The sequence below is a fragment of the Netta rufina genome (genome assembly GCF_964035555.1).
Source record: "Netta rufina genome assembly, chromosome: 4".
NCBI lineage: Eukaryota > Metazoa > Chordata > Aves > Anseriformes > Anatidae > Netta > Netta rufina.
This window is the reverse complement of record NC_140127.1, coordinates 13,310,706-13,887,421: the sequence shown is the minus strand read 5'-3', so window position 1 is coordinate 13,887,421 and position 576,716 is coordinate 13,310,706. Positions and strand designations below refer to the sequence as shown.

Below are 576,716 nucleotides of genomic sequence, written 5' to 3'. Positions count from 1 at the left end.
CAAGGCCGACCACTTCTGAAAAGCCTGCCTGGTTCAAGTATGTACAAAATTGTTCATCGTGATTTAGGTTAAGTCTGCACCTTTCCTATTGCCTTCCACTCTTAGACGTGGTCCCTGTGGCTCAGAATTTTAGGACAGCCTGGAAAGTTTTTCCTCCTCCATTCATATATGACACCGACTTCAGCTTAAGCTAGAATTACTACAACAGATTTAGGCTAAAATGTTAAATTTTGATGCTTCCTTGTGAAAACATCAATTGGATGATGCCAAAATGGTTAGAAGCATGTACGCATAATATGAATATTAAAGACTTTTAAAGAATTTAAAAAAAAAAAAAAAAAGTAGATTTCAAAGGTTTTTCGTTTCAAATGCCCTGTTGGTGTTTGGTTTTTGGGTTTTTCTCCCCATCAACAGCAACAATAGTAGCAGAGAATGATACCGAGGCCATCTGAGCTTTCTGAAGTAAACACCAGCTATGTAAAACATATTCACAACATGTAAGATTTTTAAATTTGCAATACATAAAGAACTTTTAATCAGACTTCCAGAGAAAAATGTAGAGCTGAGGCCCAGATCAAAAGGGTAGATACCACGGGAAAACGTAACCCAAAAAAAGAATTAGCAATCTCTCCTTCCACAAACTACTGATTTTAGATCACTTTCAGCCATGTAGCCTCCAGGTGATTATCGCTGGATTCACAGCAAATGAACCCCTCACAGCTCTCTTCAATTTCCAATCCTATTTTCTACCTGTAGGCTTTACCCCAGTGATTGCTGGGCTCTAAACACCACAGCGCTTCAGTTTAATGGCACTCTAGCTTAGCAAAACTCTTCATGGTCATTAAGAGAAAATGATTGAATTAATTCAGGAACTCAAGAGCATTCAGCTGAACTGATATTAAACCTCAAGAATACATGAGCCAAAGTCCATTTAGGAAAAGAGAAGGTAAAAATGGATAATAAGAAATAGGCACAATTCAGTTTTAATCGAACCAAAGCATCTTAAGATGAAAACACTCTAATGAAGCACTTAATGACTACTTAAAATTATTTTAACAACTGATGACTTCAGAGAGTTTAAGAGATAATTTTCCCATCAAAAAGCTTTATGCAAAGTCACACCACAGATCCATTAAGTCTAGGAATTTAGGTTGAGTAAGCCTACATAGCTACTTCACAGAGAAGGGACATGCATGTCTTCTAAAGGAGATGGTGGTCTGTGTTTTATTTATTTACATACACACAATAAATTAATGCGATTACTTTCACAGGGACATAAATTCATCAGATATAAGAAATCAAGCCCAGTTCTTTACAACCTGCATAATACTTACCAAGTCTAATAGAGCCCACAGTAGCAATATGTCCAGACTCCCCCTCATTTTTGTCTAAATTTCACAAGCAAGAAACTTCTCTCAATGTGATATATAAGAATTTTAAGTCCTTCAGTAGCAAACAGATCAAGACTTAAAAAATCAGAATGTGATATAAAAAGAAGGATCATGAATGCCTAAAATCCTTGAAATGCCATGGACGTTGTCGCATAGAAATACTAAGCTAGTTCTAGTGGTGAACCAGGCTCTATGGTATAGAGAAATCTGTCAACTGGTTTAAAACAGAGCTTGTAGCACCCTGGGGGTTCTGAGTATGGTAGGTGTCCATCCTGTCTGTCCCTACGCCCCATTTTTCCAGGTCGTGTCAATATCCAGTTCTTACCAGGAAGGTGGAATAAAATAGGAAAGGAAATAATAGGAAGGAAAAAATAAAACAAACCACCACCACCAGCAACAAAACTTTAATGATACCTTCATATTGGAGGGTGCAGTATGCTCAAAATAATTAGTCCATTTGCTCAAATAAAGTCACGTCCTTTCATTCTGGCCTGAGCTGTAGGCAGCAAAATCCTATTTATTACCTCCTCCTAAATACGTTTTATTCCCTCCCATTCCTCCAGTAGCTTAAAAAGGTAGAATGAGGAGAGGTCAAAGGTATACCCACACCTACGTGGTCCACTGGGTTAGCTAAATTATTTGTTTCCATAGCAATGGCACAAACAGGCAAAATCTGGCCAGCATGACAGTTCATCTTTGATCCCCTAGCCCAAATGTTCTTCTACTCAATTTACAGCTACACCAACTGCACTCAGTTTTCATCAGGAGCAAAGGTGAAGGTCATGCAAGCTCCTCAGCAGAAAACATCGCCCCACCAGACCCCATGAGACTGCAAGTCCCAGACAACTGTTCCAGATCTCTCCCTGTCAGCCTAAAGTAAGGAAAACTTGTTCCTCAGCTGGTCCAATCTTTGCATTTTTCTCCACCGCAACGTATTCTCTTTTTGTTCCTCCTAGAAGTCAGACAATCCCACCAACCTTCAAATATAAATGCCCTCGCTCTTCTCTGTGACCCGTCTGACGTTACAAGGGCTGTAACTGTTATTAAGACTGTAGGAAGATGGCTGGAAGTCATCTTCTTAACCACAGGGCTTGGAATTTTGCAATATGTGGTAAGCCTTGCTCTACTCAGGAAAGCATCCAAGAATCTGGACTCTAGGCTTCATAAAGCTGGCCCTCAGCTAATGTGTCTGCATGAGAATTATGTTATATTACCTCACAGTATGAGGAGCGCTGCTCAGCAATTCAGCTTTTCATCTAAGCTAGTCATGTACTAAAGTGGCAATTCTCATACCTGATTCTCAGCAAGACAATTCCTTTACAGATGTTTTCACGGCAAACTGATTTCCCTTGTGTTTCACTGTAGTTACAGTCAGCACTGTTAATTTATTTTTCCTTCTACAAGGCAATAAACTGTTGCACATTTTCCCTGGAAGGGAGAGATATTACTGATTTATGTTGCATAACAGGAAAGTCTGATACCAACCATTGATACAGATGAGCAAAGGCCACAGCAGAATCTTGATGGAGTCAACACAACCTACTGAAAAATATCACTAGCTTAGCAGGTGACAATGACATCTTCTGCCTTAACGTTTATCTTCACTATCTTCAGAGCAATTTATTCGCAGTATATTACTACTTAAGCCGTATCTTTAGGGAAGTTATGATGCTTAATGTTTCATGCTTGCCAACTGTCTGGAATTCAGCTCAAAAATTTCCAGGTTATAGCAGCCATTCGCAGTACAGCTCCATGAGAAGTGGGATTTGTCGTGGTTGCAGATGTCACGGACACGTACAGCAATTGCAAAGAAGAACCCCTCTCCCAGGTATCAATACAGAAAGGCAAGGCTTCCCACGGTCTTGAAAGTGAACAGGAAGAGATGATCCTCCAGGACTTTTCACTTCAGACACGTCAGACTGCTCAGAGAAGATGCACTCTTCACCGACTGTCTTGAAAAGCCTAGAGGAGGTTCTGTTTGAAGTTTGGACATCTCTCAAGATCTCACTGTCCAGGAGATAGGAAGCCTTAGAACAGATGGAAGTACACATGTAGTCTGGTTTTTTTATTTTTATTTTTTATTTTGCAGGTTCCTCTCTGTCAGTCTCACCTGTTTCCCTTGTTATGAAGATTTCACAATGCTTTGGTTCGGTTATGTTGCCGTATTGCACAATCGATAGCCATTGCATCTCTCTTGAAAAAGCCTGTGTGTTGCCTGCTGAGAAGTCATTGCCGATCCACACAACACACTTCTCTAGGAAAGAATCCACCACAGGGCTTTATCCTTGGGTAGGGGAGAGCAAAAGGCTACCCTACCGTATGCCTGTGCCCAGATGGAAGTCAAGGTCACCGCTGCACCTTGCTTGGCTGATTAACAAAAACACATGGGATGGAGAGGATATAAGCTATGCTTCATTATTAGACCAGTTACAAATGTTTAAAACTTTATTCTTTGAAAATAAGTCAGACATTTCTTTTTGACAACATAAATAAATAAATAAATAAATAAATAAAAATGTTTTGGAATATAATACAACAAAGACTATTTCTTCCAGACTTCCCTCTTTTGATTATTTTCAGTAAGAAATGAAAGTAACAACAGCAAGAAAAAAGGAGAGATGACTGAAGCCAAAATATTAATCTGCCAACTTTTACAGCTTTGTCAAATTATTTGTTAAAAAATCTTACAGAAAAGTCCATTGCCTCACAAATTTAACTACCTACAGGAATAATTTTTCAGATAAAGAGAGCCTCACCACTAAAGGAAGATGTATTCTGCATAAGATGGTAACAATTAAATTACTTAGATGTGGGCACAGAGATTGTACAGTTACAGTGAAGAATTCAGTGTCTGAAGGACAGTAAGCAAGCAGAGGCCTTCAGGCTGATTCTATCTCAACTGAAACTGGCAAACTCAACTCAAAGGCAACTTCAATTTGTGAAGAAGTCAGCTATGCTTTGTCTGTGCGTTCATCCAAAATGCTCAGTCTGCTTCTTGTCAAAGTAATACCAGAGTCATAGCCTCACACATGCCCTGAGACTTTAGTAGAATTAGAAAAAAAAAAAAAAATCATAAACATTTGTACCCCTTAGGAATTAGAGTCACTAAAACCAGCACATCATAAAAGAAGTACGCGAGAAACAAAGTCTTTTGTTCTTCTAGTTTTATAACAATAATGCTTCAAAACTGTTTTTGTAAATTTACCATTTGCATGCTATAAGCCAAAGAAGTTGACTGATCTCGTGATAATGTATTATTTTCTTGCTCTGTGTCTTAAGGAGCAGAAAAGTATACAATCACCGTGTGTGTCCCTATTACGCCAAATAATGTCTCAGACCATAAGACACATTAAACAAGATCTGAGAAAGGTTTCAGAGATGGATTTTCAAGGCCTGTTAGGGAAATGGCATGTCTATAGAGACAAACAGGACCAGTGGTTCCATGAAGAGCAAGGCTAGTCATTCGTGCCAGGGAATCCACAAAGGTGAGAGCAATGAGGAAGTAGGTTCCATTCATTCTGCTGCTCAGAGCAACTGGCTGGTCCTGCAGTAGTTTTTACACTTGAACTTGCTGAGGTGAGGTCCTCTGTTAGCAGAAATAAGGCACTGCCTTCAGAAGAGCTTGGTGATTATTTCTTCGGGGGTGTATTTGGATTTGCATTTTTGAGTTATTTTAAAAATCTGGGTGCACCTCTCAAATAAGCACTTCCTCTTAGATACCTAAAAGACAGATGAACTAAGAACATAAATATGTGTCTCACAGTGTCCCCATACAGATCAAGGATTTTGTTTTATCAGCATTTCACAAAACAGTGAGAGGGGGAAGCAATGTCTAGTGCTATAAATTTCTCCTCTTAAAGAGGGAAATTAAAGAAGAAAAGAACAAGGTAAGCGAGCAAGATCAGAGACTTAGCAGCGGAAGAAGGCAGAAGTTCAATGTTTCCTACCAGGAACATGTTGGGATATCTCCAGACTCTGCTATGAAGTAGGGACATGGTCATCGTGTATCAGGTATATACCAGATTCATCAGTGGATGTTATCATCTCTACGAAAATTGTTAAGGGCAATGACTTGGCCACAGAACATCCTTAGAGAGGTAAAATTTTGTGCAAAACAAGTAGGTAAGATCTTCCAGATGCCTGCACATTGCATTTAATGTGGCTTTTCATTGCAATTAACAATTTACCCAGGTAATTTCTTTTCTCTGTGGAAAACAGGATAACTCAGAGTTCACTGAATTGACTCAGCCCGTAGCTGAGCCAAGAGGTGAAATTTTACAAAGCAGTGAGAACGCATTCAGGCAGTTAGCAACAGCCTGGGGAAAAATAAAAATAATAATAAAAAAGCCTTAATCAATAAGAAGTTAGGAGATTGGGAGGATTTCCTCATTTCTGTTTCAGCGTTTGTTATTCACCACATCCACCACCATTTTACACTGCCATTTCCCCAGCAGTGCTATTTTCTACTTGTTCAATATGCTGATTAAGCCTCCCACAGTGCTTGCAAAGGTCTAACTGCTATACCTATTTTCTAAGAATGCTCAGTAAAAATTAACAGAAAACTGTTAATTTTTTGGTTAATAATCTGCTATCATAGACTGTGGTGAAACTAGAATCAGCTTTAGTAAACTGTGTGTGAGGCAACCCGTAGGCTTAATAATTCAAAATCAGGTTAACAGAAAAAGGACCAAATAACTTCCACCAAGTAACGCAGTACTCCATCTAATAATTTGTTGTTGGTGTTTTTCCTGGAAAAAAAAAAAAGGGGGGGGGGAAGCTTGAGAACATGAAATCCTCTGGCTGCTTTAATTTATGAATGCTAGTCTGATAGTGGTTTTTTCCCCTGACTAGAGGTGAAAAGAAAGAAAAAAAAAAAAAAAAAAAAAAGGAAAAAAAAGTTTTATCTTTTGTGTCTTGCACACTTTTACTTGCACAACGGGGTGCCTGACAGCACGGTGCTGAGCCAAGAAAAATAAACTCTGTCTTCTGGCTAGGCTAATTACAACAGGTTTAGTTCTGTGTTGACGTGGTTATACTGCCTCCAGACTTGGTGATAGGTCTGTCAAATGTACGTTGTTATTTCTGCTTCACTGCATGTGCACAGAGAAGACATGTCCAGTGTCTTCCTACACACACTCAGTTGCACCAGTTTAATTTTACTTCTGATGAAAATGGGTGCAAAAAAAGCGGGTGTCCAGGCACAAGTAAGAAATCAGCTCTAAACATGTGTCTTTTAAACTGAAACAAACTGCCTTCGACCAAAATGCATGTAATCACAGAATCATTTAAGTAAGGAAAAGACCCTGAAGATCAAAGTCCAACCATCAACCTGACCTACTGAGTCCCATCACTAAGCCATGTCCCTTAGTGCCACACGGGCAAATTCCTCTAAGCTGACTTAAGTGGCTGAATTAACAGATTTGTGTAGATCTCAGGGCTACTGCATGTAAGCTCCTTCAAGAAAGAGATAAGAAAAATATCATATAAGAAAAATATGATTTTACTGAGAATTCATTCTGTCCCAAGCAACTTTGTTCTTGAAGAGGTCTGGGTTTTGATACAGAACTATTTTTTTGATCTAAAACCAGCTCACCAGCACTCAGTGCTTCCACATATCCATCAGTTTGCATCAAAGAAACTGAGAATTATACTCGGAATGGACCAGGAAGAGTTAAAAATATGTACCATTTTCCGAGGAAAAAGCATAAAATTTCTTTAGAGAAACAAGCATAATTGCCAGGCATTGATAAATTGTGTAAGGAACACTATCGATGATTCATACCAGTAGAACTTGCTGCTAAATAAACTCTGACCTTGATACTCAAGAGACCCACTTAGAACATCCTGCAAGACAATGATATATTTCTCCCCACTAACCTTTGCGAGCAGTCTGCCTCTTCAGCTCCTTGAAACAAGCTAGTTCCAATTAAAGAGGAGAAGTGGAACTGTTTCATACATTTGTTTCAGTGACAGGATACGTAGGGGTTATGATGTCATAGTGCCAAGAATATCGGGCAGGAAAAGCTGGGTATGGGCTTTTTTTTTTTCAAATTTCAGATATGTATTGTTGCAACATGGCAGAAAATATTTCCTTGTCAGAAGGAAGGTGAGGGAGAGAAAATGATTCAGAAGATAAAGCCTCGAGCTGAAGGGAGGTAGTTGTGTCCACCTTCCTGCCCCATGCTCACTGTGCAGAAACAGGCGAGTTATTTCACCTTCCTGCCATTCAGGTTCTCAGCTGCAGTGTGCAGAGAATAATACAAACTTTCTCCAACTTCTACAGTGCTAGGCCCTGCAGGGTGCACTTACAAACATCACAGTTTGGTTTTATGTTACCAAAGGGGTCACTCCCAGTAAAGGAATGCTCAACAGAGAAGACAACCACGAGATGGCACAGTCTTCAAGGACAAATATCTCTATGAGAAAAATGAAGTACTTCCCACTAGAGGCAAGAAAGACACTGGGGAGAACAAGAACAGAAGGAGATGAGTAAGCTTTGGATGTCAAACCCCTTGGTCTCAGTGTCTGAACCTGAGTGAATCAAAATTTTGGAAGGGAGCCTGCAGCAGCCTGGAGTGAAGGACCCCACACTGCTACTCTGTTGGCCATGCTCTTCTGTCCCAGCTGCATTATTTATGCCAAAATACCGAAACCATGTCCAAACAGCAGAACAAGTAGAAATCACTACCTGTGAATCTAGTTACTGAACAAGTGGTTTGAATTTCTGTCAAATGGATAAGGAAAGGTTCAGGGTGGCATCTGCATCCAGAGTCACTTTTCCTTCACAACTGGAAAATTAGCCTGTAAAAGTCTTACCAGGTGTATTTAAGGCTTTCAGTAAGAAGCCGCTGAGCATCCAAGCCACGAAACATGGCCCTGATCCTAGACCTTCAGGCAGTCTAGGCTTAGGATTCAAAGAGCAGCTGGGATGGACTTGCTCAGTGTTGAGCAGCAAGTTCACACAGCAAGTGGAAGACAGGTGCAAACGTGCTCCTGGAAAAGAGCAGCCAAGAAATTGGCACAGTTTGTTTAAGGGGTTGAAGCACGGAAAGAGGCAGGAACATGAGAAAAGGTGACAGTGATGGAAGTGAATGGGACGTAGGGGATGTTTCATAATGTAACGTTAGAGAGGCATTAGCATGTTTGAAAGCAAAAAGACAGTGACTGATGCAGAGCAGCAGTGGAAGGATGTAGGAAACAGCACGGCTGGTGAGGACAGGGAACAAGCAGAGTCAAGGGATTTGTTTTCATCCTGATGTATGCTGAAAGGAAGTCTCAAAACATTTATTTTCTCCTGTGAAGGAAACTCTATTCTCCAATCGCATTCAAAAGGAAAAACAAGGCTGGTGAGGACTCAGTTCTGAACTTCCCCAGGATGGAAGGTGATTGATTCAGGCTTGCTTGTCTTTGTTTTTCAAGTGTGAGTGGCATCCAGCTATGCCTATTACTACCAGTTAATGATAACAGAAATCAAACCATAAGTTAAAGACAGAAGAATCCTTTGCATCACAGCATTTGCTTTATGAGTCATTGTTGCCTGCAGATGAGGACTTCTTGCCATACTCCCAATATACATCAAGTCATTAACATTTCTGCTTTTGCCTCAGTTGTAGACAAATAGAAACAGGATAATTTCAGATCCTTCTCAGAGTTTCAGAAGTATATTTTAAGAGATGAAGTTAACTGAAACTTTCTTTTCCAATTACCATGCTATTTTCTTCTAAGATCAGTCTTGTTGTGCCATTAAAAACAAACAGCAATTTCAGGTATTTGTGGTGGATCCCACTGTTACTGTACTTGTTCAAGTTAAATGACATTCTCTTTCTCCTGCAAGCGATGACAAGGACCATTTAAAAACACTGATTGCTAATCTTACAAGTAGAAATGCAGTATACGCAAGCAATAACAAGCAGTAAATAAAATTTTCTTCCTGTCTCCATCCTTACTTGTACAGAAAAAGTAACTTCAGCTGGTTGAATGCTGGATCCCTGTCCTCCATCTCAGAAGTTTTGTGTTTGTTAAAGACACTGCAGGAAGTTTCATTATTAAATTAAATTGGTAAATGAAAGTCCAAGCTATTAGTTTCACTAGAAGAAGAATGGTCCTACTGATCTGTTCCAACCTACAGGCTGTTACTACAGACACTAATTGTTGTAGGCTGTTTCCTCATGCCTTCCAGGTCTACTGCTACTATTCTCAGAAGATTCAAATTAATTCACTTGATTTGTTGCTAGCCCTTACCAGAACAGACTTTAATACATTGCTGGTGCTTTAAAAACTCACATAGTGGGTTTCCACAGTAAATTTTATATCCTAAAAAAATAATAATAAAAATTAAAAAATAATTGGAAAGTAGTACATATAAGCATAGAAACTTAGTATTTAACACAGGCTTTTGGGTAATCATCTGTTTCCTTGAAGGGATTGTGCATTTTCCATTTCTCTATGCAGAGGCTTCATTTCCTACATGCTGAAGGTTTTTGCACTCATACGCATAGATATTTCAGATCTAGAACCAAGCCAAGACCAAAGACATGTCTCTGGCTCATAGCAGTCCTGTAAAAACTCCATTTTCAGTTTAATATGCAATGTTAAAAGTGTCCTTTTTTAATAGGTCATACATTATATTTCTGTTTTCATAATAATGATAGTCTCCACTTTACTACCTACAGCATATATCATCTCATATAATATTAGCAACATAAACAATCTGGGCCTGATCTATGGAAGTTAATGGGAGTTCTTCCCACTTTGCAAAAGATGCAGTGAAATCTATCAAAATAGAAAATGACCTACTTTTAAATTAAAGATGTGATGGCAAATGTTTATGTGCAGCATAAACATTTTAATATGAAAATAAAGAAAGACCAAATTTACTATTGTAAAACTCTTTGTGGCATAGGAAAGGGTATGTACAAAGAACAAAAAAAAGTGGTAGTAAAGTAAAAACAAAACCAAAAAACCCACAGAATTCTCATTGTCTCTAAAGCAAAATCTTTGTTACAGCAGATCTGATTACAAAATAGAAGCCCTTCAAACTTGAAGATGCAGGTCCTTTAGAAGAGTTTCAACTACATTTCAGGTGGGCTTTCAAAACCATTGGCCTGACCTGGATTAAAACCAAAATGTCTCACCAACCGTGGCAGCTTGGTATGGAGATTGAGCCATCCACCACACACATACATAAACATTTAGAATTAAATGCTAAAAAAGCATGTTTTGCTCTGAACTTCAGCCTTGACACTACTTCCAAAGTGAAGGTATCTGTAGGCCAGAACCTTTGAGGCACTGACTATATCTGTATTTTCAAAAAGGTGTGGCAGACCAGCAGTGACTGTATCCAGACCAGCTGGTGACAGAGATTCCCAAGTACCTGCCTTGTATTGCTTCTGCTGAAGAAGAAATATCTGCAGTGCATCTGGCTGAGGAGCAAATGCCTCGATGGCAATTTTAAAAATATGACTGCAATACTCACCTCAGCTTCCTAGTATAAGCAATGAGTATTAAATAAAGTTTAAATACATATAAAGTGGGTAAAAGACGATCATACAAATGCCTAAAAGTGGAGCTGAAATATCTCTGTCCTTTCTTTGTAGTAAGCAAGTTCACTAACACAGACCCAGCAGGCTGCAGAAGTATAAATGACTTCAGATAATTGGTAAGATACAAAGAAACCTCTGCTTGGACAAAAGCATAATTAGAGTGTCCTATCCAAAAGGAGCAGCACAAAGCAGGAGATCTCAGAGCCACTGTGGTACCATGGAAATATTATAAAGGGGAGATTTTTGTCATATCCTTCCATATAACAGGAAGCATTCCAGTATATATAGCATCATTTCACAATAAAAACGTAACACCTTTGAAGCAGTGAGTATCTTAGTATCCTTTGGAGGGTGTGGGGGGGAATGTAACAGTACCAGACCTCTTTGAGGGTTAATTTAACACAGGGTAAAAATGATTACACTCACAACAGCAAGAATCCAGAGATGAAACAATGACGCATGATACAGTGAATTGCAGAGATTATATTAAGTGTTGACATTATCGGTGGTAATACTGCAACATGCAATTTGCAACACCATGCCCTAGTTTATTTCAACGCGGAAGGGAGTCTAATAAAAGCAAATCAACTCTCACTGGACCTGCAAGTATTTCTCATTTCCCAAAGCAATACTTCAATCCTTCAAATCCTCTCTCCAAGAGAGGATCAAAATTGTGACTAGGAAAGCTGGCCAAAACAGCACTGACAGCCTAGGAAGTGTTAGAGGGCTAGGGCTGGTGGGTTTATGTTTATTGTTGGTTTTTTTTTTTTTTTTTTTTTTTTTTTTTTAATTTTTGATTCAGCTTGAATGAAACTCAAACTTCTTCCTTCCTTTCCTCTCAGAAAACCAAGATGCCCACGCTGACTCCAGTTCCATGCGAGGACATGGGCTGGATTCAAGCCTTGCCCCACCTGTACCAACTCCCCAGGGGTCTGACTCCATCTCTCAGAGCTGCCTCCCCTTCACTCAGAGAACTTCGAGGCCTTGGTACAGAACTAAACAGCTCAAATGAAGCAAGCTCTGTTTTTCTTACACGTTTACTTTCAGCCCAAGCCATAATATGTGGAGAAAGCCATATGGCCAGCAATGACAAACACCAACATTTGTCTGCAATCTCGGTTTTGCTGCGAAGAAAAAGGTCAGCCCCTCCTGACACTGGTTTTACATCCCCACTAATGAGGCCATACATACACATTTGGTGGTTTTCTGCTCTAGAAGGTTGGCAGCCTTATGGAGAAGAGTCTTCACTGCAGCCAGAGATTTACAGTCTCTGGGAGTGTTCAGCTGGACATATACCTTCCTTTATAAAGCTCTTTCCTTCTGGGACATGGTCAGAAAAACAGCGACATGAAGGACATGTAGCTATGGGAGCACGGAGTTTATCGGTAGTCTCCGTATCAGGAGACAGAACAAGTTCAGAGAGGAGCACAGTAACTTGGTCACGAGAAACATGAAGCTTCATTCAGGCACCTCAACGGTAGCAGGAAAGGAATTTTCCAATCGATACACAAGCAAAAATCCTCACTGATAAATCAGGTAATACAAGGGATAGCCACAAGAGTCTTAAATACGCCCAACCATCGTGGATAATCACTGATCTCACTGAGATGAGAGGCAATTTTCTGGCCCTCAGGCTCAGGATCTTCCACCTTCAGCTCTGGAGGCACAGCTACTCCACACCTCATCCCCCGTGGAAACTCTTTTCCTAAACAGAAAGCCAACCCTGCGGGGTCAGGGATGCCAGTAGGAAAGCACTGATAGGATTCTCAGTGGATGTCCCATAAAAAGCCCCCCACCTCAAAAACAGTTCTACTCTTGTATCACACCACAACAGTATCAATGCTAAAACAGGTAATTAAGTTAATTGAGAAGAACCAATCTTCTGACCACTAAGCTCCTTAGGGAGCAAGCTCTAAATTCAAATAGTTATCCCTCAGGCAGCAGGAAGAATTACAATAATCCTCGTGTTAAAAAAGAAAAGTCATTTCTTTTTTTCACAAAGCTGGTGGATGGGAATAAATGGTTGTAGGGACTAGAACGCCGATAGAGGGGGAAAAAAGGAGGGGAAAGGATGAAGGAACAAAAAAAGTGCATCTGGAAAAAGACTAGAAAGATGCTGATGTTGCATGGTCTTGTGGACATCCTTTGTCAGGCACGTTCCCTGTCTTTCCTGACTAAAAACATTTATTTTTTCTCATTAGAGAAAGAACAGAGAAGACTCTGTAATTATTCATTAGATACAAACATAGAATAAATTGATCTTTGCACATCATATCACTTCAAACTTTAAATACACAGAGACATGTGGTTAAATCAATATTCTCAAAGGAGACAACACTCTCTAATAGCTGGCTTTAATAACCATAATTTTGCAACCCACAGTGCTTTGAACACGGGAACGAATTAACCATGGCAAAGCCGAGTCCCCCCAGAAAGGAGGTCAGCATTACTGTGTCAGAGCCTTCTTTCAGCTGTGGAAACTGAGGCCAAGGGATTACTGGCAGCATTTACAAAAGGAGGAGGCATTAAATACCACGATCCCACTGGCTTTCTGTCTACACTTACAGGCCTAAGTGCCTATTTCACTTCTGAAACATCATTTAGAGAATGAATTATTTTAATGGCCAAATTTCTGTAAGGACGTTTGAAGTCCCTCAAGACACGGGTAGTGATCCAGAAGGTAAGTAACTGCAGTCACCAGGAGAAGAGTTGCCATGCACCTGTCTCAATTAAACCACAAATTCCCTCTTGGAGTCCTATAACGGAGAAGCACTAACTCTAAATCAAAACTGAATTTATCTCCTGAATTTATTTATTTTTTTTTGGTCACATCTCCACTTGAGTTATGCATTGAGGTGTGGAACTGCACTCACAGAGGCTAACCTCCTTTTGGTTTCCTTGCTAGGCAGCACAGCCCCTATCTCCAAGCTTAATAACTACCAGCACGTGACATTCGTGGATCAGGATGTGAACAGATTTAATGATAATGACATGGGAGCAAACAGATCCGAACAACCCCAGCACAGACACAGCACTACCAGAAGATGGAACAGAACCACCACGTTTCTTGAAGAAGACAAAAAGAAGAACGATGAAGGCCACAGCAGGCTGAGAAGATTGTCAAACTAAGCATCTTTACTACAAAACACAGTGGAAAAAAATTCCACACCATTTTCCACAGCGACACCTATTAGCAGGCAGAACAGAGCCCAAGAAACAGGTACATCTGGGAAGATTTTTCCTGTAATACAGAAAATCAGGCTGTATTCTTCTTGCAGATAAGTGTCCTTTAACCCTGTGGTCTGTCAGACACCAGGACTGTATTTCTGTGATGTACTTTACTCAGGAGAACATTGCGTTAGGTACACAGGACCCCATCTCCCTTCCCAACATCACATTTGTCCTGGGGTTGCTGGCTTCCTTTGTCTCCTGTTTCTTCGTTGTGACCCTTTGTACCGTTCAGAGACAACCAGGGGAATCCCAGACGGCACTGCACTCAAACGCAGCAGCAGGTTGCCACAGACAAAGATTTCTAGGTATCAGAAACACAACACCAGCAAAGTAAGAGGAGTCACTCGTGGCAGCACCCACAGAGAAAGCACCTGGCTCCATAGGGCTTGTTCCTGTGCTGGACCAGCTGAGCATAGCCAGGTACAGTGGGAGAGACACATGAGTAAATGTCTGCCCTAAATGCCACTTTCTGAAGTACCTGCACCACAACTGAAGTTTTCTATGACCCTTCTGAGACTCAGACATGCTGAAATCACAACACAAGGAGGAAATGCCAGTTAGTTCAAAATTCATCCATGAATACCACTGCCATTACTACAAGCTAACCCTTTAGATGTATTGCTCAATACTTAACTCCAGATTTCTGAGCTCACGGGTTCTTGGAGAGAAGGCCTTTCTCTATATGTATGAGCATTTGAAGAATTAGATGCAAGGCAGGGGGCAGCAGTGCCAGAAAGTAGAGGAACTACGAATAGGATGAGTATCTTAGGGGAATATCTGCCCTGTAAAATTGAAGCCAAACAGTTTAGCTGCACGAGGAGAGGTTTGTGTTTGCAGCAAGCAGCAGAAGCTGAGAAGAAAGCCACAGCACCACTTTTTCAAGACCGGTTTATCAGTCATAAAACATATCCCCTAAAATATCTATCTTGCAGGTATGGTTTGATCCTGCATACATTTATTTTGTGACGCTTAATAGTGCAGATAAAGTTTCCAATATGTTCTAAATCTGTATGTGCATTCCCTTGCTTTACAGCCGAAATTGCTGAAGATATTCTGGCGCCTGATAGCAAATGAAAGCAGCAAAAGCTCTGTAATCTCTGTGGTAGTGAAAGGCCTCACCGAAGGAATCCGATGCTATGTCAGGGACATTTGCAATAATCACATTTAGGAAGGGAATGTGACACCACTTGTTCGATGTGATTGAGTCTATTGCAGAGACTCATACGAGCTAATTAATCACCAGGATTGCTGAAGGGGAAGAATCCTTTCCAGGCAGATTTATAGGCATAGCAGGAATCTGCCTGAAAACTTTGTGCTCTCCTTCTGCGTGTGCAGAAAGGAGTCAATTGTGAGGCTGGCACTCGCATCGCTGATCAGCAAGCGTGCTAACAGTAAAACACAGTTCTGCTGGAGCTGGGGAGCTTACCCCAGCCTTAAATAGATAAAGCCCTTCGACGAATTTCCTCTGCAAAAGCGGAGATCAAAGTTGAAAAATTGTATCACATATCAGGCTCTGAGCTGTGGTGACAGCTGGAATAATCTGTTCAGTATTTAAAATGTTTAAAAATTCACTTCTATTTTTAGAGATCCTGATTTTTGTCCTCCTTAAGCAATACGAAAAAATATGCAGATTGTCAACTTCCTACCATTAATGCAGATGAGATCTACTTTTATTATCAATAAAAATTAGCTGTGTACCTTGCAAAATCTTCCAAATCGCCCTTTTCAATTTTAAGGCCCTATAAAATTACATTCACATACGAAATGGCAAGCTTACAAACAGCATTGCTGCATGCAGCAGGAACACCGGTGACCCAATCAATTCCCAGGGGAAAATGCACCCTTCTTTCTCCAATGACTCAAATTCCAGTAGGAATGGGATTTACCTTGCAAAAGCCAAGTGCATCTTCATCAGTGCAGTAAGAAAAGCACAGGAAAATACTGTATCAAAAGAGAAAGAATGCTCTATAGAAAGATAAACACCAAAACAACGAGCCCAGAGGCAGGCTGACTCGGATGTTTGTTCAGCAAGTTGTGTAGACACCTACAGCCTTCAAGCAGGCTGGACTGGTTAGAACTTGTTCCAAACTGAGTCTTTTAATTGAATTCAGTGAATAATATATTAGACTAAAAAGTTAGCTGGCTAATTATTCCATACTCAGGGAGATGCACAGTACAACTGCGTTAAGACATCAAAACAACCCACTACAACTACTAAGAGTTGATACAGATGCAAAGAGTAGACAGAATAGCAAGTCCTTCTGATTGGGTTTCTGACAGAAATATCTTTATCTTGATCCTAACAAGACAATTCTGCTTAATTCTGCTAAACACACAAGTTTTCAGTATCTCAGTCATCCTCCTTGGCTGTTGCTGCACATGTGGACTTCCTCTGAGCTTCCCTTCTGGTAGTTCTGCTTTCAGGCCACAGAATTAATGTTTATTTCTAATTTATAAATTTCCCATAGCATCCCAAACAGAGACATCTCTTTTTTCCAAATGCTTACTGCTACCCTAAAAAAAAAGCTGTACAGGTTTTGTTCAAGCGAAAAAGATGAGTGATTTTCAAGAAACATGACAGCATTTTCTGAAAGAGTCTATGCCTTGAGGCACAGCAATTGTGATTGCCTGATTGCGTAGCAGCACAAGTATCTCAGGGCTTATATTCTTTTGTTGTTAAATACACCATCAAATTGGATTTTAAATACACCATCAAATTGGAAATGGAGGAGGGGGGCAATCCTTATTGTGTTGCTTCTTCCTCCTCCCTCCCTTCCCCTGCCCCCTCACCTTCTAACAAAAAAGTATTCCGCAGCATTTCTCAGATGACAACATTGAATATAGGCTTGCCCGTGATGGTTCCAAGTGAAACGAACATGACTAAAGTGTATTTACCTGAAGACCAATTCCAGGAGACCCTGTGCTTCAGAGAAGCAGTGAAGCATATGACTATCACAGAAGAGATCCATATACGCTTCAGTAACTTCTCTATGCTGAGGTTTTAAGGATATAATCCAGAAAAATTCTCTTGCCCAAGTCCAAGTACCTTTCCTAGCTGACAAAAGATATTTTCTATTTTGGTATGTATTCCAGTCCATAGCAGGTTGAGCACGATCTTTTTGAAGATATTTTCCTTTATTTTTCCTCCAGAGAAACACAGCCTTCTTATACACAGGCAAACTCACACACTGGCATGGCCATTCAAGTGGAAAGATGTTGTTTGAAATATTCACTTAACTCAGATGAAGCAGGATCTCCTAATCCCACAAGAATCACCTCACCAGCTACCAGAAATTGGGGAGTGGGTGTCCCCTCCTTGATTTCAATCCCAGACTCCTCACAGGGCACATGGGGATTATTTTGCACAAATTGCAAAATGTGGTGCAGCAGATGCCACAAAAGATTGAACCCCTGAACTGCCTATATGTGAATACACAGGAATGGTCTGTGTTTGCTGGAGTAGGGTCTTCTTAAACCCTGCTCCAAGCACCTGGTGCTTAGGGACACGGCTTAGTGGGTGATATTGGTCATAAGGTGATGGCTGGACCAGATGATCTTGGAGGTCTCTTCCAACCTTAATGACTCTTTGATTCTATGATTCTGCTTTAAGGATCACTCCCTTCTGGTGGGGAAGAGGAGTACTATCTGTGTTGCGATGCACAACTGAGAATGATTTAATGGAGTATTCCATTTGGTTCCCATCTGAAAAATTTTAAGGTAAGAATTTGCATCTCCCCAAGAATAAACTGTGAAATTTATTTAAAATGTATTTGAGAATGTTTACAGTCACGTTTCTGAGCCTCCTGCTGGTGGCAGTGATCAGGATGAAATAGTATCAGTGACATGAACAGCGTGACAGCATTATGTAAGAGATTATGAAGCAGTTTCAAACCTGCTTTGATACAGCATTAACAATCAGCAGGAAAAAAACTTTGTTTAATATTTCAACAACACGTTTAAAAAGTTAAACACTTTCATTCCTCTGATGGTGTAAAATCCTGAGCGGTACCGAGATGGAAAAAGAAGAGGGAGACATGTTGAGTCTTTTGTCTCCAGTGTAGGACTGTCACAGAGATATTCTCAGAAAACATCCTTGCGTTTTCACAAGATGGCCAACATCAGCAGAAAACCTGACTAGCAGCTGTTTCCACTGCATTTCCTTACGGGTATGACATTGCTTTCTTTGTCATTCTTTGCCACGAAAACACTATATGCAAGTTAAAGCAATTTTATAGAGCCTGAACGGAGACCTCCCTCTTCACTTCCCTCCTCAGTCAGCTGCAGAGAACAGTAAGGTCTTCTCGTAGCCTCCTTGTCACCAGGCTAGTTAAACCAAGTGCCTTCTGACTCCCCTCACAGAACATGCTCTCCAGCCTTTTCACCAGCTTTGTGTCCCTCATTTGGATGCATTCAAGCGCCTCAATATCCTTTTTACGTTGTGGAGCCCACAACTCCACACAATATTCAAGGCGAGGCCACACCAGTGGTAAATGTGAGAGAATCACCTCTTTTGACCAGCTGTGTTTAATGCACACCTCTTTATCTCACAGTTGGACAACTTGTCCAAGAAGGGTGCTTTGAGGGGCTGTGTTAAAAGCCTTACTAAAATCCAGAAAAATGTTCACAGCTTTCCTTTCATCGACCAAGTGGGTGTCCTTATCATAGAACGAGATCAAGTTACTTAGGCTGGACTTTCCCCCGATGAACACATGTCGACTATGCCTGATAATAGCTTTGTTCTTTAAACGGATTTCAGTGGCACCCAGGATAACTTTCTCCATATTTTTTCCAGGTACTGAAGTTTCAACTAATAGATCTTTAGTTTCCTGGGTCTTCTCTCCCACTCTTCTTGTAGATTGGTATGACATTGACTCGCTTCCAGTCAGCACGGACCTCACCAGATGCCCAGGACTGATCTCCTCATTCTGGAGGCTGGGTGCATGTTCTCTCACTATTTTAGCCATATGGAAGACAGCATCTATCTCAAAATGGGGTCAGACATTTTAAAGCCTCTTTAAAAAATGTATCTCACTCTGAATCATTGCAACTGGCATCCCATCAGACATTTCGTAACAAAATGAGAATAACATACTGATTAACAATTAGTATTTTTCATTACCATGTGTGAATAACAATCAAGCAATGAGCCTACTCCATTAATAAAGGAATTGCACCACTGCTGGGACACACATTGCCATTTGGGGACTCCAGGGATCTTTCAGATCCCTTCAAAAAATTTAAAACACCGGAAAAATTGTTTCTTTCCTTGGCATAAATCTGGCAAAGTAAATTAGCTCTGTTATTGTGAAGCACATGGAATTTCTTTTGTTGAAGTCACCATGGAATTGTTAATGCTGGAGCTGAGACCTGCCTACAGTAGAAAAGGTCACAGGTCTCAAAGTCTAGATCCTGGCAGGGATTAGGGAACACCACTGCAAACATTTTCTTGCCGTGTGCCCATGAAAACCCCGCCCCATCTTTTCAAATGTCTTTGTCAAACTTTCCTCTTGTGCTCTATGAATCAAATTATCACTCACAAAATCATCACTGCATTGTTTTGCAATTAACTAAGTTTAGATAATTTTAGGTAACGACTGCTATATTATTTAAGTATTCTTACTACGAGGAAATATGTGAACAGTCCATTTCCCGCTGAAAGTTTAATACATTTCTAATAGGCAGTTTATACAGTTTTTGATGGCACACTAAATCATCTAGTATTTAACTGTGGCACTAAGATTGATTCAGCTTTGCAGTGGGAATAGAACAACTGCATGCAGACAAGAGTGTCACCTAAAGCTGAAACATGCATAAGTTAAGAAATAATGCTACAGTACTAGATCATAAAAGAATATGGAAACTTACTCCTGTGAAACTGAGCTCAAGTAGGATAAACAGCGCTTCCTGGATCAAGATGCAGAAACCTGACCAGGGTTCTGATTTATTTTTTTTTTCTCCTTCTGGCTGTCCACTTCAGGTCAGTGAAGAAGGAAGGGGAGGAGGTGCTCCAAGCACCAGAACAGAAGTTCCCTTGCAGCCTGTGGAGAGGCCCATGGTAGCACATGCTGTCCCCCTGCAGAAACTGGTGTACCACTGCAGAGTAAATAGCCATGCTCCAGCCATGGAGGAGCCCACGGTGGAGCAGGTGGATCTGACCTGAAGAAGGCTGCAGCCCATGGAGAGCCCCCGCAGGAGCAGACTCTGGGTGGACCTGCAGCGCGTGGGAAGGAGTGGAGCAGGCGATCTGGTGGGAGCTATCACCAGTGCAGGGGACCCAGGTTGGAGCAGTGTGCTCCTGGTGGATGCACCCTGTGATATGGACCCGTACTGGAACAGACAGGAACTTCCACCACCAGAGGGTCTTTCTCCAACCTGGCTTGGTCCTCATGCAATAATCCAAGCAGACAAAAAGCCCAGCACACCTGCAACTTGCACTTCCCTGGTCTTTCCCTCCTGATAACATTATTAGGTCCATGATCAGTTACTTGCCTAGAACCACTTTTCCTTGCTCCTAATCCTCTCCACATCCTGTAAGAGTCCAAGCCCTCACTCAGAATTAAGAATTTCCTTACACTGCACAGCCCTATGCATTAAATATCACAATGTTTAAACATAATCATCCGCATGTGCAAGGGCTACAAACAGGGAGATAATCAGATGCCAAACGGTTGCTTATTTATTAGGTGCCTGAAGATACAAAAAAAAAAAAAAAAACAAAAAAAAACAACTTTGGGTGCGTGGTGGTTTTACTCAGCTGGACAACTGAGCACCATCCCTGCAGCCCCCTGCTACCCAAACCTTGCCACATAAACCCCATACAGGCGCCACAATATGAGAAAGACATAAAACAGGGTGTCGAAGGAGGGCTAACAAAGATGGTGAAGGCCTAGAGGGGAAGATGTACGAGGAGCAGATGAGGCCCCTTGGTTTGTTCAGCCCAGAGCAGAGCAGGCTGAGGGGAGGCCTCATGGCGGCCTGCAGCTCCCTCACGAGGGGAGCGGAGGGGCAGGCGCTGAGCTCTGCTCTCTGGGGACAGCGACAGGACCCAAGGGAATGGCATGGAGCTGGGACAGGGGAGGGTCAGGCTGGGGGTTAGGGAAAGGGTCTGCACCCAGAGGGTGGTCGGGCACTGGGACAGGCTCCCCAGGGCTGTGGTCATGGCACTGAGCCTGCCGGAGTTCAAGAAGCATTTGGACAATGCTCTCAGACATGTGGTTTCATTTTGGGGTGGTCCTGTGCAAAGCCAGGAGTTGAACTCGATCATACTTGTGGGTCCCTCCCAACTCAGGATATTCCCTGATTCTCTGACTAACTACCGGGGCCACACAGCTAAGAACTCCTGCGGATTTCTCTAGGAGCTCTGTACAATAAAGCCTTCCCTTCTCTGCTGGCACACTTTGTATTTCCCTCCTAGGGAGCTCAGTTGAAAACGTCAGTCATCCCCCACTAGAGAAAAACTTTGACACTCTTAAGTTCAGAGAATGCACTGAGAGAATCTGCAATTATTTATTTATTTATATTTCTTTTGTTTCTAAACCTTTGAGTTGCGAGAATCACTGCCTAAATTTCCTGGCACAATAATTATAAATACTTCATGATAGTATATGAATGTAAAAAAATTCTATTTGAAGTTTTGATGAGTCCGTGATGAAACATTTGCGCATTGTGTTTTCACTCATCTGGGGACTTCGATGCCACAGTCATTTACAGAGGATAAAACTTCTACGTTACTTCCCCCATTTCCTCATTATTTATCATTCCCTTTTCTCAGCTCAGAGTGCCATTTCCCAGAAGAAAATTCTGTTGATTTTAGTGTGAGTTACACACTCAAAAACTAGAAGGAACTGAGGTAGCTTCAGCCAGACAAAGGATATACTTGGCAAGAAAGCACACATATGAAAGCTTATTTCAGCGCCAGTAACATCAAGCAAATGACGAGCTGGGAGCTACCTGTACCCCTGACAAGTGGAGACGGTTTTAAAGCACAAGAATACAACGTAGCACACTCTGTACACGATTCTGTTGGTAAAAAGAGAAATAATTTCCAAGACCAAACCACTGCTTAGCCCCGAACAAATCATCACAGAGGTGTATACTATTTCCTCAATTTTCTCTGCTGGTCTCTAGAGACTAAGTGACAGGATTCTTCAATACGTGTCACATAAAACCTAAAACAAAGTACTCGTGTTAGTTGCAGCCTCTGAAAATAAAACTGGAAAGCTACCAACAAGGCAAGGTTGGTTTCCAGTTCTGAATTGTGAGATGAAGCTACACCTGGAAGCACAGTGTATCGTTTCCTTTGCGGAGCTCCTGCAAAGGGCGTGTGGTGATACTGAGAAGAAAACTCATCCCAAAGGGACACCTTGGACTAGACACAAAGCATAATAGTGCAAAAGCAACATCCAGGCAAATGCAATATGGAACAAGTAACTTAGAGAGTGAGAGGGAAAACAATACATAGAATGTAAATTCCTACCTGTTTATCACTTAAAACGTATACAGCAATTAACTCTACACAATAAAGTCTGTAACTCAAGGATACTAGCAACTCACAGTCATGAGCCCACTCGCACAAATGAGAAGTCACCTAACACAAAGCAAGATCTTCCTTAGCAGATAGACGATAGGAAGAAAGCAGATGCCTTTCTTTATCAGAGATCAGACGGGCAAGGGAAGCATGGTCAGAACAGAAATTCGAGTCTGCATGTAGAGCTTAAGTGGAACCACATAGGTGACTTCCCTATGAGCAAGGAATTTAATGATTTGCACATATAGTCACCCATTCCACTTTAGCAGCAGCCTTCTGATAGGATATTGACAGAGTTTTGAGATTAACTGAGAAGTTGCAATGTGGCCCCTGTGTGCTTTTTCTTTCCCTTACCACACTAACACCCAGGACACTACGCAACCTTTGCAGTTCATACAACAAATGGCTTGAAGGAGGCAATATGGAAGCATCAAAAATCAGGAAAATGGGCTTCTGAAGTAGCAGTATCAAAAGCATTGGCAGCAATGATAAAAAAAAGGAAATGTTATCTTAAATAATCTCAATGATGACAGCGGGTTCAGGAAAAGAAAATAAATCCTCAGTTTTATTTCAGCTCCTCAAACATCACATCGATAATTCTGAGGCAGAGACTAAAGCGTATCTGTAACTAGCTTTATCTTTATTACAAAGTTAGAGCTTTTATTGCAATTGTCACCTAAGCTTAGAAGTTCATATTTACATTTTACACGGTGCTTATGATTTGTTTACAACGCTGACATTTTCAATCCAAGCTCCATAAAATATGAAGACAGAAAGAGATAGTGTACAACCAGCTACAGAAACTTTCAAGCAGTCCACTGAAGCTCCACAAAAAGGCCACTAAAGTTACCAGAGTTTAAATGTTCCAAACTAATAAATAAAATAAAATAAAAATAAAATAAATTTAAGATGACAAGGAACAGCCTTGTGAAATAATATCTCCTTTTGCTTCTTCCCTGAAATGATCCATCTCAAATTTGCTTTTCAGGTTAACCCAGGAAAACAGATCTGTCATTTTTAAACTAAAATAATAAAAATAGTTTCTCCTTTGAAATCTTCATTAGCATGCATTATATCCATTTCTAGCATGGTAGCAGTACTGACATTTTTAGATTTTCATGATTCTGAATGTCAAGCTCAGAAAGAAGTAAAAACCACAATGAGATTATTCCTTTTGAAAACATTCTTTAAAAATAAAAGACAGAAATTCTGATGAGAATGGTGATAAAGCAGCCAAATCTTGATATGAATAACTATCATTATGCTGAATAGTGAAAGGAAAGACATATAAAAAGACCTTTAAAATCACACAGCCAGTTGCGAACCAGACTGTGACTACTGGATTTCTTACGTGATGATTGCTCTCTGAGTCAGGAAAACCACACGTGCAATCCCATACGCATAAAAGGATGGAAAATCAGAGGCACTTTTCCTTACAAAGAACTTGATTCATTGGGCCTTTACATAATTCACAGCACAAAAAGTGCAGAGGATATCCAGAGAAGTGTCATTCATGACATTTTTCCATTGCCCCAGTTTAAAAAAAAAGCTTCTAAAAGGGATTATGTAAATTATGTGAATACGCACACATTTATGTATGGACACAAACCTCTACCATTTCTGAGGCACACGTGGCCTTTCACATTTTTTATTTCACAAAGAACATAAAAACGCTACTGCCAAGTTTTCAAGTCATCACCACGGCAAATGAGCTTTTTCCATTTGATCATTAATTTTAAAAAAATAGAAATAGTAATGGAGTACATGCTACTTTTATCCCTTTTAAAAATACCTTCTACTTGATGCATTATGTTTTGCTATGTACCAGTCAAATTAAGCAGAGGCTGGCAACTACATATGGCAACCTGATTAATGGCTTTTAATATGATTTATGGGCTTCACTTTAGTACATTGGGTCATTCTGATTTTTAATATATTCCTACAGATGTGAATGAGCACCACATTAAGTTCTGCCTGAGTAAAAAATTTCCCATTGAGATTGAAATGACTGAACATTTTCATTTAATGAGGATTGTCTAAGGGTTTGGGATGAGATTTTTTTTTTTTTTTTAAGGCAGCTCAAGTGCCATCTAACAGAATCTTCAGAAAAGCTGATACCAGCAAATACCAGGCATTTTAAAGACACTAATAACTACTGAAGTGCACACGTAGGTACCTGAAGCCTAGAGAAGATTCATGCCTTTTCAGATTTGGTGGTTCTCTGGGGCTCTATCGGTCTGCAAAGTCCACTGACACCACTTTACTACAGCTGAGGTTTCTGCCCAGCCCCTGTATATTTTCACATTTGCATTGTGCAACAGAATGCATATGTCCCAGCAGTAAATGGTTCCAAATCATTCTGCATCAAGATCAGCTATCAAAGACATGGAGGCAGAAGAGACAACACCAGTCTCTGTGTTTTTTTCTCCTTACAGCAGGTAATAATAGCAAAAGAAGAAACAACGGGATCCAACATCCCTCTCCATCTCTCACCCACTTTCAGCAAATGCTTATATTACACACAGAAGAATCTGTCTGGATTGAATGAAATGCTTCGTTACACCACTGGTCATCTGGAATGATGATTTATTTTTTTTTTTTGGCCACAAGATCCTGCACAGACTTTTTGTTTTGCTTTGTTTTACAGTTCTGCAAAACTGAATGAGAAGAAACTAGTTTTCTTGTCTTTAAAACAGCTAAAAATGCAGCATTACTTTGGAGCTTTCTCCTGGCCCTAATGCTGCTTCTTTTCATGTCAAAGGATGAAAAGAACTAGGCCATTACTAAGAACTCTGAAAATCGAGCTCACTATTGAATACTTGAATTATCCAGCTTCTTTCTTTTGACAACAGTTTCAGAAATAATATAAAAAAGTAAGCTAAAAAGAGGGTATAAACACGGCAGCAAAATATTTGTTGGAATTCTGAAAATTTATAAACATGCTTTGGTCATTTACAGGTATTTTTATTTTAAAGAAACACAATTTTGCATTACCCTTGCCTTATGTCTGCAAAAGCTTTTTATTATATCTCTTTCCCTTACAGTTTTAGGCAATGTTTGGGCCTATCTGGCAGTAAAGACAATTCAATTCATTAAGCTTAATTATATGGGATTGGAGTCAGGGATTAGTTTATTGCTTAAGTGTACACAGTAATTATTACTGATGTTCAGAAGGATATTTAATCACTAAGAGGATCTTACTGTGTTACTGTTGGTGACACTGGCACCAGATTACCAAAATTGTGTCTTGGGAGTTCATCAGCGTCACAGGACGTTTCTCATTTTGCTCCTTTCAACATTTTTTACTTCCCTTTGTTTTGTGGACCAACACAGGAAATACAGGAGCAGGCCTGTTCAACTCATTCAATTGGTGAAAATTAGCAAGCGCTAAGACTCAAGAAAATCTTATAGATACAACAGGTTTTGGGCCCAGGACTTCAAAGTCCAACAAGTCAAAAGAGGCAACACACAAAGATGCTGAACGTTGAAGTCAAAACCGATGCAAGTTTCTTCATCCTTCATTCACAAACCAATGCAGAGTTTGCAGGTTACAGCCTTAGGTAAAGCCTTGTGGGGCAGTTTCCTATCCACCACACACTTAAGGCTGTTTAGTCAAGAACCAGGCTGTGCTTTATGTTTTTGCGGCAATTTTGGATGCTTCTGCCTAGTTCTACTGTAGTTGGTCAGCGTGGTGTAGGAAATAGTGTCAGGAGAGTCTCCAGACTAGGGATTAGGAAATCAGTCTTCTATCAATGGTCTCTTGTCATCCTCCAAAAATGGGCAAGCTAACACCAAAGCAATAATCTGTCATAACAGGAAGCAGCAACTCAAACCTCTCCATGAAGCCTTTGACCTTCTGGAATGTTTCCAGTCTTCACAAAATCATTGTGATCTTGCCTGTGTTTGTTCCAGAACAGCTACGTAACCTACGTCCACTTTAAAGGGCATGCCAGAACAAAGTTGATGTGCCCTATTCTACCTTGTCTAATTTTAAGCAAAGTTGCTAGACTCTGCCCTTCTTTATACCTGAGATATATGAACCTGTCAAGTAAGTAGGAGTGTTTTTTTATGAACTCTCTAAAAAGAAACCCCCATCAATCCTGAAAACAGTAATATATGTTAATATTCTAACACAAAACTGAAAGCCCATCATTGTTATATAATCACGAGGGAACAGAAACAGAGAATTAAGTGTGAGGTTATTTGCTGTGTGTGTGCTCACAGCAGGTAACGCTGCAGCTCACTGTTCTGTAATATACTGCAGGAACAGTTCAAAGCCAAGAATGATACTTTAACTCAACTGCTCATCACAAACTCATTTGGCTGGCAATAAACTATTTGTCTGGAATGCATTACACCAAATGATGGTAAGCTACTTGATGGGCAAAAGTATTATGGAGCTCTTACAAATAGCTTTCTTCATGAATAACTGAGAGGTTGCTTATTAAAGATTTCCAAATACGGAGAAGGAAAAGAACTTTCAACCAAATCTTTTTTTTTATTTATGATACATTAAAAGAGTATTTTTTGTTTAGATCTACTAAAAGAGTTTAATGCTAAACTAAATCTTGTTTTCTGTAAGATTCTTTAACTGCTTCTAGAAGTTCTGTTCTGTCTAGACCATTTGTTAAACAACAATATCCTGTTCAACACAAGCAACTGAGACATTTTATTTCTAAAGTCTTTCCTCCTTTTTACTGCTATCAGCTGGTCTCAAGCTCAAAATACATTCTACTCCCACTCCCCTCACTGAGGGAGAAGAAAAACTACTGAACACTGCATTCAGAAGCAGAAGGTCTAAGAGAAAAGGCCTAAGTATCAGTAGCCTTGGTCTCATTTCCCATCCCCTGGGGCTGAGCTCATGGGAATATTAAGTGGCTTTCACTGCAGATTCATTTTGCAGCTTATCAGCCTTTGAAATGACATAAACCATGCCTCTGCCAGCCACAGGAGGGGTCTGGTCTATGCTTCCCACTTAGAGCAGAAATGGAAACTCAAACCAGCTATCGGACATTGGCCGTAGAGACAGTAACTGCTGAGGATGCTACTGTTAGCCTAAGTTTCTATTTATTTATTTGGTCTAATTAAAGATACGTGAAATCAGCAACAACAATATCACTCTGGGACAAAGAAAACAAACTGATCATAAAAGGGCTTCTTGTGAGAGAGAAGAAAAGATTATTTTGGAGAGCAGATTCCTTCTGTATTTTATGGAAGACTATGCAAGTGAGTAAAGCTCAAAAGGAAGCAGGAATTCTTTCAGCTGGAGCAAGGAATTTTCTCTTGCAGTTTTTCACAAACCCATCCAAGCTCTGGAACCCACATGCTTACAAAGGACGGCTTCTCATCTTGTGCTGTTCTAATACTTGCTGGCAGGCCTCAAAGACTGCAGAGATATATTACCAAACTATTGCTCTCTACATCTGTTTTCTACCACAAGCACTATTAATAAAAGAACTATTAATAGACAATAACGATCTGTGAAAATATTAACATCATCCTATTGCTAGTCTATGATTCAAGCACAGCCAAGTAATCTGAAGGACTCGGGTGTGATCAGGGTATGTATTTCCTCCTGTGGACTACACAGCTAGCCTGCAACTTTTAACAAATATTGTTTTGGGCACTTGCACAACACAACATGGCAAGGTAGTCCTATCTCCTCCCAGAGTGCCCTTGTCTTCAAGCCCATCTATTTTCACTGTTTTCACTGTATCTCAAGGCTTTGGTGTGTGCTAACTTGTTTAATATGGTAAGTGCCATTTATTTTATTTATTTATTTTTTTTAAGAACTTACTCACTGGATATGAACTCTATCTGTAACAAAATTCAGAAGGGAAACACAAAGATGCTTCCCACATAAAACACAAAAACACATAAAGCTTCCTAATTGCACTCTGTGGGCCCTACATTTCCAGGGTTACAGAGAAAAATGAAGCTGCATCCTAGTATACAAGATGAGTTGTTCCACTACGCATTAACAGCAAAGCTACATGACTTTCTACTAGCTACATGTTATCCTCAAATGCTAAAAATCAGGAAACACACAGTGCCTGAGACCAGGAAGCCAGGAGGGATGATGACCGTTTCCTTCATCTGATCTTTTTCGTGTCATCATCCATGACTCCCAATAACCATGACAAGCTTATGATGTCTGTCAAATCCTTAGCAGCTACTTTACAAACTTAAAGAGTTTGTCCACATGATAGTGAAGTTGTACCAGCACTTAATTACCTTCCCTGACAAAACAAGATGTGCCTTATTTCTAGCTTCTTTCTGGTTTTTATTCAGCAGGAATAACTGTAATTTTGAATTAAGAGTTTTCTGCTGTTGCTAAGCTTTCACTCCTGCTGGTGGATGAATAAAATGGATCCACTTAATTAGCCAATTAAGTTCTACAGGGACAGCAGAGTCACCAAGACAGTCAATACTGAAATTCCAGTGCAGAGCTGGACAACCCATCTGAGGGCACACTCAAAGAAAAGAAGAACCCTAAGGTGTGGAGAGGGCAAAACTTGGAGGAGGGAGGGGATGAAATTTCAAGCCATTTGATTGCTACTTCCATACGGGCAAGTTTTCCCACATGCCCTAGCAACTTGCACTTGGAAATATACCTGACTAATTACCTTCACTTGCCAATATTCAGAGAGAAAGAGAGAAGTATGTGCACAGAGTGTGCAGCTTTTAAACAAACGCACATACTTTGCTGTAAAAATGCTCTCTTTGTTCCTTACTTAAGTATAAAGGTGATAGCATCATCCAATCAAAGGAAGAAGCAAGAGCAGTTCAAGGAGAGAATTATTTTTATTGTAAATTTCCAGAGGGAATTAACCAATTTTCTGTATTATGATAGAATCAGCATATTGTAGATTGAACCTGTTGATAATGTCAAAGCAGAAGAGGCGCTCTCAGATTTGTGTGTCTGCTGAATCTCAAACACAAAAGGCTGCCTTACTTTTGTTTGCTCGGCAGTTTTTTCATCACCGTGCACATTATTGGACCCTACCATGGCTGCGGCGAGCACTTGAGCCTGGCTGATGAGAGAAGTGAAAATACTCCTTGAACCTCATATGATTCAGTACTTGGCAACAACCACCCGTCCCAGCAACGCATGGGTGATGGAGAAAGAACAGGGAGGAAATGAGATCATGGCCATAGCCAAAGAATTTTTTTGAGCGTGACTACATACCACATTGTTTAAAATAAAAATACTTATTATTGCTATCCTACAACCTAATCCTGAATATAATTACTTTATACAGAAAAGAAGTTGGCAGGCTACCAACATGAAAATAAGGGCAAACACAGAATACCTAGGAAAAGCAAGGGAGCTCATAACCTTCAAATCCCACTTTTCTACATTCACTTAGCATATATATTTTAATGGCTGCTGCAACGTTCAGGAAAATGACATAGTACCCTTCTGAATATATTTTATTGAAACCGGTGGATTTGGTGGTAGATTTAATGAAATAAGCATTAAAGATGATATTTTACTTTTAGTTTGAATTAATTTTCAGAAGAACAGGTATGAGTGAATAGGAAAGAGAATGGGACTGAGCTACTCCAGTAGCAAGCTGTCATTTTAATCTAATAGATAAGTAAATTAAGTAATATTGCAGAAATGGGATGCAGACTAACTTCCTGCCAGAGTTCCTGTATTTCTTACTGTTCTCCTTTCTTAGAGAACAGATGCAGCAGAGCACTGCAGCTTCTAATCTTAAGAGCAGTAAATAGGACAGATCCAGTTTCATAGAAATGGAAACAGGAAAAAAAAAAATCAAGTAGCCACAAACTCAGGGTTAAGTACTGCACCAAAACACAGGTGGTACAGCCATTTAAGGACCACTTTGACCTTCTATCCTTAAATCTGGTATGAAACAACCTCTAGGACTGCTTTGTTATTTAATCTTCACTGTGGCATAGAAACACAATAACCCCTGAAAACTTGTTTCAGACATTAATTACTCTGATCATTCAAACCAAAGCTGCACTTTAAATTTATAGTCACTGTATATTGCAGTACCTTCATATGGTAAAAGGTATCTGACTACCCAATTTTTCAGACTTCCAAATTAATATTGCTAGACTGTGATCAAATTATTCCACTTTTCCTTTGAAGAAATAAAATACATCAAAAAGTGTGCTTATAACAAATAGCTCAATTCTCAGGATCTCAATTAGCCTCCTTGCACTTCTCAAATTTCTCACTCCTGCTTACACTACGGACATGAAAATTAAAGATGCATTCCATTAATGGTCACACCAGCACCAAAGCACAAGTAATATAAATGCTGCTCTCCTATTGTGAAGCACCGTTTATGTATTCAGAATTCATACAAGTCTCTTGACTCATAATCACGGTAGGACATCCATCATTCGGTATTGCATCCATCACCCATCGTAAGGGCCAACCCATCTAGGTTCCCGATAGACACACGTGTACTTCTACAGCAATTCTAGATTCACTATTCAGGATGATAGAGCGATCAGATGCAGCCTGCACGGGTTTATGAAAGGCACGTTCTTGCCTGACTAACCTGATTTCCTTCTACGACAAGATGACCCACGAAAGACGAAGGAAAGGCTGTTGATGTTGTCTACCTGGGTTTTTGTAAAGCATTTGACAGTGTTTCCCCACAGCACTCTCCCAGAGAAATCGTCTGCTCGTGCTTTGACCAGGTGTATAACTCGCTGGGGGAGGAACTGGCCGGGTGGCCAGGCTCAAAGAGTTGTCAGGAATGGAGGTGGATCTAGTTGGCAACAGAAGTACTCCTGGCACTCCCCAGAGCTGAGTATTAGGGCCAGCTTTGTTTAACATTTTTGTCAGCAGTCTGGATAAGGAGATCTAGTACACCTTCATTAAATTTGAGGGTGCTAACAAATTAAGCAGGACTGCATCTCAAGTACTGTGTTCAGTTCTGGACCCTTCACAAAACAGATGGTGGTTTTCTTAGAAAAACAATGAAACTGGTGAAGGGAATAGAAAACAAGACATATGAAGAGCAGCTGAGGGAATTTGAGTTGTCTAATCCAGACAATAGGAGGCTGAGGAGAAACCCCATCGTTCTCTAAAACTACCTGAAAGGATGTTGCAGGAAGGAGGGTGTCATTCTCTTGTTTCTGGTGATGATAGGACACAAGGAACCAGTCTCAAGTTGTGCCGAGGGAAGTGTAGGCTGGATATTAGGAAGACTTTCTTCATGGAGACAGTGGTCACACATTGGAACGGACAGCCCAGGGCAGTGAAGTTGTCACCCCCTGGAGATACTGAAGAGATAGGTGGGCACAGCCCTAAGGGACATGATTTAGTGATGGGACTTAATAGGTCAGATTGCTGGCTGGGCTTGATGATCTTGAAGGTTTTTTTTTTTTCCAACTTAAGTGATTCTACAATTCTATTGTAGTTTCATAGGGACCACATTGATTTTGTACATTTCTGTTTAAGTAAAATGTCACGCAATACCATCTCTGCACTAAATCTCTTCTGCAAAATGGATAATAAAAGTACTTTTCTGCTTCACAGAGATATGAGAGCCTGTACTGAAACACTTTCATACTGTGGCATTAACAGGCAGCAAAGCGATGCAAATATCTGTTTTAAATTAAGAACCATTCAATTTTTTCACACAAAAAAAAGTTCTGAAAAGCACTTCCTGCTTTAGAACAAGACCTTACTGGTGGGAAAGCAGTGTGAAGAGGTTTGTGTTTCTGAAAAGCCAGGCCCAGAGACTCTGTGAACAATCCTGGGGAAAGAGAGACCAAGTACAAGAGATAGTACTCAGTCAAAAAAGCGGGCAAAGACCTGGTGTCATCAGAGGGAAATGAATGCGAATGCTAAGGGAGAAATCCTAAGCAGGGGCAGTGCTGAGGCAGCAGACCTGCACCAATCTAAATCCCTTGGTGCTATTGCCTGTTGAAACCACATCTTCCTACTGGAACCTTCAGAAAGGATCCCTAATAAAATCCCCAGTCTATGGGTGTACAGATGAAGTTTCAAACATGCTCATCACCTCGCAGCTCCCTTTGTTCTCAACAGGGAAGCTCTTCCCCATTGTTCTCAGAGAGAGCAGCTATGAACACTTCCAGAAGTCTAGCCCATGATCTCAGAACCCCTCCAATTTGCAGGATCAAAAATAACTTTCACAGTGCATAGCTTTACAGCCAAGAGGAACGTAATTCACACTGATGCTGAGTAAATAATTTATTCATGTATTTGTTTTAAGTCTTAATGCCTCTTTTAAGCAAAGCAATAAAGATCTCTCTAGCAATGTTAGTGTGCAGTTTTAGTACCCAGAAATAAATTAAAGGAAGAGTACATACTCTAACAAAAAGAAAAGGGAAAGCATTTTTTCTTCAATGCAGTACATAAACTGGAGAATTGCATTAAGGACACCAAAAGCTCATATGAAAAAGGAGGTGCATTTTTAACATTTGAGGGAGCTGTGCAATGCCCTATCCCTGTAACGAAGACACACCAGAAGGTTCTTGCAGTCTCTCTGATCAGCATGTTTAAGTAACAGATCACAAAGTCACGCAGAAGGTTAGTAGTAAAAACGTGAAGAAAATGCAACTCCTTCTGCGCTCCCTTTAGTGTTCTGCCCACTAACAGTTAAGAAATCAATAGTGAACAATAATAATGAAAATAATTTAATTCTCAGAAGGCATCTTCTCTTTCAAGGGCCAAGAAAGGTAATTAATATGTGCACCCTCCATAAGACAGGCAGATTAATCTTAAGTTTGAACAATTTTTACATGCTTTTGTCATTGTCCCTGCCTTCCCACCCCCTTTTTAAAGTATCTATCCATCAATGTTCAGATACTCCACTCAACTTCAAAAGGAAAGTAGCATCCTTCTGCACACAGAATGTTACAGGACATCACCATCTTCCTATCTCCCAGTACAGGTGCATCTTCCAGAGCCAAAGTGCTGTGACAAAGCTCTTTAGACTGAGCATCTTGGGAGCTACATCACTCCCCACCTGGAGTACTGCATCATCTTGGAAGATTGCCTAAGCCATCCCCTTCCTCTGCAGAAGTATGTCCAGGCTTTTCCTATAAAATCTCTGCTACCTGAGACTCAGCATCATACCCAGGCAGTCCAAGGCCCTTATCTACTCCCACTGTTACAAAATTTCACATAACTCTTATCCAAACCTTCCTTTCTGAAGGTTAGGCCTACCACTACCAGTCCTATCAGTAGAGCAGCCTTGTATATAGCCACAAAAAGTCAGAGCTCTCCTCTGAGTCTTCCTTTGTAGGAAAACCCTTTCCCTTTACCAACAGCAGAATATTACTTCTTCACAGTGAGACACAGACAAAAAAACTACTAAATGGAACAGCAGAAGCTCCACTCGTTTGGATGTGCCAAGACAAACAGACCAGATAAAAACCAGTTGCACTGGGAACAATTTGACATTTGAAGGAAGGTATTTGAACTGAATAACCCGCAAGGAATATTCCAGTTCTTTGAGTCAGAGAATGGCTCTCAGAACACTTTCTTCATTTTCTTTTTTTTTTTTTTTTTTTTAAAGGGTCTTGTCCATACAGATCTTCTGTCGAATATGCTTCGCCTGTGTACAGAATCTAACACTCGGAGGCCCAATCTCTGCTGAGATTTTTAATTGTCTTTTTAGCAACAATGCAAACTAAGCTGATATTTGATTCCAGTTAGTGTCAACAGCTCATCTTTTGAGCGTCCTGACTGTCCTCGACCACCTAGAAATACCATCCGAGTTATGATCCATGTATGTCTCACATCTCCAGAGCACTTTAGAAATTCTGAGCTAATATTTACTTTATAAAGCGATTTTGATTCTACTTGTTTCCTTCTACTAATTGCAATATAGTTAATTTGTAAACAAGGTTGTGTTTAAATCTTTCAAGCTAGGAAATTATTATACAGCAATGAAGGGGGGGGCAACAGAGAATTATTTCAAGAATCCAGCGTATAACATGCTGTGCCTGTGTATAAGCATGCTAATCCTTTCCTGCTTTTATTTTACAAGGACTCAGCACCAGTCTATGCAAATGGACTGTAATTATTCTTGTAACCTACAAAGACCTCAGATGTCAGTATCTGGTGGAAAATTCACAGAGCAGGTAGCTGTGATTTTTCTAATTTGACATATTCCTGTTTGCTAAGGATTTTTTTTTTTGGTTTTAATTGGAAACTTCTCTGGTGTTGGAGAGATGTTTTAATCAGGCATCAATCTCCAACTTAAAGATGTAAAGCAGGAAAAAATGAATTGTGAAACTAAAACGCTTCTACGTGATAAATGCCCAACTAGGTCCATTCAGGAAGATTTATGAGGAAAGATTTATACATTTAACTACCTTTTAAAAATTAAGTAGTATGTCTTCTGAACATCTTGCTTTTCGTTATCACCTACCAAAATAATCTATGGCATATCATCTGCACATTGTCTCTTATCATGTAATCTGAATAGGGAGGGCTATGGTTTTAAAAGAGATTTTAGGACAGTTTCCAAAGAGATGTTAAATAAAATAATTATCCTCATAGTTAGTTCTGTAAAAGACAGGTACATAGATTTTTTGCCGTATTGCATAAGACAATCCTGCTTTGGGCAAGAAATCAATGCGTGACATTCACAGCTCTTCTTCTGTATCAAGCATGTTTAAAACCGTTTGGCAAACTGGGTCTTTCCAGGGTGATTTATGGCAAGAGGGGCACAGTCAGCCCTGGATGCTTTGGGAAATTCCACCAGGAGCACCCATGCCTTCATCAATCATGAGGTAGTGCTCGGGATCTGCCACTCTTCTTACTTGTTCTACAGTATCTGTGCTGTCAATAGCAAAGTTTGATTTCTCTGTGGCTGGTGAGCCATAACTTCTCCTTTCCCCATTATATTTGGGCTCAAGACGACCCTTCCACCCAGATGGCAGAAGACAGACGTCCATGAGGAGGAACAAGACAATTCCTGCAATTTTGTTTCCCAGAGCCTGAATGCTTGTTTGAAAAGTGGAAGGGCTAGAGGAGTAAATACGCTCCAACAACATTTTAGATTCTGTGATGAAACAATCTGATTGCTGTAAAAACAAAAGGGCTATAGAGCTTCTTATGCTGTCATCCTGGTAAGACAGCTGCTGCTGCTCTAAGGAAGCCAGGCTTCTGTCATAAATTAGATTCCTCCTCTTTTTTTTTTTTTTTTAATTGATTTGATTTTTCTCTCTCATGCAAGATGAGATCATGGGAGCAACCTGAAACTGACCAACAATTAGCACAACGACAAAACTTGTCAGTTATTTTTCAACAGAAGCCCAAAGAAAAGCTGAGCAAGATGCAGACATGTCAGATACTAGGCCTTTTATTCCCCTCTCATGCTCTTCCAGTGCCTTTCCACATTTCCCACAGCAGATGACAAAAGCTGGACCTTATCCAAAGAAGAAACCACCCTAGCTAATGAAGGCATGATCTTTCCATCCCTGCTTAAGCTAAAACAAAGACGACTAAAGGCGATGTGACCATATTTCTCCGTGCATCCTTCCAAACCCTCCCGACTCTCTCCCCCTACCTTTTATCCCTTTTAGTCCGCTTGTGTGGCATCAAGCTCGATGAGAGATAGAAGCATGGCTGAAGCATGCAAGCACCAGACCGATAGAAGGAGATAACATGAACACAGATGGCTACAAGGAGCAAGAGAAGCATAACAGAAGAAGCAGTGCAGCAAGTTAAGAATTACACTGGGTTTACAGCCACTGCAGATCACCAGAGCAGCACCAGTCAATTAGAGATTTCACACAGCTCAGGAATACCAGCGATCCTTATAGGAGACTTTTTGATCTAGCACACAACACAACATTATCTTAGCTAGTACATCCATTTTTAAAACATAAAGCTTGAGATAAAGTACTGAAATATACCTGTCTTCAAAGTGTACTTTCATAGTCCGTGTACTTTTCACAGCCTTTGAAGTTCTAGAGCCAAACTTCAAAGATAAATGAATAAACACATCCCATCTCTGCTTGGATAATTTTTCCAAACTTCACCTATGCAAAAATTAAACGAAGTCTAGGTTTTATGACTCTTTCAGTCCCCCTTTTAGGGGAAGTATTTCCGAAACATTTTGGTCATTTAGGTACTAGGGCAACTAGTACCTAGGTACCACACACGTCGGTCATTTCAAATTGCTGCGCTAATGTTTCCATTCCATATGTATAACTAATCTCAGCAACAAAGTCTCTGTTAGTACAGACAGGGTAACCAGTGCCATGTAATCATAAATCTGTGTGAAGGAAGTTAGACAGATACCCACGGACTGATGTTAATCCTGATACGATTGACAAATTGACACAGCAGCGAGCTGAGAATATTTTTCCTGCCATTTGTCTATTTGTTCATAAGAAACACAGCAGCAACTCTGTTTGCAGATGTGCTTGATATATTTAGATTTCTTCACCTGTGATACAGACTTACAGAAAGTTCTTATTTGGAATAACAAGCAGACGAAATAATTCAGTAAGGAATAAACTGTAAATAGTGCTGGATTCTCAGGGCGACATAGAAAAGCAAAAAGAAAAGGTGAACAATTTCTCGTGAAACTAAGCAGATGCATTATTCAGTTACCTGCTATTTAATTCACCCGCTGGCATTCTCTGCCTTGACCCAGCAACTGCCAGGACAAACATTTCCCTCTGACACACTTACACACCTGCTTCAGCCAAAGGACTTCGACCACCTGACTGCATTTTATTCCTGCAATCTCTCCTGCATTGTACAGAAGAGCTAAATATTTCCGAAGTTCATGAACTGCTAAGGAACCCCAGTTTCCAGATCAAAGTCACTGGGAGGTAGGGACCCAAATGCCTTGAAAGATTCAGGTTGTTAGGCCCCTCTCTGCCACTCAGATGAACTTTGGTTTATACTCACTTAAAAGCCTTTGAAAATGGGTTTAAGTGCTTAACTCCCATTGACACTTAAAAACTAGATCCATGCTCAGAGCAAAAGACCAAGCAATAAATTCTCAATATTATCCTTGTTCTTCCTAGGTTGGATATTCACTGGGGACCTCAACCACTCATTATAGCTCTCCAAATCAGGAGTTGCCAGAGGGTAGATCTTCCAAAATAATCACAGCACAACAAAGGATCTTCTTGTTATTCTCTGCAATGGGCATACCTCCTAAAATTACCTGGAAAGCATATGACCACAGCACCACTTGCTAATTTTACTTGGTGCTGAATTTAAGGGACAAATTGCTCAGTTCCAAATGAGCTAGTTTAATTCAGTTATTACGGGAGATGAAAAAGCAGAAAGCTTCTCTCAAGCATTACATCTACTGTAACTCTTTTGATTCCTACTTTTGGACACTCATGTTGTGTTTTGATGCAGTGCATGAAACAAACCAGCACAGCCTATGCCAAAAGTAACAACATACCAGCCATTCTGTCAGACCACACAAAGAATCACGCTGCAGTTTGGGTCATCAAGAAAGAATTTCTACCAGTGGTAACATTTTACATTTCAGGTAAGTTTGCCTCCAGCTCCAGCTACACTTGTATTCGGTGATGCTGTTACAAGGTTGAACCAGCCTGATCAAGATCCTCTCCAGGCCTTTCTCTTCCTCCTCCCTTTATAGACCCCTCTTTTCTCATTTCAGCACAGAGGCTACAGGAGCTGTGGTCTCACTGAGCAAGAAAAGCGCAGATCTACTTTGCAAGAACACGATACCTGGATGTATGACACTAGAGAGTAGACTGGGAGCAAATACCCTCTGAAGTGTTCCTCTTATCTTGAAAGCTGTTTAAACTCCCCACTTTTAACTGTGCCTGAAATCAGTGGTACCACTTCCATTAATCATATTTTGTCTTATGTTTTCATGCATAGTAGCAGAGTCATCTCAACGGGACCATGGCACAAGTAAGACTTATCCCCTTCTCATCACCAGGTTCCCAGTGCATCAGAATATTATTGTCACACCCAATAACCTATTCCTACTTAACTCTAAAACATGCTGCACTTAGCTCTTTCCTTCTACTCTTTCCTTGTGCCACAAGTCTGGGATGCATCCCTGCAAGGCGGAGGAAGTGAAAGCCTCCAACCACCCACGCCAATTTCTTATCTCACCCATTCAAACCAAAGAAAGAATTTTGGCAGAAGATCTCCTGAAAAAAATGAAGACATACTTCAGTATGTCTGTGACAAATTAAGTTTTTAAGAACTCCATGTCCAATTAAAACTTCTTTGATTTAAAGAAGAAATGTAAGAAAGGGAACATACATGACAAATTATAGAAGCCAGATTGTAGATACAGGTTGCCATGTATCTGAGCAATTACTACCTGTTGACTATTTATTACCTGTTGCAATGGATTACTTGCATTGCAATCATTTTTTCCTATAAAAATCTGTGGTAGGAGCAATCACCAGGTTCCACCACCACCAATTCTGTTGCATTTTAGAGAAAGCCATGTAATAACACGAAAGGGCATCACAGACTCTGACCTTGTGGAAAGGTTGTTGTAAAATTAATTGCAGGAGCAGGCCTTGCATGCAAGGCCAAACGTGCATCACTGACAGACACACAAATATTTTCCCTAAATCGTACCCAGAGACTTTCAAGACCAAATCTCTTCCCTTCACACTTTGAATGTGACAGTAGAATCAAGCACTAGTTTTGGTCTCTTCTTCCATTATTTCCATGCAGATAATCACAGAAATAAAGCATTAACTACTTTACAGAGGTATATGTTGCCAGTATGCACACAGATGAAGGGCAGGAAAAGCTGGCTTCAGGAGGAAAGCCAAGTATTTGCATGAGTTTCAGCTGGGCCAAGAGTTTGATGAAATAGAGAACAAGCTGCACCTCGGAATTCAAACCTTGCCACAAACACCTTCCACTCATGGCTGGGTACTAGAGAAACACTCCTCTCTACCAAGAGTATCTGAAATGATAAATAAATACAGAATAGCTATACAGCTATACATAACACAAGAATATAAACCAAGCGTGCTGCTTAAAAGACAGTTCAGAAAAGCTCAGCTTGCTTTCCATTGCTTTAGAGTGAGGAAACATGCTTCAACCACATGAGCCAACAGAGCTCCAAATTGCGTGGTATTCGAACACAGCTATTGTGCAGAGACCTGCAAAAAGAATCTCATTGAACCATGAAGACAATGAAAGTAATTCTTTTTGGACCCTAAAGAAAAAAAAATGGTTTTATAAAGACACCGCACTTGGACTTGGCCAGCCTCTTGTGTCCCAGGTGCGTGTCCTAATTTACAAGCCCAGAACCTCAATCACTTTAACCTCTCTCTGGGTCAGCAGCATTTACAGAAAGTATAGTAATTTCTTATAGGGCAGGCAGCTCAGAAACTCACACTAGATTATCTTGTAGACTGATTTTCAATAGAAAGAAGAATAAAAAAATCCTAGCCCTGGCTCTGAATCATGTAAACCAGAGCCCTAAACCCTACCTCCAACAGGGGTCAAAGTATCCCAACTCATAAGCTATTCAATGTTCAACCAGAGAAGAGAATTTCCACCATGTTTTAGGGATGGTGCCAAATCCCTAATATGAATTTCAGCATTTTGGAATGAACAAACTTTGTCAATACTTTCAGCAACCACAAAAAAATTAGATGGAAAATTAATCATTAAAGAGCAGTTTGTAATTCTGCATTAAGTTATCTTCTCTTCTGAGTATTTTCACCAATTCTGAAAGGGGTTAATTCTGCTGCCAGTGGCAAGATGCTCTCTTCTTTCTTGTTTAGTAACCCACCAATCAGGCCAGAAAACAAAACAAAACAAAAAAAAAAAACAACACATGCCTATGAAAGGAATTCAGTAACTGGGCCTGTTCAGCCTGGAGAAGAGGAGGCTGAGGAGAGACCTCATCACAGCCTACAGCTTCTTCACAAGGGGCAGTGGAGGGGCATGCGTCTATCTGTTCTCTGTAGTCACTAGTGATAGCACCCAAGGGAGTGGCTGGAAGCTGCAACAGGGGGTGTTTAGGCTGTTATACCTGGATTTTTTTTTAATTTATATTTTTTTTTTAACCAAGAGGGTGGTTGGGCATCGAAACAGGATCCCCAGGGAGGTCACAGCACCTAGCCTGCCAGAGTTCAAGAGAAGCATTTGGACAACTCTCTGACACACGGTCAGATTTTTTTTTTTGGGTGGTTCTTTAGGGACCCAGGAATTGGACTTGATCCTTGTGGATCCCTTCCAACTTGGATAGTCTGTGATTCTCTGAATTCTCACCCCTATGCATCTCCAAATCCTTAAGATAAAGTTTAGAGAAAACTCATTTTTTTCTATGAATCTAGAGCTTTGTACCTAGTCAGCAGAGCTGCCCAAAGCCAAGAGAAACTTATGATGCTTGTGTATGCCCTTCAAAAAGCATGATGATGGGCTTTTAAAACACAGCAGGGGGAGCCACCAGAAATGATGAAGCAGTTAAACGTTAAGTATCTGCTGTTGAAATGATTAAGATGCCCTTGCTGATATTGGCAGTAGGGTTTTTGGGCTGTGTCAGAAAGCCACAACTTCATTAGGAGTAAGCTTGAAAGAAAAATTAAGCTTTTTCTCTTCTTCATTGACATAATGAAAGCTTTTTACCTCCCTGTTCCCATCGATGTAGGTACAGTTACAGGTGGTTTTCTTTCCTAATCATCCTTGTAAAACACTTTTGCAGGATGATTTCCTTGGTATTGTCTGGCATTTGAATAGCACTTTTTCAGTTCCTTTTCATCTGTTCAGTCTGTATTATTAGATTAGATGAGCATCTTTATGGAGTATTCTCTGAAGCTATTTTTTCATCCCTGGCTTTCCTCAGCACTTACAGGCACAATCCGTAACAAGGTAAAGGGTAAGGGAGCTATTGATTATAGCGTTATCACCACCAATATCATCTCCATAAATAAGGGATTTTAACACAAACTGGCCATAGGACGGAACTGACAGGATTGGTTCTGCTTTGCCTAAAGAATATATATGCATGCAAGGGCTGTTGAGCAACTAACGTTCATCTGCAGACCTACCAGTTATGCTACCTTGAAAATTAATATAAAATGCTGAGCAACAGCCTAAAAATGGACAAAGGAATCAAGACAGAACCAAGAAACAAACCTCCAAAGAAGCGGTATTAGGTACCTGCCTCACTTCGGCCTTTTGTTCTTAGATTCTTTTGGTGAAAGCTGTGCGTGCTGCCATTATCCACCTGGAAATATTCCTAAAATCTGAAGGAACACGGATATCTTGGAAGAAGGAAATTTGGAAAGGACAAGCTCCCTAACACATTGAATTTGTTTGACCTTTTCTGCAAGCTTCCATGGGTTTTGTAAGCTATAATATACATACCAGATGCACCTGATGAGATTGTTTGAAACAATCAATTGTCACATGACTTGCGATCATCGCATCTTCTTGCACCGCTCATAAGGAATTGTTTTTTTCCACACACACACAAAAAACCAACCACACCAACCATAAAGCTTTGGGTTAAAAGCCATAGTATTGTATTTCACATTGTGTTTTCTTTAAGATGGCAGGATGATTCAGCACATGGGTATTTAAGCACAGGCTGAGGGAGTTGGGGTTGTTCAGCCTGGAGAAGAAAAGGCTCCAGGGAGACCTTACTGTGGCCTTCCAGCATCCTAAAGGAGGCCTACAGGAAATCTAGGGAAGAACTCTTTGTCTGGGGTGCAGTGATAAGACAAGGAGTAATGACTTTAAACTAAAAAAGGGTAGAATTAGATTAGATATAAGGAAGAAATTCTTTCCTAAGAGAGTGGTGAGGCACTTGAGCAGGCTGCCCAGAGAAGCTGTGGCTGCCCCATCCCTGGAGGTGCTCAAGGCCAGACTGGATGGGGCTTTGGGCAACCTGGTCTGGTGGGATGTTTCCCTGCCCATGGCAGGGAGGTTGGAATTAGATGACCTTCAAGGTCCCTTCCAACCCAAACCATTCTATGATTCTTCACTGAACACTCTTCAACCCCATTCAAGGGAGCATTTCTTTCTTCAGGGGCCTGTCACAACTGCGAAGGATTGTGGTACGATGCTGACCAGTAAACAGAAAATTGGTATTATCACCATTACTCAGGTAAGGACCAGAGGAAGGCAAACTAATGTGTGAGGAGCATTGTAATTGCAACCACCCAAAATGAAACAACATGAAGGATTTTTGATTTTACTCTTCAGGGCACGTCAGATAACACAACTCTTTATATAACCAGATATGTTCACATCTGTAAAACTAAAAATGACTGACCACTCAACACTATAAGCCAAGTTACTAGGCACACTATATTAGAAAAATCTGATGGATAACATTACACTACAGCTTTTTATCTACCGAGATGAATCTAAACATGTGGAAACTTTTGTCACAACATGACTAAACCCAGCAGTGGTGGGTGCAACAGCTGAGCTCTGCTCTGAATAAGGCCTACTACCTTATTTTCAACAAATACATGTGGAGTCCAGTTTTTCCACATATCCACTGATACCAGACAAGGTTAATGCTTGCTCAGCAGGCAGCTAATGGGTATGAAGGCTGTTTCTTTTTTAAGGGTCAGCCAGATCATCCAGAAACATTTGCTACGCTCACCTCTCCAACTCATGAAACTCCGCAGCTATGTCAGTGAGTGAGCCTATCAAGAGGTGGCACTGGAAGGACAGCATTTGGAAGGAGGCAGGGAAACTTCTGCCCCAGTCAAGGCTGGTGAGAGCTTGCACATAGAAATCCCCAGGAAACCCATGGATCATCTGTTTCAACATGTTCAGTGAACACTTCCACCTAGTTCTGCAAGCACATCACAGTAAAACTCATCGCACAAAAGAAAACATGCATACTCCAAAGAATGAAGGGTTCATGAAAGGTCTTCTCATTATGTTTTTAAAAACACAAACACTAGGCACTAAGAAAAGCTAGCTTCAATTATTTTCTTTTCACCAAAAGAAAAGTTGTCAGAAGAATTATTTTGCTATTTTCTGAACAATGCTGATAATGAATTGGAAAGAAAAAGGCCAACAGCAAGGCATTCAAACTTAGTTTAAAGCTCTATTTAACCTTACAACTCCGTACAAGTGTACGACAATTTCTAAGGTTACCAGTTTGCTATTAGTGAGTTTAAACCTAATACACAGGAATGCATATTTACATGGGAAAATTTCAGCTACCTACAAATAGGAGAAAATTCACAAATCATGGTGTTACAAGAGTTCCTATAATATTATATATGGCAGGGCACCCCTACTTGTAGTAAGCACAAATTATCATAACAGTATCTAAATTAAATTTTAGACACTTTGCTAATGAAGCATTTCAGTAGTATCCATTACAATACGGATCGATGATCCTGAATCAACTTACTGGAAATTCATATTCTGTGGGAAGTTTCAGAGGCAAGTTTTTCTTTCTGGCTGGTGAAGAACAGCTCTCATTTCATCAACCCTCCCTTGATCTTCCCTGGCTTCTCCACTAAAACAAAGCAACAGTTTCTGGTCAGGCTGTTTTTGTTTATAGCCATTCCGACAAAACAATTTACCGCAATATATTTAAGTCCCAATCCCAAGGGAATTTATACACACGCTTTAGTTCATCGTAAATGAACAAGCTGCTGCAGTTAATCTGCTCGTAAGTAAACCTAAGTGTGTATATTTGCATGACATGGACTCTAAAATCAGACAAAAACTTGGCCATGTTAAATTTAATCACATATAATAGCATCTATGTATGCATTTGATGCATTTTGTTTATAGTTTAATTTGAATAATACAGTTCTGAATTAAGGTTGTGTGCTGATTTGTATGCAGTGGCCCAATTGGCTTTTTCCCCAGACATATTACAAGATGGAAATAAAAACACCTGGTTTAACTGACGTTTCAGGTTAGGTTGGTCACTCGGTTTCATCACAAGCAAAAAGTTGTAATATAGCCTTTATAAATGTTTACTAAATATTGAGCAGGTCTTTATGAAGTGACTGGATAATTTTGCAATTCATCATAATCAAGAAGTAATTCATTTACAACATAAGGTAGTTCTTACAACTAGCAGATGATAACTGCAGTGGCAGAGTTTGTACTTAAATTCCTTAAATACACGTACATAAATTCCTTACAATCCACACCTAAATTACACCTCTGTATGCGCACACTTAAAATTTGTTTTATTGTCATTGGGCAGTAATACATTTGTTGGTGGGTTAATTGGTTATTTTTGGTTGGTTGTTATTTGGTTTATTTGTTTGATTTTTTTTGCTTCCAGTGGACGTAACAATGGAAAGAAACAAGTAAGACAGTGAAAAAATATTAAATGCTTCATAACCATCTGTACAGCAAGCAGATGGAAACTCATTTCTTTTGCCTGTGTGAAGGCAAAAAGAAAATATCTGAGAAACAAGTCGAACTCACCAATTTGTTCCAACAAAGTGTTATCAGAGTCTGTCACATTTCAATTACCTATGTAATCAAATCATAAATGAAAATCATACAGCATGCAGAATACCTCTAATGTTCCAAGTCAAAATATATTTTTTATAGAGAGGGGTAACTCACATCGTTATGCTTCAAACTGATTAACACAAACTGTACCTATAATTAGATGTAACTAATGTAATTTAAAGAGAAAACTAATATTTGAAACTAAGCACTGTAAGTAATCTTGTTGCCTTCCAGTCAGTTACCATGTAGAAAATGTGCTGTCTCACTGATTTATTATTAAAAACATCAGACTCTTAATCAATTCTGAGGACATAACTATGTTCCTAAGGTAGTATCTCACAGATGTATTTCAAAGGAACAAACTTCTCTTTTTGTTTGCCTGTTTGTTTTCTGAAGTAAAAAGCACACAGTTCCTCCATTAGTACTGTACAAGGATGAACCAGAAGAAGCAAACTAGGAGCTGCTGCACTATAACTAAGATTATAGAAATCTGAACTTAAAAAAAGGAAAATTTCTATGAAGGTTAAATGACAGCTACTGTTATATATCCAAAGCAACATCTGGAGTCATTACAGCTAATACCTTTCTTAGAAACCTCAACAATTCCTGCAAGATTCAGGTGACAGGACACAACCTGTTGGGCAATATTTTCTAAGTACGACCTCCCCCAAGTCTGTGAGATGTTTCTCTCCTCAGACTATCATTAACATGATTAGGACTTTACGTACAAACAGTTTTTCCTTCCTACAGCAGGTATAATGGGTTCCACTACCTTCACACTAACCTCATTGTGTGGTTTCATCCACCCAACAGTTTCAGATAAGCAGTGCTACCACGTGCTAACTGTTGAGGTTTTTGCACAGCAGCCTCCTTTGCTCCATCCATCATAGCTGAAGGAAGAGCATCACATGCCTGTTAGTCCCCAAATCTGAAGTTATCAGACATCAGTATTTTTCACCAACTACCCAAGTAGGAGGGCTGAAAGAAGGGACCTTCCATTAGGATTATAGGAAGTCTCAGGGCCCTCTCACGTATTAAATGACAAGGTTTCTTCTTCCTCTTTTCCACACACGAGAAATTATGATAATCTCTGTCTAGTTGCCCACAGACAGAGAAGAAACAAAGATAATGTACCACTTGTTACCAGGGCAAGAACAGCATGGCAGAAACAGGTAAGGCCCATACTGTACACCCACCCTGAAGAACCCTAAGCAGGACCAGAACTTGGTACTTCTCGATTCAGAAGACATAAAACCACAGTAATATGTTATTACAGGATGAGAAAGTCTTAGTGCGCTAGCACAGGAAAAGCTCTGTTCTCTAAAGATAAGCTTATGAAGCTCAGGACTACTGCAAGCCCCCATTACAGTCTCCCAGATGATTTGCCATGCTGTTATATGCCCTGCTGGCCAGTGAGCTCAAGGTACTGTGGTTTCCAAATGGGACTCATTGCCTGAAGGCTTCACGTGATCAAGGAGACATGCCAGCCATTGGAATTTACCTTATTTAATCTCACTTTTTAAGCCCAGCAACACTTTGTATTGAGCGTGACTCACCCACCTGTCAGGAAATGGTCTGAGACCACCCACTTCTACGAAGGCCACCAAACACTACCTCCTAGCAAATAACTTCCCAGCTAGATTCAAACCCTCGGCATCACATTGAAGTACCATCGTGCCTGCATTCATCACTACTTACAACAGCAGCAGCATCCTGAGGAGTACATTCACAATTTTCACTTCAGGGTAAGTGCTGAACGCAGACCCTTTCTCCCACACAGAGAGAAATGGAAGAGGAAATCTTGTTACAAAGATGACCGTCATACAAAGAATTCTGAGCTTTTGTGAGGTACGGTGCTCGCTTTAAAAGCCAGTTATACGACATCCAGAGAAAAAAGTTATGTTTTTCTACACAGCTGTAGTCATTCTATAAAATTGAACAAGAAAGAGTAGCACCAACTGGATTTCTAATTTCCTCCTTAATGCCAAGTGCCCAGAAGCCAACTGCTTTAAAGATCTCAGGTTGTTAGCGGGGCCAACCATAAAATTACACTTCTTACCCTTGCATCCATATGATCCCATCTAACATTCAGGCAAGGCATTTTCTGACAGACCCTAGTGTTCCCTTCTTTACCTTGCAAGAGCAAACAGCTGACTATTCAAAAAATTAAAACAACAGAGGTGGGCAGCAGCAATACCGTAACGCTTGATGCCAGTTGGGCTTCAGCAGGTTCCCTCAACTGACCCACAATTTCCCATATTGCAGGCTCTGAGCAAGCACCAATGTCTGCCGTCAGGCCCAAATCTAAAGCCTTCCCATCCAAATGTGAGCCTCTGTGGTGGAGAAGGTAAGATAACACATTTCTGACTAAGAACCAGTACCCACAAGGATGAAGGCATACCATTAAGCACCTCAGAACAAGAGGTAAGACCACTGCTCCCCAGCACCCCCGTGGCAGGATGCCATAGGGTGAGGTAGCTGCTAGGGAAGTGACCAATACCTCAATCAAGACAAGATCGTGTTGCTGAGTATCTGTCAAAAGTTTTTCTGTTGGACTGAGTTTAATTCCATGGACAATAAGGGAAGGAATATAAGAACCTGGTACCGTATAAGCACACACCCAGCATATTAAATGAACACAGAAAATCGGTTGTCTTCTGCCATAGAAGAAATAAAATACATAAGCACAGAGCAACACTGAGCATGTACATGTAATTAAAGAAATAACCAGAGATATTCAAAAGTCCAACACTAACATATTACAGGTGCTGTTTAGCAAGTTAATCCACACAACAAGGATGGTTGCTCACACTTGATATTATGCACACAGGAACCATGCTCTTGCAAGAATTTTACCTCCGTTTCAACTGCTTTGGTTTGGGGGGTGGTCTTCCACCTTCTAAAAATCTCTTGCTCTACTACAAGAGCAAGTTGGCACCACACACTGATATGTGGAATATGACCATAACTGTGAAATAAGGAAATATAACTGGAGTGGGGCAGGGAAGAGGAGCAGAGCTGTCCTCCAGGAGAAAGAAAGTAAAGTGGCATCAAAGGAAAAACTACTTTCTGTAGACTGAGAACTGTTATTGCTCCAATATTTCATTTGGGGATGTTATCATTGAAATTCTCAGGAACTGCAACTTGTCAACCTTCAATGAGCTTTGCCAGTAGTGTGATCACATTAACCTTAACCTGACTGAAGGTCACCACACACACACACGGAGAGTGAGAGAGAGAACCGGATATTGCAATTGGGGATTATATGCAAGGAAAAAAAGACAGACGTAGAGAAATTAGTATTATGCTCTTATAGCTCCCGTGTTGATATTCAATGGCTGATGTTGAGTTTTAGTGGACACATCATTGGTTTGTTAATAGCAGAAGCCATAAAAGCCTTAATGAAGCCCCCATATGTCCCCTGGCCACATAAGCTAAAATCCTGTATTCTTGTTTCAGCACCTTAAAAAAAAAGACAGATCTTTCCTATGCATTCTTATTTTTAATTATTATCTTGGAGCATTAGGTTCATATTTTGTTTGCCTCTTCCTGTCACTAGCTTTCACTTCCAGTATTCTGACATCCTGAACTGTTAAGAGTCAATGTGTAACAGCTCTCAAACTTGGCTGTCAAAATACTGGAACAATTTTCTTGTGTTTATCTTCTTTGCTTTCTAAGCGTTTGCAATAAAACCTGCTTCCAAATTCAATGTTTGTGTTTAAGAGGCTGTAGTATTAGCTAGAGAGTCTCAGAGTGCAATCCTGGTGATATTACATACCATGAAACTAGCGCAAAAGAAATCCAGAGCTTTCTACAGCCAACTTCTTACTATGTAATGCAAGAACAGACTTTTTTCCCCCCTCTCACTCCCTCTCTGAGAGACAGTTCATTAAAGAAGCATCAGAAATTGCTTTCTCTTTTTTTTTTTGTGATGGATTTTGCGCTCGTAAGAAGTGACAGATAATGTTGGTAGCTGCTGTTCAGTCTTTGGGATGTTCATCTGCCCAAGAAGCCATCCCAATTCCCAGTTCACCAGTCAGGTTTATAAATCGTGCAGCAGCAAGTTGTGTTAAATGGAAGCGCGATGATGTTCATGGCCACAAAACACCATCTCTGTGCCTTTGACACCAGTGATTTAATAAGTTCCTCTCCATGCTGTTGCCACAGGGTTTTAAGTAGGTCTTCCTTACAAATTATCAAACAAGACAAGGGGCACTAAATTGCCTGCCATATAAGAACTGCCAGCATTCAAGGCACTTGTCATGATGCCATCCAGCAGTGACCTGCCAACATAGGGCTGTTAAGGAGAACACAATGCCTTTATCTCCTCCCTCTGGAAGCCCTGGCCGTTCTGCTCTGCTACCTCCCGTGGCGACACTAACTTCAGAAAACACACATCACAGCTGAATTTCACAAGACAAATGATGGACAGTGGCTTGGCCAGCTCCTCTGCCAGTTCTCTCAGTACCCTCAGGTGGATCCCATCCGGTCCCATCGACTTGTGCACATCCAAGTGCCGTAGCAGGTCACCAACCAGTTCTTCATGGATAGTGAGGGCCACATCCTGCTCCCCATCCCCTTCCACCAACTCAGGGTACCGGGTATCCAGAGAACAACCGGTATTGCCGCTAAAGACTGAGGCAAAGAAGGCATTGAGCACCTCCGCCTTTTCCTCATCTCTTGTAACTAAGTTTCCCCCCACATCCAGTAAAGGATGGAGATTCTCCTTAGTCCTCCTTTTTGTGTTGATGTATTTATAGAAACGTTTTTTGTTATCTTTAACGGCAGTAGCCAGATTGAGCTCCAGATGAGCTTTGGCCTTCCTAATTTTGTCCCTGCACAGCCTCGCAACATCCTTAAAGTCCTCCCTAGTGGCCTGCCCACTTTTCCAAAGATTATAAACCCTCTTTTTTCTCCTAAGATCAAGACACAATTCTCTGTTCAGCCAGGCTGGTCTTCTTCCCCGCCAGCTCATCTTTGGGCACGTGGGGACAGACCGTTCCTGCACCATTAAGATTTCCCTCTTGAAGAGCGCCCAGCCTTCCTGGACCCCTCTGCCCTTCAGAACCGCCTCCCAAGGGACTCCACCAACTAGTGTCCTGAGCAGCTCAAAGTCAGCCCTCCAAAAGTCCAATACAGCGGTTTTACTGGTCCCCTTCCTGGCCTCGCCAAGAATAGTGAACTCCACCATTTCGTGGTCACTCTGCCCAAGGCAGCTCCCGACAATCACATCCTCCACCAGTCCTTCTCTGTTTGTGAAGAGAAGGTCTAGCGGGGCACCACCCCTGGTAGGCTCACTAACCAGCTGCATCAGGAAGCTATCTTCCACGCTCTCCAGAAACCTCCTAGACTGCTTTCTCAGGGCTGTGTTGTGCTTCCAGGATATGTCAGGGAAGTTGAAGTCCCCCACGAGTACAAGAGCTGACGATTTTGTGACTTCTGTCAGCTGCCTGTAGAACTCCTCATCCGTCTCCTCATCCTGGTTCGGCGGTCTATAGCAGACCCCAACCAGGACACTAGCCTTGTTGTCCCTGCCGATCCTAACCCAAAGGGACTCGACCTTGTCATTCCCAACCTCGAGTTCTACAACCTCGAAAGACTCTCTAATATAGAGAGCCACACCACCACCCCTTCTATGCTGCCTGTCCCTTCTATAGAGCTTATAGCCAGGCATTGTAGCACTCCAGTCATGAGACTGGTCCCACCACGTCTCCGTGATGGCAACCAAGTCGTAGCCTGCCTGCTGCACGATGGCTTCCAGCTCCTCCTGTTTGTTACCCATGCTGCGTGCATTGGTATAGATGCACTTCAGCTGGGCCATTGCCTTATCCTCCGGCCTTGCCATCGTTCCCTCTGGCACAGCCCCAACAATTCTAGCTTCAGCCCCATCCCCCTTCCTACCTAGTTTAAAACCCTCTCAATGAGCCCTGCCAGCTCCTGGCCCAGGATCCTTTTTCCCCTAAAAGATAGGGACCCGTCTGCGGCCATCAGGCCAGGTGCCGAGTAAAGTGCCCCATGGTCGAAAAACCCAAGATTTCTGCGTTGGCACCAGCCCCGGAGCCACGTGTTTAACAGGTGGGCTTTCCGTGTCCTCTCTGTACCCCTCCCTGCCACCGTAGGGATGGACGAAAACACCACCTGCACTCCCGCTCCATCCACTAACCGACCCAGCCCCCTAAAGTCTCGTTTGATAGCCTTCAGGCTTCTCTCTTCAATGTTGTCACTGCCCGCCTGGACTATCAAAAGAGGATAATAGTCAGAGGGGCGTACCAGGTTAGGAAGCTTCCTGGCAACGTCCCTGACCCTGGCCCCAGGGAGGCAGCAGACTTCCCTATGGGTAGGGTCAGGCCGACAAATAGGGCCCTCTGTTCCCCTAAGAATAGAGTCTCCCACAACAATTACCCTTCTGTCTTTCTTGATGGAGGCAGTCCTGAGGCGTGGAGTCGACCTCCTCACCCTAGGCATCCTCCTGGGAACACTTGCTACCTTTTCCTCAGCTACCGGTCTCTCGAGCTCCAGGGCCTCAAACCTGTTGTATAAGGGCACCTGGAAAGGTGGGGCTGGTGGGGGGGGGCATCGCCTGCGATGCTCGAGCAGGGACCTGTTTCCATTCCTCCTCAACTCCCAGATCCCCTCCCTCTGCCCGACGGCGACAGGGCAGGGGGCCCACCCCCATTTGGGGTGTCTCACCTTGGTACCTCTCCTTGAGGCCATGCAGGGTGTTGCTCCACCAGTTTATCTCCTGCTCTCACTCCCTGATATCCCTCAACCTCTCCACCTCCTCCTTGAGCTCTGCCACCATGCGGACCAGGTCATCCACCTGCTCGCACCTCACGCACACAGTCTCTCTGCCTCCCGCCATTGGCAGCAACAGGCTCAGGCACTCCCCGCATCCAGTGACTGCTGCATTTTTTAAAGGGCAGTCAGTCTGGGTGTGTACCGACTTCCTGGAGAGAGCACAGTGCCTGGTGGAGACCATTATCACCTAGCTAACAGCTGTTGTTAAGGAGGTGTTCGTGTGGGCGGGGGGAGCGCCCTGCCCTACCTGCTGGAACTGCCTGCGCTACGCCCTGTTCGCCGCGCTCCTTAGGGGCAGCTTTTGAAGGGCTGTGGAGGGGGCGCTGCTGGCTCTGCCTGCGCCTCCTTCTCGCCTCGTTCCCCTCCCTCACGAGGGCTGCCGGGTCCTGGCGGCTCCCTCAAGTGGGCTCGATGCCGGAAAGATTAGCCCTGCCTGGCCCGATCCCCCGCTCCGCTGCACAACGCGTCTGCCCCGGAGCCGATCGCCTCGGCAAATGGCGATCGGCTCCTCTCGGCAAATTGAGAGGGCTTTAAACGAGGAGAATACCCTTAGGAACGCTGAGGTTCGGCAAAGAAATGGTACAGCACTGCCTGAGAGTGGCAAAGCTAACAAAAGCATCTGTGCCCGCTTCAGGGAGCACTGTTTTTTCAGGAGCACATCTGAAATGTTTGTAGATCTCAACACATGCAGTACGAGGAACAAACGGGGTGAACTGGAAGCTTTGGCCCTTTCCCATAGCTACGGTATCATTGGTATTAGAGAAATAGGGTGGGACACGTCTCATGACAGGAGTGCTATCACAGGTGGGTCCTGTCTTGGCCATGGTGATCATGAAATAGTTGAGTTCAAAAATTTTGGTGTAAGGAGACAAGGTCTGAGTTGCCACTCAGTTGCTGGATTTTAAAAGAGCAAACTAAGTTTCACAGGGAAGTATTTTAGCAGTGTCCCCGGGGAACTGGCTTTAGAAAAAAAAATATATATACACATATATATGACCACTGGAAGCAAGGTCTGGCTTCATGAGGAGATTAGAGCTGCAGTTTACATCTGCATGGAGAACACAGGAAAAGTCAAAACCCAGCTGGAGTTGACAGTGGCCACTGTAGTGTCAGAAAAAGTTTTTTTCAAGTATGTCAACAGCACGAGGAGGTTAAAACAAAACACTGGAAAGACACTTGATGCAGACGGTCAGCTAACAAGTAAGGACAAGGAAAAGGCAGAGGCATTTAATGCTCTTTGTCTCAGTCTTTAATAGTAATGATTGTCCTTGCCCAGACCTCAGAGTTGGTAGCCCACAGATGGGGAAACAGTGACTTTACATCTGTGGTCATGAGAATTGTAAGGGACCAGTTGTGTCAGCTGAACATTTATAAGTGCGCAGGGCCTGACAGAGTTCAACCCAGAGTACTGAAGGAGCTGGCAGATGTTATAGCTGGAGCCCTCTCAACAATTTACTGGAAGCTAGCTGAAGTTATACCAATCTACAGGAAGAGTGTGAGAGAAGACCCTGGAAACGGCAGACCTGCTAGTCTGAACTTTAGTACCTGGAAAAATTACAGAGAAGGTTTCTACTAAGGTGGGCAGCCAAGCTCCACCACAACCACTCCCACTCCCTGTCCTCAAAGGGAAAGGGGGAGAAAATACAAAGAAAAAGGCTCAAGGGTTGAGATACGGACAGGGAGATCACTCAACTATTATTGTCATAGGCAAAACAGACTTGGTACAGGGAGTAGAAAAAAAAAAAAAAAAAAGCCTATTACTAACAAGCTAGACCAGTGAGAATAAAATAAAATAAAATAAAATAAAATAAAATAAAATAAAATAAAATAAAATAAAATAAAATAAAATAAAATAAAATAAAATAAAATAAAATAAAATAAAATAAAATAAAATAAAAACACTTCCCTTCCCTCACATCCATCCTTTTCTACCTTCTTCCCCTGAGTGGCTTGCGGGAACAGGGCAATGAGGGTTGTGGTCAGTCTATAGCACTTTGTCTCTGCCGCTCCCTCAGGGTCCCTCTCTGCCCCTGCTCCCTGTGGGGTCCCTCCCATGGATGCCGTCCTTCCCGAACTGAGCCTGTGGGGGCTGCCCACAGGCAGCAGCTCTTCAGGAACTGCTCCCACACGGCTCTGTACCACGGGGTCCATCCCCCAGGAGCCATCTCAGGATGGAAAAAACAATCTTTTTGAAAAAAACAAAACAAAACAAAACACGTTCCTTGCTGCTTCCACCTCGAGCTGTGCACTTGCTAGGCATCTGTTAGTGAATATGGCAGGTAAGCCTCTACAGTGAAACCAAGCTGCTGGACCAACCCAGCCGTCAACTGGGTGAGCCAGCTGGGGGAAAAACTTGGCTTATTATCAACCTACCTAGATCTGTTGCATGTAACTGAGCCTATGACATGGTGTCCAGCCACTGGGACAAATAATTCGCTTAAAAACTGTCCAAACCACTTGAAAACAAACAGGAGCTTAGAGACACGCTATGAATGATGCCTCAGCCAGGTAACATTCTGCATGATTTATGTTAATTGCAGCGATTTACACTGCATGATTTACATTAATTGCAGCAGAGCTTCAGTTGTATCAGGCCCTAAACTACAGCCTGGGCTGTAAGTGTTGTTGCAAAATGCACTTAACATGTTCATAACTCCTGAAGAGATTTAATAATTAATTTCATTAATGCCCATGTGGTAATCTGGAGGTAGAAGAGCATATGGACATCCTCTCCTGACTCATAAAATCCCAACTTCTACCACCATAAACACAGTTACACCCATTAAGTGATCTAACTCCATTTAAATGCGGTTGGGTGACCCCAGTGCCCCCCTTCCAACACACACACACTCACTGGGAGCCTGTTCTAGAAGTTCACCCCTCTTCTATACAGCAAAATCTCTTCCAGTTTCTGGTCTAAACTAAACCTGCAGTCAAGTTTTGGCTATTCCCACCCCACACCGGGTGTTGTCAAGGAACTCAAGTAGCTCATTTCTTTCCCCAGCTTTTAACTCCATCTATTTAGAGAAAGCTTACTTTGTCTCTGGGCACAACGTGCCTCATTAAAAAGGCACCTTCTCCTAGTTCTCTAAAACGAAACAGGCTTGCCCTTCAACACTGTTGCTCCCACAAGCAGACCCACCTTCCTTGATCAATAAACCCAGTTTGCACACATAATTCTCCGTCCTCACTTCTAATAATTAAATCACTTATTTAAGAACAAAATGGTACACTGGGAAGAAAAAGTCTTCAACTGTGGAACACCTTGCACAGTTCCTAGTGATCACTGACCACCTTTCTCTCCATCCTCCCACATACTCCTCCACTAGCACAAAGGGCCTAGTAAAGAGAACCCGTATCACCTTGAGCACTTCATTTTGGGACACTTTGGAACAACTTAGTTAAGGCTTTTGGACTGGAAGGGAGGAAAGGGCTGGTAGTGTTTTTCTGAAAGGGAACAACCTTTCTACAGAAGCATTTTGAAGAGTCTCCTCTGAAACCACCTACACATGGAAGGTTCTGCTCAGACTTGATCCAGAGCTCGGTCTCTGCACAAACAAGACAGTGTTCACATGGACGCAAGAAGACACCTATCACGCACTTAATTGCACACCAAAATTAAAGTCTAGCAACAGATAAGCAAGTATGGGATGAGTAGTGTAATACACAATAAATGTTTGTTCATTGTCTTTTGTATTATAAAAACAAGGAGTTCTGTTTGAGGAGCGGGAGTTGCGAAAGCTCCCTGCTGAAGTAAGGAGCTGTATAATGCTTGGCTAGACAGTATGAAAACTCTTTTGCTTAATGTAACAAAAAAGAGAACCCCCTCCCCTTCTCTCCTGCATCTCAGTTGCCTCTTTTTGTTCAAAGACCCTGCTGCAAAGCTCATGGAACCATCTCCTGATAAGTTGCTAACCTAGTGTCTCCACATCCTGCCTTCCTGTCTCACGCTGGGCCAACATGACCAAACAAAAAAAGAAGTTGAACCACAACGCTGAGGAAGACAACAGCCTTCATCTTCACGACCACCAGAGGGACAGAGACGACCCCCTGGCAACAGTGCGCGCAGTCGCAGAATATACCAGGATGTGCTGCGTAATCCCGGAATTACCAAGATATAAAAAGGGACCTGGCGGGGGTGAGGTGCGCGCCGTTGGCGGAGCCGAGACTCCCCAGCCACCTAGCGCTGTTTTGCTTGCTGTTGCTTACTCAATAAATTCCTTTCTATTATTAATGCAATGCTCTCTGAAAATTAATTAAGGGGGCAACTTATAACAGGAAGTGACAGAGATGTTTTGTGGTTGAGTTTTTGGAAAGCAAAGAATTTAGGGGAAAACATGCATTGTCCATCTCCTACTTGTTTTGTTATAAAATTCCTCAAGAAATGATGTGGAATCACAGGAAAATTATTTAAGGATGAATCTCAAAGGCCAGGTACTCCATTCCCATGACCTGGGAAAGATACCCTTGTGTATTTCTTTGCTGCACGTTTGTTTGGAAAATTCCAAAAAGAAAACAAAAAAAAACCTCTGGTAACAAAGATTCCACATCACCCTAAACAATCTCTTTCAAGGTGTGAAGCCTTGAAGTTTCTGTTGCGATTGAGAAAAATGGTCTAGAGGTTAGAAAGATGCCTTTATTTATTTTTTGGTGCAGATGTGTAAAGCTTTATAATTTACAGAATAAACACCAGGCATTTATGCTGTAAAGGATGGCAGGAAGTGTTTTACTGGTGTGAAGAGATCACTGAATATAATATGGATGAAGATTGTCTCATTCTTCTGAATGCATCTCAGCACTTGGAGGATTAAAGCCCTGCTTTTTGTTTTGTTTTTAGATATTTTTAACGTATTCTTCTTGCATTTATCCACACCTTAGCACATGTCCCAGGTTCCCATGTTGCCTGTTGAGAAGGCGGGTTATGGATATGGAGACCTTCGTGCTTTGCAGGGGAATAGTTCCCTCGTTTTAGACAGCAGTGAAGTCTCGCTTGTCTCAGTCTAGAATGGTCTGGTAGAGGTTGGCCTGTAACTAGTAGAAATGTAAGAGGTGACTTGAATTCTTTAAGAAGTATAATATGAGAGCTGTGCCAGACAAAATAACAGTTTCCTGCTCTAGACTTGGCATCTGATCATCAGCCCTTACAAGAAAACAATCCAGTGTGCCTAAATCTTTATGGCACCTGGGTTCTATCCAATTAGGTTTCATTGCCTTTGTCGGTCACACCTTTTCAGTCTGCTTAGCTGGGTCGGTATGCTTTCCATCACGGAGAGGCAAATTGGGCTGGCTAGGGATATGTTAATGAGTGACGTAATTACAGAGGTCACCAGGCAGTTTGGCTGTGCATCGGGACACTTGTGACTCCTTGGTAATTCCCAAGTTACTAATGTTTTAGGTCTGTTTATTTTCAGCAAAATATTATTGGTGCATGAAATTACTGCTAGGATCTCAAGAGGTTCCAGAGGAGAATGTTAATATTGTTAGGATCTAGCACTCTGAAAAAGGAGCTGGGAAAAGGTATGTGAAGGCAGGGAGGTGGAGACTAATTATGGACCCAATTAAAATTTCTTCAGGGATGAAAAGTGTAGTCTAAGAGCTAACATAGACACAACAGAAAGCAAATCCTTCACTGGACTGTGGCTTCTGTGACAGAAACCAGGTTTTGCTCTGGTTTTACAAGGGGATTGAGACTGCTTAATAAGAATACTTGAGAAAAGTTAACCCATTGTAGATTTATATAAGGTTTTTGTTTAAAAAAGTTTATATATATTTCTGTGGATGTCATGGAGAATCATCTATTTGTGGGGATCCTTGTCTTTTCAGGAGGCTCAATTTTTAAACATATTGATCAAAATATTAGTGTAAAGGTGGTGTTGCATTCACCTGTGTTTCATTCATTCAAATGCACAGTATAATGCAATACAAACTGATTTATTTTTATTATTTTTTAGCTATCCTTGCAGCTCTGTGGAGGAGGAGACTTTTGAACCTCAATGGAAGTCACTCATAGCCTGCTTTCATTGGAGAAATTTATTTTCTCTTTTTTGTTGTTCTTGTCCCTAATGTAAGCTACTTTCTAGTATGTTGAATGAAGGAATAAGTTGTGGAACACAAATTGCTTGCACAAAAAGTAAGATTAGAGAATGAGCAGGTTAATTTCAAGGCAAAGGAAATAACAAAAAGGCAAAATGAGGGGTAGTGTGCACGAAAAAGATGATAGAGGTGTTTATTCAGGAAGGAAAGGTGGTAAATGAGGCTGTGCTACTAGACCAGCAGTCTGTGACCAAGTTTTGTCTTCTGAATTGCCAGCTGTATTTGTGATGTAGTATGTTCTCTTTAAGAGGCTTGCTGTCCTTGTGGACATGCATTTTTTGGAGTGTCCATATATTTTTCCTTGGCCTTGGCTGGACACAACAAGTTAACATTCAGTTCCTCTGGGGATCATGGGGGAAAAGTAGTGCCCACGGCACAGACAACCTAAGCTCTTTCGCAACATCCCTGCGAGGGAAAACTACTTTGCTGACATGCAATAAATCTCTGGATCAGCTGAGTAGAGGTTTTATCTATTAGGCTTTTGGAGTCACGTGATTGCAACAGCATCATTTACAATAACTAATAACTCTTGAGCTCTCCGGAAACAACTGTGGCGTGCTACTGTGCATGTGTGTATAGTACTGTTCCTCTGAGAGTAAGTTCTGGGGAAAATGAAGTGCCTGTACTCAGATGTATTGTTTGATGTATGAAAATCCTGCCTTTGTCTACCAGACCAGAGCAGCGTTCCCTCCAGATTTTGTGAAGTGACCATGTAATCTCTTGGTAGGAGCAAATTACCACACAGGTAAAAGAGGTCCTCCCTGGTTGATAGTGGATGGAATCTGTTACAGCCCCAGCTAAAAGATTATCTTCATGCTTTTCGTAGGCATCCCAACCTCTGGTCTCTACTGGTCAAGATAGCAGTGACTCCATGCAGTCAAGCCTTGGAAACAAGTGTCTATTGAAGGCTCAGTATGCTGTTCAGTGCTTTGCTGAATTAGAGCCAGCTTGGGTCAGCACACGGTCATATTCCAAGCTGTACAGACTCGCTGTGGCAGACTGGAATGAAAGTACCAAGCACTGACACTGTCTGTAGGGCTGAGAGGACTTTCAAGTAGTGAAACAGAATGAGAACCCTACTATGGGGTAATGAGCCGCAGCACAATTTATCAAAGGCTGTGGTTGTCTCTGACTGTGGACATTTTTTAATCCCTACTGGATGTTTTCCTACAAGGTCTGCTCATTCAAATAGGTTTTAATTTAGGCGAATCCTTTGCCAGAGGTCAGGCACAGTAATTATTGAAGTATTTCATGGCTTCGTTTACATTTCTCCGGCACTTAAGCAGTTTCAGGGCATGTCAAATACAAGAAGACATAAAGACAAGATGCTTTGCACTAAATAAAGTTCAGACTGAAAGCTACAAAAGCAGGGTTCTCCCATAGTAATTAATAGTTGTATGTACCTGACACTGTGAAGTGTTTATGTAACAACCATATGGCCTTAGGTTTTCAACTTGGAAAGAAAATGTACATTTTTCAGGAGTAAATCTTAGTTATCAAATCAATAGGCAAGGGATGGTTTCCATCCCTAAACTCTAGTAAAATATCCTAACATCTACAATATGTGCAAACTGATGACCTTGGCAAAAAGCCCACAACCATAACAACCCCTTGAATAGGTGGGAGGAAAGTGATTCAGGATTTACAAGTGATTTGGAAGTTATGTGAGTGCATCTTTTGTTTTTCAAGGAAAGTCAAAGCTTCATGGTTACCACTGAGTATGTAGAACGACTCGGTTTAAAAACAATCTGGGGTAATGTTTGGACCTTTTAAAGTTAATGGCTTATCTCTCTTGATTTAGCAGACTTTTCAAAAACAAAACTTAAAAGAAGCTTAAGCAGTCAGCTGCCATCTACTGCCCTCTTAAAATCCAAGCAGAACAACCACCAATCCCTCTCTTACTGTGGTCCCCTTATGCTGACTGGGTAGTGCTAGATTTGTGAAAAAAAAATCTTTTTCAGGGTTTTTAAACCCTGAATTTACAATTACACATGGGTATTGATAAAGCTTGACAAAAAGCTTTATAAAATAGTTGTTTCAGGTTTTACCAACAGGGATTTGATTGGAGTCTCAGTACAGATAATAGTTTGTCATGATGCATTTGCCGGTGCTGCAGATCATTATATTCCCATATAAATGCCAATACTTCAAATGTGTAAGGTGTTTCGGCGTTACTCCCAAATGCTCAGCTTTCTGGCAGTGGCTGATTGCTTGCTGTGAAGTCTTTGTAGTTGAGGGAAAGTTGAGGGAATGTGAATCTGGTGCTAGCTGATGCTGCTTAATTATTTGATTATCCTACTCCTGGCATTTTGTTTGATTCTTTTCTTCAGTTATGATTGACTTGAGGCTTCTTTTGAGAACTCGTGGGTGCAAAAAACTGTTATTGTATCCTGTGTTTATGACAACAGGATCCTCATTTGCTTCTGTTTTGCCATGACACCACCTCAGTGGAAATGATGGTAGAATCTAACTTAAAGTGGATGTTACCGAAGATCAGGAGCCTTGATTCCATGCAGGTACCTAGCTGACTTGTCAGGGTGATGTGCAGGTGACGGTGTATGGCAAATGTTATCTGGGTGAAATCGTGAACCCTAGCTTTTAAAATACAGGTAAGAGAGATCCTTCCCTTTTTGGCTTCCCTCACAGAACTCATGGCTTTGGCTTGGGACTTGAGATGTTTATTTTCTGAAACAATTCCCTAGTGAATATAAAGTACATTGCATTTGCATTTCACATGCAAATGGGTGCAGGCAGCATATCTTAAAGAGAAAATAAATTGCCGTGTTGAAAATGAATGTTCTGACAAGCCACGCATTGACAATTTATCACACTATCCCTGCTAATTTGAGCCCTAGTTTTGTGTCTAGACTACATGCTGTCCATCTGCATAGCGGGGTGTTGCGCTGTCTGAACTCACAGACCTGCTCAGGAACTGATATTTGGAACAACCAGTGAGCAAATGATAAAAGCAGGGGCAGAGAATACTGTGCTGTGGTGAGTGGGAGGCCCGGGAAGCTTTACGGTCGTCTTTCTCAGTTTGTCCACTAGCTGCCCTTACTACTAGTGTGTCTTGGATAGTGACTGATATTCTTTAAGTTAAAAAGAAACTCAGCCTCATAACTATTTGGCAGAATGTGTACATTTAAAGGGGGGTCTATTTATGCTGAGATGCAGAATGGATAATAACTATTATCATTGTTTTTTTTTTTTAATCTGAACTGCAGCTTTTTATAGTAATGAGAAGAACTGCTTGGCCCAGCAGCGTACAGTGTTGCTGATGAATGAAGGTCTATTTATTGACTTGATTGACATAGGAGATGCCTAAAGGGTAGACTTAGAGATTTCTGTGCTGAAATGATATTTGGGAATGAATTTAATCTAAGTTTCTGAACAGTGAGCCCGAATGTTCATAAGAGATGGCCCATATGAGAATCTTTAGCTTTTATGAAAACAGTAGCTTAAAATGCCTTCCCTGGATTCACAGGGAAGAGGCTGAGTCAACTCTACTGGTTGCACATGGAGGCAGCAAATAACCCCAGTAGCTGTATCTACTTGATAGAGATGGTGAGATCAAGGGATTTATCTTAGAAGTGAAGACATGTAAGCAACTGAGAAGAAAAGACTTGAAAATGTGTCTAATCCAAACTAAAGTACGTATATTGGATAGTCAGAAGTAAGTACAGATGTGTTGTTTCTTGGGATTCAGGTCTGTCAACGGTGACACAAACTCACATATGGTATTAAGGCATTCCTGGGCGTGTTGGTATTGGTTTTGTGTTTTTAACTATGAAGTTACCATCAAAGAACTGAGGCTGCCTCTGCCACCTTTCTCCTTCCAGTTCTTCCTATGCTGAGTTCTTGCAGCAGTCCCTGTTGCATTCCTCAGCATAGGAGTGTTGTTTGGGTCCCCAAGGCTTGGATTGTCTCCTGTGAGAAATGTATATCCTTCAAATTTCTCTGAAATTGGAATAAGAGTGCAGTGTCCGGACATGAACCAAAAAAAAATAGCATCTTTGACTCCTGTTAGGAGACAACATTGCATAGAGCTTTGCACTATGACTTGTTTCAAACAACATGACTTGTTTCCCAGGCTAGAAATCAACTCTCTTCTCTGCAGTGGCCGAAGGATAGCGATGTCATGGGTGTTGTGGGGTGCGTGTTTTTTCCTTTTTTGTGAGATTTTGAGTACTGTCTTCTGTTCCTTGTGTAAGCTGAGTATCATAGCTGTATTTTTCAATATGTAACTTTACTAGCCTGTTACAGCAGTGTATGTGTATTTTACTATTATTATTTTTAAAATAAGCTAAGTGCCTGGCAGAATAGTTTCAGGGCCTGTCAAAACTTAGGCAAGGAGGCTTCATTTTTAAGGATATAAATGTATTTTCTAGACTAAATGTACTATATGCTGCTTTAGTGACAGCTTTCTTCTTCTGGCAAGGAGACGAAGGGAGATAATTTGTTATCAAGTGCACTGTATGCCATGTAACTCCAGGAGCAAAGAATGATCAGGAATGGCTGGAGTTATAAATGAGTAGTCTTGAGGATTTCTTGATATTGAAGATAGCATTCATACAGGTAGGGTGTTCACCCCCCCAGTTATGTTGGGTTTCTAACCTGTATGTAAGTCAGCATTTGTTTCCCTATGAGATCAGGTGGAAAACAATGGTTATGCTTTGTTTGGTTTTGTTTTTCTGTTACGAGACTTCTGAAAGCTTAGAGCTTGGAGAAAACATGCTTATCAGGGCTGAGACTGGTTAGATACAAATGTGTGCTACGTTCTTATCTGGGAGACAGCCACATATATTAATAAATTAATAAAACCTCTTCTGTTAAAACAATATGAACAGAATGATGATCAATATTCTGCACCTGCTGTAACCTAGAGAATTCATACACCTTAGCATGAAGCAATGTTGAAATGTCTTAATTTGTCCATGTGGTCGTGTCCTGTCAACAGCAGTGATCTGATGGTGCTGGTTAGTCCAAAGCACGCTTCTGTTTTGGAGTTGTCTGTTAGCTGTAATTATCACCGTTACTGATCATAACCTTCTTACCCCGTGGTAATGCCTCAGGAAATTTTGTGCAGGATTTGCTGCAATGATAATTATGCTTCCCTAGGATAAGCTTATCTTCTGCATGGCGGTGGTATTGGGCATTGTGTTCTTGTATGTGAAAGTGTTGCAAATAGTGACTTGTCTCTTATTAGATTCCATAGTAAGAACAGGATCTGATCCATGTGGAGATGGATCTGCTTGCTGTCCATCCAGGACTGTCCAGGACCTCCTGCAGCAGGCTGTCTCGTGTGTTTAGGCACAACCTGACACAGTTCAGGAACACAGAAATGGACTAGCAACAGAAGCAGACCTGTGAGGACTTGAGACTTGTGTCCACCCTTCTAAGCCTTGCTACCAGTACTAGTCATTAACAAATTATAAACTGTGATACGCTGGAGCCTGAATGTTGATCTTGTGCACCTCTTTGTATAGTAGAAGGCCCAAGTCCACGGTACGCTCCCCTGAGGTATAGTCTGATGGGTAATATGCTGTTTGCCATTTTTCTGCCTTGGAGCGGAGCGGGTCAGACGACTGCTTCCCATCTCAATTTTCCATGCTGTGGGGTTGATGAGACCTTACCTTTGTGAGACAATTTAGACTTTAAATGCTCTGCATTATAATAATAAGGAGCCAAAGTGCATTATAGAGCTTCTTGTCTGCCTTTGTTATTAAATCAGTTGCTGGGAGGCCAAAGTGAGCTTCTGATTTTAATGTTGTGCTGCTAAACTTTGACATTACCTCCTCCTTCCTTTTTTTTTTTTCCTGGTTAAGAGTGGAAATGTGTCCAAATCCACTCCAAAAATAGCACCTTGAATTTAAAACTTGATTTACCTTTCCATTTTGAAGAGTACGCGCAGCACTTGCAGCCTGATCTTTCTATTCCTTTCAATCTAACCACAAGCCTTTTATCTGTGAATGCATTTTAATTACAGGGGAAATAAGAGGCTTTAGGGGGTGAAACTGCTGTCACTTCAGCCACATTCACCTGCCCAGTGCAGCACGCAGAGAATATCCTTGTCAAGAGGAAGCTTTGCTCTTGGAATTGATTTATAAATAGACTTCCAGGATGTGAACCTCCCGTATACTTTGTGAGGAAATTGGCATACACCTGAGCTGCATTGAAAGATGGCCTTGCCATGAATTCCTTATGACTCTGTAGACATGTTTTTTGGACTTTGAATAGAAAACTCCATGAGTAATGGGTGCGTAGCTGAATAATGAACAACTGTGTTAATTTTCTTGTAGGAAAGCTACAGCATATGAAGACCTTGGCTCTTTATGTGAGCTGCCATTCCACATAAACTTTTACAGGTATTGGTCGCACTGTTAAGTTTTCATACATGCTTGAACACATAATTTTTTCCTTGTGGAGGAATCCTTGGTCTTTTTAGTTCATCACCCCTGTATAAAAAGTGCTAATAGCACTCAGTCATTTCACAGGTGTGTCACAAGGACATATATCAGAGGCATTTGGTTATAGGGCTGGGAGTGCATGCATTCCTTGGTACAGCAGGGTGACAGTGTATTTGGATGGAAGACGCTGATCATCCTCAGGATCTGGGCCAAGGCTTGGCATAGAGGTGGACTCCAGCTCTCTGTAGTGATCCTGCTGTGGGATGAACACTTGAGAAAGTTGTAACTGGGAGAAGGTGGCATTTTTGTCCTTTAACAGCTTCTCCTTCCAAAAGTATCCTGCCTTTTCAGCTGTAGTGAAACTGGGAGTCTGGGAGCACTGGAAGCCCTGTGGTCCCTGCTCCGAGGAGGCTTCAGTTGCTGAATTCTCAGTGGAGTAGTGGAAGTTTGGGCTGGATTTGGAGTAGAGCTGTTTTCCAGTCGTTCATCTATCTCTGAAGGGTGACAGGGCAGAGACTTCAGGATTAACGAATCCAGTTTGGAACTTAAAGTTGATACCATTTTGTTCAAATACTTGGATTATGTGTTTTTTTCTCTAAATAAAGTATATGTTTCTTGTTGATACTTTGAAAAATCTCATTGGCTTAAAAACCTAGATCAAATGAGTAATGCATTCTTCAAAATAAGGAGAAACTGTTGTGGACAATTTTTCAACACTTGACAGCTTCCCAACCAATTTACTAGCTCTCAGCAGAATAAATGAAGCTGGCCTGTCTCTAGCCTGACTGCTGGCTATTTCACACAGCTACCCTGACTGTTCTCTAAATTGAGCCCACGGAGAAGTTGCTGCAACGTGGAAGAACGGACTGAAGGTGCGGGGAGCTAATTAAATTGCAGACATGGGAGGCTGTGAAGCCATGGTTTCATCGCAGAGAAGTCAACTGTATTTAGGGAACAGATGTCCACATTAGCGAGCACATGTTTCCTGAGATCTGCTTCCATGCATTGTGTGGACATACGGCAGATGTAAGCAGCAGACAGCTGAACTTGCCTGGTAGCCCTGGATTCTGTCTGACAGGGACTGGAGCTGACAAGTATGAAGAGGTGGTCAGCTACGAATGACACCGCACTAATCATTAGTTATGGGACTTCATGCTAGATGTTGCCTCCAGCTGCTGTGTGTAAACATTATTAATTTGTCATGAACTTCTCTAGTTCTCTTTGGAGTGTTCTGGTTTAGCTTTTTGCCTTCCAAGTGATGAGTGGTAAAACAATTACCCGAGGCCACAGAGAAGGTCTGAGCCTGAAGGCACGCAGCCATTTGGTTTCAGTTTGGACACGTACAATCTCTTGGAATCTCAGGCAGCTGTAAAACAGGTTGGGAAACAGCAAGAACAATCTTTGGTGTACTGGAGCAAATAGTAAAGGCTACAAGGTAATGCAGTTGCAGAAAATGTAGCTCTTAATATGCTGAGATGCATTGATAAGAATGTATACATCAGGAGAGGTACTTACTCTACTGTTTGATAGAAGAACCCAGTTAGATTACTGGTTTAGGCATTCCTGCAAGTGTTGCAAGAACATCTAGATTAATCTCAGAGTCCTACGGTAACCACTGTCCCTTTCTACTACGAACGGTAAGCTGTAAATATTACTAAATTTTACCTTTAAGAAAAGCAACTGCTTGCTCAATCTAAAAATGAGATCTCTTTTAGTGTATAAAGCACTCACAAAAGGAAGGCAATGAGCAAGTTTTCTGCGTCTTTTTTTCTGTCTCTGCCTCTTTTGAGGTTAAGCCAGGAAGTATTTAACCTAATTAGAAGCAATATAAATATACGGTTAATACTAGGAAAAGCTTCTTAACAGTAAACACTGAAACTATGTGGCCCACGTGGCAGTGGAACCTTGATAGGGTTGAGTTCACTACAGAAAAATGGGGACAGTACCGTGTTTTTCCCTTCTCCAGGTTGGCCAGTCTGCTCTTTTTTATTATTTTTTTATTTTTATTTTTTATAAGGGCAAATTAAGAATAAGTGAAGAGTTTAGTTATTTGTTTGGTTTGAAGGACAAAACAGTGCACTGAGGCAAGGTAAGCTTCTAAAGAAGGAATGTTCAGATCTGCTGAGTGAAGCAGCCTTTTAATGGGAATCCTAAAAAAGTCCCACGCTGCTCAGCAAGTTTCTTTGTCCCACTTTAATTTCACAGATTTCAGTCACTTAGGGTTGCGCACAGTCCAAGGATCCATCCCTCCATCCCCCACCCATTTTGTTTTAACTGACTACCACACGGCTGCTCTCATTCTACTTCCTCAGCAGGATGGGGGGGGAAGAGATGGAAGAAAAAAAAAAAGTGGGTTTGAGATAGGAGTAATTTGATGAAAAGGGGAAAAATAAAACAACTGTCTGGAAGAAAAAGAGTGAAGATATTCTCTGCTTCCCATAAGCAGGCAATGTTAGGCCAATTCTTGGGAAGCAGGGCCTCAAAGTTGCTCAAGAAGACAAACACTTTCATAACCAGTCTGTTCCACCCTCCTGCTTGGGCTCAAATGAAATTCTGCTAGTCACTCACGCTGTGTTCATCAAAATGATCCTAGCTGAGAAAACGCAGCAGTGCACTGCAAAGTGTAGCCTATAGACTGGCTGATAGATGTGTGAAGTTGCACACTCCCATAGTTCGGGATAAATGGATGTCGTGGTTTAACCCGGCCTAAACACCACGCAGACGTTCGCTCACCCTCCCCCCTCCCTCTCTGGGACAGGGGAGAGAAATGGAAAGTGAAGCCCGTGAGTTCAGATAAAGACAGTTTAATAAGACAGGATAATAATAATAATAATAATAATAATAATAATAATAATAATAATAATAATATAATGATGATAATAGTACTACTACTAATAATAATATGTACAAACAAGTGATGCACAATGCAATTGCTCACCACCCGCTGACCGATGCCCAGCTTAACCCCGAGCAGTCCGGCCCCCTCCCCCCGGCTAGCCACCCCTATATATTGTTTAGCATGACGTCAGATGGTATGGAATACCCCTTTGGCTAGTTTGGGTCACCTGTCCTGGGTCTGTCCCCTCCCAGCTCTTACTGCACCCCCAGCCTGCCTGTTGGCAGGACAGAGCAAAAGGCTGAGATGTCCTTGGCTTAGTATAAGCACTGCTCTGCAACAATTAAAACATCGGGGTGTTATCAGCACTCTTCTCATCCTAAGCCAAAACACAGCATTCCACCAGCCACTAGGAAGAAAATCAACTCTGTTCTAACTGAAACCAGGACAATGGAGTACTTGCTTTGAAGATATAACTTTCAGGCTTTATGGAGTAGAGGAAATTCAGCTTCTACTCTCTGAGGCACCAGCTTAAAATTTTGCTGTGTTGTCAACAGATAAACGAAGAGTACCTTCTGCATTCTAGTGTTAGAGGCGTAATGGAGAATAAAATAGCATTTCACTATTACTCTTTGACAGATGCAAAAATCAGATCTTATGTGTCATAATGTTCAGGGATGGATTGAAGAGAGTAGCTAGCATTTATATTTTGTGGTGGGAGCCTAGGTTCGTGAGGGATCAAATGCAGGTCGCAATGGTTTCCTAAAAGAGACCACAAACTGCTCCTGCAAGGAACTAACTTACAGCTACCCATGATCAGATCTATCTTTCTACTGCTACCTGTCATAAGTTGCCCCCTTAATTTTTCAGAGAGCATTGTATTAACCATAGAAAGGAATTTATTGAGTAAACCAACAGCAAGCAAGACAGCGCTAGGTGGCTGGGGAGTCTCGGCTCCGCCAACAGCGCGCACCTCACCCCCGCCAGGGTCCCTTTTTATACCTTGGTAATTCTGGGATTACGCAGCACATCCTGGTATATTCTGCGACTGCGTGCACTGTTGCTAGGGGGTCGTCTCTGTCCCTCTGGTGGTCGTGAAGATGAAGGCCGTAGTCTTCTTCCGCGTTGTGGTTCAACTTCTTTTTTTGTTTGGTCATGTTGGCCTAGTGTGAGACAGGAAGGCAGGATGTGGAGACACTAGGTTAGCAACTTATCAGGAGATGGTTCCATGAGCTTTGCAGCAGGGTCTTTGAACAAAAAGAGGCAACTGAGATGCAGGAGAGAAGGGGAGGGGGTTCTCTTTTTTGTTACATTAAGCAAAAGAATTTTCATAGTGTCTAGCCAAGCATTATACAGCTCCTTACTTCAGCAGGGAGCTTTCGCAACTCCCGCTCCTCAAACAGAACTCCTTGTTTTTATAATACAGAAGACAATGAACAAACATTTATTGTGTATTACACGGATCAGGCCCAGTCAGCATGGGTTTATGAAAGGCAGGTCCTGCTTGACGAACCTGATCTCCTGCTATGACAAAGTGACGCGCTTAGTGGATGAGGGAAAGGCTGTGGCTGTGGTCTACCTTGACTTGAGTAAGGCTTTTGACACCATTTCCCACAGTATTCTCCTCAAGAAACTGGCTGCTCATGGCTTGGACTGGTGTACGCTTCGTTGGGCTAAAATCTAGCTGAATAGCCCAGACCAAAGAGTCGTGGTGAATTAAGTGAATCCAGTTGGAGGCCGGTCACTAGGGGCGACCCCAGGGCTCAGTGGCTGAGTCACCATCCCTGGAGGTCTTTAAAAGATGTTTAGATGTAGAGCTATGTGATATGGTTTAGTGCAGGACTGGTCAGTGTTAGGTCAGAGGTTGGACTAGGTGCTCTTGGAGCTCTCTTCCAACCCGGATGATTCTGTGAGCATGTGATTAAACTTTACTTGCCTTGACAAGCCAACGGAAGGAACTGCTGAGCCACCTGTGCTAAGTGTCACGGGGCTGGCAGCCCTCAGACCACAGGGAACCTCAGCCTTGGGTGTCAGACTCCTTTCTTCTGGTGAAGAATGGAAAAGCTGAGGCAGAAGCGGCCATCTCACAGCCGTTAACGCCCACATAACAACTGTAACCGCCACCTAACGGCCATGTAACGGTCTCCTCAGGAAGGACGCTGAGGGGCTGCCTCACACCCGCCAGGCGAAGCCATGCAGGTGGCAGCTGCGCAGCGAGGCCCGGCCCCTGTTCCTGATCCCGGCCCCCTCTGTCATGACGCTCGGTCTTCATCTTGGTGCTGTGCTCGCACGTGGTGTGAACGCTGACCGGCTGCGTTGTGCGTGGCATTAGCTGCCTACAGGGAATTACAGCTGGGGCTTGTCCAAACAGCCTGGGCAACTCGATGGCTGTCAGAGATGAAATGTGAATGTCGGCTGCCCCAGCTGTGCCCTGTAAACATACTAACACACACCGTCCGGCCTGGCCGAGGGCTTGGCCCCAAAGCGGCCGCTGGGTTGGGTTTCTGAGCCCGAGTACACTGGCACTGGGCTCGATTCCCAGCCCCCAAAACGTGCTGCTTACTCTCCGTGTGCGAGCGCCCAAAGTGGACAAATGAGCCTGGCTGAGCCCACAAAACACAGCAGGTGGTCTCCCTTTTCAAGCCGCCACAGCTGCCCAACGAGCCTCCTCTAAAGGCTGAAAACCACAGGACTCTGCCTGCATTGCTGAGCCTGAAAAGCAGCCAAACAAGGCTCACTTTGAGCCCCCCAGAGACAGCTGATGGCTTCATCTCCACATTGGGCCCCCAAACCAGTGCACAGAGACTGGTGTTGAGCTACAGCGTGCAACATTTCACCTCTGTTTTCCTGCCCCTGCCCAGTTTCCCCAGGTACCTTCCCAGCCGCCTTCAGCTGCCCCCGTTTTGCTTTACTTTCTGCCCCAGGCCGTGTTTGTGTAGTCCGTAGGTTCGTGCCCGCACCAATAGGCACACAGAGTCAGAATCCACACGAAGGTCGTTTAATTAAATAAGTAATCATATAACTCTGCAGAGTCAGGTGCTTGGCGATCTTCGTCAAAGCAAGCACGCCTCTGACTCAAATCACCATAATTTATACGCAGCAAACTTGTGAAAACTCTCTCTTTGGTTACTTTTGATTGGCTATCTTAGCTCACCTAACCTATCTCCACTGAGTTTGCTCATTACAAAGGAGCAGTGGTGGAGGGAGGGACACCAAATCCCACATTAACATATGTTAATGCTCCTTTACGAGCAAAAGGTAACTATAGTCAGAAAACCAGTCTGGATCTGGCTTTCTCCTTCTTTTTACCCTTTTATCCCTTTCCTTCCTTGCTTCTGCTAGCTCAAGGCTACCTGTCTCTTTCTTTCGGCTGAAAGACTACACAAGCTACAGGCCTCCCAATTTTCTTCAAGGTTTCCTTGTTTTTCCCAGCCTTGTGACTACATTTGGACATGGATGGGGGGATCAGAGTACTGGTGCTTTGGCCATGACCCTCCCCATCCCACCAGTGCTGAGGCTCGCAGGCAGAGCTGCCCAGCCCCAGCTCCCACCAACACCACCCTGGGAAGGACCCAGGCCACACCCGCTGTGCTCTCTGGATTTTTATTCTGTGGGTGTTTAGACCTCTACAAGCTCGGGGACGTCTTCTGTGTCCCCCGAGAGGTCTTCTGCATGCTCTGGGATGTCTTCAGCATGCGTTGTGCTCTCCGTGTGCTCCAGGCTGGCTTCTGTAGGGTGGGGAAGAAGAGGCAGTGTCAAAATATGGCCCCTGGCCGTGCCCTCCTGGGCACCGTAGGGAAGGCGGCTGGGGCAGCGCTTGGCCGCCCCGGTGGGAGCGGAGCAGAGAGCTCCGTCCCGGCTCTCACCAAGGACGTGGAGAGCGGCATCTGCGAAGGGCGTCTCCTGTGGTGGCGTCTCCTGTGGTGACTCCTGCTGGTGCTTCAGTTTCTCCAGCAGCTCGGGAGCACGTGTCTCCTGGGGGAGAGCAGGGAGGTGTGAATTCTGCTTGGGCCAGAGAGGCCTCATTGCCGAGCCCTCTGACTCCCATGGCCCCAGCATCTCCCCGGGACAGGGCTCACTCACCAGGTAAGAGTAGACATCGTGCTGCAGCTCTGCCCCACTGCACCTGATGGACTTCATGACGACCACCTGCAGCCCCTTTGGCTCGACTAAAGGAGCGCAGCTGTAGAGGGCTGTCCTGCAAGCCTGGAAAAGAGCATTGTGCTTGGTCATTCCTTCTCCTGTGTCAGGGAGGCAGCTCCTCAGGGAGCCTTTCTGTGGGATTGCAAATAAGCTCAGGGGGTCCTTACGTTGGATACCACACAGCTGGGGTCCTGGAGGTGCACGAAGAGTCTGCCCAATGTCTGCTCCACTTCTGCTCTGAAGAACGTGGTGAGATTGCCTGTGGCGCAAGCAGCCAGGGCCGTGTAGAGATGGAAGGCCGCAAAACGAAGGTCCTCTTGCTCCTGCAACCCAGAAAGCCATCTGTGAGCTGGGTCACGAAGGCATCTCCTCCCAGCCTCTCTCCAACAACGAAGCATCAGGGACTGACAACGGAGGGCGTGTGAGCAGTGCTGGTGGCAGTGGTGCTTTGGGAACGAGGTCACCTCATCACGGCCCCTTCCCTCCATGTGGAAGGTCCCTTCCTCGTCCCATCCCTAAGAAATGGCACCTGAGCGCCGGGGCCCTCGCTGCGTCCCACCCGCAGCAGAGAGAGAGGGGCCGCAGCAGCTGGTGGCCTGCAGGAGCACCTCCACGCAGCACAGGCAGGCCCCTGCCCACCCCACACCCCTCGGACAAGTGGCAGAAAAGTAGGTTCACTCACGGCATCGAAGAACTTCCTGGTGGAGCGGGCGATGCTTTTGAAGGCCTCACCCAAGCCCTTCGCCGTCTGCTTTCCAAGTATTTCTGCCAGGGCCAGCATGCTCTCCGCAGCCACCCCAGGACAGTCCGCCTTCTCCATTTCACGCCCCAGTGCTTCCACGGCGTTCCTCTTGTACCTCCGAAACTGCAAAGGCAAAGATGTGCACAAGCTGCTCGCGGCTGCTGCCCGCAATGCCCACCCTTTCTCCCCACTGCTGTTTCGCAAGGGGGTGCAGCTGCGGCACAACCCCGTGACGAACGGCACTGGCACGTTTGGCAGGAGGTTTCCCCGCTGCCACCGTGCTGAGCTTGGAGAGCAGCCTGGCTGTTGGGAAGCCCCCATCTGCCTGTGCTGCTCTGCCCCAGGCTCCCCAACTGCCCTGCAGCCCTGCCTGGCTCTCTGCTGGGGGGCTGCAGCCAGAGCAGAGGGAAGTGCACCTCACCTTCTTGGGCAAGCCACTGGCAGCACTGCCCAGGCCTCTCGCTGCTATCTGCTTCACAGCATGGCTCGGACTCTTCAGCTTCTCCAGGAAGACCCACACCAGGGGCTTCAGGAGACGCTTCCCCTCAGCTGGCGGGTCCTTCACCACCTACAAGACAGCCAAAGCTCTGTTAGTGCCGGGAAGGGACCTGGGCCGGTCTCTTCCATGAAGAGACACCCCAAGCAGCAGTTTCTTTGGAAAAGCCCTCCGAGCCCGCCCTTCCCCACGCGCCGCCTCACCTCAGCGAAGAAAGCCAGTGCCGTGAGTTGCAGGTTTCGCGAGGAGGAGTGCAGCCACGGCATGAAGCTCCTTATCAGCAAACGTGAGACGAGCTGGACACGGAGCAGCACTCTGCACACAGAGCACAAGCAGGTGACGTGGTCAGGTGGGAAGGCCCCGGGCCGCGGCCCGAAACGTCCCCTGCTGCGGAACAGGCGCTGCCCTGCCTCCCCGGAGAGCTCCCCAGGCGCATGGGAAGGGTTCTGCGGCTGCTTCCCGGGGGGAGGTGAGATGCAGCCCTGGGCTCTCACCTGGTCAGGAGCTGCACGGCATTGCAGTGCCACTTAGGCACGTCCAGGAACGGCCACATTCGATGGTTCCAGAGCACCTGCCGCCACCTCTCATCCAGGATTCTTCTCAGCACTTGTTCCAGAACAGCGCTGTAGCGTCTGGCGAACGAAAACCCACAGAAAACCCTCAGAAATTTCCACGTCTGGGAAACAGGGCAGCCCTTTGGCTCCCTCAGCATCACAAACAAATGTGCCTGGCTGGGGAACTGAAGCCCCCCGTTCCCTGCCCCTGCTGCTCCTTACCCGCACACCAGATCCTCTTCTTCCGTTTCCCTGAAGGATTCTTCCGGAAGACTCAGGGGGGGAAACAGCACCAGTGTCCCCAGTTCAATGCTGACCCCCTTCAGGAGGACGGGAAGGAGGCAGAAAAACATGTCCTGGGTTTCCTTCGTGGTCAGCAGAGCAGACATCACCTCAGAGATGGCATAGAGGAGCTGCAGGAAAATGTGACCCAAAACAACCTGTTAAACACCGCCTTTCCCACCAGCCCGGTGGTGCCCCTGTCCCCCGGGGGACTCTTCCTGCCTGCAAGTCTCACACCTTGTGGTGACCCCCAACTCCCTCACCCTGCTGAGCTAAGTGAGAAAGCAGGCAGGAAGCTGTAGAGATGCTCCTGCTGACGAGCATACCTTGAGAGGATCCAGCAGTTGACCAGCAACCGTGAGCCGATGCCTCGCTTCAGCTGCCTTGTCCAGCGTCAGAATTAAGTGATACAGCACCTTAGGCCCAAGGTCGCTGCTGCCCAGCCTCCTCCAGAGCCTCACCACGTCTCTGCAAGCAAACAGACGTTCACCTGTGAGCCCTGTCCTCTGGGACCCCTGGTGCCCTTCCTTCCCAGAGGCCAAACGCTCTCCTTGCCAGCAGCAGGGCGCACGCTGCCTGCTTCCCCAGAGACACGAGCACCCGGTCTCGCAGAGCTCAAGCTTCTGGGGGAAGAATGGGACCTGCTGCTTCCCTGGATCCCCCCACTGCAGGCAAGCCGTGGGGTTGCTGTTTGGTGGCCATGGAGGGGCAAGGGGGAGCGCACATACCTATCCGAGGCCAATTCTGTCTGGAGGAGGGTGTCCACCACAGGCTGGATTTGTAAGCTGGCCAGGAGACAGATTGTCTTGAAGAGGAGGCCCTCAAGGCTCTGCTCCATAGTGTGCCTGGCCTCCCACAGGATCTTCACGTATTTAGACACCTGCAAGGAAAGGAGTGAGAGGGAACACTTCAGCATATCCTTCGCCTGTGCGGTCCCCTCAGCCCCGCCCGCGCTCGGGCTGCGTTTCTTCAGTCCACACGAGGTGCAGCACGACAGCCAGCAGGGAAAAGTCAAGGCCGAGGGGAACAAGTGTCTCCCGTACCTCAAGGTATATTTCGTTTCCATGTGTCTCCAGGAACACGATCAGCCAGTCGCCAGCTGCTTGTGCATGCTCCTGGTTAGTGCACACGAAGGTCTTCACGACGGAGTCCATGAAGTTCCTGGCCTGTCCCAGGGGGAGGTACTGGAAAACATCCTGAAGAGGAGAGGAGAGACTGTCACGGCTCTGCTCCAGCTCTTTTGGACAGAAAGGAGACGCGAGGGGCCTCTGAGCTCAGCAGCTCACTGGTCATTGAGAGGGCACTCGGGGCACACTCTTCTGTGCACACGCTGTTTTTCGTACTTCCTGCAGTGGAGAGGCTTAGAACCGTCTCCTCTCATCTTGTTTGCCTGGGTGCAAAACGCACCTCCTGACAAAGGCACTGGGGCCCCCACCCCACTCTCTGGAGCCAGTTACCTTCGCTATTTCGGCACGGTCCTCACGCAGTGGCCTGTCCTCCATGGTGTCCAGCCTCTCACACAGCTCCCTGATGTCGGGCACTCGGAACATCACTCTCCGAGCCCTCCCCAGGCCACAAGCTGTGAGAGAAGAGAGTCCTGGTTAGGGGAACTGAATCTCTGGGCCCAGACATGCACAGAGGGGGATGGGGAGCAATGGCCTCGCTGGGCAGGGAAGGAAGAGAAGATGGGGCCGCTGGGGGCCAGGAAGAACCCGCTTTCCTCACCTTGGATCCGGAGAAGGCAGCTGAGGCAGGCCCCTGCCCTCTGCCGGAATGTGGCCTGGGAGTCGCTCAGCAGAGGCCCCAGCGCACCGAGCAAGGAGCCGAAGCCCGAGCAGCTGAGTTCCTTCTGTGGGGGAGAGAGGCAGGAGGAAGGTCACAGGCAGCCCAGTGCCTGCTCGCCTCCCCGGGCCGTGGCCAGCAGGGAGAGGGAATGGGGCACGCGGGGCTCATACTCACCGAGCACTTGAAGAGCTCTTCGTAAATGCCCAGCAGCTGGGCGCAGAGCTGCAGGGCCCTCTCTTGCTGCCACGCGTTCCCTGAGGTGAGTTGGTACAGCAAGACCTGGGGTGGAGCAGACGTGTCTTGTGACGGGCGGGCATCCTTCTTTCTCCCCCCGCCACCCCTCTCTGCCTCCCTCCCTCCTCTCCTGGCCCCTGCCCTGGGGCTCCGCGTGGCCCCAGCCCCGCCAAGCACCGGCACTGCCATCCCCCTGCCCTCCCCCGGGAGCCGTTTCCCCACCGGCATCTCCCTGTGCCAGCCTGGCTCTTGGCTCTGCCTCCCGCGGGGCCCGTTCCTTTGCCTGCCCTGGCATCGCAGCAGGGAACGGATCCCCCTCGGAGCATCCCCAAAAGCCCCAGCTCTGCCCCACGGGTACTCACCAAGACCATGTTCGCGAAGGTGCAGCGGGTGCCCTCCGCTCGGAGGAAGGCTGACATCAGCTGGCCCAGAGCTTCCTCACACGACGTTTGCAGAGGCTGAAAGTGGGAAAGGAGGACTGAGGTTCAGCACCACGGCAGCTGCCAGAGCACAGGGAGCGCCGAGGTGCGATCCCGACAGAGAGGTGTGCAGGGAAGGGCTGGCAGGTACCTGCAGCTCTGTGTCCGCAGGAGGGCACGACAGGACTCTCCAGCAACACACGGCCACCTGGGCGTGCCTCCTCTCCCACTCCATGCGAGGCTTCAGCTTGCTGGATGCAGAAAAAGGGGGAGAAAACAGTAAAACAGTGAGGGGGCTTTACCAGCCGTCTCCAGAGTGGCCCAAACGCCAGCTGGGTTTGAGCCCCAGAGCCGGCCTCCCCAGCCTGGGGCACAGAGCTTACCTCAACTGCTCCAGCAGCCGAAGCACCTTGAGATGCACTTGGGACACGGGTCTGTTGCAGCCATCCTCCCTCATCAGGTCCTGCAAGGCCCAGAGAGACGCACTCAGGGTGGGCAGGGGCACGGAGGGGCCTGCACCAGCCCCTTCATCCCCACGGCCACCGCAGAGCCACCGAGTGCCAGCGCCCCAGGGCCCAGCAGCTGGGGACAAGGAGCTGGGGGGTGGCCGCTGGAGACCTCCGGGAAAAGCTGCCTCCCCTGCGGGCAGCCCCAGCTCCAGGCACTCACCAGCAGGACCTTCAGCACCTCCACCTTCTTGCCGAGCACGAATCTCTGCTTGGTGTCTGCAGCCTGGATGGCACGGATGATCTCCTGGATACTGTGCACCAGGGCGAGCTTGTGCTGTAGTTCCTGAGACCAGAGAGAGAAAAACACCAGTTGAACTGCTTGGAGAGCTGGGAGAGGAGCACGAGCGAGGGCTTCTTTGGGGCTGGACATTGAGGACAAAGCACGCAGGGGACGCTCAGAAAGAGGCCGTCCATCTCGGCACGTGGGGACACCCAGCCCTCCCTGCTCCTTCCTCTGTGCCCCACGCCCCTACCTTTGTTTTGCAGGCATCGAAGAGCTCCAGGATGCTGGCCAGGATGCGTTTCTCCACGCAGGCCAGCAGTTCTGCCTTGGGCGCATGCAGTGCAATCTTGCCATAGGTAAGCAAGACTGCAGCCCACGTGGCCTGATTTCTCCGCTCCCTGTACAGCGCCTGTGTTGACAAAGATGCCCCGAGATGTCAGTCCGATGCCTGGGCCGCCGTGAATTTGTGGGGCTGGGGAACAGGGCTGTGAGGGGGCTGTCCTGCTCGGCTATGCAGGGCCATGGAAAAGCATCTGAAGGAGTTTGTCCCATTCCTGCCCTGAGGCGAGCAGCCCGTGCCCGTCAGGGGTGTGCTGGCCATGGAAGGCTTGCCCATGGCCCCCAGACTAGGGGCAGAGCCAGCCACAGCTCACAGGGCTCCTGGCCCTCGGCTTTCTGCAGGGGGCAGGCGTCTTAGGTAGCTCTACCGGGAGGGACAAGTGCAACGTGGGTGCCATGACTCGGCCACCACCGTTCGGGAAGTGAAAACAGGGCAAGAGAAGGCCGAACACTCAAAGCCTGCAGCCATTACCCTTCGCCGTCTGCTGAATTTGATGAGCGCCTTGCTGAACATGCGCACTGCATCCAGGGCCAGGCGGAAGTGGCGCTCAGCAGCGTAGGAGACCACGGAAGCTATTCCCTGCAATGACGGAGAAATGGGAGTGAGCTCTGGCACACGTACGACGGCAAGGCAGGACATTGCCCGAGGGAAACAGCAGCTCCCAGGAAATGGAAAAGGTCCGGAGCAGGGACAAGGGGACACTGGGCAGAGCGGGGGCAGGAGAGAGAGAGGAACCTTCACCTGTTTGTCACACGGCCTGGTGGCATCCGTTTCTTTCAAGTATTTCAGCAGCTGCCCTTGGACGTGGGTGAGCTGCCGACAAGAGGCCAGCACCGTGCCGAGAGCCTGGTACAGGAACTTCTGCAAGAGAAGAGACCGAGCCGTGGTAGCGGAGGGAAGCACCTTTGGGGCGAGGGCAGGGGGAGCGGTGCCGACAGCCCGCAGGGGAACGCGCTCCTTCAGCCCCAGCCCCGGAGCCGGGTGCCCCGGGCTGTGCTGCCAGGAGGGTGCAGGCAGGGAACAAACCTTGTCCTCCTCGCTGCTGGAGGAGCTGCTCAGCTGCTGGCTCAGCTCCCGGCTCAGGCACACGATCCATGGCTGGTCCTCATGCATCTCGTCCGCTGACTCCATCAGGAACTGGGGGGGGAAAAACACGACAGGAGGCCAATGTTGTCTCGCCCTTTGCCCGGGCCTTGCACAGGAGCTGCCGGGGCACAACTGCCCGCAGCCTCACCCCCGGGGATGCTGTACCTTAAGTAGATAGCACTGCCACTCTTCGGAGTCCAGGGAGCCCTCTGGATGCTCTGCAAAGCAAGAGGAAGCAAAATCCCTCGCTGTCACTTGAGCCAGCACCAGGGAAGAGTTCCGCGCTCTCCTTCCCTGGGAGCCCAAACCCCCAGAAGTCCCAGGCTTGAAAGGGCCTCAGATTGCCTGCACCACAGCTCTTGCCAGGCTGCAGACCCCAGGGGCAAGCCCATCCCAGCAGATCCCAGCCTCCACGCTGGCTGCCCGGAAGGGGGACGGCAGCGGTTCCCCTCCGCCATGCTGGGAGGCAGGAAAAGAGCCTCCCCCCTCCAGCTCTCCTGAGCCCGGTGCTCCACACTAGCACCTTACCTTCCAGGTACTGCAGCATGCAGGGGATGCGCGTGGGCCACAGGTCCTTCAGGGATCCGTGGATCCTGCTCTGCAGGGCCTGCAGCAGCTGTAGGACAGCGGCCCCACACTCTCTGCGCCCAGCAGAAGCCGCCACCACCTAAGTGAGGACAGAGAGAGACGGGCTCACTCCTTCCGCCGGGGACGCGGCTTCTCCCACCAGGGAGCTCGACCCCAAAAAGCAAAAGCAGCCCTGCCCCAGCACCTCCCCCTGCCCCTGGCCAGAAAAGCTCTTTCCCCGCGGCCCCGCTACTCACCAGCAGCTTTACCAGGAGCGCCTGTGGCGTGGGTGTCTTGTCTGCAAGGAAGAAGAAAGGCAGGGTGAGCCCCTGAGCACCTCGCCCCCAGCCCCTCCTACCTTCGATGCCCCCATGCAGCTGGGAGGGAGGAATGCCCCAGGAGGGCCCCTGGCCGAGCCCAGCACACGTTGCTGGGGCACTTTCTGCTCTTACCTTGCCCCTGGGCAGCATCAGGCATCTCGGTGTCCTCTTGCCCTTCCGTTTGCTTCTGTCTCTCGATCACGGCTTGGAGACAGTGGGACAGCGCGAGCAGCAGGCCGCGGTCCTGGGCCGGCACCATGTACCGCAGGAGCCGTGGCCACAAGAGCTGCAGAGGAAGAGGAGGCAGTTTGGCACGTTAGCATGCCCATCGCGGCTCGGAGAGGGAAAGGACGGCTTTCCCCAAAAGGGGCAGGCGAGGGCTGGCAAAAACACCCTGCAGGTGCAAAGTGGCTGCAGCAGCGGGGAGCAAAACCACTTACTTGGGTCATGCCTCCAACGGAGACATCCAGAGACTCCAGGACATCTATGCACTGGGCCTGAAGGTCTCTTTCTTCTTGGAGGTCTTCTACTGCCTGCAAGACAGCATTGGGAAACCCACCGTTACTCCCAGCTCCTGCCTCAGGAGGCTCTGTGGAGGAGGAGGATGGCCAGGCCCCACGTCCCAGCCCCAGCTCGGGAGCAGCGAGCGCTGCACAGGGCTGTCGAGCACACGAGGTTCTGCGGGGCCCAGGCGATGCTGCAAGTGCCACTGAGGGAGCTTTCAGCACAGCCTGGGCACGGGACCGAGCCGCGGGTGTCCCGCTCTGTCCTTACCAGTCTGTCCGAGGCCCGCCTGAACTCCACGAAGATGTGCGCCACCGCTTCCCACGCCAAGCAGCTCGGGATGCTGACGCTGAGCAGGTCCTTGATGAAACCCAGGAGCGCGCTCCTCACCTGTCAAGGGGACGCTGCGGTTACGGTCTGCCCCGCCAGCAGCCACAGGGAAGCCACCTTCACCTAGGGCAGCCCCCGCAGCCCATGGAGAGGCACCGAGCATGCAGGAGAAGGCTTCGCTGCCTGGGCTCGGCTTTGTACAGCTCCACAACCTGCCGGCTCAGGGGGCTTCCCCTGCCCTACTCACCTGGGTGCTGGCCTCAATGAACAAGGGCTGCACGGCCTCTACAATTAGGGGCAGCTTCTCTCTCACTGCAGGTTCTACAAGAGACACAGAGAGGTCCACGTTCAGGCAGGGCTCAGATGGCAGAAGGGATCCCTCGAAGCTCCCAGGCTTCTCATGCACAAGTGGGACAGCACGGCAGGGCTGGGCTCTGACTGCAGGGGAAGCACTGGCGTCCCAGAAGGACTTTGTTTCTGCAGCTCCTGCAGCCTTGCAGGGCCTGAAAGCTCCGACAGCAGATAGCTTCAGCCCCCCGACTGCCCCAGGCCTGGCCTGTGGTACTGACCGTCACTGCGTGCCACGGCTCCCAGCAGAGTCAGCGCTGTCCCGCGGATGCTCTTGTCCTCACTGCTCAGCTGGGACAGCAGGAACATGATTGTCTCCTCCGGGCAGATTCGAGCTGCGGGCAGGACACCACATTTTGCGTGAATAGTCAGAAAAACCCCACGGCTGAGGTTCACAAGGAAGTTGCGAGCACACGACGGGCATCGTCCCGTTCCCTCCCTTACCTTGAAGCACAATGCACTGCCTCAGTTCTTCTTTGTGGCCTGCACTGTGCTGCCTGGCCTCATCCACCATCTGTGGGGAAAAAGGTCCATTTTAGAGAACGATCGCAGGCAGAGCAGCCATCAGAGGCTGCCTTTTGGGTCCTGGCACTCCAGAGGCCTCCTGCCAGGTGGAGGAGGGGGAAAGGGCTGAAGGAACTGAGCTGCCCCTCGGGCCTGCACAAAATAGCCAGGATCGGGGTGCTCACAGCCTCGAGGCACCTCCAGGAAGGTCCTGGTGGAAGGACACCCTGCCCTGCCCCTCTGTGGCAATCCGGCCTGCAGGACGTGGGCCAGCGGCACACGCACGGGCTCCCTTTACCTGGTGGTGCACAGCAGCAGTGATGGCACGGAGCTGGTCCTGGGGGGCGACACCGTGAAGTTCCTTCAAGGTTGTCAGGAAATAACGGAGGTTCTACAAGAGAAGGGAGAGGACGAGCGGGTTAAAGGCACGTGGGAAGGAAGAAACCCAGCACGCCTGCGGCATGGGGAAGCCCTGCCCACAGCTGCACCAGACCCCGCGCAACGCCTCACCTCTGTCACCCGGCAAGTCTCCTGGAGCTCCTGGTACTGCTGCAGGAGCCAGAAGACCTGCTTCCACACGTTGTCCTGGTGCTGTGCATCACGGAGGATGACGGCCATCATAGCAGCCACTGCTCCCAAGACGGCCTGCTTGTCCTGCAGAGGGAAGAGAGGCGAGATGCTCTGAGGGCTGTCCAGCACTCAGAATCCCCCAGCACCTGCCTGCCTTGCCCACAGGGGGCTTCCCCTTTCCCTTCTCTCCAGAGGAGAGCCATCTCTGGCTCTCTCCAGAGGACAGCAAGTGTTCCCCTGCCAAAGGGCCAGCAGCTCTCACCTCCTCCTCTTCCTCACGGCCCAGCCAGTTTCCCACGGCGTGGCAGAACAGGCCGTACACCTGCTCGCAGAGCTGCGCCTCCCCGATGCGAGGGAAGGGGCACTGCTCCCAGGCGTTGAAGTAAGCGTTGATCGCCCTCGACCACTGCTCCAGCACTGCACCACAAGAAAGGAGCTCGTCAAAGCTTGCAACAGGCAGCGTGCCCGGCTCCCTCACCCATGCCCGCGTGGAGCAGTCCCTGGCTCGCCAGGCTTCGGCTCGGGACCAGCAAGTGCTGTGCTCCAGGCATCTGGACTAAACTACGGTGCCCCTTCTCCCCTCCTGCCCACTGCACCTCAGCCTCCTTCTCTACCTCCTCCTCCTCCTCCTGTTCCTCTTCCCCTCCAGCACTTACCATTGCAGCCCCCACCCTGCCCTTCCCAAATTTGCCCCCCAGCACAGGACCACGCCGCCATCGGATCGGAGCGAGGCAGCGAGAGCCCGCCCGGCCCCTTCCCCTCTACTCACCACTGCAGATGGTGCGCAGGATCCGGCTGCTCTCCACGTGGCTCAGCACGGCGTGCAGAGCAGCGAACGTCATTTGGGTGAAGGGGATGCACCGCAGGGCTGCAAGAGAGGACGGGCAGAGGGACAGAGGGAGCCACGGTCAGCCAGAGCCAGAGCAGCACCGCGGGCAGGAGGGCTGGGGAGAAATCCCAGCTCCGGGCGAGGAGGTGCCACAAGCCCACAGCCCGCCGGCCCAAAATAGCCTTCAGGGAGGGGCAGGGGCCCTGCTCCTGGCCATCATGGACCATATCCCAGAGCACAAGGCCAAAGGGGTCATACCATAGCTGCTGGCCAGTTTGCTCAAGGTGTTGAGCACAAACTCCTGGCATGCTCCTCCCTTCATGCTCTTCAGGTGGCCCTGGAGCTCGGACATCACAAACTCGAAGTGGGAACGAGCCAGAGCCACCAGGACGTCACCAGCAGCTGCTGTCACTTCGGTCATCGCGCCCTGAAAAAGAGCCACAGGTGAAATGCTGCCCAGGAGAGAGCTGGGGAGAGGCGGGCTGCTCCATTCGTCCTCCTAGAGAACAAGCTCACCTGGGCTGCCTTCATGTCTCCGGACACCTCTGCGAGCACTCGGTTGACAACGCCGCTCGGCAGATGGGTGTCATCTCCTTGCAAGACGTGCTCGAGGCGGCGGTAAGTCTCCACTCGCTCACCCTAGGGAGAGACCAGGACACCTCTTGCTTTGCCCTTATTCCTGGGCAGCTGTGAGCTGCTGCCCCTCACTCTGGAGAGCCCACAGGCAGCACCAGCTCTGTCAGCTCACCTCTCTGTCTTGCAGCTTCTCCAACAAGGAAGTCACGACGGTGGCAGAGGTGGCAAGAGTCTCAGACCCCGTCTCTCTGCCACCATTCCTGTGACGTCTTCGTCTAATCCTGATCCCTACGCAAGCAAAGGAAGATGGAAGGAAATGACCAGTTTGCATCAGCTTGGCTGGCTGTGGGGATTCGCACCAGGTGGGGCAGGCATCCTCCCAGCACCGAGAGCACAGGCCGGGGACCCATCTCTGGTGGTGCTGGGAACTCATGGGGATGCGGCCCCCGGCCTCCCACTGATCCTTACCAAAAAATCTCCTCAGCCTCTCCATCGCAGCAGGATCACCCCAGAATCTCTCTCTAGGTCCTACTCCTGCGGCTGCCGAGAGGCAATGGGCCACCTGCCCTCACGGTGGCACTTATAAAGCACCCAGCCATTGTGACCTCATCAAGGGGCCTCGCGCATCACAGAGGGTTGCCATGGATACGGGGACACGTCACAGGGCAGGGCCGGAAGTGGCAGCACTGCTCCCCTCCGTGCCTTTGCCTGATTGTCTCCAAAGAAAGAAGGTTCTGTGCACGATGAGATGGTGTTTGTCTGGAAAAAGGTCCGGAGCAGGGCTGGGACAAGCCCCTGCCCCAAGGGCACAGAGGGTCTCTCACATGGAGACCCATCCTCCATGGTCTCCAGCCTCGCACACAGCTCCGTGAAGTCAGGCACTTGGAGCACCACTCTTCTCCCAGTCCTCGTCAGGCCACAAGCTGTGAGAGAAGGGAGTCCTGGTTAGGGGAACTGAACCTCTGGCCCCAGACACGGATAGAGGGGGATGGGGAGCAAAGGCCAGGGCCCTCCCAACCCTCCCATGGCATGATGCCACCAGCCCGGCTCTGTGGCTGACACATCCCAGGCCGCACAGAGCCCTCCTTCCCCTGGAGCTGTTTTGGGGCAGCGGGGCCACAGGCAGCAGCCACAGGCCTCTGCTCCCAGCTGCTGCATCCCCAGGTCCTCCCCACAAACTCCTCAGCGCAGACAGCACAGATGCTGCTCACTGAGGAGGAGGCAGGAGCTCACTTCCAGTTGATTTCTGAGTGGGAACGGTGATTGTGTAGGGCCGCAGAGCGCCCCGTCCACTCCCTTCGATGCGACAGTGTTTCTCGACTGGCTGGCCAGGGATTTAAACCAAAGGCCTCGCTGGGCAGGGAAGGAAGAGAAGATGGGGCTAATGGGAGCCAGGAAGAACCCATTTTCCTCACCTTGGATCACGGTATCAAAGAACTTCCTGGAGAAGCAGGCTACACTTCTGAAGGCCTCACCCAAGCCCTTCGCCGTCTGCTTTCCAAGTACTTCTGCCAGGGCCAGCATGCTCTCCGCAGCCACCCCAGGACAGTCCGCCTTCCCCATTTCACGCCCCAGTGCTTCCACGGCGTTCCTCTTGTACCTCCGAAACTGCAAAGGTAAAGATGTGCACAAGCTGCTCGCAGCTGCTGCCCGCAATGCCCACCCTTTCTCCCCACTGCTGTTTCGCAAGGGGGTGCAGCTGCGGCACAACCCCGTGACGAACGGCACTGGCACGTTTGGCAGGAGATTTCCCCGCTGCCACCGTGCTGAGCTTGGAGAGCAGCCTGGCTGTTGGGAAGCCCCCACTGAGGAAAAGGCTGAGGTGCTTAATGCCTTCTTTGCCTCAGTCTTTAGCGACAAGACCAGTTGTTCTCTTGGGTACCCAGCCCTCTGACTTGGTGGCAGGGGATGGGGAGCAGGATGTGGCCCTCATAATCCACAAGGAAATGGTTGGCGACCTGCTACGGCACTTGGATGCGTGGAAGTCAATGGGGCCAGATAGGATCCACCTGAGGGTACCGAGAGAACTGGCAGAGGAGCTGGCCAAGTCGCTTCCCATCATTTATCAGCAGTCCTGGCTATTGGGGTAGGTCCCAGTTGACTGGCGGCTAGCAAACGTGACGCCCATCTACAAGAAGGGCCGGAGGGCAGACCCGGGGAACTACAGGTCTGTCAGTTTGACCTCAGTGCTGGGGAAGCTCATGGAGCAGATCCTCCTGAGAGTCATCACGCAGCACTTGCAGGGCAAGCAGGCCCAGATTGTTATAAGTTGCCCCCTTAATTTTTCAGAGAGCGTTGTATTAACCATAGAAAGGAATTTATTGAGTAAGCCAACAGCAAGCAAGACAGCGCTGGGTGGCCGGTGATTAAGGAGGTATTGGGGAGGCATTGGGGAGGCAAGGACAATCCCCAGACATGGACTGTATATCTCGAAACAAGACACTGGAACTCATGATAAGGAAGCGGCAGACGGACAGAGAAACAAATGTAAGGACTATAAATCTCAAAACTGGACATTGGAATTCATTATAAAGATACAACAAAGAGAAGAATTAGCAACAACCAGCTCTTGCAATTAAGAAACCTGCCAATTCAGCAGATTCCTGACCAAAGGTGAAAAGTACACTGTGAGGAAGACTCGGGGTCTTCCTCCCAAAGACCCCTGCCCACGTCTCAAAGACCCCTGCCCACAATTCTTGGAAGGCTCTACGCAGGCGCAAGGTGCCAAAAGGCTAATTAGCATAAGAAGCGAGGGAAGGCAGGGATAGGTAATGCATATGTATAGGTGCTTGTAGAATATTGATAGATCGATTGTATAAATTCAAGACTGCTTTCCGCTTTAGGTATGCACGATAGGTGGAGAGATCCCCCGTGCATCCAGCGCTGCAATAAAGAATATACCACTTAAAGGAATTTCGGCTTCGATCTTTGAATCAATCTGGCACCCCAGATGGGACGACCTCTCTGCCGGACCGCAGGACCCGCTGGGGACAGGACTCCCTAGGGTACCCCCGGGATTTCCCGGAGGGACTCCTCAACTTACCGGATCACTGCGGAGGCAGACAAGGACCCCATCATTGTAAGTGAGTATATTCTTTATTCTGGTTTGGTTTTCTGGTAGACCGGTCATCTGGGACTGTCCAGTAAGTCGGAAGGTGACTTCTGCAGGACAGTATTTGGTATATACTTTGTGGTTAGTACCACAAGTATATCTGGGGACCTTGGGGTCCATCTGTATCTGGAACTGTCTGTAAGTCAGAAGGTGATCTTCTGCGAGGCAGTGTTTGGTATATACTTTGTGGTAAGCACCATAAGTATATTTGGGGACCTTAAGGAAGGAGCTCGCTTTAAGGTCCATCTGGAATTGTGTTGTCTATTTCGGTTTTCTGACTCATGGAGTATTGGTATTTAACTCTGGTTATTGTTACTGCGATGTTGGCTATTTTCCTGGTGGTAATAGTAGGTTCGTGGCATTGTTATAAGAAAGATATCGTTACGGTGTTACACAGTTCGGTTTTCTGACTTATCGCATGTGGAATTTGACTCTATTGTTATTGTGATTTTGGCAATATTGCTGGTAATAGTAGTTTTGTGACATCACTACTGAAAAATAATGCGTGCCCGTATTTTTGTGAGTGATACGTTTTGTGATACGCTTTTGCAAGTAACATGTGTATTCTGAAAGTGTAAACTGGAAAATGGGGGGGCAAACAAGCAGTGAAATTTTAAAGAAAAGTGTGTTAGGTTGTGTTTTAAGTCACTGGAAGGATATTGGAGGATCTGCCGGTGGAAGTGTGAACAGGAAAACATTGATAAAATATCGTAATCAGTGGTGGCCGCTTTATAAGCTGGAATGTGGAGAAAAGTGGCCCCTAAATGGAACTTTAAACTATAATATTTTGCTACTGTTAATGTTGTTTTTTGAGAAGCAGAACAGGATGAAATGTTGTATACTGATGTTTCAGCATCTTGGTGGGAAAAGGTACGGAATTAAGTTGGCCCCTGACTGAGCCTTTGATGATGGCATTAGAGAAGTACAGGCTGGAGAAAGATAAAGGAAGTGTTAAAAGGGTTGTTGAAAGTGTTAAAGGTGTTTGAAGTTGAATGAGCAGGGAAAGAGGATGTAGGAATGTTAATAGTTCTGCCTCTGCCCGAGGCAGAGATCTTAAAATCACGGGTGTTAGCCCTTTAGGGCAAAGGGACCACGATGGGTCCGATGGGTCCGAGAGAGTTGTCACAGAAACAGAAAAGCAGTTAACTCTTAAAACAACGTGAGTTCATGTGCGAGCTCAGATTGCCGATGGGACCGCTCAGGGAACTGTGGACAATTGCATTCCCCTGACCGACCCCCACTAAGACCCGAATCATCCTGAAAATTATGAACGGTTAAGTAAATACTAAAACCTGGATGAATTGGGAATTGAGAATATGCTTCCAACAAGGTCTACAAGAAACCCCTATGGAATTTTTGGACCAACTCTGAAATGTAATGAAAATAAATAAATAAATAAATAAATAAATAAATAAAACAAAACGGTTTGGACCTGGCTTCGGAGGACAAATTGACTAGCCTTTTCCTAGGGTAATCGACCCCTGATTTCAACAGGAATAACGGGGACCTGGGGAATCTACCCTAGCGGATCCTCCACTGGTTATAATGAAGCTAGGGGAGGAATGGAAGTGAAATTTCTTATTGATATGGGGCAACGTATTCAGTTCTAAATCAAGCATTAATGCCTTCACAGAATTATTATGTTAGGGTAAAAGGTGTGTTGTGGTTTAACCCGGCCGGCAGCTAAACACCATGCAGCTGTTCGCTCACCCTCCCCCTCCCTCTCTGGGACGGGGGAGAGAAATGGAAAGTCAAGCCCGTGAGTTGAGATAAAGACAGTTTAATAAGACAAAATAATAATAATAATAATAATACAATGATGATAATAGTACCACTACTAATAATGTGTACAAACAAGTGATGCACAATGCAATTGCTCACCACCCGCTGACCGATGCCCAGCCTAACCCTGAGCAGTCCGGCCCCCTCCCCCTGGCTAGCCACCCCTATGTACTGTTTAGCCTGACATCAGATGGTATTAGCCTGACATCAGATGGTATGGAATACCCCTTTGGCTAGTTCGGGTCACCTGTCCTGGGTCTGTCCCCTCCCAGCTCTTACTGCACCCCCAGCCTGCCTGTTGGCAGGACAGAGCAAGAAGCTGAGATGTCCTTGGCTTGGTATAAGCACTGCTCTGCAACAATTAAAACATCAGGGTGTTATCAGCACTCTTCTCATCCTAAGCCAAAACATAGCATTCTACCAGCTACTAGGAAGAAAATTAACTCTGTTCTAACTGAAACCAGGACAAGGTGTAACCGAAAAGGCTTATTTTTGTGAACCTTTGAAGTACAAGTTAGGGAAACAATGGGGCATACACAGATTTTTATATATGCCTAGCTCCTCATGGGCACTCTTAGGTAGAGATTTATTAGAGCAAGTAGGAGCAGAAATTGTCTTTGAAAAAGGGAAAATGGAATTAAGAATAGGAGAAAAACAACTAATAAATGTGTTAAGCTTGGCACTAATACAAACTGACCCTAAAAGTGAAATACCTTTAGAGATCACAGATCAAGTATGTCCAGGAGTTTGGGCTACCGAAGTCCCTGGAAGAGCTAAAAATGTGACCTTAATAATTATTAAATTAAAGCCAGGAGAGAAACCCGTTAAGGTTAAGTAATATCCTTTGAGGATAGAAGATAGGAAAGGAATTAAAGAGATAATTAATAATTTTTTTACAGTATGGATTATTGATTGAATGCAAATCAGAATACAATGCACCCATATTGCCAATTAAAAAGGCAGATGAAAAAGCTATAGGCTAGTTCAGGATTTGAGGGCCATAAATAAAATCACTGAGGATATACATCCAGTAGTGGCAAACCCTTATACTTTGCTGACTAAATTAAAGAATAGTCAAGTCTGGTTTACCGTACTGGATTTAAAAGATGCCTTCTTCTGCCTAGGCTTAGCCACAGAAAGCCAAAACCTATTCGCCTTTGAATGGGAAAATCCCGATTCAGGCAGAAAGACGCAGCTTACGTGGACATTACTACCTCAAGGATTCAAGAATAGCCCCACTATTTTTGGAAACCAATTAGCAAGGGAACTCGAAACATGGATGCCTCCGGACACTGAAGGTGCTTTGTTACAATATGTAGATGATCTCTTAATAGCTACCGAGACTAAAGGGAGTTGTATTCAATGAACTATAAATCGTCTTAATTTTCTGGGTTTAAATGGATATCAAGTCTCTTGACAGAAAGTCCAGCTGGCTCAACGAAGCGTGACCTATCTAGGATTTGAAATTTCGGAAGGACAACGAGAACTAGGAACTGAACATAAGGAAGTCATTTGCCAGACTCCAGAACCTCAAATGGTAAAGGAGCTACAAACCTTTTTAGGAATGACAGGTTGGTGTCGCCTTTGGATTTATAATTATGGACTATTGGTAAAGCCTCTATGTGAATTGATGAAGATTAACCAGTCAAAGTTAGTCTGGACTGGAGAAGCACAAAAAGTCTTTAAACAACTTAAACAAGAATTGATGATTTTGAAATATCAAGCAATATTGGTAGAACAGGACAACATGGAAATTGTGATAACTAATATTGTGAATCTAGCCTCTTTTCTTAGTGATGCTCCGGCACAACCTGTGATTCACGATTATTTAGAAACTATAGAGACTGTGTATTCCAGCCGACCAGACCTTAAGGAGGAGCCCATGGAAGATGCGGAAGAAACTTGGTTCACGGATGGGAGCAGTTTTGTTATGCAAAGACAACGTAAAGCTGGATATGCTATAACAACTACTCAGCAGGTAATCGAGTCTAAGCCTTTACCCCCTGGAACATCAGCTCAAAAGGCGGAGATAGTTGCTCTCACGAGAGCATTGGAACTGGCAGCGGGAAAAAGGGTAAATATTTGGACAGATTCTAAATATACATTCGGCGTGGTACATGCTCATGGAGCAATTTGGAAAGAACATGGATTGCTGACCGCTCAGTGAAAACACAAAGTATGCTGAAGAAATTTTAAAATTGTTAGAGGCTGTAAAACAACCAGAAAAGGTAGCTATCGTGCATTGTCAGGGACACCAAAAGGGGAACACCGATTTTGAAATTGGAAATCGATTGGCAGAGGCTAAGCAGGCAGCTGAAATAACTGAGGTGAAGGCATTGTCTTTGATACCAGACGGTAAAATCCAAACTATATCCAAATTATACAAAAGAAGACTTAAAATTAATTGAAGATTTGAAAGGTAAAATGAAACCAGATGGATGAGTATATTTAAAAGATAACCACATAGTAATACCCTCTAGTTTGACATGGCCCATAGTTCTTACAGAACACAATAAAACGCATTGGGGAGCTGGCACACTGCATAAGAGCCTGAGTCAGACATTAGTGGGACGATATGATAAAACAAATAACTCAACAATGTAGCATTTGCTTACACAATAACCCCAATACCAAGGATAGAATAAAATTTGGAATAATCGGTAAAGGAAATTATTCGGGGCAACAGTGGCAAATTGATTTTTCAGAACTCCCTAGAAAAGGGGGGTATCATTATTTACTGGTTCTGACTGACACGTTTTCAGGAAGGCCTGAAGCCTTTCCCTGTCGAACAAACAAAGCAAGAGAAGTGGTTAAAGTCTTGTTAAATGAAATAATACCATGCTTTGGGATTCTAGTAGCAATGTCTTCTGATAGAGGTTCACATTTTTGTGCACAAGTGGTACAACAGATAAGTAAGATTCTAAAGATAGATTGGCAACTGCATACTCCTTATAGACCACAGGCAAGTGGACAGGTAGAAAAAATGAACCATTTAATTAAACAATAAATAGCTAAAATTGGATAAGAAGCTAATTTGTCATGGCCTCAATCCCTCCCTTTAGCATTACTTGGAATTAGAGTTAAACCTAGAATAAAAGGAAATTTGAGTCCCTTCAAAATCTTATATGGAAGGCCATAGCAATTTCTATTTAGTGGAGAGGACCTAACGCAGTTAGGATCAGAATATTTATATGCTTATATAACTGAACTTCAGAAACAATTAAATAAAGTACATACATTTGTTTTAGGGACCAGGGCTAGAGGGTTGGATCAACCAATCCACCCCTTTAAGCTCGGGAATTATATATATATATATATAAAGACTTTTTCAGGACAACCCCTACAGGAAAAATGGAAGGAAAGTGGATGGGACCATACCAAGTATTACTGACAACACACACCGCCATTAAGATTAAGAAGCAAGCAGCTTGGATCCACAATTCAAGGGTGAAGAAGGTCCCGGCGAGGATATAGACCACCACTCCAATTGGACCAACAAAATTATGGTTTTCCAGACCCTAATGATTGCAGGGGTGCGGTTCTCGGATTCGGGGTGGGCAACTTGGGATGAGAACTTACACCTGACCTTAATACAAACAATTTCTCAAGTAACTAATAAGACGAACTGTTGGGTATGCACCCATCTGCCACAGCATGGGAATAAGGGTGTATCGTTAATCGGGATTCCGTTGCCTGCAAACTTATCTTGGACTAATTTGTGGGAAAACACATCTTGGGGTCGAAAATATTAAGAAGTTTTGGAACTAGAAGTGAGTAGCTTCATGCCGTTAGAATCCTATTATGTATGTGTACAAAGGTGTAACCCGCCTAAGGGTATAGGAAAACAGCATTGTATAAATACGGATACTACTTATGTGGGAAATCAGACAGCTTGTAATTGAACAATTGATATTAGTACAACTAGCAGTTGGGCAAATTCAACCAGCTGGCCAGTACCAGAAGGAAAAGGGTGGTATTGGCTATGCAATGATACAGCCTGTAAGGTCTTGCCCGAGAATTGGAAGGGAACTTGCACTCTTGGAGCGGTAGTCCCCAATATGACAGTACACGATGTAGTGCCTCGAGCCTACTTGAGAAATCATATCCAGAGAATCAGACGAAAAATTAACAATCCATTGATAGAGAGACACACTGCTTTTCATAGTTTTGTTCGATGGTTTATCCCATGGTTAGGAGTGAGTGAATTGGAAAAGGCGATAGTTAATATTTCTGCAATTACAGAGAAGTTAGAAAACAAGACTCTGGATGCTGTAAAGGCTCAACAAGAAGAGATATCTAGTTTATCACAGGTAGTATTACAAAATTGGATGGCCCTAGACTTGTTACTGGCCGCTCAAGGGGGAGTCTGTACAGTAATAAACACAAGTTGTTGTGTGTATGTAGATCAGAGTGGAAGGATCTCTACCGACCTGGAAGAAATATGGAAGCAGACAAGGGTCCTACATGATATCAGTAAAGATGATCTTTCGTGGAGTTTTAGTGAAATATGGAATAAGTTAACCTCCTGGTTGCCCAATTTCCAATGGTTGAAACAAGTATTCATTGCTCTAATCGTATTAGTAGTGTTAGGAATATTTGTGTGCATGTTGTTTAGATGCCTGCTTTGTTGTGTTACTGTAAATAATGAAAGTATCTGATGCAAAAGAATTTGCATGGGAAAAGAAAAGGGAGGATTGATTAAGGAGGTATTGGGGAGGCATTGGGGAGGCAAGGACAATCCCCAGTCATGGACTGTATATCTCGAAACAAGACACTGGAACTCATGATAAGGAAGCGGCAGACGGACAGAGAAACAAACGTAAGGACTATAAATCTCAAAACTGGACATTGGAATTCATTATAAAGATACAACAAAGAGAAGAATTAGCAACAACCAGCTCTTGCAATTAAGAAACCTGCCAATTCAGCAGATTCCTGACCAAAGGTGAAAAGTACACTGTGAGGAAGACTCGGGGTCTTCCTCCCAAAGACCCCTGCCCACGTCTCAAAGACCCCTGCCCACAATTCTTGGAAGGCTCTACGCAGGCGCAAGGTGCCAAAAGGCTAATTAGCATAAGAAGCGAGGGAAGGCGGGGATAGGTAATGCATATGTATAGGTGCTTGTAGAATATTGATAGATTGATTGTATAAATTCAAGACTGCTTTCCGCTTTAGGTATGCACGATAGGTGGAGAGATCCCCCGTGCATCCAGCGCTGCAATAAAGAATATACCACTTAAAGGAATTTCGGCTTCGATCTTTGAATCACCGGGGAGTCCCTTTTTATACCTTGGTAATTCCGGGATTACGCAGCACATCCTGGTATATTCTGCGACTGCGTGCACTGTTGCCAGGGGGTCGTCTCTGTCCCTCTGGTGGTCGTGAAGATGAAGGCCGTAGTCTTCCTCGGCATTGTGGTTCAACTTCTTTTTTTGTTTGGTCATGTTGGCCCAGCGTGAGACAGGAAGGCAGGATGTGGAGACACTAGGTTAGCAACTTATCAGGAGATGGTTCCATGAGCTTTGCAGCAGGGTCTTTGAACAAAAGAGGCAACTGAGATGCAGAAGGAGAGAAGGGGAGGGGGTTCTCTTTTTTGTTACATTAAGCAAAAGAATTTTCATAGTGTCTAGCCAAGCATTATACAGCTCCTTACTTCAGCAGGGAGCTTTCGCAACTCCCACTCCTCAGACAGAACTCCTTGTTTTTATAATACAAAAGACAATGAACAAACATTTGTATATTACATTTCCCAAGGATCAACTTTCTCATCTAAGGTATTCCAATGCAGAAAGAGAGGTACTCCAAAGTTCTGTTCAGATATTGCCTTCTAGATCAGGCAGGTTAAATCAGCCTCTGACACGTTGTCTGCCCAAAGACTACTGGCAGAGTCCGATTTACTGCTTTAGACCCAAATCCAGCTACAAAGGAAGATAAATCCTTCCCTTAGTCTGGCTCAATCAACAGGCAACTGGAAACAGTTTTTAACACTAACAGGCAGAAAACAGTACAATATTCTAGATCTTCAAGCAAATTACTATATCCTTAAAATATTTTAATTCAATTCCTACTTCTTTGGTCTTGAATACAACTGACCTCACTTGTCTCCACTTTAAAAAACAGACATTTTTCTGAATTTGCCATTAAACCAAAATGTGGAGAATGATTTTGTGGTTTTCATCCATTTTCTTTTGGTTTTAGTGGCACGTTGAAATCTACGGAAGAACAATCACTTGCTCTCATTATATTCCAATCTTCGATTACAGCACTACAGAGAAGATCTTATTCTGAAATTACTTTTTTAATGGGAATAAGTCAATCACAATTTATTGAGTTCTCAAACTGCAACTACGATGGCAAACACCGTGCATAAACTACATCAAGATAACAAATTACAGTAAGTAATATCCAACCACAGAAATGTAATTATACAGTTTCAGCATTTCTTATCAGGGCAGTTGAAAGAACTGAAATGAATCTGAAATCTACAATGTGTTACATCCAACCTGAGATCCACCCGATGTGCCGAGCCCGCTGCATCCAGGCTTCAGGATCAAGCTCTGCGAGACTATAAGTGCTTCAGGAAAAAGGTGATGAAATATTCTCACATCCTAGCCTTTACAAATTCACATTCATTTCTGTTGGCAAGAAACTGGATTCCACTTCTCTTTCTATGCTTATCAGTATCATTAAATACTACAATTCTGAGTATTACAGGCAAATCTCTAGTCCATCACTCCAGCACTAAGGACTGGGATACATCTGAGCTGCCTTTCTTTGCTTGGCAACAGGTATGGATGAAGCGAAAGTGAAGAAATACCTGACAACCTGTCACGTCGTGTATGAAAAGAGTACGAGTGCACATATCAACAGTTAGATAAATTATGGCCTGACAGACAATGGGTTGCAGTAAGACTCCTAAATGATGCTAACTCTCTCCATCAGAGACTTTGCTATGACCCTGAGCCAACTGTTTATCTTCTTTCCCCTCTCTATCATAACAGCTCAGATTGCAGCTTCTTTAGGAAAGAAATGCATCTATTTACTTAGCATAAAGAGTAAGAGACCCTTATCTTAATTTGATCCTCTAGGCACCACGGTAATTACAAACAACAACAATCAGTGGAAATGATCAAATAATTAATGTGAAAAAACACTGAGATGCATCTTATAAATTATTCAAGCAGCCACGGTTATTAATAACTTCCTAGATTATTGAAACTAAGCCAACAATAAAAATTAATTTATTTATTTTTCCTTAACCACTTCCTTCTGCTACCATCATTCTGTAAGACAGAAAACTACAATGGCGCGTTTAGCAGCAGTGGTATCCTCACTGAAATTAAGTGTTGCCTTTGGATAAAAAGGTTTGCAAGAGAATTTTTCCATTGCAATGATTTGCAAAGTCGTAACATTCGTGTCCATATTAAATTTTACAGATGCTTTTTTATTATTTTTAATTACCAAATGTAAATCCAGGTCCTATATTACCTGCCACACCATCTTAAAATAATTCATAGAAACATTAAGGTTGGAAAAGACTTTCAAGATCATCTGGTCAAGGTTACGCTGTCATCCCATAACTCTGGAAATTTGTAATCCTAATTCAAGCACTAGAAATATAACATGTAATGTACATCAAAAGAAACAACATAATGCCAAGCACAATTTTCTACTACAATAAGCTGGGGATTGGCTGAGCAGAAAATTCATCTTTTGTGCTGCATGCATCAGTAGGCTACAAGTGAAAATCAGACCTCTATCAAATGCTTGAATGATAATGACTCTTGTGAAGCTATTTCACAAGTGTCAGAAGACAACAGAAATGGTTTTCTGAAGTCCTGGAGTCAATTGTTAGCTCTCTAGAAGTCAAGGTAACAGAAATCTGGTTTTGCTCACTTTTACATTGTTCTCAATATACCCAGCTTTGGCTCCAGGTCCTCTGCATTCCAAACTGTTGATCAGAACAAAGCGTTCCTAGAAGATGCAACTTTTGCACTGATCCGGAATAACAGGGAAAAGCAGCAAGAAAATGAATTAGCTGCCAGAAACTAAGAGAAGGGAACTTACTCGTATTTTACATAACCGAGATGGTTAAAAGGCCAGGAACTCCATGCAAATTAGTTCACAGTGACACTGTTTGTAAAACCTCAGTTTTGCCACTCTATGCTTTATGGTTTAACCCAACAGGTAGCTGAGAGACACTTCCCACCCACACCCACCCAGCAGGATAGGGAAGAGAACTGGAACAAGGTAAAACTCATGGTTGAGATAAAGACAGTTTAGTATGACAGAAAAAGGAAAATAATAAATAATAAAAAGAATATACAAAAAAGTGATTTACAATGCAGTTTCTCACCACCTGCTATCCAATACCCAGCTAGTCCCTAACCAGCAGCATCCCTGCCAGCCAGCTCCCTCCAGTTTCATTGTTCAATGTGACCCCATATGGCAGGGAATATCCCTTTGGCCTGTTTGGGTCTGCTGTCCTGGTTCTGTCCCATCCCAGCTCCTGCTGCACCCCCAGCCTCCTCGCCGGCAGGGAAGTATGAGAAGATGGATAGTTCTCAACTTAGTTGTTGAGCGATGCTTACACAACTAAAATAGCGTGTTACCAACATTATCTTTGTCCTAAATCCAAAATACAGCACAGTACCAGACACTATGAAGAAAACTAACCCTATCTCAGCCACAACCTGGACAGCATAACACACCCGACGTACTAAGGATTACACAGCCCCATGATTCAACTTTACATGCAACAGATTGGACCAAAGATGCAGACTTCTTTTAAAGCAGCCCAGAATATACTGATGAGAACACCATCCGTTGATGCAGTATAGTCCGGGACTGCAAGTGTAAAGCAATAAAAAAAAAAAAAAAAGCAAAAAAATAAAGCAATAGCTTCACTGAATGCACCGATGTATGAATGTTCCACATTTGGCTCTATGAAACAGTATGATCTGCAGCATCTTCACAGCTGTCTCTGTGCACACATGTAAAGAGATGGCTCATTTATATAGCTTCCTCCAAGGCAGAAACAGTTTAAAAAGTAGAAAAAGTCTGCAGACACGCAGTTCTACAAAATTTGCCAAGTCAAAGTTGTTAGTTGCTACGCTGAGGACACCTCCACTGTTCTCAGCAGCCCACGTTTCATAGTTTTCCACAAAACATTATTGAACAGGACCTCAGAAAAAAGTGTGTCTGCCTCCATCCCAATAAAGGAAAAGTGCAGTTATGTTGTTTTTCATTATCGTGCAAGAACTCGAACTGCGGGAGCACCAAACCCTGATGACACATGAAAGTGCAAGGAAATCAACAGACAACACAAGACATGAAGCATGGGTCAATGGCTTGTGGAAAAAGTTCTGCTCAAAGAAATAACTGAGCAGAGACTAGGCATAGTAGGAAGGGAAACTGCAGTCTTGCATCAGAAAAGGCACCATTTCATGAATTACACAGAACACTGTGCTAATACCATTTCTTCCTGTATAGTCAAACACCTGGCAGAGTGTAGCTAACAGCAGAAAAAAAAAAAAAAAATGTAGTGAACCCTTGGCAGAGACTTGTTAGCAAGTCTAGTATTACTGGTACTGAAAATTACTAACACCAAGAAACATTTCAAATGTATTCCTCACACTTTGAGTCAGAGCCCATGACTTTGCTGTACTGACATGTGGGCTATGAATATCCACCCAAGAAATAGCACACGACAATACTACCCTTTCCCACTCAATAACCAAGACACATTTCAGACCTATAAGGAAAATGAAGCACAGCAGAATCACAGGTCTTTTTTTTTTTTTTGGCCTTAAGACAATTACCACTTTGTGACATGAAAAGACTAGCACCAAGTTAATAACTCCAGACACTAAGTTTTCACCTGTTTATCATGTTTAGCAACCATGAAGTTTTGCATTATCTTTAATGATATGTCTCTGACTGTCCAGGTTGGACACCTGGTCAAGGAACAGGAAGCACAACTGCTGCTGCTGTTGTCTAGAGAATGGAGCTTGACACCACACCTCACGCTCCCCAGGGCCCGGCAGGGGGGCGCTGCCGGCCCCGCTGGCGCCTCCTCAGCCGCCCTGACGAGGCGGCCTTCAGCAGTCACGCAGCCAGCTCCGGCATCGCGGTGGTTTTGCCAGGGTCGTAACTGATCAATATTTGCCTGACCTGCTATTAAAGACCAGCCGCGGAGACTCAGATCCTGACCAGAAAGTCTAATCCACTGTATTTTTGTGTTGGAGAACGTTTTCCTAATACCTACCTTTTTCTTCCAGAAATTTAGGTCCATTAAGTCCTGTGCCACTCACAACATCTCCCTCCTCTTTTTAAAAGGAAGCTTCTTCCGGAGATGCTGATATTCTCTAAGTCACCACTACTCATAAGATAGGGAAATACACCCAAAATCTGACAATGCATCTCCCAATTATTTTAGGGAGCAATTAGACACTGAAACTCTTCCCTCAAAACAATAACATTTCAAAACCAATAACATTTTCCCTATTGTTAACAAAGACGTTTGTACAACAGAGTTTTGCCTCTTGCAGTTATTGCTACTTACTGTCTGGTCAGCATAAGCTCACTTACAAAGTCTACTTCTACAGAACATAAATTTATACTAGGAATAAAATGGAGTCATTTTTCTGTTATAAACATACCACAGAGGAAAGTTTTTTGTCCTGTTTTTAGGGACAAACACCCCAAAAAGACATCATTAAATTCCAAAAGGTGAGTTTTCATCAGAAATAAATGAAGCCAGTCACCTTTTTTATTTGAAGGAATAATAAAAAAAAAAAAATCCCTCAAAAATACCAAGGAGAAACATACCACTATAAACAATCCCCCTGCCTACTTTGCCCTCACTGCATGTCTTCTAGGCAAGGCTTCAGCCACACCTCCAAAGCTCTCTGGGTCATTGCAAGCTCTGCAGGAGCCCTGAGATCCCTATGGTGTGCCTATCTGTCACAGCATAGGCCGAACTGTGCATTCACTTTCTGCTCTTTGCAGAGCCCTATGGTGACCTTCCATCTTCCCAACAAGCCTAAGTCTTCCAGCCTTCTCACAAAGGCACATATCAACTCTCTTAAGAGATAAATTCACGCATGCAAAGAGTAAATCCACGCAGGCATTTTTATAAGCAAGCTCTGACTCAAGGTAAAGTGGAGAGTGGGACTTTCTGGCAGGTTTACCATAGATCTGAACAGAAGCAGTTAAACCAGTGCTCTCTACATGAAATTCACCAATGGTAACTGTAAAATGTATAAAGCCAAAAGAAGTTTGGAAAAGATTAAAGAAACAATTTGAAGAGAAAAATGATAAAAAAAAAAAAAAGCAGCTATTCTTGCTGTCAATTCTTCAAACAGTCTGATAAACCTGAAGGCAAACAGGCAATCTGAAGACTGCTCCTCAGGAAAAGTTATAGTAACAGATTCTGGGAATTTCTCACATATGTGTTATCAAATGGCTAGCAGTATGTCTCAGAGTTGACTTATGTCTACCCAGAGATGGCAGCAAGCCTTGCAGAGCATAGTTTTTGCTCTTGAATTGTCATCACATCTCTCCTGGTCCAACTTAGTAGTCTGAACCCAGGAGCATTCATCATTCACATAAGGTCCTTCCTCCAAAAAGTAAATGCCTGGCTTGTTCAGCACAATCTCATTCTGGGGGGTGAGGGATGGAGCCCCTTGTGCAGAAGGGATAGCAAAAAGCAAGCATTTTATTTTCAAAGTAAGTCTGCTTGGAAATGCATTTGCATGTGTAGGATGAGCTTTAGCACATACATCCTTATATTTGATAAGCATAAAGCTAAGAAGTTTGTTTTTCCTGATATGAACACTTGGGCAAAGATAATCTCACATCAAGGGCAGCTCTGCTACTGCTGGCCCAAGGGGCAGTCACTAAGAACCAGCTCTTCATCTTTACCATGTACAGTGGTGCAAGTCTGTGACCACACTGCCCATTACACCTACTTGAAACCTAGTTGTGAACAAGAGCACTTACCACTAGAACAAGCAGGCCCCCAGCTTTCTTTCCTAACGTGACTTCAGACAAATCTCCCACCTGCATTTTAAATCTATCAAGCTTTTCTTTCACAATGACACTAAAATGAGGCTTGTGGGTATTCAAGATTAGCTTACAGTAAATGGAAATTAAAGATTAGCTCTCAGTCAAAAATAGTGGTTCACAGTTCTACACGCAGCTTGCAAACAGACTCTGGAAATATAAGACCCTAAATAACAGATGATATTGCAAAGTGAGTGGATGCCACATGGTGAGATACAAAACCGTCAAGGAAAGAAGACATTTTGTAAAAAGTAAATAAAAATGTAGTACCAAAAAGTGCCTATATTTATTTCATACCCCCATAGGATTTGGTTTCATTCCCAAATGTTGCTATACCAATAAATCCTCCTTCCCTAGGAAGCTACAGCAGCACAAAGGATAGAGGAAATGACACATAAACAATCTGTGTGTTGACAAGAAGGCAATTTTGTAATATGTTGTTATTTATGGGCGATGCTTAAGCAGATGGAAGATGCATCAAAATGAGAGTTTCATTTAGAACATGCAGGCCACGGACAAGTCTGTGCCGAAGCAGTGCACCACGGGGAAAATACAAGGAACTGCATTACAACATTTAAAAGACTGCATTACAACATTTAAAAGATACACCTTGTATGTAAGGAAGAGTGTGTAGTGAGGCCTGAGGTGCACCTAGCTGTGAAGAGCCCTCTTGCTTCCAGAAGATGCAATGGGCAGATCACGCGATTGATCATGCTGGAAGTCTTCACCAGCACTGAGCCCACAGCCCAGATTTTGCGGATGGACCTCCCTGCCATTTTACTGCTCCTTCCAGGTAGAAGTCTTTCTTTTTACAAAAGAAAGTCCTGAACTGCAGTCACAACGGTGAAAGCAGCTGCAGGATTTGGCCTCCATTCTGCGCGCTAGCAGACAGGAATTGCATTCATTACTCCACTTTGTTCATGAGATCCCAGAGACTACAGCAGGGGGAAGGAACAGGCTGGCCTAAAAGGCCAATGAGCAATTTCCACCCAAACTCTGAGTAACACAGCACGCAGCTCCCCATGAATGCACTCATTTTAGCTGCATTGCTTTCCATCGCATTAGCTCATGCATGAAAGGGGGAAATAAATTAGCAAGGGAAAAATATTTATGCCTCCTCCTCTCCCTCCCCACTATTTCATTTGATTCTAAATCAATTTGGAAGCCCTGCTGGCTTCAGGGCCCTGAAGTGCTGACAGCCTCAGGGAGCTTTTAATATCTGCAAGTCCAACTCTCTATTTTCCTCTCAATTGGCAAGGCCCCTTAGTCATACCATGGGACACAAGAGGGAGGAAAGCAGTTTTAAAATAGAAGCCTTTTTCTAATAACCAATTTCATTTCCTGATCAAAGCTGAATTTTAAGAGTTTCCCACCCACCATTGAAGCATCCGCACACAATGCTAGGATAATAGCCATCTCACCCCCCTCCCACACCCTCTGGCAGTCTAGCTCCTCACGTCAGATGAGTGTGTTTACCAAGGGTTAGGTTTGTAGCTTGGTTTCCCAAACAGTTATGTGGTCTGAATGTGCCTTTCTGTCTCCCTCTGCTAATTCCGAGCTCATTAGCCTATTTCAACTGCTTTTGGCAGGAAGGAAGAGGCCTCAGAAACGTTTATGCTTTTTGCAGGAATCAGCTGCAAAGGGAGTGAACAGGCCACTCAGGACCTGGCTGAGGAAAAGGCTGTGCTGTGAGTGCCCCCCGATCAGGCCCCAGAAAACCTACATAGGAGATGCACCTCAAGGAACAAACTCACAGGAAACTAAGGTTCATTAGCTGTGCTCCTCCTCAAGCTATTCTTTCTCTTCCTTCAGCTCCGTCCAAGCTTCACAATGCTAAATACCAATCCAGCCTGCAATATTTAACAATATTCCATGTCCAGCAAAGTACTGTATGCAATGTGGAAGGATGTGGGGAAGTGATGAGCAGGGAGCCAAGAGCCAATGCCAGCAACAAGCAGTATCACACAAGGACTCAGTGCAATTCAGGTTCCTTCCACCTTGTGCAGCAAATATCAAACCACATAATAAAGCAGTGCCACTACCAAAGGAGCCTGAGGTGCCCTCCCTACCCAGCAACTCATTCTTATCCCTGAAACATGTCAATATAAGCACCTGATTTCCTTCACAAATTCATGGGACAGGGAAACAATTACACACCAAAAAAAACCATCTGCCCATTGTGTTGATATCAGCCACATTGTGCTCATGCCAGGACAGAAACATTCATGGTAAAAAGGGTGGAAAAGAAGACAGGGCTAGGGCCTCCTTTTCTTTTGGTGTTGTAGATGGCTCAAATGCACAGTAAATTTCAGAGTCTATTTCTGGAGGTGATACATGAGGTCTGTTATGTTGATAACTGCTAGACAACACTCTCCATGTGAATATAAAATCAGCTACCAAGAAATACAAGTTTAAAACACAGTTTCAGTTTGTCTGGAAGTACTTGAGGTACTTGCAAGCTCAAGTTAAATTTAGCTGATAGATACAGCAGGGAGTAAAAGACAGTAGAAATGAAAGTGGTCAAACGAACTACTTAAAAGTGCAGTATTTTGACACTTCTCTTCAAAGTGTTTTTCTCTCCTCCAAAAAGTTGTGGATTTTTTGTTTGTTTAAGCAGTATTGTCTCGCTCTCCACCATTGAAACAGTGTTTTACCTAATGCTTTTTACAATTTTTGGTAGACTTTGAAAGGCTGAAGTTTCTGCTTTACCAAAAAAATACAGGAACAAAAATTCTCACTTTCAGATCAACAGAGGAAAAAAAAAGGTTTTGTTTTTAGTTTTTGTTTTTTAAGAGAAAAGAAATCTGAAACTCCCTGAGAGTTTCTCTTCTACAGCTTTTCACAACTTTGCATCGTTAAACTAAAGAACAGGCTTGAAAGAGTTATGACTTCTGCTTTGTAAAAATGCAAGTAGCACACTTTCTGTCTGAAGCCTAAGAGGGCTTAGGATGACTTAAGAGAGCTAGCTCACAGTCAGTACTGAGACTACAGGCATACATAGCATTAGCTTAAATACACGGGTTAGAATAAGCCCAAACATTAAAAGCTAGAGCGGAGAACACACATAATACAGCCTGTTAAAATGGGGTGGTGAAATGGTTTTCTAGATTTGTTTTGGCACTGGTAAACACCCACAAGGTGATTTAGCAGTAACACAGCCATAGCAATACCGTGACTGCATTGCAATTCGGATGTCAGGGAAATATTTCACACAATAGCCTCCTAGGAGGAGCTGCCCGGTGGGGTAGCAGGGCACATCACCCACTATTGTTTATGAGCTCGGCAGCAACCCAAATATGCAAAAAGAAGTTAATGTAGAATATATAAAGAAACAAGATCAAGGTTTTTTTTTTTCAAGAGTCCCTTTTCTCAGGGGTAATGATTATTAAAAACCTTGATTTGCTAATCATAAAGGTTAAACTAATTTTAAAAGCATGAAAATGAATATGGATTAGATACTGTAAACTACCTTGTCTCATTATTCTACGTCTTGATAGAGATGACTGCTTTGGCTTTACAGGAAAAAAAGAAAAATGAGGGAAAGAAAAAAATACTAATTCATTTCTTCCATGGTTTTGCTCAATACCTCCAGAGGTGCACTTCAGCAAAAAGCAAGCCCCACATCACAGCGGTCCCTTCACCCACGCAGGGGTCCCCACGGAGCAGAATGCAGAAAAGAGAAACAAAATCCAGGTTTTCTGATCAAAAGACAGGAGTAAGCACAAAAGCACAATGCAGACACGCTAGATGTGACCTCCCCTCTCTACTTACTTCAGGGCCAGACCAGGCTAGGCTAAAGGCAGAGGCACAGAGTGTTGTTTCAGGATCCACTCCACTGGCCTCTGGAAAAGTGATTAAGGCCTCCAGAAGGGTGATTAAGGCCTCCAGACATTATGAGCTCAGGTGCTGACCATTAATTAGGGTTGTGTGAGCCCCCACCCTTCCCTACCAGCTGACATCAATTGCCAGTAGCTGCTGTGGCTACAGAGGCCATGGGAAGCTTCTAGAAGCAACAGGGAATGACAAGTTCCCTGTTCCTCCTCCTCCACCCCAATTAATAAATGTAACAAATTTATTAACTAGTAAATTACTGAAACACCAGCTTAGTTTCACGTTGAACCTGTATGAATGCCAAGCTGTCATTTGTGTAGAGCAATGCAAGGGGATCCCTGGGCTGCACCTCGCATCAGGGGAGATGTAAAGAAACAGACTTCTGAACAGCAAGCAGCCTGACATCCAAATAAAAGGCATGAAATGCCTAATCGTGGTGCTGGCAGAGAAGAAAAAAAACAACACCTTTTTTGATGCAAACAGGATATTTTACGTTCTATTCACCTCAAAGCTTCCAAAATATGCCCTTCCTCTCCATCTATTTCATTCTTACAATGTAAGCAGTAGTCAGGGTATTATGAAAATGTTTACATGAGCTTTTCAGATGCAAAATAAGAGAAAAACAAACAAGGAGTGGAGAGGGCAGGAAGAGGAGAGGAAAGGCCAAGGAGAAGAATGATCATCCACCAGACCACAAGCCTGGTTGCTTCCTTCCCATCCCCTCTTTGTTGCTCATCTCACCTCCAGTCCCAATCTTTCATGTATAAAATGCATGTGGCAACCTCAACTGGCAGAAAACAAGGGTCAGGATGCATCAAATTCACTGATTTACACTTGCTTTACCAATGGTCCTCTCTTCCTCCTCTGTAGTGCAGTACAACTCGCGTGGTGATAAAACAATGAATAACAATAATAAAAGTGCTCTGCACACATTCTAACTCAAATAATTGCTTTCTGTCTCTCTATGTTCCCCCCAAAGTGTCAGCAGGACGCAGCGACTCCCATTACCTGCTTTGCTAACATAAAAAAAAAAAACAAGCTCTTAAAGCAACGCATCCCCAGGGACCTTAGGAATGTATTTACACAGCAGAGACACCTTGGCAGCAAACGCCAGCATCCCTGTGGCTGCCTTCAGAGATATGGCAAGGAAACAATAGCAGCATGGAAGGCTTCAGCACATTTGCCAGGTATGGACTGAGTAGGAAAACCAGGAAGGCTTTCAGCTTTTGCTGTGAACATCCAGGTCTGGTTCCTGCACTGTGGTGCTGCAAACTTGTGCACTCCCAAAGTAGAACCAGTTAGTTGGCTCAGGCACCACCAGTACGGGCTTTGCTGGCTAGAAACACCAGGACAGCTGCCTTAGTCACCTAAATATCCACCTAGCTCACTGAAAGCATTCGTACCCTTTCTGCAAGTATATATTTAGTCCTTGGCGGTACGTTATTACTGCCTTCCTTTCCCATGTCAACACAGAGCAGTACTCGTTTCCTAGGCTCTGCTACAGCCACGCTCATTTTACTACAGGGCACCAAAACAAAATGCCAGAAGGGTCCAGAAAGAGACGATGTTGGCAGCCCTGTTACACACCAAGTGCCTCGCTGTACAGTTCCAGCCATTTACAGAGAAGTCAGATTTACAGAGAGGTGAGCTGGTTCACTGACCTTCAGCTGTTTGCTCAAGACCCTCGAAGATCACAAAGACAGGAGAGGTATCTGCAGCTCTAAAGGTCTAGGTTCATCCTTGGTCCTTCGCAGTTAGTCATCCTCTTATCCTTTCTCTTCTTACACAGACCTACCCTGTGCTTCCTGGCCTGATCACCCCATAGAAGCACACATGAATGCAATAAAAGCAAGAAAAAAGTAAAAGAGCCCTGGGAAACAGTAGAGAAGAGAAAGAGGTAAAGGGTTAGAGATTTGAGGAGATAACGATGGAGAAGAAAAAGAGATTGGTAAGAAATGGTGCAAGGTAGACAAACCTGGGAAGGCCATGCATGGTTTTATACTGAAATGGAACAGGGACATAAGAGGTGGGTTGCCAAAAGCTCTGTGTACTGGTCTGCCTCTTCTGTTTATCTTAGTGATAACACTCGTACCAATATCAATGCTCAGGTCAGTGCTAAACAGTTGAGGAGCTCCCCACAGGGAGTGTGCAACATAGATTAAAGTTAGCATGCCGAACTGGAGGAAAAGGGGCTCAGGAAGAGAAAAGAAAAGAGGGAGAATAGGATCCTGCTGTGCTGGAAGACGTGCTCCTTTGTGATTATACACGCTCAGCAAAGTGCTGTTAGCTTTTCTCTCGGTCTTTGAGAGAGGGAAAGTCCATACCTATGCAACCATGACAACAGCACACAAATACAGATTATCTGCACAGTAAAATATGCACTTTAAGAGACCAACAGAAGGCTAAAAAATAAAAAAAAATAAAACCCAAAGCCCAATCTACAAGGCTTACACCATGAAACTCTTCAGTCACTGGACCACTAGTATGAAGCTGGCCACCACTATAGTCCCAGAAAAACTTCAGAGGTTGGTTCACATTTATTGGGTACATCTAACCACTTCTGGTATGTCTAAAAAAAGCAAGCAAACAACAACAGTAACACTAAGCTGTAATTTCTCTCTAAACTTTAAAACTACTGATGTTTTTAGCATTGTCATTATACCTTCAGTCTGGTGTAACCCTTAACATCCGAAATGACTGCATTTATCCATTCATCACCATCTGCTGCCAGAAGAAGAGTGACAAATAACCAGTAATGTCACTCAGCTTCGTCCGAGTGCTGCTGGAAAAACAAGAGCCACTTTTCCCAAGGTAGCCACACCACACCAGCCGTGTCCCTCCGGCTACAGAAGAACATCTGTGAAGCCTCAGCACAGCCTCCCAGCCCCAGCCCTGGCTTTTCCCCTGGTGATTCACTGACCAGCAGAGCCCAGTGCATCGGGCTATTAAAAGGTTAGCTTTGCGTTAGGGAGAGGTCTGTAATATGGCCAAAGATGCCTCAAAAAGAATTTCATCTCGGGCCCTGTGGGAACAGCTTTGATACTCTGTCTGTAATGAGTTATTATTGCGAATCTTAATATTGGTTTATCATCTAGAAGCTCCAGGCAAGATCAGGCCCCCATAAATTTTTGTGTAGCACGCTGAGAGAAAATCTCTGCTGCAGACCTCTCTGGTCGAAAGCCTGGCTCGTTTCAGTGGAGCCAGGATATAATCTCGAGCCAAGAAGAGGGCAGAGAGCCACACAACACAGCAAGTCTCCAGGGGAGCTCAGTGGAGAGTGCTGGACTCCAGGTTCGCACTGTGATGCGCCACGTGGCAGAGCACTTTTCCTCTCCAAGATGTAGCTGGTATGTCAATAGGCTGCTCCCTGCAATAGCAGCTTTGCAGAAGGGCAGCACTGGGCCGTACAGGTAATTCTCCTGGGCAAAGAAACACGCAGGCAGGTAGCTGATGCCACCTGCCCCTGACAGCCTTTCACATCACAAGTGCTTCTCAGCAGGGCAGCTCCACTATGACTGCACACATTCCCCGCTATATGGGTCTGTGTGAAAGCTGGCTGATCACACAACCTATTCAAAGCCTCAAGTGAGGGCTCTCGGGGCTTGGTGGCGAGGAAAAGAAACTTAATGCAATTTGCCTGCCATCAGCCACAGCTCAGCAGCAAGAGATACACCAAAGCTACTGATCCAGCCGTCTTAGGAGGGGAACGATCGATGGCCACTTCGCAAGCACAATGTCCTGCTTCAGTGCAACGTGGAGCCTGCATTTCCTAGGCCATACAGAGAGGCTGATGCATTGGCTTGTGTAACAGGATGAGTATTTTAGCTACTGAACCTGTAACTTTTACAGCCAAAGACTCCACGTTCAAGCCCTGTTGTCAACAATCCACCACAGGGTGCCTTACATTATAGTATCTCCGTACAGTAGGGGTTACCATGGCTTCCAGCATCGTATATTGCTACTTTTAAATATCACCATGTCAACTAAAACTCTACAAGGAGTTGCTGTGTTTCTCAAGGGATTGGAAGTTCATGCTTTATGGCAGTAATTACGTCTTTTTTTTTTTTTTTTTTTCTTTTTCTTCCTGCCACTGGCACACAGTGAAATGCAAACCAGAAGCGGTGCCATGCACAAAACGGCGCTTGGGGTTTTTCAAGTCACCGTGATTCACTCTTGTGCCTTGTCATCCTTCCAGATGGAAAAAAAGAAAAAAAAAAAAGAAAAAAAAAGTGACATACTTCTCTGTAAAGTATAGCCAGCACACAGTGATCATTTCTGACTATACTAAGGGCGGATTGTCGTTGCTATGACAATACAGTAAAAAAAAAAAAAAAAAGGAAGGGTGACTCCTGAGTCCATGTAAGCCATCCTCATTCATCCCCACATCACTTCACATTTGATGCAGAAGCTTACTCAAAAGGATCACTTCTTTTAAAGAAAGAGAAGGGCTGGAGGGATATACAGTGCATTACTTGCAAGACCGGGAGATTAAAGTTTGGGAGCTCAAGGAGGGATTTTCAAAACAGCTCAGCTTTGGTGTAACTCTGCTTTTAACACAGCAGCGATAAGACTCCCATTGTCTACAAAGTGCAAAATGCTACTATTTTCCTTGGTGAAAGAGGATCAGCAGCACGTGGTTTCAAAAACACCCAGCAGTTCTGAAGTTGTTTGGTACCACAGAAACATGTTTTATCACTTCATACATGTGTTTTAATCACAAAAGCTTGGAGTCTGACAGAATTGCCTGTCTTAAGAAGACGGGACACTGGCTGCTATATACGTATAATAAATAGCCTTTGGCTGAGACCTAGCGACCCTGAGTGGGGACTGTGGCTGTTTGCAGAAGCTCGTCCTCGTTTTTCCTCAGCCATCTCCTGGCTAATGCCTGTTGCTGTGCTCCAGAAAAAAAAATAAAAAAATAAATTAAAAAAAAAACAACACTGTATGGGAACAGATGTGATGTACCTAAGGAGATGGCAAAGGACAAAACAGAGATGGCAAAGGACAAAACAGAGACAGGTTAAGTGAAAAGACTTGGAAACAAATGTCCCTATCCACTGTATCTCTATAAAATCTTTCCTCTTGCTTTCCAACTTCGTGGGCTGAACAAACTCTACCCCATGTTGAGCGTCTGGAAAAATACACGTCTACAAAATGAAGGGGAAAAAAATTGGGAAAGGACAGCAGAGCACTGTGAACAGCAAGTGATGTTGTGCTGTACCCAGCAGAAGGGATGGTGAAAGTCTTTAACAGCAATGTGGCAAAGAGAAGACAGAAAGAGGCTGGTGGACAAGAAAGCTCATCAGAACAGAGGCAGTACAAGAGAGAGGCAATTCTTTTAAGCTGGTAATTTGGGGAGGGACTCCAGGCAATAAGACCAGTTTGCATCTGGTGAAGGTACTCTCTTTGCTTACCACCACAGGCCCAACCATACCACCTACATTTGTTTTCGATTGCAAGCAAGCTGAAAGGAGAAATAGATTAAAATATCAAGGAATCACAGAAGCCCTCTAAGGGCACACCCTTCCCTTCCAAACTCAAAAATGCTGGCAGAGACAGTGCCCACCTTGAAGCACAGCAGATCCTGGCACGGCGGCGGTGCTGGATATCAGTTCACAGTCACCTGTTCTTTACAGGCACCCAGGCCCACCCACACAGCCAGATTTGAAAGACCATCGCCTAAGCAGACAGCTCGGAGGCTCTACAGCCACAAAAACACAGAGGCCTTTATAGAGGGTGGTCCGTAACCTCGGGTCAAGCGGTATCCACAAGCTGTTGTTGCCCCAGAATTCACTTCCACGTACCACAAGATCCTAAAGCTAAGGTTTCCTTTTTTCTCTCTCCTGTTTTCCTCGTGCCATTTCTAACTGCATGATCAGCCCTTACTGTTTTTTATTTGTTTAAAATGAAATGAGCCTAAGGCTGTGCTTGGTTTCTGCATATTTTATTTGATCATGCTGTACTTCAAGTATTACATTCCTTCAGTGATGTCAGGTCTCAGCAGCTCTGCTGGAGCTCTAACACACAGAGAGGACAGATTCACTGCCTCATGTATTTTCAAAGGCTTTTTTCTCTTCGTTCACTGAGAATTATGCAGGAAGCTCAGGCAGAGCCTTCATATATTCTGCAGAGACCTTTAATTATAAGTTTCTAGGATGTATCCAGCTACTAGATTGTACCATTTGAGGATAAAGTAAGAGAACTTGGTGCCCCTTTGCCCTCCCACTTATACATCACTTTGAGTCCTTAAATTAACATTGTGTGCCTGCTCTAAAGGAACACACCATCCTTAACCGTGAGGCATGCATGCCCCCAGTCTCATCCATGCAGGTCTCTTGTTTGCACCCTACACACAGCCCTGCTCAGCTTTTCGCATCAAATTAATTTGGCCTCCTACTCATGTGATGTGGGATCCTTTTAGCTTGTCCCCAGTGGGAAGAAAGAAGCTAACCTCATCCTGCACAAACTCGGTGAACAAATTTGAGAAATACGCTAGCCTGGCTTTGTCACTAAAAGTCAGGAATCCTCATGAGGGTGTAGCTGCACTGATAAAGACATTTATACCATTAGTGTTCCCCTAAGATATACCATAGTATGCATATTGCAAGTGTAGCTAAATTAGCTAGGCTGGTTTAGGTAATAGCTGGGATATTGCCAAAATATCCTATGACAAAACCGAGAGCTAGGAACACAAAAGAGGCAAAGTGACATGCCCAAGGTTTTAGAGCAGTTCAGTGGTAAAAGACACATTAGACACATTTATCTCCTTTCGAGCCCAACAGCCCTTACCTCTCACTCCGTAAAACAGACAGAGCTAAAGCCTATGGCAGTTGCCTTCACTTAATCACTAGATCATACAGCTTGTGGGGAGGAATGAGTCAACAAATCACAGGCATGGCCAGGGCCAAGAAACAAAAGTAGTTTTAAATGTCAAAGCAGACGTCTGATAAGCTCCTGGTGGCTGGGGTGAAGAAAGCTGCAGTTCAGGGAGGAGGGACACACACTACGCACAGTTTTTTGGCAAGGCAACGGGACATTCGAAATACAGTTGAGCTTGAGCAAGGATGCGAAGAGCATTTGGGGGGGCAAAAAAAGGTCGGGGGACAAAGCCACACAAACAGAATAAGCAAGTCTCTCCCTCACCTTTTCTACATTCCAGTCACAGACAGAAGCGGCTTCAGCCTTGGAGACAGCAGCAGCCACTTCAGCAAGCCATGGGAGGGCTAATATTAAAGGTTAAGCCAAACTTTCAGGATCTCTTTGCAAAAGTGTGCAAACACAGTTAGAACTGATACCCACGCGCTCTAAGTAACCAAAAGTCTTCAAATAATTCTGCAGCTCAAAGAGATGAGCTGAGGAAAGGCAAAACAGCAAGGAACTGTGGAAGGGACTTAAAGAAACCAACCAAACAACAAAACAACAGAAGAAAATCCCCAAGCACTGCAGGATGCAGAAATGACATTATAATCCAATGTATTGCAATTACCAATTAACAGCTAAGAGCACCAGCATCTAACTTCCTTCTGGAATAAACTCAATGCACATGCGAGATGCAGATGTACTGAGTTCATTCAAGCATACCTTCCTTCACATCAAACCCAAATCTATACCTGCACTTCAGTTTACCTGGTGGCATCAGTCGAAGAGCAAAGAGCTTTGTTTACTCAAATCATCTGAAACTCCGCGGGAGCCTAGAGCTGCCTAGTAAGCTGAGTCTCATACTTTAGAGACTGCGGAGCTTTTTCCTTATGAAAATTTTGGCTGTGGAATTAGTACAACTCTTACACTTTGCACACAGCGGGACTGGGGACAGTCAGTATTTTCTCCAACCACCAGGATAACTACAAATTCCTCGTAATGCTTGCAAACTAGTAGCACTACTGAAACCATCCCATCCACTGCTATTGATTAATTTCCAGCCTAATAAAGGGAGAGAAGGTCTAACACTAGCCCAGGGCTCCCAGATTTTGCTAGAAATAGCAGCTATATGGTGTTCTCTCTAACGTAAAGGAGAGGAGCACTCAGCTGTTTCATGTCATGCTTGACAGTAGCTGTCAAACAGCACGATCGGGTGAAGCAATCAGAGGCAGCGCTCTAGCTACATCATAGCCTCTGCTGTTTCTAACATCACCTGGTATTAAAAAGGGGTCTGGAAGCAAGCTTAACTTGTTTATATTGCAAGATAACCTGAGAGAAGGTAAAAAGTCATAGAAAATAAAGTTTGGTTAGTTCTGCTACATACTGAACTGTTTATTCCAAGTGGCATATCCATAGATTTGATTTCAGTGGAAGGTTTGATGAGCTGTGTTATTTAGGTAACTCTGGGCAAATAGAGAACTGCTAGAAGCACCCGCTTCCTTAAGGTCTGCATTCATTTGTGTTTATTTTGTGCGTGTGTTTGAGTTTTGTTTGTTGAGTTGGAATGACCTGAAATTAATTTCTGTTTTACATTGTTGGGAAACTTGGAATATTCTTTATTCCAAGAGGAAGTACTGCTGCTTTGGGGATGAGACTCTGCAACTTCAAGGCATAATAAAATGATGTCCTGTAGCCTTTGGGAACAGAGCACACCTACAGAAGTAGAATTCACCGTGTCCCCCTGCACACTCACATACACACTTAGCTAACAGCTCTGCCAAGAAGCTTCCTACATGCTCACAACCACATAAAATAAGTGCTTTTCTTCCATGAAACACTTCTAATTCATTAATTTGACCAATGTTGTTTCATGTGGTTTATTCATTTCACTCCTACCACTTCATTTTTCGGGTGAGTTTCCCCCAAAAGTAAAGCATTAGCAGCATTTTCCCAGGAATGGGAAATTCCATCTGCTGTTGCACAGGTTCCCAGACCCTACTGCTCAAAACCTAGCAGTGGTATTTTTATTAAGAAAAACAAAACTCAATTGGAAAGTTAGCCATTTCATTAACAGAAATTAGAACACCATGATTTTGGCAGCATTAGAAGAGAGCTGGGGCTAAAAAGCTTATCTCTATAAAGAAGTGCGGGAATGTTATGGAATTACATCGTTGCCATTACAGAGTTGAATTTCACACTATGTTGGCTGCAGCATCAAGAGATTAACTATTTTCTCATTTTATGCATTTTATGGAGACTCAAGCTGCACCTCTTAGGGGTTTTACAAGGAAATACAAGAAACATTTATTTCCAGTTTATTAGAAAATGTGAATAAATTTCATTGTAACAACAATAACTGGAAATAATAGTTAGTAAGAGCTGGACATGACTGAAATTCTGGATGAGAAGTAAAATTTAAATTCTTCCTGATACCTGAGCTAGAACTACATTGCAGCGTGTGATATGCAGCATGAGAACGGAAAACAATACCTGGAAGAATATACTGAACATACATGTACATTATCCTAAATATACAATACTGAAAACTACGTGGAAGAAAATAAAGGGAGCATGACCGTAAGAACAGAGGGAGGATAAAAACAACTTTCCAGGAGGCAGATGACGTTCACATGCAGTGTACCACTCATTATTTTTCTTCATGCTGTCCCACGCATATGTGAATAATGCACCCAAAAATGACTACAACAGAAACTCAAGATTAGAAACACGTCCTGACACCTTCCTCTGTTTGAGCACCATAATGTCCAGAAATCATGGCACAGTTTTTTTTGTTTTTTGTTTTTTTTTTCCCCCTGCCATCTTGTTATAGTCTGCATTTGAGACATCAAAGGGCCATCTCGTCATATCTCAAGTTGGGTTGCTCCACTAGTGGATGAACAACATAAAACCCTGAGCTCCTTCTGAACTTAGCCTCATCTCTTGAAATTCTTTTGGGCATCCAAAATTACCTGATGGATTTAGATCTCTAACTTTCCCTTGGCTTCAGTTGTAGCCATTCAGAGATACTGAAATCCAATTTTAATGCAAATCTACTTTATCTGAGTGCAGTTAAATCAACTCGTTTCTTTGATTGTAGCTTTTAACACTCTAGAGATGTCATGCTTGTATGCACTCGCAAGGTGCACTTTAGCGTACCTAGCTCAGGGATGATGTGTAAAAACATCATCAGTATGGAAATAATTATTACTTATGAACTAAGATTAAATGATTTTGACTTCAGGTAAAAAATAATGACCATAATAGAAAACCTGGTTACAAATGCTGTGATGTAACTATGATCTCTGAAGGACAACGTCCCTTCCTAGAGTAATTACTCCCCACTCTCATCTGGAGGGAAAAATAATTGATTTACGGTACCTGATCAATAGGGTTCTGCTATATATGTTATTTCATATTGTGAGTATTTAGCAAACCTTTATGGTGACTTTGTGCTCAGCAGGGAAATTCTCTTTGCACATCCATGCAAAAACAGTCCCCTTAGCTTATGAGACAAAGGCAATGTGTCAGGTAAAGCAAAGGAGATACTAGTAGTTTTTATGTTAGAAAAACAGTTCTCTCTGCTATTATATTTGATTTTTTTTTTAATTAATATTTGAAATTCCTTATTGGAAACCACTGCTACCAGTAATTCTTTTTATTAACCAGTATCCAGAATCCCATAATTTCTGTGTTCTGCACATTAAACCAACTGAGCACTTATGTATTGTGTTTCTTTAACATTTTCACTTTCTGGGCTGGTGCTTCAAAAGAATTAACACATGAGGAGCGTTAACCTAAGGAAGGACAGACAATGCTTTAAGGTCAGTCTTCAAGCCAGAGCACAGAATGAATTTGGCATCCACTGTGTCAACGGAGGTCTGCGTTTATCTGTATGTAGGAGATGGATGTATGCTATTTTATTACAATATCTCATTACTGATTTTATTAGGATCATTTTGCAGGTTTTCAGAGGGGATGCTTTTTTTTTTTTTTTTTTTTTCTTATTACTATTCAGTGCCTTCTGGAAGCTGATAGGGGGAGCTATTATCACAAAATGTCAAATGCCAGTAATGCAGAGACAGATCTTTCACTGCAGTACAGTGGAAGTAGATTTCAACAAATTTGGTGCCCAGTCAGGACTGGGAAATGCTGAAAGCAGTTGCAGAGAAGGCAATTGTGAGACTGGTGTGATGAGAGAGACATTTTTCAGTGAAGTGGAACAGGCTGAAGTGATGCTCAGAAACCCTGAGAACTATTACATCTAATTAGTGTGGCTGTGCAAATGATGTAACAAGGCATTTGAGAATGAAACTGAATAGTGGTTGGATAAAAGATTAATAATCAGTATGTCTGACATCTATCAGATGCCCAAGAGAGGACTGCATCAGAAAGGTCCAGATATAGTAATCCACACTGAAATAAGATGGTGCAGCTAGATACTGGAATAGTCAGTCAGAGGGAGTAGATGAGCAGCTGCAGAGTGGAAAGCTGAGAACAGATGAAGTCCTTACATGTGCATTTCGCTTTGGACCACACTTCTGGTGGCTTGGAAAGCCAGCTGCCACTTTGGTATCAGCTTTATTTCCACTGCCTTCAGTATGTTCTCTTACTTGCCCAGAGGAGTATTTCCATCTTGAGTGCTAAATATAGGAAACTCCCTTTTCTCCTCATCTTCCTCCAATATATTGAAATTATTGTGCTGAGATGGTATTAGAAACACAGAGGGAATTTTCCACTTTCAGAATTATGGTTTCAGATTGTCTGCAATCTTGGGAGGAAATAATGGTCATATTTGCATGTTGATTATTACTTTTTTTTTTTTTAAGTGAAAGAGAAACATAATATAAGAGAAATAGATAATCCCATAACTCATATAAGTCACATATAAACTGTGACTACATGCACCAAACTTGGGCCTGACCACTGGGACGTAAGCATGTCTCAGGATTCAAGTTTAATGTGTTATTTTATGGCTATTATCTTTACAGATAAGGAAAGTAAGGGATAAAAGATGAACTTTGCATATAGGTAAACTGCTGCTTTGCCAAAAACTTCAAAGCGGCAAGGGCATCAGCGTTCACTCACTAGCCACAGGAAATGGCCAAAAACTCAAACAAAATCATCCCATTGCTCTGCCAAGACCATGAGTCCAAACAGATCATAAGTTATTTGGTGAGGGAGGGAATACCTCTATTAATATTAAAGAAATTACACTAACAACTCAGTTAGAATTTGCCCAATGGGCAATGACCAGACCTAGCTACAGTGATTAAAGGACCTCATTCATATCTAATGATCACAGAGAGTAATAATCTCGTTGTAAGAGGCAATCAGACACTTGTTCGCTCTTATCTTTTCTCCACATTTGTAGTTACTAAGAAAGGATCTGCCTTTGATCATTTTTCCTGCGTTGCCCTTTAAGTCATTTCATTAAAGGGCCAGAGTTTCCTGGATTAATGGTCATTTGTCATTTCCCCAAACCAATTTTGCCTCTAGTCCGTTGAGACTTCACAAACATTTCCGCAAATGTTTTTCAGAACTTCGGTAGTTACAATGGTTTCTTTCTGAAAGAGCACTGTATTTCAATAAAATATGTGCCAGACTGAAAACACTTCCTTCATGGGGAAGACTTGCATTGTCTCAGGGTAGCACAGCTGTTCTGATTGTTAATAAAAGAAATTCACTCCTTCATATCAGTGAAGGGCTGAAGTTCAGAGGCTGTGCTTTTCTTCAGCATTCGGAGTTACCTGGGAGACTGTATTAATGCCATCTTAATAATTGGACCCGACTTTCTTCAGCAGGGATATATTTTTTTTTTCCTCTTTTTCTCAGACAGAAGCAACTTTTCATTTTTTCTATGGCACAAGATCGGGGCGGGGGAGTTCAACTGCTCCATTCCCATCCTATGCCAAGACCGCTCCCCTTTCAACTCCAGCATGTTTACTAAGAGGTACAACAAATTTAACATAACTTCAGAGAGATCTCATACCACTTTAAACCAAACAATACATCTTCATCCACCAAATGTAATTTATCCCACTTTTACAGTGGTGGTATAGCGATAAAGAGACACTAAAGCATTCACTAATTGTGTTTTACTTGTTGGGCACCTACCACAAGACACATGTGGCCAGATTTTCAGAGTGCTTTTGAGGCAGGTAACTCCCCTTGCATGTTTGCAAAGCTGTTAGCGTGTTAGTCATTAGGGTAACACCAGAGACCCCTCTGAGGCTCTCTAAATACCAATGCCAGAGTTGTTAGATCATTGAGTGATACCAGCTAAGAACCTGAGCAGGCCTTTTTACCTTAGCAAGTGAAGTCCAAGCCTAAATATGTGACCAGCTGGGCCTTCCCCCAGATGAAGCTTGGGCAGGTGCCATATTTCTCATCTCTGTTGATCAAGTGGCTGCGCTGTAGTTTGGTTTGGGCAGGTGAGATGACACGTGAGCTTGGCTATCAGGACAGACAGTTCCTGTTAACAGCAGGGCAAGAGCACGCATGCAGCTGCTAGCAAGCAGTAGTAGGACATGAGAAGTTGCCCACCCCTAACATCCCTCTTCAGTTAAGTCCATGCTGGAGCTGAACCTGTATACTCATCACATTCATGGGGATTGACCACAGTGAAAACTGGAGCTGTCAGGGTTTGCTCGTGGTCAATCACAGCACTGTGCAAGCCACAATACCACATTCTGGTCCTCTCATTAGATACCTTCATCAATTACAACGGCAATTTGTAAATGTGATTGTGTTTCTTTTATTTTTATTTTTTATTTTTTTTTTAATAGTAATTCACCTAAGTGACTCCCATCCAATTGACAGGCATATACAGGTCACGCTTCATTCAATTCAGGCGGTTCAGTTCAATCAGCATTCAATTCTTTTCAGTGAAACCTTCCAGAAGTAGGCTGGCCAGGACCCATGAGATGCAATTGTAATAATAAATGCCAGTCTTTTTGAAATACATGTAGGTCTGAAATGCCTGACTGGCAAGACAGAAGGCAGCAGAGAGCTGAAGAATTGAATCTCATAAGAGTGCTTCTTAAACCCAAAGTGATGTGGCTACCCTACCAAGCATCTCAGTGAAACAATAAATACTATTTTACGCAGATCCAAAGAAACAAGGGATCCAAGGAAATGTTTCTCCAAGCTGAATGGGCATTTCCCAGGACTTGTTGATTTTATGACCTCATCTGTGCCCTTAGCTGTCAGCAAAACAGTGCTGAAAGCTCCCCATTTAAAGCAGGCCATAGCAAACAGAGATTTACCATCTATCCAAAGCTTGTATAAATTTACTGTGGGCAAATGCTCAACAAAAGCTTATAAAAGAGGTACCTGTGGCTTCCAAATTAAGCTCATTTTCTCTAATTAGCCTCCTTTTTCACAGCTTTCCTTTTTCCTCCACTCTTAAAAAAAAAAAAAAAAAGGCAGCAATACTATGAATGCCATAAAATTCATCTGCTTTGACTGAACAGAGACTTAACACTTCAAAATTTTGCTGGAAGAGAAGTACAAACTTTTAGCTCTATTGCAAAGCAGACAAGGGAAAACAGGCACTCTGGTTGAATTGGATGTAGTGGTCAGAAATCTTACACGTTTGCCTGATATTAATTTCCATCTGGTTATATTCCAGAAGAATCTGTCCCCTCCTTGGACATTAACTCCTGGCATAGTTGTTCATTGTTTATAGGCCAGTTTCTCTGTTACCCCTTGCCACTGACAGAGCAAAAATTCATTTAATCTAATAGAAGTCTTACTGAAAGCAACCAGTACAGAACATCTTCATGGCAAATGCTGTCCTTGTCATTAGATTATCATTGCAAGGAGGAGGAGGCAGGCGATTTGTTCATTAACTTGAAGCAACTGCAAATAAAAGACTGGTTTCCTAGGACCAGTCTATAACAGAGGAGCTCTAAGCTCCTAAAATAATTCTTTTAGTAAGTAGCTTAAGAGGAGTTAATGACTCTAGGAACTAAAATGGGCTACAAAGCAAAGAATAAGGTGCTCAAGTTCCCTGTGTTGGGCTCCGCCTGAATTCTTGGCTGTCTGAAAGCCCAGTTCATCTAGCCTGGCTTTAACCTCTCTCTGCAGCACTGGGAGAGGCAGGTATAGAGTGCAAAAAAAAATAATAATAAATCCACAGTTAAGTTTGGTGCTCCAATTGGATTCATCTGGTCCCAAGAGCATCTTAGCTTTCCAGCTGCCCATGACACAAGGCAAAGGATACCTTCTGCAGCTTCCCATGGGAGCAGAAGTATAAATTGGCCAGAAAACCAGAGCCCATATCAAGCAGCTGAGCTATCGCTTCCTCATTCTCAGCAGTTTCACATTTCAACCAGTTCTGCCTTGCATTGGGCACGTGCTATTGTTTGCCTCAAAAGAAAGGTGAGTGCGGCCCATGGCACTGGGGTTTATTTGCACATCCCTTCCCAGCAGCAGCTCTGCTATCTGAAGAGCTGACTGACTTCCACCTACCCTCTTGCTCCCCACCGAGGCGGCCACAGCTGCTCCCTGCTGTGGGTTACTCATCTCCAGATCTACCACTCATGAAAGTACTCCTGACATTACTCAGCCAAAGTCAGAACTGTAGATAAGTGTGCTTTGAATAACTGCTCTTGGTTAACATTGGTTCTCTAGGCTGACGCAGGTCTGAGGAGACGGGGACTTCTGGATGGGAGAAGGCAGGGAGCAAGATAGACGGTGATCTCTGTGCAGCATCTGCAGTCCGAGGATGCTACCCAAACGTACCTTCATTTAACTTAAACTCATCTGTCTCCACAAAGCAGTGAAAAATTACTGTGCTTTCAAACAGTCCTGTACCCTGACTTAATTGCAAGAGAAGAAAAATAAGTCCAGCCACCAGGACTGTTAGCTGAATCACTCACAACTTAGCCTGCAGGAATGAGACTGGATAAGCAGGGAGGCTCTTTCTGCTCCTAATACACATTGATCTATTCACTGCACGCTGAAAACCTTCAAGCTTTTATTCTGTACCAACAAACAGTGCAGTCATTTAGGTTGTACCAGATATTTACCCCCTCCCTATCTCTCCTCGCAGACATGAATACCATTATGAATGCAAATAAAGTACCTGTGAAAAACAAAGGGTCTCACAATCAGTGAAATGCAAACTGAGTTTAATAGAGCAGGCCTGGAAAATCTTCAGTAACGAGTTCTCCATAAATGTATCATACGGAGGCAACGTGCATGTAATACAAGATTTTGAGTCAGCTTGTTTGTTTGTTTTAGCAAAGAGAGTTATTATCAAACTACTTTGAAATGTTTACACTGAAGATGAGGTTTTCTCTCTGTTTATTTGTTGTCTGCAAAATATGTTCATCTTTTCACACAAGGATCTTGATTTGTACCTGAATCCAAAGCTAATGATGCTGACCAAAAATAATTCAGTAAACCTCTTTAAAAGGACAGTAATAAATTCCTTCAAAATAAGGGGAGAAATTTAGGACTAATAAGCCAAAGAAATGATAGATCAGAGAGGGTTTAAAAATCACCTAGTTGTTGCTCAGCCTAATTTAAATACAGGAAGAATATCACGTTTCATCAGCTTCCATCTTCAAATTTAAGAGCTCCTTAAGTCCTCCTTTATACCTGAAGTGTCACTAGCACATACATTAATGCTGGCAAAATCCATTTACTGCAGGCAAGGTGTTCAAGTTCATCTCCTTGTTTTCCCCAGTTGTGTTAATTTCTCTCAATGTTCTTTGTTTGTAGTAAAGAAACAAACAAGCACTTTGTGTTCATTAATCTGAAGTTCTTCCCCAATCATTTATGTGCATTTTGGGACTGTGCTTATGAGCATTGCCAGCATTCTGCCTGTGCTTTGAAATCCCCAGCTTATTTCGCCCTTTGGACACGGCTCCTCCATATCTCACTAAAATAAAATGTAAAATAACCTGGCGTACCTAAACATGTTTCCTAAAAGTACTCAAGTCTTCTGAAAAAATGAAGCCATCCAAATTTTAAATAGTAATTAAAATTAAAAATAAATGAGAACTTTGTCAGAGACTCCAAGGCATTACTGTTCAAGGAAAGCCACACATCCTTTCCCATCCTCCCTCAGCCATGGAAAGAAACCCTGGGGATGTGACTCACCCTTTTGCAGCATCCTGATTTGTATCCTGATCTCTTCCCTAGGAAAAGAGCATCTTCTGTTTGTATCTGAGGAGGATATACAGCAGGAATTTACCTTACAACTTGATTCTTTGGTATCTGACGGGGCACATGCTGTAAAGACGTGGGCCTCCTCCATCTGCTTGGGCACAAAGTCTCACGAAACCAAGATCTTAAGGCATCTGCCACCTCACTCAACTGCACCTAAAATTGGCCCATTCAGTCAGATGTTCCTGAAGAAGAACAGGAGGGAGTCAATCGTTTCATACCAGCCTCATATCCTTATTGATATAGAAACAAACAAAAAAAAAGTATTTCTCAGACTCCCGTTCTTTACATTTCCTTTTTTCTTTTATTTCCTCCCCCCATATAGGCATAGCCCTGTGACAAGCAGCCATTCACATTCACATTCAGCCATTCCCTTTACAGAGGGGCCAGACAAGTCCATCCCAGCAGACATCCTAAGAAAAGCAGAGAACCCTTTAAAATTGTGTCAGTGTCAGTTCATCACCAAATCTCAACCTCCCCGACAAGAACAACTTTAGCACCTTACAACAGCTGAAATACCAGAGTGAGTCCCTTACTGGTGTTAATTAGTTGCTCGCAATTGATTTATACTTGCTGTCATCTGCTCTAGCCGTATTTTCAGTACTGCTTAGAACATACCACTGGTAAAAAGCATTGGATATTTCCTGCAGTAGCACAACCCTTCGTCATCCAGCTATCGTATCTACAGGTACAAACCCCAGTGTTTCTGCACCAACACTCATAAGCACCCCATGGCCATCTCTGGCATGAAGTGGTGCATTCCAGCACCACTTCGGTCCCATTTCAGGAGGTAAAGGGAGGGTGCTCAGGTCCTTCTGCTCACTTCTCCCTGGTACCCCCTCATCTTTGCCCAAACTGACCTGGATCCTCCAGGGAGCTCTGCTCAGCTTTCTTTGGCTTTTCTTTCTTCAGATGGGCAGCGGTTGGGAGGCCAGCAATCAGATGCACTTGAAAATGGGTCGTTGCTTTAAAGACCTGTAATGTGGGTTAAACCAGTTCTTAAAGCTCATGGTGGTTGTACTTCTGTGTGGGTCAAAACCTACTTCAAGATGACTTCAGGAGTGGACAGCTGTTTCACCCATACCTCAAACCATGCATCACTTTGAGGACAGGCCTTACGCTACAATCCCCATCCTGTTACCCATGCCTGTAAGTCCCTATGGTTCAAAGCATTGGTGCACTTCCATCTATCTCCTCTTCCCCTCACCTCCTCTTCCATCGTAGACCACAGTTCTCTAAAATATTAATTTCTTGCTCAAGCCAGAGCCTAAGTTTCCCCTTTCCTCTGAGATGACCTCTGACGATCATCTAGTCCAAACCCCCTGCCGAGCAGGATCACCTAGAGCACATTGCACAGGATGGCATCCAGGTGGGTTTTGGATATCTCCAGAGAAGGAGACTCCACAACTTCTCTGGGCAGCCTGTCCCAGTGCTGTGTCACCTTCACAGTAAAGAAGTGCCCCCTGTGCTTCAGTTTGTGCCCATTGCCTCCCACTGGGCACAACTGAAAAGAGACTGGTTTCTTGTGCCTTCTGCACAAGCCCCAAGCAGGTGGGAGAGCACAGAGGAGACACAGCTTGTTTGCAAAACAGTGACAGTAGAGGCCAGTAAATTTAGTTCACCAGAGGAAAAAAAATAAATGACAAAAAGATCTTTTCCCACTTAATTACTCTTTTCTTTCTTTCTTTTTTAACTGCCAATTTCCTGCTTCCTTCTCTCTTTTTTTTTTTTTTCCTTTTATCCAGGGCTGTTTTCTTCCTGCTGTCTAAGAAACCGAAGCGAATTGTTTTCAGTGGATCTATCTACATGTGTGAAGATAGGCATGAACAGAGCTGCTCATAAAATCAGCACCCTGAAGAGATGAGATCATTTCACACGTGCTGTTTGTTTCCCGTTATACTGGGGAATTTACAGTGGCTGCTGGCCACTATAAATACTGGGCTGGTATGAGGTATTTCTCATATATTTTACCGCAGTGTTCGCTGCTGCATTTTTGTCCTAAGAGTCATTTGATTTGTTGTAATTGATTTGGGTGGGTTTTCTTTCCTAATTAACTGTTGTTATGATGGAATGATGCAATCCTTTTCACAAACCAGAGCTTAGAAATGAAATTTGGAATAGGGTAATAGCAGGAGAATGGAGGAGCGCCTTACCTACCAGGAAGGCTTAGTGATGGACTGTGAATCCAATTAGCCATGGCAATTTTTGGTGCTCCTCTCATTAGTGGTGTGAGTGGACATGCTCCGTTTTTCCATGCTTGTGGTCAGCACCCTGCAAAATGCATTTCTTTTTAAGACTTATTAAAAAGGACATACATCAAGAAGAGCTCCTGAGCTAACATTGTGGCAGAACTTGCCTTTTGCTGGTGGCTGCACACATCTGCCCATCACTTGCTCTACTAGTAGGAGGGTGAGGCCATGCGACTTTGCAAACCTGCTGCCGTCTCTGCAGAAGACTCCATCTGCATAAGGGCACACACACAACAGAAGGAAAGATCAGACGAGGCTTGTGGAGAGAAACAACACCCCAGTTCCACTGCCAACCAGTCTTGATTTACTTCTGGATGCTTAAGTCCAGGATCAAATGCTGAAAGGCAGGCTAGAAGTGAAAGCATATCTCACCATTTATCCATCTGTCAGGCCAATGCATTTACCTTTGTTTAACTGGAATGCATGCTGTTATTTCTCTGCTTGCTTATTTTCAACAGAGGGTTGAGAGTGCTAGAAAACTCTATGTTGAAATCCTTTTCAGTTGTTAACCATGATTTTGGGGGGGGACTGAAACCAGGACTTGCAGGAATTCTTTGAGAAAACCTGAATTTTGGAGACACCTCTTGAGAAAATTGTCATACAAGCCAGAAGGTCTCTATCAGCCTAGGCTTGAGATGGAAAGACTGTAATCACAGCACTCAAACTCTCCTCTGCTTTTCCAATACCATTGCAGCTGTTACAGTACTGGTATCCACCTTGATCAGATAATAAAAATTGCAAAAGCACCTATGTGTATCACTTGAATAACGAAAGTAAATATTATTGCTCACAAATATTAGCTAGTTTCTCCTGAATTTGTCTCTTCCGTTTCCTTCCCTGAGATGTCAGGCAGTGAAAACTAGGGTTTGGTTTTGTTTTGTTTTAAATCAAACAATAAATTATGTATATTTGAGAATATATATATATTTTTTTTTTAATTGACATATTTTAATATGTCAATATTTTAATTACATTTTTTTTTTTAAATTGACACTCCAGGGTTCAGATGCTGCAGGGTGTCATTCTCTTCTGCAGAAAAGGCTCTTGACTTGGTTTTATGATGCACCAAGGTCAGGACTCATTGTCCTGATGTCATTGCCCTCTCAGGAGTCATTAAGGGTAGCCTAAGTGGATCAAGCCAGGGTACTTTGGGCACCTGCTTTTTCTGCCCAGGCCAGGACTGCAACTTCCATAAGGCAAAATAGAAGCATTTCTGAATTAAAGTCTTTTTGGATATAAACAAAAAACAAACAAACAAATAAATCCATTTTCCAGTAGAAGATTCTAATACTGAAATTTCCACAGGGGAGAGAATCTCTGCCAAAAACAAAAAAAAAAACAAACAAATGAAAAACACTCCCCCCCACACACACGTACTTCTCTTACCTAGAATGAAAGATATTACAGGTCTTTTTCATTTAGTTTCAGGCAGACAAGCAAAGATAAGATAATGGCAAGCTTTCGTCAAGTCACAGCCTCTATGTCATTATCCATTTTTTCCTTTTATGGAGATGTCCATGCTGGGAGAAAAAAATGGCTGTCTTTATCTGAAACAAAAATGAAGTTACAAGGAAGAAGTAACATTAGCAAGCTGTTCAATGTTTAGTAAGGAGCAGAAATTATGTTTTCTTATTGGCAAAATATCTCTTCTGATCCTGGGTTTCAATAAATGGTGGGCTTTTGGAGGATGCATATAGTAAGCACATGCAGATACACTTGTTTTTTATTTTTTATTTTTTTTTTTAAGGCTATGAAAAACATTGCTTAATGAAATAACCAGAAACAATTTTATTCAGCAAGAGTTGATCCTCCCTCTGTTTTGCTCTTTCTCTTTTCCTTTTGCTTCTCCAGTCCCTTAATAACAGATGGGCACAATGGTGTTAAAAATATTCCCAGCATTCCCAATGGCAATACTGAGGAGAGCTATATGCTGCTATTAACATTAATTGGCAACATTGCCCTTGATGGACAAGCTATTATCTTCCTAAGCTTTAGTTGTCCCATTCTGAATACTTATCTTTATCCAACTGGTAAAGTCAAGGTCCCACTCTATTGTTTTCTCCCACAGAGGGTGATTTATTTGATAATACGGTTTCAAACACAATTTCTTCCTAAATTGTCCTATCCATTCCATTATTTCTTTTCTATTATCTCCAAACTCCAAAACACTAGGTAAAAAAATTAGGTGCCAAATTCACTGGAAGTTTAGAAACTCAGACTGACATCTCTAAATCCCTTTGATGAGATTCTGTGATGTCCTTCTGTCTTTCCAATTAACTTGGAGTGGTGCAGTTGTGATAAAAAGATCTGGTCAGTATTTGTCTTCCAGACGTTGTGTAAATAAAAGTATCTGTATTTCATCTACACTTAGTCATTGTCACAGTTGCAATGCACATTTTTTTTATTTGATAAGGGTCATGCTTACTTCCTTTCCATGCCACAGACACATTCTGCATGTGTAGAGAGTGTCATGATTAAATAAAATTTAAAATAGACTGGAACAGGTACTAGTCAAAATGCTCTTGGGGAAAGCGGTGATGTTTATATTATCAGGACAGCCGAATCTTTAATGCTGTGATACTGTCATAGCAGTTCACAGCTAAGCCACTTTATAAACGTTAAATTCCTAAGGAAATGGAAATTCGCATTGTACTAGTTTCAGAACGTTACTTCCACATGTCACTTAGATCCTGAGCGTGCAGTCACTGTACAGCAAAGAACTTTGCCAATATGAAGATGTAGGTGTCGGGATTTTCCTTCTATGTTTGTATGAAAAGCTCAATTTTTGCTGCCCTGTTTTTTTTTTTTTTTTTTTTTTTCCCCCCCCCCCTGGAAGTTATGTAAAAGTCTTTCTTCTCAGCATGGTCTTCTGTTCACAGGAAGATATCTGGGGCCCGGTTCTGCCAGTGCACAGACAAAAAACAGCAAAAAAAAACCATTTCCCTATTTCCCAAGGAACAGCTATTTGAGGCCAACACTGTCTGTTGACCAAAACTCATCATCTGACAACAAGACCAAAAGGCAAATTGATTTTGTCTGGCTGGCAGGCAGGCAGGAGCACAGATTCTGCAGCTCTGCCTCCTTGGCCCCATTCACTAGACTTTGCTCAAGACAGACAATTACAGAACAGGCACAAAAGCTGGCAAATTGACATGATTTTTTTTTCCACCCCCCACTAACACAACCCCTGGGTGTAGCTAGTTTGCTCGTTTTCCATATACCCACTCTAAAGCACTGAGTCTATTTAGCTAGGTAGGACTGGGTGAAATCTGTTGCTTTGTTACTGCCTTGAAAGCTCTGTAATAATGCCTTACCATTCCTTCTTCCGCCAGGTGAAAACCCTTCTTGACTTTCAGGCAACATCTTGCAGACAGCCAAGAAGAGACCCGTGTGTTCAGCATCTTGTAATAACTTGAATTCTTTGCTTTGCTTCAAACTCGTGGCTTTCTCAAGAGCAGGGTCATTGTACTGAAACAGAAGAGAGCAAAGCTCCAAGCTATCAAGCAGAGTACAAGCAGATTAGGAAGAAATGAAATTCATCAATACAGTGCCCTCTTGGTCAAAAGTTCACTACGAGAGAAGGGAGCTATACGATGCCCCCATCTCCTTTTAATTGGCTTGGAGCTGTTTCCTACCATGCTCAAGCAGATGTGGTGTCAATAGAAGTCATGCAAAAGCAGAAACTTTTAATTATTTTAAAATCGCCTGCGTCATCCTGGGGAGCTGTGCTTAGAACTTGACAGGGAGAGAGAGGAAAAAAATAGAGAGAGAATGAGCTAATATTTACTAGACTAAATCTCTGAATTTGCTTCCAAAATATTTGTGCCCGCTGTTTATTAATGTAAGAGTTAAGTTGTTCAGCAGCACATAAGGAAAAATAAAATGCTGTAAGCATTTTTGCAAACATGAGTATTTGTGGCAGAAGCCTTGTGCGATTACATGGGATTTATTTAAATCCTTCTCTTACCTCAAAAAATTGCATCTGTCTGGGAAGGGAAGAAACAGGTCACCGTGCAACCTACTGCAAAGAAAAAAACAACTAGCTGTATATTGGGTATCTGAAACTTTGGCTATAGGGCAGAAGTTAGACTGAAATACCTTTGCCACAGCGTAGGCAAACCCATATTTGAAATATGGCCACCATGGGACAGATCACAAGCTCACGATAATATTTAGCAAGAGTGAAACTTAGCTACAGCAGGCTCATCTGAAAATAAACATTTCATCTTAGCATAATGTGCAACAAATACATAACTACATGTTGTGAAAAGCTGAAAACTTCCCTCTACCATCATGGCAAAAGTGCTTTATAACACTGATTTGGCATTTCTCACAAACATTTTATTGACCTATCTTTCTTAGCGCTGTGAAATTAAGCCACAACTGAAACCCTCAGGTTAAACCTAGCTCCATTATCCAAGTACCTCCAACCAATGTGAGTTTTAAAAGTGCTTACTGTTCACTCATTTCCCACTAGGTGTTACGAGGCACTTTACCACTGAGTCCAAAAAGAGATAAATGAGACTACTACAGCAAGCTTTGAAATACCCCAACCTACCTTTGTTTTCTGCCTTATGAAGCAAAAGAAAGATCAGAGGAAATATTTGTTGCTGATCAAATATTGATTTATTACAATAAAAATTCTGGCCAGTTATGATTATCTGCAAGCTGTATTTTTGCAGGGCTGCTCTTGGTACCTGCGCCTCCTGGGACTTAGTTTAGCACATCAAAGTGTCTGTCAGCACCAGTTGTTCTTTGTAGCACTAACAGGATCAGTTCAACAGGAACTCCCCTTGAGGACAAATGTGTAGAGCTGCTGAAAAGCATCCTAGAAAACAAAACAAAACAAAAAATCTTACCAAAAAAAGAAGGGGAAAAAAAAAAAAAGACAAGTTTGTGCAGGATGGGGCAACAACAAAGTAGAGGAGGAGAAAAAAAAAGTAAGCACTTGCAGTGAAGTCTCTAGATTTCTTCTTATGACAAATACCCGCTTTTCCAATTTCAGAAGTGACATGTAATTTTTTACTTTTTGGCAACACCACATAGCCACAGCTAAATCTGATTTCTGCAAATGCCTCCACGCAGACACCTTTAGCCAACATGGACAGTCCTTCTGCAGTCTGTGGACAGTCTTGTCTATCCAGACAGTGTAGATGGTGCTCTCCCCTCCCCATGGGCTCTCCAGCTTGGCACCACACAGAGTCACCAGCTGTGCTGGGACACCCAGATGCATCTGGAGGTACATCCAGTGATGCCCAAGCCCAGGCTTCCAGGTAACATCTGTTTTGAGCACAAATACACTTTCAATGGTGACTTTGATAGCATGTTTGAAACCATGCACCCCATACTTAATGTATCAGGTGTAGGATGCACTTAAATACCTGCAGAATTAGGGCGCTGCTCGATACAAAACATACAAATAACCATCCTGAAAGCTTAACTGCTTCCTGCTATAAATAACTGATTTTCTTTCTCCCCTGTGACTGTTTGTGTATTTCTTTAAGATTCTCAGTTTAAAATAAACACAGACAAAAACAATACATTAGAAGGTGCCAAACTGTACATAATGGAAAGGCATGTGGAAGAGCGCACGCTATTTTTGAAAGGCTGACAGACTCAGGCAATGTTTTTCTTAGTTTAATAATAAATAATCATAACACTCAAAGCACACATATTGCATTAACAAGCACGGGATGACACGGAAAAATGCTCAGGCTTTTGGCTGGTGGAACTTACTTGCACAAACTGTTTGCCAGAAGTGACAGTTCGAAGGAAGATGGGAACGCTTCTCCTTGGATCAGAGGGGCCTTTCATCTAATTCCTAATTACTGTAGGTGCCCCTCATTTGTCTGTTGTTTTGCGTTGACCTATTTTAGTCAATATGACTTCTGGTGTTTTGCAGCAAGGATCGTTGTCAGGGAGTCACAGTGGAAAAAGGCCAGGGACTACAGCTAAGTGAGAACTTCCTAAACCAGAGGGGAGCGCAATACCTTCACCTAGGTGGAACTGAGCCTAAGAGTCTGAGCAACAAGGATGGCACAAAGATAGCCCAATGATCAGGGACATTCAAAGTCCATCAGGCAAGGAGCAAGGGAAAAAACACACACAGAGGCAAGTCTACATGAAAAGAAATTGCAGAGAAAACACTATAACTCAGTCCAAAATAGCAGACAGGTAACTCAATCATGAGAGGCAATAAGACTTCAGCAATAGAAAGCAAGAATATGGAGGGATCTACAAGAAATGCAGCCATAACCAAGCAGCAGGCTGAGCAGCAGAGAGATTGCTCTTTGACTCCTGAGAGGAAAAATTGCTTGAGATTTCCAGCTGATGAGGAAGACTGCACTCTAGGCTCCCGGTTTCCTTGTTTTCTGAAGTGATGGAGGTTGATAGATCATGGTATGAGTGGATGGATATCTTCTGGTCACTTTGGACAGAACATTTGTTACCCATGAGAGCAAAGGAATGGATGCAGCAGGGCCAGACTGTGTTGCTCTGGTTGAATTTTGATCCATAGAATTACGTTGCTGTTCCTCTCGGTTTTAACCAGAAGAAAACACATCACAATACACTCTTATTACAGTCTCACATCTTCCCACAGCCTTCCTCATCTGGAAGAATATGACAGAATCCAGCAGCTGCTGCTCCCAGCTCACCTTCCTTCCCTTCTCCTGTTGGCTTCTCTTTCAGCTCTCAAAATCAGAGAGGCTCTTTGCTTCACTCCACACAATGTGGCTTTGCATTTTGTTGGGCAGCAAACCATGCTGGCTTTCATGCTGACTTTGTTTTATTCAGCTCTTTCCCAGCCACACATGTACAAAAGCTGTTTTTATCTTTCACCTCTCATTCAGATGTCATATACACCTCTACTTTTCTGAGCTCTGCTCGCTTTATGACCCACTCACTCAGAAAGCTGGCAGGTGTCTGCTGCATTCACGTTGAGAATTTGTCTCTTATCTTCAGCAAAACTGTCCTGGAGGTTTTGGTCTAAATGACACCTTTCATATGTTTTCAGATATCATCTGGGTCTAGCCAGGAAACCTGGATGGATAGGACAGCCCACACTACACAAAGGTAGAGCCAAACAATGCTACAGCTACATGGGATACCTGTGGATGCCTCTCATCCCCGTGAAGGCAAAAGGAAGATTTTCTCCAGAGTACTGGCCTGCATTCGGAGTTTGGATTTCTCAGCGAGTTTGAGTAACTAACAGGTAATGGTGGTACTTAACTCAAACAGCAGAGCCCGTCAGGTGCAGAAGCTTTGTAGAAGGAGCGAGGGGGGCAGCAAAATTCTGTCTCCAGAAATAAATGCTCAGAGTGATGTCATACTCTGCCAGCGCGGTGGCCGCAGCTGGAAAGCGTCCTGTTGCTTTCTAAATGTGAAAGTCATTGTATAGTTATATTTCATAATCATGTACACCTTACGTTTTTAACATTGCCGGGAAGACTGTTTAAATATCGTAGCACAAACGGAGTGTTTGCAATAATCCTGTCTCCTGAAGAGACACAGCCCGTAGAGCTCAGGATGGTCTCTGCTGCCAACTCTCCTTTTAGCAAATGAATTCCCATCTGCAGGGGGGCGGGGGCTGCGCTGGAGAAATTTCAGAGAGAGATAATAAGACATTTATCCACCAGAATTACGGCTAAATAAAATTTGGCATAAATTCAGCCTTGTCTAGCCTAACAAATACCCGCTCCTCAGTTTTGTTAACTGGTTTGTCATAGTTACACATACAGGCACACCTGTACACACACACGGTGCTTTTTTTTTTTTTTTTTTGACATTTCAAAGTACTGAGTACAGAAATAGTACATTAATGCCCAGCCTGTGCAATCAGTACCCTTCCCACTAATGTTTCCCTCCTTGATTACCCTTACTGATTTCATACAGCTGGTACTCAGTTGTACCTTTCATCTATTTATGAAAAAATGTACATGCACGATTGTACACTAGGTTTTAGACAATGTTTTGAATGTAAAGCTGATCAGACAATAAGCCTGCTTCTATTTCATGGTAACTATGGAAGTTTTGAACTCCAGTGTGGAGCATAACCAAACCTCACCAGATGCTTTTTGCAAAAACCCAGTCCCACATCTTCCTCTCTCCCCTGCCGCCCATAGATCAAAAGTTAAGATTTTCCTGCATGTAGCCTTATGGCTACTGCATTTATATAAGCTCTTTCCAGTCCTTAGTCTGAATTAAGGCATGATTTTTCATCCTGGATGTCTGGAGCTGAGAGCGCAAAGGAACCTTTTTTTCACATCCAAAGCTAGTGTGCTAAACCCCAGGAGTTTAAGAAAACAGAAAGATGTGGAAACATCACTAAAAGGAATGCATAGCCCAGAAGTGCTATGGTGTGACATGACATCATATACTGGCTGAGACTGGCTTAAACAGCAATGTTCTTACTGGTTCCTGTACAGTTTAGCTGAAGGCACCTCCTGTAAGCATCAAGAATGGTTACTGAATTGCAGACCATATTTTGTCTAGGGATCTACTAATGAAATGAAATAATTTCTGGGACAGATTGCAGGCGCCAGGTTTTCAGCTGCCGTAAATCAGCATAGCTCCGTACATTTATACCATCTGAGCGTCCAAGCCAAGGTGTCCACCTGTATGCCTAGTTCATTAAGCTGGAGGAGGAAAGGCGTTTTGAGGATGGGGTGTACACCCTGTATGAAGTGTCAGTACCCCACATATGCTTCCTTGTGTCCCTTGCATATTCATTTGGTGGCAGATCTGTAGGGTGTATTCAGGACTGCACCCAACATTAAGAAATTCGCCTGGCCTCTGGTTCAGCATTTCAGTCAAAAGCAACCAGACTCCAAAAGCTACCACGACTTGTTGGAGGAAAGCACTCCACATACTGCCTTAAAATAAGTTATACAGAAGGAAAAATACAGCTTGGGGCTTTCAAAACGTGTTCACGTTATACAGACGGGAGTCCTTAGCATGCTGGAACAGGGAGCAGAGCTTGGAGGAACATGGTTTTACAAAGTCAGAGTAAATTAGAAAGAAAATAGATAAAATCCCCTCACAGTTCACAGTTAAAGAATAATCATACAGCATCTGCCTTCATGTCTGAGGCTGCATTACAATGAAGGACACACTCAGTCTCGCAAACACACATTGCCGGCATGGCTTATCATCTCCTACCTCTCAAGCTGATCCTTCTGCCTCAGTTAAGTAGTTTTCCATTGACTTTTTCTGTTCCTCTTCAATGCAGTGTGAGCTTTTGATGACATTGGCAGTTATGAAACTTCTAAAACTCAGATCTTGTTTAATATGAGGACAATCTGATTTTTCTGGTACCTTTTCTTTTGTACATACCCTGAAATGGTTCAGCCTTTTTGAAAGGACTCTGACTCCCGAAACAGAGATGGATTTCTGTAGAGTTCAGCTCTGCTCCTGTAAAAGTCAGAAAGAATGAGCAAAGGGGAAGAGAAATGCATTACTGAATACATACCACTTCTGATATTCAGCCCCTCATTTACTTACGTAGAGATGAGGGAATATTGCTAAAATCTCTTTAAAAACTCACTGATTCAAAACTTTACACTTCAATATCAATTTAATGGGCCCTTGTGCCTTTGAAGAAACAGTAACCTTTCCTCCTAATTTAACCCTCATTTATTTATCTTTACCTTTTTCCACTCTCACACCCCTGCCCCCTTATATCTAGCTGGTAGCCAGTTTCTTTTAAATGTCACCTGCTATGAGGAAGGTTGTTAACCTGTTACAGATCTCAGCTGGATCGTTACGTACCCCCACCTGCTCTTGGTAATATTGCAACTCTGGAATTGTTAGTAAGTCATTACAAACTTCCTTTCCCAGATACTTGCATCTTTCATGGTTCTGTCACAGTGCTGCCTTAAAGATTTTGGGCACTCCTGATTTATATAGGTGTGTCAGGCCACAAAAAAAAAGGCAGAGTTTCCATAGGAATGTCCTGCAGCTCCTCAATGTGCCCTGCACAGTGCAGAGGAGATGTGACTCTTCCATGGTCATGCATATGCATATATATAGATATAGATATACGTATATATCTATCAAGAGCCACCTCATTCTCTCTTTATTTCATGATGGCATCAAAAGAAAAATACTCAGGGACTCTGCGAGGCTGCACCTCCTCGTCCCCATGTCCACTGCTCACAAGTGCAGAGGCTCACGCTCTTGCAGAGCAGAGGTGACACTGACAGAGAAGGATAGCTGGTGCTCAGGGAGGGCAAGCACAGCTCAGTGCTTGCATGCCACACTGTGCTGCTCTGAAGGGCTGCAGCGTTAAAACCCCTAGGTCAAAGCATTTGCTGCAATCTGAAATGCTTTCCCCCATGCTGCTTTAGGGTCACCATCAGCAGATGGCAGGAATCACAGCTCCTTTAAGCCCAGCAATGATTCCTCCCTGTGCTCTGGCTGGCTTTGCTAGTAAGTCTCTGTGCTGGATCTTGATGCAAATCTGTAGTTTAAAGCCACTCGCTGCCTCTTTACTAACTGTCAGCACTTGGTAATTGTCTTAAATTTTGCTTTATGTCACCATCGGTGCAGAATACTATGGCAAACAAATAACAATGGAGAAAAACATGGTAAATTAATCTTCAAAGACCTATTTCATTGACAAGCAGAAATCAGAAGACTGATTCAGACATGTGGGGCAACCACAAAGAACATGCTTAAATGGATATATAGGTTTAAATGCCCTCCTGAACCTGGGACTAAATATTTGCAGATTGAATCTGCGCTGATTAGCGCCAATAGCCATGTTAAATTTCCACTGAGCTCATGATACGCTCCTCCTTAATAGAGCGGTGAGGGAGTAGTGTACCCTCACTTCTTATTCAAACAATTATGAAATTATTTTGATTCCAGAACTAATTAACTGGACTGTATCTTAATCATTCGTCCTAGTATCATACAGACTGTAAGCAAGCTATCATATGATTCCCTACCAGCCTGATATATTTCAATTTAAACGTAACTTAATAATTGCAGCACCAATTAGTTAAAATGTAAGTAGGAAAAAACATTGGATGGAGACATCTTAATTTAAATATAATCCATTAAGTAAAAACTGCTATTCTAATTAGTGATAATGTAGCACAATTAGGAAATAAAATTTGATTGGTACATTGGAATTTAAACTTAATTAGTAACTGCTATTCTAATTAGTAAATGCAATACGTTTGGTTCAGGGTTTTGTCAGGAAGAAGTGCACATACAGTAGAGATGACAGCGGGGAAAGAGGCATGAAGAGATTTGAGGCAGGTAGTGCAGAGCAGAGAAGTTAACCAAAGTCAAGCTCAACATCCTGTGTCTGAGCCAGCACTGACCTTGCAGCAGGAGAGGTTTGATATCACTCAAAATCCTTGACGTGGAAGAGAATTTGCCATCACCTTCAGGTGGTCTGCTCCCGCGGTTACATACTTCCAGTGCCCTGATTGAGAGCTTCACTTTGACTTTTACAGTTTTGTTTCCAGGTATGGATCAGCAGGGCAAATTTTGATAAACTAGGGAAAATAACTGCGGAAGTCAGCTGTATCAGAGAACTCAAGGTTTTGAATTAGGAAGTGTCTAGGACAGCTTTATATCAACGGTACTAAAACTAAGACAGATCTGCACTCTTATGAAGGGGAAAAAATTGGAGAAAGGAGCTTGAGACCTAGCTCAATCAATATCCTTCTTGGGAAAGATATTACAAATTTTTGTTTGAAAATGAGAGGGGAGGAACAGTAACAAGAAAAAAGGCATTAGCTTTTTTTTTTTTTTTTTTTCTTCACAGACTAACCACAATAATTACAGCATCTATTTCCTGGAAAACAGTTCATTTAAACTTCTTGCCAGGGATGCATATTTAGCACTGCTTTCCATTGTATTACTTTGCATTTATTGACACTGAATTCTGTTTTATCAAGCAGCCACTTCCTGTCTTCAACTCCTCAGTGGAAATTTTAATTTTGTTTTTCTGGGATAGCACACTACTGTTGGGGAGTTCTGCTGTTTCCCAATCACCTTTGTTCCAGTCACCTCCAACCTTGCAGAACACACGAAGTCCTAGTACTGATCACTAAAGGATGTCAGTTTTTTCTTCCCTTCATTGCTTACCTTTTAACAGAGAAAACATTGTATAGGAACAAATCAATGACAAAGAACTAATATATAGGAATTCTACGCATACATCAATGAACATTTTCACTTATTCCATGGCTTTGGTGAAAGAGTCTTTGTCAAATGACTTTCAATATCCAATGTTTTATATTGATTGGATTCTCCTTATTAATATATTTGTTGCTACAGAGAGCTTTAATAGATTTGCATGGTAATAACTTCCCCTTATAAAACTACATAGACTTTTTTTTCGCACTGTATCATATTTATCCAAATGTCTACTTATTCCATTTTTAATTACAGTTTACACCAGATGCTCCCAGACTTCACTTCGAAAACATATGTTATATTTTTCATTCTCCTGGTAGAATGGGCTATTTAAGGAGCACATGAAAGACACAGCTGGTAGGTCAGCACTTTCATACTTGAGTTCCTTTACACCCCTTGTGAGAATTAGTTAGTCCTCACAATTGGTTACTGTTCATCTTGTTAATTTATTTGGAAACCTTTCGTATCAGTAATTTAATTTCTGATTGCTTGTCACAAAAGCGTCCCAGAAAGATGTTGCAATGTGGGAAAACCCCCTCGGTTCCAAAAATAATTAATTTTTTATCACTTTTTATTACATAGTCTCAACTTTCTGATTGTCCCCTATTGTGCCTCAATCATTTATTACCCTTATAGACTAGATGGCAAATCCTTATTTCTGATGTGTTTGGGAAGCAGAAAGTATCCTTTTGTATTTAGCAAGAAACATCTTCTTGGGCTCTTATTAGAGTTTAGCATTTAGCTTTCCAGAATTTGGGATTTCTTTGGTTTTGGGGTGTGGTTTTCTTTTTTTTTGTTTGTTAGTTTGTGTGTGTGTTGAAACAGAATTCCTATGCTTCCTTAGTGTCTTCTTTTAGTATCCTGTTTAACAATAATACCTTTATTTATTTATTTGTTTATTTTTATTTTATTTTTCTGGTGGATAACACATTTACCCTGAAATTCTGCTCTGCCATACATAAATGTATAGATTACAGAATAAATGAATGCTGGTTAAATCCAATAATTTGACCCTTTCAGCTGCTCCTTTTATGTATTTATTCCTGCTTGGTTTAGCTAGATGACTAGAGAGTAAGCCTTTTCCTCCTTATTCATTCTTTTTCAAATTTCCCCTTGTGAAGTTAAAAACCTGGAAACACATTTTCTGTTTCTGCATGTAAAGGTGGAAGCAAAACACCAGCATGCATCCCCTGTGAGCAGCATGTAGTTTCCACTGCCTTCATGAACAGGTTACAAAAATATCAATTAGAAGCTTTATCGGGATAACTGGGTTGGCTTTGAGGCAAGTATGGGGACTAGTTAACCATAAATAGTTGCTTGCAATGTTGGTTTTTCTGCCACTTTACAAAATATATGAGGGTTATAAACACCAGACAGAAAAAGAAATAGTTGTTTTTTAAGCTGAGGGCTCGAGCTGGTACAAGAATAAATGTATTTAACAAAGTCATGAATAAATTAAGGCTACCAATTAGAAGGCAGTTCATGCCTATCAATGACAGACTTCCAGACAGAATAGCAGTTTAGGAAAATGCTAGTTTCAATATGGGGATTCCTTAATCTATGGGAAAGATCATGGGATTTGCTTTCTATTGTGGAAGAACTCAACGTGCTAACTGAAAGAGATCCAGGTCCCCAGGATATTTGTGTGTTATTCTGCTGGATTAGAGAATCCTACCCTATGAAAAAACTTTTGTGCTTGAAAAGTGATTCAAGATGCTATTCCCCACAAGATCACCCAGCCAGGAGCTGAAATTCCTCCTCTAACATTTGTCCAATGCCCCTCCTGCACAGATTGCTTGTCTGCTTTTCCAGTGCATATTGTAAATAGGAGAATACATGAGCCTTTCCGTCTCATAGAAAGATGCCAACCCAGCCAGCAAAATCTGCTGGTATTTTGGCCCTGCAGCGTCATATAGCTGCACTGTCAGAGGTGTTCTGTTAAAAACAACGCTCCACAGATTTGAGTGCACAGTGATTATAGTCCACAGTAAATATACACACAGATACACAGAATTTCTAGGTTGGAAGAGACCTCAAGATCATCGAGTCCAACCTCTGACCTAACGCTAGCAGTCCCCACTAAACCATATCCCTAAGCTCTACATCTAAACGTCTTTTAAAGACCTCCAGGGATGGTGACTCCACCACTTCCCTGGGCAGCCTGTTCCAATGCCTCACAACCCTTTCAGTAAAGAAGTTCTTCCTAACATCTAACCTAAAACTCCCCTGGCGATGTAAAGACACTTGTCTGGTCTCAGAGACTCCTTGAGGCAGAGAGGATATAATCACACCAAACCAACCTTGATGGGTTTTTCCCTTCCGTGAACTTATCTAATCTCTTTGAACCCAGGTATGTTTCTAGGCTAGCCCATAGTATTGGCAATGACTTTGATGGTGTAATTCTCCCCTCTGACTGGGGGAGAAAGAAAAAAAAATAAATAAAAGGCTGCTTTTGTTTGTATTGGATCTGTCACTTGGCAATTTAATGTTCCTAGCTCCTGAATTATAAATACAATTGACTTTCCCCTCTCTACCACACTAACATTTCTATAGGTTTCCCTCGTACATATGAAGTAAGGAAGTTATTTTCCAAACCAAAAGAACATTAGGCCGTTTAGTCACCCCTTATATAAAGCTATTTCATATTTCTGATAATCCTTATTGCCTTGTTTTGGACTTTGCCCAGCTCTGCTAGATCATTTTTGAGCTAGACAAACTGGAATTGCACACAGTGCTCAAGATGTAAAAACACCACACATTTAAACAGCAGCCTGAGGGTATTTTCTGTTCTCTTTCCCTAATAATTTTTAGCATAACTACTAATGAGGACTGAGCAGATGTTGGAACTCCAAGACCTCTTTCCTTACTGGCAGCAGTCACTTCAGAGCCCATAACTATATGTGGAAAGGTTTGAAGATTTTTTACCCCATGCAGAGCTGTTGTTTCTAATGAGTTTTTTACATCCTGAAGAAAAAAAGGCTTTGAGTCACCCCAACTGGCAAAATGTCATCTCCAGCATATAATTCCCTAACTGATATGTACCAGAAACCACTCACAAACAGACAGCTACATCCACCCAGTGCTCCAGACGCCTTGTAAACCTGAATTCTGGATACTTCTCTCTTGCAATGCTCTCTCCACTAAAGAAACACACATAAGCATCTGCTTAATACCACTGCTGTTAGCTAAATATTTAAGCACGTGGTTACCATTACACTCCTAGCAAATCTTCTCATCTCCAGCAATGTTTCAGCATTTGCTTGAATTTAAGTGTAAACTTACGTACTTTCTTAAGTGGAGTTGCCTTCCTGAAAAAAGATCTTACTGAATGAATTAACTAAACAAACCCACACTTCCTAAATCCTAGGCTTTCTCCTTCTGGGAATGCATCGAGTGTGCATAGCTTAAGAAATGAACCCGGTGCTGAAATCACCCATCAGAATTATTTCACGCCAGCAAGTGCAAATGTGTGCCTTCTCAAGAAATGAGAGCTGCATCCAAGCCAAACTTTGCTAAAAAAAGGAGCTGCAGACTGAGGGGAAGTCTTGAAACAACCACAGCGGGCTACCAGGTGCACACATAGAACAGAATCACGGAATGGTTTAGGTTGGATAGGACCTTAAAGACCATCTAGTTCCAACCCCTCTGCCACGGGCAGGGACACCTCACCCCAGACCAGGTTGCCCAAGGCCCCATCCAGCCTGGCCCTTCTCTGGGCAGCCTGTGCTGGTGCCTCACCACTCTCATAGGAAATAATTTCTTCCTAATGTCTCATCTAAACCTACATTCTTTTAGTTTAAAGCCATTACTCCTTGTCCTATCACTACACCCCCTGACAAAGAGTCCCTCCCCAGCTCTCCTGTAGGCCCCCTTTAGCTACTGGTAGGCCACAATAAGGTCTCCCCAGAGCCTTCTCTTCTCCAGGCTGAACAACCCCAACTCCCTCAGCCTGTCTTCATAGGACAGGTGCTCCAATCCCTTGATCATCTTTGTGGCCCTACTCTGACTTTGTTCTAATAGGTTCATGTCTTTTTTTTTTTTTTTTATGCTGGACGCCCAGAGCTGAACGCAGCACTCCAGGTGAGGCCTCATGAGAGCAGAGAGAACCACATCCCTCAGTCTGCTGGCCACACTTCTTTTGGTGCAGCCCAGGAAATGGTTGGCTTTCAGGACTGCAAGCCCACACTGATTGCTCGTGTTGAGCTTCTCATCAACCACCATCCCCAGGTCCTTCTCCTCAGAGCTGCTCTCAGTCCATTCTTGGCCCAGCCTGTGTTTGTGCTTGGGATTGCCCCAGCCCAGATGCAGGACGTTGCACTTGGCATCGTTGAACGTCTTGGGGATTACACACGCCCACCTCTCGCGCTTGTCCCAATCCCTCTAGATGGATCCTTTCCTCCAGTGTGTCAATCACACCACACAGCTTGGTGTCATAGGCAAACTTTCTGAGGGTGCACTCAATCCCACTGTCTGTGTCACCAACAAAGATGTTAAACAACACCAGTCCCCGTACTGACCCCTGAGGAACACCAACCTCCACTTGGACATTGAGCCATTGACTGCAACTCTTTGAGTACAACCATCCAGCCAATTCCTTACCCATCACATCACCATTGCCAAATCTGAATCAAGATAAAACATTAGCCTCTCTCTTGAAAAGCTTCTCTGACCTTGGTTTAATGCCACAGGAGCCCCTTGAGGTGTGTGCACATCAGATTAAACGCACTCATGGTTTTAAAAAAGTCATTATTGAGCTTTAGATTTCCTCTGATAAGTTAGTATTCAAATCAGATCACTGCCCTGACGTTCTGCCTGCTTTTCATTTGGGAAGCAAGAGCCACTTAATCTGCCCTTATGTGTTTTACTGGGGAAGTATTCCTTCCTAGTCTTCTTTCGCTGCCCAGGACACGGAAAGCCACACTGCACAGAGGTGCAGAGCTGGGAAAAGTCTTCCCCCCAGGAGCTCCCAGCATGGCAGTGGGTGTGGAAAACACAAAAACCTCTCCAAGGAGAGAGATGTTGCTGTGACTGCCAGCTTGCATTAAGCTACACAAGCATTTATTAACCTGCATTGCCAGTTTAGCACACTGCCTTCATGTCCAAAGCTTTAAAAGCCTACCTCAGCTTTTTAGAGCAAGCTCTACCATTTTACTGCACGTTTTTACGGCCTCTAGCACAACAGCATGGTCCGCGACCTGAACTCTTTGGGTAAAATGTGATCCCAAGACCTGATCGGTAATCAACAGGTCCCTGTCAAGCTGGTAAATGTTTTTCTGCAAACTGCCACAGGAAGTAAAGTAAATGGAGATAAGGGACTTGCTCTGAGTCACATCATGAAATAGTGTTTGAGGGAAGAACATTACCTGCCTGTTCTGTACAAATTGCATTTCTCCTCCATCTGCATGGACTGAAATTACAGTTTGGCTCATACAATGGACCTGAAATAAGCACAGCATTCACATTGAAGGACTTGTACCATTAGGCCTTAGTGGATAAGTAGTGTTTGTTCCCAGAAAATGATGGTCATGTCCTCTAAATGCCCTTTTGCAGTGATGTATTTTGATTAAGGATCCTGAAGAGCCCCTGATAAAGAGCCAGCGTGCCCTCACACCAAGCACTAAGCACTGCAAGAACATCTCAGCTAATTTCTGCTGTCAAAAGATTAACGGCCTTGTCACAGCAGTCACCTGGGTACACTGCACTCAAGGGAGGTTTGCCACTCTGGCAGGCTTCACCGTCCCCCAGAGATACCTGCCTCTCTGCAGGAGAGGGTGATTCATGCTATCCTCAAATAGGCATGTAAACTAGGGATTTGCATCACATTTTGGTAATGTTTCGCTCTCCCCCCCAGCCCCTGATGGCTCTCAAGGGAGCCCAGATACCCAGGTCTGACCCCAGGGCCAGGTAGTTAAAATAATTTAAAGATAAAACCCTTGCAATGAGCTTTTTCCAGCCCCAAGCAGCCAGCCACCTAAATCGGGTAGATCTTCAGCAGAAAGCTCTACGGCTGTCAAGCCTGCTCCTCTGTGCAAGACAAATGCCATCCTCACTTACAGACATGGATTGCAAGTAATTGCATTTCAGACAAGATTTTCTATCCTTGTCTCCGCCGAGCCACGTGGGGATGTTCTCTTTTCAACATACAACTGAGCATGGCTTTGGCATGTTCTGTGCAGAGTATATTTGACATTTTAATTGATGCCATTTGTTAATTAAGAAGGATAAATGATGACAGGGAGAGGGGAGGAGATCTTATAAAGAATGAATAATAACCTCATTCAAAAGCAGGTAATGAGTACCAAGCTAAAAATATGTAAGAGCTTGCAGAACTGTCTAAATGTTTTTCAGAAATCCAGTGCTGCCTGTCTCGTTTTTTCCTTATCGCAGAAATGTCAGGGAGCCAAATTCATCAGCGACTCCTGACACAGGCTCTTTGCTGAAGGATTTGCTCTCGGGAAAGGCATACAGACCTTAGTTTTGCCAGCAGTGGCCATGGTGTAGATTGCCATTTGCCCTTACCTTTCTCCCTGCTGGCTATCACCACGGTGTCCACCAAGCAGAGGATGGGGCCACCATGCCGGGGCTGGATGAGGAAGCACCAACTGGCATCAAGGAGGAAGGAAGTGGAGTCAGTGGCATGGTACTGAACACTGATTCCCTTTCAGAGGCACCGGCTGCGTTTGGGGATTGTTTTCCTTGAATACTGTCTGTGTGCTGCGCAAAACCCCTTAACAGAGATGAACAGAGCAGCATCTGTTAGCCAAGATGGTTGCTCTACAGAAAAGCAGACCCAGAAATGCCTCAGGTCTTGCCCCTTTTCATGCAGACACACAGCCAAGAGAAATTGGAGGAAAGGCCAGGCAGAGGCTGGAGAGGAGAGAAAGGCAACTGGTGCCACCTGACACGGGGAGAAAGGATGTCACACCCAAATTGTCCATAAACTCCTCAGATATGGTGGTTAGCACAAAGCAGGGCGCTTATCACCATCAAGAGGCAGACTGTCTTTCCCCTCTAGCTTCAACAACCCTTTCCCACCCAGCCTGACATGGCATTTCTGCCTCTCCTTCTTCCCTTCACAGGGCCAGGCTTGGCTCCCTACTGCCCTGAGCATGGCCCAGGCTCAACCCTGTCATCCTCATCTTGCTCTCTCTCCTCTCTGCTCTTTGCATTTATCTGGAGAAGCACTGGTACCTATTTCCGTCTCCGCACGAGGTATAGCACAGTAAATTCTTGCATCTAATAACGGGCTAGAAAGGCTTCACACATGGAAGCTTTTTACCACGGCCTATAATGAACATACAACGTACACCTCCTAGGACAAAAGGTGGGACAGTTTACAGGAGGTCTCCACATCAAGGGGCACAGCAGTGAAGCTGTGTTGTTGGAGGAACCAGCAATGCACCAACAGATCCCACACCTCCATTCTGGCTTTTCTTGGGAGCCTGCGTTACTGCCAGCAAGCCTCCCACTTGCACCAGGCCTCTGCTCCCCCCAGCACAAGGGGGAAAAGCAAGGATGAGCATAACCCTATCCAGAGCTGGGAGATGATCCCAGCACTACGGCAGTGGCAGGGGTTTCCACGTGGAGATATACTGCAGAACTGCCAGAAAAGTTCATCTAAACTTCAGAAAAAAAAAGAAAAAATATGAAAAGTTTGCAGAGGTGATTAATCCCAGCTCCAGATTGGTGCAGGCTGATTGTTTGTAATTTTTATATTTTTTTTTCAGTATTTGTTTTAGGTTGTTTACTCAAAGTATTCATTTGTTTACCTTGTTGTTTTTCCACTCCCTACATCTGTTCATTTGTTTAAGTATGAGTCTCCTCATTTTCCACTTCTGTTTCCTCTCATTACAGTGGAGCATCTGCTTAGCACTTAAAAAAATCAATCAAAAATAATCTTATACCACGGAGCAGAAAGTTTTCATGAAGTACAATTGAAGAATGATTATTGTCTGCATAATCCCTTTTATTATTACTATTTGTTTAGAATCCAGCTTGACAAAAACTCTGGATAACCTTGGCAAACCTTTTTTGTGGAAAAAAAAAAATGTGTGGGGAGAAGATGCTCTAAGAGTACACCAGTGGGAAAAAAAATCAAAAAAAAATCAAAGAAACAAGACCATTGCCTTTCCCTTCCTTCCATAAATCCTTTCAGCATCCAGTTTGAGAGAGGAATAATCTACAGAAGTCTAGGATGTTTCCTGCTAGCTGGAAATCCCAAGTTAGGATGAGGCTAGCTGTGACCTGACTGCAAAACCTCAAATGGGAAGCTCAGATGGGTACATTAGCGCAGGGCTCCTGGGAAACACAATATGACCATTGCCTCCAACAGCTCCACTTCCCTGCTGTGCCCTCCTCTCCTTCCCCCCATCCTTGCCCAGCAGTTGCTGCGGACACTCACAGTCCTCGTCACCTTCCACTCACAGTCCTCGTCACCTTCCCTGCTGCCTGGAGGGGAGCCAGGAGAGCACTCCTTCATTCTTCTGCCTCCTTTCTGGTGCGGAGCCAAAGCTCCCACTGCGTACTTGCACTGAGGAATCTCACCTGACCTGGAGAGGATTAGAGGGAATTGTTTTGTTGATTAAAAGGAAGGCATGGGGTCTGAGATTAAAAGATATTGGGAGCACGTAACGTGACATGACACCAGGTGTCTTCTTGCTGACTTCTGGCTGCAACGTTGGGCGTTTGGCCTGGGTGATTAAACAGGTAGATGAACCTCTTTCAGGGAGGGCTTGTGCTTTTCCAGCAGGCTCCCAGCCTATCTCCAGGTCCTGCTTACATCTAGGAGCTCATCCTGCTGCCAGCACTCAGTCCCCGTGATTCGTGATTGCACACGCCACATCCCTAGCTCAGTCCAACCTTCCAGATTGTTTATTTCATTCTGCAGCCACTGCTTTCAAAGAATTGTGAGCAGTGACTCATTACAGATTCCCCCAAGCAGGAGTGCAATGGGTTAGTTATAGTCATTTTAAGGTAATAAAAACATAATTCTCTATTTTCTCCCTAGGATGTGATCACAGACTGCACTAAAATCTTACTTCCTAATGTCATAGACTGGTCTTCTTCACCAATCACTTGCACTTTTCTGGGTCTCAGTGCCCTGTTTTAGGACTTGGATTGCACTGGAGAGCCCAAATGTTCAGAGGAGAGCCAGCATCACCCTCAGGGCTGCTTTCCTCCAGCATGTGCCAAAATGGGAAATGCAAGGAAGACCTCTAGAGCCGTGTTCAGCCATGGATTGGCCTCCCCTCTGCAGGATGAACCTACTCCCTGTGAATAAAGAGAAACTGCAGCAGATCTGTACTCATTCTGGGCTGTTTACTCAGACACTTCTTTCACCTCTCACCAAACACAAAAAAAAAAAAAGGGAAAGAGCTTCTACAACACAAGATATACTTACTATATAAAAGTACTGTTCCTCTAATTAGCAGAGATATTCAAGGTAGTGAGTAGAGGAGAGCTTTTTTCTGCCTTATTCTACTGTAAAGATATGCTATCATTGAGAACATCACTTAATTAAATATTAGAAACGAGGACACTGAAATTAAATAATTCTATTCTCTAACAATTCTTTCTAATGTTCAAATATTGGTCAGGAAAAAAAAAATAGCCCTGCCACAGTCATCTGGTACTAATTGTTTTTTTTATTTAGTTCAGTATTAAAGCACAAACTTTGAGGAAAAAATTAATTCATTGCTCTCCAGTGCGGACAGCTCACAATGAGTAATTGTGCAGAAAGAAAGAAAACAACCCAAAGTCTTTGTAAAGCCCAACATCTGATCTCAGTATCATCCATCATCCTTTACAAAACTCTAGCTGACGCAGGACATACATCTTTCCTATGCTTCCCTAGCATTAAAAAGCAAACCGAAGGTAGGATTTTCAAAGGTACTTACTTCCTTCTCTTCTCTCTTGATTCTCATTGAAGCCACTGCTCCCTTCCTAGAGACCAGGACAAGCCAAGCACATCCAAGCACCCCGCACATATAAAAATCAATAAATGCTTGTGTGTATCATCTTGATTGCATTGGGTTCATGGTATGGAGGCCCAAAGGTCATTTGGACCAACCCAATCCACTGAGGCTACTCCTCCCTTCAAGGTGTCTCTTTAGCCCATGACAAAGCTTTTCTCATGGCCCTGGTTGCTCAGGAAGCAGAGGAGACCCTGCAGGTGCCTTTTTCTCCTTTTGGCTTTGTCCAAAGATACAGAGAAAAGCAGCTAGAATCCCCAGGGGCAGGAGAAAAGAGTGGTGGGACTGCTTTGGGGTGCAGCGCCAACTTCCACAACGGGGGCTTGGCAGCCCACGTGGCCATCCCTGTGCTTCCTCAGGCAGCATGTACAACCATGAGCCAAATTTTCTGAAAAGCAATACCAAGATTTGTGTCGACACCCGCAGGAGCTGGAGGAGGGCTTTATACATGCCTGCCACATCAGGGAAACATGCAGTCGAGGATAAAGGACAAAGACTTGCTCAGGCCTGCCAGAAAGCTGAGAGCCTGGACGCAGAGAGCAACTGGTGTCCTTGTCCTCCCCTTGTGACAGTCTTGCATGGATCTGGCATGGGGTTGCTGGTCCCCACCCCAGCTCCTGCATCAGCAATATTCTGTGAGTGAGGATGATCGCAGGGAAATTGCATGTGTGAGGCTCTTAGCTGGAGAAAACCCTTACATCAGACACTGTACAGGTGTTCTTTTAGGAGAAACGAATGGGTTTGACCACGTAAAAAAGCAGATGAGTAAAGACAAGGCAGGTCCTAATTTCTGCTCATCAGCCAATCATTTCCTCTAACAAGCTATATTAAAAGTTATACACTATCCTGTTTTGCATGGCTGGTTTTCAAACATATCATGCTCTGGGGACAGCACACTTCCTGGGAAGACAAAGGAAAGGGGAGAGGGGGGAGCAGAACACAAAGGAAGCTACAAAATCTGTGGAGAGTTAACACACAAGGAGATGGCAGTCTCTTCATTAGCGCTGAATAGGAGCGGTTTCAAAACATGTGAAACACTTGCAGATCCTTTTGTTGCACCATCTGTTTTGTCCAGCTATATTCTCATACTAATCATCTTTACTCCTTGTGTGTAAATCCCTTAGGAAAAAGCTACAGAGCATGTTTAAATTTATTAAAACTATCACAGTTTATTAAGAGTCCATACCCAGTATCTTCTCCCTTTTGCACCTGCTGGTGCAGAGAGAAAAATGGTGGTGATTGCAAAAAGGCTTCTCTCATCTCTATACCTCCCACTGCTATCAGTGGCAGTCACAAGCATTGGATTTGCTGCTACGTCGTGTGCACATCCACTGCAACGTGTAAAATACTGCACCAACATGCCATGTCTTTCCAAAGACCTTTTGTCAGAAGATTAAGAAAAGGTGCAGATACAGTTTACAGCCAGTCTAAGGAGAACACGGATATAAATGAGAAAAGAACAGCATCCATGAAAACTCTCAGCTGCTCTCCCATTACCTAGAGCAACGTGTTGACACTGCCAGACTTACCAGTCAGCATTGGCAGGCATCAACCGCTTGGAGGTCCAGAGCTGACATATCCCAAGACAGCAGAAGTAGTTTTCTGCCTTCACCGTCCTTTGCCAACAGAGGAAAGCAGAAAACCAGGCTGGTCCCACAAGGAGCCAGGGAGCATGATACACCACATGGCTGAAGGACTTCATACTCAGGATTTTTCAAGACATCTCTGAAAGCAGCAAGAGGAAATACTGAAACCGTTTTGATTGGGCTCTTCAGCTACACTGAGAGAGTGAATTTTTCAGTGATAGAAAAACAACTTTTTTTTTTTTCTGGTCTGAATTATCACACTGTGCCTCATTTCCCCCCCTATGTAAGGAATGCCAAAATATTTTCTTGCTTTATCAGTAGTGGAGGTCGATTTTGGTGCTTGCAGGGCTGCCAAGCCATGACCAAAGAAAGAACAGGACTGCAAAGTACAAGACTGAGCTTAGACTCAGGTTCACTGAGCAGTTTCTTCACAGAGGTTAACCCTATTGCCACTGCTTTGGTTTCAACCCCCTGCCTAAGCCTATCTAACCCACATGATGTGTCAGAAGAGCAGCTTTCCTAGCCCATCAGCCACACCATTAACACAAATCCAGCTTACTGGGCTACTAAGATGGTGAAGGGCCTAGAGAGGAAGTCATATGAGGAGCGGCTGAGGGCACTGGGCCTGCTCAGCCTGGAAAGAGGAGGCTGAGGGGAGGCCTCATGGCGGCCTACAGCTTCCTCACGAGGGGCAGTGGAGGGGCAGGCGCCGATCTGTTCTCTGTAGTGCTATCCAGTGACAGGACCCGAGGGAATGGGGTCAGGCTGTGACAGGGGAGGGTCAGGCTGGACAGCAGGAAGAGGTTATCCCAGCTCCTGTCAAGCACAGAGGGGCTGCACCTCCTGCAAGGAGCTACCCTGTGAGGGGTCTGTGACCCCCAACCCTCCCAAAACATTGTGCCACCCTCCAGTGGTGCAGGGACCCCAGGAATGAGATGAGGAGGGGGCTGCAGGCCAGGGCACAGGAGGGGAGGCGGAGGGCAGTCCCTGTGCCCAAGGGACAGCCTATCTCTCTGCCAAGCAAAGCAGCCCAAGAGAGCCACTCCCAGGGAAGGGGCCCTCAGCCCCCCTGACCCTCCTCCTCCTTCCACACCAGGGCCTCTTTCAGGCTGCACGAGCCCCTCCCAACACGGCCATTTTGGGCCTGGGGCATGGCACGCCATCACAGCGGCCATCACAGAGGCCTCCTGATGTCCCTGTGGCATCTGCCCCCCTGTGTTGTCCTGGCACCTATAAAAGCCCCTGCGCCTGGCCCCCCACTCGCTGATCTCCCAGGCCCTCTGGCGACTACCAACGATGGTTGGGATGAAGAGGACCTGGGCTGACGGCTGCCCACCCCTGAGTGGGACACGGTGGTTCCTGGAACCAGAGAAGAAGTGGAGGCGGAGGAGCGCTGGCCAAGATGGAGCAGCCGCGGCGGATGGTGTGGAGCCCATGGAGGTGGATCCACCTCCATCCTATCTGACATGGCACAGCATCATCGTGCCAGGGCTCCCACCAGCGAGACCATACCACCGTCTTCACAGAACCACCCAGACGGCTCCATATGCCCAGCCCTGCCTCCACAAGTAGGGGGGAGAGGCCATCCGATTACCATCACAGGCTTGCCTGCACCATGGCCTCTTCCCCCCATCCCCGTCCCCTATCCCCACCTCTCCTGCAGAGGTGTCATCTCTTCTGCACGGAGTCCCAAGCACTGGGCAAGAGTGCACTCGGCTTCCTCTGGGCTGCTGCACCGGGGCGACAGGAGAACCCTTCCCAAGGCCACGTTGGGCATGGGGTGTCTCGGCCTGAGGACGAGAAGGCTGCCCAACGGGTGCCTGAAGATGAAGCCCTGCCCTGCATGGCAGTGCCCAAAGAGCAGCAGATCCCTCAGAACGGTGACGCAGACAGCTGCTCCTCTGAAGAAGCAGAAGTCTTCAGGTCTGCCTGGAAGAAGTGCAGGAGTGTAGCGTAAAGGCCCTTCAAGGTGCTTGGTTACCACTTCTTCCCAAGCTGGGGCAACAAACTGATAGAATAATCATCAGAAAAATAATAAATAAATACATTGCAACAAGACCAATAATAATAAACAATCAGTAAAACCGCTTTCCTCTCTTTGGTGTCATTGGTCCCAGCCAACAGGGCTTCACGAGGGGTAGGCCCTGTTAAATAAATTTGATTTCTTTTTATAAGATCACCCGTCCAGTCCATCAAGGGAAACCAGCTGATGTCATCTTCTTGGATTTCAGTAAAGGTTTTGACACAGTTAGGTATGTTCTATGATTCTCACTGAGGTGTCAGCTACTGCACCAGGCCCTGGGCTGAAGCAAGGTCAGTGCAGGCACATGGTCCTTTCTGCCCACTTCACTGAGGGTGGTAACTTCTGGAGCCTGCAATGTGCCAAAGCCACCAGGCCTTGTACACCATAGACCACACCTGAGAAGGAGAGTTTCACCTCATGTTTTCTTGGTTAGAGCTGTGCCAGGCTTGGTTTGTATGGAACAGTCACGTGGTAGTTGAGCACATCTGAGTTTTCCAGCCAAAACCAAACAGATACAATTACTCCTGTAAAACTTCCCCCCCCCCCCCCCCCCCCCTTCTTTTCCAAGCTTAACTTGCTCCATCCAGGCAACTGCTTTAATCTGTACTGGCCAGTGACTCTCCGATAAATAAACTTGCTTCTCCTTGAGGAGGGTGCCAACTTAACTGGACTCATGTGCAAAACCCACTGAAGCATGAACAGGCCATCTAGGGTGCTCAGAAACCCGTTCCTGTGTAGTTGGCTTCCTTAATGACTCACGTACACATTCACAGAGTATAGGAAGGCTTCCCCCTCAGATTTGTTCACAGTACATACAGCTTTTCACCTGTAATGTAAGAGTCTCTCCCCCCACCCCACCCTTCATTTTTTCCTTTCTTGAATTAACCAGGCATGGAAAAAGGGGGATCTGGCTGAGTACCACAGCTAAAGGATGAAAATCACACACACACGGAGAGTGAGCAGGGACATGCCAAAATGCCATATGGAGGGTAAACAAGCTGTAGTGACCTTCTCAGGCTCCATCAAATATTCATGGGAAGCAGGCTTGTGGGGATACAAAACTAATAATAATGAACCCACCCAGCATCCTGGCACTCTGGTTCCCTATTTTGCAGTGCTACCTCCTCCCTTGCACACCAGATGCCTGCCAGCCCACCAGCTCAGGCCAGACCCAAACCAAGCCACCTGGTGGGCTCCAGCCCATCGGTAATACTTGAAGCTAAAAGCAAAGAAAGGGTTCAGTGTTGTAGGGGATTTATTTGCATCCAGGCCTTTTTAAAATGAGAGAAGAGGTTGTCTCCAGGAATGATGCCAAATATGGTGGGAGAGAGAAAATTGTGAGGCTTTCAGGGAGACCTGGCAACCTGTGGACTCCATCAGATTAGAAGATCAAGATGGCTGTTTTGCAACACCAGTGTCAACTTTTTTACATTTATACCTTAAACAAAGACCTAGGGGGTTTTAGCCTTGTGGAACATGTTCATTGGGTGCTTTCTGGACATAGGCAAAGGCACGTATTGCCAAATCACCATCCTCTAACATGAAGAAAGTCATTTTATTAAAAGCCAGCCATTCAACCATAGCAAGTTATAGTTCTTGAAAGATGTCAACCTTGAGTTTTCATTCTACAGTGCATTTCAAAGGAAAAAATGGAACCCCCTATACAGACAGCTGGAAGAATGAACTACACAAGATGAGATAATTTTACCAAAGGACAATGATCTATTTGAAAGCAACAAGGATATACTGAATGGAAATGATTCAAATTACACTGATGTGAATACTTAGGAAAACTACACATGCATAAGTCTTAGCATCAGTGTTTTCAGCTTTTATCTCCTAAAAAGGAAGGGAAAAATGGCAATGTTGTCATTGCTCGAAAGACAGCAGCAGTATCTTGATTTCAGTATTCTCTACCTTTCTTTGAACTGTTTTCCTTTCTCCTACATGCTTCAAAGCTAACAAAAGGTATTTTAAAGTAGATGCTACTGCCCAGAGGTGAAATGGAAAAGAAAAGCAAAAGAAGAGTTGTATGAAGACAGAGGGCAAAAATAACTAGGTATGTATAAAAACAGCCTGGTCCCCAATAAAAACAGAGTTGGAAGCTTTAAGAAAGAGCTTAAATGTTGCAGAAAGCAGCTTAGATCTCTTGCAGTAACTACCTGAAGGTGAACATTAAGGAGCCATTTGCAATATATACTTATATATGTCTTTAAAATTATAGCCATACTACTATGTAATCACCTAGCTTATGCTTAGCCCATTAATTCAGTATATGTGGACTAACATCTAATAGTCCAGACCTTTGAACAGGTCCAACTGATTAAAAAAAGCCATCATGCATATAGGGGGAAAAAAAAAAAATCACAAACAAACCAAAAAGCAGCAAACAAAAAGAAACAAAAAGCAACAGGGAAAGAGAGTAAAGCAGAAAATAAATAAAAATAAAATAATTTTTCTTTGTTGTCCTGTGAAGTTGCTGCAACAAAATCACGTTCATTTGTGGTTTATTGGTGGAAAAATTTGTATTAAAGTATTGGGAGATGTTAAGCAAGGAAGGTCAAAGTGAAGGCAAAACAAGATTCCATCCTGCAAATACCTGGGAAGAAAAGCTTGAAGGGAGGAGAGAAAAGGTGCTGAGAAGATGATAGGAGCAGATGGGTATCAGTGAGGTAGCAGGGATGAATAGAAAGATGAGAGCAAGCAGGTAGCTGTACAACAGGGCACTGCAATAATAGCTTATTGTTGATCATGATGCTATTTTAACTCTTGGGGTGTTTTGCTCTCTCTCATAACCCATGCAAATGTTTTCCTTTCAGAAGAAAGCACATGCACTCGGATATGCATACACATACCCCTCTCACACATCCTGGATCACGAGCAGCATCCACCACATTATCAGAAATGGTCTTTCTTTTTGGCCCAGCACATCAGCAGTTCTGGAGGGGAAGTCCTGTTATAATTCCTTACTTTGTCCAAGGAAACTCTCCTTTCCCCCCACACCAAAGGATCTCGAGCACAGCATTATGTACCAAATGACCTCTAGAAATATGGCTTGCTTTGTTTTTTTTTTTTTCTTAATTCAATCCACCCTTCTGTTCACTTCGGTATTCTTTGTTCAATGTCACAGCAAGAACAGCTTTGTGATTACCTTGCTACATGTTTATAATTAATTTCTCTCAGGAGGATTACAGCCAATATTATTACCAAATGCATTTCCTAAGTATTGAATCCGCATTGGTTCCAAAAAATACATACGATTTATTTTCCCCTTAGGGAGTAGGTATTTGTAAGCAGCAGATTACTGACATGCTGCAACCAGAAAGCAAAACATATTAGCAATTAATACAGCATTGTGAATAAAAGCCTGCTCACTTCAGAAATCTCTCAATGGCAGCAACTCAGCAGTGCCTGTGTCACGAAAACTGCCTCAGGACTCAAAATACCAACCAAGGTTAAGAGTAAGAGCAGGGGGTTTAAACACACTGTAGCAGTGTGTTTTTTTTCTGTCTCTGAACAGCACTTACCAGACAGGGATCCTGCCCTCCACCTGGTGCTCTGAGTGCTGCCACAAGGGATGTAGGGTAACGCGTGCCCATGAGAAAGCTTCGTGTGTGTTGGAGGAGAGCTGAGGTCTTCCAGTGGGATAACTACCAGAATAAGTTCTCTTCTTAAAACCACCATTATTTCAGAAGGAAACGAGAGATTTCTTCTTCCCCAAATCATGAGCTTCTCCCTGCCCTCCCCTCATCAGTTTTCCGTATTATTTTCCTTAAAAGTCCCCTAAATCTGTGAAAAAGTCACTTCTGTTGATATCATTCTTAAGCAAAAGCAACTTTTCCCAGGAACACTAGCTTCTGAAGAAGGTATCTTTAACCAGCTCTGAAGTAATAAAGCAAATAGCCATGGCATGATCTACTATGCCTTGTAAATCAGTAACCCCTTAATACAAAGGAGCACAAGAAGTATCCCAGTCCTCGTTCAGTTCAATACATATAGAATCTTATCCTTCCTTGCTTAGCCATTCATTGAAAGGAGCAAAAGAGTAGTATTTAATTAAAAAACACGCACTGGGTCATGAACCGAAGCCATGGATGCTTGCTAGAAGTACCTTCATGAGCCTGGAGCAAGCTGTAAAGTCACAGCCCATGCCCCTGCATGCGTGCATGCTCTCTATAAAGCTACTTGCACTATGCAAGGTTGTTTCTTTTTCCTTTAGTTCAGCCCTAGGTCACGTACCAGAACCTCTTCCAGGGGTCTTGAAGGAAACAGCCTGTGCTCAACGCACATTCTTCCGTAGGTTTATCTTTATGCACAGACAACACAGGGAGGAAAGTGTGTAGCAAGAGGCCTGCCAGCTGTCTCTGTGGGCCTGAGCCTATAACCCTTACGCCCTCTCCTTTGTTAGCTCCAAAGAGGTTGCAGGCTGTGGGAGCACAAAGATGAACAAGCCATCCAGGAGCTCCATAGCACGGGAGGAGGTTGCATTAAAGAGGGTTGGCAAGCCCCTGCTTACAGACGGGTTGAAAATCAATTCCTAATTGCCAGTGTAGGTGCGACCTCAATTGCTTCTCACACAAACACTCGAGATATTGTACAAGAAAAACTGCTGAGAAACCACCAGTGAGGGCTTTTAGCCCTTTCCAATAGCACTTGGTCAGTAGGGCTGAAATGGTGCAAAGTGGATCTGCAAGAGTCCACCCCTCCTCACCTCCCCTTTATTTGCCCATCTGTACAACCAGTATGTAAACCTTTACTGGATGAATAAGGTAATTTGCAAATGTTAGTAAAACATTTTGCAAACCAAAGGGAGAGAGGAGGAAGGTTTCAGCAGTGTGATTTTCCTTAGCCAGTGGTAGCTTTTACAGTAGTCTTAAAGCGTGTGCCCAGGGCTAGTGGTAATTGGTGCATGGGGGAAGCCCGAACATCGCCAAGATCTCCCCACGGATATCCTAATTGTTACAGCATCCAAGCTCTCACCTAAGGAAAATGGTCTGCAAGGTTTTTAAGATGTAATTAATAACATTCAAATGTCAACAGCCTTAACCTTTTCAGTACCGTTTGCTGAAGCAGAACATCTGACTCCCAGCGCTCACGGTCTGCGGTTGCCCCAGTACCCTTTGACGCACTGCGCATTCGAGAGGATGGCATGTTACAATTAAGTCTGCAAGTCTGGATTATGGAAAAAAAGGGCTTGGATGACAGGAATAAGTGAGCTTATTCACCTCCAAATTACACCAGCAGGACTGATGACGGTAATGCCAATTAAAAAAAATACAACACGAAACTTGTTTTCCCCTTCCCTGACCCCAAAGCTCACACTGCTTCATGCTGTCTTTCTTTTGATAGCTATGAACTTGGAGTCTGGCTCTCAGCCAGCTTTGTGAGTTTTTCAACTTTTTTTTTTTTTTTTTTTTTTAAAGATAACTTTGTGTGGTAATGGAAGCTCCTTGAAAAACGTGTATAACAACATCAGCTTTTGTCATATGGTATTGACTACCATAAAGTTGAGGCTATTAAATGACAAGATCTTGACAAAACTTCTGGCTTTTGGTCTTGTTTGTGAGTGTACTTGCTGGGAGATATTACTATATGCAAGCCATCTTCTCCTTCCTCTTTGCTCATCTTGCTTGAAAAAGGGATACTGGGCCACATGAACCTAAGGTCTGTCCCAGCGGGACCATTCTTACAATATTTAAGACATACAAGACAAAAATCACTAGACTGCTGATCTGTCTTAAAGCATTTTGATAAAATGCTTCAAAATGTATTTCCCCCCCTTATTTTAACTAACAGAACAGATTTTCCAGCTGATGATGTCTTGAGTTATGGCACATGCATTCACTTGGTAAGAAATGGTAACGCCTGCAGCTTAGCAGGAGTGTACAAATGTGTTTCTCATAGTATAACCTCCAAAGTAGGGGGAAGTCAGTATTCTGAAGAACAATTTAAACAGAAACAGATTTGTTAACATACAATTTGGCTGCTTGCTTGAAAGTCATAGCAAGATGAATTTCTGGGTTGTTTGTTAAGGCAGAGCAAGAGTATTTTGTTTGCTTCCCCAGGACGTCAGCTCTGAATACATCCCTGCAGCACAGCACATTTTAAACCTGGATTCGATGCTGCAAACTGCTACTGTTTGAAACAGTGAGCTGGTCCACAGGGAATTGGGATAATAGGGCAAGAATGACAAAACTTCAAAAATAACATGTTTTGGGTTCTCTGCATTTTTATTCTTTGATGTCTACAGTTTGGAGTGATATATTTTACGTCCCTTCCTGCACCGTAAAAGCAACCTCCTGGCTGGGAGGACCCCAAAGCTAAATGAATGAAGCAGTATGTAGGGATCCCTGTGAGGGGTGTAGGTTTCCAAATGTTAACTCTGGTGAATAAAAGTATAGGTCTCTGCATTTTTATTTATCTGTTTTGTTTCCCACCTCTCTCCAGCAAACAGTTATGAGGACAGAAGAATGACTCACACATTTCAGATATCTCAGGTAAAAGGAACATCTTAATTCTCATTGTGACACATCCTGACCTCAACCTCTTCAGGATGTTTCACAGAATCACAGAATCACAGAATTTCACTCAGTTTATTCACAACCCCACAAGTGAAAACACATTTCTCCATACATTCACTGGGAATTGCGTACTACTGTATAAATTTTTATGTAATCTTATGTACCAGTGCCTAAAACTTGTTCTAATTACTCTCAACTTCGACAAGAACATGAGTAAAAATTCAGCATACTAAAACCAAAAGGGACCTGGATCAAATGCAATCCATGTGTTGAGTATGCAAATTGCCCCATGTCATAATCATAACTGTATAATCTGATTGTCTGAGTCCAATTATTTTAGATACTCCTAACAATCAATAGAGATTCATCCCTATAAACCTATTTGACTCCTTTTCTCAATGAGGCATGATTACACACATAACAGTCCTCCATTAACCTTTGCTTAGGTTGGAATTAGTGATCAAATCTGACATACCAATGATGGAAAGTTGCCAGGCAGCCTCAAAAATCCATCATCAGAACGAACCCAACACTGTGGCCCTTTCAGGGAACAGAATTTCACCTGACAAGGTGGATATTAAAAGATAAGAGAGGATTTATTGATCTTTCATTTCTCTCTACTGCTCTGTTGTTAATTGCAAATGTTACAAGGAAAAGTATTCAGAGTAAGCGAAGCTTTCCAATATTAACCTCAATAAGTGAATTAAGCAGCAATACTCCACATAAAATTGGAGATCACTAATGGGTCAAAAAACGCAATTCATTCTTGCTCTGGGCAATCAAGACTCTCAGATATAGACCTCTGCAACTTACTGCAAGCCTAGTAATTGCTACCCATTACTGCAATAATCAGAGTCTGACCCCAGGGATGAGCAATACCAAAATCCTGTTGGATTTCGGTGGCAGTGGGGCAGCAGCCCCCACCAAGGGGCCTGTCCTTTGAAAAGCCCAGCCAACAAGTCACCTTACACACTTGAAAAAGACTAAGTAATTTAAACTGCTTCCAGAAGAGCAAGGGGTTAAAATCATCCTGAGGCTATTCTGCTCATATCATGGTAAATCTGGAGCACTGTTAATTAACAACCACAAGAGATTCTTTTCCAATTAGCACTAAAAAAAAAATCAAAAAAAAAAAATCCACACACGTGACCATTCACAGGCAGCTGTATTTCAGAAGTAAAGGCATAACTAATATTGAAAGCTTCCAGGTTAGCCTCCAAATTATTCCTTAGCATCGCTAAGCTCAGATGAAATATAGAATAATTCTTCTACAGCAGCAGGCACCAAGAGCAGCTGTGCAGGGATCAATAAAGTAAAACCAGGGGGCGGGAAAAAAAATGTGAAGCCTGGAATAGCAAATACAGTATTGTTGCTTTACCCCAGTCCAATTTGCTTTTACAACATGCAGAATTTGTCATACCTGATTTAAAGGTCCGAGGATGCCAGTAGCCTTCCTTTAACAAAAACAGCACCTGATGCTTTGGAAGAAGGCAGAAACACTCCGAACTTGTGAAAGCACATGCAAATAATAATAATAACTTTAAAAAATATATATTGCAATGTAGGAAGGTTCCTACACATCATCCTACTAGCTCCTGGGTTAACAGTACTAAACACCAGCTTGGCCTTGCTCTCTCAAGGGTATTCCAAAGTCTAAGGGTAGCTGCAGTGCAAAGAAATAGGTAAGCTACTGATCTCAGCAAAAGAGAAGACTAATCAAAGGTTATTGAAAGCACCTAAAATTGCTAAAGTAGCACACTTGTGATGGTTGAAGTCCTCTGCCAGTATCTTTTTCTTTGTATGGCCCTGAGTGAAGTGAAGGAAAACCAGGAGGCTTTTGGCATTTACTTAGTAATGGCACCTGGAGAAAGACTTCAGAGACACACATGGGATTGATTTTGTGTTTGGCTTGTCTGTTAGAGATAGATGGAAAACAGTGGCAATATGCATTTTAATGAGTTTTAAATTTTGAGGATACCAATGAACCATGACATATTATGGCATGGAGTTAATAAGGTCAGCTGTATGAAGATAAACCATATGAGAAATTATAACCTCTAAATTATGAAAAAATTAACAGCAACTACCTTATATTTGAGCATATACATCCAATTTTGGTTTGAGCCACAAACAGCAGATAAACATGTAGTAACTCAATCTAAATTGTTTTCTTCATCTTGCACATGGACTAGGTCCTTAAACTTCTGCCCTAAAATCAGAATGAGAGCTCACCCACTTTTTGATATGCAATACACTTGCTCTATCCTTTTCTCAGCACTCTACCTGAGCCTCACACCTCTGTGAGGCAATGAAGAGGTATTATTCCCTCTTTGCACAGGTGAGAAATTAATATAATAAATAATAATTTAAAAAAGAAAAAAAAACAGCAAGCCAAGTCCTTTTAAATTAATAGAGTTAGGCATCTAAATAACTGGGTGAATATGGACATTAAAGAGTCGTCTGCTTTCAGGCAGCAATTTCTCCTGCTGTGCTTCACTTCTAGTTTACAGATTCAAAGGCCTACCTTCCCTCTAACTTTATTTTATTTATTTTTTTTTGCAACATGTGAGCTTGGAGCTGACTTGCACTTTGTGTCCTAAGAGATGTCTCATGGATCCTTCAGCCCAGAGCCAGCATCTCCCCTTTTCCACCTGCCACTTACAGCAATGAGCCTATGAAGAGCACACTGCTGTGTTTTACCCCATGATTTAGAACTCCCAGAGCAATGGTCTGAGCCATGGACTTCCCCATGGAAAGCCTTGGACATCCTGGAATAGCTCAAACCATCTCTTAATGGACAAAAAAGAAAAACAACAGAACTCTGGCAGATCTAGGATGTGATAGACTTTCCCTCTGTGCAAACACAAGTGATTCAGAAGTCCTCTCTCTCTCCTTCAAATTCAGCAGATATTTTGCTTCCTTGAAGCTCTGGTTTCAAACATGTAACACTGTGCTGAAAATACACACACCCATGTTGTACTTGCAGCCCCTTTTAATGAAACCGATGATGCCAGTGACCTCAAAGACCACATCTAAAAGTTCCTTGCCAGCAGTATTTTCCAGAGAAGATAGCAGGGTGACAACACTGCAGTTCTGCTGTGAAATAATTGTACATTTTATGTCCTTTATCTTCCTCTGGCACTGATCTTGTGGGCTTCAATGTACTGGAGTTCTCTATAATTCAGTGATGTGAATATAAGCGCCTTTTCTAGCCAGCTACAGCCAGCTAGTTCATATAGCCTGGGAGCCAACAGCAACCTACATTTGTGACAGTCATCGGTAGACTTTGGTCACAGAGCTATTCTTGCTGATGTTCAGAAAAGGCTTTGTTCGTTACAGACATTCCAGAAAGCCATCCAGGATATCAAAGAGCTGTTTTACATCTGCCTATCTCAGTGCTGTTTTGTGTATGTGACTAACTCCCCTATTAATTTCTTATCTCCAGTGTCCCAGTTTCATCTCCCACTACTAAGTTGTCTCCCTGTCAGTCACTAATGATTTAAAAAAAAAAAAAAAAAACTTTCAAAGTGGTATTTGCTCTTTTGAGATCAACCCTTTTACAATGGAACGAGTGAGGAAAGCAGGCACAGGATGATGCAAAGTATCAGGGGAAGAAGAGCCAAAAGAGCCCGTTAAAAAAAAAGTTGCTGGTGTCGTTCATCCATTTCATACATAACTGCTTCTTTTCCAAGAAGTAATCACGCCATGCTGAAGATGGGAAAAGTTCCCATTAGATAGCATAGCTCTTCAAAACAAACCCTGTGCAGTGCGGGCATGATTCATAAAGGGCTGTAAGGCAGCACAAAACATGTTGGCACAACAGGATGCTCAGCAGCACGGGTAAAAGCACATGCAGAAATTATGACAACAGTGCCTACTGAAACCCTCACGGAGTTTCTTCGCCCCCAAATTGCTAGGAAGTGTGATAAATCCCTTCTGCAAGATCGGTGTCCCTTTCTCTCTCCCCTCCCGCAGTTTCTGTAACGGTCTCTCTCATGCTCCTACTTCCTTGCTGCTTCTCTTAGAAAGGACAGCAATTCATTGTGTGCGGGCAAGAACAAAGGTGCTTTAGAAAACCGTTCTTTCACACATTTGTGATATTTTATTTCTCCCAGTTCTGCATGTTTGTTTGCATTTTGCAGCTTCCAACAGTTTCAGAGGCCCGCGTTCATAGTTTATTTTTATCTTGTCTCCATGGCTTGTAAAGAAAGACATAGTACCTCATCTTGCCAGGTAACACAGCAACATTTTTTAAGGCATTTTGCTTAAAGTATTCTTTGTTATTTCCATGCCCTTCATCCTTCACAGCCCTACAGCAGTGTGTAGATAGTCAGGCATGCGAATGGGGCAGCAATGTCCAAGATTTACACTCCTCATCCTGAGCTTTCTGCAGCCTGTGATGCTATGCAACAGCAGTAGGCAAACTGAACATAACTATTGGTCACTTCACAAACAATTTGGCTTTGTACCCACATCCAGTGACTTACCTCCTCCTTGTCTCCATGTGCGTGGCTATACATGGGCACTGACTGAAGGGGGTCATTCCTGACTTGCATCAGTGCAAAGGAAAAGAGGATCAGGCTCAAACCCAAATGGTGCTCCAGGATCTTCCACAATGTGTTAAGTGCACCTCAATTTTATCAGCAAGTCAGTCACACAACTCTAACCAGTTTCCTTTTTAAGTGTTTGTTTCAGTATGTTTTGGCCCACCTAAATATGTCACATAATTAGGAGAGTGATCAGCTGAAGTGCAGGCACAGGTGTCTCTGCTTGTTATTTATCTGTGCTGCCTGACATTTAGATGGGAAACAGCAAATACCTGTGTAGTGCATCTTGTGACAGCCCTAGCCTCACCATGGAGGAAAATAGTCATCTCAAAAGCAACACAAAGGAGTGGGTGCCACCCTCTGCAGAGCCTTTTCTTTTACCTTAGAGATCTAGTGCCCCGAGGAAGGCATCTCCACTTGTCTCACTGCTTAGCCACCATGGAGACAAAGCAGATGTAGCTATTCTTTCCTGTGTATTGAAAATCAGTTTCTTGTGTTCTTTTCAGTACCTGACTGTAAAACTTCAGGGGTATTAATATTGAACTTGGGAATGGGGCTACGGCATGCTTACGTAGTCCTGCCCATGCCAAAATCCATCTAGCAGCTACAGTGTGACTGCCACCTGGATCACCTCATTTGATCTGGCTGCACTGTGCTTACAGGGCTGGAGAAATGCTACTGTACTCACCGCTTCCAGCAGGATGTATCCTCAGGGCTAGGAGCAATTCCCTATGATGATTAGCAGAACAAGAAGCCAAACTAGTTTTAATCTAACTAATACACCTACAAATCTAACTAACTACACCTACTAACTACACCTACAAAAGAGAGCTGCTGGGGGTAGGTGACTGCTAGACCACATAGCCCCACCAGTCCCTTCTTGCTTTCTTCTCAGCCTCTTACACCACACACACAAAAAAATATTAATTTATTTGAAAGCAGGGACAGTTTTACTCTTTATACTGCATTTTCAAAGTGATCGTGAGATTAAAAAGTGGGATCTATTTGCATTCAAATCCCAACACAGTAGGAAGACATGCACTTGTGACTTGTCCTTATTTAAGTCCACAAAGAAATTCTATTTAATCCTGCAAAGTAATACTAAGTAATGGGTCATAACCTCTGATCCAAGGGTATAAACTGAGGTCCCTTCTTCAACTGTCTGGTTGCTAATAGGGAAAAAGCATGTGCAAGAAGCAAGACTTCAGCTGGAGATATTTTCCCATAGTTACATTTCCTTGTTTACTCAATGACTCCCATTCATACCCATGGACTAATTCCCATTTGCCCTTTTTGGAGTGGAAAAACTCCAGTTCCAAAATCTTTTTTAATTTTAATGCATAGGGCATTCAGAGTAAGAGCTGAGATCTCCAGAAACTGTATGTAACCCTTTTAATGTGGATTGCATTGGTTCCACACAGGTTACACTACACCATGGTATTTAGTAGCTCAAACCACATCTGTGAAAAAGATCGCAATCTCAAAAGCAAGCTGTTGAGTGGATTGCAGGAGAAAACTTGTTCAGAAAAGAATAGATCAAATCCTTGAAAACCGGGCCCTGATGTTTTCTATTGGCATTGCAAATGTGACTGTAATTGGGAGCTGTCAGATCTCAGGTAGCAGTTGCAAATTAAGGTGATGAACCAAGGTAAGAAAGGGAGGCGATAAACAGAGACACTTTACTGTCTGCAGACACACACTGTCATATGTGAAGGCTGTAACACAGAGCACTATTTATAACAACACTCCTTTGGAAACAGCTCCTAGTACCGTGCCAAGTAGCTACAGGTTTTAAAAGAAAAAGGGGCAGGGGGTGGTGCAGATTTTCACGCTGAGTTTTCTTCCAGTTGCTTTCCCCCCGCTCTGTCCCTGCTGAATTCTCCCTGCAGCTCTGCAGTGGGTTGCTCTGTGATGGTGGGCCAGTGCCTTCACATCCAATACCACTCTTTGTCCTTCATCCCCTGATTGTGCAGTGCATCATGCAGGCCTTACATTTTCTCTTTGCAAAGTTAACAAGAACTGCAAATGAAATTATGGCTCATTTTCCTCCCTAATCTGTTTTAACTACAGTCTCACATATGTATAATAGCATGTGGCTTAGGCTAGTGTATATCTCACCAGGATCCTTGTCTTCTGAAGCGGATTTTGATGAGCCACATCTCTGCAGGAATAAAACAAGAATGTATTCTCATGACGCTTCGAACATTTTCTCTCAGAACTTGGATCAAAAGCAATGTGTCCATTGTACTGCTAACTCTGCTATGGATGGATCTTCTCTGATTCCTGCTGCAAGGGCAAAATGAGTTAGCAACCTGAATGGGCAAGTCATGCTCCATGTATTACCACCCAAACAAAGCCATGTATTTCCAAATCCAAATTGTGCCCTCATTTACATACAATTGGGTACATTGGGCTGCATACCAACTAGTCTGTGGAGGTGCCTTGCACTTCACTTTAACTGTGGAGGGAGCCTGGATACCCAGGGGCTTGCCTGCTGTTGATGGCTAACATTAGGGTAGATGGCTCCAGCTATTTTGGCCAGGTCTGAGGACTCATGAAGCCAAATGCAGTCTTTTCTCTGGCAGCTTGGGCTCACACACCAGTAGTAAAGTGCAATCAACGTTAGTTCAGCATCCATTTTGCATTGTGGCATGTGCTTATACCACAATAAAGCACCAATTTCGGGGTTTATTTTATTAGCTACATTAATTACTAATCACCTGATTTCATGTTACAAAACCTACTTTCACCAGCCTGTCGACTCCTCCCTAAGGCCGGCATAGGTCAAGGATGCAACTCTCATTTTTCATGTTGGTGCTCAGACACACTTCTCCCCACTTAAGTTGATTATGGCTAATTAAAAGTTTATATTATAGAAAGACCAGATAAAATGCACTTTAAAGTCATTCCAGAGATTTTGCCAACAATAAAATGAAAGCCTTTCTTCCAGGCCATGTTTTAAATTCAGACTGAAGAGTATTTTCTGCAGTGTTTTATACCACTGCATGTATATTTCAGGCTTCCTTGTTTTAAAGGAATTTATTAAGCTCAGGAAGATGTCCAGCATTGTGTCAGTTTTGTATCAGGTTAGTTACATACAGTTAATGGTGCAGTCAAAGTGGTTTGCAGATGCACATCCCATGAAGTGGCTATGCTTTCTCTCCAGCTCTGTTGTAATGCTTAAGCCAAAGATTTGTATCAACCAGGACTGGGAGTGCTCCATGGTTTTGCCTGCTCCTGCTTTGAGGAAGCAGACCTCCTCCTTCCTGATTTGGTGACTTCTCATTTCTTGCCCTATAGGCTAGATGTACTGCATGAAAGTTTCAACAAGATGTTTTGCCTGTGTGCTATACATGCATAAGCCCACAGGCTGAAGGGAACTCATCATAAACACCCTCTGTTACTGCTTTTTATCACTATATGCCAATATCCTGTTTAATATATATCCCTTAGCATGTTTTACTTTAAAGATGACAGAAACTTCCCATTATAGAGCATGCTGACAGTGAAATAAATCAATAAATAAATTAAAATAAAGGAAAAACATCCTTTCAAATGCATAAAACTGCAGTAACTTCCACCATTACTGTTTTAAACATCAAAAGTTACACCAGTTTCCGACAGCTTTCCTTGATTTACTGACAGTATTTAAGAAGTGCATATTTTATAGCACGTGCTGCTACCAAGCTGTATTTCAAAGCATTCAGCCCACATCGCATCTGCCTGCTTGAGTGTGGTGTAATAGGAGAGGACAGCCTATGCAAGCTGGGTTTGATAGTTCCAGGCATATTTTTCACCAGGAACCTCATCAAGTTCAAAGCCCATGATCTAGCTGAGGTCAAGCACAGGATAAAAAAATACACCGACCTATCTTTGACTAGGACCATGTCTAGATGTCCCACTTTTCCTTGCTGGATTGACACACAAAGAAGGAGGATATTCTCCCTTTATACCTCTGCTTTAGAGGTTCCAGAGGGAAAGCAGTGCATGGGATTTTCCTGCTACCCACCCACAGAGACAGCAAAACCCTCCAGACTTACCTAAGATGGAATTGGGATGTCCATTTTATGGGCATTTTGGTAGCTACTGACCTGATCTCAGGATCACTGAAGTCACTACGAAGTTTCATGGCATCTTCAGCGATGGCTCCAGGAAAGAATAATACAGAAGAGGGGCACTTATTAAGGGAAGGTATTAAAACCAGCAATTCAAGCAGCATCAATCTCCACAACTTCCACATCCCATGCCCAGGAGATCTGTCATGAAGATATCTGTGGGTGGGAATAATCTGCTTTGTTTTCCTGCTTCTATTTCTGTCCAGGAAAGTTTTCAAGCATCTCTTTCTCGAAAGCCTTAGAAGGTTTCAGGGTGTGTATGTTGGGGTGTGTGTGGAAAGGCTGGCAATCCTGCCACAATACCACCTAGGAGAGGTACTTCACAATCATATTCCCCCATGTGGACAGTCCATACCACCAGCAAAGACATCACCTGGAGTTACACCCAGAAAAAAGAGGGATTTTTCTGCCTTGCACCATCATCACAATACTGATAATTGTGGCCCTGAGACAGCGTGGTCTTGAAGGCTGTTTAGTTATCAGACTTTATACACTTGCTAGTTGGAATTACCAGTTGTTGTCAGATGACACTTGGAAACCATGAATGGCCATGTAACACTGTTAAAAAATAAATGAAAAGGAACTTCGTATTTTCCCTGTGCTTCAATCCTTTAGTGGAGGACAGCTCAGACATATCCATTCTCCAAAGCCTTGCAAAGCAACTCATGTACCCAAGGGAGCTACCACTGATGATTCACAGCAGAGGTGGTCAGGTTGGTGGGAGTTACACAAAGCAGGCAGAAACAGGGGCAAGGCTGTATATAAATATACAGCCCTGTGTATATTTATAATGAAGAGGAAATAGCTAGAAATGGGTGGAGTCACCATCCCTGGAAGTCTTCAAAAGATGTTTAGATGTAGAGCTTAGGGATATGGTTTAGTGGGGACTGCTAGCGTTAGGTCAGAGGTTGGACTCGATGATCTTGAGGTCTCTTCCAACCTAGAAATTCTGTGATTCTGTGAAATAGCTTTTACAATGCCTTAAATGCCATCTTCTAACTGCAACGTGTGCCAGTGGCTGCCCAGCTTGATACAAGTGAATATAACTTTGCAAGAGCAACCAGGAGTATGCCAGCTCTCCGGTGTTTCTCACGATAAAAAAGCTCTCTCTGGCAGGGGCAGTTATGTGATCTTGCTGTCTGCACTCTTGCCTTTCCACTCCGAAGTTGTTTTTTAACCTCTGGCCATTTGTTCCTAAACACAGCAGATGGATCTCTCACAGGCATTTAGATCCTACACGTGTGTGGTGGAGCTGGGTTGTAGGTAGGGAAAAATTCTTCCCTCTCCTTAGCCCCCAGGGAAATGTCTAATTAGCTTTCTTAAGCACTGGCATACCTGCACAGGAGAGAGGTGGTAGAAAACGTGCTACCTCCAGTGTCTGCAAAGAAGCCTGGTTTAAAGTACTTACTGCAATAGCCCTAATGCAACACGCAACTTGTGTTTATTTGTCCTGAGGCAGCAAAGGGCTTTACCTGGATAAAAGACTGATTGGGACTGATAGACCAGCTGTGCATAACTAAATACGAGTGGGAGTCCAAGGTGGTTGGTTCTGCACGCAAGAAATTTCTGTGCACGTTAGAAATTCCCATGCTGCCTGCATCGGTAACATGCCTGTGACTCCAGAAGATAAGACATACGCAAGATATCCAAACACTGGAACATGGAGATGACTGGAGTGCAAGGCTGGGTTTATCAAAAGTCTATCACAGGCAGATGCTCTGCAGACTTCAGTGAATACTTTGCATTTCAGTTCTTTTCAAATGCAGCTCTGTAAACAGTGAATAGTCCCACTGTTAATGACTAGCTTGCTGTATTTATAGAAAGCCAGATGTTATTTAGCTATAGTGGGATTTAACAAGCAGTCTAAGAACTGAGGGGTTTTATTTATTTATTTATTTATTTTTATTTTTTACATATTTTACCTTTAAAAAACATAAAAATTTCCAGCAACTGATTCATTAAAGTTTTGTTGCAACAACAGCCCCTAATAAAAGAGCATCTACGATGCTTAGCAGCACCAGCACAACACAGGACAAGGGAGTGATGTTTTTGCAGAAAAAGTTACACAAGTTGGAAAGGAGACGGGGGTTCGAATAGAAACAAATGCTCTAGCACTGCAGTGATCCTTCATAAGTCAGTCTCTCTCCTCCTCCTCTCCCACTCTTTCCTGCTTTGAGCACAAACTCTTTGCAGAGAGGGAGTGCTTCTACAACACATGTGTAACAATACTGGGAATCTTGGGGCTCTCTTGTTGGCAAGGGCATTTTTTTGGCATTACTAAAATACTGATAATAATCATAAACCTCTTCCTACCGATTCCAAGTGTAATTTTTTTGGTAAAAATAATATTTTGGTCCCCATCAGCTTTGGGTGCCTGCTGTTCATGTCAGACTGCTCTTCATCCAAGCAGCTAGGGCCAATACTTGAAGAAGAGGTAGGGAACAGCCAAGACAAAAAGGAAGTTCAATAAAACAGAATTGCTAAGCATAACTGAAGGTCTGCTGATTCTACCATGCACTAGATGTTGCTTTGATAATGCTGCTGGTCAACTTATGAATATCAGCTATTCAAACTCAAAATCATGGTATTCAAACTTCTCTTTTAAACTAAGCAAAGGCCTGGGACCTACAGAACAGCAGTCTTTGCGACCTGCAGAAGGTGTCAAGACTACTGCTAGAGCTACAGCTACCCAGGGAGCCCAAGCGGCATTTTCTTCCTGATGTGACAGTCTTCCTAGCACAGCACTATGTAACCAGCTGTTAAGGCTGGGGCTAACTCAGGCAGATCTCCAAAAAGCCAGTTCACCCTGCAGGTCTCTTATTTGGAAAGAGGCATCCCTCCTTTTCATTGCAGCAAACCCAGTAACTCTCCACATCCTTCTCCCACCCACAGGGAGCCAGAGACTGGGGTCATGCCACTTTTTGACAGCACATTGCCAGAGTGCTTCCTTTGCCTTCTGAGACTGAAGGAAATTTGTTTGTTTGTTTGCTTTTTCATGCACAAAATTGAGTCTCTTAATTCCAATGAGGACCCTTGCTCTGGTTGAGAATGGTCTTTCATTGAGTTTTATATGGAGAAGAGCTATCTTACCTTACTGGCGTTTATTATTATTATTTTTATTTTATTTTATTATTTTATTTTATTTATTATTTTTTTTATAGCAGGTCAGGCTACTTTCTTGGTATTTCTTCTGCAATGCGCCCCTCCAGGTCCTGCACAAGTACATTCACGGCTTTTTGTCCCTGCCCTGAGCCTCATATACAGAACTGAAAAGCAAGCTGCTTTGTCTCAGCCAGCATCTGGCTGTGTATGTGCAGAAATACAGACCCTTTTCACAAACCCAAACTGATTTCTTTCCTCCACCCAAGAAACATTCCAGCAGATATTACTGCGAGGCTGACAAGGCCGTCTTTCTTTTGGGGTTTAAGGCAGAAATCCATACCTCGCTTCTGTGATATACGTGACTCACACTATCAACATGTCAGCCTGGATTTAAAGAAAATACATGATCACATCTCCTAGGGGATCTGAAAGCACATACTAGGAATGGTAGGCCATCTGTCCCCAGACCAGGGAAAAAGTTGATGACAGGTGCAGTGTTTGCCCTGCTACCTTCAACGTCTCATTCTGCAGCTTGTCTTTTCTTACACTCTTTTCCTCTGTTCATTCAGGCTGAGGCAAGGAGCCTTTGTTATTCAATACGTGGAATACCTTGCTGCCTCCTAATGCAATACCTCTGCCCCATGGGAGAAGGAGGGAGTCACACAGTGGCCAGCCTCTTTGGGTTCAAAAGGTGCCACACTCTGTTAAACAACGTGATTGATCTGCAGGTGAAGGCACCGGAAAATAGTTCAGAAATCAAAAGGAAGCAAAGCAGGGAAATGCCATAAATTGGGAGCTGAAGAGCCTGCTGCCCCGTTTAGCAGAACAGTATTTTCCTTGTCAGGCAGCAAGTCATCGTCTGACAGATTCATAACAGCAACTATTAGCCGGTTCGTGCTCCTTATTCCTCGCCTCCACGTTTATGCTCAGCTGATTTTACTGTGCAGTGCAGAGGAGGCACAGGCAGATGAACCTGTTGTTGTTAAAAGCCTGGTTTCCAATCTTGAAACCCTCTGTGCATGCACCTACATCTGCACTTAGACCTAAAATTGGCACTTGACACCCACTGAAAAAGGTAAGCGCCGACAGGCTCTCTGAATCACTAATCAGTGTGCAGGTGTTTAATTGCTGAATTAAGAACCTGATTTTGAAAACTGAACTCTAAATGTCTGCATTTCTGTACCAGTGTTAATACTGCCTTTGGAGTTTTTCTAGGGGAACAATAGTGTGTCTGGTTACACAGGGCAGTTCCCATGTTTTTTTTTTTACACACTGATCCTCGTTGCTGTGCCTCTGCCTAGCATCAAGTTTCCACCCTGTTTTCCTCAGGCAAAGGGGATAACAAAGGGCAAATTATTTCTCTTGTAACTTCTGCTGCTGAAAGCCTTCCTCCGTGTTCCTGGTCCTCCCAGCCTACATGAAAGTCAGAGAAGATGAGACTGGTGGAGCTGCAGAAGACTTGGGGCGTACCTGTGTTACTATTTCGGGGTGGCTCTGAGGGTTTGTTTTTTTTGTTAAGAGACTGGAGACTGAGCAATCAACTTTTTTTTTTTTTTTTTTTTTAAATCAATGCCTTGTCTTTAGAAATAATTATGGTTGAAATAAAAGTTGGGAGAGATCAACTGGGAAATAAAGTGCAAGACTGTTAATAGCAAGATCCCGTGAGATCTGATGCATCAGAAAATGTTGTGATTTCTCTCCTTTTAAGGTCATATAACTAAAATTCCATATTTTTTTCATGAAGATCAGGTTATAAGTACAGAAAGGTTGCCAGGTTCCCTGTAAGAGCAGCTGGATGACATGTTTTGCCCCCTGTTCCTGAGGCTTAATGTAGGATATCAGCTCCGTTCTTGCTTTCAGATCCATCAGTTTATCATTCCTTTATAAGGGACGAGCAAGTCAGGCCCAGAAATAGTTAACAAAGAGCAAAGCCCATTTCACTGTCTAACAGCACAAGACTTCTGACTCCACGCTGGAATAAAACTTGGTGATCCACCTAGGGATGCTGGTTTGTCCAAAGATAAACTGTCTGGAGAAACATTGTCAACAGGAAGCTTTGAGAGACATGTTCTTTTGATTCAGGTGACCCCAAAAGCCAATACAAATAAAGCAGGAGAAGACAAGGAAGATTTTTTTATAGAGGAAGATGATGTTGTAGGTATACATTAGCATGCTACAACAAAAATGTAAAAGCAGCTGTACAGTTAAACATAATCTCAGGCTACAAAGAGAAAGATTTTATATAATTATATAAAATATCCTGGAAAAGGAACCAAAACAGTTCTGCTGGCACAGAATAATCACGTTCTATGGGGAAACTAAAATCTGAATGCCAGAGAAGAGAATTCAAAAATCATTTGCCTTTCCGCTCAGGTTTTAACACACCGATGTCAGTAAATGGTCAGACTTCAAAGGTATGTAATTACATCTACACTTAAACATACCTGAGTGAAGCAAGGCTGCAGGCTACAGAATACAAGACCTCTACAGATGGCTCAGTCCGGGGCACTTCTAGACAGCAGTTAAAAACATTTTCTTTGTGCCTAACCTGAATTCTTCTCATGGTAATTTAAGACCACCAGTCCTTGTCCTATCCACCAGACAGAGGCAGCTGATCTCCAGACTCTGGTATCACTCACATTGTTATGCAACATAACTAACACCTCCAGAGATTTATTTCAGATTACCTGCAAGTTGTAGTAGTTGGTCTCTGCTCCAGCTTCTTGTAATAAGTGTGATACTCCCAATAGCAGAGGGACTTTTTCTATGAGACCATTGCTGTGAGTGATCACCTTTGGCTCTGTATATTTAATATTCTCTTCTGATTTTTTCTGCCCTTTACAAAACAAGTCCTTAAAAAAAAAAAAAAAGTCCTTGTCCTTTCAATGGCACTGTATCGTGCTTTAATATTTAAACAATTGCCTTTTTAAGGAAAGGTCAATAAGTATACACTGTTGTTACAGATAATTTGATGGGTTGATGGGAAGAGGCCAAGGGGATGGGGTTCAACAAGGCCAAGTGCTGGGTCCTGCACTTTGGCCACAGCAACCCCATGCAGCACTACAGGCTCGGGGCAGAGTGGCTGGAAGACTGTGCAGAGAAAAGGATCTGGGGGTGCTGATTGATGCTCGCCTGAACACGAGCCAGCAGTGTGCCCAGGTGGCCAAGAAGGCCAGCGGCATCCTGGCTTGTGTCAGGAATGGTGCAGCCAGCAGGAGCAGGGAGGTGATCGTCCCCCTGTGCTCTGCTCTGGTGAGGCCGCACCTCGAGCACTGTGTTCAGCTTTGGGCCCCTCACTACCAGAAGGACATCGAGGCCCTGGAGCGTGTCCAGAGCAGGGCTACGAAGCTGGTGAAGGGCCTGGAGCACAAGGCCTGTGAGGAGCGACTGAGGGAGCTGGGGGTGTTTGGTCTGGAGAAGAGGAGGCTCAGGGGAGACCTCATTGCTCTCTGCAGCTACCTGAAAGGAAGGTGTGGGGAGCTGGGGGTCGGTTTCTTCTCACAGGTAGCTGTGAGAAGATCTAGTGATATCTAGTGATAGGCTTACCTATCACAGATAACCAGTGATAAGAATAGAGGGAATGGCCTCAAGTTGCACCAGGGGAGGTTCAGGTTGGAAATGAGGAGACATTTCTTCTCAGAAGGAGCAGTCAGGCATTGGGACGGGTTGCCCAGGGAGGTGGTGGAGTCACCTTCCCTGGGGGTGTTCAAGGAAAGGTTGGACGTGGTGCTTGGGGACATGGGTTAGTGGGTGACAGTGGTGGTAGGGGGATGGTTGGATCAGATGACCTTGGAATTCTTTTCCAACCTTTATGAATCTATGATTCCCGTCCTCTGTAGCTCCTCCACAAGGTCCCAAATAAATTGCTCACCTCTATAGCTCAGCTTATGCTTTCAGCATACCACAGTTCCCTCTTTTCTTCTCACATTGAGCCTGTATTTCATTTCTGAAATGACATCCTGGGATCACCCAAATGGAACAATCAGGAACTGGTTCACCAGAAAGTGGCATCACATTTGAAGGAGAAAATACAATAAAACTTCCAGCTGTGTGTGGCACAGGTTCAAAGATTTATACCAGTCTTCCCTGACTTCTGATCAACTTTTGGTCTGTAACCCTAATTTCAATTGTTAGACCCAAGTTTTTGTACCAAATCACCCTCTATCATATAAAATAGACTAGATGAAATTATACAAACATCAGAACATCTGATAGCGCCTGTGTCTTTGCAGAGGACATGTAGATTATTACCCCAGACAATGACAGCAAAGCCTTGCCAGATGAAGCTTTTAAATGTCAGTTACCAAGAGCTAAATGTCCCCACCTCATTTCTATGTATCCTGTTCCCTTTTTCCCTACACATATTGGTTGCATTTTTTCCACACTGCTGCATGCTCTTGGCAGTAGCTTAACTCCCCAGGACAGCCTCAAAAAAATGCTTGCCCTTTTGTTTTAAAGGTAACTGATGATCATGAAAGCAATGAAAATAGTGTGGTCTTACCTTCTAGGCTCCTCCCTACTTCACTAATGTTATTTTAATACAAATAGCAAATATATTACCTTTAGTAATGTAACATATTCCTGTTTGCTGAAATATATGCTGAAATTATTCCAAGTTATTCTAGATCTTTATTGCTACTTATTTTCTGTATTTTTTCTATAAACTATACAACACCTTGTTATTGTACCTACTTGCTTTCTGCACAGTACTTCTTGTTTAAATTTAGCTCAGTCTTACCATTTAACTTTTCTGAAAGTTTCAGAGCAGAGATATCATCTATTCCCTTTATTCCTTACACAGATACATCTCTCTCAGAGCAGCTCAGAGAAGATTCAGACAGTGGCTAATTCAACCTTCTGGGTCCTCTGTAGCTTTGATGTGCTGTCAGAGCAATGGGAAAGCCATGGCTAATCTGAATTTGGTAAGAGATTTAATATCAAGCTCAGATGGAATAAATGAAATGGAAAAAAGATGGCATCAAACACACATGGTGGAGAGATCATGGGGGGTTAATTGGCAACCTTTCCCTTTGATCATGATCCAAACATCACTGAGCCTAAAAGCCAGATGTTTGGTTTGCTACCTCGAGGAACCAAGGGCTATGCGTATAACTTATTAAAAATAAATAAGCTATGTTGTTTTTTTAAAAATGCTACCTCTGTGCATGAACTTTTAAAACTTTCTTTGTAAAAGTCTACTCAAAGGCCTTTGAAATCAAGCAGGCCACAGATGAGGTCAATTTAATAGCTGATTTGTGTTGTATGCAACTTTTCTACATCAAAGTTCTCTTTAGATAATAAAACGTTGACCTCTTTCATTCTCTTTGGTTCATACTTTTTATTTTTAAACTTAGCTGCTTCAATATTGTTGTCAAGAAGAAATTCTAAGCATGCATGGGATAGCACACACTTAATTATATTCTGAGTACATTCTGAGTATTCTGAGTTCTAGACTTCCAGAAAGAAAGTCTACATTGTGGCCAATCAGCAGCATTTCTGTGCTGCACTCCACACATTGCAACACACGTTGCTTTAAATGACTCTCACACTATTCAGTTCTGTCTTTCACTGCTTTTTGCACCTGACAAACAGTTCAATCATTAGCACAGTGACTTGCATTCCTCTATAGGAAAAATAGATGTTTATGATGGTAGGACAGGACCTGAGACACTGCTGCGTGTATAATCAGATTTAGTCCAATAAATGAGATGCAAAGGACCAGTGCATGGTGGAGTGGAGATCCAGGCCAGACTTGCAAATTAAGCTGCTTTTTTTTTTTTTCTTTCCTCTTTTCTTTTCTTTTCTTTTTTTTTTTTTTAATTTTATTTTATTTTATTTCATTTTTTTTTCTGGACATTTTACTTGCGGGTGTTTCTCTGATCCATCAGAAGAAATGCAATTACCCACTGAGCAATAACTGCAATAAATATATGAGCTAATTCTGTACTCTAAGTATGAAATAGGGGAATTGAAGCGCTGCCTTAGATGGCAACTTCAACCCAGCTCTAGTTTGGCATTCCTACCAACCTCCTCCACTGTATATTTGCTTGCTCCAGAGATCACTTCAAAAAAAGTTAAATCACTACCTTGGAAATTAGAACAAGCTTGTGACTTTGATAACCTTCTGTAAATCAACTTGTGCAGTGCATTTCCGAAATTGAAAAATTCTAAATCTTTTCATCAAATATTTACAAAACAGCTCATATTAGACTGAACGCAAATGCTCATTTTCGTGTTGAAACCTCTCCCGGAGCTTCCTAGAGCTCTGAACACATCTAAGTCAGAATGGAAGTGCCAGCCTTTTTGTGGTTTGCAGCACCAAGAAGCTAGTTATAAGGTATTTTCAGACAACTAGACAAGCCTGGATAACAAACTGAGCTTCTGGTGCTCATTTGAACTGAAGCACCCAAACCCTTTGATGTTTTCTCATCATTAATTATTTTAGCATCAATGTTAATTGCCTACACAATGCATGGAATTGACAGTACATCGAGGACTCAGCCTGCCTACTTTGTAGCCAGCTAGCTGGGGATGCAACTGCTTTGCTGTTCTCATTACTATTCTCATCAGGCCAGACATGAAATAAAAGCAGTGACTATTTTTTCCCCCCAACAGTCTGTTGTGGGTGCGAGTCAGATCAGATAGTTACCAACAAGAGAGAAAATGGACTCAACTGGCATCGCTATAGAAGTCCACAGACAGTGTTTTTCCCCTTTTAATTATTAGCTTCAAAAGATAAATGCAGGGACATTAAGGCAGGCTTAGAAAAGGCTGCCTAAAACTGTTACACATGCTCTTACCGCAGGGACCAATTTGCAAAATTAATACAAAATGGAAACAAAGCATTCAACGGATATAAAGCAAAAATATACTGAAACAAAGAAGAAAGGACAATAGGATTCTTCCTCCTCTGCTGTAAAAATGCATCATTAACATCATGAATCATACCAAAGTTAGTCCAGGCTCAAACAGCTAGGGCTGCTCAGCAGCCTGTGCAGTAGCCCAGTGTGCCACAGTCCCATAATTAGAGCCGCAGCAGCTCGCACACGTTCCAGATGTACACACTTTACATGCTCTGCTCAAAGAGATGATAGCATTTTAACCCACAGCATGCAGAGGTAATCTCACTGTTTATGTCCCTCGTGCGTCTTCCTTCCCCTTGCCTCCTGGAGGATGCAAATCTGTTCCCAGTTTGAAACTTCTCCTCTTCTGCAGTTCAGCGTGGAGGAGCTTGGGAGGCTCTGCTCACATCCACACCTGGCAGGCAGTGGATGCAGTGGGGTTATCCACACATGTGGCATGTCTCCAGGCTCAAATCATCCTTCTACAACATGGTTCAGTCCCAATGGTCTGGATCAGCAAAGACAGATCACATAAATGGGTTAATCTTGGCCTGTTTTTGTTTTGCTAAGCTGGACTGGGGGCAATTACACTGCAATTATGTTGTATGAACTATGTGAAAATGAAGATGACTGGCAGCAAGAGGTGAAGAGAGGGGAGGGAGCCCAGCATGGGGGTGAAAGGCTTCCTCCATGAAGCTGCAGCTGGAGCAGGATACATAAGCACAGCCTGGGCCTTGCTGGAAAACCCCGTGCTCTGCCCTTTCTAACACAGCACAGTGGATGAATAAAGAAAGCAATACTGAAGCTATTTCCTTCTGCGGGGACTGCAGGAGCCTGACAGTGTAGTGCTGTTTAAATAACCAAGTCAATCTTCTGCACAGAAAAGCAAGGTTTCACCCAACTCCCTGGGATTTAGAGGAGTCCAAAATCCCACTAATCTGCATGTGTCCCAGATGCAGGGGAAATGCAAACCCCAGTGGCGATTTTTACATGCAGACTCAAAAGAGGACTGCAGAGATGCTCTATGGTGTTATCAGCTTCCCGCTCCTAGAAGCAGGGCATGGAGGGGCTGGTCCAAGATGCCCAGAAGTCATCAGAAAAAGTAGCTTCAGCAGCCAGACAAAAGCCAGCAAACTGTACTTCTGGGCTCTGATTAAATATAGCCTGATAAGCTACAGCAGCTGGTGCAGGAACCCCTCAAAAGCCCCATTTTCCTGCAGAAAGGCAATGTTTCATTTAATCAGCTAGCAAGCCAGCAATATTGATCCCATGTTCCACAGCACTTGAAGAAAATGTTTCAGTCTGTACCCGCAGCACATACCAGATCCACACAACCACATCTCACCAGCCCTTTCCCAGTTCGAGTTTGGGTTTATTTCTGTCTTCATGGCAGCGTCCCCTGTTTCTGCCCCCATGTCCTCCTTAACACAGCTAAGAAAAAGCAAATGCAAGTGGATTGCCATAATAGCCATCTTCCACTGCACAGGGCTTTCATGAGCAGGTTTTTTTTGCAGGTTGGCAAAACAGATACCGGCTGGCTGCTCCTCATACCATCCCAGAGGCATGGGGTTATAACTGAGGGACAACAAGGATCCAGGATGTGCATAGCCTGAACACACCAACACAGAAATCTTGTAGCAGAACAAAATATCCCTGTAATGTTGGGCTGGATGTTCTGAGCTCCACGTGCATGTCACTTTTCTCTATACCTCTCCTCTTGTTATTAAATCAAGTTTCTTGTTTATACATCATGGTCATGGTGGCAGCTTCTACTTAGATGCTCAAGTCTTTGAAAGTATTATCATTATTATTATTATCTCCAGTTTTTCATGGTTCATGTCACTTACTGCAATTTAAGAGCAAGCTGGCAACTGTCATAGACCTGTAATTGGAGTTACTTCGATGACCCACCTTAGGAGCCAGTGGTAATCCAACAAGAAACCATCTAACTCTGTTTTACCCAGACTGGGACAACTCTCCACTCCCACTTACTGTACATTATCAGCCAAGGTTTTAGGCATGCCTTTTGTCTCACTGTGGTTTGGGGTGTTTAGCACCACAGTGTCACTTAGTTCCCCTGCCAACTAACTTGCATCTTCTTGACAGCAAACAAAGAAGGTGATAATTTGAAATTTTTGCACCTAATTCGGCACCTGTAACAGTGTTTATGTCACCCAGAGCCTGCGCCACTGTGGTTCCAGTTTCTTCCTCTGCAATTTACAAAGACCCCTTTGTTACCCGCACACCTTTCCTAGCAGCCTGCTCACTGCGAATCTGAGCCACATGTACGCTGGAATATTGGTGTGTTTTAGCAGAAAATGGTATCTTAGTGCTTTTTCAGTCTTTACTATTTCTCTCAGCATCTTCCAACCTAACACAAGCCAAGGCAGACAAGAGACCTGCCCCAGCAGCACAACAGTCTGGGCCAGTCTCATGTGCAAAGCTGGGAACTTCGAGGCCCACCTCTCCCTCCTCCCACCACACGCACATCTAGGGAGCAGTCCCAGCACCCTCACAACCCTCTGGTCCCTTATTCCAGGATCATATCAGTGTCACACACTGTCATAATCTAGTTTATTTGGAATAAATTGGCAGCCAGATTTGTACTACTAGTTGACCATCCCTAGAAGCTTTGGCTCTAGAAATGGAGTTGCAGCATACCCACGACAGGCAACCTGCAAAGCCGACCCCGGATAGTGTGCCTGGCTTAAGGAGCAGGGCACAGAGAAAGTGATGTCTTCTTCTGGCAGGTGGGCTGAAGGGACGCTGGAAACTGACCTCCAAGTAGAGTACATGCAAGAAGAAAGGACGAGGAAGTGTCTGAGGTCCCAGGTCAGAGGAAAGCTTGAAGTATAAAATGTACAATTTTAGAGTCTGAACAGAGGACCAAGCCACCCACCCACTCTGGTTAGGAGAAGGAAGCCCATATCAGCACCTGCTCAGAAATGTGCCCATGTCAGGCATCATAGACTGGGGCTCACTCCACAAACTTTGTTTACTACACAGCCAAAAATGACACTAAGCCCTGAGTTGCCTACTTGTTTGCCCATGAGTTCAAAAATAAAAGCAAACTTTCCTTCCTCCTCCTCCCGCAACAAACAAGCAGAAAAACAATCCACAAAAAGATCACATGCAGCTAGATCTGACTCAATTAGACCCGATGCAATTATTTCCTGCATCAGGTACTGGCTGCCCTTGTAAAACCAGCATAAAGCATGGTCTCATGTTCCCCAGCTGATTTAAGGAAAATGAGATCCTGCAGCGCACAGATTTGGTGGGAATGACCATTACACTTTCCTGCTCACTATAGTCAGCAAAGAGAGATGGACAATTTGTGTCTCCAGGAGGATGAACCCACCTCCCTCCTTTGACGAAATACCTCAACTCAAATTCCATATGGCTAAATTCTGTGTGCTGTGATTGTCCCCTTTTGGGAGAGAGATGCAGTCCCTGGCAAGTAGAGATATTCCTGTCTGAAAAAAAGCTATAGGTAGGTGGAGAGGGTGGGACAGAAAGGTAAGACGGCCTCTCCGAGGCAGCCAAGAAACTGGTCACTGTGCCAAGTCATTGCCTGTCTTCTCTAGTCCCTCACGCTGCCTTTCAGCATGAATCAGCCATCTGGCTTTCCCTTTGCTTGTGCTTTGCTATGCCAACAGAGCTCAGCTCCGCCACGCGCACAGAGCTATATTTAGGGGAAAAGGACTTCAGCTCCATCCAGCCAAACAGGTGGTGGAAGGGCTTTTGGAGGCATCGCTCCTGCACAAGGGGATAGGGGAGGCAAAGCTAACCCCAGCGCCAGACATGCTACAGCTGTGACCTCTAGCTACGCCAGAGCTGCTCCTGTGCAGTCATGGCATTGAAAGCAACATGGTACCTGATGCAAAAGCAAACCACACTGTGAAGAACATGGGTAAAAAAAATTGCAAGGAAGGACATCTGCCATGATATGCTTTTCCAGAGTGCCTGAGGAAGGAGCAGCTGGTCACACTCTTGCTGCAGCCCTTGGTGTCTTACAACCAGACCATCTTGCTTGCTCTCTTCAGCTCAGTACATTCAAAGTCTTTTCTTAACAGTGGCTACATGCTGGGTCTGTCTTGCATTGTCATTACACACGTGCCCTCTCTGCTGTCCAACAGAGGTTTCCCCTTTCCCACAGATGCTCTAGGGCCTCACTTCTCCGCTCTTTGGCCCCGTCACTCTCCACCTCCATCAGTCCATGCATCAGTACGCATCACTGCAGCTCCTCTCAGCTTGCTTTCCCTCATCTGTCTGAGTATGCAAAGACTGAGGCTCTGTGCACCTGCATCCCTTGCACCTTGAAGGGGTTACAGCATTACCTTGCAGCAGAAGAGGAGAGAGGGATGGAAAAGGTTAATGAGGCAGGTTCCTGCCAAGCCAAGCACAATGCAAACAAAAGGCCTGTAAGTGGTAGAGTGCATTTGCAAGCCTGAGAGTCTTCACAATGAAATGCCTTTTCTTCTTTCTTGTTGTCTTCTTGTTACGGGGAAATAGCAACTGGAGAGGATTCTCCTGCAAGTTTCACACTGTCTTCACTGACAGCTAAATGATGTCTTGATTTTGAAACCCAGAGACTGCATCAAAGAGGATCTGAAAGGCTTTCTCTCCCACTATATGCAGCAATCTCTTTGAAAATGATACGCAATCAGAAAGGCAATTGTCAGCAGGCACCAGTTCAGATGATGAATTAGGGTCAGCAGTCTGCCTCCTTGCAGGTATCTGCTCTGTCCACTTGTGGAGGGGACACGGGGCAGGACCACTGCTCGCCCTCACTGCTTTGCCAAGACCCTGAGACAAGGTCTTACTTGTGTCTGTACAGAGTGATTGCTAAATTTACAGGCACTAGACTTGAAACAGGAGAAAATTCAGGAACAGGTAAAAGAGAAGTGTTACGTTACAGGTGAAGCAAGGACCAGATCCAACTGAGGTTCAGGGAACTCCCTCCTTTGGTCATGGCACCAGCAGGGATTGCTAGCACCACCTGTTCCCCACGCTGTACTTCTGCCACCCTGTTCCTCCTGAGTCCAATGTAGCTTTCACCTGTCTGCCTGGACTATAAATGCTCTGGAACAGGCTAACCTCTGTATCCTCTCTTTGCCCAAGGATGCTGACAGAGGACTGTTACCATGGTGCAAGCAGTACACAGGCAGCCAGACCCTGCCTTGCTGGAAGCAGGAGAGGCCATGCCTCAATGCAAGTAGCAACAAAATAAAACAATCTCCCTCATTCTCATTATTATTATTATTATTATTATTTTTCTTTGTGCAGGCTCTGGCCATCAAAACCTATTAATGTAAAGTGCATTAGCTTCAAAAGTCACAGCAGCCCAAACTACGCAGATGGCCAGCGGTCTCTCCACACTAATTCAGCCTAGTCTAATACTTGCTAAAGAATTGTCAAGTCCCCTTTTCCTTAATGCTTTAAAAAAGAAAAAAAAGAAAAATGCAAACACATACCAAAATAATGAGTACAAAGGGTTATTTATCTTTTTTAAGCATGCAAATCATCCTTTTCTCTCTCCTTTTAATCTCTCAGACTCATCTGACTGCAAAATTCAAAAGGCTATATTAGCCTCAACTGAGTAACTTTTATTATCATTTCCCTTCCTCCCCTCAATCAGCAGATGTAACTTTCCTCTGGAGCAGTGAAGCTTTACAAGCCTTCAGAAATGATTCCAAATAAGGACAAATTAACAGGCTGCCTTTTCTTTTCCATTAAGAGGCTGCCAGGGCATCTCCCAAGGAGCTCCTGTGGGTCTGACCTCAGACAACACCATGCCCTCTGCAGTAACTCTTCACATATTTCATCCCTCATCCGTAAGGACTCACCCCAAACCACTCGTCTCTGCAAGCCCTGCCTGATGAGTTCATCTCCTGCAAAGGGCACTTGGTTCCTGGGGACTTGTCCCCTGGGAATGCATCCCAGGAGGCACCAAGCCCTCTGGGCTGGCGTTAATGCCTCTCCTCAAACACCCCTTGAGTTTCTGCTCCGGGAGTGACAGGATGGTGGTCACACACAGCTCTCCAGATGCTCTCCCTGCTTTCCGGTGACAACATGAAGACTGCCTCCTAACTAAGACATTATACCCAAAGCATGATGTGGGCAACCTGCTTCATGTCTCCTCTCGGCTTTCTCAGCATCCCAAAGCTCACCTGGGAAGATGGGTTGCAAATGAACAGTCAAGATTCAGGCTGTTGCGAAAAACCACCTGGGAGAAGCTTGGGACTAAAAGACTAAAACTCTTATTAGTCTAATTGCTTAATAAACTGAAGGCACTTTACAATCTTTTTCTGCTTAAAAATAAGAGGAAGCTTTTTTACAAAAAGATAGATGACAAAAGGATTATTATTTTAAAAAAAAAACACGTCTACCTGTTATCACAAAATGCCGTTACAGAAAGCAAGTCTGTGAGGTCAAATGGTATTTTACATCTAACTAACAAAACTTCACCTTGACAGTCGTTTTCATTGCGCTCCAAACTGACTGACAAATTGATCATTGCACACTCAGGCACGTCTTCCTTTCAGAAAAGAGAAGCAAGTGCAAAGCAGCCTTTGCTGGGTTTTCTCCCCAGACTATTTTCCTCCCCAGAAGTGCATTGCATTCAAAGAATCCCACACAAAAGAGAAGTAAAATACTACTTCTGCTGACTTGTATAAAAAAGAACCTTCTAAAAGGTTCAGATTGTGATCATAGAGCTGAAATATTGCTAGCCCACAAGTGGTTGGGAAAAATATATATAAATTGCAGTTCGGTGTTTTACAACAATTATATTTTACCTCTTAAACTGACTTGAAATCCTGACAGATTTACTGCAGATTCAAATTAACATACCATAGCTGAATCTTACCGTTGCCTTAAGTTTTATTCTAACAGTTATATTCCCAACAGCAGCAACTAGACTTTTATTGTTGAATAATTTTCACTAAGTAATATAAACACCCTTTAGATTTCGGCTTTTGCCTGTAATTCAGCTGAGGACGTTACCACTCAGCACCAAACTGCACCCACCGCTCTTACTACAGGGGACATCACACATCCACGTATTTTTGCTCTTTGGTGGCTGGAGGTAGCAGGAACTTATGGGTGGAAAGAGGTCTGGAAGAGTAAATAATACTCTTATGGGCTGGGTGCTGTTGTCCGCTGATGTTGCAATGAGAGAGGTTTTTAGGCCCACTGGAAGACACCACGGACTTTGAAATAATTCCCATGATAAATACTGGCTCTAAGAGGTATTGAGATGTGACTGTAGGACAAGGCCTATTTATTTTTAAAAGGAAGCAAAACCAAAACTTGCTAACCAGAATTTGAAAGGCTACCTGGGGGTATTCAGCAACAGGAGAAACTGGGAAGATCTGAAGCTGGGTTATTTGGGGAAAATTATCTTTAATAGGTATTGAGACAGGCAGCTGGATTCATACACCCAGGAGCTCTGCAGTACTTTGTTCATGTGAAATCTGGAGAGGCAGGGACGTGCTGCTCCTCCCAGGCAGTGAGCTGAAGTGCTAGTGAGTAACACTGTCCCTCGACCTGGGGCCAGCAGCACGGACTGCAGGCACACGTCTGGTCTTACAGCAGCTACTGTCACCCGCTGAGATAACATTGCAGGATAACATCTTTCACAAGGGCTCGCTCTTGTAAAATATCCTCTACATAATTGATCACAGCTTCTTTTAAAGACCGTCAGGAAGACTTAAGGTGAGGTATAAGGCACATTCATGGCTGCAGTTAATGCCACCACCAGGAACCCGAGCCTGCTGTAGCCAGAGCCGTAGTCTAACAATACGCATTACACAAAGGCTAGCAGTGTGACATAAGGCAGACTGAAGTCATGGTTTACCCAGGAAATCCGCTCTCCTTTCAGTGAAACAGCTCATTCATGCCTTGCAATGCTTATGCTCCTACCAACCAAGCCTGGAAAAGGCAATTTTCAGGTGACTTTCAAGTCTCACTCTGTGGACTCAAACCCAAATACTCAAAATCATCTGTTATTCACCATGATCAATTTGCTATGAATGCAGAGAGACTGCTTGCTTATTTATTTATTTATTTATTGGGGGATGTCAAGTTCAAATGCATTTGGTTTCTCAATAAAAATAAAATAATGCTATGGTACTTTGACAGACAGTATTTCAAGCCTGCAATTAAAATGAGCATTTCCTCAGCTACGAAGTCTTCTTCTGCCTTCACTGTTAAGAAGCTGCACATCATTACCTTGGACCACTGCTGACAAAGTGAAATTTATTATTAAATTCAAAAGATGACTTCATTATAACCTTGTTGGTCTGCTGATAGTTCATACAGAAGTTGCTATACACATACATCAGCCAATCGTTACCATTTGTCAATTGGTATGTCCCATATATCAGTACAGATGGGAGAAAAAAGTTAATATGTCCAATGTCCCTTGCTTACACAAAAAGTTCATACCGAATTTGATGTTTCAAATCACACACTTGACAATTTTATTGTTGTCAGTGATAAGGGAAAAAGCCCAAATGAAACCAACGTCCTTTGCTGTCAAAGACAAGGGTATCTCGTGTCTTGAATACCGTCACAGACAGGAAATTGCCTGCACTGGTTTCAAAGAGATTTCTGGAAGAAGAAGGGAACAACTTCTTGACAAACCACACTCTTTTTGAAAATTGTCTGTCAATCAAGGAAACCAAATCTGCGATTAGATGTTAACTCTTTCAAGGAACACTGTAACCTAGTGTTGTCCAAATGGCGTATTTAGGCACATACTTCAGTACAGCATTATTTGGCAGAGAATAGCTTTGTCTGATTACTGAAGTTATTGGTCCTATGCTACCAATTTGACAAAAAAATCATTGATTGTTTTAGTCACCACCTATTTATCATTTCTATCTGCAGGTGTTTATTGCCCTGAGCAGTGGCTCTGGAAATGCTCAAACAACCATTGTTTGATTCATAAGCCTGGAAAGAGACAACCATGGTGTTCACTGCTCACAGAAGACGTATAGAAACAGGGGGTGCAGAAGCAAACTGGTGAGAGCTAAATAGCACAGGCCTGGACAACAGGAATCCTCACTTGGGAGGGCTGAGTACTGCTATCTTCTAATAAAGAAGAAAAAAAAAAAAGAAAAAAGAAAAAAGATAACAACAACAAAAAATCCAATCCCAGCACAGGAAAAATAGAGGATATGTGCTTGGTTTGTGATTTGCAGGAGTACATATCTCCCACCAAGACCATCAGGAGCTGTTTCAGCACAGCCCCTCCATGAAAATCTGCCCAGTCTGTTTAGGAATCCCATAGCTCTCATTCCCATAGACATAGGGTTTACTATTTTATGCATATACAGCACCTAGAGCAATAATGCTAAGACTTTGATAGGGGATTCCTCTCGGCATGACTGCAAAATGAAATTAAACACTAAAGCTGGAAGTTTGGGCGTTACAGAAAAGAGGGCAGTAAGTTCACAGCAGCCTTTCCCTCTCTTCCACTGATGAGCAATTCAAACAGCCCAAATGTACCAGGGCTGTACCTGGGTACAGCCAGGGAAGTTTGTACCAGGGAAGTTTGGAACAAGATTTTTATCTAAAACTGCATAGAAAGAGATCAGAAAATGCTAAAATGAAAGGCAGCACAAGAAAGCAGCATGTTGTACATCACAAAATATTAGGATGCTGGCCACAGTAAGATGTTAACAAAGTCCAAATCAGTAAGTTCTGGCATCAGACATTTATGCAGCCCTTTAGAGCAGCCATGGAAAATACTACAGGGTTATACAATCTCCTGCTACAGGATTTAAAGTAATCTAACTATGAGATAAAATTAATATAAAGATCAGATTATTCACTTTCTGCCCACTCCTCTTTCTCCCAGGGCAGCTGGGTAAATTGTTCAGGAGACTTTCAAATTGCTGGGAGGAAGCCCACTAAATCTTTTTACAGCATTCTCTGGGTCTGATTGGAAATGGGATTTCAGCCCATGCATCATTTATCTGCTTTTGCAATTTTTATCTCAGTTGCTCTCCACTCTGAGACCACATCTGGCAATATCTACAACCGTTCTCTACTCATGAAAATGTGATGAATACCAGGGATTGCCCAGGAGATTCATATTAAATCTAACAGCTTTATAATAGTCAATAACTTACCTGTCAGGTCAGGGTATTTTATTAAAGACCATACTAAAGGCTTTTCTGTATTATTACGTTATTGAATATTATAGGTGGTCTTCACCACAGAAGAAGAGAATGTCACCTCGTCTGGTTTAGTAGCTAAATAAATACATATATATGTGGGGGAAATCTACATTAGCTAGCGGCACATTTTTGAAACACCAAGGCCCCACTGACATGCACATATGTATTTGCTCTGCTCCATGCATTTTTGTTTCTGTGTTGGCCTACTACTTTTTCCTCTGTGCCAAACTAGCATCCCCTCAGAGGTCCAGGACTGCCTCCTGCAGAAGTTGTTCTATTTCACCCTCTGAAGTGTTTTGATTATTCCTCTCTTTCCCTTAGGGTAGGATTACTCTTGGCTAACATCAGCTGCTGACCATTGGCTGCTCTGAATTACCTCAGACTGGTTCCAGTGTGAGGGATGGGGGATCTGATTCAGCCCAGTAGCCTCCAACCCCATGAGTATCGGTATTGAGTGCTGCTCAGGGCTCACAGCAAGAGATTCAGGTCAACAGCATAGGCTTGGGAAACTAACCTCGTTTTTCTACCTGTTGGGAATATGTCTGGTTCAGTCCCAGCTATTCATTACAGGACAAAAATTCAACAATTACTTTAAATGCTGCATTTTGGACAGGATGCACCCTCTGCCTCCTAACCTGGTCTCCCATCACAGCACCTGATCTTATAACATTGTCCAGCAGGCAGTTAACCCATCCCATCTCCTAGGTCAGACTCTGCACGTTAAAAACAGTTTTGTCCTCACTTGAAATTGCATTATAGGCTTGAACAATGCAAGGTATGATTAACCCAAGGCACTCCAGCAGCCAGTCACTGCAGTTGCAGACCAATGAGCCCCTCTGCTCCCCCACTGTGGGAATCACCCAAGATGTTTCCCTCCAAGTGTTTTTTGGGGGGGAACAGAGACGACCTGTTGTGTGGGAGAAGGATGAGAGGAAAGAGGAGCTGCTCTGAGGGGCTCAGCTTTTCTCCCAACAAACATACCAAAGCAATAAGCAAACACTTACAAATGATTGATGGGTTGCATAAACAATGTGATACAGCACATCATGTTCATAAACAGAACAACTGCTCACTACAAACCCGGGATGAAGAAGCTGTGTTTTAAATCTCTGCTCATTTTGCAAGCAGCACTGAGCTCAGACACCAGGCTACCATGACTGACATGCGTGCTCTGGCTCCACCTCAAATGGGAACAAATGCTGCTGCTCTTGAAGTCCATTCAGCAGTTCAAGCTAGTTTAACTATAGTGGGTTTACGTGGCAAGGTTTGGTAGCAGGGGGCTGCAGGGGTGGCCTCTGCGAGAAGAATCCAGAAGCTGCTCCATGTTTGATAAGGGCCAGTTTCATCTGGCTCCAAAGGGACCTGCCACTGCCCAGAGCCAAGTCAATAAGCGATGTTGTTTGCAGCTCTGTGAGACCATATTTAAACAGGAAAAACTGCTGTGCAACAGCAGCTGGGAGAGTGAGGAGAACCAGCCCTGCAGCCCCCACGTGAATGCAGCAGGAGGAGGGCAGGAGGTGCTGCAGGCAGGCAGCAGCAGCTCCCCTGTGGCCTGTGCAGGGAGAGGCCCCTGGTGGAGCAGGCTGTCCCCCTGCAGCCCATGTGTCCCACATGGAGCAGATCTCCATGCTGCAGCCCGTGGAGAGGAGCCCCCGGTGGAGCAGGGGGTCTGGGGGGAGCTGCTCCCTACCCGTGGAGAGGAGCTCCAGCTCCCCCTTTACTTTTGAGGAGGGGTAGTGAGAGAGCGGTTTTGGTGGAGCTCAGCAGCCCACCTGGGTGAAACCACCACATCAACCCATGTAATATTTGTGTGAGACAAGAACTACCCCACAGACACCTTTGCTACTGGGGCTCAGTCAGCACCATAAGCCTCCCCTCAGCACCTCCCAGCTTCCCTGCATGCACAAAGCCCATATCGCTACCCAGGCCTAGGGCTTATGTGGGTGAGGTGAGGCATAGAAGGGCAATTAGAGGCTATTGATGCCACGGGTCCCTAGCAGCTTTCTGTGCGTGATGCAGGGTCTTGGCACACCTTGTCCATGTGGTTTCAAAGCCAAAATGTGCCAGGAGAGCCTGCGGAAGTCAAAATTTTAGGATGAAGTAGCAAAGTCATGATTGAGGTCTGAACAAGTGACTACCTTTGCACTGGGGATGAGTGAGCTCTACTGGTGTACAAACCTTGCTGAAAGCTGGCATCTGTGATAACATGGGTGGCTCTTCCTGTCAACAACCATATAGTTTCTATTTAACAAAATCATCGCTTCTGATTTTTATTTATGTATTTCTTTTTGGTGGCTGAAGACAATTGGTCCATTTCCCACAGTTGGACATGGAGAACACATAGTAAAGTACTGCAACAAATATACATGCAAAAATTAGAGACAAACGTGGAATGGGAATGCTAAAGAGACCAAAAAATTCTGAAGATATTTTCAATGCCACAAAACTGTGACTCCCAACACCCACTCCTTGTTAGCTCCCTGTGGAGCTTTCCTGTGCGCTTTGCTGAAATGCCATGATTTGAGGGCGAATGCTGTGAGGAAGGGATGTCTCACATTGCAAGCTGCAGCTGGGCTCTGTTAAATATTGCAGGTGATGGCACCGAATTGTCTCCCTGACTGTGACTCCAAAGTGATAGTTCACCCAGCCCAAGTAACACTGGGCACAAAACAGCACAGGGCTCATTTGGAAATGCAGGTGTTGAAACCAGGCAGTAATGCAAAAGGCAATGGTACCCAAGCCAACGAATAAAAGAGAAGGTGCCACCTGACACAACCCCTCAGGATGCTACCGAAAAGCTTGTGCTTTGTGGCATGACGACTGAGAAGGAAAGTCAGGTTGCAAGCATTCCCAGAGTTCTGGTAGCAGAAAAACTGCATTTGCTTCCTAGCCCCAGAAAGCAGCTGGACCCCACATCTCCTGTCTCCACTTGAACACCCCCTTACATGGGTGCATACACACCCTTTCCCTCCCTCACCACTATGAAATTGCCCAATGTGAGATTTCTCACTGATCAGCAAAAAGGCATCTGAAACTGCTAATGTTGTATAAACATTAGCATCTGAAACTGCTAATGAGTGTAAACCCTTAGAAGCACTTTTAAGCAATTTTTTCCGCCCCCCCATCTCAGATGAGACCAGAACAGCCTGGTTATGTTACTTTGAAGGACTTGCTGGGTGTTACGCTGCATATATGTGCTACAGAGGATGGAGTCATAGCTGAGGAGACAGTCTGGGGAGATACAGAGGTCTGTATGTACTTGCTGCAGTCACCTAAAGACTCTCTGAAGAGGACAGATCTTGCCTTCCCTTCCTTTTGAAAGGTGAGTCTAGAGCAGAAATGTAGAAGAGAGTTCAATGCATGGCTATGGGCAGCAAGCCTGGCTGCTGTGCTGGGCATGCCCTGCTTTTGGTGGAGCAGCACGCTGGGTCCTGCTTCAGTCTTTAGGAGGGAGAAGCAGTAGGAGTTGATTTCCTCATTTGTATTCCTGCTCAGAAGCAAGAAGCAAATCTGTTCTTCTGAATTCACATCATGTATCCAGCCAAGCCACTGTATGCCCTTTGGATGGATTAATCTACCTGCTCATAGCTTCACTCTCCAATTCCTTCTCTGCCTGAGCTGCTATACAGTATTCTTCATCATGCCACAGGAGCTCTTGTCCAAACCCTTTCCTGGCACTGCTAGACACAAGACAATGAATGCAAGGAGCTGTGCTGATGCCAGATGCCTCTTCCCCAATTTAAGCAGCAAGGTGTGCTGACAGAATGCTCCTGGGCCACCCACCCCTGAGCTGATCAGCGTGGCCTGCTCATTTCTCCTCCAGTCTCAAGCATCCAGCCAGTAATGCCAAATGAGCCATGAAAACTTATGGGAAAATGGTGACTTCAGTTTGCCAGTGACTTAATTTTTTCTCGTTACAACAGTGTATAGGGAGAGTAATTATTTCCGGAAAGCCTTTTCATACTCTATGGAGTATTAAATAGGCAACATTGGATTCCCTTCATTTAAATTGTTTCCTCTGTCAAGGTAAATCCTGTGCTCAGATTCCCTCCATCTCTTGCTCATTTTCCTGGCTTTAGCAGGCTGAGTCTCCCTAATTGACCAATTATGACCACTAACTAAATCAATCATCCAACTAGAGGTAGATGCCTGCATTTATTTATCTGGATCAGGAATGCTGTAGATCACTGAAATTGCAGGTCATTGAAAACTACACTTTCCATGCAACAGATATCATGAGCCTGACTGGCAAAGAATGTGCTTTCAGATAAGAAAGAAGGAATAAGAGGGTCAATTAGGTTATAATTGGCTTGGATCCCTGCCCTCTCATATACCAGCTTTATTAAAACCCTATAGTTGAAAACAATAGCTTATCTTTGCTTCAGCAGAATTATTTTTTAAAATGGGGCTTCACAATATGTGGATTGCCAGCATAAGGTATCTGTTACCAACAAATCTGAGATTATAAAACCCTAAGGGCAATCAGATTGTAAAGCCAAAGGTCATCGTGGAGAGGAGATAGAGAGGACAAAAGTGCTCTTCTTCTGCCAAGCTAAGCTCAAGCTTTTGGAAAGTGTGATTGACTTCTGAAATAAAACACTACTGGTCTAAAAGGAGCCAGCCTGCCTGAAGTTACTTGAGCCCTGCAGCTGAGCCATTCCTCTTTGCACTACTATGGGGTTTCCATAGCCTGGAAGTAGCTCGGTGGCTCCAGGGATATCACAAAGCAATCTCTCGTTATGAGCATTTGCTCTGGGGAAGGAGAGAGAAACTCCTCTTAAGTCTTTCTCAAACTGACTTTTCAAGCTCTCACTCTAGATATCTATTTTCAAGCTAGCTGCATGTGATGAAACTGGCCAGTAAGCCCCAAGCCAGGGAGCTAGTAATAAAGCACTGTCTGCCAGCTCAGATCCAATGTCATTTCTCTGACCAGGCCTCCAGGAGCAGGGCTCCCACTTGTTTTCCTGCTACCCACTGTCTGGTTTTGCAGACTACCTTTCCCCCCCAGTACTGAACCAAGCATCCTTGCTCTGTGGGGTCTGGCGAAAGTGTTGCTGTTGATTTGCTCCACAGCTTGGTTGGGAAATGTTGAGAAGGCATCTCATGGCTCCCCTGGGGGAAGCAGAGTTACGTGAGGTCAATCCTGAGGTATTTCAGGTAACAGGGAAGCCAGATTGCTTGGAGGGAAACAACCAGAAGAGCATCAGAATGAGTACATGGCACCTGGTGATCATCAACAGCTTTTTTTTTCTTGTTGCACTACTGCTCTCACACCTCATCTTTGCATGACAGGGCTTTGTATGAAAGGCATGGGAACTGAGAACTCGAATCCCAGCCTCTTTTCTGCTCCTCACTTGCCATTTGGCTTGAAGCAAGATATTCATAATCTTATATATCCACTTTTGAAGGTATCATGAGGACTAATCAGGCCCAGGTTTATAAATAACACCTTCTACATGCAGCATTGCGCAGCTTACAGTCAGCATAATGCTGGGCCTGGGGGAAAATAGCAATGCAGCCCTTCTGATAGATCCAAAGTGTCCTGAGGACTGTTACAGTGAGGGCTTCTGAGATGGCTAACAATCATGACACCTTCCAAATAAATCTTCCGATTAGAAAGTCTAAGGGTGGATTTGTAGAGTTGCCCACAGTGTTTTTACTCATATAATTCCTTCATCTTCCTCATTTCTTACAAGCTATAATCTTCCTCAAACACTGTGGAAAGGAAAAAAAAAATATTGCAAAAATTTGCAACATTTTAATCCCTAGAAAGTATAAAAATTCATTCAAATCTTGTCTCCATTTCATTCACTCTGAATATACATGCATGTCTTAACACTCAGAGTGGTGACAAAAGAAATTCCTCCTCTACAGGGCAAGCAGCAAATTTTGATTAAGCATGTATTTATAGAAATTTCTGTAATAACTGTCTGCCTTTTTAACCATATATTATAGAAACTGTCAGCTACATCTTACATGTATGTGCAATCGCCACATATTTAAAAAGAGAGAAAATGAATGCATTTTTTACCCACATTTAGCCTGGAGAGGCTACATAATTTATTACCTCAGTTTGCTGTTGCTATGATTGAGCGATGGAGAAAGGGAAGCCTCCAAGCAGGGATCATGGGAATATAAAGGGAATTGGCACACGCAAGGAGCTGAGAAAGTCTTGGGCTTGTGGCCTCATTTTGACTCCTATCAATGCCAAGTGTAAAATAATAGTCTGATTCAGAGCTAAATGCCATCTAGATTTCCCACTGAGTCCATTAATTCTCTTCTTTTATTGTGGCAGAAAGTATTAAATACCTCATGCTAGAATTAGGGTTTCATGCAGGATCTGTATTCCAATTAAGCAGCATCCTTTTCCAATTCAAGACATTGTATTGATTTGTTTGGGGGTAGGGGGCATTCTTTTTTTCCTTCCCCCCCCCCCCCCCCTTTTTTTTCCAAGTTAAAATGAGCAATTTATTCGTTCTTTATCCAGTAGTTCAAATTGCAGATTTTTTGTCAAGCTGCTTCCCATCAGAGCTGGTGCATTAGTGAGGAGAGTGGTTGCTCTCAGAGTAATATGTGGATATTAGCCTTGCTTTGTCCAGTCAGATCCCCTCTCTGCAATCTTTGAGGATTATCATCAACTATGAATTCCAAAGTGACACCTGCTAGAGGCAGTCCAGCTAATTATTTGCAAGCTTCTCTGCTTCTGCTGAAGTTTTGGCAACTGGCCTGTAAAGAATGACTCTGAGCTGTGTTTCCACAATAAAGTGCCTCTAGGAATGACACAAACTGCTTTTCCCAGCCAATGCAAAAGGCATTTGCTTCCCTATCACCACAAAAACAATATTAAGCAGCTGCTCAGCACTCTTTCTGAAGGCACTTCTGTCACTGATCAGAAGAATTTAATAATGTCCAGATTTAATCCTGCAGAACAGAGCTGGGCTCCCAGCAGAGACAGGGTGTGTGGAAGCTGGTTTTGAAATTCAAGTTCTCTTATAGGCAGGGGAACAGCTGGAGGTGTTCTGTTTTGAAACATTTAGCGAAGGCCAAACGAGCAGATTGGAAAGGACAGTGGCAAATTATACTTTAAAGTTTATTTTTCATTCCGCGCTGGAATCACTCTCCTAAGAACCACCAAAAAGGAGTTCCCTATCAACTTATACATATATAAATATGATATAAATATATATAATTTGGAAAATGCAATTTACAGAAATGCAATGAAAAGGTCTCATTTAGCTGGAATGAAAAGCAGCCTACCCAACATCCTGGAATTTAATCAGAAGCATCTTTGGGGTACACAGATCCTATCAGGGTGGGTGAGGCGACATCAGTGTGGAATATCAGTGAATTTCCCAACAGACTGTGTTGTAAAACAGAAGCCTTACCATGTCAGGCTTTTCCTACACAGAAGTGAGGACCCTCTGCAGGTGGTCAGTATACCCAGCGTCATCCAAGATGCCTGAGTCGGTTTCTTCCAGTGGTTGGGAGTTAGGCTGTAGGAACCCTCCACAGCTTTTCTGTTTTACCTCACCCTTCTCTGTCCACCTACAGAAAGGTCATTTTGACACCAAGGTATTTCAACTATTCTTCATAAAATGTTCTTTGTCTGGTAACGGAGGGTGTTTGGTGAGGTAAGCAGAAGCAAGTGGTTAGAAACAAGTATTTACAGAGGTTTGCGTAAAGCCCATTTAGATAATACCTGCCATTTATCCCATAGGACAGATGTTCTCCCTGTTCTTAATTTATTGTTTTGCTCTGTAAGAGTGGGGCAAAGATTAAGTTAAAAATCACAAAATCTGCATGGAAAAGAAGTCCCAAATGTTCAATTAGAGGGCTAAGCGTAGGAAAACATGGAATACTCAGCTCCAGAAAAGTCACCCTAAAAACAAACCTCATATCAGGTACCTCTTTCTTCTGCATTCACACCTGCCTTGCAATTACCACCTTCAAGCCTTCCTGCTCCCTTGTGCTGCCGGAGCCTCCTGCCTCCCTGCAGGAGGCAAAGGGTGAAGAGCTGATGTTGCTCGGCCATCTCCATCCCTTACTCTGATTTTCTTGCCGTCACAGACAGTAAGGACACTGGTTATTTTCAGATGTGAGATGTCTGGTGTTTTTATAAAGCCGAGCAGTCAGCCAGGTTATTCCATGGTTATTCCAGGTTATTCCTGTCAAATACTAATCACTCCCCAGTATTCGCCGTCAGTTCCCAGACAACCCTCCTCACTGAAACCACTTACTGTCTCTCCAGCCTTTCTGGTGACCCTGTTTTGGGTCACAGTTTTATACCTGCAGTCATCTTACTGCAAGATCCAGCTTGCCTCCTCCTGCCTAAACAAGAAGCACCTGCCAGTTTCGGAGGGACTTCACCTAACCTGGAGCATGCTGTGAAGACAACACTGGAGAAACATCTCTCTTTGCTTAACTGAATATATAAATGTGAATTCTGGAGTGCTTCTATTTCAGAGTTTAATAAAAACAGTTTGCAAAATTCACATTCTCAGCCAAAAAAATGTTTGCTCCCTTCTACCCCTTATCCTTTAATAAATCCTTGGCTGGAAGCAACCCCAAACCTCAGACAGCGCAGCACAGCATTTTACACCCATCCTCCTTGCAGCTGAAGCCAGGCTGTACTTCCCAGAGTGGAGCCAAATGTCCCTTTTGGCTCAGAAATGGGCATCCTAGGGAGGGAGCCTAGCCCACGGGCTATTTTTATGGAAGGAGATGTGCTCTGGGGAAGGACAAGGCACAAACCCTCACAAGGTACCACCTGAAGTACATTTAACCACCACAAAATTGCAGATTGTTTCAAAAACTCTACAATTTTATAATTTTTCCTTATTTTGAGGATCTTAAAGCCTATCCTTAGTACCTTACCTTGTCAGCAGTAGCCTTGCAAAGCCAAACCAGAATCCCATCACTCCTTACACTTGCACCAGAGATACTGAGATCCTGCCTCAGCTGTTCTTCATATCCTTCATTAACCAAACTACTTCACACATTCTCAGGAGAGGGGGATAGCCTCCCTATCACTAAGAAATAAGCAAGACTTCGGGTTTTCTTGCCAAAAGTCACCTTTTTTTTTTTTTTTTGTCTCCAAAATAAAAAAAAAAAGTAATTCTGCATATTTTTCTCTTGACAATTCTGATCCAGAAATTGAGCTCACAAGGGCTGGTGTAACTTCCTGCTATTCACTGGAGCTGGGACAATTCCCACCAGCAAAGAAATAAATTGTCATAAATGAGGAGTGATAACACTTGGTTTCAGTAATGTGAGATTACAAACGAGAGATTTCTATTTTTATTTTTTACTTCTGGTCTCAGCCACGTATAGGTAGGGAGATTTTTTTTTTTCCCTGTGAGTTTTTATTCCAGCCCACCTGCAGATGATGGTCTCTGAAAAATTTCCCCCTGTGGAAATAATAAATTCCATTTTCAAAGTTATCTCAGCAGTAGGTGGCACTGCTGGGACTGAAACCTCTGAAAGGGAAAAGCAAAAATGCAAATTTCATTCGCAGAAAAGACTGTTGGGATTATAATTGCTATAAAATATCCCATACGTGCAGGTTACCCTAATAACCACATATTGATTATAAATTGTTTCCATAATTGCATTTTTAATGCATGAAGTTTCTGAAAGCTTTGCACATGCTCTGTAGTACGAGACAGGGACGTTGCATGGCCGCAAGCAGACAGGCGGGCTGGTAGCAATTAAATTTTGATTTGTGTATCACAACATATACCTTCGAGTTAAGCTTTTTTGGAGTGTGGCTGATTGTTTATCTGTCTTACAGGGTAATGAAGAAGCTTCCTATTGTGGGGAGCATTTGATTTATAGTCTGCAAGATATCCTTGCTCTTATTTAACAGGATTAAGCTGAGTTCTTTTCTAGGCCTAATCTCTATTAGATATTGTTATAAAATGCGGTTACACATTATTTAAAGCATGAACATTTATAATACTCAGGTGGACTGAAGCTGTTAAGCAAGTGTGCCGTTATTTCTTTGAGAAAACCTGTGGGAAAGTAGGAGTACCGTGACCAGCAGCAGAAATTGAGGTGACTTCTTGATACAGAGCTGGACTTATCCCCACCAACACAGGTGCCCTGCATTTCACCTTGTGTTCAATTGTTTCTTCATCTCTCAGTCCTTAAAAAGAGCCTTTTTAGGGGCTCAGCTCCTGCAAGGTCCATTTTCATCAGCATGGGTTACTTTGGGGTGATCACGTTTGTACTGGTGTGCTAGCACGCCAGGTTCTACATCAGATGAGAGCATCTCCTGTGTTGCTACTTCAGCATGGCAACCCAGCTGTAAAGAGGAGAGCAAAGAGATCTTTTTTTTTGGGGGGACGGGCTGTCTGCTGGCATTTCCCTTGTGGGTGGGCAAGAATGGAGATTGGGATATTGGTCAGAGATTTGGATTTGGTCTATTCTCCCCTGTTCCCCATGATAGGATGAGGGGGAATGGGCTAAAGTTGTGCCAGGGGAGGTTTGGGTTGGATATTAGGAAAAGCTTCTTTACCGAAAAGGTTTTGAGGCATTGGAACAGGCTGCCCAGGGAAGTGGTGGAGTCACCATCCCTGGAGGTCTTTAAAAGATGTTTAGGTGTAGAGCTCAGTGACATGGTTTAGTGGAGGACTGATTAGAGTTAGGCCAGAGGTTGGACTCGGTGATCTTGGAGGTCTCTTCCAACCTAGATGATTCTGTGATTCTGTGATATTTCACGCCATCAAACCCGTGGAACCCCAAGGGTAAATTTATGCAAACTTATAGCTGAGGAAGTTTGGAAATTGCAGCTGTTGTTAAGGAAATCACTCTAGCGCATCTCACTTAAAGGACGCTCTTCTGTTCTTTTGATTTCTGTGGGATCTTAGGCTTCGGAGCAGTCAACCAAGACCTCTATTTGCACATAAAAACCTCGAGCCCGTGGAGGAGCATGTGCCTGCTTTGAAAAAATGTATGACAAAGCAGAAGAAAGTACAATTGTATTTCTCAGTGGCACAGATGTCTATATGAGTATCAGGATGTGCTAGTTCTTAGTAAACAACCATTTGCTTAGAAGAGATGGAGGGGGGGAGAGAATTAAAAAGCTGGGAGAAAGTATTTCCTCATATGTAAAAAAATAAAAGAAGAAAAAAGGAAAATTGTGCAAAAATATTTCTTCCACAGCACGGCTCTGCCTGCCTTCACAGCTGCAATGCAACATGCGAAAACAAAAAGCACCATTTAGGGCAAACTTCTCCAAAAATAAGATACGCTTATAAATTATGCACTGGAACAAAAGGGAATAAAACCAGCGTGCCAGCAAATGATGCGTGTGCCAGCAGCTAGCTCTTTTAGGTGCTACTTGCAAAACTCACTGGACAAGAAACTGAAAAGTGCTGTTACATGGCTTAATCCTGAACTGAGTGGGGTTTTAGCTGGGTAACCCCATATTCGCCTCTGACTCACTTGCAAGTGAAGGTAGGCTGAGCAGCTCTCAATTTTGGGGTTGCAGGTCTTAATACATGTAGCAGTGCTGTGGCATCACTTCCACTGCTTCTTCTGTTTACGGGTTGTGCAGGGCAGCTTGAGTGGGCTGGACATCCAAAACAGACCTTTTTTCTTTTTCTTTCCCAGTCTATGACCTCCTGAAATTAGGAAACAGGCATTCTTGCGTTCCAAACATTGATCTTATTTTCAATAATAGTAATAATAATAACAAATCACCAGATATAACTTTGGACATACGCTGGTAGCTTTTGTTACCATGCCAGAAAATGATTAAAAACAAACAAACAAACAAACAGAAATTACCTTTGAAATAACTTACTATTTCCTTTTTTTTTTTTTTTTTTTTTTTTTTTTTTAAATCTCTTTTCACTTTGTTTTGGTTGAAAAGCAACAATAAAAAGTCAAATGTGGGAGGAAAGACTTTTTTTTGACAGGATTTTGGAATATGCAACTGTTTGGGGAGAAACACTTCTTTTTGTCATTCTCATTTGTATTCAATAATGCAGGTTTTACTTATTTTTTATGTACACATATACATGTACAAACAAACAGACACTGCCTGGATATTTTTTTCCTGCATTTACAGTGCCTTTTCTACTTTGCCTTAGTTGTCATTGTCGTTTTTAAATAATAATCATTATCCTAGCATTTCATTTGAGAATCAGATCATGCCAGGAATGTAAAGATGGTGGCACCTCGTTTCCTATGATCTGAAAATCAAAATGTAAGTGTTCTGCTCTTGAGTTGTGTTGTATGTAAGCAAACAAAGAAACAGCACAGCTTTGTTGCCTTCTTTGGGTTTTGGATTCCTCCCACCCCCCCCCCATAGGAATAAAGGAACCAAAGCATTAAACGGGGCTGAGTATCACGGAAAGGGTTGTTGTTAAAGAACAAAGCTTTTCTTTTAAAAGATTTAAATGTATTTTACCCACTTCTTTCAATCTCCCACTCTCCTGTTCCTCTGGCTCTCCTATAACTCCAGTGATATTTTAGTCAGAAAGAGATTTACTAAATATTATTTTGTTCAGCGGGGATAAACTGAAACAAGTTCTGGAGCAATTTTGGGGGGTTGCTACATGTGGAAATTCAACCGTGTCTTCTGTCGCCATTTATCATGCTAAAACCAAACTCGGGACTGGTTTCATTCAAGTCATGTTTCTCCAGACAGATGACTCCAGGTTGCTCTCTGCGTGTTTCAGAAGGCAAGACAGAAATATGACCCTACGTTAATGTCTGGGCCCAGGGCCCCTAGACATCAATGGAACTATTTCCACTGGTTTCACTGGGGTTTAGATTAGAAGTCCAAGGCAAGTTGCATTTTTTTAAACAAAATTCTCAGCACTCGACAGCTCCTACTGCAACTTGATAGATACCTCTGGAGACCCCAGCTGGCTCAGTCATTTGTAAATCAAGCCACTTAACTGGCTGCCAAAACATGAACTTGGGAGTGTGTGTGTGTGTATGTGTGTGTGTATATATATATATAAAATATTGGACACAGTTTTAAGGTTAGCAGCATTGTAAATTCCAAATGTTCATTTCATGGTGCCTTGGACAAGAGAAGATGTGAATGGGACTTGTCCTCTTTTAATTTACAAAGTTTTATCCTGGTGTCACTCTCTTCGCTTTAGTAGTGTTATTCCTGATTTATAGAAGAGGAAAGTGCTGTTTTGTTGTCTTTGCTGATATTTTCCTTACTGTCTGTAGCACGTCCCTGTAGAGCAGTGGAAGAAAGGGAGGGAACTATTGAATATTTGGGAAAGAAATGTAGCTATTGACTTCCAGTTTGATGGCACATATTGTGGTGATCTCATCTGGACTTCTGATGATCCCCTTTACGCACCTCCTTCTCATCCACAGCTGTGATTCAGGATGGCTCCAGCAGAAATGAACCTCACTCCTGCAGCGTGGCTGGGGAGCCTAGCCGTGATGTTTCTGTAGGTCTGAGACTAATAGCTATGACATCTCTGAATCTACCTGTGAATTTGCACAAGAGCACCAGGAAAATGTATTGCATGCTTCCCAGGAGTGCTAGGAAACACAAGCCAAAAGACACTATTCACCATTGCTTTATCCCTAGGACTCATCATTTTTCCCCCCCAAGTTAACCATTCAAAAGGAGCCAAGACACATGAAGAGGAAGCTACCTGGGAAAACCTTAGGGAGTTATGCACAGCTTCAGGAAAAAGCATCATTTCAAGGATGTTTCCAGAGAAGACCCAAGCAGAGCGGACGGTCAGCTTGTGCTCTCCTTGGCTAATGATCTCGTCCCATAGCCTGGGTTATAAAATCAGAGAGGGACCTGCTGTATCTATTCCCAGAAAATTGAAGATCCAGTTTTGAGTAAGAGGAAATAGCAAAATATTGAGCCCTTGGCTTATCAATTTGCCTTGTTTCCTCATGTCCCCACATCTCTAACAGCCGGGGATGATACACCTTCCTGCATCCATCACCTGCTGGCTCCTGTGGCTCCTGCCTAACCTATGTAACGATCCTGGCACCCAGCCTCCCTTTCACTGCAGTGGCCTCTTTTGTCTCTTGTCAACTAATTAGACCTCGCAGGCACATCACCAGCATGTGCAGACAACAAGGCCTAAAACAATTATAGTTTTTATTTAAAAAAAGGTACCAGATGTTTACTGCATCTTATCCAAAGGGGTTTTATGACAGGCTCGGCACACTCCCAATAGAAGAGCATCTGCGAGTCTCCAAACTGAGAGATTTCATTAATTCCTCAATAGTCTCACTTCTATAGGGGCCTAAATCTTTCTTGTTTTCCTCCAAACAGTGCAGCGGATCTCAATGGTGAGGGATTGCTACTTGTGCCACGCAGCAGCATTTCTTGGCAGACGGGGCGTTTTGCGAAGTTTTGGCGTGTCACCAGTCCTCAGCATCAGAACGTAAGTGAAGGATGCAGCTGAGTTTTAGGACTGGCAGGGTGCCTAACTTTCTATGAAGGCTGAATTGCACCTGCAGGATGGGAGACTAATTTCAATTCTCCATGAAAAAAATAAAAATAAACAACTAAAGGCCAGAAACTAATATGAAAAAGCTCATCATCAACAAAGGAATTCATAGTAAAGGAGGAAGGAGACAGTAGGTCTGCAGTGTGTACATACTCCTCAGGCCCATTCGTTAGGGATATATCTCCACTAAAAGTGTATTATTACCTGTTAGTGTGGAGCAAGACCAGTCAGCAGATGATCAAAACTCATAAGGTATTGTCACTGCACAGGAGGATGTGCCGAGGCTCTCGTCCTCCCAGTGCTGGGCAGGGAGCTGACCCTTCCTCAGCAGCCTTCATGCTCCGGGCACCTGCAGCTTGGGCGGACTGGTGCTGGCTGCTGAGTCCCACTTTGGATGATTTATGAAGGCAAACAGTCTTGGGAGGCCCCTTTTTGTCCACAAGCAACACTGACACCATCATTTCAGCCTGTGGGAGACCGAGAACAGGCTCTTTCCTGGGAAACCTGCTGCAGCAGGGCCTGGAAAGCTACGGCTGCTCATAAATCACTGCAGCGCGGGAGAGGAAGAGACCCTTATGTCTTTATCAACACGACCCTTGCGTCTGTTCTTTGTCTGACAGTCATGGTTCTGCAATAAAGGCAGAAATATTGTTGGCTTCCACAGCAATTTACTACAGGGGAAAAATCAGGTAGTGGCTTCAGTGAAAGCTTGACAAGCACAACTAGCACTCAGCTGTGTGCTGAGGAAGCACGAGCCTTTACCCTACAGGGAAGGAAGGTGGGACTGCTTCAGGTGTTTTCCCTTTATTTTTCACCCTTTACCCTCTTCCCACCAGCCTCAGACCCAACACTGAATTCTGTTTTCAAAGAAGGAAGCCTGGGAGATGTGCATCCTCACTGCCTCCTTTTCCCCTCAAACTTCCCTTGGATTTAACTTATGCAGCTTCTCTGGAGTTTTGTCCAAGAGAAGGAAAGAAAAAATGAAACCAGAGGACAAACACCTCCTGAAGGAAGGATTGCCACAGGCCAGACAGCAACCAGAGCTAGGGATCTGTGTTTTCTAGGCAGAAAAAGGAGCAGCGGTGCGTTCAGAACAGTAATTTAGGTGGCCAAGAGGACACACAGCTAAGTTCCTGCACACCTTCCCAGTGGAGGACTAGTTAACTGATAATTTTAATTAACCTGTTTCAAGCTCAGAGTGATTAAAAAAATAAATTGGTGGCTGGATGAATTAGAGCCAAGCCTCCTGCCCCCATCTTTCTCCTGGTGGAATCTGATAACCAGTGGAATTCCTACAACAGAGGGATAGTTTGCTCCTGTAAAAGCTTACGTGTTGTTCAGGGGCTAATTTTCAGCATCTTATTTCATTTAGAAGTAAAGACATATTGAAACACCACAAGCTCACCTCCTTTCCTTCTGAAAAGTTTGCAAAAGGAACAGCAGGGAGGCATCTTCCAGCATCCAAATCATCTAGCAAACGAAATGCAAAGCAATAGTTTTTTCTTAGTCCCTGTCTCCATGTCTTCACCTTCCATTTTCTTTTTCTACAGTGACCTAGCCCTGCACTCATTTGCCAGAGCTTAAGAAAAATAAAAAATAAGGATCTTCAGAACATCACCACAATCCTTACAACCACCTCTCCTCAGCTATCAGCTTCTTCATCTTGAGAGCACACTGCAAGCAGTGTTTTAATGGATGGTAACAGCACACCTGTCCCCTCACAGGTGCTGAGATATTTAGGGAGCCCTCTTCATCTCTTCCACTACTAAGAAGAGCTCAATTCTGATCTGTGGGATGGGGGACCAGCTGGTTAACCCCAGCAGATAGTATTCATCACATGAGCTTCACAGTGAGAAGTTAGTGGTGGGAAGGCAGAGAACTGAAAACACTCCTTGAAAGCTAAATTCCCCCTCATCTCAACCCTACAGATGTCAGTTTTTCTCCTGCTTTTTTTTATTTTCACTGGTCTAGCTGAGAAGGTGCCTTCTGTCCTCAGCTGAGTGCAGGTCCCATTGCATGGACTAGTGCTGGTGAAGACCACATCAGTGCAGCCATATCCACACTGCTGGACGTGCCTGTAAAAAGCCTAAGAACAACCTGTCCTTCTGCTGCTGCATACCACAACCCCTGGAAGGGTGTGTGGGGTGGCATTTGGGCTGGTCTAGCTTCAAATGCTAAAGAGCGCACATTCCCAAGGATAAATGATGAGTGCTGTTATCAGGGGAACTTTCAAAGGGCTGGTTTTGAGCCCGTCTCTGGACAGCACTGATATCCCTCACAGGAGCACGTCTCACCACTGTGAATAGGAGTGGGGACATGGTAGCCCCTCCTTACATGCTGACAGCTGTGGCAGGAGCTGTGGGGTGCTGCACCTGTGGAAAGGTCTTCCCACTTCACCCACCTGCAGGAGCAAGCAGGCTGCAAGCTTCACTCGTCAGGGTAAATCAAGAAAACTGGAAGTAAAACTGACAGCAATAGTAATTTCAGTGGAATGGTGTATTACCAGCAGTGTTATTGCATCCACCGCCTTTATTAGTGTGTACGCGGTGTGTAATAATGTAATTAGATTTCACAATGTGTAATAATGATTTTTATGCAACTCAACAACTGCACATTAGGGGAGGGAATTGGTTCCCATTATGGAGCCAGAACAGCTCTTGAGCTGATGCTGCATACCTGATAGTGCATCCAACAGGCCTCAGGCCCAGGCCGTACTCCAATGGAAGATGGAGAATAGCCCAGAGTGGGGATTTTATCCTCTGCAGCTCCCCAGGTGCCTGCACTGCCTTCTGCCCCACACCTTCCTGCACTGGCAGCATCACTGGGTTCCTTATCACATCCCAAGGGACCCTGATACACAGCTCCTCCTCACAAACAAACAGCCTGAACTGTGTGGAGGAGGAGAAGAGACTTTTGCTGAGAAGGGAACGTGTTTAGCTTCCTTGGGGAAGGCCATTTAGGAGCCAGGCTGTGCCCACAACAACTGAACTTGACCTGCTGGGAAGCAAATGAGGGGCACAGCATTAGATTGGGGAGGGAAAATAAGCCACCATGTAGGTGGGGGCTTAACAGGGGCCAAGCAGTGCTGGAAGCTGAAAATAGCAGAAATCCCACTCCATCAACCTCTTGGGCACGTCTTTAAATACATTTCCAAGCCTGGCCTAGCTTGAGGCAGGAGAGGAAGCCAGCAAGGAGCAAGCCACTGACTACCTGAGGCCACTGGGAAGGTCAGGAAGAGCTGGGACTGCAGCGGGCCTGGAGCTAACAAAGGAAAAGGGAATCTTAAAAGCAGTGTTTGACCACTCAAATATGTGGATGAGAATGAGAAGACATTTCTTCTCACAAAGAGCAGTCAGGCATCAGGATGGGTTGCCCAGGGAGGTGGTGGAGTCACCGTCCCTGGGGGTGTTCAAGGAAAGGTTGGACGTGGTGCTTGGGGACATGGTTTAGTGGGTGACAGTGGTGGTAGGGGGATGGTTGGAACAGATGATCTTGGAGGGCTTTTCCAAACCTTATGAGCAGCATCCACCAGCTCGCGCCTCCAATGATGCAGCGCAGCCCTGCAGCAGGAGGGCAGTGCTCAGCTCCATGGCAAAAGCCTCATCCCTGATCCCTGCCCGGCCAGCGGCACCGCATGGCGCTGTGCTGTGCCCTCGGAGAAGCTAATTGTGACAACAAACATTTTACTATTTCAGAATAAATTATTTGGCTTTCCCTCCAAGCAGGCTTGTTTCAAATGCCACTTGCTCTGCCACCACTGCTAATGAGCACGAGTTGACCCATTTATTCTCTGCTGCACTTTCCACAGTAAATCACAGTTTTCCTGCGAAGGTACAGAATACTAGAGCCACAATTTCATTGGCAAGATTTTTTTATTTTTTTTGCTTGTGAACCCATTAGTATTTTTCCCTGAACAGTTTTCCTCCCTCGTCTTGCTAGACTGGAGAATTGCTCTTTTGCAGGTCTGTTCTTTCTGCTATTCCCTTGGCTTTGGTGAAATATATATGAGATGACTCAGAGTTTGAACTCTCAGTACATGTTTCTAATACAAAGTCTGTGTGTGTCTAGGGACTTAAGACAGATATTTAATTTTAGATGAGAAATGCTGATGACATCATGCCTTTGATTTCCTTGCTGGATGCGTGTGCAGCAAGCACATGGTGAAGCTGTTCAGCCATGAGAGCCTCACAGCACTTAGGAAACCGCTTAATATTCAGGAGAGCCACGGGCAGCTCCTGGGTGGTGCTTAACAGGAGCATGCACCGCAGCATTTAACCCAGGTGAATCCACGATAACAGGCATGTAAGGGTAAAAGATCTCGCAAGGAAAAAAAAAAAATAAAAAAATATATATATATATATAAAAAATATATATATATTTTCCTTCTAAAGACTGCTTGATGCAGCTGCTGCACGCCCAGGACACCAAAGCTCCAAGCAGAGGATGTCAGCATGGAGATCACCCACCACAACCCCACGCACCATGATACATGATTTACACACACACCCCGTGCTGCAGGGGTTGGCTTCAACCTCGCCATTGATGCCTTCAGCTTCCCACAGCAGCAGACGCCAGCAAGTGCAGCCAAGCAGAAGGGAGCACGCACACAACAGACTTACTTTTAGCTTTCAAGCTAAAAAAAGAGGCATGCCTCGATTTTATTTTGAAACATGACTAACTAAAAGCTCATCCGCGTGGAGGGAAGCTGGTGAAGAATCAGACTCCTGCAGCACCACCTTTTAGTCAAGGCCATTTTGGTGACATTACAGTGACGAATCTTCAGCCTTTCCTACAATTATATACCTCCCCTACACAGCAGGCATCATCCAAAAAGATCTAGGAGAGATATTAGCATGGATAAACAGGGCATAAGACAGGAAATAAAATCTAATTGTTCAGACAAGAGGCAAACTACAGTGCTTGTACATCAGCAGGAGTAGTTAGCACGTAGCGTGACTTACCAAGGGGTCCAACGTCTTCCTCATTCCTTCAAGAGCTGCAAGCACTTAAAGCACCTTCCTAAAGGATAGTCTCTGGCTCAGCCAGGAGTTACAGACATGATGCCAGCACCATTGCTTGGGTCTGCACAGGGCATCAGTGTCCTTTTTGGCATGCTGGGGGGCCTTTAAGCAAGACCCAAGCCTGCTGCTGTTACTCTTATAGTTAAGGACCACAGCTGGCATCCAGGTGGGCACAGAGCTGATTAAAACAGCTGCTGGCTTTCACCTGTTCCTGCAGCTTTAAGCAAACATTGCCATTTGGCAAAAGCCATCTTTATACAGAAGAATCACAGTGCTTGCTGTTGTGTTTTTTTGTTTGTTTTGCTTCGTTTTTAAGACCTGGTCAGGTGCATCTCCTAATTGCCTTAAATTAAGGTGTAACCAACCTGGAGATTGTGGACATCGCAGGTAGAATAGTAGCTAAGTGAGAAGGAACAGTGAGAACCCACTTGCAAAGGTGCCCAAGAGACATCCCAAACAGCAGCAAAGGTCCTCTTCCAAAGGGGCAGAGCCTCTCACATCCAGCAGTGCGGTTTGGTGTGTCCCCATGGCTCCAGGGCAAAATCAGCCCATGGTGCCCTTGAGAACAGCGGGGTGTCATGTCTATCCTTGAGCCTGAAAACCTCACAATTAATACATTTCCTATTCCTGGTGCTAAGAGGCCAAGAGCTGCCTCCTGTGCGAACAGCTCATGAAGCATGACTGACTTCTTAGCTTGTACTGGTGTTTTTGATTAATTTTGCATCGCTCACATTTACAGGCTGTCCAAGAAAAGCAACTATAAACTTCATTTTATGCCCATATGAGTGTGTGCACTAGTCCTTGGTGAACCGAGTTTCCCGAGGCTCAGCTGCTCCCACCAGATTTGCCCACTGGGGCAATTTCCAGACACTATAAGCTCTGCTGGCTTTGCGGGCTAAGGAGTGTGAGGAAGCAGAAGTGTCCCAACATTTGCATGGAATATAAAACGTGCTGATTACACGCAGCCTCTGCTAAGCTCAACACTTCCAAATATTGCTATTTGTGCTGACAAATTGACTATTTGGCTGTGGGCAGTGTCAGCAAGGTCCACAGGACTTGTGTGGCTAGATGGCAGGCTGTATGGTGGCAGGCAACCTTCCCAAACATTCACAAGCCATGCACTGGCCACGGCAACAAAGCATCTCTGGACGACGATGCTCCCCGGGTGCTCTGCTCTAACTCCTAATAGCTCTGCAGGGAGGGGGTGCAAGGTGTGTGTAAGAAGGTATAACATTTTGCTGAAGCTCATTGTCCAGCATCTTACCGCTGTATTGGGTCACGGAGTCCGTGGGGTAATTGTGTGCTGGGTAATGAGGCAGTGCCTTTAACTACATTTAAGCCTTCACCTCTTCGTTTCCCCACACAGAGCCACTTGCTGTATTACCTAAGGTGTACTGGCACGCTCAATTCACCTTCTCTGGACACTACTTACTATTTTATATCCCTCTAACATGTCACTTCTTATGTGCCCTGCACTAAAAATATTTCCAAATGGCTCCTGAAAGGGAAGTCTCCTCCTTGGTTTAATAAATCCTCTTTACTCAGGATCCCTGGGAGGAGCAGCACGGTCAGAGGGCACCCCAGCTCAAAGCAAACACGTGCCATCGATCGGCCTCCTGGGATTAAGCCTCCTCGGAGAATTATTCCAGAAAAAGCCCATTGTTGCCTGGCCACTTTCCCGGCTGGGGTGCTCGGTGGGCAGATGTCTTCCTTCCCCCCTTTGGCCGGGTTCTCCTCAAGCTGTCGCAGCAGAGAGCTGAGCAGCTCAAGTGATTTCTTCCAGTGTGCACTGAAGCTTTTCACTTCATTTTATCTGGAATTGGGGTTTTCTCACAATCTCTTGACCCAGCACAGAGCAGAGCCCTGGGTGGGGATGTAGCCGGGGCGATCCTCCACCTCCACGGAGGTTTTGGAGGCCGTCTTTTACAAACGCTGGCTGTGTTTTTCACATCACGCTGTGTTCACATACATATAACTACTGCTGAATGCTCAGAGGCCAGCCAAGCAGGTAGCTTGGCACCTACAGCAATGCTTCTACGTATTTGGGGTACTGATGGTGACTTTGACACACTACCACTCAGATCTCCTTTATTAGGGTCTTTTTTTTTTTTTTTTTTTTTTTATATATGTGAAGGCCTGCGGTAGCTAATTGCAATTACCAAAAAGCATATACAAGAGCGCTTGTTGATTGCCAGGAGACAAAGACACTTTGGAAATCTTGGATTTTCGCTATAGATGAAAGCCTATAAATTTAAAAATAGACACCATGTTATCATTTACAATTTCCGTTTGCTAACAAATTCCGCTAAACAAAATTGGTGGCTGATTAAGTAAACATTTATACATAAATAAAACAGTGAAGATCTCTTCAGTTATTGAGATGCAGCCAGTTCAGTCTCTCGTAAATAATACAGTGATGAATTCTGTCGTTACAGTGCATGATAAACCTACCTAGCCTCAAAGTCTTAGGCAAACTAATCCATACGCATGAATCAATCAGTTCATTTTAGTCATACCAGCATTATATAAATGTCACTAAAATCAATGCCTGAAAGACGTAACAGATTAATAAATCCTCGTGCGGTACATCTACCCGGGATGCAGCCCTACAGCACATAACTTGCACCCACTACAACTATGTGTGTGGTTTAAACAAGGCATTTTAACAAAAAAAAACCTCAAGGGCAGGCCTGCAACGAGCAGGCGTGGATGAGAAAAGTCTGGCGTATTATTAATTTCAGACAATACCGAATTCTTTTTCATAATGTACATTTTATTAATGCTCTCCGTGATAGCTTTTCATATGGTTTCATCGACAGGAGTACAGTAATTACAATGTATTAAGATTCATTCCATGCCTGAGGAGTAAGGAAGTTCAGTTAAGATATGTAAAGCAAGTGAAACATAAATCACTGTTGACTTGGGGCTGGATTAAATCAAAACTCTGCCCCGGGGAACCACAGGGCCGAGGGGTTTGCTAATGGGAATTATTGGCTTTGCCAATTAAGTTCCTGGATCCCTTCGGTGGCAGCTGATTGTCTGCATTATCCCAGGGCCCTGGAGAAGGCCACGCAAAACGCGCTGGTGCTCTTCCAGCGATTTCACAGTGGCCGAGATCTGCAAGAGGTAACCTGTGTGCCATCGGCCTGGAGGCAGTAGGCAGGATTCATCATTTTTATTGGGACTCGGGCTGGTCTCTACAGCCCTCGCCATCAGTTACCGGGTGTCAGCCTCGTTGGGGCTGAAGAAAGAGACAGCGACCGCTGTTGCAACTGGCTCCGAGAATAACTCTTCTAGACATCGTGTCAAAGGCTTAAGGTGCAGGATGATAGGATTGTCTGGAGAGAGAAACTCATAGTGAGGGCTTGAATGAAAAAAAAAAAAAGAGGAAAAAAAAGCAATCCAGAGGATTGCTGCTTTCCAATAATCTGTTGGAAAAAAAAAAAAAAAAAAAAAAAAAAAAAAACAAACAAACCAAAAAAACAGAGGATTTCTGCTTTCCTGCAACTGCAGCCTCCCTTTCACCCGAAGCAGCACCCCAGAGCTCCCAAAGGTTGGGCAGCCTCAGGCCAGGATTTAGCACTGCCCTTCTAGGCTCTAGAAACCGAAAGGACCATCCCCTTGCGACTGAAAAAATCATGAGCTTTCAAACTTGTTGGAGCTTTTTATTTTCTTCCAAATTCCCTGTCTAGTTCCCAGAACCTTTCCAGCATAAAGCAGGGGAGGTTGTTCAGGTTTTGTCCCTTGTTGTAGCCCAGGAAGGAAAAAAAAATAAAAATCTGACAGCCTCCATTAGGGGTGCAACCTGAGTCTCCTCCTTGAGATGACGGCCACCTTGCCCAAGGGACACCGTGCAGGGCTGGAGGAGATGTGGGCAAAGGAAGAGGTGAACAAAAGCATGGTATCTCCTGCGTGCCACAGCGATAAATCATTCAATCGCTCGTTGCTGGGCAGCTGTGAAGTGCTGATGGTAACAACAGTCCCACAGAGACAGGTGACAGCGGAGGTATTCAAGTATGCAAGAGGAAAACAACAGCCCCGCAGCTGCAGGAGCCTTACTGGTGTGGGTGCCTAACCCCCTTGGCACTACCAGGCAGCTTCTGGTAAGCTCCTGGCCTTTCCCTGCCAGGAATGAGGGCTCTACCCCAAATACCATGCTGGATTTGTGCAATAGGTGTTTCTATAGCTACCAGCAAGCTACCAGATAGCCGTGCTATCAGGCTTTTCATAGGGAGGGGACGCTTCCACATTGGCACTGCTTCACTGAAAAATGCCAGGCGAAATAGAGGCTTTTATGTCTAGGGAAAGTTATTCTGGGCCACCTTTTTCCATCTGCTATGTAATTTTCTTCTGCTGCTGTTGGATTCAGGGTCAGTAAGGACTAAGTAAGCTCTGAGTTGTGCAGGGTGATGGGGAAACTCCAGAGCTCCCCTGCGGTTTCCACCAGTGCAGAGGAGCTGGCCCAACACCACTAACAAGTCTTCAGGATTTGGTGTACGTTTTCCTTTATTTTTTTTTTCTTTTTTTTCTGTTTCTTTTTGTAATTAATATTAAAAGCCTCGGGGGAACCACGCTGACGGGATCTGTGTCCCTTACTGGTGATTTCTGCCCATCCCACCTGCCATGCCTGCACCGAGAAGCCCAGGCCATAGCTCCCTGGGGAGGACACGGGCCAGAGAGTTCACCCCGCTGACAGGACCGAGGGAGAAATGCCTGCTGAGCCCCCTGCCCACCGTCCTTCAGGTGCCTCCTGCACCGGCTGCAGCGGCACACCTGGGCTGCCAGACCCCTGCCGCAATGCCAGGCAGACGCCGTGGCGTTGCATATATCCATTCACAGCCGAGCTGATGGAGAATCGTTATCTTCGAGAAACTAAGGCTTATTTTTTTTCCAAAAAAAAAAAAAAAAAAAAAAAAATCTCTATTTACAAATGACAGCGAAATCCAAGCAGCATTCCCTGTAAGCTTTTGCTGAGCAGAGCTGCTGCTAGACGTACGTGCCGGTCCCTATGTACAAGTGACAGCTTGAGAGCACTCTGCTGGCAAGTTCACCTTCCTCTGGTGTGAGGGCTGTTTCTTCATCCCTTTTTTTTCTTTTTTTCCTTCCCTTTTTGACCCTCCCTGTATTTACAATAGGGCCCTAGCTGCAGCAGGTCGCCTTTATACAGCCCAGCAGGTGAGCACGTAGCGGGGTTCACCAGGGGGGGCAAGCACGCTCAGCTGTCTGTAAGCATTTTCAAGTCAAGAAGCCAACATCTGGAGCAGAAAGGCCTCCTTTGTTACTACAAAAGATTATTATTATTATTTTTTTGCTCGTTCTGCTTAAAAGAAGTGGCCAACCAACAAGCGTGCTTCCCGGGGCACTGCCAGGCACAGGGCAGCAGCGATCTCAGCCGGGCTGGTTTCTCCGTGGGGACGAGGGTGTTTGCCGAGGGGTTTGTGGAGACTGGTTCGTGGGCCTCTCCCGTCTGCGTGATCCCCGTTGAGGGATGGGTAAACCGAGGCACAGAGGAGCTGAGGCAGCACAGCAGCACGGGCTCGCTGGGGCAGGCTTGCGGGTGCCCCGGGCGCTAGATGACACTGTCCTCCATGGTCACTCTTCTGAAGACCGGCTCCTGCTTGGGCGTCCTGCTGCTTTCTGTGGAGAACAAGGAGAGAGCTGGTAAAGCCCCCGAGCAGCACCCAGCCACGCTCCCCAGCCAGCCAGGTGGCCAGCTGGATGCAGACCTCCCCGATGCAGCCACCTGCTACTTTTGAAGAGCACTTTGACCCAACCAAAAGGCGGCGAGGCTTCCCTCAATATTTACGCGACACTGCTCAGTGCAGGAAGGGCCACAACAAGGTGCCCGCTGCTCCCTGGGGGTGGACCTGCTCCAGCAAGGGGAACCCGGAGCTGAGCTGCAACCCTGAGCTTGCACCAACCCAGCGGGGCTTGCCTGAACAAACAGCATTTCTCATGGGTTCCCCGTCCACACCCTTTTTAATCGGTAGGGATAACTGCAGAGTAAACGTTTTTGTTTTAATATCAGATACATCTGTGCTATTTGAGGTGGAGTGGACACACGCAGACACTCTCATAATAACATTCAGGGAGTGGTTAATAAAGACCAGACACATCCAAGAAGGATTAATGCTGTCCCTGAGCTGTTTCTTAAGCACAAATCATTTCACCCCATCTCCCACCCACCCGAGGGCCAGAACATCCCCGTTGCAGCAGATCTGCACAGTGCCATTGGAAATACCACCAGAAACTGCTCAGGCTTATCCCTCAATGTGACTATTTTTACTGCTCTTTCGGGGTTTTTGGAAGAGAAGGGAATTTCTTCATTTCTCGTTGCTCATCTCTTTTTTTTTTCCCTAGCAGTGGGATGCCCTTTCTCCTCTCGTTTACGCTGCTGCTAGCTCGGTGGGCTGCTTTGCATCGTGGCGCTAACTGCCAGCAGCTAAAAATGCCTGCGTGCGTATTGTAACCGTGGGGAGAAACTAGAAAATCCCACCTATTGAATATGAAGCACTCTGTAATGCCATGCTATCCTTTTATCCGTATGTACGAATGGCAGCAACACAAGCAAGAAGGAGGAACCTGCTCAGGTGGAGGCTGTCGAAAGGCAGAGCACAGGCACCTGCAAGGCCATGAAGGCACCTGCACCAAAGCAGCAAGGTTCACAAGTCTGTGAACCATAAAACTTTCATTTTTAAAGAGAAGAGGCTAGGGGCGAGCTGGTGCAGGTGCCCGACAGCTGCAAGACATAAGCCTGCTGTTCCCAGCCATGCTGTGCTGGAAATGCTGCAGCTCCACCTGGCCACCCGGTGTACCTGGGTGGTGCTGCTCCCTGAGTGCCATGCCCTCAATCCCCCTTTTATCTCCCATAAAATCAGCCCGGCTAACGACTCTGTTGACCACTCACCCCCCTCGAGAACATTTATCAGCAGAGGTTACTGGAGGCTCGTGCCTCCAAGGTGGGACACCAAACCTTTGAAGCACAGGAGCTTGGTTGTGCTTCGAGCACGGAGCTTTCCTGCCACAAGGACCTGAACTAAGCTCTGCGTGAGCTGCCTGAGAGGGAAGTGGGAGAAGACAGGTTGCAAACAGCTTTATTATAGCCATAATTTACCCACGGAGCATCCTGCTGCTGGAAATAACCTTTTTAAAGCCGTAAGGGTACATGCAGCTGATTACAAGCGGCAGCCAAAGACACCGGGTCATCCGTGTGCGTGGAGTTCAGAGCAAAGCACCACTGCTTTGCTGCACCACAGAGGTGCGTGTGCTGCCCCTCCGGTCACGGGGAGCCAGTGTGAGTGATGGCACGCATGGCACCAAGGGGAAGCCATAAATATTCAACACATTGAGGCCAAAAATAAAATAAAATAAAGGAAATAAAAAATAAATAAAGGAAAAGACACCTGTAGGTTCTCGCTATATTCACTCTTGTCACCAGAATGGGACTTTTTGCCTATTAAAATGCGGATGCTTCTTGTCTTTGGGCATAATATCCCTTTTAAAGGTCTGGGATTAGGGCCCCAGTCAACGTGAGGCCGTGAGCTGCTGGCAGCACTCCCCTCACACCAGCTGAGTCGGTCGTGCAGCTCGGCTTGTGCACTGGAGTTGTTGTTTGGGGGTTTAAGCAGCACTGTGAGAATATCAAGCATTTGCTTCCAGCACATAATAACTGCTCTGGGTTTACCAATATATATATTTTTTTATTATTGAGGTTTTAGTTTGGGTTTTTACATGTGTACAGAGTATTTAAGGAGTAGAAACATAAGAAAAGAAGCGAGGGAGGAGGAAATAAAAAAGACAGCAATTAGTTAGAAGCTGAGTTTTTTTTGTTGGCATTGTGTGGGAGAAGACTATCACCACCTGGAGAACCAGACACGACGAGCAGTAACCACCTGTAGCAAGCTATTCTGGTGTGCAAAAGTAAGATTTCCAAGCTGTGGCTGTCCTGACTAGTCTCAACATCTCAGCATTGCACAGATCACCTCTCCTGAACTGGGAAGACGCCCACGTGTCCCCAGGGCTTGCTGCCCTCCTGCGGGTACCCCTTCGGGTGCTCCTCCAGCTCCCCTCCAAGCCAGCAGTGAGCCCCCTGCTGCTGTCCTGCCAACACCCAGCAGCAGAAGTCAGCAATAGCTGATGTAGAAATAGCCTCTGCTATTTCTACAGCCTCTGCTATTTCCTCATCTGTAGCCTCTGCTCGTGTCCCTGCCAAGGATGCCCACGGATAATGCGGCCACTGCTGCCTTCCCCGGCAGCATTAATCGCTGATTTTATCTGGTTTCAGCTTCATTCCTTCGGATGTTCCCGGCTGCGTTACCAGAGAACCTGCGACGACATGACACTTCTGTGGTAGTGTTCATGAGCACAGACTATTTAAACCCTGAAATATTCATTAAATAAAATTTGCATAGAGTCTAGCTGCATGCAGCAGGTAGCTAAAAATAAAGAACTTCTCTTTTTAAGTGTAAGGAGGAGATCAGGGTGTGACAGATGACCAAGCTAGTGCTCTTCGGCTTTCCTGAGAGAGCTTTTTATAAGATGAGCTACCCTTTTATTCCTGTTATCCAGGCAAGTCTGCAGGGTACTGTACTCTTTATAACCTCGTAAGATCAAGAGCATGTGGGGTTGTATGGCAGAGAGGCTGGCCAGCCAGAGAAGAGCCCCAGTGAGGAAGCAGGATGGAAGCAACAGGGACACGGGTAGCCAAACACAAAGACCTCCCATGGCTCAGCACCTCCCTCTGCCCCATCCCTTGGGAGCACCTTGCTGCTCGTCGTCTGGGGGCAAGGAGGAAGGGAGCAGGCTGGTTAGCAAACACAGATTTCAGGGAGCTAAATGCAATCAACAGGAGGAAAGGAGCAGCGCTGTGGTAAACAGCATTGCCTACACGGTGTCGCCAAAGCTGTGATGATCCCCCCCTACTTCCAGCCTACATGGTCTTGTAGTCTGTCTTGGTGTGTGTTTCCTGTTGCATCTCTTCTTCGCATGTTTTAGGGAGATCTTTACAGTCTTATGCAGCTCGTCTCCTGTGGTTCCTGCAGCAGACTGACAAGCAGTGCCCATCAGAGCCAAAGTGTCCTTGAGCGGTGGGAAACGTCGCGATAGTCCAGCAAGCTTGTGCACCAGGTAGCTACGGGGCGCTCTGTGATGGGAACGCACTGGGAAAGTAACCCTGGGCTTGTGCAGATTAGAAAAAGCAGGGGGAAAAGGGATTCACCACCTGCAAAACATCCCAAGAGGCTTTCCAGGAGCATGCGATGCATAAAGCGTGGCTCAGTCCTCACCTCACAGCCTTGAGCTTCTCCCTTCCCCTTTCCCACTGGCATGCAAGGCTTTATGAAGGAAGGATGCCACAAGCTACAGACTGACACTGGAAAGTCTCCCTCCGTACATGCCCAGCAGCCAGCATCTCCAAAAGGTGGTCCCATGTTTCCAAAAAGTGCAGTCTATGTACCAGGTGGATGGCTTTGTAGGACCAAGCACTGCCTTTTTGCCTTTACTCTGTTTTTCATTGAAAATGGAATGCTTACCACAGCTGAATGATGAAGTTTTAATATTCTAGCTATCTCTACATGCATTTTTTTTCCCTCCCTTTCTCTTAACGAAGCTCTAAAAAGCAGATCACTCGAGTACAGGGCTGGCTAAACACTTCAACCCAGCTTGCCAAGTTGCATGCCCCAAGCATAGGTACGGCTATAATACCGTAACAGCTACTTCAGCAGGCTGTCGTGTGTGCCACGTGCTGTTCTCAGGTGTCTCTCCACCTTTGCCCACCATGAAGAAATGCCTTAGAAGCATTTCTTAGAATAAATGCCTCCCTCACACTCTGAGTTTAGGCTCCAAGGGCTTGAACTGAGCTTCATGTGCTGCAGTCTGCACGGACGACACTGCTATGTCACATAACGCCTGCATCCACTGAGCCATTGACCAAAGAGCAGAAACCTTCACCATGCCCATAATCAACTATCTAACATGACAAGAGACTGCTTTGACAGGGAAAAAAAATGATGAAAATACCCCCCATCCTGCTCCCTGCCCTCCCCGAACCAAACAACAGTTTTAAAACATTTTTGGCTTAATGTAATTAATGATGTCTATTTCCCCTGTTTTGCGATTCAGCTGTTACCAAATCTATAAGAAGCACCAACAGTGAACCCTGTGGTGCCAGATCAGCCTGGGGACGGAAATAATCAGCTTGAAAATAAGCAGCAGTTTTTGCAATCAAAGCGCTAATAGGCAAGGAGGCCGGAGGGGAGACGCTGAAGAGAGAAGGGATGGAAAAGGGGGGGAAAAAAGCCTGTTCAGCGATAAATCAAAAACACGGGGGAGGAGAACCAAAGAACCACAAAGATATTCAGCAGGACACGAGTCACCCCATAGCAAATCCATCACTGGTTTGTTCGTGCACAGCTTCAGGCACGCTGCACCCATCACCCCCCTCCCATTTTATCGCGGCAGTATTTGCTACAGTGGAGCTCACCCTCTGCGTGACGTGAATCCCACCTGGAAACCTATTTTTTGGAGACTCGTACTAGCGGGTAAAAGAGACTGATACAAACGGGCCCTTTTAACTTTTTCTGAAATACAGGTGTGTCAAGTGTTTCGAGGCTTTGCAGCCTCAGATGGGCACGGCCACAGGGTCTGCACCGCCCGCTTCACATGGCACGCACGGCTCTGCCACATGCCTCCCAGCTCAGTCCCTGCTGGCACGAAAAGTAAAACCGAACAGGGAGGCACAACCTGGCTGTCCATCAACTCTTATGCTACGACACCAGGGGATTCCCAAGGTCAGGATGGGAAATGCCGAAATCTAGACCCCATTGGGAGGCAGAGCTTGGTCAGGAATAGACCTCATTGCCTCCCCGTGGCATTTTGGCGTGAGCAGCTGGCTGCAGGAACATCTCAGGTGGCCCCAAACAGACCCTTGCACAGACCTGATTGCTCCTGGGGTATACGAAGGCAGGCTGGGCCCTTGGCCGTGGGATGGGAAGGCTGACGGGGTCTCTAGGGCAACGTGGCTGGCGGTGCCGATGGCGCCTTCTGTGGGGAACGCCCGGAGCAAGAAAATAAAGAGACAGCAAACAAAGACTGAGGAGGCCTAACGGGGACTTGTTTTTACTCTTTGACATGCTACCAGCAGTTTTTAATCTCAGAAGAATCAAAATTAAAAAATAAAAAATTAAAAAAAAAAAAAAAAAGGAAATTACAATGATTAAAAAAGTACGACACATGAAATACTATACTCGAATCATCTGCACGTCACCGTCTGGTATATACAGTAGGCACAAAACAGACCTGGAGTAACCTGCGAGAAACGTGGGCCAGCTTTGTTCTCGCCCCTAAACAAGTCTGGCTAGCCTGATGTCTCTCGTCAGCCGCAGCCGCGTAATGCTTGTGCTTAAATTGCTCAGCTCGGCTTCCCTTCTTTGGCATTGCTCACCCATGCCTTACAGGAGAGGAAGCGTACTGGAGGCAGCAGTGGAGGGAGGAACAGCAGAGAGGAGCGATTAACCGTACAGTACATACATACAGTGTCTTCTAAATTGTGATCAGTTGTTTATTGGTTGGCAAACAAGCTTCACTTTTACAACAAATATTAGTAATGAGGTCATTCAACTGCTGAGACCATACAAAATGATCATAAATTAAAAAAAAAAAAAAAAGCGGAAAGAAAAAAAAAAAAAAAAAAGAAATTATTCTCCGTGCTGCTAATTTACCTCTGGAAAGCCTATGTTACTTAAAATCCTGTCAAATAAATAACTTTCCTGTTAGGCGAAATAACGAACAGAAGACTTCTTTTTCTTTAAAAATCACTGCAAAAAGTACTTTTTAGATCACTACGCATCCATCAGTTTTCTTCGTAACCACTGCAGTACAAGTGCCTAAACTGGGGGCCGGGCAGAGCCGTGAAGGCCCTTCAGCTCCTACAGGGAAGTCGCCGTCTCATGCAGAAGCCCCGCTACGACTACAAAAACCTCTTGGCTTCTCGATGCGAGCCTATGGCCTGGGTGAGGGGCTGCTTGCCAAAGATGCTTCGCAGGATTATTGTTACGATCGGTTGTGCACTGTAAACATCAAGTTTGCCCTGCTCTATTCTGCAAAAGGTCTGCCGGCAATACGCTGGCCGAAGAGAGAGACACAGCAAGGAAATAAAAGGCTCCCTTGGCTGGAAAGAAACTGTTATCGCGTTACTAAAAATGGTCCTTAGAAAGTGGTGTTTGTATTTTTTTATTTTTTATTTTTTTGCCCAGTGAGACTTTTTACCGGGATGGGAGGGGCAGGGGAAGAGGCAAAAGGAAAGAAAAGAAAAATAGGAGTTATGAAAAACCTTGCTCCTACTGGTAGACAAACTTACAAGACCAGCACAACAGAAAAGTTCTTATTTTTTTTTTCCACTACATTAACAGGGACGCAAGTTCTGGAGGAACAGAAAGCAGACTATATGTGCAATGCTAGTATCTGTACATTACATAGAAATTGTTCGATTCTCTTTTTTTTTCTGCCATTAGTTTTTTATCATCAGTTAATACAGCAAAACGTAAAATATGCGTTTAGCATATAATTCTAGGATTCCCTTCCGTCTCATTTAATTTTTGTTTGGTTTGCTCCGGCAGCAAAGGGTGCTGCGGTCAAACCCAGCTGTGAGTGACCAAAACCCATTACGTGATCTGGATTTGTAATAAACAGCTTGGCTAGCTCGTTTGTTTTGTGCAGCACTCCCACCTAGATGCGTCATCTCTACTAGTTTCAAATGCACATTTTTGGCCTTTTTTTTTTTTTTTCTTTGCCTTTTTTTTTTTTTTTTTTCTTAAACCGGGTCTTCGGTATTAAGAGCAACACAGCATCAAGGATTGTTTAAACAAACACAGCATAACTTGAGAAGGCCACGAAGTGTGCCGTTATCTGTCCTATCTCTTTCATTAACATAATGAAGTCTGTCTGAAGGGAGGAAGGATGGGGAGGAAGAGGGGGGGCAGCAGTTCCTGTTTGTTTTTTTGTTTTTGTTTTTGTTTTTTTTTTTTGTTTTTTCCGGGCTGGCCTAAAAATTCCAGTAAAAAAAGTCCAAGAGTTTCATTTTGTTTAGAACAGCATGAAGATTTAGGAGTACACACAATATTACCACTGCTTGTATTAACTCAGAACAGTAAACCGAGTGTTACGGAGGGGCTGTTTGTTGTCTGTTTGCTTAATTTTTGCTTAATCTTCTATAGACTAGTGACCAAGTGAGCGGGTCCTTTTGCATTGCCGTCCGGGGGAGTTCCCTCTTTGTTTGGCGGGACTATAAAACCGTCGCTGCTGCCTCGACCTAGCTGGTAGTACGTGTGTAGCTGATGGACGTGGTTTCTGGAGCCTAGGTTGGGCATGCTTTTGTAGTAAACATCGTCGGCATCACCGCTTTTGGCTGGCGGGGGGTCGGTCTGGGTGCTGGCGGTGACGCTCTCTGTCATGGGCATGCCAGCCAGTGTGGGCATGCTGGTGTAGAGAGAATCCCTGTTGGGCGACTGGAGGTCGTCCGTGTGCTCGTTGGTCAGCAAAGGGAAAAAGCTCTCGCTGTTGTCTTGCGGGATGCGCCGCCGGCTGTAGAGGTGGGGCTGGTGGTTGTCTGCCGAGTACACCCGGGGGGGCAGCAGCGGGGCGTCCGACTCCTCGTGGATGAGCTCCAGGCCCAGGCTCTCCTCGTGGGTGAAGGAGGTGGCGTCGTCCAGCACGATGGCGTCGTCCTCGCTCCCGCCGCCCACGCTGTTGACGAGTTTGTTCATCAGGTTGCGGCTCTGCTCGCTGGAGCGCTCGTGGTTGTTCAGGTAGGAAGGGATGTAGTTGGAGGTGAGTTCCTTCAGGATCTTTTTCTCGAGGGCGTTCTCGGTGTGGTTGTACCCGCGGTCAAGGATTTGCACGCAGTTGCTGAGGTACTCGCCGCTGGCGATGCTGTAGCTGTTGCCGTGATTACCATTCAGTGGTAGAGTATCCGTGACACTTGTATCCCTGGCATTGTTCAGAAGCCCCTCTGAAAAACATTACACAAGAGAGGGTGACTTGTACAAACAGGAGGACACTCACGCGGGATGTGCACACTCAAAACCCCCTTTCCTAGGCTGCCACGCTGCTGGGGGAAGGCAACTGGCGGGCCAGGCTCAGCAGCGAGAAGCGCCTTGGCCAAAACGAGAGGGCACGGCTCCGCCTCGCCGACTTAAGGTCTGGCCACCGAAAATTGGGAAAGTGCTGCCAAGAGTTTTAACTTGATGCAGCAAGAGCTGGTGGGAAGGAATAACCTCTCCTCACCAGCATCTCCTACGTGGCTACGGTGCATGGCTGCTGCCAGAGGCTCGGGGCTTTGCTCTGAATGTCTCGGGGGGGCTGAGGGATACGTGAGCCTGAGCTGGTCCAAACAGCCCTTGCTCCACGCTCTGTGGCAATTCACCCTAGCTGAGGAAATGTATTCACAGCACAAGGCTAATCATTACCCAGGCTTCACTTAGGACTGCATCCTTACTTGCTTTGAAGGTGAAAAATAAATCCTCTCTCCACGTCAGAGGAAAGGCATAGGCCCTAAAGGCAAGATTTGGTGATTAGCTTGTGCTGACATGCAAGACAGGGGCGCGGAGCGCTTCCTGTCTGAAGCTTTTTGGGAATAAGGCTAAATGCCCTACCTCTCTCCTGCTCCAAGGCTGTGGCCAAAATAACTTAGTTGATACTGGGCAGGTGGCATTGCTAATGTAATCAGCGCTGCAGACAGCTGCTGCCGGGTCTCGCAGAGCCTTTAGAAGTAGCTTCTATTTTACTTTCCCAGTGAAAGCAGAGGGCTTAATGAAGATAAACTACCGTCACTGCCATGGTACGGCAGGCTCGGGGGGACCTGCACAGAGTGACAGGGTCTTGGGGATGCCCCTGGGCCTGGCTCGCTACCTTCCTGCCTTGCCTGCTGTGTGGGACAATGCAGCCCAGTGAAATTCAGCTGCCTGGCTTGCATGAGGAGCATTTAATGCACAGACAGCCACAGATGAGCCCTTTGGATTTTAGCAACAAATGGGCCTGGTCGCTTCTGTCCCACTAATTGCCTGCGTCAACGCTGCCAGCAGAAGTCTGGGGTTGACTCCTGCCTCCCTCACGCTGCAGGGGATGGCGGAGAAATGCTTTGAAAGCAACGTGGGACGAGTGGGCAAGGGAGGAGAAACTCGGGCCACTGGCAGTTTAAGCTGCCCTGTTTTCTTTTTTTGGATTATTGGCATTCCCAGAGCGAGGAGTGCATGAAATCGTGTATCTACCTTTCAGCTAAGGGTTTCGGGCGTTGCCAAGAAAATCACAAGCAACTCCCAGCAAGCAGCGGCTGATTAGAGGAGCCTTTAGCCAACAATTTAGGGTTAACGGTTGCTCACACCATGCTTGGTACATGGCATGGGTACCTTCTGAAAATACAGGGTTTAGTCTATATCTGCGATGCAGTAGTTGTGTATATCAACGGCTGGAAAATGCTACTGCAGGATTTTGTTCTCTTTTGAGTGAAATGCCCCAAATGTGTCCGAGTTTGGGTTTCTGAAGCTTAGAGCGTGCTGCTGTGTCCCGTGTTTCCAGAAAACAAGGGAACTATGCAAAAAAAAAAGTTAGCTAGCCATCACAGACATAGAGCAAAGCCACTTATTTTCACGTTGGAAGCTCCCCCAGCAAGCCATGATGTTTAGGGAGAGATGAGGGGTGAGCGTTTTAGGGGAGGACTGTATGCGATGGGAACAGTGATCGTCTGATGGCTGGGCACTGTATGCATTGAGGCACCGAGTGCCGCTTCTGCTGCCAATGCATAGAGCTGGAGGCCGGGGGGGTCAGCGGGGAAATAAAACGGAGGCATTGCACGTGAAAACAGAGCGGGGTCGGGGATGAAACACGCCGTATAAAAATGCCACGACCTTGCAAATTAAAAGGTGAAGTTCAAAGGAATTGTACGCACGGCTAAATGAAAAACTAGGCTGGGTAAATGATACCACAAAAACGGGAAATAAACAAAGAAGGCACCATCTAATCTTATCTCTCTCTATATATATGTATGTACACATACATATATATACCCACACACATACACACGCACACACGTACATATACATATGTATATTCATAAGCTCTAGATTCTTCCGATTTCAAAACTGTGAGATGAATTTCCTTTATTAACTACATCATCTATATGTGATGCAATAAAAGTGAACTAAAAAAAATTACATTTGATATGCAATGTTTAGCTTTACTCCCATACTTGTCTCTCTGTAGGGCTCTAAACGACAGCATGAAGAAAAGGAAAGAAAAAACAACAAGTAAGCTTACAGCGACAGTAGGAGAAACATGAGTAAAAAGCAAGTTGATGATATGCAGAAGAGAGTTAACGGAAATAATTTTCACTGCCCAGAATACATGAATTTGTTACATGGTTTATTTCAGGTTAAAAATATTGACATTTTAGACAGAAAATTATTTTACGCGCAATATCAATAGGCTACATTTCATTAAAAAAAATAATCACATTTAAAACTTTTTTTCCAATGCCATTATAAATGTCCAGCGTGCAACACAAATCAAGAAATAATCCCTGGAAATTTTAAGAAAAGTCTAAAGCTCGCAACAGTCATGCTTGAAAAGACAGGCACTGTCAGTGTCATTTCCAAAGTCTTAAAACGAATGGCTTTACTTACTGTTAGTTATAATAACCCCTGGCAGTTGAAACTGAAATCCATTTCCTTGCTAAAATGTTTTGCTGTCCATCCTTTGCAACAGTGCTTTGTAAGAGTACGACTTTGCTCATCATGGGGCTGCTGGCACGTTACAAACTTTTGCAAGGAAGCTTTTTTTTTTTTTTTTTTTCGGTTCTTTTATAACCAAAACGCATGGAAAGCTACATGGACTTTGCAAACAAAGGTGAGAGAAATAGTAGATCGAATAATGGCATCTGTAAATGAAGCTATCGAGAAGGAAGGATTAAAAAAAAAAAAAAGAGAGAGAGCCAGAGATGAAGATGAAGAGCCATTGTTTAACTGTCAGCTTCCCACTTTGCTCTGGTCTGTGGCACGCTGTGATTTAAGCAGAGCTCGTTACGTGATTTCCTTCTTCTCTTAAAATTATCACTCCTGGAAGTGGTTAGGCCATTCGGAGACACTTAGGCATCCAAGAGACCAAGCGAGCGTACATCCATCAGCTGCAAATGGCAGCAGGCGCTGTGCACGTGCTGCGGGGTGCCAGGCTCCTCACCTACCACCTCCTCCTTCTTCTACGCTCTGTCCCACTGAAGGAATTGCTTTTGCCACCAGTAAGCAGGCTTTGGCCTTTTGGGTTCTCATCCCCAGCCTCTTTTCAATGCTCCTGCTGAGACTCTAACACAGATGTGGCAGCTTCGGCTTGAACAGAGAGGGTATTTTAACGCCTGTAACTGGGGAGGGGGTGGCATGGACAGAAGAGGTAAGACCCCAGGTTTACCCTCTCTACAGTGTCCTGCCTCTGTCCATGGGCAGCACCAGAAGTGGCAGATGAAGGTGCACAAAAATCATAGCCTTGGTGACATGGGATGAGTTAGTAGAGTGACGTGAGCTAGCGAGCCCTCACTGCACACCAGTCCTAGCCAAGGCTGCAGGGTTTTTAATCCCAAAGAGCCCAAACTGCTTTTGCTAACCTTCTTTTCCCCTGTGGGATCTGCTAATATTCACACTTTCTAATGGCATGCTTGGTCCCAGGACAACAACCAGTTTGCAAAGCAATAGCTGTACCGCTTTCTTTGACCATTAATTAACTTGCAGCTTCCTGAACACAATGGGTTGCATTCTGCTGCCTGGTAAAGTCAATGGGAAAGCTCCTGCGGCTTAAATGGGATCAGTAGTGGTCCCACTTTCTTTAATCTCCTACGGATGTAGCCTAGGCAGGTTTCTCTCTTTTCCATCTGCTTGTGTTGCACCAAATAGCACTTCTGAATCAATAACACTATTTGTGGAACAATACGTTGTTAACTCAGGCAATTGTATCAGAATCCAGTCTCACCAGCTAGAAGAACACAAGATTATTAAAATGTACGTAAAACCCTTTTGTCACATTTCTGCTCAAAACACTTTTGTTCGCTCAAGGCACCCAGACTTGCACATTAGGCCTTGTCTTAAGCCAGACGTTGACCCACCATTACCTGCTGCAACCTGTTTTTAAAGTCCCTCAAACCTCAGCATTACCATGCAAGGAAACATACAGAATATCAAGGCTTGTTCTGACATTGGTGATACACAGAAGTTCCTATAACGCAGAGCATTTCAAGCTTAACAGTAGTCTCTTTTAGAAAAAGCATTAGTGAAAGCAAATTGATTGCACAAAGTTAGCATGGCTTAGGAAATTTAGGAACAGCAAAAAGGGCAAACACACGTGCTTCCTTGTGGTCTGAATGAAAATACCCTAGTGATACAGTTTGATATCTATTCCTGTTGTGAACAGTACTCTGCTATACAGCATAACGGGGATTTTACTCTTTGCAGGATAACCATCGTCATTCTCCCTTCCTTAGGGATCCTTTACTGGGAAGGGACACCTTCACAGGGAGGGGACACCTGACATGCTTGGAAGCAGCGTTACTCTGTGAGGATCTGGCCACCTCTCAAGCAAGCCCCCCTGCATGAAATGGAGGTGGCAGAGCCGGACAGAGCTGTCACTGAGAGGAGCTGGCAGAGCTCCTTCCTCCCCAGCTGCCCCTCGGGTCCTGGTTAAGCACATCTGCCTGTCCCTACAGCAGCACCAGGACATCTGCCTACAAACCCCAGCGGTCCCCACGGCTGGAGGAGTCTCTCCACGTAGGTGACAAGAGGCTGATCTCCCAGCAGAAGCCTCAGCTAGGTACCACTGACTCTACCTGTTCCCCTGTTATCGCTGCAAGGAGGGTATGCCAAGAGCACCTCGTCTCTCCTACACCTTTTTCTATTCTTTCTTTCTTCTTACTTCCTAATAGCATATAGAAAACGTATTAATGCAAACGGCAAAACGTTTCCTACAATGTCTAAGCTCTGCTTGTTAGAGCCGACCTCCACTCCTCGCTTCAGCTGTCATTTTTTTTTTTTCCTACAGATCAAGGGCGGTTTTGCTTTGTTTTGCATTTTTACTTGTGTAACCTCTGGCAGACGCTGGTGCGCTGCTGACCGCATTTCTCTCTGCCATTTCGAACGAGCAGCTTTGGTGTCAAAGGCCATTTTAGCTTCACTTACCTTCAAAGGTGTTCCTGTTTCTGAAATGAATGGTTTAACGAGGAAATGTGCTGACAACAAAGAGAAGAATGGATACGTCTGACAAAACACAGACACAAGACCAAAACAATACAAAAGCACGGGGATTGAAAAAAAAAATCAAAATAAAAACTACTATGAATGTTTTGAGTGGGACTGATGAGTGTCTCTCAAAGTGAACTTGATCGCTCATGGAAAAAAAGCCTAAGGAAAATGGAAAAATGCACTGAAATGAAAGGAAAGGGGGGGGATCATTTTTGTGCCCAGTTCCAAAAAAACAAAGCGTGTGTGTGGGGAGAAAAAAAAAAAAAAAGGAAGAAAAAAAAAAAAAAGAAAGAAATGGGCCAAAAGAAGCCACAGAAAATGGAATTCTCACTAGAAAAATTAGAGAGAAACTCCAGCACACCTTGTGCGTTGTACATGCTGACAGAAGGGTTGTTATAGACCGCCGATTCCCCGAGCAATGTATTATAAGGGTTGTTAGTGCCATGAGGACGAAGCAGAGCATTGGTTATAAGATGATTAGCCATGGCTCCTGGAGCAGCCCGATAGAAAGACAGAGAAAAAAAACAACAACAAAAAAAAGGTCAATCAGGCAAATGTGGCATAAAAAAAAGGGAAAAAAGAACATTCAGAATGACAACAGTTGAAATAGTCCTGATTACAAGCAGCCAGCTAATTAGACTCAAAAACTGTAGGCCACTAAAGCAGCACAGATGTTACTGACGATGCACAAATCCAAACTGATGCAAAAGAAAATGGATCAGAAAGCAGATAAGCTACATTTATGGTGGTTCCCCAGTTGCTCCGAGTGTAAGCAAGGCTATGCCCACATGCTTGCTACAAATAAACACAGGAAGATGGCAGCCTACACAATGGGGGGGGGGGGGGGGGGGGAACTCTCCAAAAAGTACCAAATGAAGAAGGAAAAAAGAAAAAAAAAAGAAAGATTAACATAAAACAGCACATTTAATTCCCACTGTGTGTTAGGATCCCTTTCGCTTGTCCTTTGAAACACGTCTTAAATTGAAAAAAGCGTAATTAAAGAGAAAGGATGGAAAGTGCATCCTCTCCAGAAGGCTCCTGGCACTCATCGGAGAGCTCTGCTCCACGAACCGGTTTCTCACTGCTAAGAGGGCAAGTTTCACTTCAGCTCCTGGTCCCGAAAGCTTCCCTGTACCTCCTGGCAGGTGGGGAGCAAGAGCACCGCAGCCCCAGCCGGTGTTTCTCTCAGGAGCGAGAGTGGACCATGGAGATGTGCCTTCTCCTCTTGCTCTCCTTTTTCCAAGCAAACACCTTTTTTTAATTTTATTTTTCAGCACTCCCTGCCCTCCTTGCAGCCATTTCTGACCACACAGCCAGCAGCCAGCCTCCCGCTGAGGTCTGTCCCTTGCGGTTGCAGCCCCTGGACTTGTGCTTTTTAGGGTCATCACGGTTCGGCAGGTGGCTGCTGAGACCCAGCGTGTTTCCCACCATGGGCATCAGCCCACGAAGCAAAGCCTCCCCCCTCCTTTTAGCTGACCACAAATCTAGTAAGCCCTTGCCCCATTAAGACTCCTCTGGGATCCAGAGAGGCAGCTGACACAAAACCTCACCCCAGGGCAATTCCCAGGAATACTCAAGGACATTTATTTTTTACCTCTTGGGCTAAACCATTAGAGCAAAACCTTCCCAAGAACAAGCAAGTTTTTGATGGGGTGACTCCAGCTAGCCAGGACAGGGCTATCAGAGGGCAAAGAGGAGGGGAAGGAGCACAGAAAACAGACCAGCACCTTTTCCCCAGCCTGCTGCCACACCAGGGCTGTCTCAAGCCTTCCAAATATTCCTTCCCAGCTTCCCGCATCCTGGCTCGGCCGCTAGTCAAACTGATAGCCTTACCTGGCTGTCACCAGTATCTGCTGGCCCAAACCCAAACAAGCCATCGAAAAGCCAATTCCTCAAACCAGCCGCTCTCACAGCAATGCCTTTGTCACTTTTGGGGCAGAGGAGACCACCACCTGCTTCCTCTGGTGGCGGAGGTGGCCCTGTGGAGGCAGCCTTTGCAAGGCAGGCGAGGTTCAGGGCACAACCTCTTCTCTGCAAATAATTACCTGGCTTCTGCTCTGCCTTGCCTTGCCTTATCAGCAAGCCCTCTGAAAGCTCATACCAACAGAGTATCTAAAGAAAGCAAAAGCCGGCCAAACCCAAGGACCTCCAGAGCTCCAGAGTTGCCTCCTGCGGTGCTCGTACACTGGCTCCATGTCCCAGGATGGCGCTGCTCTACGATTGCAGAGGGTCAGGAGAAAGCAGCCTGCTGTCCTGCCCCTCTTTTCTGCTCCCCCCCAGCCCTCCCGCCCCGAGGCGCATGGCATTAGCAGGCCCCTTGGCCTTTTGAGTGCAGGACATGGTAAGGAGGCAGCACTGCATGAGGGCTGCATGCCAGGGAGGCTCCTCAACACATGCAGCTGGAAAAAATACTGTTGTCTCTCACCTGATGGTTTTGGCTACACTGATGAACTGTTGGGATTGGAAATAAGGAAACAAAGCTGTCTCCTGTAAAAAAACATTATATGAACACTTAACTAAGCAACCTTGAATATAACTCATAGTCAGATGAGTCAATCCTTTCTTTCAGGTAACGCATTTATCCATTAATCTCCTGTACATGTGGGGCGAGGGACTGTAGGCACAGCTTGTCTTCTTGCACTAGCTTTACTCCAGTGTGCCTACCAGCTGCACTGAAGTGTTTCTGCTTTTATGCCACTTCTAAACAAGCTGGGCCATAAAGGATTCGAAACGGGACTCGCTTTTGTTCAGGTAATGGGAATGTCCAGAGCTAATGCCAGTCATACATCCAGAAGTGATATAACCCTCCCATCTGAGATTTAACCAATCCCCAAGGTGGCCACTGTGAGATTCAATAAGGAAGAGGAGGATACACCTGCCATGTGATTTCGGATGCTTTTGCTCGAGGCGTCTTTAAATGGCAGCTGCCAGAAAGAGCAGCTCACTCGATATATTCCTGGTCTGATCTCACCGAGAACACGGCTCCTGCAACAAAGGCAGGGATGCTCGTGGGGTCTGCCCCCTGTGTCAGCTGGGCAGGTCAGAGCATTTAGCACCAGGGCTGCTTGTGCCGCATGACGAGAGATGAGAAGGGACAGATCTGTGTCAGCACACAGTGCTTGGCTTGCCTGGAGGCACCAGGGGGGTTCTTTGCTGCCCAGTGGGCTCTGAAACGAGCTGAATTCACACAAACCTGGCTCTTCTGGACTAGGTCATTTCTGGCAACATTTAATGCAGATCCGCAGTCCCAACTATAAATACCACCAAAGGCTGAAAACTCAGAATAAGTCATTCTCTCTCTCTCAGGTGTGTAAAAGAGGATGCTTGGTATAACACAACAGCCCGTATGCAGATACTAAAGCAAAAGTATTGTATCTTCTGCCTTCCTCTCCCTTTACTCCTGAGGGCGAAGATTTTTTAATTTACTGATCTAAATGCCATTTGTGATGGCAGTGCTGAGTAATTCTCCTGATGCAAAGCCAAAACAAACCCACCCGTAGCACTTTCCGATTGCTTTCAATACTTTTAGGCACTGGGCTGGGCCCTAAGGACTCAGCAGCAGGTTCCTGTCTGGGTGAGCTTGCCACCGCAAACTTCACCTTCTGTGAAAATTTAACCTCTGGCATCTTAAAAAGAAACTGGCATACAGCTCGTATTCATTAATCTGGGCTCTTGTTTCTCCTTAGCTGCTTTAAAGCTGCAACAGTCCCTGCCTCAAAGGACTTTGAGAGAGAACTGCATTCAGGCTCCAGAGAGCCTGTAGTTAAAGCTTTAGATAAAACAATAATACAACAACCAAATCCCCATTATTGGGTTTCTCCTTCCCAGGAGGGAGAAAGGAAAAGGTAACACCAGCCATACTTTTAAGTATCATCCTGCCTTTTTCATAACACTTTATCATTGCTATAGCAACCAGCGGGGCTATTAGAAAGGATGGATTAAGTCTGCAGATGAGGCACGAGCACAAGAAGCAGGTGGGCTACCAGACTATGACCCCGTTTGCATGAAAATGGCCTTGGTAATCAACAGCCAGCAAAGCTCGATAAAGAAAGCCTGGGATCAAAGCAGCACTCTCTCCCTAAATAGGAGAAAAAGTAAATAGGCTGATTTGACCCTACGTGCCACGGTCTCACGTGTGGGTGCGCAGCAAAGATGGGCCACTGGTGCTGCGATAGCTGCTGCTGGCAATGGCCAAAGCATGTCTGGGGACTGAAAGGCAGAAGGATCAGGGCTGCTTGCACCTACTGAGTGCCCCGAATCTCCTCCTTTGCGATGTGAGCCTTGGTGTGAGGCTGGCAGTGTGCCTAACACCCTCAGCAAGCAGCGTTTGGCCATCGCTTGTTTTTCTTTACTCACTTATGGCCGGGTCCTCAGCTCTTGTCCTCTTCTGTGGCATGACACCGACTTCTCCCAGCAAATCACACAGTCCTTGCTTTGCAGCCTTTCGGCGGTAACATGCCCTACACAAACGATCCCTCTGCCATCTCCTGCAGCACCTGAGCCCAGCACGCAATTACCAAACGTGCTCTTTATTTGCTTAGTTACGCTGGTTGGCTTCGGCTCAGCTCCCTTGAAACACCTTCACTTCTGCTAGCCAAAAATGCCCTGCTGAAAGGAAATCCACTCCATTTGCAAACCTGTCTTGTGCTGTGTGCATGTGTCCCTTAAGGGTGGGAAAAAGATGAGGCTTCAAACTCAAAGGCTCACCTGGGCATCTGCTTGTTCAGTGGGATGAGAGGACCACAACCAGAGCCTGTATTTAACATCAGTAGAGCAAGAATTTGGTGTTATGACCATAAGAGAAAGCTGCACCCTGTTAAACATAGGTAAAATTTAGACGCTAGCTAAAAGCAAAGGATGAAAAGAAAGATGACAAGCGTGTGTCACCAGGCTCTAGATTGTATCATTCGGAAACAAAATTCAAACCATTTCTCGTGGGCAGCTGGCTGACAAAGCCACACAAAGGCATTTAAGCTAACTTGAATCATCTGCGTGGTCTGCTCAGCAGGAAGGGAAATGTATCCCAGTGCTCTTCCAGACCTTCTGAAAAATAACGTCATCCAGCATGGCCCAACCAGGCTGCAAATGGCTTCAGCTTGCCTGCTTTAGTCTGGGTCATCTGTCCACAAAGATAACAACGCCCTCACATATCACTCTTGGCTTTCTATCTCTTCAATCCCATGCCAAAATTGGCTCTAGCCTTGCTGTGAGTATTTCAGCAGGGTGGGAGCACGCTGGGGAAGGGAAGATTTCCCCAACACCCAGCAGACATGCCTGCAGTGCAGTTTTGCAGAGAAAAGAGACCAAAGCGTTTAACAAATCGAATCTGACAAAGTAGTGAATCAACTGAGCATTTCAAGAATGTCCAAAGAAAAACCCATGTTTTCCAAATGAAAATTATTTTTTGGTTGTTTCCAAAGAGTGGCTTGTATGAAAGCTGACTTGGACTTTTTCTTATGATGTCATCTTTTCATTAGAGCAGAAACAGAAATAAATAGCTTTGAAAAAGCACATCGGAGTTGTAACAAAATGTTTCATTGCCTCTGACCCGGGAGTCCCCAAATGTAATTTTTCTTGGTCTTTTTTCATTGTTTCCCGAAGAAGGAAACAACAACGAAAACATGTACTGCTGTGTTTTTGGCCAACCTTAATCTTTCATCTGACTTCACATTTTCCCATCCATGCAGCTCTTGCTACTTCCATCCCACAGGGCTAGGCTAGGGCGCTGTGCTCCTGCCCGCTCTGCCTCCCGAAGCAGCCAACTTATCTTTCTGTCCACAGCCACCATAAATCAAGCACCTCGGTTTCTCACACTTCATATATTTGACTTCAGACCACCCTGCAGAGAGAGAACGGACCAGTCCCCGGGAGGTACTGCAGTGCCTGAGCTGCCAGCGAGCACGGGGGACTGCTGCATCCTGGACACCAACTGGGTGGTTAGAGATGACTCCTTGACTCAGTGCTCATTTAAAAACTAAACCAACCAACCAAAAATAAATAATAATAATAATAATAATAATAATAATAATAATAATAATAATAAAACACAAACAAAAACAATAAAACAAGCAAACAAACAGATCTGCCATACCCTAACCATAGTAAATAATTCATTTCCTTAACCTGAACGTTGCTGAACCAATCTTGCTGTGCAGATCTCAGTTTGTAAGTTCTGGCTGGCTCTGTACATCACTTAGCATTAACTTTTTTATTCCACTTTACTTCCAGGGAGAGAAAATATATTCAAAGCAGGTTTGTATGAGTCAAAGCTCCAGTTATCATCGTGACTGTCCTTATCAGCATTCAGTAGTGTCCTTTACTGTATTACACACAGATTTTTCCTGTATTTAAAGAATCCTGGTCTTCCACATGTTCTCTTGCAGTTTATTCAAACGATTAATGCAATTATGAAAAGTGAAATCACACATTTGCTGAAGGACCAGAGGCATATTCAGCATTTTTCCTGGTTCCCTTCAACGAATGCTCTGATGTTTAGATTTATCGAACTCTGTTCTTATAATAGCCAACAGGATTCAGTTAATAAACTTCAATAAACCTCCCTATTAAATTTCTCTCAAATAGGTTTGTTGTCACTTGCAGCATCTAATCTATTCATTGAGAAGCTATTAATACTGACTGCAGTGAAATGGAATTTCAGCAAATGAGGTTGTTAAGCTCTGGGCTATCCAGAGCTTAACAAAATGAAACATCCCATGCTTTTATGCAGAGACAGGGCAGGGAAAGTATTTCTTTTTCCCTATTTTCTTCCTTTCTTACATAAAATTTCAGATGATAAAGCTCTGCTGGATTATAATCTGCAGGCCACGTTCCAAACACATTGCTAGTCTACAGGGATTTATAAATATTTGCCCCAGGATAGAGGCCATCACTTCACCGATTCCTTCTCAACTGCTCAAACACATTCCCAGAATGGGACATTTCTTTTTACCATTGCTGCCCCTTCAAAGGGTTTATAATTCTCTATACCATGACTATACAAAGGTGCATTATCCCTCATTGTTCCTCTTTATACTTATTTCTCACTAGTCCTAAGCTCTTACTTGCAGGGAGCCTTGCCTATGGCAGAAATTGGTCTGTACTTACAGGAATCTGTATAAGCAGCCATGCTTTCTTCCTCCCTCTTTCACAGTCATCATATTAAGATTGCTCTGCAGCAATACTCTGCTGGATCTAATACTCCCCAAAGCCCGCTCTGATTTCAGAAATTGCCTTGCCCTTACTTTTCCTCTTTAAATCTGATCCATCTAATGACTGAACTTCCAATTATATGGCTGTCAATCCTAAAATCAAAGCCAGTTCATAATATCTCCCAAAGGAAGAATGCCACGTCACTCACTGAAATCACTGCAACAAATCTCAGCTAACTCAGTCCCAGGCAGCAGAAAGGCAAAACAGACGAGAAGACAATCGGCACTGGGATTCATTTTGCACGTAAGCAGAAATATGAGCTAAATTCCTTAAGTTTTGATCCTTGAAGCAGAAAATCATAATTTTTCCTGGCACAAAATGTATGGCTGACTGGGAAAAAAAAAAAGTAAAACAGAACAATAAAAAGAGAGAGCATGGCAATCACTAGTCCAAAAGGATACTGCTTTTACGTTACAAAACAGAAAATATTAATTTGCTTACAACTACCTCAGCTCCCTGGAATTCATTTCCAGTTCATATCTAATTATCAGGATGGTTCATTCTGATGCCAGATACTGACATTTAGCCAAAACAACAGCCACTTAATGGGGTTGCAGAGATTTGTGTCTCCAAACAGCAATCCCTCTCGGCTGATTCAGTGCAACTGCACGTGGACTGCTTCACCCAAATACGCCACCTGTTTGGGTGTGGGACCCAGGTGGGGGTATCCATAGGGCCAGGGAGGGTAAGGGGAGGATGTACGCGCTCTGTAATGGTTACAGAGAGGTAACAAAATGCAGGGGCACAGGGTGTGAAATCAAAGAGTTAAATCTTGGGCAGTTTCATCAGAAAAATGCCAGGGGCAGTGGGATGGTGAGGTAACAAAACGGCCTCCCACGCCGGGCAAAATGGAAAATTCAGAGTCTTGACACAAATCAAGCTTCTGAAATCCCCGGGCTATTTCTTCTGGAGGATCTCCTCGCTGTTGTGACCATTGGCACAGGAGTTTCTGGTGCTGGGACAGCGTGTGCTCTTGAGCACCGCTCTCCCCAGAGAGGGAGCAGAAGCCACAGCACTCATGAAACCGTAGTTAGACGAGACGCTGGAAAAGAGCCCTTGGGCTTGCTCTGGATTAGCACAGAGATGCCTCTGGGGACTCTCACCCTGCTTTTTGCCCTGTGACTTTCACCAAACATCCAGGGGACACATAAACACCTCAGAAAAGCGCTACTCCACTCTCAAGAGGCAGTCTTGACCATAAAGGAACAGAAATTGAACAGCTAATCATACTCCTGAGGCAGGCGGAAAGTGGGTTTTCATTGCTGTTGCTGTTTGTGGATAAATCAGACGCCTCCAGGCTCCAGGACTGTTGAAACCCTTGAAAACAGGGACTAAAGGACTAGATTTCCCAGGGCTGGGGCTAAAAAGTGGGAAGGGAAATGCTCGAGGGCAAGGAGCGCTGTGTCCTCTGGGTCTGTGCAGCACTGTGCACCTGCTGACTCAGGGGAGCATCGAGCACAGACACCTCTCAGCACCCTGCAAAAAGGACAGGCTCTGGAAAAAAGTGCCCTGCCTTTGACTGAAAGCAATGTTGATGATGAAACGAGATTTGCACATTGGCAGATGATGGTCTCCAAATGGCCACACAGGCTTCATCCCCTACCAGGGCCACCCCAGGCTCAACTTCAAGAATCACAAGAAGTACTCTGTATTTACTGCTCCCCTCCAGAAAACCCCGAGAATCACTAAAAAACTGAGCACAAAGCATCTAAAGCATCTCCAGGGCAAAGCTCAGCTTTAAACAGATGCACCTCTTGCTCTGCACCACGTCCCCAGTTGCGCAGTGATGGTACTGCCAAGGGCAAACTGTCTGCGGGAGACAGACACTTTCCTTTAGTCAAATTATTCTTGAACCGTTTGGTGCTTAGAAAGAAAGAATGCAAAGTAGTTTTACACCCAGGAATATTGTGATGAGTTCCCTCTAGGCATCTGCAGATTCATTCATGAACCAGGAAGGCAACCACAGGCGCCCTGGACGTACTTGGCGGTCTGCTGTGCTGAACCTGCCGACAACAGTGCCACAATAGGAGTGAGGATAAAAGAAAACGAGCAACCCAGCACATTTGAAAATGTGCTTATACGTTGTACTGCTCACCATTAACTCTGCCTGCCAACTTGTGTGCTCATATAGCCACATCCTGCTCATTAATAATGAAAACAAAACAAAAGACAAAAAAACAGACGAACTATCTTTGTGAAAGACACGATATGAAAACTGACTGACTTCACAGGAGAAACGGGAGCACTGCTTGCTGCTAACTGTAAAAAGAAAACAAATGGAGAGAAAGCAGAGAAAGTATTTCTTCTCTAATATCTTCCAGCCAGGAGAAGAGTGATTGGTGTTACTCAGAGCAGGTAAGAACCGTTTAGCCTTACTGTGATACATCAATTCATGGCGCCCTCCGAAATATCCTATCGAGATGAGCAGAGGCATTCCCACCTCTCCCAGAGCACAACTGCTCGCTATTTGTCTTATATGCAACATAAATTCAGCAGAAATCTGACTGTCACACTGGTCACATAAATCCATCAGGGAGCGAATGAGCCACTTGAGAAAAGACTGACACCTGACAGCGGTAACGCTTCCACCATCCACATTTCCACCTGCCCTCCACTTTCTCTAGGCACTGCCAGCAAAGGGTCAGCTTTTCGATGGGCCCAGATGAGCAGCAATCACTCTTGGAAGTGTATGGGGATGGCTCACCACGGAGAAATTATTTAAGCTCACGAACAGGGGCTGACACGGCTTGCATGGCAGCTCGGATCCCTGCTCTGAAGCCAGCAACTGGAAAAAATGCTGAACCAGGTTAAGCCGTTCCTGGGCAGCTTAGGTGAATTTGTGGGATAGGAACTGTTTTGTTGGTTTTTTTTTGCTGGGCACAGGCACTGGCAGGTTTTTTGGGGTATCATTTGGTGAGAGGGGCAGTGGGATCCGCAGGAGCTGCTGTTAGCATGGCTTGCTGGAGCCCCTCTTCCAGAGAGGTTTGTGGTTTGAGATTCCCAGGGAATGTTGATTTTTTATTTTACTCTTTGTTTTTCTTTCCCTTTTTTCTTTTTCTTTTTTTCTTTTTTTTTTTTTTTACCTCTTCTGTCTCTCCTTCTAACCACACCAAAAGCCACCCTGTTTTCACTGCTGGTATTGCCAAGTCATGTCCAGACTGTGACACCTCCTACCACCAACCCTATGCAGACAGCTTAACCCAAGCATCTTCATCTCACCCTACAGAAGAGGAAAATCTGGGGAAAGCAACCCCAAACTGGTTCACTTTAGTATTTCTGTGCTGCCCTGGTGCTAACCTGCAGCTACTATCTTTTTGGAGTGACAGCCCCCTGCCAAAGGCAGGATTTCACCTTCTGATGCATTTCCTAAAGAAATGTCTCCTAAAAATGCAGGCTGATATGGCCATCTAAAGGTAATTTAAAACTTCACCCACCCTCCCTAAAACACACACAGCCGTCCCTGCTGAGTTAACGGCACAGATAGGGTTTCAGCATGGAAATCGCAGCTAATTATATTTTTGGGTGGGTGGGAGGAATTTGATGGGAGATTTCATTTAGGAAACAATCAGGTCTCAGTTGGGTTAGAAATCAGGATATTAATGTTCTTCATTTTAATTTTCCTCTCTGACTCAGATTCCCACTGTTTGAATTTGAGCTCAATTTGTTCTGTTCATTATGAAGAAATCCACATGAATTTGACATTAAACTGATTATCTCTGAAAACAGTAGCAATAATTTCCCTTTTTCCTGTGTACGTTTCAGATTATGTCTTTGTGGTTGATATGAAAATGCAGGGGAGAAATAATAAAGCCAAGGGAAATCGAGTATTTATTCTGAAGCACTACTTAGAAGCTGAGACGTGCAATGACACTTGGGCGTTAGGAAAGAAAAAGCAAGGGACAGGGACAAAGAACGCCCCCATTTCCATTTTGGTTCGTCTTCATGGGAACAAACATGAAGCGAATATTTTGATGGTGTTTCTGGCCTTCATACCCCCACCCAGCATCTAGTATTTTCTAGCAAGTCTACGTATGCATTCACCCTTGTGAGCAGACTCTTGGGGCCACAAAGAACAATTCGTATTTAGGACTTGCCACCTTGCAGAAGGAGTTGCCAGAGGTCCCAGACTCCGATCCTGCACCAGCTTTCAGGGTTTTTCTGATGTTTCTGCCTTGAAGGACATGTGGAGCAATGCAGACTACCAAGAAATCTCTCTGGGAGACCTCTGTGGATGAGGGTAGAGGAGATTGTGAGCACTGCTTTGGGTGTGAAGAGCCACAAGTCAAGGAGTGCACATAACTCGTGTTTCTCTAGGAAGACTGGGGCTGGACTATTAAACTTGCTGTCTAGTTTGTAAGCCAAGACACACAGCACTGCAGTGGGAGTACAGCACTTGACCAAGCACAACAGACTTCTGGAGTAGTTTCTATTTTCTAAGAAATTTGGTAGCTCTATCCCTAGCTCATTGATTTTCCCAAAGAGGAAAAATCCACTGCTAATACACCGGGTATTACGAATACACCAAGTGCTCGCCACGAGTCAAGATACAGTTCCCCTTACCTGCTAACTTCAATGGGCATACATAGCTCTATCAGCACATTTTCCTGGAACAAAATATGAACAACAAACTCTTCCTTCTTCTCTACTGCTCTCAAGCCTCACCAAAACAAGGAGCACTCCTTCCTTTAACAGGTAACTCCCACTTTTCCTCTAGAAAAATACATCAAATCCCTAACTTGAAAAACTGAAAGGCAACAAAGTACCATAGGGTTCCTGATGACTTTTTCTCTCTCGGTTGTTTCATACCCTGAGAGAGAGAGAGTAATTACTGTATTACCTCTCACCTAAGACATGGATAAAAATAGGCTGGAGTCACATCGCTGTCTTGTGCTGACTGCTTGTTTGCCAGGTTGTCTAAGCTATCAGAGTGGTTTCTGACAGTAACGCTCCCGAGGTGTAAACAGACCTGTCCCTCACGCTCAGGATGTAGACACTCGGCTGTACCCGAGGCTAAGGTCCATGCCACACCGTCAGAGCCCAGCATCCACATTTGCAGCGGTCCCCTGCAATCTGCTCCTCCTGCCATCAGCCCAGTGCTGAGCAACAACTCCATCCCAACCCCATCCCTGTGTGCTGTGCAAGCCCGTGACTAGATTTCACAAGCAGAAGTGCAATAGGATTGGAAAGACAGTAATGATGTTAATTGCTTTTAATCTCCTGCTCTTTTTAAAAACTGTCTTAACCCCAGGTACCAAAGGATCTGCTGTTGCAACCACACAGTTATCTGCTCTGTCTTCTGATGAACCCAAGATAAAGTGCAGTCCTGCCTGTTGCTTTCTATTTATGCCTTCTACTTTTCAGCCTTCATTGAAACAAGTTCTAGCCAACAGCCCATCCTTCAGGGATCCCAGCATGTTTTTATAGTCCATTTTTTCAGCATTTCTTCCAAGTGCCTGCATCAAGACCTCTTAAGCCTCCCAAATGTCCTATAGGCAAAGGAAGACTTCTTTTTTTCCACTCACAAGGTGATCCTAGCACTGCTGGGACGCTGCTTGGGCAGGCTGTTCCTCGGATGTTAAACAACCTCATCTGGGCCGCTAATTCAACACTGGCAATTACTTTGCCATGTGGCACTTGTCCGAGCTCAGCACGGCCCCACAGCCTTGGCTGAGGTGTAGCAAAGTCTAAATAACTCTGCACCAGAGGAAGCAACCTGGGAGACTGAAGTCAGCTGCAAGTCATGGCATTCATATCCCAGCTGCATCAATTCCTAGTCAGGCAAGAAGGATGACAAAATGCAGGCTTGGGGACTTTGCAAGCAGGCTGTTCCACAGTGAATTACAGTCTAGTCATGCCTAACATAAATAAAGGGCAGTCCTTGCTGTGTCACACATGAGATATAACAGGACAGGAACGCAGAGAAAAACAGAAACATTAAAAGGATCATGAGCACAGGGAGATGAGGAAAGTCCCCAAAGTAATGTCTGTGCTTTTTATCTAGCAGGGATTGGAGTTACGGACAAGCTGGAGGACCACTGAGACTAAGTCCTTGAAGCAGCAGATCCATCTCAAATCTTCAGTGCTGGGAGGAGCACAAGGTGATGTGAAATAGATGGCAGAAACACCCAGCCAGACCCAAGTGGGAAAAATGAGTGTGAGGAGCAGGAAGGCTCCTGGATCCTGAAATGGAGTACGTGTCTACGGGATGGACTGGCATGGTCTTCTTTTGACAGCAGAGGGGGAAATCCACAGCCAGTTTCTGTTCCCTTCCTCCTGGTTTCAGTGGTATAACTATCCCAAACCCACACACTAAGCTACGACAAGAGGCAAGGAGGAACAAAGCCTGAAACACTTCAGACTAACCTTTAACTAGAAGCTGCCTTCAGAAAAATATCTGAAATGGTCATGTACGTCTTGGGAGCTGAGAGTGAATACAGGTTTTACTACAGAACATGCTACATCAGGCAAGTCTGGGTTTATGTCTGAAATTCCTGGTAGGATAAATGAGTATAACATCAGGCAAGAGGTGAAAAACCAACGTTACAGCCAATGATTTTGTGGGGAGGTAGCGGGTGAAAGAGGGGCTGGAGCTGGAAAAAGCTGTAAGCAATGTGACTTCTGCTAAATCAGAAAAAGGTACGTTTACATGTCCAAAGAAGGGATGCGCCAATACAGGTATGACATTCCAGACATGCCTATGAGATTCACTGAAGAAGGAGAAAAAGGGATAGGGTGATATAGGTGATGTTAATCTTAAAACAGGAAAACAGGTAGCAAGAGCAGACTTGCCTGGGATGTTAGCAAGCAGCAGGGGGCTGCAAGTGCTGCGAATGCGATCAAGGGAAAAAGGCTTAAATGAGAAAGTACCCGGTTAGAGGAAGTTTTCACTGCTTTCCATTTCCATGACAGGAGCATGAAAAGCCAGCGACAGCTTAGGAAATGTGGAGTCAGACCAGGAGCTGAAGGATGGGATGATTCTGCAGAGAAAGGATCTTTCTTTTTCTTTTTTTTTCCTACTTTAGAAATTGGGTTGCTGTCTGAAGGTTCTGGGAGAAATACCAGTGCCCAAAGAATGTTTAATTTGGGATTACACAGACAGTTTCATGTAGAAGGTATCCAGCCTGGGAGGCCTAGAGAGAGACTTCTGACAGGGTACACAAGTCTGCTGTATCAACCCCAGGCAGGGAATGATCCCAACCAGACAATTCAAGGTTTGTACTTGACTCCTCTGAGCTTTAATTGCACACTTGTAAATAAAACATTAATGAAATGGCTCCTTTAAAGCTTGATATATATTAAAATATAAAGAGGAAGACAAGAACTGTGAAAACCACATTGCCCCACTGGTCCGTTCAGGCTTCAGCTCCCTCTGGAGAGACTGAAGAAACAACTTATGCTTTATGCAAAGCCCTAAGACCATGAACATTTCTTTCCAGCTGGAATAAACAAGATAAAGTGTGAAATATCTGGGGCCCTGTGCAGCTGGGTTCCTGTTGATGTCAGGTGTATTTTCCTAGCACAACTGACCACCTGCTGCTTCAGAGACACTAACTCCCAAGGAAATGTTTTAACCTCCACTTTGCAGATCCGTCTACCAAAAAAGAAAGAAAACAAACAAAACCAAAATAAATAGTTTGCCTGCCTGCGTGAAAAAGAGAGAGGGGTGCCCGTGCGTAATAGTACAATTTATTCAAGTCCCTTAAGTTTCCCACCTAAAAGGCATCCCTTTGAAGACAGTTACCAAGCTGTTTATGCAGTCTGTGGAGAAATTCAGGCCCTTTGGGTGATTCATCTCATCCGATGGCACACCAACAGAAATAGCTGGATGAAATCCACTTTGAAGATGCCTCCCCCAGCAGCTCATTTCCCAACTGACCTTCCAACAACAGGTACGTCTAGCAACGGGCTCTTGCCACACTGGGATGAACATTACCCACTTAAAACCTCTTGACAGCTTTCCCAATTTATGGTCATACTCCCATATTTGCATGAAAAAAGTCAAAACTGAAGAAGGAGGGATGCCTTTCTTCTCCCAACAAACCCAAGATGATCCTGTTTGCCAGAGCACTTCCCTTTTTAGCCTCAGCTGCATCAGGGAACAAGGAGAAATCTGTGCTAACTAGAGGAGTGAACATTTCATGCATAACACATTTTGGTTTGCCACTGAGACTGAGTGATGGATGGCAGAGGGGAGCTGTGGTTCTTGCTGTAACCTTTTTACAACAACTGATCCCCCTTTAAATTAGCCCCAGAGAAGCCTGGTTGTAGCTCTCCAGTCTTTGATGCAAAGATGTAGAGAAATGCAAGGGCAACACACATGGATAAATCAATAGGAAAAGAGGCATTTGCAGGAACGGCATCTTATAGCCATCTTTATCAACAAATCTCCAGTGCAAAATGAAAATATACCGGCACAAAATCCTTCAGAGTGGTTTGAGGGATAAAATAACCTCCGTGTTAACCACACTGCCTTCCCCTTTGCACTGATTTGGGCAATATATGTAATGTTCAGAGAAATTAATCATATATCCTTCGTTCCCCAGCACTCAGTTGTCAACGCTACTAACAGCACAGTCAAAATCCTTCAAGCCTATCCTTATATTATTACACAGGCCAACCTTGCCCTAAAATCAGTGGGAATAATGGGTGAATAAAGCTTGAAATAGAACCAAAGTCCCAGTTCAATTTTCAGCTGAGCTTTTCAGTCTGACCATCAGCACTGGAAATATTTTTGATTTTCACCATCATGAGAGAACAGGTAGGCCCAGTGACTCAAATTCTGCCCCCTCTTAATTCCAACAAAATGTGGGTGGGCACTAAAAGCAGAATTTGGCATCTAGTTTCTCAAAGTTGAGCATGAAAGTAATTGCACTGGAGGTGAAACAAACCCATCTCTGAGGCTTTTTTTTTTTTCTGCTATTCCCATACTGTTGTTTTCCCATAACTCACTGAAAAGACTTTTTTCTTAAAAAAAAAGCTGTTCAGACTTCCTCTGGTGCCAGGCACCACATTTTGTTTGTCATGCCTCTATTTCTGTACTTCTCTGATAGCCTTTCCTCCACAGATGTCTGTAAAGTTCACGTTAGTCAGTTCTTCAGACTAGGTATTAACATCGACGCAGACCATTTTGTTCCAAGCACACAGTTTTTCTTACGTATGTGCTCTGCTGTTCATTTTTGCTTCCACAGAGATGACAGAACTGCTATGTACCCAAGGCAATCACAATGTCTATGATGCTTAACACAGGCTGTACAGTACTGTGACGGCCCATTTTCACCGCCAGCAATGAGGCCTAACACCTCAGCAACTTATGGCGCTCAGAGTTTGTCTGGGGGAAGGTGGAGGGTTTTTTTCCACTTTTTTTTTTTTTTTTTTTTAATCTTTTCCTAACTCCCTTCCAGAAATGACAGTTCTTAAAAATGCATATGTAAAAATAGAGAAAGAAAAGAAAACAGGAAACAACCACCACAAAACCTCCTCCCACTTAATAACGCAACATTTCTTGTGTGAGTGAATAGGGTTTGATGCCATCTGAGGTAAGGAGGAGAGGGGAAAAAAGGGGCAATATATTTTAGACTCATTACAGCCATCACAAGAGTTAGAGATAAGAAAAATAGTTTATAATTACCTCTGTTGAGTGAAGCTGAACTGTTTATATCTCCAGTAATAAAGGAAGACTCGGACTGCTTTCGAACTGTGTCATTCCACATCCTACGAATCCGGCTCTGAAGAGGGATTGAACCACAGCAGGTAATGAATTTTTAGCAGCTGCAGATAGGTTTCTTTCTGCCTCACTAAAGATGGCTATTGGCATGTCTAGCTCAGGATGAGACTTGTTTCTATCCAGCTGTAAGCAAGCAGTTGCTGTTTCATTATAACCCGCCTCGTGTATACCAGACACTGCCTGCCTGACTTCATAACACAAATGCCTACCTCATATAAGATGTGCATAATAGGATTGCTCGGATTGCTTACATCTTAATTAAAAAAAGCAATAGAAATCTCATATGAGATGAACCCAGAGCAACACAAGCTACAGATTTACCAATATAGCACCCAATAACTGAAAAATAACTTAGACACGGAAGCAAGCACGCCTCCTGTATTACCTCGCATAGCCTGTGCCTAGTTTTTGCAAAGTGTAACAGAACAGTTGATGTGTGTCTTGGTGTTTCTGAATGAATGGAAGTTTTCTATAGGTATGATCCATCTTGGGGAATACAGGTTAAAAAAAAAAATCCACCACAAATGAGTAACTTCTGTTCCCCTACTGAAAACTGTGCGATGATTTTGCCATCTGTGGTAGAGCTTCTGCTGCTGGGGAAACAGTGTCCTGAATGTCCTGGCCTTCTGTTTTGTTTCTCAGATACACCGTGAAGCATCTACCTCCGTGGCTTTTACACCACTCTCCTGCTCTTTCCCATGTAGACCTTGCAAAAACTCAAAAAGTCAACTACAGTCCCCTTGCTAAGGGGGCTCACCTCACCTCAGAGAGTATGATGGATGCAGCCCATGGCTGTGTGACAGTGCTGCTAGGTTGTCTTGGGGATCCCAAATGCAGTCTCCTGCTGTGACAGACCATGCTTTTTTGTAATAGCTAACGAGACAGTGCTCCCTGTAGTGGAACTGTAGCCATGCAAGATCATCCAGGCCTTACTCATGTGGTCACAGCTGGGAAGTCTGTCCTGCTCTGCTCGTTAACTACGTATTAATGGCATCTCCTAATCACGCATTAGCCCTCTAGAAATGGAACCACAATGTAACATGCTGCCCATACACTTTTATAGCAATTATTTTTCACCTGGACATTTAATCTATTGTATTCCTCTGACATGATACATGTGGATTAATTATTCTGTATCCTAAGTGCTTTTCAGAGGTAAAAAAGGATCTAATGAGTTTTGCTCCTCTTAGACTTTTCTGGTCATTAGTTAGGGGTCAGATATACTCAACAATACTCAAGATCTCCATCCACCCTCTGAGGTTTCTCCTGCCTGTGGTAGGACTCTCCTTTGCAAGGACAAGCCTCTAAATGAAAAATAATCTGCCTCTGTACCTCAAAACTCCCTTGAAACAAGGGGGTTGCTGCCAGTGGCTTTGAAATCACCCACCTAAATGTTACTGGACACAGTATTTTTGTACATTATTGATTACTATAGGATTAGATGGCCTACTGGGGAGAAGCCCCTTATTCTGTTGCTGTTATTTTCCCTGCATAACATCCAAACCTAAGTAAATGTCAAAGTGGAGCTCTTGGATGACATCTTGGAAGCCACAGAAAATAAATAACAATTTGCTCCAAGACATAAATCGCACATTATGTTTTCCTGGGAGGTTATAGACTGTTATTCACTGCATGTCTTTCATAATTTAATAGTTGAACTGTCATGTATAATTACTTCCATTAGTAATACTGAATAAATTTGTGTTTGGTTCCTATTGATTAAGAAGTAAGCTTCTTCATTTTATATTAACTGTTCTTCCATAAATCTGTATCTGTATGTACAAGTTAGCTTGAAAATTACTAAGTGTACAGTTTACACAAACCCTGAAATTTAGATGACCAAAGCATAAAAAATCCAGTGACTTAGTAAGATAATCTGGCCCCGATGGATTCTCTTTACGGATCTATAAACTGAGGAATATTGAGTGAGGCAATGGAATTGATCAAACCACTGAATGCCATAAAGTCTTTCACTGTGAAGGGCTCCAAGACTCTTGTAGTCCTTTTCTAGCAAGAAAAGTATGTGCTTGTTATTGTATCATTCAATAGCAGTGACAAGAACCTTCAGATTTGCAGTTAAAGGACATGCCAGGATGTAGAACAAAGCTGACAAAATGCCCACAGCTCCTGATCTCCATGGAAAACAGGCAGTGTGGCTCAGGTTATGAGCACTCACCTGCCTCTGGGAGGCAAATTTGGACTTTTTGTTCTCCTTGAGATTATTTAGAAAGTTCTTGGAGAGGCACTAATTGCCATCACATCCCAAGAGAAGCAATCATACTGAATTAAGGTCTGTGATGGAGGGAAATCTCAGCAATGTGCTGGGGAGAGCTCTAAGGCAGCTTCTTGCTGTAATCTGGGAGGGTGAGGCATGGAGCAGAGCTTCCCACCCGACACGAACGATACTGGCATAGAAATGCCAAGCATTGGGTTGTGCACAAGAAGTGTGGGTTACCTGTGAGCCTGTGGAATATCTTCCAGGTGTCCGTGACCCCGAGGTTTTTCCTGAGCCAATAGAGCTCTCTGTACTTTTCCCACTACAGCAATGCGTACGCAGGCATTTTCCATACTCTTTACGTACCTAGCCAAAGAAACAGTAATGGTGGTTAGCAGGCAGCTCCTCCTCCGACCCACAGCCTTCAGATTTTCAACACAGCCCCTGATTTTTCCTTGGTGGTTCATTAAAACGATAGCTGTTGCAGGGAAGAAGCCCATCACACCTCGCAGCTGAACGCTCCCGACATGTTAGCTCACCATTTACGACTGCATAAGGAACTGCTTTTATGCAGCAAAGCTGCTTGTTGACACCAGTTGGTTGTAGCTACCTCTGAGGCACATCAAAGGAGCACTGGAGAAACTACAGATACACTATTTCTGACTGAAAATTAATATCCTCATAGATTTGATGTAAACTGGCATATTGGCTCATCAAGCTACTAGAATTTATTGCTTCTGGCAAGGGACTAAGAAGAAAAAAAAAATCCAAAAGAAACATATAAGAGCTATTGATTTTTATTTTTTTTTTAATTTTGTTTCTTTCAGTCAAATTGAAATTTGAGGCAACTGTACAGCCAGCATCCCTAGTGATTATATTCACAGGCTATAGGGATGGCTGGAGCCGCAGCACAGCACAAGCCAGTCGTGTTTTAAACGGGCACTGCAGTCAAACCTGGGCAGCTCCTCACCTGGAGTAAAGCCTTGCCACCTTTTGGGGAGCTACACTGAGCTGCAGGTCTGAGGATGTGTGATCTTAATGGGCAACGATACCCAGAAAGCAGATGGGATTTGGCTGAAAATGAGCAGACTGTACTGAAAAGTCAAAAGCCGGTCGTGCTACCCATTGATGGGGAAAAAATATACAAATACATGCCTGCCCAAAACACCAGTTGAGGTTACTTGGAGCACGCAGTTAGCTGTGAAATTTCCCCAGACCGTCTATGAGCATTTGAAAACTCTGTGAAACAACTGTTTAAATAGCAAATTACAGCTTTTTCATTAGGCTTTTCCTTAAGCGCTTGAGACAAACACAATACCATGAGTGCCCAATATGCTCGAGTGCCTAATCAATCCTTTGCTGAGGGAAAATAATTCAATTGCTTTAATTAGCCACCCACTGCTCGCCTCTCTGCAGCTTTTTTGCTGATTTTCTAGTCCATGATAGATAGGAAAGGAAGGGATATTTTTTTTCCTCCTCAAATAATTCCTCCCTCAGCTCCTGGATCAGAGAGATGCATCCCCCCACAGCCAGGTACTGGCTGCATTCTCCTCCCCTCCGTGTAGCCATAAATCAGGAGCAATCCCACGGTCATCGGGGATGGTTTAAGAGTGTAGACTGGCTTGAGGGAGAAGGGAGCATGGGTTTTGAGTGTCAAACGAGCACCCCGAGAGGCAAGGAGTACAGTGCCGTGCTGGGATGCCACGCTAGGGACTGAGCCTTTGCGAGGCAGGTTGGAGGTGAGAGGATGGGACAGTGAGAATGGTGCAGGAATTCAAACCCCTTGTCAGAGGGGCACCTGCAGTTTTAATTAGCACTGGTGAAGCTTCCTACATTCTTATCATCATCTTGCCTGGAAACGTTCTTGTCAAACGCTTTAGGATCATCAGCATCGCATTTGCATCTAGCTAAAGCTTTACACTGCACACATCTGGGATGAAACGGCATGCAACAAAACTCTGAACCACAAAACTCTCTTCCGAGTCCAAAATGATGTTTTCATATGGCTCTGCTGATCCTCCCAGAAGCACCACTTGCAGAGTGCACTTGCTCTGAGGGATTTTGTTTCTGTTCTCGTAGGCCAGTTCTCACTTCCCATTCAAGGCTATAGGAAAACGTGTGAGGCAGGACAAAGCCTGAGGCTCTTGGGTGAAGAACAGACCTCAACCTGGCCCTGACCTTTCCCAGTAAGCCATTCCAGCAAAAGCCACTGGTCACACTGGGAAATTGGGGCCCGGATGTACCCAAATCTCTTCCCTATGTTTATCTTGGATGAAGAAACTGGCCTTTGAAACCACGATGTTCATCAAAAGTTATCAGCAGACATGCGCAGATCGGGAGGGCTCCGCACTACTGAATTTCAGTGGAGAATAAAATGGTTCTTAAAAATATTTACTGCTGGCTGCCAGAGGCTGTAAGTTTGATCTATATATACACAAAGATTTTTTATTTTTATTTTTTTTTTAATCAGAGCTTACCTAAGTCATTCCACTGTTAACTTGCAAATGTTAATTGGGGCATACTTCAAGCTCCACCAAGAAGCACTTACCGTGCTTGTTTCAAGGAAGATTTTAAAAATCCCCCATTAGGACCACGCAATGCGAAGTGGCATGAACTGTCGCAGAGTGTAGGTACTTCAGTCCTTAAAAGAGCAGGGGAAGCAGTCCCTATTACCTGCTTCCCCCAGTATATAAGGCTGCAGAAAGGGGTGATTTCCTGCAGGGCCCAAATGAAGACGGAAAGCCTCATTTTGCTGTGAGAGCGCTCAGCCACACGAGGACCCTCTGGGTGCCTGTGGAGTCGCTCACACTGGCACAAGGGAAAGGAGAAGCTGCCCAAGGGCAGGCAAAGCCCTTCTACAAGTTTGTAACCGTAAAGCCCTGCAGACCATGAGCTGCCTTGTGTGTTGCCTCCACCACGCTCATCGCCACCACCATGCACCTTCCTTATCGCCTCATCCCCCTGCACCTGCAGCTTTCCAGCCTCAATCCCACCCTGCTTAGGTGCAGAGAGACAAATCTGCTGGATAGGAATTGAGGGCACACAGGTAACGTTACGCTGCAGTTGTTAGGCAACAAAACACACCATTAGCACCGCTTTTGCCACTGGGAACCGTCTGTCTTACCTTTTTCTGGAGGACACAATGGAAAATGAATATAAACATTCCCTGCAGAGAATTGAATATGGTGAAGAGATACGCCATGATGACTGTGCTTTCATTAATATACATGAGTCCAAACGCCCAGGTCAGTCCTAATAGGCAGAGTAGAGCTATTGCACCTATAACCCAGGACCTAGTAGGAGAAACAAAACAAAACAAAAAAAAACAAAAAAACAAAAAAAAAAGGAAAGAAAGGGATTGGTTTTTCGTCTACAAAAGAAGGCACATGTCTGCAAACAGGGAAGGCTTTGGCTGTGGTTTTAGCAAAAAGAAAATAGCATATCAATATGAGTTGTAGGGATTTTTGTCTTCAGTTGGATGCAGTTTACAAGTCTTCAAGCTTGAGGAAATATACAGAAATGGAAATGTTATGAGCATGGAAATTTATCATAACCAAAGCATATTTGTATCTGCAATGTTTCTGGATTTTTGTTGTTGATTTTTTTTTTTTTTAATGTAAAAGCAGTGCTTATGTAAATGATATGTAGATGCTGGTTCTGTACATGGCAGGAAAAAAAGAAAACAAACCAACCAAAACGACAGCTCTAAATGTCACTTTTTTTAGTGTCCACTGGTTTCACTGGGGCAGGACTGCCAGCTGGACTAGCTGCTTTACCATTAGCACCAAGACACATTTATTGCTCTTTTTTAGCTAGTCCCATATGCCTGTGAGCCAGACAAATGACAACAAGCAGGTGGGCAAGCCCTCACCTCCTGCCAGATCAGCTCCTCGAAAGGAGGCTCTCTGTGACCCTGCTTCGCACTTCTCCCACCGTGTGATGAGGGAAATACATAAACATAAACACCTGAGCACTCACACACCACGTTTGCTCCAACAGCAGCTGCTGCCCTGAGAAAAGGAGTGCCAATCCTACCTCACATCAGCTGCAAAACTGAAATTACTGCTTGCTCCACCCCGGGACGGATCTGTGAGCAGGGGGGCAGCCACTACCTGGCCCAAAATATTCCTCAAGCAAACACAGCAGGTTGTAATTTTGACTCACTTTGTCCCGGCAACCTTCAGCTAGCACAGACAGTGTCCCACCGTCCTTCTGCTGTGCCTCTGGGAAACGGTGCCTGGCTCCCCCTCGGAGATGCCAAGGGCAGTCAGAGGAGCCAGGGATGAGGGATGGCTGCTGCATGTCATGTTTTTTGCTTTGTTTTGTTTTTTTTTCAGGTGGATTTTAGGCAAGCTTTAAGCCCATCTGAGATGGCAGGAGAAGCATTCCATGCCACCGTACTAAATAACAGCTAGCCATGTGCTAAATTAACTTCTCAGAGGCTAATCTTCCAATTCCAGGACATGAGGTAAAGTGTGACGAGCAGGATAGGGACAGAGGGGGGACTGGGTCCTGCTCCTAACCATCCACCTAATTTCCACTTGCTAAATTACCTACAGCTATGAGGGAATAGCTGCTGCATAGAGGACAGAGTCAACTTCCAACTGGGAAGCCCAGCTGCATAGCAAGCAGCGTGGTGAGCATCCCTTTGCCCTTTCCCTCATGACCTTGATTTTCTCCTCTCTACCCCTGGCATAAACAGGTATAAAATCATAAAATCATAAAAAGGAAAGCCGTGATACCCATCAGTCATCCCCACTCTTTGCTCCCTTTCCTCACCATTTAACCCTTCGGTTCCCCAGAGCAGAAAGCCTGCAGCCAACTGGTAACTGCTTCCTTGCCTGCCCCAAAGCAGCCCAGGGTGCTACAAAAGGGCTCAAATGACCTGCCTAAATTTTAACTCACTAAGACACTTCAGCCTCGTAGAAACGCATCTGGAGTTTGGGCGTATTTGGTTTTTTGTCTGCTAGCAGGGCATGGGGCAGGGAAGAGAAAGATAAGGCAGCAGCAGCTCAGGGGAAAAAGAAGTCGTGCGCAGGGCAGGCTGACAGGCTCTACGGCAGCTGCAGCTTCGAATCCTCTTGCTTTTAGCAGGGCTTGTCACAAACAGAATCACACTGATGTCGTATTAATGTTCCCTGTTGTTTTTCTTTAGGTATCAGAACGAAAATACAGCATTATGTCTTCCGCTGAAGTTTATAAAATATGTATTATTTAACCACATGACCAGCAGAGCTCCCTGAGGTAACTGCTTCCTTAGACTGTTCTTTAAAAATCACTATTATGTATCTATCAGACCAGAACAGCTCCTTTGAAGCATTTCCAGTCAATCCTGCTAATAAATATTTACCGTGATGCAAATTGAAAATGCACTCTCAAAACACTTTGGGAAGGTAGCCACTAGATTAAGTGTACAGATTTAGCCACTTGGTTTATTATTCTCCCTGAGACTCCACCATCAGTGAGAGCACATTATCATCTTAATTGCGGGCCAATTTTTTAAATTCAATTTATTTATTTTTCCTTAAAAAACAACTGACAAACAAAAATAAATGAAGTGGAAAACACCGTGTTTTTTTTTTCTTCCCCCTTCTCACCGTGATTAAAAGGTTCCTACATTGACAGTGCCTTTCAAAGCTGATCCACAGGACATCACAAAACTATGCTGCCCTAAAGTCTAGCCAGCTCTTGAACCCGATCAAAGAGCCTTTGGCTGCAGCGGTGCGCAGGAGTGAAACAGTTATTTAGCAACGAGAGTGGAAATATGCTACCTTCAGTGATGGAAAGGAAGCTTTGGGTTAGAAGACCCTCAACAGGGCAAACTGTACGAGATACAGGGTTGTGCTTCAGAAAACAGACCTGGAGATAAAGAGGGCATGGAGATTACTTTGAATGGGTCCGTCCCGCACCCGCAGAAAAAAGAACCAAGCAATGAAAGAGAATGTGCGAATGATGCTGCAGGAATGGACACAAAGGACTCTTCACCAGAAGAACAAACTGAAAGTCTACTGCAAAGCCGATCTGCTTCTAGTTTGTGCTACTGTGCTTTACGTTTTGTTCGCAGGAGAAAAAGCACGGATGCCCTAAGGCACATAATTTCTAGGCATTTTTGGCTTGCTTGGCGTTTTTGTTTTTGTTTTGGTGTGGCTTGTGGTTTTTGCTTTTTCCTTTGTACAGACTTGCTGTTGGTTTTTCATGTTTTTTTTCTTTTCTATAGTGTTATTTTGGAGCAATAAAGAAATAAAACCATCATGTTCAGGTATAATTGAAAATTCGAGGCGTACAATTAGGGACAATTGGGTACTCCAAGGTGTAAGGAGACCGTGCACTGAATACAGATTAGCATGCACTGCGCCCCTTAACCAGAATGTGACTCGTGTGGAGGACCACCCGTGTACCTCTGTAAAAATTTACTTCTGTATTTATATCGTCATAAAGCACTCTCAGGGATAGAGCACAGTGGACTGGAAGGTTGCTGCTGGTATAACAAGTCTGTACAACACAAAATTAATCGGGAATGTTCACCTTGAATTCGAGTTATGCCCAATCAAAGAATATAAAGCCAATACAGCGACAAGTGGCTGGCAATACGTATGCAGCACATTTACTCTGCACGTTAGCTGTATGCCTGGCCGTTTTCCTGCACAGTTTGCTCTTCTGCCTCAAATGTGAATGACAGAAGCTTTAATGATTTTTCAATATTGATCTGACAGCTGGTTCATGGGACCACACTGATAAATGAAATTTATCAGCCATTCAGGTCATTCTTACTTGATGAAGGGTCTGTTATCCTCATAGCTAAAGAATGCGTAGACATAAAGACAAGAACACCAACATTAGAAATATAACGACGTATAGAGAATACAGCTTGCTGCTAGTCTCCCCCACCCTTCTCCCACCAGCCAGCACCAAAACCGAAGGCAGAACCATATCAGGTGTGCTTGGTACACACAAAACGTATCTCTCTGGAGAAAACTAGCTTTGAAAGTCCTGCACAGCCACCATGGAAAGCTTGCACACATTCAGGTGGCAAAACTTCACTGCACCTCCAGCGCTCTCCATCTGATGCACTGCAGTGTATTACAGGAACCTCCTTATTGCTTTTTATTTTTTCATAAGCGTAACTCCCAAGTTGCTGACTTATGAGCCAGACTACAGCGTTATCTTCTTTTTGAGATAATGGCATTAGGATCTTCTAAAAGCCTAAAGACAGAAACCAATGACCTATTTACTCCCTTTTCACAGGGAAGGACAAAGAGAGGACTCAGCAGAGCAAAGAAGCCTGCTGCCACTGCTGAAGGAGCAGCTTGTGTCCCACTCCAAAAAACTTTCTGCCACCATGGGGACAACAAAATTAGCTGCACTCATAACTCCGTGCCTCTCCCTGCCTGCATGATATACAAAGGGTGTAGAGGGCAGGCCACCTCCCAGGCCCTCTCTCCCCTCATTGCCCAGTGCTTTTGACCCGGTGATCTGTGGCAGCAGTGCCACAGGTGCCAGAGGTAGAGGCTGGTTCAATATGTTCATTTCATACTAGGTTTAGAAAGAAGCTGGATGAAGCTGAATGATCTTCAGCAGTAACTTTTGACCAAGAGGGACACTAGGTATCTCCAGAACGAGGCTTTGTTTTTTTCTCCTTGCAATGGCTAAAGCCATGGAGGGACACCTTCTGCATCATCCTTGGCTGAGACAGAAGAGGCAGTGATGCTGCTCCCAGCTGCACCCTAGCAAGGTCACTCAGGGGCTTTGGGAAAGAACAGGAAAAATCATTGAATTGGCTTACCTGGCCACACTTTACATTTACCCTACCCCCTTCTGAGCAGTAAGAAACAAGTAGATGGGCAATAGCCTTGCAGACTAAAAAGGCATACAGGCTGTGAGGAGACCATAAGCATCTTTCAGAGCTTCATGGAAAATAGTTAGTTGTATTAGTACGTGAACATACGAACTGGTTTGCTCAAGTTGGTACCTGAACCTATGCCTGGCTTCAACAGGGCTCATCTGCAGGAGGAAAAACCATGGGGGACGACTACTCAAGCAACTGCTGTTGTAGCCTCCTGGGACTGAACTTGCCTTCATCCTCGCCAGTCACTGACAGATCCCCAAAGCTCTGCTCCGGCATCCAACCACCCTTTCATCTTCCCAGGCTGCCGTCCCTGCAGGCTTTCCTCCACTCATCTGCTGCCATGCCGAAAGCTGCCTGCCTTAGATCTCGTGTCACATCTGCCAGCCCTGTGAGGACATCCAAGCTACCCCATGGCAGTCGATGCCTCATCCCACACAACTGAATTGTACCACTTCTGTCTGGGTACAAAGACAATACATCCACTGTTCCTGTGCCCTGCACTCATCTCTGTGCTCAGAAAATGGGAAATTGGGCACGCCAATGGAAAGAACGAGAGCTGAGCCTCAATAACAGTGTCTAATGACACATGAGGAAAGCACAAAGCATACCTTGATAGTCTTGTTGCACCGGGGAAGTATTAATTCAGTGATAAATTCCCTTCAAATGCTTCAGCCTGTGCTGATCAGGAGGGATAAATGAGTGCAGAGGAGGTGGCTCGGTGCAGGAAACTGAGTCCAACTTCCAACTCCTTTCTGGGTTCAGCTGCAGACATGCTGCATAACCCTAATGAAGTGCCCTCAACGGATAGGAACTTGTGATAGGTACCCACGCATGTCCCATGCCATTTCTGTGCACAGCCACCAAATCGGTGGACCTGCAGAGGAGTGACTTTTTTTTTTGGAGGACTGACAGAGGATTTTTTTCTCTGTTGCTGCTGCCCAGACCCTCACAAACGTAATTTGGTGAACTGCAATAGCCTTTCTTCAAGGCAACTGGAGGCTCTGTTTCATCTTTGTACAGACAAAACATGAAATCACTAAACTCGGATTGCTTTTTAGCTTGAGGATAACACTTCAAAGCAGCTCTAGAGAGAACTGTCAAGAACACCCAAGCAGTTTGTACCCCATTTCCACCCCATTTGGATATTGATGTGCCTAGGACCCACTGCCCAAAGCATGCAGGTGCCTAAAGAAGTGAGACATTCAAGCATTTCACATCTCTACACATACAGCCTGTAGGACTTAGTCTCTGATTTTCCTCATGAAATACAGATCCTTCCTTTGCATTTCACCAACTTAAATATTGTAAGAAGCCTAACTCTTGTGTTAGTAACAATTCCTGTCTGACAAAAATTACTCCAGAATCTATTTTTTTTCCAGGTAAAATCTGTGAAACCTATCAGCGCTGCATTAATACAGTGTTATTATCTGCAACACATTTAAAAACATCGCTTAGATGAGAGAAAAGCCTTGGAACAGTCTTAGCTCAGGGGAAAATGTAGCTGTTAACTGGAAAACTGAGATTATGTTTACTAACAGGGCAAGCAAATAATAGCCGAAGCATAAATCCTTGGAAAACCTAGCCTAACACAGCCTGAGGGGCTGGAGATAAAATGGTTTCTCCAGAACTGATTGGGATAAATCCTTCCTGGTTCCTGGTGGTAGTCATGGGATTCAGTGTGTTCAATTGTAACTACATAGCTCTGATCTCTTCACAGTTAGCAGGAGATTGGCACCCCCAAATTGCAACTTATCCCATATAAGACTAGGTATTTAAGGCAGGTGAGACTTGGCCACTCCTTGAAGAAATGCCCCTCTAAAATGACTAGGGAGGAAATCTGAATAATGTCTTAGTTAGGGGCTTTACTTGCAAATACCTGAAGTTAAAAAGCTGATCTTCAGCAGCTGTATTATCCCTGTAACTCTGCAAATCTTACCTTCCTTCCTCTGTGTTTCTTCACAACCCAGATGATGGATAGTGGATGGCCTCCCAATCCACAGAAATACCTAATCCATTTTCTAATCTTAAAAAAGCCCTGACATTACCTTGGGGCAAAGACTTCTTAAGGTTAATTACACATCATGTAAAACTCTTTCAAAATCTTATTTAAGTTAGATGTCTTTCATTTTCCCTAAGCACTTTCGTTGTAAATTATGAGAAAGGATTGTTCTTATTACTTCTTACATTCCTGTGATATTTCCAGATCAATACTGATTTTTAAAGTTGCTAATATTAGCTACTTAAGTCCTTGTCTGGATGCTTGAGAAATTTCAAAACTAATGCATCCTGGGCTGTTTTCAACAAACAGAAAAGACAGAAGCTTGGAAGTCTCCTTCGAGCTGCCTGTCTTTTTAAAACGCCAGCATGTACCTTTTTGACACAAGGTGACCCAATTGCCAGAATATACACAGACAGCTCAATACAGGGGCACAGATAATCTGGAAGTTATATACTACAGTGCAAACCACTTCCACATAGGTAGTTTAGCATCACTCTGGATTATTAAAACCTTCATTTTTTGAAAGCTGGAACAGTAAGCCAAGAATTTACCTTTGCATTCATCTTAAAAAGCTGATGAACTCACAATGCCTGTCATCAAAAAGCAGCTATGCAACTCTCATTTAGAAAGAATAATGTCTGTTGTTCCTACATTTTGAAGAGCTGTGTTTTTTCTATTTTAAAAAATGTAGTTTTTAGCCACATTTACTGTAAACCTACCCCTCTAATAAAACCGACGTAACCAATCGACTTCACGTGTTACCATTTTACTCAGCCCTTTATGGTTTAACTTCATCTAATGCTATCTTAGCACTCTTTTCACAAGTTGAAGTATTTCCCCATATCTCTAACATCAGGAAAAGGCCTGAATGGAGCAAGCATGTGGACTCAGAGCTCAGGCCCCAAAACACATGGTTTGGCTCGCAAGCAAAAAATGCCAAAGTGAATGCACAGTGAGCAGGACCTTTAGTGGCTGTTATGAGTGATGAAACCCAAATAAAAATAGATGGATGATGTGCACCCTCTAGCACATTCAGAAAGACCCAGGGAATTCATTTTAATATGGCACAAATAGAGTCCAGAGACAGATGTTTCCTGCAGAAAAGCACGAGAGACACAAAATAACGCGTGCTATTGTGCCTCCCTGCTGTCTGCCAATATGAAGCAAAAGGGAGGTTTGTTTGCTTTTTTTTTTTTTTTTTTTTAATTTCAAGGATTACAAACGATTGATTTATCGAACTTCTGAAAATCTACAGGAAGTAGCTGGAAAGTCCAGAAGTGCCCTCATAAAGCAAACGAGTTCATCGCTAATTAGTGGAGGAGCATCTTCACGTTGAGAAAAATCAATAGCAAGCAATAAAGGAGTGCTTAAAGGATTTGTCTTCACATTTGGTGACAAAGTTACCACGTAAGTGGCATGAAGTCAAATCTTTTCCTAAGCACCTGCCTTAGGCTGCTGATGTAGGCTTCCCTGACACCACAAAGGCTTCCAAAAAATAATCCCTGGGTCTCATCTTTTGGCTGCTTCCCCGTCTTTGACAACAAGTCTCCATCCTCCATTTCCCCCCAGCCCACTGGTGCTCGTTTGTGGGTCTTGCTTTGAAGGCAGACTGGCTTGTTTGTGAAAGGAGCCGTGTGCCTTTCAGCTTCACTTGCAGAAGAAACCCCTGGCTTTAAACTCCTTGGAGATCTGTGAAGGTCGGGGTGCTACCTCCTGGCAGAAGGGAGATGCCAGGCAGCTCCTGCAGGCCACAAATCCTTTGACCCTTCCTAGGGAAGTGATGATGAGCACACAAGGGCTGTGTGATCAGAGATGGACCCTCCACGGCATGTGTGGTCACCAGACATCCCATCTGCACTGGGGTTGTGCCGCCAGTAGCTCTGAAGATTTTATCCGGACAAATGAACCCAAATTTCCCTTGGCCCTGCATGATTTGGGGTGGCCTATGTCTGCTTTTCTCTGTCAAAGGCAGAAGTATCACCCTTTTCCCACTCAACTTGCCTGGGGAAGTCATGGCCTGCTTTCTGAGATTTGTTCTTAATTATTGCAATTGGAAAGAGCAATTCTGTTAAGCTCGCCTAATTTTCTGTAAGTAATTAATTACCCTCTGAATTGCCTTCCCTGTTTATTTCCTTCCTCCTAGCTTTGCAAAGGCATGCCATGATTATTCAAAACACGCTAATGTGTAACCACATATCTGATTGTTTCCACACGATCCAGATTCCGCACAGCCTTCAGACACATTTGTATTTCACAAACAGCACCAGCAGGGCTTGCTGACAAAATACTTAAAATGTATGGCCTTTTAAAACAATAATCATGATTTATGGGTTCACAGAAAGACCTTAGGTATTTAATATCTTCCAGAACACTCTCTCAGATCAATAACCGCTGATTGATTTTTTTTTTTTTTCAAATGCTGGGAGGATGACACGTGTCAGTGGAAAGATTAGTGCTTTCCAATCGCCGTGCAACATTAACACAGCCATCACAAAAGCCACAGATAAAGAAGCAAAACCCAAAGCCCAAACGGTCAGGTATTAACCAAGCCATGCTGTAAAAAACGGAGACAGCAACAAACAAAATCCGATGCTTCAATCAACATCAGCGGGCAAGAAAGGCACACGGAAATACAATCTCGGATGGTTTTTCAGCATAAGCAGGGTTTCTGTCTCCAGGGTGCTCACACACTCCACGCCCTGACAAAATATAAATGTGTTATATCTTCTCTTGGTAGGAAGCTCGTAAATACTTCATTCTGTGATTCTCTAAGTGATTCTTCTGGGTTTGTTTTAGGCTGCCTGCTCAAAGTTTGCTATGCAGACGAAAGCTATACAGAAATACCACCGAGGTAACCAGCATGGTGTTTTCTTGCCCGAGAGCCAGGAAGACAAGAAGCCAACCATTGAGCTGATGAAGGCATGGTGTTAATGGGTAAGGGCTCTCAAAGACATATTGGAAACGAAGATCATAGCCTGAGCTCCTAAACTTTGTGTGGTGGTAGGTTTTCTAAGGGAGATAAAAAGCTATGCCTTGTTTTCAGAAGCACACAGGTCATTTGACTATCCTTACAAAAGATAAAAAATAATAATAATACTAAGTAAAAAAGTAACAAAAAAGAGATGATCCTTCCCTGAAAGGCATCCCTGGAGCTGCAGTGCTCCCAGCCCGCTGTCCCCAGAAGTTAAAGAGTCCAAATCTGCAGCACACAGCACAGCTGGCAGGGAAGCAGAGATTTTCAACGCACCCTTCCTGAACAGCTCACTCAGGTTGTCTTGTTACTTTGTTAGTAGGGCCGTACAAAAATTTGAACAGAAAGCCTGTTTTTACAGGCACTGCTATATTATTTAACACTCTAGGTTATAGTAAGTGGTAAGGCACCAGTCAGGGTTTCGGGTCATGTTTAACAGAGGTTCACTGTGGCTCCTGTAACTGTTTGCATTCTGTAGCTTGTGTTTCAAACCCTTTGCACCTTGTCCTTTCCACCACTCCAGCCAACACACACACCTCCTGGCATCTGCACGGGGTTCAGTGTGGGTGCACATAACCCCCTCTTCTCCCTGCTCACTGCCTGGCTGCTGCTCTTCACCACCTCCCTTCTGTCACCTGCCACGTACCCTCAGCTCTTTCTTGGATGGGGATCGAGATGCTGAACGCCCAGGATTGAACACCCAGGTGCTGTGCTGGGCCTGCTCCCAAGGGCTGGAGCCTTACGCCGTGCTGCATCCTCGCTGCGCACTCCCAGGCAGCTGCAAACCCAGACATAATGACAGATTAAAGTGCTCTGCAAGTCCAGCCCCCCGCATGAATCCAATGGGATATTCAGTTCCAGAGCCTTTGGCATCACAAACTACATCCAAGTTACGGTGTCTTAAAAATAAAATAAAAAATCCAGGAACTGATTGGTGAATCGACTAAATCTCAATGGAAAAAATATGAAATAATCCTTGCTGTCTCCCTAGCTTCACTTGTTTTTAAAATGGCTGAAAGCACCAATTAATCTTTCTTTAGTAAAAGGATACCCTCCATGAATGGCTTGTCTGCACCAGTAATGCAGGCTCTTCCTACCCCAGGATAAGGAATCCTGCCTGTTCAGAAATCTAACTCGTTCCTCACTGCAGCAAACCCAGGATGTTTACTTTTTCTGCATTTCAATCAGCTGAGTAAATAAAATGAGATTGGTAAACCTCTGTTCCTGCCAGCACAATACTGCTGCGTTAAATCAAAGATTGCATTTAAACAGTTCTGCAGATGTTTTTTGGAAGTTCTATTTAACCTTTAGTTTAAATTTTATACCTAACTCTCGAGGAGATTTTTACGACTTCAGAAAAACTGCAGGACTGTAACAACAAGCTAATCTGGGGGACGGAATTAGTCATGTCTCTTTAAATAAAATACATATGTTGAGAAGCAAGAAAATGAGCAGATAATCACTTACACCCATACAACATATGGGGAGAGCAGGATATGGAAATGGTTTGTAAAGTTGAAAAGGAGGCGCATTTTGGAAAAGGGGCTTCTCGTTTTTGTGTCTGATGCTGTAGTACACCTGACCATAATTCCCAGCATGACAGACTTTGTCTACAGCATGTAACTTCCCTCACCCCTCGCCTCCCCGTGCTTGGGCCAAGCTCCCTAAAAGAGCCCAGATTTGGCTATGTGAGGTTTTACATAGCGATATTAAATGTTGAGTCTTTGCATTTGGCTCCTGATTTTTGCTTTTAGGTCGCACATTCTCGGATTTATTTTTATTTCTGTAAGCCTGTGAGCAAGAAACTCCTATGGAAAGAAAAAAAAAAAAAAAAAAAGATTAGGGGAGCATGGAATGAATCTTGTTTAATTTGGGAGCTGAGGCTCTAAGGAAAAAGAAAAAAAAAAAAAAGAAAGGTCTACCAACTCAAGGCTTGCTGGAAACCCCAAATGGTGTTGACAGTGAAGTTGTGTACCCTCCTCACTGTCGTTAGCTCTTACTAGAGCTCTGTGCTTCTGAAAATCAGGCCTGAATATGCTGCAGAGGGGTGCCCTGTGAGTCACGGAGGCCAAATGCCTGCTTTAGACACTCGGCATCGGTGTCTTCCTCTCTGAATAACACACATCCTCAAGCAGGATGGTGTAGCAAGTTAACCTGCTTTTCTCTGTGCTTGTGGACACAGACAAATGGGTATTTCCCTTCTCCCAGCACCTCCTCCTGAGCTTGGTTTTCAATGACAGCCCGCGGGGCTACTGGCTGTATTTCCTCGGAGGACAATTAGCAGATGAGAAACGTGGCCTTTCACTGTGGAATAAATTCAAGAGAGAAAATAATTACTGAAGTTAGCTGAGACCATTCAGCTTTCTTCGAGTCAGAAACCGAGGAGAGCATACACTTTTTCATTTATCCATTAAATCAGGGCCATGTGTCTTGAGCCTCAGACCATTTGAGGCTCCCATGGCAGCTGGTGAGCCTGGGGAGGCTCATTTTGGTTACCTGCAGGCTAGGGAGGTGGGATTGATTTCTGAAGTGCTGGACATTTCTGCATCATCCACGTTAATAGGATTTCAGCATGTGTTCTTGTGAATCCAGCCACAATAGCGGAAAACACTCTTTCCTGCGTGTGCAGAATAAATACATTTGGAAGGAAATTTCGTGGTTTTGATGGAGTGCTTATCCTATTGTTGAAGGAGAAGAGATGGGAGCATGTTTACAAAGAGGGAAGAAAACTGCAAGAAGAGCACAGCGACTAATGCCAGGATTATACTATCACAAGGCCCCTAATTAATACTGACTCTTCCGAAACAAAAGGAGCTACCAGCTAAGAGTCTGGATATCCCTGTCTGAAAGAAAGAAAGAAAATTGCATTTCCTGGATGATTTTGGGGCAGGTTTCTATTGCGCTGGACAAGCTTTTCCTACAAGCCCAGGACTACAGCCCAACACACTCCTCTTTGAAAGGGTCCCCACAAGTTTTCCTTTCTAAAGAGCATCCTGGTGGCCTCAGCACAAGCCAAGCTACATCCTGGCTAAAACAACAATGCACCCACCTAAATAAGAGAAAAGAGGAGGGAGCTGGCAAAGCCCTCTGCTGCCTGCCTTCTTTTTAGTGGGTTTGTAACTGCGCTCAGCAGCTCAAGCCTACGTGTCACCCTTCCAAAGTAAATAAAGTAAAATCTCACTGCCACAGACTGCAGTGCAGGAGGACGTCAGGAAGGCTCGTGTAGCTGCGGGAAACACTGACAAACCTCAAGGGGGAAGAGGGAAAAGCGTCTGCGGGAGCTTCAAAGGGAAGGTTGCATCTGTAAGGAACAGCAAGAGTGGCTTCTGGTCTCTGCTAGGAGAAAGCAGGTTTCACTCTCTCCCCTCTGGGCATCTGGAGATCAGCTGGGATTCCTGCGTAACTCCAGGCATGGCAGTGTCCCAGCCACACTGATGAATTCTTCTAAGCTGCCTACAGGACCTGCCTTTTATTAACTAAATAACTGCTCTCCCTACCCGATTTTCTACCAGTTTGCCATTTCGTTAATTAACAAGCTCTATGCTGTGCACCACAGAGCAGAGAGAGGACCTCAGATTTCAACAGACATGGTGAAGAACATGTCTGGATCAGTGTAGCCCATCTTCTTTTTTTGTTCCTTTACTAAAACCCTAATGATGACTCTAATGAGGAGTATTTAAACAGCTGCAGAACAAGGCTTTCACGTAAGTGCTGTACTGATCCTGCATTTTGCACAGAGAATGGGGTTAAGACTTAGGAGACATACGGATGCTTTGTCTTGTTGCAGCATCTGCTCCAGGTCAGATGAAGACCTGTGTGAGGACCTAGTCCAGCAAGCTACGTGCCTTTGCACCCAGAAAGCATTTGATGGATGGAAAGCTTAAGAACCGTGCTGGACTAATTCACATACAGATGCATTCTCCTTTGTCACATAAGGCTTCTTAGAGGAATGCGAATATAAAAAAGAGGCAGTGTACTCCCATCCCCGACAGTCTGAGACATTTCACACATCTAACATCTACCCGGCACAATGGCAAAGTGTGAAGGGAAGGCTTAGAGCTACTCGACTCCAAAAATCACTCCACACAGCAGCAACCTCCGGTGAAACAGCCTCACAGCTGGTCTAAAGCAATCCAGCTGGTAACATGCCTTCACGAGGAGCCATCTGCTAGCAAGGGTGCATCAACACCGTACCGACATGCCCACAGCCTCCACCTCGCAGGCTACAGATGCAAGTGGCACAGCAGGCTCTCCCCATCCAGAAAGCTGGCATGTCCCTGGCTTGGAAGAGCTGCCTTCCTATCAGCAACACGCTTCCCTTGTAGGTTCGGAAGAGCTGCAGGAACTAAAACCCCAAAACAACACGTTGCCAGATACTTTTCTTGATGGTGGATCAGTCTGTGTTTGTGAGCAACCTCATGGAGCATTCACATCCCAGTCACACCCTCAGATGGGCCACAAGTGAGACACAAACCATGCCGACAGAGCTACCAAAGCCTAGAGGATCCTCCCTGCTATCCATTTCAGCTAACCTGTGTTTGCTGACAAGCCACAAAGAGAAGAAAGAGCGATGGCCACAGTGGGCCTCGACCTCAGCACACAGGGTGAATAAATAACTCCAACCTAGAAATGGCCATTGGAAAAGGCTGGGAGGAAATCTTCCCTCCCGCTCAACATCTGAGGAGGCAGGGGCAAAAGCTACGTGCACCACCCATGCATGCAGCCTTTTCGGCGTCCTCTGCACTGCTTCATATAGAAGTGATCTTTAAAAGGCAGAAGAGATCCCTACTCAGGGCAAGCTCTTAACATTTCTGTTTAAATGCACTGAAGGCAGAAACCAAACCCTTCTGTTTCAAAAGCTCCTGTTGACAGTAGCTGTCGTGAAATGGCGTCTAGTCTGCCCTCCTGGTGTCAGCAGCCGGCACAGAAACCCTTGCAAAGCTGAAGAGCACATACACAAGCTCACATCTCCCCACCACACGGGAATGTTTGATGTGGAAATGCAAACAAAGTAAAGCCTCTCCCTCCGAAAATGCAACCCTGCCGTGAGAAACCACATGGCTGCAAAGCAGGACAGGAGCAGGGACCTCACTCTTTTAGGGGTACAACCGCCTGAACTGGCTCAATACCCACCTGACACACGCAGGATGCTCTCCGAGTGGAGAAGTACCCATGTACCTCCCCGACAACAGATTTGTCCTTCCCCAAAGTGCTGGGCTAAGCTGGAAAAGTTAATGTGGCTAAAAAGTAAGCCAGCTATTTATGCGTTGAATCTCTTGCTGGGTAACCCCTAGGTACCCAGCGCTCCACTGCAGGAATGTCAGGTTCTCCCATGCTGGCACAATAATACAGAGCCTGTTCCTGAAGGTTAGGGAAGTTTATTTTTACAACTTTGCACAGTGCCTACAAATCTTTCAGCTGCACAGCATCTGGTTCAGGCACTGCCCTTTGAATGGCTTTTCTGTTGGTGCAGTAATTAAAGGTATCCCAGGTGACACCTGATCCCTTATCAAGTTCATTAATTTAAGTGGAGTTATTTGGCTCTCTATTTTCTATACTTCATAATGTATTTCTAACCTTTAAAGTGACATAGGCAAGCACCAGATTGCAGGAGCTCTTATTAACAGCCTATTAAAATATTTTATGGCCTTTATTTTTACATTGCCACAGGGAATCAAGTATTTTGCTGTTGTTGAACTGGCTCAGGATTTATGTTGCGAGAGCTTCGCCACAGCCCAACACAGAGCAGTGCTAGGAAATGAACTGGGAGAACAAACTCCCATTCAGCTCCCCGCGTGCCGTAAAGCTGTCAAATGCAGATCACAGCAAGGGGCCCTCCAATCCAGGCCCTTGGTTTGGTTTGTGTTGTGTTTTTTTATAATACAAACTGATAAGACAAGATCCAATGCTCTGGAACCACAGTGAGAGCCACTGAAGTCAACGTGCATATAGAGAAAGAGATTTGGGAATATTTGGACCAACCCTGTAAAGCCACAGAGGTAAGCTCAGAAAGGCTCTTTCTGGTCACCTCAAAAAGATTGAGGAAGATCTTGTTCTTGCCTAGAACAAGACTGTGATCCTACCTACAGGATTTCTGGAGATGGTGAGCCCCTCACATCTCCAGGAAAGCTATCTCAAAAAGGTAAATTCCCCTCTCTGTTAAAAATCTGCACCTTCCCCTAACTCAAGTATAGATAACACACAAGATACTGCGATAACACATAACTTTGATTTAGAAACTTACACATCTGATTTCTGCTTAGGTTTTCATAAATTGCAATCAAGTCACTTCTGAAAATCTTGTTTTGATAAACTTCAGGCTCGGGGTCCTCCTGAGTTTACTTTATGTTCTCTCTCTTTTTTTTTTTTTTTTTAAAACATAAAAAATCATTTGTAATGAAGCAAAATGTTTGGAAGGGTATCAGCAGCATACTTTAAAGAGTTTTAATTGCTTGTGTTTTCAAAATGTTTTAATGAAGTCAAATCACGAATAGACACTCATCTGCCAAAGAACCTATAAAATATTTTACAATGACATGGTAATTGACATAACTGGTTGTATAAATTCCTGGCATTTTAAACAAAGATACTACAGATTAGCACAAGCAAGATTATTCAGTAGGCAATTATTATCTCTGCTTTAATTACAAAGGCTTTGGTGTTTTTTTTTAGTTGATTTTTTTTCCCCGATTTTTAATTTAAATGTCATCCTGAATGGCTTTCTAGACAGATTTTGTGTGGGTAACCTTAGAAAGGCTGTTTCAGCACACAACCCCATAGCACTAATGCATGACGAGTAGTCATGTTGCAAGTCCCAAGCGTTATTAAATGGACCATTCCTTTAGCGCCTCATCCAAGCCTGTCTGAAACGAATGAAAAACTGTCATGCTGGGCTCAGTCCTGGACATCCAGGAGGGACTGCTCCTCCAGTTTTGTCTTCCAGCTGAGTGACGGCAGGAGAAACAGCGACACGCCACAGAGCAGCCTGCCCACGAGCCGGGCAGGGACAGATGTGGCAGATGAACACCCTGCGGGTCCCTGAGCTCACAAAATCACAGACTCACTTAGCTGTGCCTGCATGCTTGCAGGACCGGGTCTCCTGCACTTGGAAGGGAGCTGGCCCCATTTCCTTCCAGCCCTCCAGCAAGAAGCTGAGCCTAAGATATAAAAACTTCACCCCAAAGACCACGCCACGGCATGGTATGCCAGTGGCACAGCGAGCCTTGCCTGCTGGGGAGTTTTTCAAGGGGAAACTGATCTACTTGGAATTAAAGCAACAATAAATAAAGCTGCAAGAGCAGCTCAGCATTAACAACAATAACTCGCTGAGAACTGTCTTGCAACTGTGCTATTCAGTCGTTTCCTATCGAGCTCCCCTCTCGCCTCTTCTCCTGCTCCTGTCGTGGAAGAGAAGGGACCACCAACTTCCAGCAGCATTACTGCACAACACGCTTCTTTCCTGGATGTGCACTAAAGCACTGACACCAACAATTTCCTCCTGAAGTTCATTAGATGGTTTTCTTAATTAGCCGGCTCCCCATCTTATCACACGCTGCACCTGAAATCCCAGTCATATTTTTGAAGCGAGTAATTAAAGCCAGAAGTACTTGGATAAACAGGCACTGGCAGAAACTAATATTCTATCAATCTAATGAGGCAGCTTGCTAGACAGTAAGATGCCCTGGCTCAGACATCATCCAAGGCAAGGGCAAAACATGCCTAGGATGGCAAGTGCTTCCTCTGCTGTGGGCACCCCCAGGTAAACCCCGGCAGCTTTGCTGAAACTAATCAGACTGTGCAGGGAATTTGGGTCATTAAATCTGTCAGTGGCCAAAATAAACAGAAAAGAAGCAAGGCTGTGCTCCCAGCGCAGAGAAATAGCAATGATCAATAGTTTCAACACCTTCCCTGTAGAAACTGCAATAATTACCTGGTAATTATTAGGCACAATTTCCTCTTATGTAAAGGGAATAGGAGGTTACCTGCTTCAAGGACAGCAAATGCAACTTTGCTTCCTTCATGCAAAATTGAATGGAAAATGCCACCACAAGCACTGCCTGAACACTAATGCAAGCTGAGTCACTTCAAAGACAGTCCTTCATCATCAGCCACTTGTTGGTATCCATTAGAAACCACTCTGCAGCGCTGTAATCCAGTCTATTGCCCCTTATTATCATTGCTGTCAGCAGAGTTGATTCCCCTGTATGCCTTCAGAGAAGAACAGGGGTATAAACAGCAAAAGAAAGAAAGAGGCAGAGAGAAAGAAAAAAAGACAACCACTTACTTGATATTGTCAAGACATCCAGATTCGGGTTTCAGTATGGCAGTATGATGAAACATTTTATAGAGAGCAATCCCAAGGAAGATTACATTAAGCTGCAAAAGAGAGAAGGGAAAAAAAAAAATGGTTACATGACACGACAGAACGTGATGGGGAGAAAGTCAGTCTCTCCTCTGTAACAGATGAGTTGCTTTAGAAAATTAGCTCTCACTACAGTTTTATACAGAGCGAATCACAGAAAATTGCCAAGCGTTTTATAAGGTGACCTGGCCTGTGGAGTGCGGAGCAGCGATGCCACAGCTTTACCAAAGCTGTGGTGCCGGGTGTGTTACTGATATAGGGCTGGTTCCAACATCAACTGTAGTGCTTCAAATGACGTTATAGAAAATGAAAAGCAATTGCTCTAACGGCTCGTCTGTGTCTGGGAGGTGTACTGTTGCAAAAAGTCACTCAAAGCTTCTTGCTTAGCTAGCCCCATAGAAATCAAACCCATAAAAGCATCTTTTTCTGTGAATTTCTGTGACTTTGTTTTTTAAATATGTTCTCATAGGGGAGATGGGCAGGGAAATTGCTATTGTTGATGATGCTTAGCACAATGCAATGTTGAAAAAAAAAAAAAAGAGTTTGATTTGTTCAGTAAAAGACATGATGCTATTGCAATGCTTTAGTGCTAATATAGGGCCACCAGTTCCTGGAAAAACATTTCCAAAAGCTCAGTGGTTTAGACATTATCAGAAAGGGAAGATATCTTTTCATTAATGCATTGCTTACGGGGGAAAAAAAAAAAAACAAAACATAACGGTTTTGGCTAGTGGTTCAGCCCCCTCCCTGATGCGGAGGGCTGCTGAACTGGCCCCCAGTTGCTGGAGAAGCAGGGACAATGTCTGCATTGACGTGAGAGTGCCTGGTTTGCTGCATTAGCCAAACCCTCGCCCATTCAAAACAAGGGATGGTTTATTTAAGCCATATTGTAGCGATTAAAGTTTGAGAAAACTCCAGCTGTCTCTAAAGTTGTGTGCTCTACCTCGCCGCGGCGTTAGCTGATACGCTGGCAGCGTGCTAACTGTGAAGTCACAGGAGCTCCAACTTCTGCAGGGGAGGAAAAAACCCCCATAAAACCTCTCTTCCAGTCCGGGCTTTATTTCATCCCCCACATCTCAGATCTCCCTTTCTGCAGGATCCATACGCAGGTTTATTCGAGTTCAAAAGGGGGGACAGCAAGTGGCACCCAAGCAGTTTGGCGCTGCTGCGCACCCAGCAGCACAAACCAAACCTCTGAGCACCCGCTCTGAGGCAGTGTCCACAGCACACACCACATGCCCTCCCCTCCCTGTTTTGATCAAGTGTTTCACAATGCAAAGAGCCTCCTGTAACGAGCATCTAATTGCTTGTGCCAGGTGGGGTCACGGAAGAACATGCCTTTCTCAAATTAATCTGTGTAAATTAAAGATACGGAGTAAAGGGACAGCAAAAGTTTTATTTCTTGACCTGAGAGATGGAGTAGTTAATTAGGAGTTCTTACCATAATTATCAAGGTCGCTGGTCCTATAAAGCTCCAAATGAAGTAGGTGTCAAGACGGAGCCAACATCTGTAATGAAACACAGGGGAGAGAAGGCATTCAAGGACTGCACCCAGGACATACATCAAGAGTGAGCGAGTGACAGAGAAGAATGTGAACTGCAAAACACGCCGGTGGGAGACAGGAAATATTACATTGCTTGTTCATTTAAATGCTGAATTATGTGCCCAATTTCTGACAGTGCTATTGATGGAGTAAGATAATTACCTCTGGAGGAAGGAGGGGGAAAATGGCACAAGGCCTAGTTGCTACGGCTTTCTGTGTTGGTTGGGAAAAAAACTTAAAATGTTTTTTTTTTTCTTTAAGGAAGGAGTCCGACGAGCAGCCGTGGAGCTTCTTCACTTTAAACTCAGCTTTCCTCTCCAGCCCTGATGCAACGCAAGCTGTCTGTCAGCTGTCAGGCGAGATGACATTTCTCCATCAAGCAGATCCGAGCAAATTTGGTGCAAACAGGAAGCATGATTTTGCTAACAGAAGGCTGAGGTTTAATTAGGTTCAGCAACTTCCCCTTTAGAGCATTTTATTTCCCTGAACCTCCAGAGTGTTTTGTTTCCACTGATGTTTCGAGCATTGCATATGGTCTGTGCTATTCCATGAAGTTGATTCATGGCCTAAAACTAAATTATTAATCGCTTAATTTCAGCTGCATTTAATACTCCCCCCATTTTTTAGGCCCCTGGGAAATTACATTTCCATTCCTAGTTCATTCCGGGCGACAGGAAGATAAAATGGAAGTGACTGGTTACAAGACAGATGAATGTAAATCCTAAGAAAGTTTCACATGATGTTTAAAATAATAATATCTTGTCGTGTTTGCGACGCTGCAAATCACAGCTCCATTTATACGCCAAGGACTAAGAAAGCGTAAAAACACTCTTACACTAAACGTCCAACGAAATTTCGTAATTAGATAAGCGACAGGAACTGTGTATGGGAATTTATCATGGTGGAAGAGACAGCGATTCTCACAAATGACAGCTCCAGTGCATGTGCTGCATTTTTTTCCCTTCCAATGGACTTTGAAACAAGCAGAAAGGTTTGTGCCAGCAGCCCCACAGCAGAGATCAACACGAGTCTTCTGCTGAGAGAATAAAACATGCCCTGAGCCTCAATGGCTGCGAAAAGTCAAGATATGAATAAATTCAAGGATGTAGATAAAGGCTCCCATTTCCCTCCCTGACTATACACACTTTGGGTCTCCGCAGCCTTAAAGAAGTATCAATGTTTACAATCATGCCCGTATTTATCACAAATTAAAATACAGTCACTTCCACGACACCACTCCCGAACCGACTCCGCAGCTGTTCATCAAAAATCCTAATGTGGCTGCATCCAAATCGTGATGCGAGCGGCAAGCAGAGGGGCCTTCAGAGCGACTGCACGGAAATCTTGTTTCCTCCACGGCTGCTGAAGTTCAAGGTGATTTAGATGCAGCTGGTGATGGAGCAACACGAGTGACTCTGAAGTATTTCAGCCTGATTTCCTATAGGAAAGGGTTTATGTGATCATGACATCTGTGCATCACCCATAACAACGCCTGAAATGTCAGCCAATTGCAACTAGATTTGACAGAGGAATAGAGGTTTCAGGGATAATGAAGTACCTGTAAAGAGTCCCCCTGCCACGAAAAAAGATGTTTGCATAGCAGCAGCTCACGCATTATGGGACATTTAAGTCTTAATACCTACCCCATCCCACAGGGAAACAAAAATTACCTAGTGCTTATAGTGCTTATGCCTTGGCTGCCAAACATGAACTGGGAAATAGGCAGCCCCACAACTTCTTCCCACTGATACGAGTGCTGGGTCAAAGAGGACCCAGTGATGTTTCTTTTTTTTTTTTTTCTTTTTAATGCCAATATTTTGAACCTTTTTGCAAATTTATCATGCACAAAATCCTTGGTTGGAAGCACGATGCATTGCAATTGCCCAACCACTCAGTTTTCCTTCAGCATGAAGTGCAAGACACTTCTCAGAAAGCCAACAGAGGACGAAAGGCATAAAACCTCTCTCCATCCCTTAAAACACATTGGCTAGCCACGAGGTCACAGCTGATCCAGCTGGGTTTGCTCACAAATAGATTGGGACACGGGGAAAACCTGCACCTATTTGCCTACACCCAAGTCCTGCCTCGCCTCTGGGAGGGATCCCAGATCCCAGCTCCTGGATTCTCCATGGATCCCAGGACTGAAATACAACAAGATGAGGGAAAAGCTGTGCCAGGCGGAGCACAGAAGTGTGAGGCAACTGGTTCCTTCCCTGCTAGCCAAATTAAATTTCTTGTTTTCCCCTAAAAAGTGGTCCCTGTGGTTACTCAGCGCAATGCAGTGACGATGGAGGGGTCCCAGGGATGGCAAGCAGCCGAGAAGGCAGGTCAGGGATCCATTATGCTGGCATGCCAAGGTCCTGCTCTCCAGCCACGTGGGGCAGACACCGAGCAGAATGGTCCCCATCCCCTGAGAGGCAGATTCATCTGAGCAAGGATGAGAACACAGCTTGCAAAAAAGAAAAAAAAGCAGAAAGGGCTTTCTCGCCTCTCTGCACGCTTTAAGGAAGGCGATGCGATTTTTTTTTATTTGTCTGAATAGAAAAATTGACTTTCTATGAAACCTTGTGTGACAGGCAGTGCTGGGCGACTGAACTGAAAGCTGCAGAGTTGCATCTAATCCACACGGGGATTTTGAAAAGCCAGGCTTTCCGTGGTCATCGGCGAGCGGTGCAACTCTGAACCCATTTAAGTCCCACCTCATTAAAAATGCAAATTAAGAACAAAACATCAAAACACAGGCGTCCTGCCAATTCTGTTGCAGAGATGTAAATTGCTAATCAGACAAGTACCACACTGAGCTTTTCTTCCCTTAAAGACAAAACCACGCGCACAATGAGCTGCATAAATGAGCTCCTTGAAACAAGGAAGCAATCAGGCAACTCACTTCCAAAAAGTTGCTAATCTTGGGCTGCCGAAGTTACTTCTGACCCCCATGCACAGCTGCACTGTGAGCACGGACTTGCTTATTACAAGTTTGTGCTCCGCTGCCATTAAGCAAACGAGCTGCTTCAGGGCTCAGCACAATGCAGAGCAGATTATCTGCACATCCGCGGATGGGGAGCGCTGCTCCAGAGCCCATTACCGTTAGGAAGAGGCACACCAGCATAGGCAGCGCTGTGCCTGTAATGGGTTCAGTGGAGCTGCTCTCCTTTCCTTTTTAATTTCCTCCTTTTCCACAATGACAAGTCGCTCTACTCACCTCCAGCTTTTTCGAAGCAATAAAGACTACAAAGAGTTTGCTCGATTTTCTGCATGAAGAGAAATCAAACACTAAACTATCCCCGGTGTGTATTAAATATAACCAATAAACAATCATTAGCTGCCATCGGACCATAAAACGCGGAGAGCCCTAACATATCATGTTGTTCATGGGAGTTCAGCAGTTCGTTTCACACGGCCATACAGCCTCCGTGGCTGTGTGTGGTAATGGGATCTGTATGAACAAGCCGTGCCTTTCAGGGGTGCAATATTTGTTCTCCAGCATCCCCATTGCTCACGCTTCCTCCGCCAAATACCCAGCACAAGCGCTGAAAATAAAACAAGTTCATGGGGCCATCCAAGAAGCACCGCGTTGGTAGGAGCTCTTTCCCAGCAGCATTAACATGCAAGTGATGTCGGCAGCTGGCTGATGGAGTTGGAGGCTGTGTGTGTACACCAGGCTTTCATTTTGCTTTATGACAGCTGGATTTCTTGCCACGTATATCCTGCTTTATAGCATACCAAGGAGGGGAGGGAGAGAAACAATAGAGAGATTCCTGGCACGATGAATTTGATCACCAGTAGATGAATATACCTACAAGTACGTTTCGTAAAATATATTGAGCCATTCAAAGCATAGCTGCTCTCCTCTGAGATTTGTAATAGGCATTGATATAAAACCCAGGGCAGTATGTGATATGGAGTCGCTTCTGACTGTCAGTTTTGGACGGCCTGCTTCTTGAGCAGGTCTTCTCACAGGGAGAGGCTGCCAAAGTCTTAATCCAGGTTTTTACTGAATTTTAAACACAAGTTATTTTCACAAAACAACAACAACTGCAAATAGGATTTTCCCTCTGCATTTTGCAGCACTGCCCACTACATCAGATGTGGACAGGAGATAAATGGATTCGGTTAACACACAGGACAAAGCAAGTGCAGTTTTTAAAACTGCAATCCTGATGTCATATTTTTTTTTGCAGCAAAACTTGAGATGTGGCCATTTAAGACTCTGCAGCTGATTTGTTACAGCCTTCAGATCATGATGCTTGCTTCCAGTTATTTTTGAGCCCTCAGGTTTTCTCATGCTGCTGAAAAGACCTGGTCTGTAAGAAATGTCCACTTGGAGGTTCATGTGAGCACTGCCAGAATCACCTGCGGTCTCCTGACCTCAGTGTCTGCAGTGGGGCTTACCTGCTTTTCACATTTACTTTAGAAATGACAGCCAGAACGAGGTGAGATGCAACATTTCTGATGAATTTGGGCGAAAGGGCAAGCACGGCTCTGCTTGCTCACATGAATATTCCCAACTGACCTGAATGGGATGGTCTTTTAATGTAATCGCTGTGCTACTGCCTGGTTATAGCATCGAACTAATTAGCCCTAAATCTTCTGCTCTGGGTGATTTGAACTGCTCTTAAACAAACAATAACAAAAGGGAAAGAATCAATGCCAATTTTTGGAATAATTAACCATAAGACAGTATCTTTACTAGGCAGCTACTCCAAAATATCAATATGAACACCGCGGTGGAAAATCACAAGCACTAACAGATGAGCAAAGAAACAGAAAGAGGAACTGTTTTTGACTGTATTTGTCTGTTTTTGACTACATAATGTGGGCACGAGGGTTGGATTTAGAAAGGAAAATGAAATCAAGAAACCCTACATGGGGTGTCTAAGCAAATCCTTCTGATATGTATGAAGGGTGGCACCAAATGCCAGGCAAGAAACAAATAACACTAACAGCTCTGTAAGTCCTGCTTAAACAAATGCAATAAATAATGGAGGGAGGCAAGTAATATATTCCAGAGGATGTTTTACAAAACCCGGCAAAACCAAGCAACTTCTTGCAATCAAATTATGTATGCCTGGCATATAGTTCACTACAAATTCTAATCAGTTCTACCCTTCTAATAACATTACACAGAAAAATACATCATCATCCATCAACCAGATGGAGCATGATAGTTATACAAAACATATTGTATGTTTTTTAGTTTTCCAGTATGAGAACGTGATAAAATTGTGCGCTCTCGAATTAGAGATTATAAATAAATATTTTAGGCTCTACAAATCTCTGTAAATATTTATTTGCAAAATATTGTATATACATGTTTAGTCATTAAAAATACTACTTTATGCTGTGGGGAGGGAGAGAGCTTTTACTGACAGAGGCATATGACTGCTGCCTCATCAACACAAAGACAGCAAAGTTTTGTCGTTCACCTCCAGTGAATTTCAGCTCAACTTTCTGCTTGTACCACCTACGTATGGAAATATTTGGGCTGGGAAAAGGCAGCATCTTCCACGGAACATGTTTATTTTGCTGTGCTTCAGAAAGGAACTTATACACACTTATAGGAGTGGAAATGTTGCAGCAGTGCAAAGCTGCCATGGTGCTTTATGGGTGCCATGGTTAGGTGCCATGTGTTACCTGCATGCAGGTACCTGTCCCACCTTACATTTGTATGTGGTTTGTCCCTGCCAAACACCCAGACAGACTTTGAGAAGATGGGAGAGATGCAAATCAACCAAACTCTGATGCAGCACTGTTGTCTCATGTCCAAAGTGATACCCTGGGCTTGGGGAATTCCTCTACCTGCAAGAAATTTTCAATACCCAACAGTGACAGAGCACTGTAAAACAATGTGTTCAGTGCAACTTTTTATCAAAAACCAGCTGCTGTGATGGGTTTTCTTGGTGCACAGCACAAAGCATTGGGGAAGTATGCAAAAGGATTGCTGTGGTGCTTAACTCCTGCAACAGAAATCACGGGGTGAACAGCGTGGGAGGCAGCCAGGAAAGTAAGCCTGTGCCTCGTCATCCAAGTTACTCCCTGAGGGCACTAAACAACCAGGCTGCCAAAAAGACTGGTGGAGATGCAGCTCCAGCAATGGCAGATGCAAAAGAGCATCTCAGCTGGCCTTCCAGGGGTCCGGACTCATGGCCTTCAGCCCTAATGTGTCCCCAGTAGAAACACCACAGCAGGAACAAATTTGCCTGAAGGGACAAACAGACTATTGAGGCAGAACGTTTCAATACCTGACCTATTGCCCGATTATATATCCCTCGCAACAGGATGGGAACAGAAGAGGCAAAAAAGCAGGAATCAACTGATGGAAACACTCTCACCCACTGCACGAATTCCAGAAACTGCAATTGGATGTTCTGCTGTTTTTTCTCTAACCCATAGGCCTGTCAAAATAGGATATGCTACCTGAGATAAATTGGTAGAGCTCCATGAAAACTTACTCCCTCTTGCCCTCATCCTGTGTGGGCCATTTCCTTTCCACCAAGTATGACATACACAAACTTAGGTTGCTATTCTCCCACTCATGGGAGAAACACGATGCAAATATCCAGCTGGGATCGCCCCTACCTGTTGGCACAGTACTGGATTGTGAGCAGCTCCACTGCACTACAGGTTTGCTTCTGCAAGGAATTGGGTTCATATATGGCAATAAGGTTTGCAGGCAAAAATTCTGCAGTTAGATTTAACAAAATATCAACTACTGCCATGGCCTGACCCAACCTATGCTAAAAAAGAGCTTTCAAAAACGCCACTGGCTCATTGCTACTTGTGCCTTCAGACCGAGCTTTTAACTGAGTTAAAATGACAAAGGAAAGGCAGCTTGACAAGGGAAAGCAACAAATAAAATAAAATAACATCAATAAAAATACATTGTTAGCGCTATTGTAACAAAGCTGGCAAAGAAATCAAAGGCTCAATTTTTCTTTTGTTTTCTATTAGACGGTGTTGCTGAGCATCTAAATTGTGCTTTGATACCAGCTTCAGCAATACTGAAGACATTTAAGAATATTCATAATGGTAAGTGATGTAGCTGTTCCGATTTGCAAAGAGGGTAATGTACCCTACAGTCACCACCTAGCTGAGCCTCCAAGCAAAATAATTTGATAGAACACTGAAAAAGAAGAAGAAAGCAACATCTCATCATCTAAGTGAGAAATACTCTTTGGTTAGAGAAAAAGGATGACCTTGCTGATACAGGACCAAACTGAGACTTGGGTTGTCTGGGCAGAGACTTGGGACAGCCACCTCTGCTGATATTATGAAATGACGTGGCAAAATTTTCCCCATCAGACTTTCCCAGAAAACACCTTTGTGAATCTCTTCATGGTGGGGAACAGTCCATGATCATGGACTACACTGGGAGGCACAGAGCTATGCCTCCCAGCTGAGCGCTGCCTGCACAAGCAGCTTTCACCTGCTGGGTCTCCAGCCTTTTGGCTTCCCTTTGCCCTCCCCTCTCCCATCCTCCGGCCCAAATCCAAGCAATGCCATGCCCCACTCACACTTTGTCCGTGCCATAGCTCCGGTAGTCCACTGCTGCTGACACAGCCACGATCAGTGCAGGCATGCCGTAGCCGACCAAATAGAAGTACTTCCTCCGGGAGTGTTCACTCTCAAAAACCTCCACCAGCATGATGTAGAGCTGCACCCCCTCCAGGAACATCCAGGTGAAAGCCGCCAGGAAGAAGAAGTGCAGGAGGGCAGCAAAGACAGCACAGGCAATCTGCAGACGAGTTTAAAAGAGCAAGAGAAGGTGTTTGTGCTATGCTAACTTAAGGCAACAGTCAAGATTACATGCAGACAGGCTGGGAAGTTTCATAAGAATGAGGGAGTTCATCTCCAAAGTAAGAACTTTTTTTTTTTCACTTGGGAAATGTATAAGAACTATTTCCAGAGTGACACATCTGTGCATACAAACCATATTCAAATACACAAAAGGAGGTATGTACGTAATCTGGCATATAAACATATAAAGATGTGTGTAGCATAAGCACATTTTTATAACCTGTTGATTAAACACATACACACACATTATGTACAAAGTGCATACAGCCTCTGAAATGAGTGCAGACCTTTTCCATCGTTCCTGTGATCTCTGAGTCAGACCCTCAGCTTCCAGTGTGTCTCCAGGGAGCGTGCATGTGTGTATACATATATTTACCTTTCAGACTGGTGTGTGTGTTGACAGACAGAGTCATGAATGCATGCATACATGTGCAGAAGCATGCAGACTAGATCATAACCGCCCCAACACACTGGGGTTTTGTCTGTAAATTCACAAAGGCTGTGTTTCTGCTTCCAAATTCTCCCCATCGACTATTTTTGCCTGGGTGACTTTCCGAATGTCAACATGCCTTGTGAATATCCTTGGGTGCTGAGGACACAGTCGGATGTGCACCAGGGGCTTCCCAAAAAAGCAGTTATAGTGAGAGGAAGGGAGCTAGGCAAAGGGATTTGAAAAGCTGGAAAGACTGTGAAAAATCCATTCCAGTTCTACGAAGAAGGCCTTTTCTTTTCAAAAACTGAACAGCAACATGCTTTCTAGAATTAAACAGATGCAGAAAGGCATCATTTAGGGAATAACTTTTCCCACTCATCCAGGAAGAAATCTCAAGACAGCTAATACTAGCAAGCATCTTGGTCTTCTTTTGGTAATTAAGATCTGATTTCCAATTAACAACCTCACCCTGCAAGGACTCATGCATGAGATTAAGGCAGCACTGGAATATATCCCACTCCATGACCAAACATCCTATATGCAGAGGTGAGAGAGCACTTTCTGCTCCCTCCTGCAGTGGGAGCACAACGTGCTTGGCCTCTTACCGGCTGGTCAGTCCGGTTGATGCCAATGAGGAAGAGGAGTTCTGCTACAAAGAGGCTGATGCACAAGTTCTTGTGAATCGTGTTGCGGTCACTCTGCAGCCCACGGAAGAAGCAGAAGGTGAAGATGCAGATCAGGAGGCAGACGAGTGACAGCAGGATGCCAACCCACGTGATAAAGTCCAGGAGCAGGTCATGTACTGCATCGCTGTGCTGGAGATAAAACAAACAACAGCAAAAAAAGATCAGTCACATGCTGTATGATTTCTAATTCATCCCAGGCAAAGAGTGAGGTTGTCTGAGACACTGCCCCAAATATTTTTATCCAGTCACCAAGCTGTGGCACAAGGGACTAGTTTTGGCTAGGATAGAGTTAATTGCCTTCCTATCAGCTGGTATGGTGCTGTGTTTTGGATTTAGGACGAGCTCCATTTTTCATAAAAACATGGCAAACAAGAGGACACAGTGTCTAAAGAACCATCACACACTTTGATTAGGTGTAAAAATGTTTCATATGAATGACATTGTGGAGATGAAAACCACGAGTCGGTTACAGCCATTTACCAACAGTGAAAAAAGACTCTCTTTAAACATCCACAGAGGTATAGGAGCTTGAAGGGTTTGGACAGAAAAAGATCGCTTAAATGTCTTGTCTTTCTTTTCACTTGGGAAAGAGAAGGGAATTTTGAAACCCTGTATTTTAAAACTCCTGGGAAGTCCGACTGAACCCTGGAACACTACCCAGAAGAAAAGACATCACTTTTAATTTTCACTTTTTTCATTTTTTTTTAATTAATTTTAATTTTCATCACATTAATTTTGTTTTAAATTGAAACAGAACAGCAATTTGAAGATGGTCTGGAAAGTTCCCTGCGCTGAAACTGTAACACGGATTTATCCCAAACCATGCAAACGTGTCCATGCAGTGGACGAGTTGGGCAACCCAGCAGCAAAGTTTTGCAAAGAGCTGCAGGTTCTGCTGATAAACCTCTGGACTCTCTGCTGATTATCTCTGCCAAAAAATCTCTGGATTGCTCCTGGGCTTGCGCTGCATTTACTTCCCAAAAAAAGGAAGGGTTGCTGAGACCCTAACACCAAGGGTATTCCACCACCTTACTAAGGCCATAAAAGTCACCAGTGACTCCACAGGTTTCCACCAGATGCGGTGAAATTAGAGATATCGTTACTTAGTAAAATGTAAATAAGAAATGAGAAATATATGGTGAGTTCCAAGGAGGCTGCTCGGGGCTAAGTGGTTAGAGTCAATGAGCTGAGGGAAAGATTGCCTGGAAATCTCCAGGGCCTTTTCAACAAGACCTGAGAGCCTCGAAACCCAGCTTTGTGGTCCACCAGCTTGTGTTGTAAATGCTATTCACATTCTCCCCACTTCTGGCATTTTGATGACTTCGGCATTATATAGGCTGGCAAATACAATAGTGTCACACTTCAAAAAAGCCAGGACAAACTGGAAACATTTTCCTCCCTGTAGGATAAAAGCCTATGACAGATGGAGGGAAAAGGTGATTAATTTATCCATTTTCTTTGCCTGCCTGCCAATGATAAAGCCACATCAAATGTCAGGCCTTTCCTGATATACACTCTGCTATGTCAGCACCCGTGAGCAGCAACTCAAACCTTTCAGCTCTTTGGCTTTATCAGCGTGAGTGATAGGCATCAAATGATAATGAAAGGAGGGGAGCGACTTTCCCCTCCGTCTCTTCCATGATGGAAGTTTTCTTTCCAGGAAGACTCCCCGAAGGGGTTGTCTCGAGTACAATAGAGAGGCAAGAAATTCTCACGTGCTTCTTGCAGACCATGATAGCAATGCCTATTACATCCAGCTACTTCAGCAGCACCCAGAAAAACAAGGAGATGAAGTGCACATCATTTTCCTGGTGGCTGCGCGTTGCTTTACCTCGGTGCTGTTCCAGCTCATCCAGCCCTCTTAACTCAGAGCAAAAAAATGTGAATGCAAACATCGTGTCTCGTGAATCACTCTTTCTTTCATCGGAGGCTGCCGGGGAATAGCAAGATAACATCTCCCTGAGCAATCGTGCCAGCTCACCTGGTTGGATGGACCTGCTAGGCAGAAGTGACAGAAGGCTCTGGGACTGGTAGGTGGGTGGATATAAGGAAAAGGCAACCACACGGATCTGGAAGACTGAGTGACACAAGGCCAACAGCACAGCCTCGCATATTCCAAGACAAAACTAGCCTGGCACAAGGAGCACTCTCAGAGCATCTTCCTCTGCATGAAGCAAACCTCACAAGGTCTCAGCTCCTGCACTTCTATCAAGAAATCACTGCTCTACTGACACAAAAACACAATGCAGGATTACGAGTGGATTTGCTTCTGGAAAGGAATCCTGCTACCCATACAGAGCATGAACCCCAGGGAGGGGCTGCTTGCCCACGATGCTCGCCCTACTTAGCAAGGAAGGCCAACTTCATTCCTGTGTTACTGCTATCACTCTTACTGCTCTTCTTTTTAATATTAATCGCTACGTTAATACTGTTTCTATGTACATCACACCCATCCCTGGAGTACTGCGAAACGACCATGAAAACAACTTCTCCATAATTACAACCTCCTCCCCAACCTCCACAAACTCGCAGAAGAACAAACAAGGAGGAATAATAACAATAAACTGGGAACAAGAGCAATTTAAAAACTCCTCAGGGCAAAAATAAATAAATAAATAAATAAATAAAAAGATTTTGCAGCTATTCTTGTAAAGTCCAAGAGAAGAAGTGGGACAGATTTCAAAGGCTAGGTGTGCTCCATCTCGTTTGGGATGACCAATTTTGGGTGCCACGGCAGAATCCCTAGGGCAATGAGGACTGGAGAAGCACCGGTTTTGTACCTGCATCATGTCTGAGCCCATTACCCTGACCACAGAGACCCACCCAACAACAAATTCTTCTCTTTCCCCTGCTCCTGCCCAGCACTGTTCAAGCATTCCCTGACCAAGGACAGAATAGCTTTGATATAGGCACTAATAACATCCTTCCACAACTCTGCAAGCCCTGAGGTCCCTAAAGCACGTGAAATGCACCTGGAAACATTGGTGTGCTGGTAACAGTCAACTTGTGCTTCTCAATAACCTCCTGAGGACCTCGGCAACCAGAAGAGCCCATGGGATATGACAGATGTCAGGACGAGGGACAATTCTCTGATAGTTATCAATCAAACACCAACTTGCCTGAACACGTCATGACTTTCAAGACTGGTGCTACACGACCCACCATGCAAGCCACTGAGTTTTGTTACTGCTAAAAGGATGCTAACTTTAAAGATAAGTTGACACACGGATTATTTTCAGCCTAGGAGCAGCTTTGTAAGTAAACTGTGAGAAACCTCCCAGGTGGATTTATTCCTTTGAATTCCGTAACTGCAGGGCAGGCTTAAAAGCCAGCAGCAAAGTTTGCAGGAGCATTGTAAAAACAGAAATAAAATAATCCACTTCAGTCAAAGGGTTTCTCAATTAATTAAGTTTTACATCTGCAATTTGGGCATGAGCCTGACCCAAAATCTCAGCGTAGGAAGAGCTCCCTGGCTTTGGAAGAAAGCCCTGCTTTTGCTCCAGAGGAGCCGAGAGCGCTGGAAGAAGGGAGCTGTGATGGGAAGCTTTGCAGGAGGAGTTGCAGGAGCGCTGTGGTAGCCACCGCAACAGGGTGAGCAGGCAGCCGAGATATTATCCGGGCTGCGAAATCAATGAGCAGCTCTGGCAGTGCCTGCACACCAGAGCTGAGCTAATAAAAACAAATCCCAGGGAACGTCGGCTTATGACAGACTGGCTCTCCCCGAGATGAACAGCCATTTCCTCCCTTATTAAAAACATCAGTAGAAGAAAACAGCAGCCAAACTGAGCTGCCAGCAGCAAAGGACACATTCCTTTGCCTAATCTGTCCCTTCAGGAAAGGAAAGAGTAATATGTTTGGGGGTGGAGGAATAAGCAAGCGGTAAATAAAAACACAGTGTCACTGACTTGCTCAGATACGACTCCTTGGTGCCCAGCAGGAGCTGGCAGAGCAGGGCTGGGCAGAGGCCCAAGTGGGACAGATCTGAACTCCTGCACGTTGCTAATGCTGCTCCTCAGATTTGTAGCTCTCCAGAGCCGCGTGGGCTCCCTCTGCCCTTTTTCCCCATCGCTGGTGTCAAGAGAGGATTACTGCTACAGCTTCGCTGTAATGCTTCGTGGCTAAGCACGAAGGACTGACTTTACAAGCAAATGGTTTTGTAGATACGCCAGAAGTGTCAGCTGGGCTACACAGACCGGGAGGAAACCCCAAGGGTTCCTGGGGCACGTCTGTGCTGCCTGATGGCACCACTTGCCATGGGTATGCAGGCACAAGAGGTTTCAAGGGGGCTTTCCCCTCTCCATGGCTATGCAGGACACGAGCTGGAGGGATCCCACTGCTCCAGCACCCATCCTGCCCCTCCTTTCTGTCCCTCTGCTCCACAGGGACACAGCACCCGCTCCGTACTCTGCAGAGGCAGCACGTCTCTGTCCTGCTGTCACAGGCACTGCCAGGACCTAACCCAGGAACAGAAGAACTTCATGGCCACCTGAAGCCCCTGTGCAGTGTCACTGACTCCTGACTGCGGCCGTTTGAAATAAGGCTTGAAATACAGACAGCTAAATGGGTGCAGACCTCACCTCACCATGCATTACAGACCACGCTGTGGATGTAGGGTGTGGAAAGAGCTGGGGGTTTCCGTCTCATTTGCTGGCACTGCTGCACCTTCCCTGTGGCAAGGAGACTCCGTTGTGTGATGCAGCGAAGCATGGGCTGTGTGAAGTGGCTCGGGCCGGTGATCGCAATGTCCTGGCCCTCTCCCATGCTGGCTGGAGTTAGTAAAGCAGCACAGCTTTGCTTACTCATAAGGCAGCTCTAGCCCAAGAAATGAGCTACGGCAGCGGTGCCAAGCTCACACTGCAGATGTCTAGCCAGCCAAGCTGCTGGCTCGTTAGCTTGAATTCCCAGCAAAATCTGGTCACAGCACCGGCAGCTTCTGCTGTCACACACTGATGGCCTTACCCAGCCCGGCTCCAGGAGACAGCTGGGATGTGGCTGTGCCACACCATGACCTTCCCTTCAGTCCTCAGGCACTCAGCTACACTTTCTAAGCTAACGAACAGCACAAGCTGTGTGTCCTCTCATCCACCACCTCATCCGGCTTATTCTTGTAAGAGCCAAAGCATAATCTTTCCCTGTCTTTATTCACCTCATTCACCTCTTTCAAAAATGTGACTCGAACTGGTTGCCAAAGAGCAATCCAAGTGGTTAAGACACAGCGAGCCTGAAAAATTCAGCCTAAATATGATCAAGGCGCAACAATCTCCCTAACTTAAGGACTTTATTTAGGGGATGGTAGGATGAATTGGACTGGAGGGATAAAGATCAAAGAGAAAGAAAGACAGGCACATTTAGCCTGTCTTTCACAGCCTAAAATCTGACCAAGGGGGAGCTTGCCCTGAACCTTACACTTAGTGAGAAAGGAAGGTGGAGGCAATAAATAGGGCAAGGCTTAGTGCTCGTGAACAGGAGCTATTTCAATGGTGAATTTTACAACAGAGGGGTGATGCAGCCCCCACTCTGCGACACAGTTCCTTACCGAGGGTCTAGCCACAGCTCACACGTCAGAGAGCCAAGAAGGACGATCCTAAGTAAATAAATACTCACTGGACTGGTGGGAAAGGAAGCCACGGCTGATAAGCTTCTGTGTGCTCAAATTTCTGGCACCTGAAAGTGCAGAGCTCAGAAACTGCAAATTCAGTACGAAGCAGATTCCACGGTTCAGCCAAGATCTTTTTGAAGCCAGACTCTACTTTTTTTTTTTCAGGCTAGACACCCCAAAGTTACCTGAGCAGATCTGTGTCAGTACCTCAGGGAATGCCCAGATGCTGACCAGCAAGCAAGTCCAACTGGCAGAACTGGGACTAGCAAGACAGAGCTGCAGCTCAGTTCAAGAAGTGCGTGTTAAACTGAGGGTGGGGAACTCAAGGAACTCCCTGCAGTGATTTACTCGCCTACCTAGACAAAAAGCTCAAGGGTTGCCACTGGTTACCACTCTGAATCGACCCTGTAGGCATAGATTACTTGACCTGATAGGTTCACCACAGATAATTTCTGTGATTCATGGCAGGGCAGTCAGAGAGCACGCTAGATATTCTTAACAGCAAGGTTTGGGTAGTTTTCCAAGAGAGGCTAAGCAAATGCTAACATCATTTTGTAGGTAAAACATTCATAGCAACAGCAGTACGCAATATATAACTGACTGTGCCTTTTACATCTTATTCTTGGAGTTCATCGGTGTCACCGATTTCTATTCCTAACGCAAACTCAAATACTGCTGTACCTGGAATTTTAAAATCTCATTCAAGACGAGCAGATTTAATAACTTCTCTGCTTAATTAAAAGAGTTCTTATTTAATAACCTTACAATAAGTTACGTATTGCAACGTGTAATATACCTTTTTTTTTGAGAAATAACACTTTTGATGGTACAAAATGATTTGTCTTGCAAAATTCATCATATAACGGTTTCAGTAATTTAATTCTGCAGTTAGTGTTTTTGCAATCCTTCACCCACTTCTGCTTTCATTCACTGCTGTTTAATCCCACAAGTGCTAATATATGGATAAGACAGCACTGCAATAACTTTAGCTTGCTCTTTTTATCTGAAATGGCTGTATTGCTTTAGGCAATGGACCACTGCATTCCATTTAGACTTCATATATTTTTATTCCTTTCTCTCCCCAGCTTGCCTTATGCTTCCATTCCCCAAATAATTAGCATGATGTAATGTGTGTGTGGTATTGAATAACATTTGAAAGCTCCAGATTAATTGCTAGAGTTAAAACACCTTTCTTTTTTTTTTCCCCCTTTCCCTTTTTGTTTTATTTATTTTTATATATATATTTTTAAAGAAAAGTAAGCTCTGGCATTCACTACACACTGATAAGCAACATTTATCAACCCTAAGGTACCTTTGTTTATTCTGTTTTGGGTGATTTTTAATTGCATTTTCCCACTAGCTCTGAACTTGTTTTCTGGCTGCATATTTTTCCCATGGTACATTTAAGATGCATCTGCTATAATTATTATGATGCAAAGCGCAAGCTTATATGAAAAACAGCTTGTAAATTCTGAGAAGTAACTCTGCAGCAATTACATAGGAAGAATGGCTTATTTAACTATGGGCTTTCTCCCATGGCATGGGAACCTCTGTGTTTTTATAGCATTTAAAAATCGTAATGATCATCTCACTGATACAAACAATTGATAGATATTTCACATAGACCTCACCCATGTTGAATGCATCTCATAATTTAGCAAAATCTCCATGAGACTGCAATAATCTTCCTATAAAACGAGCCAAATGCACTTCCCAGCTGATGAAAAGAGGGATTTGCTTCCAAGTCTTACATTCTCACCAAGAGGTTCCCATTTTCTCAGGAAAATTGTCCAAAAGGGCAAGGACCACTATGGGCCCATAAGGTCAACCCTTGCTGGGAGGAAGCATGGCAAAGTTGTGCTCACAGGTCACTACATGCATGCTGTTCTCTTCCCATGCTATACAGGACCCTGACCTGTGGTGTGTTGCTCTTCCCCACAGCTATACACCCTGACTGTGTGCACAACAGGCCCTTGGGTTGGGGCACTTTTGCTTACCCTGCTGAAATATATTTGTCCTGGTCCTGGAGAAGAATATCTAAGGTAGGATTTTTCTAGGCGTGCCTGTTTTCCATGGCCACGCTTTCCAAAACAAAGTCACTTCCAGGGGGGCTTCTAGGTGCCTCCAAGTCACTGTGCATGTAAATCAAGTCTGCAGGGAGGCTTTCTGTTGGGGTGCATAAGCAAATCCGAGCCCAACTTATTTTAACAGGCAGAAAGCACCTTCAAAAGTAAGATCTCCTCCCCTTGATGGAAGCCCTATTAAGACTGGAATTGATACCAGCAACTTGGTCTCTTGATGCATACCAATAAATCCCTGCCACCCATGGTCAGCCAATGTCATTTTCTGCCCCTCTGGACAAAGACATATTGCTGTGTCACGCTGGGAGCCAGATGGCCATCAATCACCTGCTCAACGGTGCTACCTTCCCACTCCGCCTCGCCACATACGCACTGCTAATAATTAAACCCCAGCCCGCAGCTCCCAGAGCAGCCACCGAGGTCTCCTCAGGAGAACACGCTCTTTTGCCATGCTATCAGGGAGGGAGATCATTCATGACCAGAAATGACACTTGTCAGATTGGTACTGCCTTTTGATTAAGGAGCAGGACTCAGATGTCCACTTGCCATGCCGTGTGGTGCTCAGTCCTGGTAGGTAAGGTTTTGAGAATACTCATTACAGTGAAGAAACTATGGTTCCAAAAACCCATCAAACTCAAGTCAGTAAATTACAGACCTTGATTACAGAAGAAAATTGGTTTTGTGGCAAAATTTCCAGAACACTATTATTTGTGTATATGCCAGTCACATTTAGGGACCCTAGCCACTGACCAGAACGCCACTGTGTGAGGTCCTGCACTAGCACGCAGCATCCTTTCCCCAAGGACTGTCCTATCTCACAGATGACTAAAAAGTCTCTGAGGCAAGGAATGCCTTTTTGTACAAAACACAAGGCAACAAAAAGACAGTAAAGTATGCATGCAAGATATGAGTGTGAGTCAATGGATGACAACAATCCCCATTTATTTTTAAACCACCACCTGGGGTGGTTTTACTCAGCCAGACAGCTAAGCTCCACCACAACCACTCTCTCACTCCCTCTCCTAAAAGGGAAAGGGGGGGGGAAATATGAAGAAAAGGCCTCAAGGATTGAGATAAGGACAGGGAGGTCACTCAACAGTTATGGTCATGGGCAAAACAGACTCAGCACAGGGAGATTAATGTAATTTTTCACCTATTACTAACAAGCTAGAGAAGTGAGGAACTGAAAGCAAACTAAAAACACCTTCCCCCCATCCACCCTCATCCACCTCAGAGTCAACTCACCGCAACAGAATAAGAAATGTGATACATGCTACTTCCATTATTTGCCTCAAGTTAGCTGTAAGGCCATTGCCACCAGCAGACCGGAGGAAGATGGTACAATGAGGAAGAGCAAGGTGCAGAGTAGCTGGATGGAAGAGCTACGGACCTTTGCAGGGCAAACACTTGCCCTCACCCCGAGGCTGGCATGATCAGTAAGACAGACATGCCAGGAAGCTGTCCGGTTGTATCAGAGTCAAGAAAGTGGGGCAAATTAGGCTGTTAAGTCAACGATATTTCGGCTTCAGCAAGATGACAAAACATGACCTGAAAATCTGGAGAGCACTCACTAACACCCAAAACATCCTTGGGCAGGTAGCACAGTGGTTTGGCACTCAGGAAGCTTCCAGTTGCAGGTCTTTCCAACCTGCTGGATGAGTGTGGGCAAGCAAGGGTCTTGCTTTCTCTTTCTGCAAGATGAGATAACACCAGCACTACTAGTCTAGTGTGCTTCAGGTGAAATGCCATGCAGACAAGGCCGACCTACTTGAAGTTTGGGAAGGGACCTGTTCAGTGCTAGCCCGTATCTGCACCGTGCAGTACAGCTCACGTTCATTCACACCAGTGGAGTGGAAAGCTATCTGCATTTCCCAGGTGCAACCTCTGACTTCAGTGACTCAGGTATATCTGTTCAATCCAGGCAGGCGATAACCAGACAAACATACATTGCTTGTGAAAATTCAAGCAGTAGTGGGAAACTGGCAAAAACGGATTCAGACTGCTCAATACCATTATCCTGTAAGCATGTGCTCTGAATAGGGCATTTCTTCAGACAACCCCCAGGATAATGCCACAGCCATTTGATGACACATCTCCTGGACTGGTAGTGAATCCTGCAGAATACAATGAATATGTCATTCTGCAGCAGCAGATCCATCCTGTCCTTCTCAGCTGGACCCAGCTGTTGTGGCAAATGAGCCGCCAGGCTCTCATTTCTTTTTTTGCAGAGCTTTGGTCATGCATGACAGTGCTTTAATATATATTTTATTGCAGCTCTTCACATTCCTCTTCAGATTATTAAGTGAAACAAAAATATACAAAGGAATGACACTGGAAGACTATTTAAGAAAAGGTCTTTTAAAATTATAATAGCTTTTGTGGTTATGCAGCCATGGAAGTGGCTCTGAAATATTCTGCCTGCACAGAAGCTCCTACAGGATCTATCTCAAAACAGTGAATTCTGCAGTGGTGCCAGGCACACAAAATGGAGACACTACAATACAGAAAATCGTGAAGACAAAGTCCTTCAGGAATCAGGGCTTTCTCTTCTTTCTACATCAGGTGAGATTGTTTTCAGTCTCACTCAAGAGTGCCAAGACAGCTCAGGACATGGAGGACTGACTCAACCATTATCCTGTTCTTGAAAATAATCCCAACTGAAAATCCCATATTTTCAGGAGTAACTTCATTAGCCCCAGTGGGAGTAGTCATGTGAGAAACCAGCATTACACCACAGACCTAAATTCAGGCAAAGGAACTAACTGCTCATGTACCAGCCTTGGGTGGATGGACAATCCAGACAGGATGGTATAATAGCTTCCTTTTTGTGTGTAGCTTGCTGCCACATAGTGAGACACAGAGAACGTATCTTTAGCTGGTGGCTGGAAAAAACGTCTCCACACATGCACCTCACAAATAATTGCAGCATTGTATTTGCCCTGCAAGCAGGGCACCCGACTCACACCCCACAAGGCAGGCTCTGTCTGATCCTGTCCCACTACCAGGAGATGTTCTGGACCAGTAAAGCAAAGGATGTGGTACTAATGGCCAATTCTGCTCACTTGTCTTCTGCAGCTCTGAACTTCCCATGCCAGGAGCTCAGGGCAGCCTTCGCATAGGTGTGACTGTCTCCTTTTTCACTATGTTGCAGAAAGAAGGTTTACATGAGGTATTTCCCACCATTTGTTGGTGTGAGTTGCCATCACACAGCAATTTCCCTGAGCAGCTGCCCTTTATGGGGGTCACACACAAATTGTGTTACATTAGCCACTTTTTCTGACCAGTCCATTGGCAGCCTGTGAATTTGCAACGCCTACCTTAACCTCCACGTGTGCCATCAGGACTGCGAAGTTGGTTAGGTGGTTACACGAGCACGTGGTGTGTGTCTTGTTAGTTGTCAGGAGGCGACATCCTTGGGTGGACCAATACCCTGTCATTGTACGCTTGGTATAGCTCCAGAATGAACAGTTTGGATTGAAATTTTCTTCTGACTGCTGCAAGGAAGCAATGAGTAAATGCAGTAAAATGATAGGGTTTCAGAGATTTCTAAATGCTTTCTTTCTTTCTTTATTTTTTCCCAGAGGCATTTTGTAACTCTTACCCTTTAATTTCAGATAAATAATCAGCAATGACTTAGATGTCAAGTATTACTTGTCGACACCAGAGAAAGTTAGGTTGTTGCTGCTCTGTTTGCTAATGCAAACTTAGTTCTTTGTTCTTGATTAATTTCAGACATAGACTAAATTCAGCTCTAAAAACCAGATTGCTTCATTTGCATTGCAGAGCAGAGAAATTAATTGCTTTAAGCAATCAACTTTTGCAATGACTGTGCTTGGCTAATAGGACTAGCTGTCCTCTTTCACTGTAATTCCACTTTCCTCTAATATCCCCTGCCACCATGATAAAATAACATTATGGCCCATTCTAATATATTGTTAGTTTTTAATTACAGAATGACGTGTGTCAGCAACTGAGCAATGGACATCAGCTCAAAGTAGACTTTCGTTACTTTTATTAATGCAATGTAAAAGAGACATTCACCATAAATAACACAAAGTGCAGAGGAAAAAAAGTATAATTCTAAATCTAATCAAGGTCTGCTGGGGGCCTCAGATCAGCCAACTTTTGTGGCACTTTGTTTTAGAAATTGAAAAGAAAAAAGAAAAAGCTTTTCAAACTCACTCACCTTGATATGCTTGACAGTAAACACCACGGGATCAGCTAGGTAAACCTTATTGCTGAACTCTTTGTTTATTGCTGCCGTGATGACAGGTGAGTTGACAATGACGGAGTGATTAGTCGACATTGCTTCTGTTCCTAATTTCATGCTGGCATTCTCCGTGGAGAGATAGGTGCCCAGGTTGTTGTACAGCACAAAGGCCACCCTGATTTCACCTAGAAGGGGAGGGAGAAGTTCGATATCCAGGTCATCGCACTAGGTTTTGTTTTAGACAACAAACTTCTTCTCTGAACCAACTTTAAAACTTTTTTTGAGAAAACGTTGAAAGGACCAAGATGTGGCATATGAAAATTCACCTTCTCATGCCTATTCCAATGAGCACCATGAGGTGCGAGAGGAGGTCCAAGGATGAGAAGAGCAGAAGCAAAGGTGGGCTTATTTTTGGCATAAGTGGGAGTAATGGGCTCCAGGGAAAGAGGCCAGGTGGCCCATTTCCCATCTGACATAACACTATTCTCTGGCAATGTTTGGGAAACATATTTCATTCCGGTCTGCCATGGAGATGCCATATAATATAATATATAATATATGCATAATATAATTTAGTCTAGTGCAAAGTCCTTTAATACATTAAGACAACCTCAGAAAGTGTGGGGTCAAATCTGGGAAAAGAAATCCAAAACTTTCCAACACACTTCCAATCTCACATGAAGGATAAAACAGAAATTGCAGAAATTTGACAATCTGATAGCTCCTCTTTCCACAAAAATCCACCTGCAGGGAGCCTGCAGAAAAAACCCCACAACATACAACCAACCGTTTTTTTTAAGCTGAGACCATCCAGTTTGCCTTCAGTTTTGCACATTATTTCACAGACTACAAATAAGAACCAAATGTGATTAGTTTGCCTTATAAATATTAGTTGTGGGGAAGCATCTTTTGTTTCACCCCAGCTTCTGCAGAAGGTGAAGCACTGATGACGCTGGGCCCTTCCCAACCTAAATCCTATGACAATTTTATTCCCAGGTCTTTGGCAATCTCTGCGTGGGTGTAAAGCTGGTACAAATTGATGTGAGTCTCCTGATTTGACCAGAACTCCACTGATATCATGCTCAGAAATACAGACTCTCCCTTCCCTGCTGCCAACAAAACTTCTCTTTCTCTGTTTTTTTTTTTTTTTCATTATTATTATTTTATTTTTTTATTTTTTATTTAATCTACTCCGAAGTCCACTAGTGGAGTGAAATACACATCCCACTGCAATTTTGCTACTCATCTTGGGTTTTACGCCAACTCTAAATGAAACTTTCCTCTTTAAATCATACATACAAAAGTACCAAATCCCATCAAGGAATTCTATGGCAAAGCTCTCTTTCTGAACCCCCAGACCAAATTATTCTCTCAAAAATTGTCAGAAATTTTGGCAGTTTTAATGCAACTGGTCTGGCTGTAATAATGTCCTATCATTCTATGCTTTGCCTACAGTGATCAAAGTCTGTAGTAGAGTGCTTTCCCCCTATGCACAGGTTAATGTTGAAAAGACAGCCCCCATAGAATGCACACTCCTTGCAGAGTGGTAAAGCACCCAAACGAAGTACAGGCTTTAAAGGAACGCATAAATAGGAGCATGTCAGGCCCATTAGTAGAAAGCCTGGCACTCTGAAGTTGGTCTACAGTGGGGCTGGAGAAATCAACAAATGTGTCTGTTCAAATTCCTGATCTGGAAATAAATGACTTGGCAGCTTGAAGACAGCTCACGTACAACATCATCTTTAATTTATGGTATATCAAGAGCTTCATAAGCTACAGAGAGAGAGGCACTGAAGATTTAGACTCTTAACAGTTAATCAACCTTTCCTGCTACACTGGCTCATTACTAATATTTGGTACTATTATTTCTTCCCTCTTTTTTCAGATACTTGCAGAGTGCCCCACTGTACTCAAAAAAGCCTCTTATCCTGTACAAAGGCTCCCACTGCAGACAATAGTAGTTAAAAGGACTTTTCTGGACTCAGCACACTGCCCCAACAGAAACATCATTTAGGGATCTGGTGCATTTTTACCAGCACATAATGCTTTTGAAGGGTGTCAGTCACTCGGCAAAACAATACATTCCTTGTCAGCCAGCTTAGCATGCAGTTAAGGGCTTGGGAAGCTGGCATTAACATTAATGTAAATATTAACACAGTGATTAATGCTATGCTCACAATTGGTTAAACACAAAACAATGTTTACAAGCTGTTCATAAACAATGCCTTAAGCATGACTGATTCGGAAAGCCAGCATGGCCAGAGGTTCTGGACCTACCATTTCGACCATTTTGTTTCAAGGTATTTGCTGACAGCTGAATGGCGCTACCATGGCCCAGGTTCTGGGGAAACTTCAGATCTTCCAGATTTCCATCTGTGCTCAGCCTCGCAACCTCCAGCTCTGTATGCAAAAGAGACCAACAGTAAGAAAAATCACTACTGAAACAATCCTCTGCGCAATACTTTGAAGTTACAAAATGGTGCTCCAGACCACCTGAAAGCAGAGGAATCAAGTTACAGTGTTTCACACTAGACTCTGTTTGGACTCCTATTTCTTTTTAAATCTCTGCCCTGAAGAAGTTTTAAATTTAATTAAAAAAAAAAACAAATAAATTCTACTCTCTGTGGAACACAAAAGACAACCAGTTCTTGTAAACAAGAACCTCAGGATATTAAGGACAATGGTTAAAATGAAAATCTGAAAATGTTACTTCTTTGCCACTGGCGATTGCTACTTTCTGTAAATGTTATCAGTGCTCAGGATCTGTATTCATAGAAAAAGAAAGAAGAGTTGTTCTCATTTTACATATGCACAGTGGGAGTGCTGGTGCTTTCCATCATGCTTGTTTTTTAATTAAAATCAACAATCAGCCAAATAAAGACACAAATTTGTATGAAATGAAACACAATTGCATTACAGTGAACCATCTCCCTGTGAAGCGATGCTCTCATCGCCCTAGTAGATATTTTGCACTTAAAGCCAGGAGTAATAAAGGCAGCTTAGGTGTTCATTTTCCATGGGATTTCAAGGGTAGAGAGTTGCCTTATTCCTTTAGGCTCTTCTGGAAAGATTTCTAAGTCTTCCAGACAAAATGCCAAGCCACATCTAACAGATTGCTCTCCAGTTAATGTATGGCCAAGACAGAAACCAGGCTCCCCAGCCCTTTCTCTCCTTCTGGCTGCTCTCAGTATTTATGGGCTCTGCTTCTTACGGATATTGTCGGTGTTTTCCCGGACGATGTCCGTCTTCAGCAGGTTATCGGCCAGCACGAAGGCACTGTCCTCCACGGTGTCGAGTAACTTGGTGGCTGCTCGCTGCTGTTCACTTGCGTTGAGGTCCCTCCATGCATTCAGAGCCTGTGGCTGCAGGAGGTTGTTCACCGTCTCCACCATGGCCTGCAAGGGAGAGGAGCTGAGTAAGAAAGGACTTTAGCAAACCTAAAGTCGAGACCTCTGACATGCACTCATTTCCCTCCTCCACACACATTAGTTTATAGGGACAGGGCAACATTTTCTCTCCCTGACCATCAGGGCAGCCTAAAATGGAGTTAGTTATCATTTATTGCATTAGACACGAGAAGGAGAGGTCTTGATTTTATTCTAACGCAGACTGCTCAGATTAAGAAGGAATTAAGAACTAGGGGTGGCAGAGTAGGGGTGGAGAAATCCCTAAGGAAACGTGCATGAAAATATATTTCAAAACCCATTTGTGAAGCAGGTTGCTGCTATCGCCTGCACCAGAATTCGGAAGCAGGGCTGGGGCACTCATGGAAGCTATTCAGGAACTATCTGCATGGGTTAGGCTCGATAGAGAACACTTCCCATCACATAACCTCTGTCAGGCTGTCACGGCGATGCAGAGAGAGTTGAGTTACGCCGCTTCATCCAGAGAACCAGCAGGTGCCCCCACAGAGACTTTGATAAGCCGTGACATTTCAAATTGCTCCGTTCAGGAAGGAGCCGGCCCCACAGTAACAACCTCAGGACCTCCTGTGGTGCACCTTGCGCCCCGGGCTGCCCTGCACAAAGAGCTTTCCCATGGAGAGCTTCCCACAGGTTAATCTAGGAGCACATCCAGGGTCACACGGAACCACGCCGGCCTTGTGATCGCTAAATTACAGCGCTAGAGGCCTACCCAACCTGAAGGTTTTGCTCAGCCTTAGACCTCTGCTTAGTAACTAAGCAGAACCGACTCAGCTGTCTTCCAGGCAAGGATTTTCGGTGAGACCAGCCACACCAGCTGGTGAAACTGATAGTGCGGAGATAAATAATATACTTTGACAGTGTTTTCTTCTGCTGGTTAGTGTCTAGCTATGAGGCAGGCCTGCCCCACAAAGAAACACCTCCATTACCATCCATCGCTGACTACAGAATCCAACCTGCCCTTTGAGATGAAGGCGCCATTCTCAACAATTTTCTGCGTGTTGAAAGCGCAGTCATCAAACCCATACCTCTGATCTTCAAAGCAAAGACATTCCCATGGGATTTCTACATGTTGCAAGCCTAAAGTACCCTCCATGGCTCACTTTAATGAAAATACTTCAGTATTTACTCCTGACTGTTCTCCAGCAGAATTCTAAGGAAGAGCATTACAATAGTAACACATGGCACAAATGCCTCATTACTCTCTCCATCTACCTGAAAGGAAGGTGTAGGGAGCTGGGGGTTAGCCCCTTCTCACAGATAACTAGTAACAGGATTAGAGGGAATGGCCTCAAGTTGCCCCAGGGGAGGTTCAGGTTGGAAATGAGGAGACATTTCTTCTCAGAAAGAGCAGTCAGGCATTGGGACGAGTTGCCCAGGGAGGTGGTGGAGTCACCGTCCCTGGGGGTGTTCAAGGAAAAGTGGGACATGGTGCTTGGGGACATGGCTTAGTGGGTGACAGTGATGGTAGGGGGATGGTTGGACCAAATGATCTTGGAGATCTTTTCCAACCTTAGTGATTCTATGATTCCCAGTGCAAGGCATGCTGATGTCAACTCTGGGTCACACTGAACCAGAATTGGATTTTATTGTTATCTCCATGTGACCTTCAAGAATTTTCAATTACAACAAGGTTCAAGGAGAAGCAAGGACATCTAGACCTGCCACTGCTAGTGCTTTTAATCCCAGCAAAGACGTTTCACTTAGATAATGCCATGTGCATCCTAATCTTAAATGTCCTTCAGGTTGGATGTTTCTCATATCACCACAGCTCCTGTTGGAAGACAGAGGCAGAATCAGGCACCCTGACAGTAAAAAGCCCCTACTCTCCAACCTAATTAATGACAACTTAACTCAGTTGCTTTTCTGACAAATCTCTCCTTTACCTTCAGCAGATCTTTCCCTCCCTGGAAGCTATTGCCCTGGTCCTGTGATTAATAGACAACATTTCTCCTGAGCCTCACAGCTTGGTTTCCAAAGTATAAAGTAGTCAATGCTTTCATCACTGAAGCAAACTGAAATGGCAGAAAATCTCTTCCTTTATTGCCACTGCAAAAATCTTTTTCTTGTAAAGCTTTTACATTCCAGAGCTGGGATCCTGTTCTCATTTGCTGTTAAGCAGAAATTACTAACCATACATCAATTTCTTAAACTAATTATTAAACTAATTTTCCTAAGTAGTCTAAAAATTATCTTAACAAATGTGGTGTGTGCACAGAAAAAACAGGTTAGCAACTTCAACAGCCAAAAAGAAATACTAAAAAAACATTGCGTTTAAGTGTGGGGTTTTTTTTCAGCATTTTAAAATCTTGAAGCCTAATCGCTGTAGCTCTTAATAAAATTCAGTAGTTTACTTTGGTAGCTTATCTCCTTTCAGGCAAAAAGGAGGTGTTATTCTTTCACAGTCACCAAAAAAATCAACTATTTTGCTGTGCTGGCTCTACACAACATGGAGTTTTCTCACAAAGATCTTATATTCCTTGAAAGCAGAAAACAAGGATTTTTCTCACCTTTCAATATTACTGTGCAGACTACAATTTGCCTTACTTCTATTTAGCTCAGTTGTTAATAGTGTTTTTAAATCTCTGCTAAAACAATACGCTTTCATCAATATCTGAGTGGTGGAAATAGTCTTTGCAGCAGATCTAGCTCCTGGCTGTGGATGGAAAGGCAATGCTTATTTGTCTAAATATGAAACAGATGATGACATATTTGTGTTATGGTTAAACTTATGCTGCAAAGATATTTCCCCAGGAAAAAAAAAAATAAATTAGCACTTATTTATTTATTTATTAACAAAGCATCGTGCATGTATGCATACAAAGCTTGACAGAGAACCTCGGTTAGATTCCTCCTGCAAAATGTGTGCTCTCCATCCAATGGGCATCGTGATGCTGAGCATCCTCTAGAAATGACTAAACTTGAAATCAGCTACATCATATCACTTTGGATCCTGGGTCTGACACTAAAACTCTGGAAAGATTTCCAAGGACTTTGGTTCGGGTCCTTAGCAGAGATCTGAGTGAAGTTGGTAGACTGTCATCACTGGCATTACAACCAAGATGAATTTAGTCCATAGCTTTTCCCAGAGGGTCAATCCCCTCACCTGCCTCAGTGCATTAATCAAGTGTTCCCCGCATTATATTTCTGAGTGCAGCACTTCATTATGGCTGAGTGCTGCAGGCTGAAGCCAAGGAGATGAGGTGCTAATGAAATGTTTGCATTTTGGACATGAGCTGAGGTAGGTGTTTAAATGAAACCAAACAGCTGTTAAAGCAACAGTGTCTCTTGAGACAGAGATGCCAACTGGGAAAAGTTGGGCAGGGAACCAGGAACTGAGGAAAGTCAGGCACATGGGACAAGTACTTGCCTGTGTCTTTGCATTTAAGCTGAGGCTTTGTGGTTTAGGTGGGTTTGGCACCAACTGCAATGACTTTGTGGTCTGATGAAGCTCCAGCATAGGAGCAGCAGTGCCAATCTTCCAGCAAAGCCTCTCAGTGACCAGCAGAAGGGTTAGCCCTGACAGATGACCTTTGAAATGAAGAAAGCATGAGACAGGTCTGCTAGGGAGCTGATGACTTGTTGGGTTTTATCTGAGACCCTTGGTGATGGTGATAAAGGTGGGTATTTTCAGAGGGAGCTAAGGAAGTTTTGACTCGGCTCCATCCCACCTTGCTTCAAGAATTTAACATGCAGCACAGTCAGGAGCCCAGAAGCTCTCTAGTGTCTCTTCCCAGTCAAAGTAGAAGGAAGGATCATCTTCATATAGGTACCCAAAGACACGTGAGTTTAATCCTGTCCCTGAAGGACACAAAACCTATTTAAGGGTTCTGCATGAACCCTTACTGAAGACCTTGTCCCTGCTTCCCAAGCTGAAGGTATTCCACTGTTGTATTTTTCTTCTCTCCCCTGTCTTATTCCTCTTCCAAAAGCAGCTCAACTAGATGAACAACTTCCAAGTGAGCCAAAGCACTCTTGTGAGCCTCATGGACTCCAACATAACTCTATGTCCCCTACAGCACAGCACAAAACCAATGCCAAGGTTGCAGAGGCTTTAAGAATGAACAGCATACGCACATATATGCCCAGGGAGAAGGACAAAAGTAACTTAAATGACATCAAGGGAGTGCTTTCAAAAGGCATAGCTTGCTTGTTTGCAGCCTTAAAGTACGGATAAATGAGGGAAAAAGAGCACCAAGAAAGAAGACGTCCCATCTGTTTTTTTATCCTGAGATCTGTAGGTGTAGCTGTATGCTGACTACGGTATCAGGGTACCTATACAATCACTGAATGCTAAACCCCCTTAATGCAAGCCCATACAGAACAACCATTCTGGGTCTGATGACAGGTCCAATGAGTCTAATATTCTGTCTCCAACAGTGGCTTCAACTGGACATTAAGAAAAGAGTAATGCCAAGAGTGGAAGATAAATCCCAGGATGGCAATTCCTTTCATTAGGTGGCTATACAGCCTCACAGAGTATACATTCAATGTAAATAAATGTTAATAAATTGCACAGGGAGATTTTTTTTTTTCCCAGATAAGGGCATATGCTCATGGTTTCTTGATTTTGTCCCGAGGTTACAATACAGAAACAACATGTAAGACTTCCTTCTCAAACACTTATAAATTGGTATTAAAAGCTGCGTTGTCAAAAGGGCAACTAATTAGGAGTCTCACAGTAATTACACATCACTAAAAGGCTGATCATATATGTCCCATTGATTTCCTCTGTGACAGCTGCTTCATTCCATAAAACTGAATTTTGCATGTTGATTTATTTTTATCTTCTCCCCCTCTAGAAATGCCTGGCAAGAATATCTGTCTATATGACACATGGTTTAAACCTACAGGATAGTACATACCCAGCGACACCACATCCCTTTGTTTGTCTCTCACCATAACAACACCTAAAGCATTGCTGTTTGACAAAAGTAGGCTCTGTAATGTAAAATCTGTCTTCAGCTGGGAATTGAACCTCAAAATTACCAAGAGATGTCAGGCCTGCTAATCTCATTGCCGATTTTGGACCAGAGCTCGTTGTGCTGTGCTTAACCAACTCTCCTGGTGCTAGGTCCTAAAGGCGTTAGATCCTAAATGTTTATAGTTCATTTTAGCCTTTCACTAAGCAGCTGATGGAAGAACGCAAACCCCAATGAATTTAGGACTGGAGTACATTTTCAAGGGTGTGTGAGAAAATATTGCTTCGTGCCAAGTGAATACCAGCAAGCCCTACAGGGAACGCTGGTTGAGCGCCTCTGCTCAGTAATTTTCAAATTCACGGGTTGTCCTTCCTTACAAAACAGCACCTCCTTAAGATGAGACTGGAAACAGTATAAATTATTTTGCATGCATCTTATATCAAAGTCTAAGCTCCTGTAGCGGCACTGGGTGAAAAGGACAGTGGCATATGGCATTAAAGCACCACTTTTGCAATGACATTTCTACTAAAACTATGTGCTTTTTATAACTTATAAAACCCTATCTCACACTGCTAACACTCGTCTTCCTTGACCTAACAGGAATACTTGATGCAATGCACTTTGAAAAATTAGTACAGAAGGAGCTCCGTCAACAAAGCTGTGCTTTGCATTGATAGACTGAAATCATGGCTGGTGCATAAAAAAAAAAAAAAAAAAAAAAAAGCAGTGCTTGTACAGCTGCCCCTGCACAAAAGGTGTTTGTTGGTACAGCTTCGCTAAGAAAGGTTTGCTCACTCTTTCCTAGAACAGTGGTGCTAAGACCATAGAGGGCAATCACATAGATGCAGCTTTTGGCTGTGCTTACAGGTTGAGGTTCTGGTCCTGCTTGAGGCCTCTGGGTACTACTCCAAAACAAGTGCATCGTCATCTTTATTCAAAGCATGCAAAAAATGTTATTAGCCCACTTTTTAATAGCAGCTTGAGATTTTATGGTAAATTGGTGGAGAAAAAAAAGCACGAAAACCCTTTCAGGTCTAAAGTGCACAGTGAAAATGAAAAACACTTCAGAGAGTAGACGCACTGAAATGCGGATATGGTTCAATGATTGCAATATTGTGCTCTTTTTTCCCTTCTTTCTACTAGAAACTAGTAGTACTTTAAAAGAGCTTACCTGCCTCCTTGCTCAAGAATAGCTCATTTTTGTCTGTATTCATATGAAACACCCAGTGCCAAAATAACCCCTTTTTTAAAGCTATCAATATTTGCAAGACTCCAAACTAATTGAGTTAAAGGCACAATCAATGATATTGAAGACAAGTTCCGCTGGAAGCTGTGCAATTGTTGCCTCTGGCCCTAAAAAGTACCAGTACCAGAGAAGCTCCCATTAACTCTGAATATACCTGGTATAGCCAAAACGGGCACTCCAGATAAGAAGATGGGGATGAAAGCCTGGATTTGGGCATGTGAGGAGATCTGGTTCTGGCAAGGTAATTGCACTGAAAGGGACCAGCTCATGAAATGATGGACTTCAGAAGAGCACCCCAAACCCTCTACAACAGGGTCACCAATCATACTGAAACAGTCGTCTGCTATGTAGGACTTAGGTCAAAAATAGAAGCACACGTTATTTCCTCAGTTCCCTAAACAAGAAAAGGGTCTTTTTGGCTAAACGATTGCATTACATCCTGTTTCTTAGCTGAGATGGGCATTCAAATATGTCTGACAAGGCTCTTCACCTTTGCATGTTTTTTTCTTCTTGTCATTTATTATTCCAAATTAAAATTAGTCTCTGGTCAAAGCATAAATAAGCACACTGGAGACAATTCCTTACAGGGAAGCCCAGCCAATGTCTAAGGCTTTTTGCAAAGCAATTTGGTCAGAAGAAAACAACAGCAATAATCACTGAAATGGATAGACACATATTTAGATTGAATCTATCTGAACCATGGTTAAAAATTAAAATCATTAGAATACCTACTGCTAATCTCCACATCTGCCTTCAAGACTCACCCAGAAACACCAGTCCATGTCTAATACCAGAGCAGGTGACTGGCAACTGATGGCATCAGTTTTGGCGAACTGAACCAAAACCCACGATTACTACTCACGGTGAAGGCAGGTAGAGATCTTCAACTGGCCTTGCAGAGGAATTTCCAAAATGACTCCATAGATTCAGGGTATAGGTTTTCAAGAAAGAGCATGCAATCTCCTCTTTTAAATGCTACAGAAAATGTGTCTGCTCCAGGCACAGGAACTGTACCGAATCAGAAAGAGCCTGAATTTCAGCGGCGCTGAGAACTCACTGCAGTGGGAATAAAGGCACTGACCTTTATTACAATTAGGCCATCTACAAAAGCTTTCTTATGGAATTAACGGTCTTGCACTAGGCATGCAAGGTTTGCAATCTTGGCCTTGAACTACCAGTAATCTCCTAGTGGGAGCACAAAAAAAAATAATAAAAAATAGGAGATCTAAGAAATAAAAGGTGGTTACAAATTACAGGGTATGGTTTTTTACTTTGCTTAGTATATGAGGAAGAATATTTTAAGGTCAGAAGGCATCTGTAGGACTGAAATAAAAGCAATTGATTGGGAAGAAGGAAATAACATATGATCTGTTTCATCTAATGAGATCTTCCCTGCAGAATAAGCTGAAAACTGCATTTATGAATCATCTGTATTTGCTGCCCTACTGTTTGGGATTTGAGACTATACAAGCAACTGCTAGAATAATTACACAGGGGAAGTGAGTAAAGATGTAGAAAAAAAAAAAAATGGCTTGCAAACAATAAGAGCTTCTTTGATGGAATATCCATAGCCTTCAAGGGAACTCCTAGGGTGGCCATGAGATTCTTCTTTTCTCCCAGTGGTCCAAATTAAAGGGACATCCCCCACTGGCCTCTACGGTAACTCGTATTGAGACTTTTTCCTGTGCCACCAGGTTTAAGGGCTGAGTCAGCCTAAAGCAGAAAGTAAGCACACAGTAACACAGAAAACATTTTTTTTTCAGTTTTGCTGTGTTACATGTGACAGTATCATCATATATGTAGCTTAGCTGTAGGTAAAGGAACTCGTGGTCATATTCCTTTTTAATATTTACGTGAAGAATTTGGGATTCCAGCCACAAACCCAAGGCTGCGGCTTTGATCCTCCTCTCCCCTAACAACAGGCTCAGTGCAGCAGAAACATGCGGGGTGGGGATTTATATTTTTGCTCTTACTGACACAAATCAAGTGCAGGTTTATCAAGCTGTGAAGTATATTAAGTTCACAGAGTTTTAACAAAAGGGCTACCAACCCACAGAACCCTGCTGTGAGTCACACTTCTTTCAGATGTCCTTTTAATTATATTAAATGAAAGTTTGGGGCACTTTGATGCTTAGGGGCAAACATCTAGCTATCTTGAAAAAGCTGCTGAAAGTACTCCCCATAGCTATAGCTAATATCCTACATTGTATGCACACTGCTAACCAATTTATTCCAGCCACTTTAACAACGATACCTCTCCTGACAGGCCACGCAGAATAGCATCAGGAGTTGAGCAAGGCACAAATCATTAGAGGACTCTGAAAGTTGTCTGACACGCACCGCGGAGCTCTTTGTCATACAGCCAATTAAGTGACCAAACAAGGAACTCGAAAATCCTCATTAATTTGCCCCTTTCTCTATAAATGGAGGTTAGAGTCTTTCTTGTTGCAGGCACAACAAGAACACAGCTAAACGTGGCGTAATTCAATTTACTCTCCGTCTCAAGAGCTACAAGTTTCTTTCGTTTCATCCTCACAGAAGTTTGAGCCAACTGAGCAAGCAAGCAAGAAGGAGAAAAAACAGAATTAATCCACTTTAAATATTACTGGCAAAGTCCCAGACATACCTTTTATCTACCGAGAGCTGCTGGGTTTGAAAAAAGAATAGAAAAAAAGTCTCTTCTTTTACTCAGTCCTAAACTTAATGGCTTGAATCCCCTGGGGGAAAGCCTTTCATTTTTGCTTAGTACAGCAATTCCAACAGCCTGTGTTACAAGGGTGAGGTGTTCAGAAAACTTCCAGGAGAACTGGAAGGCTGAGGCTGACTGCAGCCACCGGCTGCCATCTGCTACCTGGACCCTGCCAGGCTCTCAGCACTGGCCTCGCTGGTGGCTGCAATGCCACCTGCACCCAGATGCTCTTGGGGTCCTCATGGGGTGGGTGGCACCTCCATAATCTCCATGTAGTGTACAGACAAGCCCTGAATTACAAAACAGAGCCAACTGGTTTACAGGACAGCCCAGAGGATAGCAGGAACCAGAGCAGAAAATGCTGTTAAGCCAGGAAAATGCTGCAAAAGCAACGCTCTGCTGCTTCCTTCCACACCTCCCACAGAACAGCCACTCAGTCTATCTATTGTATTCACCATCCTCCAGCTTTGAAGAAACTGAGGCTGGCTTAAAAAAAATAAAATAATTATAATAATGGGACCCCCCCGGGAAGTTTTTGCCCTCTGAGATCTGCATCTCAAATGCAGCACGCAGTTTCACGTGGGAAGGGGCTGCTGCCTGGCTTCATGATGCCTCTCAGCTGCAGACCACAAAATCCAAGCAGAGCAAGGAGGTGAGCTCAGACGCTCTAATCAAGAGCACACACGTGCTCAAGAGGGCTCTGCATGTCTGGACTGTGTGGTGTGAGCTTTTATTAAAAGCTTGTGTTTCCCATGTTTAAGAATTCCATGTTAATAGGGCCTCCCTTATTACAATATCTGAATGTTTTGGTTTGGTTTTGTGTGTATTTATTTATTTATTTATTTTTAACTTTATTACCCTTCTCGTATTCCCAGAGGTCAGGGGGATTGTATGCACAGTATTATGAGATGAGGAGCTGGGAAACAGTGAGCATGCGTCACTTGCTGAAGGGCATGGAAGAAATCTGTGACACCAAACCAAGTTTCACAGCTCTCAGCAGACAAATGTTTAGTGTTTCCTTCCACTCCAGAGCTTCACTATAAGGAGAAACACCTTCAGAAAATGAGTAAGTTCTGGAAAAAAAAATTAAAAAATCCAGAAAATTCTGACCAGCTTATGTCACACATCAGTCACCAAATGAGGCTACACTCACCCCATGTGTCACCCATTGTGACTCACTCTCCTGCACAAAGACTTCTTCCTTCCATTCCCAAAATAGACTGCCCGGAACTGCGGAAAGGTGGGCCTGAGTAATGCGGGGAGATGCAGCTCCAAGGGGAATTGGTGCAGAGATCTTCAGCCACTAAAATGCCAGTCACCTGCTCCAAGCTCTCCTTAGCCGATGGAGAACCCTTCCAAGTCCACTCACCCCACCCCTGTTGGACATCCACCTCTGTAAGCTCAGCCCATCTAGGCGACTCCTACTATCACAAATTAAAATTGATGCTGCAGTTTCTTAAACATCACGGCGATTGGCAAACCCCCAAGCTGTTGTCTGGTCGTTATATTAACACGTATTTATCGTACCACCCGTCAGATTGGCTCATGTTGGATTTTTGAGAGAAAAGAGATCATCTACCACATTTGCAACTAAAAGAGGAGCATCCATAATCTCTGTCTTCACTAAATAAAATCCCCGAGTTTATAACTCAATAAATATTGTGGCATTTTACAGACATATCTAATCAATACTTGTTTTAACTATGACATTACCCAGAAAAATAAGATGGTAAGCTGATACTGCGTCCCCACTGTTTCATCTTTGAATAACTCAGAACATTTCCAGTTCCATTTTACACATTTATTTATATTATTAATTTATTTTGGACTTTATAGGACTTTACACCTCAGCTGGCACAGGGGCTCTGTCCTAACCACTTAGGTTTTGTCAGCCCAAAGAAACCACTAAGACTGATATCAGTAATTATCATCTTCTCAAGTTACCCTCCCCTTCCCACAAATTCACCTGTTTTCAATTGCACATTTGATTTTTATAGTTACTGAGCATCTCTCACATAAACTGTACGGTGTTTTCCCTTGCCTAGGGAGCACAGCTGTGGATGCGCTTCATGACAAAGGGACCAGCAAAAGGAGATCATGTCAGCAATGCTGAAAACTCAATTTCTCTGCCATCGGTGGCATAGTTCCACGGAGCATTCACCTCCCAGCGACTTCACAAGATCTGGGCCTTCCCCATTTAAAATCTGTTGAAAAATTATTGCTAAGTTGTCTTTGCCAGCCCAGACATTTCACTGCCTGGTAAAGCAGAAGTGGCCTGTAACAGGAATACCTGCAGTCACGTTTAATTGCTATCACAGACAAACACTCCCCCCACAAGATTTTTTGCTGACTTCAGCAACACGATTTTCCAAATGGAAACATACTGTATGAAAATATGTCTAGATACATTATTTTACCTCCATATATTACAAGGCTGAGCTGGAAAGGTTCAATTAGGTCATCTAATTCCTTCTTCAAGCCCTCCATTACAGGACTGTCCTCTTCAATAGATTTACCAGCTTTGTTCATATTTACACTAAACAGCTTAGGCAATGAGCTTTCATCAGCTTTGGTCTACTACAGAGGTAGGCAAATGATTAATGTTTAAACATAGAAGTAGCCTTTCCAAGTGAAAGGCAAGGAGTCCTTGAAATTAATGGTAAGCTTAAGTCTATGCAGAATTCAAGATTTTATTCTATCAATGCCAAGATTTCTGTAGAGTATATTAAATCCACTATTCAGTACTGTTCGAAAGAAGACAAAAAGACCAGGAGCCTGCAATGAGTCTGCAGAGTGCACCTGTGCAGCTAAGGAAAGGACAAGGTTGAGTAGCATCCAATATCCCCAACAGGAGCGTGCAGTCCATGGTCAAACCAGCTTCACCATGTTTCAACCGTAGACAAGATAGCCAAACTGGGAGTAAGCACTGAAGGGTAAAATTTCCTTAAAATGATAAATGATCCTAAGGGAGGTCAGTCCAGATATGATACGTGTAAGTCCATAACTCATCTTTATCCATTAACGTTTATGTTAGGGAACAGATGAGGGATGGCTTGCTGTCATGGCCAAAGGGAAGACAGACACGCTACCAGCACAGAGGTGAACTGTTTTATATTTAATGCCCTAGAAATCTAAGCCATCTAATCTTCCAGATTAAATGAAGTATGCACTCACAAAATAAAGTCAGTATGAGCTGTAGGAACTTCCACTATGCAGAAAAAAAATCAGGTATTGACAGCCCCCTCCGCAAACGTGGGTTTCATTTTCACACCTCTGTTATATATACACACATAAATAATGACCAACCATCCGTAAGTTTAACATCGAAGTTCATAAGCACAAGACAGAAATTAGGAGGTAAAACACTCACATTTCTTAAAGCAGCATTAACTCACCCATAGTATACAAACAGCTTTATACAAAAGTCACTGGAGCAAGTGCTACAAACCTAGGTGACAGGATAAATAACGTCATGACCCAAGGCCCCGCTCTTGAAAAGACTACAGGCAGGTCTTTCCAAAACACTGGGACTTGACTTTGTTCATGTAAACACAATGTGAGCCTGCAAATTCAGGCCGCAGCTGGGTGAACTTTATGGGATGTTATGTTCCTAATCCTATATTTAGTTTGCAGCACTCTCCTCCTTCTTATATCCCTCTGCGAGGACACTCTGCATTTCATTATGATTCTACCTCCTTCCTCATGCCAAGTGCTGCAATTTTGAATTGTTTCTAAATTTGCAAGAGAAGAAGGAAAAGCAAGAAATTGCATGCAGCAGCTATTTGAGTGACACGTTGCTAGCAAAACCCAGGTGGTCTGGAGACACCTCTGCGAGCAGGGGGTTTTGCATTCTGGAATTGCATGCATCCAGACTGTTCTGCTTATTCCAGTGTCTGAATGGGTCTTGTCAGATCTCTCCTTTTTTTCCCCCCCACTTCCTTGTTCGGAGTTTTTGTCCCACATTTTTGTCAAGGCTGTGAACAACCTGGCAAGTGTGGAAGGGAAATGAATAATGAAATGATCACATTATCCTGTAACCTTAACCTTAGGACTTGCTGCCACACAGGTGGTAAAATCAGATTGACAGACAAGAACCACTTCACAGTCACTCAGTCAAACAACAACTGGACATGTGGATTAAAAACACAAGAAATACCTGGACATAGGCCCTGCAAGAGCGCTCCCTTTTCTGAAGCTGAGTCCATAAAGACAGCAGATTAAAGACGGAATAGAAAAAACAAGTTAGTGACAGAACAAGGGAAAAAATTTTGAAGAAAATGCCTATGTGAAAACCTCATTTCTCTTTTAAACAGCTCTCGAGAACGAACCAAACCAAAGGAAGCATGTGAGTTAGGCAGCAGTGGAAAGCTGGAAGGACGGGCTCCAGAAATAAAGGTTAGTCCTTTTTCAGTTAAGCACACACTGGGAACTTTGCAAGAGCAGCTGTTAGATGGTAGAAACACTTAGGTAAAGTGGAGGTGGTCAGGAGAGACAACCTTCTCCTTACAGCCTGGAGTTTTCATGTCAAACAAGGCTGGGATGGATGGGGATAATGGTTATTTTTGTGAAAGGAGAGTGGGCTCTGCAGCTGGAGAGTGCTGATGGCATAGTGAGCTATAACCCAGCTTTGGACAAGCAGGGAGCAAGCTGTACGCAGGATATATCTAGGTCTAGACTCATCCTGAGACACCTGCTCAAGGCAGAGCCTCTCAACCAGCTTTATCTCACCTTAATGCCAGCTCTGGAGCACGTCAAGTGTGATCACACCTGAAGCTGTGGGAGAGAGCGTTGCCCAGAGCTCCTGAATGCATGAATGGCCATTGAAAAGCTTATAACAAGGAAATGGGAATCAGATTTGGTATTTCCAGTTGAGGCCATTTTCTCCTCTTTGGATTAAGCTGCTTGTTTAGGACTGAGTTTTCCAATTTTCTCTTATACTGCATTGTGCTTTCCTTTGTAATTACTGGGTCTAAATACTTTATATGCTGAATAGCCTTTCCATAAAGAATCCCACCTTCTTAATAGGAGCCACATTTAAGACTGTACTTTGATATGCACTTGCATGCCTCCTGCCTGATAACTGCACTTCAGTGTGTCATGAAATTCAAACAGGCACTTATTTACCTCCCTGGGACTTTGCAGGCTGTCTGCAGCAGTGAGCTAGAAATGAGACCGCTCTGCAGCAGCGCAACTAAAGTCAGGCTGCTCGGAGCCACTGGTTTTGCTGGGTTGCTTCTTGCTGATGTACCTGAGTTGGAAATGCCTGTCCACGGAGATTCGGGGTAACATACTCTCAGCTCCCAGCAGTGCCATCCCATGAGGACAGCTGAGAGCCAGATCTGTCCCCTAGAGTTCTGAGACTCCGAAACAAACAAAGTACACTCAGGTACCAGGCAGTGTCTAATTTCAATTTCTAAATCATCAATTTCTAACAGTAGAAACCTTCTCTGGGTAAACTTGGCCAGTATGAAGACTTTTCAGACACAAATGGAGATCAAAGAAAGCCTTGCTGGAAATTACAGAGCTATCTACTTGGGGGTCTCACCAGTCCACTATAGAACGATTATTACCTTAATTAAGCCTGATCCAGTGGAAAGCACAACGCTTTTAGTGACAGGAAAGTGGCTCCTGAAAGATGATGGCTTTTAAAAACTCTGATTATGCCAGTTTACCTTAATTCATTGTACATCAGCTTGTAAAAAATAATAAAAAAAATAAGAGCACAGGTGAATGCTTTCAGATGGAGCATGAAGGCAAGTCCCCAGCACATTTCCTTTAATGATTAAAAGAATATTTAATGGCTAGTGCTTACTTTATTTCTCCTTTCTGACTAAACAACACTAACTAAAACTCTTTGTAAATTACTTTTTCCTTTTTTTTTTCTTTCTTTTTTTTTTTTTTCTTTTCTTTTTTTTCTGGAAATACTCTTGATCAGTGAAGGGGAAAATGGAGCAGTAACTCTGCTGCCTTTTGTTTGCCCGATACTACTTCCAAGTCGAATTCATGCATTCTTAAATGAACACAGAGCAGTTGCTCTTCTAAAGAATTAAGTGGGGAATGAGAGCAAGTAAATTACCGAGCCTGTCATTTGGATCACTGACTCGCATCGTTGTTTTGCAGGACTCCACACGGTCCAGAATTTTAATGTGGAGTGCAATTGATTTGTATGAGCTGCTTGTGCAAAGCTGATGGTGGTGGTGGTGGGGGAATCTGCACGGGGAGCCACAGGAGGGACAGCAGAGCTGAGCAGCTCTGCCTTTCCAAACCTTCCCGTGACAGCGGTAACTCCCACCTTTCCCCAAGATACAACCCCATTTCGTGTAATAAGAACAAATATTGGAAGGTAGGATATAAAAAGATGAAAAATATGTGATTGCAAAGCTGAAGTGACAAAATGTTGGGTATGGCTAGGACATATTCAGAAGAGCAAGCAGACTAGAATCATGAAACCCGTTAGTAGGTGACATTAATTGCTGGTTTTACCTCATATTGTCAGATATCGCCATAATTTCAAATAAAACCATGGTTGGATTATAACAAAAATGTTATGCTGATGTAACAGTTAATACAAGTATTACCTACTTTGTTATAAAATAGCTGGAAGCAGCACTAATTAAAAGCATCAGGACAACCCCATTCCTTGCACATGCAAAGCACATGATATGCAGGACTTCAGTTCCCATGTGGCTGTAATTTTAAACAATCCTGAAGCCCTTCTCATTTAAAACAGAATAAGTCCACAATAATATTTTACAACAGAGAGACGTTACTTCCCTGAAAAATATGTTTCTTCAGAAGACATGGAAGAAATTTTAGGCTTAGCTGGGATCATTTATTCCCCGTATAACCTTGTGACCAAATTCTGTTCTCACTTACATGGATGCCCGAACTGTCCGAGCCAACTACACAGTTGAGAACAATATCTGGTGTCTTATTTTAAGTAGGTGGCCAATATAACCATGTGCTGGTAGCCACAGGATTCAGCTTCACTTTGTTCTGATGACCAGGCCTGCACAATGCACTGCCTGAGTCCCAGATAATTCTCATCCTGTGCATTTACATGAGATTCAGTGATGAAGAAGGCTCTGGACCCAGGAAAACCTCAGCTTTAAATATATTCTTACAGACTCCACAGCCAATATTTTCTCCCATAATTGGCAACGTCTAGCATCTTTAGTATGTAGCAGGTGCACTTAAATATAGAAATGACAAAATGACTCGTAATTCTTTTTCTTCAGAGGGCAGATAAACCACAGAGTCACTGTGCAGAAATGTGCTTCTGGACTGTCACAGGTAATTATTACAAAGGCCCTCTAATACTAAAACATCTTAAGCACCTTAAATGTAAATAAGCTGCCATCTAATGTGACTTTGATAAATGTATCTCAAGTGTAAATAAACGTGTATCTGCTTTTGTTTATATTTATGCATAAAAGTGCCCATTTGACCTTCACATCCAGCGTCTTTTAATGTTACAAGATGAAAAATCAAAACTCAGACTGTCTCTGCATCTCAGGGTTTTAAAAATTCAAATTTTCTGGATTATATTACATGTCGTTTCACAGACAATTCAGCACTGGAAACGCTGGGCAAAAGTCTAGTCTCAGTCATGTTGGCACAAATCCACAATAATTGCCATGGTATCACTTGAGTTATTCTCATACTGAGCCACGAGTGCTGAGACCACAATGAAGTACCAGGAGTACATATATCTACACATCTAAGGGTATACATTTCCCAGCACCAACAGTACACTTGGCATTTACAACTGTTTTGTTTCTCAGCAGAATAAAATGCACTGTAAACGAAAAACTGCCAGGTACTCTTGTCTACTAAGAAAGAATGGCTGCCCTAAAATGGCACTCGTTCAGAATGAGATTTCTAATAGCTCTCCAGGGACAGCCAAACCTTTCTTCAGCCTCCTGTCCTTTCCCTAGGCCCTTTGTTTTTACCTTATTTAAGCTGCGTGCAGCGCTGTCCTTCCCGCCTGGAGTCAGGTTTCGGAGCTGCACATCAAGCAAGTTGACCAGCTGGACCATGGCAGACACGGAGTACGTGATATCACCAGCGTACAAGTGGTTTTTCGTGTGCTCCGCAAGTTCTCGGGCGATATTGGCAGCCATCTCCCCCGACTTCATCTGCAATTGAGAAAGCAGGGGAAAAGGTTGTCCCTAACTGTTAGTATGACATTACTCCAGGCCCCCAGCCCCACAGAAGAAACAAAAAAGAAACACAAATAGATGACATAGCTCAGACAAACAAGAGGAAAAAAGCTGACAAATTCCATTGCATGGATTTAGCAATCAGGTGTTAATTTAACGCTTAGCGCTTGCACACAAGAGATGTGCTCCTTACCTCAGTGGGCACTACTTCTGTGATAAGTCTAGTGATTCTTAGCTTAAAAACATACTAACTCAGGAGCAAAAGGTTTAAGCCTTCAAATAAAGGCTTGCTGGAAGGGAAAACCAAGTAGGCTGTTTGGTTGTATCTGCTATTAAAAGACTCTTATTGTCTAATTGAGTCATAAAATTCATGACTCACCTACAGAGAAATTCACTGTGTAATTATTTGAGAAGCTCTCTCTTTCCATAATGTTTTTTTCCTTCTTTCTTGCTCTCCTCACCTGTTGTCCCTTTCCTCTCCCATGCCACGAGGATTGGGGTCAGGGCAGCTAGTCCCATCTCCTTTCTGTGAGCAGCCCAGTACAAGAATACTATTGCTGCTTTCTAATCTTCCTTCATTATATGCCACTCCAATCTGGAACGCATATGCATAGGGAATATGCCAGGCATAAGGAGAAATTACACAGGATGACATTTAAATGAAGGTCCCACTTCTCCTTCAGGCTTAATGACCAACTCTGCTGGGTTCTTCATATGAAATTTCCAATTGTCTTATCTTCCAACAGCTAGGAATCAGATATTTCTCTTCCTCCCTCAATTTCTGGTGCTTATTGTAAAAGCAAGATTCCAGAGAAAGATTGCAGACAGAGCTTCTACCTCTCAGTAAATCAATTAGCTCAGTTATAAATGAATAACTTACTTCCATCAATTTGACAGCAACAGCCCATCTGATTTAATGAGATCTAACTGAAGACGTTCATATGCTCATCTTCAGAGAATTAAGGCGTATGATGATATAGATAAGACAAATAAAGGAGATAATGTGTTGTTCTTCCCATTAGAGCAATGATAACATATATTCAAAAATTGAATGATTTCTCCTTGTAACACACAAGGCTAATGCCATAGAAACCAGATCCTATTCTTACAGCTGCCTGATCTCCTAAGCAGCTGAAGAATGCCACATGTCAGCACAGGGGCTGAATTTTAACCTCCTCCATTGGCACCCAGGCCTTTAAAGAATGGCTGCATCAAATCCCTTTACATATAGAAATCAATGACAGGATTTTCCTGCAGTTTGTCCCTGGAGCTTAACATGTATCATGACAGACAATGTTTGTGTGTGCCCTACAGAAAACTGCAAAATTCCAAGAATTGCAATTTTTACTCGTGTCAGAAGAAAAAAACCCTGCTACTCAGCATTTGATGCATCCATTTTCCCTTGGGCCATGCACCTTCGCAGACTGGCCTACTCATAGCAAACCTCCCTAATTCTTTCAAGCATTTGAAGCTGCAGTTTAGGTGTCCTCCACGCAGTCCTGTCAAAACCAACTTCTGCTATCAGTCCCTAAACGCTGACTAAAATGCATGCCTGGTGTTGTGTAAAAACATGACTGAACTTTTTGCATTAATTATATGTAACACAGCAAAGCTCACTGCTGCCCAAAAGGATGCATTTAAGTAACGTTCCTTGGGAACTTCCCTTCTGTAAAGCACCTCTCCACAGCTTCCCCTTCATTACTGCTGCATGGAAGACAAGCTTCTTATTAGTTATTTCTTCCCAAAAGTGCAGTAGTCTTTAAGTCAAACACTAACACAGTCACCACCATCCGCAGAAAACAGGAACAATCTTACAAAGTTCTTTGAGGGTCAGGCTGTTGCTGCAAGGCAGGCACGAAGTAGAGGAAAAAGGTACAAATAACTGAGTTTTCTGCTGGTAGGCTGAAGAAAAATAAATGAAGTAAAAATAATACATCTCTTTTTGACTTGAGACTAAAGTGTTGTTTTTTTTTTTTTCATTTTCTGTCTTGATTGTGAAAAAAATTAAGATTAAAAATAAAAAGGATTGTGGGATAAAAGAAAACATTCTGTTCAAACTAAATTTAATTTCTGGTTGTTTTGGGTGGTTTTTAGCCTTTTGCAAATTGGTTAAATCTGGTCTTAGAATGCTAATTTGAAGGAGAGAGAATGTGTTTCCTGCCAAAAATCTAAGCACACAAACCCATACTTTCCTAGCTCTGTCAAAAAAATGCTCCCCTCTTCATTTGAGCATGCTGGCAGCATTCAGTCCAGATTTACAAATGAGCACTGGCACACCTGAAACCATGCTGTGCAACCCTCGCTAACATTTTTCTAGTTTAGACCACCGTCTCTTGTATTCTTACAACTGAAACGACTGTGAAGTAATGGCTGTTGGGTAGGGCGTGTTTTCCTGCCTGCTTCATATACTCCAAGGAAGAGAAACAGGGAGTTTTGTCTGGAAGGACTAACAACAACCCTTCTGCGGCGTGCTTGCTGTTTCATCCCTACCTTTCTCACAGGGAAATGACTGAAGAAGAGGATGGTAGAATAAAAAATGAGGGAAATTGCAGAGAAGATGACTTTAGGGAAGAAAAATCACAGGAAATAAGAAAGATGCTGGGTACGGGAGCAAATGTGCTGAAACATCAGCAGGCATAATGGCAAAAATATTTTCCTGTAGCCTGGGGCCGACAGCAATATAAAGAAACAAGAAAACATGGTATGAAAGATTGAACTAGGGTTTTTAAAAATAGTAGCATGCAGATGGACCAGCCAGCTTTAAAGGCCATGGAGCTGAGGTCATTTTCTGGAGGGACAAACATCTGACAGGTTTCATCAGGGCCAAAACAGGGGCTGTGGGACAACTTCTGATATTGCAAAGACTTCGTGGCCGTTTTGTTTCCTTGGCAGAGGTTTCATTATGCACATGCGTTCACACAACAGGGTCAGAGCATATCTACCATCCTTCTCTTTTTTTCTGAAGAAAGTGTGACTCCAGCTGACATCCAAATCCAATTAATGTCCAATTAATATCTGAGAGCTGTAGCACCTGCTGCACCAAGTACCTTGCAGTGCTCCCAACACAGTCAAAAGCACCCTGGATGTAGGATTTCACGGGGGTGTCACCAAGGCTGTGACTTCACCCTCAGGCCTGGACACAATGAGGTGGTGATATCCTCCACAAAACCCCACTCTTTCTGTCATACACGGCCAAGCAGATCCTTCTTATTATCCTACAAAACAAAATATCTTCTCTTTCAGAGCCTCGAAGCTGGGCTTAGTGCGAGGACCCTCCACTGAAAGTCACAGTGAGGAAAAGACATTTTCAGGCATCTTGCAGAGTATGCAAAGGCCAGTACTGATGGAAGTAAGAGATAAAACAAACAGGCTGAGGCTGAACGTATGACCTCATGATTAGGGCGATGCAATGTATCCAAGCTGACCTTTTTGCTTCCTTTTACTGCTTGACTCTGGAAGTAACCCACACAGCAGTGCATAATTCAATAGCACTGGCAAGTTTATTCTCCTGCTACAGTACGAGGGCATGGTAGGCACCAACAATAAAGTTAAAGTAAATGTCAGGGGGCCAATGAATTGCTGAAGCAGACATTTGTTCTGATCTTCCATCAAGCACAATAACTCTAATGGAAGCTAATAGAGGGTTGTAAAACCTAATACCGTGATGCAAGCAGGCAAACACCCAGTGTACAGTTTGAGCAGAGCAGGAGAAAGAACAGAAGTAATAATCCTTTGCTATAGAGATGTGAATGCAAGCACGGCATTCCCCTACCATCCCTGCCAAGGGAATTGTCCTGTCCAGACTGGGGATGTGTAAATCCAGTGCCCAATTTATGAACAAGTCAGTCTCCAACTCTAAGGCCAGTGATGATTTCCAATCTCCTTACTCAGGCAGGGGCACCAAGTGGTTATTGGTTATTTCCGAAGCGATTTAAAATTCTGTTTGCTGTAAGAATTACTGAACGAAAACCCCAACACAAGCCTCTAGGTAAGCCTGGCATGGCTTTCCTCTCAGAAGGCACTCCTAGAAAGGCTGGAGGCAGACCTCCATAGTGGTTGGGCCACAGGGTCCCAAGTTCCCAGAAAATTCCCACACATGCACCAAAACATTAGATCCAGAGCTGTTTAGCAGATCCCCCTAGTCTTTTCATTGACTGATGAAACATCCCCAAAGCTGAACGTAGCTAAATTTCTCCAGAAAAACAATATCCTCCTACCCTTCCCCCTCCAAAAAAAAAACTCCTTCCCTGTTGTGGCCTGCTCAGCATTTCTGAAAACCTGGCTCTTCAATTTTAGCCTCTTTTGAAAGCACGTAACAAATTAAATGTGCCTCATTTGTTAGGCAAATGATAGCTGTGGTTTCAAATAAAATAAGCCTAACCTTGATGGAAATTTCATCAGTGCAGGCTATTATTTCCCTCTGCTAATGGCTAACGGCCTAGCCATCTTCACCGAGCAGCAAGAGGTCTCCCAGCTGCCTGGGTGAATTATGGCTAGAGTAAGTAATATTAACCCCTCCAGGATAAGTACGTGGGTCATAAAACAAGAGTTGCACAGCTGCTAATGGCAGCAAAGGCAGTCTTTATTAATCAGCTAGCCTTAGCTTATGGCAGGAGAGCTGCCCAACCTCCTGTGTGCGACAAAAGCACCGGGAAGGACCAGGGGCTTCCTAATGGCTGTGCTGTCCCACAGCAGCCCCACATTAACCAATGTCTTCCCCTATTTTGGGGGAGGTATGGGTATAAATACAGCTGAAGTTGAGCGGGGGCAGTCGGTCACAGATTGCTGAGCCTCAACTAAGATGGGGGACGGGGAGGAGAAAGACAGACAGCCCCATCTGTAGGGTCATCCCATCCCGTTCACCAGCGAGCACGAGCTCTCCCAGAGCGCAGCACGGCTAGCCTGCAGTACTGGGAATCTCTTGCTCCGGCTAAAGGAGTGAATAAATCCACCCAAATTGCTATAATAAGGATTCAGCCCACAGACTCTATGGCGTAAACACACATCTGGTCTCTGTTTGTAATGAAATCAGCTGAAAGCACCACTGTGCATTAATAACAAAAATGTTCAACATATTGCTACCAAATAAGCTCTGCTTGTCTTGAACTTCCATTGTCACATGTTAATGCACTTTTAACACTGATAAATGACGAAGTGCTACAAAACATTCATCAAGGGACTTAGAAGTCAAAAGATATGCATTACTGCAGCATTGTTTTCTATTCCACCACTCCTTTCACAATTTGGGAAGAAGTTAAAAACAGAAAGTCAGTAGTGCGGCACAAACATTTCATACTGAGCCTGCCTTTCTTTGGTAAAGATTTCTCAGCTACGGGGTTTATCCTGTGCTTGCATGGCGGGAGAAAATCCTTGGGGATGCATGAAAGGGAAAGTTTCCTTTTGCACTGTCAGCACTTTCCACATGTCCATCTGCCTCCTCCTCTCCCTCCTTTTCTTGCCACAAACAAGAACTATCATTCATTCCAGTTTAATTCCACTCTCCAGCCCCTTTCCTTTTCCTTCCCTCACCCTCTTTACCTTAATTTCCATCACATTTTTACGGTCTTTTTTTTGTTTTCTCCTTGCAATACTTAGCTACTACACACGGCTCATGCTGTAAGCGTGATTGCTGGTGACTTCGGGGCCTCTGGAAGGTCACTGCACACACTTGGCGTGGTCAACATGTGGAGAAGGTTTTACCTTCTGAGTGATGTGGTTGATCCAGGGAGAAGAGCAGTTGCTGAGGTCTGGTCCTTGGGGCTCCCAGATCCCATCTGGTGCAAGACACCGGAAAGTCGCAACACCTGGAACAGGAAAGGCACCGTGTTCAGAATTACCACCTGAATTTCCCCCACAGGACTCCATCTCACAGGCTTCACGTCACACCGACTGAAACATCACGCGAAGCCTGGGAGCTTACTTGTGCTTGGGACCAAAGCAGGATGCCTCTGACTCGTCTCAGTGCTCTAATCTCCCATCACCTTGTTGCTTAGGGCTCTCAGGCATAGAAGACTAATGAAGTAGGGCAGGGATAGCATTTCCATTTCACCTAAGAGACGATGGACAGACGTCTTTGCCTCAGGCCAGATAGGAAAGCTCCCAGGGAGTAAGGAACTGAAGCTGGATCTCAACCACTGAGCCAGCACCCCAAGTGCTGGGCTGGCCGTTCTGCCTGCTCTGCCCCGCTGGTGGTGCCTCAGTATCAGACCCTGAGCTTTGACTTCCTTGCCCCCCGCTGCTTTATGAAGGTTTTACTGCTCTGAATCATCATTAAACCGTTTGGGTGGAACCATGCAAAAGTTTAAATGCTAAAAATGCTAAGATGTAATGCTGGGCTTTCCCATCCACCCCTGACCATTAAGAAGGACTCTAGAGGAAAGTTTTGTTTGGCAAATACCTCCCAGATCCCTGCTGCAAAAGACAGTAAAGAGTCTCTGGCCCTTCCAGACGAAGAAAAACATGTCCAAAATGATGCAGTTTAAAGAACTTTAAAAAGCAAGAAAGCCAGTACATAGATTAAAGACTCTGCATCCTATAAAGTGCTCTACCCTGCAGAGCTAAACTTTTCAACGGGGGAGTGAATTACATACTAGGTCTGATAGTAGCGCCGATTAAAAACAGTGAGGGTTTGCTGATGCCTTCAAAGGGAGTGGGAAGAGGCCCACTGCTAATATACCGTGGCTTTTAACAAATCACATGAATCACTGAAATTAGAGACTGGAAAGGCTTATTGCCTACACCAGACCATCCCCTGTCAACATGTTGGGTTTGTTCTTTTTTTTTTTTTTTTTTTCTTAGCTATTTCCATCCAATCCTTTGCTCTTGTGCTTAGAAAATAGCTCCCTGCATCCAGCCTTCATTTTCCCTTTTTATCATTCCTTTCCCTTTTCACAACTTCAGTTCCGACTACCCTTTCCTCTCTCTGGGAACCACATGATACCTTTCGCACACCTAATTTTACCAAGCGGGGCTGAGAAAGACAGTAAAAATGTTTTTTTTACCTACTCTCACCATTGATGTCTTTCCATGCCTCTCATCCTTGACGTACATTTTATCAGCCTGACTTCACTGAATTCAAGAGAGAGTCAGAATTTGTATACACAGGTGTGAATGGCTCTCCAGGGCAATAGAGAGGAGAATTAATAGAGCCTCCTCTGCAAGCCAGATCCCTCCAGCCCTTATTTTCAGGCAATTTCCTCCACCTTCCGATTTCTTCTTGGCAAGCTGGTTCTCAGGTCTGGACACCAAGACTAGCTTGAATAATAAACTCTTTCCCAAAAACTGCATTTGTTAAAATACAGTAAACTAAACCATATGTCAGAGCCCATTATTCAGTCCATTGTGTTTTAATTTGGAGAGAAAATCTCCAAAAGCAACCTTTCGGAAGAAAACAACTGAGGGAAGAGTAGAAGAAAAGGAACAAAACCCAGTAAACCATAAACCATTTTGAAAGAGTTGGCTTGGTTTTCTCCCTGCTTTCCCTGCTGATTGCACCGGATGCTGGCTGCAGCTTGAAAAATCACTCGTGGTGGTTCAGGAGTACGATCTGGGAATACCTGTGCTAGGAAAGGCCAGCCACGGCCTTTGAAATGCAAACAGTGAAGCAGAGAGCTTCGTCAAAATGTGTGTGTTGTTGTGGATTATTTTTTTTTAGCCAAACAAGCGAAGTGTCAGCCATCAACACCCCAGTCAGTGAGCCCAGAGGCTACAAATACAGCCAGAGCAGGGATAACAGGCGTACTGTATACAGCTTGTGGAGGCAGGATTTCTTACAGCACATCAAGCTCAATCCCGAAAGGTTATTAGCTTCTCCTTTCCTTCAGCCAGAGCTTGGGATGCCAAAGCTCCTGCACAACGTGCTCAGCACATCGAGGCTTCAGCCAGGCCAGCTGTCTGCCATACTTCTCCAAGGCAGCATAGACCTGACAAAGGGCTGTGGCATAATCCACTGATGAAAATGTGTCTGCCACAGGGGCCTGTGGTCAGGCCACCTCTCGACTTACCTATGGAGCCCATGGGACACGGCTGCTTTGCCACCTGCCCCTGCCGGGTACGAGACCACATAATATCACGGGCTTCCATGGGGTCGCAGCTCTCTGCGCCCGCCGGGGGCAGCTGGGAGGAGGCAGGAGGCAGGTGTGTGGTCATTTCGTCGGGGACATCAGCCATGGGCGACGGCGTGCTGGTGCTCCTGTTCCTCCTGCCCAAGGCGGAGGTGGTGGTGGGGCGGCCGGTGCTGCTGGTGGCCATCCGCGGCGTGGTGCTGGCAGTGGTGCTCCCCGGGCCCAGCGCCCCTGAGGTGGATATTCCTGAAACAAAGCCAAAGCTGGTTAAAGAGAGGGAGGGAAAAAAGGCAGGTGGAGTGGATTCAGTCCTGAGGCTGTCCCTGCCACGCAAAGCAGCCTGCAGGGTGTAGCAGGAGCTGCAGCGAGTGCGGTGCTTGCTGCCTTTAAGAGATGCTCAAACTCACAGTGAGGGAAGCACACAGGGGGGTAATGACCACTGGAGCACATCTGATTTTCCAAAAGCACTAGCATCTGATGAAAATAAAGCAGCATTTTATGCCCTCCCCGTTTTTCTTTCTGGCATTTTAATGTACAATCTTATTTTCCATCTTTTAGGGAGCACCTAGCACAGAAGTGCTTTTAATTTTTTAGTGTTTCTGAAGACCCAGCAGGTTTGGACAGGAAAACATTTTCCATGGTATAATAATAATAAAAAAAACAACCTGCACCACAAACCCATCCCCCCAAAACGAAGCAGATGGAGGGATGAGTACACGGGTGCTCTCTGAAACAAGTCCCTCATTTTCTCTCTTGTACCTTGCTGCCTCATCCCCACAGCAGTGCTCAGCTCGAGCTGCTGGCCATGCAGCAGGCACAAAAGCATACATCAGCCCAGCCAAATCCTCAAGAGTTTAATCATCAAAAGGCTATTTCATTTACAACTAATGGTGGGCAGTCAAGCAGCAAGAGGTGGCGAACTTGTTTTAGAAATGCATTAACCCGTCCTCCATCCTGCCAGAGCTGTGCTAAGTGTGGTAAATATTGAATGATGTCCACCTTCTAATTACCTTGTTTTGCCTCCTGTTTAGATCCAAGTTTTTTGCACTGAATGCAGCCTCACGTGGCCTTCTTTGTGGCTTGACCTGAAATCTCAGGTCTGGAAGCCGAGGCCGGCTACCTCCACCACCCCCGCCGTGCCCCGAAGTGCAGAGGCTTGTGCAGAAGTCTGCTTTCCCCCCGTCCCAAAGATAAGCACCCTCCTGCTTCTCTCAACCTAACACTTCTACTCTAGTCAGTAACAGATGTTCATGACTGTCCCATCAATCCCCCAGCAGCACAGCCACAACGAGCCAAGGAGGACTTGTCTGCTTTCAGTCCCCCTCAAATTCCCATGCCACACCTCCCTGGTGTCTCTGCCAGCATCCAGAAATCTTTCAGTGCGATGCTTGTACCACGTCCAGCAACAGGAATTGGAGTTTCTACATTAAAGACAGCCACACGTGAACGCCAGCCTAGCCAGAAATTAAAATTAAATGCAGAAATCACCCTTTCGCCCCGAGGAACAGCCTCGTATGAATTCAGCTGTGCGAGCAGGCTCAGACTGCAAGCTCCTGAGAGCCAAGACTTTCCTTTCTTCGAGGACTGGTGAAGCAGACCGCTTTCGCTATTAACGCAATACTCATTATTAATGGACAATGATATTGCTGTCACTGGAGTTCAGGTAAACGCTCATTCAAGTCAACCTATTTAAAGCACAGAGATGACTGCCTTTAGTGTGGAACAGGAGATCTTCCATCCTGAAAGCTTTTTTTTTCTTTTTTTGTAATTTAAGTAATTACCTCGTGCCGAAGCCAGGTGCTGCGAGCAGTTCCCGTGCCCCAGCATAATCAATAATGTGGCAGCTGAAGCACACGCTTGCTCTGGGTTTAGATAATTTCAATCCAAGCCTGAGAAACCCTCTCCGCAAAATTTAAAACTAAGTCAGAAGCACCATAAACACAATTTTCCGAGGCATCGGAGCTTTTGTTCCAGAAAATGTTCCACTTACAAGTACCAGCTCCGTCATTTCCAGGAAAACTGGATTATCTTCTCCCCTGGTCTCCAAAAAGGTAAGCAACAGTGCTCACCTTTATACTGCGATAAGCAGCCTGATCCAAAATCTGGTCTCCCACCTGAGCCAAGAGGCTGGTGGACAGCAGGACTTCAGGAATTTCCTTTCCTTTCCTTTCCTCTCCTCTCCTTTCCTTTCCTCTCCTCTCCTTTCCTTTTGCTATTATAGCATATCAGATGCTTTTGCACCAGTTCCTTGCTCTCTGTATTTCTCCCCCTGTTAACATCGGTCACCTGTGGCTCAGCACCCAGCCTTTTGCACAAGTTTCCCTGTTTTTAACCTTGCAGGGAGGCACTTCACTCAGATGCAGGTCAGCAACGCTCACAGGGACTTGGACTGATTTGGGTTAAGGGCTTTGACTGGAGACTCTCCAGCAGGGCTTGTCAGCACGGGAGGCTGTGGTTTCTGCATGTGCATTTGCACACACACACATGGGATGCTCAAAGGTTTGGGAAATGTCGGCATTTCAGCAATCACAGAGCTCACTGATTAGACTTTCCAGCCTTCTCGTGCCACCTCCCCTCCACTAAGAGCCTTGGGTTTGAACGGATTCCAACAAACACAAAGCCAAATTCTGCAGACATTGACAGATATCTTCTAGGTCCTGCTCGAAGCTGTGCTACAGCACGAAGCGGCGCATGATTTCCATCTGACATCGCAGGGAGGACAGAAATTTGTAGAGAACTTCAGCAAAAATCGTCTGCTTTTACTACGGCAGGTCTTGCCATGAGTACATATTTCATGTCTTCATAATAACAATCGGTCTGATAAATAACTACCTGCAGCTCTTCTCCCCTTTAGTCACGCAGTACCAAGTTACTTTCCATTTGCAAAGTGAGCCACGCCATACGCCACAGGCACAGACGTACCAAGGAGAAAGAGCAGATGCAGTTTTAAGGGCAAAACTGGTAAAACACCCTTAAAATCAGTCTTAGAGCCATTTGCAAGCACAGGGAAACAAATTTCCAGCACCCAACAGAGAAGAGTAACTACGAGCTGAAACTTAAAAGATTTTTTTTTTTCTTCTGCAAGAGTTCCTGAAAATGAGTTGTATTAAGCCCTAATTGGGCCATGGAAGAGGCAGTAAAATGCCCAGGCACCCAGGAGCCTGCTCGCAGGGGTACTGCATTTCTGAGCCTCGTTTTCACTGACCATTATTGAATGCCTTGTGGCATGTTGCTTCTGGAATAGCCCTGGCAAGTTTACTGTGTCAGCTATGCACAAGGGACTCACTGGTATTTTCCTTCAGTCATAAAAAAAAAAGAAAAAAAAAAAGTTTTATCTTTCAACCCCCCTTGGTATTGGTACCAAAATCTCTTCGAGGGCCTGCTCTTTCTATTTTTTTCTTCTTCATCTGGGCTTTCTCTCTGTAAAAATACACATCTGTGCCATTTACATAGCATAAATTATAAGAAGATCCAAAAGAGCTGACCTGAAGCGGTCTCGTGGAGCGAGATGGATGGGATGGCACTGGGTTCAGCTCAGAGGGCTGGTTACTCAGTGCCTCAACTCAGTAACGAGCTCCAGTGAGCACGACGAACGCACCAACACCACCCAGCTTCAGAGGCCCCGCCACTTACTGATGTTGCTCACACAACTGTGTGCTTGCAAACCAAGTTAATTGGTTAGAAGGGAAGGAAGGAGAGATCAGCATCATTTGCATGTAAATGATTCTCAAATCCAAGCAAAACCACGCCAAGACTGCAACCTGTGCACAATTACCTAAGCGCAGGCCAGAGATCAAACCTCCAGATTATCTCAGGCTGCCAGCAAACTGTGATTTTTTAACTTGGAGAAAACCAGCACTGCCTGAGGTCATTTTAATAGAAGGACTCTTCCGAAAATACTTGGTAGTAAAATCCTTGCCCAGAGACGAGTGGTGACCTTTAAAAACCATCCACGCTGTTACAAACAGGAATGTATTTCACCGTGTTTTGCCATATCAAGAGTTTAAAAACATGTTTTAGGCAAGACTCAGTTTTTACTCCTACACTCAAGCCCCAAACATTCATGAGACTTTACAAAACTTGATCCCACGAAGCACCGTCCCCAGCACAGTGCTGGGACAGGTATTTTCCCAGTGCTCCTAAGAAAGCAAAGTGTGGTTGTTGTGGTTGTGGAAACATCTCTTTCCCACAGACACCCCGAAGCGATACTTGGCTTTTTTCTCCCCTGCGCTATGCAGAGAGCTGGCGCTAAGAGCAGAAGACTAAGCTTTGCCATCAGTCAGACCAGAGTGGCAGCTATACAAAAAAAAAAAAAAAAAAAAAAAAAAAAAAGCATTTCCAGGTCCACAGGGGAGTAATTGCAACTCCCAGAGGAACCTCTCTCCATTCCCTGCACATTTACTGGCGAGAAAAAGCAATGGCCAATCTTTTCCCCTCTTTCCTTTTTCCCTTGCACAGAGCTCAGTCTCCTGGTGGAGGAATTTTGCATGGCCAGGGGAAAGTCATGGGAGGAATTTACTCACAGGAAAAAAAAAAATCTCTCTATGTAAATGAGGTTCTCTTTCTTTTCTCTCCCCGTTTCCTTCTTTTCTTCTTTCCTGGCCTAAAGTGACAAGCACACAACCAACCAGCACTTCATATTGGCCACCAGGAAAATCCAGCAGAGATGTCTTGCTTTCTCCTCTGTTCACATCTTCCTGGTGCTCCCAGCCACGGATGGCTGCTTTTTGAACAGTGTTTTCCTATCACAAAGACTGTGCAAAGCGGTCTCGATTGCAGGCAAGCGTATTTGCCATCACTCCCAAGCTTCCTTTTCTCTGATTTTTTTTTTTTTTTCTCTTTTTGCACTGAAGTATCCAGCCTATAACCAGCCCACGTAGTTGGAAGGAGAGACCACGCTTGACGTTTCGTGAGCAAGGTCCAAGCAAGCCCCGATGACTTCACTCTCCTGCGGGTTTTGCCTTCCCCAGCCTGACGCTGGAGCAGATGTGTTGGGGCACCGGTGGCCAAAAGTCCCCTCTTGCTCCTTGCGCTGCTCGTGGTGCACGCCGAGCCACTCGCTGGCAGCTCTCAAGCGACGGAGGTACAACTAATCCAAGGGGCTCAACTTTTGGGGGAGGATAAAGCAATCCAACCACCCTCTTGAGCACGTCCAGGCTGTGTGCGCAATTATTTACGCACATTAATTGCTGCAGAAAGACAAACGTAGCGCTGCTCCTTTCTGAAAGGCTGCACAAACCACAAAACCTGAACATCTCCCCTCTCCTGTAACTGGTGTTGTCCTTCTTGTATTTGGCAAATGCATCATTTGCTTACATCAGCCCACTTCTTTTTTTTCATTTCTTCTTCTGAACAATGGTGCAAGTTGTATTTAAATAGCAATAAGAAGACTTAGGCATGTCTTGAAAGAAGAAGCCCAAACCGAATGCAGTTGGAGGATTATATCACAGCTGTTTTTCCCTTCCCTGGCACATAAACGCATCTCCTGGGAATTAGTTTTCTACAGGCATTTTCAAACGCACTTCAGAATATTTTCTGAAAGTCACTAGAAAAAAATATCATTTGAAAATAAATATAGTCCCTTTTTTTTTTCCCCACATACTGCAATGTTACAGCAAGCCCATGCCTCAGAAGACATCACCCTGCAAAAGCATCTCAGGCTGGATGTCCAGAGGAAGACCAAGGGCCACACATCAGTGCCACCCCGGAGCTGCAGCATGAAGAATCAACAACGCCAGATTAGCCCGAAATTATGTACAGCTCCTTTCACGTGTTTGAGAGAAAATATGATTTATTTTTTTATTGCAAGTGAAGGCCAAGCAGGCTTCACATCAAACGTCTGAACAGCTCTCGCCTGTACTCACACACACAGCGAGCAGCTTGTGTAAGCTAGGCCAGAATCATATGTGAACATAAAAGTTCACACACTGTTGTGTGTGAACAACTTCGGAGGGTTGTTTTTTTTCTGATTGTTGGAACTTTATTGACTGAGACTGACAAAAAGCTCACAAAAAACTATTTGTAGGAAGAAAGATTAGATATATGAAGATCCCAAAGTGTTCAGCATATCACGTCGTCTTGAACAACATGACTGCAGGTAGTCCTGGACCCTGGAAAAGTTGTATAAAGTATGAGTGCATACTTACAGATTAATGTAGTTCTTTTTTTCCTCATCCTTACCTACCATCTGAGATAGCAGAAAGGAGAGCAGAAAGGTCCATTTCTGCATCTGAGAGCAGAAAGGTCCATCCAGCTGTGGACTGCTGCCAATCCTCTCCGGATTTTTTTTCTCCTACCTCGCCTAGCAGGGGATCGTGATTTGTGCCCAAGGCTACTCTGCCCGCATGTAACAGCTCTGCTGAGCCTGGATGGATGCTGCAATGGATATGGGCCAGATGTTGAGTGAGTTCCCAGCACTAGGGAGAAACTTTCTGCTCTGGTCCAAGATCTGGTGCAAACTCAGCTGTTTCTCTGCACTCCAAGCTGGAATCACTTAGCACACTTTTTTTTTTTTTTTTTCTTCCTCTGGATCTCCATTTGAGAGCTTAAAATTAACCCAAAAGACAAAGAATGAGAACTCGAGTGTGCAAAATTTTCACAACAGGTTCAAATCCAGTCAATCTGCCCAAACTCATCCCTTCTCACTGCACCACAAATACCAGCAAGGAGAATTAAAAGCAACCGCCACGTGGGACCAATTTCCAACAGGCAAAAACCCATCTCTGTCCAAGCCCTTTCGAATCAAACCTTCACACTTCTGACAGTGATCAACTGCTCGCTACGTACACCGAATTGGTATGGAAAGGTCAAATTGTGTGGAAAGCGGTCTAGTTATTATTGTAAAAATTTCACATTTTGCCTGAAAAAAAATGAGTCCGAACAACTGACTTTTTTTTTTCTCATTTTTTTTCATTTCAACATTTTCCCTGTCGCTGGCAGGGGCTAGAGCACAGCAGCATACCTAGTCAGGACAGGAAATTCAGTCCTACGGCACACGAGCATCAGCTGCTGCCTCCACCATGGTCCCCTTCTATCAGTCTCAGTGGCCAAAGCCAGTATTTAAAGTCTTAGCCCTGTTTTTCTACCCAGGATCTCTGCCAAATCCACCTCTGTGGACCTCTCGTACGCTGATGCCGTATTGCTATTTCCAGACTTTGCAACTGATTCTGATTCAGCCAGGAAGAAATGTAACTGGACCGTCATGTATAAGACATAAAAAAAAAACTTACATTTTTTTTAACATAGTCCTGTAATGCTTTTAGAAACGCTGATGAACTATGCCCATAGGATGCCTGGTAAACAGGAAAAGATTACAGAAGAGCAGATCTAATAGTCAGTACATCAGGATTTATTACAAATGGACTAATCAAATAGGTTTGAGAGTTCAGTTCAAGAGCTATTTTTAGGCAATCTAGCTGTATATCGCTCTCCTTCTCAAAACCACTGTCAGATATGGTTGCTTTTATTTTGAATTCATGGATTTTAACATCTAAAATCTGACTACTATTTTTTATAATTCACATGCTATTTCATACAGGGGAAAAAAAAAAAAGCAGACAATCCCTTTTTAAGGGCACACCAGCTGCATATCATTACTGAATGCACGGAGTGAACTTCTAACCTCCACAACAATCTCTGTCCCCTGGCATGATTTACATCCATCAGAGCCAGTGGTGCAGATCTTATGTACTGTCTTTCAACTTGAATCCTTCAAACTCTATTAAAGAGAAACCCAGTAGGAATTCCTCCGTATCCCATTGTTAGAGGAACCGCTTTTGATTTCAGTAGCAGGTGCTGTCAGTTTTTCATTCAGACCACGCTAGAGCACAGACACGTGAGCGCTGTGCTTACAGCTTCGGGAGTTTCACTGGAGGCTGAGATTTTAAGGTTTTCATTTTGTTTTTTTGCTTTTTAATTAAGCCACGTATGTTTTATCCGTGAGAGCTGAAACTTAAAGGTAAGTTTCTATGCAAAACAAGCACGTGTGTAGCTGCTAAGGGGGAAAATAATTTTTCCCATCCATTTGGCGACGGATGTAACTTTATCCTTTGTGTGTTTCCTGCTTGTTACCTACACTTCTGCGTCTTTAATCAAAGAACTTGCAAGCCTTCTGCAGAGGCAGTGCCAGATGGAGCCAGTCCTTCTCCAGCAGCTCTCCACCTCTGCACTTGGGATGAATGGAAGCAAGTGCAGGAGCCCTAAAATGACTATTCATGCCCCGGCATTTTCTGACCTACCCAATCAACACGTTGAGTGCTTCCAGGTGCCAACAGCGCTCAGCTTATATTGCTGTCTGAAATGTTTCTTCAGTGCAAGCTCAGGCACAACTTTAATATGAGCAAACTATCATCTTCAAGTAGTCTCTGCTCATCTGTGTGTGTAATATCTCCAATCTCGGTGCTGGGCCGCAAGATGGCCAATTGCATTCAGATAAATGCCTTGGACTCCTTTAAACATATCATAATCTGCCTGTGAAATGGCTGGATAGTTACTTTCCAATTTGTGAAATGGTTCAAAGACTGTAAATAAAAAAGAAATTGGACAGCTTTCAAAAGTACAGATTAGAGTTTTCAATTCTCGGTGATACAGTGCTTCCCAGCTACACTCCTGTGATCTCCGTATTAATATTTAAAACCTGATTGTGTTGTGCTCTTATCTTGAACAAGAGAGCAGAGTACGACCAAACCCAGGCAGACAATGTGCTGGAACAACAAGATGGCAACTCCCCAGCCCTGCAGCACGCACTTGTGCGAGAGGCATGGGTGGGGAGGTGGGTGGGAGCCTTCTGGCCTCCCTTCCTCCCATCTGATTTGGCATATTGAAGTTACAAAGGCTGCTTTTGGCATTTACTGGGCACCTCCCCTTACACTATGTGCACCATCCCTCAATCCCAGCTGCTCTGAGGCTCGGGGTTTGAGTTCTCTCTCAGGTTTGCACGCGATTGCTGAGCATCCAAATGAGCCCCGATGCCCAGCGGTTTAAGCGCAAACATCTCCATGGGTGGGCTGGTCAACCGAAATAAATAAATAAAAATAAAAAAGGAAATAAAATCCCCAGAAAACAAAAGGTGGATTTCAGGCTGCTTATATCCTTCATCTAGCCAATTTTAGGACTGACAAAGTCAGTCCTAAATGAATGGGAAGGCTGAAAGCTGGGACTGCCATCAGTCCCATAAATGCCAAACCCATACCACACTTCCAGCATCCTCTGGAGCACGGGGATGATAAACCTGCCAGCAAAAGCTCACCTTTTGTCTTTCACCAAAACTGTCTATTTTCTCCTCCTGCTACAACCCACTGTTTATTTCAAACCTTATTCAGAAAAACCAAATCCTTCTCCAAAGCTGCCAAGTGATTTTTCTCTACAGGGGAATTGCTCCGCTCAGTCTCTGACTGCATTGGCTTCTATGTTATTTATTTATTCCATTTATTCTTGCTCCTGCAAGAAAAACAGCCTGAGCTCTGAGGAGAGCTGATTATTCAAACTAGCAGGAATAGGGAAATGCTGAGAAAGGCTGTCTTGTCTTGTCCTTCAACTATGCTCTCATGCACCTCAGTGTGGATGTGGGGTGAAGACCTCTCCTGTAAATGACTGCTCCTGAAGAGAGGGTAGAGATGGCCTCGGCCTCCCAGCCACATCTCGTTTTGCATTTTATAGTGCAGATTAGGTCAATCCTTTCACCAGACTTGCCAGCTTACCTTACAGCCCTGGCAGGACAGACAGAAGAAAGGGAGGGAACAAACTGGTGCTAAACAGAAAAAAAAAAAAAAAAATCTTCCATAAAAGCAAATTCTAAGAAGCTGACAAAACTCCATTGTGAGAATATCAATATTCAGCTGCTTTAAGAAATAAAGCAGTTTCCCTGACAAACCGTAATACTGTTTAGCTCCTTTCCAAAACTCTTTATTGCTTATGTAGAAACGTCAATATTTTGTAAAGCTCGCTTCTAATAGCTGTATTCATGTTGGCTCAGGGATCTGCCTAAACAATGCTTAACTAGAGGACTGGTATCTAAATTTGTTTTATAGATATCTGGTGTTCTGCGGAGGGCTTTAACAATGAAAGAGCCATTAATATTATGAAAAACACATTTGCTTTAGCAAAACAGATTTATAACAAATAAACAAACTGCAATACGGGGAGTTTTAAGTTGAAGCAAACTGGGTAACATTTCCATACAAGCATTTGGCACTTAAAGACGCAGGCAAAAAAAAGTACACTATGCAAACCACAGCCATGTCCTACCAAGGCTGACACAAGCATCCCTTACCTGTATTGTGGGAGTATTTTTGTAAAGAGAGGGCATTGGGGTGCAGGTAGTGATGCTGAATATGCAGCAATTTGCCTCAGCATCATTTTAAGGAGATGCAAAGATCTCCAGGCTGAAGGCTCTGGTGCTGAAGTCATCGTCATGGCTGGTCATCCCTGTTGAGAAGTCACACTGCAAAGCTGAGAGGCCGTAAGGACCAGCATCCAGCTTCAAAGAAGGAGGTTTAGCCCTACTTGTTTGACTCAGCACCACCGAGGGCTGCCAAGTCTCATCACGTCAGCTCTGGCCAAGGTGCCGTTTCAAACTCTAACTAGAGGGGCTTGATAACAAGGTGACAATACGTAAGAACAAGGTGGAAAAACCTTCAACGCTGCTTTCTCGCTTCACACCTGTCAGCTTTCGGATTATTCTTGCTAATGGCTAGTTCAGACCAGCACACTGCAATGTAAGGTTAATATTGGCTCTTGGGAAGAGAATGAATATACCCACTGGCCTTGTGGGGCTTTGAATGAGTCCCACAGAAAAAACAGACATCAAAAACCTACAGGAAAGTGCATAGTGGTGCTGAAGTGCACTATATTTTAGCACAAAGCCATATTCCTGCCTCCCCGGGTTTGGCACCTGGTTTGGCACACAAAGGGCAAAGAAAAGAGGAAAATGCTAAAGATTAGGCACCCAGAGGGATTACTGGTCCAAACCAGAGCACAAAAGACACAGAGGAACATTAATTAAGATGCTGCTGTGTTAGAGAAGAGATTTTCCATCATGTACTCTTGACCTGGAAGCCTGAACTGCATCTGATCTACCTGGATTACCAACAAAGGTGTTGTGGATTCCTGCAAGCAGCAGCAGAATAAAAAGTTGGAACTGGTAAAGAAAAGCAGGTAGGGCGACACAGAAATGAACAAAGTAAATATTAGATTTTAGAGATTTTTAAAACGTATAAACTCATTGCCATTGTGTAAAATATATGCCAGTAGGATTAAGCGCCTGATGCCACTGCAAAGCAGAAATGTGATACTTTGAGCAAAAGAATCGTGTCTCTTGTAGGGGGAAAAAACAGATTCATATATTCAACGTGTGAAAAAAGAGGAGATGGGAGAGAAAGAGAGAGAAAAGGAAGCCTGACTTGGTCTAATGCACGTATCTTAAAAAAGTACCTACTGTCTAGTTAAATGTGAACGCATTCTTATGTGATTAAAAGACTCAAAAGTGTAACAGAAAACCAGGAAAAGAAGGGAAAAAAAAAAAAGTAGCCAAGCAATTTGTATCAGATTCTGAAATACAGCAGAGACTCTTTGTTCAGATATTACTGTAAGTATAGGATATAACTACTGATACAATACAGAGCTAGAGAGCTGCTGTATTCCTCTAGCACAAAGGCTAAAGCTCATTTTATAGCTCTCCCAGGCAACATAAAATAAATACACCAATCTAGAGTGTGATTATTATCCCCCTCCACCTTCAGCATCAAACACCGAAATATTTTTGTTTTGTAAATATTTCACATCAAACCATTCAGTGCATGTGTTGGGACCTGTAACGCTATTAGCCTTGAGCCTTTCACATTCCATGCATGCATCGAGACGTCTTGTCAATTCACGGGGAAGAAGTATATTAGTTTTTCGAGTCATTGCAGTGCTTTACAGGTACTAAAACCTCAAAATCCCTAATATTTTACATTATCCAGGCAGAACTCTCATTTTATAATAATGCTAACCCAAAATCTAGCTCACTTATGTCATCAAAAGCAACTCTTCTTCCATTATCTTAAATGTAAATGAGAAAAAGCATGCAGCTGAAGCAGACAGAATAATTTATAACAAGAGGAAATCTGTCAGGCCAGGAATGCTAAAAACAGAGCATAATACTGAACTCATTTGGAAATAAATGAAATAACTGAATTTCGAATATGCTGGTCAGGCTTGAGATGGCAAGGGAGCAAGAAGGTCACCTGTGGTAGACCCTCATGGTCAGCACCAAGCAAGACAACAAATGTTTTAATCTTCTAAATTAAAAAAAATAATAATAAAATAAGAGTAGAGCCTGGCTGACCATTGATCTGAAACACCGAGATTCTTGGCATGCCAACCTGGAGCCACTCAGCAAAATGGAAATGACAAGTGTAAGTAGTGCAGCAGCAACTGGCTTGCCCATTCTGTTCAGCTACCACAGGGACTGATTCAGTGCAGAAAAAACACACGGCTTTGCTTGAAGAGAGAGAAAGAGACCGAGAGGTTTTGATTTAAGGATCTGAATCAGCCAGTCAATGGACAGGAAAAAGTAGCAACCAAAAGCCCAGGACCTGAGGTGTTCTTTGGAGGTGCCTCACTACACTGATGACAACAGGAGCTTACAACATCCAGGCTCCTGCAGTGCCATCACCTTCACCATACTAAAATCTCCATGCCTGAGACTGCAAGTGCCTCAACTGTTCGCTCACCTTTTTTTAAGGTGGTGCTGGGGCGGGCATGAACCTTTCCACAGATGACTGGAAAATCCCGAATTTCATCCAGGGTGGATGATGATCACAGACTGGTGGGCAGAGGCAGGACAAAGCTCAACCCAAACTAGAAAACTGACCATCCTTACTTCCTTCTCCTCCTGCAGAGGACATCACCCGCCTCAGTCCACAACCTGCTCTTGGGAGGCACTGGGATGTACCAATTTAGGTCAGAGGTTGGACTCGATGATCTTGAGGTCTCTTCCAACCTAGAAATTCTGTGTGATTCTGTGATAAAGCCAGGAGGGCAAGGAGCGCTTGGCCCCCCCGTTATAGGATGAGGAAATTGCTAGCTAATGCAATAGCAAAACCCCTTCTTTTGCTCCAGACTATTCCCCAAGGACCCTCCCTGTGAAAAGTCCAAGGCTCAGACAAGGTATGGGAGCAAATGGCCCGCTTTTCCCATCTGTGCCAAGCCTGGCATGTCCGCAGTACGTTTCTGAGTACAACATACAACTCCCTAATCCTCTTGGCAGCAGTCACTTGTACAAGGTCAGTCCCCCTGGCCCACAAGATGTTTTTCCAAATTAAACTCTTATTTTCCCTTATTAAACTTCATCTTTGAGCTAAAACAGCGACACTGATTCAGTTAAACCACCGCTGTCTCCAGCTTTCGTCGAGAGCAGAGTGCACAGAAGTCTCACAGACTCTGACGCCTGGGCGAACAGGCTCCGACGAAGCAACGGGTTTGTTTTGCATCCTAACTGAGATATTTCGCATTCAGTAACAGCAAAGGGCTGCATCCCGTGCTGAAGAGATCCAAGAGGATGTCTAAGAGCAGCCTGCCCGAGCCACCCGTACCTCTCAGGGCACGGTGACCCAACATTTATTTGTCACGCGGGGTTTTCAGCCCAGTGCCAGCTGCTGCTCTCAGTGGAGACGGGGGTGTGTGTCCCTGAGGGGAGCTGGACATAAGGAAAAAACTCACCTCCTGGTCCAGCCAGCTTTTAGAGATGAGCAAGCACTCACCGGATGACGAATCTGATTAATCAGCTCTGGTTGAGTATGCTCTAACAGAAAGGAAATGTTAAGTGTGCGCAAAGAGAACCAAACAAAGCACATCAGGAAGGAGCCGGGTCTAAAAGCAGATATTAGATTTCTTTTCTCTGTTGCACTCCGAGCAAATATTGTTCAAGGATGTTTGACAATCTGTTTGCCAGCTGAAGCGTGCAGCATTCCGATAACAATATAACAGAAAATTATGTGTCCATTCCTGTCAAGCCGAGGCAGGTCCAAGCTGTGCTGTTTGCCTACACGAAAAACAAAACCGAGGAAGAACCGAGCTGGGACAGTGTGAGGGTATTGAGGGAGAAGGGACAGTGCTGGGGAGCTGATGGTGTAAAATGCAAACCAAGTGCCAGGGCCAGCTCAGCTTAACGATCCCTTCCTTGGACAATTATAATATGAAGTTGACCCTTTCCAGGTTGCTTGTTTTCCTTTTTATAGTGTCGAAATCCTAAAGCCCAGCGCCTGGCTGGATGAAAGCGGTACGAGCTAGCCGGTGTCGCTGAACATTTTTTTTCTTTGGAGACGATTTCTCTGCAGGGATCCTCCAAGTGGGAAATGCGGTGTTAGATTGCCTTCATCAGCCAAGAGAAACACTGTGCCGGCGAGGCTGAGCCCTCGCAGATGATAGGATTCCTGCTGAAACTTCAGGCTGACATTCAGAAATCCCCCAATCTCCCTCTTACCCAGATTTCTCTCCCTGCATGCTGAATAAAATTTCATTCATGTGAAACCTGCATTACAGCTCTCCGGGCACGGCGCTGGCTTGCCTCCACCGAAGGGGAACTTAAATCACTATTTTTAGCTCTTTTCCTTATCCCAGGTCAGTTCCAAAACTTACCCCTGCACGCCTCACCTGTCATTGCCTACGCACCACTTCTCCATCTGCCCCCTGGGTAACAAGTTGCACCTTCCAGCTTTATTTCTCCATTGTTTGCCATCTGCTTTTAAAAATTGCCTTGCTTTCCCTTAGGCGCAGAAGGGTTCCTGTGCAGAGGAGGAACATATATGGCCTTTCTGCCCAGGGCTGCAGATCCCCAGAGCACGCCTCAAATTCTCCCCACAAACCTTTCCATCTTCCAGGTAGGGGTCTAACGAACCGAGGGAAGCCCACCTGAGTACCAAGGGCAAATGAAGCTTGTAACATCCCGGGCATTTCGCTAACATTTATCATCAGCTTTCCTTCTGCAAAACCCAACACAGCAGGACACAGGGAGGGGAGGAAAAAAAGCCTGCTTTCTGGCTACATCCCAGTGGTAATATTTGCTGAATTACCACTTTGGAGAGCCACCACCAGTAGGGCAGTGCTGAAGTCTGATTGCACGGTGGAAACAACATTCATTTTCCCACCCTCAGAACCACCAGATGAGCTACCTGCGTTGCTGTGTGTTTATATTTCTGTATATACTCTTTTTTTTTCCTCCACAAAACAAATTGCAATTAGAGTTAACTGCATCTGATCAAACAGCGCATGAAAAAGGATGTGACAGGAGATTTTCACTCAAAACACCTGTCTGTGTAACTGGTATCCTTTAAAAGTTGTTTTTTTTTTTTTTTTTTTTTATTTTAAAGACAAACTGAACCATAACTGATATTCATAAAAAACCTTTGTTATTCAAGCTTCCTTAAGGTAGGTGTGTATGGTAGGCAAAGACATATTTTTGCCCATAATAGCTGAGCTCCCAGAAAAAAGTAAATTACAAGATACTTAATCCTCGAACAACCAAGCCTGAAGCCAAAGGCATCCTTCGTAGGCCAGAATACATTTTGTGGAACAAAACTCCCCAACATACCACACGTGTCGGTGCGATCTCCCTTGCAGCATGCCTCCCCGGCCACACTGCCATGCAGCACAACGGGCCCACAATGAAGCTCTGCTTCCTCCTAAAGCTTCCTCCTGGCAGGGCGTCCTCAGTTTTGTCTTTGAAATATGGGCTCGCTTCACGCTGTCCTTGGTGGCCAAGGTGAGGTGAGCTGCAGCAGATGCGCAGCTGGCAAGAGTGATGTGAGGCAATGATTTCAGGAGCACGGCCCGTCATTTGGGCCCTCAGAGGGAGGCAGAGAGAAGGATTTGTCTTAATGCCTGCCTGAGGAGAAGGTTTGGGTTGCAGTTAGAGCAGCTGGAAATTTATTCCAGCCTGGCGATGCTGGAGGTGGAAGAAGGTGCCAGGGAGGAGGAAGGCATCGCCCCCCAGAGCGGGTCACGGCAGCCTCTCTCGGGTAAAGCAAAGCCTGTATTTCCCCAAGCCAGGAGGCCAAGGATGAAAATAGCTACAGAGAGTGAAAAAGCACTTCAGACCTTGAAAAGCAGGGCAGCTAGCCAGATGCTGTCCCGAGAACACCAACAAGTTGTGACAGGGATGTGCCGGCAGTGAGAGAAAGAGTCGGGCATACTCTCCTCGGGGAGCTCCTGCTCCGCGGGTCAGTGACAAAGCTTGGAACGGAGGCATGATCTGGGGCTCCTTGGTTTGAAATCATTGCCTCGGAGATGTTACAGTCCTATGCAAATAAAGAAAACTCTTCGGTCACGAGATACGTACAAACTCGTTGTCTTACTGAGAGCAGGAAGAGGACTGTGCTGTGCCCAGGGCCGCACGCAGCCCGCGCCCTTCCACAGGGGTCAGGCAGGACTCTGCAGGCTTCCCTTACCCCTAATTCTTGTTCTCGTTATTTTTGCCATAGGAAAAAAAAAATGCAGACACAATGAATAAGACATTTAGGTCAGGACTTTCATAAACAGTACCCGAATGTTAGTCTCTGAAAAAGTGGCCTGATTTTAAAAGCACTAAGAAAGCAGCATCTCCCACTGACTTCAAAAAGCACTGCCTTGTGCTCAGCCCTTTCATGTCTCGGGTTATTTAGGCGTCTCGGCCTTACTTTCCCCTTTGAATTTCATCTTTGCATAGCACAGGTTCAGCTTGGGAGCCCAATCCAATCAACTTGCACATGTGAGGCCAGACCTAACCAAGCCCTAAAAGATGAAGGCACCCGTTTCACTCCGCCTAGCCGGGAAATCCTGACTGCACCTTGCAAAGCCTTGACTGCAGTATTTCTATCACTCCTAAAACACCTGCAATTACTGGAAAACCACAAACTTCATGCACTTCATGCATCTCCGCACGTGCTTTTGGATCTAAATCTGGAGGTCCTCCCTCAACGGGAGAGGGAACCCGATGAACAGCTCAGTCCATCTCACGGTGGCTGAAACACCTCTCATGGTTTGCTGTGGCAGCACACCTCACATCTTTGCATTTGCTGGACAAAATTAGCAGCAAGGCCAACGCTTATTACGGTCAGGCTGGATTAGGGCTGGTAGCTAGAGAGCAGTGTCTCAGTGCTGGCGAGCTAAGATTTGCTCTGAAAAACCTGCAGAGAGCCTGTGTTACCCTATTTCTCTCCACTCACTGGCAAAGAGTCCTGTGACAGCCTACGTGTGCGTTCTGCCTCCCACATCACTGTTAGAGCATCAAATAGAGTGCTTTTGGTGTCTGAAAAAATCTTTGCAGCTTTTTACCAAGTTTCGCTGCTGGAAACAGCATTTCTACCCCTGTATTCTGGGATTGCACCGTACAACATACTCCACAAGTCTTCAGAAAACACCACGTGAAATAAAGCACTGGTGAGTTTCGTGGTGTCATCTTACTGATATGGTTTAGGAGAGGACGTGTTAGTGTTAGGTCAGAGGTTGGACTAGGTGATTGATCTGGGAGGTCTCTTCCAACTTAGATGACTCTGTGATTTGCAGCAGAGCTGAAAGAGACTGAGAGTTTTGAAGTATTTTGATTTGCTTTTCAAAAAAAAAAAACAAAAAAAAAAACAAAAAAAAACAAACAACCCACAACCGTGTAATTACTAATAATTATATGTGACTTAACTTAAAAGAAAAACAAAAAACCAACAGCTGATGGCATGTTAACCTTGTTAACATGGGAGCGCCCAATGTGGCAGCATGCAGTCTCCAATTTAGTAGTTTTTAAGCCTAGGCTTAAGGTTATTGGAGCCAACGCTTCAGAACACAGCATGGGCTGAACTCCTTTCCTAGCCATAGACCCAAACTTCTGAACTCTCGTTCACTCCTGTTCTCCCTGGGAGATGAAAAAAAAAAAAATCCAGATAAGGCAGAATTAACAGAGGCATCCAGCATCTCCCCCAGGCAGCACCTACCTATCGGCTGGGATCTGCCGGGTCCAGGTCAGATTACAGAGGAGAAGAGCATATGAAATGCATTTTGCTATGAACCACAGAACAAATGAAATCATATATGAGGGATCAAATGCTTCAACAGCACAAGCCAGGCACTGTTCTGTGTGCTCTGCCCATCAGCTCAGTCCCAACAAGGGGTGAATCTGACTTAATCTTTTGCACAAACTCCACCAAATGCTGTTTCAATTGAAAAAGGCTTAAGGTGAGATTTACTTTTTTCCACACAAACTCCTGCCACAAGCGCTGTCGAGATACTTGCATGCATTAAAACATGACAGACACTAAATCACAGAGTGTGTTATATTTATTTTTAAGCACAAGCAGGCATCTCTCTGAAAAGGACTTGTACCATCCTCGATTTTAATTCAGCTCCCGTTTGTCTAAAAGAGGCATCCTCAGCCTCTGCAGCCTCGCCCGGCTTCTGTGCTGCAGTCAGCGAGGCTATCAAAACACCACGCACCCACGTGGAGGTAAGCACTTTTTTTTTTTTGTCATTCCTCTGGATATACTTATAAAAAATGGATCAAGGTTTCTCCAACCTTGTTTGCTACTCGTGTTTGTCTTCTCCTTGTACCAGGAGCACGTTCTAGTAAAAAAATAATAAAAAAAAAGCTAGTTGATGCTAAAGTTACAATGCCACAGGCAGGGTTTGATAGGAAGGGAATACATAACAGAAATAAATTAGTCTCTTACCGAACAAGGACCCTGTTTCTGAATAAATGTCCTCAAGAGGAGGGAAAAGCTGTAATGAAAACCTAAGATTTATAAAACATAACTAATTTGTTAAATTGCCTTGGAACAGATTTTTTTTTTTTTTTCAAGATTTCCATGGAGATAGCAGTGTTCCTTCCATAAAGCACTCTGCAAGCCAATAATATAAAGTCTGCTGCTTTGACACCTCACAAGACACCCGACACTCCTCGAACTGTGCCGGTGCTCCAGGTGCTGGAGGTGGCGGTCCAACATTTTGGCTGTTTGATTAGAAGGGATCTGCGTCCAGTTATTGCTATTTCCAGGTTTTCGATTTTTCTTTCGGCTGCCAACAAATTTTCAAACACATTACACGCCGCAGATCTTGTGGTTTGGAGCTCCTCCAGCACTTCGCTAACATCTGCCAAATTCCTGTTAAATCCAACACTGGCTGATGAGCGCTTTCCGATGGTGTGAAACTTAATGCAAGTAACTAGTGGAAGCTTGGGAGCAATTAAATTTTAATCAGAGATAAGTTTAGTTTTCAGCATTGTGAGTTATCTCCAGTGTCTAAATAGCTAATATATATTATAATCCTCTGCTCCCCTTGTAATCGGCAGCGTTGAGCCACAAAAAGGGGAGAAAAGCAACAGCTAAAGAAGCCCCGTTCCCAAGAAAGCCACCTACCATATTACTAACCCATACAGCCTTCCTCTCTGACGTGCCATCTGTAGCCCAAAGTGCTCAGGTGTGTTACCCAGGCAGATTCTGGGTTCATTCTGGGTTCAGATTCAGATTCATCTGCCCCTCTCTCCTCACGCTCCTGCCCACGATCACCCCTTGTCCCTCCCTGCCTGGCTCTGCTGGCAGAGCTCTTTATCTCGCTGCTCTCTGGGGCAAGAAGCAGGACTAATGCTTCTTTTTGAAACCACGTTTTGCTGCCATCCAGCCTCCTTCAAGCATGCAGCAGGTCCTCGAACACAGGTTTGCTTATTCCTGAGGTCTTGGCTTGCTTTTACCTGGGATCTGGCTCCAGGTGCACCCGCTGCAGCAGGACACCTCCAGCCTGACTCCGAACCCCTTCTTCCCCCAGGCCATGAGTTTATGTTGGCCTGTGAAAACCCAGTCAAATGCTGCTGAATCCTCAACCTTCACATCCTTGAGGATGCACACAATGAAAGAGATGGCTTCTGATAAAATAAATCAAGCCTTTCTGTCTCTCGGTGAGTGACGGATGCGAGTCAGAGTCCCTTTACTACGCTGCTACAGTGGGCTCAAAGCTTTCCCACTGCTCTTCTGAGTTCAAAAATCTCCCGTTGTCAATCCAGAGACTATTTTTGTGTGTGCTCTGGCAGGACCGATGTAGCAAGTGGAGCTCAGCAACTCCCAGGCTGTTTTTAATGGAAAATGTACCCCCAAACACAATAGTTGGCAGCCGAGGGCTGGGAACCATTTGGAGATGAAGTGGAAGGATCCCTGCGAAAGCCACTCTTTGGTATGAAATCTTTGTTCAAAGGCAGCCCCACAATCAGAGCCAGGCTTCAGGAAAGTACAAAACACAGCAGTGGGCTCCCTTGCCTCAGAAGACTACACAGGAAAGGGGGAGAGATAACAGAAGCTGGCTATTTTTTATTTCTTTGCAAGTGAAAATATCCTAAACACCCGCAGCATGTGCAGCGCGGGGAAGTTAGCTGAACAGCTGCCTGGAACCAAGCACTAATTCATCCATTTTCCTCTCCGGCAATGAATATGGACAATGGGAAATCAGTAGATGCAGAAAACCCACGATTTTTATGGATTTACAGACTGATTTTCCTTACCTCATCTAGTCATTTTCCGCCTGTGCGAAGTGACAGCACAGTTGGTGTAAAATACTACACAATCATCACAGGGATATTTTTACCCTCAGTTTCCTTCCACGGGTGCAGAAAGCGGCTACAGGTGTCAAAGGCATAGAAAACCTGTCTTTTAGGAGGGAGGAGATCCCATTCAGCAGAACTGAAAATGAAATTAGTTTTGTTATCCCCACCGTGCTCCCTAGTCCAGATAATGTGCATGGATGTGTCAGGCATTGACTCCTGGAAGCCACGCTTCCCTCTCTACCCCTGCCCCAAATTTTTGCCAGGGCAAGTGGTGTGTGCCACCTGGGATCTCTTTAGAGAAGAGCAGGAGGAACATCAGTCCCAGCTACACTTCTGGGCTAGAAACAGCCAGTTTCTCTCACGTTTTTCACCCCATCAGAATCACACCCCACTACACATTTCTCTTGCTACATCACAGCCTTCAGCTCAAATCCGGCTGGATTAGTGATGGACTGAGCTGGGCTCAAGGGGAGATTGAATATGGAGCGAACAAACCGTGCTCTGACTCGCACAGCCCCTCCTGGATCCCAGTTAGAAGTTGTTTTTTTTTTCCTAAACACTGTGTAGGGTGAGAGAAACATCTTCGTAAAACGTGAGTGCAGCTATGAGACAACCTTCTTTTTTTAGTTAATGGCAAGCTTTAAGGTCACGTTCATTACGACAAGACAGCTATTCCCATGCGCAAACACAAAATGCCTTTGATGTTGAATGTATCAGCGGTTTAAAAATGCACCAAATCCCACAGAAGGCTGCAAGGAGAAAAGGGGAACTTCCATTTCCCACCAAACCTGAAAGGATAACGCAGAAGGCCATTAGAGGATGCACATTCGAAGAAACCACTGCTCTTCTAAAACACAAATGGACACTTGAAGAAGGCACAGCCTCAGCATCAGCTCTGACCTCTGGGGAACACAGCCAGTTCTGCCCCAGCCTGGGTACCTCTGTCCCAGCCAGGCTCTGGGGTTTGGGCTATATCAGTCTTGCTGAGTAACTGGCACAGAAAGCAGGGACTGTTAGCCCAAAATCTGCTTGCCAGCCTTTATCTTTGATACAGGCATTGACTGCAGCGAGTTACTCACAGAGCTACTCGAGCATCATCAAGCAGAGCCCAAATGACTCACCATTGGCTTCGCTCAGTGTCATTTTTGTGCACACACACACACAAATACCCCACAAGCAGACAAGCGACCCTCCCCAAAACTGCAGGTTTTAAATCCCCAACTTTAAAAACAAAACAAAAAAAAAAACAGAGAAAATCCCGTCACTTTTTTTTTTTTCCTCCAGGTGAAATTAGCTACGTCTATATTTGGTATCTGGAATGCAGCGAATACTACAGTCCCCAAAAACCATGGCAACCAGAAAATGTGAGCAACACCATTATTATGATGATTATTATTTTTAAATAGTTCTTCTCACGGCTGAGACTCCTGCTTTGGTTTTTCAGATAAAGGCGAGGCGGCTGGGAGCCTCCAGCCTGGAGCGTGTCTGCTGGCTGAGCCGCGCATCATTTCAGGGCTCTGGGAGGTTTTGCACTGCCTTTCTTCAGCTTTTCCCTCAACCACTTTCAATCAAAACCTTCAGCTATCCCTCACTCACAGCCAGTATCTTCATCCGTGCATCTCCACCCTAGGAAGGAGGTTTTTTTTTTTTCTGTCATACCCAACAATACGAGGTATTTGGACACAGACCCTTTTTTTTTTTTTTTTTCCAGGTCTATATTACATTCTTTTCCCTATAATCTTTTTTTCCCTTTGTCCACTTAAAAAAAAGGTGAAATGCCATCAAACAAAAGCGGAGCAACAGCTTGCTTTAAGGCTTCCTCCCAGCTGAAGGAGAGTAGCAATTTGCAGCTCTCTCCCTGCATCAAGGGTAGAGATTACTGCCATTTAAACCCACTTCCACCTTGCAATTTCCACCATTTCCTACTACTTTGCAGCCTGGACTATTAAAAACCAAGACACCAGAGCTGAGGTCTGACTTGAAGAGAAGCCCATCTCCTTCTGCTCAGGAATTACATCATATTTCAAGGCACTGCACATCTTTCTGTGGACAAAATTAAGTCCAATAAAACCAATTTCCGCTCTGACATTATTCAAACATGGCCACAATCAAATAGAGTAGAAAGCCAAATGAAAATCCCAAGCACTAAAGTGATTTCATAGATGAAGGCTGGAAAGCCTGACAGATTTGAGCCCTCCCTACCAGTGAAGGATGTCCTGCAGTACGTTATCATCCGCACACCACAAAACTCTGAAGTCTGGGGAGTTTTTAGCTGTACTCATCATTTTAAGTGGACTCCCTTCTTCAATGGCTTAAATCCCACTACGTGATTATCTTCTCCTTTAATACATCACTTTTCAGAATAGCAGTCCATCAACATTGGGAACAAACCCTGGCAAAAGAAATGTAAGGATGGAACAAGCACATGAGGGGTACAGCCCAAAGGCAGCCTCAGTATCTACGCCGGGGGTGGCTGCAGCTCACCTTTGCTCGGGGCTGTTGCTGGAGCTAGAAGTACCTTTGCCTTCTGAAAGCTGCTGTACAGAAAGCTCTCAGCTACCCAATCCACACTGTTAGCTTCTGCAAAGATTTCTGATAAGCTGTCTTTAAGTGGAAAGAGAGAGAAAAAAAATCTTCATATATTTGGATCCAATAAAAGTTCCCTGCGTTTTCTTTTTCCTTTAGCTCATTTCTTCACCTGTGCATCTTTTGGCCAGCTGCCTGCTGCTCTGCCCTGTCTCCTGAGGCTGCAAGAGAGTGGCAGAAGAGATTTTCTCTGAATCCTTGCTCATCTGACAGTGACTTGCAGTCCTCAAATCCAAACCCTCTCACCTAGCATGCTGTCACAAAAACACCCGGTTGCAGCTTGCCCCTGCAGCCCTGACACAGCTTCAGGAAACGAAGCAGACGAGCACAGGCATTTGTGCCATTTCAGTACGGGGATGCACGTTCACAACAAACACCCGAGCAGCAAATTAAACACACAACCTGCCTCCCTGCTGCCCGCCAGCCTGCGAGGCACCGAGAAGCAGTAGCTGCACTACCACCCTGAGGACACAAAGAGCAGAGCCAAGGCTGCCTCTCAGCCCTGCCTGCAAACCGCAGCGAGCGTTTCCACTCCTCTTCCTTTTGTTTCTTACCTCTTCCTTATTTTTTTTTTATTTAATTTGTTTATTTATTTATGTATTTGGTTTTGGCATGTGAACAAATGATAACTGAGAAAACCAGAGAACAAAGGGAAGATCAAGGACTGCAGGTAGCTAGATCATTATGTATCCCAGCGAGGGCAAGAGTTTAAGCCTCCAGAGCTTACTTGCCAAGTTATTTTAGAGTTATGCCAAGCGAGCTGTGCCCTCCGAAGCTGCCTGGCATAGGAACTGTTGCGAGGCGAAGCGATGAGGTTCCCAGTGCTGCAGGAGTGATGTCAGGCTGCAGGAGCCACCACGCACACAGGCAGCTACTTAATTCAAGCGCAATTACAGTCAGTAAAAGCTGCTCGTTACTTAACATCTCCTCAGCATCGGAGCTGGAGAGGTGCTGGGGCCCTCTCTGGGGGCAAAAGATTTTGGAGAAGAGGCTGGTGTTGCCACACAACCAAATGCTAACCTCATGCTGGTATTTCTAGTGAGGTGGTGGTTGGTCTTACCTCATTTTGGTGTCCTTGAAACAGGGAGGTCCCAGGTGGAGAGACCCCTCAGGAAAGCAACCTCTATACGCAAAAAACGCTCAAAGACCCAATTTTGGTGGGTGGCAGCTCCCACCTTGCTCAGCACGCACCTCTGTTCCTCCACCTTTACTGCCCCTATAACCCGCCCAGGATCTTCCCAGCACCTCCTGCACGGCTGAACGCAATTCATCCTAATTAGCTATTCACACAGCTCTTTCTTTGCTCCTATTTTGCCTTTCCTCCCCCATTTTTCTTCCTTTCCATTTCTATTGGATTTGTGCAAGACTTGTAGCTTGCAGCCAGCAGTACGAGCTACAAACGGGGCTAAAACGCTTTGTACTAATACATTTTCCTCTTCCCATGCCAATGTTCTCTTATAAAGCACAAACACACCTCTGGGAGTATACCTTCTTGATCTAATTTGTAATTGTCTGTGCAAACAAAGCAGAAGGAATATGCTAATTTCACCAGCTACTGATTGCAAGAGCCGATGCTCCTTGAGCTGTTTGTGCCGTTTCTCATCACGCCATTTCTTCCGAAGAAATAAATTGTCAGAAAGTGCAAAATGTTTTACCCATGTGTGCAGTTTACCACCAGCATTGTCTAGAGAGCACAACAAAGAAAAATGTATCTAAAAGTACTTTTTTTTTTTTTTTTCCCTTTTTACGTGTGTATAGGACAGGGCATAGATTTCTGTCAATACCTGCTCATTTCAGAAATATTTAATTAATTTAAACCTTAATTAAGCTGTGTCAGCAGTAAGCGGCCAGCTCCACGATTGCCTTTTCTATTTTCCCCCAAAGCTGGAGCTTCTAAAGAACCAAAAAGAGTACACAAAATAAACATCCACAGGGCGCCACAGTTAAAAACCACTTACTAGAGAAGCTGGATGTATTTGTGGAAGCATGAAATGCCTAATCCCACAACCAGGAGAAGAAAACGTAACAATAAAACCTGCTCTCTCTACGACAAGCGATGGCTTCTTGTTCATGCCCAGCCTTTCCTGCGATTCGGAAGGAGCCACCCTTCATGAGTGATATACCACAGGGTAGGGAACGAGGGGATGGGCAAGGTTTTCTCCTTCTCAACGCTGCTTTAGCTCTTGCTCTCAAGTTCACTTCCATTTGGCCAAAAAGGCGAAGCACATCTTGCAGGAGGGACGGGCTGAAAAACCCTCTGCAGAATTGGTCTCTGCTCCACCAACGCTGCCCGGTCCCCAGCTCGGCAGCCAAATTCAGCATCAGTACCGCGCTTCCCAGTGCTTGTTTGAGTCTCTGCTGCAAGCGAAGGGCTCTCGATGTATTCAGCGAGCAGGCAGAGCAGCGCTGCCACGGCACTTTGGCAGAAAATTAAGCTCCTCACCAAGGATCCATTTTACTGAAAGCAGAGAGCCGCAGAGGTGCTGTCTGCGTGACCACACACAAGCCCTGCATCTGGGAGCTGGGCCGCGAGGCCACGCCGGGAGCAGAAATCCCCTCCTGCTCAAGGAGGCTCGGCACCTGCTGTTCTCCTGTCTTAGGCCTTGGTTTGCTCCAGTAATGAACACCTTTTCAAAAATAGCTGCAGATTAGAGAAGGAATTAACCTCCAAACAAAGGAGAAGCTTAATTAAGCATTGCGCTAAATGAAAACAGAGGGGAAGTACAGGTAAAAAAAAAAAAAAAAAAAAAAAAAAAGACATGACAGCTGCGTGGACTTAATTCCAATTTCCCCTCCTGTAGGTCATTTTACTCAGTGTAATTTCCTTTCTGTATTTGGACAAGTTTGTTACTGAGGCACTGCCCGTTAACAGAAGGGGTTTTGTCGCTTTCCATTCACTCGTACGTTTTTTAATGCTTTGCATTATGAGCCCTCCATCAAAAAAGCAAAACAGATTTAAATTAGACTTTGGGAGTATGCCATTTCATAAACTTCTCCCCAAAGAGCTTCAGCTAATTAAACAAATGATTGCAAAATACTCACAGTGTCAACCCTGTCAGCTTATATGCGAAGTATCTACTCCGAGCTGCGGTTATTTAACCAAACACAATGTGGAAGAGCAATGTGCTTTAAAGATAAGCACAAACCATTGGCAATGAGGGGGCGCCCACTTTTTAAAACCATGGGTGGATTACTGGGGGACAAAGACTCCGGACATCCCTGTCCACAGCCCTTGGAGCCAGCAGGTACAGATATTCTGGTCTGAAAAGGACAGGAACTGAAGATTTGGGTGGTCCATTTGACAGACTCGAAAAACGTGAGCGATCTGTGCCACTCTCACTTTTGGGGCTGAGCTCTGTATTGCTGCAGGTTAGGAGCGGTTAATGATGCTGGAGGAGAACTCAGGATCTTTGCTGTTAGCTTGCAGAGACCTGGTGCAAAGCTGGGAAGAGGAGAGCTGGCAGGAATGGGTGGCTGGGCTGGGTAATCAGGAGAGCAAGCGTTATTTTATTACTGTGTGTACAGTTGCTGGAGGTGGTAGCTCATTTACTCCAGCAGCCAAAATTTCCACCTGTCCCAAACTAAAGCATTGGAGGAGGGATATTTTAAACCTCTGTACACGTTGTGTATAACATAACACAGGCATTCTGTCCTTCCCTTTCCAGTTCATCTTGCTTTCCTCCACTCTGAACTGTCTCCTCTCCTCTCCTCTCCTCTCCTCTCCTCTCCTCTCCTCTCCTCTCCTCTCCTCTCCTCTCCTCTCCTCTCCTCTCCTCTCCTCTCCTCTCCTCTCCTCTCCTCTCCTCTCCTCTCCTCTCCTCTCCTCTCCTCTCCTCTCCTCTCCTCTCCTCTCCTCTCCTCTCCTCTCCTCTCCTCTCCTCTCCTCTCCTCTCCTCTCCTCTCCTCTCCTCTCCTCTCCTCTCCTCTCCCCTCTCCTCTCCTCTCCTCTCCTCGGCCACTGTCCTGCTGAAATCAGCCATGTGCAGGGCTCGCCCTGCAGGGTACGCGAGCATTCGGATGAGCTCCTACCCATTCAGTCCTCCCTTTGTGGCTGCTTCATGCCTTGGCAGCACTATTAATGAGGAAACAGTTTTGAAAGGGGAAAGTCAGTTCAGAACATTCCTTTAGGAGGAATGCCAAGATCCTTCCTTGTTTATTTTCCTTGTTTTGTAAACATTTTTGTAATACTTGTCAATACAGTCTGTATAGCATATTTTTTTTTTTAAAATACCCAGCATGGACATCGTTATCTTGCTCGTGACTTTGTCCTTTTCTTTGACTCCATACACCAAAAGCGATGCATTACGTCGCCATTCTGCTTTGTGCGTTGTGCTACTTGATTGTGGGCTCTTAGTGAATCAACCTAACATTAAATGAATCAGAAGGTACCTAAATCACGTAACAACAGCACTGGAAATGGTCAGGAAACAGGAATTAAGGATGAATGTTCTGTTTACATGATCAAAACACATTAAGGCATGAGAAATGCTGAGAAATTCTTCACTGAAATGTCTGGTAAAAGCATTTAGTTTGCTTCTGCCAAGTTTTCTTTTAGCAGAGCTGGTTCCAGATCCCTACTGCTAAGCAAATTAAAAGTTCACTAAATAAATTCTGCCAATTGTTTGGTTTTCTCACATTTTTCTCTTTGAATTCTTCTCGAATTCTAGCTTGCTTTTTGTCTTTAAACGTGACCTACAATCTACGGAGTACTAAATCAAAATGGTGCACTAACTTCACTTTTCCCCCCGTAACTTTATTAATGTACAAAACCCAGCCTGCATAGTTATTATCACGAAATATTAACATAATGTACCTTTTCCTTAGCAACAGCTATAGTATCTGGGGAAATGCAGCCCATAATAATGCAGCTTGATCTAGAAGCACAATAAAATATAAATAAGCTTGTTACACTTCAGTGGCACACAGGATTCCATCGCAAAAGGCCTTCATGAATTTAGAAACCTTGTCTTCTTCTTACTCTCGAGCCCAGATTTTGTAAAGGAAGATTTATGGACACCCATTCCTTTTTTATTCCAGAAAATGAAATGTAATTGTTTACTCAGTATTATTTTGCTGCATGTCTACTATTAAATTTGTGGGCATAACACACACACCTGTGCAAAGCAGCAGTCTAAAAGAAATAAAGATGAAAACAGGGCTTAGAGAAAAACAGCAAATCTAAAGGGGAGACTGCCAGCATAGCACCCATAATTGCGGTAATTTTTTTAAGAAGAAACACAACTAATTTTTTATTTTTTTTTCCAGGAAAAATACAGCTGCAATGAAGCAAGGGATATACTTGCTACAAATTAATATGCTTCATCTGAAGCTGTCCATTCATAAGACTCCCAGTGCACCAGATCTGTCAAAGGAAAAAAGGAAGAGGTGAGAGCCTGCTTAGCCCTCACACACATAGGGGAAGAGGCTTTCGGGAAACTCATTTCCTTAGCTGAAGGTTGGTGTATTTGGCTGCACTAAAAATATATCCAAAACACACATGTAAAGGTGTCTTCAGCTGGGTGAGAGCAACATCTTCTCTTTGCCCCATAACCAGCTCGTTCTCCCCAACCCTGAAAACTTGGCCAACAGCCCCATGGCCTGGATCGTGCCCTCATGTCCTTCTAACTCCTGTAATTACATTTGCAAACCATAATCTCCCTTCTCAAAGGCAATCAAGATCTTTTAAATACTGCTTCCCATCAATTTTCCAGGAGAATGAAAAACATTGAACTAATTTGAAGGCAATAACAAACCATTTGGATCTAGAGGATAGCGGCCCTTGTCTTCTGAGCAAATACTGCCGTTATCAAGCCAAACTGACTTGGCTGAGAGTCTGAAATAACCAGACCTCTTAAGAGAGAGCCAAGTTACAATCTTAACAACAGGTCTACGTAATGTTTATCTGTTAATCAGTATGTAGCATGCATTTATTAAAACTGGGATTTCCAAGAGCACACTTGAAGAGCTGGGTACCCAATTCATGGAAATAAATTTCCCTCTGAATGGATTGTAACACATCACCACAATTCCCCTGTACAGAGCAATATAAAAAGTGAAGATTCAAATTGCTTTAAGGAAATTCAAGGGCCAAAATGTTAGAAGGAATCAGACCATTGATTCTGTGGTGGAAACATCTCTTTTTTTTTTTTTCTCAACAATTTTGGGTTCAACCCAAAATGATTACAAGTGTCAAATAGCATAAAAAAAATAAAAATAAAAGGGAACAAAAAACCCCACAACTGTTTACCTGAAGAAAATCCTACTGCCAAGCTTTCTGAAGATCCATAAAATGAACATGAAAACTCCTTCCCCTTTTGACTCTGTGCTGTCAACAGCAAGCATGAACCAAACATGATTTGCTCGTATGACGAATTGGTTGCCTTTCTAGAGAGGCACGAGTCTGATGAACTTCAATGAGATTACATCAAACGTACTGACTGACTACTAAAATACTTCTGTGCTTTATTGGAAGGCAGCCAGATACCACCAGTGAATAGCCCAGGTCTTTATCAGCTGCTTTTCCTAACTTGTCTCATATTCAAACCTAGACTTGACCACAGGGTCATTTTGGATCGTTTTTGTCAAGTGAATGTAGTTGGACATCATTTATGAGAGGGACTGAACCTGTTTTATTCCCAATCTAACTCCATACCATAGATTTTACTGGAGTTAAAGTAAATATTACATTGCTTACATTTCTTTCGTAAGGGGAAAAGACCTTCCAAGGGAGTGATTTTCTTTAAATACATACAGTGAATTTTCTAGCAGCTTTTGTTGATGACATAAAAACTCTAAAATAACAATCACAGAAAAAGAAAAATATAAAGAAAAATTTTTGCCAGTAGAAGATGCTATAGATGTAATGCAATATTCCACCGCTGCAAATATTTTATCATACATGCCACTCACAAATCCAAGTTATAAGTCTGGGAAGCATTAATTTTTTGTTAGGTAAACATACCATTCATTATCTAGTCTAAAAATCATTTTGTGCTGTCAATGGAAACCTCTATCAGACATGAAGAAGTCATCTGCTATTATAAATGGTGTTAACTGGATCATTTTTCATCCAAAGTTATACCTGATGAAGAATAAAACAAACACTACCTCTGTAGCTGCAATAGAATAAAACCCATTTTCTCATTAAGTAACTACATCAACATTGCTACGAGAGGTGGCTTCCTACCTCGACTGCTAACTAACTGTCCTCCTAGATTTAGAGTATCAATTTGTTCTCCACCAGAGTTCTCCACCACCCAAACCAAGCCATATATTAAAAAAAAAAAAAAAAAACATAAAAACGCATAAAAGTAATTCTGCAATGGGACCTGTGTCTACCTGACCCTTTGAATTTGTACCTATTTGTGAACATCCACAGGTCTTGCCCCAAACAACAGCTGGGATCTTATGTCCCACTCTAATGCAGACCCATGTTTCTGAAGGACTCCTTTAAAATAAAACATCATCCTCATATGCCCCACCTTAGTTTTTCAAGTTATGATGAAATATTTCATTGTATAAGCCATGAAGCACTTCTGCAAATAGGCAGCACATGACGCAAGAAGCAAGATATTGAAAACGATGCCAACAGTGTGGTTGCCCTGCTTTCCAGGGGTTATGTCCTTTGTGTTGGAGAGTTCCCCTAAGAAGTGCTATCTCACATCGTATGCCTCTTAAACTTCTCTGAATGGGCAACGTGAAGGCCAGTTACGCCTCTCAATCAAACTGCTACAGACCGATACCGCTCCCTTTTAAACATCCGTATGGCTTCGGTAATCAGTGGACCTGAAATTTGATCTCTTGTATGATTTATTTGCCCTCCTCTCCCATTACACAAATATAAATATAACAGGCATTTTTCTACAGGCCTGAAATGATCCAGAATTAATACCAGATGACAAAACGGACCATGTACCAGGAGGGGAAAAGTTACGGTAAAAGCTCCTTCCCATTAATGGGGCCATTCATTCATATGGCCACTATTCCACAGGGGAGCTGGACATAAATTATGTATTTGACATCTAGTTATAGACGATTATATCTGACATAATGAAGTTATAATGGAAGGAGTTTGCACATTGTTTGGTTATTAAGTGCCCATTTCTTGTCCCTGCACCAGGTGCAATGGTGATAGGCCATACAAATCATCCAGAAGAAATGCCAAAATGGGCTCCCTTACTGATAAAGCACCACACATGTTTATTAATTTAACAGCTTGTCTTATGTCTCCCCCATCTGCTCATTTAAAACAGTTATTTGCCCTATAAATATTTCAGAAAGAGAAGTGTAGCCAAAAATTAGTCTGGCAGAAAAGGGAAAAAAAAAAAAAAAAGAAGAAGTTTGAGAAGAGTCTCATGCTGTACGCAGCGCTGTGTTCGTTTCCACATCGAATTAGTTCCACGGCTTTTTTTCAAGCTGGTAATAGGACATTCACTTTGGATTAGTGATGCTTGAGGGTGTGCTGCCGTAGCTGTCTCTGCTTTCCAGCTGTTGCCACTGTCGGATGGGGGAAAACTTCCCCTGCTGATGGCAACTGGCACAACTCAGTACAAGGGAAAATGAAGCCCTCTGTCAAAAGAATCTCCCGGGTGGACATCTCTGTCCACTTTGAACACATCAGAGTGTACCGTAGCTTAAAACAGCCTAAAAAAATAACAAAATTTCAAGGCATCTTTAAATGACTGCCTGTGCTGATTTCCATAGAAAAACACTTTAAAGAAAAAAAAGGTAAAAAAGCAAGTTATAATGCTTTTTTTTTTTTTTTTCTTTCTTTCTTAAGATTTGTAGGAATAATGGAAAAGGTGTTAAACATCAGTCAGACTCTTTCTTCCCCTCGATTCCTTAAATATTTTCAAGTGGTAAACACTTTGAACAGTTCCCACCAGCATACAGGATTTAGCACTCCTCCTTGAGAGACTTTGTTTGCTCCGGTTTACTGCTAGAGAAAATGCTGTTATCTTATAAATAAACAGCAATGCCCTGAGGTGCCCCTCTGCAATGAAAACACACATTCCAAAGAAGTAAGAGCAACAGTTCAACACCACAGTAAAAAAAAGGAATCGGCGAAAGGCATTCAATTAACTCTTTCTGACTATGGATAGCTACAGGACGTACAGCGGACCTTGCTGATCATAGCAAGCGGACAGGAGGATTGCAGGCTTGCTGCAAGGTTTCCAGGAGCTCTGGCTACCCTGGTTAGGATGCTAGCTATCCTCGTTCATGCTATCTAAATGAGGAATTAATAAATGCTGAGCATGGCCCGTGTTCAAAGCAGCTGGCTGCTTCAGGGAAATCAGTGTGTTCCACAAAGATGAACATTTCAGCGCAGATCTGAACCGTGAGGACAGATTTTTGAAGAGCTGTGGCTGAGACTGGGAAAAACATCACAAACTTCTATCAGAGCTCACAGTCCATCACATTCACAACTCAAACAGGCTCCATACCTGGCAGCCGCATCCCTGTGGCTGCACCTACCACACTACCCCCCCCAAAAAAAACCCCTCAGTCTCCACACTAAGTTGTTTGAAGACTCATCTCCAGCGTGGAGGCTTTGAATGAGCAGCCCATCATGACAAAAAGCCAAGTTCAAATGAAAAAGAAACAGCAGAGGAGTCAACAAGTGGATCTGTACAGATGCGTTCAAGGTAAGGCAACTGAAAACTGACTGCACATCTGGTTGTTGCAAAACCTTTCCACTGACAGTAGGTTTACAGTGAGCTTACTGTGAACGGCTGCCTCTCATTCAGTTGGTGAAACACCAGTTACCTCTATGCCTCATACACCCTACTTGCCTAAAAAGCCACGTGGGACAGCGTCGATGAAAAAACACCGTGTTTTCCTTGCTAGCTGCTTGCTGCAGTTTGGGGGGAATGAGATTCTCCAGTGGGCACAACGCAGCTGTGAAGGAGAAGTCCTAAGAGCAGCCATGGCTGGAGAAAAGGCTGAGCAAAAGCAAAGAGAAGGAGCAAGGTAAGCAGAAGTGAGACCTCATGGAAAACCAGAGAGGCACTGTAAAGGATTCCCAAGCTACGTAAATCAGGGGGACTCAAGCCAACGATGAAAAAGCCTGGAATTGGGAGGTATCTGGCCACCATTAGCTCAGAGCAGGGCCACCAAACAACACAACTCTCTCACAGCTCTGTCACCAGGGAAGGAAGGCAGAGGGATGGGTGTTTCAGGGCCGTGCAAGCATGGGATGCGTGACTCCGTGTGTCAGCTCGAATTCATCCAGGAAGCACCATTGGGCCTCACTGCCCTGATCCCCCTTTCCCTGGGTCTGGGAAGGAAGACCAGGCTGCGCAGTAAGCCCTGCTGGGAACCGGCTGTCAGATCCTCCCAGATCATCTGCAAAGCCATCGACCCTCCATGGGACCTCTGGGAGGAAGAAGAAAGAAGAAGAAAAAGACCCAGAATGCGTGCATTCAAAAACCTCATCTAGTTTTTGTAATAAGATTTTGCAATGCTTCTGATGTTCAGGAACAGTTGATAATTCTTCAGACTTTGCAAACGCAAAGATAAATGACAGGGTGGGCCCAGTTTTTGAAGGAAAAATGCATGAAGGGGCACACCACTGAGTTGGAGAGGAAAGACAGAAGAAGTAGCAAAACTTCTGTTTGTCTCCCTGACTCCATGCCCTATAGGATTCCCTAAAGGAAGCGATTCTGCATCTAAGGAGGCTGAACCACACAACCGAAGTTTAGAGGAGAAAAAACCAAGCCTGTACTGGGGCCAGAACAACTTCTTCACTTGAGAAATATTCACGGAAAGGTGAGAACCTCTCTCCCGAATTTGCTATGTATTTGTAGAACTGGGGACCAATAAATGGTTTTGCTTATAATTTCATATTTTGGACAGACACTGACTTCAAGTATATCAATCTCCAAGACAACTCTGTCTCCTGAGATTCGACTTTGAAGGAAACCATTACAAAATGCTAGCTCAACAGGGTAGGAGAGCTTCCTGGACTGCCTAGCTGTAAAAGCCAGGCACATATTTCATGTTTAATATGATTCCACACGTACACTAAAATCTGCTTCTATAAAGCTTTATAAATAGTTTTAGTGTGTAGATTCAGTAAGTTTAATTCACTCTATTCGCTGTATTTTAGTACCTGGCAGAAATTGAGTCCAAACTCTAAATATAATTTATTGCTGTGTATGATAATTCCATAAAATTCCTTTCTAAGCCAGAGTGTCAGAATTAGCATTTATCTCTGAAATTCCTTGCTATTGTCAGCAACCAGCGATCCATAGTTAAATGCAGGTTCAATCCTCAGCCTAGGAGAACACAACTGGTGGGTACAAGAAAAGTTTGACTGGTTTGCCACGACAGACCAGTGATTCACTTCTATGGCTCAGTACAACAGGGCTGCCCGAGTGAAAGCAAGAGGCTCCTGAAATACTGACAGCTAATAACTACTCGTGGAGGACACGAAATAGAGCTTAAGGTAAATAGATTTCTCCTCTTTCTGCATTAGCCTCAGCATCCAGCCAACAGTCCCGGCTTGCAGTATCTTCAGGACCACACGTGATGAAGCTGAAGACACAACGGTAGCCTCAGCAATGTCACAGCATTTTACCTATTTCCAGTGGCCCAAGGTCTTGGCTACCCCTGCAATCATTCTGCATGCAGATGGTGTAAACAGTTGTGCAAAAATAACGGCACCGCATCTGGATCATCAGAAGGAGAGGAGCCGTAAAAATAATGGCGAACAGTGCTTCGCATAATAGAATTAATTTTAAAACACCCTCAAATTAAAAAGGGGGTGGGGAGAAGTCAGTGTCTTGCTTCAAGCGCTGATTCAGCACCTTATTTCTATTAAGTGATTTACGGTGTCATTACTGCAGTACTATACAGAGCAGTGGCTCAGAGTAATTACCCTGTAATGTATGATGACACTAATGTACTAGTAAACTACTGGAGTTTATACTCTATTCAGAACTAGCATCAGGACTCTGAAAGGCAGGTAAAAATGCACTGCATGCATAAACAATGTGGGTAAATGTCACCAGTGATAAAATTTTTAAAAAGGAGAAGGAAGAAGCAGTTACAAATAAATCTGCCAGCTGAGAATTGCAGCTGCACAGACCCACGGCAGCACTAAATCTGTATCATTTTTAATACAGGAAGGAAAGATGTTTTTATAACCCTACCCTGGCTTCATTTCCATTTATTACAATTAAAACTTTAAGGTGGCTACCACCTTTCTTCTTTCTGCCACTGTAAGTGCAACACTGACCTGTACACGGTGTTCAGTCAGTGCTAGGGGGCACATGGAAGGGAAATGAAGGGCATGAGAATGATTATTGGCATAAACTCACTTTTTTTTTTTTTTTTTTTAAAGTACCAGCTACTGGAACTGTGGTGAATCAACAATAGCTTCAGAATAGAGGTGTTTTTTGCCCTCTCTGTTTAAAATAGCCCTCGTGGTTATGAGATAAGGCCTAGAACATAACCTGAGTGTGTGTTCCATGGTGTCAGGAAATGTAGCCAAACAAGCAAACAAAAAATCTTATAACCTTCATAACCTTCATACACTTAGAAAAAAAAATAATCATGATTTTTAGTACACCCTAGTAGATTTGGGGTGCTGAGGCTGGAAATGAGTCAGCAGATGCATAAAGAGATGCACATGCCCCTGGGCCAAAAGAAAGCCTTGCTCTTCCCTGGGAGACAGTACCAATTACCACATTTTTAAGACTCCCCACAGTCACCAGCTAATGGATTGATGTCTTCAGAGCCGGCTGCCTCCCTGGCCTTCTCCTGTTAAACTATACAAGGGATTCAAGTCCTTCTTCCAGTATGTGGCAGCAGTAATACCACTCCTTCCACTCTAAGCAGTCCTTTCTTTAAGATGTCTCAGCTGGAGTGGGGGATGCCCCACTGAAAGCAGCTAATGCAGCCATTTATGTTGAATAAACTCTATTTCACCTTCTCTTCAAGTGCTGCAACTGTTCTGCCTGACACACTTTGCCCTGTTCCTGGTGGCAGGAGCATCCATCTCACAGAGGTAGCTATGCCCTTGTGAACGGCAGGCTACTAAAAATTTTTGTTAGTCTTTAGCTCTTTTACCTTGGAGAAAGCAAGGCACGGCATCATCTTTGCTGCTGTTTCATCGTCCTTGAGTCTTTCACAGACTGCTTCAGACCCCGCGGCAAAGATTTACATTGACCTATTCTAAGTAAGCTCTGAATCATCACATTCGACCTCAAAAAAGTTTTTAGTGAGAAGGTGCTGGATGTCCCACCTGTCTCTGCGTCACTGAAGTGCTCTGCTAAAAAATTTAAAGCAAATTTTTTAAAGCAAATTTTATCACAAACCCGGAGGTTTTCCAAGTGGCTTGGAAGTTGACAATCTCAAGTGCACATGTTGAATCTCAGGGTAACTCACCCCAAGTTGAATGGAGGTGGTGGACTGCCAGGAGATTGTGTATGACCAGCCTCAATCGTGACAAGCCCAGCTTTGGAGAGAGGACTGTGAATCTGGCAACCTCATGCCCAAGCTCTGCCACCCAGCACATGGTTCTACCCAGATTAATCTTGCATTCATGTATTTTTCATCCACAAGCACTTAGAGAAACATATATGCACACAAACTTACTCTCAGCTTTACAGCGCAGGAGCATGATAGCAACACCACTACAAAATCTGTACCCCTCCTGCCACTGCAGCACCATACATTCATACACACTTGTGGAGCTGATGAAGAAATCTCACCACGTGCATCTTCACGTGGCAGTATGAATGCATACTCTGGGTCCAAGCCCGTTTTCCCCAGGCCACGGGGCAAACATTGAGGGTTCATCACTCCACAGACAGCTGAAGATCCTTCAGATCAGACTGGGAGATCAAAGGCTCACATTCACACCACTTGATTTTCACCACTTAGCAGAGGCACCTATGCAGGGCTTCTGTGGATTCAATGCACATATATTAGCTGCTAGCGTTGCTCCCAAGGGCAATCAAGTGACTTAGAACTGGAGTCAACCTCTGCAGTGGACACGTCTCTACGAACTCAAGAAAAAACCTTAAGCAATGTCAATGTGGATTGAATCCAGACCCAAACCGCTGCACAACTCCTTTTGTGCCTTCAGTCGCTGAAATCTGCTTTTCTACATCCTGCCACCAGCCCCCTTTCCCTGTGCAATACCATTAGGAAGGAAATGAGAAAGGCAGAGGGCAGGAGCTAAAGTACACATCTCCCTGCAGAAGTGAAGTAAAGGAGAGCAATGTGGCTTGTGAAACAGATGGCATATTTAAAGCTACATAATGCGGCACATGGGACATGGTCTTCTCTCATACAACTGTCCCAGAGGAATTAATTTGTTCCCGAGAGTGTCCTTGGATGGAGCATGGTAACTTTGCCGTGGAGGCTCTATGAACAAATGAATGAAATACGCTCGTGTCTATGGCTCTTTGGCAATGCATGTGCATGGAGACTGCTTCACTGACTCACCCTTGGATGGCGGTCGCTCCAGATCCGAATCGAGGTGGATCGGTGGGGCAATATAGGAAACTTGCCCGTGGTGAGCCTGCCCTGTGGACAAATAAGTGTTTTAGTGGCACTGTTTCCTGCAGAGGTCTACCAGGGCTATAATTCAACAGACAATATTTTTATGGCATGGGACTCAGAATAGGTTTGCAAGTAGTTTTTCCAATGCATGGTTTTCATGTTCGTTGACATTCAAAACAAAGATGAACTTCCATTTTGTGGAAAACGATCATTTTTTGTGATCAAAAGTTGAAAACACTCCCATTTCTTTTGCTTTTTCCTTGCAGATACGGGTAGCTATTCAGAACTGAAGTTATACCTGCTTCACCGCTACCATGTACATTTTGCACAGCGTTCTCTTAAGAGGCCATATGCCACAGAAGACAAGCAAATTCACTCAAGCCCATTCAATCTGTTAATCTTACTCTAAGAGGGAAGCAAATACTTCTGTATCGCAACAATTCGTGAAGGACGTATGGCATGAAGTATAACTGCATCTGTTTGTCCCACCTGCAGGTACGGGTTTGTGGAGCTTGGCATTGCTTTCATCTGAGTGGAAGTTTTTCAGTTCCCAACACTGCTGTGCAGTTTCCCAGTTGCTAAAGACCCAATTCTTCTCCAGTAATTTGGAGGTGACTATATCAAGAAACTTTTATTTATAATAAAAACATGTTGTTGTAATTCATCTATTTACTGTAACGATTTACAGGGTTATTAATCTCTTTTTCTAAACACGGAAAGTTAATGACACATAGATTACGATAACAGCTAGAGTAACCTTCCTGTTTCAAGTAATATTCGTGCTGCAATAAAAGCAGTTGATTCCTCTTATGAGGCACATTCCAAATAATTAATACGGCTCCCTGTTGACACTTGCTGTTGTTGCTCCAAGCCATTTCCAAGCTAGCGTCACAGGCAGTGGAGCAGTGGTACAGTCTTCAGGCTTCTTTGTAATGACATCCAGGAATACCACGAGCACAGTATGCTGGTGCACATAATATGTTGAAAGCATCTCCTCAAGGGGATAAAATATTAATGGCAAAGGGGAGAAAAAAAAAAACACAACAGAAGTGTGTCTGAATGGAGGGGATATATTTACTGCTTTACACTGAGCCTGACTTAGATAATTTGCATTATTAGTAGCCATTACAACAACTGGACGCTATTCAGGTTTAAAATCTACTGACACATCATAAATTCTGTCTTTGCTTTTAAGTGCTTTAACATGGGAAACCTGCTTCAGGCAAACCCATATCTAATAACGAGTTACTCTGGTTTCCCCTTCTTGTTTACATGTTAAAAATCCATTTGATGTCATTACTGAATGCAAGTTATCATCTAATAGCTGCTCAGTTCTGCAGTGGAAATAGGTAGATGGTCTCCTCTCACGCCAAGCTGCTCAATGAGCAGAACTGGTGCCCTTCTAACTATGGGACAGGCTCCCCATTTGCTGCATCACAGATACCACCGAAATGCAAAACAGCTGAGGTTGGAAGGGACTTCTGGAAATTACAGTTTGTGCCCATTGTTTCTTCTCCTGTCACTGGATGCCTCTGAGAAGAATATGGTTTTGTATTCTTTATTCCCTATCACCCCACTCCCATCATGTACTTATGTACATCGATAACATTCCCCTGGACCATGTCTTCTCCAGGCAGAACAGCTCCAGCTCTCTCAGCTTCTCCCCACAGATCTTCAGTCATCTCTGTGGCCCTTTGCTGGACTGGCTCCAGTAAGTCATAGAATCACAGAATCATTATGGTTGGAAAAGCCCTCCAAGATCATCTGGTCCAACCATCGCTCTACTATCGCCCAATGTCACCCACTAAACCATATCGCTAAGCACCACGGCCAACTTCTTTAATACCCCCAGGGATAGTGACTCCACCACCTCCCTGGGCAACCCATCCCAGTGCCTGACTGCTCTTTCTGAGCAGAAATGTCTCCTCATTTCCAACCTAAACCTCCCCTGGCACAACTTGAGGTCATTCCCTCTAGTCCTATCACTGGTTACCTGTGAGAAGAGGCTGACACCCAGCTCCCCACACCTTCCTTTCAGGTAGTTGCAGAGAGCAATAAGGTCTCCCCTGAGCCTCCTTTTCTCCAGACTAAACAACCTCAGTTCCCTCAGCTGCTCCTCCCTGTCTCTCTTCTGCTGCTAAACCCAGAAAGAGACTCAGCACCCAGGTGTAGCCTCACCAATACTGAGCAGAGGGACAGGATCATCACCCTTAATCTGCAGGCAATGCTCTGCCTAATGCAGCCCAGGACACTGGTACCCTTTTTTGCCCCTTGGGCACATCTCTAGCACATTGCTAGTGATCCAAAACAGAAAGAAAGAAAAAAAAGAAAAAAAAAAAAAGAATAAATCTGCAAGTTTGGAGGGCTAGGCTGGAGTAAAGATACACACACAGTATAAAAGACTACAGAACATCTGTAAGTTTAGACATTCATTATGATTCAGTAATAACTAAGGAAGTTTATGAATGTTTTATAAAAGCTTTTACCTAATATGGAGGAAGCAGTAGCATCAAATGATTACATGTGATAAATGAAACAAGTTGCAGAAAGCTTTTATCTACTTGCTGCTCATAAAAAACACTCTGATCCCAAAAATATCAAACTTGACTCCTGTTAGACTGTATATTTCTCACAATATTAATAAATCAAATTTTGGGTTTTAATACTCTCTATAAAAAAGCAATGCATACAATTGCTGTACTTCATTTTCTGGGCATGAATGCCAACTTAGTTTCCCTTCAGACTCATTATAGCTTTTCCCTAAGAGAAAAAAAAAGCTCTCCACTGTTATCTATGGCCACAATTATATGCTCAGGTTCAAGATCCTTTGCAAACCTTCTTGTTCATCAATAGAAACATATATTTTTTCTTTGATTTCACTATTACTTGCAATAGCTACACCTGAGTGGGTGGAGGGAAGGGAGGCAAGGCAGGTAGGCTGGAGGAAGCCCCAGCAATGGGATCACTGCACAAATACACAGAGGGAACTGAGTCAGGGAATCAAACTTGAGTATCAAAGTATGGTTCTTCTGGCTTTAGCAGTATTAAAAGTTTTGTTAATGACTCAGTTAAAACCCCCAACTTTGTCCAGTGAAACCGTGCAAGATTTTGAGGCTGATACCACTGATGCAGCTCAAGACAGACTGACAGGACAGGTTTGCCAAATGATGCCAACCCCTGTCCATTTCATATGAGTTTAGCAGTTCTAGGTGCTTACTTCAAGCCTCAGATTTAGGACTGAGTGACCCCAGACAACCTCCCCTTTCCAGTTCCAGCTACCACAAACACTTGGAAAGGGGAATGAGAAAATATTTTATTTTTTTTTTAAAAGAGGTGGGGGGGGAGAAGGCAGGCAGAAACTCTCAACATCTCCCTCTCCAAATCCCCCAGTCCTTCTGGTGTTTGCACGTGTTTGGTCTGTGCTGCCAACCTCACAGCACCGGGAGGTGGGACGTGGGCCTCCATTGCCCACGTAACCATCTCTCAGCGTATCAAGCTTTGATGTACACCTGCACATCTATTGCTCCACCTCCACAAACCTATTTGATCAAGTCTTCAAGAGCGTGAAATGCTGCCCACAAGCTAACCAACACTGGGCTGTTGTTCAGGTACCCAGCCCTGTGGGAGAGGCAATGGCTGGCGTCAGGCCCTCCCCAGATTTTACAGAACACTCTAAAAATAACTGCACCTCTTTAAATAAGTGACCCACTTTTTAGACATTAAGAAAAAAAAAAAAAAAAAAAAAAAAAAAAAAGGAGAAAAAAAGCCTGTTTCTAACAAAATACCAAAGGTCAAGATGTCTCCATTTCTGATGGAAAGTTGGGCATGCCTTGTATTATAACAGCTTGCACGGCCCTCTCCAAATCCCACTCTGACTATAACCATCTGGTGTTTCTGCAGCCGGCTCTCAGGTAAAAAAGTAAACAGCAATCAAATGTAATCATCAAAGTAATGCGTGATGAAGTTGCCAATTTTGTATCTAATCACTTCAGTCGGGCTCCGCTTCCCTCACTCCTCTTGCTCGCAAGGCCCAGCCACCGCCATGGCGGCGGCCTCCTCAGGAAGGCGGGCACTGAGGGCTCAGTGCTACAACGGTTCAGTCCCTGTCTGCTGTTTTTTTTTTTTTTTTTTTTTTTTTCTCTTTTTTTCTGTATATCATGCTGTAAGGATTCAAGCCTGGCCAGTGCTGCATAAACATCACAACCACCTTCTTTGCCAGCAGCTTCGTGCTCTCACCCGCACGTCAAGTCAGTCAGCAAACCCCGGCTCCGCTCCCTCCCACTGCGGCACAGACCCTCAGGCAACGCAGAGCAAATACCGAATTTGACGTGGGCAGCCACAAACGCCCTGCCTCCCTTCTTTCCACCCACACTGCCTCCCTCAGCAAAGATAGGGAGCAACCACAGCAGGCAGGCCAAATGCACGTGCTGTGGCAATGGGATGTTTGGTAGCTTCAGTTTTGGGAAAGAATCATAGAATCATAAAAGCTTGGAAAAGATCTCCAAGATCATCTGGTCCAACCATCACCCTACCACCAACATCACCCACTAAACCATGTCCTCAAGCACCACATCCAACCTCTTCTTGAACACCCCCAGGGACGGTGACTCCACCACCTCCCTGGGCAACCCGTCCCAGTGCCTGACTGCTCTTTCTGAGAAGAAATGTCTCCTCATTTCCAACCTGAACCTCCCCTGGTGCAACTTGAGGCCATTCCCTCTATTTCTATCACTAGTTATCTGGGAGAAGAGGCTGACACCCAGCTCCCCACACCTTCTGAAATTTCAGGTATCTGTAGAGAGCAATGAGGTCTCCCCTGAGCCTCCTCTTCTCCAGACTAAACACCCCCAGCTCCCTCAGCTGCTCCTCACAGGACTTGTGCTACAGAAGTACAGACATGGCCTGGAAAGTCCACCTGGTGCCATGGCCTCCCTCAGGAAAAAGAAACAGAGGAGATGTTTGCGGATTAGAAGGAGCACCTGGCTTTTCAGGTCTTATACATGAGAGATGCAGCACATCTTAAAAAGCCAGTAACTTACAAGAAAAAAGATGGCATTTTGTGAGGACTGTGGGAAACAGAATAGCATGCATGGCTTGAGGGATTTTTTTTAAGGGATCTGAATGCTTACAGACACAAAATAAACATTGACACATCTTCAAAAATCTGGCCTTAAATAATTTAGCCTACAGATTTTTGTGACAAAATTACAAAAGAAAATCTGCAAATGCATGAACTAAAAAAAAAATAAAATAGCAATAGAGCAGTCTCATCCATTTATCTATTAAAAACTCTTCCCCCTGGTTGTTTTTGGAAACATAGCCACCACTTGTAGCATGTAACAGTGCAGAACTCCCTTCTGACCCTATTCCAAGTTTCCAGTGCCTGGTTATCTCAATGTTATCTCTACTGTCCCCATCCAGGGGAGATCACTGCAACACATTTCTTTGCTGTCATGTCAGACTGTATCACTTGCTTGTTTTTCTACCCATTTTCCATCCTCTTTTGGTATATTTTCTCCTTCCACTGACTCCCTTCTGTTCTTGAGATCCTTCTTAGACAGTCTAGCTAGCATTTCACCCAGATCATTTAATGTTGTGCCTGTACCTCTCACAACTCACTGCTCCCTTGCACTGCCTCTCCTATGCCCCTTGCTTTCAGCACCTCTGAATACAGCCACCTCTGTGGACTGAACTCTTCATTCTGTTTATCCATCCACTAACGAGTAAGTTAATAACCGTGAAACTGCACATCGATTCCTGAGACTTTGATTTCAGTTCTTCTCCTCATTTTTTTTTTTATAATAATGGGATGGGCACACACCACTTAACATACATATTCTAAGAAAAAGTCTCAGAAAAGACACCAGCAATTTTAATAAAATCATTACATATAAAGTTTAATTTACATGCTACAGCTCCCTCCTTTCCCTCTGCTCCTCTCCCCCTCCAGTTGAACATTTCCATTTTCAAAAGCAATCTAGTTTGTCTGGTGTGATTGATCTGATCTGTAAAAAACAACATCACTTTTTGACCACATTTCTGTAATCCTCGGTTAACAGGATTTTTTTTTTAAATTTAATTTATAATCTAGATGAAGACTACATTCACTTTGTTGGATTGCAATTTCCAGGATCATCACTCTCGTTCTCTTTAATTTCCAAAATTAGTACATTTTTCTTGTCATTTTTTCTCCAGTCATGGGTCTTTTTGAACTGCATAATATGTATGCATATATAAAAACATATGGAAAGAGAAATTAAAGAGCTGGTAGGTTTGCTAACAAACTCTTCTGACATGCCATTAAACAAATTTCATTCAGACCTATTACTCTGCATATATTCAGGCTTCTCCCAGCAGCCTTTTTACTGCCTTTCATCAATGACTATCTTTGCAAAACATCATTTCTTCACTGCCCACCCTTTTCCATTTTGCATTAAAAGCTTTCTTTTTAAATAAAGCTTTTATAAAGCCATTCCCTACCTCAGAAATGTCAGAGTTAGCACTGATTCTGTCCACCGCTTCATTTATTCACGGACTTTTATGGGGTTGCTCTCTTTCATCTGTACATCTCTCTTTCATCTTTCATTGCCCTTTTAAATCCTTAAGGTTGTTGTAACTCATCTACTCCCTCTTCTTCTCTCTCTCCCAGGATTATTTCTTCGTCCTCCCCTTGAAGCCTTGCACACTTCCGAATACAAGAAAACTTCTTTTCCAAAGAGTGCTCTCTGAGTACCTTAGCTCTGCTCATTTGCCATTTTACCTCTTTTATTTCATACTAGGAGTGATTGCAAGCTTAAAGCAACTGCAAAGGGAAAAGTATGGTATCCGTGAGCAAAGCTGTGTCCAGGTGCAATGCCTGTGGGAAGGGCAGGACTGCTAGAAGCAGCTCTGAAACGAGGAGGATGGGTTCCATGGCACCATGGTCGTAGGGTGGGCAGCCTGTTTGGGCACATGAAATCTGCTTTGATACATGAATTTCACTGCTCTGCCTTCCAAAGACAGGAAAACCCATGAGGAATCAGTTTGCAGAAGAGGAGAAGGTCGGTTCTCATCTCCCTGTAGGAAGCTGTGGCTGGGTTCCCCAGTACCAACCAGAGGAACCTGCAAGCACAGCCACAGGGCTGTTAAATGCAAAAAACAAACAAACAAACAAACAAAAAAACACCTTGGAGTTAAGGAAGAAACCTTGATAAAAAAGGCAGGGAGAGAGGAGTGAGTTGGGAAGACGTTTGGCTAAGTCCCTGCTATACATGCATCTCATGTTTTAAAGTGAATGCAAATCCACAAACAGCGCCTGACAACATATTTGTGTGAGTGGAAAGCATGATAAAATGGGCTAATCTTTTCCAAGAATGTACTATTCCTGTTTTGAATCTGTCACAATAAACAACACCCTTAACCATGGGGGAAAGGAAATCAAAACAGCATTTTTTGATGACCAAACTGTTCCTCTTTTGACAGCCATTACACAGGAGGATCTATGCTAGCCAAATTTCTAGGAATGCTTTGCAACTTAGATTTGAACTACATACAAAGATAAGGACAAGAATAATGCCAGAGTAATGGATTAAAGCCTGACTGTTACAGCAGCTGAAGCAACTGTAGACTTTTCAGTAGTGGCAGCTGCACACTTTCAAATGAGCTTTTGGGACTCCGAAACTCAAGCCCCATCTGAAGTCAGAGGTAAGGAAGCTTCTTCAGGTCATACTGAGATTCTTCCCTATGCCGTGCAAACACTGCAATTTGTGTTCTGTGTTTAGATGAATCTCACCCCTCAGTTAGAGGCTTAAAACATTGGCTGTAGGAGGGCCTAGACTCCAGGGATGCTGCGTAGACTCCAGCAAACGACCCAGAATTTACTCTGCAGTATAAGAATCTGGTATATGACAGAGGAAGAGGAAAAAAAGTCAGGAAATATTTCACGTATTATAATTCAATAATGTTAAATAATTCCTGTCTTCCCACATACAGAAGAACGTGGAGGAAGGCCCTCTCCAGGTCTGGCTTTCCCCAGAGCCTGGGGCAGGGAGCTGACCTGCAGGGCTGTGCATTTTCTAAGACGTGCTCCCCAAAAGCTTGCCCAGCAGGCTGAAAGAAAGATGACACATCATATTACCCTTCTCCTCCCAGATGTGTTCATCGTGCTATGAAACATGATTTACCACTCACCTGCACTGGAAACCGGGGAGGGGGGAGTGCAGACGAGACTGAGGGCTTTGGAGCAATGCAGTGCTCAGAGCCCTGGAGGAGACGATTGATGTCCATAAGCAAGGACTGTCCGGAGCGGCTTTAGCAGTGGCAAACACAGCGAAGCCCCAGGAGGTTTTCTTGGCCACCTCTCAAAGATTTAATCTGATATGAAGAGCTCTGTGCCAGCTCTTGCTGTCCGAAATTCCTCTCCTTTCCCAAAAGTCAAACAGGAAGCTTTCAACCGCCTTAGTGGGCTGTGGACCAAGTCCAGCAAATTCTGCCCCAGATGGGACTGAAAAGACTTGGGACAGAGAAGTTTGGAAGAGGGGAAACCCAGCCAAAGCCATCCAGTCCATCTCCTGCAGAGGCAAAATAGTTCCTTATGTTGTTTTGAAAGGTGCCTCCTCGAGGCTGCCCACTGCTTCCTCCAAGACACCGATCTACAGATCCTGCTGTCATGATTACATCTTTGTTCTCCCTTTCTTGAGGGAGGGATTCTGCTGCCTTCCTGCCTGTTTCTGCCTTATTTTCTCCCGTTTCTTGTTGTTTTTCCCCACCAGTATTTCTTTAGCCCCGCACTTTGTTGCTGTGCTCTCAATAACGCTTGCATTTCTTCCCTCTCTCACCTGCATGAGCTGGGCGTTATTAAACAAGGGTGCAGCTTCGCATCACAGCTAGCCACATTTAACAGTGGTCTCCCTTCTCTCAGGGCACTGCCGTGCATTACCACCCCCCTGTCACAGCAGATCTGGCAACTAATGCAAGCAGCGAGCAAGCTAGAGCTGATCTGATGGAAAACGACCCACCGAAAGCAGTAATTACTGGTTTTCAGCTGGATCAATGAGCACCACCAATTCAGTCTGCCACGGCAGCAGCGCCAGATCCGATAAAACATGAAAGAGCCAGGGCTGGGGGGGCGACGGGGACAGCTCTCAGTCTCGGTGTAACATAAAACCACACCTGGGAACAGCAGCAGCGTTGTGTCTCGATGCCCCTCTGTTCCCACACAAGGCTCTCCCCTCGCCCCAGGAGACTCCCACCAGTTGCATCCTTTCTTTGCCACCTTTCAGACAGCTTTCAATCCACCTGCCGGGACAATTTAGAGAGCTACATCTCACAGCTCCAGGTCAAAGGTTCTCGTGAAAGCCACCTGCATTACAGCACGCTCACTCCTTGCATATTGAGCTGGGGACACAGCCCTGTCTTTCGGTTAGCTGGGCAGCTGTTGTTAGTGCAGGAAGGGGAGCAGTGGGGAAGGGAAGAAATCAGGCAGCGCTTCTTGCTATGTTGAGCTCGAATTTCCGTGGCAAAGCATCCAGGGGAGGCTGTCAGAGAAATCAGCTGAGATGCTGGATTACATGGTAGGAGACACATTTGAAGCAGACAGGTAGGTATGTGACTCACCAGCACAGGGATGGTAATTGAAGTGTCTTGTGGTTTCAAACAGTGTGAGATGCAGTCCAAGAATTTGTCACTCTTGCTTTCTTCCATTTGTGACAGCCTGTAGCAGATGTCCACTCCAATATGCTTTTGTTTTCCAGTCTGTATGTCTTCGCATAGCCGGCATGCTCTCCATCCCCATGTCATACCTCCCTGATCCTGCCTATACCTCTGCTGTGATCCTCTCTCCCTCTGTCACCTCCTGAGGAGGCGAGCCCTTACTTTTTGCTCACCTTCTACATCAGACAAATCTCTCTCCAGGAACTCATGCCTACAGCCTCCAGGAACCAATATAAACATGCAGCCCTGCTACCACAGCTCCTTACATGGAATCTCTCATCTTGCTTAATGACCTGCATCCCCCACTGCCACCAAACCACACACCACAAACTTTAACTCTTGTCTTCCACAGATTTCAGACGCGCTTTCTGTGACCAGTACTGCATCGCGACTGTGGCCCAAATGGGACTGTCAGACAATAAGGAGTTACAAGGGTCTTCCTCATTACGGTATTTTTATCAACCTCTATCATTAAAGAAGTGCAAGAAGATGAGTAATTTGTTTTCCAAGTGGGTCCGTGCACCCTAACTTCATTAATCACTTCTTTTGATCTCCTACAGAAGCTTTGAGATGAGCAGCACAGCCTGCCTGCCTCTGTTGCCAGCTTATTGCCAAGCTTGAGCTAAGCTAAGGTGCAAAAAGTTCCTGCAAGAGGGGATATACTTAACCCTAGAGCAAGTGATCAGACAGTAAGAGAGATCAATACGAGGTTATTTGGTAAAGAAATGAAAGGAGGGTGGATGTTTTCTCTGTGAATTGAAACAACAGTAATCTAATCCACCTGATTTCTTTTCTTTTCTTTTCTTTTCTTTTCTTTTCTTTTCTTTTCTTTTCTTTTCTTTTCTTTTCTTTTCTTTTCTTTTCTTTTCTTTTCTTTTCTTTTCTTTTCTTTTCTTTTCTTTTCTTTTCTTTTCTTTTCGAGATAATATAAGGTATGGCTCAGCATGAAGGACATGTCTGCCTGTAGAGAGATTTTGACAACTCCCCTCTGAGTGCTAAAATGCTGTCAGCTGAAAAACTGAGCTGTTTGGGCAAATTGATCCAACTCTGACAGACTTCCTCTCTGTTTTCATGTTTTCTCTCTCAATCAAAAACCTTCTAAAAAAGCGAGGTTTTCAGTCCCATTTTAGAGAAGCGGAAGAAGAGATCGCCTACCTTTGTGGCACTGCTCTTTAACCTGGGTGGATGGACAAACCCACAAGAGGAAGAGGAAGGTCTCAAAAATCATTTGCAGCTCCCCAGTCGAGATGTCACACACAGAACGAGGATCTGAATACAAGGGCTTCTCTAACTTGCAAATATCAGCGGTGTACGGCCTTTCTGGCTACCAGTTGATAGATTTTGCAGGTAGATGGTGACAGTGGAGGAAGCAGAGCTTTTAGGCCTGAGTTTATCTCAAATGCCAGTAACACGCAAGCAGCTGGAACAACTGCCCAAAGAAAGCCTCACTGAGGTTTTTTCAGTAATCATCAGGAATCATCTCCCCCTTCCTCAGCCCAAAGAAAATGAAATCTAAGCATTTTTAAGCCTGGTCCCTAGCTGTGAATATATCTGTAACCTTTCCGCATCAGTGACAATTTTGAATACAATTTTTGATGGTCAAATCCTGGGAGCACTCTTACCACTTTATAGCAAAGATTAAGCGTGCTGCTGTCACAGTCAGTAAAAGAGCATCTTTTTATATTGCCTCAACTGGGAACTCTGGAAATCTCTAGTCCTCTAAGGTGAAGCAGGGCCAAGCAGCCTGAAAGCGTCTTGCACAGACAACTTGGGGCTGCACTTTTTTTGCACTCTTTTCACCTTTGCGTATAACAGAGCTTTGCAATTTGACTTCTAACTTGCTATTTGGGAGCTTCTGCACAGTTTTTCTAGCCAGCTATCAAAGCACGTTGATTTTTATTTCTCTTTCCACTTTTCTCACCTGCTGTCAACTCTGCTAAAGGAAACCACGGTCAATGTGACCGATTTTAAAAATAATTTTTAGAAGTTATTTTAAAAGACCTGTGCAGCAGAGTTGCTGATTTATATGTTCAAGTAAATGTAAAGTTTGTGGTGTAAGAATTTTGGTGAAGCCCACTGTGGACCCCATAAACATCATTACGTCCCTTTCCATTGCCTCACAAAGCCAGCAATGACACGGGAGGTTTCACCATCTGTTCCTGCCATCCTGCACTTGCTTCCTTCCAGACGGCCAGGGACCGAGGAGTTTGCAATGGGTCACAAAGTGCACAAACCCACCAATATAGCTCTGTGCAGAGCAGAGGTCCATATATTCAACATCATTCTACAAGCAAGATGTTTCGTACAAGGTCAAAAATATACATCTCTCTCTATATATGTATTACTAGTAGGTATTCTGTATTTTAAATGCAAACCCTAACTCATTTCATCCAGGTCTCTAGATTATTCTTTTCTTAGTTCCCACAATGTTACTGTAAGGCCTCTGGATGACAGTTTTGATTACAATTCTGCACATTTCCTCAAATAAAACAATCTTGATTGGTACTTGTTGAATAATACATACTAATTCCAGCCCGAGCTTCCTTCACACTGTATGAGCCATGCTGGATGTCTGTCCTCTTCACAGGCAGTAACTGGATCTACAAGGGCACTGCTCCGTGGTACTTTCACTGGGACAAGAGTCTTGAGGCTGCCAAATTTCCTGATCCATTGATCTCTCTGTGCACACGGAGGGGGAAGAGCCATGCTACATGGTTTCTGATGCACCTGTCTGGCCCAAAGAAGGATTACAGGAAAAATACAGCATGACTGAAAATGAGGTGATGGAGTCTGAGGAGTACACCCAAAAGATGGTGAGTTTCAGCCCATATGAAGACTCTTTCAGCTCCTTCTGCCTTAGGCTCCTAGTCTTTGCTGTGAAAGATGCTCCTTAAAAATTAATAGAGAACTTTAGTTCTGAATATGCAACAGTCAATTTGTCCTTAGTCATATACTCCATCACCTCTGAAACACCACCCAACAGCGAGAAAAAATGATATATACTTTTAAATTATCTTAGGGGTACAACCCCTTGGTTGCTTTAATGAATGGATAGATTTACATGCCCATATGCTGGTGCTGACCACTATCTCAAGCTAAATTTCCTCTAACAGCCTCACCTTTGACCTTGCATTTGTGTCTCTTGAACAGTCTTCTGATCAAAGAACTGACAAATGGAAGCTTCAATTCCCTGGCCAAACTGGCAGCTGTCAGTGACACGAAGCTCTTTCCTCACCCTCTCCTGACCTGAGCAAAGAAGAAATGCCAGTATTTCTGAATAGCTGTCCCAATGATGTGGGAATAAAAACCCACTCTCAATAATATTGGCCATTCCAGCTCTGATAGTCACAATAGATTTGGTTTTAAGTAGCAGTGGCTAAATGGCTCACTCAGTGGCTACTAGAGCAAGAATTATGTGTACACAATGTACACATAAAGCTCCTTCTCACAGGAGATTTCTTTGTGTGGGAGCTCAATCTTCCATTGTCCATCCCTCCAGGGATGATTTAAGGGTTTTCTGCTCAAGTTACTGGATTTGAGGAATCACGCTGTTGTTATTTCCAGGAAATTCAAACCAAGGCAAAAATGGACAGAAAATAGTGGGGGAAAAAAATCCCTAAACAAACCAAAGAAACACCTGACACATCTATGCACAGCACAAGACTTGCTTGCCTTCACTGAAGGTTGGAGATCCTGGCATTCAATCCCAGATCACTACAATCAGGAAGCTTTTAATTCTCAAGAAGCTAGCCAAAAATCTCCAATTCGTTTCATGTAGATGAGAGGCCGGATTGCAAAGTGTCCATTACTTGATGCAAAGGTGGCTTTTTGCTCAGGACAAGCAGAGGTTTAAAATACCAGGAGATTTTATTAAGGGATGAGATCAGGAGAAAGGAGCGATCACAAGAAAAACCAGAGGGGAACAAAATACCTGTGCTATTGAGGGTAGATGCCTACATCTTCTGCTTTATGAGCTGGATGAGCAGGGAAGCAGGTTTTCCCTGGGTACCTCAGTCACGCTGACTGCAAAGGTTACAAATGACTGGAACAAGCTTAGAGCTCCCGGGACAAACAGAAAAGAAAAAAAAAAAAAAAAGGAAAAAATAAAGAAAAAGAAAAAGCCTAATGCCTAGGTTTATCAGGAGCTTGAAATGACATTGCTGAAAAGCTGGTGTTTTAAGACATTTCACTGTTAACCTCTGACATAAAAGTCTGGAGAGCCACCCCCTAAATTTTAAGATTATTCTAAGATTATATCCTAGGACTTTTAAGCAAAATGCAAATAAAACTCACAAGAAACAAGAATTATTATGTATCTAGGCTTTTCTTCACCATGTCCCAGATCTTTGTGAACTGTATTTTAAAGCATTTTTTCCACTTAGAAATGCAAGAAGACTTCTGTATTTTTAAACAAAACTGAAAATACCATGAATACCATGATAACAGATGCTGAGGGTCTCAAAAAAAAAAAAAAAAAAAATCATCACTGAGCTCAGCGATGCTGTCACTAGAAATGACGGTCCTGGGATTTAACTCCAGAGACCAAAATGTCCTACCAGCTCCACTGGGAATATCGTCTCCTCCACAAGGAGATGGTAAGTTGGGAACTGGAACATCTCTAAACAGCCAAAGTGCCTGGGCAGCTCAGGTCTGCAGAAATTCGCGGCGTCACGAATTACAGCCATATATTTTTGCTATTCAAGGCCTATACCAGACATGTGCACAAGAACAGTGAGACGGCCTGAACTGTTCAGTGAGAGAAATCATATTTGAAACAGCAGGTCAGGTTTTGATCAAACCGGCAATTAGGAAAGCAAGGAGCAACATGCCCTGGGGTTGCAGAGATGGTAAGCTGGTTGGACAAACCTTCAGGTGGTGCAACCAGCTGCATGGTCTTCATCCATGCTGACCTGCCTCGTTTGCCAGCAGGCTTCTTTAGAAGGGGCAGCTGGGAAAAAGGAAGAGATCAGGAGAGGAGCAGATACCTGGCATTACGCTCTGAAGCTGCTAAGGATCTTAAATCCTGTTTATGAAGTTTGGCACCACTCAACAAACTGATGCATCTTCACCATTTTGATTTTCACCATTTTGATTTTCACCATTCAGAGGACAAAGGAAACCAGCAATTTTATCATAATCCCCAAAAGTTAATGATTATCTACTAAAATTTCATCAGTCTCATCTACAGTGACCTCCCATTGAGTAGAAGGTCTCCAGCATGAAGAAACGAGGGTCAGCTGAGGTCAGCGGTCCTACTACTCAAACTTTAGCTAAGAAAATTGTCGTAGACAAATGAAGCCATTGGAAACGTCAGAGCTGATCAGTATGTACCACCAAAGGATGGGCTGCTGTCAGGTAGAGATTGTGTAGGCACGCTTTTATGTCAGCAAACCCTTTTTGATCTGGTCCGTGTCTCCCAATTTCAGACCAAAGGTCCAGAATTCAATTTAAAATACTATCAACACCGCGCTAACGTGGACAGAAAGGAGTACACGATAAGCTTAGCACGGAGTGCAATGAAATGAGAAAATATCACGACCATCTGAGGATGCAAAATATGACTTAGCTGGAATCTCAATGAGCACCCAAGCATCCAGGAGATGCTGTGGTTGAAAGAGGGCCCTGCGATGTCAAGACGCAGAGTAAGCTCGTGCTGCTAGGAAAGGACTGTGCACCCTTCACGTCAGTGAAACAACCACAAAATAAAAAGGGCCATATTCACAGTTAGCTCTGCTGGCCACCTCCCTCTCAGGCCTCCACTCCTGGCATTGTGTGTTTTCAGCCCCATTATGCACGTTTTGGCTCCCCTTGCTGGCTCCTTGTTAGTGTGGGGCACCCGACCATCACAAACCCTGGCACACGCAGCATCCCCTGCTAAATGCCAGCCCCAAGCCTGAAGCCGAATCTCAGCCTTTGCATCTAGCAACGCAGAGGAAATATGCAGATCTGTCTTGGTATGTAATTAAACACTGGACAGTGCTGGTTAACTCGAGATACCGAATGCAGCTGGGGTGGAACATGAAGGTTTGCTCCCTGCGCAGACTTCACGTGCTGATTTTTATATAGACAAAAATGTCACCAGCAGGCACAGCTGTATCTTCCTAACGCGAGATTTATGAAGATAAAAGATTCTATCGCAGAATTGCAAATAAATAAATCATCCAGTAATTCACTTGGTGTGCTCGCTCCTTTTGCCCCAGAGCAAAATCCAGGACACGACTGATCTTCTTACTGGGTGATCAACAAACTTCAACTCTCCCTGGCCAGTCCAGCAAGGACTGCTGAGATTTTCTGACGTTTGCCATCTGCATAGGAAAGTTACAAGCTACAGAAAAAGGCAGAGTATGAAAGAGTCACAAAATAGCTGTAGTGCCAGCTAGGGAGGTCAGGAAATACTCCGTGTAAGATCCTCTCTAGGTAGCTAAAACACATGGTTTCTCCGCTTGGTCTAAAAATGCACCTCGGCCCAGGGTGTAGGGCTCAAATCAATCACAAGTACAAGTGCTTTACATTGCTCTGGCAGGACTGAGGAGCCAAACGGGTGCTGGTCAGACATTTTCCAACATAAAAAAATATATATATATATGTTCTAATGACAGTCCATTGGTGTGCTGTGGTCTGAATGTATATTTTTTTACATTTAAGCCCCAGGGTGGCATAAAAATCCTTTAACCTTAATAGAGGAGGAGGCTGAAAGCAGCGGTGTCTCAGCTGTCCCCATTTGCTACCTGGCTGACTCTTCTGCCTGTGAAATTCTGCCTCTGAATTTCCATCAGGCTGATGCTGTCTCCTCTTCACAGCTGTGCCTGCACTTGGGAACACCGGAGGCCAACTCAAGAACCTCTGCTTAACAAGTAATGAAAACATTACGGTGTCAGAGTTTGGACTGAAGTCATTGCTTCGATACAAGCTGTAGGAAGATGTCCTGAGTACGAAAATCTGCCCATTCCCTCACTTGCTGCTTCGCTTTAGTTTGGGGTAAGCCTTTTGCCAGAGCATTTAATCTTACTGTTGGCCATCTGATTTATCCAACAGAGCCCAGGACTGTCGTTACTTTGCCACTTCATGCTAATCTCGCCCAGAAGACCCTGCAGGCAGGGAACTTGGTGAAGTGATGGAAATGCACCAATTCCCTATACAGTATCTGGAGTAACATGGGGAACCAAGCAAATTAAGTAGGTCTGCATAGCACCTTGACGTCTGACCAAAGTCAGGGAATCCTACCGAACGCTTTTATCTATCAGAACACGTGCATTGCTTAGGGCAGCTTCATCCAAGAAGAAAAAATAATAACAAAAATAATAATAATAATAATAATTAAAAAAAAAAACACCACCAAAAAAAAAAAAAACCAACTGTCTGTAAAGCTACCAAGTATGTCCCTGTCTTCCACGAGAATAAATGTATATTTAGTTAAATCACCTTGGCAACTGAGTCAACTTGCAAACCCTGTTTTTTCAAATCTATCTAATTAATGTGCAATTATCTATTTCTATATATACACGCGTATAGACGTGTCTCAGATGTGTACAACTTATTGTTGACAGTACTTCCTCCAGCAGCATTAGCTGCAGACTGGGCTATGCTCAGTGTCTGATTTCAGCTGCCGAGAGATGAAGCCTGAATACCAAACAGGCCCCAGAAAACATCTCAGAGACGCGGGGATGGCTTTGACCAGGCAAGGAAAAGGGCCCTCCAGATGCCTGTCCGAAAGAACTGTCCTGCTGAAGCAGCACAAAGTCTTCCCAGAAAAGACTTCAAGTCAGGTTCTTCGTCTCCTGAAATTCAGAAACGGGGCTAACTTTGACCTTGAAGCACTGCTCATAAAAAAAAAAGCAGTGGATTTCAGTAGACTACAAACCCAGGTATATAAAAGTCTGTAAAGACAAGATGATTTTTTTCCCTTAATGCTTTGGAATTGCCTGAAGATTTTTCTTCTCTAATAACTGGATCTATTTTTTTTCAGGCATTCAGTAGAACAATCTTTATGTTGTTAATAAACACATTTGTCTAATGAATATCTCTTGGTAATCTTGCCTGTAATTCAGGAAACCCAAGTGCAGCTGAGATAAAAATATGCACATACTAAAAGCTCAAATTGAAGAAAAAAAAATCAATTCAAAGTTAAATTACCCATCTTAAATTTCAGTATAAAGGCTACCAGAAATACCGAGTTCTTGAACTTCAATTAATCTTGAGCTATTAAGCCAGAATGGAAAAGGATTCTTCAGAGCCTCCAAAGGGGAGCTGCACAGAGCTCAGGCCAGCTCGTGGCTGGACGTCACTCTCGCTTAAGCTACCATTCATGGCTCCACTGGGCTGTTTAACTCGTGCTTCTCTCAGGCTCCTTTGGGTTTCTTTTCTTTTTTTTTTTTTTCCAGGCATCCGCGTGTGACTGCCTGCATGTGTGTGGCACACATTTTCCAGCTTCACTTCTCAGGGATTAATTGGCAGAAGTGCTTGTCATGGTTAAATAATTTTATTTAATTTGCACTGTGTGAAGATATTTGGGCAAAAGGGAAAAATAATTAAAATTTAATTACTTTTTTTTTTTTTTTTCCCCCTTTATAATGAGAAACAGTTGCATTCCTTGGAGACTCGGTTAGGAATAGAACATCACTCATTTTTATTGTTAAATATGCAATTCAAAAAAAAAAAATCAATCATCAATCTCTTGTAGGAGAAGAGTGACGTGCAGCCAAGCCTAGAAAAGGTAAGACACATTTCCAGAATCAACAGCAGCTTAGGTTTATTAGGATGCTTTGGGGACAAGATTACATCAGCATCCCATTGAGAAATTTTTAGGGGACTTTCACACAGTTTCTAGGTAGATAAATGCATACACACAAACATACTTTTATGAAGGGCTCAGAGATGTCTCTCCAGGTAGTCACACCAGCTATGGGAAGTGCTGCCCCCAGTGACAGGTCAGAGGCTTTGCCACACATGCTAAGAAATTTCATGAAACTGGACAACCTCTCATTCTTTCTAGTTTCGGGCCCATCTCAGGCATGAATACTTCTGATTAAAGAGCTCACCCCTTGCCAGCCGCAAGCCTTGCATTTTCCCTGGCTCCCTGCTTGATCCCAACAGCTGCAGCCACTTTTGGCACGAAGACAACCTCTGCAGTAAGATTCACCCACAGAGATGCCACGTTGGCATCCTTGGCTGGTCCCAAGCTACACGGTAGTAGATAACCATCCAAATCACTCAGTGCATCTGCTCCCTCCAAAGCTCTTCACCTCCAAAAGAAGAAACAAACTCCTCTAAGCTCCTCCAGCAGCACCACGATGCCAACCAGGTCTCTGCAATCCATGCACAGCAGCAAGACTTCTGGTTAAACACAAGTCAGGAAGTTTCGGGTGAACCCCTGGTATGCACAAACCCAGGGTTGCTGTTTCAGCATCCACAAGGTTTCCAGGGGAGGTGGATTAAAGAAATGCATGCTGCAATTTTTAACTTTTGCAAATTAAAATTGGCTTTCAAATTAGAGCATGGAGAGGACAGTAATGTCTCTGTAACTCAACTTTCACCATTTTTTATAGATCTAGATCTACTCTCTAAAGCAAATGCATTTGTCACTGATAAATGTCAACTAAATGTTGAGAGAAACTATTCCCCAAATCCTCACCCCAAGTCTGGAAGTAACAAGGAGGAGCAAATTCATTGCCACGCTTAAGGCCATGGGTGGGCAATGCAATGGAGCATATGCTTACTGCCTTTCGCCTCCAAATACAATGCACCACCTTGTGCACCAGCTAGTCCCCCAGCCATTTAAGGGTCATTTTGGCTCGTTTGGATATATCTTTGGCTACAGTTGATGCATCTGCTGCCAAATGCATTGGGGTGATGGCATTCAAACGTGCACAAGAGCACTGTGGTCCCAAATTTTGTTGTTAAGGGAGGAGAGGAGTTGCGCAGCGCTCCTTGATAAATGCTCATTTTAATGTTTCTTCTTTCCAACAGAAAAGTGAGAAAGAGGGGGTAACACACCAGTTTTCACAGTGCTTAACGTAATGAAACCACAAGCCTAGATGAAGCCTCTTGCAGCTACCGTAGGTTTGGGGTGGCCAATAACCACAACGAAATGGCCAAAGGTGAAGCTTACCCAGAATATCACAAAATATGGTGTTAGAATGAAAAAATACATTGTTTATACAGTAATATCACAGTGTAACAAGTGAGACATTTTTTAGTGCAGCCAATTCATGATTTCATATTAAGGAAATGGCAACCTCTTTCCACCCGAATATGCTAATACAGGTTGACATGAAAAACCTGGTGTGACTCTGCCCGTGATATAATTTAATGGCCATTTCCCAAAGTGCTTCTTCTGTCCTCTGCGGTTCACTTCCCTGCCTCTCTTTTACTCAGTATAAATACAAGCTCCTTTAAAAAAAAAATAAGCGGGGAAAACAAAAGGCTATAAAGCCGAAGCAACAACCAGAAAACCCATTTGGAACTAAATCTTCCAATACCTTATGGAAAAACTGCTGGAACGAGTTTTTGCCCTTTCCAATGGACAGATGTTCTCATCAACGAGAAAATTAGAACTTGATGACAAACTCTGAGGTTTAAATGTCACTCCCTACCACTCTGGTTCAAATAAAAATGGAAGTGGCATTAAGAGAGCAGTATGCAAGCACTGCAGACTGGTAATTTCTTCTAATTAAAAAACAGAGTTTACAGAAGCATTTAGTGACGCTCATCATAAAGAACAAATCTGAAAGTAGAAGGCTCCTTTCTTGTTTTCAGTGCCCAGCAAGCTACTTTGCCACTGCTAGTGAATTACCTTTCTCAGTCTATTCAGGAATTTCTGACTCAATAAATTTCTAACACCTTTAAAAAAAAAAAAATTAAATCTCAGAGCTACCAGTGACTCCTGCAGAAGGCAACCTCCTGAGCACGGGGTGTAAGGTGCAAAGCGTGTAATTCAAGCAGCGCTTCTGTGACTTATTTTACTCGTGATGCAAAAAGGTACAATTGGACTCAATGGCTGGGCAGTACAAGCAAACATTTCTAATACAAGTATTATTTTACTTCTGTAGCACGGGAGAGAATACCCCCACGAGAAATGCACCCCTCGAAGTGCCACGTGGATTGTCTCCTGGAGCCTGGGCGCCCTTTCTGGAAGATACGCTTCAGTTAGAGTCAAGTCATTAGGCTCACTACAAGGGGAAGCAGATGAAATCCAATCGAATGCATTACAGAGGTCAGGCTAAATGAGCTAATGGTCCCTTCTGGTCTTAAAAAATCTATTAATCTAATTTAATTCTCTGTTCTACTCTTCATACCCGAGTCAATTTAAACTCATTTATATGAAAGGAACACATTGCAGTGGCCTTACACAACGCACCATGCACTTTTCGGCTACCCAAAAGCTTTGCTTAGTTCCCACCAGGCTCAGAAGGAGGTTTTTGTTGTTTATCTGCAAGAAGAGCTTGTATTTACAAGGAAGGCACCAGGCAGAGGACCCTCTCCCAGCCCAACACTGCTATTTCGTTGCTTCCCTCTCCCCCAGCCCTTTTGAGCCTGAAGCATCTGGTACTTTGTGAGGACACAGACCTGAGTAGGTATGTAACAAGAAACATTTGCTTATTCAGTGCAAGTCCTATTAAATTGTCTTTTATGTTTCACTGAAATGTACCCTAAGTCCTGTTGCCTCTCAGCGCATTTTAATCAAGCAAAAATCCTATTAGAGTGAAGAAATCCCGTTGCAGAGAACAATCACTGTGTTGTTTTAATGGACGCGTCTCTTTCAGCTAGGCCTTCATCATCTGCTTTGCCCCCCAATCACAAGCACACCCTTGAAAAAAGCCTTTTCAGAACAAAAATGCAGGGCAGATACCGTGACTCAGCTTCACATGGGCCGTCACTGTTTGTTTCATACAATTTATACTGTCCTCTTCTGCTGATTTAGACACGAATTAGGAAGTCAAAGTGCCCATTCCTTCCAGGACTCGCTCCTGAAGTCCAGGTCCAGACTCCCACCAACTCTGGAGGATTTATCTAAAGAATGGCTCTCCAAAATCTTTGGGATTTTGTTCCAGAAACTTTTTTTGTTGTATTAACCTTTGCCTGTACACGCTTGGAAGACTGCTTACCCCAGAAAAATGAACACTGTTTTATTCTTGCTTTTTTCATTACCAATTCTCTTGATTTAACATAATCACTATGCCAAAATGCACTTCAGGAAGGTATACTTCAACGTGTCCTTTTTTTTTTTTTTTTTTTTTTTTTTTAAATATTTTTTCCTAGGCTTTGCCAGTCTTCCCATGTCAGGGTGTTGACAGCATCACTGCCTAGCATTTCACAGCCCTTCACGGCTGGTCCCACTTCTCCAGAAACATGAAGATCTAGGAACCAACTACAAAAACTCTTTTTGCATGTTCAACGTAAATTCAATAATTTTCCTGTGATCAAGCCATCAATCCAACCCTATCACGAGAGTTCAGCTGGGTTTCTGAGTACTAGGCTGACCTTTCCACTTCTCCTATATCCTTTGGGTACTTTTCATCCCTACAGTTATACCGTAGGTGTCTGGAAAGTTTACTTGCTGCTACATCTGAAGGATGTGGGGATGCTAAATCACAGCTTCCTCAAGTCAAGAGAAGGCTCTGTAAAGCCTCCTTCAAAGGTTCACTAATTTTGTGGCTTACTCCTAAAGAGCTTTTTTACTCCTCTTTAACCTGAGTATCAAGGCCAGCATCCTGAAAAGCATCCCTTGCATCCTCTGCTTGCTTTGACTCTAAAGCAGAAAGCGTCAGGGCATCTGCATCAGCTTTTTTTGACCTAAAAAGAGGAAAGAAAACCTGGCATGGCAGCACTGCGGAGCGCTGGCGGCACTGAAGAAGTTAATTAGCAACGCTGAACAAGGCTTCAGGAGACAAGTCTTAATAAGTGGTGCTAAAAATATTACAGTATTCATTTCCAGAACAAACACAATCAGTGGTAGACAAGCGAGGAGAGCCATGGTGGAGGTATTTTCAGTGGGGAGCAGGAAAAAGGCTGCTCATTGAAAAAAAAACATGGGAAAAAAAAAAAAAAAGAAAAAAAAGAAGCTGGCACATGAGGAAGGCAGCCTTGCCCCCATGTCATAAGCCAAGCGAGTAGGTCTGCAGCCACACCAGAGGAGAGCTGCAGGGAGCACAGGGTGTTTGCACTTTGTGGGGTGAGCCATGAGGAATTAGGTGCAGAATTATAATCTAAGTTGAGAGGGCAATGCGTTGAGAAGATGCCGTTTAACACACGTCTAATGTCTTTTTTCCCTCTGTGACCACCCCGCTACCTCCAGCAGCACATCCAAAAATCACCTGTCTCCTTTTGTTCTGAAGCTTGGAAGTCAAGTTTTGCTTAATCACTTCTTTCTCACTGACCTTCCTCACTGCCAACCCATGCTGGCTACCCACCAGCCCAGTCCCAAAGCACTCCAGCTTGTAAGCCCCTAGGAAGAGGACATGGACACGTCCCAGCCTGTGGGGAACAGGAGCTGTGACTTGCGTGCAGATTTTATAGCAAATTCCCATATGGTTTGCAACGGGAACAACTCAACTCCAAAGAGATACAGCAGCAGCCCAGTTTAGCTCCCCACGGGATTAGTTCTGCTGTAACATCTTCTGAGGGTGGCTTAAAGAGGTGCCCCAAAGAGGACTTCTCTGCCTCTGCATGGTAAGGCTGCCTCCTGTTCCACACCCACGGAGAGAAGTGTGTTGTTACTTAGGAGAAGGGAGCAACCACATATTTATTCGTACTGGAGAGGCAGTGAAGATACTCCCGCTGTGCTAACCAAACAGTATTAATATTTATGAAATGCTCCACAAAGGGAGTATTTTGAAGCTGAGGAATCTTGCATTTTAAGTTTTCTTTTCTTTTCTTTTTTAAGATAGAGGAGGGAGCTCAAACTTCAGCTTTCTTGGTAAAAGGCAGAAATCACTAATTTTAAAGAAGTGTCCAGTGGTACGAGGCTTTGTTATTCTGTAATCTAACACTGCTTTGTAAAGAGGAAAAAAAAATAATCAGGACAAAAACGAACAGAGAGATTAGGCCTCAAACTGGTGAACAAACATGAGTTGTGCACTTCTGGATCCCAGTGTGTCCCAGTTAGGTGAAATATCCCCCTGTCCTTCTAAGCTTCATGTACTGGCTGTCCAACAAATGTAGGTTGAGATGCCAGCTTTGCTATAAAAGATGAAGAGTCTTTGTGCTGCTTTCCTCACCTCCGAACTTAGACAGGTCTTTCTGTCTTGAATAGCAAAAAGGGGACTGAAATATTTATAGGATAAATGGGACAGGCATGTATGTGCAAATATCGAAGGATAAAAGCCAAGGCTCCGATTCATGATACGAATTAGCAAAGGTTGCTGAAAGCAAGGGCTGGTCTCTCCAAAAACCTCCAGCAGCACTGTGCAACCAGCAGCTGTCACTGTAAGCAACGGAGAGGAACGGGAGGGAGAGAGCTAGGGATGCTCCTAGATGGGAGGAAAGCAACTGGAAAATAAAAACACAGGAGAAGCTGCAATTAAACACTCAGCAGCTCCCTAAAAACGGCCCTTGTCTGCCAGGAGAAGCTGCTCACCCGAAGGGCTCAGCTGGCCTTTTAAAATGCGGCCTGGATTCAACTCCAGAGATGCTAAGCATGTCTTATCGCACCGGGATCTCGGAGCGATAGCAATTCATATCCTGTGCACAAGTGGGGTTTAAGATTCGGCAGCCCTTTTGATGCATTTCCCAGGCAAGGATGTATGGCATTAAAGGCGAGCGGTGCAGGAAGCCGCTCTCAGCTACCTATTAGCACGTGACAGCTCTGAAACGTTCAAGATCCTCTGCCCACTATCCACATTACTCAGCTGTCAAAGTAAAGGCCTCAGATTTATGATGTGAAAATTACATTTTAACGAGGTGTCATATGTGTTTAAAGTTCTTATTCATCACCATACCGCCACATCTTTTACCCAAGACACAAATGCACTTAATTAGCATATTATAAGGACGGAGGGTTCACCTTATCTGCATTGTAAAACTGCTTTAGGAAGAAAAAAAAAAATAACACATCGCCCTTACCGAATAAAATGGTTGCAATCACACGTCAAGAGAGCATCCTGCAATATTTAAAGACAAACGTGAAGGATAAAAGTTTGACAGGCACCCTCTGAGGTTTTTAAAATATCATGGATATGGATGGAAGGCTCACATCACATTTCATTACCGGACTGGCACTCCACAGTGTTAATATGCAATATAGGAAAGCCACTTAAGCACAAAGAGGCTGTATTATAAGTCCTATATCATGTCACTATCTTTCTTATGTATAGGGCATATTTATTTATTAACTTCTTACAGCCATTAAATAGCCAATATTGTATTTCCAGTGTCTCCTGGACATAACTTAATGGGAAGAACAAAATGTCTCCTCAAAAGTAGGAGGTCTGCATTTTCTTTCCTGCCACAGAAAATCACTAGTGGCCTAAATGGAGCTTTTCCAGCAGAAGATAGCTATGGCCAGGCAACGAGGGCAGCACTTCTTTCCCCAATGCCTCATGCTCCAGTGCTACCATCCACATGCCTGCAAAGAGCTCTGCTATCACCAAGCGTCACTGCAGGTGGCTGCCACCATACCCGGATCCCAAACACGCACGTAGGGATCCTTATCTCAGTGCTGCTTTATCTCAAGGCCTTGCTGCAGCTGCCCAGTGAACACACAGGAGCTATGTGTGCCCTGCTGAGGGGGCTGAAGCTTTGGAAAGCCACAGTCGTGCCCTGCCCACATAGGCCACGTACCCCTGGCCTCCACCGAAGCCCTCCTGTCAGGCTCCGCCATTTCAAAACACCCAGCACGCAGTGACAGGCTGTGCCTTAATAAAAGGTTGCTGGTACAAATCACACTGTGAAAACCACCTCAGGGCAGGTTCTTAATCACTCCGTGCCATCAGAGGCAGGTTGGGGTTGAGAAGGGTTGTGGCTACGTTTACTGACCCTGTGCCGCAGCACTCGGTGACACGTGTGTGTCACGGCACAGCCGCCCCCGTCCCTGCAGGGCACAGCACCAGGGTGGGCACAAGGGGTGCTGGTGGTGTTTTACACCACACCGAGCAGCCATCTGCCCCAAAAAGACCACAGGGAGAAAATCTTTGGCTCTGGGCTTCATCACAGCTGAGCTACGGGACAGGGCTCCCCGCTCTTAACCTCTGGCCTGAAGGGCCCGCGCATCATGAGCTCCCTCACAAGAACAGCACTTCAAACCTTTAGAAGATAAAACTTTTCCTCTGGCCCACCTGGCTCTGGAAGATATTGGCCATTTGGTGCTGGGCTGGCAGCTGTGGAGGAGCCACGAGGCGCTTGTTTGTATGCAGCGATGTGAGGGAGCGCGGGATTGGAGCGCTCAGCTTTTTGGAGAGGAGGATTTGTTGATACTTCCCTGAGTTTGTTTATGCAGACTCTATCACAAGTGGGTGATGATTAAAACGGGTAACTCTGGTGAATATTAAGATTGATTAGGTTGTAGAGAATTTTTCATTCTTGTTGGTACAGGCAGGTTTACCTCTCTGCACATCTAGTGGGGTACAAAAAACATCGACCCGAACACCTTCTGCGTTAAGCATCTCGAAGCATGTGACAGAAAATACTTTTAGATTTGCATTGCTATTCTCACTATTTCATCAAATCAGCAAACTCAAGATCAGCTACCCAAGAGAAGAAAAAAAAAAAAAAGGAGAAAAAAGAACTCAGGAGCATTTATTGAGAAACACCCTCAAAAAAAAAAAAAAAAAAAAAAAGAAAAAGAAAAAAGAAAAAAGAAAAAAAAAAAAGACTTATTTTAGAGGCCAAAAGCTGAAGGAAAAATGCTTCAAAGATTTTTGGTGCCTTCAGGTTCACTTCTCGAAGTGAATGGTTTCAGAGGGTTTGCAGGCAGTGAGGAGTATTTGCTTTCAAAACTGCTTTTGTGATAACTGAAAATAATCCCAGCCAAATCCAAAAATTCAAAAGGAAAAGAAAAAAAAAAAAAAAAAGGGCAAATCCTGAAAAGGCACTGTTTTCAATTTTTGAAAAAGAATAACACTTAGTTTAATTCAATCCAGAGCCCTGAACTGTTTCTAGGTCAGATGAATCCAGCTTTGTAGCTCACCTAAGATTTTAGTATTTTTTTTTTGTCTTTCCTTGTACCTTTAGCTGCTAGAGAAGCCAAGCACGGAAACTCCTGATTTTGACACATTTTCTGTGAGATATAAAAGCCCATTTTTTCAATCAACGAGTTGGAAAAGCTCTATGACAGTGAAGATCTCACAAATGCACCAAACCTACTTGAACAAACAGACCTTTAATTAAAACATACAGAAAGTGTTTAATCACTGTGAAGAGTAAGAGGATATGATCTCTGCCTTTCCTGTAAGACAAAAGACTTCTGCCTCCTTCCAGGTTCCCTGGACAATCTGGGAAAAGACTAAAAATGTTTAACTCTAAGTGAACCGGACCCTCCAGCACCTGTTTTTCTAATTTCACATATCCTTGAAACGCATAATACTAGAGATTTCAAATATGTTTCAAATACGTTACTGGCTATTTTGGTTGCTAAATACATCACTTTTCTTGTTATGATCAATGTTTTGGTTTTAAGAGCTCTGTTTCTAAAACTTCACCCTTAATTGTTTTTTAACAACCAATTTGTTTGACCCATCAATTTTACAATCATTCTTTTATTTTCTAATTAAGCTGATATTGTTTACATATTTTGTTACTCAAACTGTAAAGCTATAGATAGTAGCTGCAAAAAGCATTCTCTCTTTGAACATTACCTTGCTCTAAAGAAAGTGAGAAGCAATGGCAATTTTGAAGGAGGGAGAAAATATCCACAGTCCACTATTTATAAAAATGAATTAATAAATAAAAGAACATTAAAAAATATGTCCTGGGTTTTCACTGCTTTCCCAGTGTTGCATTGGCTCCTGATCTGCTCTTTGATGGAAGAGCCATGATGGGTTTAATCCAGCCATATATTTACTATTATATATGGAGCAACACAGGATGAAATTTCACATTAGCCATAAAATGTGTTGCGTTGGATCCTGACCTCAGGAAAAAAAAAAAGAATCACACGGACCTGGTCTACCAGCTCCTCTCTACAAAAGAAATTGGTGTCGAGCAAGTGTTTGCTCACCTATCCAACTCAAAATCAGTGCTTCTGTTTCACTGACTAGCAAAATAATGTTCCCACTAATCAGGCTGTGGGGGTAATAGAGCACTGAACTGGCTCTGCAAAGATATTTTTCTTCACTTTGAAGTGCCGTGGCCCATTCGAGTTGTCTAATCGAACATTTCACTTTCTGTCAGAGCAGCCCTCTCAGAAGTCCTGTAAACCCGTAAAACAGTGAGGTAACGGGATACGAACACAGTTCTGCCAAACAGGAAATCCCAGCAATTTTCAGAAAAGAGAAATGCATGTAAAATTCAGCTTCGTGCCCACATTACAAAGCTATCAAAAATGTAGGAAAGGAACATCCGAGAATGCTTACCAGATTCCCTGACATCAGCTTAACCCTCTCCTTTCCAAGATCAAAAGCAAACATCTACCTCAGCTTTCCATTATAGTCACTCTTGGGTTTTAAATTCTCATCCAGACATCGGCGAAATTAAAGGGGCAAACAGAATGACATGAGGATACATCAAAGCCTTACACTTAACACATTTCCATACCTCTGCAAGATTTTCAGCTGCCCTCACATCTTGCCAGCTTAGACACAGTTGGGAAAATGGGATGTGGTGAAGGCATTTATTTTTTTTCACCAAAAAAAGTGCAGATTTGAGTTTTTCATTGATTACAGCTTTTTTATTAAAGATGCTATTACTGAAAATGGTCACCTTATGAAAACCCGAGTAGTAGAGAGTCCACTGTAATACCTGTAAATGATTCACTGAAAAGGAGAGAAACCCTGTGAAATATAAGGGATGCAACTGATTTTCAGTCCTTGGGGATAACCAATAACTCACAAATTGCTCTGCTTCACTCCACCACTCAGAAAGTACATGCTCATCATTAAGCTGGGAGAATGAAAAGTATTACTTCATTTTTTGCTCATCTGAGATCTTGCAGAGGTCAACAACATTGAAAGGGTCCTTGCTCTTCCCTGAACAGTCACTTGGGTTTGTTCATTTGCCTCTTCACGATATTCTTCTCCTCTTCCTTACACTTTTGTATAAAATTGGAAATTCACTGCTCTTTTACTACTTCTGTTCCACCCCTCCCCAGATTTTCATATTGCCAGTTTCTTTCAGCATCTCTTTTTATTTTTATTTTATTTATTTTTTTAATATGGATGACAGGCTGCACAAAGGAAAAGAAAAGCTCAGCAGCAAAAACCTCTTTGCTTGTCTTTTGGCAATCTGAAGCTTTGAATCCACTGATCTGCTTCCTAGCATTTCTTCTTATCAAAAAAGAATATTTTTGGCATAAACATGTTACTAACCAAGTAGTTTACTGTCTACATTATATTTCTTTCACATTCCTTTTTCAGCATTTCTAAATACACAGTCCACCACAAGAAATACTTGATAACTCTGACTAAAATATGTTTATGTATAGCAGTAATCATTTGAAAAATATTGAGCAGTTTGAAAATTCTTGCACCACCAAACAAGTCTGACCACAATTTAGGCTAAGTCATGGTACTAATCAAGTAGCAACTGTGACCACAATAGTTGCAAAATGATGAAGTTGGTAATCTTTAGTGACTATAACCCAACTAAGTAATTACCAGCGTAATTTATGACATGAAAAACACATGAGAAAGCTGGAAATCCTCTGAGGACTGGATGTTCATATCTTAGAGAAAGTATTCTAAGACAAAGACCTGAATGAAATTCAGAGGGAAAAAAAAAAAAGTGACTTTAAAGAAAGGGAAACAAACCAACAATTTGGTAGATTTTGTTGTCAGTTCCTCTCCTGACTCTAGAGATACACTTGTGGGTGCATGCTCACGTACGCAATTATTGTTGGCTTCTGTAAAAGGCCCGGACTCCCCCAGCTTAATCGAACCAACTCATTTAAACTGGCTGGCAATTTGCCCCACACTGTTTGCAGTGACAGCATCTTCCATGCTTCGTTTTGCCAAAATTCCTGCAGAAGGGATGATGTTCTTACGTATGGAGCAAAATTCAATTAAGAAGAAAATAGTGTTACTATTCCTGTGATGTGAGAAAGAACACGGACGTTTGGAGACTGTTTCGGGTTAGCTATGGGTAGCACACTCCTTTCTCTATTTTGTTTCAAGCTAAGACATTAAAAATATATTCTGCGGGTACTAACGACTGAATATCCATCGTAGGTCTTGTGGTGGGGCTAAATTTACAAACACAGGCAGACCATTAACACAGAAGCATATTTCAATTTGACACCTTATTTGTGTGGACAAATAGAAAACCCAGTTTATATTTTGGTTCAATATCGAAATCCTTACCTGCTCTGCTGTCCAGTGGGCCAAAATCCAAGGAATACTTCACTACATGATAGTTGTTCCATACATACAGGAGGTTGTCCCGGGGATTATAATCCACAGCAGCAATGTACTGATAGGAGTTTGGAAAGGGCACATCCACCATGCTATCCTTGCTTTGGTCAGTGTTATATATGTAGTCTATTTTATTCCCCGTGGCTTCATTGTCGTCATCTTCATACACAGACTTCACCACATATAAAATCCCACAGATCATGAAGGCGTTAGAAGCTGACCTCTTGTCATAGGCAGTATCCCATGTCCCTTCTATCCTTAACGTGTAAGGGTTTAACTGGCTAATGACTATTTTGCCATTATTTTGTTCTGTTGCATAGATTACCCACAGCCCGTTCTCATCCACAGCCAGGTCTATATCAGACTTGCCTCCCCAGCGGTAGGGAGAGGTGTCGTGGTAATTCGCGTTAGCTATGATCGCCTCTCCGCTTTTTATTCTTGTCCGCAAGTCAAACTTGACTATGTTTCGGGTTCGCTCCTTGTTGAAGAACAAAGCCCCATCGTACACCACAAATCCCGTGCCATCCACACGGTGTGGGAGTTTGTAGGTTGTGGTTGGCCTCCCGGCGATGAAGTCGTCCTTGGAGGAGTACTCCGTCAGCGTGTCCGTTCGGTACGGCGTCCAGGGCATGTAGTAGATCTTGTCAGATGCCTGCAGAGGGTCTTTGCACCAGGCACCGGACTGGTGGTCAGATTCGAATAAGTGCTCGCTCTGGTATACTCCTTTTAGCAGTCCAGGGCAAAGAAAAACTGTTGGAGAGGAAAAGAATTTCAAACAAAAAAAACAAAGTTAGTGACAGTCCGGGGGTGCTTGGCCCAAACACTGAAACAGCCTCTAGGTCTGCAGCAGAGGACACTGGAGATCAGAGGAAACCCACAAGCAACGACTTGTAACTGGAGACCAGCCTTTCCAGCGGCCAAGTCTCCAGAACAAGACTTGCTCCACCAAATGGATTGTTTTTCTGCTTTTTCTATCAACTTCGGCTCATTTTCTTATTGCTTTTCAAATCTATTTTTACAGGTGTACTTACTTGGACCGCTCGCCTTTGTAAACTCTGAAATGAGTGTGTGCCCCCAAAGGATTTCTGGGTTTGTATTTCCAGATTACATTCTGCAGTGAATCTGTACCTACTAGGTGAAGGAGTAAACTCCCGGGGAATTGTTCCACATAGTTATTTTGAACAGCCCACTGAAGAGTGGCCTAGAAATGGAAATAAAAGAAAGAAAGTCCCATCCTTATAGCCCAAGTGATATTAAATATTTAACGGGTACCAATAGCAAAGCAGAGGCGAATCCCTTAGCAACTCAGAAGAGCATTTAAAGCAAAGGGAGTGGAAGGGAATACCCAACTACAGCCCAGTAGTGTAACTAGGAATGAGGTTTTGGAAGCCGCTACAGGACACACAAAACATGCAGTCCACACAATTGAAAATGAATGATGTATGAATGCTGAAAGGAAAAGAAAAGGAAAGAAAGAAGAAAGGAAGGAAGAAAGGAAGGAGGGAAGAAAGGAAGGGAGGAAGAAAAGAAGGAACGAAGGAACGAAGAAAGAAAGGAAAGAAGGAAAAGCATCAAGTTCACTGGAGAGGAACCCAAGGTCTAGATTTTAATCAGTTAAAAAATGTCCTGTTAAATATAGTAGTGATTCAAACTTAAGAACATATACCTGCTATTGTTACATGAGAGGAGCACAGAGGAGCAGTTGGACTAACCAGGGTGCTTTGCTGCTCAGACTTCGGGGGTGGATGAGGGGGACTGGCTCGTGGCCGAGGCATGGGAGGAAGCTCTGGGCTGATGTTGGGCTCATGGACAGGCCAACAGCCCAACCGGCTGTGCGGGGAGGCAACAGCAGGGTGTGAGGGATGCTGCGGAGCCAAACAGGCTCGCTTGGCCCTCACCATCCACGTAAGCACCCTTCCGACCCGGAGGGGCTGCACGTGCTTCAGGGGGAGAATATTTTTTGGTTGGTTGTCATGCTGATCTTCGTGAGCTTGAATAACCACCACGATGAGATAGGCAGCGGGGAGCCACGAGGAGCCATCCCACCGCGGGATTAGGGTAGCACAGGGCCAGCAGATGGGATCCCACATCTGTACTCCCTGCTTGGAGTTTAACCAATTATTTCTGAAACTTCAGAAATTGATAATATCCGCTGGAGAGCGAAACAGGAGGAAAATCAGATTTAGCAGCTGGTGTAAAAGCGTATTGCTCTACTGGAGTCTCGGTAACCACCCCAAGGAGCTGGTACAGGGGTGCCATTTCTGAAAGGCTTTTGCAACATAATTAGATATACTTATGCACATACGTATGTACACGTGCTTTCCAAATTCTTCAGGGCAGGAGAAAAGGGAATTATCTAAACCTTTGAATAGAAATTTAATGAAAGGAAGTGGCACTGGTAAAACTTTTCAGCAAAAATGAGTTATCTCATGAAGTTGAGCAGCAGAGAGACTAAATAAACTTTAACAAAAAAGTAGTGAGAATTAATGACAGAGTATTTCAACTAAAACGTTAAACTGTTAAATAACTTAGCCTATACATAAGTAATATATATATATAATTTGAAAGGTATTTAATTACCTTTTTGTTCCACTTCTATTGTAGAGAGAGAAGTAAAGAGAGAAAGGAGAAAAGAGAATAGATTAATGGTACTGTATTGGCCAGGTACTTTTCTTTACCTCTTTCATATGAAAAGGAAGATTTAATAATTTACTTTAGATACTACTACATTATGTGAACATTTTTAATATATATATATATATATTTAAAGCCCTTCCGCCCATATACACTGAATAATATGCGGATAAGCTGATCAAAATACAGGCATATTTTAACTTTACAAATATTTTAAGAGGAAAAAAAAACAATACTTGGGACATACCAAACCCCCTGAACTTTCTGAGATACCTTGTCAGCAGCCTTGGACTAGGTTCACAGAACAAAATGAAATACCCATACTCTGAAATACAAGTGATCCAGATTTATGTATAGAATGAACTCGTCCAAGGAGAAACATTATAAAATACACATCCTCATATATTTAGCCAAAAACCTGTAAGATAGAGATGCCTACTTTATTAAGCAGAAGAATATTCCCTTATGACACTAACAGAGAACTTATGAGAGTCAAATGAAGCCCATTGGTAGATGTTTGCAGAATATTGTCCCATGTCTCAGAGAAGCAAGCTCAGGAGGACTTGGGAAAGAATAAAAATAATAAAAAAAAGCACACACATTTTAAATGTTGTAATACTTACATGATTGTCAGTAAGAGTACGAAGACTGATAATGATAACAAGTTAAAAATATCTAAGCGCTCTTTAAAAAGCCCAACCCCACATCTTGCAGAATGTTTTTCCTGTGAATTATTCACCACGCATAATAATGCTGCAGAAGAGGCTGTGTCCCTTTGGACACAGCCCCTTGCAGCCAGAATAAATATAAGCAGTGCACTTACTAATCTCTAAATGTTCACTTTCTGTATCTCACAGCCTCCTGTGAGAGGCTCTGGGGGCTGTCATCTGGAAGCCCCCTGTGGTTGTGACACCAACACCTTCTTCTGGCTGCAGCTGTGTACATCCCAGGGGGATGAGGGTCCTGCATGTCTTTGCCCCATCCTTGGCTGTCTGCAGGGCAGGATGCTGCCAGGAGGTCAGCAAAGAGCTGGTGCTCTGCTTGGATCCCTGTGTCATGAGCCATGCCAAGGCAGCAGTGCACAGCAATCACGAGGCTGCATTGGGCAGCCTACAGAACAAGCCAAACGGCCAAATCTCTGGGAAAAAACAACACCTATTTCTTTAGAGGAGGGTAGAACCTGGAAAACGATGCACAAGCCTAACAAAGGAGCAGCGCTGTTTTCCGTGCACCTGCCTCTCCTTCAAGTGGTACACAGAAAACCTCATGGCAATACACTGAAATGTCAGGATATCGCTCCTGCGTTTACCAGTGGTGGCGTGTTGTGTGTGTCAGCGCTTTTCTGAAAAGAAAACCAAGAACATGGCACGGTGAGGGCCCCAAACAGCTTCTGCACTCCCCTTCCTCGGGTGTGCTGGTTCTGTAGGGCCTCTTCCCTGAAGGTATGGGGGAAGACAGGCCCCATAAAATATCACCGAAGGAGAAGTGAGAACTTGCCAGTAAAGCAGTACGGTTTTGACAGCTGAGAGATCTCTGTTCAGAGAAGCGAGACAGGAATGCAAAGGTATGCACACGTGCTTTGTTTTCGCTTGTGCAGAGCTTGCTCTGGCCCCTTCCAGACTGAGACACTTGCCAAATGACTGTCCTCCAGTGCTGGGATTGCAAACCCTCCGCATTTCAAAGTCTCGTTCGTTTGGATGGGAAACTGCAGGCTAAATGGAAGATCAACAGGCTCAATAATTTCAGGATAAGGCTGCAAATGCATTGGCTAGACATGTGGATCTGCACTTCACCATGTGCAGAGGCGCGTGTCCAGAGCCAGCTGTATAACAGAAGCTCCCCAAACGAACATTTTTCCAAGCTTAAGCAGTCTTTTTTACCTGGGCTTTGATTCAGGCTGTTCTCTACCTTGTAACAGGTTGAGGTTAAAGGTAAATGTTTTCCCCATGTGGCTGTCAGGGCTCTCGTGAGCAGAGACAACACGTTTCGGTGCAAGTACCTGATTTTGCAAGGGAAAAAGCCAGCAGAGCTAAAAGGCACCAGACCCAGTGACTGGAGCGACTCACAAAGCAATTGCTCGTCCTGTCCCAGGCTGTGGCTGGGTGCAGTTAATAAGGTATTAATAAAAACACTAAATATCCCTTGCAAAAGCAAGAAAGTAGTGACAGCCGTCCAAATATATGCCTTCACGCAACACCAATTCTTCTGGCCTAATGGGATACTGTACCTCTGGCAGCGTAGATGGCTGTAATTTATGTTTCACAATGAGCAAAAGCTTTGGTAACACACTCCAACAACCGAGCAATATCCTAAAGTGAAGCTTCTGCGGGAGATAATATTTTCACAACGAGTTGGGTGACCTGAAGCACTGATCACCCTTATCCTGAAGAGCCTGTGCGTGTTGTCAGTGCTCAGTGCCACAGCCACTCCTGTTACAATCCCAGACACACTGCACGTTTTGGTGAGCTCCTGCACGGTGCTTTTGGTGCTTTGCCTTGTATGCATCCCACATACACACTTTCTGATTTAAGACTTAATGCTTTTAAATGTCACTAATTCCTCCGCTTCTACCTGGGACAACGTTCTGTTATTCAACGAGGTTGCAAGGAAAGCTCGGAGGGCTTACCTCATTGCATTATATCCAAAGGAAGGGTTGAATTAGGGTCTGATTGTCGCCTCATTTATGCAAAAATACCACTGCAAACCTGTTTGTACACAGCACTGACAGAATTTTTTGAATTTTGTCCGATTACAGTCCATTTTACACCTCTGCAATGCCAAAATACGTTGGAATTGCCCGTTTGTAGCATTTAAAAGCACAGGAGGCACCTCATCTTCCCCTACAGGGATCTAAGAAAAAAGTGTGTACACGTAGTTATTTCTCTTTCAGTGAGACCTTCTGCTTCTACTACTGACGGCGCATTCGTTTGAACAGAGCACAGGTATTTCACCTTGATTTCCTATGCTGCTTGCAGGCCGGTGCCTTTGGCTTCCACAGCATGGGAGGCTGGAAGGAAATCAAGAACCCCTCGGTGAGGCTGGGGGAAGTTACAGGACTTTCCACGCGCCCTGGTTTTCACCCATTTCTTCAGATGGGAGAGAAACCAAGCCCAACGCGTCACTGTCAGCCGCTGCAGCCTGCCCCTGCTGAGCCCAGAGCCGAGCAATCAGGCAGATTCCCTGCCACCCATTCAGAGAAAATCACACAAACAAATTAATTAAATACTCGTCGTGCTGCCGGGGAGAGGCTCTGAAAACACGCTCTTAATTTCCGGCACAATTAACACTCGAGCAACGTTAACTGCTCATTTTCTTACCACCACGTTGAGCTGCACTCAACTCTACAAGGCACGAGCACACTGCGGCATCAGGAGGGTCCTGCAGAGAGCTCTCGCTCCCTGGCACTACTTCAAACCCACAACGTGAGCACAAAACTCCTGGAAAAAAAAAAAATGAGCCGAGCAGGGGGGGATGTTAAACGCAACTGCAAAAGTAAACAAAAAGTTGTGCCCTGTACTCTGCCAGCTGTTTTCTTCAGGACAGATGTGTAACAGCAGAGTAAGCGAAATCCAATCCCTGTTGCTGTCCTTCCCAGGTCAAACTTAATATGCAGAGACTCAGCATTAAGCACATAATTAAAGATGAAATTGAAGGACTTCTAAAACAGTTTTTTGAGGCTGACCTTAGTGGTGTAAGACGCAGCATTTCGGCTATTCTGAGGGTGCTCCGTGCCAGATGTGGCTAACTGCTGTTCTCTTGCCCCCACCAACCAGCTCCTTGGACCAACAGCAGAACAGCCACAACTCTCTCAGCCTTTGACTTGAGGGCTTCCCTACAGCACCCAGAGACAGCTCTCCCAATTTACATGGCTCTCCCCAGCACGCACACACCTTTCAGTGGGTCGAGGAGAAATAGGAGAAATAGGGAACCTGCAAACCTAGCAAGGTACCCCAAAGCATGCCCAGGGAGAAGTTGCTCAGAGACGAAGATGCTCTTCCTTTTTGAAGACGCACCCGGGCACAGGATTCTTGGTGTTTCTATACCAAAACAAGAGACTTTTTCAAAATTCAGTCCACGAAAGCACACGTCAATAAATTCCCTTTTAGCTACCACACTGGGAAGTCTGGACAATTAGGCAACATAGAAATGGTACCAGCATCAGACTCACAGCACGGGTTCAGCGTGGCGGGTCACTGATGAGAGGACCCGGCAGTCAGTCCTAAAGAAACTCCAGGCTACAAGAAAATCTGCTGCTGGGTAGGATGTCCTCCCGGTGATGCTAATAGTAAGAAGGCACACAAGCTCCTGAGGGGTTTCTTTTCCCAATCCCTATGATTTATACAAGTGGTTGAGGTTCCCAAGGGAATACATCAGCCAACAGACCATAGGCAACACAACTGGGGCGTGCACCTTGCAGGAGGGTCATCATCCTCTCGCCAGTTCCCTGGTGCAGCAGATCTAAAGTAAACACCTCTCTAAACCCAGAGAGTGGAAATATGTTACTATTTATTATTTTGCGCTTAACAACACACAAACCACAACATCTGGATTGCCAGAACAGTCAGAGAGATAGATAGCTCAGCATCGATATGACACAAGCTGTTTTGGCAACCTCGAGTTCAAAACGCTGCGCAAGTACCAGCCCCTGTTTTGTTCTGCTCTCCTGACACGTAATTAAAATGACAAAGGAGACCACATAGCCAAGCTCGGCGCTCACTCCCTGCAGCACACATGCAAACCAAAGCACGTTGGACCATTTCTCTCACGCTGACATGAAAGCCTGGGGTCCCACTGCAGCACAGCTGGGTGGCTGCTGCACCCTCAACACCCTAATAACGAGCAAAACCAGTCACAGGCTCTGCAGCTAGCTGCAACCAGCAGGAGGCTGGCCCACATTTGGACTTTGGGGAAAGGAAAAGCAACAGCAATACGGTGTGTAGCAGGCTGGTCTTTGCTCTCTGTCCCTTCAGTACAACTGTTCCCGCTATGGAAGACACAAGCCTCCCTCCTCACCAAGCTGCCCCCTTAGCTCCTGCCCTGTTTGCCCCCGAGAAGCACTTAATTTTACGAGCTTTTCCTGTGAAAAGTTGCAGCGTGCAGCCAGAGAAGCTCACTTGGGTCTAGGCTCAGGAGCAATCAGAGAGAATGGAGGAATTAGGATTTCTGAGACTAATTTGCAAATACAGTATGTACGGTTGCCACCTTCCCATTTTTGCCACCTGATTCCGTTTTACCACTTTTTTTACTTTGCCCTCAACATGACAGGTTTACTAGAAATCATTTCCCTTACCTTTCAGAGCAAGAACAATGTCAGGTTCCTTTAGCGAGGTACAGTAAATAAATCCCTAACAGATTGTGCTTTGTGCCCTGCCACTGCTTTACCTGGGGGATCTCCCCTGGGGGCACAGGCCCCATTAATGTTACCTGCCTTAGCAGCCCAGGAGCAACTCGACACTTGAATGTAAAGCACACAGACTTCCCGTCTCCAACCAGAGGAATGAATAGATTATTCTTATCAATTATTGCTGTTAATTAACCTTCTCGCAGCTGCCAACTCCTGTTATGAAAGAACCCCACACAGCTTTGAGCCTCCCTCCTGCCTTTCTCCTCCCGACCAAAACTGTTCTGTGAGCTCAGGTTCAAACTTTTTCCAGCTGCTCTTCCCCTTGCCCCAACGCTGAACCCTGGGGAACACCGCCTGTGACCATTACCAAATGGATTTAACTCCACTGTCAATGACCCTTTGGGCCTGGCCACCCAGTTTTTTTACCCAGAAAACAGTCCAGCCATCCAAGCCATGAGCAGCCATGGTTTCTCCAGGAGAAAGCTGGGCAATCATGACTTGCTGCACAGCAGAAGTGCTTGCATTTCACAGCAAGTAAAGTGCTAATCCTTTATTTAATAAAAGGGAGGAATACTTGCTCCGTTTCCACGTTGTATTTTTCATATAACACCCAGGCATCCATAAACACAGGTGCTCTGTAAGTACCTTGTGTTACAGGGGCTGCATATAACGCCTTCCCAAAATTATCGCTTCCTAATTAATTTCACTGTGAAGTTACAGAGATTGGAAACGTCGATAATCCATAAACGCTTTCACAAGCCACAACCTAAATGAGATCCTTAAATATGGTATCTATGGATTTGCAGAAATCAAAGCTGTCAGTTTTCATAAATGGATTTGTTTTTTTTTTAGATTTTTATTCGTCTGATAAATTTGTGAAACCTTTCAAACCATTAATTTGGGCTTGCTTGAAATGTCAGTGCTTTCAGTCTGCTTTTTAATACATAATAACTAAATTTAATAGATGTTCGCTAAAATAATACTAAGGATTATTAATGTTAAAACACACGTCAGCGTAACTTACAGTCATCAGGACCCAGGAAACCACTAATGTACATTAACTCTTGTCCACCAGAGGTTTCTGCCAGATGAAAAAAAAAAAGTTATAGCTTCCTACAAAATTGTTCTGTGCATTATAGATCAAATTTTGGACTTCTTGGGTAGAAGCCATCTTTTTGCTAGAGATTTGTATAATGAATGACAGGCATCAGGGGCCCTAGCCCTCACGTGGACTCTCCCCAAAACCCAAGAAATAACAAATGCTTTTCCATGGCACTGTCCCCTCGAGGCCATTTTCTAGGAGCTTAAATATTATGACTTCATTTCCTCATTTTAGGTACCAAAACACACAAAAAAGTTATGCCTTTAAATATTTTGTTAAGGGGAAAGAAAAAAGAAAAAAAAAACAAGCATCAGTCTTGCAGGAAGCCAATGAAACTTCTGGGTTCTGAGTTTCGGGGTTAAACAGTAAAACCCCTGCTACGTGCCCAGCCCTGCAAGAGCCTCTGCTCTTTGGCAGAGCAGAGATCAGCAAGACAGTTCTCAACTGTTTTGCAACATTCAGCTTTCCTGAAATTCTCTGAATGATTTCTATTCTTTCTTTGACTCTCTCCTCTTGTTATTATTCTAGGTGGCAGTCACAGTGACTGGCTCCCCTGAAGAGGCAGCCACTTCATCAGCTTCAGCAGATGCTGAATGTGATTGTGCTGTGCTTCTAAATGTATTATCCAAGAGGTAAATATTTTTTGCTCAAGTAAAGATAATTCACTTAAGGTATAATGAGCCCTGAAATATACTACACTCAATAAAAATATATTAAAAAAGAAAAAAGTAGCAGGTATTGTTATATTCATAGTTCATCTTCAGAAGAAGTATCTGATTTTTTAATGTGTATAAATCTCTTCTGTGGTGAGATTTTATGGTTAGAGTGCCATCCTAGAGATAAAGAAGCCTGAAAACCCAATTCATCCTTGATAAGGCATTCAGGAGACAAAAAGGTTGCTTATGCTACTCACTGTGTTTGTCAGAGGTGAATCATTTAATTTTCTCTGCTCTGTCTGAAGAAGCGACATAACCAGGCAAAACGGGGCAGGACTGCTCCATTGCCTAGGTATGACCACGGCCACCACTTTTCCCAGGTTTGAGAAGTGCCACGAGCATTGGCCACTGCTCATCATCAGGATCAGATAAACAAGCCAAACAGACTGCTGGTGTGACCCTATGGCTGTCGCACATCCTTCTGTTACCTCTACATGACATAAAAAAACAAGCAGCAACTTCTTAATTTACTGCAACAATCCCAAGTTGTTGTGCAGCCGCATTTTCCTTTTGAAATTTAGCAATTAAAAAGCAGCAGCAAGATGAGTTTGGTGTGAGAGAGAAAAAAAAAAAAGGCTCGTACAAATACTGTGTGAAATTCAATTACAGCCACAAGTCACTCAGCCAAACTTCCATTGGCAGTTGGCCTCGTATTGTTTCCAGCATGACAGCAGATGAGTGAGCTGCTATTAAATTGCAGCAGAATCAGCCACCTGGACATCATTCTCCCATAATAAAAAAATAAAATAAAAAAGGAAAAAGAAAAAAGAAAGCCCGGATCCAGAAGGGGATGTAAGCACTGCAGGGCTGAGTGTCCGCAGGGCTTTTTCGGCAGCTGGCTGCTGCTGTCAATGGCAAGTCTTACGCCGAGCACCCAGCAGCCTTCTGCAACACAGCCCCGAGGCTCTGAAGAGCAAGAGGTGGGGATCTGGGCCCTGAGATGAAGGCTTGAATTAAACCTCATTTGGGCTGTGAGCTGCTTTCTAAAAGAGAGAGGCATTGCTGTGCGTTACTTTCAGCTCCAGGTTAAAAAAAAAAAATAGATAGCCACGCGTTTTCCAAGAACGTTTAGTGTCCCTCTGAAAAAAGTCTGGGCACAAAATGAGCACCGAGCTGCTCCCTGCCATCGGGAAAGGCTTCTGCACATGTGGAGGTGGATCAAGAAATGCTGGCAGCAGGGTTTTGTCCTCCAGAACTGCTGAATGCAGCTTTCCAGGACAACAACCCACGGTGCACCTCATTGTCCTTGTTGCCCACTCAGCCCAGGAGAACTCAGAAATGGGGCACAGGCAACAAAAAACGGTTTAAAACCCCACAAAAAGCTTTTTCAGAAATAATTTTGCTTGGTACAGCCAATCTAACCCTTGGAAGCTCTCATAAGCAAGTTGGAGTCTAGGTCTTACTGGTCTTGGTCATTCAGTCCACCTGTAACTGGGCTGGGTGAACAGGGCCAGAAAACCACCCCAGTCCTTCCTTCTCCTGCGATGTTAAAAGCACTGAAAGATCACTTGGCAACAGGGCAGATGTAGCTAATTCAGATAATTATTATTTGCATAGCTATTTATATCTTCTTTGCCAGATTAATTGCAAACCCTCCTTGTCTGACTTTTAAAAAAAGGAACAAAAGCCTGATATTCATTAAAGATTTGTCCTCGTCCAGGCGTGAGATAAATTTGGGATGTCGAGAGCCTGACAGAGCCATCAAGGCAAACGTTAGGTACCTTGCCTTAAGCCATAAACGGGAAGGGAAAACATCCTAGGTGGGGGAGTGCTGAATTGAAGCTCTGTGTCTTTTGGTCAGATTTCTCTCCAAAGAGGAATAAACTGTTTGTCATACTGCCAGTTCCGAGACTAGCTATAAAATAATGGATTCCACAGGCCCAAATGAGGCTAATCATGATTGCCAAGGCATGTCTGTGCTGTGAGAAGTGAGTGAAATCTGATGCTCTTCAGAGAAAACATTTTTTGAAAAGCTCTTTGCTCTGCAATAAGCCTTGGCAGTTATCTCATGTCTTTGAGTATCTACCATATTTCTTGTTTGATTGCGAGGCATATTGCTGACACCGGCTGCTATGGCTGAGTTTCCTTTAATAATGCTTGGTAGGTAAAACACCACTTCGTTTCAGCTGTTGAGAAAACCGTGAGGACGGATTTTGCATCAGCTGCCTCTCTCAATAGTGCTTATTCTTAAGTGTCTCCAACTGCATGCTGGAGTAAAATGCCCATCAAAACAAGAAAAGTCTTTCCACAAAACCGGGCAATAAACCAACGCGTTTGTTTTCTCCTCTCTGAATCGGGGAACACCTACGAAGTAGCTGGAGAGGTGGGATTTTACCGCAACTGCTACGGAGAGCCAGTGAAGAGCAGAGAAAGGAGGCGTCGGAACTGGTGCTTTGGAACAAAGTTTTACAAGCTGCATGGCAAATGTTAACAACATGCACTATTTAAAGAAAAAAAAAAAAAAAAAAAGAAGAAGAATCAGGAAAAAATCAGGGCATAACTTCTAGCATTTTCAGGCGTAAGTAATGAACCCAAGTTACACATATGCACAGGAGTGATTTGCAATATTTTAAGATTGAAATAATTCGCCAACCATGTCAAATGCACATACACTCATTTAGGTACTGGCACAGATTAGGCTTCAAGGCACGCTCCCAAAATGCTCTGAAGAAACAATCACTGGAGCAGCAATAGTCTGACACCCACATCCAGCTACACATCACCAAGGCGAGTATTGCTGCTTAGGAGCCTTCATTTCATCTTCTGCTTTCCTCCAGCTCTCAGCAACAAAACCTATGCTGAGATGCATGTTTTTTTAGAGGAGATCGTGTCCTGCTGAAGGTGAAAGGCCAGGCTCCCGTGGTTTTCCCCACGTCCTGCTCCAGATGTGCTGGGGAGATGGGAGAGGCTGCGGGCACGCCTGCATACGTGCAAGACGGACAGGGCACAACCACCTCCTTGAGGGATGCAGATTTAGGCAACACCAAATGTGCCGCTTCAGAGAAGCTCCTCCACTAAACTTCGGGGCGTCCTCCAACCCCAGCTGAGCAAAACTCCCTCTTCTCCGCTGTGCAGCAGCATCTTTCTTACCTCTGTTCCGCTTGTCTCCTCGCCGCGCCAAGAACTCATTAATCACTGGCTGCAGGAGCGCGCAGAAAGCCCTCGCATACTTGCCGAGCTGACGAAGGAGCAGAAACGGAGCCAGGGGCTGGCGGGGGTCCCCACGGTGCTCTGGGGGAGGCTGCACCAGCCAGGCTGCCACCGGCGGCGGCTGCCACACAGGCGGAGCTGGGGCAGGTTGGCGTTGGGATGTGTTGACTTAACGAAGCACGCAGGTAAATGCATCAGCGGCGGGCAGCTCGCACCAAAGGCGTGCCCCGAGCCCACGCAGGAATGAAAAGCACTCTCTGTGTTTCAGGATTTGGGTCCCTACCACACGAGCCGAGGACTGAGAAGGATGACATTGCATTTTATACGTCGTTTTTTAATGAATAAGCGCTGATATAAAGCAGGGACCTAGCTGGAATGGAACTGTCACTTTAAAGGAATACATCTGAGACCTTTAACTTGCGCTGGTATATTCGGTGAAGTAAAAATATTATTCTGCTTGGGAGAACCACAAATTACAGCAATAAAATATATGCGGTGAATACGTAGAAATTTGGTACTATTTGCAATGAACTGAATATTAGGCACCACTAAGACCTATCATTTTCACCATTAATGAAAAAAAGACTATTTTATTTCTAATTTAAAGCATATGAATTTATGAAGGTTCAGAAAAGTCTTTTGTGCGCTTTTGCAACAGCTTAACTTCTAATATATTTTACATTCGGAAATTAGGATCCCTGAGCTCTTGCACAATATTTACTGGTGTACGTTATTACAGCGGTCAGTATGTGGTGCCCTCTCTCTATTTCTTAGCCAATGCAGTATTTTTACCATGGCATCAATAGATTTAAAAAAAAAAAAAATCTCACTGGAGTAAAAAGAAAAAATTATGTGACAATGAAACACACTCATTTTGCTATGAGGTAATTCAATAAATCTGTCCACTTTGCTAAGGCTTAGTTTTTATGTAAAACAACACTTACTTATCTTGCTAGCTTCAAACTGGAAAAAGAATTAAGGGTGAGGTTCAGTTTTCAGCCCAGCTTTTAGTAATCTGAAAATAGGAAACAGGGCTAAGAGGGGCCCTAAGAGGTCAAAGGGACAAAGCCAGACGCTGGGGCTATGCACGCTTCAGGCTCTCTCTTTTGAAATCTCTCTTTTGGACAATTTAGATGAGGAAAAACCCAAGAATGAAATGGCCACGTTGCTAGAGGTTCCCAAAGGGACGTCTGCAGGGCCATGCCTATATGGTGGTGGTGATGGGACATCAGCCTTTTCCTTTCGTTGTAGCCTGCCTCTTCTGTTGTTGCGTGGCCTCATCTACCAGATCTTATGGGAACACAGAGCCTAAGCCCATGAGCAGCACAAACAGAGCTTACAGTGTCTCCTGGGAGAGCCTTCTGAAGACGCATCTTGCCACCAAACTACTAAATAACCTTGGGGGTGGGAAGGAAAGGAAGAAGCTGGGCATTTGAGAAGAACTGGACCAAACCCAAGCACAACTGGGTCACCTAAGATGACCTGGTGAAAAGATGCTGTGCTAGGCTGGAAGTGAAACAGTTTAAGAAGCATCACCATTAAGATTGGTGAGAAAACACAACCCAGAGACCCAGAATCATTGAATTGTTAAAAAATTCAGATCACTTGTAGGCATAATCCAAAGGTTTGATCTACTCTTTGGCCTCAACAAGCTTATGAAACCCTAGGTGTCGAAAGCAAGAGCAGTGACTTGAGTGAGAGATTGTGGGTAGCCCACCCTACCAGAAGAAGAAGCTCGTGTGGCCTGATATTTCACAAATGCCTACTTTTATAAAAAATATTACAAACTATCAGCATGTTACCACATTGTCACCAAGCTAATGAGAAAAACAAGAGAGCTCCTGTGATGGCTCTACTGGCCCCAGTGAGGTGGAACACCTGCTCCTTGGTTTTAAGGGCATTCCTCTAAGTTAACAGAAGTCCAACCCATCTTGAAATGCTCAGAAAATGGCAAAGAAAAGCAGCACTGGCTCTTCTCCTTCAGCGTCTGATCTAGGGTATTTTCACCTCGTGTGTTGGAGGCTCAAAGACTTTTAATAACACCAGATTGTGTGACCTGAGACTTGGAGAAAGGATGAAAGTGTATGCGTTATCTAGAAAGGCTGAGACTGCCCTTCTCTGAAACAACAAGGAGTGGGTGACGGGAGGCAGGGAGGGGGCTCTTGGCAGCTGGTGCTGCCTGTCCTGGTGTCAAACTCTGACACAGGGGAAGGAAAAAGGGAAGATGAATGGGTCAGCTCCAGCTCTGCATGCTCACAAGCAGCTGGGGACACAGCTGACACAGGAGGAGGAGGAGGAAGAGGCAGCAGAGCCATCCTGCCCTTTGGCATGCATGTCAGCAATGCGGTGTACTCAGTTTTTGATGATCCCGGGCCAGGCTTTCAGCAAAGGAGCCCAGCGCTGGCTGCAGTGTTCAGGCCAGGCCATCTCATAGTCTAGGACTTTTTTTTTTTTTTCATAATTTATGACTTCATCCAGCAGAACATGTGCCACTGAAACACACCATTGGAAAGGAATACAAAATGAGCACAAACATGCTTTCTTTAGGCTCCCTCATTCATTTCATATTCTGTTTCAGGGTGCGGTAGATGAAGAAAAGACGTCCCCATCCCCACAGAAATCCCCACAGTCCTCTTGCAGGAAGGCACATCCAGAAGAGCCCAAACAAACCCACGCTTTCTTGTCCTCTGCCTATGTGACCACACATCCATCTCTTCCAGTCGACTTATCTGCCACTCTCGCCCCCGCAGCTGTGCAGCAAATAAAGTGTTCCCCACAACAGCTGCAAAATGTATAGGTAAAGACAGAGCCGATCAATTTACAGCACCCCCCGCCACCAAGCCAGGCTGCTAAGCAGTTCATAACCCCAGCAGATGCCTCTGGTTTCAAGCCTTGGGAACCTTCCTGACAAGGCTCTGGCATCGCTCTTTTCATGACCAACAGGCAAGAAATGCAAACTGGGAACAGCCCGCTTTGCTGGCTTCCAGCTCTTCCAGAAGACCTCTCTGAGAGTTTGCAAAATACTAGGTATTACACAGCTGCTCCCTCCAAAACTGCCCCCGAGTAAGAATTATCCCCAGGTAAGGAAGCAAACACAAATGTCAGCACCCTGAAGCCTTGTCAGAGCAAGGATCAGTGACCCTGCACACTGGCCATTTGTCAGGTATCCAATTCACTGCTTACGGCAATTCTGAGTTCACAACTCTCTAGGAATACTATTACTGCAAAAAGAAAAAAAAAAAAAAAAAAAAAAAAGGATTTTACAGTTTGCTCCAAATCATGCAGCGAAGTCAGAGGAAAACTGGACCAGGTGCTCACAGCACAATCTGTAGCGAATTAAGTGAAGTGAAATTGTTTGACATATGCACAGCCGTGCATGAACGCAAGGACAGGAGAAGTTTGTTCAACGAAAAACTGAGATGACAGGTCCAGTACCGTCAGAGCTCTTTGGAGACCTGGATGTCCCACAGAAGGCCTCCATTTGCTAAACATGCATCATTCCTTCCTGAAACACAAGTGGAGCCAGGAGAAAGCATTCACAGAATAAACTGCAGGAGCACATTACAATCTCTTTTTTTTTTTCTCTCTCTCTCTTTTTTGGGGGAGTGGGGGCTGTGAAACTTGACTATGTGTAAGTTAAAAGCAAAATACAATCCCCCACACCAAATTAGGTATTTTAAAATATTTAAATAATAATAATAATTTAATTCCAAAGCCACATACCCTTTGGATTGGACTTGCAATTTTAACTTCTTGAAAACTTGTTTCACTACTTAAAATTCTGGTCGTCTCTGATTGCATCACAACCAAATAGAGAGAGAAAATACCAGCCCAAAAGAACAAGGCTCATTTTCCTAAAGAAAAGAGATGAAACAATAGCTTCATGACTTATGTGCACTGAAAAAAAAAAAAAAAAAAACTAGTTTTAGAACTATATATATAGTCTCAACTTGTCATGCTGATTCTCCCAAGCAAAGGCTTTCAGAGATAAAAAGGTATTTTGTTTTCACTTGGTAAAAGTTACGAAAACAATATCAACACTAAATAAAAAGTAAAAACCCCTAAGACAGTCGGTTTTGCTGTGAAGAAAGATGGCTTTTTCATGGATGTACCTTGTTTTGTTCCTCATAATCCTATTTTAAACACAAGCCTCACAGATGTTGCAAAACTGCTTCTCTCAACATTCCTGTTATGTATGCTGGGATTAAAAAAATCCCAAATTGTGGATCAACAAGCCAGCAACAGCACTTCCACTGGGGGTGTGACTGCCACAGCTGCGAAGATAACAGGCAAGGAAATGTACTGTTGCTTTTGATGGTACTTTTCCTATAGCAATGCCCCAGGGCCTGAGTGGAAACAGGCAATGGTCCACTGCTAATGTGAGAAAAGACTGCTCTCTCGACAGCTTGCAAGCTAAACAAACAAAATAGCCAGGGTTAATTAAAGATTGACTAAGATTCCCATTTGGGAACAGTGGCAGGAAAGTATTTCCTGATTTGTTGAAGGTCACTCAAGGAAGCCATGGAAGAGATAGGAAATAGTGCCAAACCTGGATTCGAGGGCTTTAACCATAGTCAAATATCAAATAAGAAACAAGTGCAAGGGTAAGGAGTGTCCATGGATCCTTTCCTCAAGAGATGGTAACTGCAAATGCAGCTATTGGCACCCTTCCAGTGTGTTGCAGGCAAGATGGCAAGGACGCCTTGCCAGGTACTTTTAAAGGGTGGGGGGGGGGATCACACCACGGCAAATTCCTTTTAGAGATCATAGAAACATGGATAATGGATAATTCTTCTGTCCATCTAGTCCTGCAGCTTCAGTGTTGTGAACTCTTGTGGATCACTTTCCTCAGGGCAGAGCATGGAGGGGTCAGATTCAGCTGCTGTCATTCAAGCCTTTGATGTGTTTTCCATAAACTCAGAGCTATCTTCTCTCTTGCAGCCTGCCTGGATGCTTGCTGGTTGTCATCAGCAAAGCCTAGGTGAGACTAGAGAAAGACTGTGCATGAGGGAATCCAACTGAAGGGACTGAAAACGTTTCTTACCTTACAGCATTGTTTTCAGCTGTTGGGCTTGCCAATTGCCCATGCACTTCCCAGTGACAGACTCCCCAGTACATTCAACTCTGAAAGGTTGGTTCTTTGAGTAGCAGGAGGAAGAAAAGCCTGTGTGGGATGTTTCTCTGTCTTCTTCAGCTTGTCAAAAGCTTGTTTCTTTTCCCTATGAGAGCCAAGCCTGGCCTCCGCCATTTTAAGGTCGAACTCCCAGAACAGGCCGCACATGTGACAACCACCAGGAGGTTAAATCTGATCACAACACAGCTGCTCCCTTTTACATGTCAGCTCCCAAGAGGAGGGGCCATGGTCTGTGCCCTGGACAAAGTGCCAGTTGCCTTCTGGATACACTTCAAGTCACCACAATGCTTGGCAAAGACCCTGAAGCATCTCCCCCAGGCACCCCGTTGTTGGAGCAGCTGTCTGCGAATGGACCTGCTGACGGTACCCATCCCGGGAACGGGAACAGCCAAGGAGGAAACAGCCCTCACCTCCAGCAGTAAAAGCTGCTGAGATGCCACCAGCACGGTCACCAGTGCTGAAGCATTGTTGTGAAGAAGGCCTGAGGCAGCTGGGGATGGAAAGGGGGGTGTTGCTCAAGGGCACCAAATGCAGGGAAACAACATGGGGTTGGAGCCACGGCCCCTTTGGAAACTGGTCCAAGGGTGCTGCTGTCCTTCACATCTCCAGGAGAGCACCAGGGCATATGGTGCTCTCCCTGGTGCTCCTTCTTCCCCATTCCTGGTGTCTACACAGCCTGTTAGATGCCAATTTAATCATGAGGAAGAGTATGTGCCAATTCACCACTAATTTGACACAAACAGAGCTGCCCCAGTTTGCAGTGGCAAATAGACAAAGGCCTGTTTTCTAGTGATAGCAGGGGAATTGAACAATCAGCGAGATGCCACCTTCAAAAAGCACAAACCAGATTCATCAGAAGTAGAAAATACAACAGCAAGAGCAGTAGCAAAATGAGATTTCAGATGCTTCAAGAAGATAAATGCCAAGATAGACAGGTACCAGTGGGGCACAGCTGGGTAGGCCCTCTGTTATGTTTTCAGCTTTGCCTGGCCATGATTGCACGAGTAGTGTAATGCTGTGATATTTGTGACATGCACACATGTACACAACAACTTGTCACAGGAGCTTTGACTCTGAATCCTACTGTAAGGGCAGCAATAAGCCTATTAGATTACACAAAAAGTCACAGAATCATCTAGGTTGGAAGAGACCTCCAAGATCACCGACCCCAGCCTCTGACCTAACACTAACAAGTCCTCCACTAAACCATATCACTGAGCTCTACATCTAAACGCCTTAGCATATTCATGCAGTAAGGACAGAAAATTAAAAACAACAACAACAAAAAACAGCAACCCCTTCTCCTTTCCCCCTCCCCAAGAAACAGCATGACATGTAGTTCTTTCCTTGAAGGGGTTAAGTGGCTCTGCAAAGCATATCTTGCTACCGCTGCTCACACCAAGGATAAATAGAGAATATTTGGTGTTCAGAGAGGACGTCCACTCCGAACACTGCAGTCCTCGGGGAGGAGCTCTGGGAGCAGCTCAGCATGATATTTTTTTGTTACTTTCTTTGTTAATAAATCTAAAGGGTACTTTGGGCTTTACATGCAACACGGACCTTATTTATAGAGCAGGTCAGGGAAGACTCCTGCTCACAAAGTCGATAGTGGAAAATGGCACCGCTGTACACAGTATCATCACACCAGGGACCTGAGTGTGCAGAGTGCTGAGCTTGTTGACTGTAATCAAAATTTCTGATTCGTCTTCCAACCTTTAGCCATATAATGACTATGTTTCACAAGCAGAAAACTGGAACAGAAAATAGTAGCCAACAGGTTAGGGCATAACTGGGTCTCCTTCTGGACCATCAGGATTCATCCAAGTCACATCCAGTCAACACAGTGTTTGCAATCATGACCTTCTCTGGCAATTACAGCTCCACTTTCCTTTTAAAATGCTTTATCCAGCAACGATTTTGCAGCTCCATGAAGCATTCCTGATTAGATTTTCAACACTGTTACACATGAGGTCTCTTGTACAGAATAGTTTCCACACAGAGAATGTGAGAATTGCCATTCAGCAGTTTTCAGTGCACGTTTGGAAGAAAAATAGAAAGAGAAAAATAATATATATATATATACACACACTTTTTTTTTTTTTAGGACTTTAGAAGTGCTTGAAAATTCTTTTAAAACAAGTCTAAGGCTTTTTTTTTTTCTTTCTTTTTTTTTCTCAATATGTGCATTTAAGCAAATGCATATAAATAAATGAAGGTGTGTCCAGAGCACAAATTTAACAACTCATAGGATCATATGTGTTCAGAAACTGCAATCCAAAATTACAACCACCAATAGCATCATCATAGGCTATTGCCCTCAAGTTTTATGGCAAACAAAGGAGGAAGAAAGAGACTTCTCAGCTTCTCTAAGATTAACTCTACATATTGGAGTTGGGGATAGGAAATACGAATGGGATATCCAACACTCTGTAAGAAACCTTCAGTTCTTACCAGACAAAGCATTACAGCGGACATTTTAAAGAGGAAGGGGAAGAGGAGAGATGCATTATGACCAAAATAATTTGCAGTCCAATAGGAAGAACACTGAGTTTACTACTGTGAACTCAGTGCTAGTTTATCTAGAAGCAATATCCATCAGAAGGAAGGACGGAGAGAGAGATCTTGCACCTGCTAGAAATACAGCCTCTAGCACCAACGTGAAGCTGTAAAGCCAAACCCTGCTTCCTTCCCAACAATGGAAATCTAATACTTGGGAGTCAGGGTATTAGCAAGAGCAAACCAGGAATGACAAAAGGAAAAAAAAAAAAAAAAAAAAAGAAAGAACATAAAAGCATGACTTGTCCTCCTTATACCTTCACATTGCAATGCTTCTGACCAAAGTATAAAATGTTGAGATGCAACTGGTTTAGATTATCTCCATAATCACAGACAGCCTTCTTTTCCCTAGGATGCTATGTGGCAAGCCTGGGCATCCCCTGAAGCACTTTTCAAACAGCTTGCATTTGGCAGCTTCTTTCTGCCACCAGAAGCTAGGAGAACAAAAACCCCAGGCTGCAATTTCAGCTCTGCAGGTATATGCATGTGTTAGAGTAACAGCTTCATTTCAGGGGAGCAGGTATCAATAGGAGAGAGAGAGGTACTGGTGATTTGTTCACATCAGTATTGGAAACTTCAATGTTTAGAAACAAACAAACAAAAGGAACTGGAAAAAATGATGGGACACAGACAAACAGCTGTCAGTTCCTATGTGGTTACTCTATTACTATGTCTTTCAGCCGATATAGTTCTAACTCTCTTAAATCAATTTATTGAGAAGTTCAGATCAACTTACAGGTTCTGCACTTACTGTCAAGTATGCACAGGCCTGCAATCAGTAGGCTTTTTATTATTTTATTTGGTCAATTTGCTTAAAAGCAATGAAATTTTAACATCAACACATTTAGGGAAGTTCCACCCCAAGTAACTAGATGCGAGATTTTAGTATGTTGCTCCACTACCAGTGAAACAGTCAAGGATTAGTTCTTCTGGACAAAAAAAGAAAAAGAGAAAGAGTGCCCAAAAACTCTATTAATGATGACTTCACACTAAATGGAAGAAGACTATTGTTTTCTATTATTTCACTTGCAAGGTTCACCTGCCAAGCTTGCTATTTTTCTCACTCATCCTTTCACAATTACTCAGTTGCTTGAGCAGCCAGGAGTATCACAGGCAGTACAAAATGTCCACTGCAAAGCACCTTTAGCAAGATAACCATCAAACAAGGCTGCATTAATCATTTCTTGCAGACTAAACTTTACAGAGTCATGACCAATTTTTTACAACACTTCACTATTTCTGTCTATTCCAAAAAATTGAGGGTTAAGTTGCATGCTGCAGGTACACAACAGAGTATTTATACTTCCAGCACTTCCCTTTTTTTCTTTTTTTTTTTTTTTTTTTTTTGAAGTCCACGTCAATTAGGTTTGGAGTCTGGCACACCATAAAGTTGGAAAACCTCTTCCACTAGGTATGTACTAATGAAGAAGCTTCACCTCTGTACAAGCATGACAGATCAGGCATCTCCCTGACAAACTACAGTGATTTTTGTTTAGATTTAGGATAAGAGGAGGGCTCAAAGGTTTAAGTAGCAGTGCTGAAATTCTCTTTTCTGCTCCAACCCATTTCAAGGCCGGCAAAAACCTTCCCAAAAGGCCACACGGGAGCATTTTCCAGTCCAAAATTCAGGTCCACATAACACATTCAACTAGAAAGACAAGCAAGTAAAGCCACAGTTTTCTTTGCTTGCTGTCCAGAACATCACTTGCTTTGCCATGGGTTTTTACAGAGCTGCCACACACCACCACAGAAATGTCTCTGCTGCAGGACTGGCTGAAAGGAGACATTGGGATGCTGCTAGCTTTTAATTTACATGTGAAAGAAATCCTGGCTTTTCCAATAAAATGTGTTTTAGAACAAGAGATATTTGCATATTTATTTTTAATGGAACTAACAAGCCACATAATAAAACCTACAATCAAAGGCAAAACACTATAACATTAATTTTCTCTTAGGTACCTCCAATTCAGTATTTTCTGTAGCACATCATTCTTCGGGGCTTTAATGTCTATGCTTTTATAGACCTAAAACAATTCTTACTATTTCACTTAAAAGAAAACCTGCAGGGTGTGAAAAGGAGGCTCTAATTGACTTATTTTGTTTTATGACAAACTGTGTCCCCAAATTCTTTATGCAGCAAATTGAATTTTCAAACCGATGCTTATCGTATGCACAATTCTTTCCAGAAATGAATTTTTAAAACACTGGTACTGGACAGACGACTGGGGGGAAAGAGCTTGCCTGATGTTTCTAAAACTAATGGTCGCACTAAAAATGTCAGTCTGAAGAGGAAGTAACAATTTTGGCTTCTACTGCTAATTTCGTAGGTTTCAAAATTGTATTAGGGCTTTCATTTACTGCCAGCGTTAATCAGGAGACATATAGCTGTAGGTCAGTGCAATTATGTGCATTTAGAAGCAAGTCCATCATTTCTGCATAAGATTTTTCTTTTGAAGTGAAGAACGGTTTTACGGTGAATATATACTGTTATTCTTCAATAAAAGCTTTTTCCTCCTTATTTTTAGATCCGTTACACACACACGATTCATTCTGGGAACTTGTGCAGTTGAGATTGGCGGGCTGTATTTAGAACAGAAGTTGTTCTCAGTTTGAGGCTTTCTTACTGATCATTAACTACCACGCAGCTGGCAATGAAATCAACCTCACAATTGTCTTTTGAATGCGATAAACACGTAACTGGGTCATATCATCGCTGTGAATCATCTGTAGCCACTTTTACATCATGTAATTTAATATCCATTTGTAGAAGAGCTGACACTACCGCTCTATTCTTGTTCAATATTGGAAAATTTAATTGGCTACCTATTTGACTTCAGGCAAACGGTGATATAAACCAGACAAACTCTCACCTCTTGACCCTATTGATTGACCAAAGTAAAACACACCGTGGATGCCGCAAAAGCCATGTGAGCATTAAGTTAGGCTAATTCTGCATTCCTGGGACTGAGCAGCCCTTCAGGACTCTCTGCCAGCATGACGAGAAAAAGTTATGAAAAAAGGGCCTGAGCTGAGCGATTAGCAGTAAATCCAACGCTCTACAAGCTGACATCCTCCTGGAGCCTCGTCTTCCAGGAGACCCTCTGCTCCTGAAAGGTGAGGTCAACTGCAAGGAACAGCATTTGGATTTAAGAGGCTGAAGCCTGTAAAGCCATAGTCACATCCATGCAGGTATATTTATGGTAGAGTAAGCGAGAATCCGAGAAATGAAGTGGAAAGAGCATCGAAGGGGGAGAGGAAGGGTGAACTTTCAATAAAACCTCCCTGAATTCAGGCAGAGAGAAAAGAAAGTGATAAATAATCTCTCTGCAGATAGCTTGCATCTCCACACTGTTTAATGGCATTCTTATACCTGATTTCCATGGACTCTGGATATCACATGAAAACCAACAAATCTTGGCTACCCGGGGCTCCTTCCAACAAATTCTGCTTTGCAATGAGCCTGTCAGCCTGCTCAGATTTACTCAGCCTGCAAACCGCGCTGCAAAGGTAACTGACTGCACATTAAATGGAGTAGCTCAGTGTTGGACCAGAAGCATCACAAGGAGGATGAGCACAGAGGAAGGGAAGAAGAAAGCTTTCATGTCTTGTGGAGCTTCAAGCAGCCAGATTTGGGTGGTGGCAGGAGGTGCTGGCTGAGGTACTCTTGCCAAGGTACCTTATCTATATCTAAGTCTGTTTCTTCTCACCCTGAAGTCTATGGGAAAATAAATCCTTTAGGCATTGCACAACTCCCACTGCACTCCTGCAGAGGGTGAGGAAGACCCATTGAGCATAATATCTCACTACAAAAAGACCAAGTATGCTTTTTCATTGGAAATCTTCTATATTCAGGTCTGCCCAACAGCACGACACAGGGAGTTTGTCCCATGCTTAGCAAAGGACACTGCAGAATTCTGATTCTGCCTGATAAAAGTGAAATAAATTGTATTTTTTCCAATTAAAATAAATACCTAATGCAGTACTTCAGAAACTTCTTGGTTAACTTTACAGCTTTATTTTGATTCACTTATTTTCTTTTCCTGAAGAGAGGGCTGCGTAAATGCTGCACTGTTAAGGGAAAGAAGTTCAAACTTTATATAAGGGCTTTTTGCCCAGTGTCTCTTGGCATGCTTCCTTGGGTTTTAGATTGCTTTGTATGGTGAAGCATTACAGAATAAGATAACACTGTGTTATCTAGGCACTAAGGAAGGGCTTTGCGCTAAAGAAATTGAGCCAGAATTTCTTTTCAAGGAGAGCAGAGAGTGCATTTGAATAAGCACTAAATTCAGCAGGGGAATAACTAATATGATTGGTTTTAAAGATGCAGAAATGAATATTTTGATGTATTATGAATGTTGTGTGAATTTTAAAAAGCTGGAGGAAGAACGTACTTGCTTTTTACTCCCATTTTCAGCCAACACGCTGTAGTAATTTTATAAATCAGAAAGTAAGCAAATGCTTGCGATTTTATTTTTGAAAGGCTACTATCACAAAATACCTTTGGCTCATTTGTTCTGGCAATATGTGCCTTAATGATGTATTTCACATCATAGCCAGCAAATGTTTTTGCAGCATGTTTTGTAGAAGTGATGAAGATTTTTAACAGCCTGTTCTCCACCAAATTAAGCACTGATCCTGCAGATGCTTACACAGTTTACTCGTTTCCACATAAGGCATGTGCACAGATAGTAAAACAGTAAAGATAGGCGCATGCTTAGAGAATGTAGTGTCCAAGATGGTCAGTCCAGTTTCTGAAGACTACTGGGCTGTGATTATCTGAACATAAACGAGTTACATCTCTGCTCTCATCTGGATCGCTCTTCAAGAGCCGTGCTTTTGTTCTGCAACGATCTTTCATGTGCTGTATTTAGAGAAACCATTTTATTTCTCAAACAAAGCAATGCAACAGATATTGACTGAAAAGAAAATCGGCTTACTGAAGGAAAATGCAGTATTTTCTACAAAGCCAGGCACCTGAAAAAGCACTCATCAATGTCATCACGATACGCATTGGTCTTACGTTACCAATTGGCCCCTTACAGTAGCACTGCAAAAACTTCTTGAATCTGCAGGTAGGAAGTTATGCAGGACCTCCATTAACCAAGGCCCCTTAGGAAGGGCTGACCAATACTTGTGCTTGCAACCATGAATCTCACCCTTGCCCAGACAGGTGCAGCTCTCACCAAGCTGAGCTGAAAAAGAGCAGGATCCTCTTACACCGGAATTGATGTTTGCTCACAGTTTTCCATCATGCAGTATTTCATGGTCTCCATTTTCAGGTTATTAAAATAGGATATTATCCAGCAAGTGGAGGGGAAGGAGGGGTCAGGGAGTTGGTTCCTGTCTCAGAAATGGCAGCTAAAGCTGCTGAGCAACATGTGTTTCTCATTTGAAATGTATCACTCATTCTTAAAAACAATAATACATACCATCTGTTGTAGCCATTCATAATTGATAAGATTTGGGCTGACTTTGACTGTGAAAACCCATTTTAACATGAGTATCAACATGCACACGAAGAAGTGTTGCAAAGCAATTTGTTGTTCCTTTCCATACATTACAGCCAATGATGGCCAACTGTCACTTGGCACACACAGGCTGCTCTGCAAACCTGATTCATCGAGCCACTGCAAGGCATCAGCATCTGCCCTCCAGAAAAACAGGTTAATAATTAGGCGCCGTTTCCCTCCAACAGTTAATAACCAGACTGCTAGATGCTTGTATGACTGGACAGAATGGTTGACTCTGAGTCAACAGAGATATTCAAATGCAAGGATGCACAACAGAAAGCACTCTTTTTCTCATAAAAAGTAAAAAAAAAAAAAACGGAACGGTTGTTTTGTATACTCTAGGGCTGGTTTGAGACTTTGATAGCCATTTAATTTTGTCTCTGAGAAGAGAAGGGAGGATGGAGTGGTCCCCTTTGAGAAAGAAAAGCCTTTCCTTTGCACTGCAAATGTCTCTCCCTATTAACATCACCGCAGCTCAAATTTCTCAGCTCACAAATCTGAAGCCCCAGACTCACCCAATTTATTAACCAAGGCTACGCTGAGTCTAATGCTGCCCAATTTCAATCCGTACATTCAAATTACCTCCAAGTCAACGAGAAAACTCCCAGGTGTTTCAGTGGGCTCTCATCAAAAGCATGGGCTCGGAGACAGCTACACCTTCATTAAGCCCATTGTTTGCTTGGTTTTAAACTCCAGAAATTAAAGATGACAATTTGACCAGGATGTGTTTGCAATGGCCTCGATTTGAAACACTGACTTTTTGTTTCCAAAGCGCCAGCGTGCGGATTTGTCACTTTATGATAATTGCTGTGTCCCCCCACACCACAGTCATCTGGAACATATTTCATTATTGACTTCATTTAAAACGTACACGGCATGTGCTCACTCTTCTGAGCAAGTCTTTAAATGGACAAAGGCTGATTTGTTCCTTCTTCACAAATCCAGCCTCAGCATGCAAAGCTATCCCCGGTTTAGGTTTATGCTGTTTGTGTGTAGCATATATAAAACGTAAACACGCTGACATTCATCAAGCTTTTAAGCACATGCCTAGGTGTAAACACACAGGTGGTCTCCCTGGGAAAAGCCCCAGCGAAACCTGGGGTACAACTGCAGACGTTCCCTGTACATGCAACCTGTGTAGTGGAAACACACCATGTGAACGAAACCTGCTGCCAGCACTCACACACGACTGCATTTTCGCTGTTATATTTTAATGTATGATGCCTCCACATTTGTAGCTTTCTATCGAGTATCAGCGAACAGCCTTCCCTTTTTCAGGTGCTGCTAACCTGAGTATAAATACTCGGAGCAGCAACAGGACACAAATGCAATTGAAGCAGGGCTAATTTCATTTTATGACAACAGAAAGACCACCAGTAGCGATTCAGTGCAATTTTACACCAAAGAGAGCCACTAGCCACTCCTTTCCTCTCTCCCAAGCGAGGCTACAATATCAAAGTCACGTACCTTACAATTTCAAGGTTTTGTGCCAAATCTTACCAATAATAAAAAAAAGTCTCCAATATCACTTACATATCGTTTCCTGAATTTTCATCTCCTTAGGGTCAAATTTTCAAGCCTGAGTCTGCACTGACTACAACGCCTTGACACACACACCTCCCCTCCTCCTGCCCCCCTTTTAGCTGTGCTGCAAAAACATGGGAAATGTCTCCTAAGGTTGCATTCGGAATAGCACTTAAATGCACGTTTTGTTGCTTTAAATAGTAACATAGGTGGAGTAACTCTAGAGTGTTTCATATATAGACATTGGAAGTAGATTTCCAGGGAAGCTTAGCTTTCATTAGGGCACCTCAACGTAACGGGCTCATTTTCAGAATCCCACAGAGTGCAATAGCTCCTATCCTGTTTAGCAGAGCTATTATTTTGCAGATCTGAACATCCGAGGTTTCTGAAGCTTTCAGGTTTGCGTGTCTGTGTGGTCCCGCAGGCCTATGCGAGAGCTTAAATTGAAGAATGTGCAATTATTAATTTTTAAAGCAAAAGGATAAATGCCTGACACTACTTCTACTGTGATAAAAAAGAAAGAAAAAAAAGACGACGACTTGGTGGATTATGCAGGGATATGCTAGCCCCAGCCTCTGCTGAACTAGTCTGTGCTCTCCAGCAAAGACAATAGTTTCACTATGACAGACCACTCAATGCACAAGAGGGGAAAAAAAATATTGAGAGTTAATGAGGCACTGCTGAATAATACCTTCACAGAAGCAGAGAGAAACCAGGTAGATGTCATCTGCAAGGTAAATTAAAATTATACATCTCTGAGGATTATCAGTGAAATTTGAGATCTGGAAGGGAATTTGCTTTTGATATTGGAAGGGATAAATACTCCATGTAAATCCTTTTATGTGGGTCTGTAGAGCGGAACAGAGAAATTAAAGATAAATGAGATTAAGGCGTTTTTTAAAACTACATTAGACATATTTAAGTTACCCATGGAGGGAAAAAGACTTTGGAGGAGGAGATTAGTTTAGACCCTCAGCAGTACATTCATCTGGGAAATCATTTGGAACAAATCTTTTCTAATCGGAATCGGTCGCTACCCCAGCTCCCAAAAGGCAGCCAGCCCCCCCCAGCCCCCTTCAGGAACAACCTGCCATAACTGCACAGGCTTTCCTCCAGCTAGATAGCGTCTGTAGGAATTGCACGAGCCTTGCAGCTCGTTGCAGCTGGAACTTGCTGGCTCTGCAGCCAAGGTCTTCCTCCTGCAGTGCTGTGAGCGCTGATCTGGCAGCTGGCAAGAACATAAGCCCATTGAGCAAGTCAACATTTCTGCACTATCTGGCAACTGGCAAATTTTGGGTGAGGTTTAGGAAAAGAAACCCATAGAGATAAGTTTGTTTTTTTTTTTTTCCTCAAAAGGATGCCCTGGGGAGGGCCCCTTTGCCTCAGCTTCCCACAAATCCTGCCATTTAATTCCTCTTGGAAAGGGAGACAGAAGCTAACCAAAATCAAATGCTGTGCAGCCTGTGTTTCTGTCTCCCTTGCCAGAGTTTGAGGTATATACAACTATTATGGTTTTATACAGGCCTATATTGTTATTAAAAGTTGACTGGAAATGTTGTTAGCAAGGAAAGTGGAGGAAATGAGTAAAAAAAGTAATACATTCAGATCCATTTGGCTCTCTTCCTGGGAGCCCTTTTAATATAAAGAAACTCAACAAAGCTGTATTTTTAGATCTGGAAAGATGCGTTTTACTATTTCGCACACTAAAGGGATTTACCTTAATACACTCAAAATTTCCCCCTCCCTCCTCCTCCCTGATGTGCTAGAAGAAATGAACTTCAATCCTAAACTTAACCACTGGATACAGATATCCCCTTTTCCCTATTGGCCAGAGTAAAAACCAATAAATGTATTTCATTTCTTTTGTGGATTTATAATAGCACCTGGCAAGGATGGTCTTAATCTCCTTACACTGCTTGCACCAATGACAGAAACCTTTGCGGTATTTATTGAGAGAGAGATGAAAGGATGATACGAATAAAATCTGGAAATATAAATATTATCTTCATGAAGATCTGCTATAAAATATATGAAATCCATATCGGCCTCTCTGGAGGGTGCTCGGCGTAATAGCGCAATTTAGACAATAGGTTGTTAAAGATGGGAAGAAATACATTCCTCTTAATGACACAGAATTGTTCAGAAACAATTGTCAGCTATGGGGTCATGGTTAGACAGCAAATTGGTGGCAAATACCTAGAGGTACACCTGTCAGGAGTAGAAGAGAAATACCGGTTAGTACAAAGGACCTAAAGCCGGTGATTTCTTCCTGTACGTACAGCAGACAAGCATGATTGCAGGGGCCAGACTGCTATGTTTTCTAGCCATCTTTGTTAATTAACCCTACCCAGATATATTTCAAAAAGTAGAAAGATGTTCCATTATTTGGATACGGAATCACCAGCCACTTAGGTGGGGGAAATCATGGATTATTAATGCATTGAGGAATTGGCCAGAATTTCATTATTCTTTCTGCCCAGCATGGTTACAATTTCCATTATTAGCTGAGATACTATCAATTACTCACTGTGCTGGAAATGGGTGCGACAAAGATGGATTTCTTGAAAAAGATGAACACCTTCAGAAAGCCTTGGGTTGCTAGAAACCTGGCACAAACTTTGCTGATACTGAAAGAAAGCTTCCCAGTGCCTTTAAAGACTTTTTGATTCAGATGCAAAGACATTCAGACAACAGATTTAAAAAAAATTAAGCCAATTTTAGTGGAAGTGGCTAAACCCAGAGCAATGGTGTACACTTTCTCACCAGAAGTGGGACAAGACTGAGGAGGAATAACAGTGCTCTGAAGTCACGCTAGTAATTAAGTTACTCCCTTAGATTCATAATCTTCATAAAATGAGATAAATCTCACTTTTCATCACAGTTTTCCATCTTCAGCTTCCATAACAGAAACCAGTCATGGAGGCCTGAAGGAGAACTGACAGAGGTCGACATCAAGGAGAACATCCAACACGAGAAACACCCAGCATATCTATGGTAAAATCTTTGACTTATTTGAAGTCTAGGGCTCTGCAATGCAAAATTTGTGAGCAGGAGATGATGGTGGGGATGCAGATATGAATGTACTATCTGTTCCTCTACCACGGGAACCTTTTCAGATTATCCAAAGAAAGAAAGAAACCTTCTCACAAGTGTATTTGCTAAAAACTGTAATGAACATTAAGCTACTGTCATGCTTAGCATGCTCCCTGACATTCCCCTCAATATGTTTGTGAGTTTTACTCTTGCAAACTTGTCACTGGTCTCCATTTCACTTTGCACCTACTTACGGATTAATTGGAAAGGAAAAAAAATAATTTCTTCTTAATTATATCTGTCACCAGGAAAAGAATTGCACCACTGCTGCTGTTTCTCTCACATATTCAATGTTTCCTAAAAGATCCTCAGGATTTTCCAAAGAACTTGAAAAAGAAGTTCTGAATTTCCCTCAAAAAAAAAAAAAGTAAGCAAACCTAAAGTCGTTTTTCTTGCTTTAAGTCTTTGTGTTTGGGCTGTGGGTGTTAAATTTGTGCCACATGTAGCCCAACACGTTGTGCCATTCAGACACCTGTCGGCAGATCATGCTCCTGGCTGCTGCTCTCATAGTTCATCATGTAACTGGTCACTTCAGCCTTCAGTTAAAAAAGCCATTTTGTAATGTTGCAAAAAGAGTATTTTTCTTTGGACTGAAACACAAAAATCTGGAAGTAATGCAAGTCTTACAATAGGGCTGACAAAGAAGAATGTGGAGGGGTGTACGTCCTCCTTGTGGTCAAATTAAACTCTCCCCTGCTATCTCCTGTAATATTTTGGTCTTCACTCTGCTTGAGCGTGAGACCTTCAACAACTATGAAGCTTGTAGGTGTCTGGCTCAATTGTCAGACTTCATTTTAAGGCTTACTTTGCTTCCATTATTACTTAGGAGTGCAGTTTGAAAACAGGATGGTCAGAGAAGTGACTCTCAAATATTCACGACTAAACGGGTACTTACTGCGGCAACTCTTCCATAAAAATCTGCTAAGCTACAAAGCCATTTTTCTAACCAATATTAATACATGTCCATCAGACTTTGTCCTTACTAACTTTCACAGCAAATGTGGAATAAAATACCCTCGATAGCTGACAAGCTCGTGGATGCCCAAGCTGTAACCTTGTCCAACCTTCTTCCCCTGACGCATTTCAGATCTAATCCAGTTCAGCTCAGCAGAAACATTATGATGTCTTTTCCAATAAATACGTGTGCACAATTCAAAGACACCAGGGAACACACCCTGTCGGGCATGCAGATAGGATTTTCAGAAGCAGCGTGTGCTGTAAAGACCAACACATCAGGTAGTGGAGGCATTTCAATACACTAAGCCTGGGTGGTGAGCCAGTTCAGGGGCTGACCTGCCAAACACTCAAGAAAAATAAAAGAGAAAAAAGATGACTTTTCACAGAAACACCATGATGGCACAAGTTGGGGAAGAAGTGTCCCACAGTCTAGAGGAAAGGACAGAGATGACAGAGTAAGCAGGAGCTGGCTTTTCACAGGAACATGCTGGAAATTATGGATAGAGCTGGTCATGGTGGCCTTCGTGATACAGAATTGGCTAACATTTGTCCAACTTCTCAGGAGAAAATCCACAGTACTCTGCTGACAGCAGGCCTTTAAACAAGTATGCATTACAGACATAAACACTTTAAATCACCTTGTTCTTTAATTTTACTCAAATTCAACTCATATTTAAAAATGAAGCACGTTGTCGTACATCTCATTGACTTCACCATTTCTCACAAAAAAAAAATATCTTTTTTTTCATCTCAGGCTACTCTCAAATTTTCAAACACATTTATTTCCCCCAGCTGTCAGCATGTAGTTTTCCTCCCATTCCTGAAAACCTCGCATTCACCTATTTCACAGATAGATAGCTCACAAATTTCGCAGATAGCTCAGCCTCCAGGCTAAGAGGCTTCAGGTTCGCGAAGCCCCGCAATATCGAGTTATTTTAATTAAGGGTGCTTTCCAGGCAGCTATTGTCTATGTGCACTCTCCCCACCAGTGAATAGTGAAAGAAGACTGATAGGGGAAGTAACAGGTCCTTTGTTTCTGCCTCCTTGGACAAAGGACCGACAAGCTAAACTGAGAATTTCAGTGCATACAAAAGAGGGTTTTTGGCCGCAGTGCCCGTGAAATTGTATGCCTTGGAAGAAAGGCAATTTGTCAGCAGGATACAAAGTAAAGAGTCTTTGCTCAGAAATAATCATAATGGGTACTTAGTTATTTTTTTATTATTATTATTGTTCCCAGCCCACGCGCACAAATCATTTATTTAACTAAAACAAAGGATGCCTGGCTTTAGAGGGGAATTCACTCTTTACTGACCAAAGTGTCAATAGCCTTGTTTAATCCCTTGGCATTTTCTCTGTTTTCTCTGGGGGAAAGTTCTCTTGGGAAGAAAAAGGGAAAAAAAAATAGAGCAAAAGAAACTGGAGAAGCCACAAGCTCATTTGTTTACCAAAATATGGCATTGCTCTCGGTGGGCACACGCTGCTTCTCAAGCAATAGGGAAGGCGTCAAGAAAACGCACAAAGGGAAAATGTGGAGGCCTCATAAGAGTCTTACAGCACTTCAGAAATAATTAAGAACCATGTTCTTGGAAAAAAAAGTGGTCTCATTAAATTGTTTTCTGATTGTAATTTGCTCCCCCTTCTTTCCCTTTCCACCAGCAATCTCGGAGCGATGAAAATATCAGTTTGCGTTCTAGTGCTTGTATTCTCTTAAAAATGTCATTATTCAATTATCTGTCTATTCACTGGCCCTAAGGTCCAGCGGAGCAGATATTGTGAGCCTTCATTTAATGTTTTTAAATGCACTTCAGTCCACTTGTGATACAATAAAACTTTATTGAATTCTGTTCCCACATCACACTTACCATCCCTCACTTTTATTGATATGTGAGCCTATCTGCTCTTCTGTCAGCAATAAAAGGAATATTTCTAGCAAAGAAATGACCTTTCCTCCTATCAATATCGCAACTGGGAAATGTGATTTCAGTTTCCATGTTTAAAAATAATAATAACAACAAAAAGTCTTAAGAAAAGATGAACGCTGCTCCACCATTGTTTTCCTTCCCTTTATTAGCATTAAAAGACTAGGAAAATGTCTGTACGCACCAAAGGTATTTGATCCCTCTCTAACATTTATTACCTAGAGGAATGGAAAGGGAGGACAATTCATCCTGCCTCAGAAGTCACATTTTTCCCTTGCAGGAAATAGTCCTTGGAATAGATCTTTCCGATATTAAAACCTGGTAGTAGACTTGTCGCCCGGACGAGCTGCAAGTTATCACAGTGTGATATGATAGGTGAGGTGCTGCCATGCCCAGGGCGTGAATCTCATTCCCTCCTGCTCCTGCAGTCCTTTCCATCAATGCAGCAACACGCTTGGGCCTGTGGAGCTCCCACCCTTTTTTTTTTCCACTTTGCCCTGCTCTGTACCTCAGTATTTCTAAGTCTCCTGCAGGTTTTCACATTCTTTAATAAAACAGCTGTGTTTTGAAGGACAACAGCACACAAGATTATTTTTTTTTTTTTGTTAACTTCAAAACCTAGAACCTAGGGGACTTCAGAGCTCAGGAAAAACTGGGTGTATTTGTGCACAGGCTATATGTGCATAGGCAAAACCAGTACACTGGTTTGGATTTGTCAGATTATAAATTGAAAATGTATATTTTGATTGATATATTATGATGCTTACGATGACAAGTAGCTCAGCAGCTCTCTTACCACCATTAGTCCTGTGAGACTGGAGACTCTTGCTTGTCACCAGTCTCGTATATGGATGGCAGTGGATAAACTGCTCATCTGCTTTCTGCACTGGCTCACAAGTAACACGGGAAGTTCCTCAGCACATTACAAAGATGAAATAAGGAAAATTATACTCCTAGACAGACTGTCACTATGAGAACAGGAGAATAAAAGCGCCATAAACAGACACATGCTGGAAGTGTTTCTGTGGTATCCACTGTCAGAGTGTTACATCCAGCTTCGCAAAACCACTTCCAACACGGCTGTTTCCATTACCCGTTTAGCACTGCCCAGAAAAGAAAGAAGGGGAGACGGATGTGCTAAGAAATAACAATAGAATACGGGATCACAGGGATCCTTGCAACACGGGGTTTCTCATACATACACACAGCAAAATGTAGCTTAAAATGCAGTCTCAGACATATCTCTGCAGTGTGCCACGTCTCCACAACAATGGCAAGCTGCAGGTCTACAATAGCACATATTTAATAGAAAACCACGGAAAAGCTCTCTTGGTCCATAACCATTAAAATAAAATTCAGCTGTAAGAAACACGGATTAAAAAAAAAACCAACAAAACAACAACAACAACAACAAAAAACAACAGTATTTCAGAAGAAAAGGAGAGGTATTTCAAAGAGACATCAGAGGATAAAAAAACAGCATCCACCAAGGTCTGGTTTAAGACAAAATTAATTTGGTGACTGTTTCTGAGATCAGAAAAATATGGTAACTGATGCCAGTGAAGCCTATCAAATTAGGTCATCTTTTTACTTACTGCAATCACCTGCTGCTTTTCACCTGATTGTTATTATCAGAGAGAAAAAAAAAAAAAAAAAACAAACACAGCACAAAAACAACACACACGGTTTCTTGTAATGACTCCCCATTTATGTACATAGCATCTGCCATCGCATAAACTTACTGCAGGGTCAGGAAAATGAGGAGAGGATAGGACTAGCTCTATAGTCATCTGTTTTCCCCACGCTGAGAGTAACTGCAGCCTCATGAAATGCTCCTTGTCAGGGGTAACCCTAGCAAGCACACAGGAGTGCTACAGGGAGGGTAATACAAAGGGTGTTTTAAAATATATGAGCTACTGAAGTTAGGAGAGGAGGTTTTCCCCTCCTGAGAGGAAAGGGGGATATTTTCTTCTCGAAAATGTTCCACGTTATTGGAAGAGTGAAAAATGAAATTAAAATAAAATAAAAAAAATCACAAGAGAAGCGGGCAACCCAACTGAGAGTTTTAAGTTCCGTAATTTTCCTCTGAGGGAGTGTATACACTAGCCCTTTATTGAGTGTAAGTGTCCAAGGTCAGTCCTAACATCTGTTAAAGACGACTCCTAAACGCTGCTCTGCTGAGACCCACACGAGCTCCCCTCCGCCACCAAGCCAGCGCTTGGCTAAACCCTACCTCAAAGTCCACAAGCAACCACTCGAAACCTTAGGGAGCAAACCATCCGACCTGACAAAGCGAGCTGGAATTGCACACAAATATACGTGCCTGCTGAAATATTAATTCCTTTGTTACGCAACTGCTGTGTTTCTTCAGGAGATGGCCATCTGGTAGATGCTGCTGTGCACCAAGGGCTTGGTGCACGGAGCTGCGGAGCAAATGCCAGTGGCTGAGGAAGGATTTCCCTGGCATCGCCCTAGCAGCCCTGAAGAGACCATACAGCCTGCTCCCCTCCTGCAGCCAAGCATCCAGAACTGTAGCTGGGGTCAGGTAGCAGTGCCAAGAGAAATGGATATGAAAGGACTTGGGCAGCAACCCAAATTGGGCTGAAGCACCTGGGCTTGGTGACAAGAACCCAGTGGGAGACGGTGCTTCTGTGCAGGACCAGCTGAACCATGGCAAATGGCTGAGGCGTCACCGAGGGGGAAACAGATTTTATCCACCAGGAGTAGCTTTTGTCCAGATACACCCTTGCTGACCTCGTTTTCCTGAGCTCACCCCGTTCCCCGTTGCTTGTATGGTTTTTGCTTGTGGCACTAGCCACGGGGTGCTCCTGTGGCCCACGTGAGGAACATCTGCTAAGTCACGCCAGCCATTTTCAGAGAGAAGAAGTAAAAGGCAGTAACGAAGCCAGGGAGAGACTGAGGTATGAGAAGGCCTTAGGTTTCACACTTCACAGCAGCAGATAAGAGTGCACGGTTTCCATGAATGCAGGCTTGTGAGCCAACTTCCATGGTTCTACACTTGTGAGGATTTGACCCAAAATTTCAGTCAATGAAAGGACGCAGAACAATAAACCTGGGAGAAGGCATCCTATGTACAATATGCTTGTCCCCCGCTTCCTCCCATAAGTCTACCCACATAGGCAGCATATTTGATTCATAAGCAAACAGAGCAAACAGCCACCAAAGTCACTAACTTAATTGCAAAGGTAGCACAGCTTGCTGTTGTTGTTGTTTTCCTCACATCATTCAGGTCATTAAAACACATTCAGTCCCTACTGTACATTTGGTACTGAGCAACCTCTCACAAGAGTTATTTTAAATCTTGTACATAAGGCCGATTAACACCTCGGGGCATAATATTCGCATATTACCTTTCTCACAAGGCACCACTATTCCTCTTTGTTTTATATACAACAAAGGCTACAGAGGGGTACTGGGTAATGACTATTGCTTTACCAGCCCAGTCTCAGGAGGGAACAGCATACCTCATGCAAATCACAAATCATAAGGAAATACAACCTGCTATGATAAGTAGAAACCTATCCCCCCTCACCCTCCCTACGCACAGCGTTGTTTGTACAATGAAAGACCTCATTTAGAGTGGAATACCTTCAAACCAGTCATTTGCTAGGGCAGACCTTAAGCCCTTAATGTCACGCTTCCCATGGGTTTAATAGCTCACCCCATAAAAAATATTCCATCACCGTATTTAGAAGCTGCACATTTTTGTGTAGAAAAATCAAATACAGACCCGCTGAGCACCCCCCCCCCTTCGCCCGAAGGCAGAGACACACAGAGTCCCTCAGTGAAGAGAGATCCTTCTGCTCAGAGACGAGGTCTCAGCTGCAGGCCTCACTTTGAGGTTTCCAACTGCCTCACAACAAACGAAACCCCTTGCAACCTTTCCATGTCACAGCGGCAGGCAGGCGGTCACCTACCACACGAGGAACTGCGAGGTTATCGCTTCCCCTCCGGACAGCCTGCCTGGCTTCTCTCAGCCATGTCTGCCCTCCTGCAGCCCGTGCTTGAGGCAATGGTGCAGTGCCTGTTTGCAACAACGATGCTCTTAGTCCTCCAGCTGAATCTTAAGTTTCGGCACACTGAAGTCTCCTGATACTCTCTCAACAAAATTCTGTGGCCTAAAAGCACCCGCTCCTGAGCCTGTCTTCTTATTTTGAGAGGTATACTATGAGCTTTGGGTTTTGGCCTTTGCAAACAGAAAACCTAGAAATAGCGCTGTTATTCACTGCTCAGCTCTTTACAACTGCTAATAAAAAAGTACACTCCTGGTATTACCGGTCTTACTTCTTTTTGAGGTATGCCATTTCTGACAGTATGACCATAAGTGCATCTAACAGATTTGCTTTCCACGGAAAGCAAATTCTGAGGTACACTTAACTTTTTGCAACTCTGACATTTCCCATTCAGCCCGTCTTGCTGTAATCCCAGATGACTGTCTTTCCGCCCTCAAAAATTCAGGCTAAATGGCAAGTATGCAATTTGCCTTCATAATTTTTGAAGCTTACAAATTAGTAGTTTCTACCATCAAACATCACGCTTCCCAAAACATAAGCTTTCTATCTCCTTGCTGTTACAATACTGTATTTAAGGCACTTATCAAATGTCACCAATTAAAAGGACACTAAAAGGAAGTGCACTGCTATTCAATGACAAGCATAAAGTTCTGGAAAGAGAAGCTATAAGCTAGCAATAATGTTTTATTCCTACGGTATATGCATTCACTATGTATACGCATTCACTAATGGAGCTTTACAAATGTTTTCCAAAAAGGTGACACATAACTGTAACACTGCATAACAAGGCAAACATGGGGTACTATTAGGATATTTTTAACCTAAGCACAAACCTTGCACAGAGGACAATTTTTCATATCTTATCACCTCAGTCTCATATGATGCACATAGTTTGTCATTGAGTGTTTATTTGTCCTCAGGCAAGAAGAGACAAGCTCAAGGCTGGCCCAATCTCCACAATAAATCAGTTCTCCATTAAAGAAACAAATGCAAATATATCAAGATACATACTGTAAGGGACACATTCGTACTGAACTTCTAGGTATTTATATGTCCCAGGGCAAGGGTCTGGAAACACATCAGGGCCAGCCACAACTGCACATTGGGTCCGATTACTGCATCTGAAAAGCAAAAGAAGAGAGTCAGAAAACAGCCTGGGCAGAAGGACAGGTCTGGCACATCTTCTGGCACAGCACCAGCAGGGGTGAAGATGCAGAAACTGGGACTTCAGCATCAGCTCGGGAAGCTCCCCAAGAGAGCACACAAAGGCTGATGGCAAACACTGACACACGTCCCCATCAGCTTATCACCGCTCTTTAGGCAGCCATTTTCTTGCATGCTGTCTAAATTCCAGCTAATTCATACCCATAAGATAATGCTTTGCCTGTACACATAATAAAGAGGCTTTTTTTCTTTTTTTTTTTTTTTTTTCCCCAAAAGGGGAGATGAACAGTGGCAAAGCCCCTTCCCCTCCAAGCAGTTCTTACAGCACCAGGAGCTATTTTTTTCAGAACAAGTTGAGAGGAAGATTTATAAATAACGAATATGGGTGTGTGGCCCTCTAGTTCTTGAAATTAGCCTTAAATATCAATGTCACAACTAAATGAAATGTAAAAGCTAAAGCAACAACATTTGTGGCAAAAATAATCACTGTATATTTTACGGCAGGCACAATAAATAGATTTTACAAAATATTTATAAAATGTTTCCACAAAAATAATCATCTTGAATAATGTTGTTTAATGCAAAGCAAAGACTGGAAACAGTAACATTGAGAGGAAAAAGAACTATTCACCAAATACGCTGTCTAGAAATCTCTGCAGAGAGATCTGGACAGATTGGAGAGCTGGGCGATCACCAACTGCATGGAGTTTAACAAGAGCAAGTGCCGGGTCCTGCACGTGGGACAGGGCAACCCTGGCTACATGTACAGACTGGGTGACGAGATGCTGGAGAGCAGCCCCGCAGAGAGGAGTCTGGGGGCTGTGGTTGCCAGCAAGCTGACCATGAGGGCTACGAAGATGTCAAAGGGCCTAGAGGGGAAGACGTAGGAGGAGCGGCTGAGGGCACTGGGCCTGCTCAGCCTGGAAAGAGGAGGCTGAGGGGAGGCCTCATGGCGGCCTACAGCTTCCTCACGAGGGGCAGTGGAGGGGCAGGCGCCGATCTGTTCTCTGTAGTGCTATCCAGTGACAGGACCCGAGGGCATGGGGTCAGGCTGTGACAGGGGAGGGTCGGGCTGGACAGCAGGAAGAGGTTCTTCACTGAGAGGGCTGTCGCGCACTGCAACAGGCTCCCCAGGGACGCAGTCACGGCACCGAGCCTGTGGGAGCTTAAGGAGCGTTGGGACTGTGCTCTTAGTCATAGCTCTGAATTTTGGGGTAGACCTGAGTGGTGCCAGGGGTTGGACTTGATTGTCCTTGTGGGTCCCTTCCAACTTGGGATATTCTGTGATTCTATGAAAATAGTATTTTTTCATACATAGCCAATACGCTTGTATTATCTGTAAATGGCTAAGTTTTCTTCAATCATTCTGCCCAGAATGGATGCATTTTCTGAGGTGGTATGTTTTCTTCTGAAAGCAAACATTATTCTCAGTGAAGGTCTTACTGTTCCCCTACATGCAGCAACCATTCCTATTGCAGCACTTGTCTTTCAGGTGAAAAGCACACCCAGGCTGGGCCCTGAAAGATACCAACCCTGCAGCACATATGGCTCACAGTTATGGGTGATTGATTTGTGTGTGTGTGTGTGAACACCCACATTTGCTTCTGTTGTCATGGTACAAGCACTTCTGTGTACAAGTTTCAAGTATTTGAGGGATGCAGCAAATACAAGCACTTCTGTGTACAACTTTCAAGTATTTGGGGGATTCAGGAAACAGCAATCCCATGGAGAAAATTCCTTCACTTTTTTTTTTTTTTTTTTTAACAAACAGGAGACAGAAATAAATATAAATATAATTAGTCTTTGATTTTTTATCCTTTTGCATGCCAGAAAGAGATCTCCTAAGGGCTAGACCACTACATTTACTTTCTCTAAGATGCTGCCTCCTCCGATGTGACACGGGACCTCTGACCCCACTGCTCTTCTGGCAGAAGCCACAACATACAGCACAGAACACATTTAGCTCTGCAGTGGAAATGCTTTGTGTTTACCTGAGGCTATAGTTTGTCAGGCTTAATGAGGATTTTATTTGAGCCCATAAATTAAAATTGATTCATTAGTCACTGCCTTAAGCTCCATAATTTCTTTAATTTTACGGAAAGATTAATAAGAGCTGATACGCTTGCTCATCAGGCTCTTTTGCTGGATAACAGATAATCCAGAGGGCTGGGATGTTTTCATGTTTTCTTGTTGAAAGAAGCCAGTTATCACAGCAAGTGACTAGTTTTATCATATACACAGAAGCATAATTTTATTAAAAGAAAGGATGACTTTGTTGTCTTTACCCTCACTACTACCAGACAGGTGGCTTGGCTGGGATATCACAGGTAGTTTGGACTGTGTGAGTGGGCAGCCTTCCAGGAGAGGCACTGAACATCATCCAAAACTTCACTTTCAACAAAAATCCTTTACTGGGCTCAATGTGCCTTTCAAAAAGCAATTGCACCAGCCTAATCAATAGTTTCGCTGGCAGTAGGGACGACCCTGGCCATGTTACATAGAATACAAGAGCAATGGATCAAAGAGACATTTCAAAATCACGAGTCAGGATCCAAAATTATTAGGATTTTGAAAGGGGGCAGGAACACGGAAGGAAGCAAGAACAGACACATTTAGGGCTCATCTGCATATGTTTTCTTGTTTTTCTGTCTGTAAAGAAGCGTTTGCTTTGAATGGCCAAGCCTTTCTCTAAAGCCATTTCTTTTTCATGCTTTCAAGGCAGCAAGAACTCGGAACCAGCATTCTGAATGCAAAAACCAGAAGCGAAAACACGCAATCTAGAAAGTTCCAGGTTCATAACCAATGTTTGAAAGCCTGGGTTATAAGCCCAACTGCTTCAGGCTGCTAACACCAGCTTTAATATCCCCCGAGGTGTGCTGTGTTCTGGAATATCACCACAATATAAGAGGTGAATGGGGAACGCGGGGTGCTAGGATGGGCTTTTTCCCCTAATGCTACCAAGTGCTGCAGCCTCCCTGTACATCAGCAGTTCCCTACATAGAGGATGGCAAAACACTTGCCTACCAAGCACAGAAACGTCAGAAGAAGGTGAGATCAAATTGTCAGTGCCACCTGGGGAAAAACAACTGAAAACAAAATGAAAAACTCCCAAACAAAATCTGAAATACTAAGTGGTATCAGTACCTCACATAACTTTCAAAGAAGGGCTCATAAAAACAATAAATAAAATCTTTCCCACACATATTTCAGTACATTTCATACCAGCAGCAAAACTGTGCCCTGTACTTGGCATTTTGAGTTTCTTTTTAAGACCTCAAGATGAAACCTGCAGGTTTTCACTCCAGCATGCTTAAAGGAAGAAGGCAATTTGGTCTAAAAATGTCAGAAAAAAAAAATACCCATTCAACCAACTATTACTGTCAGACATCAGCCTACAAAAATTTTAAGGCAAGGAAGAGGTAAGAAACACTCATCGGTAAAACTTCGGTTGCCGTGGTTTTGCTCCTACTTTTTTCCACTTTTATAACAGCTTCTTGGTCTCTTTGGTTTTGTCATTTTTCATTCCAGACAGATTAAAGGCCCAGATGACACTAAGTGACACACAAGAGGTGACTTAGAAAAGGAGATGCATAAAAGAAGATGCATCTGAAGCCTTGAAAAGGGAAGGAAAAACATGTATTTGTACCTTATTCTTTTTCCAGCAAACCAGCCCACGAGCAGCACTAGCTTTTCCTTCTAAATCACGGTATTTTACACTGATTTCTTGTGATTTCTTGGTGCTAATGGCAAAGCAGGCTCCTTTTATTTGCTGAGACGAATTAGGGCAACTGCAGCCAGGGAAAAGATAACTCAGGGATATGCCACCTTTCACCTCTACCTTCGAATTCTGCCCAAGTCAGTAATTGGAAAAAGTCATTACCATGGCAAGAGCCCTTGGTGGCCTGCTGCCTGCTACGCATCTAATGAGTTGGGTGCCATCCAGCTTCTGGTAGGGATATGTCTCTGCTGCAAAGAGGGCTGCCCTAAGTGGCACCCTGTGCGTGTTTTTGTGGAGCCCACTGAAGCTAGCCAGCTGTGGAAAGGGGTCAGCATCCCCCTGCATTACACCGCAAAAAAGCAGCTCCACATCTTGCTCGATCCCCCTCCAACAGGGCAGGATCTGCTTGCATCACTGGCTCTAGGATAACAATATTCCAGGAAACCACAGTCACCCTTTTCCACATCCATCTATACCTCTTCCTACTGCCTTTTCACGAGCACCTCTTATTTCTAGTGCTGATTCATCGGCTCCTTCAAACAAATCTACTTCTTTGCAAAGGTACAGGTGCCTAACAAGATCTGAAAATGAAGTATAACCTGAGATCTCCATTTTCACCCCAACTTGTGAGACTGAACGCTGTATGCTCAGGAAAGGAGAATGCCCCAAACCCTCCCAAAAATCAGCCTGAGGCACCCAGCATCTGAGAAACCGAAGTTCATATTATTTACATACATGTTTTGGAGAGAAAAGCAATCTCCTGGAAAGCACATAAACTGTCCCACTAACAAGAAAAGAAAAGTAGCTTTGTTATTTTTGCAACTATACTGATTTCCTCTTATCAAGGTAGCTGTTCTGTCTTTCAGATACGGAACAATGTTTATCCTAGAAAAGAGGTGTTGATCCAGTACAACTGTAACAGAAAATCAGGATTATTTTTGCAGAACTTCTTCCTGTTCACTGGAAAATGAATTTCAGGAGTTTAATGTGAAACAATAATAATTCATGTGGTATTTGTTTTCCATTTACGACAGTGGGATTGAAGGAAACATTTGAGTTCAGAACCAGCTTTGGGGCTCAACTCTGTTTGCAACTCTCAATTCAGACTTTTTTTTTTTTTTTTTTTAAAAAGAAAGAAAAGAAAAAACATCAACAATAAAAACTTAATTTCCCTTCAGCATACTTCCATTCCTTCTCCCTAGCAACATTTTTATGATTTTTAAGTGACAAGGTCATCTTATGATAGTGAGGGAGAAGCACTTTAAGACATAAACAGCTGCTTATTCCTGGTCTGACATCTTTGATTTTTTCCAATGCTGACATTGTTGATATATTTACCAAACCAGAAAGAAAGAAAGGAAGAATAGTTTGGCAGGTGATGTTTATTTTAGGCCTTTCCAGAAACTTTAATAGCACAGACATGTCAACAGCATCAGGCTAGACATGTCTGGGGTGTTGTGTTTGCCAGAAAAAAAAATAAAAAAAAAAAATGCAAAGACAGCACAAAATAAAAGATCAATCCCAAAGAGAAGCCTTTCAGCACTAATCATCACAGGCACAATAGCAGTAAGCCTTCCAGCTCCCCCCGCCCAGGCAGATAGGTCATTCGCCCCAGAAAAGAAAAGCGAGTGCCAAAAACCACGGGGGCAGCCTCCACAGAGCTAGGGACCTCGGAGAAGAGCAGGCAGAAATCTTTGCACAGGGCTGCAAAAAGCTTTGAGATCCAATTGTCCATTTCATCCTCAACACACGGTCTTCCTCCTGGTCCTTATCCCTCAGAGGCATTCTTCGGAGGTGGAGCAACCCTTGGTGTGGCCGGGAGCCCCTGTGAACGGGGTGTGCTGGAAGCCACTCCAAGCGGGGACATCACCCACCTCCCTCTGAAACCAGGGGGAAAGCAAGGATGCAGCTTATCAGACCTCAAAGCCCCGGAGTAGGGTCTCAAACACCTTTGAGGTGCTTAGCTTCTATCTCTTAACCAGCTCTCACGGCCCTGGTGGTTTCAGAGCTGTATCTTGCTCAGAAGATGGATTTTCCCGGAGCCACTGCAGTCGCCTTCCTGACCCTGGCACTGAAATGCCCACTCCTAATCCACAGCTCTGAAATGCCTGATCTCACCCACACATAGCTCAGCTCTTAATATGTGCTTTTAATAGTTAAAATGTTTATTGGCCTACAACTTCAGGGCGCTTTTACACTATTTGCACTAGCTTTTAAAGACAGGAAGAACGAGAATTAGGCTATTGCAGGAGGGGTCTTAAACACAGCACGGAAAATTGCAGGCCACACGGCCATGAACCTGGCTTTAAACTGGAAAGCCCTGAGCTGCCATTTCCTTTACTGCTGTTGCCAAACCCTGCTTGTAACTCATTCTACCCTCCTTCTCCTGTAGCACAAGGCAATTCTTAATGCCTACGTGTGCCCACCGAGCCAGCTCATCTGTGTTCATTAGCACGAGTCACCAAAACCCAAAGATATTCTTTCCCCCTTCCCTCATCTGAAACACCTATTTCATATGGGCTATTTTTTATGTAAAGACGAGGAAGCCATCATGTGACTAGACATGCTAATATAGCCAAGACATCAATATCCAAGCCTGTTTCTCAAGGTCTATTATACTTTTCTAATGGTTTTACAGTAAGAGACAGACTTAATTCATTATCCTTCATGGCAACGCTGCAAGACATCCTTTTCCTTCTCTGAAACACGAAAATCTTCTCTCTGGATGACTGCTTAAAGAAAAAGCCTGTCATGGTGAATAAATCATCCAGGAGTGTGTTCTTCCCTGTCAATATGTGATATTTCCAAATCAACCCTTTAGGAAGGGCCAAAAAGAAAAAAAAAAAAAAAAAAGATAATAATACCCTGGAGAAAGTAAACAGGAAGCAAAGAGAAAATTCCCTGATAAGAGGAGTCTAAGTGGAGGCAACAAGATGGCTTGCAAATAAGAGGAAAAATTAAAGAGAAAAAAAAAAAAAAAAAAAAGGAAAGGAAAAAAGAAAAGGAAAGGAGGCAGCGGAGTGTGGAGGGGGAGAAGAGAACCACAAGCCCTGGGAAAAGCCTCTGGTTCCCCACATTTGCTTTCAATAACGTTCTGCACAAAAGCAAAGCCAAATCCTCCGCATGTGTAGCTTTCAAAAACAAAGAATTCCTCAACAGAACCTTCCCCTGCCTCTGCAAAACCTTAAAAGCAAAGGACCTAATGACAGGGAGATGAAAATCCAGTTCCTGTAACATTCTCTTCATTACGAATTGGTCTTTTTTATTGATCTCTCGGAGCATGGAGAAGCTGGCTCTCCAACCTCTGCTGTGCGGTGTAATTATCTGTGGTGTTTAATGCTAGCACAGACGAGTCCCGCTGCACGCTGCATTTTGTTGTTTTATTGACGGGTTTTAATTATCTATCCAGGTGCCCGAGCTGTCAGCGAGGCTGCTTCTTATGTGATCAAACTAATAGAGAGAGAGGCACCGAGCACTCTAATTGCAGCCACACCAAGCGGCTCCGTGGAAGCACGCCAACGAGATGCATTTAAACCGCTATGGTTATTGTAAAATCTTACGATGTTTTATTTGAAATAGATTCCTCTCCCTATAGCTTAGACCCATTTCATTCCTCTGATTATTATTTTATATTAAGCAAAGCAAGACTGAAGAAAAACAAACCACTGAAACCACACCAAAACCCGAGCCAGGCAAACAGCAGAAAAAGCCTGCGGAGCCAACCTGAATTTGAGCAGTAAAGGTCACCGAGGGGACTGCCTAGATGTATGAAGGAGAGCCTGGGAGCAAGATGGAAAACAGGTCCTGGAAATAATTTAATACCAGTTTTACATAGGAAAAAAAAGAAAAAAAGGAGAAAAAAAAAATGTAATTAAGCCGTTTCAACTCATTGATAAGGCCCTTAAATTTTAACAAGAAACATTTAACAGCAAATTCACAAGATTTAACAGATTTAAGAGCAATCCAGGGCACCCCTAGACATGCTGCATCTGCTCCAATGCCAGGGATTCCTCAGCTCAGGAGGTTGAGGTCTGGGGCAACACCTGCCAGTGGGGACAGCACGGATTTGTCACCCAGCCTCCAAAGGATAGTCCCCAGAGGCAACAAAAGCTTTCTCTTCAGTGCTTCACCCTTGTGTGCATTAACTTTTCTCCCTCACATCCCCAAAGGCAAGCAACAAGCACCCCAAGAGGAAAGCCTGACAAGTGCCTTGTACTAATGTGCCTGGCTACAGCCACCCTGTGGCAACGGGGAACCTGAACTTGCCTGTTGCAAGAAACACTCGTCATTAGGTCAGAAACGACAAAACGACAGCCTGTCCAAGCAATCCAATGTGTTTGGAAAAAAAGGTTTGGGTTAGCATGGAGAAAAACTGCACTGAGCACTCTGAAGTAGTCCCAGTGTTGCTCCAGCAGGGAGGAGCTCAGGACACAAGCAGGTTTGCAATGCTATCGCCTTTTCTTGTATGCATTTGTAGGGCTGAAAACAAAACCAGGCAAGCCTTCAGGCTGTAAAGCTCATCTTTTAAAGGACTACATCTCCCCTTTTACAGGTACTTTACTTCTTCCAACTCCATAAACTCCTGTAGCACCCTAATAAAAATCCACTTTACAAAACACTGGCAGGATATCTGGAGAGGAGAGTAAACACCTAAAACAAACCAACCCATAAAATGCTCAGTGGTTTAGCCAGAGTTAACACTAGTTAAAATAACTGTGAACAGAAAACAGTCTGGCTTTTAATTTGGGTTAGGAGGTCAAATTAAAGGCTAGAGGAGGTCTGGGCTGGATTTCAGCTGGCACTCCACCCTACTTTGTCTTCATTGCCATTTTAACGCAAGCCAATGCAAGCTAAAGCCCTTTTTTTTTTTCTGCTTCCTCAGCGCTGCCATCAGGAGCTGGGATAGCCAGAGCAACAGGTAAAGGGTTATTTCCTCCACGAGAGCTCTGAAATGCATTCAGAGCAGACTACCATTACCTACTCATCCCCTGTATCTGCAGCACAGGGAGGTGGCCCAAAAAAAGAGGTGATGCTATGGCAGACACCAAGGAGCCTCACACTCACAGAGCAGCCCACCTTGGTGGGTGGAGGTCCCAGCCTGCAGCTGGTGCTGACAGCTCCTGATGCCCAGGACTTTTTCCCATGTCTGTGCAAGACATTGGGATGTGCTCACAAGCCTACCATCTTCGCTGTGCCAGGCAATGCTGCCCCTGTGCATGCTCAGCCTGCTGGAGGGCTGCTAATTCATGCTGCAGGCAGCAACAGCCTTGGCTACTGCAGCGGAAACAGCCAGAGCTTGGGTCAGGACCACACATTTCAGGGCAGAGAGGAGAGGTGGCTCATGTGTGATGCGCTTCACCTTCCCAGGCATCAATAAAAAGACTTGATTTTCTTTTCCTGTCATTCTCAAAAGCTGCTGCTACACTCCACCTCTCCTCTCCTCAGAAGCCAGTCATCCTGAAGGCAAATCGGAACATTTAGACACCTTTTAAATATATTAATAACAGCTGATACAAAAGGTACTTAGTCCTGTTCTTAAAAAGGGAAGGGAAAATCTTGTATTACTTCCACTGCATCCCCACTCAATAATTGTCACATTTCCTTGCAGTACAAGGAAGGAATTACACAGCCTGTAACAAACGTGATGCTGCAGTTCACTGTCAGCACCCAACGCTTCCCTCCTGGCCAGTGACAGATTCCTGCAACAGGAAGAAGCGAGATTAGAGAACACTGTCTCTAAACAGGCTAAAATAATCTGTATTCATGGGCTGGTAGGTTTAATGTATTAGCCTTTCACCTCTGCGAATAGGGTTAAAGAAAGGTTTTGGGCCACAATCATTTGTACCGCACTCCATCTCAAATTTGACATAATAATTGAATGTCTGAATGAAACAAAAATGAATACGTCCAAACAGCACAGGAGGTCAACGCTGGGCAACTCCCTGATGAACTCAGGAGTGAACTGGAGGCATCGATGCAGCACTGTTTCTAAAACCCAGAGCAACCTCTCTCTTCATCACTCTTGCCAACGGCATGATACCGAGGTGATTTTTTTGTGAAGGTCCACGGTTTCTAGTTATGAAAGCAAATGCCCCTCAGCCTTGTGGGGGGAAGGCTGCGATAGGGAGCTTCCCAACCAAGCGAGCCATAGGATCAACACGTGACAGGTTATGCCTTTAGCATCACGGCTAAATCAGTTCAGACAAAAAGACAGTATTAATGAACGGAACAGCCTGCCGGGGTCATATACTATTAATACAGCATCTGTTAACAGCGCCTGAGTTCGTACAGCACCTTGTGCAAAGAAGTCTTGGCCAGTCTCCGGCTCAGGCACTAAAGCAGTAAAAATAATAATCAGAAACAAACCAAACTTTCTCAAAAAAAAAAAAGAGTCCTGAAATGAACCAAGTATGGTTTTGATATTCAAAAGGGATTATTTTTTTATTCCAACGTAGCCAACTCTGCCTCTTTGATCTCCAGCCCAAAGCTTGAATAAAGGCAGCCTGCACTTTGATTCTAAGCTCTAGAGAGAGCACAGCATCACAAAACCTTCATGCGCTTTCCAGCCCAGTGTTGCCTAGCCAAAGCATATACAGAAGGAAACTTCTTTTTTTTTTTTTTTTAATTAAATAAATAAAAAGCCTAATCTTAGACGTATTACTTGAAACTGCCATTGTCAAGCTCCTCACAGTGTCTAAACATAGCACCAACCTTTCTGTGGGTGCATGCAGAAACGGAGGAGCAGATGAAGAGATGCATTTTGGAGTGCACTGGCCCAGCAGATCCACTGGGCATTCTCAGTCGTGCTCAACACACAGCTGGGAGATGCCTGGGATCACACACCTCTGTCCTTCCACCACGCCATTCCCTCCCCGCCTGTCCTTCCCCATCCTTCCTGGGGGAGTTTTCAGCTCCACATGCACACCAACTTTTCTCCCTACCCCATTCTCTCCTGTCACCCTCCCAAACGGGACACTGCTTGCACATCATATACTTTATTTGCCCTTAGTTAGGTGGTTAGAATACATACAGATTTGGCTAAAAAGACTCCCCCAAGACAAAATCTGTTAGGAAAGCAGCTTCTGAACATCAGTAAGACAGCAACTACTAGGAAGAGAGTAATAGGGCTACTGGGAAACCTCAAGCCTTCTTTGTAGAGATGAGGAAAATACTGTATTAGTGGAGTCCTGGCTATTTCGTACTGCAGAGTCTGCCTAACGCCATGCTCATGGAATTAAACTTGCTATATATAAAAAAGCTTCCTTGGAAGAAGCCAAAGTTTTCCAGAACAGCTTTGCCTCCCACCAGAGCTGAATTTTTCAAATGAGTTTGGTTCTTGGAGTAGCTACAGAAAGGCCCAGCTGTTTGAAAATAGCTTGGGACTCCGTGGTTCTCATGGAGAGCAGCAAAGCCCATGGCTATTAAGCGCTTTTCAGACAGCAGGCTATGTCATGGAGTGCCTAACCACTTGGGTAATCCAACCCAGATAGCTCTGTGGAAAAGAAAAATAACAAAACAAAACAAAAAAAAACCTGCTTGGGATTGCAGAGCAGTATTAGGTGGGGCAGAAACTGGGAAAACCACATTCCTGGGCATGGAGCATGTCTCCCGCAAGACAACTTTAAAAAAAACGTGACTGATGCTGCTCAGACATACTAGCTGAAGTCCAGGGAGATGGATGAAAGGGTAAAGATGCAGGATAAATTCATCAGATGTCTCCATAAATCATTTCTATAGTTCACATTTGTTCTCTGCCTTTCATTACTTACATTTCTAAAGCCACTGGGTGCCTTGGTGCACTGGATCTAATAAAAAGGAAGATAAATTTTAACATCCTTTTTTGAAACATCTTAAAATGATCTAGCTTTCTTCTGCATGCTAATGGCAAGCATTACAAGGAGTGCACTGTCTCCACACAACTCAGCAGGGCTGGAGGTGAAAGCAGAGTCCCACTGCAGCCCAGAGATTCACAGCCCTGGCTCTCCCCTTGGCTAACGTGAAAGCTCTTATTTCTGGCCCTCATTTTTTGGCAGCCCGAACTTTGTCACCGAATCCCGCCGTCGCTTCTCACAGACCCTCTGACTCAGGGGCGAAATTCCAGACTTGAGAAAAGGAGGAAATATTTGGGGAGACTGGGAGTTTGCGAAAGAACATGAGCTGCCCGACAGCTGCTGGGAGATGTGAGCTGCCCCAGGGGGTCCCAGCGGAGCGCGCGGTGTTACACACGCGCGCGCACGCACACAAAAATCATTAAAGTTTCCGTCTCTAAAGTTTCACATTTAATGACAAGATAGCGTGCGAGATATCTGGAGAATTATTGGGTTCTATTAACAGCTCATGATGCTCGCTCTGCCAAGCGCTCGGCCCCGAGAACCTCTCCGGCACCACAGCCCTGGTGGAAGCGATGCGAGGGACCCAGGGACAGGCAAGTAGAGCTGGTAGTAGAGCAGGTAGAGCTGCCCTTCTCCTCCTCCCTGGTGTCAGGAATCGGGCAGGGAGCTCGCTGTTGTGTTGCTGGAGCTGTTGGCGTTGTTCTACTACAGAAGCAAAGACCTTTGTAACAGAGCTTAATCCGGCGCAGGTTAAACAAAACAAATGACTGCACAAGTGAGCAATTAAAGAGCATTCCACAGCCAGCACTGGGAAAGCCTCGCCGTTGATTAATTAGGTTCAAAGGGGCAAGGCTAACCTCCCAGTCCCCTGAGAAAGAGACCACTTAGCCCCTTTTAAAAAAAATTAAAATAAAAGTCCAGCATTCTTATTTAACACTTGAGCATCGGTTAAACAGCTGCTAAAACAGTGAAACAATTACTTGGGTCTGACCTACATTCAGCTGTATGACTTTATTACATTCAGGAGAAACTTAATTAAGCGTCTGTTACTTAATAAAAGCAAATAAAATCCTCCATTTTATGACAAGGAGCTGCACTGCTGCAGCCATGTGAAGCTCTCAGATTTGGCAGTGGGCTTCCCAAGAGAAGGCTGCTCCCCTCCACCTCATTCCTTCCCGTTGCATTTGAAAGCTAAGCACATACATGAAATTTTTATGCATTAAAACTCCCTGAGTGGGGCTAGCTCCGTCTCCTAGGCACTACCAAGGTGCAGAGGGCTGTAGCCTCTGATATTAGCCTGGGTTAACTTATGGGATCTGCTGTACCTGCACGCTATGGTCTGCACCCAGCAATGCCACGGGCTTGGCCATGAATGCTTCAGCCCTGCCAGAAGAAAGCCATCCACAATCAAGTGCACTCCTCTTTTAAGAAAACGCATACAAGAAGAGTTTTAGCAGTCCATGTCACTGAACAGACTCCCCAGACCGTCCACCCAAGACCTCCCTTGAATAGAAGCATTTTTAAGTTACGAATTACCAATTTAAGTCGCTACCCTACATTGCAATCGTGACCAACTTCCCTCGAGGATTATCAGCCAGGTACCACGTTCTCCTCCCTAAAACGCTCATTTTGCTTTCTTGTTCTCCTGCACTCACACAAACAGCTCACTGGCTCCGATTTACCAAAAGACCTGGTTTTGAGGGAGAAAATTTGGCCCCAGTATTTTACAAATAATAATAAAAAGTGCTTAAATTGCAAACATCTGTCTGAAAACACTCCCTGGCTTGTCCAGCCCCTCTGGATGAATAGGTTCATTGAACTGACCATGGATGCTCTGACAAATTTTGGAAGCTTTGGTGAGGCCGTGGGAAAATTTCTTCCCTGTGAGGGATAAAACACAAGCGGTGGTCCTTGCTGAGCTGCAGCCACAGCTGGGCAGCTCTGCACCGCTTGCACCACAGCCAGAAAGTGACTTGTGAGCATCTGATAGCTCCTGCAGTGCTTCCCAGCCAAGGGGTGACTTGCCAACTGGCTTTTGGTCCTCGTGAACTCCGTGTTGGATGACAGACACCACAGAGCTGCTACCGGACCTTTCTGCCACATCCAATTCTACTCGTGCCCTGTGGACATGTGTTTTTATAAAAAAACCTTGATTGTCTCAAGAGGGTGCAGAGGTGACAGCTACAGTCCCTGAGGGCCACCTTAGAGCTGACTCCTTCCTTCTGCAGCCTCATTACGTGGGCCCCTTGCATCAGCTGAAGGAGAACTGCTCTGGCTGACAAGCTACCTGCCCTGCTTGTGACTAGCAAGACTTCCCTTCTTCTTGTTAGCCAGCAGGCTTTGTCTCAACTCACACAAATTAACAATAATGTGACACCTCGCAGGCTTAAAAATCACAAAAATCTCTGAAGTCCTGCACTCCATCAGGACCATAACGCCAAGCATATTCGTTTGACCTTACCTTGTCCCTTGCTCCTCCTTTGTTCCTACTCTTTGCAGTAATTCAGTGGTTGCAGGTTTTGTTCAGTATCTGCATGTTGGATTTAATTCCCTGGATGGCCATCGACCCTTAGTTTGCATCCTTCAGCACAACACTGTTATGGGGGCAGAGTCCAACTTCTTCCCTTTGCAATGGGCTTCACTTCTTCTGAGTAACTGAGGAAGCATTTTGATAGGGGCTGAAAATGCCATCCTACCTTCCTGGTAAAAGTTGGACTGCTAGAATAAAGACTCTGCTGCTATCTGACTTGGTGAATATTTGACCCATTTATGTATGAGCGAGAGCAGCATTGGAAAAAGTGATACATTCGGTTCCATGTAATGTCATTAAAATTATGATGACTTAAAATCCTGCAGGACTTCAGTAATCCATTTGGCAGCCTGCCTCTCCCAGGTATTTTTCCAGTGAAAGTGAAGAACAGTGGCGAATGGTGTCTCAGGTGAGGATATCTTGACTTAGCTTCATGGCTAAAGAAACTCTTCATGTACTCACTACTGCTAACCCTGATGACTGAATAAAAATAGGTTATGGGCAACGTTTTATTTTCTTTCTTAGTACATACAAAAGTAGTATGTTCAGTCACAGGTGGCACCCAATTCTTCCTTCTTTTTCTCAGCGTATCTATGGAAAATCAATTCTTTTTCAAATGTTGAGAAGATGGGATTTTTCTTGTGCCTTCCTTCCCCATAATAGCATTGGTGTCACTCCAGGCTTTGTAAATTGTGTATGAACAGCCAGTGCCCTTCATTATGCTGAATTTAGTGTATGCAGGCATGCAGACACTGCCAAGAAATAGTTAACTGTGAACAGATTGATGAGCAAAGCCTAAAATATAAATATTAAATATTCATAGTAAAGTAGTAATATAATATTAAAATAGTGAAGTAAGAAAACCCCTTTGTCCCAGGCAAGCCTCGTATCTGTCACTCCCTGGAACCACACAGCCCAGGAAAGTGATGCCTCGGTTTCCCAGCTAACGACTACTTACCCTGTAAGTAATAACCAAAGGCTCAGGCACTTGATGCCGTGGCCTCTGTCTTTATGAATACTCCAAAATCTCTCTAAAAAAGCCACTGAGTTTCATTTCACTTACTCCAACATGACCAAGTAAATAAATAATGCTATTTATGCACTGCACACCATTTGTCAACCCATTTGTCATTTCTGATCTTTCATTGCTCATGCAGTAAAACTATGCAGGATTTTATTCAAACCTCCCTTGCAGGTGTGATGAATGCTTTATTTATACAGCAGCATTTCATCTTGCAGAACTGTTACTATGCAAATACAGGCCTTTAGGACCCCGTGTGGTGTAAGCAGGAGGTGTAAAGAGATCAAAACTGGAGGCAGCACCATTATTAAAGCCGAGAGGTGAATGGAGGATGGCTCAGCTAAATTGTGAAATATACGCCATAAAAAACATACCCCTTCAGAAAAAGCGTTCACTCTCCATCATCGGGCAGAATGAAGAATGAGGACCTGCTCTCAAAGACCATTTTAAAGGTCAGCACGACGCTGCGAGACCATGCCCAGCTTATCAGTGCAGCCATGACATTGGCGCTCGCTGTCACTAGTGAGCGCACTATTTCCAGCCAAATCACCTCCCGTTGACTTCCCCCAATCAGGATTCCAGCCAAAGGAACGAAAAACCTGGAAAGAGACGCTGCTACAAATGATCACAGCTGAGTGAGTGACGAATGAATTCCCTCGGGCAGCCTCTTCCAGGGGCTGGAAGTCCAGGCAGGGAGCGGTGCAGACTCTCCTGGGAGTTTTGCTACCAGGTACAGTGAGCTTGGGGACAGCTCTTCTTCTGGTACCTTCCTTTCTCCCCCTGGAAAATGGGAAGCATTATACTGACCTCCCCACAAAGCCTTCTAAAATCCACAGATAAAAAAAAATACTGTTACTACTATTATTTACTGAAATGAATCTCCTGCCGAAACCTGCTGTTTCTTCAGGAACTCCTTTGGAAGTAAAACATTGTTGAGATTAAGAGTGTCAAAATATGTCCTCGCTTTCTACTTTGCATTGCAATCAATAAATCGTGGCTTGAGTTGCACTCATGGAGCGCACCACATGCTCCCCTGTCTTACAGGAGCTTCACATCCATTTGGCTTAAGCCAGTTTGTAGTAAAAGAGTAAAGGATCAGCCCCACACCAATGGGTCTGGTAAGGAGCTTCCTTGGTAATTATCATCAACATGGAGAGCACGGAGGCAATATCTCATCAGCTCCAACCCAATTTTCCTGGCAACTCCCGACTGCCTTAGATAAATCTGAAGGGGCTGCCACCAGGTCTCCTATTTTTGAGGTAGCTGGGGAAAGAAAAGGTGAGAGAAACAGCTGCGGGCTCCGTCTCAAATCTCTCCTTCCTCCACTTTTTAAATTTCAAGATGGGGGGGATTCATAAAGAACTGTGTAAACAGACTTCAGAATCATGTTTATTGCCTAAGCAATAAAAGATTAGAATTGACAAATGGAGAGGTTTTTGGAGACACAGATGCTACAATCATTTTAATATAATTTGGATTTCCAAATCAGTAATTACTCTATCACATATTTATAATTTTGTAGATGCTACTAGAAATGCTGATGTCTTTTTCTATGCATAGTAATGAGCAACAACAAGGGCTGTTAATATAAAGCCTGTAATGTTTGTATTCATATGTAAATAGGTTATGTAAACGTTTTAGACATTTCTCACTAAACCGCTGAGTTCTACTCTAAGTGGCTCTATTCCTAAAGTAGAAAATCACACTCTGCATAGAAATTGTTTACTGGTCTGTCAGCAGAGCCGCCAAAGCAGCGAGCTGGATTTATAGGGGTATTTACATCTCTCCATTAGTGGTGATAGCAAAATAATTGGCAACCTATAAATGCCCAGACAGACACGCAGGTTGGTATTTAGAAAGTTGCTTGCTTGCATGTGGTTACACGCACATTCAACACATGCACACATCTTCTGTGCACACACACCAGAGCTATACCTGCTTCTAATTGACTTAGGATAAAACTGAATAAGGCACATTAAAACATCAACATGCATCTCCAAGCAAGAATAAATTACATTCAAAACTAGAAATTTATTTAACTCCAAAAAATGCTTTAGACAGAGGGGATTAAAAAAAAAAAAAAAAAAAAAAAAAAAGTGGGTTAAGTGCCCCACAGTCACCCTTTTCACTCTGGGATCTCTGTCCCACACAGATGTTACCATTTTTCCTCCAACCCCTTCTGCTCAGGCACCTGCAACTGCGGTCTTCAGTTGTCCCACCAAGTGTGGAGAGCTCGGTGAAGGCCCCTGGGGCTTCCACAGGCCACTTCTAACACAGCTGGAGCATGGATATACCACGGTGGTACTGTCGTTTACATGGCTTGATGTGCCTCCCCAAGCAAAACCCTGGCTCTCACATCTTTGAATATTGTATGACTACCTCCTACTAACCTTGATGAGATCTGTTCTTAGCTGTGTGATACACAGAACCACAGCTTCAGACTTGTTGTTTGGTCTAACAAATCACATCCAGCTTCATCCCTTTCTCTTCTGCTTGAACATACATGTATCTATTTGCAAAAATGATTAGTAACAGTAAAGGCTTTGGAAAGACAGCCAGGAGACCCCCACAGCTCTGCTATAGCACATACTTAACTCTCATTTGTATAGAAGACAATAAATGTCTTCTTTTCATCAGCAAAAATGAAATGGAAATGACAACAAGGAAGCCAACATTCATCTGTTTCTCCAGCAACTTTCAGCATCCTCTACCATTTAGGAATACTTGGAGAGTACTTTCAAGATCTGTTCAGTCCTTTGCTTTCAACAAGACTGCCAAAAGCTGCCAAGGCAGCTGGTGGCATTTTGACCTTGCTCTCTCCTGCTTTCCCTGCTCCTCCTTCCTCCTTGATTTCTCTTTGTTTCACTTTGAGGCGCTCCTGCTCTGCTCCTGGAACCGCATTAACAGCTGAAGAGCCAGTGCACGTTTATATCTGATGCGACTGTAGTGCTACTCACCCTGCCCTCTTAACTGCTGCCTTACAAAGCAAAGCAACACCATGCCATAAGGCATCTGGGGACAGCGAGGCCGACAGTGATACTGCAAGCGGTGCAATTATTGCCATTTCACTGGTGAGCTGCAGTGATGTGGGATAGCCTGTGACAATCACAAGGTTGTTTCCACTGAAAATAGGGGAAAGAAAAAAAAAGGGAAACAACAACAACAACAAATCAGGCAGATAGCTTTACAGAAAAAAAGCATAATAAATTTCTGCAGGCCAAGAGTGTAGACTCTGCTATGCCCCTGCCAAGAACCATTACTGATCCGAGTAAAAGGACTACTGACGAGGTGAGTAAATCCATGCGCACTTTTTTTTTTTGGAAGGAAAAAACCTCCCCCTGGCAAGGCTCTGTTTGTACACTGGTAGAGCAGTATTGATTTCAGCAGTTATTCCAGTCCCTCAGCACGGGAACTCTGCAGTGAATCAAACCCTCTGCAGCTTTGCCCCTGCAATTACGCTTGTGCTACCGAGCACCACGATGCCCACTGCTAAGAAACTGGGTCACAGACTTCTTTGGATTATGTTCCTTCGAAAGGGGACACTCTGGGATATGATAAATGATCAGCGCTCTCTGGTGATGATGTAAGTGTTAAAATCTGGTTGCATTTATTAAAAAAACAGTCCAATAACAGAGAAGTGAAAGTCGTTCTGCCTGTTCACCTGGAACTTGTTACATAAAGCGAAATAGCAGAGAAGCACTCACAGCAAAATGAAAGCTTTTTGCTCCTGTTTGGTGAACCTTCACCCATAAATTTTAGGATGAAAAGGTAAATAATCAGACATATGGCACATTTGTTCAGCATCACTGGTGGTCTGACATCACTACGTTACTTCATTAGAGCTGTACACTTACCAAATCCGATCAGATTTCTCATTACCTAACTGTTTCCAAGCAGGACGAGTATTTTTACTGTAACAGTTTGAAGAGTCACCCCCAATGGGGGACCAAATCCTGCTCTGGTTTCGTGGCATAGCTCCTGACCTGATGAGTTGGTAGTCCAGCCTGCAGGCCCTGCAATAGACTGGGTGCTCTAAATAATGTTCTGAAATTAGGGTAGCATGTGGGACTCCTGTGTCATCCAGGAGAGAGGACCTTGGTTGGAGGAGCTAGCCTTTGCCCAAGGTCTCCACAGGGAGCCAAGTCAGCAAACCTCCGAAACATTTCTGTTAAGAGTATCAATAAAAGTAAGGTGGGATGAATACGTTTTGGCATTTGCATTTAATAAAAATAATGCTTGCTTCATAAAAACCTCTTTCTGGCGTAACCATATCTAAACTAAACCAACTCAACACCATCATGAATTAAACGAGGCTAATAACTGAGGGCCTTTTGCTGGTCGAGCTTTCCTCATCCTCTGTAAAACTGGCTACCTTGGCCTTAAATTATTTGCTAATAGAGCTGTCCTCAAACTGTGAGTCCTAGAGGTGTGGTGCAATGCCTTCCTATGCTGCAAACCAGCGTAACCACATTGGCAAGACTGCTTAATGCAGAGCAGAGTGCAGACAGATGTCCAGTGTGACTGCCAGAGGCTTCCACATACATCAGGAAAATCCCATTCGGCTTTTCCTTCCTCTGGTGACAACGTATTGCTAAGCATCTGCTCTTAAGACCCCCTCCTCCACATTACTTCACAGCATGATTACAAAGGCATAAACCTGGAATCTCCCTCAGCACACACCCCAAACCCTCTCACCCTCCTGCCTCTTCCCATATCGCCCTCCAGTTCAGGAAAGTGCTGATATCAGCAATGCAAAGGGAATCACACACCTTGGTTCAGACGCAGCCTGAATATCCATCTCGAGAGAGTAAGCATTTATATTAGTAGGTCGAGGCCTTTCTGCTTCTTTGCTCCCTTCTTTTTTTATTATTTTTATTTTTTTGTTATTGATGTTAAGCAGGGATCTGTTACTATTTCACCAATAAAATAAAAAACAAAAAACCTATGGTCTTGTGAAAAACTACTAAGAAATTATTTCTTTCTTTCTGTTACAGATGTGTCATTTGCTCACATAAGACATAGCGTGACAAAAGATACTTAGGTCCCTATCAATTCATCCTAAATCCACTCAGTTGCGGGTTGGGAGAGAAAGCAGGATGGAAAGCTAAAGCAGGAAAAAGTTTGTAATTTCATACCACGCTCCGGAGGACTGCAGGGAACATTCATCTCGTCAATTCATCTGCTTAATCAAAGAGGTTTAATCAAAGTGCAGTTCTAGAAACCACTGGCTAACGTGGACAAATGATAAGAATAATTAACCACTCAAATCATTTGTAGGTTGTCTGTCATCTGCTTCTAAGCACATCGGAGGTTTGAAATAGCGTCACGGGGCTTATTTAGTAAGCTGGATCCTTCGCAGGTCTGAGTCAATGAAGACTCCACGGGGCTCCCCCTGATATCCCCAAGGCAAGCAGAGCTGTTACCAAAAACCACTGCACTGCTCCAGCCTCTGCTCTTCTTCAGGCACTCCTAGGTGTCCACACCAATAACAGCTGGGCTGGTTTGCATCAGCACAGGTGAAGCCATATAACTGAAACAGTCAAGTATTTTTGATGGGATATTTTCTCCTGGAAAATGATGAACCGCTGAATCAAAATGCCGTGTGGGAACCTGCCACTTGTCTAGTGTCATTTAGGGAAAAAAAAATCAGTTTAAAATGCATTTTATGTTCTCTTGTTAAAACTGATAATGTAGCTTCGAAAATAAAATATTCTGATTCAACAGAAACATCCACTTCAACGGAGAACTGGTTTTATGGATAATTTACAAATGTTTGATCTTGCACCGATTCAGATTTGTTTTACATTGTCATGCAATGGCAGAAATTCCTGCAGCACAGAATATGCAGTCTCCAGGCAACTCCAAGCATCGCTTTGTTTCCTTCACATCTTTTAACTCAATATACAGTTGCTCTCCAGCAGCTGAGTGTTTTCAGCAAATGTCAAGTAATGCAGCCCTTGTTCACCAGCATACAAACTACCTCAAACTGACCTGAGATTACTACAGGTTTTCTCAGAGTATTTATAAAAATATGTTTGAGGGTTACTGCAAACCCGCTGACCTCCAGTACCCTTCCAGCCAGCCAAAGCCATTCCTTGGTTCCCAAATTCTGGATGCTTACTGTATTTCTAAGGATTGCCTGAGTAGATCTGCAAGCACAATCATGACTATGAAAGCCCGCAGCCTGGGAGGAAGTAGTCAGAGAGAAACAACTCGAATCTTCTCCAGGAAGCAGGCTCACGAGAAGGGAAAGATTTTGGAACAGTCCAACTGCACTGTAGTATCTTTTAAGATGAGCAATTTGTATACCACCAAGCATTCAGTTTTCATAACAGCACACTTATTGCCCTCCAAAAGGTATTTCCCAACTTTCAGATAAGGTTTGCAAAAAGGACAAACAGCCACAGTGAAGGCAAGATGATGACCAAGGTGATTTTTCCACCACCATTAAAACTAAGAACTGGGACTGCCAGAAGAATAAGGTCAAAATCTCCCAGTTACTCAGAAGAGTCAGGGAAAGAAATAATGCAGCGCACCCCTTGGGATGTGGGCAGTCAAAAAGAGGACAAGGGGATCTTTTACTCATAGTCAGTAAGATGGACCTTGTGTCTCCACACACCAGGACTATGAATCAGTAGGGAAACCAAAGCACAACCGCAGGTTGACCATGATCTTTTGAAGAGCGAGCCCTAAAAAAGAAAGTCTGTTCAGACTAGCCTGGTGAAACTTGGTTTTGTTCATCTGTTAACTTCCATATATGTATATATATATACAGATATATTTTACACTACTACACCTTGGTTGCACAAGACCAACTTATTATCTATCATGTTGCAGTGGCAACTGCTGTTTATTACCACACGCTACGTTGCTGTTCACTCAAACACCCAAGAAGAACAATTTCACTTCTCACCCCATATTGTTCCTTGGGGCACACATTCATATTGATGCTACACATCATTACGCTGAAAACCACACATTAGAAATGTAAGTTTCTACCTGTTTGCCCCTTTGTTTTATCACTGATGATCAGATTAATCAAAGCAATGATTATTTTTTTTTTCTTTCATCTGCTTCTAAACACATTCTGCTGTAAGTTGTTTTCACTCGGGTCGGGAGATGGCTATATAATACATTAGACATTTGCCTTTGCAGCCTTGGAAAGGGATTTAATCAGTACATGAATGAGGCTTAAAGAAACAGAAAGCTTCCTAATGCAAATGCAGCTGTGACTGATAAGAAGGACAATGGACAGAAATCCTTGACTTGATTAACTTAGTGACCTAGAAAGAGGGATGTGTCTCATTCCAGCAGTGCAGAACAGAGAAACACTCATTAACTGTTCCATTCTGCTGAAAGGATCCGTGGCGCTCACTTCCGCACCCAAAGGAGCCATTCACCAGAAACTTGGACACACTAGGGAAGCCTTTCTTTCAGTTTCTGGCTGTACAAAGTCAAACAGAGGGACAGACTTCACATAAATAAGTGTCTTTCTCTCTCCCCCTCTCCCTCTCTCACTCCCTGCTTCGCCTTTTCAGAGGGTTCAGCTGGTCCTAAACCACATACAGTAAGAAAGATTATTTCAGAAGGGCTTAATTCACTTTGATGTGTTGTTTTGTTTCAAGGGGATGTCTTTTCTAAAGACACACGAGCGCGATTAACTGTTTCATATCTGCACACGTAACGTGTACAGATGTATTGTCATCATTGTACAGGAAAGAGCAAAATTCAGCAAGGCTAATCTTAGCAAAACCTTCCAAAATATTTCAGACACCCTGTACACCTTCAAAGCTGTGTGGACAGGAGCTAATTAAATCTCTCACCACTCTTCTGATACAGACGGGTTAAGAGTAGTTATCTCTGCTTTGCAGGTGGAAGGAGGGAAACAACATGACACGCTCCCGAATTTACAGAGGCTGCAGGCATTTTGTTCTCCGGCACCTGGCTCTAAGTGCACACCCCAAAACCATGTGAAGCTGCGTGGGCAGAGGGGGTCACGGCCTGCCCCAGGGGGTTCGGGCACTCTGAAAGAAGATGTGAACCCAGAGCCAGTCTCCTGGCCCTAAGTACTCGCCCCACAGAGCAACACTGAATTTTTTACACAGAAACTGAACACAGAGGCCTTGTAAAGAATCAATTAGACATTACAAGAGGATGCAAAATAAAGGGGGAGAGGGGACAGGCTATCAAATGGAGAGCAAATCCATGTGAGTATTTTCTCCAGACCGTCAAAGGGCTGGCTCACATCCCTACCCCAGCTACTGCGGGGCTGACTGGCAGGCAGGAGGATAGGAATTCAGAAGTGTAAGCAATCTGGAAGAGAAGACTGACCTTCCTTATTTTGCCACTGCGGTCCCATTCCTCCAGACAACAAGGGTTTTGAAAATTAGTTAACATTCTGAATGAAAAACCTGACCGTAAGAGCGGGTTCCTAATTATCTACCGATTGTGCTGAGTCAAGGCTGATCGTACTGACCATGCAGGACAGGGGGCAGGTCCTGGTCAAGCAAAAGCAAACAAACCTGGAGACTGCTTACTGGTTCATGGATTTCGGCACATTGGCTTATGGGATGCTGGGATTGCAGCCTATCTCCAAGGATACTAATGGTGCTTCCTAAGAAATAAGACATGCATGCCTCTGAATGCCGGTATCAGCGTAACTCTTTTCTTTGTCTCATCTCAAATCAGCAATGTACAAAAAAAAAAGCATACAAAGTTATAAGATCTTACCTGAGCCTCAGCCCTAGCTGGATAGTATCACTAATAACTCATGCTGGGTCAAGGATTACGGAAGGGATGGGATAAAGGTATGGGAAGGCAGTGGCAATGCCAGGACTCTTCAATGGATGTAGCTCTTCTACAATCCCAGGCAGGTAGACTGAGAGTTAAATATCTCGGATGATCAAAAGAGCAACAGAGATCTTTGGGAGCTGGAACAGTGGTGACAATCTCTGGGAGAGCTGGCTGAGATTTCCAAGGTAATTTTAATCTCCCCAGTGCCACCAGCATCACCTTCCACACACAGCCCAACTGCGTCTTCTCATAATGGCAATCATCTCTTTTGGTGGGGTCCAAATTTCCTCTTGGAGCCACATCTGAATCAGAATAACATTCAAGGAGTTAGGGCAGAAGAAAGTTTATGGAGAACTAGGGCAGGAAATAAGAGCTGGGTAATCTAAAGTGAAAGGCACTGAGAAGCAGAGAGGCTGAAGACCACCGAAACGCAGCTGGATGCAGTTCGCAGAGAACAGACATCTTGAGAGCTGAGCAGGGTGAGGAACCAAAGGCAGGACCAGGAACCAAAGGCAGGACGAGGTGTGCAAGGGATGGGGCCAGCTCTTCAGGGCACAAAGCACACAAAAAGCAGCAGCGAGTCCTTCCGGGGAGGATAAAGCAACAGCCCGAAAGTGGGATCCTTCGGAGGACAGGGGGAAGCAGGAGGTGCCAGCTTCTCCTGCCAGCCTCTGAGGCTGGCACAAGGTGATTGATGGGGAACACGTGAGATGCATCAAGAAAAGGAAGGAGAAGGAAGAACCGGCTAATTTACCCACAAGCAACTAACGGCACCAAAATCGTGCTAGGGTCAGGAGCCAGGCAAAAATCAGCAGCTTTGAGTAGACAGGAAGATGCTGGGCAAAGAGACAAAGACAAGCCAGTTTCCCTGCAGAAAGGCTGTGGAAATGGAGGTAGCTAGGAGGAACACAAGGAGTGGTTAAAGAAAACACTCAAAAAACACAGAAGGTATAAGAAGAAAGACGGCAATGAAGGAAACTCGATCTAGAAAGGGAGTGGAGTATCTGATATGAAGCTGTAAGGATGAGCTAGTCAGTGGCAAAGGGAAGAGAAACGAGAGATTTGTGAGTTTGGAACAAATCACTTAATTACAGACAGAAGCAATAAAGCTTTTACCTAAAGCCTCCTTCTTAATGCAGCTCCCAGACAGTTTGGTGTGTGCCTGCCGATAAGGAGCTAGTCCAAAATAAAAGTGCAAATCTTCGAGTGCTTAAAAGGTTTGTGCATCTTACCCTGCCGACAGGGTTCGTGTGACCACAGCCAGCAAAGTCCGAGCAATGGATGTTTAGCAGCCAGGCAGGACTGCAAGAGGAGCAGGGCTCTAATTCTGGGCAAACCCAAGGTGGAAACAGACACCTAAGCAAGCTGCCAGAAACACAAACTACAGAAAGCAGCCTCTGCATAGTCCAAATTAGGGGCATACATGAGGCCTGATGAGAAATAAAGCCTGTAACTACAGTCTGAAATGAAGAAGAAGAAAAGCACTATTACCTCGAAAGGAAAGCTTGAACGTTGTTTAATTCAAAGCAAATGATTGAAAAATCGCAGGAACCTCTCTAATCCCATCACTGACACCTTATTTTCCAGCCACCTTATCTAATCTTCTTTCAGCAGGGAGAGAAAAAAAAAAAAAGATTTTATTAATTGAATTAATAAAATCCCTTGTTGACTCCGGTCCATCCTTGGTGATAACAAATCCTTTCCAGATGGATTGTAATTTCCATTTAATCTTTTACTCCTCTGCCAGTCAGCAACCGACATGGTATGAGAACTCATTTCTGGCTATCACCAACATGGTGTTAGATGTTCTTCAGAAGGCCTCCGAACCCGTAAGGGGGCACGTGGGAAAGATAACACTAATTTAATAAAGGTGGGAATTTAAAGGTGATGAGTTAAAACTGCATGAAGACAACACACGGACTCTCCCAGTCAGAATTAGGGAGGCTCTAATTCAGTTTGGAGCATTTCGGAAGGGAAGTGCTCGACGCCAGTTTTCCTCTTTACTCAGAAAACGAAACAAGCTACGAAGCATCTGAGGCACTTCTTCATACTGATGGAGGCAGCCACAAAATCTGTTTAAATTACTTTAATTAATCAATTTTAAGAGTACATTCAAATCAGTTTACTTTAGTATCCCCACCTAGATAATGCAGCGAATTGGGCCTCCACCCTTCAGTTCTAGCTGTGAAAATCACTCCTCCTAAAATTTACCTGATAATAACAGGGTCTGCTAATGTAAGTTTGGTTCGAAGACTGGAGTCCTAGATTTCCAAACATGTTCATTTCCATTCTCTAGCCCCTTAAAACCACAAATCATGGTTGTGGTGTTGCTCAAAGTTGTCACAAGCACGTGTCCATGTTGCCAAATTGCTTACTGAGGCTGCTTGCACACAGACTTTGGGAAGCTGTATTAATAGCTCCATCAAAGCATGCAGGAAGCAGGTGAGAAATGCCGTTCTTCCTATAATTAAAAAAAAAAAAAAAAAAAAAAAAAGAGGGAGAGAGACTGTGGACAGTCAAGAGTAGAAAATTCTATTTCAGGGCTGTGGTTGTGCATGTGCTGATCATTAACGAACCCCTTTGCACGTCACAAAATTCAGCCCTCCGGTTGTGCCGTAAGCTGAGTTACACCAAGGATACCAGCAGCTCTCCCTCCTCCTCCTTTTCCTCCCCCCTCACAAAGCAGCCACAACAAAATACCCAAGGAGGGAGTGAAGGTTCCTCCTAAGTTGATCCTGGATAAGGAAAGGTGGAAAGAGCAATGCAGACAGCAGCTTTTCTCAGTCGTTTGTTAAACAATATATCCTTTTATCATCAGCAATGCTTCCCTGAATCAACTTGAAAGTAAAAGCCCTTTCCCTGCTCAAGTGTAGTTAAGGGATTAAAAAAAGAATTTCCTCACTGTAAGTGACTGCCGCCCACAATACAAATTCCCTACCCTGAAGAAAACCCAAAGAAAACATTTCTTTAAAAACATAGGAGGGACAGAGGCAGGGGGAGACACCAAAAATCCCTTCCAAAAAAACAGAAACTCGAAGCCACTTGGTTGTTGGGAGAAGAAACATAATAATAATAATGATAATAATAATAATAATAAAGTAATAACAGAGGGAGATGCAAAATGTAAAGGAACGGTCAGAACCACAACAGAGTGTTAAGCCAGATTTTGTTAGACCTAGGGTTTCGATTTCCATTCAAAAGGAAAACTACCATTCAAGCAAATCCAGAAGAGAAACCATCTCTCTCCTCCTGGCATAACTGTTTCAAAGCAACTCCAGTCACATTAATTTACCTATGCTTAACTATTGTAGTCACAGTAAAGCAAGTAAAAGCAGCACTGAAAGCCATAATGAACCAGTATGTTAAATGAGTTCTGACTCCTCTCTTTAGTGGTCACTTAGCTCTGCATTGAGCCAACAAAAATAATGTTTATTTAAAGGACTAATAAAGAACAGCCGTGATAAAATAAATCAGGTTCATTTTCCCTAATTATTTTTCCTGTTTCCTTGAATGATTTACCTATACTTATTGAAATGCCATTACCAAGTACCTGCAGGTAGACAGCTAATGATTTTAATAGGGACGGTGTTTCAACCATTATGTTCAGATGTTAATCACATCTGTATAAAATCATATTCCTAATAATAGAGTGTAATTCTGCACACATTCATACAAAGCAGTTACACACGGGGCTACGCTAATAGTAAGTTCCTAGTCTGAAACACAACTTCGCTTGGTTACTTATGGCCTGGAGGCATAAGTATACAAATGCACATACATGTTTTCAAAATACACATACAAAAACATATACACAGGTATAATATATTCCAGAAGACACCACCCACAAACAAAAGAAGAGGGGAGTCCAAGTATGATCAGTTATGATGTACCAGCACGTGTAAGACCGCTCTCTGAACAGGATTCCTGGAAATTCGGTTTGGATGGCTCTGAGGACTGCTTGCACATCTACGATGGTGAATGCAGAGATATCCAGACAGCTGGTAGCCCAGCTGGAGCTACTGTAGGTCCAGAAATCTCGGCTGTGCACACTGTGCAGGCACCAGTGGAATTGCACAGCACAGGCACAAAGGGTCCAGTAATTTAGGGAAATGTTTGGTTTAAGGCACATGCATGAGGGCAACCCATGGACATCCAAATGCTCATTTCAATGGAGCATTGCACTGACTTTCTGAGCAGCAGAACAGAATTACAGAACGTCTGAGATTCGAGGCAAGGAAATCCTCAGTGCTACATACACTGATATTTTTCTTCATTTTCATTCAATTAAACTTATTTGGTTAAATGCGGTACCCAAACCCAATATACCATCTGCTTAAAATATATTAAAAAAAAGTCTAGATTTACTAAGTTAAATTAGAATCAAACCCAGTATATTAGGACATTTCTGATGTAAAGCATCTGAAGGGACTGTACCACAACCAAAATCCATTACACATTTTTTTAGCTGTAGAAAAAGTCAGCTGAGAAAACTTTGACACACTTCCCATATTGGGCATTCTGTGCAGAAGACTTCTCATTTCCCTCCCCTCCTCTTGCTGTCAAAATGAAGAATTGGGAAGCATTTACCCAGAGATTGGCATAGTCTGTCAAAGATTTAGCAGTGTAATTGATGGGAAATCTAGCGTGTTTAGACAGCACTGACTGACATTAGCCTCTACACCATAGCATGCCAAAATTCTTATGCCATTACAAAATACGTCCAATGAAAGTGGTCCAAGCTCTGGCAGCTTGTAATGGCAGCTTGTTTGGATATGACCAAAGCAGCTTCATCCAAATATAGAACACAGATTTACTCTGTGAACTATTAAAACTGGGTCTGTGGCCAGTAAAACGTAAATGACACGGGACAGGACACTGTTAAACAACAGAGGCATAAGATAGGTGATAGCATTCAACAGCAAAGTTGCATACATAAGGATGCAGCAGTTTCGTAACAACATGGACTAATACTACCAACAACTAGTACAAAAGTTTCAGAATAGAGATGACGTTCATTAAGACAAAAGGTTACCGACAGGGAAGAGCTCAATATATAAAACGTGGTATCAACAAATGCTTATGATTCAACTGGCTAAAAGTTTTTATGTTGTATTTCCTGTGGGGCACATTATGCATGGCATATGCAGGCTTAACATGAATGCTCAACGCCTGTACACAGAGCTATACTACATCTTTGCTTTTGTTTGTTTGTTTTATTTTTATTTCTTTTGAGAAAGTCTGTAGGCAGACAGCAGGTATACAACTCCAAGCTCCCCAGAAGACAGCTGAGCATATATATTAAAAGACAAGCTTTGAAAGATCAAAGAAATGTCCTTGACTGAAATAGCAACAACAATAATGGTCAAGTGAATAGCATCTCTTTTTTGACATTCTTTAAAAATTTAGTTTTAACCAAATTTCTGTCTCCCTCTGTCAAATTGTCTTCTAGAACTAAAGCCGTGTCACGCCAACGCAAGCTTCTTGTGCAATGATAACATAAGGTATAAAGGTGTATGGACATAAAGTAAGGCAAGGTCTTTTATTACATCCCCTGAGCTAGAGTAAGATGACTTTTCAGCTGCATAATCTCAAAAAAAAAAAAAAAAAAAAAAAAAAAAAGTTCTTAAAAGATTAAAAAAAAAGCAGAAAAGGAAAGTGCAAAGATATTTGAAGTATTGAAGCATTGGCCTCTAAGACATTAAAGCATTTACTTACTAAAATTAGTACTATGATGTTAGGATGTGATAAACAACCTCAGATTAATTATCAGTAAGAAAATCTTTTTCTTTTTTTCAATGTCTGCCATACACCTTAAAGCAGGGTTTTATAAAAAAAAAACTCTGCAGTACTGGAATTTAAGAAGGGAAGATAGCTTTATATAAATGTGCTTCCTGATTAGCATAATTTCCGTGGGTAGCAAACCATACAAACCAACAAAAATATGCAATTCGTAAGCGGGAGAAGATGCATGCCCTTATTCCTAGTTAGTAGTAAGGTGGCGATGTTTTCTTTACGTACAGTTTTTGCTGGGCTATTTCTTCACTGTAATAATAATTCTTCATTTCTTCATTAAGTAATATATTATAGCAAAGAAATATAGGGAATTGAAGGAAGTAGCTAGGATTATGAAGAGTATAAATAGTGGCTCATTATTTCAGTATTCTGACACAAGTTCTTTTTAGGAAATGGCTGAAATGGAAACAAGATTCACCCGAATCATGTTTTCATTAGCAAGAACCTATGCCAATTGTTAACTGAGTAGCACTGCCAAACACAAATGCTTTAACATGAGTTAATCCCCTTAAAATTACTAAATTGGTTTAAGAAACAAACTGTATGAAGAGCAGAGATATTTGCCTCATACCTTTGAGCACAAATCTCTCTCTCAAACAAACTTGGTTTTGAATAGCTGAACTGTAAAAATATTGTTTCAAAATGTTCAAATACAACATGCCTTCATCAGTCAGAGAAAAAACATTCAGTCTGCTAAAGGTGAGAAGACAATTACTAGCATTGGAAACTTCAAAAAGCTACTCCTCGGCTTCTCTCCACTCTGCAAAGCTGGGATATTATTAAAGTTGGAAAAGACCAGCTTCTCTCGCAGAAGCAAATGATGGTTCTGATCCCACAAACAGATTGCAAGTGTTTCCAGGACCAGAGTGGATGAATTGAAATCAATTCCTTTTTACAGCTTGTAATAGCAGGATCATCTGTATTCTGCACAGAAGACAATCCATTGCAGGCAGGCAAGCAAATTAGATATTCTTGGGGTTTGCAAGCTGAGCCTGTTATTTATCATTAACAACTGCAGTAATTATGCTGCAAATAGCCACCTGTTTAAATTACTCAGGTATTTGTGTACCAGGCAGAGTGTTAGGAAATCTAGGCACGTGGGGTTTCAAGGAAGGAAGTCCACAGCTCAATAATTGAGTCGGATCTTATTAAAAACAGAGGGATGCTTGGAAAAACTGTAAACACTTGCAGACTGGGGAGCAAGCATGCACTCAAAATGCTACCACACTACACGCACGCTCGCAGAATATGGATACATCCTACCTGCTCCTTTGTGGGGCACTAACTTGATTAAGCAGCTCAATTCCTGATTTTCCTTCTGCCTCCCCATCCCTGACAGCTCCCTTCCCACGCCCAGAGCACTGCCTTAATTCAGAGCTGTTCCTTGATGTGCTCTGGCTTCCTTGCCTACATTTAAATGTTCCCATTTTGTTCCACATTTCCTTGTCGCAATGCATTCGGCGTTTACCCATCCCAACTGCTGTTCCCGAAAAGATGCTGTCAGATTTTGTGCAGGAGAAATCTGCACACGAGTTATTTAGACCATGCATCATCTTTGCCCAGGGAGCACAGTTCTGGGAAGAGATCTGAACGTACAGCCCTCACAGAAGACTGATAGGAAGTGATTCAAAAGGCTTTAAATGAATGCTTGTTAGCTGTCCATTTCAGAAACTTCAAGAAAACCCACTAAACACAGGAATTAATTCGCTAAATAATTAGCTTACAACTTCACCACGTCAGCAATGCACACATTCCTTCAAAGTACGAAGCAGTGGGACTCCCAGCTCAATGTAGCTTCTTGATTATATTTTGTGTATTATGATCAAAATACTGCAATGATTTCAGTGCCTTCATGTGCTAGTACGGTTGACAGCGTCAGTACCCAACAATATTTTGGTTGTTAAGTGAACTACACTGCATTTACTATTCCACGCAGGGAAGGGAACTAGGAAACTGCACTGACTTGCAGAAAGAGGCACGGATAGTTTTTGGCACAAAACGCAGCGTGATAAGACTATTAATAGGAAATGCAGCCTTAAACAAATATTTAAGAGTTCCAAATAAGACGTGAAGAGCTTCTTGGCATCATATTAACAACTTCCATTTTCTTAAGATAATGCTGTTGCATCCTCAAACAAGTTCTTGGATATAGAATAGAAACGTTAAGCCTTAGCTCTTGCTACTACTAGCCAGTTTTCTTAGGCAAAAGCTTTAGGGCAAACTGCTTTCGACTGCTGGAAAATACCCATACTTTACTCAAAGGGTTAGTGATTTTATGGCATGCGTTTCTTGCCAACTCTCTGTCAATTTACTTTTCAACTAATTTAACACATCTTGACTCTGGAGTGTTTTTTTTTATTTTCTTCCCTGCTGATATCACAATGTCAGAGATCAAAGGCTCGCTCCCATCTTCCAGCTCGTGCTACACTGAAGCAAATTACCAGATATGTTACAGAAAATACGCAGCACTCACCCAGACGTGGTCACAAGCAACCCAACAAAGCCTTGAACACATCGCAGAGTCAGGGGTACTGACAGGCTGGAGCTGGAACAGCAGGCTAATGAACTAGGAAAATGTGGCTCCTATACCAAACAGGCATGTACACATGTGTGGGCTGGAAAGAAAAACCCCAAATCCTATTGGGGAAAAAAATAAAAGAAGGAAAAAAGATACATGCAGTTTCTTTTAGCTTGTTTTAATAAAGCTAGTAAAGAGATTTGTAAAGATTTGGCAGGTCTTTTTTTAACCTGTTCTTGCCCATACGCGTGAAGAAGGACTTGCAGAATGCTCAAAAGAAAATAATGAGCAAACGTCTACTAAAGACCAGGTCAAGCGTTTCTAGCTCACCTCTCTCCCCCTTTCAGCACGAGCTAATCCTCCTTTGGCACCGAAATAAAGAAATGCAAACAGAAATCCCTTCTGCGTTGGCTGCCTGCCTGAACTATAGTGTCTGTAAACTTTCATTGAAAGCCACGTTGGAGTGAAAATGAATTCAGCGAAGACAATTCATTGCTACAATAAGTGGCCCTTTCATAACAAAACATACCTGACAGTTTGGGTTTTATGACCTACATCGGAGGAAAAGACGTATGTGTATACAACACATGGCAAACAGGCATGGAAAATAGTGAATAGATGGGTTCGGACTAAGTTTGGAAGCATACTTCAAAGTAAAAGACCTGTGATAGTGGTGATATTGCACATGGAAAATGAAAAGGGGGGAGATTTTTTCTCACTTCTATTTTCAGTGCTTTGTTGTTCACAGCAACCACCCCCGCCCTGCCCAAGCATTCGAAGTAATTATCTCTGATATCCTTAAACCAGTAACTAAAAGATAAATTAACTATGCAAAGGGACTAAATCCAGCCAGCATCACTGGCTGGGCAGAGCCTCAATCTGAGGTTATTCTGTGGAGAACTCCACAGCAAGCTAACCAACACTTAGCAAGAAATAACTAAAAAAAAACAAAACAAAACAAAAAATAAACCCAAAAACCCTACCACCAACAAAAGCCTGAGTAGAGAAAGCATGTGCTACCTGTTACAAATATAAGAAAACAAATCAGGGTGAAACCACTAACTGAAAAAGCTTCAACGTCAATTTAATCTAATTTAAAACATTAGAGAAATGAAAACGTTGCTAGTTTATGATTGCTGTCATGTGAAGTGCATTTGGAAAGCCATTCGGGATCTTTCATGCCTCTCCCTTCTGCTCCACCTTTGATGTTTCAAAACAATTTCAGTAATACTTTTGCAAAACCCCAAACTGGCTAATAAACCAGAAGAAAAGCCACATTCCCAAACACCTGAGCAAACCGAAGTGGAGTGTACACAAAAACCCCAGCTGGATTTTTGGAAATGCAATTTTTGACCATTTCCCAGTGGTTTTCACAGAATATACCTTCAAGCTATTCAACTCTACTACCTACCTATCAGATGTAATAGCTAGATGGATAGGAGGTGATTAGCATCAGAAATTTCTGGTTAGGTGCTGGAACACCCAAGGCATTCAAGAGGAAAAAAGGAGCAGGACATAAATAGTGCGAATCATATAGGGTGCTTGAAAATTAAGCACAAAAGGATTTTTTCTGCTTCTCCAAAAGGGTGTCAGTGACAAGCACCAATGAGGAGAAAAACAACTCAATACGATCTCAACAGTTACCAGTTACTGGGACTACAAAGACAACAGCTTCCACAAAGAAAAAGCTGTCAGGTTACAGCAGCCAAGCATGGAATGAAGATATTTAAATTAGATAGTGAAGTTGTAATTTTTTTCCTCTATTTTTTTTTTTTTTTGGACAAAATCATCAACCTTCCAGAGGTGTAATCTTTCTCCTACTTGTCAGTGAAAAATCAGAATTCGATTGAAACTTCCCAGGCAACTCGGATATGTGTGGTTTTAACACCCATTCGCTTTCTCTGTACAGCAGTTACCAAAAAGCTCATAGCCTCAAGCTGGCAGCTCCCTGTGTCGACACAGTGCTGACAATGTGCCCCAAACAAAGTCTGCCCAAACCACTCCTGAGAGCATTAGTGAACTCTCAGAAACCTCCTACCAGAGCACAATTCAGGGCCGATGGACTTTTCCCTGAAGATTACATTACATGACACGCAATGCAAGGTGCCACGTTGCTCCGATTTAATGAAAGGTGCAACGCCAAACCAGCCTGAATGCAAGATGCCAGCATGAAGCGCCCTGAATCACACCTATCGATGAAGTGGTAGCCAGCTGGCTGTACACAGAACAGCTTTCAAAACAGGTAATTTATAGAAATTTATTCTATAAAACATCACGCACGTATTTTCCCCATTTTACTAGCGTACCGGTGTGACCATCAGTAATCATCCCACCCCTTCCGATGGCACACTGCAGTTGCCATAGAGCAGTCCTACTAGTTCTAAGAAAACTGAATTGATGACTAGAGGACAGATGTTTTCAATTATGTTTTTAGGCATCTTATTAAGTCCTCTTTCCAACAAATGGCATCTTGCTCATGTAAATGTGAAATACCCAGGATAAGGTTATATGAACGACTACCATATTTTCTGGACTAGATTCTCCCAAGTGCTCAGCTCCTGTTTAGGCTTTTAAGTGAACCAGCCCATCTTTAAAGGGTCTGGCAGCCAGCAAAATAATAAGTCACACTGTTATTCCCCAAGAAAGCTACTTTCCAAAATGACAAACCTTACCCCTCTCAGTTGTCAAAACACAAGCACAAAGCCATACTACCATGCTTCGTCTGGAGCAGAGATTGTACCGACAGTAAATGCCAAATCCCTCAAAACTGGATAGTCACACGTATCATCACTGGAAGCACACAGCACATAAAGTTGTTTTCATTTGGATTATTCACGGACTCAGTGTTATTTACAAAACAAGCAAGTCTGTCTTCCAGGCGCTTCTGGAGCACGCCCCTCAATATAAGCAGGGATCCATCCCACAGCCAACCACATCCTTCATTACTTCTGTATTTTCGTAAATCAGATCATTCTGACACCAGGTCTACAGAAACAGGGAATTAGTTGTTTTAAAAGGAGAGTCAGAATTAGTCTCAGCAGTGTGAATGAAACAGAGGTCTTACTAATGGGAAGAGCAGCTTGTTCACACAGAGTGAGCTGACTCAGGCTACAAAATCCATCTGAAACTCTAAGCTCCCGCTTCACAGAGGGCATTTTAACTCAGGTTGATGCTGTCCGTCCAGTTTTAATTGCCCTTTTTCTTTCATCTACTTACTCCCTCGATATTCCTTATTCTTTTAAATCCACACGCGATTCTTGCACGGCTTCTAACTCACACACTTCAAAGCCTCCTCCCCGAGCAGTTTACCATGTGCCAGAGCTGACTGTGTGCATTTCAGCACTGAACACTGATGCAATGAGAAAGGCGATTTTACCCACAGCTCCTTGAGCATGTGAGGGAGCTTTCTTTCACCGTGAATGGTCTGTTGTCACCTTGGCTGCAATCCTCCATTAACGTGACTTGGGAGCTGGTGCCAAGCTGCAGTCTCTGCACTGCGACCCCCCTTTTTATTAGCTTTTCTTTTTTTCTTCCTTTTTTTTTTTTTTTTATTAGGTCTGCATCTCGACAAAATGACACAGAATATCTTCCTCAAGAATGAAAGCGAATTTCTAGCCTTTGATTGCTGAAAGCATGTTTGATAAATTGAATGAGAAGGCATAAAAAAAAAAAGGGGGTGACCGAGAACAAGAGATGTTAACAATGGAGCTCTTATATGAGGAGGATTCAGGTCATCAATTTTCCTTCAGCATGAATCAAATACTGTTAACAACATGGAAGCGGCTCCACGATAAGACGCACAGACGCGCTCGAGAAATTTAATGCTTTGCCCCTCATCACAGAATTTACAGCATTTAATCGACCAAATGGAAAGGCAGAGGCTCTTATCAACTGGAAAGGGGAAGGCATGACAAGGGAGCGGGCTGGGATAACGAATGCACAGTGAAGTCATAGGACTGCTTGTAAAGCCACTCCAGTGTCTCAGCGACACTGAGGTTCTCGCAGATAATTAAATTACATCTCCCCCATGGGCACAATCTAATTTGGGATATGATGGAAGTAAGGGACAACCTCCATTTTCTTCCATGCCCCAGAGGACATGGAGGATTGCTGAGTTAGATGCCTGACGATCCACATCAAAGTTTGCATCTGTATCAGCGAGCTCTTCTGCTTCTTACTTCTGCCTTCATCCGGAAGCTTTCTCTCTCATCTTCCTCAACTCCTCTCTCCAGACTCCTTTCCAAAACACTTTCCTTGAAATCTCTCTCAATCATCATGCAGACTTCCATCCCTGCAGCCATCCCATTTAAGAGTGACCATATTTGTTTGCCTCCGGGCTGTGCCCGCTGCATGCCTCGATCTCTTGCCATGCTCTGAATTCAGCTCGCTAGTATGCAGTACATCACAGGTAACACCAGCCAAAAAAAAAAAAAAGCAACAGCAACGAAACCAACATAACCCCAAAACAACAATAAAACGACCATCCAGCACTGTACAAGATCATCGAGCTCTCCACCAGATCCTTGTGCACATCTCTTCTGCCCCAAAGGTGTTTCTAGTAGCTTGAGGGTTTGTTTCCATCTAAATTTCTCTAAGAAGCAGGGGTGAAAGAAGTGCTTGGTATGGATACAAACCCTCATGTGCAGAAAGATCTTTATTAAACAATGTAAAGGATGCAACGTTCAATGAAAATTAAAAAATCTACTAATATAGACACTGTCATTCTTCCCCATTACCTTTTTAATGGTAACAGAAAGGATGCCAAGTGAGCTCTACAGATCATCCAATATGTTTCTGGCCTCTATCGATGTAACCATGTATTTTAATGCACGAGAATGTCATGGACATGAAGTTTTCTAATATTTCTTGGAAACTGAATTTTACTTACTGTTCACAAGCAACCTGTCCCATATAAATTAATGCCGAAATTAATATATAGCACCCATTTCCACACCAAACAACCTGTAGGCAAAAAATTGAACAGAAATTGAAGGTTATTGGCAGTAATAGTTGCAAACGGCTGTCCAGGGGAGTTCTCTCTGCTCATAACATTCATCTAAACATTGATTCAGCACACAAAAGTCATCTTCAGTAATCTGAATTTGATGTGCTAGTACATTTATTTCGTATTTTTTATGTTACTTGAATGAAACAGTCTTTTGGCTTCTGGAGAGCAGAGAGACAAATATATTCCTTTGGTAACTACAGCATCAGCCTCCCTCAACACATTCTTTGCAGGATTTCTGTGTTGACAAGTGTTTCATTCTTTCTATTGATCCAAAGCACACATGAAAACGGCTTGCAGAGGAGGAATTGCTCTTCTCTTACTTTGTTCAGCAGTTGCCGCTCCATAAGGCCTGAAACCTAGTGCCTTCACATTACAGAAAAGTGGACAAAATGCATTTTCCTATAAGATGTGGCAGATTTCTGTCACAACCAGCTTTCCTGCCCATTCTGGTCTCAGTAGCCACTTTTCTGTGGAGATCCCAAAGCTCTCATGTGGCCACAGGGACCAGCCAAAGGTCTGGGAAAGGCTCCATGTGCCGCTTGTGAGTGGTTGCAGTCGATGCTGCTGATAACCTTCCTTGATAACTTAGTACAAACTCATCATCTCTGCTACAGGAAGGATCCACCCTGGATTCATGAATTTACTCAGTGAGAAAGGGCACTGGCGACAAAATCTCGGTAAGCAGTCTGTAACCTTCAAGTGTCACAACAGTTATGGCAAAAAATAAATAAAAAAATACAGTACTCCCTTCAGCCCCTTGGGAATTGCTCACAGGACTGCAATCTCAACAAGGCGTTTGTCTCTTGATATGCAACACTGAAGCTGAAAGAGTATTTTTCCATGTAACAGTAACAGTCACGTGAACAAGGATTATTAAAGAATAATTCTCACGCTGCATTCACATTTCAGTCAACACGCTATATCCAGGCATAGATGTAGACACAACCATTTCATCACAGGAAAGACTACATGAGTGGCATCAGCTCTCATTTCAAAACACAGAAGCTACTGAGAACCTCAACTGAGGGGAAGTCTGTTTTCTTCAGGCTGTTTCCAAGAAAGCACACGAGGAAGAAAATTATATGAACCTCTAGAAATGCCAGAGGCTTTGACCATGCACCCAGTGCCCTGCAGAAATTTTCATTTGTCTGTCACCTATACAGATAACAGAGGTACACACAGCCATGAGATACTGCTATTGCATCTTAATTCTTGACATGAGCAGGTATGTGCCTTCCTATTTAGGGCAAAAGAGAATGGGAGTTATCCCAGCAATCCATTCACTGCATGTTTCTGGGTGGAATCAGGATGAGAGGTGGAGAGTTTGGGAATGAGCCCTTTTTCCTCTCTGTTGAGCTTGCCATGGGTGTGTCCGCACTGGAAAAGGGATCAGAGATCCCCACCATAGCATTATTTTGGCCTGTATGCCAAATTGTATTTTTGTACGCTGGTTCTGCTCTACTGTGCAAGAGTAAAGTAGGAAATAAAAAAAAAAAAAAAAAAAAAAAAAAAAAATAGAAAAGGAAGCAGCTCAAGTCTGAGTCCTGTGTGTGACAACATTATCTGCAAGCAAACCATGTTTTATGATTTTCATGACTGCAGTGACAAATTCCTGACCATATTATTGCGGGTGTCATAGAGACAATTAAGCGATCACCCAGAGATACAGACTATCACACAATCCTGCTGTCAGCAGCAATCAGAAGCATGAAGTACATCTGCAACAAAATGGATCAGCAGAAGCAGGATCAGTGACATCAATTCATTCTAAACAACTTACGGAAAAGTAAATGCCACGGACAGGCACAAAAATAGAGATCTTCCTACATTGAACGGGTATATTATGCATTAAAAACCCCGGAAGGTGTTTGCACTGAGAAAAGCAAAAGCACAGTGCTGGCAAGCCAGCCGGTTAGGACCGCAGAAACTTCTGCCACTTGCCCCAAGGGTATCCAAGAGCTCTAACACAATATTCAGATGCCAGAAAAACAGAATAGAGAATAACATGATGTGTAATATTATATCTGGTGAAACCTACTAAATCAGTGACAGCAGGGATCAGAGAGAAGGGAAGAATTTGCCTTGAAGGCAAATTATAGCACAACTGCCTGCTTCACGGTGTCCTGAGCGCTGGTCTAGTTAAATCTCCATGAAATCAGTAGGGGATGCTGAATACTCCGGGTTTCAAAAATCATTATCAAGATTAACATTTATAGTAATAGCATGCATTTGCATATACTGTAAGTGGAAAAGTCATTAGCAAATAGCACATGAGTTCAGACAAGACTCAGCCTAACAAACCCAGAAACCATTTCTCCCCTCTCTGCGTTAATTCTTGGTCCACAGCATGCTGGACAATGGCAAAGCACTGTATGGTTTTTAACCAGAGGATCAATGGCACCACAGACAACATTCCAAGGCTTTCTTTGGAAATGGCCCTTTTTCCCCAGCCCTGCTTCCCCCCACCATTGTAATGTAAATTAAGTACTTTGCAGAGGTTTTGACTTCATAGAGAAGTTCCTGTGGCTTTGAGTAGAAAGTTTTCCCATACCTACAGCTCTGGCCTCCTTAAAGGTATGAGAAATAAAGATAGCCTGAGATAGAGCCCTACGGGATAAATTCATTCTCTCAGCACAGCCAAGCTGGAGGAGCCAGGAGTATTCACTTTTCACGTTATTAACTCAATTAAGCACGCAGTAAGGATTGATGTATAAAATGCAGTGTATCTGTGTGGATGTAAAATGCAGGCTCAAGGAGTCTGAAAATGCCCTTATAAATACAGCAAAAATAGACCAATAAAATATTTCGTAATGACTATTTATGTGTGTATAACAACTCATTATTTCAATTCTCCGCATCAGGGATTTCTTGTTTCTTCCCTCTACCCCTTAAATAAATCTAAATAAATTATACATTTAAAAACAGTCAATGCATCTATAACAACAGAAACAAATTTCATTTAACATCCAGCTGTCAAAGCCAACCCTTCTGTCACTCTTTATTCAAGTCTGTTTTACATAATTCATGTTGTCTTAATTATTTCCTTCTCTTTCTGGTTAGGGTAGCACTTAAGGATGAGCCACTTACAGTGCAGTCATTTCCTTTGGAGATGGCACGACTGGGTGACACGATCGCTTACAAAAAATTACACTGATGTTATAAAGTCCACAGGTGGGGAATTATGTATACACAGGGCCTATCAAGATAGGACATCAGTAGATCCGCATACCACAGCAATAAAAATAGCAGTGCATATGCATGATAGTGGGGTTTAATGCAGACATCCTGTGCTATGAATAGCCTTCCTTTTTGCTCCTTTAACTCCTTTACAAACAGAAGCTGGTAAGAGTTTATGGGAAGCAAACAAACAGAGCCCTAGATTGAATCAGAAGGATTATTTATTTATTTATTTATTTTTAAGGAAATCCCCCAAAACTAAAAATTCTTAAGTCTCAGTCAAGGCCCTCCCCATCCTCTACCACTCCATGCAATTGGTTGGTAGGAATTACAAACAGAGCTTTAGTCACGTGTACACCAAACTATATCTAAAGCAATACACACATCACTCCAGAAATATCCTGTCCCATTTGCACAGGATAAATAATTAAATTGTTTAAAGTGGTCTAATTTATTAATGCCTGGAGAGGCCTTCATTTGGCCACTAAATTTCAAGAAGCTATGTTCATCAGTTCAATATAGTTAACAATCATAAATCAACTTCCTCATCGTACATGACTAATGAATTTACTACATGATGAAAAAAGCCAATTCCTCAAATTAAGGTTTCACTCTAAAATGTTTTTCATTCTCCCTACTGCCCTGTGCTTTTTTCTTCCCTCTTCCTCCTCTCTGTGGGCTCCTGAAATCTGCAGCAAAAGATCTTCAAAAGTAATAGGCTGGATCCTGCAAAGATTTGCTCAGCAGACTAGCAGACTAACCACTGCCCCTTAGGCAATGCTCTTGGTTAAACTGAACCACTGATAAAAAAAAAAAAAAAAAAAAAAAGTTATTTAAAATACTGCAGCCCTGCCAGAATCGGATCCAGGCTCTTGATATTCTAAAGCACCACTAGATACTTTAGTGACTACTGCACACACCTCCACCACTACAAACTCAGCTGGCTTTTTGTATGTATAGTCCTATACTTTCCACCGTGCTCTGCTGCCCTGATTGCTTTGCATCTCAAATTACTCAGAGCCTCAATGAAGCATGATCACTAACTCAAAGCTGAAATAAAATGGCAGGAACATCCCCCTGTCTCACGGCTTTCACTATCCCACAACGCAGCCCGAGGCCAAGAATATGAGCGTGGATTTATCTGTTTCTGATGGCCGTACAGAGCCACAAGCACAGCACAGCAAAACTCAGGGGTTTTGCCTCCCTGCGTAGTGCAAAGATCAAAGGGAGTGAACGCTGTCCTTGTAAAATGTTAACATAATTCTATAATAGCTGACCATGCAACAACGAAGAAATTACCCTCTTCACCAGTTATGTGATATATCCACCAACGTAGAGATTGACGTCAAATCTGTTTGGTGTCAAATCTGGATGCAAAGATAGCCCACCCATCCAATGGTTCATTATAATGCTGGTCATGGGAAATCACTGAACATGGAAACTGCCCTCCCTGGCATACAGGGTGATATCCCTGCGGAAAGCATTTGCTGTTGCAGCAACACAAGGGCTGTATTGAACAGTACAGAACCTCAGTGCTTGCAAATCAGGGTGCTCTGCCTACAGTTGGCAAAGCGCAGCTAACCTAGAGAAGCTCAGGACAGAAGTCCACATAGTCTAGTGAAAGTCCCTGCAACCACATCAAACAGATACGAAGATTAATCAGAAATATGCAACAGCACGGGTTTCATGGTTTCAGAGAAAATGTGTTGGTCACCTGGGAGCAGAAGGACTCTGAGAAGCACCTAGCAAGAAAGAATCGAGCAGATTAAGTCAGGATAAAATAGAAAACATTAAAAGCAAGAGTTATGGCTTCCTCCACTGCCTGATAATAAGATAATAATAAAGTAAAGAGTTTGGATAAGATTGAAAAATTTAAGATGATAAAAGCCAAAGGCTATATCCTTGAGCGCATTATGGAGCTAGCTCCCTTGGACCCCATTTGTGAACCATGGTCTTACACACCACAGGAAAAACAAGCAGATACGGTCACTGTGTCAATTCATAGATCTGCAGTCATAAAAGTCTGGAGGTGCTGAGCTGAAAGTCATGACACCTGCACGGGACAGCAATTTTTCAGCAACACATGCGGTAGAGCAGCACAAGTTTAACAGGTATCCAGGGCACCTTACTTGCTTCACGGTTTGAAAGAAAAACAGGTGACCAACAAATCACTGAAAGATACTTAACATAACAATCTGGATTTGCTAGCATGCTGCAAGACCTTTAGGATCTTCTGAATGTTGATACTGGCTTTAATTCTCCTCTAAAGAGATATGCGTTGCTTCCTGACTTTAAATCAGTTCTACTTTGTGTAAGTGAAAGACACAAATCGTGAAGTTTCCTCTTAAAAGAGGCTGTCATTTGTTATTTTTCTGTGCACATGCTGCTGTACTTTCCTCTCTACATATATGTAGTCATACAAGAAGTATACACAAACATGCCAAATATTGCACATTAAAGAAATGCATATATTTAAAACATCATACTGTATATGGTCTATTATGGCAATAGCCATCTGGAAAGGAAAAAAGTAGAGAAGAAATAATTAAATGTAACTGTACTAGATTTTTATACTTCTGCCAACCTACAGGAAAATAAATTACTTGCTACTTCTTCCTCTGTGAGCAAATTAACCATTGCTGCAACATTTTTTTTCCACACAAAGACACCCAAGATACATTATATGGCAATGAACTTCAGCAGATCAGCTTGTATATAAGCATGTTTTTAGCTGGCACTGAAGGTAGGACAGGACAACTTCCATCACCATTAAAAGACACAGCTCTGCCAATCTCGGTCTCTCTTTCAATAGAAAACCTATTTTGTCGTGTGGTCAAAACATCTCAGTACCATTTTGTTCTTGTTAAACCCTCCCTGTGTTGGTTTTACCCAGCTGGGCAGCTGAACTCCACTACACCGCCCTCTCACTTCCCCTCCTCGAAGGCAAAAAGGAGAGAAAATACGATGGAAAGGGCTCAAGGGTTGAGAGAAGGGTTGATTCCTTCTTGGGCCTCAGCTTGACCAGCAGGGCCTTGCTCAGCCCTCCCTGCCCGCTTCTTCATGCAGGCAGGTGGAGAGCTCTTGTGCTCTGAGGAAAACATTCTTAAAGAGTCTCCAGCTCTGCTTAGCTCCTTTGTCCCTGAGGACAATGTTCCAGGGGATCTCAGCAACTAGGTCTTTAAATAGCTTGAATTGTGCTCTTCGGAAGTTCAGGGCCGTGACTTTGCTCTTCACCCAGCCCATACTCCTCAAGATCACAACCTCAACCAGGGTGTAGTCGCAGCAGCCCAGACTGCCTCCAGTCTTGACCTCTTTAATCAGCTCTTCCACGTTAGTGAACACCAGGTCCAGTAACACTTCTCCTCTAGTTGGTTTGTCTAATACCTGGACCAGGAACTTATCCTCAATGCACGCTAGGAATATTTTGGATTGCTTACAGCCTGCTGTGTAGTTTTCCCAGCAGACCTCAAAGATTATTCAACATTTACCTGTGGTCATGACTAAATACTCCAGCCATTTCAGCTGCCAGTGCTAAGCATGTCTTTAAATCAGTGCTGCAGCTACCGCTGCTTTGTTTCTCTTCTAGCTGAGCAACACCAGACTGCGACCAAAGCCATGCATGTGTCCTATAGATTGCCTCCTCTCTGCAAGATCCTTAATAAAATTTGTGATATTCAAAAAGTGTTAGGCTCTTGATTTCGCATTCCTCTTCCACAGCTGCCTTATTCTTGCTGAAACAGTCGAATGAAATTATGCATGGAAACTCTGCTGAGAATTTTCTTCTTCATGGAAGAACAAAAAATGCCCGACATGCTCAGAATTCAAATCAGAACCAGGAGAGCCCTAATTCCATATACATGTTATCAATATGGTACACATTTGAAAATTGCACAGTACTTGCCAAACTTGAGGGTATGCCCCTGGGAGGAAGGGATTAAGATGCAACCTTGGGTCAAAAGAGGCTACACAATCAGGATTTCCCATACCAACACTGAGGAAATTAAATTCATGGTGGAGATGTTCAGCTCCTAAAATGCAAGGAAACACTGGAAGAAACTAACGTGATTAAAAAACATGAATTAATTCTTTTATGCAGGAGAGCCCAAAAACACAGATTTGGCAGGAACACTCCATAAACTCGCTTATTTATTCATTCATTTTAGTGGCCATGCTCTACTTTGTGAATTATTACTGATAATTCAAGCGGACATGTAAAAATGAACTCAGTTCCCACATATTTTAATACATATTATAGAGTCTCAAAAAGCATTACTATCTTTCACCATAGTAATAGTTTCTAAGTGTGCATACCTGTGTGCATCTCCAAAGATGACAGCTGAAAAGGGGGATATTTGTTTTTAATTTCTTAATTATACTTTTTCCCCTCAGTGCATTAATTTGGCAATTCAAGGTTTCTGCTCTCACTGAAGGGTGAGACAACAGGGCCTATTGGAGCCCTGATTTTTGGCACCACCTCACTCCTGCTTTCTGCTTGAGGCTGCTTCCCCTCTGACTGATTCTTAATTTGAATGAGATTTCACTGAAGACTGTATCAGAGCTGCAGCAAGCTAATCTTATTAAACCATACGAGTTTAAAAACTCAGAGCTTGATGTCAGGCAGGCTGTTTCCAAATTGGTATACTTAAGATCCAAATTAGATCATGAGTGAAATATTAAAAGGCACTAGAGCCACTTAAGAGTGAACTTCCATTTCCAAAAGAAATTTCTGGACACTGGGAACCTGGGACTCATGCCAGTTCAGTGGGAGTCAGGCTCCTGGCTGCAATGAGTTCTTTTAAGTGTTTTAACTCTTAAAATTTAAGCTATTGAGAAAGGCTGTTAAGACAACAAAGGACATTATTTCGCTTTCCTAATACCAGCACAAATGTATGGGCCTTCCCTAAGGTACTCCCACCCAAAGGCTCCTGAAAAAATACACCTTAGGGGGACACAATGTTAATTGAAACTGAGCCCATAAGCTGATGCAATGAGATGTCTTTCAAGAAATGTCAAAGAAACTTTTCATCCCCTTCCTTCCGCTCCCTTTGCTCTTCTGGTTTTTAACTAATCGACAACTTGAGTTTCACTCCAGCCATCTCTGGATATAGAGGACTGCAGTAATTAGAAATGGGGGAAGTGACGACAGTAGGATGCCACCCACCCACCCTTGGCTTGCAAAGCTGCTCACACATGTGGTTTGTAGGGAAGGAGGTGGCTGCCTAGTCACCTGTACGTCCCATCAACTTCCAGCTACTCAGAGAGATGACCCGTCAGGTGCCATCACTCTTTGGCCATGATCCAGACAAAAAAAAATAAAGTAAAATTAACTTTGCAGAGATTGCCTTAAGCTCTCTTACCTCTGCATCAGCTTCAAACAGCTCCTTTCACACATGCAGAGTTATACAAGCACATGAGTGTTTTCGGGATCACAACCCAACACATTAGGCATTAGCTTGCATTGTTTGATGCCTGACTTTAACTCTTTACATCTAACTACAAGTGCAACTAATCAACTGAAATTGATTTTCCAGAGCTCGGTCTAATCCACTGCGTTGAAGGTGACCTATATTCTTTGTGTATGTATGCAGTTAGGGTTTCTGGTTGTTGTTTTGGTTTGGTTTTGTTTTTGTTAAGGTCTCTTGAATATTATATGCCTGTGTTTAGCTGTCTGCAGCTTTGCCAGTAATTCAGAAGGATGCCAAGGAACACTTCCGACACAGGCACATTTCAGAGGGATTTCTTCCCTGCTCCTACAAATGCCAACAGTGAAAAATCACTCGTCTGTTTTTGCACAGCCAACCCTCAACTACCCAGCAGATTATTCAAGGTACTAACTTGAGCACACACCCTGGTCCACCAACTTTCCAAGTGGCCAAAAGAGCCGATCATTTATCAGGAACGGAACAGACATCTGGGGGAGTACATTATTGTATTTGTGTGGTTTGTAATACTGAGTCAAATGGGACTTGCTGCGCAATTCAAAGCCACCTGGGAAAGGGAGAGAGGAAGCAGGCTTTCCAAGGAGGCCTCAAAGTCTTGTATTTACCACAAACAATTTTTACTCCCCTCCTCTGTGCATTTGTTTGTGCCTAAGATAAAGAAAACATTCACCATATGAGTAGGCTTCACAGGAAAAAAAATAATAATAAAAAAATGAGTGTAAGTAATAAAAATAATATTTTGCATTTCTATGGGTAGATGATGCAGCCCGAACTGGAAGGCAGTGTACAGTACAGCTCGTCTTCTCTCAAACATGGCAAGGCAGAACTAAAGGGCAGTCAGAGATAAACAATGGCAACTTTCACACACTCATGACAAAACCAAAAACAACTCCCCTAAATAAGTATTTGAAAGATCACAACTTCCTCCCTTGGAGATAATACACTACAAGTAATACGACAAACATGTACAAGCTCATGAATGGAAATGGAAGAGGTAGCTCAGGTACCTCTGTCTTCAGTCTGAGGACACAAGATGAGGAGGACAGCAGCGAAATTAAAACCTGACATCGCCAATTTTTTTTTTTTCACATATTAAGCTATTATCCTGTTGGACACAGAGCTCCTGGAAGTCAAGACCAGGGCTGTAATGAAATTCAGAAAGGCTCTGGGCATTTGTGTGGATATCGAGAACACCCAGCAATTACAGGTAATGCTAACAAAGAAAATCTAGAAAGGATATGGAAAAGGTCTTGGGCATTCGGGTAAAAGCCCCTCTCTAACTACAAAGGATTAGGGTGAAAGAAGGAGTGGGGGTAGCCGAGACAGTCAGTATACCTGCCTGCAAAGGGATGCCATGTCTTGCCTCACGAAGCAGGCAGGACTGGGCCTTGCAGGGCACTAGGGCAGACCAGTGAGTGCACAGGGAAACCCTATTCTCTTTCTGGCTTATTTCCTTACAGCCAGCTCCAAATCCCCCCTTCATCCCTTGCATTAGTTTTATAGCTTCGTACATTTCTCTTGCCCGTAACTCCATCTCCCATTCCTCTCGGTGTCTCTTCAATAAAGTTCTTCCTTCTTTGTCACCAGTCCTACTCGGAGTAAAAGCCTGTAATATACTGCCTACTACGAACTGCAACACTCGGTAACAGACTGAATGCTGCGGCCGTAATTCAGTCCAGAGGCTCTACTACTGCCCATAAACTACTCGCTGTCTCCCAGTTTACGATGTCAGCAGGACTCCAGCTGAATTAAGGCTTCTACTGTATATAACTGACACCAATGCATTATCTTATGCATAATGCATAGAAGATGGCTCTAATCATAAATCCCACATCCTGCCCTTCTTTTACATCACAGATGCGGCATGGCATCTCGTACGCGCTGCTTACTGATACATAAAATCCTTCTCCTGAATCATAATGGCAGCAGAACCTTTCCTTGGGTCACTGCTTCCAATAAAAGCCTTTCATTCCCTCTTTTCCCCAAAGAGATTGAAATAAACTTCGGCTCATCCCACTAGCAAAAACTCACGCTTAAATTTTGGGGCCACGTTGAACTGACGATCCAGGAACCCTGCCTGCGCCAGGCCGTATTTTTGACGCTGGCAAGTGAAGGATTTGTACCTCACAGCCATCGTTCACCTCTTTGGGTCTCATCATCACGCAGGCAAGCACACTGGAGCTTCATGAGCATTTGGTATCAGCAGAGTGATCACAGAAAATGCAAAGCCCTGTGGTGGCTGCCAAACTGCTGGTGTGCGAAGGTGAGAGTAAGGTCTGCAGAAAGCATCTGCAGTCCTGCAGAGAAATGCAGAAATCCCAGTCACCCACATATAGAGAGGGTGAGCTATACAGGCCATGGCTGGTTTTACCCATTTGCAGATGGAATAAAGAGTTAAAGCACCAACCAGTCCAAAAAATGATGCAATCAGAAAAATCTACTGAATAAAAGCTTTGAAACATCCCAGGGAATTGACAAACCCCTGTGTATAAACCCGATTTTGACCTCAGGAACAGACTAACTGAGCTCTTTTGTAGCAAAAACAAGCAAACAAAGCAAGAAACCAAACCAACCAACCATCCAAAAAACCTACGCAACCAACTAACCAAAAAACAAACAAACCTCAACCCACCACTGCAAAACAAAACATGATATAGATGACTTTAGAGTCATCCTTCATCACAACCCTTTAGCCATTATTTCTAGCTAGAAGACTGAATGGAGAAGGAGCGCCCAGGTATCGTTCTGCTCAAACTAAATTATTTATTGGCTATTTTAAGGTAGTATAAGTCTGTTTAACCTGAAAAACAAACAAACAGACTTACACAGCGTTGTGCAATGCTCCAAATACATCTAATCTTTTTGACAACAAGACCAGCCCTCTGAAGACCACATTCAGGTAGGTTAAAGGTGTATGAAGACTGAGCAGAAGCATCTCGCTGCTCATCACTTCAGCAATTTAGGTGCTACGGTCAGGATGAAGGTGCCTGAATTCAGGTTTTGCACTTTGGGCACCTGAGATAATCGTACAGAACCTATTTCAGCAATAGGGGAGGACTGTACCTGAGGGCCTAGAGCAGCCCGTTCCTGCACTGCCCTCCGTGCAGTTACATGAAGGCTTTCTGTGTGCTTGCACCCACCTCCTGCAACGTGGTAATGAATGCAGTACACGTCTCAACTGGCAGACTCCACTGTCAGCAACATCTCCATCTCCGCTCCACGGTTCCTCCCCGGGTACAAATTAGTAGCTGTTCTCAACAAGCCTCAAATGTTTAGAAAAAAAAAAAACAGATGACAGGAGCACATTTCTCATAGGGCTTCTCCCACCGGCAAGAGCTACATGCGGCAGGCTGCCAAGGGTTAGCTCGTCCCTTCCCTCTGACAGGCTTGAGCCGGCCACTTTCACACTAGCAGAGTAATGGATGGAGTAACAAACCTGGATTTTCCCCGCACGGATGCCAGCACTTGGTACCTTCAGCACTTCTGAGGCCTCTACAAGCCGTGAGCTACCCAAGAGATTACCCTACATCTTCCATTTGTCGGTTCAGGCCAGCGGATGGTGGGAGGAACAACCAAAAAATCAAAAAGCTGGCAAACTGAAACAGCCCTGGGACAGTTGCCTGGTGTTTTGCCAGCTCAGGTCTCTATTTCTTCAACAGTGGCACGTTGGAGTCACATCCCAACAGCTACCAAAAACCAGCAGCCACTGCGCACTGCGACTGTCTCCTTATTTATTTATTTTTTTAAGTGGGGTGTTTTATAGCTGGCCGTGGCTACCAATTGGTACCTGGGGAAGCCTAGGGCATTACTTTTGATCTACAGAGCCTTCCATGGTTTGGAACCTAATTACCTTCCGAAACTACTACCTTCTCCTCATCTGTTACCATGGCAGCTGCAATCAGCAGAGATGCTGGGGCTGACAAGCCCTGATTTACTGGGATACCAGGGCAATTCCAGGGGGCTGTCGTTTGCAGAATTTACTCCTGCTTGGTCTGACAGCGTTTTCAAGAAAGGAAGAGGTAGGATAAATTAAGACCGTAGAGGCTGGGAAGTAGCGATCTTTTTTTAGAGTGATTCAACAGTTCAGTGCACACTGCTCCACTAGCATTTGATTTTTTTATTTTTTTCCTCTTAGTAATAGCGTACGTGCCCTTGTCCCAGGGTCAAGGTACAGATGAGATTAGTAGACTTTGCTTCTTTTTAATCTATCTTCCTGCGCAGCAAGAAAATAGATTGCTTAACCAAGTGGTAAGCTTTGTTTTCTAGGATTTAAAGTCAAAACCTGATGAACATGAGCTTCAGTGTTCCCCGTTCATTTCTACTGGTTACAGAAAACACTGCTTTAACTGAAACATGAGTATTTTTCCATATTGATGCTTTTCATATGGTGATCTCAAAGAGCCAGACTCATGCTTCCCAGCGAGAGAAAAGCCTAGCTTCCCACTGCAACAACTCAGTTCTTCAGAAATCCACTTCCCATGCCATCTGTGTAATAACAAATTTAGAAAAATGAGTAGTATCTTGGCAGTCTTCACAAAATGTACTCAGGATGCAGGGGAAGGCGGAGGGGTTCCTATCAAATGGGGCATTCTGTGTCTGAGTCAGAGGTGATGACGACGTCTAAGCAGGGTGCAGTTTTCTGAGAAATACGCCATCCATTTTTTAGGGCCTGACACAAGTGTGCTGCAATTCAGCCGAAATCTGCTCATTCAGTCCTGCTGATGGCCTTGTAATCACATCACGCGGCAGAGCCTCCAGGTCTGCAGTTCTGCTTGTCCTGAGCATCTTCTGGGTGCTTAACAGAACGAGCTGCTTTACATAAAAGATTCTAGGAGAACATCCCAAAATTGGCACGATCAAAACCAGCAGACGCTTTAGCAATGATTAACGTGAATTATTCTACCTGTAAAACAGAGATAACCCAGCCTCTTTATTTCCTAAAACAAGAGTAGATCACTGGCATTTGAGAAGCGCCTTGAAAATCGCAGGCGCTGATAGCATCAATAACAGCACGCCACGCGATGCAATATTATTACAATAATAATGACAGTCGTTTCAGACTCTTGCATTTTTCAGGTCATCAACCAAAAACATTAACAAAGCACAGCCCTTCAGGAGATGAAAAATCTTTGCAATGTAATGCAAGCTGGTTCGTACAACCTTCTTCTCCCCCACCCCATGCAAAGTGCCTGCCAGCATCCTTCCAGCTCCCAGGGAAATGAGAAGTGCCCCTCCTCACCCAAAAGTATCAGGCCCCCAAATGCTTCACGGGAAGCCAGAGAGCATCTAGGAGCTGACAACACTTTTACGCTCTTAATTTCACCGACTTTCTTTGTTGTTGTTGTGTTTTTCTTTCTTTCTTTTTTTTTTTTTTTTTTAAATATTCTAGGTCTTGACTTACACACCTCATCAGCAATCAGCAATGCCACCACAAAAACCACAGGGACCAAACCATGCATGTTAGACTTGAACCTGAAGGAACCTACCTCAGCTATCGAACTGCAGCTCAGCAACTAGAAATGTGCTCTCTGCTCAGCCAACAGAGGTAAAATGCAAAGCCCACTTGCAAGGCCCAGCCCCTGCAGCATGCCAGGGGACTTTGCTGGGGGGGCAAATGGCACCAGGAACAGCCACAGCAGAGAAGATGGTACACAGCTCTGTGGGGGGAGCTGTACCTTTCTCTACACACTACCATGGCAAAAAACAGGACTCACACAAGCTGTGCAAGTGGTCCCGTTGGCATACTGAGCTCTGAGTGCCTGAGCGATACACGAGAGTTCCCTAGCAAGAGCTTTCCATATTTCCTACCTTCAAGAATTTGAAAAGTGAGAAAGAATTTGGCTTTGATTTTGGGAACAGATGTTAAGACCTGTGAATATTTCTCCCCTGGCTCCTCTGTTACACCTGCTGGTTTCGTCTCATTCCTCTCTCCTTTCTCCTCTCCTTCCTCCAGCTTAAGAGCAATGGACAACAGCTGTGGTAGAGAAGGATCATTTTTTTCCTCATATCTAGAAAGCAACAAGAAAGCTTTGAACTTGCCTTTAAGGCAAAAACCGTAATTGTTTTGTGTGTGTGTGTATTCAGACTTTCCCCCTCATTTCAAGGTTAAAGCTGACAGGAAAGGACAAAAAGCTCAGTAAAACGGTCTGCTTCAAATTACTCAGTTAAAAACAAAGGTGGTACCAGCAGCGTGCAGTTCTGCGAACATCCACGTGAAGCCTGATCCACCCACCAGCTTCCTTCCATTGGCTTTAACTCGGGAAACTACATGGGCAGATCTTTGCTCAGCAAAACACTTCAGCATGTGCCTAAAGAGAAGCACATGCTGGCATGTGTGTCCGAATCAAGGAGGAGGCAAATAAACATTTAACTCCCTTGCCTGAGCTGAAGCCTTGAATTTTTGGGTCAGTTTTAGCCAGTGACTAGCTCCAAAGACTACAGTGAAACCACGAGCACGCAAAAAGAGCCACGCTGGTTTTATCTGTCTGGGACACGTATTTATTTCCTTGGCAGAAAGCATCCACAAGAAACGCAAGAGAGAATGCTGAGAGCAATTATTTTTCTTTTTCTTCTTTTTTTTTTTTTTTGATAGAGTAAATGACAGTGTTAACATTTATAAACACAAAGGCGATTCTTATGGGAATAGGAGGCTGCTTCTCCCTATCGTTTGAGGAGGACTCTGGCTGTCTGAATGGATGACACGTTAACTTTGTGGCATAGCAGCTCAAGGGAGAACATGGTGAAGCCTCCCATGGCACTGTACACACAGTTTACAATGGGCCTGGTTAGAATTTAATTGTTTGTTACAGTCCTCAGAAAGACATTGCTCCAAAGCAAACATGCTATGAAATAATTTTTCTCTAATTATATCAGAATAACTCCAGTCCATAAAGCACTCTTTCTGAGCTTTTATGGGCAGCTGTTGCTCTCACGCTGGAAGGAAGAGCCGGCAAGTTTGAAAACAAAATAGGCCACAGAGATTTAATTTCCTATCAAATAGCTCCCTACAAGCTGTTTAAACTTTCTTTACTTAGAGAAATACTCTGAAGATTTTAGCGATTTTCAGGGCAACAGTTGCAGCAAGAGCTCCTTGTGTTCTCACTGCTCAGGGGGCTCCGCAAACACAGCATCAGATTTATGCCTTTCCCTTTCAAAATAACCCCATGCACTCGTCTGCAAAATTAATTTAAATAAACATACAGAAGAAAGGAGCATGCCAGCTCAATTTTGGGGAGGAGAGAGGAGTCCTTGGGGGAAAAATTGCTAATATCTACCATAAATCTGCTCCCTCGCAGCCTTGGCTCACATACTAATAGCTCCGTCTCTCAGACACTTTTCTTCCCTACCTTTCACTCTTCTCCTCCCCGCAAGCCACGCCAGGATGCCTGTAGGTTGACTGGACAATGTTGCTGATTAAAAACTGCGGGCAGTTAGAAAACTTATTATAAAACCTACAGGGGGACTGTGTATTTGTGAATGCAATAATTAATCAATGCAGAATAAGCATGCACTGTGCGTATGTTTTTTCTCTCCATATGCAGGCAGCTTCGATTACCGCGAGGGTTACGTTGCCCCCACTCTATCGCGTTAGCAAAGACAAGTTAATTGTATCAAAACCTGCATTCATCTGCAAAACCACCTAAATAATGCTGAATTGATTAATTTTGCAGGTAGAGGCTTTCAGAAGAAAATGTCACAGTGACTAGGCTGTCAGGATTTTCCTTTTAGGCTATTTTTTTCAGATGCTCAGCTATAAGGCATATGCTGAGCTGTGAACTGGCAGACTGGTTCGCATCTTAGGAATGTATTTCATTTTAATGGTTTTATTATTTTGTTCAACTCTTTGAATTAATGGAGATAAAAGAGAAATGAGAATGGCATATAAATGCAAAATGGAGTGTCGTCGTCATCCCCCTCCCCTTTTAACCTGCCTTTTAACTAGAAGCAGGTCATATTTACTTTCAAGAAACTCACAAGTACCCAATTAATAACATGATTGCGCACTTCTTCAAGAAAATTGATCATCACGTACTTAAATGGAAAGAGCTACCACCCTTTCCTGAGAGTCCTTACTGAAAAACAGCATTAGACAAGGATATTAATATTCAGCCAGGAGGGATTCACATTTCCCTTGCAAGAAATCTCCCCCTCACTGGTCATTCCTGCCTAAATGGGAAAGCAGAGATGCTCTGCCTTAGAGGTGTGCTTCCCTGCTAGCTCTCTGCTAAGCAGTTTGGGTTGGCAGTGACAGTGTGCAGAGCCAAGTAATCAACGTGAGTTTTCATCCCAGCACTGTGGGCACACAGTATGATTACGTGCTCTCCTTGAGCAAGGTGCCAACATTTATTGCAGCTTTGCTACGCATGGGAACTGACCAGAAGCTTGCAGAGCTCTGTGTGTGGCTGGGAAGCTAGTGCCTGGAGGACATTACCACATATATATATAAAAAAAATAAAAAAAAATATATATATATTAATACTTTGTAATGGCCCCACAAAGGGGATGACATGGTTTTCTTCTGCCAATATGCAGATGATAAAGGGTTTCTGCTTGAAGCCACTAACAACCTGTACAGGAGAATTACAGTAATGCTACTAAAACCATGCTGAATTCAAGGCACCGGATGATGTCATGTTCTTACCCTTGCCACGTGTTTTGAAAAAGTAATCATCACAGTCTTACAAACAGGACTGGAAGCAGCAGTGCAGGGGGGTTCGACATAAAGGATTGCCAAGTCAAATGGGCTTATACAAGCCGTTTGCAGCAATGAGCACATTTGTCATGAGACCTCTCAGCAACTTGGGTTCTAAATCTCTGACATGGAGCAACTCTGAAGGGAACTCAAAACTATCCATTAACGTGTCAAATATAGATGAAACTCTTGTTTTCTTTTCTGTTGCTCACACAACTCCATTTTTAGTGCAAACTATCTTGCAACAAACTATAGCAAGACACTCCATTAAAACCTTGCACTGCTTTAGCCATTAGGTCACCATACAAACACTGTTGTCATGACATCAATTAGCGGCACTTTGCTTATGTCGATACTATTATTAATATCCCGAAACACTCATTTCTATTACTATTTAATTAATACCAAAATGTCCTGAATAGTTATTTGTGTGTAGTTATTAAAAGAAGCATGCTGAATGTGATTAAATATCAAGAACTGTGACTTAGAAATCCTTCCCACACCACTTCTTGTGCCAAAGAATATCCTGAAAATTTTAGAAATAGTTAAAGGCTTTCCATAACCAGGATATTATAGATTGGAATAAGCTGTTAGGCCATGGCTCTGCACTACAAGAGTCTATCCACGTGGAACGTACCTCAGTTACCGTTTTCAGATGCAGTGTTAGCAATTAACTGCACTAGTATTTGTACAGAAATTTAGTAAGTCTTCTGGAAAAGCAGTAACCCTGAACAAGTTCTTGACTACAAATTCAGATCCTACCTAAAACTGAGGCTGGCAACACGATGAGCATTGGAGAATTTCCTTTGTGTTTTAGAAAATTGAAAATGTTATTCTGAATGCAAAATATTAATACTTCAAAGGAAATTACTGACCACCTATATAAAGACAGCAGAGCAGAAGAAAGGCGCACATGAGAAAGACTTCACGTATATTCATGAACAGCACTGGTATACAGGCATTTCAGAGGTAACATCGAGAGTCTGTGGATATCAAGCGGGCTGATTAGCAGTACTTACCGCAAATGTTATTTATATTGTTTGATCCTGACCTACTCTGGTAAACGCACAGTTTAGCAATGATAGCTGTAATTCTGTGCCCGTACACAGACACTAAGAACCTGCGTTTTCTCATGCAAACACAGAAACAAACTGGTGTGTACGTACCGGATTAAAAAAACAACAGTCAGCAAACAAAGAATATTAAATGCTATACCTTTGAGTCATAATCTTATAGGCATCTGGCAGATAACAGCGGATATTCTCCATCTGAGCAGGATCAGAGTCACAGATTTTATCGTCAGTCCTCCCGTAGTTGGCACTTTCAATCATGATAACATCTGTTCCCGGGCAGCGGAGCTCGATGGGGTAACTCTCACAGGACAGCTCCCTTCGGACCACAGCCATGGGGACCGGGGCTCGGCTGAAAGCTGCAAGGATTAACACAGAAACACAGCAAACATTTACTTTTCCACGCTGATAGGAGGATTAAAAGCAGAATGACATTTAGCAGCGTTTTTTTTGTCTGTATGCTGTACCGAGATGTGCTCTGGATAGCTTTGGTACCCTCGTGATATGGCCTGCAGAAGCGAGGTCTGATCCCCAGCCTGCTGGCCACCTGGAGAAATCACTCCCCCGCTCAGCTGCTTGCTTTTCTCATCACAAAAAACACAAACGATCCCTTTTGTAAAGAGCTTTAGAAACACCGTATTGAAAGAGGTAAACAGCAACTCCGGCGTTGTTATTACTTCGGCTTGCTAGGTGAAAGGCTTTGATATATAAAATTACAGCCCTGGGTTGTGCCTGATCAGCTGGGGGAAATGGTCTGTCCATGAGCAACGCAAGCACCGGGATCCCACCTGCTCAGCATGACTGCAGCTGCCCTAACATCTGCATTGCTCCCAGTCCTTTTCCAGGTCCTCAGAACACACACAGGTGCCAGAAGGTTTTCAGCACCGCCTGCAGCGTGCCAGGGGCTGGCCTGCAGGTTCTGGTAACCACCCCGACGTCTGGTACCCGCAGTGATATTTTCTGATCTACGTGCACTCGATACTGCCACATGCTTGGGAAGCTCATTTAAACTGACATCAGAAATCTTATTTGATTAAAAAAAAAAAAAAAAAAAAAAAAAAGTTGGCTCCATGTTGGCAATGAACAAAGAAACGTGCTTTGAGATGCCTTGAAAACAAAGCCTAAAGTGTTAGTACACAAACTTGAAAGACAAGAAGCAGCAATACTTCTCATCTCCACAGCCCCTTTGATCTAAAGATCTTCAGCAGCCTGAACAACGTGAATGCATCGATGCCCTCACACCCACGTGAACTAGCTACGTGTTGTCACTCCCATTTGAGCCACAGAAGCGTTACATGTCTTCCAGAAGATCTCTCAGGAATCCCATTGTGAAGCTGGGAACCATCTACTTGTTTCCCAGCCAAATGTGCTGGCCACGAGCCGAAACAAAAGCCAACCCCTACTTTTCCTTATTCTACAAGGATGAAAACCCCACACCACAAAGGCTTCCAGTTGTAGGGACAATGTGCCATTGCATCAATGTCTTCTCCCATAAAACTTCAACCTGGTGCACAAACTCCGTGCTTCCTTATGGAAAAAGAGTGCACTGCTGTTTGTGTACCCCTTAGCTGGATGAAGGCTGCCTCTGTCTGTCTGTCTGTCAGGCAGCGATCCAGCACATTACATTAACTCCTGTGCAACATCCCATTACTGTCAATTGTCTCATTGAGATCCGCATTATCGGACAGATGAACCTTTCCATTTCTGTGCCTTTGCGGGGATTACTCTAAAAGCAGATACTAGTGATGTGGTAGGGCTGCGGACTAATTGCCAAACTCCTGAGACAGACATGCATTTCATTCTTCGATAATAGCTTCTCCAATTACCATAGCTTCGGGGTTTGGATCATGGAGGATGTGCTTCTTTCCCGAGATTAGAGTAACAGTTTTGCCCTGGTCTCTTATTGCACCATACATCTGTTTAATGCAATAAGCCCATAGCGAAATCAAATCCTCGTGTTTCAGAAAGGGGAAAGCCAGGACAAAAAGCACAAACCTCCAAGATGTAATTCCTCGTTCTCACCTTTGGCTTGATATTACTAACCAACTACAAGGTGAGTAGAGGAGGAACAGGACATGGAGGCATAGACAAGACCTGAGCAAAGAAAAAAGCCCAACGCTTGACTTGATGGCAAAAGGGAAGAGTTTCTAGTTGCCTGCATTACCTTTCGCGATCACAGGCCCACTGCTGACCAGAAAATTTCAGGTTCAGGAAGGAGCTGCGGTGAGCTCGCTCTCTGCTAGCTCTGTACTAAGCCTGAGCAGGTTGGAGGTATGGGAGGCAGGTGGTTTCGAGCAGATTTTGGCAGAAGGCTGAGGCCAAGAGTACTCTCTCCTACTGCCGTGTGCTTAGAGGACTCTATGAAGTGCCAAGAAAATGGCAGGATGAGGTATACAGCTAACATTAGCTGTTTGGGACTAAGTTTTGGCCAGTTTCTTGGGGAATTTGGATACTTTTCTCTAGGAGGTTAATGACCAGTTCTGTATTATGCAAAAGCAAAGGGTTGAAAACAGAGCAGGCTCCTCTCTGGCCACTTGCTCCATTGGGCTGTGGATGTGTCTGTGGACTACCATAACCACAAAGACAGCTGCTAAAATTAATTTATTTTTGCAGTTCCCACTACAAGAAAACAAAAAACTCAAACCTCTGGTCACCATGCTTCAGAAAGTGCATTTTTGCCATTAATTCCTATGCCTCTTTTGCAGTAACTATGCTATATTGTCAAGGAAGGCAGGCATTAAAAGATACGATGGCTGAGGAAAACCCTGCTTAAAAATCATAGAAATTAATTGACTGGGAATTCACTTACACAAACCTGGTTTATTTGTCAAAGAGCAATCCTGTACGTATGCAGCTAATCTTAACTCTCATGTTTTATTAGAAATAGGACATCAGGAGCTGCTACCAGCAATATGGTTTCATTAAAATAGAAGTTTATCTGAGGGCAAAGACAGTGTCCTAATCTCACAGCAAGTCTATCAACAAGGATGATGCAGTACTTACGGCTTCTAGTGGAGGATTTTACAGTTAAAATGAAAATACAGAGGTTTAATAAAAGCTATTGCATACAGTTCTGTACCAGATGTGAGAGCACATTTCTTATATGTTCTATATGCACGTGAGACTTTATGGCATCTATCTACTAAAACTGCATGAATGTCAATGGGAATGGGAAAGGGAAAACCAAACAGCTCATATTCTACTTCCCATTAAAGAATACCTGGATGGATGCAAACATTTCCAGATGTGGCTTGCTATATACTGAAATTCACCTTTTTGTTTCTCACACAGTCACTCAACCACTTGCTATCAGAAGGACAGCTCTCGCTTACAGATACCTTACTGTGGTATCACACAATCAACAGTTACATCCTGGATATGTGGCAAATGATAAATGTGACACCTTGGACGAGCTTTGTTTGGATCAGGAATTAGGGATAACGGAACACCATAATACAATGAAATAGGAGAAATCAATGGTGCATGTTTTCCATCCTGCCATTCTCTGTCAAATGAGTTGCTCCACGTGGCCTTCTTCTACCCTGATATCTGCAATAAATACTCCAAAGAGAGATTTGAGGTTGGTTGTTTATCTCCTTTGCAAGCACATTTGTTGACATTGTGTCCCTATGTGATAATCTTACTTTATCATTTTTACTGGTTTGCCAGTGAGGAGCAAAGATTTTTTTATTATTATTTGTGTGTGCTTCTTGCTATGAAATAAGATACATCAAAGCCCATCTGTGAAATACACAGCACGACTGTATTAATTCATTAATCCATTCTCTCTCCTTTGAGCAGCTCCCTATCTTTGCAGTCTCTCACTGAGCTCCTTATTTAATCTCCTAAATAAGTGACCTAATTGTTGGCTGGGAGTCAAGAAGAGCTGACGGCTGCTCACTACGTTGGAAAACAGGTGCCTTTTTCCAGGATCCTATGTGCAGACATCAATCTAGCACAGACAGCTGAACCTAAAAAAAAATTGAAAAACACTTTTTTTTTTTCCTTTTTTAACATTTAATCGTGTGCCAGTTTGAGTCTTCTAACTGCGGCCGTTTGGTGGCAACCCATGTTCCTGAGCTTACGCAGGGCAAAGTGAGAGGGAGAAACAGTCACAGTCAGTGACAGGATTTTATCTCAGCGATTTAGAACTTCTTTGTCTCTGCTAATTTCAGGAGCTGGAAAATTAAGTAAGTCATCAAAATCTTGCGCTTTTTCTCCCCCTTGCTTTTGACCTCAGAACATAATTGCCTCTTGTCATGCCTGCAGGGCATGGGCTTGTAGTTATCACTATGTGCTTAATCAAATGCTGAAATAGCCTTTAAATTACGTCTCTTCTTGGCTGCTAGAGACTTGTTGAGCTCTGTTACATTTAGAGGCATGACGGTAGTAGATGTACTTTTAAAAGAAAAGTGTGGGATGATGTTTTTAATTAGGTATTATATGCAATTTTCCCAGAGAAATGATGTTCTGGCTCAGATTTTTCGGAGTGAAATTTAAGTGCATATTTAAGCACGGCGAAACAAAAAGCTGGAAATGTAGAGATAATTATTTTCACAAGCTCTACACAGGATTTGGTCTGCCCAGCTAAACACCTGACTTACTGTTCCCAAAGGCAAACACACCACACTGGGGGAAAAGGTTTCCTGCTAGTTTGGAGAAACGCTTCTGTGTTTGTAATTTCACAGTACTTAATATTCCAACCATTCATTTTGATTCTGCAAGAGGAAAAAAAATTAAAAAGTTATATATATTTATATAAAGCCACCCTCTTATTCTGCAGCCTACTCTGGTATGGGTACAGGCTGAAATCCCATTTGGGTTACAAGGCCTTATATGACTGTCGCTCCCCAGAGAAAAGCACATGCCCAAGTGCTTTTCTACACCAGGGTCCCACTTTTCCTGTTAAGAAACAAAGCAGCGTTACCGCATTCATTTGCAGCATGCAAACAGAGCTCAGTGTTTCTTCTCTCCCTTAATCCAAATTACATCTGGCCTCTGATCTGACGAACAATATTGGCAGCAAACAAAAACTCAAGTTAAAGATAGCGACAACAAACATTTCTCCCATTTGCACTGCGCCCGTCCCCCCAGCCTTTCCATGCTCACAAATATTAGTTTAGTTCTGACAAGATTAAAAATACCGGCTGGTTAAAAGTTCTCAGGAAACTTGTGATCAGAATACAAACAGGGAAATGCTCTCGTCTCTCCCCTGCTTTCTCTGCGTATGCTGATGACAGATTAAATAGCCAGGAAGCCTGCGTCTTTTCTAGCAGGTTGGGTAGAGGAGCCTTCCTTCTGCTCTCAGCCCGCAGAGGGGTTAAAGGTGGAGCCTACAGACAGTGGCTGGTGCCGAGCCCTTGCAGGGGATGCTTCCAGCATCCATAGCCAGGTTCTCCAGGGAGGAAAGGAAGGCAGCGTGGCCAAATGGCTGGAGCCCCCGACAGCACAGGGCTGGAGCCAGGCAGGGCCGGACTCCACTCCTGGCTCACCCCTCCGGACCTCAGCTGATTTCTGTCTTGTTTATGAAAATGAGAAAACTATCCTCGCCATTAAGCATTCCAAAACCTGCCCCAGAAAGGAAGAAACCCCAGAAGGTGAAGAATGTGGCTTCAGCCTGTGTTTCCTCATACAAATTGAATACCCCGGGCTATCCTGGGCTTTATTATTTCCTACAAGATATCCAGAACAATTTGCGACTTTCCTTTGTGCATCTTTACCCAAAGCAGAGCCCACCCTCACCCAGCAAACAGCCAGCTGTGAGCAGACCTCACTAACTGCAGGATCATCCTCTGGAACGGAGTATGCAAAAAAAAAAAACGAAAATAAATGCAATCCTGTGCAACAACCCAGAAAAGACAACCAAATACAAGTCAAAAAAAAAAAAAAAAGTCCTTCCCTGTGCATTTTATGTGGAATTTGAGGTCAAAAATGGTTCCATAAATTGCTTAATCTACTTCCATTATAACCTTCAAGTGATGCTTGCTAGAGATTTGCTCCCAGGTGATCTGAGTGAAATTACAGTGGGTGTTTGGCAGCACGCTCACACTCTCTCACAATGAAGAGGGGACACAGGAGAAGGATGCAGCACAACATGGGATGGGGTTTCTGTAGGAGCTGCCAGCAGACACACAGAGAGCACAGCTTCCATGTCAGCACAGGCAAGGATGCAGACAGGAGCACCACGAAAAGCTTGGCCAGGCCAAGAAGAGCACCGGGATGAGCCACGTTACCAGGCCACCGGTGTTGAAGCCCTATTCAGGCCTCCAGCCCACGTGCTTCAGCTGCTGGTCCCGTGCCCATCCTGGTGCTCACTGGAGCCCTTCATCAGGCAGGTTAACTCAGTAGTTTACCAAGGAATGAAAACAGCAGGAATAAAAAGAAAATAGAGGTTTCTCCTTGGGCGCAGAGCTGTTTCAGCTCACAAAAAGTTAGTTAAGATCATGGAAAAGAACCAAAGCATTCCAAAAGGAAGGGTGGGAGGCTGAATTTAATGTGCTCTTATAAAATAACGTGATGACCTACCTTCAAATTAGAGGTCAGAAGTCCAGTCCCAGCCTGAGTTCAATGTTACTTAACCGAATTTAGTTAAAGCACAAACACCAAGCTGAGAACAACAGACAAAAGACATCCTGTCTCCAAGGGGACAGTCCAAAGCAAGAATATTAATATTTAGGCCACATCATGGGAAAAATCTATTCCCAAGGATATTTCCCTTGCAGTGAATCATCTCATTTGTAATGAAAGACACGGACAAGAAAATACTCGGATACAACTGCTCTTTAAATTCACAGTGTTCCTGTGAGGAAATTAACTTTCAAGCGTAGGAAAACTGTAAAGATAGGGTAAGGACCTGGGGTTGAAGTCCTGCGCTGCAGAACAGAAGACCCATAAACAGCTCTCATGCTAAAGTTATCCTCCAGCCTAACACAGACATCGCTTAAATATCAGGGTTTCAAATCCTGAAATCCTCGTCCTCAAAATTCAGATGCTGGGGCTCTCAATAAAGGAAATGTTAAGTTCTGTGCAACAGAGACCATTCTTTCTTTTTGCTTGTTTGTTTTATAACAAATCCACATACCACACACCACACCAGAGCCCTGGGTAAGGAAAAACATGCCACCTACCCAACCCCAAGTTACTGCTGTTACAATAGATGCTTAGCTGTCTTCAAAAAGCAGGGAAGCTTTGACTTTGACATTGCCAAACAACCTTGAAGTCTCAAATTTAATTCAGTACAAATTAATGTGGTGAAGCGAGTGGAATTTGAGTAATAACAAAATTCACCTCATTTTAAATTACTCCACTGTAGCTTTTTATTATAGCCATTAGTAAGGTTAATTTTTTAATCTCAGATAAAAACTTTTATCAACCACCATAGCAGGTATGCTCATGGAGGCACTCAGGTAAATGAGTACCAAGGGTTTAGCCCCTGTAAGGAAAAAGGATATGTTTATCCTTTTCAGATTTTGTATTAAATCAGAAGTTCTTCTGACATTACTCTTTATTACCGCTTCCACCTAAAACACCAGATTAAATTCTTACAGATGCTAAAATAATGTCAATCTGGAATAACTTCCCTGTTAACCAGTAGAGTTTTGTGTTTGTTTTTTTTTTTTAGGTGTCATCTGAATGGGCTTCAATACATACTAAATCATATACATAGAAGGATTAATGGTGTCCCCAGCCGGATATTGCCCAGGAGCTGAGGACATGCTGTTCCCCGTCACCTGCACCACCATGAACTGGGAGGTAGCAGCACTGAGCTACAGGAAGCAGGACAGGGATAAAGATAAGGAGACCAAGGAGACTAGACCTGATTTCTATCCCACTGTGGGGGAAAACAAAAACACACAAATTAACAAAAACAAATAAACAAGCAAGCAAGCAAGCAAACAAAAAAATCAGGACCCAATCCAGAAGTCATCAGGTTCAGAAATCCTTTTTATGGTAGATACAAATCAGGTTAGATGTATTTGGGGTTTAGCTGAAATACTGTGACAGCAAATAATGTATTCCTACCAAGTAACACCTCCTCAAAGTTAAAGTTTAATTTTGATTTACAGTTCCCTGAATAGCCTCTGAAGGGGACCATTAAAGCTCTTGTAGAAATATCTGCATTATTAAAGAAATGATGAACAGCATGGTGAGGATTACTCGGTGATGTTTATGGACTTGTTTAGCAAAGCAGTAAATCTATTTTTAAGTTTGCATTGCCCAGAAAGGAGAACTGTGTGAAATCTGAAGAAATGTCCAGAGAGAAAGGAAGGCAGGCAAAAGGGAAGAATTTCTCAGGCTATCATTCAAAGACCTGTATACAAATTTTGGGTGCCAAACATTTAACATTTAAACCAATTCCGTCACATCACTGAATGCCAAGAGTGACTCCCGTAGAGTTAATTTTACAAGAAGTTACCCAGAACTTGAAGCCTAGCCATTTTTCAGGAAGTAATATGGCTAAACGGTAGACCATTAAATAAATAACTGTGATTTTTCTTGGTGCTTTAGACATCGCAGCCTCTTTGAGTCTCTGCCATAAATAGCAACAGAGAATTTGCTCTTTCCACTAGCTGTAACTCCGCGGAAGTTTTATAAAGAAGTCAGACTGCTTGAAGATCTTGCCTCTCAGAATTGTAATCCATCATAAATGTTATATATACATAATATATGTGCATATGTACACACACACGCTTCTATAAATGCATGATGTGTGTAACATGGGGCTGAACAACCCCAACTGCCTCAGCCTGTCTTTGCAGGAGAGGTGCTCCAGCCCTCTGAGCATCCTCGTGGCCCTCCTCTGGACCTGTTCTAGTGCATCCGTGTCCTCCTAGGGCTGGGGGCCCCAGAGCAGCACTCCAGGTGGGGTTTCACAAGAGCAGAGCAGAGGGGGAGAATCATCTCCCCTCGACCTGTTGGCCGCATTACAAAGGCAACCCATCCCCAGCTGCTGGATAGGGATTTGCAAAGCATGGCATCTATTAGCTCCACCTCAGAAGTAGAGGCGTGAGGTCCAACATCCTTTTTGCTGATGCTTTAGCAAGAACTAACAAGTAGGCTTTGTTGAGCCATTCTTTGTGACCCTCCAAATCCTGACTCTCAATGAAGCCTTTAATGTAACTCCCCTCTGACTCTGAAAGATCAAGGATTTCACTCCAAATATACTAACATCTAAAAAAAGCTTTGCAGAAGCGTATGCTTTCATCTGAACGTTGGCCAACTTTATCTACTTCCACCAAGCTTAAAAATAAAGAACAATAGGAGAACTACTTCTAGGAATGAACTGAAATGCACACACGTGCTCCAGGTGGAAATATATTCCAAATAAAAACAGATTTTCAGGGAATACATTTTTTTTTTTTTCCTGCAGATAACTCTCCTCCTCAATGGAAAATAACAAAACATTAAGACTAATGAATTAAATTACCTCTACAAAATGGTTCGCTTGCTAGGAAGCAAAACCAAAAATCTCAGAGTGTCCAGGTTTCTTATTGCAGCCACCTGCTCGCAGAAAACACTGGGGTTAAGTATTTTCCCCCTAATGCATCCTGTGCAGATACTGATCTGGAAATACTGCGTATGGTCATGGGTGTAAATATGAACACACACGATACTGCCCATCTCAAGGTGAGGCAGAGAAAAAAGTCTGAAGTAACGCTTACCTGCAGACTCCCCAGATGCTCTGAACAGATTAATTGTTCCCAAAAGAGCCAGGTGAAGAGGTCTGCAAAAGAGCTGAGGGCTCATAGGGTTCACACCGGGGAAGGGATGCTTGTCCTGCGGTACTACCGTGACTGCCACTGGCAAACCAGGGTGGCTGGGGCACGCCAAGGTGGAAGCAAAACCAAGCATGAATAAAGTCACAAGGACATTGTGCTCAATGAAAGCAACGTGGCACCAGATGAAACCTGTAGGGTTTAGGAAACCCTGGTTTATGTAAGTCTCTGGAGCTCTGGATATCATGATTTATGGCTCGTCCTGTGGGAAAGCACAGGGCTCTGCCACAGGCCAAGACACCTGTGTGTACAACTGAACCCAAAGAGGGTCTGTGCCACAAAGGACATTTAAACTAAACTAACAGAAGAGGAGATATATGCACATTCGGGATTGGGACGATGGTAGCACAGAAAAGGATAGCCATGTGGCATGGGTGACAAACAGATACAGATGTACTTGAGGGCACAATGCTCACCAGTTTCATGAAAATATGGTTGAAGAAAATCTAACTTGCTTCAGGAAAAACACACTGCAACCAGCTATGATGGATGGGAGGCTTTATTTCTCAACACATTCACTCATTCTGTTTCAGATTCTCCTCCTGCAAGAGCTCTCTCTCTAAGTAGATGAAATTAAATCTTTTGTTGATCTGTCCTCAAAAAAACAGACAAACAAACAAACACAAATCTAACTGCCCAACAAAACCAGATAGAGATAAGGGCGAAGAAAAGTTTTCAACATAACACCTGATGGAAGATTCCAGTCCTAAAAATGGGGCTGTTCCCCTACAGATACAGTGTCAGAAAAAGCTGGGCTTTTTCAAACCTGCTGGGACAGCAGAGGAATCACAGGCAGCGGGGATGCAACTCAGAGGCAGCCTGCAGCAGAACTGGAAGGGCAAAGTTAGTTAAAAGTTATTAGTTAACTTTCTAATGTAAGCATGTTACGGCACATTTCTGTGAGCTTTCTAACAAAGGATCCGTTTCAAGCACGTTTTCCTGTACTTTTAACACCCATCTCTTTCTGTAGGTGTTTCAGGCATCGTTATCCTGGAGTTATACATACCTCACATCTAGAATTTTCTGCCTTTTCTCAGAATAAAATTGTTGCATATTTCCACCATCTCATGCTTGCAATTCGTACCTGAGGAAATTGTTCTGCTACCACTGCCCTCCAAGGGCACTGCTGGAGTACAAGGGAAAACCTTTATAAATGAAATCAGGCTTTTTTTAGTTTTTATTCTTCCATGCCTCCTATTATTCCTTAGTAAAGCACCTTAGAAACACCCCCACAGGATTTACCGTGGCAACACTCTGCAGAGGTAGGGTTAACAAATCTGTTTGGCAGGGGATGTAGAGAACTACCTAAAAATACCAAAGGTCACAGAGAAAGGCTGGTGTTGAACCCATTTTTTCTTTAAAAAAAAAAAATAGTTATCAAAGCACTGGAACATTTGCCATGAGGACTTTTGGGTGAAGGTGCTACCACACGGGATGTTGCTCTGGTGGAAGGTTGCCATTACCCCCAGACTCAGGTAAGGAACGAGGAAGAGCAGCTCCTAAATCTCCCTCTGAAATTTTTTCATGGCATTATTACCTGAGGAGTATATGCTAGAAGTCTCAGACACAACTGGCAAAACTAGTAATATATTGTTGCCTACTTTTGAGCATAAAAAATTAAGGAAATTTTATAGCAAGACTGTCTGAGGGTAGTTTCATACAGGATCCTGTTCCTATGGTTTATGTCTGTTGAACAAAGACAAACCAACACAAAAAGGTGCCGATGGCCAAATAATCACAAACCAATTTAACTTGGAAAGCAAAGTTAAGACCACAGCCCTCCCTGGTAAGATACCTGCTTGGGGGTTTTACCCAGAACAGCATCCTGTAGATGAAAATATTTCACACCAAACTGCATAAAAATAAAAATTTAAGCATTTCAATGCAAGCAGTAAATTGAGAAGTCCGATTCCAGGTGACAAATTCCCCACTCTACAATCATGAGAAAGAGAAACTTTTGTTAAAAAGTTTACCCTCGCTTGAAAAAGAAGACAAAGGCAGCAATGTAGTTAACAAGTACAAATTGCAGTTTGGAAACAAAGCTTGCAGTTATGAGAGCTCCAAGTATTAAAAACCAAAACAACAACAACACAGAAAACCTGCCTACCATCAGATTAAGAAAAATTATGCTCGTAAAACTTTTAAGTAGCAGCAGTATTTTTAAAATAGTGAGGTGTAGAGGACAAACACAGCCAGGTATCAAGCATTAAATAAACCCTCTGCACATATCCCCCAACTCACTCCAACCTGTATTTGGAAAGAAGCAAGCAGATGTACTCATAATTCAGAGAACAAAAGCACCTCTTTATCACCATCCGATATTAGGAAAGATATAACAGCAAGTGCTACAGCCCGACATTTTTCATTCTGCAGAATTAGATACCTTATATCTAAGAGTTTGTAGAAAAAAAAGAAAAAAGACACCCTCTTAGGAAGCCCGTGCTGCTTTTTAACTCGATCTGGGACACTGGTACATTGCTACTGGCAACTCTTAAAGAAATCAAGGTTATGAGAACAGAACATAACTCCCATTGCACACAGGAAAAAATGCATTAGCTCTTGCTTCTCAAAAATAATGTAAACATGGAATTGTCACCCCAACTTGATGCATTTCTGGAAGTTCAGCAAGAACCTCATCAGTCCAGTATCACTCAACGCACTTCTTGATGATCTGAAAGAAAATAAACTCGAGGCTTGCCAAATCTGCAGTCAGTGCAAAACCCGATAAAATGTTAAGTAATGATATGGACCTTGTCAGTTTTGCAGATTGATCTGTACGCTGTTCGAGCAGACCATGCTTTAACACAGACAAATGCAAGCCCAAGGAGGAATACAAGAAGTGCTCATTATGTGAGACCACAGCCTAGCAAGCACTCTGAAACAAAACTGTTTGCATGATTGATAAGCATTTGAACACTACACAGTGGCTCAAAGGGCAAACATGATCTTTGTGACTATTAGGAGGTGAATACAAGGAGAAGTGGGAAGACAAAATTGCCCTGCATATGATATTAATGAGTCCATTAGGGGAACATGTACATTGTGGTTTCTGTACTTCAAAAAAGATTGTCAGAAACTTTGAAGGAGGTTTTGCAAAAGAGCTTAAGATAAATTTTAAAAAATAAATGAAGTAGAGTCTGGAAAACCAGATTTACAGTGAGACACCAAAGGTGCTTAAGTCTGTTTAACTAGTTCAAAAAAAACCACTGCAGCCTGGAGGTTTCTACAGAGGGAAGCTATTTCTAAGGACAGCGAGCTCTTTAGCAGCAAAAGGCAAGCACGATGCAATGGTTGGAAGCTGAAGCTAGATAAATTCAGCCTAGAATTAAGGTACATATTTTAACAGTGTGAGTAATTTACCATGGAACAGTTTACTTAGGTATGTGATGTATTCCTTATCAGCTGAAGTCCCTAAGCTATGCCTGGGTATTTTTCTGGAAGATATGTTACAGCTCAAACTGGAGATATGGGAGCCTGATTCACAAATCACGGGGTGAGATCTCTATTGTGCACAGTCTGGCTTGTTGATCATAGTAGTCTCTTTGTATTTTAAAGATCTATGAAGATTTAGGAGAAAGAAAACAGGAAGAGAGAGGGACGTTTGGCAGCAAGGAACTTGCCGAATTTATTATCTCAGTAAAAATAAAAAATAAAAATGTCTCAGTCAGCTTTTATGCAGATACCTGCTGCGCTCATCCATGCAAAAAAGGTTTGTATCTTGCCTTTATCTAGTGGTTGTGAATGGACAAAAATGTTCCAGGACAGCTTCCTTGAATTCCTAGGAATAAAAGATGCCAGGGAGGAGGAAGGGAATTGTTTAATGCAAACCAACAGATGGGATTTCAGTCAGAGGCTTGCTTTGTTTTCATAATGAACCATAATCTGTGTAATCTAAAACAGTTTTTATTTGTTGCAGGGAAACATAAAGACTGCAGCTACGGCACTTGAATTGCTTTCTCAACCATTTGTTACCAGAGGTGCTTCTTCGTTGCTGAAGGTGCATTGGACCTTCAGCCACATGGACAGGAAGGGCAGATGAAAGCATAGATGTTACACTGACATTTTCAGTAGGTTTGTCTTTTTTTTTTTTGTTTGTTTTGTTTGTTTGTTTGTTCTTTTCCCTTTCTGTTTGCCTGTTCGTTTATTTATTTCTTTTTACCTTCAGCCTTCCAGTATGGGCACAGCACAACACCAAATCAACAGCAGAGGCAGTTATGGGCCTGGTATGATGTTACTGGGATGGGTTGAAGGCATTTTTTAGCAAACCCAACATCCCAGTCACGTTGATGCAGATATCCCGTGTATCAGTGTGGTTCCTTAAGTCCTCTTTGACTGTGCAGCCACTCATGTCAGACATGGAAAGGTACAGAAAGCCAGCAGCACTGCACAGATGCAGGGTCTTCACTCTGCTGACAGCTCTGTTCCACAAACCTGCTGTGCCATTCACGCCAAGCAGGGCATATGTTACCTTATACTACATTATCTCCTATACCTCGACACAGAAAGGTGAGCAATTCAATGTTAAGGTGCAAAGAAAAGAGAAACTTAAGCTACCGGGAAGCCTGGAGTTGCAGCCAGCGAGTGCCACGTACATTGCTTATTCTGTTGCTACGGCTCAATATTTAGGTCTCAGCAATGTCAGACATCTATTTGTGGCTTCTCAGCACACTTGCATCCCTATAATGCTTTGCAATTTAAAATACTGACTTCTATTCATACATATTTCCTCATGTTATTTAAGTTCATCTTCATATTAAAAATAAATGGATTTAAAATGTAGGCAGCTATGCATATAAGCACTCTGCTTGAAAGACATACTTTATCTTTAAATAGCAGCAATCAATACACGCAGTATATAACCTAAACAAATTTTTATTATGAATCCTTAATGGATGTATGCTTTGGTCATTTTTATTACTAATATATTATTGATTTACAGAATACATTACCACCTTAGGCACTGGGATCCACTGGAGTCCTTAGGCTGCGTATATAGTTTTAGTCAAAACAGGAGCTGAAAGTCAATAACCCATTTACCACCAGTGTAGACCCTCTCTGGCGTTAGATATTTTAATGATGGTCTGACTCTCACCGAGGAATCACTTGTCTGACAGTGGCATTTCTAAGTCATCGTTATTAATGTAAAATTATCTGTGAGGCCTGCCTGCTTGTCTTTCACACTGCTTTATTGCCAAAACGCTTTGGGAGTCACAATTACGAGGAAGGCATTCAGACTAACCTTGCAGAGCCCTCCCAGGGCAGGGTTTCTATGAAATCAAAGCACCCGCTTGGGCTCTTTTGCTCTGAATCAACGAATGGTTCCCCTGCCTTTGTTGCCATTCACATCAGGGAGCAGGGATCGACTCCTGCGGTTGCCCAGGAGAAAGGGAACCAAACAGCTTCCTTTGATATGAATACTAATACCACCAGACAGGCAGAAGACACGCCAATCAGCCCCCCCACTACCACCACAAGCAGGCTGCAGGGAACATATCCATCCTCTGCTACTCGGTTAGGCTTCAGGAGGAGTCTACAAGAAGGTGGGTACATCACAATACAGTCACACAAAGCAAATGCAAAATGTTCCTTTACTCTTACAGACAGAAGGGGTTGGGGGAGACAATTAGGGTTACAGTGACTTTGGAGAAACAATCCCATATTGTTAACAAACGGCTCTACGTTTTGAAGGCACGGCAGTGTGGATGTCTTGCTGGGATATTACGCCTCAGGCAAGCAAGGCTTTACGCCAAAAGCCAAGCACAGAAATGGCAGAGATACGGTATCACAAGCATCATACGTTCTTCAGCTGCTCAATGAGATTACTTTACAATCTAAAAATCAGCTACTTCCAGAGTAAATCCCAAGTAGTATATTGCTTTTCTGCTTTTAATACATGTTAAGAAACAGATGAGAAACTCATTGCTTGGAGAGAAATGTCTGGAAGTGGGGACCCCAAGCCCTGCTTTTGTTTCCTCTTTGCTTTTTTTTTTTTAAGCAATGCATGTGAGGATAAATTAATAAAATACACACAGAATAGGAGCGCGTTGCTCCCTTTTTGCAGCAGAACAAACTACTGCAACAGAGACAACAGTAATCAGAAACACGCCTGAGAAAATAACAGCTGCAACAGCAAAAGTCATATCAATTGCTTAGGCCTCTATGCACACGGAAGCTAAGTGAGGTGAAGCGAAAAAGTTTAATTCAAATTGCTAAAATTAAACAAATAAGCCATCTAAAAAGCAGGAGGCGACTTCCTAAAAACACTTCTGTAACGCAGACTGTCACACTGAAAGCCGATTTCTTTCAGTCTTTCTCCCATTTCTAACCTATGGCACGGTACTCATTGTGCTTTCTTGCCCGTGTAGGGATGGTTCCCAGCAGGTGCCATGCAAGGGATGCACAGCATCAGCCAGCCTGGGCAGCCAGCTCCATCCTGGCCCCTGCTCTAACACCAAAGGCAACAGAAGAGATCCAGCAGTGTTTTGGGAGGTCCCAGAGCGTAACAAGAGCGTGAATGAGACCACGATAGTGCTCTTGACAGCCCCCAAATGCTGCAAAATCAAAAAGACTACCCTTTGAAGCAGTGCAGGAAAAAGCTCACAGAGACCCAGCTTACATCCACGAGGCATTTTGTAAGCAGCCCTTTCTGCTTTCACCTTCACTGACCAGTGCCAAGAAGGAAACGAGACCAAATACAAAGTTATTCTAACTAATTCTTGTTATTCATGGATTTGTCACGCAACGTGATAGTGCCCCCTCTGGCATGGCTTGAGTCCAGAACCCCCAGGTTTGATGGCAATTCCCATTTTTGTGACCACACTTACCAAACTGTCATCCCTTTTCAGCACGTGCAGAGCACTGTGATTCTGGTAAACTCAAGAGTTATTTCTATACATCTTGTGCCAGGCAAGGACAGGACAAAACACCACGTTTCTACAACTAAACTCTCTTTTTTAGTAAAATTACAGAAAGAGGTGCCACAACTTCAGTTAACTTCAAAGCCATGGGAAGAAAGTCGTGGCAATTGTTTTTATCAACTGTGTTATTCTCCCAGATTCACAGCGAACACTGCAATCTGTAAGGCACACCAGAGCTGGAAAGTAACATTCAAGTCATATCTGCCTCTCTCGTTTTTAAACACATAGCCAACACTGCTTCACTGAAATATCTTCCAAACAAAGCAAATACCTTCCAAAGATATTTTTCTTTCCCTAAATGCTATTTAAAACAGCTAAGCGAAATAAACAAACAGAACCCACAGGAAATGTTTCCTTTCAGCCCAGCTGAAAAGCTTAGCTGGATCCAACATAGAAGTTGGGGGGAAGCTTTTTTTTTTTTTTTTTTTTTCCTTCTTCTCAGTTGTTTCATCAAGAGAACTGGGGCAGAGAGATGGAGAGATGCAGGGTAGGGGATGAAGGAGCTGTGGGCTATCAGCAGTTGGGTTTGGTTCAGTTTGGTGAATTTGCCTGTATTCTCTATTGCCCACCCTTTAGGTGCACACAGATCTTGGCATTGTGATTTCTGCTGATCATCACCTGTGATGTCTTTGTCCTCCTGCCACACAAATACCATGAACAACAATCTCCATGCCTAGAAACCTGTCCACCACAGGCAAGTATATTCACAAACACTGCAATCACTTCCTGATGTCAGGAAGCTGAGTAAGTCATCCAGGTCAGCTTGCCATAACCCACAGCAACAGCCATTTCTGTTACCTGTAAAGAAGTGTACTTCTTTCCCTTGGCAACAGCTTCTTTCCTGCATCCACATTGATGTTGTTGGACTGGACCAACTCCTTGAGAGCCTGAAGGGCTCTCCTGATGCTGTCAGGCTTGCACTGAGGATGGGGTGGTATCAAAAGATGCAATGATTTCTCCACAAGCACTGGCAGTATGTTGTGCTTCAGAAGTCATAGAATCATAGAATATCCTGACTTGGAAGGGACCCACAAGGATCACAGAGTCCAACCCCTGGCTCCACACAGGTTTACCCCAAAATTCAGACCTATGACTAAGAGCACAGTCCCAACACTCCTTAAACTCCCACAGGCTCGGTGCCGTGACTGCGTCCCTGGGGAGCCTGTTGCAGTGCGCGACAGCCCTCTCAGTGAAGAACCTCTTCCTGCTGTCCAGCCTGACCCTCCCCTGTCACAGCCTGACCCCATTCCCTCGGGTCCTGTCACTGGATAGCACTACAGAGAACAGATCGGCGCCTGCCCCTCCACTGCCCCTCGTGAAGAAGCTGTAGGCCGCCATGAGGCCTCCCCTCAGCCTCCTCTTTCCAGGCTGAGCAGGCCCAGTGCCCTCAGCCACTCCTCCTACGTCTTCCCCTCTAGGCCCTTTGACATCTTCGTAGCCCTCATGGTCAGCTTGCCGGCAACCACAGCCCCCAGACCCCTCTCTGCGGGGCTGCTCTCCAGCATCTCGTCACCCAGTCTGTACACGCAGCCACGGTTGCCCGGCCCCACGTGCAGGACCCGGCACTTGTTAAACTTCATGCAGCTGATGATCGCCCAGCTCTCCAATCTGCCCAGATCTCTCTGCAAGGACTTTCCACCCTTCACAGAGTCAACAGCTCCTCCCAGTTTGGTATCATCAGCAAATTTGCTCACAACACCTGGTCCTCAAATGGAGCCTTGGGGGACCCCACTGGTGACCGTCCACCAGCCTGATGTGGCCCCGTTGACCACAACCCTTTGAGCCCTACCTGTCAGCCAGTTATTCACCCATCGTATGATGGTTTTGTCCAGCATTTGGACATTTGGTTCAGTAGGATCCTATGGGAAACTGTGTCAAAAGCTTTACTGAAATCCAAAAAGATGACATCAGCTGGTTTCCCTTGGTCGACTAGATGGGTGATCTTATCATAAAAGGAAATCAAATTTATTTACCAGGACCTACCCCTCATGAAGCCCTGTTGGCTGGGACCAATGACACCAAAGAAGAGAGGAAAGCGGTTTTACTGGTTGTTGTTGTTTATTATTATTGTCCTTGTTGCAATGTATTTATTTGTTATTTGTCTGATGATTATTCTATCAGTTTGTTGCCTTGTCTTGGGAAGAACTGATAACCAAGCACCATGAAGGGCCTTTACGTTGCACTCGTGCGCTTCTTCCAGGCAGACCTGAAGACTTCTGCTTCTTCAGAGGAGCAGCTGTCTGCGTCACTGTTCTGAGGGATCTGCTGCTCTTCTCTGGGCACCGCCATGCAGGGCAGGGCTTCGTCTTCTGGCACCCCTTGGGCAGCCTTCTCGTCCTCAGGCCGAGACACCCCATGCCCAGCGTGGCCTTGGGAAGGGTTCTCCTGTCGCCCCGGTGCAGCAGCCCAGAGGAAGCCGAGTGCACTCTTGCCCAGTGCTTGGGACTCCGTGCAGAAGAGATGACACCTCTGCAGGAGAGGTGGGGATAGGGGACGGGGATGGGGATGAGGGGAGGGGGAGAGGCCACGGTGCAGGCAAGCCTGCGTGATGGTCACCGGGTGGCCTCTCCCCCCTACTTGTGGAGGCGGAGGCAGGGCCGGGAATATGGAGCAGTCCGGGCGGTTCTGCGAAGACGGTGGTATGGTCTCGCTGGTGGGAGCCCTGGCACGATGACGCTGTGCCATGTCAGATAGGATGGAGGTGGATCCACCTCCATGGGCTCTTCCTCCTCCGCAGGCGGATCCACCTCCATGGGCTCCACACCATCCGCCGCGGCTGCTCCGTCTCGGCCAGCGCTCCTCCGCCTCCACTTCTTCTCTGGTTCCAGGAACCAAATTGTCCCACGCAGGGGTGGGCAGCCGTCAGCCCAGGTCCTCTTCATGCCAACCATCGTTGGTAGTCGCCAGAGGGCCTGGGAGATCAGCGAGCGGGGGGCCAGGCGCAGGGGCTTTTATAGGCGCCAGGACGACGCAGGGGGGCAGATGCCATAGGGACATCAGGAGGCCTCTGTGATGGCCGCTGTGATGGCGCGCCATGCCCCAGGCCCAACATGGCCGTGTTGGGAGGGGGCTTGTGCAGCCTGAAAGAGGCCCTGGTGTGGAAGGAGGAGGAGGGTCAGGGGGGCTGAGGGCCCCTTCCCTGGGGGTGGCTCTCTCAGGCCATTTTATTTGCCAGAGAGAAAGGCTGCCCCTTGGGCACAGGGACTGCCCTCCGCCTCCCCTCCTGTGCCCTGGCCTGCAGCCCCCTCCTCATCTCATTCCTGGGGTCTCTGTGCCACTGGAGACTTCAGGAATAGAATTAGCAAAGGTGAAGTTACAATGCAGCATATACCCTGGCCATGTTCATAGGCTGCCCTTTCTCGTACTTCTCCAGCCTGGTCTCCTTCCTCCCGGTACCAGGGAGTTTGTTATGGAGATTTCTCCGGAAACAAAGGAAAACAGACACCAGAAACACAAAGCATTGACAATGGCACAGAAGGAGCAACAAGCATAAAGGCACAATATCCTTTGCATTGATAAATATATTTTCCTTAATTCGTCATCTGAGAAGTGTGCATTTCCCCATTATGTAACGGGGGCTACCTAGTGTAGCCCGTTACATCATGCTGGGCAAGTTCCAAAGATGAAAAGAGATGGTGGTTGGGCAAGCACAGGTGAGAGGCACTATACGTGCCTGCCCTGTTTTTTCTAAGAGCTTCTCCTACATGTCGGCAAGCATATCACCATGTTCTGACAGTGCGAGTTCTCCTACGTACTTGCAGGGGCTGCCACACAAATACAACAACTGCAAAACACTGCAATCCTGTCAAAAGAAACTGCAGTACGTCTTTCACAAATGCATGTGCTAGGTCGTTTATGGCTCTTGGTGGGTGTTCTTTTCATCTTGTTTATAAACCTGGTTTGCCTCCGAGATTAGGGGGCACAGGGAACTCGTGAAACAAACTGGTCACAATGATTAGTCAGAACAAGTTATAAGACCTTTTTTTTGCTTAGAGTAGTTGCAAATGCCTTAAGTCATCACTACTGGCTTTCAACACTTCCTCTGAGATGTCCATGCAGCTCTCAAACAAAAACAAACTGGTAGGCAACACAAAGGGAAGATGTCAAAGCAAGGAATGAGAAGGAATAATAAAGAAAAAAAACAAACAAACAACACACAACAACTTGGAACAAAATTCAGTGGCAAAATACAACAGCAGCTCTGTTCTCTCAGCAGTACTCAGGGCTGCTAAATGATCCTGTAGACATCCATCACCAATACACCAAAAGGATGGAGAGAAGCAAGGTCTAAGAGAGGTTAGAAAACAGGTACTTCTAACTACACAGACTGCTCCAGTTTTCTGGGTTATGCCTTATTTTATCTCCTTAAAACAAATGACAGCACCTGGTGGTTGTTCAGTGTTTTCAATTTCTCTGGATATTGACCTCGTTATCTTCACTTACTCCCGGTGTATTTGTTGATAGAGCAACATCAGGACCTTAACCAGAGTCTGAAGACAAACGCAGTCCCTGGTCAAGGCTATTTTATACACTTACATAGGCGTGGTTCCCACAATGTTTGAGCACATTTCTCATTTTTCTGCTTGCCATGCAATGGCAGACAGAAGAGTGCTCCTGTCCTCGCTTTATACACTAACATTGGAAGGGATTTTGAGGCGGGTCCAGAAGGGAATGGTTGGAAGGACTGGTATGAGCCTTGATCCAAGCCAACCCTCACTCCTCATTGTGCATCTCCCCTACAAGCCTTAGTTTTGCAATTCTATCAACATCTCTGGTAGCTTCATGATTGCCAGAGCCACATTCAAGCACCTTGTTCCCTCTCACCAGCCAACTCAGGAAGCTTCGTAATACATGGTAACGAGTCCAAACACCTCACCAGACCTGCAAAGAGCCTATGCAAGAGCAAGATCCTCAACCTGGACAGTTTTGCTAGCCAATTGAGAGGGCTGGAAATATTTGGGCAAGGAAGGCCACTGCTGTGACTCTCTCCTTGCCTCAGGACTGGTCAGACCATGCACAGTGACAGGCAGCGTCCTGGTGCGTGGACATGCTGACAAGCAGGCAATGTGCACATGCCCCAAAGCGCAAAGCCCTGTTATTATGAAGCACTCTCTCTCTCAAGCTTTCCCACACCAAGGAAGTTCCTTGCTCTAAGTAACTTTCTGGCTTTCACCAAGATCATTAAAGAATCAGCTATTAACTTGACAGGTAAGGGGAGGAGAGGCAATTCAGCTCTGCAAAGCACACATAAGGCACAAATCTCTCCTTGCTGCAGAAAAAGACGCAGACAGAGTTGAGGTTCAGCAGCAAGTTGCATGCCTTCTGAAACACCAACAGGCTCATCAAAAAAGCATCACCATTTAGACTTCACTCGAAGGCTGCTTGGTTACTACAGACCAACCATTGGACATATGGGATGGTGTCCATCCAAGGAGAAACTGAAGTCCTCTTTATAAATATGCTTTGGAAACACTGAACTAGCTTCATCAGCTTGGAAAAGAGACAACAGCAAGGAATGTGCTTGAATTATATGACATCAGTAATGGTATGAAGAAGGTAAATAAGAAGTAATTTCTCAGTACTTCTCATAATACAACCAGGAGGCAACCAATAAACTACTCACAGTGCCAAGGCTCAAACAAGCACGATGATGCATTTTTGCAGAAGTCAAAGACTTTCAAAAAGAACTAGACACATTCATAGCATAAGGTCCATCAGTGGCTTTAACATGACAGTCCAGATGTTGTCTCTGGATTAGATAGTCTTTAAATCAGGAACAGGTAGCGTATGCCACAACAAATATCACAGATATGCCCTTATTCTCATCCTGCTTTTCCCCTTACCCCCATCTGCTGCTAACAACGGGTGGAGACAGGACACTGAGCCAGGGGGTCTTACAGCCTGATTCAGTAGGGCTTTCCTTATGGGTCTCACTTTGTGGAGCAAAAGAAAGAGTAAGCTAGGGGGATGCTCGAAGTCACCTTAAAGTTTGTAAACAAAATGAGGTGTGATTGTGAGAAAAAGGGGAAAATCAGGGCTAATTAATGTAAGTCACGTCCCATCCAGCTATTGCACAGAGCAAATCTTAAGAAGGACATGCATTACCCTCCTCTTCCCTGCACCCTATTGCTCTATTAAAGAAGGTATCATTACATCCGTAGAAAAAGTTATTTCCTAAAGAAAAGATTTTCAAAGCTTCCACTGGCTTAATACTGGTCTCTCTGAACTCTGTGTTGAAACTCCTGTTGAGTTCAATGATAGCACTGAAGGGAGGCAGCAACGGCAGCAGGGGAGAGCACATCTCACATGCTAATCCTCCAACTAAGGCTAAAAATCACTAAGGGAAACATTCAACAGGAGCCCAACATACGTTTTCTGTCTCTATCACCTCAAATGTTAAGAACTGAAGTAGAATACAAAGTTCTCAGATGCCAACACGACAAAGGCAAGTGTTTTAACCTGGTTCTGCTTTCCAGTCACCAAAATACCTTTCCCAGTTCAGCCCCGTGCTGCCAACCCTGCAGGAATCAACCTCTAAAATCCCTTCTTCGTGGATGGGTACCCCTCTTCTAGGGACCAGCATCCTGGGGGTTAATTATAAAACAAATATTGATCAAATCTAGTCTATCCCACACCCAGCCAGATGGTGCAGCTGTCAAACAGCTCTGTCATTGTGTAGGAAGAATTAATTGTGTGCTACTGGTCCTACCGTAAGCTCACGGCAAAGTTACATTTTAACAGTCAAATTAATTTCAAGATTTCACTTTGTTCTTGCCATTTTAAATCACCATTAAAAAAAAAAGATACAATATTTCCAGACTATAATAAAGCACTTTCCCGTGATCTTTAGCATGGTTCTATTAATACACATCACTCAGCTTTTATAGCTTCTCCCAGCAAGCCTCACGTGAGATCCGTGCAATAATTCAGCAAAGGTTTGCCCTCACTCCTCGTGCATACCTGAGACACTTCTCGACTGCATTTTAATCAAATCTGTAGCCTGCATAAAACTAACGAGGTATACACGGCAGCTCAAAATTCACCTACTAAAAGCCAAAAAAAAGCTTACTAAGCAGCATGTAGTTATGCCATTCTATCAGCGTTTAAAATATTTATATAAAAATTATGTAATACATTGAAAATAAAGAGGTATAGTGAAATGCAGTAACAGCCAGGGCAGGCAAAATCACCGGGCCATTTCAGAGAACTGCTGTTGATGTCCCCAGATAACACAAGCAATGAAGTACCATCACAGACGCTGAAAGAACAGATGATTGGACTAAAAAGGCTTCGCTGAAGTAAGGAAATAAATCCAAAGAAACCTCAGAATAGTCACTTTGCTTAGCAGAAGTTGCTGAAATCACATGACATAGAGCTGCACCCAGGTGAAAAATAGTATTTAGGTCTGAACAGCTGTCTACTGGAGTGTTCCTTCTCTTTCTTTCCTATGATGAAGAACATTGGAATTGCAGCTTCCGAGGTGCCTAAAGTGCTTGCACCATTGCATTTTAGGGCTTTGAAGGAGATCTGCCTTCTGAAAGATGACAAAGATGATCTCTGGAAGTTAGCAGGGTGGGTGAGCAATAAAAAATAAAGTAAAAGAAATAAAATAGAATAAAATAAAATAAAATAAAGTAAAAGAAATAAAATAAAATAAAATAAAATAAAATAAAATAAAATAAAATAAAATAAAATAAAAGTACTAATAACAAATGAATAAATTAAATAAATAAATTAAATAAATAAATAAAGGAAAAAGCAAGAGAACCACTACCTTCCAGCCTTGTCTAGGGCAGCACCCCTAGCCCATGCAGGAAAATTACTGAGGAGCCTCAGGTTTCTTCCTTCTCCTGTTGTCTATCTGCCCTTTAAAAGATGCAGGAAAGACTACTAAAAATGCCTTGTTTCCACTAAGGTGAATACTGGCGTGTCTGTATCTGCAGTACAGAGGGGTCTAGCACACAAATCCATCAGACAGCCTGGCAGGAGCAGCAAGCACCATCATCTTGCAAGGATCACGCTTTTCAGAAGAGCAGAGGCTGCCTGGCTCCACAGCTCACATCTAGAAGATAACCCATTGACAAGCGTTGGAGGAAATCAGTTTTCCACTCTGTTTCTGCTTGCGTTTGGGAAAACATGGCCAAGGGCTAGCATCAGTCACACCAGCATACCAGAGACCTCTGGGTTACTGCATGTGGCTGCACCTCTGCTATCCCCACCTGTACCACAGGACCTGTCTTCTTTGGAAAGCCTTCTCACTTTACTGAAAAGGACTGTGAAAGAGGATTTACTAGAAAACATTTTTTTATACCCATTTCTGCAGAAAAACTTTGGGCAACTTTAAGCCAGGTTTTTACTCTTTTCAGGAAAAAAAAAAAAAAAAAAATTCATTTTCACTCCAGCATAAAAGCTGACTTCAAAAAACGGCAGGAAAAGTTCAGGCTGCACCAGATATACTTCAGATATTTCCATTCTGAGGACAGCAGCTTTTCTGAGAGGAACATGAGCGTGCATCCTACAAGGCCTGCCATGTGTACAGATGCCATCCCCACAAGCTATACATTTTCAAGCAACCCAAAATAGCATAAGTATAGTCCGTGGCAGAACAACATGACTTCCTAACAAAGAAGTATGCTACTACTTCAGTTTGACACTATACCACCCAATTTCATTGCTTTTTTTCACTATAAAAATTACACACAGCTACTTTTAAACTCAAAAAATGATAGAAATAAAAATTTGTAAGCCATCGCTGGTTCATCTCTAATTTACTGTGTTATTTGGGAATACCAAAAAGTTAAAAGAGACAACAAAATCTAAAATGCGGAATCTAAAATTCTAGTTAGCATCTACCTGTCCTTACACTTGGCTTGACACACATGTGGGTTAGAAATGCCTGTGTGTCAGGTCAATGTTGCTCAGCACATATAGCACCGAGAAAAGCTGGCTGAGAATTTTCTGACAAAACTTGTTCTTTCATCAGAAAATGATGATCTGTCAAAACTAAATCTGTTCATAGGAAGGAAGGAAATTCGGAGAAAAAAAAAAAAAAAGTTAAAAAACCCCAAACCATATATATATATATATGGTTTATATTTATATACATAAAACTTCCAAATTGTCAAAACATCCCACTTAAACATCTTCTAAATTAAAGGACTGAATTAGTTTAGAATGCCTTTTCATTTCCAAATTCTTACTATTTTTTTAAAATTATTCAAAAGGTTTATTAAAAATGTTGGAATTACAATATAGTGCTTCCAAATACAATGCTTCCACTGATGAGTTGTCATGCCCTCTTCCCTTACTCCCAAATTATATAGGATTATGTTGACAGACTAACATTCGTGTCAGGAAAAGGAAAAGTTTTCCTTTCTTTCTCCTCTGTCCTGGCTGTTTCAGCATGATCAAAAAAGCCTTTTTCCTCTGACTCTTCTGAGTAGGTAGGGACTTTGTACTGTCACAGCCATGCACAGAGCCACACTCCACTGAGTTCCTCTAGGATTAGGATTTTATGGAACAAATAATCTCTGATGAATGTTGAATTTGAGAAATAGAAGAAAGCACGAGAAGAACAGGTGTGTTTATCATAAAATTCAGTTTCTTAGCGAATATCAGAGAAAAATCCCCATTACTCACTGCAAAGCCTTGCCACAGATGACACATTTTAGGAGCTAGCTGTGTAGGAAGAGATGTCTTGTAATTCACCACCACCACCACTTTCTGGTAAAAGTAACCTCTCTGACAACAACTGCAACACAACACAAATCCAGGCTCAGGTGAAGTAGTTACAGCAGCAAAACCATTACAACCTTTTTTCCTCTGAGCTAGAATTACCGCTGCCATTTTCACCCCACGCTTCTGACACTTGAGACATCTGAAAAAAAATCATCCTTTTTCTGGACGTCTGACTCAACTGGGAAAACCTGAAATGAGACCTGGTCCTTTTCCATCAGGACAAGATGGAGAAAAGACAGTGCTCCCAGGAGATTCTTGCAGGATTTTATTCCCTTACCTGATGTGGTTTTTCTTTGCCTTTTTTTTTTTTTTTTTTTTCCCCCTCCATATGAAGTAGTTTAACGACTTCTCCTTGCGCTGGGAGCTCACCTACCTGCAAAGTTTGAAGACAGGGCACACTATACCAGCACCATTAAAAAGTTTGCTAATTTGGTGAGCACCATCTGTCGCCGACTGTTCTCCCCGGTTAGCAGAAGAGCAGCGAGCAGCGCAGAGCATAAAAGCCTTAAAGCCATGCAGAACAGCTGCATTCACAACAGCCATATTAACGATTTATCACTTTTTTTTTTTTTTTTTTAACGTAAGAAAACGCTACGTGGCACAAGCAGAGCTGACAGTGGGTTTTTGAAGTTTCTGCAGGCGACCTTTGGGGTGGGCAACGTCAGAGAGCTGCAGCGTGGGAGCCAGCTCCTGATCCTGACAGTAATGGGCAACTCCAGAAGGTCACAGCTGTTGAGCAGCTAATTGTGACTTGAAAACCTGAGTTCTGGGTTATTAATGTTACTGCTGATCAACTCCCTACTATGCTTCCCCCACGGCCATTATCGCTTTTATTGTATTTCTGATACACGCTGTGATATTTACGTGGTGAGCACCAGATCGAAGCCATTTCTAAAAAATGCATGTTTTGGTATTTCTTCTGGTTACCTCCTTTCTGGCTCAGAAATGCCTCCTTGAGCTCTGAGACTGCTGTGAGCCTACCATACCAGCTGTGCCAAGCGTTTGGTTTGAGCTAACTTCTCCATACAAGCTATTCTCCTGGTTTCTGTCAGGGAAAAGACAAAGTTTTGGTCTCATCGGGGAAATGAGATCACCCATTCCTTCAAGCCTTGCCTCATGCATTTGCGATGCCCACGCTGATCCTGGGGTAAGGTCCAGACAGTTGCTGTCAGCCACGAGCAGGGCAGAACAACTCAAAACTGCTGCGTTCATTAACAGCAACCTGTTAACTAATCAACACCACACACTAAAAGCAAATAGATTTTAAACTTGACTCAAGACCTCCTTGAAACGTGAAGTCATGTGAAGCACAAACGTTAGTTGAAATGAATATATCCTGCCTGCCACTTGTGGAAAATTAGACAGGCCATAAATGTCAGTGATCCCCCAAAACGTGTACGTCTCTCTGCCCTCTGCAATTTCAGTCCCTTTCCAATTTCACTCCCTGGCTGCAAGCAAAAAGCTTGCAAGTGTGATTCAGCTCTGACACGCAGCTTGCTTACCAAAATAAATAAATAAAGACACCGTGGCAGGGCTCCGATTTTATTGTTTCTGTGATTTCCATATTAAATGCCAGCAGCACATAGACACAAATACCGCAGGTTTGCTGGGGTCTTTCAGACATGAAAACACAGAACAACAATGCCTCACCGCCAGTGCCAACAAAAACTGAGCCTGGAATGTGAAAACCAGCCCGGGATCTATCTCTTTTTGCATATCATCGTAAGTAAGAGAAGTTCTTTGGGCAAATTAAATCAGAGCTGTTGCAATTTAATGGCATTTAGTGGAGATGCACAAGTGTAGCTAATTATCCATGTAGAAGAAATTTAGCAAGCCATGCTTTCTCTAACACAGCAGAGAAAGAATAACTTTCTTAGCTCAAGTCTGCTAGCAGGAAGCTTAAAATATAAATACAGCAATATTGTTTTCTGCCGGGGCAAACAGAAGCTGGAGCAGAGAGGTGACACTGCATCACAACAACTTAGTCAAAGGGGGTGATCTCTTTACCTATTAAAAAGGACATTTCCATTCAACAGCTCCCTGAGCAACCCACTGCTGTAGTCCTAAAGAACTGAGCAGTTGATGCAAAGCATGCAGCTTTTTCTTTGCTGCCTCTGGAGGCAGAGCCCGCTGTGTCTCCATAACCTGCTGAGACTGCTGAGCATCCAGATCGTGACCTGTGATCCAACACTGACGTTACAGGAAAATCCATGCACAATTTAGTACTGGGATTTCTTTCTTTCATAAGTTTTTTGCTCCGTTGAGTGCTGAACACAGGTATCCACATAAGTACCGATGTTCTGACATCTTATTTATTTCCCAACTTCCCCTGGATTTCAATGACAGCTGAGCTGCTTAATTATTTCCCTGGATCCAGCTGGAGCTCCCTTAAACCTCCCTGAAAATCCCAGCCTGAGCAGCAGTTGCGTGCCTGATCAGTAGGCAGCTCGTATTGCCTGCGTACAGCTCCCCTTGTGCTAAGGGACTGCAGGTGGAAAAAAAAAAAAAAAAAAAAAAGATATACGCAGAGAGCCTATCTCCCTTCAGGCTGTGTGTGTAGCATCCCAAAATTCCCTCTCTGGTAACACAAGATGTACAGAGAGAGCATGGCTTGTGTTCTTCTTAGCGTACCTGGCAGCTAATATCATAGCCCAGTAACTTTTCATCAAATTTCCCCCTTTTGCCCCCAGCACACCCATAAAAATGTTAAACTCAATTGGAGCCCAAATGCCTACCCAATTAACGCAGCTGTCATTTATCTTGGTGCTTTTGACATAAATCTTGCACTGCCGGTGATATCATGCCAACAGAATCAGATCATGTTTGTTAGGGATGCAAGAAAAAATTTTGTTATCTTTTTTTAATGACCTTCAGTATTCCCTCCCAGTCCAGACTGTTTAACCAAAACTCTAAAAAGGACAAAGTTTCAGCAAAGGAAAGCCCAGGCACTCTGCCGTTCCTTCCCCGTTACCATCACAACAACTGCAGTACCATAAATGTGCGTGGCACCTTCCCAAGCAAATAAAGATGACACAAATGAAACACGCTGTGCCCCAGAGAACTTAATTTCTGGCACATCTTGAGACAAAGAGCAACAGTTCAAGCATGAGAGGGCAAGGGATCACCCCGCAGATGAGGGAAGGGACCGACGGTAGAGCAAAAAGGTAGAGAGAAAAAAGAAGTTATCCTTTCTCTTCCCTTTTTTTTTTTTTTTTTTCCTTTTCTTCTTTTTCTTACTGCACAAAGGACAGCGGGAAAGAGGAGGGGAGTAGGTAAGGAAAAAAAATGCTTCAGTGAGTACAAAGCAGGAGAAAATACAGATCTCTGCTAAAACACAGGAAGAAAGAGAAAACCAGCGAAGAGATGGATGAGACGAAGCAAGCGTTGTGGACAGAGAGAGCATCCTCATGTGTCTTACTGAAAATGTCAAGACAGTCTCAGAGCATCCACAGCACATTTAACTCCTGGCACAAAGGGTTTACAGTGACCTTGAGAGTGGAGATCTGTTTAAAGGCCCATAAGCTTCTAACATTTGGAAGACAAAAAAAAAAAAAAAAAGTCTTTTGGCAAAACAACTGAAGTCCACTGTGCTCCCCTTCTGGATGTTAACTCCCAGCCTCATTCTTGCTGTTTTTGCCTTCCCAAATTATTTACTAAGTGCATTAACATAAATGGAACCAGAAGATTTATTTTTAATTAAAAAAGAGAGGAAGAGACCTAAGCACACTGTTAATATTGCCAATGCCTTTCATGACTTCATTAAAAAATAAATTTTAAGATTCACCTTTAGTAGCTATTGTAATAGAGCTATTTTTCATTGACTCGGTGAAATTCCTTTCACATTCCTTTTACTATGAGAATGAAATGTAAAAACAGACCCCATTTTTCTAAAGCAGAGACTTCCTCCAATAAGAAAGCAAAACAACTAAATTATTTAACTGCCATGTATAGGAACAGTGAAAGGAAAATTAAATCATTAGCTTTCTTCAAAACAGGAAAAGAAAGCAATCTCTCATCAGATACTTGCTTCTTCGGCTATGAATGTTGCACTAATTATATTCAGAAACACACAGCAGGGTTATTAGGAGGAGGCATTTTCCAGCACTTCCAAAATCGAGCTTGTCTGCCTGCCTCTTCCATGTTTTCCTGCACTGACCGATGACTCCCCACAGCACCCTGCCTGTTTTTTTGAGGGCAAGGAACTGCTAGCATCCTTACCCACATGGATCAAGGGTAGAGGCAAACTACAGGCACAAGACATTGCCCCTGATAGAATTGACAGAGAGCCACACAGCACATGAAGGCAGCTGAGCCAGGCAGTACCTGAGCAATGCATCTTGTCTGCCTTCCTCTCACCTTCCCACTCTTGACCCTACAGTCAAGAGAAGGAGCAGCCAACGTGCATCCACCACAGGATGCCCGGCCAGTGAAACACAGGCTGCTCTCTGCCACGAAGCCTGAATCAACTGCAAATTTCAGCAGCTCTCTCCCAGTCATCCAGGCTTCCAAACACCGTGCGTATAAACTGCTACTTACAACTGTTCAAAGAGGGTCTCGGTGTCCCAAAGTGCCGAACAATGAAGCTGAGAGCTCCGAGCTAATCCAACACTTGCTGTACAAAGGACTGCCGAACTGCGAGTAATTGCAAAAATCTAAGCACAATTAATATCTCCCCGCCCAAGGAAGAGAGGGTAGCAGAAACAAAAGGCTATTACACTTTAGATAAACGTGTGAGGGATTATGATTTCCTTTTAGATATAAAACGGAACAAAAAATTTGTTTCAAGGACAGAAATTCAAATAAGCAAAATTAGAGAATCGGCTTCCTTTGATATCCATGTCTGCATTTCATTGCAACCCATTAAACACAGGCCTTGTATTTTCCAAGGAAGTGTGAAAACATCCATATCACAACCTTACACAAACATTGCCACGTTAAGATTTGCGTTCGTTTTGTTGTAACATCTACTCCATACTCCCTCGCAGCTGCACCACGGAAGGACAGCAGGTATTTAAAGGGTGACCTGAAATTTTCTAGGAATCCATTAGCGAATTCGTCTACACGTCCACACCCAGGCGTGCCGACATGGAAGACAGCGGGCACTGTGCCACGGGGACAGCGTTGCTGCTAAATCCAAACTGCGATGGAGGGAGTCCCTTGGAGGGATGCCAGCTGGGCCCGGAGGCATGGTGCAGGGCTCTGCCTCCATGGCATTTGGAGCTCGGCAGGAGATACGACCCGGGAGGCCAGTTGCTTTCCAGATCGTCTTTCCTGGTCTCCTTCAGGGATTTTGGTTCAGTGCCACTAGATGCAGTCAGGTGTCCCTGAGGCCTGAGAGCAGCTGCCCATCAGCAGCTGCAGGGCAGGGCCCGGCCAGGCCGTGCGGCTCCCGCTGCCGAGCTGCTGGGGGATACCGCTGATCCCTCGGGTTTCTTGGGAGCAGGCATTGCTTTACATGACAGAATAAGTTGTGTTTTCAGGAACCTGGGCGGTATCTCCAGGTGCTGTGCCCTCCAAACCAGCACAGGATCGTCGGTATTCAGGCACGGCACCACATTCAGCGCGGCCTGAGGCACGCTCCTGTCACGTATGAACACAGGGCACTGTGAGAATACAACATGTGCAAGATAAAAATACAAAGACTGCACCCCAAAAAAATCAACTCTGAGATTTAAACAAGACCAGGACATGGCCACAACCACCAGCACGGGATCTTCCACATGGAAGCTGTCAGCACCTATAGCAACAACTTTCTTCCAACATCTGGCTACGGCAAAGGATCTAACAGTGGCAAAGGACCACGTTGTCTAAGTCAGCTGCATGCAGTCACCCTGCTTTGGAGGTTTCTATCTATAAATATTCACCTCAGAGCTACAGAAAATACCCAGGCTCATGAGACATCCCAGTGCATTTGCTGGGGGATGAGCAGAGCGCATCTAACTCTTACTCCAATCCCTGTGACATTGCCAAGTGTTTGGGCGCTGCCATGGCAAAGGCAGCCTAAGAGCCCGACCCACACGGACAACATCGGTGGAATCCACCCTCAGCTGCCTTCGAAAATGGGTGATCTTCTTCCTCAAGAAGGAAGGAGTGAGCAATTCCTGGGAGCAAAGGATCTGGAAGACATCCTGGGGAGGGTCTGAGTGAACCCAGTCAGGCAGACACACAGACAAAATAAAGCAACCTCGAGATTATAGCGGCCGTGCTCTTACAGCATTTAAATTCTTGTTTATACAAGATAATAATTTTCAGCAGCTCTCGTTATTTAAAATCCTTCAAATGCCCCCATGTAAAGCTGTGAAAAAGGTTAAGGTTTCATTCCCCCAGTGAATTCCGTACAGTGGTAAAGCACTCGTTTTGTTCATTGGGCTAAATACAGACCCTGCCACATCACTGGGGATGCTGTAGATACCAGGCTCTCTTGCAGCCTACCGTGTATGTTTTGGCATGGGCTGTCTTTGTGCACGCATGTTTCTTACAAGAGACGGTTTGCAACAGCTTTTATGCAATGGTAGCGGTGTTAATGTTTGTCTCTGCTTCCCCAAACACAAACTATACCCGCTTCCCCCATCTCAAGTAGGTAATGTGACCCAGAGCAATGCCTTGAAAATTTGGAATAATGACTGTAATCCTCAGAGTTTGATCTTGTGAGACTCTAGCTGCCCAGAGCTCCCATATAAGCCATCCAGCAATGAGATTACTCTGCTTCTGGCAAAGGACGCTTTATAGCACCTCCCAGGACTGAGCTCTGCCTGGTCTCCTGAATCCATAAACCACGTGATACGGCTTGTCTAAATCGCTAACCAAAATCAAATCAGATCAAATCATGCACTGTAAGCGTGACAGCCAAACAGAGCCCTTAATCTCAAATAATACGACAGCAGCGCATAAAAAGCTGGAGTGATAGTGCAGATAGCTTTAAAATATATTTTTTGCCCTGTACAGCAGCCACAAGTTGCAAACCTATCACTGAGGGCTGAATCCTGCAGACTTGCAAGATGTCTTGATACCAATGAGGAAAGCATATGTGCTGGCCTTCCTGATTTCTGCCAACCTACAAATGCGTCTCCACGGATGCCGTGCACGGGGAAAGCCCCTTGTGCAGCCCTAAGAAGTGCTGGGAGCAATGCTATCAAGGAGGCAGGTCGGCACGTGGTCAGTCCCCTTCATCCCAAGCTTTCAGCTTCTCCTGCCCAAACTTTGCTCTAAGTAGTCTGTCTGCAAAGAGAAGCCCTTATGAGTGTGCAAACAAGGGCCAAGCCTTGCTTAAAGCAGGGTAAACCCCTCTGCACTTAGGGTGGAAGCAGGAAAGATACAAATGCAGAGAAGCAAAAGCAAGGCTACATTTTCAAGCAGAAATACTAAAATATGTGGTATCTGTAAAAGGAGAGGTACAACAGAAGCATCACTAAGAAGACACCTCACCTCAATCAGCACGTAAGGACAGCTTTAATTCAGCCAGCAGAGGTACAGCTGGCGATTAGCCCAAAGCAACACAAGGTCTAGTCACCAAAACCCCAAGACATTACATTGAATATCTGCCACTGCAGCTCCTTCGCTTCTATCACTGATGTGACCCAACAGAGATGGGAACCTGAGGCTTATGCTCAGCTGGGTACTTCCATGCACACAGCGACTGCCTCTGCTAAATGCACAGCAGCGACGCGGTCAGGTCTGAGCAGCTCCCGGGTGAGACATGAACCAGGTGAGAAAAGGGGCTGGTACTCAATATTGGAGACCCAATACCTGAGGCTGTGCCTCTCCGAACACTCATTCGTATATGATTTCAGTGACTGTGTATTATCTTCCACAATAAAGTGATATCCACAGTCAGTGGTGGTGTTGATGTTAATTACTTAAGTTTAAATACAAAACATAATGAGATGCTGTAATTCCATTTTCAGACAGTTTTACCCTGAACATTAAACAGCATTCAGCTTATAAAAAAAAAACAACACTTTAGCACAGTCATCTTAAGGGACTAGCATGTTTTAATCATCAGTTTTAATTAGGCTAAAAAGTAGAGTATAAATCAAGGCCCTTTTTGAGGCACTCTCAAAAGGCACAAAAAAGGTTCCATTCTTTATCTGACTGAAGCGTGCATTATGCTAAAGTGTTAATGAGAGCAAATGAGAGTAACTGAAATCAGTCTCCTGTTAATTTTCATAATTTGTAATGGGACACTTTTCTAATTAATAATAGACTTCTAGAGACATCTATGTTGACAAATACACACGTGCTGTACTTTACCTTTCTGGCACCTCTCCTCAGAGAGATGATCTGCAAATGTAAGGGTGATTTCACACCTCGGTTCCTACAAGCAGGTTAGCATTGAGAACTTGCATTTCTCCATGAGTCTTCTGATTGTACTGCCCTGCCCAATATTTGTGAGTCTACTTTAGACGATACTGATATTTTGCAAGTCTGAGGGAACCAGTAACAGCAACACAATTCTGCATTCAAATATACACTGAAAAAAAAAAGGGCTTTACAGAAAGGCTTGTCCAGCAGAATTTGTAAGAAATAATACATTAAAAACAAAACAAAACAAAACAAAGAAACAAAAAAAAACATTAATTAGGTTTGAATTTCTCTGTCTTTAAAGTCTACGGCTTAATTATGTTGCTTACATGCCAGGAGCTGACAGGTGACACAATAGTCTGAGTTAACCTATGCTATCAAGTGTATCATGGAAGGATGCATTCATGTGCCTTTGGCACCTGAGGATACCAGAGATCGTTAATCAGACACCAGAGGTCATGAAAGGTTGCGAGACTTTCTACTGCTCGCTCTGACCGATTTTGTCTTACATAGTCCTAGAAGTGAAGAAGAGAAAGGCAAATCATCTCCTTCAACACAAAATCCACAAAGATGAGGCACCCCAGTCCTTGCTGTCTCTTTGCCACGTGAGTCCAACACATCACATGCGCTGTTCCCATGCTTGCAAAACCGGTCTTCCACCACAGAGCAGCCTCAGTAGTCAAGACCGAATAACAATCAGTGTGGTAAACAAAAAAATCACTTCTGCTCCTCAAATGTGTTTCGTTCTAGCTTGCACCCAGTTATAATCTGTTTGTTGCATTTTCGTGTGCAGCACAATGAAAAAGCTGCTTCCTATATACTGCTGGTTACTTCCACATTTCTGCATGCTTTTGCTCTGGCTCCCTGAAAGCTGCTGCACACTGACAACAACAAATAGCATCAAACACTGCTCGAAGGCAGCGTTCATTTACCAAACCACCCCACAATGCAAATCAATTGATTGCATTCCTCCAGCATTGCCCACATCAGCACTGCAGAAGTCAGTCGTCAGGCCTGGATTTGAAAGCATTTGCCTTGCCCTCCTAAGACAGGCAATTTCATTTCATTCTCATTTGTTTTAAAACGCTGTAATCTCTCTCAGAGCTCATCGCTTCTCCTGCCTGTTCCAGCTCCCTGACTCAGCTCACGTTCCTGCCATGCATACCACCAGGGCTTCTGGACAGCACGAGCAGCAAAATGCTCACCAGAGAGGAAGGGGCACACCATGGGCTACAAAGATGTCAAAGATGTATCTGTTTTCCCTTGTTTCCAGAGAAGTTTCTGTAACAAACTCCCTGGTACCGGGAGGAAGGAGACCAGGCTGGAGAAGTAAGAGAAAGGACAGCCTATGAACATGGCCAGGGTATATGCTGCATTGTAACTTCACCTTTGCTAATTCTATTCCTGAAGTCTCCAGTGGCACAGAGACCCCCGGAATGAGATGAGGAGGGGGCTGCAGGCCAGGGCACAGGAGGGGAGGCGGAGGGCAGTCCCTGTGCCCAAGGGGCAGCCTGGCTCTCCGGCAAATAAAATGGCCTGAGAGAGCCATCCCCAGGGAAGGGGCCCTCAGCCCCCCGACCCTCCTCCTCCTTCCACACCAGGGCCTCTTTCAGGCTGCACAAGCCCCCTCCCAACACGGCCATTTTGGCCTGGGGCATGGCGCGCCATCACAGCGGCCATCACAGAGGCCTCCTGATGTCACAGTGGCTTCGCCCCCCTGCGTTGTCCTGGCGCCTATAAAAGCCCCTGCACCTGGCCCCCCGCTCACTGATCTCCCAGGCCCTCTGGCGACTACCAACGATGGTTGGCATGAAGAGGACCTGGGCTGACGGCTGCCCACCCCTGCGTGGGACAATTTGGTTCCTGGAACCAGAGAAGAAGTGGAGGCGGAGGAGCGCTGGCCGAGACGGAGCAGCCGCGGCGGATGGTGTGGAGCCCATGGAGGTGGATCCGCCTGCGGAGGAGGAAGAGCCCATGGAGGTGGATCCACCTCCATCCTATCTGACATGGCACAGCGTCATCGTGCCAGGGCTCCCACCAGCGAGACCATACCACCGTCTTCGCAGAACCGCCCGGACTGCTCCATATTCCCGGCCCTGCCTCCGCCTCCGCAAGTAGGGGGGAGAGGCCACCCGGTGACCATCACGCAGGCTTGCCTGCACCGTGGCCTCTCCCCCTCCCCTCATCCCCATCCCCGTCCCCTATCCCCACCTCTCCTGCAGAGGTGTCATCTCTTCTGCACGGAGTCCCAAGCACTGGGCAAGAGTGCACTCGGCTTCCTCTGGGCTGCTGCACCGGGGCGACAGGAGAACCCTTCCCAAGGCCACGCTGGGCATGGGGTGTCTCGGCCTGAGGACGAGAAGGCTGCCCAAGGGGTGCCAGAAGACGAAGCCCTGCCCTGCATGGCGGTGCCCAGAGAAGAGCAGCAGATCCCTCAGAATGGTGACGCAGACAGCTGCTCCTCTGAAGAAGCAGAAGTCTTCAGGTCTGCCTGGAAGAAGCGCAGGAGTGCAACGTAAAGGCCCTTCGTGGCGCTTGGTTATCAGTTCTTCCCAAGACAAGGCAACAAACTGATAGAATAATCATCAGACAAATAACAAATAAATACATTGCAACAAGAACAATAATAATAAACAACAACAACCAGCAAAACCGCTTTCCTCTCTTCTTTGGTGTCATTGGTCCCAGCCAACAGGGCTAGATCCTGGTAAATAAATTTGATTTCCTTTTATGATAAGATCACCCATCTAGTCAACCAAGGGAAACCAGCTGATGTCATCTTTTTGGATTTCAGTAAAGCTTTTGACACAGTTTCCCATAGGATCCTACTGAACCAAATGTCCAAATGCTGGACAAAACCATCATACGATGGGTGAATAACTGGCTGACAGGTAGGGCTCAAAGGGTTGTGGTCAACGGGGCCGCATCAGGCTGGTGGACGGTCACCAGTGGGGTCCCCCAAGGCTCCATTTGAGGACCAGGTGTTGTGAGCAAATTTGCTGATGATACCAAACTGGGAGGAGCTGTTGACTCTGTGAAGGGTGGAAAGGCCTTGCAGAGAGATCTGGGCAGATTGGAGAGCTGGGCGATCATCAGCTGCATGAAGTTTAACAAGTGCCGGGTCCTGCACGTGGGGCCAGGCAACTGTGGCTGCGTGTACAGACTGGGTGACGAGATGCTGGAGAGCAGCCCCGCAGAGAGGGGTCTGGGGGCTGTGGTTGCCAGCAAGGTGACCATGAGCCAGCAGCGTGCCCTGGCAGCCAGGACGGCCAACCGTACCCGGGGGTGCACCAAGCACGGCATCGCTAGTCGGTCAAGGGAAGGGATTGTCCCGCTCTGCTCTGTGCTGGTGTGGCCTCACCTCGAGCACTGTGTGCAGTTCTGGGCACCACAGCACAAAAAGGACATGAAACTATTGGAGGGTGTCCAGAGAAGGGCTACAAAAATGGTGAAGGGCCTAGAGGGGAAGATGTAGGAGGAGCGGCTGAGGGCACTGGGCCTGCTCAGCCTGGAAAGAGGAGGCTGAGGGGAGGCCTCATGGCGGCCTACAGTTTCCTCACGAGGGGCAGTGGAGGGGCAGGCGCCGATCTGTTCTCTGTAGTGCTATCCAGTGACAGGACCCGAGGGCATGGGGTCAGGCTGTGACAGGGGAGGGTCAGGCTGGACAGCAGGAAGAGGTTCTTCACTGAGAGGGCTGTCGCGCACTGCAACAGGCTCCCCAGGGACGCAGTCACGGCACCGAGCCTGTGGGAGTTTAAGGAGCGTTGGGACTGTGCTCTTAGTCATAGCTCTGAATTTTGGGGTAGACCTGTGTGGAGCCAGGGGTTGGACTCGATGATCCTTGTCCCTTCCAACGCAGGATATTCTATGATTCTATGGTACATCTAGCCCCACTGACCACACAGAAGGGAGTCCACCTTAGAGCAGTACGCTCATTTTTAGCAAGCTAAAGAGTCAAATAGCGTGAGTCTTACATGACACAAAGAGGAAAACAAAGCCAAGCTTACTGTGAAAGGTAACTTCATACACACACATATCACCAGTTTGGTGTGCCCAGACGTATCTGCATGGTGATTCTGTTTGCTATAGAGACAGCAACTTTAAGCCATGTCTTAGAAAGGCTCACAGCACTGCACTGAGGGTGATACATTTTGCTTTTTTGTTTTTAAATAGAAGTTGAAGTTCTAAGGTAATCATTTCTAAATATTATGTATTTTAGTAAAAAACACTAAAAATCACAAGGCATGCCACAAAATGTCACAAGATATAATTTAATCATGTCAACTTTGATGCTATGGGAGAGGAGACAAGATTTTTCTGCCTAACACACGATGCAAGTTTTTCAATTTAATAAGTCCAACCACCACAAAGCATTTCTAAAGTTTTTAAGTGCCTTCTGTAGGTTTATTTTGAGATAACCTAGGAGTTACAAATAACTCGTTAGACTGAAACATTATTAAAAAAATCTAAAAATTAAAAATAAAACATTTTGTTTGTACTCATGATGAAATATAATTTAATCCAAGGTGTTTTCTGTCAATAGGTTTCCTCCTGGTTAGAAGTTCCAACTTAGAAAATTGATCCCCCACCCCCCAAGGATTTAAAGAAATAACTATTTTTTTTACTTTATTGCTCCAATTTCTGGCCTGGCCTTCAAACAGAAAAATCACATTTTTCATGTGGATTTGTTTTTCTCTGTCCAATGAGGGCAAATGAAGCATAAGAGGTTTCCAGGAGCCTTCACAATGATACAGAGCTTTCTTAACAAGCACATATTGAATATGTCTCCACCAAAACTCAGCCAACAGCTGGCTCTGATGGGAAAAATCATGCTACAGTAGGAAAAATGTCAAACCTCAAAATAGGAAATCTTATTTTTTTAGAAAAATCATGAGTCAAGTGAATTATTCCCTCTGTGAAAGTTTCCAGCATTTTTATAGAGTGTCTTGAACGTCAGGAGTTTCAGGAACTATTTGCATCTTAGCAGGGATCTAAGTGCATATGCTGTGTCTGATGATGACCCAGCTCATTATTAAAATAGCTGGCCCAAAATTAGGGAAATACTTAAGAAGACCCATTAAAGACAGAACTTACTGAAAGCAAATATTTTTCCTGGATGATTTTCTTGGACTTACCCAAGCTCATTCTCCACGGAAGTAGGAGGGAAGCCGTGGTTAGCTTAGGCTTCAGCAAGCACTGGGGTGTAATGAACAGCAAGACTGGATTTGACTGCTTTTACCTCAGTTCCTGGGGGAAGCATAACCCTGATATCACGTCTCTTCCACCTCTACTGATGCACATACAGACTAGCTGTTGCTCCCCTTTAGATACTACCCTGTAATACCACTCTAATTACCAGGCAAAAAAAGTTATCAGCTAAGGTAAGGAACGACACCAACAAGAGTGTTATTCTGACTGTCCCCTCAATTTATCATCATCCAAAGCTGGGCAAAGAAAGGAGGCAGCCTATTTGGTAAACAAACAAAAGAATAAATGAACAAATAAACCCTCTGAGCTTCAGGGAAATGGCAGAAGACTGGCAGGGCATGAGAGTCATATAGTTGTACTTCTTCCCTACCTGGGCATCACCTGAGGAGAAGGAACCTGGTGATAAGGGAAGGCCTCACCTGAAGCACTGACGTAACGTGTTCAGAAAGCAATCCCCATCGTTTGCATGGTGTAATGCCTGGTGGTGGTGGTCATGTTGCTGCACAGTCTTCCCAAAGGCAGATTTAAATTATTACAGTGGCAATTCCTTGGTTCCTTCTCACAGCAGGCCAAACTAAGTCACCTTTGGGAGAGATCGCAGCTGAAGCCACAGTTGTGAAAATTACTCAGTGCTAGGAGTGCTAAGACACACAGATGCCTGCTCCCTCTTCACAATTTTCACTCTAACTTCTGCTTTTTAACTACTAAAATACTACTCATGCTCACATCTCCAAGAGCCAGCTCAGAAGTTTCAGTACATAGCATCTAAGAATACTACATCGTTACCAAAAAGGGAGAGCTGCCCACATTTCAGACACATTCACGCAGAAGCCCCATGTGAAGCCGCCGAGTGGAAACCACAGCATCCAGAAAAATCTAACAAAGACATTTGTTGCAGGGAAGACAAAATAGTTGATCACACCACCACCAAGCAGATGGAAATAGCAACAAATGACAGATAGGAATAGATGCTGGCATAAGAAGATGAAATGAAAAACTAAATGTACTAAGACACCACATAGCCTGCAAAGATGTTACGCTAGATGCTCTGCAATTAACCAGCAAGCAGACTTTGGCTCCAAAGACTTTGTGTTTATAGCACCTCAGCAATGGGTGTCCTTTTGTCAGATTTACCATGCCAAGGAGACTTGGATTTTAGCATTTCGCTATTTTTCATTGTTACCTTTGCAGAATTAAAACTTGCATTAGAAGCAGAATTAAACTGAAGTCAAATCAAAATAGCACAGAACATAAATACAAGCAGCACTGAGCATATCTGTAAAGTATGGAGCACAGAGGGTATCTTCATTGTAAATTCACGTTGAAACATTCTACACCTATGAAATTTAAGGGACTTAAATTATGATTTAAGAGGCATGCAGTGCAGTCTCAAAGAACACTGTTCTGTTTCTATTTTATGAGATTTTATTGAATTTTGCCAATAGTCTGTGCAAATTTCCATGTCATCTCCTGAACAGAAAATAGGACTTCTCTGTCAAAAAAAAATGCTTTGTATAAACACATTATGGTATTTAAAAAAAAAAAAAAAAAAAACGCTAATAAATTCAAAGCCTGGGAGGAATTAGTTTTTTGCAAAACACAAGAACTAAAGTATCAGTTTACTGCTAATTCACTATGCTGCAAACGCCCGCCCAAACGCAAATAAACTCTGTGTCCTTTAGGTCAGGTAAATGAAAATAGTCTTTACAACCTACTACCAATAAAAGGCATCTGTCAAATTTGCAATACAGAGATGAAAAGCATTTGAAAGTTAAATCTGAAACCCCAGACTGAAACAACACTGTGCTTTAATTTAAACACATTACACTGCATGGTTATTATTAAGCTCTTCACTCAGAGTGTAATTTAAGTGCCATTTTGATATTCTGTTTGAACAAAGAGGTGTCAAATTAAGGAAACTGGTGTCAAGTCCAGAAGCTTTGGGAAAATGAAGCTCTATGTGTAATAGTACCCTATAGGGTTTCATTTCAACAGCACTGTCGCATAGCTTCAGCGGTGTCGGAGCGTTTGCCTCACACAGACCCCCACCTCTACGAGCATCCTCTTTCCGCTTAGCTATGAGTGCTGTTGACAGATTATATACAATCAGCTTATTCTATACAACTTTTGCTGCAGTTTTCATGTGAAGGAATAGGACTGTGAATGGCGTCTGCATTGCTAGATGTGAAACTGCACGCTTACACTGACAGACAGCCCATGCTTCCCTTAAGGCTTCCTTGATATTCAAGGCTATGGAGCGCTGTGACCCCTATAGGGTTCCTCAGCCTTATAATGCAGAGAGGGATGAAGGTGCTGGGCCAGCAGATGCCAGCCATGCAAGGAAGCAGCAGGCAGAAAGAATAAGGGTTTGGTTTTGCGTATTTTTGGTTTTGTTTCATTTTTAACTTGTTTTGGCTCCTTCTTTGAGGATACTGAGGCTAATATGAGCCTGAAGATCATGTCTATTGGTCAGTGTCCCCCTGATCTTTTTCAGTCTGGTGTCCATTTGGATCCCAGGTGGGCAAAACGACAGAAGGCATCAATAATTTGATTTCTGTAACTTCCATGGAAGTGAGCAGTGGAGACGGATCCAGTGAGGAAAACAATTCAAAACAAGAAATCAGTCTCCATTACTTCCTCTGCCCATGGAACAAACTATGTTTTCAAAATGAGAAAGCTTGTTTAATATCTCCCCTACAGAACACCAGGAGAACCTCTTCAGACTATTTCCCAGAAGTTCAGGAAACTTTTCTTAAGTTCTCTAACATTTCAGGTCTTTTTGCATAGAATACAGTTACTTGAAGAGAAGAGTCTCCCCGATACCAATGTATGATCTGCACTGAAGCTGCCATAGAAAAAATAAGATGGTTTCCTACGTCCCTTTCTTCTTGCTAAAGGGATGCATTGCTTGTGCTGTGCCCAGAATTTCAGCTGGGGCTGCTGATGTAATAAACCATTTACTACAGCTCTGAATTAGAAAGGGAGTCAATTAGTTAACGGGCCATCAGTTAATACGAAGCAAGGAACAACACGAAGAAAGGGATTGTTCGGAAGAACACAGCTCCCGAAACAAAGAGTGTGCGTTCAAACCAGATACCCCCCTATTCGAGCCAACAGCTCGCCTCAGTGAATGCCTATTTTCATAGATAAGCGGTCACATTTGCTAGACATCCTGTTGACACCTATTTAATCCTGCCCCACTCTGGCATGACAGTCTGGTGCATTCTGCAGGGTTCAAATGAGTCCTCAAATGTATTCAAAGCATTATAATGCAATGTATTTGAGGGCAAAAAGGCAAAAGCTTTGTTTCCCAGAACAAAGCCTGAAGGGCAGCATCCCCTTGAGGACCTCGCAAACAAAGTTACCCTGGAGACAGTCTCTGAGGAACAGTCACAATTTTCAGCAGACCAGATGATCTTCTCGGTTTGGTATTTTAAGGGGGAGGGGAGGGTCTCCGTTCCTTGTCTTGGAAGTAGGAAAGGAATGGAGGTGAAGGAGGGAAAACAAAAAACTTAAAAAATTCTAATCAACTTTCAAGGGCCTTTATAATGAGAGAAGTTCTTTGCTCCCTCTGCAACACAAGAGAATCGTTTTACTGGCATGAAATACATAGCATTTATAGTTTATTTGCTTTCTTTGCATGGTTTTCTCCCAAATTTTGCTTTGAACTCTATAGTCTAATGACCTCATAAAAGCAGAACTCGATCAACCCCTCTGCTCAGGACTGGAAGAGCTTGCAGTGCCTGCGTACATGAGCTTTGTTTCTCACAGCTTATCTTAAAGAGTCAAGTCCAAAAGATTTGCCATAGATGTGAGACTGTGTTCAAGCTTTTAGCAAAATGCTTCATTTGCGTGACACCCCATGCAAAATTTCATTTTGGGGCCTGGGGTAGGTGGCACAGAAATTTAACTCCTGAAATTTCTTTCAAATTAAACCTCTCCCTGTACTGTTTGCATCCCATTTGACACCTCCTCTTTTGACCTGCAGAGAGGAGGTGGGTTACCTCAGGAAACGCATTTTGGACGAAGAGACTGACCAGGAGAGGAAAACACCCGCAGGGAGCTGGGGGATTTGCGAATCACCTGAGCCATCACAGCAAACGCTGCGTCAAAATAGATTTTTTAGGTTGTCAAAGCCACCTATTCAGCTTTCTAAACAAATATTCCCCCACGCTTCCCCAGAAAGAATACCTGTGCTGTAACACTTCAGCACAGCTCCGGCTAGTAATACCAGCCCTTCCAGACGATGTGTCTCAGCTCTATACGTCTCGTGCGTGTGTTTCGCTTCCTACGTAAAGCTGTAGCAGTTTAGGCATTATTACTCCAAAACCACCAATGAATATATTTATAAAAAGCAAGGAACATCTGACAGCTTTGCAATTACCACCTCTGTGAGATTTTCAGATCACCATATCCCAGTGCAAACCCTCAAACTCGCAAGCTGTGGGGAAGTGTACCGAAACGGTCTTGGCATCTACCCTAGCTGTGAGTCTAGCTTTCATAGAGGTCTGTAGCTCCCATTGACTTCAAAGTTTACCCTTTCTAATGCATTGTATTTTTATGAGTGCTAGCTAGACTGATCCCATCTCCTTGTATCAACTTTCTTGTGCCCTAAGCTTGTTCCTGTTTAAGCTTTTCCCTACAATAACGTTCCAGAGTGATATTGGATACGCCATCCCTCCTCAAAAGTTATTCTTGATTGCATTTTGCCAACTGGCCAAAGAGGGATAATGAAGTTCAACATGTCAGCACTCCCCCAAGAGCTGGAGAATTTCACATCTGTCATATATTTACCATCCCCAAAGAAAGAGGCTGTATTTGTATAAGGAACAGGGCCTCGAGAAACAGGGTCGCACCAGATGTTCCAGGGCTGCAAGTCTGCATAGCCTCAAGACGTAAGGCTAATCAGTACAGACCCTAAATAATTAAGTTACTATGCTTTGTGAGATCTGCTGGCTAGTTAGAGGAGAAAGACCGCAATTCAATGCCGTAGCGAGGAGAGAAAGGCAGGAAGAGCTCAGATATTATATATGTGGATGGGAGACAATCCAGCATTACTGGGGCGGACAGAGCACAGGACACACAACATCAATCCATATCAAGCCCGGCATCAAAACAGACTGCTCCTGCCCCCTGAAGACTGCTATGAAGTTTTTGGCACTAGCGCCACAAATCACGGCGTACAGCAAGGCAGCCTAAATCATCCGGGTTTCTGCAAAACAGGATTCCTGCCTCCAGCTTTACATCAGCTCCCCAAGGACACGGAACAGAGCATAATACAGGTCCATCCATTTTGTTCTTCATCCCCTCCATCTTACTCTTTTCCACCCCTTTAATCTACGGCTCCCGTGAATTCAGACACACTTTCTGAAATGAGGACTGTGGCTGTCAGGATGCAAAAAGATGCCTGCAGCTCCTCGTGGTGACTGCTTGGTGTCTGGAGAGGTAGAAACGCAAAGCGTGTGCCAAAATCCTCTCAGAACTAAGTGCTCGGCACCTCAGACAATTTACAGCCAGACCCGTTTTGTCAGACAGCACGAAGTTATGGAAAAACTTTATTTTTTGATGGCTGTCTGACACCGTAACACACAACATCCAAGCCCTTTTATCAGCGGGGCTTGGAGACTCTGAGGTGTCTGCTGATGATACGAATTCATTACGTATTTGGCTTCCGATCAACAGGCCTGTTTATTTATTTATTTTTCCTCAATCAAATTAAGGAAAACAACCAAACATTATTAGATTTCTTAGGCCTCAGAATTCCCCCAGAGGAATATCTAATAGTAAGATTTTTAATTGCGTATGCCTATAAAACTACAAAACGCAACGCCAGGCCACATTTCAAGTCACGCCAATGAAACGAAGGCTTGTTCAGAGTCCCTTGTGTTATTCCAAGTTCAGATAGATCACCTCTCTGTAGGGTTATTTGTATATATGGTATGAAAATCATATACGAGCACAAATACACACATACATAACGTACACAAAAAAAATAATTCAGTGACGTGGATTTTCCTACGGAGGTTACAAGGAGGCATTCTTCCCTAAAACATGCTACAAATTACACAGCACAGACGTGAGCAGCAGCTCTGGGAAGATATTAAGTGAGAAATAGGATTTGGCCATCAATCTGTCTCACAGGGAACAGCCATGCCTCTGCTGGAGGAGTAAGAGGGGGTCCTCACAGGCCCGCCTGTCAACACCACTACTGACTTCTCCCCTCCAGCGGGGGAGCAGACACGTAGCAAAAGGGAAATGCCACATTTCTGAGACGTGCATGGTAGGTAACCTGGCACGATTACCACTGCCTTTGTGGAGCACCACCCCAGAGTAATATTTAATATCCCTGACTGCAGGGAAACCACTGCCATGTGGGTTTGTTCATCTGCACCCCAAACGCCAAAGGATCCCAGCTCCTAGCTCAAGTCCAACATGATGCAGTGAGCCTAGGCAGTCTGATGTCCTTGCTTGTAAACCAGCACACATATTTCCCCTCCAACCTCACAGAGAGTGGAGCATTACATGAGATTCTGCTCTCTTGATACTAAATCAACCCTTATTGCAGCCTCCAGCATTTCAGTAATAAAACTAAAACACTGTGAATTAAAAATTGGAGACAGGTCTTTGAGCAACAAAAGCCACCGAGAGAAGAAGAAGGAAAAAAAATCATTTAAATCAGCAGCACTGATGACTGCTAATTGTTCCTAGAAGAGCTTGCAGGGGCACAGCATCCCCTGAGAACAAGGACTGCGTGCAGTGCTGCAGTTCTTGGGGCAGGTGAAGAGCCCACGACCTGCTCGGCTTACTGAGAGCACTACAATTTGGGAGAAGCTTTTGCAAACACAAACCCAAGGTATGATCTCTCCCACATTACACTCCAGCTTTCCCCCAGCCCACTGGGCTGAGTAGACCAGATTTGAAGTACATTTTTACGGAATGCCTAACTTGCATGGTATCTGGATCAAGCCCTAAAAAACTCTGTATTAATACACCATTTATTTACGGCTTCATGTTCTGGAAACCTAAAAACATCAAACAATTTGGACCGAGCTCCTAAAGCCCACCTAAAGCTTTAGGATGGGCAGACTGCAACATCTGTGTGGGGCTGGCTGAACACCTTTTGAGCATCCCGGGGCCTGGAGCAGATTCACAAGGGGTCATAGATGGTCCTGCCAGGCACGGGGAGGGTAATTCAGGCAGCTGCCTGTCACCAAACGATTTCCTGGAAATCATGGAAATTCCAAGCGAGGGAAAGCATCTAAATTCCCTGACACACTTTTAATTTCTTCCCCTTCCAGAGTGCCTTTCCCAGATGAGTTGCTCGTTGAGCAGCAGGAAACCTCTTCCAGATTCAAATGAAACCGCATTACCAAACAACATAACCAATTCAAGAAATCGTGATCGCTAAAGGAACCGACTGAACAACAGCGAATGTGCCCTAGAGTAATAAACATCAGATGGCTCTGGGATTCACTTAACATGACTGCAGAGTTGATAAAATGGATGTTAAAGATGTCTTCTAGGGAATCAGCAGTTTCATTTGCAGTAAAGAGCTTCTGCTTGCTATTAGTGCTGGGCCAAGGGTGCTCTTTTTAACAGGAGAGCAGCAGGTTTGCCCCGATCCCGGGGGAGCAGGTTAGCAGCAGCTGAGGAAGCGGTAAGAGAATGAAGGTGGCCATCATTCATCCCCCCATTCTCAACTCTTTTCTCATTTCAGCTTAAAGTACCTGACTGTGCCCAGCCTTTAAGGATGAAAGAACCAGGGCCAGATAACCCTGAGAAGTAATTTTTTTCCCCCTCTCCAACTCCCGTGGCTTAAGCTTAGCTGAAGTTATTAGGAAGAGAAACAGGAATGACATCCCATCTGTGGGAGTATTCGCTTCCAGAAAAGATGTGTTACAGATGCAAGCTTTTGGCCCTTTCAAATCCTAGCCGTGGCTCCCTTCCTGCGCTGCTGGAAAGGTGGCTGTGCCCCAGCACTGCACAGCTACCTTGGCTGTGAAGCTGTCTTCAGGTCCTGCACCTCCCCAAGCATCGGGGAGAAGATACAGCCTTCTGGCACAGCCTCATCCATCAAAACCCTGCACGCAGCCCAGAACAGCAGGCTCCCTCCATCCCCTGGGGTAGCTTCCTGACATCTTCACCGTATAAAAGCTTTATCAGGAAGCTTAATATTAGCAAAGTATTAGCTAGAACTAGCAACGAGCCACACAGATTTCCATTTTCCCACTCAGGCAATAATGCAATAGGTGAAAGCAAACCAAGTAGGCAATTCCTACTACTCAGTATGAGTATGGTATGGGGAAAGGAAAGCTGCCCATTCCTATTCCTCTTTCTCTCTCTCCACTGCACTAGCCCTACTTAGTCGTGACACCAGTCCCTTTGGAGTACCCCACATGTCCAGAAGGACAGGGGGCAAGCTGTCCTCTCACGTCCAGAGGTAGCCACAGATGAGAAAACACTCCTGGTGCTACATGCTACCACTGGTTGTTGGCTAAGGGATGCCAGTATCCTTAACAGTCAGCTTGGACCTACTACATTTTTTTTTTTAGTGCTGGTTACTTGGGATTATTAACTCCCCAAAGTTGTATAAAAATACCAGTCTGATGTATTAAACTGTGAAAAATCAGTTGTTGCTATTGTTTTTTTTTTAATTACAGATAATGTTTACACCTAAACTCAATCCATACTAATTATATCACAGGCAGTTATGGCTTACATAGTATATTACTTTTTTTTTTTTTTTCACTGGGACACTATAATGTTCCTAAAACCCAAATATCCACCAAGAGGGAAACAGTCCTAGCCCCACTAATATCCTGATCAGCTAGAAATTTCTGAGTAAAACTGATTCAGAGAATAACTCTCTTGGAAGAGTCCACTTTTAATAGCTATTGCATATTTATGTTGCGTTTAGGCAGGACGAGGAGTACTCAAGGACAGGACTAGGCAATGGTGCCTGCTATCCAGGGATTTCACACCAGGACCAGCGCGGATGAAAAAATGCAACGTTTGCCTGAATCACGAGAGAAAGAAACATCCAGGCACTTCCCCAGAGATCCTGCCATCTAACCAATCGATGTCCCAAGTACGTTGGAGCTCTTTCATCATATCATTGAAAACAGTTCATTGATAGGACAGCTTTAGCCCAGCTACCCTTAAGCAATTAATTCCATCAGCCTTGTTTCTCCAGTGCTTTTTCACCCTCCCGTAGACAACCCATCCTCTACTCACTCATCACTCGCTAGGACCCAAACCAAATCTGCCAGCAGTAACGAGTTTCTGATGTGCACATTTGCATAGTCTGAACTGAAGAGAGATTAGATGGCTCAAGAGACTGGTTGGGAGCTAAAGTTTCCAGATCAAACCAGACCAGGCCAGGAACAAATAAACCCAGCCATACTGCTTAGCAGCTGCTTGGCACCTGAAATGAAATGAATAGCTCAAGTTAGGTCAGTTTTTAGATGGCAGACGCCTGCACCACAACACCCATTCATTTCCTAGGGCTAATAACCACACAAACACACCTAAACGCCTACAGATGCGAAGATTCAGCAAAACTTCTTCCCTCTCCTCCTAAAACTCCTTATCCTGCTTGGTGACAAGATCTGTGTTGTACTTTTCAATACTGCTTTGAAAGGCAACTTTTCTTTAAGAAGTTCACTAACAAAAACAGCTTTATAATCCCAGTAAAATATAATGGGAATTAAATTATGGTACAATAATTCACACTTAGCTGCACAGAGGCCATTTGGCCTTCATCTTTGTGCCTGAATGTGCTGGGCGTGAATTACTACACTGTAATTCACATGCTGTCACATCTTATAGCTCAATTAACACTACAAAAATCAGAGTGCACAGAGCTGGTCACTAGAGATCAGGCACCAGCCTTGTCAGGAAACGGTTACAAATGCAACCAGCACCAGAGGTTACAGGCCTGCAGGACAATACAATTTCCCACTTCCTATTGCTACGAGAGCAAGAACTCTTCCTGTTGCTGGAGCCCACGAAGAAACGAGCACGTCCTGCTGCTCCATGCCACCGATATTCAGAAGGCTACAGGAAAGGATAATTTCCATACATTAATTTGGGCCCTAGTCACTACTCTGCTTCTGTAGCTCCAACCCTACAGCTTCAGCTTCATGGCAACTACAGCTGTGCTGATGGCTATGGGCTGCATGGAAAGCAGAAGCACCTAACTGCACATGGCAAGTGAAAATGGAAAAAGATCCTGTTTCCTTCCGTAATGTAGGAAGATGCTATGAGCACTTGCCAAACACTGGAAAAAAAAATGAAAAAAAATAAACAAAACCAACACACACACAAACCAACCATTATCAGGTTAAAATCTCCTTCTTTATTTAGTGTGAAATTTAGAAATGAGCGAAGTGGGTGTGCACACAGACCTCTGCTCACGCTTAATGGTTTAAGTGAGAATTAAGTGGTGCATGGAGTCTCTGCAAGGTTGAATTTCACCCTCTATCAGCTTATAGATTGGTCAGTCATCAGATGGAGAACTTAATACTCCTGATTTTAGTACACTCCTACTAATGAAAGCACTGTAGTATCTACACAGAACAACCGCCCTCTTTTATCAGGGAAAGCCTTCCTTGATCACTTGTTCTGCTGCTGGAAAGGTGGCACTGCTGCAGGTAATACAAATTGCCAAGAATAGCAAATATTATAAATATTTCAAGGATGATTAATCTTTTAGAACAATGAAGTTAGGCAGAAGCCTGGAAGTCAGCTTGGCTATTTCACAACTAATAAAACATGTCTCTTGTATTTCATTTTGACTATATGAAGAGCATTGTACAAGTATAAAAGAAACACAGTATGTATTTTAAGCAGTGACAGCATTTTCACTGTATTAAAATAGTAGTGAGGCAAATGTTCAGCTCACATTAAACGGCACTCTGTCACTGAGGACCAGCTTGCTAGCATCATATATTCCCCCAAGAAAGATAATGCTGCTCGCCTTAACAGAATCATTGTCACCAGGCAACTGCCAGTGCTATTCAGTAATAAATATTTCCACTGTTCCCACAGAAACTGGCTCGGCATCTCGACCTGCTAATGCCTAGAGAGATCAGCTTAACCTTCCAGGACCACCTTCTCACAAAGGCACAGCCGTACCTCACCACCGTCATCTCCCAGAAACATCGGGAAGATGCTGTAGAAGTGTAGAGGGGCATGGCCGTAGACCAGATGAGGCTCTCTTTCTTGCTGCTGCAGTGATTTGAGAGGACTTCAAATTTCATTTTCTACTCTGCAAACATATGAGTTCAGCCCCATCTTGAAAGCTTTGCTACACCTGCACCTTGCTCTACGATCAGATGACTCTTGTCTTGCCTATCCATGCTGTAACAGCAAAAACTAGTATTAGAGAACTACTGGTTTGTGAATGTCAAGCTTGGATTTGGTTATATTATCACCTAAATTTTTTTTTTGCTTCAGCCTTGTTGAGCTTTGGACAAGTGTATGGTTCTGCCCCTTCCCCCACAATCAAGTTTCATATGGAGAAGACGACTTAAAAGCCTAAGTCATCAGAGGAATCACTAACTAACCCCATGGATCATCTGGAGATAAAGTGCATAACCCACTAACAAATACAGTGCTAAAACATAAAAAGTAACCCCAAGCACACTGAAGACCCCAGAGGAAGAAGGAAGAAACCCCCACCACTGCCACTGGGTTTTGCTCAGGCAGGAACCTGGAGGCTACTTGCTCCCCCTCACAATGCATTGGCAGGACAAGGGCTTAGCAGAGGAAATGGGCAGATAGCTGTGCCTGATGATTTGATTGTATTTGCAATGATCCCCCAAAGAAAACGGCCAATTTGAGTTATTGCTTCAATCGGAGTAATCAGCAGTTGTTCTATTTTGGATCAGACTACTAAAGCCTTACAGTGACCAAAAAAAAAACCCCTCATTCTTGGATCATCAAATACTGCGTCTTTCAGGTGTCTGCTGTGAAACTATTTGCACAATACAATCCCTAAAAATAAACAAATGAACAATAAAACAATCTGATGGGGTGATAAAGATCTTGGATACAACAGGCCTTCAGCATTCTTCCAAAACCTAAGATAAGTTACGTGGTTGAAGACCTGCAAAATTTCATTTTATTCTATCTTTTCTGCCCTGCTCTCAGCAGCATGCCATCTTGAATCGTGTTATTTTTACTATCATTTTTGTCCAGTAGCCTGGAAGTTTGAAAGCTCAGCTCTCAGCCACACACGAGCATGAAAGCAATGTGACAGAGCAAGCGTACAGCTCTTCGGGCTCACGAGCTGAGCTGCTGCCTGTCACGTCCACCTCATTTTGGGTGAACTCTGACAGCACTCATTAGTCAGTAAAGAGAAATCTGCTCTGTTTGGGGTCAAGGGGAAGAAGGCTGAGGAAGATGAGAACAGCTGCTCATTCCAGAAAACGCCTGTGGGAAATCCACACGTTACAGGATCGGTTTGCTCAGGTGTGCATGGGGTGGATGCAAGCCAAGCAGCGCTTTTCTGGGAGCCCAGGCTTTTGGGTGCTTTAGAAAAAGGCTTCGAACGAGCAGAGAGGAGGTGGGGGTGCAAAAGCAGAGTCCATCGCAGAGTCTTTGCAAAGACTGACAGCATTTGCTCTGTTGTTATTTGCTATTTTTGTTGCTGGTGTTTTTTTTTATTACTATTATTATTTTTTATTCCTGGGCATTGTTGTTTTCTATCTCAGTTAATTCTCTAATTTTGTATATCTGGTTTAGTTTTACTCAACAGATGGATTTACAGACTTTGCTGGAGCTTAAAAGAGGGGGAGAGCTTCCTGGGGTCTTTTGCACTGCTCCACTGGCACCCAACGCTATTTTCCATTGAAGAGCAACAGTAAAGAAAGCATGCACTACTCACACCTGCCATTATCTTAAGTATTTCACATGTTTTGAGCATTTCCTGAGCTATGATTCAGAGCAGTCTGGGCAAAAGCAGACATCACAGTGCCTCTGCATTTAGGATACAGTAGATTAACATAATCACCAAGAAACTGCAAGGATTCAAGACTTGTTCGCCCGTCATTACTGCTGCAGAACAACAGCAAGAAGACACTGTAGCAGGGCAGTATTCTGGGGGATTACTTTCCATCTTGCAGATCACTGAAGTCATCTAAGCTGTTGACTCAACACTTGTCGTAACCCAAGACACAAAGTACACCCCCAGAAATGGGAGCTAAAAAAATAAAGAGTCAGCCCTGTCCCACGTCCTGCCTCTCTCACCAAAAGAAGAACAAAGGAAAAAATAATGATGATAATTTATGGGATCCATCTCTTATGTAACAATCACTGCAGATGAAGAGACTGCGTAAACTTAAACAGGGAATGAGATGTAGTGAGCCATGAACTGCAGAAGCAGCTTGTATCAACTCAGGTAATCGCTGCAGGACAGGAGCCCTTACAGCCCATGACACAGGGACTCGAATGGTCGAATCCCCTTAAACAAAATACAAAAGCTTTCTATGTATAACAAAAGGGGATTACTGGAATGGAAAAACTGAGCAGGGCTTTAACAGATCATTTTTATATGCGAGGTGAAGTTGAAGGAACAACTTCTGCATTGACACCGTCTTGCCACCTGCTTCATGCGGCTTTCTGTCCATGCTTCCAGGGGGAAGGGCAGTGAGGGAGGGTACCCGAAAGCCATCAGATACTCAGTGTCTGATTTCAAAACCTTGGAAGCCCTATTAGACCATTTATTGCAACCTCCAGTACAACTCCAATGCACATGCCCTTTGTTCTCCATGGGACACTGAATGGGTTTGACTGCCCAGTGCTAGCTGATACCATACTCTTATCACGACACACAGCTATATTGTATTTTTTCCCTTTGTTTAGGATCAAGAACATACCACTCCTAAAAGCCAGACACATGCTCAGTACCTGCTTCCCTCACAAAAAGCAACAGAACAAAGTTTCGAGATGCTAACCGCATCTTGGTCAATATTAAAGAACAAAACAGGGAGAGCTAAATGTGACTCCAAGCCCTTGTGCTCAGACCAAAGGTCTTCACTATCCAATACTCAAAAGCATCTAGGAGCCTCTACTGCACTCTTATTAGCTATTTACAGGGATGAGAAAACATGTAAGGGTCAGATTTACCACTATTGACTGCTACCAAAAAAAAAAAAAAAAACCAACAACAAAAACAACACACCGAAAAAACCACCCCAAAACAGACAAAAAAAAAAAAAAAAAAAAAAACACACAGCAGCCACCACATATACCAACTTTGCAGAGAAGCATAAAGATTATAACTGTAACAACATTTCCAGGCGCCTGGTTTCTGCATCCCTGGTATTTGCTCATCTGTAGCACAATATGACTCTTAAGATAGTTCTGACATTTTCATTTCTTGCAACTATCACGCAGAATTTTCCAGCCACAGGGGCACTTTGATTTAAAAACAGAACCGCCAGAGGCATGTTTAAATTGTTAATTGCTTTAACTGTTAATATTGTTTAATTATAAAGATTTACAAAACATTTACCATTTAACTTTCCTGGAAAAGAATGGAGAGCACCTTTCCTAATAGCTCTTTCCATTCCACCCCAGTTGGCTTGCTCAGTTTAATTATTCATTCTAATTTTCAAGTCAGTGAGGAGTTTTGCTTAAAGAATGATAGTACAGATAACCTTTGTGCACAAAGGTGTTATAAGTGATATGAGCAGACAGGTTGTGCTCTAGAAATAGATATGTTCAGCCAATTACACAGAATTCATTTTTTTTAGCCTTCTTTGCTGTAAAACTTCACTTTAGAGTCTTAGCACACACAATAGATGCTGAGCACAAAGGCCTTTTATTTTGCATTTTCAATGCAGAGGCACACAGGCTAAATACAAGGAGTCATCTTGTTTACAGACATGCTCCCACTGAACTGAAATTAAAATGGGATATTCAGTGGAGCTCACCTTCCACTTGGGCATCAAGTAATGAGCCAAATTTTCCAAAGCTCTGCTCTGATGATTTAGGAACCTAAATCGATTACTGAGATCGATTCCTAAGAACAGGAGCTCCTGAACCCTTCAGCATTTAAGAAATCTGGAAATTTACTCGTGTGGCCTACATTTGGGTTTCTCACATTAAAAACAAAAGCAAACAAACAAAACAAAAACAACCCAAGGCCTTGAAGTCTTATCCCAAGTAATTAATCGTGTCATATTTAACTTTTTCCTGGCTAATAAACATTTTTTTCCACTTAAAAAAAATAATATATATATATATATATATATATATATATATATAAAAATGGACACTGTAGGCAGACTTTGGAGTGAGAGCTAATATAGCAGTTAATATAACACAGCAGTGGTGCCTTATGATCTTAGCTGAGCTCTCAGAGGCTGCCTAGTTGCATCAGCACAGTGCTACAGCTACTGACTGCGTTTCCATGTGGGTTACAAGGTATACCAGGCTAAAGGCAACTATACTGGTTTTGGTTCTCACGGTCTGACGTGACAGTGATTAAGATCCCACCCTTGCTGGAGCTGTGGCTAAAGAGTTGGACATGAACCCTATTGAACAGTATTCACAAAAGGGAAAATCATTTCCATGTAGAGGCCAGGAGAGACAATCCCAGTGACACACATCCAACAGAGTAGGCTTGGGCATGAGGAAGGAAGTCTGCCTTATTGTAGCAGCTAAACTCAAGAACAGAAATCTTTCTGTGACCAGAATTCTTTGTTTCAAGACTTAATTAGTCATAACGTAGCCTGGGAATTCAAAGACCTTGGGGTGGAAGTGGGAAGAGAAAACAACATCCTGGAAAAAACAGATTAGGCAGAAAAAATAGAGACATAATCTTTGCTATTTTCCATTCTCTCTTCCCATCCCGCAGGCAAATTTCCCCGTCTCTCACTCACCATGGGCTAACGGTGTTAAGAGCATTGTGAAGAACAGCAGCTGTGATGACCACATGACTGTGAAGGAGGGCTTGAAAGTATCCCAGCAAACAAGGGTTCAAACAAAACAAGGTGAGCGTCCTCCTGCGCTTGCTTCCAGCACTTCGACCGTTGGCCTTCGACTCACATCCGAGAAAGGGGAAAAAGCCAATCAAAAATGATAATAAAAAAAAAAGTAATAAAAAAAAATCCCACAGACAGAATCCAGAATCTGAGACCTAGAAATGAGAAAGGAAAAAAAAATGTAGTTAGTAAAACACTAAGATAGGTGTTTTCAATCAAGTCTTGCTGCATTTCTCTGCTGCCAACAGCTGTAAAGGCAAACACATCTTCCCCCCAGCCCTTCAGATGTTCTTTATGTACAACAGGAATTAAAACTTGTCTCCAAGAGAGACAGTTTGTGCATCACTAATATTCCACTTCGCCTCTTAGAGCAGGGCTTAAGGCAGCGGTTTTGAACATAATGGCCATGGGCCCAGCAAGTCCACAGGCTTGAAAGGTGACTGAAAAAAACAAGTCCATACAGATTGCATTGGAACCTACATACATGGGACTTCTAAAACAACCTGCAACTCTCTGGGAAATGCTTGTGTATTTACAAATCAAAAAATGAGAGAAATTTCATTGCTGAAAAAGGTTTATTTGGTGCCGAGGCTCTGGGCCTATTTCTCTGCAAGAGATTACTTTCCACCCCAGCTGCTTCCTTTCCACCCAAAACCCTCAGGTACGGGGCCCAGCAGTAAAGTCAAGCTCCTGAAAGGCAAACCAACAAACTGCAGATGCCAGGGTTCGCTTCACCCTTTGGTCTAGGCCATACCCGTGAGCACACATGGAAGGTGCAACGTGCTTAAAATCATCGAGTCGCTTAGGTTGGAAAAGATGGATTAGTCACAGCAGAGGGGATAGGATGCCTGCAAAATACTCCTCTTTCATCTTTAATCTCTAATTTTAACCCAGGTCAATGCACTGGCCAGGAGGTATCCATGCACGTTGGCCATTGTGTCCTGAATGCCAGTACTGCCATGGCAGTACCATGGACGGCCTCACATTTGCACTGCTCTTAGCATGGTAGGCCTCTCAACAACTTCCTCCAGGATTCCCTCTTCAGTGTGATGTTGAGTAAAGGAAGGAAGTTAAGTTTTAACCTTGCTGAACCAAAGCTGACAGCCCTGAAGACTTGGGCAAAAACTGAACCCAGTTCTTCCCCTGGAAGCTGGGCACCATATTACTCCTTCCTGCCAAAACCTTCCACTCCTTCTGTTGAGGCCCTCACCAAGATGCCTGTCAGTGGGGTCAGCAGCATGGTTTGGGAGTATGACTGCTGATAACATGACTAAAAGCTTCTTTATCCCCTCTCCTTTGAGGTCTCCTATATGGCTCTTAATCACCAAATCCGGACCAGACTTTGAAGCCAAGTAGAGCCTGGAAGTCCCACTCACCCTGCAGCTACCATCTCTGGTTACTGCCGGTGCCTCAGTCTCTCACATCTAGTCAAGCTCACAGAATCACAGAATTCATTCACAGAATGGCTGAGGTGGGAAGGGACCTCTGGAGATCATCTGGTCCAACCTCCCTGCCAAACAGGGTCACCTAGAGCACATTGCACAGGATGGCATCCAAGTGGGTTTTGGATATCTCCAGAGGAGACTGCACAACCTCTCTGGGCAGCCTGTCCCAGTGCTCTGTCACCCTCACAGTGAAGTTCTTGTCCATCCCACACTCTTACAGGAAGGCATGGGGAAATTGGAATCTACGTTTGAATAGAAACATTCACTCATTTAATTGCAGAAAGGATTCCAGCTTCCCATCATTTTAATCTCTCAAGAAGGGGCTAGATGGCCACAGTGACTCAAACTTGGCAGGAATAAAACAACAACTGCACAGAGTTAAGCCATGGCATCAGTTTGAGACCTAGCTCCCTGCTGACTTTGAAATGATGATAAAATATGAGGAATTGTAAAGTACTTTGCATATCTGTTTTGAACTCCCTAGACTCTGCAGCCTTCACAGCACTGGTCTAATTAAAAATCTCTCAAAAAAAATCTCTGATCAACAGAAGTTATTCTTCTCCAAGCAAAGAAGCTGTTTTTGCCAATTTTTGTTCTTACCCAAAACCCAGTTTGAGCCAAAAAGCTCTATGAAAAACTATGCTGCATGCCATTGTGATGTGGATATATTCCTGTAACTCCGGCATGACAAAGTGGCCTTTGTTCTGCCTCCTATCTTTGCTGATCAACCAAGTCAAACCCCACATTGTTCAGCACCAAAGTCTATAAGGAAGCTGCATTTTTTCTGATAAGTATATCTGCTTGCTCTGCCAAAATTTTGTTCTCCCGCTTTTCTCTCCTCATCAGTCTCCCCCTGCAATTTGTTCATTTAAATGTAGCATTTAATTTCTGAGGCTTTTTCTGACTGTGGTGACTCAAAAGCCCAAGGTCAATGTGCAGGCAAGTGGCTTCTTTACAGACAAGCAAGAAATGGGAACTTGCTCAAGCTAGGACACTAGCCACTGACCATATTTAAAGCCTATTTTCCAAAGGAAGACAAGACCTATGAATATTTTAAATTATATTTTTGAAACAGTGAACAAGTTTTCCATTTATATTATAGAAAAAGCTAGCAGTGTACATCAAAACACCCCACAGGCCATTGTTCATGTGTGCTTTTTCTATAGCATCATCATTATAAAGAGTTTTAAAAGTGAGAAGCTTTTTGTGCTACAAAATTTGAGAAGCTATATGCAGAGATAGGGGGAAGCTGGCTGAGCTCAGGTACACTGCCCTGAAGGAAAAAACTCAGTCAGGGAGTGAAAAAGTGGGGGTTTGTTTTCTGATTTTTATTTGAGAAGCTGATTCAAGTTCGGGATAATCTGAACCTGTTAGAAAGAGATAACATTATGGTGCAATAAAAGCTTTTTGGGTATAAACTCAAGAAGTCACAAATGATTTATGATACCTATCCCAGAGAAGGGATAATTGCCAATAAATATTTACATGGTAGTCTTAAAAATAATTTTTTCTGCCTGTGTTTTCCTACACGATTGAATTCAATAACTCTTCTGGGGTCTCATGGGCTGTGACTCAGAAAGCAAAAGGATTCACCTGCTTTTCACAGAGTCCAAACATTGAACTGGGGACCTGGTGCCCTGCAACCTGACAGAAGTGCAAATAAACATTTCATCCTACCAGAAGGGACATTATCCAGTCACAGAGCTCCTGTGCAAAACAAAAGTGATAGGACTAGCTCATTAGGCACCCTTTACTCTGGTAAAAAGTAGAAGTATGGTCCCCATACCCCTACCTACATGTTCTTTCCTAACAGAGTAAAAGGAGCCAGAGACACAGCTTGTCTGGCTGTTTCCACTGGTGGACGTGGCCTTGCCCTTAAGCCTGCTCCTACAAAGGCTTGTTCAAACCGTTAAGATTTGTGCATGAGCTTAAGCCTACCAAATCCACACCATGCACAGAGAACTGTTGAAGTTGCTTAACAACTTCAGCACTGCTATATGAACCAAACACATTTTAGTGCTACAAAATTCTGTTCGGTTTTGTATTTTTTTTTTTTTATGGTCAAATAATCGTACTGTGTTCATGAACGTGAAATATGCAGGAGAACAATTAGATAGAAAACAAGTAGAGCAAACCTTTTTTAAATGGTCACACAACCTCTCTCAAGAAGCATTTATGAGACGCAAAAAGAGGTCTGCAAAACAACATTCACTTCTTCTTTGGATTATCTCCACGTAATATACAGCCAAAGGGAGAAACTAGAGCACGCACCCATGAACTTTAGAGTTCTGTTACATTTACTAATGCAAGAAGGGGATATACTATCACAGTGAAAGAGTTAAGGGTTACACTTGACCTAAGGGGTTTGGATTTGAACCACGAAGATGACACAGCCCACATTAATTTACAAGAATGTTCTTCTGGTCAATGACCTTTCTGCCTATAGGGCTGCCCCTGACAGCATCATGGGCTGATCTGCTGCCAAGCATCACCCAAACCTGATTTGCATGCTGACAGTTCCCAAAATCCAACGCAAAGTGGTACTGACAGGATAGGAGAAAGCCAAAGGAAACCACAGCTTTGTGAGGTAGAGACGTGCAATGAAGTATTTGTCAAGGCGTTCATTCATAAAGGAACAGTATGGATTCACTAACTCAACATCTACCCAAGTCTCCCATTTGGTAGCTGATGGAAAGCAGCACACTGGGGCATTTTCTGAGCTCACCTCCTGACAGCGTCCAGACAGGATGAAAAAGAGAAAGAAACCAGTCTATCTAGTGAGTGAACAAAGTCTGAATTCAAAGCAGAATTTAGAGCAGCATGAGCCAAACCTGTCACAAATCCCCCTAATTACCGCCTTTGCACCTGCACAGAGCCGGACACTCCTTTTCTTGCCTGGCAAAATCTTCCTGCCTTCCTCAGGCACCCAGCACGTTCTGGACGGTCATGGTGTGGCCATGGGAAGGTTTTCACGGTGTTTTCAATGACATTGATTTGCAAAAGCCAGGCAAAAATGCATTGCTTTTCTTGCCCGGTTTTACTTCAAAACATTTTTCTCCCCTCCCCTGAAAATGAGTTTAGCAAAACTAACTCAAAATTACAAATCACTGATGCAAGGATTGCTTTATATTCCTTAATAGAAAAGATTCCTACACGTATCTCCTTCTTTGGCAGAAGTTGCTTACTAAGTAAAAAAATAAGTAGGTTTCAACCAAATACTGATTAAATCTGCTATTTACAGGAACAAAAGTTTGGAAGTAATAAACTGTTTGAAGCTGATGGGCCAAATTGGAGCCATGGATGCGATTCTCAGCATCTCAGCATTTGCTACTTGCAGAGCAACGTATACCAGAAACTATTTTCAGAATTTTACTAAGGAAAGAAAGAAGGGAAATAACCACAGCAAGAGAAAAGAAAAAAAAATACAGTCTCTTCAAAAGTAAATAAATTCACTGGAATTTAAAGATAAAGAAGTCTCTTTCAAGTAAAAGAATGTCCTGCATTGCTGCTCCCATTACCCAAGAGCTAAACTAAAAAATTATTGCTCTGATACATTTGGTTACAAGTTGCCTGCAAAACATTTTTTCTTTTTTAATTTTTTGCACCACTACAAAAGAAAAAAAAAAAGTTTTGCCCTTCCCACCTTTATCCGATTTTTCAATCCTTTGCCCACGTAGGATATGGCTCTATGGTCACCTTCAGGGGCAGCAAACCCCAAGCACCTCCACTCCTGTCCACCCACCGAAGTTGCCCCCAGAGGGACGGGGTTACTTGTGAGTGGATGTTTTCAATGACCATTTTTCATAAGTCAGGAACACCTTACTGATACATCAACTCTGAATTGCCTGGCAACTTTTCTGTGTCTGCATTTAGCCCAGGAGAAGATTCATCCTATATGGCAAATGCTGATAAAGTTAGAGATCTCACAAAGTTCACGAAAATGAGTTTTGGTTACTCAGAATTAACAGCGGCAGCCCTTTTGGCGCTTCATTTCAGGTTTACGTTTGTTCGATGGATGCACTGAGAGAATCGGGGCAGTCAGCCCAGAGGCCCTTCTTAGGGTGAGGGTGCTCCCCAGCTTGCACTTCAACCTGCTTTGTGCCTACACGTCCTTTCTGTACCACAGCCTCTGTTCCCATTCTTCCTCATGTCTCTGCTGGGCCTGCAAACGTCGAAGGAAGCTACACAACCCTCTCATCCCAAATGCACAGAGATATTTCCAGGCCCCCATTCCCAAGCAAGGGTTAAGACAGGAGCACCTGCACCTCTGTCCCCAGTGGCACATGCCTTCATTAATATTATCCCTATTGTTTGAAAACCTAGGTGTATTCTGCCCTTTACTCCTCCTTTATATCTCGCACTGTAGCGTAGTACTTTGAGAAGTAATTTAAAAAACCTTAAAAGCAGGCAACAATGACTGATAAGTTCACATTCACTCTACGTCCTCAAATATCATTGCAGCACCACTTACACTCCCCCAAGAGGAGCCACAGAGGCAGCAAGGCACCGCTGTCAGCTCAAAGCGAGCCTCATCAACCACCTGTTTAGGCTGTAATTCAAAGTGACAAAGAACTCTTTAGATATACTACAGGATTCACGGCAAAATAACTCTCAAGTGTTAAGTGAGTTAATTCATTTCAGATTAATCAAGCCTTTGATAGGCACACACCCGAATACAGACCAGCTGAATCTAATAGCTTTTTTTTTTTTTCCCCTTCAGTATAGGTGAAATGGGAGGTTTTTGTGCTCTCCCCAAGGTCAAAGGGGGAATTTAAGCTATCAGCTGCTTGTTGGTTTTCCCATTCAACCCAGGATCAAAGCAATTTCAGGGGAAAATGGTAACCAAACTAAAAGTGAAACTACTCACATGTCTTGTGCCTACACATTGGAAGATAGAGGGGAAGGAACAGAGAGAAAAGTAAAAGTCTTAGAAACGCTTTCCAGAAGCTTTTAAAAATTGCACTGAATTGTGTCCACCACAATAGCACCGCTACTGAATGCACTCGCTTTAAGTGCCTGCCGGTTATCCTCTGCAACATGCTTCATTACAGGCTTAAAAGAGGAACCTACAGCATTCACCACGTCCCTAAATGTACGCAAATGTACGGTAACGCTTACAACATTTCAAAAGGTGGAGTGTATCATTTGAGCATGTGGTTAAACACGCAAATATTTGTACTCCTTTACTGCTCCTAGATCAGCAGGTGTTCCCAAAACCGATGACAAAAAGCTTTGTAGCTCTCAGTGGTTAAGCACTGCCTGCTAAAGCAGCTCATGGATTGCAAGAAGCAAGTCATCCCCTCCACTGCTCCAGCATCAAGGAGAAAGCCCCCCACATGCCTTGCAAATAGCTACGTAATCCTAAAACTCATGACCACCTGAAACAATGGCATCTCATTATCACACACAAATCACCTACAAAATAACATACTGTTGTTACAAATGTGGTCTGAAAACGTTATTTTTTGGATGGAGGAGGGGGAATTAAGATCCTTCTAAAATTTATCATACCTACATAATATGCCGTCTTTCTCAAATGTATTAGGTTGTCACACATCTCCTTTACCAGGCAAATAATACCCAGACAAACACTCCTAGGAGCATTGCCAACAGTCATGATTTCATTGCATGACTCTCACTATGTGGCAATTCCTCGGAATAATGAAAATCTCAGCTTCGTTTTCAAGTTAGTTTCTCCTTACAGAGAAAAGCTGAAAAATAGGGCCGAAATGCAGTTTAGTGGCTCAGCAAATCAGTGGTAAATAAACACAACTCAACATACTTGTTTGATTTAAAATTCATATGACTTTTAATCAATCTCGTAATTTTTTTCTGTGAATGATTCATGATGTTGAAAGCCTGGGTTTGACAATGCTCTCATAATGCTTATTTGCATGTCACAGAGCTTTGGGCAATTCTTCCGTGACAAATAAAACATGTGGTGCACGCGTTGCAAATGGAGACAAGCTTATCTCCAGGGTCCGCATAAATTTAACTTCCCTTTGCTACCACGATCACTGCTTGTATTTTGAGGCATCACCTCTCCCATACCTCCGGGCACTGTTGAATATATTCAAGTGTCTTATCAATGCTGTAATTGTGATGGCACTCATTCTGCATAGGGTCTTGCTTTAAACCAAGGAAGTGACAGCCTCCAAGAAGCAAATTAGCCAAAAGAAATTACAAAGGACTCCATGAGAGTTTAAATAGCACATCTTTAAGTGAAGTGTAGTGTTGGGGCCAGAGGACACATACTCCTCAGTGTCTCTGGATGTAACCTTTAAAAATAATTTTCAGTATCTCCACTCTCTCTCACTTCCCTTTCATCCCACCTCTAATTTTCTTCCTGTAGGATGGTGCCCATGCTTTCAGAGCTGTTTGCTCTCAAAAAAAGTGGCAAACGCTAAAGATGGCTTCTTGAAGTGACCCATCTTTTCCATGGAAAAGGGGGAAAGAGACTGACTGCCTCGCGTCCACCTCTTACTGGACTCCTTCACAACCCAGTCGCTCTGCTGGGATATGAAGGTTACACAGCAAAGTTTAAGACACCAACAGCTACAGAGAGATGAGCAATGCTGAGCTGAAGCCCAGCCTCTATGACAGCTCGTTTCATGGGGCCCCCAGCAGCAAGGACCTGACAGCAGCGCGTGAACCAAAATACCAAATGCGGTCAAAACCACATTTGTCATAGGAAGCAGCGCTTTTGACATTGCTGTATTTCCTCAGCCCTTGACTGACTCCAGCTCCCGTCGCTACGTGCGTATATAACTAACTGTATGGGGTAATAAAAAGGAAAAAAGTACTACTTGCCTGAGCGATTGCGGTGAAAATAGCGCCAAAGCTGCGATCTCTCTCCTGTATGTAAAATGTGTCTCCGGTGCCTTTTTATTCTGCTCTTGCTTACTATTCCTTTCTCAAACGGATGGTAACAGATATTTCTTGTTTTGCACTAAGAAAATGTAATTTCCTTCACTTTTGTGCTGATTAGGAAATTAACAGGCAGTATAACCAAGGTTAATTGCTTTTCCCATTTAAAATACACTGCTGTTGAAAGAATTAGAGCAACAACGAGAGAGCACCTATACACGTGTGCACACAACTGTGTGCACGTGCACCCTATCAAATAAAAAAAATCCCTGACAAATGAAATTAATGGGAAAAGCCAAATGAATAACACTTTTTTTTTTTTTAGAAGAAAGTTATCTAGGAAAAAGTTAAGTTTAATTGTCTTTCAGATCTGTTATGATGTAATAAATGTCTATTAATGTTAAGCTGCAAATTGGGTTTTAATGATCATTGCTATTTTTGGCTGGTGGGTGACATGTAGTTTAAATATAAAACAGATTTATGGTTTACACCGGGATGACTTTCTCGGACGACTCTCCTTGACTTAACCTCTTCACACCCCACAAGACATTTAATATAATTTTATTTCTAATAGACTCCAAGCCAATAGGATCATATTTGCTACTACTGATGTTTTCAATGAGAAATAAAATCAATGAGGTTTATGCTGAAGATAAGTGTAAGTGATTACTTAAGTATAAGTGGCTTGGAAAATATTAGGAGGGTTATATTATTCAACCAAATGATGCAAATTAAGAAACAGCCTGGGTAGAAGTAAAATGTATGAAAAACTCCTGACCTTGCCATGTAGAAGAAACTGTATATACATGTGTATATATAAATATATTATATAGATTTATTATTTTTTTTTATGTGGGCACTCTCAAAAACTGGTACTAGTAAGGAAGGAACTTGGATTCATTTTTCAAAGCAGGTGGTTAACATTAAGCATTCATACCTCATGGTAGGGTAAAAAAATAAATAAATCTCTTCTTAGACCCAAAGACAATAGAGCAGCCCGGTTGCTAGGAGAAAAACAAACAGCACTCGATGTAGTCTAAGAAGAACAGGCAAGCCAGGCAAAGCCAGTCCACAGCCTGAGTGGGAACGCAAGACAGCGACACAGAAGTGCCCTGTGTCAGAAATAGTAAGGGAGAGAGATGCATGCAGAAGAGTAAATGTGGTGTCTAAATTTCTGGGTGTGGTATTTTCCAGTGAGCTAGACACAGAGGCATAATAGAAAACCTAATAGACCACGTATCAGAACAAAAAGAATTTGCAGTTCCCTGTAACAAAAGTCTGTGTAGTAATAACAAAGAGGCTGTTTTGTCCCACATTTTACCATGTTAATGACTTATGTTACATATTAATCAACAGCCCAGTCTCTTTGATCTTTGGAGAAGAAAAGGATTTAATTATCGTACTCATTTTCTGCACTGTTACTTTTTTATTATTATTTATATTTTGGTAACAGAGGTCGCCATCTAACCCAAAGTCTAGTTTAGAAAGGTCCCCAGCATTTTCACAGCAAAACACATCTTTTGTCCCCCTTCCCTTTTCCTCCCTGGCATTATCCAATCAACAAAAGATTGGAGAAAAAAAAAAATACACCATCTCTTTAGCAGAAAATCGAGTTGTAGAGATAACAGCTGTTATTTCCATGTGTGCCATTCTACAACTCGGAAAACGAAGCTTCAGCCAGTAAGTGGACTATTTCCAGCTAACTTTGATAACAAGCAGTAAATATTCAGCACTTCTTTAATCCCTGAAGGAACAGCCTTTCCCAATGAAAGCAACCATACCCAAAACAATCTCTGATTAAAATATTTATTTTTTTCCAGTAATAGGCAGTTGCCTTGGCGTTGTCCGTCTCCAAAGGTGCACGTTGATCCTTTGGGATCTCTCCAGACTATTACTTCAACACTAATGTTCAGAGGCCTGCTCCAAGACTGAAGTTCAATTAGTAAACTGGATACTAAAGCTCTCATTGGACCTTCCAGAAATTAAACAACAACCCTCAGCATCCCTCTTTTATTGCCTTCCAGAAAATGAAGGCCAAGTTTATTGCCAATAACGTACAAAGCGCTGCTGCTAAACCCACCCGATGACAAAGCAAGGGCTCACCTGTGTGTGAATGCACCCCAGTGACACCCCGAGCCCCTTCCTCAACCTCCAGCTGACCGGCTGCACCTCCTTTGGCTCCTCTGCAATAAGGAGCATCATACAACTAGACATTACGGTGATTTACAGCCACAAAGGGCCACTGCACTACAGCCGAAAGCCAAGGCTTCTCTTGGTACTACAAAGGAAGCATTTTATACCAGAAACTCTCGATGGATAAAATATTTATACATTATGGATCGCATACACTTCTCTTTTCCCTTTTGAAGTAAAACAAAGGCCAGATACTTCCAGCTGAAATTACAAGAGGGATCTTAACTAAACAGACCTTTTAAAGACGGTTGGAACGTCACCAGGAACTTCCAGTTGAAGTCTCTGTGCTTGCATCGTGCCTTGGAGTTATCAAGAGCCATGTGGTGGCCAGCTCTGCTAAACGAATGGCCCTCTACTTCCTGCAAAATGCATTTTTAAAGGCAACATACGTCCTTGCAAAAGAGGAGAGACTAACTCTAGTTAGGCATGTATTCTTTTTGAAGAGAACTATAAAATGGCTAAACAATAAAACGTTTGGGTGGGTGAAAGGCTAAAATTAATTAATTCCTTGAGTGCTTTCCTGCTGAAATTAACTGCTAGGACAATCAGGACAAACGTGCTTTTTCAGAGAAGTGTCTTGGGCAGCAGCATGAGGAATGTGAGACGTTCACCCTATTTGCATGCCTCATAGCTGGGGATCAGTAACAACTGACCAAAACAGAGAATACACCTGTTGGGAAACTGGTCAAATTATAATCTGCCTGTCTTGATAAGCCACAAATTAAACACATTTCTTAATAGCCTTTTATAGAATATCCGTCTCTAAAATATTCAAGGGAAAACTGAATGTGATTCCTACCACAGAAGGTTGGATTGGGTATTGGGTATAGTATATTTTATTCTACAATACTTATATTTACAGCACTATGTTCATCTGTTAGACCAGGCCCAGAGGAAGGCCATGAAGTTGATCAGAGGGCTGGAGCATCTCTCCTATGAAGAAAGGCTGAGACCAGGTTGGATGGGGCTTTGAGCAACCTATCTAGCAGGTGGCATCCTTTTCCACGGCCGGGCGGTTGGAACTAGATGATCTTTAAGGTCCCTTCCAACCCAAGCTGTTCTATGATCCTGTATGAACAGAGCTGTAAAATGTTAACACCATGATCCACAAAATATGTTTGTTTTCTTATCCTTTTATCTTTGGTGGTCTTCATTTTTGGAAAAAGATTTTGGAATGAAACTTTCTACATGATTTTTTCACCAAGTAACTCCTACTTTACTACCCCTGAAATTACAGATACTGAAATTAATCTTTTAGATAAATTATTGCAGGACTGGAGAGACTGTATTCAACAACAGTGGTCTCATTTGTAGGTTGCCAAACTGAGGCAATGAGCTTCTATAACATTCTGCATTTTTAAATGAACTTAAAATAATCAAGAAAATGTAAACGGGTAGCTCAGAGGCATCTGGCAAAAATCATTCGCCACCAGATACAGTCAGACTGAAATGTAATGGCAGTACCACCGGGACTCTGCAATGAACTTCATTATTCAATTTCTATTACTTCCAAAAACCCAGCAAACAGTAACATTTCCATATACCCTAAATATAGCAGTTGTACTATGTGCACTAACACCTTTATTTATGGTGGTGCATATAAACTAGGAAAGACCACTACTGATTTTACTCTTAATGCAGTGCTTCCACCCAGAAAAGGCAAGGTGCCTCAGTAGTCAGGGAGAAACATTTAATTGTAAATATCATATTTGATTCCAAAGAAGAAATCAAGCACTTCTGGTAACTGTAAAGGAAGATAATTCATCTGATGTATGGGCCTGCCTTTTATGATATTTTGCAAGGGACTTTATAAACAACAAAATGTAGCTATGTTTAATATGCAAGATGAATTGGTGGTGTGGGATGCATTTTGGTACTCCCTGAAATTTTCCCTATAAGAAGCCCACATTTCTGATCCTCTGCAGGTGAGGATTTTGAAAGTGCTACTCAAATGCTAGATCATCTGAGGTAACAGGCAAAAACCCACTGATTTCTGTAGGAAGCAGCATGGCCAAGAGAGGGCCTTTGAAAATACCATCCTACATATAGCAAGCAGCAAGTAAAACCTTTGTTACTTAAGCACATAGCAGGAACTGGAACTGCAATAAAGTATTTCATTCAATTATCTGAAAAGCCATTCACGATAAACAAGAAACCGACTTTTTACTACGTCTTTACTTTGACTTATTTACTGTAAGAGGTGTAAGCACTCTAGTTTATAAAACAAAGGGAAAACCGACCCAGAGAAATAAAAATAAATAAATAAATAAAGACAACTCTAAAGGTTTTGCTAAAGCAATCACTCCTTTGTTCATTCTGTTCTCCCTATAAGGGAGATTCACAAGGGCAAAGAGGGAACACCAGGCTTCAAAAGTAACCAAAATTGGCAAATTGTGCAGAAAGATATATAGTGTCATTGTTTAGCACTTGGCACCGGCGTGGATCTGAGCAAGCAAGAACACAGATCGCCTGTGATGGGAAATCTATCAGATGTAACAGAGCCAACTGATGGCTAAAAATCTAACATTAAGATCCTTTCATCCACTGCTTACCTTATATTTACATAAGCTTAACTTCCAAAGCAAAAAGACACCAAAGAGGCAATGTCTGAATTGAAAGAAAACTGTATTTCAGCTCAGAGGAAGGCCAAGATCTCCTGTGAAGCCAAACTGACCACCAACAAAAAGAGCAGTACCTAAAAGTAGTGTTCTCCAAAGCAACATTTTCCCATCCAGGCTTTGTTTGGATTGCAATAGAAATAGGGAGGGAAGATTGAGGCTGTCTTCTGACAAGTTCCTGGCATCAGTGTCCCTTCCAACAGCACTATTTAACACTGCCTTTACCCATAAGATACATTCATTGTAAAATCAGCCAGCGTAATTCAGAAGTGTATCATACACAAACCCGCAAAGCAAGATCCCAGCCAGGCTGTCTCACTACTGAAAAACAGAAATAGCATTCATAAATTGGACACGATCACCATGAACAGTTTTGCATCAAATGCTTTGGAAATCTATGTAGAAAGCCAAAATGTAACATGCCAGTAGATTTCATGCTGCAGATAGCTTTGGAGTGAGAAACGAGGGAGAACCCAAGTGGGACACCGCTTGCTATCAGACCCTTTATCAAAGAGTTTCTGCGTTATTTCTTCTTCATACACTGGGAGTTAAACCACTGATGATCAGTAGCGATGATCACTGAGGATCTGCAGAGTAAAGGATGGAAAAAAAACACACACACACACAAAGAAACCCACATATTTCCCACAGCTCAGCTTCATAATCACAGCTATGGAGGGAGATGAAAATGTCTGCAAAGAGAACTCCACTGAAGACAGAGGTTGAGTCTTCATCCATAAGGAGTTATGCCAAGGTCACACAGTCACACATCACACATCAACAGCAGGCAAAAAAAATGCTTTTTAAGGCAACCAGGTTGGGAAACTTCTAGGAACTTCTTTCCCTGTTATACTGCCCTCATTTTTAAAAGCCCTTCCTTTTCGAGAGCAATGAGGTCCACTCCAAACAGAAGAAATAAGGTTGCCACAGGTGCTTTTACAGGCCTGGAGTCCTTACGAGCCACATCACCAGAAAAGGAAGGAGTTGATCATCTCAGAAGCAACAGAAACATCCCAACCTACCCAGCTATAGAGCTGAATTTTACTCTATGAATTTTACTCTAAGACCCTTTTCTTACTTGACTGGGGTACAACAAAATCTCTTCAACCAACCTGCATGTAAACACAGATATCCTCTAAAAGTTACCTTAACCTCTTCCTTGGCAGATATAAATTCTCCTCCTAGAGCAATAGAAGATACAGCTTTGCTGTGACCCCAGTATTGCTAATCCATGTGAGGCTTTTTTCTGATTTTTACATTCTCCCGAAAATAATCAGGTTACCAATTTCAATACTTTTAAGATGAATTGTTCCAATTATCTAATTAAAAATTACTCTTTCTGATAAGGTTTAATTTTACGGGATTTCATTTTATGAAACAAAGGTGCTTAGACTAGAAAAGATTTCAGTTTTGTTGAAACATTCTGTCCGGTACCTTATTTTGAAGGGGGGAAACGATCAGTTTGCTGGAAAAAATAGCACTCCCAGGATTTTTTCTCCTAAAATGTGCCCAGTGCTTAGTTTTCTCTTTTCTATAGAGAAAATCTGTGCAATGCGATGCATCAAATCAGTGTTGCATAAAATGGTCAGCACATTGGGCACCCTACTATGAGCTGAAGATAAAATTGGGAGGACAAAACATCCTTCCACAAAGGAAGGCTGGTGCTGGAAGGCCTGCCCTGGCCCCAGCAGTCCCCACCCCATTTCACCTACACTTCCCTCAGCAAAAGATCAAATCTTTTCTCCCCCTGGCTTCCTCTAATGCTAAACCCACACACATTTACAAGTGCATTTTTTCCTGCTATGATGTACACTTCACCCTGTATACCCTTAACCTCCACCCCACTGGACTCATTCCCAAACCCAGTACTTTTCCCCCTGAACATCCTGCCATGAGCCCGTGCCTTTCGTTACTCTAGGCAAAAACAAGACTGAGAAGAGAAGTCATGGATCAGCCCATCGCTTAAGGCTAGTGAGTGAAGAGTAGTTGAGAAAACAATTCTCTGTGGAATTATATTCTCTGTACTAATTAGAAATTAAATTAAACCCACGATTAAGCCCAAACAGCTAGCCAAATGATGGAAAACTCCCTGGTACCAGCTGTAAGGATGAATGCAACGTGGTCTTCTGTCCATCCCTGCCAACTGCAGCATTACTTAGGCCAAAGAGCAGGGAGGTAGGAAAGAGAAGCAAAGAAGTACAGCATGATCCAACATTGCCATCCAACATTGCCTCAAGTGCTACACAATCAGTTCAAGCACTTTCCTCTGCCAGCCACACAGACTCTCCTATGTTTCATTTCCCTCTACATACTTCAGTTTCCACCTGCCTTGAAATACATTCACTAATATTTAGCTTTCCAAGAAGCAAGGTGTGAGACTGAAGAGTTATTTCACTGATCTTTCTCTGACCTAATCTGGGTTTTTGCTATTCTCATCTACAAATGACTGGTACCAGAGAAGCAGTGTTAGAGCCTTCCTGACCATGCATGGCGGCATTGCCCAAGTCAATACTGAAGACTTAAAAAGCTCATGTTGGGAATAAATGGAATTAAAGCTTCTATTCCAGGTTCCCCGTTTTATAAGGGGGGGGGGGGGGGGGAGATTAAAAAAAAAAAAAAAAAAAAGAAAAAGAGGGAATTCTGAATTAGATAGCATAGTACTTTTGATCCATAGGACTTTCTGTTAATCTGTAGGCCTTGCTCTCCACAGCATTTCACCAGCATTTTTGATTTTTTTCTAAATACTAATCTTCCAGTTGGCAGAAGGATTTTATCCACTTCAAGTGAGAATGAGTCTGGTTTACCCTTCCAAATGAAGGCATTGTCACACACATGGTTTCAGGGAATACCTGCAGTCCACGCTTCAAGACTTTACCAGGAATAAGCCTTCCTTACAGCCCTGGAGTGTCTGTACCTCTCACTGCTGTAAATTAAACTGGAGAAATTCCTGTGAAACACAGCAAGCCCTAACTGTTAAAACACGTCCCTTCATCATCTTAACCAAATAACGCCTCAAACAGGCATATCGGGAACACCACAGTGTGCTTATCAGAGGCAGAAGCAAAATGATTGCTAGGATAACCACCAAAGTGAGAGCTCATCTTCACAAAGCCAATAATTCCATCCATGAGGCCAGCAATTCCAAGGGGAGTCTGTATGAAAATCACTGCAAATTGGAAACATGCAACTTTCTATCTCTGTGGTACCAAGTAAAGCTATTTTGTAGTAAAATAGTGGAAAAACAAAACAAAACCCAACAAAAATCAATACTCTTCAGGGCCAGTATTGGTAAGCTACTAACCGAAGAACAGCAATGTTGAACCTATTGATTCTGTAGAGCTTTACTTCTACATTATTTTCTTCATAGTGTGAAATGTTCCTATCACCTTACAAAACAGAAAATAAGAGACAAACTTTAATTAATACTTCCTAAAAATCTGTAGTTACACTAACATAATTAGAAAAACCCTTAGTGATACGCTCTGCTTTATGCATTTGTCAAAATGCCTTATGTTAAGAATAAAAAAAAAAAAAAACATTTTTGATTTTTTTTTTTTTTTTTAAATGATTCAGCTACAGTTTTATCAGGATGAATAGTTAGTTATGACAATCTTAGACAGCTTAGCAAGGATACCTTAACTGGTTCATAACTGAGTGACAAATGTGCTTGCTGACAGCAAGACAAGGAGAATGCACAAATAGCTCTTAATATTTAAACCAGGAGATCAATGGATGCCTCAAATATTAGTAATTAGGGTTTACTGAGTTATGGCCAACTATTGTCCTGTTTGTTTACACGTATTTATACACCCCCACAAAAATATATTCCCAGATTACTCAAAAACATGTTTTTGCTATTAAATAGTGAAAAAGTTAGGTCAAAAACCCGATTCACCATAACACAATGTCACCTTAAGACCTGTTCATGAAAGATTAGAAGAACAAAATTGTACACATCACTATATGGGGACAAAAACAAGTAAATTAATGCATGGGATTATTTTAACCCGTGTCTATAGGAAGAAAAGCACATCAGACACCAGAGACTTGGTTGGGAGTTTGCACGTCCTGGTCTTTCTTCCCAGCCAGGTGAAAGACTTCTGAAGATGCCCTTCGCTTCCCCTCCCTCACCTCCTCCTTGCTCCTTCCCCCCCATTCCAGGGTGAAAACCAGGGCACGATTAGAAGAGAGCTCCGGGATAAACACATCGCTAAAACAATAAATACCAGCTAGACAGCTACGAAGGTCAAGAGATGTTTAGGAAGATTACAAATTCAAAGACCACAGTCGCAGCGTGTACTGACAGATAAAGCATATTTCTTCTTCTGAAAAATATATGTAAGTTGTATACAGCTACGTTTATTATTATTATTTACATTTTAAAAGAAAGAAAGGAAAAAAAAAAAAGGGGGGTCTGGAAGATAAAGGGCTACTTTTCTTCCTAGTGCTGTCCTACTGAGGGCTGTCTCCACAGAGGGCTGCATGGGGAGGAAAGCCTTTGACATGGTACCAGAAACCTCCAGAAGGATTTCTTTAACAAGTTATAGGTTGGGGTTGTGGATGACAGGGTATAATAAATACCTCTTGGTATAATATGGCTTTTACACCAAAAAGGTCTACACGCATGAATGGCGAGGAATAATGGTTTGCAGAAGACTCATCGTCTGAGACTCGGTGTCTTGAAGCCACTGGGGAACCCCAAAGTGACCCAACAAGCCCAAGTGCAGCAAGAAACTGGTTGCTGCCTTTCATCAAATAAAGAAAATTTAAGTAGTGAACGAGCACCAACAGTACTACTCTATAAACAATTCATCGTTTGGAAAAGGTAGCCTAAGATCTATAATGTTTCCCTGCCCCTCTCCTCCACAATAATCACATTTTAAATACATCCTTTACAGCAATGGTCTGGCCATTAACAGTAACTGTTTCTTATGTGCACAGTAAAAGACGTAGTGCTACAGAGACTAAATGGGACTTATGGAAAAGAAGCCATAAATCTTTGTCAGCCTCTCAGAAATGAACACTTAATACAACTAGCTTGGAGTACTTCACTTCTCCCTCAGCCGAGGTACCAATTATAGTAACGCTATGATAAATTTTAATCATTGTTGTTAATGGCTCCCCCAATTTATTTTATCCCCTCTCTGCACTAATGAGCTGTGCTCAAAGTCTCATGATTCAAACACTATTCCCTCCCCACACGTAAGCAGGATAAAGCAATCTTATGGATATTGACCCATAATACTGCTGACCTATTCACTAATATATGAAAGAACTCGGAGCATTTGGGAATACAGAAAGTTTGGTCAGAAAATATAGTTATAACACAGCCAGAAATCATTTATTTCCACTTTCTTTCCCCAATTTCTCCTCCAATTCTCCAATACTTCCCTGTTTCCGCCATTCCCTCCAGTGCTTTAGTTTCCTTACCATCAAGTGAATACTTTCTTTTCATGTTGTAAAAGTCAGTATAAAACCAACACATTGATTAGGGCCACAAACAGAGTTGCCTTCTAAATCTCCCCCACCCCTTTATTCACTACCTGGTACTAATTTAACAAGCAGTTTTACACTCACAGAACAGTGAGAATGCTCTGATCTAGGGAGAAGCCTCACTGCTTCCACAAAACTTGGTACAACTCCAATCTTTGTATCCCAGTGGTGCAAAGGAAACCAGTAATTCAGGCTCGCCAAAGCAAGAAAAACCACAGATACCCTGCTTGCATACATCCTATGCACATCACCTAAGGTAGACACCACTTTCAAAGCAGTGTTGAAGAAGCTTGATTCCAACAGATGGTGCAGGTAACCTGGATGTTTGCTGTTCACCCTGCAGTAACATTAAAAAGCAGCAAATCAAAAGAGCCCAAAGAAATTCTTCCCGTCCCACTTAAGCCGGGGAACGCACCGCCACAATAGGGTGATGAAGCCAATCCACAAAGCAGCAAATGTTTATATCCCAGCCCCTAATCCTCAAGAGCTCACAAAATCCTTGTGACCAGGTTACCCTGAGACCATTTATCAGATATTTCTTTCTACAAAGCGGAAAGTTCAATGTTGTTAGCAGAGGGGATGAGAGGGACCTGGCAGTTCCTGTACTGCTCATGAGCTAAAGAAATTAGGGAGAAAAGTCAAAACTTTCAGGTTTGTTGCAACAGTAAACGGGTAACATGGAAGTAAACATTCTTACTAGCTTTTGCCATCACCCCAAGGAATTCATGACAAAAGTAATCCAAGCAAGAGCACGTCAAAAACAACTTCTCTTCCATGTTAATAGCTAAAAGTAAATAAGTTTATTTTTTTTGAATACATATTTCTATGCCCCTTCCCTTTCCAAACTATCAACCACAGACTTTTCTAGCTAGTTCTAAATTTTTAAGCTTTCTTCCTGCTGTGTACCAAGAACATGGGAATTTAAAGCAAGAGCCATTTTCAAAACTTTTTTTTTTTCTTCTCTGGAAAATACACTGACGAAAATGATAAATATTCCCAGTACCCTTTCTGCATGGTATCAGCCATCTCCACACACACATGATCCTGACCGTCCCCCAGAACACACTGCCCCCTCCTGTGGGGCAAGTGGGTGGCAAAATCTTCCTTATAACAAAGTTTTGCTCATGAGCCGTTTCATCTTTCGCAGAGCTTTGGATGCTGCTGCGACAGCAGCTATCTTCTGGGCTCTGAAGACCTGCAGGCCTTCAGTTAAGCAGCATCCCCTTCTGCTGTACGTACGGGAGCCAGTTTTGGGGTTTGATCGTGGTGGCAGTTGGGTATGGAATGGTCCCATGGAAGGCAGCAACATATTTCATGGGGAGTTTCCTCCTTGCTCTCAGCCTGCAAACGATGTGCCATATGGAGAGCTGGCAAAAGGGAGAGGACAGATGTCTGGAGACATTACAGTTACTACGTTAACTGCCTGTGAGTTTATTCATCAAAAGGTGATCACCCTTTGTTCTGGTAAGGATTTATTTTAACTTCCTTTGCAGCTTTGAGAGGTTGACAGCAAATCACTATTACACAGTTTTCAAAAAGTACCGAGTGATTTGCAGCCTGATTAAAAGGCACATTTCTTGGCCTGCAATACCAAATGTTAAGTAAAACCTACAAATGAGGAAAACAACGAAGAGTTGACAGCAGCAGAAAAGGATATAAATGGAAACCCTCACTGTAGCTGTCTGCACGCCCGTGTATGACACTGGACCAGGCTGGATGTCAGGGCTGCACAGAAAAGTGTTGCTACATGAAAGAGAATCTTCCTTCTCTGAATGCAGAGAAGGGAAAGTTTGAAGCATTTCAACAACAACAACAACAAAAAGTTCCCTCTCCTTAAAAAACAAAAAGGACTTGGATGTGCATGCTTAGAATAAGAAAACAAAGCCCACCACAAAAGCTATTCACTTTCCAGCAGTGTTTCACAGACAGATCTCTCATGAGACACCCTTTGATTCAACCTGGAGTTCATTTCCTGTGGACTAGGGAGCGCATTAAATGCCCATGTGGTTCTTGGAATATAAAAAGTAAAACTGGAAGACTTTCTCATTTTGAAAGCCTCTTTCAACAGTACATCTGCTTTCGGAGTTCGCATCCTTTAAGCGATGCTTCCTGCAGAGGAGTAGCCGCTGGCCATGCATGTCTGCTGTCTCCTGCACTGGAGAAGGGAGTTTGAGCGAGAATTCAGCTCACAGACGGGCACAGAGCCCCAAACTTACACTGTTTTAGGAGCAGAGATGCACAGTGAAGACGGTTTCATCCAATGCCAATTGATGTGGAGCTGGGGGGAGTCACCACCCTTCACCTGGGAAGTGAATGGATCGCAACAATGAAACCACAGGCACCCCATCAGAGAACAAGGAGAAGAAGGTATCTATTCCTTTTCCTAAGAAGGCACATTTTACAGGAAAACTTGCAATGCTGCTCACAACAGAAATCTCAATCAACAAGCAATGGAGTAATTTGGCAAAAGGGGTAGGAGTAGGTGGTATTTTCCTCAAGTCTGCTACCATCACGTATAGATAGTGCTCCTCAGCATAGCACACCGATCAGGCATCTTCACCTAATTTCTGTTAAAGGCTTATAAGATTTTACCCTGTCCAAGCATGGCTGTAGAAGATGCTTTTTACTGCATGTGGCTGTGCAATAAAAAGAGAAACATTAAGGAAACGAAAGGGAAAAGAAAGGGGATAAAAGGGGGAAGGAGAAAAAAAAAGAATGAAGCATCCATTCTTCATTTAAGTACGATTGTATCCTAGCACTACCTTCAACACAAAAATGGTCGTGTCCCTCCCTGAAAGAGTTTATCATTTACAATTGGAGAGGAAAAATGGCTGGAAACCACACCAGCAGTTCAGGAGATAAAGAGCTGTGCAGTTCTCTAGACGTAACAGCATTTGCCAGTCTATCATCTATTTCTTGTGGCATTTGATGAAACTGCCTGTTTTCTCCACCAAAATTCAGGTCAGTCACTGTCCCTCATTCACAGTGTCACAGCTGCTCTGAAAATATACATCAGAGCATTAGCTGAAATCAAACTGCCAAGCACCACTGCAATGCAGGTCAAGTACACGCACATTTCTTTTTTTTTTTTTTTTTTTTCCTGAGCAGGAGGCCGTGCTTATCCCCCCCAGAACACAAACCCCGGCCATCAGCAAGGAGGCAGATGTCGTAGCTGAGCAAATGGTGCTGTCCTGCTGCTGGTGAGTGGGAAATACCACGTCACCTCCCACAAACCTCACCTCTACAGGTGGCACGCTGGGCAGCAGCACGTGCACGCACACCCTTCCTTCTCCTCCGGGATCTTCCCAAGGTCCTTGACACAAGAGGGTTTTTAAATAGGTCCTTCTCCAAAGGAAAGGAGAACTTAAGAGCAAAACAGAGACTTCGATAATTAACCGTTCACAAGGGCTTTATCTCTGCAGGGGAGGGATTTGTTGGTTTTAAGTTCTCAGCCAGCAGATGATGAAACTCCTCTCCCCAGGGTTTACTGACCGACAGTAAACAGCATGAATATATGCATGCTTTTTTTTTTTTTTTTTTAAAAAAAAAAAAAGTTCCTATTACCTTTAGCATAGGTTTAAAAGAACCTAATATTGCACCTAAGCAGCAACGATTGCACAGCAAGTGCAAAACCAAATTTCATGACTTGCTTTTGCATTGTGTTTTTTTTTTCCACCTGCTACAAAGCCCCCTCTCACCTGCTCATAACATATCAGCACCGAGAAGCACGAACACAGGACAGAAAGCATTTGTAGTATCAAAGGGCTAGAGCAGGTTCCAGAAGCTGGCACCTCTGCCCCTGATGCTGAGCCAAAATAAATAAGAAAAATAATAAATGATGCTTTTAAAAATTAAAAGGTGGGGCACAAAGGCAACCCTCAAATTGCTCTTAAATATCGCCTTACCTCGAAAATTGGGAAGTTAATTTTTAAAGGGAGAAAAGCCATGCACACACAGGTACCTTAAGAACTATTTGGATTAATTTGCCTTTTACGTCTTTCAGTTGTGGGGGGGAACGGGGAGACGTACAGATCAGAGACCAAACCTGGAGCTGCAGTTCTTCTGCAATAACAGGACTGGAAGAGCTGAGGCTTCAAGAAAGACACCAAATTCAGGAAGTTTCACAACTGAAGTGCTGGAAGAAGGAATTCTGAATAGTCATTCTCACCAGCTCGTGCTGCCAGCAGACACCATTCCTGCGTGTAAAGGCACAGCTCCTTTTCCCCAGCCATGGTCCTCTCTTCTGAGAGCACAACGGAGGGAGCCTCTGAGCTTCCCGAGAAGCTAGAGGAGCCCTCTTCTCTAAAGCAGCTGCTCATTAAACTATGCTCAAGGCCAAAACATCCAATGCACTGAAGTAGCATAAAACTGCCTCAGACAGGCAAGGATTTAGCCGAAGTAGAAGTTCTTTCATCATTTTTGAATGCTGTGTAATGGCCTCATCTAAACCACACTCTGCCACAATAGGAAAGTACTGATGGGTATGAATAAGCAGGGAACTGATGCCTAACTGCAAACATGAAACATTAACTTTATTTTGGCCATCATAGTTTGTTTTTTTTTTTAATTAGAACAATAAATTTTAACAACAAAAAGTTCTATTTCCCAGGGACCCAGCTGCTTCTACCATAATTAATGGAAGATTGTGGGAATCGGGCCAAAACAACGCTAGAAATGGCTTGCAAGCAAAGGGACAGCTCTGCCAGGAACAGCAAAACACCCAAATACCGTGTTCTGAAACAAGCTATCATAGATCACACTCTCTGGTAAATCCATACCCACGCTTAATGCCATGGTAAGCATGAGGCAGCTCTCACAGGAGAGCAAGCTCCTGTCTCAAATCATGTCCTGTTCACTGCAGAACAGCAGCAGATGTGTGCCCACGGACCATGAAGCGCCAGCACAGGGTCTCTCACTGTAATTTCCCCACGAATTAGGTATCTAGCTGTGGCTATGACCTTCGTCAGAAAGCACACCTGAAATTTCTGAACTGCACTCAACAAGAACAGTGCGAAAAGCTAAATCGGTCCCGTCCCTGCTCTGTAACTCCACTTCCTCCCCCAGCCTTGTGCTTATTTTGGTTACTTGGATGAGCAGCAGACAGCTCTTGCATATCTGGCCATCAGTCAGCTGCAGCCTGTGTATATTACTAATACTGTAAGATTTATAAAAATACCACAGATTCACAATGTATAAAAATAAACAGAGTTCTAAGTAGCAATCCTACACCTTAATTCTTTATTTAAAGCAAAACAAAACCAGAATAGAATCACATTTAAAAGTCATTTGGAGACAAGATGCATACTCAAAGCAGGCAGACACTGCTGCTCTACTTCCCCACACATCCCAAAAGGGCAGGGATAACAGCAATACTTAGCACTAACTAAAACTTGGGCTACAGGGATCTAGCCAGAAGCAGCTCAGTAAGTAAATAAATAAACAAAATCTCATTCCTGACATGCTGGAAGTTAAAATGGATCATCTAATGGTCTCTCCTAGTAGTAAAGACCTGTAATAGCTAAATCCAGAATGCCAGACAAATGGCTAGCCATCAATTATGTATTATTGAACACGCCAGCAAGGCGCACAATGGTTTTGAAGATGGAAACATGGGAAAAGTCAAGGCACTTGTGGCAGGCAGCAGAGGAAATCACTGGCCCCCAAGTAACCCACAAGACTCCAGCTCCCCATGTTCCACGGGCAACTTACATTTCTTCACTCCTTGAAATACCTGGCAGTATTTCTGCTCTGTTTTTAAACATGTACTTCCAAGTACATGTTTAAAAATCAATCTTAAAAAAAAAAATAAAACAAACAAAAAACAGTCTGAGAAGCAAGGTAGGTACTGCAGGACCCTCAGCTCTTTGGGAACCTTCCAGGGGGAAGCACAACGGCACAAATTTCTTCCTACTTGTGTCGGTGAGGTTGTTAAAAGCATTGGCTGTGTTTGTGCCATGTTATAACGTCCCTCTGAGAGGGAGAAAGACAGGTCAACGGGATCATTTAAATTGGACTCAATAGGTATGAAAGAGAGCGACCCTGTTGGAACCGATCCATTCTTGGGGGCTGAGTTACGGTCACCATTATTTCAGCCCCCCGGAGAGCGCAGCAGGCCAGAATACAAATTAAAAGATTATAAATAGCACCGAGCGAGGTTTTGTTACCATCTCTGAGGCAGCACTACGCTGACCTGCATTCAGGTTTCACTACAAATCTGAAATTCAGCTCGAGCCCCCAGAAGAGTTCACACAAGTGTCAGCACCACCCCAGCGCGGGCCGTGGGCTGGGGTAACCCCTCGCTTTCTCTCACAGTGCCAGAGAAGTATTTATGGCTTCGACTCAAAGCCAGATGTAAATGGACGATTTTGCACAGTCTTCAACCAAGGCCTGACTTTCTCTCCAAGCATTTAGAGCAGCAATTCAGAGTGCTCTGGGGGAAGAGAGAGACAGCGCGTGGTCCAAGACCAATAAGCATGTGCAAAGTTCCAACTTTCTTTCTCTCAGGTAAACTTGGGGCCAAATCAAGCTGCTTGTCATTCCCTAATGGAAACAAAGCATTCCTCTTGCCCTGTGTGGCGATGAGGAGCAGCACAGTCCACGGGAGAAACACAAAGCTGGGATTTGGGAACCCGATTTCTGCTTGGACCTCTTCAACTCATCACACCTCACCACTTATGCTGCTATGTTTGGCTTCAGATCCCTCTTCTAAACAGGACCACACTGTAAGCTTGCTTATACACCTCACGTTGACTCTCTGATCTTTCAGAAAAAAGACTTGGAACCAAAGACAACTGCTTTGCCATGACTGAAAGATTTGTTTTTTGGTTGTTTGGGCTTCCAGTTGCAAAGCAAAGTGTCTTCTCTGGAATAACGTGAGCAGGACGAAGACCTTAGTCCTGGCTCAGAGCCCCGCTACCCTGGGTGGTGTAAGGACACTTTCTTTACCTCTGAGATCTCACCATTTCCAGATGAAATAAGTGACATCTGATGGCAAGATGCCAAATAAGCTGTAATGGCTAAACCCTGCCTCTGCATAAATAGAGGTCATCAGACTCATTTTGCAGGGCAGGGCTCTTCACAGTCCCGACTCGTCCCAAGGATGGCAGGGCTGTGCAGCAGCTCTGAATTCATGGTAATGCACCCACTGTCTTCTAGCGAAGAAGAAAGAAAAAGCAAGGCTTGGATCACTTCAAACTTGCCAGGGCAACAGCTGAACCTTATCAGTTTTGAGGTAAGACAGATGCTAAACTGACCTCTTAGTGCAATGTTTTCCAAGCCGGAGGGCAGGGTTTCTTGCTCTTGATCCTCCCCCTTCAGAGTTTTCCAGAAGAGCTGTGAAAAGTGACTGGTCTGAACAAAGGGATCCTTCACAATTATCTGGAAGCCTTTAGAGAAGGCTGATGTTAAATGTCATGTTTTATGCTGCTATCTCACGGGCCCCAAGGAGGAACGGAGCTTATGTCAGAGGCAGTGTTTGTTTTTCCTTCTGTGGAGATACGCACTTCGGCGTGAAGGCTTCTCTCAAAGATACATTTGTTGAGCGAGATAGAAATATGAAAAGAAGGATGGTTTGAAGATTTCTCCCCTCTCTTTTAATTACGGAGTTTTAATATAATGCTGGTGGTAATAAGAACAGACTATCCCACCAATATTCAGACTGAGCAGGGCTTAGCGCACAAAAGCTCTCACCAAAACCCACGGGAATCAGAAAACCAAGCTGCTGAGCGCAAGCAGAGACCGCAGGATCCGGCTCAAAGAAAATTTGTAGAACTAACAGCCCCTTGTCTCTACGGAGACCATTTAATGATAACACGACTGCCATGTAGCTCGAAGGTGGCCCATCTCTGCTTAACAACACGGATGCTCTGGGAGACGTCTCTGCTGAGCGAGGAAGGATTCAGAAACTCCCAGTTCTCCGCCACCAGCTGCCTCTCAATCCCCTCGTGCACCCACACTGCCCCTGCTCTGCTCCCATTGCTGCCCTTCCACCTCGGCTGCTGCTTTCTGACCTTGCAGGCAGGACCAATGACTAAGGGACCAGTTTGCAAACACGAGCAGACTCACGGCTCTTCCCGCAGGCATTCACCAGCACGTTTTAGGGAACTGTTTGCACAGATGGCAGCAGGTTGCTGGAAAACTGTTTAATCCTCTTCCATGTGCTTTGAAGACGGCGTTATGCTTCGAGCAGGCAGCACTGTCTTGATCTGCTGTAACCAAACTACGGCTTTATCAGTGTTGGTGTAATTAGAAACCGGCAGTTCACTCTGAAAAAACGGTGCTGAGGCACTTTCCCTACACATCAGTCGGTACGAGCGTGTGCTCTACAGTGGGGAGGCCAAGCGAGCTCCAGGACAGGCTCACTTCTTGTCTTCTGCCTTGCAGCAGGAGCATGCAGTCTTCCAAAATTTTCTTCCCCTCTTGATAAACACACGACATGGTTTACAATATCCTTCCTACCCAGGGGTATGTCCAGCAGGAGCTACTAGGAGAATATCCATGCACTTTTAAGCCATACTGCATCTCTATTTTATTTTTTTTCCTCCTAGGGATTCAATCTCCACCGTACAAATCCACAAAATGACCCAAACGAATAATTATAAAAACAAACAGAAATCCCCTACCAGGAGGGCCTTCATCTGCAAAACCTTGTTTAACACCCGTAACTCAGTGACATGGAGTAAGTGCCGGGGATGCATTGGAAAAGGAGAAGGAAAAAAAACAAATTTAAAAAAAAATAGTTAAATGAAGTTGAGATGAGTACAGCCTGTTCACCGCTTTAAAAAAAATAAACAAACAAAACCCACAACCATTTCTTTCAAGCAGAACCTCCAGTCAGCTGCCCGACGTGCTACACCTGAGCAGAACCACCTGGGAACAGTCTGCCACGGAAAGATGAGAGGAATGGAAACCAGCAGCATGAGGAAGCAGTTAGGGCAGAACAAAGTATCATGGCATGAGCACTGGACAGCTCTTAATGGCCATCTGGAAACAGAACAGCTCAATTAATTTTTCTTATTTAACAAAACAGCCTTCCTGTCCTAAAAGTCAGCGGGCCAAGCTTAGACAGAGGCAGGCACTAGGCACACAGATGGCTCAAAGCGTCTTAGCTAGAGGGACACGTGTATGGGAGCACACCTGGCTGAGCTCCCTTCCTAGGCATCACACCCAAAAATCTTTTGCAGAGTTCGTTACAATTACAGAACAAAAACGTCTAATGACAAAGGAGAAGGTGGGAGAATAGAGCAAAGGCTAAATTGAAAGCAATTCTGTAGAAGAGAGCTGTTTCTTGTTTGGAGTCAGGCTCAATACTGCCACTGCCCATACCTGGTGAAGCATCCACACAGGGTTTAGGATTGGGCACATATATTGGAATGACTCAGAAAAAATGTAAAGAGGAACAAGATATGTAACTTTTTTTTTTTTTTTTGACAGAAATATGAATCATTTCAATTTCTAGGCTTTAAGATAAACTGCATACTTTCAAAATTGCGGAAGCCTCAAGGCACATCTGTATCTCTGTCAAAGGTGAGATTAAAACATGTCGACATACCTGCAGTGTGTCTGATCGCCCCGATTCGAGTGCCAGGAGGAGTGACAAGAGAGCCTGTCCCACCGCAGCTTCCCTGCCACTGCTGCCACAGTAAACTTGATCAAAACGAGGTCTCACGGTGCAATTACAATTAACAATACTACTGATTTGTACTTCACAGACTCTCAAAAGAACTTCAGGTGACTTTTTTTTAGCTGCTCTGACAATTTTCCTAACTAGTCCCTCCTTTAAAGATGCTCACATGATTGGAAAGCCTAAACAGCATCATTTTTAGTGGAGCTACGGGTTCTGATCAGCACATGGCCACACATTGAAGGTCTGAGCAGCTTCACTAACTCCAAAGATACATAATGCCCTCCTGAATCATCAGCAATAACTACTCCTGCCTCCCTTTTTCAAGAGTAGTTACTGCCCAGCCCTGCTCCCAATTCATCACATCAAATCTGATTTCTGGTATCATGCTCTGACGAGCCGAGGATTAAGTCACGAACGAGCACTACCTGGCTGTGCAGTGAGCCTGGAGACAGCAGTCGAGGTGGAGAACTGACAGCCTGGCCTGAAATTAGGTCCAGAGCCAGCCCATTGCCCCAGGAAGGCATCTCATGCTACAAGGAGAGACACCCACATGCAATTAATTGTCACATGAGCTAGTCGTCCTGTCCCCCTTGTCTGTTACGGCACTGGTGAAAGGATGTTGAAAAGAAAAATTACATCCTCCTGTTCTCTGAAGACACAAAGCCCTCTCCTTTCTCTTCCTCTCCTTGTGCTGTAGAGCCTGAGTCATGGTGCTTCCGATGCCACCTCATCCCACCTCACCGCGCTGTGCCTTCCAACTGCGACTGAACCCCTGCTCCAGTGACAAAAGAAGAAATTACCAGCGGGGATTATAATGCAGACAGCAGTGGCCACAAACAACCTAATTTTCCCCGGAGGCAGGCCGTGTATGTTTTTTGTTGTTCAGAGCCATCTGCAAGGAACTGGATATTTGCAAATAAAAGGAGATTAGGACAAGGCATTAATCCAGCGTCTGCTGCTCATTCATGCTGTCCCCTGAAAGAGAGCCCAGATACAACATTTAAGTTGCTACATTCAGTTCTGAGCTGCTGGTAAATTAAAGAAAGAAGAAAAAAAAGATAATTAAGAGATAAGCAAAGTTGGGATGTGACTTCCTATACCAACTAAGCCCCGGGAGGGCGGTAAAACACAGAGGCATAATGAAAGAAAATGAGATTGCCTTTGAGGAGAGGCAGCTCCCCCTCAGCTGTGCCCTTATGTGGGCCCAGCAGAGAAGAAACCTGTCCCAGGAAGAAGTTGGGAGCAGAAATGGGAAGAAAACCTTGCTCTTAGGAAGGCCTAACTTGCCTGCTGCTGGATAGGAGCACGTGGCAGAAAATGGCACCCGCACCTTTTACAAGAAGCTACGCTCCGCACACCGTGGGAGAGCAGAGCTCACTTTCACATTTTATTCATGTTTTCATCCTATCCACACTAACTACGTAGCAGTCAGTGCTGCCTTTGCAAACTAATATTATTATTATTAATAAAGCTTGTGGGAAAAAACAAAAACAAAAAACCAACGCATCCAGTTTGGAAACGGATGAAAAGCACTTCATCTCTGCGTCCTGCTGCCTTTTCAGCCGGCAGCCTTCTTCACAGAGAGCTTTGCCTGACAGAGCTGATGGGCGCTCGCTGCTGCTGAAGTTTTGGGCTTGATACCTTTCAGATGTAGCTGGCGTGCTCGGCGTTCAAAGGCATCGCACATGTGGCACCACCTGCATCCCCTGCCTTGGGAGCCGAGAGCGCGTCTCACATCACAAGCGCTGACTGTCAACCGCGGGTGCCTGATGCTTTCTGTTCAACGTTTTTCCAGCTTCGCTTTGTTTACTTTAGGATAAAAAAACAAGGTATTTTATTAAAGGCACTTCCCATAGCCTGCTTTAAATGTAGATGAGCCAACATACATTTTCATTGTGTCTGTGTCTCTTTGCTCTACCTTATGTCTTCAGCGCTGCCTTGCCGTGCCTTGTGGATCATTATTCACTGTACCCGATTGTAATTCTGCCTCGCTAATGCAGAAATATCTGACGTACAGCAAGCCAAACGTTCATCCCACCAGAATTCACTAACATCTCAGAAAAAGTTGGTCTTCCGGTGAAAATTCAGGCCAAATTTCAGGCGAAAGACCTGGGCGGTCGCAAAAGACCTGGGCTGGGTTCCTTGGAGGAAACCCTCATAGTAATTTTTGGAAGAGACCTAAGGGGATTTAGGAGCATGAGTTTCAGACACACAGAATAGCCTCAGCAATCAGCCCCGCTATGCCACACAAACCAAGGGAAGGGGACATTCAGCCTGAAGGGCTGACCCCAGGTGGCAAAGCATGGTTCCCATTTGGGACCAAGGATTGCAAACTGCCTTATGAGGCAAAAGAGCGTGCCAGATATCCTAAGAAAAACTATTTGCAGCTGAACACATCCAGCCCAGCACAGCCACTTTCTCTAAGACAGATAATAAATAGTTGGGCTGGCTGCAGCTCCTGGGGTTGTCTACAGGACACGCAGTAACTTTCCCAGCTCCCTCCTCTTCCAGTGTTTCTGAAACCAGCCCAAGCATCGCTCACCCCAAGCCGTGTTTTGGTGTCTGTACGGCATTAAAGCCACCCATTTGCTGGCATGCCATTAGTTTAAATCAGTTTTACAGCCAGTTCCACGATCAATAAAATGCAGAAACATGACTGGAGAAAGGAATTAGCATCTGTAATCCCATGATTACATAAATCCCTTTGGTCAATCAGTTATTAATGGCTGTTATATTTATTGGGGTTTATAGCAGGCCTACAAACCTGAGCCATCAGAAGCAGACACTGAAGGAGACACTAAAAAAGCCATTTGATTACTGACTCCTCACAGCAAGTGCTGACAGAATACAAATTTGGCTCGCTCTCCCTCCTCTTAGCAAGCCTGCTAATGAGCTTGCCAATTAAGAGCCAATCTGAAGACCTTGGAGGGGAAGCTGTCAAGAACACGAACCCCTGTGCCTCCGAGAAGCAGCTGTGGGACTCGTGACAAGGGCCACCCCCGAGGCTTACTGCTCACACCACCCGCCGACCCCTTTATCTCCCCGAACTCATTCCCTTTGCCCAGGAAACACAAACACTTGTCACACGTGCACAGTACAGCTTCTCAGGCGTGGACACTGAAAATAAACACATGGCAACGCACAATAAAACCTCCCTTGATCCCTGACAGCGCAAAAAGCTTGCTAGCTCAAACGCTGGAAATACTGGGTAAGCGCACAAGCTTTAAAATAATAATGAAAACATCACTAATTAAACATCACCATGTCTATCTAATTATTTTGGGATAACTTATTCATTTTTGGATGCGTGTGTTTCTATTCCAGGAATCAAGGACACTTTGGGCAAGGGAATTTGGGCTCCTCACTCTCCGCGGGTATTTCTGTGCATGTTCTTCCCCTCGCATCAGCAATTAACTTAATGCAGTTTACGGAAAGGCAAAAGGATAAATATCCCACCAGATCCAACTCTCTGGTAACAAAGCATGATGAGTTCCAGTGCTGCTGGCCACGGCGTGCATCACTGTGACGTCTGGATGGGGCACAAGCGCGTGATCGCTGCACAAGCCTCCCACGGCAGTAAGGTCCATCAGCAGCTGCGTCCACTACACCTCTCCCACTGCCTGGCAAAATTCATTTCAGAATTCACCCCCCTGTATTCCCTCATACTTTTCCTCCAGTAACAAACACGATCATTTCCAGCAGAGGATTACAACCGGCATACTTCACCCCACCACCTCTCCAGGGACTGCTCGTAGGGGTCGGACAGTATCGGGATGCTTGCTTTGTCCAGGAGACTGGGACAGAACAGGAGCTGGACTCCCGGTCTAGATTTTCTTCCAAATTTATCAGTCACCCGTTTATTTCATCACGCCACACGATGAGTAACCCTCTGGAAATAACCTTTAGCAGAAAGCCCTGTTACTGAAATGAAGAAATGCCATAGTTTCTCTGAAACCGTATCCTTCTGCTGAAACTAATTATGAGAAAGCTGTTGCTTAATGAAAGTTTGCTTTAATATGACTTATGCTATTCATAAGTTTGCTTTGGACTGCATCCAGGTTTTTAAAATTAAATATTAGCAGTCTGCTAGCCTATCAAACAAACCTAAGCATGTCAGGTTAGTATTTTAATGGTGGTGTGGGTTTGTTACTTTTTTTTTTTTTTTCCCCTTCTCCCCCTCTTCTCCCAGTTTAGGTTTGGCTTCCTAATTGACTTGCTGCTTTAAAGTCAGTAAACTCAGAAGTCTGAGGAGAAGATGTCACACTGTAATGGTTTAGGAGTACATACTTTGTCTGGGTGATTGATGGATCAAATGTGTGCCGAGGAATGCCGCAATGTTTCTTTCATCATTTCTGCTTCTCGTGGGGATGAGAGCTGGGCTATCTCTAAACCTCTTTGCTGCTAGCAACAATAATCAAATTATCTCATTCATTATAAATGTAAAAAGCATCTTACTGTCCTGAAGGGATGTTATTGAACTGACATTACCACATGAGCACTGACAAAGGTTTAAGTGTGAATTTATCACCTAGGATTCTGCTGAAGATATGCACTGGGTCTGGTGCTCAGGCACGCTGGGCTCTCTCTGGCTCATTACGCTCCTTTCTGGCTCTTGCCAGTCCCAACCTGTTTGGCAAATGAGATATGGAAGAGCTGCACTGACACAGTGGTGACGGGTCCTTCAAAAATACACGCGGTAAGTGGGGTAACATTCACAGATGAATGGTAAAGGAAGGCTGACGCATTAATCGAGGGTTGCGTATCTGACAGGAGACAGAAATGTAGACAGAGAGCACTTATTAAAGCAATATTTAATATTTTCAGAGTTCTTTTCAACTGTAATTATTTACTTACAGTGCTGCCTAACCAAGTCATGGACTGCAGTGTTTCTGATCTTGAGATAAGGGCTGAATGGTAGAAAATGTTTTAAAATAACATGTATGCCCTGCAAAGTTACTAATACAGGCTACACACATATTCACGTGCTTATATCAGATTTGCTCAGCTTCTGACTGCAAGCTCTGCCAGTGAGAGGTAAAAATGAGGCAAGTTCCTTAAAGCACTGACATCCCATTTATTAAAGGTTTTATACTTATAAAGCTTAGTTAATAAATCTGCTGACAACGCACAAGGCAGAGTAAAAGCCTGCTCCTTCTCTGGAGCGGGGATGCACTCCCAAATTAAACGTGAGCAGAGGCAGCGTTGCAGCTCACTGAAGTCAGGTAAAGGGGCTGGCACAAATATCATCAGGGCAAAGCTGCTGGATGGGTCCCAGGAAGAGTGGACTGCAAGAAATCCCTCAAGACTCAGTCCCATGCACTGGAGGGTAAGTAATCAATCAGAGGAAGAGCGGGGCACAAGGGATCAAGAGTCTTGCCTACGCCTTCAGGCCCTGAAATAGTAGAGGATTTGTTAAATCCCAGGGAGTGGCCCCAGCTCTATTCAGCAAAGGAGGATAGAGCAAAGCCCCAGCAGTGTCAGCAAGTCTGGAGGGGTGGGAGCTTCCTCCCTGATCCCAGATCTGGGGAGCACAGCTGGAGCCGAGGAGCAGGGCGCGACAACCAGGTACCTGAAACACGTTCATGCCCCTGCAAACAGCTACCAGCTCTGAGACCCCACGGGGATTTCAGCAGGACTCAACTTGCATTTCAGTCCCTGAACAACGTGGCCTTTATTAACGTTGCTCTGGCATTTGTCTACATATTAATGTAGCTCTGGCGTTCAGCTACACCCATCATCCCCATTGCTCCCTCCAAGTCCCAATCTGTTCATCCGCAAGCCTAAAGGGAGAGGTTGGGTGCTTTATCTGTGAAATCCTCCCTGACCTGCCTCAAATAGTTTCATCACAGTGCTTAGCTATGCCTCTTGTTTGTTGTTTGCTTGTTAAGCTTTGCAATAAAAAGGAAAAGATCCAACACTTGCTGTGATATATCCAGCCTGGTACTGCATCTGACTACGCTACGTACCAGCAGCAAGGAGGAATTGCAGGAGCCAGCTGTGATTTTTCCTCTGCTCTTCCCAATTTAATTTGTAGGATAGCTGCTGTGTATCTTCACATTTTACAAATACCTCCAAGACTGCTTATTTATCTAGAAATCACCCTCGCCACAAAGACAAGTCAGGAACACCAGCCCTCATCCACTCTATAGAAGTAAAGAAAATAGTATAATAGTATATTTTCTCTACAGAAGTAGAGAAAATAAAGCACTAGCACTGCTTGGGCAGGTAGACACGTACTTCAGTCAACATTTTCCTTTGTAAATGGTCAAGGTCAGGGCCACCCAAAAGCACCATCTCCCCTGCAATTTTTGCACAGGGCAGATCATTCCCACCAGCGTTGTGAACTGTGGTGCTGGTGATGTTTCACAGTACCACCTGCAAAGGAGCAAGGGATTGAGCTGCATCCAGGAGAGCTTTGTTGGCTCACTGCTCCTAGGACAGTCCTGCCTGCCTTTGTTACCCATCTCTTTTCTTCAAACTTGCCTGGTGCTTCCTCCCTTCCCCCCCCCCCATGCTCTGGCAGGGATGCCGAATGCTGATGAGACAATACTTGATCCATCTTCAAGCACTTATTTTCGGGCAATTAACTTGGCATCATAGAAGCACTTAAGAAACCTGGCTTTCCGGAGTGGGAGACAACTGACTAAAAAGCTAAGCAAGGTAGTAAATTGCTGTCAAATGGCTGAAAAAGAACAGGAAAGGGGGAAGAAAATAAAAAGAAACGAACACTTTGATGGAAGATGTTTGCTGCTGTTGGACCAAGTCTGAGATGTGACCAAAAAAAAAAAAAAAAAAGCCCATCTAACCATTTGAGCAACTATTAGCAGGAGCCCAATACCAGCCACTATCAACTGTGTCAACAATAATTATGTATCAATTATTGTAGTAACCATAATTATGCTTTGCCATTCAAGGATGGATGCCTCTTTTCTGACATCTCCTCATTGTGTGTTACAGATTCATCCTTGCAATAATTAGCCAAGGCAAGCCGTCTATCCAGATAGCTCCCATTACTCCAATGTTCAAAGACCTACCCATGACTAGTGGATTTTATTAACTATTTTCAGCTGCAAAACTTCTTTCCTGCTTTCAGTGGCAATAATTTACACATTATCAATGCTGTACTTATCGACTAGGTCCTAATTTCAATGCAGGGAAGCAGAACCAGAAGCAAATAATTCTGTTTTCCATAAAGCAAAATCCCAAGTTTTCCTCGTGGCATTATTTTCCTGTCCCCAAAAAGGACGTTTCCAAGATGCATGTGCTTTTTGCACCCTGCATGCCATTTATCCTGCTGTCTGGCTGTTCTGGCTATTGCCTCACCCCATTTGTGCACTGCTGCCCTCGGCGAGAGCGATGCCTTGGAGCTGAAGCCCCAGTGCAGCACTTGCAGACACAGGTACCAGGGCTGCTGTCAGAAACAAAGTGGAAGCAGGTGGGGACAGGTAGACATAGAAAGAAATTCCCCTATTTCTCATGGCTTGCAAAACTTGCCAAGTAAAAACGTTCCCTTTTCCTGACTGAATTGACAGATTAATATAAAGCCAACATATGAAAATCCACAAAGTACACAGAAAAATCAGCCTGCCATCCTCCTGTATAGCAGCTCACACAAAGAAGCAGGGATCTCAAACACCCCGTAAGTCTAATGCTGTAATTTATGACTTATTCCCATTAACTATTCAGCGTTATAAATCAAGCCCTCTGTGTTCTGATACTTCATATAAATAAGTCACGGCTCTCACACAATAGTATCCTACTTGCATACATTTACATTGTTCCCTCAGAATAAATGTATATAGAAAAAAAAAAGTTTATTTCAGGCAATACTATCCGTGCAGTCCTCTTAGAAGAGAGTTTAAAGGGAACAAAACCTCAAATGAAGGCAGACGATGTCTTTAAGAGGGATTGGCCAAGCAGCATACAGCTGTTCCAGGGCATGGGGCCACAACCCCAGGTATTACAGTGTATGGTGAATCAAGTCTTGGGCTGGACACAAGAGAAGAAGCCTAAGCCAAACAGCCCCGTTTTCCCCACCTGGTTCTCTTCTTCCTACAAACACCCTACAGGATGAGCTGGTGTTGGTCCAGAGATACAACAGGGACACGGACATGCTGTTATATCCCAACGTTGCCCACAGTGGATGCCAAGCCCAGAGCACCAGGACAGGATAAGCATTCAGTCACAGCCCTAGACATGCTCTTCAACATAGCCACAGACACACTCTCCCAGACTCGAGCGATTCAGGGACCTGAAATTAGGCAAAACTCAGTTCTGCACAGAGGTCCTTCCCGACTAAAGGTTTTCATTAGCACTAACCCAGCTGCGAAAATATTTGTCAGTGCTTCATTAATGCCAAATGAGCCCTGAAAGCATGCAGGTTTTGTTAGGAGATCCTGAGGTACTTGAAAGGTAGGACTTTTTTTGTTGTTGTTAGTTTGCCTTTTTTTTCTTCCCTGTTTTGAATTTTTTTTTTTGTTTGTTTTTGGTCCTCCCCATGAAGTTCAAAAGCTGGTAGCAATTTAGAGCAATTTACAATTTGAAGAGGTATGCACATACATATGTGCCTGTGCACGCACACAAGCCAGAAAAGTCAGCAAATCTCTTTTAGGGAACAAAATCCCATTGCAGGATTCTGGACCCGGTACTCAACAGTCAAAATGGGACATTTGCTGGCTAATCCTAATGACAGCTTCGGGCAAAAGATTGCATTCCGGCAGATGTTTCTTCAGAAAGAACACAGCGATCATTATACACCGCTATTACCAAAATCAAGTTTGGAAATGCATAAATCTTCCTGCCCTGGAGTCATACGTAGCACCTGCCTACAGACCGGAGCGCTCCGTGCACCAACTCCACCTTGCTACTGCCCCCGATGAGGAAAACCCCGCAAGGGATTTCAGGCCAGTTCATTAACACTTAAAGATGTATCAGCACTGTTTAGGAAAGCATTGTAAAATAATTTATCCATACAGGCACGTTCTTACCCCAAACTTACCTATGTCAAAAAGGACAGACCTCTCAACATCTTATTCCATGTTTGCCACGGGGCTAAAAAAAATGAAAGGCAGGAAAAAGAAGTCTAGAGACCCTGCTAAGCTACACTTCTCCTTGTCCTCCACTTACGCCTATGCCATGAGACTGGATACTCCAGCAACATGTTTGAATGTCATATACATCAGCATTCCTCATGGAGAACAAGCAGGCCTCTGCCTTCACCACATTTATTTGGGGTTTCTACCTGCTGAAAGACCCGGCTTAAGGCGCCCAACCCGCAGGAGGAAAGCCTGATGAGAATTAAATCTTTGCCGGGGAAGCCAAATGAAATAGAGCAGAGCCGATTGCAATCACACACAGCCATAAACCCACGGATCCTCAGAGCAGAGTGCAGGATTACAACCGCTGCTCAGTTTCACCACGGAGTTTGTAGTCTTGGTGAGGCTGAAAAGGATGGATTTCAGCACGTTAAAACCCGAACAGAATGCCAAAAGAAATGGCACGCCACATGTGGTATGCAGTCCTCTGGTTTACCAGAGTATTTCACAAACTTCCAAAACGCTTTCATGGAAGATCCGTGGAGATTATAATGGACACCCACACTCCGCTGGGGATTTGCAGATCCCTGGACCTGAAACGACAGACTCACGGGCTTTACAAGTACTGCCGACCGGCCTGCCTAGCTTTTAAATTTCATGAGCCCTGAAATGAACAACTAACTCATGGAGATTATAAAACATATCATTTTGCTACAGCAGTTTGTCGGCTCAATAAAAGCCGAAACAAAGGGCTTGGGGGCTATTTTAATTTCTACCGGAGGTGTCGCCTGCAGACGACAAACTCGGACCCAGACGCATTGTATGGCCTCTATAGAAAAGAGTAACGACTACTATTACGCGTCTATATTCCTTCAGTAACGCCAAGCAACCTCCCAAGCTCACCAAAGTACATGCTGAGATGACACAGAGCCAAAAGATGAGCCCTTTGCCTTCTTAGATGCTGATGCAAAAGGGAAAAAAAAACACAGTCCAGCATTTTGGAAGCTCTGGCACCCAACCACTAGGAGCAGTTTCAAGTACTATTGCTCAGTGAGAATAGACTGATGCACACTTAAATAGACCCAAGGCCTTTGTGAACTTTAAAAGATCTTTTACATATCAAAGAACCCTTTGTGAAATGTCTTCAAACCCTGTATCAGAGAAGTGCTCTCCTTTTCCCAAGCTATTTCCTCAGTCAAGAGAGAAACAGGTCAAACCTCCAAAGGAAAAAGAGCCTTCAATTCCTCCCCCTCCTTCCTCCAGGAATTGTTCTGGGTTTGGGAAAATCACAATTTATATTTAAATCGTTTCGTGATCTTCCTGAAAACATTTTAATTGCTTCCTCCAGGTTCTCCATTCAGTGCGTAAGGCTCAGAGACATCCAGCTGGAATCCCAAGGGTTCATCGGGATTTCTAATTGCATCACTTACAACAGCTCCCTATCAAGGATCCACACCAAAAGCAGGTCAGAGGCTTTCAGATCAAGGATATTTCGACGGGTGATGGAATAGAGATAAGAAAAAGGCAAAGGAAGGACACGGTGTTTTTATACACTACGGCTAGCTAGCGTCTGAGTAAGCGCCCAGGTGCAATGCAGGGCTTTGTTTTTAACATCCTCGTTTTCATACTTCCCGTAAGTTTTCAAAATATTGCTTATTATTATACATCTTTGCAGAGCAGGCAGACTGGGGTTGTTCACATCTTTGTAAACACGCACATTTTAACAGATCATGAGTCTACATAGCTCAGAGGTGTCAAACGATATAAAAATAGACTGCATCATAATGAAGTTCAAGTAAGGAAAGAATTTAATTATGCATACTTCTCCTATGCTTTGGACATCGCTTTTTAAAGAAGAGAAAGTGTCATAACTCAGAGGTATTTAATCTAATGAAAAACTACAATTGTTCATGCTGTTTCCAATATCTTCCAATAAAAGAAGATGGGTTGAGATTTTTCCCTTCAAGAAGAAAGCTCAGGAAATTACATTCCCTACAGCCCTCCCCCCATCTTTTTGTCAGCAAATCCTATAAACCCACAAAATGCCAGGAATTAAATGCTAAGGTTGGCAATCTGTCATCGACATATGCTCTTGCCATTTTTTTTTTTTTCCAACCAAGACCTAAGACAGGGCTGCAGTTTCAGCCTTAGCACGGAATTTCTTAGCAGGGGTTATTATTTGTTGTTTTTCATCCTCCCCCATCTCCAATCAACGTGATTTACTTTTCTGTCCTACATGCCAATTCTTCAGGAGTCCTTGGGAAAAATAAAACCACACGACTCGTGGGGAGTCAGGGCACTCAACGCACGTAACAGCGTGCTCTGAACCACGATCGTCAGCTTCCAGCACGACACTGGACAGCCCCACGATACGCTGCCACGACAAAATAGGTTCTTCCCTTTGGAAAAGCCTCACCACAAGCTGTCCAAACATTATTTACGGTTTCAAGTGTTGCCTTATTTATTGCTGAAATTCTCCTGTTCAGTAGAGAGAGTAACTGAGTAACGTATTAGGAATGTTCCTGGGGAATGGGAGAAAGGGGGAAATGAGATCACTCGTAACTCCAGAAACATTTACAGCTTTTATGCAAAACTTGAAATTGGAGCACTATCAAAAGAAAAAAAGAAAAAAAAAAAAAAAACACGCAACACAGCCTCAAGCTGGTAGTCTGCCAAGCTACAGGTGGGCTTTGTAAGAGGAAGAGGATTCCAGATTTCTTGTTTGGAGAAGAAAGCATGACTTCTGAGAAGATGAAATACTTGAGGTAGATATATTTACACAATATGTGGGAAGTGTGAAGAGATGCTACCTAGGAGGCCTCCCTCATGACAGCATCTCCAGAACATAAAGGTTATTTTTTTTTAAGGAGAAAGAAAAAAGTGTTTTGCTATAGGAAACATTGATTTCCTGTGGACCTACAGACTCTGCTATTAATGTTTTTTTGTTTGTTTGTTTGTTTCCCAGTAATTAATATAAATAATTGTCGTCTTCTTACCTGTATCAGTACTTCTATGATGTTAAAATGATGTTGCCAACACACATGGACTCAGTTTGAGTGTTAAATACTGTTAGATGCCACTTGCAGCAGCAAGTATGACTACTCCTGCTGCAATCTCTACTGGTTACGGATGTTCCCTACAACTGCAAATTCAGCCCAGACGCTGTGCTTCCCAAACCGGTGGTCTGGGTTACACTCAGTGGCTACAGTAGAGGTTTTCAAATCCATGGTAGGAAGGCCTTCTCTTTCAAAGATACCCTAGGATAGAGCAAGATGAATCTCCCTTAATGCCAGACAGACGAAGATATCAATGGGAGAATTAAGGAAAAAAAACAGGATGCACACCACCAGACCTTCTTTTGTTTAGTTCATTAGAAAGCAGGGCCCGCATTGCTAATGACAAAGAAACGATATCATGATTTGTTTGGGTACAGCTACAGGCATCATTATTTTGTGGAGAGTTGGCAGCTCCCAAATAGTTGACTTCCAGAGAGTTCAGTTAAATATAACCCTCTCTGACTGAGCCAGGAATAAAATCTATTCCATTTAATGTGATTTCTGCTAAATCTGAAGAGTTAACAGCCAAAGAGGTACATATTGATTATGCCACTTCCATTCTGATGAAAAGGACTTAGAAATAGCACCCAGAATCCAATATTTTCCTTGATGCCATTAAGTTCTGCTACCAAGGGTTTTCTAATACCCCGTTTATTTTTATAATAAAGTAGAGTACTCACAGGCATACTTCCAGACCCTCCTCAGACATATATCAACCAATACAAACACACATATGACTACATTCTCATGCATATATACACAAACAGTCATTCCTCCACATGCATTCCCCCTTTTCTATTTTTAGGGTAGAAAAAACAGGGAAACTGGATTCGTTTCAGTGGCTCAAACCAGCAATGAAATTGGGCTGTCAGCTAGACAAAAGCTACTCAACGCTGCTGATGGGAATAGTCACTCAAGCTGCTTTGCAAGAAGATAAATAAATAAAGTTTGATGTGCATATACACAAATACCATATATACCAGAGAATATGGCTAGTGGGATCACCTGCCAAGTTTCTCCTACTTCTAATGCTTCACAATGATTTAGCTCTCTACCCTGAGGGCTTGTAGGTAGATAGACAGGCAGTTTGAAGACTCTCCCCTAGCTCATTAAAAATATCAATCAGCAGAGCTCTCTTCTGAAGCCGAGTGCGCACCAGCCATGTTAAAGTAATCAGAAGCACTTCCCATCAAGGTCCGTGTGGAGTCTGTCCTTGTGCACAGCCCATACAAATGCTTGTTCCTCATAACTAATCTTTACATTGGAAAGATGCTTGCCTCCATCTTATGTCACTGCAGGAAAACCATGGGAATAGAAAGAATGCCAGGATGGTCGCAAATCTGACTGTTTTACTCGCTGTGGACATTTCTTAACTCATGTTTATGCCTCAATAAATAAATAAATAAAAACAGTGTTGTTCTTTCAGATACTTTTAAGATAAATTGCCATTTTTCAATGAGAGATCTAGAGATCAAAAGAGGAGAAGCCCTCGAATTTCATCATTTTTGACTGGTTCATCAACCTGATTGTAAGGTTCACAAACAGGACTGCCCAAATTTGTGGCATCTAGTTAAAAATAAAATCAACGCTTCCCAGATTTAGCACAAAACAAGTCTACAAACAGATCAGCATAACTAACATTGGACTCGATCATGATTCTTCTGTCTTCACTAGCTCCATTAGCAGCCTTAACCTTTCTACACAGCAAACTGCCAGGTGAGACACCACCATCACAGACTACACAAATCCTGCACAGACAAGTTACAGGGAAAAACGAGCTGCAAGAAAAGCAAATGTATAAGGACATCATATGTTAACCATTTGAAGTAAGTATGAAACTCCAGTAATTACGTGTTTGCTGAGAAGGCTGATTGCAAGATGTATCTAATCACCAGCAAGAGCTCCACTGGAGCCAGATGTCCCAGGACTGCAGCATCACAAGTCTGCCCCCACGATCTCTTCTCTTTCTTTGCAAAGAAAGAAAATTAAGGTCTAATCTTGGGTGTATAAAAGACAAGCGTGGCCTTTTTCCATGTTTGGCTTCCTCCTCTGTTCTACATGGAAAGCTTCCCCTTCCACGCCATACCACATCCCAGTTCAGAAATTAAGCAAGTTCAATACAATTTGTTATTTGTCTCTTATTTTGTCCGTGCCAAGTTATGGGTATGTATATAAATAAAAGGCTGAATGCAACATCCTAAGATATCCTAGCCAGAGTCCCAAGCAAACCCAAGGAAAAGCCAAAAGTGAAACTGTTTTAAGAGCATCTTTCCTCCCATTTTTACCTTGAACCAACAAAGTATGGCAACGCTACATATTCCAAAAACATTCCTCAATGCACTTCAAGACATCCACATTTCGGTCAAATTCTCTGCTGTGAGTGCTCAGCTCCTCTAATGCAAGGCCTCAAGGGTATGGCACAAGTCAAAGCAGACATTACAGACAGCAGGGCAAAAGGAAGGAGTTTTCAATCACCGAATCCAGATTACTCTTTAACACTGTTTTTTAAAAAAAAAAATAATAATAAAATGCTCTGAAACCCATGTGGCTTTTGACTTTGGTTTGGCACAAGGATAGAAGTCTGGTTTCTGGTTGCTTGAGCAATATGTTCCCAAGACCCAGGCTTGCTCCAAACATCACGTTGTCTCAGTTTTTCAGTTCACACAACTTCAACTCAGCTCCAGCCCTCAGCAACCAGATGCCAGAGGCTGAGGATTGATTTCAGCTTGCATCCAGCCTCAAGGCCCCCTCTGGGGAACCACCACAAGGAAAGCCGAGTGGGTGTTAGGGAACAGCGCACCTGAGAAACTGCGACCGACATCTGGCTCATAACTCTGTGACACGCTTTTGCTCCTTGCTGCTTTGATTTAAAAAGCTCCTATTTAGGGATCCTTAAAAGAATTAAAAGCACGAGGGGGGAGGAATGAAACACTATTTGTAGGGTCTTAAGAACTAGCGTGCTTCCTCCATAATCGTTTTCAGGCCTCTCTCAACTTCAGTGGTACCAGGGCTTAAAGACAAACACAAGTTACTCATAAGTCATTGGGAAAGCCCCAAAGAGAAACCATCTTAAGCATACCCATTAACTACGGAATAAAACATTACCTTATTCTGCTTGGGCAGTGCAGCGGACATGAATTGCAGGAGAGGGCCCAGTGAGAAGACAGGACAACAGCCACTTTGGAAACTGAGCGCAAAAACCTGGGTTTGGCTACTGCTTAAAATGGAGAATAAAAATTTGGACCCCAAGCACCCAAGGCAAAGACCATTGAGCCACTGTTGGTCAACTGATGCTTTTTCAGCCATAGAAACATTGGACAGAGTTTCACAGTGACATTTTAGCAGCAGCCAAAGATTGTAGGAGAAACAGCATTGCCCGGACAAAGCGTGATTCTCCAGGTCTTTATTATGGTAGCGTCACTCATTAAGCAACTGATGTCATGAAAATCACGCTGGCAGAAAGCCACCGCAAATAAAAGAAAAGAAACAGATACTCAGAGGTTACGAACCTGTCTGCGCATTTCCAAGTTTCGGGTTTCAGTTCAGCGAAGGTGCTGACTCAGGGAGCCCTGCCAGCGCGCTAACACCAAGCATCGGCTCAACCGCGAGCAGGAATTCAGAGCACCTAAGCCAGACTCATACCGAGGCACCTCCCTGCTTCAGAGCCTAGAACCAAACACCAACCTGTTTAACGTGCAAAAATTAAGCCGCTCCAAAATTAATTATAAACATTCACCTCACTTAGCTAAGATCTATTTGGCACAGTCCAGAGTCAGACTAAGCTTCCAGTCCATCTAGCTCCATTTTCTGACTTGGTAAATTAATATGTTATCATATTACAGGTGACATGCTCTCCTTATTCTACTTCACATAACAGTAACTGCTGATTTTCTTCAGTGCCTTGGTCGGTAGCAGAATGACCCACAAACACGAGTGCTAATGTACAGCATCATGCAAAAACCAAACCCGAGTCTCCTCATATGGAAAAGGCATGCAAAGATGGGATACGACTTGGATTTTTGTTTTAATATACATAGACACACAGACGGTTTCTGGCAGAGTGTTTTGTTTCATTTTTTGTAAAATACTTGGCCTGGCCTACAACATACCAGGCACACAAACTGAAAAAACAAGGTTGAAGCTTCCCCTCAGAGAAATCAGAAGAAATTTCACTCTGCCGTATTCCATCACATTTCTCAAAATGAGATCGCTTTGCAAGATGTAACAAACCTGTAAGTCTACAAAACTAAGGACCTTTTTTCCTCTCCTGCCTCAGTAGAGTCCCTGTCAAATAAGGATAACCCTCCTTTTTTCCCCCACTTTTTGTCCATCTCGTCTACCCAGAGATGCATATTTTTCAGGATAGGAACAGTGTTCAACTACATGCCTAAACCAATGAGGCTCTCACCCTCAAGAAAAAGAAAAATAAAATAAATAAAGAAAGAAATATGAGCTATTCCGCTTGCATTATGCACTACACACACAACTTTCATTACGATTTAGAAAGAATTAAAATATTCCACTCAAAACAGTATATTGCACGATGAGGATGGGTAAAAGACGGGAACGT

At 43.8% G+C, this 576,716-nt stretch overlaps 2 protein-coding genes across 18 annotated transcripts; both read right to left on the bottom strand.

The window, feature by feature from the left end:
- Positions 1–70,848: 70,848 nt before the first annotated feature.
- Positions 70,849–84,154, bottom strand: LOC311208981 (maestro heat-like repeat-containing protein family member 2B; the record flags this gene model as incomplete). Its single annotated transcript, XM_084286031.1, has 40 exons — positions 70,849–71,205; positions 71,314–71,505; positions 71,550–71,696; positions 72,056–72,238; positions 72,537–72,683; positions 72,815–72,926; positions 73,106–73,243; positions 73,388–73,578; positions 73,774–73,915; positions 74,176–74,327; positions 74,491–74,643; positions 74,905–75,026; positions 75,173–75,296; positions 75,407–75,511; positions 75,829–75,924; positions 76,037–76,136; positions 76,269–76,348; positions 76,555–76,677; positions 76,868–77,026; positions 77,429–77,536; positions 77,699–77,818; positions 77,984–78,094; positions 78,209–78,261; positions 78,572–78,710; positions 78,868–78,908; positions 79,063–79,216; positions 79,371–79,463; positions 79,705–79,824; positions 80,012–80,085; positions 80,334–80,447; positions 80,557–80,626; positions 80,915–81,007; positions 81,127–81,270; positions 81,449–81,603; positions 81,956–82,054; positions 82,274–82,442; positions 82,532–82,654; positions 82,764–82,879; positions 83,416–83,514; positions 84,007–84,154. The coding sequence occupies 40 exons, from the start codon at positions 84,152–84,154 to the stop codon at positions 70,849–70,851; spliced, it is 5,166 nt and encodes a 1,721-aa protein (XP_084142157.1).
- A 132,237-nt stretch (positions 84,155–216,391) lies between these two features.
- ADGRL3 (adhesion G protein-coupled receptor L3) lies at positions 216,392–531,767 on the bottom strand (the record flags this gene model as incomplete). 17 transcript variants are annotated; one of them, XM_084285913.1, is made up of 24 exons in its annotated part: positions 216,392–217,191; positions 219,427–219,444; positions 239,292–239,388; positions 241,843–241,968; positions 244,727–244,895; positions 248,374–248,400; positions 262,703–262,794; positions 264,222–264,288; positions 271,839–272,059; positions 273,160–273,369; positions 284,238–284,414; positions 285,107–285,315; positions 287,408–287,530; positions 288,342–288,525; positions 301,566–301,604; positions 305,362–305,547; positions 311,272–311,375; positions 313,575–313,880; positions 351,208–351,288; positions 381,402–382,202; positions 384,033–384,047; positions 420,137–420,246; positions 476,028–476,241; positions 531,713–531,767. In XM_084285913.1, 24 exons carry the CDS (start codon positions 531,765–531,767, stop codon positions 216,392–216,394), a joined length of 4,431 nt encoding a protein of 1,476 aa, XP_084142039.1. The 17 variants fall into 17 exon arrangements, with proteins under 17 accessions (XP_084142039.1, XP_084142024.1, XP_084142033.1 ...); XM_084285898.1 differs by lacking the exon at positions 219,427–219,444 and adding an exon at positions 222,816–222,944 and having other exon boundaries at positions 313,575–313,865; XM_084285907.1 differs by lacking the exon at positions 248,374–248,400 and adding an exon at positions 222,816–222,944 and having other exon boundaries at positions 313,575–313,865.
- Between the last annotated feature and the right edge of the window lie 44,949 nt (positions 531,768–576,716).